General features: G+C 41.2%; 1 protein-coding gene and 2 non-coding genes across 6 annotated transcripts; 1 reads left to right on the top strand and 2 right to left on the bottom strand.

Annotated features, from left to right (window-relative positions):
• Positions 1–56,163: 56,163 nt before the first annotated feature.
• Positions 56,164–56,236, bottom strand: TRNAV-GAC (transfer RNA valine (anticodon GAC)). The gene has a single exon. It is a non-coding gene; the product is annotated as a tRNA-Val (tRNA).
• Positions 56,237–100,419: 44,183 nt separating this feature from the next.
• SPOCK3 (SPARC (osteonectin), cwcv and kazal like domains proteoglycan 3) lies at positions 100,420–503,374 on the top strand. Of its 4 annotated transcripts, XM_065405130.1 has the most exons (11): positions 100,420–100,608; positions 246,282–246,290; positions 246,388–246,433; positions 309,906–310,020; positions 370,806–370,932; positions 407,628–407,742; positions 468,260–468,379; positions 489,229–489,450; positions 499,773–499,835; positions 501,719–501,856; positions 503,199–503,374. In XM_065405130.1, the coding sequence occupies exons 1-11, from the start codon at positions 100,420–100,422 to the stop codon at positions 503,372–503,374; spliced, it is 1,320 nt and encodes a 439-aa protein (XP_065261202.1). The 4 variants fall into 4 exon arrangements, with proteins under 4 accessions (XP_065261202.1, XP_065261203.1, XP_065261204.1 ...); XM_065405131.1 differs by lacking the exon at positions 246,282–246,290; XM_065405132.1 differs by lacking the exons at positions 246,282–246,290; positions 468,260–468,379.
• TRNAI-AAU (transfer RNA isoleucine (anticodon AAU)) lies at positions 182,913–182,986 on the bottom strand. The gene has a single exon. It is a non-coding gene; the product is annotated as a tRNA-Ile (tRNA).
• Positions 503,375–576,716: the final 73,342 nt, after the last annotated feature.

Below are 576,716 nucleotides of genomic sequence, written 5' to 3'. Positions count from 1 at the left end.
TTTGCCATTTCTCATAATTACTTTGTTTTCGCAGATAAAGTTGACAGAAGAATTATCACAAGAATGTGTGATTTTTTTTTTAATCAAATTTTGCAGCTGTTAGAGAACCTAAAGATGATTGTTCCTAAGGGCAACCTCTCCTTTTTTCTTTCCAGCACAACTGTTTAGCCATAAATGGGTGAAAAAACTATTCAAGCTTGCCTCACCAATCCATTGCTTTGAATTTTTAATGATGACAGCTAAATAATAAAAGCTCCCTAAAAGGTAACAAATACACAGTAACATTCTGGTGGATTCTCTGCAGTCTGCTATGGAAACGAACATCTGTGAAAGATTATTTTCTTTAATGTCACCTGATGAAGATGACCTTTAAAATAACCACAAAAGCAAAGCTTTAACCACCTGCTGAGAAATAAAAGGCAGATATTTACATTGCAAGTGTCTTAACTACAGCAGGAAAATAGAAAGTAAAAATGCTTTAGATATCTTTGCAAGTTATGTTAAGGTAAGAAAATGTATGCTAGTCACTTATTTAAAATTACCCTGTTAACTCTACCTTTGGTATGTTTGTGTGTAGTAGATAACAAAATAATAATCAACTCTTAAAAAAACAAATTTTGGGGAGGGGAGTGCACTATTTGGGCCTTGTTACAGTTATCCATCCAGAAGAGGAAGTTATATTATGATGATCCTAGACACAACTTATGTGATTGGAGCTGTGGTCAGGAACCATAAGTGAGAAATAACAATGTCAGAATGGGCAAAATCAAGGCTGATAAGCCATATTCCTCATTCCTGGGAGCCATAGACAACACATGGCCATTCTTTGTCTGGTCTGGCAGTATCAATCTCTAACTCAGATGTCCAGACGTGGCATCAAAAGTCTGATTAAATGTGATCCAGACTGACATCACTGGAGGTAGAACTGAAGAACCTAATGGCACAAATGAAAAACGTGATAGAATCCCGTGAAATGGTTCAAAAATAAACTCCACCCTATGAGTCTGATTGGGAAAATTCCAATAGGTACTGACCATATTAAGGACAATACTCTTCACATACTACTTTTCCCCCCTCTTACCCAGCCAGGAAGATATTTACAGTATTGGATAATTCTCCACCTTCATGCACCACTTCCTGATCCTGCAAACATATATCTGAATAGTCCCATTGAAGTCGATGGAGAATACTTACATATATAAAGTTAAGCATGTGCAGGATCATGTGCTTCATTTTTAATGCTAACATGGTGCTGTCCCCAGTGCAACTCTTTCTTCAAATCTTGTTTTCATCTTTACTTATCATGAGGCAGTGCCATTTCTGTGCCTCTGTCAGACGTTGTAATCTCCTGTCATCAGAGAAGCTGTATAACTAAAAGTACATTGATGCTTGCATACTTTGATAACACGGCAGCAGCAATTGTGCTGCCAAATACTAATTAAAATTTACAAAAACTGAGGCAACTCAAAAACAGCACTGCCAAAGGCAGCACAGAAGTTATAGCTGGTAAACAACCTAAAATTCCCTCTGCAGATTAGCTGCCTTCTGCAAATAATTGACTTCACCGGAGGTAGAACTGGAAAGTTTAATGGCACAAATGAAAAACATGATGGAATATTTACACATTTCCCCATATTTCTTTGGGGATTTACATTCTGTAAAATCTCTACATTTTCCCTGTTCATGTCTCATTCCCTCCTTTCTCCCTCTTTTGCTGTCTCCTGTCCTATTATTTTACAGTCTTTCTCCTTTCTTTTTGTTACCTTCTTACTTTCATTTTTCTCTCCTCTTTCTTCTTCTGTCTCACTCTAACAATAATAAACCACTTACATTTTTACCGACACTTTTATTTGGAAGAATACCACGTCCAACTGAAACCGAAGGGAATGATTTGATACAGAAAATGCCCTCCCTTAGGTGGAAGACTTTGTCTAAGCCAACAAGGGAAAGAGAATCTGTAGGCTCCTTTAAGGATTGCCACCCACTTTTTTCTTCCCCTCCTCATGGGCTTGGGGAGGGGAAAAGGGGAGTCATTGGCTGATCAGCTGGATAGAAGCCCATTGGCTCCTGTGCACCTGAGAGGAGGACTTATAAGTCTGCCTAGGCTGCCATTCTGTGCCCAGAGCAAAAAGAGCTCCTACCTCAGGATGAGAGCAGGACTGTGTATCCTTATGGGAGCCTTGCTGAGTCATGGGCATCATGCTGTAGGCATTTGGGGGTTAGGAATGAAACTGTCTCTCACTAGCAGACTGGCCTGGGATGGGGGGTTGCCTTCCACTAAGCAGTCCAGGGGCCTGCTGGGAAGGTTAGATTGTGAGGTGTTCATGATGTTGCAACTTTGCATGTGTCTAGTGCAGGTATTAGTTTACTATGGGGTGCAGTTCCTTAACAAGCCAGAACTGGAAGCAGGAGTAGGGGAGGGCATCCCCTAAATGGGGTTGGGGTTGCTAATGTCAGGTACAGGGAGGAATCACCCCATATCGCCCATTTATTCTCACACTTCTTATGAAGCCAGGGCAGTCAAGTCCCAGCAATGGTGCTGGACCAAATTAAAAGTTTGGAAGGGGCAGGGCTGAGAGAAGCTGTGCCCTGGATTACAGAAAGAAAGTTGACCTGCACTGGACATGGTTATTGCCAAACAGTTTCCCAGTGTTAACTTAACAGTGTTAACTTAATAAAGATATGACCTAGTTAAATCACATTCATGGTGCCTTGTCTGTATTCCCGTGGCTCTAGGACACTATAGTGGCTCAAACTGGAATTTACCTGTGCTCTAGAATTATTAGCAGTGCTCTCAGGAAAAGCATCACTGAATCGTTATTAAACATAAGTGGTTAGAAGTAGAGCTGGTTGAAAATATTTTGACAGAGCAGTTTTTCTTCCAATAAATTTGAAAGAAATTCATTTTTGAAACATTTTGCAGGAACATGTCAATTTTGATGAAACTTATCAACAGGAAAAAATCTAAATGTTTTCTGACAATGTGAAAACATTGATTTGTTTAGTTTTTGATTTTTATATTATATAAAATATTAATTTAAATATTACTATGGTATGTATGTATTTAATACTGTGCATATATCATACTTAACATTTTAATGATATAAAAGTCAAAACCATATGAAGAAGAGCTCTGTGTAGCTTGAAAGCATGTCTCTTTCACCAACAGAAGTTTGTCCAATAAAAGATATTACCTCACCCACCTTGTCTCTCTAAAACTAAATGAACTGAGGACCTGTTTTGGGAAGTTCTATGGCCTGTTTTATACAGGAGATCATACTAGATGATCACAGTCGTCCCTTCCAGTCTTGGAATCAATGAAACAACTCTATTAAAAAGAAACATTATGAGAGTCTCAAATGGAAATTCTTCAGCATTTTTGTTTCCCAAATTTTGAAATGTTGGAATTTCCCATGGAATGGAAATTCTGGTTTGCAACCAGCCCCAGTCAGAACCTTATTTTTATGTCCCTTAATGACTGCACCTCCAGACATACACTTTTCCCTACAACCATGCTGAGACATGGGTAGTAAAATCTCAAAGGAAAGACTGCCACCTATTCAATCACCAATACAAAGACACCATTATTCCTTGGAGAATTCCCATACCAAGTCCTGACCTTAAGCAAGGTGACGTAAGTTAGAACTGACAAGATCACAGCACAATGAATATATGTCCCTCTTTCTTCATTCTTTTTCATCTCATTTTTTTTCTCTTCTATATGAAGGCTGGTTCCTTAACCCAAACAAAGATGTGCAGCAATTTCCAGAGACTCTACTATGTTTCTCCTATTGGCATAGTGCTTCGCTGCTCACAGAGTATCCTATCTGCTTTTACACTAATAACATAGGCTGTCAGTATTACAGCATATAGGGAGGATTTTATAACTATCGAGACTCTAAAAATAAAGAAAAAATTCTGTTTTTTTTTTCTTTTCCCTTGCAAGGCGCTTCCCGCTGGGGAACCACGATAGAAGTTGGTCAACTATCTATGGCATCATTTAATAAGTGAGAGGTTTTTCAAAAAAAATTCTAGATGATTCAATCAGAAGCTGAAGCACTGAAATCAGTCTTAGATCCTAGAGTCTGGGCGTTTCTGAGCTGGGCTGACATTGTTAAATGTCTCCTGTGTCTGCAGTGTTCTGTTCTAATTCCTTTAACTTTTCAGATATGCTGTAAGATTTTGAGGACAGGGTTTTTACAGTGAACTAGTCAGATCACTTCCAGGTTTTTTATTCCTTATCATACTAAATGAATTCAATGTGATCTTTTCAACCATTTTGTTGGCCTTACTTTAGATGTCAGTTACCTGGGAACCATCTTGAATTCTTCTGGCAGATCTCCTTGATGTTATTCCTTTGTGTTTATGTCTGGCCTATCTCACTGTTGTTCCTTTTTTCTAATCCCAGGACAGGTTGATATCCTGACATCACTGATCTTCTCACACGAGCCAGATTGGGTTAGGTTTTAAGAGAATATTTATAGAGTGAGCCTGCTTCTGTTCTCAGAGCACCACCTGACTCTCCTTTCAATGCCACTTGCATAGACTTTCAAAAGTGACTAATGATTTTGTGTGTCTCAATTTTCAACTTGACACCATAAAGGGACCTGAGCACTCACCCTCTGAAAATCAAACCCCTTTCAGGTGTCTCAAATTGAGTACCCAAAAATTGAGGCCCTTGACCAGGAGTTTCCCATGATATTATTAATTAAAACTTGAATGCAAGAATGCCAAGTGTTTAACGCGTGGCAAACAGTTTAGACACATGCTCATCATCCTACTCATTCTCATATACAATACATTAACTGCACTCAAAAGCAAGAATGAGAAGTATCATCTTTAGGGATCAATCTAAATTTTAATAAAGGGTTATATCGGGGATTTGCAAAACAAGGTAGAGCTCTCTGTTGGTTTATCCTGAGCAAAATAATGAAGACTGAAATATTGATGATTTAAGGATTTGAGGGTTTAAAGTGTTCAGCTCTTTGTGTATTTTGAGATTTTGTTATGAGACCCGCATTAAAGTTTCGTTTGAGCCACTAAGGAGAGCAATATCATTTTGCTTAGCTCATTTTCTAGTAGTCCTCCCATTAACTATGAGATGGTTCTCTTATTTTCCAGTTTGAAGCTTTTAACCTGCAACTTAAAGAACCTAGTGCTTTTGTTTAGACCTGCGTTTTGTGTACACATCCTAGTTTACTGTTGTTTTTTTTAAGAAAGGTGGCAACATCTTTCTAGTCTTAAATCTTCAAATACTCATCTGCAAATTGCACTCTACCAAGTCTAAACAGATAAGAAGAATTCTGACCACATTTTGTGTCATTATTACAGCAGGAATCCAAACGATAAGAATTCATATAAGCATATATGATACTTAACAGGCCCACTTCTACAAGATACTTTAAGTTCTTATTAATTTAATGTTCTTTTAATAAATTTTTGATACAGCCAAATTAAGATCTTCCTCAATAAGTGGGAGATTTTTTTAACTAGAAGTGCACTTTATAGCCAGGGAAACTACCTGATTACTCAATTTTTTTATGTTTATATTGCCATAGTCAGTTTCCCATAATTGGGCTGCTTCTATTAGCAGAAAGCATTCAGACTTTATTAAAAGTATTTGTAAAACTCATTTTCTTTAAATATGCAACATCTGCGTTTGTCTCTGCTGGGCTCTGCCTTACTACCTCAAACAATCAAAACTAGACACATTATACATCTGCCATCTTTTATAATCTAAACTGCCTCAAGTAGGAACAATGCATTTATATTTTATAATGAAAAGAAAGTCTCTGAATGCCAACTAGTAGACACAAAAGATTATCTTCCTATTTGCCAGGCTTGGATTGTTAGACATTAAATTTTTTAGCAGCCACTTCTGATGAATTATTGATGTTCTCACCATTTAGAAAATGGATCACATCACTAGAGTAATTAGCACCCTGCCACTTCTGCCTATCACATTTAATGTGTCATGAGAGATCTCTGTGTAGAGCTATTTTTTAAATAAATGACTAGCTTTGTTTATCATCCATTGCTCTATTGAAGATTACACTTTAGCACCTAGGGACTGTATTCAAGAGGTTGAAGATCACAGAAGCATATGTGGTTTCCTTTTTGTACATATGCATTTCTTTTAGGAAGTTAATAATGATTTGGGGGGCGGTTTCTGAATATTTTGAAACTAATGTACTAAGCAAAGGTTTGAGAATCCTGTATTCTTACAAACCCCAAACTCCCTTTGATTCCAATGGAATTTTTTTGCTAAGTATGTAATATCAATTTCCGTATGAAAAACACATCCTTATTTCTGTCATACAATTCATAAGACATATAGTAGCAAAGTTCTCAAGGTGAATAGCTTATGATTTCATTTAATATTGTTAACTTAATGTAAGTTTAAGATTATCACTAAATATTTTCTCTGCTTCTAATTTAATTAGCATGGTTCTGTGGAAGGTATCAATTATTTTAGTAGATATTTGGTCATGGTCTGAGAGATAAGCAAACATAGAACATCTGAAGATTTGTTTGAACCTTTTGAGGTAAGCTGTTGTGGCAGTAGTAAGTAATGCATATTCAGACCAACAGAACAAAAGATAAAATACATGTGGAATATCTGATACCTTTTCTCAGGAACAGCAGATGTGTAGGAATAAAATGCTAGTAATTAATTTCAAATTAATAAAATAAGTAATTTTCTTTTCATCATAATAATTACTGTCTTGAAGTCGATATTGAGAACAAGACCATTCTTGAAATATGAAGATTCTAAAGGTACTGCTGAAATAAAGAAATAAAAACAAAATCTTACTTAAACATGAATTTAGGCTGTTTAGGTTCCTGGAATCTCTTATCAGGGCACAAAGCATTCGCCGTAGTGTGCTATTTACAACTACAACAGTAAAATGGAAGAATTATTGTTCACCCTTAACCCTCACATCCATGGATTTTTGAAGTGCGACACTTCCTGTTGACCCATTTATTTCTACAAACCCCTGAGGAGTGACTAAATTTAACACTGAGATAAGTAGCACCAGCTATTGACCAAATCACTCTCTCAGCTAAGTAATTTATAAGCATAATGCATATTATTTAGGGCAATGTGTTTTTTTTTTAAAGGCGTCCCTAAATTGTATGCTTTTCATAGGCAACTGTGCACCTAAATGAGCACTGAATTACATGTGACCACATTTTAACATTTTTGAAAGCTGACATAAAAAACTACCATGTACTGATGAGTGAGGGTCAAAAAAAAAGTAAAGAAATAAATGGGCAGCTCTGTGCGCACATCCATCTATTTAAATGGGCAAATGCATGTTAGCTGCCTAATTGGACACCTAAAATTAGTCTGTGGATTTTCATGTATAATCATGTACTGAAATATTTCTAATGCTTTGTCTTCCATCTCTATACACTTCAGATTACTAAAGAGTATAGATTATGTTAGAGACAATCACACAAAAAAAACATTTACAATCAGCTGTGAACAAACATATATCCAACAAAATAAATAAAAAAAGTTCAAGTAAGGCAATATAAAACCATTTTAAAAACCAGTGATGATGAACCCACCTTATGATCCACTAATACGTCTTCAAATGATTTATTCTTATTTTTGGAAACAGCTACACATTTAAATTACATCTTACAGCTCAAAGGTAAAATGGTTTATATCTTCCCAGCCACTCTCTATGCAAAACCTGAGTAAATGGACCTTGCATAGGGAACTAACTGGTTGAGGGAAAGGAATCTGTCCCTGTAATCTAGCACCAAGGTGTGGAACAGCTGCCCAGCAAGTTTAACTATAGCCTCTCTGTTGATTCATTGGCCTCTCCACAGCTTCTACCCTGGACTGACCCACCAGACTGTCAGACTGCCTCCAGCATGCTATGAAAGCAGAATGCTGCAGCATGCAGGGAGAGGCGGCCTCTCCATGGCCTGTCTGTTTTGTGCAGTGGAATTGCAATGGTTCCATTTTGGTTAGAGATTTCCACACCCACATGCCAGCATTTGGCCCCAAATAAATATGAAAAGGAAGTGCTAAATCTGCTCATACATCCAAACACTCTTAGAATATCATATTTAGCCATTTACTTCTGCATAGTGCTTTGCAAATATTAACTGTTGTTTCTACCTTTTTTTGTGGGTTCAAAAAAACTAAGAGATAAAAGAAAACATTTTTCTTCTGCTACAAGGGCATTCACCTGCTACTAATTTTTCTTTCAGTTTCAGAGCCTTTTAATAAGGGGAAAGGAGTTGTTTGCATCTATTTACATAAAGCAAATGACAGCACAATTAGCGAAGAACGTGTACCTTAATGAGCAAGGCAATGCTGATCAGGGTGCAAATGTGAGACTAAACCAGGCCATACATTTCTGAAAACTGATTCTATTGGAAAATTTTAGACAGCTGGGTATTGTTGCTGTGTGCTGTTAAGAAGTTGTTGTGTCACACCAGGAGCAGCCCTCCTCAGCTGTTAAAGCTTTTGGGTATCCCCTGGGATGAAAGGTGATCTATAAATGTAAGTTGTTAGTTTTTATTCTGCATGGAGAAGAAGAAAGGTCCAGTGGATGCACATAAGCATAGACTTGATAGCCAGAGTTCTATTCCTTTTTCTGCTCCTGGCCTGCAGTGTAATCGTGGGCAAGGCACTTCACGGCTATGTGCCTCTGTTCCCCTTCCACACTTTGTCTTGCCTACACAGGGCCGGCTCCAGGCACCAGCCGACCAAGCACGTGCTTGGGGCGGCACTTTGTCTCAGGGCGGCACTCGATTTTTTATTTTATTTTTTATTCGGCGGCGCGGCGCTCGGAGGGGGGGCGGGGGCTTCGGGCGGCGCAGTGCTCGGAGGGGCGGAGTCTTGTGGGGGTGGGGGCTGGCGCGGTGCGGTGCTCGGGGGGGCGGGGGTTTCGGGCGGCGTGGTGCTGGGGGGGGCTTCGGGCGGCGTGGTGCTCGGGGGGGCGGAGTCTTGGGGGGCGGGGGCTGGCGCGGTGCGGTGCTCGGAGGGGGGGCGGGGGCTTCGGGCGGCGCGGCGCTTGGAGGGGGGCGGGGCTTCGGGTGGCGTGGTGCTGGGGGATGGGGATTTCGGCCGCACTCGCGGGGGGGGGGGTACGGCGTGGCGGCGCTCTTCTTTTTTGCCTGGGACGGCAAAAAAGTTAGAGCCGGCCCTGTGCCTACAGTTTAGACTCTTTAGTAAGGTCTTTAGGACAGAGCATTTCTTTTGCACAGGATCCAACACAATGGGGCACTGATCTCATTTGGAGCGTCTAGTTAATGCTGTTATGCTAATTATAAATAATAATACAGAGCTGGAGACCAAATCTTGCTACAGCTGGACATGCAAAATCCTTTATTTCTAGCTGTGATGGGCACTTTTTAATTGCCTTTATAAAAATATCCCTGAAGGAATGGATTTTGTGTGTGCAATTTGATGTTAAATTTCACCTCGCTATGTGCTTAGGCCCCAATCCTGCAATCGGATCCAGGCTAGCTGACCTTTAAAGTCAGTGGAGCTCCCAATAGGCAAGAAGGTCTGCTTGCCTAGATCAAGGCTCTGCAGGATCAGGGCCTTAAAATGTATCTTTTAAAAACTGTGTCTTTGGCCACAAAGCATACAGAATATTTGATATGCATCACTATGTTTATTATCCTCTCAGGAACAATTCTAACACTTCACTTCCTTTCTAGCCTGCAGTGAACGGAGAACGGAAGGAAAAGATTTCTTGTGCCTTCTCTTAAATATTTCAAGTTTTGAGCCTCTAATCTATTCATCTGTGAGTCTGCACTTGATGGTACTTGGACAGACTCCCATGTTCATGTGGAACCTCACTAACTTTGATAGGGTTTGTGCCAGTACATCAGTCCATCCATGTGAACTGTTGCTTGCAGAATTGGGACTGTGATTTGTACCTCCAAATTTGGAAAAAGTATATTGGCAACAGTTACGTATTGTTTAAGAGCAAAATGAACTGGGGCTATGTTCTGAGAATGTTAATAAGAGAGTTGTCATGAACAAATGAAAAAAAAGTGTTCATTTGATTGGCAGTATTTTTAGTTAGTTATTTGTATAATTACCTTGGAAGTGGTTCAAAGAACAATTGTTTTTTATAAATCTTTTTTTTTCTAAACATGGCCAAATAAAAAGACCTTATTGCAAACAAAATATCACTTCTGTTGCTTCTCAAACAACACAGAAATTAATTATGTACAAGTGTGAAAAGTAAGATACATCACACACTAATCGCTGACTTTAATGTTCTAATTTAGTTTAGATGGCTGTAAAAGTCCAAGAGAATCTGCTGGGATTTAAACCTCGTGGAACTTTATTTTTGTCATGTAATTTCAATAGAGAAGACGTGACTTTTCTACAAAAAGATTACTCAAAATTCTCCAAACAGTATTTTAATTTTCTAATACTTACACACTCCATGTCACACTGGGAGGGGTAAGGCTGAAGGATGCAGAGAAAAGATAAAGGGTAACATTTTCAAAAGTACTGAACTCACTTAAGGGCCAAGGTCCCATTGACTAACTTATGTTTCTAAGTTCTTAAGGCCCAGTTTTTTAAAAAGATATTCAGGTGTCGCTCTGATCAGCATTGCAAGGCCTAAGTGACTTGGGAACCCAATTCTCCTTTCAAAAGGGACTTAGGCACCAAAGTCCCATTGACTTTCAATGAAACTCCGATCTACTCTAATACTCATGCATGTGAATAGAAAGCAAGACAGAGACGATGTGTCATGTGCAAGCTCTGCACCAACTGTAATTTTGTGTGGAGGCTGATGGTATCTGACTCTACCTACCTGTGAAAAAAGGGCAAGAGCCACTGGAGAGTGGAGACCTATTCCACTCCTCACACAAGAGCAGCCTCCACTATTTGAGAAACTGAGGGACTCCCATGATGAACAGCCCTCTCTACTCTCACAAGTATTCACTAGATATATCAGCTCTGTCCCTTAAAGACACTTCCCCCTCCCATGTATTCTATGGATTCTTATAAAATAGATATCTCCCTTCAGGTGGGTGTGTCATCTTTTGAATTGAGAATACTATTTAGAATAAATAGGGGAAAGCATTTGATGCTGTTTCTTGTCTGCATCATTGAAGGAATAAAATCACAGTGTTAAATCCTCACTGAAGTCAATGGAGCTATGCCAGTTCCTACCAATTCAGAATCTAGCCCACAGCTTTTATTTTATTTTACTTTATTCTTTAAGATGACCCTATGATAGCTTGAGTTTAGTGTCACATCAAGATCAAAAGTAATGTTCAGTGATATGGACCAATTTTTAAACATGAACCAATTAATAGAGCATCCAAATCCCATGTTTGGAAGCTCACGTCAGCCCTTTGGTCTATTGAAATGGTATCTATGGGCCCAAGCATCAGTCCAAATTTCCAAATGTGGGTTTGGGAAGTCCTAAGGACCCGAGATTTAAAATAGGGATTCCGTGTATACAAATTAGCTTTGTATGAGAGCTTAATTTATACCCCTGTCTCTGCCATTATGATTTCATATTCAAAATAAAGCATAATGGGTAACACAAACAGACTTTGTCTCCAACAAACTTAAAAAATAATGCTTGATTATACTCTTTGGTAAAATATTTCTATGAAATACTGAGAAAAAATGTGCATATTTTGTTACGGGTTTATATCAGGAGGGTAATTAAAGGATCCGCATGTATAAAGCTGTTCAGTTATTTATGGGTTTTGCATTTTTAATTCCAACTCCCATTTTATGGTTTTGCATTATTTGCTCATAAATGAAAACTCTGTATATGTAGCATTAATATGCTGTATTCATGGTGTCCCGATAGAGAAGCTAAATATTTCTTAAACTGATCTGACACGGTGCACAACTGACACTAATAGGTGATGGGGAGTGGAATTCTACCTAGGATTAAACTGTTTGTTAAAGCAGTATCATCTGGCACTGATTGTTTAAAGGTATGCTAATATTTTCACTGCATGAGAGTTCTGTGCTCCTCTGACTGTCAGGGTCTACCTAGGTTTATCTGTTTGAGAGGTTCTTTGTATCAGACTGGATGTAGGCTAGGAAATGTTTTGTGTCTATTTGCCAGCACTGGTATAAGCATTTGCGTACACAGGTTTGGGAGAGATAGGGGTTACTGCCATGTCTATCTTTTCATAGGACAGTGGTAAAAGCACTAGAGGGCTTATCTTCACAGAAACTGGAACTGAAATGACTAAATCAGATGTAATTCACATATTTAATTATTTTGGTGCAAGTCTGTGTGGACACTCTGTATTGAAATATGGGTGCTTTTATTTCAAGATATGAGTGTCCACACACAGACTTCCACTGATATAACTGAGGGTGTGAATTATAACTGATTTTAATAACTTCAGTTCCAGTTTCCATGTTCACAATCTCTGAGCTCTGCGTACACTTGCACCTACACTATTGATAGTACTGGTCTGGTGCAGCTATGCTACTGCTGGGAAATGGGTACAGAGTTTTCTGGTGTAGAGAAGGCCTAAGAGAGGGAGCATTTTACATTGGTTTCAAACAACTCTCTCTGCTCAACATCTGTAGTAGTTATGAGCAAATTCAGGTAGGAACTGTGCTTGTTCTCTCCTGAAGGCCAGGTCACCTGAGTAGCAGTATCTACTCCTTCATGGCTTTATACAACCATTATGGAGAGGGTGGATTAAGGGTGTGGAGCTGGTGAGGGGATAAGGTACAGCATCTTTGTGATTCATGCTGCCATTGCCAGTGATGAGTGACAGCAAAGTTATTGGGGGAGAGGGGAAGAGATCCCTGAATATGATTGGAGATCCACTGATATTTCCTGTGTCCCCTAATCCTATTCATAAATCACATTCCCACCCACCCCCATCTGCAACACGGATAGCTATAATGGGGCAGTGTCTCAAAGTCAGGCATCTTTGGAGGGCAGTGGATTATTTTAGCATGTTTTTATATGAGAAGAACAGTATCTGATCCTTTGAGAAGATGTTGTTATAGGTGATGAACAAAAGATTACACACAAAAAAAATACAGTAGAAAAACATTAAGGTTGCAAAGTCAAGCACTCAAAAGTGTGGACAAAATAGTATGTGATCATAAAATTATAGACTATATCATAATGCTTATGCACAAGGGGGAAGAATTAAGGTTGCATAGGTGACCTTAATTTGGGCATTTCCCAACTTTCGAGTGTTTGATTTTGCTATCTTAATGTTCTTTTAATGTAGTTCTTTTTTGTAATTTCCTAGATTTTTTTAAAAGAATAAAACAGAAAAAAAAAATAGAAATTCCATCATGTGGCGGCATCCTATTCATAGAGTCTCAGGCCATAAGGGACAACTGTGATCATCTAGTCTGGCCTCCTGCATCACATTAATATCCATATGTTTAATCATCAGGGTTGGAACCTTGAGATCAACTGCCAACCGCTGATATTTGAGCTAATAGAATAACTGATAGCAATAGTAGGTTGTCATCTTCCATGTGTACAGCCACTAGAGAGAGATAAGACACGCACTTTGCCAGTGGGTTTGACAGATATTTGCTAAAAGCAGAGAATGGTGAGACTTAGGATTCTTGGCTTCCATTCACGGTTCTAGAGGGGAGTGTGCTCTAGACCAGGGGTGGGCAAACTATGGCCCGCATCCGGCCCTTCAAATGTTTTAATCCAGCCCTTGAGTTCCTGCTGGGGAATGGGGTCCGGGGCTTGCCCCAATCCGGTGCTCCAGCCAGGGGCTTCCCCTGCTCCATGTGGCTCCCGGAAGTAGCGGCATGTCCCCCTTCCAGTTCCTAGCCGTAGGGGCAGCTGGGGGCTCCACATGCTGCTCCCACCCCAAGCACCACCCCTGCAACTCCCATTGGCTGGGAACAACGGCCAATGGGAGCTGCAGGGGCGGTGCCTGCGGACGGGGCAGCACGCTGAGCTGCCTGGCTGTGCCTCCGCATAGGAGCCGGAGGGGGGGCATGCCGCTGCTTCTGGGAGCTGCTTGAGGTAAGCACCGCCTGGAGCCTGTACTTCTGACCCCCGCCCGCACCCCAACCCCCCGCCCCAGCCCTGATCCCCCTCCTGCCCTCCGAACCCTTCGGTCCCAGCCTGGAGCACTCTCCTGCACCCCCAAACCCACCCCAGAGCCCATACCCCCAGCCGGAACCCTCACCCCCCGTGCAACCAAACCCCCTGCCCCAACCCGGAGCCCCCTCCCGCACCCTGAACTCCTAATTTCTGGCCTCACCCTAGAGCCCACACCCCCAGCTGGAGTCCTCACCCCCTCCCACACCCCAACCCCCAATTTTGTGAGCATTCATGGCCCGCCATACAATTTCCATACCCAATGTGGCCCTCGGGCCAAAAAGTTTGCCCACCCTGCTCTAGACACTTCTGCCCCTGCTGCCTCCAGCCTGTCCCTTATCTCAGTCCTGCCTCTTTTCACCCTCCCCTCACCCCATCTCATCATCCCAGTTTCCCCCATGTCCGGGATTTCTCCTCTCAGGCCCAGTCTCCTTGCCCGCTCTCTTTGGCTTCTCATCTGATCTCAGTCTCACCCCTTTCCCATCAAAACTGGCGCCCAGTCCTCCCCCCATACTCCCCAGGCTCCTGTCATATCTGCCTCTAGAACATTGCCACCAGGTGCTTCCACAAAGGAAGAATACCACCCCCTAAAGATACATTTCAGCTCACAATATATTCAAGTGAGGAAGATGAGAATACTAACTTTTATTGCAGTCATTTTTCTCCCCATGCTTTAAAACAAATCTTAGAAGTTTTTAAATGATGCTACAGTGGCATATCTGCTGGGTTTCATTCTGAAATGAAAGTTCCACCACTTTGGAAGTGGTTTTAAATGAAGGTACTGGAACGCTGTATATTAATTATACCACAAATGCTGTCAGAGAGGGACATAATATAACACAATTCAGTAAGAAATTGCCATTTCGTCCAGCAAACCCATGCCCTCCAAATGTTTTTCAGCTCCCTGTCTAGGGTTGAACTGTCACATTGCAATCTAGGCCAAGTAAAGGGCAGTACATAGCTGTGCTGTCACAGGAGCTGGGCAGGAATGAGTCACTTCCTGCTTTTCCCTTGTTCCATGGGGGAAATAAACTGTGCCATCCCTCTTCTTGGGGCAGCTTATTCCTCCTTCCATGTCAACATTCCTCCTTCTCCCAACCTCTGTCTGCCCACTCCTTGTCCTCTCACCCTAACACATGATCTGGCAATGCAGATAGCCCACACAGAGGAGTGGTGGGGCTCCTAAGGCCCTTTATTTCCCTCACAGGTATGCAGCCAGACTCACAGGCACCATTACCTTCTCTCCACAAAATTGGGCAGCTGTTTTAAAGCACATTTATTGTACTTGCTTCCTGCCTTAGCCTACACTGAGGATTATACAGTAGGCTGTTATCAAATACTTTTGAAAATCTAGGTATACACCATTTACTGCTTTACTCTTGCCTGCTGTGACAGTAAGCGCTTTAAAGATCTCCAACAAGTTATTTTAATGAGACCTTTATCTTTTAAATCCATGTTGGACCTTTGACAAAACATGTTTTCCAATGTGCTCCCTCACTGCGTGCCACAGAATTGTTTGCCATCCAGTCTCTTGCCTACAGCTGAAATTAACTGGTCTATAATTGTGTGCTGCATAACAGAAGCCTCCACCAAAACCGTGCTTATACACTAGGGCTCAGCTGTTTTATGAAATCTATGGTAATATTGCTGTAGTAAAAAGAAAATGAGATAACCCTTTAATAATGAGGCTGTACAAATATTTTCCAAACAATTAAGTCTCACAACACTCCTGAGAGAGAGGTGTTGCTATTAACCTCTTTCTATAGATAGGGCAATTGAAGCAGAGTGCCTGCTCCTGTATTCCTTAAACACCCAAAGGTCCAACTGACTTCACGGTCAAAGGGGAAAGGGGGAGAAATGACTACACAGGGAAGAATCAAGCCATCGAGATTTTACCACCTTTCTACTTCTTTATCGGAACTATTCTTTGATCGGGTCACTTTTCTATTGTCTTAGCTTGTGTTGCACTGCAAGTTTATTCTTTAACTGATTTTTTCCTTTACCAGGTTCTTGCCTAGAGGGTGTCACTGTATTTTTGTATTGGTTTGGCTGAAGTGATTGGAGCTCTCATTGTGGTCCTTGTCTGAATAATGATGTGAGGGTTGCTACTTTCCAATCTCCGGCTATCTGACCTATGCGTCATCAAAGAACTTCCCTCATTTCCATCTTCATTTCCTTTCAGCCTCCTAGAGGTATGTCTCCTAGAGCTAGTATGTTGTTTATATTAATGTGTCACTAACCTTTCCAGACCCATTTCCACTGCTATCTGTGTACTACAAATGCATACTGTTTTATACCAGGGAAAATAGTGCATATGTTAGGCAGCACTCCATCAATCCTCTTTTTTTCTTTAAAGACCCACAGAAAATATAGCAATTGTTTAATATCTGTCATTTTGTTATCTCTGCCTCCAATTCTCCATTTGCATTTTTAGTAGTTTTATCTTTAGGGCTGGCTGGCCTTCAAACCAAGACAGGACTATTTGCTAGCTTTATAGGAGAAAAAGTGATAGACCTGGTGGTAAATCAGTATATTGGTTTTCAAAATGTTTTGGTTTTTATTAATTAGGGGCTGAATAATGTCATAGCGGCCTTCAAACCCAGCAGAACCAGTGTGGGGCCCCAGGCACCAGTTTTACACCCACTGTGCATCTAAGGTTTGTGCTCCAACTAGGCTCTCTACATGCTACAAACAGAGAGTTAAGGAGCAAATCTGCGGGCAGGCACCAGTGGAACCACCACCAGGACTCATCACCTATTGCGCCCTGACACTGGGGCTGCTGCACCCTCAAGGCTCCGTTAATGGCTGCACTGTGTGGCTTGCGGTAGAGGATTTCTTCCCCTGCCCTCATTTCCTTCTAAATCCCCCAACCTGGGCTTGGTACAGGAACATGTGCATTTAGTGGTGTAACAGCAGTGAAGAAGTATTTTTAGATCCAGATTCACCAGCATGCTCCAGCTGCTTTGCATGACTCTAGCAACACAAAGTAGCCATAAAAATGGCCTAACTGGACAGTTAAGATGGGCTACAGATGCTTTGTATCTCAAAGCAGCCAAGTGTATTGTGAATCTGGCTCTTAATATGGCCAGGAATATTTGATAGGAATTATTTAATTTCTGCAGAAATACAAGTTCCATGCAGGAGAGATTATCAAAGGCTCAAGGGACAGTCGATTATGAGTGGAAGCTGGTTCCCTAACTGACATCTCTGTGTGCGTGAAAATCTCCCCCTTATTTTCGACCTCAGGCTTCATTGGGTACAGAGATCTCTTTAGTCCTGAAAGCTGACTGAATATATTCCCCAGCTGAAGTAAAGCTCTTTTGGTTTGCTACACTTCTTTGCCCTCTGAATTATCTGTAATAGGGGATGTTCCCTGAGAAACATTTAACATCTGCATGCATAGGGGCACTGTAGACATAATGTGCTGCTGTTGCTGCTTGCTGTTATTAGGGCCTGATCCGAAGTTCGGTGAAGTCAATGTAAACCCCCTTATTGATTTCAATGAACTTTGTATCAAGTAAAGGTATAGGAAGAGTGTGATGGGGTGTGCCAGGCCCTGCTGGAGACCTCATGGCCCTACCACACTCTACCCCAGGAAAGAGCAAAAGATGTGAGTTCTCCAGGCTGTCTAGAGAGGCTGTGAGTGGGGTTTATGTGCAGCCAATCAGAGAGGCTGCAGGAAGCAGCCTAGCAGAGCCCAGCAGGTTCACATAAAAGGAGCTGCTGGACAGAGCAGATTAAGTTGCTGTCTGGAACCAGGGGAGCACGGATGGTATTCCTGGCTAGGTGCAGGAGCTGCAGTACCTAGACAGAGCAGTTGCTGGCTAGAGCCAGAGGACCAAGGAAGGTGCACAGCAAGGGACTCATCCCTGAGGTAAGGGTGAAGCTGAAGGTGCTGGTGTTAAGAAGGGAAGTGGCCTAGGGAAATGCATCAGCAAAAAGTTAAAGGAAAGCAGCAGGCTTTCTTATAGGGTCCCTGGGTTGGGACCTGGAATACTGGATGGGCCCAGGCCTGGCTCTTCCCCCCGCATCCCCACAGCCCCCCACCACAGGCAGAGTGGCCAAAGCCCTGGGGAAGGGGATTGTAAACAGCCCTAGGGAGAAGGCTGAAGACCCCAAAGAGGTCATTTGTTAGACTTTGATCAGCCCTAGAAGGGGACTGAACTGAGAGAGTGACACAGCTGGGGTCAGTTGGGACTTGCTGGGAGGCGAAGAGCCTCCAGGGAGTGCACAGCTTCATCCCAGAGCAGGGACCATTTGAGAAGGAACATTTGAGAGCTAGCCCTGAAGGGGCTGAGGCAGTGGCTCTCAACCTTTCCAGACTACTATACCCCTTTCAGGAGTCTGCTTTGTCTTGTGCCCCCAAATTTCACCTCACTTAAAAATTACTTGCTTACAAAATCAGACATAAAAATACAAAAGTGTCAGAGCCACACTATTACTGAAAAAATGCTTATGCTCTCATTTTTACCAGATAATTATAAAATAAATCAATTGGAATATAAATATTGTACTTACATTTCAGTGTATAGTATATAGAGTAGTATAAACAAGTCATTGTCTATATGATATTTTAATTTGTACTGACTCTGCTAATGCTTTTTTTGTAGCCTGTTATAAAACTAGGCAAATATCTAGATGAGTTGATGTACCCCAGGAAGACCTTTGCATATCCCCAGGGGTATGCGTCACCCTGGGTGAGAACCACTGGGCTGAGGGACAGATTGAAGGCCAGCCCAGATGGGGGGCTGAGCACTAAGCCCAGAAAGAAGGCTAAAGAGACCAACTGAGGGCTCTGTTGGACTGTGTACCCCAGGAGGGGTCTGTCTGTTTGTCTTGTTGATCATATAGACTCCATAAAAGCAGCAAAGAGTCCTGTGGCACCTTATAGACTAACAGACGTATTGGAGCATGAGCTTTCGTGGGTGAATACCCACTTCGTCGGATGCATGTGAAGAAGAAGAAGTGGGTTGTAGCCCACGAAAGCTTATGCTCTAATAAATTTGTTAGTCTCTAAGGTGCCACAAGTACTCCTGTTATTTTTGCGGATACAGACTAACACGGCTGCTACTCTGAAACCAGTCCATGGTTTGGTTTTTTATCAGTCCACAAAATAAATAGGATTTGATTAGTGCCTTCCAAGGTTGGGTACAACTGAGGATGATATGTTACCTTTAAAAGGTAACAATGAAATATGTGAACGTAGGTGAGTAATAAAGCACAAAAATAAAGGAGTGGAGACAGAGAAGAAGAGGAGGGAGAGATTAGATACTACTTTCCCTTCCTTAGTATATTTGTTATAAATCTGCTGACCCAAATGGAGGCCAGAATTATTATATGCTGCTTAGGAGGAGGTAGGGACATGTCTCGTTAAATATTACTTTCTGTTGAAGAACCATATATATAACCTGTAACTGAGGAACTTTTTATTGTCTGCCCCACCCAGTGTAGTAACACTTTCTTCTTATCTAATGACCTTTTAACTTGCTTCTGGTTATTTTTGAGGTCTCCAATTTCTCTTCATCCTTAACAGCTTGTTTATATTTTTTGTAAAATTATTTTGCTCATTGTTTATACTTTTCTTTACACTCTCACTTAATGACTTTAGCCCCTATTGTCCTATACTCTCTGTTTAGGCTTAACTGGGATGAATTTCAATTGTCTTCAGTTCTTTCTGAAGTATTTTTGCTTTGCTAGATTCCCATATGTTACTGAATTCTGATCACATTTCCTTAGAGCATTTCACATTCTTTCAAAGCCACCCGTACTAAAATAAAATAATTGTGTTGCTTGCGATAGCACTTGCTCTCATGAGAATTTCAGTATTTCACACGGAATGATAATGTTACAGCTAGCTGTTCCCTAGTTTCAACCTTACTTGTTGTACCTGTCTCATTTCCTGGGATTAATTCCCGGATAGCCTATGTGTCCATGCTACCTTTTCAGAAAATCAAGGACTCAGTCCTGGTCCATTTAAAGCCCATGGTAAAAATTATTTTGATTTAAGTGGGAGCAGGACTGAGTCTGATGTAGACAAACAATTTTGTCTAAAAACCTATTCCCCTCCTCAGATTTTACATAATTATCTCAATCAATATCTAAGTAATTAAAACCTATTACATTTTTGGTCTCCTTTTAAGGTCTTTAAAGACATCCCATTCTATCCTGGAGATGTACAGCAACATTCAAAATTCCTCTGACTGCCTTTGTGTTTTGTTTCTAGCCAAACTTTCTGATATGCTAACCCACACATATATTCATTTCCTTATAAATCAAACAATATATCATTCCTCACCATTATTCCTATTCAGTCTGCTGCATTATTTTGACTAGCTTGTTATTAAACCCTGTTTTCTGGTATTTTAGTTACCCAGTTATTTCCCTCGTTCAATCAAGTCTCAATATATTTAAAAAACACAAAGAGCAAGGTGACAAATATTTTCTAACTCAGTTCATGGAGTCAAAGGCATGGCAGTTTTTGCCTTCTGTTTAAATGTCGCCTATCAAGACCTATGGCTGTAGATAAAGCACAAATTACTTCACTTAATAAAATCTCAGAGGTCTGCTGTTTTAATGGTAATGCTTCTGCAGTGATGGCTGCAGTAAAAATCTAAAGTGCTGTGCATAAAGCAAATATAATTTTGAACCACTTTGTTTCTTTTCTGTAACAAATACTCAACAATGGGGAAGGAGAGACTAAAACTGCCATTCGGGGAGAGCTATATGTAAAGTTCTTTTTTGTAAGGAAAAAAATGGCCAAATTTTGCAGAATCTTTTAACATTGAAAAGTGTTTTGAAATCCTGCTTATTCTTGTGCTTCACCACTTTGAACTCTTCTATCAATCACACAGTGACTGTACACAACAGTGTCTACTATTTTGGCATAAAGTTACTAAGACTTAAGTGCTGGTGCACAGCAGTAGCACCAATTACTTCAGGGTTTTTTGGTTAAATATTCTTAAAATATCATGTTCAAAATGGCATTGTATACACATACTTCTCACTTCATGTGCCTTTATTTTTAAGGATCTGGTACACTGAAAGCCAAATCTAGCTCTTACTTTGCCATTGTCCCTACTTTCTTTTCCCCCCGCTCACCCACATCCCACCAATTTACCAACATCCCTATTTCCAATCAACTCCCTGCCCCTTGCCAATCTACCATGAATCACTCCCAGCTCAGGACTCTCCAACCTTCAACCCAATCTCCATCTGCTTCAAAATATCCCACAAAGATGCTATGTCCCAGGCTGAGAAGCCTTCCACTTTCTACCTAACCTCTCCACAGCTCATCACAATCGTACAGTTAGCTATGAAACCTCATCCACATGATACCCACAGGCTCAAAATGTACTCCACACAACCTTCCAGACTCCAAATACCCTCTCATTCCCACAGGACACCCACCACCAACAGGTTCAAAAGTTCACTTTTGCCCAAGCTCAGTAACCCTGCCCTCCCCACAAACACATGCTTGTTATTGGACCTAGAGAAGCAGGAACACAGGCCATAGGGAAACTTTAAGGAGCTCCCCAGTATGCCTCTGTGGGGCTGAAGAGAATCAGTTCCCCAGAAGCCTGTATTCCCTGCTTTGGCCATCCTCCTGTTGTTTACAGTCCATGTGACACAAGGCTAGGAGATGCTGGCAGCAGACAGAAGTATTCTAACCAGAGGGTTGCAGTATCTTCAGCCAACCAGGAGCCTGCTCACTGCATACTTCAATGGATGAATACTGTAATATTCACTTATAGAATCACAGGAATTTATTGAAACACTGCAAGTACCACAGAGGCAGAACTTGACTTTCAGCTAAATCCCTTAGATCAGATACAACATAAAATACAAGCCAACAACTTAACATTGGAAAACACACTAGCATATTGTAAGATCAGCTGTTGTAATTGCTTCTTTTATTGCCTTATATAGCTATTTCTGTCAAGTCCAACCCCTGGCTCTTGCTGACAGGCTGCTTCACAGCTCTTGTTCTCTGCCCTTCTGAGAGGCTTTGGGACACCAGCTACACTTGACATTGTTCCAATGGTCTGATCTTTCACTAGCTCCTCTTCCTGGTCAGTCACATTAATTCTTCTTACCCAGAATTCACCCTTAGCCAGTTCTGCTAACCAACAATCCTGACTGGATATTGGTAGCTTCAAACATTCCACAGGTTCACTGCAGCAACCTTTTATCCTTAGAGTTATTAATGACCTAGCTTCACCACACCTTTATTCTGAGCCACCACAGGGAGCAGTTCCTCTCTGTCATCATGGAGGCACTTCTAAAACCCCAAGAATTGCCTCCTCCCCCTCCCCAAGGTCCACACTTCCGCCTACCCACATCCAGCAGGCATATCTAAATATTGTCCAGGGACAAGTGTGCTCTATTAACACCCTAGGAGTATTAATGATGCCCTCAGATGAAAACCCACTCCCAATACAACAGCACTAGAAATCTTGGTCACCACAGCAAAAGTCTATTAGTATGCAGAGACCCCAAGTTCAGTGTAAGCTGGATTTCTCCTGTTATCGGCAGCGTTGATTATTAATAGTCGCCAAATTCACACCTGTGTACAAATCTTCTTCCCCCTCAGTGCTGGGTGTTCTCTCTGGATTGAATTTATTTCAGATCTTGAGTCCAACAGCATTGTGGGGGAGTTTAGCCATCAATGTCTCCAGACACATAGTAATAGGTATTTGGGCAGCTCTTCACATTGAGAATTCTAACAGTGGCTGATGGTGGCCATACTGCATCAGCAACTTGTAGTTTCCCTTGGTTTGGCTTCCTTCTGCTTGAGCAATTCTATCTCCAATGGCCTTTTCCTCTGCATTGCCTGCAAATGTCATCTGGTCTGCAACTCACCTGGGAAACAATCTCTCTCATCTGACCCATGTGGGACTCATCCCATTTTTTAGCCACTTTACTAGCAATCTTTTCTCAAACAACTGCCAAGGAATTACCCTGGGGCTAAGAATTAACAGCTGATACCATTAAGGAAACATCAATTTCTGCTTCCACATTTGTAACTGTGCATATAATCTGGACCAGAGGCTTATCCACTATGTTAGCTTCCTTCACCAGCAGGTCATGAAGTTCTCCTGCTAAACCATTTATAAACTCACTTTTCATACAAGATTCTCTCATGACTTGCTACTGGGCATAATCTCCTCTCTACATTTCCAGCTCCAGATTCTGCCCAGCAGGCTCTGCTTCATTCAAATCATCTTATGGCTGCAGCGGTGTAGGTAAAGCTCTATCAAATGCACACAAATGCAGGGCTTCCCCTTCCTGCCTCCTCCTGGCTTGCCATTTCTTCCAGTATTTCAAAAGGACCAATCCTCCATCATAATAGCCATACAGCTGTTTGTATAACAGTCTATAAGAACCATGATCCACACTGAGAAGCTGCTGGTAAATTGCTTTGACATCACTATCCAAAAACACTGCTAGGTACTGTGCGGCTCTCTCATCAGTCCACTTTTTCAGAGAGCAAAAGCTCAAAGTCTGTCAAGTACTCACTGATACTAGTCTCATCTGCAGGATCAGCAAAAAAAAATTCAGGGAAAAGTGCTTTTTGCCACCATGAAGCTGCTACCACCAGTTGTAATACTTGCTTGTAGGATGACAGGGATTTAACTGAAACACTGCAAGTACCAACTCCAGCTGCACAGGTGGGACTGAACTTCTTGCTAAACCCTCAGATCAACAACAGAATAACATTCAAGACATCAACTTATCACTAAAATTTCAGAACCATCTACTGGTGGAGGTGTTGTCTGCATAAATCATTGAAATGCAGTTTCAAGATTAGTATATATGTAGAGAATTCATGGGGTCATCGTGTATATATATATTGTGTGTGGAAATCAGCCAGTTTGAACCTTAACTATAGAGCCTCTACAGCCACTCCAATAAACTGAAACACTGAATATGATACTTTCCCCAACGTACCCATGGAGTTCAGCTCAACAGAGTTTTCCTGTGTGTCCGTACATTGGTTCAGGAGCAAGCAGGTTATGTGTGCGCTAGATAAAAAGTGGAGGGTAGGGTTTAGAGGGCTGGCTACTTTGTGGATCATCAGCCTCAGGGCTGCAGGATTAACTGTGGAGCAACTCTGCATCTTGAGGGGAGAGGTTCTCTCTTCTTCAACCACTCAATTCAGCTACTTCAGTAAGCTGCCCTGTTTTTCAATAGTGTTCTTCCTACCTTTTTTATTTTTCTTTTTTCCTTTTTATAACTGTGATTTACATTTGTTCTACATTTTTACTGAAAGATACCAGTAGTAAGTCAAAATGTATAAAATATTTCTTCCGTACCTTCCTTTTGCTAGCGACTTTACCCATCATATAATAAGCTGCTTCTTTAGAAAAGTGAAATACAATTTGGGTGCACGTGCCAACTGTAATTGTACTTGTCAAAGAAACAGATAACATAATAGCTAAAATTGTCAGCCAAAATTTAATCATAGGAAATGTGATAATTCATATGGGAAATCGTGTTTTACAATTTCTTTCCTTTCATCTGGTTTAGACTAGATCTGGAAAACAAAAATTTACACTGTTTAGGCAAAGAAGAACTGTGTGGAATGACAATTATGTGCAATGCTTTTAAACACATTTGGTGCCTCCTGCTGATTGAAATGTACCTGTGATCTTGACAACAAATAAAGTGTGTTGGAGGTTGAAATAAAAAGTGGTTATTTTTTACTATTATATAAACATTTAATTTGATTTCATTAGAAGCTATGTTTAAGCTGCTTTACCAAGACAGCAAGTTGGAAACAAACACAGGTTAATATATGAAACAGCTTTTCAATCACAGAGTGTGAGGTTCAGATCTGTTTGAGTGTATATCCAGAGTAACCCCATTAAAATGGAGTTATTCCAGGTCTACATAACAACAGATCTGGATCTCGCCCAGATTCTATATGCTACCCGAATTAAATCACTAATTTAAATGTTTTTTTTTTAAAGTAACAGTAAAGTCTTTGTTCAAATCACTCTGGTTTATTCTTTTATATACTTTCAAAAAAGAAAGTATCACTCTTGGTTGCTTAAGAGACAAACACAAATTATTCAACCAATGTGATGACTTAGCTAAGTAATATATTCTGATTTTCATTGTTATGCTTTTTCTAACTTGAGTACTTGTCATTTACTAGATACAAAATATTAATGAAAACATGTCTACACTCACACTCGCTAGTCTCCTTAAGTCCACTCCCAGCAAGCACTGGCCCCTATGTACAACCTAGGTTAATTCTCTGGAGCCATTCCTTCTCCCTTCCCCCCTCCCCTGAGTCTCCCAGGGCATTAAATCCCTCCATTGGCCTCATCTGACCTTCCTCAAAATAGGATTGGGCAGTATGTAGCCAATTATATGGCTTGCTAGGCTTACTTTCACTTTACTTTCAATTTCAAATGGTTTAGTGGCTAAACAACCTCTCTTTTTCCAGTTATAGAGCACTTGTACTATAAAATGGGGTGCTATAGTCGAGAGAATGGGGTGCTATGGAGGAAAGAATGGAAGTTCAAAGTGGAGGAAATAAGAAGCTATAGGATGCTTTAGATAAAGTAGACAGAACCAAAGAAAAACAGGAAGCTCCTAAAAGAAAAGATGATGATACATCTAGTCATTACTCTGACCTGCAGGTCTTTCATCAGGCTTGATAAAGATTTGTTTTGTTCTGCAAGGGAACTTACAATCAGTAATACTGTCTAACAAGCAGATAATTTGTAGTCAGTGCCTTTTAGTGTACAAGGGAAGAAAAAGATTGTAGTCTAAACATTTTAAAACCCTTATTGTTTTGTTCATCATCATTTTTTCTCTGGCTGCCATAGCCCTGCATGTCCCAAATTCCCCCACCCCCTCTTTTGACACCACTTCCCCCCCCCCCCCATCTACCCCCTTTTGCCCCCAAGGCCACCACTTCACCTTACATATGTGTCTTCTCCAGGGTTCAGGCACCTAATTAGTGGAGCCACGCAGGCGTGGTTCCACTAATTAGGTGGGTGGCCCTTCATTCTCTCATGTGCAGCCACCCAGGCGCGCACCTTAGAGGGAACTATCCGTGGACCACCTGAATGGAGCATGCGGTCCACTGGTGATCAACGGACCACAGTTTGCAAACCTCTGCACTAGCTAATTCAGCAGGATTATAAATATCTGGCCTAAGCAAAACCATGTATTCTTTTAAAAAACACATTCCTAAATACCTGGAATCTGATGAAATACTGTTGAATAAACTGAGCATATACTTCTACAACACAGTGGAGTTTCCCTCATTTATGAAAGATCCCCCATATTTCTGTCTTGTACACACCATTTATAACATAGTGTACTTTTAAATAGAATTAAAATTAAGCCCCCTTGCAACTTGGCAGGGAGGAAGGTAGGTTTACAACTTGTTTGGTATCTTATTATTACAGTGTTCCTGCTAGGTTTCTTAACAGTTGACATTCCTGGCTCTGTCATATAAGAATCATAAAACAATAAGGTTAGAAAGGATTACAAGGGTCATCTAGTCTAATGCCCTGCTAAAATGCAGGATTTTTTGTGCCTAAACCATCCAAGACAGATGGTGATCCAGCCTCCTTTTGAAAACCTTCAGTGAAGGAGCTTCCACAGCCTCCCAAGGCAGTCTCTTCAATTGTCCTACTGTTCTTACAGTTAGGAGGTTTTTTTCCTGAGATTTAATCTAAATCTGCTATGCTGTAGTTCGAACCCATTGCCTCTTGTCCTGCCCTCTGTGGCAAAAGAGAACAACTTTTCTCCATTTTTTTATGGCAACCTTTCAAGTATCCAAAGACGGTTATAATATCCCCCCTTAATCTCTTCTTTTCCAAACTAAACAGACCCAGTTCCTTCAGCCTTTGCTCGTATGGCTTGCATTCCATCCCTTTGATCATCTTTGTTGCTCACCTCTGGATGCTTTCCAGTTTCTCTACATCTTGTTTATACATTGGTGACAACTGAGGCCTAACCAGAACTGAGTAGAGCAGTACTATCACCTCCTATGACTTGCACACTATGCAGGTCTGGCTCCAGCTTTTTTGCCGCCCCAAGCCATGAAGTGAAACAAACAAACAAAAAAAGATAAAGCCACGATCGGCAGCAGCTGTACCACGCTGCTTCATTCTTTGGCGGCAATTCGGCAGCGAGTCCTTCCCTCCGAGAGGGAGGGAGGGACCCGCCGTCGAATTGCCGCTGAAGACCTGGACGTGCCACCCCTTTCCATTGGCTGCCCCAAGCACCTGCTTCCTTCGCTGGTGCCTGGAGCCGGCCCTGACGCTATGCCTCTGTTAATGCAACCTAAAATTACATTTGTGTTGTGGATGTTTAGTTTTTGTTTTGTTTGGGGTTTTGGGGGGGCTGGAGGGGGGATTGCAACAGCATTGCATTGCTGACTCATGTTGATATTGTGATTCACCTCAACTCCCAGATCCTTCTTAGCTGTGCTACTAAGCCAATTATCCACCATTGTGCATTTGTTTTTTTCTTCCTTAAGTGTAGCACCTTACTTTTGTCTTTGTTGAATTTCATTTTGTTGTTTATAGTTCAGTTCTCCAATTTATCAAGATCCTTCTGAATTTTAGCTTTATCCTCCAAAGTGTTGGACACCCCCCCCAGCTTTGTGTCATCTTCAAACTTGATGAGTATGCTCTCTATTCCTACATCCAGGTCATTAATAAAGATGTTAAACAGGACTGGACCCAGAACAGCTGCCTTTGGAACCCCACTTGAGACCTCCCTCAAAGCTGACATCATTCCATTAATAGCTACTTTTTGTTTGCAGTTGTCTAACCAATTACAGTGCTCTACAGCCAAAATGCTTCTGAAATAAATGTAGTCAAACTTTACTAATTCTGGGTCACTGAGAACGAAAATGATGCTTAAAATTGTTGATTGGCTCTAGTTTTCAAGATATGCTATTGGGTCAGTATATACGACCCTTGACTTGGGAATGGCGGAGGATAAGTGAGTTATAAAGGGAAGGGATCTCAATTTAAACCAGAAATGACTAAAATACATCTTTGACTGGATCTATGAATAAATCTATGACTGGGTTTGGACAGTACTTGCTTTTTAGGCAAAACAATGAATGATGCAATCTGAAACTGGTATTGCGTCATACATGATATGAATTGCATCATGTTATTCCTAGAAGTCATGGATGATGCAATCATAACGAAGCTTACATCACTCTGCTGAACAAATTGCCCTATATCAGCTCTAGAAATCATACAGTGTCGTGCTCTCTTATTTGTCAGTGTTTGATTTTGCAAAGGGACACATTTCTGTTTAGCCAAAGTGAGCAGAGATGCCTCGTACTTGTGTGAACAGTGCAGATAACTTCTGCTATGTTTGTGGTGAAGTGACTTTTGCATCACAAAAGCTCAGTATAACCACTATGGTTAAGAAAGCCTATCACCTTTAGTTTGGCTGCAAAATTGGAGATCAGGACAAGAGGTGGGCCCCACACATATGCTGCAACACTTGTGCAACAAATCTTCACCAGTGGTTGAACAGGAAAAGGAAATCTATGCCTTTTGCAGTGCCAATGATTTGGAGAGAGCCAACAGATCATACCAGCAATTGTTACTTCTGCCTGGTGCCTCCAGTTGGGAAAGGTGTGTCAAAGAAGAAAAAGTGGACTGTGCATTATCCAAACATTCCATCAGCTATACGCCCAGTACCCCACGGAGAAGGACTGCCGGTTCCTGATGCACCAGAATCATTCTCACTTGAGTCAGACGAGGAAGAGGAAGAGGATGAAACTTCTGGTCCTGAACCATTAATGTCACAGGACCCACATTTTCTCCCATCCTCCTCCTCTGAACCACACCTCATAACACAAGGTGAACTGAATGACCTTGTCAGGGATTTGGAACTACCCAAGAGTAAGGCAGAGCTGTTGGGCTCCAGACTACAGCAGTGGAATCTCCTGGCAGGTGATGTTAGGGTTTCCATGTTCCATGACCGTCAAAAGGATCTTGTCCCATTCTTCTTCATGGAAGGTGATCTTGTAGCCCGCAACAACATCGATGGTGTGATGGCAGCCCTCAACATCGTTCACGATCCAGATGAGTGGAGACTCTTCATTGATTCATCGATGACGAGTCTTAAAGCTGTTTTACTGCATAATGGCAATGTTTTGCCATCAATTCCAGTTGGTCATGCAGTCCATATGAAGGAAACCTATGACAACATGAAACAACTTTTGAGGTGCATAAACTATGACCAACATCAGTGGCAGCTTTGTGGCGATTTGAAGGTTGTTGCTCTCTTGCTTGGTCTGCAGATTGGATACACAAAGTACTGCTGTTTTCTCTGCGAATGGGACAGTCGTGCAAGAGATTCCCACTACATCAAGAAAGATTGGCCACTCTGACAGTCATTGGAGCCTGGGAGGAAAAGTGTTCAGCATCCACCACTTGTTGAATCAAGGAAGATTTTGTTACCACCCTTACACATCAAGCTGGGTCTGATGAAGAACTTTGTCAAGGCCATTGACAAAGCACAAGCAGCTTTCAAGTACCTCCGTGGAAAATTTCCAAGGTTAAGTGAAGCTAAGATAAAGGAAGGTGTCTTTGTTGGTCCTCAGATTCGTGAACTTCTTCGAGATGATGCATTTGACCATGCACTGCGTGGCAAGGAAAAGACGGCATGGAAAGCCTTTAGTGGCAATAAATTTTCTCGGAAACAAGAAGGCAGACAACTACAGATTGTTGGTGGAAAACCTCCTCAAGGCATACAAAAGCCTTGGTTGCAACATGTCACTAAAGATACATTTTTTGCACTCTCATCTAGATTTTTTTCCACCGAACTGCGGAGCAGTGAGCGACGAGCACGGTGAGCGATTTCACCAGGACATTGCAACAATGGAGAAACGCTATCAGGGCAAATGGAGCCCATCAATGCTTGCAGACTATTGCTGGACAGTGACAAGAGATGCTCCATTTAATGAATACAAGAGACAAGCCAAGAAGCGCCGAGTAGACACTGAATAGGACTAAACTATGTACATAATAGTTTTTTGCCTTTTGTTTCATAATAAATTTTATTTATATAACCCTTTTGCTGATTTTTAAAGAGTTACATAAACAGGACAGGTGAAATATTATCATGTAAAGCAACCATAAACACATGAAAAGACCTAGGTTTACAATTTATGATTAAAACTCTACTCTCTACACAATATACATAGACATAAAATGTACAAACTTAAATATCTTAGAAACAGTAGCCAATCAGTTGTTTTAATTGTCATATTTGAATTCAGCACATCAAAATACATAATAAATAGCACATTTTATCTCTGAAGCAGACGACTTCTCAAAAATTGTAGACCAGTGTTATGTATCCATCCACTTAATTCTGGTTTCACTGAGTCTGCATTTCTCCAGCTTACTTATCAGAATGTCTTGTGGGACTGTGTCAAAAGCCTTGCTGAAGTCCAGATATATTATGTTCACCACATTTCCCCCTATCCACCAAACCAGTTACACTGTCAAAGAAGGAAATCAAGCTGGTTTGGCATGATTTGTTCTTAGTAAATCCATGCTGGCTGCTAGTGATTACTCCTTCATCCTCCAGGTATTTGCAAATTCAATGTTTTATACATTGCTCTAGTAGCTTCCCATGTATTGAAGTCAGACTGACTGGTCTACAGTTCCCCAGCTCCTCCTACTCCCCCCCCCCTTTTAAAAGATGGACCACCATGTTAGCCCTTCTCCAGTCTTCTGGAACCTCTCCTATCATTCATGAGTTTGCAAATATTATTACCAATGGCTCTGAGATTTCTTCAGCTAATTCCTTTAAGGTTTTATTTGTAAAATGGAGCTTGAGGGGAGGAAGAGTTGCCTAGTAGATAGAGCACGTACTGACTTGGGAGACCTGGTTCTGCCACTGGCTTCTCTGCCCTCCTTTTTGAAGCACTTTGAGATATACTGATGACAAGTATTATATATAGAATATAAGAATATTATTATTGTTCATTGATCTTCAAAATTATTTTCAGCATTCAACATAGAAACCATTGTTCTCAACATGGAAAATCAAAGTGGGTTACTGTTTCCTCCATCACACAGTGATGATGGTATTTTATCAGCAGTAGCAGCTCAGCAAGTGATGAGTCCAGAGGCCATCTATTCACAATACCTCTGGCCCAGCTTACCTCTACCTCCAGCTAGGACTCTGCCACCAGGACAGTGGTGCCCAAGAGCTACGTGTGGATATCAGGGCTCTAAACTACAGAGTTTGAGAGCAAGTGTATTAAGAAGAAAATCTGTATTTGATTGTGAATTGGAAATATGCTCCCTGAACCATGCTCTCTGATTTTTAAACTGTTTCAATCAGGCCAGTTACTATAGGAAATAGAGAGGGCAATGCCTCCCCAGTGACTTCCCACTGCTTCCCCAGGAGCAGTTCTGGGAGGAGCTGGGAGCACTCTGATTAGTTGCTGACCCTTCCCCATTGACCACATGCTGAGGTGGAAGGAAAGAATACCACTTGTTGCTCCACTGCCTGGTCCGCAGCTGGGTTCTAGGTGCCCCAGGAGAGCAGAACAGGAGCATGACAGGTTCTGCCTGAACTTAGGGAAGGACCTACAATATCAGTTGTGGCGGCCTGACTCTTTTGAAATAACATACTCAGCCAACCCTTATGCAGTTGGACACCACTGATCTAGGAGGTGAACCTTTTTAAGAGCATCTTATCTGCCTCCTCTAGCAATGTTTTCAGTGGGTCAGCTACTCCCACATAAACAGTGACAGAAGGAATACATCATCTACACAACAATATCTTTGTCAGTGATCACCCCCACAGAGAGGTTAGCAATGCCAGTATGTGGTACTGATTCTTACCAGTAATTCTGGAGTAGAACAATATGAAACCTTGGTAACAAAACCACGTGAAACTCCATCTGGTTTGCTATTTGGCTTTTTTTTATACAAGCAAAATTCTTTTAGATTTACACTAATCTTTCAGAAGCAAGTCTTAAGGGGTGATGGAAACAGTGGTCAGTTATTTCTTCACCGTCCAAGTACCAATGGGGTGCAACTAGAGCTGAATGAATAACTGATTGTTTTGCTTCAGTGGCTAAAACAAAGATCTGGAAGAAAATAGTCATTTTGGATCACCAGAATACTCTGTTCAATCCCAAAACAATTTTTCCCAGTTTTTCATCTTGTTTCACTACATTTCTGATGGGGTCATTTTTACTCCTTTTTTTTTTCTTTTAAATAAACCCACTTCCATTTCTAATCAAACAAAAAGGTGTAACATTTCCATTTGAAATGTCAAAATAAACCATCTTAATTTTTATGAAATTGTTTTCTTTGGCTTAAACTATTCACTTAGTGTGACCTGAATTCAATAACAGTTTTGTGAAACTGAAAAATGCATTTTTTTGGCAAATAAACTATTATTTGCCAAAGAAATTCACCCAGTTGTAGAGGCAACTGAGGCAACCGCTTCTGCAGGAGAAGAGGAAGCAAGAATACTCACTGATATCAATCTCCACATCAACTATCTTCAAGGAAGTGAGTGACTTATACCTTCAAAGCGTGTTTTCCCTCCAAAATGTATTTAATACCAGAAGTTTGGATAATCATCAGCTAAGTAGTTCAATATTCAAGGTTTAACCAAAACTTCTGAACCTTGGGAGATTGACACATAACTACTTTGAAGCCAATTTTCTTTCCAGCACTATTGCCTACTATTCCATTTGATTCTTTACCTTAGTCACTTTTCCTTTGATGTTGAAGTTTGTCAAATGTCTTTTGAAAATATGAGTAAACTAGTTTTCCTGAATTTTCCTTATCTGTCATAGCCATTATATCTTCAAAGAACTCCCGCTGGTTACTTATGCATGACCTCCTCGGCCTCAATCCATGCTGACTATCCTTAATCAAATTGTGCTTTTTCAGTTGCCTCCCTTTTTCCCCTACACTGCATCTCTTGGCATAGTTTCCAAGATTCTCACTAGAGATGATACAAAACTTACAGGTCTATAGAGTCTTGTGGTTAGTCTGTTAACACATAAAAATAATGGAGTTGCGTGACATTTTCTGCCGCGTCAGCAGGTAAATAAACTGGCCTGGCCCGCCAGGGTGCTTACCCTGGCGAGCCGCGTGCCAAACGTTGCCGACCCCTGATATAGCAGATCATTGATGTCTGATGTCAAGACACTCCTTTGAGCTGACCAACATAGCTCCATCAGGACAAGCTAAGCACAGAAGCCAGCAGTGAAAGCACTGGCAGGGTGGGGAAATAGCAGGCACTTGTGTTTAGGGAACAATGAGAAATGTAAATACAATTAGACTTGCTAGCAAGAAGCAGATTGTGTGGGGTGCCTAATTCACAGAGTACCATTACCCTTTATCTGTGTCTGTATTTTAAACCATCCCGGGCCTCTTTCAGAAGCTTTTTATTCGTGAGGAACTCAGAGTACATATCCTTTCATTCTCTTGTCAAATTGACACATCTGGAATGCTGCTTTCATGCTGGCTATATCCAGTCTATTCCTTTCATTTCTCCAAGTGGTAGTCATCAGAGAGAAACCCTCTCTGTGTTAGCATTGCTTCATGGTATTGAAACAATGTAAGAACTGATTTTCTTCAAGTTTTTGAAGTTGCCCTGTGCTTTGGTGAAAATTTTTAGGTACTGCTCCTCACTAATTGGGCAACCCTTTAACTCAGGAGAAGAGATTTGACTTTCTACAATGCCAAATTCTTCATAGAGCTCATCCATCTCCACTTCCTCCATGCTGCAAGCATGAACAGCTTCAGAAAATTCTTCAAAGCTGATGGGATTTTCAAGGGCTTACTTGGACATTGCTTTGTTGGCTGTCTTCGGAGGAGTCATACCTGTTATGGAGATATCTCTTTACTCTTTCACAAAAGATCATGAAGTCCTTTTTACACCTTCCGGTAATATCTTGAGTAAGTTCCTTGATCTTAGAATTCAATGTGTATCCAAAGAACTTGTCTCTAATCCTTCTCTCCAGTTTCATATTTGTTGCATTTATGAACTCATATGATGAAAGAACACTATAACCCTTGGCTTCTAAAGCCTCAGTACAGTCCATGAATAGCTTCAGAGCATGGCTCAGAAAGAGAAAATATAGTTCACCTCATTTGCAGTCCCCTCATCTCCAAAGAACTTCCAAATTAGTATGGGACATTCCTCCTCTCCTAAACTCTGGAAATAGCTAGTTAGTGGTTTCCAGCAGTTCAGTAATTTGTCAATTTCTGGCAAAAGAAACAATCACCTGTTAATCTGTCTCAATAGATTGTTGAGATGGAAGAATGCAAAGTCACAAATCTCTTTAAAATGCTATGTTATGGTAGCAGAACGTGGGAATAAACCTTTCAAATTAAATGTACTACATCAACATCAAGTTTTCCTGCAGCATGCTCCATTGCATTATGAAGAATGTATGCTAAGCAGTTGGCTGCTGTATTGTCCTCTTTGGCATTTTTCAATTTCTGGTAAACACTGTTATGCGTCCCATAATTTACATTGGCATTATCAGCTACTGACAGGTTCTCCAGAGTGAGGTCAAAAGCCTAGAGTTTTGCAAATATTTCTCTGGCACTGGCTTGCACAGTTTCCTGATGATCACTATAAAAATCCAGGAAAAAGTGTTGTATCCCTTTTTAAAACTGAAATACCTTAAGACTAAAGGAAAACACATTGTTTCTCCCTTATTTGAAGCATCAGTGGCCAAAGAAAAATATTGCTCATTAGATTTAATATATTCTAAATGCTTCTGAACTGAATATGGGTCTCAACATTCTTCCTCAATGCTTTTGTTTGGGTTTTTCTGCAATTCAAGTCTTTAGCCACAGACGTGTCCTGGCAAATAGTTTTCGGCATGGTGACTGTAAAAAAAAAAAACCTCGGAGATGATGTTGTTGCCTTTATCAACCACAGTGGAAAACTGATTGTTTCCTGATTCACAATCTATCTGCATGGGCATTGTAGTGATCCTGATTACAGAGATTATTAATTTTCCACCAGGTACCAAGATTTCATAAAGAATCAGAGATTTTCTATGTTTCAGATAGGCAGATGTTCCCATACTATGGGGCAGGCACTGTATGAGAACCTAAAGAGAGCAATACCAAGAGCCCCAGTCAGGCCTGAATAAGCAGCTTCTTTTTGACTCTTGTATGCAAAATATTGGCTTCAGTGAAATTCACACCTGGTTACACCAGATCTGAATCTGAACATCTGCTCTGAGTGAAACCTAAAATCCCCTAGTCCTTTGGTTATGTTGCTACTTGCTACTCTTTTCTACAATGGAGACACTACATGTGGGACCCATTGAGGTGATCATAACATGCGCCAGACGTTTCAGTTGCTTTGAATGGTCTCAGTAATGTGCATGTAAGGTAAATGGGCTATTCTGAAATACAGCCATGTTTTATAATGTGCTGTTTCCACCAGAGCCCTGCCTCGTTGTGGAGGCAGTGGTGCCACACAAGTGCTGATACCAGATGCAGAAATTCTGCTGGAAAGGGATTTCTCCCACCATGCACTGTTAGAGACAGTTTCATTGTTGGCAGCCTATCCAGACCAGCAGTTAACTGTAAGCCTTATACCTTTCTCCTCTACATTTTTTTAGAGCATGAGCATCATCGATGACTTTGATAAACACAATGCATTGATGCATCTGATGGAGCCACGTTTTACTTGGGAGAGTCAAGTGTGGCAGGCTCTGGAGTCTGGGTTTAAGAATTTTTAAGCACATTGTCTGTTACCAGGGCCAGCTCCAGGCACCCGCGAAGCAAGCAGGTGCTTAGGGCGGCCAATGGAAAGGGGCGGCACGTCCGGGTCTTTGGCGGTAATTCGGCAGCGGGTCCCTCAGTCCCTCTCTTCCTCTTTGAGCTGCTGCCAAAGTGCCGCCAAAGAGGAAGAGAGGGAACGAAGGACCTGCCGCCGAATTTCCGCGGAAAATTGAAGCGGCTTTATCTTTTTTTTTGCTTCGCCGCTTGGGGCGGCAAAAAAGCTGGAGCTGGCCCTGTCTGTTACTGTTTTGTTCACAAAATTTATGACAAACCGACATGGGTTTCTGCTAGAGCTTGATATTACTTTTTAATATTAGGGCCTCAGTTTAGGAGATCTTCTGTTCTAACAGCCTCTCCTTCAGCCACCAGGATACAGTCCTTGGCCTTGATCCACAAAATTACCTTTCTAATTCAGATTTGTCTCCATCCATTCAATTTCAATCCTGTATTTTAGCCTCTCTCTCTCTCTCTCTCTCTCTCTCTCTCTCTGTGTCTTCCCTCCATTTTAAACTTAACATGAGAAAAAATGGAACTGTTGTCCTCTCAAGCCCTTCCTGCATTTTCCATTACTGATGAAACATCATCAGCTTTCCTGTCAGTCACTCAGACCATTAACTTGTGAGTAGTCTTTTATTCTTCCCTCTGCTCTGCCCCCATATCAGTCTGTGATTTGCTCTCTAGATTCTAAAATCTGATCTTTTTCATTCTGTGCTCCCAGAAAAACTCCAGTCCCTCATCGTAATCTCATCTTTTGATTACTGTAACCTCCTTTTCACTGGCTTCCCAATCCGTGACAGACTGCAGCATAAGCCATTTTAGCCCTCTGCATCAGAGACTAACCAGCTGTTAGTCCTGTCAAAGTATTGGCTGGCTGCCTGGTTTGCAGCCTCAAACAGAAAATCACAGGAAGGATAGCTGCTGCAGCTGGCCCAGCTGTGCATGCTGAATGGCCAGAAAGGCATGGAGCATGGGCCCACCCACCCCCTGTGTGGGCCTGCCACTGCCGGCATCTCTCTGCATGTTTGCACCCCCCCTCCCTGCATCCGTGGTCTCCTCCCCTCTCCTCTCCTTTTCACCACACAAACCCATGTCCAATGCTAAGTCCCTAGAGGACAGAGACAGTGCTCCACAAAACTAGGCCTGTCCAGCTTTAAACTGGACAAATGAGCTCCCCACTCCCTCTCCCAAATTTCCCCAAATGTGTCTGCCCTGAAGTGACCAGCCCTCTCCTGGTACACTTAGAAAAGTTATTAATTTTGCTGTTCCCTTTTAAAGAAACAGTACATCAGCAGCTTACCACCTTCCTGGTGTTAACAAACACTATTTTAATCAAAGCACTAACTGGTTTATAGTAAAAAGTAAAATAGCGTATTAATCAAAAGTCATAGGTCGTGATACAAAGAAGAAAGAATAAAGGTTAGAAAGAGTTACAAACAAACAAAAGTAGAAATACACTTGTAAGACTAAAACTTAAATTTAAAGAGTTACAGTCTTTGCCTAAGCAGGATTCTCACTTATAATCAGTTTCCAGAGACTTCAACCCCCTTGGTTGAAGGACCCATCTTTCTGTGATCTCAATGGCTCTGGCCTCTTTAGTCCCTCACATGATGGATAACTTGGGGGTTCTCTGCCCCTCCCTTTAAATCCAGTAAACCTTTGAAAAGCATATCTCTCAAAGTTCATTGACCCTTTTTTTAAGTGGCAGGAAGACTTCCTGGGGCGCCATCTCCATCCTCTGTTGTTAATCTTTCCCCAACTGCTCTCCTGATTCAGAGGGGTAGCCATGTTAGTCTGGATCTGTAAAAAGCAACAGAGAGTCCTGTGGCACCTTTAAGACTAACAGATGTATTGGAGCATAAGCTTTTGTGGGTGAATACCCACTTCGTCAGACTCTCTGTTGCTTTTTGCTTTCCTGATGGCTTTGTTTATCTTGCATGTAAATATTCCTTCATTGTGTCTGCCTGATGACCAGGCTGGTCACACAAGCAAATACACAGCCCTTTGGGATCTGGACATGCTGACTGCCCAACTATCTTGTGAACTTTCTGTTTACCGCACATGTAAATTGCAATCCCCTTGTCATTGGTCAATCCAGCTTCCTTTGTATGCAAGACGTTGGCAAACCAGTTTTTACTTCATTAAATACAGAATTTAAAACATAATATCAGAGAATATCCATAACTCCACACATAGTATTAGAAACAAACATTTCATCAGTGTGTCATTCGTTGTCCTATGATATATTACATGACCCTTTTTAAATAAAGATCATGACATCAATGAATTTGGGTACACTGGTCAAACCAGTTGAAACTCACGGCTAAATACCAGGAAGCCTCTTGCCTTCTGGTGGTGGCATGCTCTTTGGGTCAGGAAAATATAGTGTTGAATGGAGATCCTGTGTAAAACTCAGGAGATTCACATGGTTTTAATCACAACCTGGGTAAACATCTATAGTTAGGCCTGAGTTTGACTTTTGTTTTGGATTCAAATCTGAACACTCAAAATAAACCTTAGTTAGTAGAAACTTAGACAAGGTGAAACTGACAAAATCCTTCCAATGTAAATGCCATGTTTTGTGTAGCTTTAAGGTCCCTGCCGACGTGGGACTAGTCACAAGTGCAAATGATTGTGAATAAAGCAGTGTAATGGGGTATATAAACCACATGTTGTGTACTGAAGGGGCTAAAGAGCAGCTTTGGGCCTAACTGGGCCCCACTCCACCACGTCTGCAGAGCCTGCTCCAGCTAGAGGAGGAGTTTAAAAGAGGCATGCAGCCCAGAAAGCAGGGGTGGAGCAAGAAGAGGAACAAAGAGAATATAGGGATGAGTATTGACCCATCCTGACATCTCTGAGCACAGGCATAGTGGGAGACCTTGCTGCAGGAAGGGGGGGTCCACTAGCATCCGCTACCCCAGGCCCAGGAGGAGAGACTAGCTTGTCCTTAAGGATTAAAGAACCTTTTCCTCTATCCTTTCTTGGATTGTTTGTGAGACAGTGACCATGTCCTGGACTGGGAAAGTAAGTGGTAGGAAGTGGCCCAGGAAGGCAACCTTGCAGCACTTTTTAGTGTTTGATATTGCTGTCACTTGTAGGGCCCTGGGTCAGGGCCTGGTAGAGAGGGAGGGCCCAGGCTCCTCTACCCACCAATGAGGGTAGCATAAACAATCCCACCTTGAGATAAGGGAGGTAAAGACATTGTAAACCCTGAAGTAAGGGTGTGAGGCCTGTGGGAGCCTGGACTTGGGATGGAAACGCCTTTGTGGGGGATGTTGGACTTCTATACTTTTTGGGACTCAGAAAGGGGTAGACTTCAGTGATGACCTGGCTGAAGGGCCGAGTTACTGTCTACTGGAGGAGAGACCATCGCCATTCTGGAGCGACCACAGGCAGGGAATGCTAGAGATAGGGGAGAGTTGTGACTCAGGGATCCCACCACTAGGCAGTACCATTGGTGAGCCCAGTCCTATCACAAGCAGTCATCACAAATTCATGACACTAAAAGGTGTATAAGGCCCCCTCCCCCAAAAAAGTTAGATCATTCTGCCTTTCACTTGTTAACATTCTCATTCATACAGATCTATCTATAGAAAGATAAGCCAAAGCTGTGATTGGTCATTATAGTTTTGATATAAAAATGCATAGCAGTCTGGTGAACAAATATTAATTTGTTTCAATTTCAAAAAGTTTCTGCACGAGGGGTCAGGGCTGTAACTTTTTGAACATAATCTTTATGTAAAAGAGAGCCATTAAATGTTCTCTTGCATGTAGCTGGTTACTCTTGAACCTATGAATAATCAATTAGATGTTTCATTTCACCATATTCAATATAGATTTTTGCTCCCTAGAGATGAAAGCAACTTTTTTTTTCTGCTCAGCATAACATTCTACTGAAGATTTAAGTGAGGAATATTCTATTAGATTAAAACATGGATATTATTCCTGGATGGATAAATTATAAATGTGAATTTTCATCACTATGTGCTGATATAGGGCTGCGCTAATTTCAGCCAGTTAAAATGCAACAGCAAGAGCAGAAACTTCATCTGTCAAGAGGAGATGACGTGTAACTTCATTGATTTCAGTGGAGTTACTCCCAATTTAGATTAATGTTAGTTAAACATAGAATCAGAGGACTGGAAGAGACCTCGAGAAGTCTTCTACTTCAGTCCTCTGAACTCAAGGCAGGACTAAGTATTATCTAGACCATCCCTAACAGGTGTTTGTCTAATCTGCTCTTAGAAATCTCCAATGATGAGATTCCACAACCCCCCTAGGCAATTTATTCCACTGCTTAACTACCCAGACAGTTAGGAAGTTTTTCCTAATGTCCAACCTAAACTGCCCTTGCTACAATTTAAGCCCATTGCTTTTTGTCTTATCCTCAGAAGTTAACGAGAACAATTTTTCTACCTCCTCCTTGTAACAAGTTTTTATGTACTTGAAAACTGTTATGTCTGTTATGTCTTCTCTTCTCCAGACTAAACAAACTTAATGTTTTCAATCTTCCCTCATAGGTCATGTTTTCTAGACCTTTAATCATTTTGGTTGCTCTTAATTTGGCCTAGCAACTCCAAATGTTGTCTTTGTAATGCCAAGAGGGTGGATTGTTGTAATTATTACGAACATTTATTGTATTAAGGAAAACAAGAGGAACTAATTCACAACTCAAGTGAGATAAGAAAAAAAAAGCAAAAGTAAGTAAAAGATAAAGCCATATGAATCACATCACTGTGACCCACGAACCTGTTAATGCTAACTTGCAAGGGGTGCAGAAGGGTTACAGGGGACTCTTGGGTCTGGCATGTATATTCTAGTTCAGCAAAGAATGTGAGGTCTCAAATAAAATTCGGAGTCACACTGGTCAACAGTATTATTGCGAAGTGCATGTACAGATGTTATGTAAGGAGTTACACACTGAAAATTCTATTCTTAAAGTCTGTGTCTAGGAACTGGTCACCAGCAAAGGTGGAAAACAAGTTTGCTGTCAGACAAGAAATGCTTATTTAGCTGGCTGTTTACAAGTAAATAAAGTATTCTATAGTTAACAATGGATCTCCTTTCACCAGACTGAACAGAATGTTAATGAAGGATTGTAAAAACGTCAAAGGTAGAAAAATAACAGGAAGAAGCAAACTTGGGGGTCAGGGTGGATGAGAACCCAATCTTGAGGTACTCATCAAAGGTTGCTTGAGTATATTGGGGAACAATGGAGACACCCTGGCATCCCTCACTGAGGAAGTGAATGAACAGCACATTTACTTCATGAAAAAAGGGTCACAACCAGGCTTGGCTGAAAACTCTGGAGAGAATTTTGGGTGAGAAAAGCTGCTTTAGATGGGAGGTGAACCTGTTAGTTAATTTTAGTTTCTAGAAAGTGTGTTATGATTTTGTTTTATATGTAGCCATTTGTTTCCAATATTCTTACTCACTATCACTCATTATCACTTGAGTCTCTAATGTTTGATAATAAACTTATTCTTGCTTTCACTATAAATATATCTAAGTGCTGTGGTGTTAAGCAAAGTTCTGACCCTGAGTTGAATTTTATGAGCTGGTGTGTACTGTTGTTTTGGGGACAGTGGGCCTGGTAACTCTGTGAGTGTTCAGTGGATAAGGGGATTGACACTGTAGGGAATGCTCTGGGGACTGAAGAGTTGGTGTGTGTCTATCACTTACATGCACAGAAAGAGCACAGCCTGTGGAGGCCTGGAAGGTCCTGCTTGTGCTGCCAGAGGCTGGTGGTTTCAGGGAGCTGATCTACAGCAGGCCTAGAAAAGACTTCCTCATGCTAAGGGCAGGTAGTGGTGAGGTGCTTCGCAACTCTGGTTACCCCTGGGGAGCATCACAATCATCACACAATATTTATTTAATGGTCTGTATTGTAAGAAGAAGGACCAAAGCAAAGTGAGACAAACAATTAGAGAGAGAAAATGATACAGTCAGAACATAGCATCTCAAAATGAGAAATACCACACAGAGCCATAAAATTGTCCTCATACAGAAGTGATAATTCATTCCTCTCTCCATATAAACATAGGTCCCTGTACACATTACCATTCCACAGTTATCTATTAACCCAAAACCTTTGGAACTAGACTGTCAGTTTACAATCTACTGTGAGTATAGGAAAGAGGGAATAGTGATTCTGAGAAGCACAATTCACTTGCAGGCTCATTCCTTGCTTCAGGAAGGGAAGTAACCCATTACTGATTTAGATCAGAAGTAGATTGTGCTCTCTCAATATCAACTCAGATGCATTGGCTGGCACAGTGGGGTGAGTGGAGTTAAGGTTTCAGTCACGCCTTGCCTTGCCTTGCCTCCTTGCATTTGTGTGAGTGGGGGAGTGGCAGCCCCACAGACAATAGGATTGGAGGAGTGTAGAGATGCATTTCACAAACTCTTATTATCCTTATGCAGACACACAGGGCAAGCCACAATCTTGTCCTTAACCAGTAAATAAGAACTTTGGTTTGGTGAGCTCCAATACAAATAATAGTGGTTGAATTAAAAGATACATTCCTAGTAAGTTAATTCTTCACGTATATAGTATGTTTTTAATGGCAGCACTCTATTAAAAAGGAGTTTGGTTATGAGACAGTCAGTGAATTAATAGACATCTTGAATAGAAGATAGTGACTGATTATTCTATAAAGGTTGCTGAGGACTCCAGGGTCAGATTCTGAGGTGGTGTAAGTTGTTGTAGCTCCATTAAAGTCAATAGAGCTATAACAATTTACCCCAGTTTACCCCCTCTCTGCGTTTAAGGTAATCATCACTGTAGTAACTGAATGCCAGATCAGGCCCCAATTCTGCAAAGCAGCATATGCTCACAGTCCTTACTTGCACTGAGTTCCATTGGTTTCAGTGGGACTCCTCTTGTGAGTGAAGGCTTGCATGTGCGGTTTCTTTTGCAGAGGTAGGACCTTAGGCTCTAACACACTAGAAAAGAGGTCAAAACTATGCCACATCATCTTGCCTCCCTTCCACCACCCCACCCATTTTGTCCTATATCTGCACTAAGGCAACATAACAAACTGAAAGGCAATCTCTAGAACATTTGGGGCTGTTTTAGAGAAATGAAACAATTTTGTTTTATTGATCTTTCTAAAGGATCTGTTTGATCAACTTTAAAGTAGGATATAGTAGAAATGTCAGTTCCTTAAACTGTATTTCATGATTCTGAGGCTATGTTATAGCAAATCTTAAGATATGGTCATAGAATACCAATGCTATGGAGATCTATAGTCATTACATTGCTCCTGCAGCATGTCTGTTATACAGAGAATCTATTTTTATCAGCATATACACTTCTTCTTAATTTCACTATTATCATTTATATAGTTCCAAATGTATGCTTGGTGTGTTAGATATCAAGAAAAGGCCATAGCCTCTATAGCAAGCAAACTGAATAGATAAAATATAGACAACAGATTGGTCAGGAGGTGAAAAATACTGGGAAAGAAAGTGATTGAGCTGCTGTAGTTTTCATATTTTCTTAGATCTGCTATGTTACCTTCTCTTCCCCCACTCCACCCTTTTGGTTTGGTGGTTTTGATGAATTCCAAGTCCCTCCTGCTGTCCCTCTGGCTGCTGCTCCAATGTCCCTACCCAGTGCTATCCTACATCAACAATCACCTCCATCTAACCAAACTACATTTGAGTTTAGGTCTGAGTTACATTGAACTTTCTTTCCCCCAACCCACTCTTTGCCTCCCATCACCATTTTGCATGTTTTAGGAGTCTGGGGAAAGTGTTGTGGAGAAGCTCAAATACGGAATCTCTGGTTTTGTACCTGAGGGTCCCAATAAAATGGCTTTGCAGAGGGCCCCAGACTTGTTTGTACAAGCTGTACCAGGTGGTGTGATTTCTTCCTCTCCATAATATCTAATCGCATCTGCTTCCCCTCCTCTTTAGCAGTGGGAGGTATTGGGACTTAGAAACAGGATATTGCTTGTCTTGCCTACCCTTCCCCTGGCTTTTACTGCTTCTCAATGGCAAGTCTATATTTTTAATCCATAGAAATAAACCAAAAAAGAGTTAAAGGAAGGTCAACATATAATGCAAATTGAAGCACTTGCCAAACATGGGCAATAGATTAAGTGCCTGACTGGATGAGAAGATTGTAGGCTTGACTCCTGTCTGACTTATCACTCTGCTACTTCTGTGTTCACAGCCTGTCTTTGGCATGAACCGGGGGAGTGGCTGGCTCAGGAGGTAAAGCAGCACCAACCCAAACAGTCCCCCTTCCCAACCCATCATGTCCTAACAAGGAATGTGGCCCACCAGGCAGCTCCAAAATGTCTAGGCTGGTACTAGAAAATGGTCAACTACTTGCCCAAACACAAAACTTAGTAGCTTGGATGAAAAATACTAGCACAGCTACCTTCTCTACAGCCCACCCTGCCAAAAGCATTACCCTTATATCCATGCATATTTAACTTCAGTTGCTCAGATGATAATGTTCACAAGGTGTACTCCAATCACATAGGCCCAAAGCTGAAATTCCAGATGAGGTCCCTTTAACTATAATTCATAGTTTATATTTCACAGCTGTGAATTTGAAAATCCATTTTACAGTAAGACATTGGTCTTTCAGCTGTGCAAAATCACCAATTAAACAATTCCAGAGCTTATCAAAATATGGAAATTACAGGATCTCATTACAAACTATATAACAATCAACTGAAAATGTTTAACTCACAGTAGGGAATGTTTAAAATCTGACCTATTGCTTCTACATATTGTGCAATTCAGAATACTGTAGATGGAAATCTAATGAACCCTGTTTTCCTGGCTCTCAGCTTGCTCTGCTGCTCTCAGTAGTGTGTCTGCTTCTTTATGTAATTGTCCCATTTTTCATCTTATAAATTTTATATACAAGTATTCTTGCTTCCCTCTGAAAATTGGTTTAGTTGTAAGGAAAGCTATATCCTTTAATGTCCTGAATATTTTGGAAATTGTATGAAGTACCTCAAATGCTCAACGTACTGTAAACTTTTTCAAACAATCTATTGTGAAGTGAAAGTCTTAATTAAAATTCTGACTATTCCTTTCATAATTATAAATCCAGAATACAGGGATCTTGATTATGTTGATGTTACACCATTTGTTTTTCATACATTATATATGGCTTTTATAGTTCACTTTATATTAACTCCTCTCACATTGCAGTCTTTCATGATTTATTCCAACACATTTCTTACTTTACATATCTCACCTTTTCTTAACAGTTCCCGTGGTCTCTGGAGTCCATCAAGTTGCCATACTCTATCTTGCATTCGGGTTCTGTCATTTTAATAACTTGGAATCTGTTTTTCACCCTGGAATATATCATGCCTTTCTTTTTATTGATCTTTTCTGAGTTGATATTTTCTGACTTTCCCCAGGTGGTATAGTTCACTTACTTTAGGGATACATGCTGATCAAGTACTTGGTGAGCTGCATGAAGATATACACACTAGAAAAAAGCATATTGTGACATTCTGTACCTCGTGGAAACACCCTTCATCCCCATGTTCATCCTTATAATATGATTGTATGATATCTATTACAAAGTTTGTCATGTCGGGTGTCTTCGGAAGGCTCATGATGTACTGAGCATTGTTGTTATGGTAATGTCATGGTAATAGTTGTTATAGTAATGTCATAGGTTGTAATTTCATGTATATAGTTATGAGGCTGAAAATGTGTCCTCATGGCTTAAAGCAAGCCTTAAAGCAAAACTCTCCAGAAGCAGAGGGGCAGTTCACACCTCATCAGGGCATGTATGGGACAAACTCAGCCCAGCCTCACAGGAACAAAGGACACTGGCATATGCAATAACAAAGGATCTGTTGGACTCTTGAGTGAGTCACCCCCCCCCTTTCCTTTGGTCAGTTTGGGACTGCGATGAGGTAATGCTCACCTGACTCTGAAGGGCGAGGGGGAAAGCCAAGAGGGAAGAAAGGACATGATAAAAGGGAGAGATGTTTGTCATGCTCTTTCTCTCTCTTCCACCTCCATCTACAGACACCACCACCAATCAACTGAGGCGCTGATCAAAGGGAAGAGCCTGGCTGAAGGGCAACCAGCCAGCCTGTGGTGAGAAGAAGCATCTAAGTTTGTAAGGGCACTGAAAGTGTTAAGATCAGCTTAGAATGTGTTTTGCTTTTATTTCATTTGACCAAATCTGACTTGTTATGCTTTGACTTATAATCACTTAAAATCTATCTTTCATAGTTAATAAATTTGTTTGTTTATTCTACCTGAAGCAGTGTGTTTAGTTTGAAGCATGTCAAAGACTCCCCTTGGGATAACAAGCCTTATACATATCAATTTCTTTGTTAAATTGACAAACTCATATAAGTTTGCAGCATCCAGCGGGTATAACTGGACACGGCAAGATGGAAGTTCCTAGGGTTGTGTCTGGGACGGGAGATATTGACTAGTGCAGGGGCGGGAAAACTTTTTGGCCTGAGGGCCACATCGGGTTTCGTAAATTGTATGGAGGGCCAGTTAGGGGAGGGGATCATGGCCCAGCCCCCACCTCCTATCTGCCCCCCCGGAGTCCTGCCCCATCCAACCCCCCCGTTCCCTGATGGCCCCTCTGGGACCCCTGCCCCATCCACACAAACCCGCTCCCTGTCCCCTGACTGCCCCTGGACCCCCACCACCCCATCCAACCCCTCTTCTCATTCCTGATGGCTCCCCTGGGATCCCTGCCCCATCCAACCACCCCTTCTCCCTGTCCCCTGACTGCCCCCGGAACCTCTGCCCCTGACTGCCCCCTGCCGCCCCATCCAACCCCCCCTCCTTTCTGACTGCCCCCAGGGACCTCTGCCCCCATACAACCCCCTGTTTCCCCCCAACCCCTATCCACACCCCCACCTCCTGACCACCACCCGGAACTCCCCTGCCCTCTATCAACCCCCCTTACTCCCTTACTGTGCTGCCTGGAGCACCAGTGGCTGGCGGTGCTACAGCCGCGCCGCCTGGCTAAAGCCGAGCCACGCTGCCACCACCGCTGCCGCCACCACCACGCAGCACAGAGCACGGGTCAGGCTGGGCTCTGCAGCTGCACTGCCCCTGGAGCTCCCCGCCCCGCCGCCCAGAGCATTGCAGCCGGCAGCAGAGCGAGCGAGCTGAGGCTGCGGGTGAGGGGGAGCAGCGGGGTAGGTGCTGGGGGCGAGCCTCCCAGGCCAGGAGCTTGGCGGCTGGGCAGGATGGTCCTGCAGGCTGGATGTGGCCCGCGGGCCGTAGTTTGCCCACCCCTGGGCTAGTGTCATTCAGTTGCAAATAGCTGGGAGCAGTTTACATGCCAGAGGCTGTGTGTGAACAGCCCAGGACTGGGGGTTCTCACAGCAGAGCAGGGTAAGGCTGGCTCCCAGAGTCAAGGATTGGAGTGACCTAGCAGATCACCGGTCCAGATAACACCAGAGGGGAATGTCACAGTGGCACAGCGAGCAGGGTGTATATGCATCTTGTTACTCCAAGTGAAGTTCACACTTTAAGCACTGATATTTGTGATTTTAAGTGAGTCTTAAGTGCACTGACTAAGAACAGTAAGGAGGAGGTCACAGTTTTGTTATTTTCTGTTTGTTTATTTCAGGTGAGGGAAATAAGCACAAGAAAGCAAGAAAATGACTATCAGTGAGGCAGCTACAAAACTAGAGCTGGCCAGACTGGAAGCTGCAGAGAAGGAAAAGGACCGTGAGTTTCAAATGTGGCAGGCAGAAATGAGGCTCAAAGAAGCAGCTGTGGCCCGAGAAACTACAGAGGTGGAGGCAGCCAGAGAGGAGGCTGCACACAGAAGGGCTATGGAGGCAGAGGCAGCCAGGAGGAGGACACACACAGAAGGGCCATGGAAGAAAGAGAGAGAGAGAGAGCGGGGAGAAAGAGAGAGAGCGAAAACACCAACTGAACCTACTAGAGAAGCAGAACCAGAATGCCCCAACCCCAACGACTCCCATCACTCCAAAAATCCACAAATGGGAACACTTGTGTCCTGCATACAGTGAAGAGGATGATATTGCTGAATATCTGACTACCTTCGAAAGGCTGTGTGTAATACATCAAATCCCTGACGATAAGAGAGTTCCTACCCTGATTGCGAAATTAACTGGTAAAGCTTGAAATGTATTCAATGGAATGCCTATTGAAGATGCTTTAGACTATTGTAAATTTAAAGATACTGTTTTGCAAAGTTTTCAGATTACCCCTGAAACATATAGAGTTAAATTTAGGAATCTTAAGAGGGATATTGGTATGAGTAATGGGGAATATGTAAACAAAATGAAAGATTTGTTGGGGAAATGGGTGAGGGGTAAAGAGGTGGCAAGTTTTGAGGGAATGTTGGATCTTGTTGCTCAAGAGCATTTCCTAAGCATATGTAAGGCTGATGTAAAGCACTGTCTATGGGAAAAAGATGTAAAGTCTGTGGATGAGATGGCTTTTTTAGCTGATGCCTTTTGGGGAGGGATAGCTCAGTGGTTTGAGCATTGGCCTGCTAAACCCACGGTTGTGAGTTCAATCCTTGAGGGGGCCACTTGGGGATCTGGGGCAAAAATCAGTACTTGGTCCTGCTAGTGAAGGCAGGGGGCTGGACTTGATGACTTTTCAAAGTCCCGTCTAGGAGATAGGATATCTCCATTAATTAAAAAAAAAAAAAAAAAAACAGGTCTCTATTGAGGGCAGGCCACAGAAAGGCCTAAACATTCCTCTAACCCTTATCCCAAATCTCCTGTAAAAGCAGAAGAGCCCATAAGGTGCTATCAGGGTAATTCCTCTGATCACCTGAGGAATAAATGCCCTGTGCTAGGAGGAAGCAGGCAACCAATAGCTCATGTTAGTTCTGCTGTTCTCAACACAGAAACCCCCCAAGCAATTGAAACCTATCATATTGGTTTTGTGAGGTTAGCCTCTGCAGAACCAGATATGGTGCATGTTAAGGCTGTCCAAATTTATGGTAGGGAGTACTGGGGGCAGAGGGATACAGGGGCCCAGATTTCTCTAGTTAAGCAGAGTGTGGTCCCAAAGGCCAGAATGTTACCTGGCCAAATGGCAGAGATTGTGGGGGTGGGCAAAAACAGATTCCTTGTACCACTAGCTAAAATCCATGTGGTCTGGGAAGGTTTGGAAAGTGCTTTGACGGTGAGGGTAATGGAACACCTCCTATTCAACTGCTCCTTGGTAATGATTTTTTCCATGTAGCTTGGGTTAAAGTATTTGCCTGCAGCAGGGAGTTTTATGCTGGGACCCCGGAGGGAAAGGGGAAGGTCTCAGGAACTGCTGAGAGAATGGGAGAGAGTCTCCTTGATTCTTCTGCAGCAGGGAGAAGCCACATGCTTCCAGGGCGGAGGGTGGTTGAGACCAACTCCTGCATTGCAGCTGGAGGCAACACCACATCGGGAAGGGATGGGGGTGTGATGCCGGCCAGGGAGAGAACTGTCCAGGTTGTTAGCTGCCAGCAGGTCACAGCTGAACCAGAGATAAACCCGGCTCTAGGGAGCATAGAGCAATGTGTCCCAGAGGAGATCCCAGAGAAGGGGCAGGGGATTTCAGAAACCACTGAGGTGAGTGAGGATTCCTGTGACTCTGTAATGCAGAGAAGCAGTATGCTTCCAAGTATGGGAGGGGCTGAGATTAGCTCCTTTCCAGCAGAAGGCAACATGCCCTCAGGCTTAGGGGCAGGAGAGGTGTTGTCAGTGATTAAGGAAACTGTCCCAGTTGTTAGCTGGCAGAGTTTTGCAGATGAACAAGAGACAGAGCCCTTCTTAGGGAGCACAGAGAAATATGTTCTAAGAGGGGGCCCAGAGGATGAAACTGGGGAAGCAACAGTGGGGGTATAGGAATGTCTCCTCACTAGTCACTTAGGGCAGGATGCCCAGGAACTTAGGAGAATAGCTGGGTCAGCATCCAGGCGCTCAGCCTGTGACCCAGGTTTTGAGAAGGAACTGTGTAACTGACCTCCTGGAAGGGAGCAGTCACACAGCTGACTTCTCAGGGACAGAGAAAGGGGTGGCGGAGGGTACCCCAATCCAGGTCCCAGTTTTTCAGGATGCTATTTCTGATAAGTTTTTGGAAAGTAACTGCGTCTCTTTAAATCAAGATGCAGTTCCAATGCCTGTGATAACAGAAGAGTTGGGACCAGGAAATTGCCAGGTGGTAGTTTGCCAGAATACAAATGACCCAACTGACAGAGAAGGGTGTAGCGGGGCAGTCACCCCACTCTGGTTTGGAAGGAGTTAAAAACAGCCCTGGGAAAGGGCTACCCCAGGGAGCCAATCATAAGCAGTCTTGAGGCAGCCAATCAGGGCCCAGCTGGGCCAGTTTAAAAAAAGGGCTCCTGGGGCAAAAAAGTCAGTCTTGCTCCAGCTGCCTGGTAGAGATAGGGATACCTTAGACAGAGCAGTACTAGGAAAGGGCAGGCTGAGCTGGGGAGCGCTGGCCTAGCGACCTCCCAGGCTGAAGCCTTGCGGCAAAGGCCTGAGGAGGTACTATGGCTGCAGGGAGGCAGCCAGGGCAAGAAAAGGCAGCAGGTTCAACCCCCTTGCCAGTGATGAGTGGCCATTTCAGACTGCGGTTTGCCCCTGAGAGAAGGGGTTAGATGATTACTGGCAGTAGCCACCGAAGCAAGGTGGGTATAGGGGGTTGGGGTTCCCCTAGGAGGGAAGACCCAGAGAGTGGGGCTACTGCTGTGGGGCAGCACCCCAAGGTAAGGGGCACCATGGTCTGGGAGGGATGTGGTGCCTGAATTGGTGGCGATATAGGGACTGCAGAGGGGCTGGTAAGGGAGAAAGCGGCCGGAAGAGGGTGCTCCTGAGCTGGATGAGCTAATTCCTGGACTGACCAGCAGGAGGTGCCGTGGTGGTGAGTGCCCTGCCCTGCTACGAGAGGGTGTTTTCCCCCAGACTGGTGAGACACCGAGAGCAATTATGGGAAAGCTGCTGGGAAACGGTGAATCTGAGTGAAGGATAAACACACCTAGCCCAGAGAGCACAGATCACAGTCCTCTAGGGGTCAGGGAAGGACTCAGTGCTGGGAGGGTGAAACACAGGATAACCCCCAAAAGGGGAGCTGGATTTTCTTTATATGTACGGTCCTGGGGTTGGGAGACTGCTCCCCAAAGGGTCAGCCAATGTGCAGGATCCCCCTGAACACCTATCTTACAAGATCCTGAGGCACCAAAATTCCAGAAACATAAAATTAAGAGCCCACACAGAGGGGAACACTGGAAGGAAGGAAAAGCCAGTGACTGATTACATTGGAGAGAGTCAAAGAACACCATGGGTAATGAACAAACTAGCCTCAAACTAGAATATCTGAACAGAGGGCGTGATATTATAAAGATACTTGTAAACGCACATCTGAGATAAACATTTTGGTATTAATGTTAAGTTTGGGGGATAAGAATTTTGACATGGATGTTAAACCTTATGATAATGCTACTTTTCAATTAATATCTGTAAACAGGTTTAAAGCTTATCACAGCAGAGAAACCATGAAAAACCTGGTTTGCTTTGTGTGAATGGGGAAACTGAGGCACACCGCCTCATGGCATTAATGGCTGGATGCCAAAAGAACTATAACACAAATTGCCTTTGAGATAGTCACTGACTAACCCTCTTGCAGTAAACAAAGGCGGGAGGTGTGACGTTCTGTACCTCATGGGAACACCCTCCATGTTCATCCTTATAATATGATTGTGTGGTATGTAATGCAAAGTTTGTCATGTTGGGTGTCTTTGGAAGGCTATTGATGTACTGATCATTGTTGTTATGATAATGTTATAGTAATTGTTGTTTATGGTAATATTATAGTTATGAGGCTGAAAATGTGTCCTCATGGCTTAAAACAAGCCCAGGCAAAAACTCTCCAGAAGCAGAGGGGCATGTATGGGACCAGCCCAGCCCAGCCTCACAGGAACAAAGGACACTGGCATATGCAACAACAAAGGATCTGTTGGACTCTCGAGTGAGTAACACCCCCCCCTTTGGTCAGTTTGGGACTGCAATGAGGTAATGCTCACTTGACTCGGGGGGCGGGGGGGGGCAAAGCCAAGAGGGAAGAAAGGACATGACAAAAGGGAGAGAGTTTTGCCATGCACTCGCTCTCTCTTCCACCTCCATCTCCATAATTACCACACAGAAGTACCTAGGAAATTGCAATTTCCTACTAGAACTATAGGAAATAACTGATGCCAAGGCACATAAATGTTGCCTCTTTAATGGTAACTTTTGTAGCTTGCTGTGAAGCAGTGCAATCATGTCTAGACAGTATCTAAACTCCTACTAGAACTTTAAAAATAAAGTCTCTCTTATGCTCTTGGAATTTCAGATGTGACACTAGCTTCTGGATTCACTGAAAAGTTGTAAATGATGTACAAAATGAAAACTCATAAGAATGGCCAGACTGGGTTGGACCATTGACCATGGCGATGAACAGAATGGGGCAGTGTCGTGGAAAAATTGACCACACCGTTGATTTTGGGTCAGACACACTGATGCACCTTTATTAGGTTACACAATACAATTATGCATAAAGGGAAGGTCGGCGTATCCCCAAGCAAGGGGGTCAGCCGCCTTGCATAAATCACACAAATTTAAGCTTATAAAGGTAAAAACCGCAACGCGTAATGAAGCATTACAAATCTTATTAGCCTTATTTGGTATATTTATCAGCAAACCAATCAGAGCCTTTCTGGGGCCGCGACTTGGACCCGATACCATTTAGGGTTTTTCCTGTTATTGCTAGAGGCTCCTGCACGGCCCCCTCTTGCATTACCTTCTTTTGCATTACTTTATTGAATACTAAGTTACCTAATGCGTTTAATTTGCTAATAGAGTTGTACAACAAGCCCTTTCTTAACTGTGTGCCCACCTACTTGCGGTTTCACTGTACAAGACTCTTCTGCTTTATCAATTTTTCCATAGCTAAACTACTGTTATCTTAGGTCAGGTTACCCAACTACCAGTAGGCGTTGGTTCCCCTTTTTCTTCTGTTGGCCTTTTGATTGAGCCATACAGGTCCTGCATTGTGCCACACAAGCTTATAACTCAAAGCATATACTTTTAATATCAAGCAGGTCTGCCACGGCCTGCTGTTGCTAGCTTAGCAATAGGTTATAATTCAGAGTAAGGCATATGGGGGTTCCCCGAAAATCCTCATCAATTCCCTCCTCTTGATGCTAATTCAACAGCATCAACTTCCTCGATATGAATGTTCATTAAAGCTTGGACCTCAGGTCTCTCTTCCAGGGGCATTTCATATTCGTTACAGTAGGGTATTTCCAGTGAGTCATATACTGGATCTTCTGGTTCCAACACAGAAGTCCGTAAAGGGGCGAGGGGCAAGGGGTAAGGGGGTGGTGGAGGGAAGGACAACACTGCAGGTCGGGGATGGCAACGTGTGCAGCAACAATAGCATGCACAGGTGCCCAACAACAGCCCACCACCGATGAGCCCCCAGAGCAGAAACCCATGTATATGTGGGGGGTGAAAAACCTTTGTAATCATGCAGAGAAAATCTGAGCCCGTGCAAAGGGTAGTGACACGGTGAGCGGTTTCAAAGGCCCGGAGCTCGGTATTATAGGTGGTTTCCAGAATATCAATTTGATTCTTTAACTGGGATAGTTTGCTAATTTTGGGAAGCAGGGTCTCCAGGGAATGGAAACGGTCTGGTACCAAGGCAGCCCAATCGAAGGGAATTGAAAATGATAAAGAGATTTGGTACCGTCTGTCCGCTGGCCAATAAACAACTTGTGAGCCGGAGGCGGTGGTCAAATTAAATACCGTGTCTAATAGGGAGGATGAATTAACCAGGACACAGCTGTTGTCAGCCTCGAGAATGGTTTGGGAGGCGAGGGATGTTAATTTGCCTTTTCCCTCCCAGCAGACATGTTCATGAAGAACAATAATTTCTCCCGGTCTGAGCTTACGAATACATTGAAGCTGAGGGGGTTGTAAAGGCCACAGGGTCCATAAGGAGCCCTGGCCTATCCAGACGTCGGGGGTTATCTCCGCCGCACTAACTAGGAAGCGGTTCGGGCCGTGGGGTGGCTTAATTTCCCACACGTCCTGGTGGACCACCCAATCCCACAAACATCCTCCCCAAGGGCCAGGGAAGAGCCGGTAAGTGGGGGCCCATACCCCGCTCACAGGACCATAAGCCTCAAAGGAACACTGTGAGCGTCGGCAACTCCACCCGGAAAATCTCCAAGTATGCCTCCAAGGCCATAATTCAGGGGGAACACCTGAGGTGTTGCGAAGGGCAGCGGGCCAGGCCTGGTGCCTGAGGTCCTCTCGAATTTCTGTAAGTTGTACGTTAAGAAAATCCTGCACCTCAGAGCAAGCCAGGTCCCACTGCAATGCCTTCCCAGCCCCAGAAATGTGATAGACCATTTGGGTGAGGAGATCGTGGGTGAGGGTGTTGAGAGTGGAAATGACGTGTAATTCCCCCACCCCAGCCCTGATTCCTGTTACCTGTGCTGCGGAGATAAGCCCGGTTGCCTGTTCAAGTTGTCCCAGTTTGGTTTCATGTTGCGAGGTTTTGTAGACATTCCAGGCCGAGGCGGCACTATTGGCCCCCTTCCATAAAGTGTCGGCCACCCCTCTCCTGTCCCGGTTTCCGCGTAACAAAGATTGTTGTTGTGCGAGCCTAATGGCCGCTCCCTTGGAGCAGTTTGGATAGGTGGCAGCGATTTGGAAGTGGGATAAGGGAAGGGAAAATCGGATGGTACCCAAAGTGGCATCTAAGATGGTCCACTTGAATCCTGTAACATCGCCCTTCCCCAGTGCTTCGTACCATAACTGATGGGCATGTATATGCAGGGCCCTTTTAACAGTGGTGATATTAGCGGTGAGGGCGGGAGTGTATTGGATGAGGGTGCAGGTGATGTTTGCCGTTGGAGGAAGTGTTTGGTTACAGGTAAAGTCTGGGGCAAAGAGACAATATCTGCCGGTGCGCACCTCACCTTTTGCTGCCTGCGTGATCAAGTAACAAAGGGAACCAGACTCATCCCTAGCAACGCACAGGCCTGGGACTAACATGGCATCCACGTTATCCTGCCAGCCGCGTATGAAGGATGTTTTAACCTTTGGCTGGGAACCGGGTGCCGATGTGATGTTGACATTATCTATGAACACGCTTCCCATAGTTTCCCAAGAGATGATTCGTTGATAAAGATGGCTGGGGTTGTCCCGGAGGGAGAAAAACAGCCTGGCCGAACAATACGAAAATAAGTCTCCAGAAAGAGAAGGCCGCGGCCACTGTATGACATTCGAGTTTTCGGTTAACAGCCGAAAAATGTGGGGGGTGGCAGACCCAGGGGACCGGGAAACCCGCATGAGAGGGTGGTCCCGGGAGGTATGGTTGATGGAAGGGGGAAAGGTGGGAACTGGGGCGGATAATAATTCAGGGATGGTAATGCAGGGAGATGGTACTTGGCCCTCCACACATTTTGGGGTTCGATTCCCCGACGGGGAGCCAAAAAATTGTACAATTTAGTTTACACAGCAAATCCTTTCCCAATAAATTGGCAGGAGAACAGGGGCTAAGGAGAAACGCGTGTTGGTCAGATAGGGGACCGATAGAGACTGACAAGGGAGAAGTAACGGGATGGGGAATAGGGGCGTTTCCCACCCCGACAGCCGTGACAATTTCTGAAGAGAGGGGCACAGCCGAGAATTCCTGAGCCCTCAGAGTTGAACGTGAGGCCCCAGTATCTACCAAGCAAGAAGTGGGGATACCATTTATTAGGCAAGAAATAGTTGGGCCCGTTTGGTCAACAGGGAGAAACGGGCAGATGATGTCGCAAATCTCTTGGCTTCCCTAATAGCTTATCAGTGGGGGTGGACCGGGAAAAGGCTGGGAGTCGGGACTGGGTAGGGGGCGAGCTTGGTCAGGTTGGGGTCGGAACCAACCGGGGCGGCAGGGAGGGATCGCGGGGCATGCCTTAACCGTGTGACCCGGCTGCTTACAATAGACGCAGCGTGAGTTAGGACACTGGGCTCGCCAATGACCCACCTGGCCACATAAAAAAACAGGCATTTGGGCCAGGTCCGGGGGCCGCACCGAACCTGGGAATCTCACTGGTGGGATTACCTAGCCCTGGCTTAGCCCTTTTTCCCCTTGGGCCCTGCAAGGATTTTAATTGCAGGGCCATCAGCTGGGTTTCAGTATCATCCTTTTTCTTTTCTAACTGCCGATAGTAATGCTGGGCAGCAGCCAAAATCCCTTCCACCTCTTTTGGTGCCATGACTCGGATACGAACCGAGGTTGCTGCGGCCACAACGCAGAGTACTAACCACTATACGATCACGGCCTGGTGTTTCCGCCCGGTTACGAACCGGGGACCTTTCGCGTGTCAGGCGAACGTGATAACCACTACACTACGGAAACTAAAATACGCATCAAACTGATCCTGGGGCACCGTGTTGGCAAGAAGGGCTCCTCTAAGGTGCACCATCCGGTCAAGATCAAAGCTACCCTCCAGGGGAAACTGCAGTTTCGGATTATCTCTAGTGTACCAGTTCCACTTATCTAAATATTTACACGTCGACGATCCATAATGTACGTACATATAAGCAGCAGGCGTGCCTTTGGGTGGGACCGGCAGGATTTTGGATCCTTTGGCCCCCATTCTTTCCACAGCTCACTTTTACTCAAGCCAATCACACCAGGATGCTAACTCGGGGGTCACCACAGTTCTACACTAATGGCCCAACCAGGCCTGCCCTTGTTTCATGGCAGGAACACAAGGGAGCAGGTTCCCAGGCATTTCTCCTCTGGTGAACCTACAGGAAAGCGGACAAGGGGGGTGGGCTGACTGGACAACCCGTGGTCCCCGTACGTCCCTCTCCAGCCCTGGGCACCAGCCTTCAAGCCAACGGTGCTGCAGTAGCTTTTGAGCCGACGGTACGGTTTCCTGGGGCTTCCCTCCTCTCCGAGGTAGGGAAGGGAGCTTATGGCTCCGGGGGGGGACAAAAGGGACCCCGTGGCCTTTTACAAGGCAGTGCTCAAGGAGCGGTCACTGGGCCATGGGGAAGTGGAGGGGTAAGGGCAACAGGATGGGGAACGCACAAGCACCCTGGCTGGTTAGCCACTTACCAAGGCCTGCCAGTCGGGGAAGCTTTTCAATCTTTCTTCAAGCGGGTCGTGGAGCTTGCTTTCAGAACACCCCCGGTCACGAGCAATTACTTGCTTCGCAGGGGGTCTGGGGCGTCTTTCCACGACCAACACACTCCGGCCGCTTGGCCTTATACACACACACACAGGCCGCTCGGCCTCACACACACAGGCACATTTCCTGGCACAGCCGCCAGGGCGAAAACTGCCCCTTGTCCCTCCCAACCTGGTCGGCTCCGGGACCCCGAACGCCCAGCTCTAATAGGCGATCAGGCTACTCCGGACCAAAGAAGCGCGGTCCGAGGGGGCTGCCGGCACATCTGCCGGCACCTCTTGAGACTGAGACTGTAACTCAGCCTAACACACTTCGGAGACTGAGACCCTAACTCAGCCTAACACACTTCGGAGACTGAGACCCTAACTCAGCCTAACACACTTCGGAGACTGAGACCCCAACTCAGTCTAACACACTTCGGAGACTGAGACCCCAACTCAGTCTAACACAAACCCGAATAAAGGCGTCAAGCGTGTCTGACTTTGTCCCAAGGTTGGATCCAGCTTGTGACTTACCCCAGTCAGAGCCTACGGACCAGTCCTCTCCCAGGCCCCTAGCAGCAGAGATTTCAAAAGGTCTCTTACCTCTTAGATGGGCCCCGGGGTTGGAAGAGAACTGCCCGCGGTCCTCCGATCCAGGGATGTCATCTGTGGATCCCGGACGAGCCCCCAAATTGTCGTGGAAAAATTGACCACACCGTTGATTTTGGGTCAGACACACTGATGCACCTTTATTAGGTTACACAATACAATTATGCATAAAGGGAAGGTCGGCGTATCCCCAAGCAAGGGGGTCAGCCGCCTTGCATAAATCACACAAATTTAAGCTTATAAAGGTAAAAACCGCAACGCGTAATGAAGCATTACAAATCTTATTAGCCTTATTTGGTATATTTATCAGCAAACCAATCAGAGCCTTTCTGGGGCCGCGACTTGGACCCGATACCATTTAGGGTTTTTCCTGTTATTGCTAGAGGCTCCTGCACGGCCCCCTCTTGCATTACCTTCTTTTGCATTACTTTATTGAATACTAAGTTACCTAATGCGTTTAATTTGCTAATAGAGTTGTACAACAAGCCCTTTCTTAACTGTGTGCCCACCTACTTGCGGTTTCACTGTACAAGACTCTTCTGCTTTATCAATTTTTCCATAGCTAAACTACTGTTATCTTAGGTCAGGTTACCCAACTACCAGTAGGCGTTGGTTCCCCTTTTTCTTCTGTTGGCCTTTTGATTGAGCCATACAGGTCCTGCATTGTGCCACACAAGCTTATAACTCAAAGCATATACTTTTAATATCAAGCAGGTCTGCCACGGCCTGCTGTTGCTAGCTTAGCAATAGGTTATAATTCAGAGTAAGGCATATGGGGGTTCCCCGAAAATCCTCATCAGGCAGTTACTGAGTGATCCATTTTCTGTCATCCAGGCCCAGCTTCTAGCAGTCAGAGATTTAGGGACATCCAGAGCATGGGGCTGTGTCCCTAACAATCTTCACTAATGGCCATTGATGGGCCCCATCCTCTGTGAACTTATCTAATTCTTTTTTGAACCCAGTTATGGGTTTTGGCCTTCAAAACATCCCCTGGCAATCAGTTCCACAGGTTGACTATGAACTGTTGTGTGAAGAAGTACTTCCTTATGTTAGTTTTAAACTTACTGCCTATTATTTCATTGGGAGATTCCTGGTTCTTGTGTTATGTGAAGAGATAAATAATACTTCTCTTTGCTTTCTCCATATTGTTCATGATTGTGTAGACCTCTACCATATGCCCCCCCCCCTTAGCTGTCTCTTTTCTAAGCTGAACAGTCCTAGACTTTTTAATATCTCCTCCTATGGAAGCTGTTCTATACCCCTAATTTTTATTGCCTTTCTCTGTACCTTTTAGAGTTCTAATGTATCTTTCTTGAGTTGGGGCAACCAGAACTGAATGCAGTATTCAAGGTATGGACTCACCATAGATTTAGATAGTGGCATTATCATCTGGATTATTATCTCTTCTTTTCCCTATGGTTCTTAACGTTCTATAAACTTTTTTTTAACTACTGGTGCACATTGAGCCAATGTTTTTTCAGAGAACTATCCATGGTAACTCCAAGATCTATCTTGAGTAGTAACAGCTAAATTGTATATATAGTTGTGATTATGTTTTCTAGTATGCATTACTTTTCACTTATCAACATTGAATTTCATCTGCCATTTGTTGTCCAGTCACCCAGTTTTGTGAGATCCCTTTGTAACTCTTCAGTCTGCTTTGGACTTAACTATCTTGAGTAATTTAGCATTGTCTGTAAACTTTGCCATTTCACTGTTTACCCCTTTTTCCAGAGCATTTATGACTATATTGAACAGCACTGGTCCCAGTACAGCTCTTTGGAAGACCTATTTACCTTCTTCCACTGTGAAAACTGACCATTTATTCCTAGGATTTGTTTCCGGTCGTTCAACTAGTTACTGATCCAAGAGTGGACCATCCTTTTTGCCCCATAACTGGTTACTTTGTTTAAGAGACTTTGCTGTGAGGCCTTGTCAGAGGCTTTCTAAAAGTCCAAGAATACTATATCCTTGTCCATGTGTATGTTTGACCTCCTCAAAGAATTCTAATATATTGGTGAGGCATGGTTTCCCTTTACTAAAACCATATAGACTCTTCCCCAACATGTTATGTTCAACTAATAGTCTGATCATTCAGTGTTTTTTTGTTTGTTTGTTTGTTTGTTTGTTTTTACTATAATTTCAACCAATTTGCCTGGTACTAAAGTTAGGTTTACTCGCCTGTAATTGCCAGCATCGGTTCTAGAATTTTTTTTTAAAGGTATTACATTAGCTACCCTAATTTAGTCATCTAGTACCAAAGTTGATAAGTGATATATTACATATCAATTAGTAATTCTTCAATTTCATATTTAAGTTCCTTCAGAACTCTTGGGTGAATACCATCTGGTCCTAGTGACTTACTACTGTTTAATTTATCAGTTTGTTCCAAAACCACCACCTATTAACACCTCAGTCTGGGGCAATTTGTCACCTAAAAAGAATGGTTCAGGTGTGTGAATCTCCCTTACCTCCTCTGCAGTGAAGACCCTGCAAAGAATTCTTTAGCTTCTCTGCAATGTCCTTATCTTCCTTGGGTGCTCCTTTAACACCTTTATCGTCCAGTGCCCCACTGATCATTTGGCACCTGCTTCTGATGTATTTTAAAAAAACATTGCTGTTAGTTTGTGTTTTTGTTTTTGTTTTTTGCTAGTTGCTCTTCAAATTCTTTTTTGGCCTGCCTAATTATACTTATACACTTGACTTGCCAAAGTTTATTTTCCTCACTGGGATTTGACTTCCAGTTTTAAATGATGTCTTTTTGCCTCTAATCGCCTCTTTTAATCTGTTTAGCCATGTGACCTTTTTGGTCCTCTTACTTTTCTTTTATTTGGGGTATACATTGAGTTTGAGCCTCTACTATGGTGTTTTAAAATAGCTTCCATGTATATGCAGGCTTTTCACTCATGAAAGTTACTTTTAATTTCCGTTTAACTAGCTTCCTCATTTTTGTGTCGTTTCCCATTTTGAAGTTAAATGCTACTGTGGTGGGTTTTTCATATTTTCTCCCCTAAAAGGATGACCTTTAATTACATTATGGTTGCTATTACTGAGCAGTTCCACTGTAGTCACCTTTTGGACCAGATCCTGTGCTCCACATCGGACTAAATCAAGAATTGCATCTCCCCTGGTGGTTTCCAGGACTGACTGCTCCAAGAAGCAGTCATTAATGGTGACTACAAATTTTAGCACTGCATCCCATTCTGAAGTGACATGTACCTGGCCACTAGGGGGATAGTTGAAATCCCACATTATTATTGGGTTTTCTGATTTTGTAGCCTCTTTAACCTCCCTGAGGATTTCACACTCTTTATCCTGGTCAAGTGCTTGGTAGTATATACCTACTACTCATAATATTCAAGAATGGAATTTCTATCCATAGTCAAATTTATGGCACAACTTGACTCCATTAAGATTTCTACTATATTTGACTGTTTTCTTTCAAATATGGTGCCGCTCCCCAACCCGTGCAACCTACTGTCATTCCTATATATTTTGTACCGTGGTATTATCATGTCCCATTGATTATCATTGTTCCACCAAGTTTGTGATGCCTATTATATCAATATCCTCATTCAATAACATGCACACAAGTTCACCCATTTTAGTATTTAGACTTCTAGCATTTCTGTACAAGGATTATAAAATTTGTCACTATTTAGTTGTCATCCTTTGTATGATGTAATTGAATGGCATACTTTTTCCTTTGACTGTAATGCCTATCTGTACTTTATCAACTTCTATCCTCTCCTCATTACAAGGATATACCTTTAATAAATCCTTCCCTAAGGGATGTCTCTGTCCAAACCATGTGTTCCTCCACCTGTCAACTTTCCCCCAAACCTTAGTTTAAAAACTCTTCTCCAATCTTTTTAATTTTACATGCCACCAAGCTGGTTCCATTGTGGTTTAAATGAAGGCCATCCTTTCTGTATAGGCTCCTCCTTTCCCAATAGGTTCTCCATAAACCTAAATTCCCTCCTTTCAACCCAATCATCTCATCCACACAATCAGACCCTGTAATTCTGCCTGTCTAACTGATCTTGCACATGGAACCAGAAGCATTTCTGAGAATGCTACTACAGAAGTTCTGGACTTTAATCTCTTGCCTTGCAGCCTAAAATTGGCATCCAGGATCTCTCTCCTACTTTTCTCTGTCATTGATACCTACATGTACCACGACCACCGGCTGCTCCCTAGCACCACAAAGAAGTCTATCTAGTTGTCTCGAGTTTGTCTTCACACCCCACAGGCAATTTCACCATGCAGTTCTCCTGGTCATCACAAACCATATCTCAATTTCCAGTAATTGAACCTTCCATTACTATTCCTTGCCTCTATTATTACTTCAGTATAGAGAAGGAATATAGACAGCACTATGCAATCACAACTGTGATATATTAACTTGCTATTCCAGGTTAATCATCATTTTGTTCTTGATACAGTAAAATCCCTTTCTGAACTTGTTTTGAGTCACTATCATGATTCTCAATATGTTTAGTTTTCATATTAAATGGTCATAACAGAAAATAGACAAATACATTCATGGGCTTAAAGGAACCTAAAAATGTGGAAGTCACCTTCCTGAGGAACAGGGTGGCTAAGAGGATTGGCAACAGCATACAGAATATTTTATCTCTGTCTTTAGTTCAAATTTGGCCCCTTCCCATTTTTTTTGTGTATGTATTTAAAGTGGCTTGTGTGATATGCATTCCTCTGTGATTTTAGTGTTGAGTGAGGGTTGGTTGTGACAATCATCTAAGTGCCAGATTTTCAGAAGAATGGGGTGAGAGTAGAGTTTCCCAAACCTCAAAAATGTTTGGGTTTGAGGCAGGGCCGGCACCAGCTTGCCAAGCATGTGCTTGGGGCGGCCACTCCGAAGAGGGGCGGAACGTCCAGCTATTCGGCGGCAATTTGGCGGACGGTCCCTCACTCCCACTCGGAGCGAAGGTCCTCCCGCCGAATTGCCGATGCAGAGCGCGATCGTGGCCTTTTTTTTTGCGCCGCTTGGGGCGGCAAAAACCCTAGAGCCGGCCCTGGTTTGAGGGTACAGTGAAGGTTCAGTCTCATTTCTATTTAGAAACCAAGCCAGTTTACCCTTTAGTTCATGAGGGGGCTTACAGACCTCACACTAAGGCAAGGCTTAGAGCATTACTGCACTAGGGAGGGCCCACCACAGGGATAGTTTAAAAGAGCACTGGTAGGCCAAGGGAAGATGCCACAGACTGCACCAGGAAGTGAGGCTGATGCCTGGAGATGTCAAAGGAGTGGTTACAGCATTGTTATGGCTACTCAGGAAGTGATCTCCGCCTCCATCCCCCTTTGGGAGCTGCAAACTCAAAAGACAGTGAAGAATTGGACATTGTCCCACTGGCAGACTAAGCAGATACTCCTAAGTCTGTGACTGTGCCCCAAATGGAGGCCCAAAGGGAGGAGCCACAGCCTGGTGGTCTAGGAGGGAGTATAACTTGAGGTAGACCAACGAGTGGTTTGGACACTGTAACATCCCCTAGGTTGGGACCTGGTGGAGTGGGGTGGGCCTGGGTCCCCTATCTTGCTCTATTGCACCTCTGCTGTGACAGAACCCTAAGGGGAGTAGAGTGACACTGAGGAGGGATTGAGGCCCGTCACATATGACTGAGTCAGGGCCCCTTCTAGAATGACCAGGACATAAAGAACTGAGGAGCCACTGCCTGACCACTAAGCTAGCTGGCTATTGGACTGCCCTGCTACATCCTTACTTGCCATTTGTGCATGAAAGGTAGTATTACATGAATAAAAGCACTACATTTATTTTGTTCATGGATCGTATTATTTGTTGTTGACTATTCAGAATATTGTGAAGATATTCATGAATGCTGACAGTTTAATGAATTTTAGAGGTTCTTTTAATATAAGAAAATTCATACTACCTGTAAATGATTATTTACTACTCATCATTTGTTGTTTTCTAATTTTAGAAGGTGGGGACAAGAAATGTGGGTTACCTGACCAATTACACAACAAGAAAGAAAATAGTTCATGAACAACCCATATGCTGAAAAATGTTTATGCAAATTATCCAGCAAATATTTACAAATACATTTGCATAAATCAGGATCTCTGAACGACTTATGACTGGGAAAAACTCTGTATTTGCAATAACTACTAATTGCAGCATATAATTTGATCAATTTTATCCTAGTCACAGTATTACTGAAAATTTACAAGAACTTAGAGTGCAAGGTAAATATATTTTATGTATATATTTAAACAATGAAGCACACAAATCAACCTCTGAACATCACTTGATTGGGTAACAAACTAACTCCTTTTTAACAAATGATTGCTTGCTAGCATTTTGAAGTAACAGTGAAATAGCAGTTCCTTCATGAAAGTGCTTTATCTGCAGTGCACTGTTGCTCTGAAATTAACTAGTCAGTTGCATTCAGCTGGCACCGCAGGTAAAGGAGTGCTGTGCTATTCTTTGGCAGCTGCTCCCACTATGAAACATCAAAGGAGGAAAACGCAGACACAGAAGGAAGGGAAAAATGTGGTTGGAGACAGAAATGGAAAAAGACAATGGGATGGTACCTAAACACCAGGATCAGGTGTAAATGGCTGAAAAGATCTGCATTCTGGGGGATGAAAGATATGTATTCTGTCTAGTTCTATAAATAAATGTGATAGATGGTATTTTAGTTTTAATGCTTAAGGATAAATCCACAAAGGAGACTTAGGCCAAGCAGTGCAGTGCCTAACTTTAAATGCCCTGACGACTACTGGAATCCACAGCCCCAAGTTAGGAACCCAGGCTCCTTATCCAATGCATATGGAGAGCTAAGGCCTTAAGAATAGGATTCACAACAGTCAGCACACTGAACGGTGAGCTGCCTAAACTAGCCAAGGAAATGCAGAAGAGAGGTGTAGCCGGAGCCCTGTCCTTCAAAGGGACATAGTCACCTATCTCCACTCAGCATTCCAGCTGTGAACCTTTTTTTTTTCTTTTTTTTTTTTTCTTTGAGTTAGTCACCTAAGTCATAAAAACAACAAGGAGTCTGGTGGCACCTTAAAGACTAACCGATTTATTTGGGTATAAGCTTTCATGGGTAAAACCCACTTCTTCAGATGCATGCATGACTGAAGTCATGTGTCTGAAAAAATGGAGGGGGAGATGATGATGGTACAGCCCCCTCTTAAATCCCACAGGTATTCCAGACTGGGGCTAGGTCTACACTGCAGCGGGGGTCCGACCTAAGATACGCAACTTCAGCTACGTGAATACCGTAGCTGAAGTTGCGTATTTTAGGTCGGCTTACCTAGCGGTGAGGACGCGGGAAAGTCGACCGCTGCCGCGCTGCCGCCGCCTCCGCTGCCGCCTCCTGCCGAGGTGGATTTCCGGAGTCGACGGCAGAGCGATCAGGGATCGATTTTACCGCGTCTTCACTAGACGCGGTAAGTCGATCCCCGAAAAACCGATTGCTACCCGCCGGATCGGTGGGTAGTGAAGACAAAGCCTGGGTCTCTCTGTCTCCTACTTTGTATGAGACACTTACTTAAATATTCATTGAGTCAGAGAATGAAGTGAGAGCCTGATTGGCTCCCTGGGATATGGAAGTGTCAGGTTAAAGTCCCTGCTGCTGCTCCTCCACTTCTGTTTTGAGGTGGGCCTAGGCTGGTAGGTGTGCTCTAAGGCTTCAGAGTGTGCCTACTGGCTCAGTCTCCACCAGCAAGATAGATGGGGAAATACCTAATTTCTGAATCCCCCTGAGGGCTAGGCACAAGCTAGGTGGCTGGTATCAGGAGTTAGGCAGCTGTGAACGTGTACACCAACAGGAATTTAGGTTCCTAGGGGACTTTATGAGCAGAAACATAGGCACGTACAGAGTTAGGTGGCACCTGAGGGGTGTTTTGAGGATTTGAATTTTGGGTTTAGGCACCCAAATCCCTTTGTATATCTAGCCCATAGACTTATTGTGTCACCAAAGAGATGAGCTAACAAAAGATAGCATCTTCTTACTCTCTGGATGTATTGCAAGTCAATTTATTCACCACCGGAAAAAAACCACCCACCATTAATGAGAGAAACATTTAATTCTATTTTTCTTCTGGTACTAGATTAGGGCTGTGTATGCAATGGACCATTCTAGCTATAAGAAAGAAAGATCACACAAAACCAATTAATTCCATGAAAACATCCTGTGGTAATCATTCTCTGCTATTTATTCAGAATTTAAATAGTCTTAATAATAGGATTTAGACTCAGTTTACTCCTCCTGTCTACAAATATGTTGATAGTTTAAGGACAATCTATGTTAAACCACAAAAGAACATTAAGTCCTGATGTACATCCACATTTATGTCTCTTGTATCACAACCATCATGCTACCTGCTGTATTAAATGTCTTTTTGAAGAGATAGCAAAGTGTTTGCACAAAATGTTTTTCTTTATATTTTGTTTATCTAAGTTATAAAATAAAGACCAGATTTATCCTTGGTTTAACTCCGTTGACTTCATGGTTAAGGCAGATAAAAAAGAGATCCATTTTATTGGGTGTTAATGCATGTAGCATGAACCGTGTACATTTATATTAAGTAACAACCCAATCTGTGGGATAAGTCTATATAATGCTAACACAGATGTGTCACAAAATATTTTAAATAGGGAAATAGAGACTTTGAAGCAGAAAAAGTTATTCAAATGCTGGAAAATTAGGCTGACTAGCCTCTTTAATGTTACCTTTAGACCATCTCCTAACATGATGGGGAAATTCATGGTCGTGAAAAAATAAATGTTATAGTAGGTGATGCTATTTCAAAGCTTCTCACTTAGTTTGCTAATTTTTCCCAACCCCAACTTTTCCCTACCTGATGCATTCTGGTAATTCAGCTAAGTGGTATCTTTGGACTATTCTCCTTGGGAATCCACTATAGTAATACATCAGAATGGACACCCAATCTACCTTAAGCTGAATCAGTGTTAGAGACAGGCCTGAAATGAAAAATCCAGATTTCAAGCTCTCAGAGTTTGGCGTAGTTTAGATATGGCATTTGGATTGATGCATTATAGAGAGTGCTGTCTGTGAATTCTGGACCCTGAATCCAGCTCTGGATTCTATTTCAAAATACACAGCCCCAGTCCCATTTCAGGTTATTCAGAGGCAGGGTTTGATTCTGGCTTCTAGCACAGTTCCAGTCATAACTGGAGAAGGAATGAGCAGGATGCATTATTTTGCTGCTTGTAGTTGTGTCAGCCTTTTCTCCCCTCACACCTTCCTCCTACTAAGGCCTTAATTTACTTACTTTGGCTCTGGTCCTTCATTGTGATCCTCGCAGGTGAATCCCAGGTATTGGGCAGAGCCCCATTGACCTAAATGGGATTCTGCCTGGGAGTAAGGGGGTGCATCCATAGATCAGTTTGTAGGATTGGGGTTTTAGTGTCTTAAAATACTATAGAATATAAAATGAGTTTCCTGGGAAAGGGGCTGGGGAAGGTAGAGGTTCATGATTAAGCAAGTTAGGAGTGGAAAGGGAGTAGAAGTGGTGAGGAAACATTACATTTAAACAGTCTTTTTTTTTTTTTTTTCTAAATTAATCAAAAATCCTGACCGATATTGCTTTTATCCTGACATTGAACACCTCATTAGCTACCTGAGTGTCCAGGTGAAAAAACTAATGGGTGGCAAGTCTACACCAGACTGAGTTAATCTTGTAGGAAGTTTGGGGAAATGGGTGGTAAGAAAGCTTCCTGTGGGAGAGTATTTCTGGTAATTTTCTGTTTTAGATCTGTTAGTTCAACTTAAAAAATCTGTCAGATTGTGAGTCTTAATTAATATAATGATTTTGAAGGTTAGGTTCCTTTGCAAAGCTGTTATTAAAAAGTTTGAATATATTGTTTGTTTCAAAACTCAGCACAGTTCCTGCACTTTTTTTTGGCATTAGTGAGGCAGGTTTATTTGAGAGTACCCTGGGTCAATAGTATTCATTATTCATAGCACTTTCTTTTGTGGTCAGTCTTTTTGTGGGGCCCTTCGTTTGCATAGCATATTAATAAAGTTCAGTGGTTCTGCTACTGGCAATTGAGAGTCCGATGAGCCACACTGTGAAGTGGTGTTGGGGGAAATAGAGAGAGAGGTTGTGCCATGACTGCTGTGAGAGATAAAGCAACCTGGTACTATGATGTACTACTTCTCTAGGAAGGTTTAGGAGCTCTTAATATTTAGAAGCTGCTCATTCAATCAGCAAGTCTAACAAATGTCCAGCACTTTGCTATGTCTCCATTGTGAAACAACAGATCCACTCAAGATCACCACATTAAAAGAGGGTTCCTCAAGATTCACTCAGTCTCTTATAGTCTTATTATCTATACATTCCTTAGGGACAGAGCCTGTTAGTTATGTGCTTAATGCTGTGTCTAGTAGGGGCAAGGGCTAAATTTAGAATTGTCTATTTGAGCTGCTTCTTTCTTACTTGTTGGAAAAAACCTGGAAATGGGGAAATTATACATTGTTGCCTCTAATATTCTAGATTTCAGCTGTCTTTTAAGTGTGGAGAAAGAGCTGTTTTGAGACCATTCAGAAAAGATCTGAATGCAGCCTTTGCTTCATCACAAAATTAAAGACTCTGCAGAAGATTTGCTGTCCAGGCAAAGTGGGGAGGGCTAAAGTTGCTTTAAGCCACTTTTGCACCCTCCTGATTCTGGACAGCTCCTGGGACCAAAGTGGGTCCTGGTATAATGTAAACAGCCATGGGGGACCTCTCAGTTATACAACCTCCCTAGGTCACAGAGCTGCCTGGAATCTCTGAAGTCCTACACAGCAGTGACATACCTGTCCCGCCCTGAGCCCTTATACCAGGGTTTACCTTGGAAGATAGCCTTTATACAGCTCTGTCACTTTCACCTGGCATAAAGGGGCCTCAAGGAAGTAAGCATCTCACTCTGTGTAATGCTCTTCAAAGTTGTTTTAAGGAATATGTGAAAAGCAAATTTTGCATTATACAGATGTCTACAGCCAACAAGAGCTTATGTGCAGTAATACATATTGTAATAAATAGCTTGCCCGAAACAGGTAATTTTCTGGATTTTCTTACTATATATGCTTCTTCAAAATGTCCCTGAGGAATTTGTGAACAAGCAATGAGACATTGCCCTATAATTAGGGCCCTACCACATTCACGGTCCATTTTGGTCAATTTCACGGTCATAGGATTTTAAAAATTGTAAATTTAATTATTTCAGCTATTTAAATCTGAAATTTCAGTGTTGTAATTGTAGAGATCCTGACCCAAAAAGGAGTTGTGGGTGGGGAGGTCGCAAAGTTATTGTAGGGGAGCTTGCGATACTGTTACTCTTACTTCTGCACTGCTGCTGGCGGCGGCGCTGCCTTCAGAGGTGGGCGGCCAGAGAGCGGCAGCTGTTGGCCAGGTGCCCAGCTCTGAAGGCAGCAGCCTGTCAGCAGCAGCACAGAAGTAAGGGTGGCAAGACCATACCATGCCACCCTTACTTCTGCGCTGCTACCTGCAGAGCTGGGCCCTCAGTCAGCAACCAGCACTCTCCGGCCACCCAGCTCTGCAGGTAGCAGCGCAGAAGTATGGGTGGTATGGTATGGTCTTGCCACCCTTACTTCTATGCTGCTGCTGACAGGCTGCTGCCTTCAGAACTGGGCACCTGGCCAACAGCTGCCGCTCTCTGGCCACCCAGCTCTGAAGGCAATGAGAAGTAAGGGTGGCAATACCACGTGCCCCCTGCAACTCCCTTTTGGGTCAGGATCCCCAATTAGAGAAACGTTGATCTCCCCTGTGAAATCTGTATAGTATAGGGTAAAAGCACACAAAAGACCAGGTTTCATGGGAGGAGACCAGATTTCAGTCTGTGATGCATTTTTCATGGCCATGAATTTGGTAGGGCCCTACCTATAATGTTTGTCAAATTCTGCGTGTGTGTGTGTGTGTGTGTGTGTGTGTGGTTTTCTTTGACTTCACAGACAGAGTTTAACCTCTTAGTGTGTTTATAAATTGGGCCTGGATCCTGCCTAACTTTATACACTGTAAAAAGTCCATTGACTTAAAGTATGTGTGCAAGTGTTTTCAGGGTAGGGGCCTTAATAAGAAATACCATGGGCATGTTTTCTTTGTTTCCTTCCATATACAGATCCAGTTTGTGTGCCAGAAATGTACAAATCCTTTTTAATGCTGTTTTCTTAGCCAAATTATTCATAAAACCTTTTATATTATATTAGTGGTTACTGATAACAGAATTAGTCCTATGCCTGAAGAAATAACTGAAAATTTTTCCTGTAATGTAGGCACTCAGGAGCCTGAGTGTCATTGAAAGTAAAAGGCACAGAAAGACTAATGGCTTGTCTACACAGAAACCCAGTGTATGGCAAGCCAGGATGGAAATCTATAGTGCACTAGGCTGCTACACAATAATTGGCTGCATGATCCCGGCTGCTGTGCATAAAAGTTCTGTAGGGCATTTTGACATATTTCTGTTTGAAACAGCAGTAAGTCAACAATGTGAAGCAGTTGCAAAAAATATTATGGGGTATACTAACAGTCGTGTCAGATGTAAGACTCAGGCGGTAAATTGTCCAACTCTATTTGGCACTGGTGAGGCCTCAGCTGGAATACTGTCCAATAGTGGGTGCCACCCTTTGGGGAAAATGTGAACAAATTGAAGAGAGTCCAGAGAAGAGCAATACAAATGATCAAAGGTTCAGAAAACCTGACTTATGAGGCCAGGTTAAAAAAAATCTGGGCATGTTTAGTCTTGAGAAAAGAAGACTAGGTGTATGTGTTGTGGGAACCTGCTAACAGTCTTCAAATATATTAAGGGCTGTTATAAAGACAACTATGATGAATTGTTTTCCATGTCCACTGAAGATAGGACAAAAAGTAATGGGATGAATGTGCAGCAAGGGAGACTTAGGTTAGATATTAGGGAAAACTTTCTAACTATAAGGATAGTTAAGCCTCTCTCCAGAGGAGGGTGTGGACTCCCCATCAAGAATAGTTTGGACAAACACCTGTCAGGGATGGTTTAGGTTTATTTAGTCCTGCCTCAGCACAGGTGGCTAGACTTGATGACTTCTTGACGTCTCCTCAAGTCCTACATTTCTACGATTCTGTGATACTATGGAACTCTTAGCATGTGGTAGCAAGGTCCACATGTTGACTTAGTGCATGACAGGCTATTGTATTATCCATTCACAACCTGGCTTACAGCAACCTAAATCTCTGAGTAGAGATGCACTAAGGGCCAAATTTTAGAAGTAGTTAGGCACTTAGCGGGATTTTCAAAAGAATCCTGGTGCCTAAAACTCATTGATTTCAATACGTGTTAGGTGCTTAGATGCTTTTGAAAATCCCAATAGGCACCTAGATATCTTTAAAGATTTAGCCCTAAGTTACATGTCATGGTGAAGCATGGAACTGAACCCTGTCTCCCAAGTCCCATTGTGGCTTCCAAATCACTGGATCATTCTTTTGCCATCTCCTTTCGTTCTGTCTTTCTTAAAACAAAGAGTAACCAGGTGTGAGACGGTGGAGCTCCTACCCAGCTCCAAATGTAAGCTACATACTCTTTGTAGAGTCAACAGACATTCTTCCTGAAGCCTGACTTTATTAACAAAAAGGTAATTCCAAAATAATACTAGATGAAACCCCAGTCTAAGAGTTCTCATCAGGCTTGGCTGCTCATAGGTTTCCTTCTTCTATGGAGCTGTGTGTCTCAGACCCTTCCTTCCTCTACTTGTGGGCTGGTAGTGGGCTTTCCATTCAGGGTGAAGTATAATGAGCCACACCTGTTCCAGTGAATCAGTAGCAGAGATGGATGAAGAATGCAGAACATTTTGTGCAAACAAATTTTCATCACAATTTCAGAAATTCCAACATTTTCTGCCAGCTCTACTCAGCAGCAGTTTACTTGCAGATTTCTGCAAGATTCCAACACTTGTGAATAGGACAGGACAAGGACAACATTATTATTTGCATTATTGTAGCAACTAGGAGTTCGTCATGAACCAAGACCCCATTGTGTTTGTTCTGTATTTCTACAGCACCAAAAAGTCCCAAAGCGCTTACAAAGAATGGAATCCTACCACCCTGTTAAACCCCCAAAAGAAAAGATGAGGAAAGAATATGTGTACTAGTTACAGGGGAAGTTGATTAACAGGAATGATCCTTTCTGCTACTAAAAGGATACAGTGAAAATGCAAATGTTTTATAATAATCTTGTTAGTTGAAAGACTGATATATACAAGGGGGTTGAGAAGAAATTGCCTTAGACTGCAATTACACATCTAAACAACCAATTTTATACCACCTGGTTTTGTGATTAAAAAGTCAATAGCTGAGAAATAGAAAAACAAACAAAAGCATACAATACAACGAAACACAATACTTACACAAGCCTACTACTGTCTGTATCATTAGCTGCTCCCGTCAACAGTGAGAGCAAACCAAAGGGGATTCTGAAAACCTCTCCCAATTTCAAAGAATTCGCTCTTAGTCCTAATATCCATTTCGCATCCATTAGCTTTCTACTTTTCTCAGTATGTCCTTTATATTAGCAACCTCAGATACTTGCTGGCTTGTGGATAGACTTGCTCTGGGTATTTTCTGTTTCTGAAACTCCTGGCTTGGTTGGTAAATGGTGTGCACTTTTGCTTTGTCCAAGTAACCTCTTAAATCTACCAGGGATAGGAAATAAAGCTATACACTGGGTATTTCAGCTTTCCAAGGATGTGTAGCACTTTTTCCCTTTACTGTATATATTCACAAGACATCAGACTTTAAAACTGCATAATTATAATACCAACATTTTGTTTTCAATTTCCTCATTTTCTGTTCTGACCAGTTTCAGTGTCTGCTATATTGAGAAATATTAAAACCAGATTGAATGCTGTATACCCTGAAAGCGCAGAATCCCATCTATCAGCTGGTATTGAGCCTACAAGTCAGATTTCAGTTGTTCATGAGAAGAATATTAGCTTTGAACGTCATGCTAAAAATGAAATGTGGGGGAGATTCAAAGGCAAAAGAAAGATAGGAATCATAATGACCTGATTTATGTGTGGTTATCATCTAACTTAATCCATTTTCTCAGTAGTTTTGTCATTCCATGGTAACAATATAAAATTTATCAGTAACATTATCAAACTTAAGTATGAAGTATCAGAGGGGTAGCCGTGTTAGTCTGAATCTGTAAAAAGCAACAGAGGGTCCTGTGGCACCTTTAAGACTAACAGAAGTATTGGGAGCATAAGCTTTCATGGGTAAGAACCTCACTTCTTAGAAGTATTGGGAGCATAAGCTTTCGTGGGTAAGAAGTGAGGTTCTTACCCACGAAAGCTTATGCTCCCAATACTTCTGTTAGTCTTAAGTTTCAGAGGGTCCTGTGGCACCTTTAAGTATGAATTTGTTCCTCACCTGTGATTCTCTCTCCCAGCAAAATCAGAATGGTTTATTGAGTTCCAGGCTGCTGCTGCTAATGAGCATACCTGGAGAAGGAAAGGGAGGGAACTTGAATTGCTGTGGAGGGAACATGAAAGTAAGGAGGGAGGCTAAGTAGTTGGGAATGAGGAAAATAAATGGGGCCCCCTTCCTGCTGACTCCTGGATGTTAAAACTCCTCCAACACGTAGTCGGGTGTCAGGGTTTTGCCATTCATTAAGCAGGGAACTTTACATGCTGTATTGGAGTGGTCTTTTGTCTTTCTGAAAGTGGATTATAATGAAGTATAAATTTCTCTTCAGTTTAATCTGTTGAACGAATTATCGTCTGTTGGTAAATAGTGGTAAAACGAGTCCAGTAATTTTGTATAAAATCCTTGAGTATATTGTGTAACTAATTTCAGTTTTCTTTTGTTTAAACCTTCTCTAATTTGTTCTGTCATTTCATATTCTGGTTTGGTAGCTCTTAGAGAAGCTTGTAAACATGGGTCTGTTTGAGGTCCGTGATCTGTGAACATAACTCTCATTGATTAAAATGAGAGCTCCACTGAGAATTGAGGGTGTATATATATGTTCCTTACTGTCATTCCCACATTAAATTCTCAATGAAGAGCAATCCTAAAATTTGTCAATAATCATACTGCATTGCTAGAAACAGTCACATCATTGTAAACACAGGAGGTTTGTGATCCTGAAGCAAAGTTGCTATAAATATAAGTTGTTTATAAAACTGCCTTTGCACTCCATGAGTTTGATAACCAGATTTTAAAGGTGCCCTTAATCAGCTGTTTAAAATATATTACTAGGTAACTTCTGTTTTAATTGTTAGTGATTTAGTGATATAGAAATGAAAAATTCTGGCCTGAGACAATGCACAGTAGGTGAATCAGATTTTAAAGATGTAGAATGAGTTAATTACTTCTCAGCTGCTATTGTGGTTTTCAGTTATCACTAGGGGGCACTCTTCTCCTAAATACATTAGGAAATGGGCTTACGACATCAAGAACTTTGAAACAGGTTGTCTCACTGAGCATTTAAGAACATGTGCATGTGTACATTGTAAAAAAACATTAAAAGATAAAATAATGCTTAGTTCTAGAAACATAATCTGACAATTTGTCAATGGACACTTCGGTGAATGTATGAATCTTTGGCTTTATTCTGTGAGTTCACTTATGTTTTGAATGTCTGCCTTCTCTTTAAAGAAAGGATGAATGTTTCTTCTGAGAAACTGGGGAATGTTAATGTATTCTCCTTGATTTCTTGTGTGTGCATGAAGATTATTATGAAATATCTTATCCCTTATTAGAATTCAATAGATGTGCTCCTAAGGCTGTCATGTTCTTAATCTTCATTGTCAGTTTGTAATCATTAACTTAAACATCAGTTAATCCTTCCCTTGACTTCTGTATTATATATTTCTTCAGAAGAACATGGATAATTTAATACTCTTTGAGTTAAAGGCAGAAAAAAGCATCCAATAAACGTTCAATGTTAACTGTGTTATTTATATTTCCTCAGTCCTTTATCAAAAAGCATATCTGGATTTGCTGTAAGTACGTTGGTACCATATGTAGGAAAGAAAAATATAATTACATTTCCAGTCACACAAAGTTTTGCCATTTGCTAAATGTGAGTAGTTCCAGTTAGGATTAAGGGGAAAAATTACAGTTTAACTTTCTCTACAATCTAGAAAACTGGACACAATGAGCCAAATTCTGCTTTGACTACATCACTGTCAGTTTAAAGTAAATAATCTTAGTTTCAGTAGTTACTTTTGAATTTACACTAGAACTTTAGAGCAGAATTAAGCCCAATGTCACTTCAATGAAAATGGTGCTAATTAAAATAACAGCAGAATTTTCAAACTATTTATAACTGATATCCCAGTCCTGTAACTGGTTCCATACAGTCCTGCATGTAGTCTCACTGAAGTTAATGGGGCTCTGCACAAGCACAGGAGTCTGCCTGTGTGAGGCCAATTGCAAAACCATGGTCATAGTCTTTTAAAAGTATGAAAAAACATTACACCTGGGTTTTGCAGGTTTTATTAAAACACCAACATTTTAAATGGCCAAACAGGGAAGGAAGAGGGCACAATCAGATATTTTAATTTTAAACCCTAAAATTGCCTTTAAGGAAAAAACACATTAATTGCATCCTCTATATCTGTCTGTTGTTTTTATAGCCCATCACTGTAATATCTGAATCCCTGAGTTATGATCAAGCAGAATCAGAGATTCAAATATAAAATCAAGCCTTCCGTGATATAATGCACAATTGTGACACAATGTGAATGACCTGGTGTCTATAAACCAATGCATGATTTTCCAGTGATCCACAGTATTTTATGTGATAGTTATTTTGATTCTGTCATCTTACATGAGATTAACATTTTCAAAACATTGTGTGACAGAAGACATCACAATGGAAATTTCTCATACAAAATGTTGTCATCTAGTAGTCACATGCAAGTTAGTGAATTGTTCAGTCTATTTTGACTATAAGTCTAATTAGGACATGAAAACAAAATATTTTCATCTGAATCTACTTTCTCTGAAGGTGATAAAACTTGTGGTCTTTCTAATGTGTTTTGGAAGTGAGTTACAGTTGTGCTCCAGCTTCTAAGAAAGCTTTGACCCCTGTGTTCATGGCACACTAACGGTTGACAAGTCCCTTATTCTGATGAGATGTAGTTGTGAGTGATGATGGTCCCACAGAGAGGGGTGATTACACAGATAACCTAGGGCAGTCCTGTGGAGGGATCAAAATATTGAATTTGGTTTTCAGTTCCCTGAGGAGCCAATGCAGAGAGGGTGCACTGAGTTGATGTGCTCTCACCAGCTGTCTTTCTGACCAGGGCCGGCTCCAGGTTTTCTGCTGCCCCAAGTGCCGGGGGAAAAAAAAAGCCGATCAGCAGCACTTCAGCGGTAGCTCAATCGCACCGCTCCATTTGGCAGCAGTTAGGCGGCAGGTCCTTCACTCCCTCTCTTCCTCTTTGGCAGGACTTCGGTGGCAGCTCAAAGAGGAAGAGAGGGACTGAGGGACCCGCCGCCGAAGACCCGGACATGCTGCCCCAGTAGCGGACAGAGTGCCGCCCCTTTGTATTGGCCCGCACCAAGCACCTGCCTCTTTCGCTGGTGCCCGGAGCCGGCCCTGTTTCTGACAAAGGGAAATGCTACATTCTAAACTAAAGAGAGTCTTTTGTACATTGTTTGTTTTGTTTTCAGGCTTGGCAGCTTCATTACTAAGTATAACAAATTGCAAATAGCCAAACTGCATCCTGAGTAGAGTGGGCACAGTGTTCTGAACAGCCACAGATTGAAGACAAGAGAGTGTTTTACAAACTGTAGCTATGGACCAGCCTTGACAATTGGAAAGCAGGCACTTTGACAATTGGAAAGCAGGCACCTTCACAGGAGGGTAATGTCATGGATGAGTCCATCAGAGCTCTTTCAAGAACATAACTTCCATTTTGCCAGTTAGTTAACGAATTGCCTGGAATAGTCACCTATTTTTCATCAAATGCTAGCTGCGTTGTTAGATGTTAAAAACATGGAGAGCTTGGTGTCATCCACATGCTGCTGATACTTGAGTCTGTGCTGTTGCATGATCTCCCTCTACACCTTGCAACTCCACAGGTGAAGGAGAAGTTGCCCATCATAACTGTCTGTCCAACAGGAAGGATTGGCGTCATCTCCGAGATGGGACAGGAGTATTTGGTAGTCAGCAGCATAAGATGCCCTAAAGAGATCCAGCAAAATGAAGTTACATGCATGGATACCCCTCTAGAAGAAGAGGTCTTCTGTCAGTGTAACCAATATTGTCTCTGATCCGTGGCCTGACTGAGAGGAATCTAGATGGCTCTTTGATAGCTTCTTGAGCCACCCGCTCAAAACTGAGAGGCTGGGTAGTATTTTGAAAGACCAGTACCATTTATTTTTTCCCTAAGTATTTGTGGAATGATTGTATGCTATAATGTGTGTGGTATAATTCCCCCTTTGAAGGAGGTGTTGACAGTTTGTTAGCTGGGGACTCTCTTATGCTTTCAACTGTCCCCCTAGCCATCAAGGGTATAGATCAGAGTAACAAATGTAGATTAAATTTCTGTTAGTGCTTATAGGACTTTTGTTTAGTATGAGTGAGCCAAATTCTTAGGGGTACAGTTTATCAATTTTGTCCTTCAGTGTTATTTTTTGGGGTCTGGAGAGACCATCCTAGAAACAAGAGGTCATCTCTGAGAGGCAGGCTCATTCCTTATGGTGGTTTCTGGGGCTGAATGGAGGCATTCCGGGCTAACAAAATAATTTGTGGTGTGGCATAATTCTTTGGGATATGAATGTGCATCACTGCACAATAATAATCCACTGATATCTTCTGCAGCCAATGGTGGTCTCACAAGAATTCCTTCTGCTAAATTCTATCTATGTTTGTTCATGTTTCTGGGCACTGATTCTGACACCCTATAAAAGCAAAAAGATTTGCTTCCAACAGCACAGCAAAATGTCAGATTATGTTAAGTAACTCCAAAGATTTGCAGTAGCTCTTAAAGGATTTTTGGTGCATGGTTTTTCAGAGTGGAAGGGCAAATTCTTTCTCAGTTGCCTGGTGTTTACCTTGATGACACCAGGAAGGGAAACTCAGAAAAACGTGTACTAGAATAAAGTCATATATAGGGCTGGCTAGAAAAACAGAACTTTGTTTTGCCCAAAAAAAATAAAAAATCAAGGTTTTAAAATTTGTTTAAATGAGTCCTTCTCCCTCTCCCTCTTTATGTGTGTGTGTGTGTGAGAGAGAGAGAAAATTTTTGAGATGGAGGAAGAGACCAGACTAGCCAGTAGCCCAGTGTTCAGGGCACTCTCCTGTCATGTGGGCGACTGAGGTTCATGTCTGTGCCCTGCCTGATTTACAGCGGGACTTGAAGCTGGGTCTCCCAGGCCCTACAGAAGCACCCTAACCACTAGTCTATTAGTTATTCTGGGGCAGGTTTTTCTTCTCAAAATTCCACCCTGGACCTGAGAACCAGTTTTGCTGAATCCACATTTTCTGATGAAAATCATTTTGTTTAAAAATTCCCAACCAGCTGTAGTCGTAAATCATTATTACTATAATGCGCACTACAGTGTTGGAGGGGTGGGCTGCATGGAAACTATTGTATTATTTACAGGAGTGTACAGTTACTGTAGTAAAACGATGATGAATTATAGTAATTTACCATGGTAGTCTGCAGAAAAATTAGTATTATTTACTATAAAGTTCAAACAAATGATGGCCGGGATTTTCAAAAATCAAAATTTAGTATGGTAAGTTATAATTTACTCTATCACTTTACTACAATAAATGGGAATTATTGGGCGGTCGGTTCTTTTAGGCCATGTATTTAGGTGTCTTAATATAGGTTTAGGAACATAATGTAGGCAACCATTTTTGAAAATCATGATTATATCCTTTACAAATAGAAGACAAAAGTCTACAAATGAGTCCACGCAGGTAGATGCCTGCACTCACATTGTGCCCCACTGACTTAAATAGGGCTCTGGGCAGGCAATTGTCTGCCTGTGTGGAACGATTTATGAGCTCTAGCCCACTGTGTAATAATTACTATAATTTATTGTGCTGCTATGGTCACTAGGCCATTTAAGCAGTATCCACTATCAGTGCTATGTTCTGCAGAGAATTGACTGGATTAGACATACTATCTCTTAAGTGGAGACGGTGAAGGTATAGTTTGACTATTCCAATTAGGCCTAGCTAGATTAAAATCCCTAAATTTAAACACTGTCAAAGCTTAAATCCACCAGTGTACAAAAATAAAAAAACATACTGAGTAATTTATACTATTTTTTGTCTTTGTGATATGCAGATGAAAGATTTTTCAACCTAAGACCATGGATCTTCAAAAGGGCAGAATTGGGATGTAAGGGCTGGTTTGGTTTTGAATTTCAGTAAAATTAAAATAGGGCTCTTTTATTCTGAAATGAGAGTATCCATCCAAAGATCTGTGCCAAACCCAACTGTATACAGTCTGATTAAATATCCTACAGAAAAGACCTGCAACTTTAACTTGCCCCCTCAAAACATACAGATTTACCAAACTAACCACTCCCAAAACTATAAGGTGTAGATATTTGATATAGTAGTAGGTTGTGTTAGGAGGAGCTTGATTGGTAAAAGGCATGGATGGAAAGCTGGAGTCCATGGGGGGCAGAGTTAAGGTTGTAATGCATTGTCTGTGGTGTCTGGTAGCTGTGGAAATGGTGTCCTGGGCTATTTCACCCACATCACACTGAGGAGAAGCCAGAGTTTTGTGAAGGGGGAGCAAGTCTCGGAAACACACACAGACCGTTGTTTAGAACTGAACCAAAATGAGAATGTCTATCTTGCAGGAAATTCCGATATTTTGAAATTTATTTTCATCCCAAATTGAGAAGAAAAGTTGAAACCTCAAAACTTTTCACAGAATGAAAAATTCCAAAAAAAATTGATTCAGAAATTTAATTTTGAAATTTTCAATTAAAATATTTTGACGTTCTCAAATCTAAATCTTTACTTTCAGTTGAATAGAAGGTAAATGTTATGTTTCAGGTCAGTTTGACATAAAGCTGTGTCCACCAGGACTGCCATGATGCACCATTGTAATTGTAGTTTGAGTGCCTTGTATCCCCATTCTCCCCTATGGGAGACTGGACTATACCTCCCATGATGCACCACAGTTCTAGATCTCCCATGATGCACTGTGATACCTTGGCTTGAAGGGAGATGGTGGTTCATCATGGAAGATGTAGTCTACCAGAGGCCTGGCCCACAGGAGGGAATACAGGCCTGAATCACTTCAACTATAACTCCTATGAAGTACTGCAGCTGCTCAAGTGAATTCAGAATGTCAAACTGATCCAAAATGTAACATTTTAATTCAAGAACTAGGGGCCACCACATGAAATTAATAGGCAGCAGGTTTAAAGCAAACAAAAGAAGTATTTTTCACACAACACACAGTCAACCTGTGGAACTCCTTGCCAGAGGATGTTGTGAAGGCCAAGACTATAACAGGGTTCAAAAAAACTAGATAAATTCATGGAGGATAGGTCCATCAATGGCTATTAGCCAGGATGAGCAGGGATAGTGTCCCTAGCCTCTGTTTGCCAGAAGCTGGGAATGGGTGACAGGAGATGGATCACTTGATGTTTACCTGTTCTGTTCATTCCCTCTGGTGTATCTGGCATTGGCCACTGTCAGAAGACAGGATACTGGGCCAGATGGACCTTTGGTCTGACCCAGTATGGCCGTTCTTATTTTGACATACTGAACTGCTTCAGTTCAGGTTGACCTGAAATGAAATGTTTAGTTTAGATTTTTCCAATGGAAAATCAGAAAATATTGGAAAAACTGACATTTTCCCATAGAAAAACTTTGATTTTGAAGAAAACACCTTTTCCATTCAAATGTTTTGGATCTTGCCCCCACCTGCACCTTTGGGCAGAGAATTTCTGACCAGTTTTACTGATGTCTTTATATGATGATTTTCTGGGTCTCTGTGGCATTCTGTTTTTGATGTGCTGTCTGGTTTGTTTCTCTTTGCTTTGGTTCTTTTTCTCTGAATTTTCTTGCAATATAAAATTATTAACAGATGCAAAATATTATTTTGTTATATGATTATTTGTTTGTACTCTGGTACTGCCTAGGTGCCCTGTGATGGAATACACCCCTGTATTCAGACCCTACACACTGTTGTAGTAATCTTTGTACAAAGTGTACCTTGTAAGATATCATTTGAAAACTCATAATTTGCTGGTCAGTGTTGTTCTGGTAAATATGTGGCAACATTGTATGTAAAGTTATAAAATGCCCTTTAACACATGTTCCAAACACCACAGCCATGCTGAGGCAGAAGTCAGGTCTCTCCTAAACAAAGGAAGGGATGTGTCCTTGCCTTGATTTGCATTTAAACTGTAAACAGAGTCGTCATGCAGGAAGAGGAAACAAAAGAAGTTCAAACAGGTGGGGGGGAAAAAAAAACCCAGCAGGGAATATCCTTCCACACAGAATCTTTGTCTCCTGAGTTTCAGCTGGAAATGTTTTTCAAGAGGGAGACTGAACTATAACAAGGAGGGACAAACGCCAAGAGACAACAGAAGAATACAGACACTAGTGGAGGAGAACAAGGAAACAATGAGAAGGTATTGGTCAATGCGATAGGCTGTTTTCTCACCAGAAGCCTAACCCTTGTCAAGTTTTGTGTAGGCATCACAACAGAGGAGAGTTTTTTTAAGGAAAGAGTTGAAGAATAATGAATTACTTTTGTGGATGTTTATGGGGAGCTCCCACCAAGCATGGCGGCGGGGGAGACAGCATTGGAGAAATTATGAAGGTGCATGTTTGAAAATTTAGCAACCAGTGGCTGCCAGCCACTTTTTCTGCCCTCAGTAGATGGGTGCATTATGAATATGGCTTTACTTGGCACTTTGTTTTCTATGTTGTTTTTTGTAATTATTAGCACTTTTCTTACAATAAAATTATTTAATAAAAAAAGACACGACTGTAGATTTTTAAAATACAGTACAACCAATGCAGAGAACAGAAGGGGGTGAGATAAAGAGGGAAATAAGAAAGCTGAAAGCAGAAGAGAATTTGGAGCCTGGTATATAGGAAATCTTGAAAGATCTGAGTGACAGGGTGGGGGGATTGGAAGAGAGCAAATAATTCTGCAATACAGCAAATGATAGAGAGAGAGAGTGTGTGCTCAGAAAGTGACCAGTGTTTGCTAAATGATAGTTTTACATGCAGATCAACTACAAGACTGGGTTAATGAAATGTTTAGACTCACAGAAAACCTCACAAATAATTTTTTGGAAATAAACGTGTGGAGCTGCGTTCAAAATGTTATCCTTATTTTCTGAAAGATTCTTTGATTCACAGTAAGTAAAATGACTACACCTATTAGTTTATCAAAAAACAAGATTGCTTTAAAGGTTTAGTTCAGCAATTCCCAAACTTTATTAATTCACGTAACACCTTCTCAAAAGATTGATGTTGAAGCACCACATGCAAATTTCTTCTTTGTGCACTTATTCTAGGCCTTAATAGGCTTAAGTATTAACAGATTTATAGTAAAACAAATGTTGAGTTTGGCTGGTGGAGCTCTTCCTGGGGGAAATTAGATGTGAAGGGAGTGTGGCTGGTAGGGTTAGAGGGTTAAACCTGGTTGGGAATTTTTTGATGAAATTTTCTTTGGTTGGAAAATGCCAATTTGTCCAAACTGAATATTTGCAGGAACCTACTGGTTTTGACTAAACTTTTGGTGGGAAGATTTATCCGGTCCAGGATGGAACTTCTGCTGAAAACCAGAGAGACGGAGATCGAGATCCACACCAGAAGAGCCTGGTGGTTGGGGCACTCAGTGGGATGTGGGAGACCTAATATCAAGTCCTTGGTCTGCCTGATTCAGGCGAGTGCCCTGACCACCAGGCTATTGATTATTCCAGGGTGGATGGATGTCATTCTCTCTCTCTCTCTCTCTCTTGTTTTCCATGGGAAAACTTTGAAAGGTCTCAGTTTCATCCTGATGCAGAATGGGGAAAAAATTGAAATAACAAAACATTTAATGAGAGAGAAAAACAGGGTTGTCCCATGATTCAAGCAGATTTCACCAGCCCACCAGTTGCAACCACATTTCACAGAGCCTCCCTTGGACTGGCATGCTTCACCCCCTGGGTTTGAGACCCTACAGCTCTCCTTCTTTTGGGCTTAGATGTGTTTAGCCTGGCTTCCCAAGCCCACCAGGCTCCCTTCTGATTCTGGTTCCCATCCCAGGGAGCCTCGATCCTGACTTGATGCTTTCCTGCAATTCTGCTGTCCAGGCTGTTTGCTTTCTCCCTCTCAATCTTACTGTCTCATAGCTGGTTTTCATTATGTTAAGGAGGTAGCTATCTTCCTCAGTTAGTTGGCTGCTCCTTTTAATACTCTTTTTCCTTAAAAGAGCCATGTCATGGAAGAGGAGCTGGCTACTCCTTGGCCCCACTACCTGTTAAGTGTACCACTTCCACCAAAATCAAATACCACCAGTGGTACACGTACTATAGTTTGGGAACCCCTGACTTAGAACATCAAGATATTTACAAAAGGACTGTTTCAAATTGTTGAATCACTTCCTGCCTCCAAATATTTTTTAATATAAGACATACAGTATATACAATAAGGCTTATGGTCCCATAACAAATTAATGTCAAATCCTTCTTTCCTTATTTATGAGAAGTCTTGTCAAATTCAGTGTTTTTATTGAGGGTTTTGACCCGAATATAACAAATTAATGCAAAAGAAAATTTTCATCCAACTAAGATAAAATCACTCACTTCAATTATGAAAGGGTACCATTGGTAGGACAACAGGGTAGAAATGAGAGCAAGTTGCACCATACACCTTCTGACACTGCAAAATGGTGGTTAGTCTGTCAAAGTATAGATGTAATCTGTGGCTGGACCATACATTTAAATCAAGTGCCTTTTGTCCTATTATAAAGTAGACACATTCCTGACTGCAGCAGGATCTGAAGTCTACACGTAACATGGTAAGTGCATCAAGGCATCAATTGCCTATAGGCATAAATATTATTTTTCACAAATCTACACAATAGAGCTCCAAAACAGTAATAAAGTACATGTTAGACCCTGCTCAAATCCTATGTGCAGCCACAGATTAGTGATGGGCTGCATATGGTTGTTGTGGGGGGTTATCTTCTGATAGGTTCAATCAAGTTGTGAAGATCATAACACTGCATCCAGCTAATTGCATGGGGTGACTCACCAACCCATATTCAGTCAGCATGGCAATTGGTGACATCTATTTTTCATGACATCTGTTTATCTTCCCTTGTTCCTGATACCTTGAACAAAACATCCCTATTGATTGTTGTCAAACCATTTTATCTTGTACTACATTAGGATGTATCTGTACCAGCTGGAATATAGCTATGTAAATGTATAGTGTCCAGTACGCTAGCAACAACTTTGCCAAGTTCATGTACTGCACAGTGAACTTGTAAACATCCACTTTAATACATGGCCTGACTTTGTTCACCTCAGATCTTCCACTAGGCCTAGTGCTCCAGGCTCTCTCTCTCTCTCTCTCTCCTAGAGAAACCAGATTTGATGATTTTGTTAATGATTTTGAAAAAAAAGTCAAAAACATGAAAAACATTTTCCATAAAATCTGAAAAAATTGCCACAAAAAAAAAGAGACTGCAACTGTTTTGAACCCTGTGAAGTAAAAGCAACTTTGAAATGTGAATGTTTTCATTGAATCATTTTCCCGTTTGTCATATTACTTAGAGGATAGAGTTGTTATTAAGAGAGAAATCTAATAATTATAAAAGTCCTTGTTCTTTAAATTAAGAAGCAAAAGCTGACAATGACCTGGAGTTGGGTACAGTAAACATTAGAAAAGAGATTAATATCCCAAAAGGAATTCTTTCAAGTTGCGGAGGATGGGGAGGCTGCAAATGTAGACTGAAAGTCTCCAACTGAGTGGAACTATTAACCAAAGAAAAATAAAGATAACAGGAAAAGAGAACAGGCTCCTCCTACCTGTTTAGTCAACAATGATAATAATTAATGGCTTTTTAAAAACTCAGAATGGACAGACATTTCTTAAGAGATGATGGTAATTTCCTGAGTGAGGAACAGGGGAATCTGCTTTAAGGTGAGTCAGATGGGAGAAAAGTAGAAAGTGATCTGCAGAAATGTAATGTGTGTTTGTCGAGGGTGGGGAAGGAGAGGTATTTGTATTCATTGGAAGTTTGGAACTAAACCTAAACTATTCTGTACATCTCTGGTTTAGCATTTGACAAACAAGATTAGGTATATGATGAAACGTTCTTTGTTCCCACCTCTTCCCCATTTTGTGGATCCTGATTCTTCAGAGGGCTCTCCAGGGGACAGTGCTGTGGAAGTAGCTAATCCCTCTCCCCCTTCTGCCTCAAGGGTGAGAAATGCAAACATGGAGGGCTTCCTCTATTTCCATAGCTCCGTGGCACAATCTGGCACAGGAGTCTTAGGGTATGTCTACACTATGAGAGTAGTTCGATTTTACTTAAATCGAATTAGTGGAACCGATATTACAAAGTCAAAGGTGTGTATCCACACTAAGAACAGTAATTCGACTTTGTGAGTCCACACTAACGGGGCAAGCGTCGACATTGGAAGCGGTGTACTGTGGGCAGCTATCCCACAGTTCCCGCTGCCCATTGGAATTCTGGGTTGAGCCCCCAATGCCTGCTGGGGAAAAAAATGTGTCGAGGGTGGTTTTGGGTAACTGCCGTCATTCAACCGTCACTCCCTCCCTCCCTGAAAGCGCCGGCAGGCAGTCAGTTCGCGCACTTTTCTGGTGAGTGACAGCACGGACGCCAAAGCACTGCGAGCATGGAGCCCACTGCGACCATCGCTGCAGTTATGGCCGTTGTCAACACCTCGCACCTTATCATCCACCTTTTTCAGAGGCAGATGCTGAGAAATCAGGTGAGGAGGCTACGGCACCGCGGTGAGGACATGAAGTCTGAGAGTGGCACAGACCTCTCGCAAAGCACGGGACCCCGCGCCGTGGACATCATGGTGGCAATGGGTCATGTTGATGCTGTGGAACGGCGATTCTGGGCCCGGGAAACAAGCACGGACTGGTGGACCGCATAGTGCTGCAGGTCTGGGATGAATCACAGTGGCTGCGAAACTTTCGCATGCGTAAGGGAACTTTCCTGGAACTTTGTGAGCTGCTGTCCCCTGCCCTGAAGCACAAGGACACCCGGATGCGAGCAACCCTGACTGTCCAGAAGCGAGTGGCCATAGCCCTCTGGAAGCTTGCAACGCCAGACAGCTACCGGTCAGTCGCGAACCACTTTGGCGTGGGCAAATCTACCGTGGGGGTTGCTGTGATGCAAGTAGCCAACGCAATCGTTGAGCTACTGCTCTCAAAGGTAGTGACCCTGGGAAACGTGGAGGTCATCATAGATGGCTTCGCCGCAATGGGATTCCCAAATTGCGGTGGGGCTATAGATGGAACTCACATCCCTATCCTGGGACCGGAGCACCAGGCCAGCCAGTACATTAACAGAAAGGGCTACTTTTCAATGGTGCTGCAAGCACTGGTGGACCATAGGGGACGTTTTACCAACCTCAACGTCGGATGGCCGGGCAAGGTTCATGACGCTCGTGTTTTCAGGAACTCTGGTCTGTTTAGACGGCTGCAGGAAGGTATTTACTTCCCGGACCACAAAATGACTGTTGGGGATGTGGAGATGCCTATAGTGATCCTCAGGGACCCAGCCTACCCGCTAATGCCCTGGCCTGGCTCATGAAGCCCTATACAGGCGCCCTGGACACTGAAAAAGAACTCTTCAACTACCGGCTGAGCAAGTGCAGAATGGTGGTGGAGTGTGCTTTTGGATGTCTCAAGGGGAGATGGAGAAGCTTACTGACTCGCTCTGATCTCAGCGAAACCAATAATCCCCATTGTTATTGCAGCTTGCTGTGTGCTCCACAATCTCTGTGAGAGCAAGGGGGAGACGTTTATGGCGGGGTGGGAGGTTGAGGCACATCGCCTGGCTGCTGATTACGCCCAGCCAGACAGCCGGGCGATTAGAAGAGCCCAGCGGGACGTGCTGTGCATCCGGGAGGCTTTGAAAGCTAGGTTCCATAGTGAGCAGGGTAACCTGTGACTATTAAGTTTGTTTAAAGAGAATCTGAACCTGCCCCCGTTTCTTTACCCACTTAATGTTGACTATCCTCTCCAGTTACATACCCTCTTCACCCCGTTTCCCCCCTTCCAACACACCTTTAAAAAAAAAATGGAACTTTGTTCATTAACACTGTTTGCTTTATTAAGAGTTTTGTGGTAAAGGGTTGAAACTGGGACGCAGACTGTGGTGGGGAGCGGGTGTAGTGATGGAAAGGACGCTTCTAAACTCGAGGAATGACAGGCTCCTGCTCCTAGAGCGGTCCGCAGTGGTGGACTGGCTGTTTCAACGGAGCCTGCCACCCCTCCTTTTCGGGACTCTGTGTGTGGGGGCTATGTGACTTTGTGGCGGGGGAGGGGACTTTGTGGCGGGGGAGGGCGGTTAGACAGAGACTGCAGCGGGGCTCTGTCCTCCTGCCTCCGGTCCTGCAGAACATCTACAAGGCGCCGGAGCATGTCAGTTTGCTCCCTCATTAGTCCAAGCAGCGTTTGGGTCGCCTGCTGGTCTTTCTGCCGCCACCTGTCCTCCCGTTCGCTGTGTGATCGCTGGTATTGCGACATGTTCTCCCTCCACTGGGGCTGCTGTGCTGCCTCGGCTCGGGAGCAGCCCATAAGTTCGGAGAACATCTCGTCCCGTGTCCTTCTCTTGCGGCGCCTAATCTGCGCCAGCCTCTGGGAGGGGGATGCCGGGGTAGGTCGGGAGACACTCACAGCTGTGGGATGGGAAAAAGGGAGTGAATTCCTCACAAAGATACATTTTTGTGAACAATGAACATAGTCTTTCTCTGTGAACAAGACCATGCACAGCACCTATCACATGCGCACTCAGGACAAGGTCGAATTTTCGGCCTTCTCATTCAGTGCCTGGGGTCTTGGAGTACAGATCACACAAGCAGGGCAGGACAGCAGAATTCGGGTAGCAGGCGGACATGGTAAGCCGTAGACTTTTGGCTGCTGAAAGCTTAATTTATAGCAGTGTCCTCCTTTCACGTTCAAAGCAATGCCCCTATCGTTCCTGCTGCCGGCAATCTGGCCAGCATGAACTCTGCCCCTGTCCCACCCCCCTCGCGGCTGTCCCCGGGAAAGATCCCTGTATGCTGCCCCTGTCCCGCCTCCACCGCGTGGCTGTAAACCGCGGTTACAGTTATGTAAAGGAACAGGCAATCAGTCCCAATACTAACATTCCCCTAATTTAAAGCAGGTCACCATGAGTGATATCACTCTGATGAGGATTTCGGACACTGAGAAAGACCACATGCTGCGTGAATGCCAGCAAAAACCAGGGCCGTATGCGGCCATGCTGTGCGAGGCACTGATCCCGGAGTACTTGCTGCTAGCCTGGCGCGGAAAAGTTTCCTACCATGGAGGACGCAATAAGGCCGTTCTCCCCAGGAACCTGATGCAAAGGCTTTCAAATTACCTCCAGGAGAGCTTCGTGGAGATGTCCCAGGAGGATTTCTGCTCTATCCCCGGACATTTTGAGATACTTTTGCAGTAGTTGCACTGGCAAGGACTAAAAAGTAGAGCGCCTAGGGCAAACTAATCATGAAAAACCCATTGTTAATATTCCATTCCTGTTCTGTTAAAAATAAATGTTTACATGTTTAAAACACTTACCGACTGATCCTTCCCCTGATTCAGGGTCACGGTTAACGCCTTGGGAGGGTTGGTAGGGGATCTCTGTGAGGGTGATGAAGAGATCCTGGCTGTCGGGGAAATCAGCGTTGTACGCGTTGTCGACTGCCTCGTCCTCCTCATCTCCTTCCTCATCTTCCCCGTCCGCGAACATCTCCGAGGAAGCGTGTCATAACTATAAAAGGAAGGGTAACAGCTCTCTGTGTACAGTACTAAAATCCCTCCTGGTCAGAGACTCCAAAATCCTTTTACCTGTAAAGGGTTAAGAAGCTCGGGTAACCTGGCTGACACCTGACCCAGAGGACCAATGAGGGGACAAGATACTTTCAAATCTTGGGGGGGGGAAAGGCTTTTGTGTGTGTCCTTTGTTTAAGGGGTTGTTCGCTCTTGGGACTGAGAGGTTCCCATCCAGGTTCTCCCCATCTTTCTAGACAAGTTTCTCTTATTTCAAAATTGTAAGTAAAAGCCAGGCAAGGCGTCTTAGATTTACTTTGTTTTCTCAGCTTGTAAATGTACCTTTTACTAAAGTGCTTATCTTGTTTGCTATACTTTGAACCTAAGACAGAGGGGATTCCTCTGAGCTCTTTAAGTTTAATTACCCTGTAAAGTTATTTTCCATACTGATTTTGCAGAGATGATTTTTACCTTTTTCTTTAATTAAAAGCCTTCTTTTTAAGAACCTGATTGATTTCTCCTTGTTTTAAGATCCAAAGGGGGTTTGGATCTGTATTCACCAGAAGTTGGTGAAAGGAAGGAGGGGGGAAGGGTCAATCTCTCCTTGTTTAAGATCCAAGCAGTTTGGATCTGTATTCACCAGGGAATTGGTGAAAAGTTTCTCAAGGCTAAGGAAAGGTCCGCCTTCGTCACCCAGGCAGGGGTGTATGAATTCAATGTACTCCCTTTCGGGTTGCGAAATGCACCCGCCACCTTCCAAAGACTTGTAGATGGTCTCTTAGCGGGATTGGGAGAATCTGCCGTTGCCTATCTCGATGATGTGGCCATTTTTTCTGATTCATGGACAGAACACCTGGAGCACCTGAAAAAAGTCTTCGAGCGCATCCGGCAGGCAGGACTAACTGTTAAGGCTAAAAAGTGTCAAATAGGCCAAAACAGAGTGACATACCTGGGGCACCAGGTGGGTCAAGGAACTATAAATCCCCTACAGGCCAAAGTGGATGCTATCCAAAAGTGGCCGGTTCCAAAGTCAAAGAAACAGGTCCAATCCTTCTTAGGCTTGGCCGGATATTATAGGCGATTTGTACCACACTACAGCCAAATCGCCGCCCCACTGACAGACCTAACCAGAAAGAAACAGCCAAATACAGTTCAGTGGACTGATAAGTGTCAAAAGGCCTTTAACCAGCTTAAGGCAACACTCATGTCTGACCCTGTGCTAAGGGCCCCAGACTTTGACAAACCGTTCCTAGTAACCACAGATGCTTCCGAGCGAGGCGTGGGAGCAGTTTTAATGCAGGAAGGACCAGATCAAGAATTCCATCCTGTCGTGTTTCTCAGCAAGAAACTGTCTGAGAGGGAAAGCCACCGGTCAATCAGCGAAAAGGAATGCTACGCCATTGTGTACGCGCTAGAAAAGCTACGCCCATATGTTTGGGGACGGCGTTTCCAACTACAAACAGACCATGCTGCGCTACAGTGGCTTCATACCGCCAAGGGAAATAACAAAAAACTTATTCGGTGGAGTTTAGCTCTCCAAGATTTTGATTTTGAAATACAACACATTTCGGGAACTTCTAACAAAGTGGCTGATGCACTCTCCCGGGAAAGTTTCCCAGAGTTAACTGGTTAACAATTGTTTTTGGAATGAAACATATTGTTAGTTTTTATATAATCAGTAGTATGTCCAAAGGTACGTGTGTCTTATTAACTCTGTTTTCTCCTAGAGCTCCAGGAAAGAAATCACAGCCAGTGTGGAACCAAACGTCCAACACTATCTGTAATTTGGGGGGCGTGTCATAACTATAAAAGGAAGGGTAACAGCTCTCTGTGTACAGTACTAAAATCCCTCCTGGTCAGAGACTCCAAAATCCTTTTACCTGTAAAGGGTTAAGAAGCTCGGGTAACCTGGCTGACACCTGACCCAGAGGACCAATGAGGGGACAAGATACTTTCAAATCTTGGGGGGGGGAAAGGCTTTTGTGTGTGTCCTTTGTTTAAGGGGTTGTTCGCTCTTGGGACTGAGAGGGACCAGACATCAATCCAGGTTCTCCCCATCTTTCTAGACAAGTTTCTCTTATTTCAAAATTGTAAGTAAAAGCCAGGCAAGGCGTCTTAGATTTACTTTGTTTTCTCAGCTTGTAAATGTACCTTTTACTAAAGTGCTTATCTTGTTTGCTATACTTTGAACCTAAGACAGAGGGGATTCCTCTGAGCTCTTTAAGTTTAATTACCCTGTAAAGTTATTTTCCATACTGATTTTGCAGAGATGATTTTTACCTTTTTCTTTAATTAAAAGCCTTCTTTTTAAGAACCTGATTGATTTCTCCTTGTTTTAAGATCCAAAGGGGGTTTGGATCTGTATTCACCAGAAGTTGGTGAAAGGAAGGAGGGGGGAAGGGTCAATCTCTCCTTGTTTAAGATCCAAGCAGTTTGGATCTGTATTCACCAGGGAATTGGTGAAAGGTTTCTCAAGGCTTCCCAGGGAGGGAATCCATCGAGAATGGTGGCAGCGGGACCAGAGCTAAGCTGGTAGATAAGCTTAGCAGTTTTCATGCAGGCCCCTACATTTGTACCCTAAAGTTCAAAGTAGGGATACAGCCTTGACAAAGCGGCTGTCAACAATACCCCATCGTCAGAGTCCACGGTCAGTGGTGGGGTAGTGGTGGCGGCCGCACCTAGAATGGAATGCAGTGCCTCGTAGAAACGGCATGTCTGGGGCTGGGATCCGGAGCGTCCATTTGCCGCTTTGGTCTTCTGGTAGCCTTGTCTCAGGTCCTTGATTTTCGCGGCACTGCGTTGCATCCCGGCTGTATCCTCTCTCCGTCATGGCTTTTGAGATCTTCTCGTAGATCTTCGCATTCCGTTTTTTCGATCGCAGCTCCGAAAGCATGGACTCATCGCCCCACACAGCGATCAGATCCAAGACTTCCCGATCAGTCCATGCTGGGGCCCTCTTTCTATTCTGCGATTGCATGGTCACCTCTGCTGGAAAGCTCTGCATCGTTGCCAGTGCTGCTGAGCTCGCCACGATGTCCATACTGGAAATGAGATTCAAACGGGCCAGACAGGAAAAGGAATTCAAATTTTCCCAGGGCATTTCCTGTGTGGCTGGTCAGAGCATCCGAGCTCGGACTGCTGTCCAGAGCATCAACAGAGTGGTGCACTGTGGGATAGCTCCCGGAGCTATTAGCGTCTAATTCCATCCACACCTACCCTAATTCGACATGGCCATGTCGAATTTAGCGCTACTCCCCTCGTCGAGGAGGAGTACAGAAATTGATTTAAAGAGACCTCTATGTCAAACTAAATAGCTTCGTTGTGTGGACGGGTGCAGGGTTAATTCGATTTAACGCTGCTAAATTCGACATAACCTCCTAGTGTAGACCAGGCCTTAGACGACAGAGCTGAGTATGGATTTTAGAATCCATGGCCTACTCAATACTTCAGAGCAAAAGAAAATTCGATTCACCACTTGAAATATATCCTGGTTTTCAGGAGCAATCACCTTGATGACTTTTGCAGATTCTTCATTCAGAGGAATAAAAATATCACATGCCTGATAATGTTTTTGCATACTTTCCATGATAAAAATTGATAAAGCCAAAACGATGCATAGCCAAAGAGTTCTGTAAGGTACAGGAGAGCACAGAAGGTAGTAAAAAGAGAAAGGAAAACATGGTGGGAGCTAGCCCACCCCACTATTCAAAGCAAGTCACAGTACAAACACTAAGTTTAGAATTAAGGTGCCGATTTTGGAAAAAGCTCAACTCTCCTTTAGGCCGTTAAAATAAAGGCGAGATTTTTTCAAACGTATTCAGCACCTAGAAGCTCCCATTGTCAGATGTTCAAAAGAGCTCAGCACCCAACATGCTGAGCTCTTCTGAAAAATCTATCTGGCCATTAATTTTGGTGTCTCAACAGGAGCTGAGTTCTTCAGAAAATCCATCCTCACTTGTGGGTACTGAGTACCTTTGAAAATCTGGCTAAAGCTGTGAATTGCCACTTACTAGCTACTAAATCCAAAATAGTTAGAGATATCCAAACTGGAGGGGCATTTATCAGCTGGTAGTGAGGAACCTGCTGTATTTTTACCAGTGGCCACTATAATTTCTTTTTATAATAGGGATGGATCCATCAGATCACATTAAAAACATTCTTGCATTCCTCTGTGCAGCAATAACTGAAGATGTCTTTCTAATAGTACTGATGATTTCTTGTAAATAAAATAAAAGCAGGTTAAAAAAACCAACAAAAAACCTTTTTGTAGATTTTTAAGCACTGGGATTTTTTTTAAGTAAATGGGCAATGAGCTTTTGCAATGTGCTCACTTGCCCTATTGTTCTGGCAGGTTTTTGGTCTATTGAATTCATAATGGGAATTCACTACTGCTCTAACTGCTTCTAGAGTCTTCTATTTTCTTTCTCTTGAATTAATGATAATTTTCCCTGAAAATACTTCTAAAGTAAAATCAGAGTCTGCATGTGGATTTTGGGACACTTTAAAATATTGCTCTTAAAACAGACATTTTGGTCTGAAGGCAAGACTTCCAAAGGGGCCCCCGTTTGAATGTAGGCAAAGACCAAAGTACATGTACAACTCAGAGTCTCTGAAAAGTGCCAAGGGTAGGGCTCAAATTCATAGTGCATGTGTGCAGGTTTAGTGACCACAGCAGGTCTCCTTAAGCTATCCAGTTACTGTGACAGCAGACTTCCTGGAAACCCCTTTGGCTGTTATTAACATATGTCTAGGGCCCTACCAAATTCATGGCCATGAAAAATGTCACAGATCATGAAATCTGGTGTGTCCCCCCCCCCCGTGAAATCTGATCTTTTGTGTGCTTTTACTCTACACTATACAGATTTCATGGAGGAGACCAGTGTTCCTCAAATTGGGGATCCTGCCCCAAAAGGGAGCTGCAGGGAGGTCACAAGGTTATTTTAGGGGGAGCCACGGTATTGCGGTATTTTGGAAAAATACTTCTTCATTGCCTTCAGAGCTGGGTGGCTGGAGAGTGGTGGCTGCTGACTGAGGGCCCAGCTCTGCAGGCAGCAGTGAAGAAATAAGGCTGGCAATACCATGCATGCCATCCTTACTTCTGCACTGCTGCTGGTGGCAGCTTTGTCTTCAGGGCTGGGCTCCCAGCCAGCAGATGCCACTCTCCAGCTGTCCAACTCTGAAGGTAGCACCGCTGCCAGCCGCAGTGCAGAAGGAAGGGTAGCAGTACCACAACCCCCACCTACAATAACCTTGTGACCCCCTCATAACTCCTTTTTGGGTCAGGACCCCTACAATTACAACACTGTGAAATGTCAGATTTAAATAGCTTAAATCATGAATTTTACAATTTTTAAAATCCTATGACCGTGAGATTGACCAAAATGGACTGTGAATTTGTTAGGGCCCTACATATGCTTATGCAATCAGGAGGTGTAATTACAGCACATATAGGTATGCCCAAGCTAACTTTTATGAAGGCAGCTCACTCAAAATAGGAGTGTAGCCAGGATAGCAAGGGCAGCGACACGGGTTAATTACCTGAATCCATATCCAGGATCCCAGGTGAGATTGTGTTTGGGCAGCTGGCATGTGCCTCAGCCCATGCCACCACAGTTACACTGCTATTTTTAGCGAGCTGGCTCTATCAAAGCTAGCTTTGGTATACCTATACGAGCTATAATCATAACTTCTGATTGCAGTGTGAAAATATCCTCGGTGCTACTGGGAATGCACATCATTCTCTTTGGCCCAAGTTGCTGATACTCATTCCTGGAATTACTAATTTAATCGTGAATAACTTCTTACATAGAACTCCCCCAAAAGGACATTGGTGCATCTTAGATAAATCCCACATGGCAGACATCAGTTTGGGCAGGATCCGAACCACAGTTTGCACTCCTAGTGTGTGGGGAAAAAATAGTTAGAATAAAAAGATGATTTTGTAAAATGCTATTTGGGGTTTGTATCTTGGGGACTCCTTGCTAAAATAACCCCATATTTGGGTCACTAATACTCCCCACAAGGCATAGCAAATGTAAAGACAATCTAAGAGAACATGTGGATTTTAGAGCACTTACAACAGTCTATCTTTAAACAGAGAGCAATGCTCAGTCTTAACTGAAGCAGAGCTGGCCCTCTGCTACAATAGAAGGAACAGTCATAAACAGAGAGTTAGTGAATCTTAATGGAGAAGGGACAAACAATAGTAACCTGTGCAGCTGAGAGTTTTTTTTTTTTTTTCTTTTTTTTAAACTAGCAACTTCACAATACAATGTATTTTGAATTTCTAATTTTGTGTCATGGAAGTCGGATAGAAAGGCAAGTTAAACTAATAGCAACAATATTTCCTAACCTGACAATGATGAAAAGAGCTATAGGTTACAACTTCAATGATCCCAATTTAAAATTAGGCAACATATATTCACTATTCTTATTGTTATTGCAGTAGTGGCTGGAGCACAAGTCATGTATTAGGGCCCCATTGTGCTGGGCACTGTACAAACACACAACAAAAACAGTAAATTATTTTGTCCATTAGACTTTATTTTTGTTTTAAATGTAATAAATGATGATTCTCTCTCTCTCTTTTTTATATATATATAAAAAATCACTGAAAAGGGGGACACAGCTGAGAAAAAGGTAACTTTACCTTTATATGGTTTTTATGTGTGCTTGAATAAATTGAGTTACCAATTTGTGTAAAGTCCTTGATCAAAATGAGGCTCTTAAGCCAATTATGTGGAGATCAGAGTGCTTAAAATTATTGAGGAATATATTTAAAATTATTAAAAGCTTCAAGAAGCTTGGTTCAGGCAAAATTACAGATAACTGATCATTTAGTCTATGTTGTTTGGAGCAACTGCAGACATAGGTGTGGAAGATCACTTTTTAGACAAATCACAGTGAAACTTTAATAAAGCCCAAACCACTCCAGAGGTCCCTTTCTGAAGAATATTTCTTGAAAACAAATCCCAGCCACTTTTATTCCACATATCTCCTGCAATTATGAAATAAGGCACAATTACTTCAAGTACTGAATAATGTTATTAAGACTGAAAACGTGAAGTACAGCTTTATTAAAAACAAAAGAAATGATATTGATGATTGGAAGGTAAAACTACAAAGCCTGGGAGTGACGTATTTAAAACATACATAAACTAAGTAGATGAATGTTTTAAAAAAAGGAGTTTGGTGTATTTAGAGAAATTTCTTCTTTGCCAAAAGGTTTGCTGAAAACTGTAAAACTAAAGTTAATTTTATTAACTTTGACCTTTATAAAAATAAGACCATACAAGGGATGAGTCTGAAAACACTTATACACTTCTTTAGCCTATGTATAAAGTCTTTCCATCCCCTCAGTTGCAAGTTTGCAATGGGGTTGCTAACAGTAGTAGAAAGTCTTTTCAGGATTAGGCACATAGGTACCAATCTGACAATGATCTATTAGGGCCTGATCCTATGCACACTGAAATCAGTGACTAAACTCCCATTGACTTCAGTGGTGCAGGATTAGGACCTGAAAGGGATACTGTGCAGAGCTATGTGAACCTTAGTGGTTTTAGTTCATGGGGTTTGTTCAATCTGTTTAAGTTTGGTTTTCAGAGGTTTTGTATCTGTTAATTTTGTTTTAGCTTCAAAACAAAACTGAATGTGAAACTCAGCTGAAACAACCACCCCATTTGTTGCCCCACTTCCATCTGCCTTTTCCATCAGACCAAAAATTTGCTGTTTTGCCTGAAAGGCTGGAGAATCTTTTGGGGGGATTTAGGTTGAGTTTTGAGTCAGAATCCGAAAAACAGGTCAGGTTTCATCATAGAAGCAGGGCTGGCTCCAGCTTTTATGCCGCCCCAAGCGGTGAAGAGGAAAAAAAAAAAGCCGCGATCGGCGGCACTTCAGCGACTACTCTACTGTGCCGCTTCAATCTTCGGCGGCAATTCGGCGGCCAGTCCTTCCCTCCAAGAGGGACTGAGGGACCCGCCACCGAAATGCCGCCGAAGACCTGGATGTGCCGCCCCTCTCCATTGGCCGCCCCAAGCACCTGCTTTCTGTGCTGGTGCCTGGAGCTGTCCCTGCATAGAAGAAAGGTTAACAGCCTCAGGGCGTCACTAGAAACAGTATTGTTTAATAGATTTAGTAATAATCTGGAAAAGGACATGAGCGGTAAGGTGACAAACTTTGCTGGTAACACAAAATTATGTAGCTTAGTCAAGTACAGAGAAGACTGTGAGGAACTTCTGAGGAACTAACCAAGCTAGGTGAACAGGCAACGCAATGGCAGATGAAATGCATATTGGAGGAAAAAAATTAACTATTGATGTACTTCCTAGGTTCTAATTTAATTGAATCAGTTCAGGGAAAGGACCAGCCATTTGGACAGTTCAGTGAAGACTTTTGTTCAGTGTGCAAATGTGGTGAAAAAAAGAAAACAAATGTTAAGGAACAGACTGGAGAATCAGGGCTGGCTCCAGGCACCAGACGAGGAAGCACGTGCCTGGGGCGGCCCATTGTAAGGAGCGGCATTCCGGCCAATCTTGCTGCTGTTTTTTTTTTTTTTGCTTTGGAAGTCTGGCCCCGTTTTTTTTTTTTCTGCTTGGGGTGGCAAAAAAGCTAGAGCCGGCCCTGTGGAGAATAATCCAGAAAGTAGTATAATGCCATTATATAGATCATTGGTTCACTGTCATCTGGAATAGTGAGTGCAATTTGAGGGGGTTTAGAGAAGCTCTGCTTCCAGTAAAGTTAAGCATGTGTGGTAAATGTTTGGAAAATTGGGGCCGAGAATTGTAAGCTCTTTGGGGACAGAAACCATCTTTTTGTTATATTTTCACAGTGCCTAGCACAATGGGGCTCTGATCAATTATTAAGGTTGCTAGGAACTACTGCAGTGCTACATTTAAAACAAAAATAAAGTCTAATGGAAAAAATAATTTACAGTCTTTTTATATTATATAATCACTGCCTCATTCTATCCATGGAGCTATACCTATCTCATAGAACTGGAAGGGACCCTGAAAGGTCATTGAGTCCAGCCCCCTGCCTTCACTAGCAGGACCAAGTACTGATTTTGCCCCCAATCCCTAAGTGACCCCCTCAAGGATTGAATTCACAACCCTGGGTTTAGCAGGCCAAGGCTCAAACCACTGAGCTATCTCTCCCCCTTGCCCCCTTTTTGTTGTGTGTTTGTACAGTGCCTGGACAAGGGGGCCCTAGTACGTGACTTGGGCTCTAGCCACTACTGCCCTCTCATTCAACTCCTTTCTCAGATAAACAAACCTCTTCTTTTCAATCTCTCATCAAATTAGAGTTTTGCCATCCCCCTAATAAAGAAGGGCAAAAAGAATGATTAGGGGGATGGCAAAACTCTAATTTCATGAGAGATTGAAAAGAAGAGATTTGCTCATATGAGAAAGGATTTGAATAAGAGGGGACATGATAAAAGTGTACACAATAAGTAGACTAGGAGCTTCTTTTCTCCCTATCATGTAAGAACAAGGGGACATGCCAATGAAATGGAAAAGTGGCAAAATCAAACTAGTAAGAGGAAATACTTTTTCACACAAAATACAATTAAACTTTTTACCATAAGAAGTCATTAAAACCAAGAATTTAGCAAAATTCAAAGAGGATCTAGGCTTTTATTTGGATAACAAAAATAGCCAGAGTTATAATTAATTAGTGGTAACAAATCCTTTAGGAAGGGATATAAAATCCCATGCATCAGGATTTAAGTGTTATGTGTATCAGTTCCAAAGTTAACTGCACCTCTGACCCTTTTGAAAGCTCCTTGAGCGCATCCTACTTAGCTTTCAGGCCACTAGCTGTCACCTTTCTTGGGGTAGAATCCTATGACTCTCTCCCATTAGATTGAGGATTTAGGCTGCAATTCACTGTGATTATTGCAACTGGTCTGAGTTTAGTCCAGCACTTACAGCTCTCTCAGGGGACAATGACAGGTTAACCAATGACTAGTCAACCTTCATAAACAAAGCATTATTTACTCAGAACAAAAGCATTACAGAGAAAACATATCTTAAAAACAATAAACATCTTAGATGCTGATCCAAGTTTGCCAAGCTGTCATCCATCTTCCACATAGAGGCCCTCATAGGAATGAGTACTATACTTCCAAACCCCTCTCACAGGTTCTGTCCTGCTTGGTGACAGTGTCATGTCAATTCCTGGACTGAGGTAGAATGACTTACTTCCTTTCCCCAGGGTGGTCCCTTTATACAGTTCTCAGCTCTTTGTTTCTTAGTCTTCTGTAAACAGTTCAAATCAGGATGTCCAATTTCCCCCCAAGTGGGTGAGGCTTCTTCAGACTAGCTACATAAAACCCGCCCCCATAGTTCCTGCAGTAAACTCATGTAATTCTCCCCCTCATCGCCTGCTATGGAGCTAAAGTATAAACCCTCGCCCCTACGATACCTGTAATGTTTATAAAGTTGATACAATATTCTCAAAGATAGCCCATAATATCGGTCATATTAGGGGCTATGCTGCAACTTTCATAGGGGGTGGGTGATTAGATAATCCCACATCTGCCTAATGTGTGGTTTCTTTCACTTTCCTCCTAAGCATCTGGTGCTGGCAATTGTTGGGGACAGGATACTGGACTGAGTGATCCAGAATGGCAGTTCCTATGAATTTCACCAAGCTCTTAGGGCAACATTTAAAAAAGTGATTTATGCATTTAGGAGTGAGATTGACTTTTAATGAGATTTAGACTCTAAAAGACAGACTTGTTAACTAAAGATGCAGACAAATGCCTAGTGCAATTTTCTCAAAGGGAGTTAGGTGCTTTGGAAAATCACACTAGGCACTTGATCTACTGACATATTTAGGCATCTAAATATCTTGGCGCCTAAGCCACTTTTGAAAAGGGGTTTTTTAGGGCCAGATTTACAAACATATTTAGATGCCTAAAGATGCAGATAGGCACCTGTGATTTATAAAAGCTTCTAAACAAGTTGGGTAATAATTACCTAAGTGCCGATGTACCTTTGTAAATCTGGCTAGGCAATAATCCTGCAAGCATTTACAGGCATGCTTAGCTTTCCTCATGTGATTAGCCCCAATAAACTGAATGAGATTACTGGCGTATTAAGCACACGTGTTGCAGAAACCAGCCCTTAGTTTCTTGACAAGAGTTTCCCACAAGAAGCTCTGCCAAGGTGGGACGGTAGAAAGCAAACAACAGGCCTCCGGGAACAAGGTGTTAGTACATTGTGTGGCCTAAGGGCGAAGTTTCTCTGTCCACTTGGGCTTCAGGTTTCAGTCTTTCTGTGGCAAACAAAGCCCCCAGTGAAATGATCATCATGAAAACCAGGGGCTGATCCCCCAGCAGCGTCAGGTTCTGCGGAGCTCAATGGAATCCGCGCGCTCTTCGCCTCTGCACCAGGCGCCGCTTGCCCCGCCGGCTTGTGCGGGGCTTGGCCGGGAGTCGTGCGCGGAGCAGGGGGAGGGCCGGGGAGGAGGGCGGGGTGGAACGCGCGCCGGGCGCAGGGAGCTGAGTGGACGGCTGGAGACGGCGGCGCGTGCAGCAGCTCCAGAAAGAGCCGGAGTTGGCAGCGTCGAGCCGCATTTCCAGTAGAAGCGGGGAGCCTGGTGCGGGGCTTGCAGCAAGGTGATGGGCTAGGCACCATTGCTCTACGCGCCCCGACTTCAGCTCCCCTCCTCTCTCTGCCCTGTCTCCTCCGCTTTGTGGAGGGAGGGAGCATCCCTACTGCGGATCTCCCCGCTCCCGCTACCTGCCCCCCCTCCCGCCCCTGCTTTGCCCGGGGAGCGCTCCCGTGTGGCACTGTGGTGTGGCTTCTTGTTTGTGAACACCCCTTGCTTTGTGTCTCCTCTTGCACAGATGCTGAAGGTGGCAGCCTTCATGTGCGTGTGTGCAGCAGCTTGGTACAGCCAGGGTCTAGCAGCAGCGGCGGCGGCGGCGGCAGCCGGGGGCAGGTCGGACCCCGGCAATTTTCTGGATGATAAACAATGGCTCACTACCGTCTCCCAGTATGACAAGGAGGTCGGACAGTGGAACAAATTCCGAGACGTAAGTTCAACCCCTCCCCACCGACTCGTCTGGGGTTAAATGCAGCCGCGGCTGGGTTCGGCCCTTCTAGCTGGGGGAGGGCACAGGCGGGGGAGTAATAAGTTCTCAAACCCTCTCATGTCTGGTTTCAGAGTGGTAGCAGTGTTAGTCGGTATCAGCAAAACCAAGGAGACCTTGCATGTTCCCTCCACCGGGCCCGGAAGGCTGGAGCGAGGCTGTGCTACATTCTTCCCTGTAGGCTGGCTTTGATGGCATTGCAAAATATTGGCCCTTGTGCGCAGCGATCGCAGTGGTGCGGGCTGAACTTTTCTTGAATGATGTTTCTGCACCATGGCGGTGCGCGGAGTGTAAACACACACACAGCGAGAGAGAGAGTGCGAGCGAGGGGAAGATGTGCTCTCCCACAGTGGTGCTGCTGCTAGGCGATCCCTGATGTGCTCCTGCTGCTGAGCAATAAGGATCGATCCGGTCACTAATAGGCCTTTAAAGAACTTTAAGCTAGAGCTGGCGGCGTAGGGGGATGTCGGCTCTACCCCGGTGGGGGAGGGGAAGGGGAAGGGGCTACTTGTGCAGGGTTAGTACTGGTATCATAAGTGCTGATCCTTGTTGATATATTAACTTTTAAAGGACGACGTGCCTCTCCCTCTTCCCCCCCCCCCCATTTTTTAAGCTGCAGGCCTCCTTGGAGGCGACAATAAAAGGGTTAACTCGGACTATGCCTTTTGCAAAGGGTCATTCAAGTAAAGGAGGCTCCTTCCGTGGTCGGATCTGGCTGTTGCACCGTTAGCCGTGATATGTCTGCCATTCTTTCCACCTGATTTGAGAGGAGCCCTGTAATAAACTGCCCTCTTCCGTTTCCAGTGCTTAGGATGTCAGGTGTGCGCTAATCCAAAGCTAGTCAGTCACGTTTTCACTAGGGCATAGCCCACCTGGCCAGCTATTTTTCCCCATTAGACTGGGAGATAGACGCACTGTACCAGCGTTTGGCCTCCAGTGACCTCTGTAGCCCAAACGTGAAATTCACAAGGCATCAAAGGAGCAAAGTGAAAAGAGAGGAAGAGGCAGTTGCCAGTGCAGGCAATGAAGACAAATCGGGTTCAGCTTCACAAATCAGTGCAAGTGCAATCATGATAGTCTTGACAAATTGTTTCATGTGTAAAGTGGAAAGGCAGTAACTTTCTGTTTAATGAGTCTAGTGGTTTCTTTCCCTGAAATGAGGTTAACACCACTGCTATTGAAATATGGATTTTGTCTCTGTGTGTCTGTCTCTCTCTCTCCTGAAATGGATTACTGCAGAAATACTAATTTCTGACTTTAAAATATGCTATGTGTACCTTACAATTTGTGTCAATATTGAAATTCATTTTGCAACACCGAGAAGTATTAGCAAGATAACAGACTATATGGATAGTTGCTATTTTTCCTAAATACTTTTTATGAAATATACTTCAAAGATGAATCCTACTATGGAACCTAAGTAAGGGCATAAATGGCTTGTATATCCTAACATATTTCAGCTGCATGGGAATAGTACCTGAACATTAAAGCTAATTCTTGCCCAGATATCATGAGTTGAATAGTGGTTCTGATCTCTCAGATCATTTCAGTTGTTGTCATAACAAACATGTTTACCATTACTGTTTGTTAACTTTGGCATGCCCTGATATATATGTATATATATGTGTGTATATATATATATGTGTGTGTGTGTGTGTGTGGTTTTTTTTGTTTTTTTTGTTTTCAATCAATTAATTCCAGGAACTATAAAGTCCTACATCTTGTAGCTTTTATGTCCCCCTATTTGCTCAGTGGATTTCTATTTATCCCTTATTGAGTTGGTTTAAGACTCCAATATTCAAAAGGTTCTCCTCTTACAGTTTGTCAATAACAACCCATCTCTGTACTTGACTCTAGTGATTCTGGGGAAACGACATTTTTTTTCTTCCTAAAAAGGAGCTATATCCAATGCACTTCTGAATATTGTACTTGAATGTATATTTTGAAGGTGAGATATGAACTTGAGAACTAAGATTGCATGAATAAAAAATGAGTTACTTCTACATGTATGGGAAATTCACTTCCACAATGTTTTACACATTTAAAACCTGTATTGTGAGTTATGCCAAACACCTCTTAAATACTAATATTTGTTGTTGTGTTTTTTTTTTTTTTTTAAAGATGTGTTTCAGTATTTCTTCAGAAACATGCAGTGCTATGTAAATATTATAGGATTAAGTACTGTTGTGGACAATGCCAAACAACTCATAAGTTAAATTTTATAATTAGACAATATCACTTCCATAAGATAGCATCTCCAGCCTGTCTGGAAGACAAGTGCTGTCTAATGTCTGTCTCTTGGGTGCCCATTGGCATATACTGGATATTAGCCAGATAATTTACTCTGTGACAGGTAGGTATCCCAAGGGTTTTAAAAGTTACTATTCTGAGTGAGCACTGAATACAGATCGTTTTTAGGCAACCCTTACAAATACGCTGTCTTATTTCATTTTTTAAAATTTTTTATATATATTCTACTTTTTTATATATAAATTTATTTTCTCATTGTTTTATGAAGTTATTTCTGTGAGGATTCTAATCTTATTTCTCATATAGAATAATAGTCGGTTGCTTCTTGTATTGAAATCTAACTATTCGAACTCATTAGGAAGTGGTTATAATAAGATTTTTTTTTTTTTTTTTTGCAGTTAAGTATTACTATCTTTAAACTGTTGGTGGGTTTGCAGAAATCCATAGAATATAACTGGAGCAAATCAATAACTGAAAACTGAACTTAACTATTTGTCCAGCAGTTTGCAAGCGCCCCCCCACCCCCCTCAAGAAAAGGAGAACTGATTTCAAGCAGCCTTGAACTACTATCTTCAATTCTTAGATAACTGAGTAATACATTTTAGTGAATCTGTTTGTGACTTTTTGTAATGTGACTTTGAAATTGGGGTTAGATACTTCATTGCTGCTTTAAAAAGTTTTAAGAAAAACAAATGTTGCCTCCTACCTCAGGACAGAACATCACAAATACATATACTTTATATGTGTGTGTGTGTGTGTGTGTGTGTGTGTAAGGAGTTAAAATTGGAAGTACTGCTTTGTGAGGCCTTTATTTATAATTTTTTTTCACTATTCAGAAAGAAACCTGTTTTCCACAAACCAAAAAAATCCCCACAGTTGTGTAGGGGAGATGGAGTTTTTTGTGTGTGTGTGGGGGGGGTGGGGGGTGAGGGGGAGTATTAAAGGCTTAATTTATGAGGTAATGACTGACTTCTGCCTCATTGGCTCAGTTTCTTAAGCGTTTTTTAGATCACAATGAAAGAATTCAGGATAGTTCAGAAAGATTGTTCATAAACATATGTTCTTTAACTAAAACTAAATCTGATCTAACATAAAAAATTCTCTGAAGTTAATGTCTCCTAGAATGTCAGAATTTTAGGGAAAGAGTTTAAGTAATGCAATCATTCATTAACTCAGTAATAATATTGGCTTACAGAATCTGTCTGTACAAAGCTGTAAAAACACATAACTGATTTCCGCTCCCCCCCCCCCCCTTTGCCTGGAATGTCTTTTCACTGTAGTCCTTGATCTTGGTGACAAATCTGTAGAGAATTATGAAATTGGTCTAGGCGAGAGACATGTCTCACTATAAAACACTGGAAAGCTGTGTATATGTTGGAGGCTACTATATACTGGCATTGATCTATGTGCAGAACTCTCATGGACATCACTGGTTTTGTGCAAAAATTTAGGATAGAATGTTAAAGATATATATATATATATATATTTTTTTTTAAAAGAGAAATGCTTTAGTGCACTTTTTTTTTTAAATATATACACAAAGTGTACTCATTCCCATGAGAACCAGAAGTGTGACAGATACTGTGGATCAGATACAGGGCTGTATCTAAACTGTGCTTAGTGCAGCTTGTGAAGGAAAGAGGGGTAAAGGTGCTTTAAGGTGCCAGTTATGTTTCCTCAGTCTGACTGCTGACTAGCTGCAGACCCAGTGCTCTGAATTCAGTAGTGTTCTCAGGGCTACTGTACTCTATTCTAGTTTTCAATTGCCTGCTAAATGCTTCAGCCATGCCACCTTTTCACTTAGCTATATTCTGAATAGTGGTGACTGGGAATGGGGGGGGGGGGGGGGGAGTGTAGCAGATGCCAATTTGAGGTGAATATTCTCTTGGCCAGATTCTACTGGGTTTATGGTGCTTTGTGCTGATGGACTGGAGAAAAGTGGCTGGTGAATAGCCAGGAATCTGGTTAATAATTCTCTAAATTCAGCTTTCTTCTCTATCCCTCTCTGTCTGTGAATTATCACTAATTCAAAATAGTAGTGTGCAAGTTGACTGGATAATGGTAATAGCATAATCTCTTGTTATAACATTGTAAACCCTACTACCTGATTTTTATATTAAACACTTACTATACATAATACAATAAATCTGACAGAAACAAAACCTAGGAAAACTTTACTGGAAAACTTTAAATAAGACACAAAGAATAATGTCCTCCTGCATCACCCATGCTGTTTGCAATAGGATTCAACCTGTGGCTTGGCTGCTGCCTCTTTACTGCTTCTTGAAGAGCTGGGAACTCAATATTCATCTCAGATAGATACTATATGCAGAAGCACAACTCTGTGTATATTTTGGGGGGGAGAGTGCGAATTATTGACCTTGTTCATATGTAATGGTGTTTGGTGTTTGTAAGACCAGATATAATAATCATACTTCCAAATTGCAATGAACTGTGGAAAAGTTCCGGTTTGGTATGAGAGATGTTACTTATACCTAGATGCACTCCCCTTCCCCAGCCCTACGCATGCTGGCTTGGGAATATCACTGCTGTAGTGTCAGCTTTTAAGAGAGCTTCTCATGCACCACTTCTAGTATTACGGTAAGTTTAAAACAAGCTACAGTACATTGGGATATTAATACTCTATTACAGTGTGGGTTGGGGAACAGCCCAGAGACCTTCCCCTCTGGAAGAACCCACAGTCCAGGTCAATTGGGAGGTTTGGGGGGAACCCAGGCCCGCCCTGTACTCCAGGTTACAGCCCAGGGCCCAGTGGACTGCAGCTGTCTATAGTGCCTCCTGTAACAGCTGCATGACAGCTACAACTCCCTGGGCTACTTTCCCCATGGCCTCCTCCAAACACCTTCCTTATTCTCACCACAGGACCTTCCTCCTGGTGTCTGATAACACTTGTGCTCCTCAGTCCTCCAGCAGCTCACTCTCAGCTCCTTGCACCTCTTGCTCCCAGCTCCTCACACTCCCACCACAAACTGGGGTGAGCTCCTTTTTAAAAGCCAGGTGCCCTGATTAGCCTTCCTTAATTGATTCTAGAAGCTGCTTCTTAATTGGCTCCAGGTGTCCTAATTAGCCTGCCTGCCTTAACTGGTTCTAGCAGGTTCCTGATTACTCTAGTGCAGCCCCTGCTCTGGTCACTCAGGGAACAGAAAACTACTCATCCAGTGACCAGTATATTTGCCCTCTACGAGACTCCTGTACCCCACTGGTCTGGGTCTGTCACAGTTTGTAGTGGAGAGGTACCCTAAGAGTAATAACTTCTTTCACTCAATATTTAAAAACTAAGTTCCAATCCACTTCTGATCATTAAACATGCTACTTTTTTGTTGTTGCAAGCATGTTAGAATACTGGAAATATCTAAAATCTACCTGGAGTTCCAGGTGGATTCGGTGTGTGTTTTGTCCTAAACCATTGTGCAAAAAGATGTTTATAGCACATAAATGAACTCCACTTTAACTAGGAAGCTGTGATTGGAACATCTATGGTATCACTTTGATGTAGCTACTACATGGAAATGAGAGATCAGACTTTATCTGTTACACCAATGTCAGCTGTGCGGTGGGAGCATTGCAACACTGAAGTTATCCTTTTGTCCTCTTCCACTGGGAAATGCTTTCACCTTCAACTCAGCTTCCAGATGCATTACAGTAATCCTGCCCAGAAGTGATTGGCTCATGAATCATTGTTCCTCTTTGTAAGCAGGTTTCAGAGTAGCAGCTGTGTTAGTCTGTATCTGCAAAAAGAACAGGAGTACTTGTGGCACATTAAAGACTAACAAATTTATTTGAGCATAAGCTTTTGTGGGCTACAGCCCACTTCATCAGATGCATAGAATGGAACATATAGTAAGAAGATATATCATATAAAAATACATACAGAGAACATGAAAAAGTGGAAGTAGCCATACCCACTGTAAGAGGCTAATTAAGATGAGCTATTATCAGCAGGAGGAAAAGTTTCTAGTGATCAAGATGGCCCATTTTAGACAGTTGACAAGAAGGTATGAGGATATTTAACATGGCAGGGTCTGAGTGAGCTCTCCCCTGACATCTACTGAGGACCGGAAATCCTAGTTTTCATTGATACTCTTTTTCCCCCCCATTCTCTGTGTGGTTTTTTTTTTTTTATAAACAAAAAAACCCCCCCAAAAAACAACAAAAAAACCCAACCCTGTATCAATTGTTTTATTGATATATTTACAATATTTAAGATGACAGGCTCAGTCCTGCCCATTCTCCTGATTATCTGAATTTTTGATTATCTGATCTGGCCCTGGTCCCAATTAGATCATATAATTGGAGTTCCACTGTATAGGTTTTTACATTTTTGTAAAAACACAGATTCCACTTTTTTTTCCCCCCATGGCAAATTGATTTCTAGGATCCTTGGTGATGAGCGGGGCAGTGGTGAAGACTCCAGGAACAGACAGTGCTTCCATAAGCACACCTACTCTGACAAAGCATCCTCATCTACTGAATAGCTAGGCAAAGTGATCAATTTTAGCTAGTGTTTGGTTACAAATCACTTTAGTATTGAGTGCAGGGGTAATGAAATGCTGTTATCCTTTTTGTAAGAATAAAGGGCAGTGGAACTGTGCTTAGCTCTGCCTTGATTGAGGGGTCATCCTAAGGGCTAGTCTACACTGGCAATGCTAAAACGCTGCTGTGGCAGAACTTTAACGTGGCTTGTGTGGTCGTGGCACAGCTCCGGGAGAGAGCTCTCAGGTGCTCTAAAAATCCCACCTCCACGAGAGCTATAGTTGCCAGCGCTGGGAGTGCGGCTCCCAGCGCTGGTGCACTGTCTACACTGGCGCTTTACAGCCCTGAAACTTGCTGCACTCGGGGGTGTTTTTCATACCTCTGAACGAGAAAGTTGCAGCACTGTAAATTGCCAGTGTAGACAAGCCCTAAACTGAACCTCACTCGCTAAATGGGGTAGGGATGCCAAATCCCAGTGAAAGGGTGCAGTCAGGTATTCCTCTCTCCCTCCCCATCTGGTGGTGTGGGTTTTGCCTAAGGAATCTTAGAGACCATTTGACCCTCCCCTCTTCACTGTTTAAAGAGACACTGATAAGATTCAATTGAGTCCTTGTTTTGTTAAGTGAGCACTAGAGCTGAAATAACTGATAAGGTGCGGAGTTGTAGCTCTAGCGTGGGATAGTATTCAAGTGAAAGACTGCACAGCCTGCACTAGCAGTGAGGTTCCCCACTACCTTGTGAAATCACTGAGAACTGGGCTTCGTGGTGGAAGCTCAGAAAGCAACTACATTGTAATAGAGAAGCAGCGGCCAATGATGTCAGTGAATAATAGTGGTGGCGACAGCAACGGCAGAGTGAATGGTGACTACTGAGCTAATTGCAGTAGTGGCCGCAGTAGCTGAGGCATTGTTCAGTGCCTTCCCCACCCTCCCTCTGGGTTAAGAGGTGATCTCAACTCTGAACTCGCCTTCACTGACCAAGGACAGCAACTGTGAGTGAGGTGCAGTAGAGGGAGAGGTGTGTTAAAGGAACATTTGCTTGTCAGACTTTCACACTGCAAGGTGAGAAACTGAGGCAAAGGACACTGCCCAACATATTCTTGGGAGGGTGTTTGCTCTTGGTCATATGCTACCAAATCATGGTGGTTGTGTTTTCCCAAATTAATACTGGGTTCCTTTTCCTTTTTATTAAAAGCTTTCTTTGCTATACACGGAGTCTGTGCTTGTGAGAGGGAGTATTGCCTCGTAGAGGTGCCCGGAGTGGTGTTTAAAGTTCCCAGATTACTGGGTGGGAGCTCGAGCTGATCCTAGTTTGCATTGTTAAGAGGAACTTCTAGACCTTGAACCTAACCCTTGTTGCTGCCAACTCCACCTAGCTGAAGGGTTACATGTAGAAGAAACTGGCTAAAATTTCCTAGCAAGCTGGAAGTGGAAGAAAGCATCAGAGTTCACAAATGTCATCTGATTTTTCTAGGCTTGGAGAGGAGATGAAGAGGACCCTGAGACTTGCTACATAAAACAATAAATGGGGGCAGATCTATCCTTGGGATTGTGTATATGGAAACGGAAGTTGCCAGGAACAATGAACTGGGGGTCTGAAGAAGGCCTTTTTTTCCAGAGAGGAGTCGTCCCAGGTGTCTCTTGCCCTTTGCTTTGCTAACAACCGATGTATTGAAAGGCTTTTGTTTCTAAGCTATAGTATTGGGTTCCTGAGTTTGAAGTGGAGCAATACTGCTAATAAACTTTTTCTTTTTGTTTTGCTGGGCTACACGGGTGGTATTAAATCAGGTTTCTATGATGTAGGCAAGATCAGGTGTTTTATCCAAAACCAAAATATGAATGGTACTGGTCTTCTTGAATTATTGTCAAAAGTTACAGGGTGTACTCTTCTCTTTCCTCAGATTTTGGTTGAGGATTTCATTGATAAAGGGATTGGCCTCAAATACCTGGTTGTAGGACTCTTCCCTGGTGTAGTTTTCATCTTGGGTGGCCCAGTCCTAATTGTATTAAAGCATGTACTTTAGTCATTGTAATTATCTGTTATAACTCTGTAGCTTTTTATGAAGGCAGGAGTAAAATAAAAGTAGCTGTAATAGTTCTGAAGTTAACTAAAACTGAAAATTTACATAATTTTAAATCCAACTCCTAATCTTAATTTTTGCTTAATAAATAAGTCCATAAGAGAACTCAGTTGGGAAACTGCTACAGTTTACTTAGAAAGTGCACTTCTCCTATATAGGTCATAAGCATCCTATCTGTCTGAATACTGGCTGCTCTTTCTTTCTTTGATCTGCAGAGTGACTGATGCTTTTCAGGTATCAGTTGTGGCTACAAGAGGGTTTCATTGCATCTTCTCTCTTGGCCCCAGCTACTATTCTACCTTCTTGTTGCATTGATAGTGGGTGGGTGTCTTGTGTTGTGTGGTTTTTTAAAATCATATATGCCAGAGACAGTCTTGTCCTCTTCTCTCCTGATGTCAGTGTAGATGCAGGCAGTGCAAAATGTACTACAGTCATATAGTATCTCAAATGCAAAGCTGCATTTCACTGATCTGAGGTTTGAAGAACAATGTGGAACTAGCTATTTTACGGGATGTCTAGATTTCATTCCTGTAGTAACAGAACTGGTGATACGAAAGCAGGAAGAGGTTGGGGGGGGGTGTGTGTGTGTGTGTGTGAACAGCTTAAATTGCTTAAAAACCCTAACTTTCAGTACTGTGTTTCAAAAATGTTAGACTGCCAACCTGTGTCTAGGTTGACCTTAGAGATATCTTGTGTTTTTTCAAACAAACAAAAAAACCCATGAATAAAGCTACTTTAAGGGAAATTACTGCTTTGTCCAACCCTGAAGAGCTATGAGATCTTTGCTCACCAATTCTCCATATAACTTGTATTTGTCATGCCTTTTTGGTGACTTTAGTATTGCTATCTATTATAAATAAAGTGCATTTCATTGATTTTTAAAATGAAACTAGTAACTGGAAAAAATGGCCAGTATTTTTTTTTTTTTAAACCTGTGACAATTATAAACTACTGTATTCTGTCATTTATTTTCTAGAATCTAAAGTATATCTAAAACTTTCAGATTTTTTTTTAAATGGAGATTAAACTTGGATGATATGTAAATTTAAGTAAAATCTATTTAGGATTGTATTTTCTTGCACACTGGAACTTTTTTTATTTTTTATTTTATTTGTATTATCGTCTTCAGTTTGTATTTTCGTGTGTGTGGGAGGAATGCTTGGGGGTTGTCAATCTTAGTTCTTCACAAAAACAAAAGTTGAAAGATAAACCATCTATTTTTTTCTTCTTCTGATGTTCTGTACTAATCTCAAACTATTGTTAATTTTAAAAAACTCTCTTGGAAAGCACTAGCTTGGAAGCTCTTTATCTGGCAGATATTTAGGAGTAAAGTAAACTGTAATATTCTTTCTTTAGATTGGCTTTATAATCTAAGGTAAAGCAGATACAATGAAACCGTTATCTTATCTCCTTTCTCTGAACAATAATCTCTATTTTACTTGCTCTGTTATTTAGTGGATATGGATATTCACCACTTGTCATGTCTTACTCCTTAAATCTTATTGGAATTGACTCCTGCCATCTGTGCCTAATATAGTGTAGTATAAATAGCTTCAATAAAGTAATACATGGTGGTAGCAGCAGAAGCTGCAAGAGTTGTTTTATAGTTGAGGAGGAAGAATGAATGAAGCTACAGGATCCATTATTATTAGAAATTTAATATAGAATAGCTGGGATATTCAGACTTTCACTCTAATCCCTTAAATGTATTTTTTTTATCTTTTTCACATTTTTCAGTAATCATTATTAAAATATTTGAGCTGTTTCAAAGATGTAATTTTAAAGTACTAATATACAATTTGTAGATCTTGGTCTGTTTTCAAATTTAAACCCATAATGTTAAGTACTGAAAATGAAAATAGCTTGAATTTCAGGCATGCTAAGGAGCCCCAACTCGGAGTAGAGGTGAGGAGCCGCTGAAAAATTGGGCCACTTAGTTAGGTTCTGGGCCTGTGATTCTTAAATTCATTTCACTTATGAAATGTTATTTCTGACATGAGAACTTTTTCTGACCAAAAAATGCATGAAATTATATTTTAAAACCGCTTTCTTGAGCTTATGGTTCTGAAGATTTTTTTTTTTAAAGTGAAATATTTTATCTGCAGCAATATTGTTATGAACTGTGGCATGTCCGACTGTTCAGTAACTATAATTTAAACTTTTTGTATCTAAATCAGTTTGCGTTAAACTCTAGTTGAGCATATTCAGTGCTGAGAACTGCCATATCTATCATTAATACAGAGTAATTTAGAGTGCCAATATAGTGTTAACATATAATTTAATAAGTGTTGAATCTATTCTAGTTATTTTCATAATAAAGTTTAATTTTCAGAAAGCAGATATTTATGACAACTAATAGTATAACCTTCAACGTTCTCTTTTGCTTCATTACCTACTATTAATCACTTGTTAGCTTTTCTTGGTGATGTTCATTGCATGCTTGTCCCGGGGCAATATAATAGTCTTACTACTTTGCTGCTATTGTAGCTAATGACTTATTAGGGAGATGCTGTGCACTGTAGAGGAAGAAGCACAGGGTTGGGAGTCAGGAAGAGCTGTGTTAAAATCCCTGCCCCTTTAAAGTTAATGGCAAAACTCCCATTAATTTCAGTTGGTCCAAGATTTCATCCCTAAATCGAATCCTGGTTCTCATTGCTTAGGGGCAACAATACGGGACTGAACCTGAAAGATGTTGAACAGGTAAATTGTTCAGGGTCCTCCAATCTCAATGAGATGAAGATTACCCATATTTGGCCCATAGAAACTTGCCCAATAAACACAATGCTTGAAGGTTTGCTATGAGAAATTGTCATGGCCCTACTACACCTCTACCCCGATATAACACTGTCCTTGGGAGCCAAAAAATCTTAACGCATTATAGGTGAAACCGCGTTATATTGAACTTGCTTTGATCGGCCGGAGTGTGCAGCCCACCCCCCCCCCCCGGAGCGCTGCTTTACCGCATTATATCCGAATTCGTGTTATATCGGGTCGCGTTATATCTGGGTAGAGGTCAGGGCCGGCTCCAGGCATCAGCTTGGCAAGCAGGTGCTTGGGGCGGCCACTCCGGAGAGGAGCGGCAGGTCCAGCTATTCGTCGGCAATTCGGCGGACGGTCCCTCGCTCTCGCTCAGAGCGAAGGACCTTCTGCCGGATTCCCACCGCAGATCGCGATTGCGGCGCGCTTTTTTGCTGCTTGGGGCGGCCAAAACCCTGGAGCCGGCCCTGGTAGAGGTGTATTTGTTTTTCAGGAGCAACAAATACACAATCCTTGGGTTAGGAGAGACTGCTCTAGTTTCAATTTCTCTCAGCAGAATCTGAGGATAGTCTGCTTTTTAGCTGAGTGGTTGTTCAGAGAAGCAGGAACCTTCAGGGCTATTCATGACTGAAGACTCAGTGCTGATTTGAGAGAAGGAAACAAACTGGAGTGTGCATGAATTCCTGTGGTTATGAAAGCTGTGTATTGCCATGTGTTCTCTTGGGTGTGAAAAGGTGACCCCTTTTATTTTAAATATAAGGAAATGTTTTAATAAAACAACTGGTTTATTTTTCTTTTTAATGACTAAATATTGGGAAGAAGAACCTTATTCTTAATTGTAAAAATTGATTTTTTTTTCTATATTTTTGTTTAGCTATTCTATTGCTGTCTAAACAATGCCTAAGGATTAAATTCTGCAGGAACCCCAAAACAATGGTTGTAGACCGACTTCCCTGGTGCTCAAGTGGACAACAGCAGGAATCCACTATATAAAACTACTTCCACTCCCAACTGGAGAAATGCATAAACCAGTTTGGTTAGTTTCAGAAGCCCTGCTTGAAACCTCAGAAGTTTAGGCAGGAATTTTCTAACAAACTTTTGCCCTCGGGGGAAGGCATTGACTGGGGAGGGGGCATGCATCAGACTGTCAGAAAGGCAGCAATTGCCAGGATTTTGCCTGTTTTTCCTAGCTCCAATGCTTAGGAGTTGCCTAGATCAAGTGTAATCTACTGTAACTGGCAAGGAAATGTTAAGTTTAGGCAAAACAATATGCTTCTGCTTTTGTTATTTTTAACCCCTTATCTGCTTGTGATGTTTCTATGGTTGAATAAAACATACTATTTTGAACAAGTTAGTTTCTGTAATTGCATTTACCTGCTGGACACAGCTCCCAGAGAGGATTCTGTAGAAGGGGCTAAACCTAGCTGGAGGTAATATGGTTGGGAAATGGATTGTTGTAACCTGCTGGTCCAGTCAAGTGTAGAGTGAATCATGAGGTCTTGCTCTGAAAAGTGCAGATCACATGGGACATGCTCACAGAGATAGAGGTCACAGGTACAGCTCATCCCTGACATGTGACACTTGTATACTGGGTCTAAAATGGATGTTACACAGTATGGGGATTTAAAACCCAAGGTCTTTAATGATGGTTTGGTGGAGGTGGGTGGTGAGGCAGGTTGGCAGTGGGACAACACTTGTGTAATGCATAGTTACCTCCTACTGATATTGAACCTCCAAAGGCATCCAAGCTTCATTCCCACAAAAAATTCCTACTGCTCCCAAGTTAGCACTCTACATTTTTTTTATTCTTCTCCAACCACTCTGTACATGTGTAGTTTTGTCTTGTCTTTTTTACTGTTTTATGGGAGAAGTAAACTCTTCCTCAGGATGTGCTAGGTGGCTCCCTCCTCCCACCCAGTCTTTCAGCTTTGGAAAGTGGGGTGCTTGATGTGGTGACTTCTAAATTGTGGTAGTTATGGGCACCTATAGCTAGACTTCATCTAGAATTGTATGTGCTCAAGGCACCTCCAGGCACCGCCCACCGCAGCTCCCATTGGCCGGGAAGGCGCGACAAGGGCAGCGCACGCAGAGCCCTCCGCCCCCTCCTCCCCCAGGGGCCACAGCACTTCTGGGAGCAGCGTGGGGCTGGGGACAGGGCAAGCATGCAGGAACGCTTCTTGGCCCTGGTGTGCACCGCTGCCACCGTGAAGCTGCTTTAGGTAAGCAGCGCTGGTCCGGAGCCCAAACCCTTCCTACACCCCTCCTGCACCCAACTCCCTGCCCTGAGCCCAGGGGTGGCTCTGTTTTTAGCCGCCTCAAGCATGGCAGTCAGGTGGCCTTCGGCGGCACGCCTGCGGTCGGTCGGCGGTGATGCAGATTCGGCAGCGTTTCTGCGGGTGATCGTACCCGCCACCGAAGGCAGCCTGATTGCTGCCCTCACAACGACCGATAGGCCGCCCCCCACGGCTTGCCGCCCCAGGCACGCACTGCTGCGATAGTGCCTGGAGCTGCCCCTGCCTGAGCCCCCTTTGTATGCCCCTCCTGCACCCCAACCCCCTGCCCTGCACCCCTGCTGCACCCTGTGCACCCCAACCCCCTCCCGCACTCTGCATCCCTCCTGCACCTTTCCCTGAGCCCCCTCATACACCCCGCACCCCTCCTCTGCTCCAATCCCTTGCCCTGAGGCCCTTCCTGCACCCCAACCCCTTGCCCCGGCCCTGCATACAATTTCCCTACCCAGATGTGGCCCTCGGCCCAAAAAGTTTGCCCACCCCTACTCTAGGAAGTCTTCATGGGAGTCAACTGCCCCCAGGGCAGCAGCAAGCCGAACCCCAGAGCAGGTCACCACCTACAGACTCTGAAGGAACTATTTTGCTCAACCCAGACTCGGAGGTAAGAGCCATGCCCCGGGACAGATTTTTTTGGGGGGAGAAAATAGTGTGTTTTCCGTCTTGGATTACTGCAGGAAGATGTACACTTTTAGAACTTCATTCATCTGAAAACAGAAAAATAACTTGCATATGAATTTTAGTTATTTCACATTTAGGACCTAATTGTGTTTGCTTTTATCAGTAAGGGGTTAGGATTTTTAGTGTTGCCTTACAGCCATAAGGGCGTCTTAATTTCTTTTGCCAGAGTAGTGCACTGGTGACAATTAAAGATTCGTAATTGAATTGCAAAACAAATCTAAATGTCAATGTTTATCAACTCTGTTATCATTCACTTTCAGTTTAGAAACAATGAAAATAAAAGTGAAACTAAAAAGAGCTGTCTTTTCAGAATTGACAACTGGTCTCTCAGTTGCTTAATTTAGGTACTTTTCAGCCAGGCAACTTGCTCATTAGACCAAGAGCAGTCAAGCATGGGGAAGAAATGAAAGACGTTGTGATTTACTGTTTTATGCTTGGCATCTGTCAAGAGAAATGCTTGATTGAAAAATTTACTTTTCACATTGCTGAGTTGTTGTAACATTATTGTTCCCTGACCCCACATCATTAAGAGGTTATTTTTAATTATTATGAAGTGGCAAATTTAATATCGGGACTACAATAGAAATTCCTTTTTAAAACCTGGGTCTATAAGACTCTAGAGCAGTGGTTCTCAAACTTTTTTTGTACTGATGACCGCTTTCACATACAAGCCTCTGAGTACGACAACCCCCTTATAAATTAATAACACTTTTTTTTATTTATTTATATATATATATATATATATATATATATATATATATATATATATATATATATATATATATATATATATATATATATATATATATATATATATATATATTTTAACGCTCTTATAAATGCTAGAGGTGAAGCAGGTTTTGGGATGGAGGCTGACCGCTCACGACCCCCCCATGTAATAGCCTTGTGACCCCCCCTGGGGTCATGACCCCCCAGTTTGAGAACCCCCACACTAGAGCACTTGTTAGAATATGAAGCAAAGATTCATTAAATGTAAGTATAAGTTGAAAAACTCACTTTATTTCTGACTTTAATGTGACTATTTCCATCACTTTCTGCAAGACCTATTTCTTGTGTTCTGCACTGGTCCTGCTGAAGTTAGTAGGAATCTTTTTTCATTGACCTCACTGGGAACTGGATCAGAATGTTGGTGATTTTGGTCTACCTGTGAAAACCTGCATTTGAACAGAAATATACAGTAGTTTGAAAAATTTTTCCTGAATATTTTTGTCTGCATTGTGAAAAGGAAGGAAAGCAAACCAGAATTTAAGAACAAAATTAAGGTGTCCCCCCGACCCCCCACTATAGATTCCATAGGGAATATTTAATGGTGGTGTGTGTGGTTTTTTTCCTTAATCTGTGGCTGTTGCTTGCTCTACAAGACAAACTGTTACTTTTGTCGTTGGTCTCTGGTGCTGGTTGAGAATTTTCTCTTTTTTCATCAAAAAAAGTGGTTTCTGCAAAATCACCTTTTTTTGAGGAAAATGTCAGCTTTTGCTAACTTATTTTATTTTCCCATTGGGGAAGTTGAAACAATATTTTATGGATCAAGCGGACCTGAATCTAAACACTATTTTTGTCTAACTGAATTGAAATGTTGTAACAAGCTAGTTCACTGTCAGTTTGCATCTGCTGGACCCACTGTCTTGCCTCATGGGAGTTGTAGTTGGGCTCCTATGGGCTGGGCTTCCTGGACTGGACTTAATTTCCTATGGCGCACTGTGGGCTTGCCTCTGGCTGAGCCCAGCCCCATGGAACATCATAGGAGATGCAGTATGGCTATTCAGTGAAAATTCAGAAACAAAATTAAAAATACTTTTTCACACAACAAACTGTGGAACTCACTGCTGCAGGATCCACTTGAGAGATTTGTTATCCGAATATCCACAGTGAGCACTTTAATAAGAGATTAAATTATCTGTTTCAGGGCTGAAATTGGGGATTGGGAGGAGACCTGATGTTGAGGGTCTACTGGTGGGTTTCTTGCACATTCCTCAGAAGCACCTGGTACTGACTGCTGTTGAATTCAGGGTCTGGATTAGATGTACCAATTCCCATACTGGGTGGTCCGTTTCATAATTTTGGTACAGATCAAGTATCAGGATATAGTGCAACACATTGATTTGAGCAGTATTGTGTAGATAGTGGGGTGTGGCTTTTTTTTTTTTTTTTTTTTTTAGTCCCTTAGGTTGAAGACTGATGATGAAAAATAGTCTAACTTCTGACATTGCACTCTCAACCAATAATGTCCGAACTTTATTTGCCCTAAATATTGTATGCTGAAGCTTCAGTCACATTTGACTGAGGTTTTGTTAGCTTAACTGGTCATCAGGTCATCTCAGCAGATTTTGAGTACTAGCTGCCACCTTAAATTGAAATAAGTGCACTTTTTTTCCTTTAAGTTTCTGCCCGCTACAATGTTTTTTAAAGAACATTGTCAAACAAAACCCCACATCATACAGTAGAAATATTTAGAAGGTGTTTAGTTTTTATCTAATTTTAAACAATTTTGACAGCTTTGGTGAACCTTACAAAAAAAAGGGGGGGGGGAGGGTAGAACAATGAGATGTACCCTAACATTTTAGCAAGGATCTCATGGCATGCTGCAGCATTATTTACTGTCAGCTGTACCTTTTCTGATTTCTTTCTTTGACACAGTTAGCACACCAATTTCATGTCACACAGTGCTCAGGTTAACACTCTCTATCTTGTTTCGTGGCCAAATCTTGTGATCTCTTACACTTCCTTGTGATGTTTTATATTTGTGACTAAGGAGAACTCCAAGCTACGTAGCCTAACATTGGATGTCACTTGAGCTGTCACTCTGGTTACTGGTGTGTCATCAGAGCCCACTAAGTTCTCACATAAATGGTGATGTGAGCAGTAGTTAAAAATACCTTGATAGAACCCCTCTGGGGCGGTATATGTGGGCTGATTTGAATTACTTGTGTGTAACATCCTGGCTGTAAATGCAGAGTTACATAATGGACTAGCTTCTGCTCTGTTACTTGCATATTAAATCTAAAGTAATTCCCTTGACTTCAGTGGAATTGCTTTTGATTTTACACTGTTGCAGTAGATATCAGAATCTGGCCTAATGTCTTACTGTAAAAAATAATTTGACAGTGACTTTTGTGTTCATTATGTTGGAGTGGAAGCTCCATCATAGTTAAGGTTGTATTACAGATTTCAGATTAAAACCTTTATTTTAAAAATCTCACTGAAATGGCAAAATACAGAATGAAAGCTTTTGAGTTTTGCATGGTAGATTGATGAAAAATGAATTGATACAGGGAATAAGAAGTTTAATGGCCAAAAGATTCCCCCCACTTAAATCTCACTTTCCTTTTGTACCTTTTTTACCCAAGAAATCCGATCCCAGAATGTTTCAATGTTCCTCATCAAGTGTTGATTCCAACAATATTAGTTATACGCGGATAGTGGTTCCCCCCCCAATATACCTTTTATACATTTTGATGTAAAGGCATATGTAGGCACCAAACCAAACCTGCTGCATTTGACAAATTGTCTGCAGTGTGAACACCATTGCTGATTATGTTCCAGTGGGAGAGAATGAGTGAGAGAGATTCCCATAGGCTACAGAGCTATTTGGCAGGGTAAAGTTCCCTGAATGGAAAAGAAGAGAGCTGGAATGAGATGAGGAGCAGCACCATACTTGTAGCTCAGGTGCAGTGGTTGCAATGGGTCACTCTTTTCACAATCCCAATCTTCAGCTGCTCCAGGGCCCTAGCATAATTTAGACAGCCCTGGGAGCCTGTTTACTTTCTGCCAGAATCTCCATTGTGCCCTACCCCTTTTGTCTCTTAGATTCCTATTTGGCCCAATCGCCACAGTATCTGAGCACTTCAGTCTTAAATGATTTATCCTCATGAGACCCCTGATGGGGAGAAAATGTACAGAGGCTAGGTGGCTTTCCCAAGGTCACACAGAGTCTGAGGTACAGCAGGGAATTGAATGTGGGTGTCTCAAGTCCTAGGCTAGTGCCCTAACCAAAAAAAATCCTTCCTCACCCAGTATATCTGTTCAATGTCCAGCCACACCTTCAATGCCAGGACTTGCAAAGGGGTCCACAGGAAGCAACCTTCTGGCTGTCTTCTGCAGTGCTTCTGCTTGGGCTATCCTCCCAGAGCTGCAACAGGGTCTTTTAAGGCCCATTTACTCCACCCTGGTCCTATTACATGTCAGAAAAGGGGCTGGAGTGGGGTTGAAGGTGTCACTGCAGGAGTTCAAATCTCACCTATTCTAACTGCTATTTATATTGTCATGCCCTTCACTTTCTTTATTGACTTAAGGCCAGGAACCCAAGCCCTAGAAGGCAGTCAGGGGAGAGTTGCTAAACCCTCTCTATACACACATCTTGGCAGAGAACTTATGCAAGGTCTCCGAATGTACAGTCAGAAATAGAACCCAGGTCTCTAATATGAGCAAAAACTTAAGTGACTTTGCAGACTCATCCATACATTGATAGATCTTAGCCCTGGTCTACACTACGAGTTTAGGTCAAATTTAGCAGTGTTAGATCGATTTTAACCCTGCACCCGTCCACACCACAAAGCCATTTTTGTTGACTTAAAGCGCTCTTAAAATTGATTTTTGTACTCCTCCCTGACGAGGGGATTAGCGCTGAAATCGACCTTGCTGGGTCGAATTTGGGGTAGTGTGGATGCAATTCGACGGTATTGGCCTCCGGAAGCTATCCCAGAGTGCTCCTTTGTGACTGCTCTGGACAGCACTCTCAACTCCGATGCACTGGCCAGGTAGACCGGAAAAGCCCCGCCAACTTTTGAATTTCAATTCCTGTTTGGCCAGCATGGCGAACTCAGAGGTGACCGTGCAGATCTCATCAGCAGAGGTGACTATGGAGTCCCAGAATCGCAAAAGAGCTCCATCATGGACCGAACGGGAGGTACTGGATCTGATTGCTGTATGGGGAGAGGAATCCGTGCTATCAGAACTCAGTTCCAAAAGACGAAATGCCAAAATATTTGAAAAAATCTCCAAGGGCATGAAGGACAGAGGCTATAACAGGGACCTGCAGCAGTGCCGCATGAAACTTAAGGAGCTCAGGCAAGCCTACCAAAGAACCAGAGAGGCAAACGGCTGCTCCCGGTCAGAGCCCCAGACATGCTGCTTCTACGGTGAGCCCAAGCAACAGAAAGCTGGCATTCCATAAGTTTTGAAGTGCAGTGTGGCCTTGTCCTCCCCTCCTCCCCACCCCACCTGGTGCTTCCCTCCTCCCCCACCCCTCCCAAGCTACCTTGGCCGTTATCCCCCCATTTGTGTGACGAATTAATAAAAAATGCATGAATTTGAAACAACAATGACTTTATTGCCTCTGCAAGCGGTGATCAAACGGGGGAGGGGAGGGCGGTTGGCTTACAGGGAAGTAGAGTGAACCAAGGGGGTGGGTTTTCATCAAGGAGAAACAAACGGAACTGTCACGCCATAGCCTGGCCAGTCATGAAATTGGTTTTCAAAGCTTCTCTGATGCGCAGCGTGCCTTGCTGTGCTCTTCTAATCGCAAACAGCCTAGTCAGCAAAAAGCGCCAGTGAGCTTTTAAATGTCCAAAGGCACATTCTACCACCATTCTGCACTTGCTCAGCCTATAGTTGAACTGATCCTTACTACTATCCAGGCTTCATGAGCCATGGTAGCAAGGGATAGGCTGTGGTAGGTGTGACCGCGCGGTGCTGCCGCTGGGAGAGCAGCCTGAGGCAGAAGCCTCCAGCTCGCATGATATTCCAGGCAGGACTGAATCTCCATGAGACGAAACTTAAAGAAGAGAATGACCTGGAGTCACTCCCATTTATGTCCAGGTGCCCCTGACCGACCTCACCGAGGTCGGTCAGGAGCACCCAGGAGACGACGACGACGGCTAGCAGTCGTACTGCACCGTCTGCTGCCGCAAAGGCAAGGAGCTGCCGCTGTGTAGCAATGCAGTACCGCGTCTGCCAGTAGCACACAGGAGACGTACGGTGATGGTGAGCTGAGTGGGCTCCATGCTTGCCGTGGTATGTTGTCTGCACGGGTAACCCAGGAAAAAAGGCGAGAAACGATTGTTTGACGTTGCTTTCACGGAGGGAGGGGGGCCTGACGACATGTACCCAAAACCACCCGCGATGATATTTTTGCCCCATCAGGCATTGGGAGCTCAACCCAGTATTCCAGTGGGCGGCGGAGACTGCGGGAATTGTGGGATAGCTACCCACAGTGCAATGCTCCGAAAGTCGACGCTAGCCTCGGTACTGTGGACACACTCCGCCGACTTAATGTGCTTAGTGGGGGGACACAGTCGACTGTATAAAATCGATTTCTTAAAAAATCAACTTCTATAAAATCGACCTAATTTCGTAGTGTAGACTTACCCTTACTGTCATTTATTCCAGGCATTTTTCATCCCTTAACACTACTAAGGTATTGCAATAGATTCATGTTCGATGAAGCTGGGATACATGTTGCTTTTGATATTTGTTCAAGAAGGAGATTAAAGCCTTATGTGGTACTGTGGTGTGTATGAAGGTGGAAGGGCATTTGCAAATCTTATTCTTGAGTACTTATTTTCATTTTTTCAATGTGCTAGGTGGATAAGGTGTGTCCTGATGCAATCTTAACTGTCACTAAATGTAGTTTGTGTGTGTGATATATAATAAAAATAGGGAGATTTGGTGGTGACCTGACCCTTATGTTATGGAGTGGTCTGGCACTTTCCTTTTATAAAAGACTTCAGTGTTCAGAACAATAATTTGAGCAGGACTTGGGAATTTTGGCATTGGCATAGATGTGGGGTCAGTGAGGAGCCATTTGCAATCGCCATGGAAAAATCTGTTCTGGTGTGGTCAGGACTGACATGGGGGCTCTACTTTACCAAATCTCCACTGGTGTAGAATCAAGTAAGCACTCTGTCTGTGGTGCAACTTAACTTGCTGAGCTTTAGCTCTAAATTGTATTGGGGCCAGCCCACAGGATCAGGGAGCTTGTAAGTGGCTTCCTGGTGTCTCTCCTGCACCAGAAGTCCACTTCACACAGGAGAGCTGGGAAAATCTGCAGTTAATATTATTCGCCTTCTAAGAGAAACTGAGGGGTTATGAAAAATATCTTAGGAAAAAGTGTATTTTATCCTAGTCTTTTATTTGTTTAATTAAAAATATTTTTTGTTTAAATCTTTGCTTGAGAGATAAAAATAGATTATGGAAAAAAGGATTCAATTTTGGCTAAACACTGTACATTGCTTTGCCATCTCTCTTAAATGGTTTAATTTTCCATCTGTCAATTTTTGTTAAACTTCCTTCTTCCTTTCTTCTTTCTGTTCTACTTACCCATAGTAATTAAGCCTGTGCTGTAGGGAATGGGCTTTGGAATAACTCAAGGGCCTTTTAAAAAACAATTTTATTGCAGTTTTCTGTTTATGGGGGGGGGGAACAGTACACTGGTTCACACATTTTTAGTGTTCTGTTCTGTACTTAAAATCTATAAGAGCATATTCATCCAGAGGCATGCTGGTGCCCAGAGTTCTTTGTCTTATAGATGTTTGCCTACTGTATATGCTTTTTCAGAAAAATGAAAGTTCATATTTTATTTATTTATTTAAATTTGTTCCAGTTGCTTGATTCCGGGGGGAGCGTGCTCTCACTGTGTGTGTGTGTGTGTGTGTGTGTCTTAGGAAGCAATGGATATTTTTGATTATGTACTGAAAACCAACTAAATATTTACGTTGACATGTTGAAATATTTTAGGTGGTGTGTGGTGGCTCCCCCCTCCCCTTTTTATGTCCCAGGCTTTCAATACCTGAGGAGATGGGATTGTATTTAAAATTTTGGCTGTGGGGAAGGAAAGGATCTATTGGCTTGATCTCTTCATGCAAATTTCCTTTTTATGCAATGTGATGTGTAGAGTCTCGGATTATACTGGGATTTTTGGTTGCGAGAGGTTTGGCTACGTGCACATGCCAGGTGCTGAGCACCTTGTCTCCAGTACAGCGAATCATTTAAGCCTGTGGCTGACTAAACTTGTGAGTAGTCCCCATTGAAGTCACCTGTTGAGATCGAGCCTTGTATGTGGAAATCTGTTAGTGACATGATCTTCCCAGCCTGGTCAGTCTTCTCCTCCAGTCTTGCGCAGCATATTCTAATTATCTGAGGAGAGAAGTAGTTTGGGATTTTTTGTTTTTGGATGGCTGAGTTAAATTATCAGCACTGTCCATCAGTGTAAGAGTGGCCAATTGCAGCTTGTTCCTGAAATGGTACGCTTTCAGCGTTGTTTTGCAAGCCTGAGATACTGCAACAAAGATGTTTCAGAAATCCTTTGGAAAGTTAGTACATAATTAAAATTGCTGTTTTTGGGCAGTATACCTAATTTGATTTTTTTTAAGACAGCTTTACAGTAAAGGGAACTTAAACACTTTGTCCTATTTCAATTTAATGGACACATTAAGGCCTCTTGGTATTAATCCTAGAAAAAACAAATGTGTATTATTTGATTTTTGTCCACTTCTACTTCAAAGTCATCAGAAGAATTAATTTTTTCAGTCTACCGGAACTCCTTGATGCAAGGAATAGGAGAGACACTGCATGGCTTTGGAAATGGTTAAATGCAACCAGTGGCTACAGTAGTTTTTAATTACTAGCTCTGTGGTGCAGTAGTCAAAGGAAAAAACTACTATTATCCATTACCTATCCAATACTTTATTCCATCCCTACTACAGGCACATAATCTTTGTTGAAATTTAAACAGATGGGATGTGTTTGGGTGTTTAAACCATCTCGCCTAGAACCTGATAGAATAGTAGAACTTTAATTGGAGTGGCGCATAATTGAAGTCTGAATATTTTCAGAATTCCTGCATTTTAATGTGGTTGACCAAATACACTCAGGATTTTTTTAAAAAAAAGATACTACTTATTTCAGGAGAATGTGTCTTACTTGTGTTCTGTCATTCAGCAGTTTCAGTAATCAGGGTAGTAGTTGAAGAGAACTTCCTGCTTAAGAAGGAGAACAGATGACTTCTTGTAGAAAGAGCCAAGGTGTGGGGTGTGTGTGTGTTTTAAAAGGACTTCAAGAATATTTCAGACTACAGATTTCAGAGATATGAGAAAAATGCACAGGAAGAAAGATAACAATCCTTTGTCGTCATTGCATTGTTGTCAGAACTTTCATGTCTTATTTGACTTTTTTCCCCCTTTCCCCTCTTATGCTCTGTGGCTGTTGCTAGTTATTTCTCTATAACAGGGGTTCTCAAACTTCATTGCACCACAGCTTCCCCCCCCCTCCCCCTTCTGACAACAAAAATTACTACAAGACCCCACGAGAGGGGACTGAAGCCAAAGCCGGAGCCCTGCTGCCCCAGATGGGGTTGGCCAAAGCCCAAGCTGCTCCACCGCGGGCAGGGGAGCCAAAGCCCAAGGGCTTCAGTCCTAGGTACCTGTAACCTGAGACCCAGGACTGAAGCCCTTGCGCTTTGGCCCCAGGCAGTGGGGCTCTGGCTTTGGCCCCAGGCCCCAGCAAGTTTAATGCCATGCCTGGTGACTATATTAAAACAGTCGCAACCCACTTTGGGATTCTGATCCACAGTTTGAGAATTACTGTTCTATAGGATGTGCAAATTTTGTCCCTTCCTCTGTGTCTGCTGCTAAAACCTTTTGGTGTAGGCTCTGGTTACCTCTCTGCAACCTCTTCTCTGGCCTACTGTAGTGCCACTTAAGTCTATCCAGCATGGTACTTTTTAAAACTAACTTCCTTACCTTCCATTCCGCATGTATAAGACATTAAGACTTGCCCATCTGAGATTCTGCACTGGCTGTTGGTAGTATTCCATATCCCCTCCACTTCAAGTCCCTGTCTCATTGCTCCCACATCCTCATGTGGGTGCTGCACTTCATCATTTCAGGTTTCCCTTGTGTCACAGATCATGCCCACTCTTGGCCCCATGCGGTCCGTGGGGGGTGCCCCTGTTAGTGAGACAGCCCTTCTCGGGGGTCCACTCTCTCTCGGGGTCAGGCCCCTCCATCTCCTGGAGCCGCACCTCTCGGAGCCTTAGCACATCTGTTTCTCGACGTGGGCCCCCTCAGGGAGTCCACTCACTCTGGACCCCCCGGGCCTTCACCCCCGAAGGGGTTGGTGCCACCCTGTTCTCTAGACCGGAGTGACTCTCAGCCAGCATAAAACAGGAGGGTTTATTGAGGGTTGAACACAGCACAGGAAACTCTCAGGGCCTCAGGTCTGGCCTCCCTCAGTCCAGCACATCCCAGTCTCTCAGCATCCAGGTGGGCTCTGCCTGCTCCCTCTCCAGCCCAGAACCCTCCTGCTTCCCAGCTCGGCATCTGAGATCACCGGCCTCAAGCCCCGCCTCTGTCCATTGTCTTCTCTCCAGGCAAACAGGGTCGTAAACCGGGGCCTCCTCTCCTCACTTCTGTCCTCTGGCTGGAACCGGCTGGTTAGGTCACTGGGTCCTCACTCTGCAGCCCATTGTCTGCTCACTGGCCAGAACCGGCTGCATCTCCTCAGCTGAGCCTCCGGGTCGCCAGGTCACCGGTCGCTGGGGTATCCATACTCCCGGCCATCGGCTGGGTCCCCAAGTCCTCTCTCCGGTCCTCTGCAAAACAAACTCCCTCTTCCCTCACCTCGTTAAACCAGTAACACCCAGGGAAACTGAGTCCCACCCCCTCCGCATGCAAACCATTGAAACTCCATAGAAAACAAGAAAACCCCCCACTTCATCACACCTTGATGTTCCCGTAGTTTCCTATTTGTCACAAGTGGAGACAACAGATCTACAGTCTCCTTGCTGTGACTGGGAGTCATCTACTTGTAAATGCTTCTCTGAGAGCTCCTCTGTTATGATGGATTTGTTAACTTTCTGAATGTGGGACAAAGCCTTTTTTTCCCCCTCACTGACAGCTGAGGGAAGAACCTTAGAAGGGCAGAGAACTAATTTTTTGGTTTTGGACTTTATTTGGAGCAAGTTGTTGGCTAATATATGACATTAAGGAGATAACTGTTGCAGGGGCTTTTGGCGTGGTGGATGGGACTTATGAACAATTCACTATTTTATAAATGAAAAACCATGTTTATGTGCTACTATAACTTAAAGGTTCCTCCATTAAAATTAGTATGGAAATAAGCCTGCACTACTGGACTTGTAAATGTGAAGTCTGTTACTAAAACAAAATGTAACTGACCAAAATTCTGTTTGCAATCACCACTCTAGTAAACTGTAAAAGGAATATAGGAGAACTGAAATATATACAATATTCTTTGTAACAACTATAATAAAAATATATTTAAGAGAACAAATGGATGGGCGACATGAACATCTATTTCCGAACTCTGTGTGGCACACTAGAGGAATTGTTCACCTTTGTGAAAATATGTGATCACAGTAATGCTGCCAGGTTCACTGAGAACTTAGCAATTCCGCTGAGTTGAATATTTTTTTCACAATGGTTAAAATTGCACTCTAGTTTCAAACCTAAAGCTGCAATCTAGAATAAAAGTAATCTTGTATATTCATGTTGGGCTAAACTTTTAATTTGTTTCATCATCGTCCTCTTACTTTTTGGTTTTCCTTTTCCAATTAGAGAGGGGTACTCTCCTTGCATAACTAACAAGTTTCATAACATGTTCTCTAAATACAAAAAAGGGGTTTGGGGTCAGCTAAATTAAATGAGCATATTTTAGTAAAAGTTGTGTAGAATTCTGAAACCTTGTTTTTTGTGGAAAACAACCCCTCAAATTTATATTTGGAAGTCTAAATACAGTGCCCTTCACTGAACAGTAGTGTGCTTCTCTGGTATTGGAATGGATAATGCATTTATTAACAAACAGGAAACTTTTATTGTTTAATAGGCATACCTAGGGTATGTAATTTCTCTAAGGCATATTATGCCTTATATGGAATATGTAGTTTGTACATACTCTAAATTTTAAGTATACAATTTTAATGCTTGGTGAAAATGCCATGCTTAAATATTAAGACACACAAGTGGGAACTTGAAATAATTTTAAATCAGTAAGAAAATAGTGATTTCATTACGAAGATGGTCAAGCCAAAAGTGCCATTTTTAGTTTGGTGGAGGAAAGGATGCTGTGTTGCTGTAGTAGACCTACTTAAAATGTGTGATTATCATATTCATGACATAAGACTTTTATCTTTAGAATGACTTGAAACAATTCTTTAAGTTCTACTATTTTTCTTTCAAAAGAATTTGGCAAGTTCTTTCTCAACCCAAGTAAGCATATTATGTCAGCAGACAAAGAAAAATATTTATTGGATGCTAATTTGGATACTAATTTCAACAGAACTAATGACAATGTGCAAAATTAAGTCTTTCCTGGATTGGGACCTAAATCAGTGCAGAAAAATATATACACGATATCTGCTTTTTAGAACCTTATCGTTGAAAGACTCAGAGTTGTTGATCCAATGAAAACATAACTGACACTACAGAAAATAAAACACTATGCTACTTTAAAAAGATTAATTGTAGCACCAGTATTTTTGACAGGTCAGTTTACATCATAGTACAATACAAAGAGAAAATACTTTAAGTTGTCAAACCACAGGAAATGAGTCTCTATAGTGACTTGAATTCATGTTAAAAAAGTGCTGTATAAACAGCAGTGGTAGTACCATAGCATTTTGAATTTTTTTCTCTTCTAAACATATAAAAATAACTTAAGCTCTCTGTTACCATGTAGCTTGGTCATGTAGCCAAAATGTAGAAATTATTTTGTGAGTTCTGCATGTGTATTCATGTTAACTGCAAATGAACAAGCAAATAAGAAGATGTTTGCACCTGCAAATGTGTAGGTAGACTCCTAAAGACTCTGGGTACTTGTTTTCATAGGTTCCAAGACCAGAGGGACCACTGACCTCCTGTATAACACAAGCCATAGAACTTCCCCAAAATTTCCTAGAACATATCTTTAGAAAAACATCCAGTCTTGATTTAAAAACTGTCATTGATGGAGAATCCAACACCACTGTTGCTAAGTTCTTCAACTGGTTAGTTATACTCATTGGTAGTGTGGTGTGTGGTTTTGCCTTATTTTCAGTTTACATTTGTCTAGCTTGAACTTCCAGCTATTGGATTGTACTATATCATTCTCTGCAGGATTGATTATCCTCCTATTATATATTTGCTCCCCATGGAGGTATTTATAGACTGTGTAGTACCATGGCTGCCACCCACCTCCAATTTCTACTTCACTAGTTCCCCTTTAAGAACATACACAGTTTTCCAATTGCCTTCTCAGCCCAAAGTCCTTTTAATTCAGTATTCCTTGAGATGGCACAAGAGGTTGTCCGAAACAGAACTCAAAACAAACACAGAGTCTGTCCTCCTTTCCAGCTCCACTCAGTCTCCTGTCCTGGGCTTCCCTAGCTCCTTGTCAGACATCTTGCCTCTGGTAGTCTCAGCTATCTCTCTCAATACCCCTACCCTCTGCAGCTTCCTGCTGCTTTTATGTTGGAATCCATGATCCCTTTTCAAGTGGGCCCATATTATAATCAGGGTTGTCTTAGCCCCAGGCTCTCTAAGGGCAAACCATCCCGTTATAGACTGTAATGAAGTCACCCCTAAACCTTCTCTTCGTTAAGCTAAATAAATTGAGCTTCTGGAGTCTACCACTATAAGGCATATTTTCTAATCCTTCAGTTGTTCTCGTGGCTTTTCTATGATTCCAATCTGTCAATGATCTTCTTGAATTGTGGACATTGGAACTGTTCCAGCAGCAGTTGTATCAGTGTCAAATAGAGTACAATAACCTCTCTACACCTGCTTGAGATGCCTTGTTTGTGCATCCAAGGATGATATTTTGGCCACAGCGTGTAACTGGAAGCTCGTGTTCGGTAGATTATCCACCACAATCTCCTAATCTTCTTCAGAGTTACTGCTTTCCAGAATAGAGTCCCCCATCCTGTAAGTATGGTCTGCATTCTTTGCTCCTAAATGCATACATACACTAAGCCATTTAAAAACGTATTTTGTATGCTTGTGTCCTCTTGACCATGTGATACAGATCACTCTGTATCAGTGACCTGTCCTCTTCATTATTTACCATAGCTCCAATTTTTTGATCATCTGACAACTTTTATCAGTGATTTTTTTTGTTTGTTTTTCTTCCAGCTCATTAAATAGCACAGGGCCATGAACCAATTCCTGCAGGACCCCAGTAGAAACACATGCATGGAATGATAATTCCATACTCACAATTACCTTTTGAGATCTTATCAGTTAGCCAGTTTTTAATCTGTGTAAAGTGAGTCATGTTTATTTTATATCATTCTAGGTTTTTTTAATCAATAGATCAAGTGGTACCAAGTCAAATACCTTACACAAGACTAAGGATATAACATCAGCACTATTACCATTATCAATCAAATTTATAATCTCAAAAAGAAAATTAGTTTGACAGGATTTCTCCCCTCCCATAAAACTGTTGATTGGCATTAATTATATTGCCCTACTTTAATACTTGGTTCATGTATCAACCACTCTTATATTTGCCTGGTATTGATGTCAAACAGGCCTATAGAATACCTGGGTCATCCCATTTACCTTTTTAAATATTGGCACAACATTAGCTTTCTTCCATTCTTCTGAAACTTTCTTGGAGTTTCAAGATTTACTTGAGTCAACATTAGCAGTCCAGTGAGTTCCTCAGTCTGCTGTTTTTAAAACTCTTAGGTGCAAGTTATCTGGACCTGCTGATATAAAAATGTCTAGCTTAAGTAGCTGCTTGTTTTCCAGTCCATTAGTAACTCAAGAGAATGTTGAAATCTTATATGTTTGACTCCAATACAGAACAGAAATATTTATTGAAGACTTCAACTTTTGTGCATTAGTATCGATAATCCTACCATTGTTAGGATTCTTTTAAATCCTAATATGCTTAAAAAGACTCCTTATTGACCTTAATTCTACTGGCCATAGATTTCTCCTTGTCCCTTTGCTTTCCTTATCAGTATTCTACAATTCTAGCTTCCGATTTATATTCATTACTATCAACTCCTCCTTTCTTCCTTTTGTGATGTAATATAATTTTTATATGTGCCTTCCTCTTTAAACCACGTCAGTTTTTTAACAAAAGAAATATGTAGCTCAGAGGGAGCTTATATTCATTCTTTACCCATATACATTACACAAATTCTATTCAATTCCTTTAATCTTCTGCCATATGCATAAAATAAACTGGAACCCTTCTACCACCTTGAATTCACTTACATCGTGTGTGTGTGTGTATCTATATCTATCTATCTCCTGGGAGTTTTAGGATGAGTATCTTTAAATATTCTTAAACAAAAACTAAACAGAATAGAGCAGTTTAAATGTTTAAACATTTGTGGTTTAGCTGCTTCATGGTGGCAACTTTTTGGTTGGGAATATCCCATTTCAGAAGTTTTAGCGAAGATAGTATTGTCACACTTTGATTTTTTTTCTTATTTCACACATCTGCTTGCAGAGTATAGGTTTTGGTAACCTGCAAGGTTGTCTGAAAACCCTCTTTTTGAAAAGCACAGTTCTTTTGCTAAACTGTTACATCACACAGGTATAGGGTGACCCGATAGCGAAAGTGAAAAATCAGCACTTTTTTGGGGGGGGGGGTTAGGGGGTGATGGTAATAGGGGCTTTGTCTTACAAAGGCAATTATCAGGCCGTCCTCCATGTTATCAGGACATGTGGTCACCCTACATAGGTATTAGTAACTTTAAGCTTCCAAATGGACATTGAATACTCAAGTACAACAGAAATCAATCTGCTTTGGACTTACTTTCCTAAGAAAGCACTTACAATTAACACTATTATGGGGATGAGGCCTCTGGGCCTAGTTTTGCTGACCTCCCAGAACTCTGCATCTCTTGTGCCACATTTATAGGGTCTTAGCCAGTTGCTTGTCACTGTGGAAAGCTTTGAGCAGAGTATGTCTGTGCTATATGTCTTTGGTTCTCCTGGGGCAGCTCCACTCCCCTTTCCCTTTCACCACCTAACCACAATTCCTGTTGATAATTCCCTGGAATTAGCCATCCTGGGCATATATCCCTGCACAGAGGCTCATGCAGATATCAGCAGGCCTGGTCTCTAAGTGTATGGCTACACTGGATCTGGAAGGTATACATTTAAAGCTCGTAGACATACCCACACTAGTTCTGATAGCAGTGGGAGGGGCAAGAGAGCATAGGTGTATATACTAGGGAAGCAAGTCCTTCCCATTGCTTGCATTGTTGTAGTTACACTTCTGTCTTTAGCTTGCCAATTTGATTAGAGGTTGTGCACGTATGTCTCCTTGAGCTCGAATTTTAAATCTTCCAGATGCAGGGTCGACCTGGCGTAAGTTTTAAATGGCAAACAGCAACCATATTGGCAACGGTAAAGTGAACACTACACTGTATAAAGGAAAAGAAATCTACAACCTGGCTCTTCATGGAATTCCTCAGTCCTGTGTCAGATATTCCTCTACAGAGGCCTGACATTCACTACCTCCCTAAGAGGGTGCTGCAAATAAAAACCAATTTAAAAAAAAATAAAATGTCAGTCCCAGAACTTTCAGTCTTTATCAAGCTCATTCAATCTTTCATGCTTTAAGACACTGGGCTCTATTCCAAACAATAGTCTTCTGAACAGAGGCAAAGGCCAAGAGAAGCTGGTAAAAGGGCTCAGGCTCTTCTGTGAAGGTCGGCTCTATGAGTCAGAATTGGAAAGCGGACTGATTTACTTGGGAATACTTGAGACCATAATAAGGAGAGTTGTCATTGCACAGTACCTTCTCCAGGAATGACCCTATTATTTGTTGGAGACAATCACAGGTAGCAAAATGTCATAAAGGGAATATATTTTTTCCCCCCTTGGGTTTAGAATTAGACCCTCACATTCCTCTAATAGTGACCTGTTTTAAGGCCAGTGGGACGGTTTAGCAGATCAAAGTTTAACAGTGTAAGGGATTGTGCATTTGACCACTATTTCAACGTATATGGATTTGTATACCACTAGAGTTGCCAGGTGACAAGTGAGCAGATTCATCTCTGAGATGATTTCAGCACTAAAGCTTTATGTAAGGGAACTTTATAGAATAATACCTATTGGTTCCATCACAGCTTCGTTTGCCCTAGTTGTGACATTCCCCTCTGGTATTAGCTGGACTGGTGATCTGCTAGGTCACTCCAATCCCTGACTCTGGAAGCCAGCCTTACCCTGCTCTGCTGTGAAAACCCCCACTCCTGGGCTGTTCACGCACAGCCTCTGGCATGTAAACTGCTCCTTGGATTGTGCAACTGAATGACACTAGCCAATATCTCCAGTCCCAGACACAATCCTAGGAACCTGCATCTTGCAGTATCCAGTTATGCCTGCTGGATGCTGCAAGCTTCTATGAGTTGATTAATTTAACAAAGAAATTATTATCCCAAGGGAAGTCTCTGACACGCTTCAAACCGAACGCACTGCTTCAGGTAGAATAAACAGATTTATTAACTATAAAAGATTTTAAGTGATTATAAAACAAAGCACAAGAAGTCAGATTTGGTTAAATGAAATAAAAGCAAAACACATTCTAAGCTGATCTTAATACCTTCAGTGCCCTTACAAACTTAAATGCTTCTCACCACAGGCTTGGCTGGTTGCTCTTCAGCAAGGCTCTCCCCTTTGATCAGTGCTTCAGTCACTTGGTGGTGATGACTGTAGATGTAGGTGGAAGAGAGGAAGAGCATGGCAAAACGTCTCTCCCTTTTATCATGTCCTTTCTTCCCTCTTGGCTTTGCCCCTCGCGCAGAGTCAGGTGAGCATTACATCATCACAGTCCCAAATTGACCAAAGGAAGGGGGGTGACTCTCTTGAGTCCAACAGATCCTTTGTTGCATAGGCCAATGTCCTTTGTTCCTGTGAGGCTGGGCTGGGTTTGTCCCATACATGCACTGATGAGGTGTGAACTGCCCCTCTGCTTTTGGAGGGTTTTTGCCTGGGCTTGCTTTAAGCCACGAGGCTACATTTTCAGTCTCCTAACTATATACATTGCTGTAACAACAATTACTATAACAACAATACTCAGTGCATCATGAGCCTTCCGAAGACACTCAACATGACAAACTTTGCATTGGATACCACACGATCATTTTATAAGGATGAACATTGGGATGTAGGGTGTTCCCAGGAGGTACAGAACATCACACTAGTTGTAGCACTGATGGAAGCCCTTGCATAGAAAAGATATTGACAGTTCTGGCTAATTTCTGTGGCCTTTTCTGTACTTGGTATAAATTAGGTGTAAGGATCTGTAGTATCTACATTACTTGCTTGAGTGAGCCTACTATGTCTTGGCTTGTACAAATTCTTCCTGTGGAAAGTTAAAAGGCAACATGGGCTGAAACAAAGCTTTTGAAAAAACAGTGCACCTAGGTTCATCTCAGCTGCCTCATAAGTCCTTTTCGTTTCTCAGCCAGGATTATGGCCAGCAAGGCAAACATGATTGCTATGATCCTGGAAAGCAGACATCCAGGCAAAGGTGATAGCCTTCAAATATGCTCAGGGAAGACTTTCAGAGAGCCAGTTGCCAAAATAGTGGCTGAGTCTTAAGGCAAAATGAAGTAAAACCTGCCACCTACAAGGATGGGGAATATAAGTCACAGCACAAAGTCACATTTCTGTGAGTAAGCATAATAAAGAGAGAACCAGTATAATTGTATATGGAACAGATCAAGGGGAAACTGATCTAATGAGAGCCACCCATACCACAAAACAGACCCTTTGATATACTCACTTTGAAGCAGAGTTTCAGCTAGAGGGGGTTGCAAACTCCTCCCCATGGTAAACAGATGGATGCCTACCACATTGGACAAATGAGTTTGGGGCATAATCAAGGCAAATACTTCTCTCCAGGTGTGCATTACTGATTTTAAATCCCATTGAAATATCTCTGGCCCTTTCCATGTAGGTGAATAAAAAAGTTTATCTGTCTCCCTAAAAACTTCCTTTTTACTAATAAAGTTCAGACTTTTTGTATATCAATCAGGGGAGGAAAAAACGTTTCTTCCCCAGGCATTAATCCAATTAAAGATCCCTTCCTGATTGGTATTTGGCTATTGTGTAGGTGCTTGTGTACTAACACACATTATGAAACTATTTGTCTAGTAGAAGACAACAGTACATTGCTAGCTTAATATTTCTGTGCTGTTGATTCAGTAATATATAGGTAAATAATTGTGCTGTGTTACCAGTAACACTGTAAGGAGTTCTGCAGAAAAGGGAAAAAAATACTTTTTGTGGAACATGCTTGAAGAAGAAAATTGGGAGGAAGAGGGCTTTAGCTGGAAATATGCTGTTCTCTAGACTAGAAAGAGTATTTCCCTATAGACTTCGGAAAATAAAACTCAAATGCACAGATTAGATTATTTGTACTGATACATTTGAATTAACTGGGCAGTTTGTTTTCGTAGAAATATTATCTTTTGTACAAAACAAAGACATAGTTGAGAGGAATTCATGAAAAGTTGCATGCTTCTAGGCTTGTAGTAATAAGTGTTACACATCACCTCCTGGAAGAAAATCACCTGAGAGATTGTTTGAACATGGAAAGCTCTCAAAGGTTATTTACTGGATTCAAGATGGAGCTGTGGCCTGGGAGTGAAAGCAATCTCTAGTGTATAGTAACAGACCTTTGAAGAAATCATATAAAATCCATGATGAAAACTAGACAATTGATATATCGCTACTGACAACTCGATGATATGCACTAGTTTTCTTACAGCTTTGTAGCAATACTGAAGTTTGTTCTTGGTACATTTCTTGGCTGTTTCCCATTTATATACAAAGGAAAGGGTTTAGTCATGGAAGTAAGGGAGGTGATATTATAGTGTGGCGTCATGAGAAGCCTTGTACTTGTGGTGGAGGGGTGTGTGTGCGCGCACATAGCCCCCCCCCACCTACCTACCTGACCAATGGATTAACAAAACATTATCAATACTATCTGCATTTTAATTTCAGAAGTGTTTGTTAAGCTGGAAACTGGAAGTTTGTATATTATCACTTCGTGGTCTCTAGATCAATCCAGTAAAAGGGATGCTGTATACTTGAATTAGTCAAATCTTTTTCTAAAAAGTAGTTGCAGGTGCCATTCCTGCCCCTGGGTTCCCCAGGGTTTGCGTGTGTGTTCCCATTTACTATCATTTTCCCCCTCCTCCCCCACCCCTCCTTTTAACGTTGGTTCTCTTCCCCTGTTGCAGTGAGAGAACTACTGAAACAAGAAGGAAAACTGATAGTTGTATTGGAGAAACAGCAAAATAGTGCTGTCAAATACAGTAAACAAAACAAAAACTTTTTGTCTCAAATTTCAGTTTTCCTGGCTATTGTAAAATAGTATGTTAATTTTAATAGCTATGTTTGTAATGAGATACACGAGTACAACAACAGAGTGCTCTGTCATGTCCGTTCATAGGAAGAGTGTAATAAGCCTTATTTTTTCTGAAGATGATTTAGGGCGGCATTTCTCAAATGTGGCTACAGCCTCCTGGGCAGTGATTGAGGGGGGAGGGAAGCAGCAGAGTCACAAACGCCAGAGGAGCAGGCAGCCAGTGAGAGTTCCCCACCTTCCCAGGGGAAGTGGGGTTTAAGCTTCAGCTCTAGGGTGGCAGGCTCTGTCCTCCGGCCACATGGCAGCAGGCTCCATCCTACAGCCGTGGGGCTTTGGGCTCTAGCCCCAGCCCTGGGCTCACCACCCCATCTCCCCTGGACCCTGCTGCCTCCCCTAGTGCGCCCCCCTCCCCACTGCCTCCCTGTCCACCTCCCCATCCAGGGCCTAACTTGTCCTTCGGCTTATCAGGGCTGAGTAAGTCTGTTGTGAAAAGTGGTATTTGTATGTTAATATCTCTTTTCACTGCCTTCTAGCTATCAAATCTGGTGCTGTGAAAAGTGATATTAACAAACATACAAATATCACTAGTCACAGAAGCAGATTTACTAGCTAGCAAGTCCTAAAAAAAAGCAACCAAAAAAGCCTCTCTTCTTCCCCCCCCTCCCCCCCAACAAAAGACCAGAACATGCAAAGCACCTTATTTGTGTTTCTATTCCGTTTAGATCCGATAAAGAATACCGATGATGGCACATTAATTTTTATTATTAGGTCTGCAAAAAACCCTAAATAAATATATTACATTGCATTGGACCAGTACATATGCATATTTATTTGTTTTTCCTAAAGTTAATTAAATATTTTAGGAAAAATACTCAGAGCAGCCACCAAAATTTCTGTTGTGAGAACCCCTGATTTAGGGCCTGATCCTATTACCTGTATTCAAAGCCGTAATCCTGTGTTACTACAGGTTGCCAGATTGAGCAATTAATATCTTTCTCTTCTAGAATGCCATCAGAAAAACAGATCAGGTGTTGATATTAATTCAATTGTTTCTCCACTTGGAACTGTAGCTATAAAACATGCGAAAGGGATGCTTTGGAATTCTATTTTACTCTACTTTATGGGGTGTCTTTCAACATACAGGATGTCGTAGTCTAAGCCAGTGGTTCTCAAACTAGGGCCGCCGCTTGTTCAGGGAAAGCTCCTGACGGGCTGGGCCGGTTTGTTTACCTGACGCGTCCGCACGTTCGGCCGATCGCAGCTCCCAGTGGCTGCGGTTCGCCGCTCCCCGCAGCCCCCATTGGCCTGGAGCGGCGAACCGCGGCCACTGGGAGCTGCGATCGGCCGAACCTGCAGACGCAGCAGGTAAACAAGTTGGCCTGGCTCGCCAGGGGCTTTCCCTGAACAAGCGGCAGCCCTAGTTTGAGAACCACTGGTCTAAGCTAGTAGGAAAGTATTTTTTTTCCCTTTTGCAGCAGTCTGTATTATAGATTATATATTTTCTTTATAGGAATGTGGGACTCTTGTGAGACATGGGGGACCCATATAATTATTTGTAATGTAATAATACATTAAATTATGTATGTTTCTAAGTATTTTTTAGGGGGAGCAGAAGGAAGCTTGGCATTATCTTTCTCTCTGAAATAAGAGATTTTACTAGTGTGTTTGTCAGTTGGCACAAAAAAGTAATTGCCGCAACTGTGAATCACTCTTGGCGTTCTATAATAGGTATTTTAAAAAAGTCTAGCTGTTCATTTTTTCTTGTTTGTTGTTTTTGTTCTATGATGGAAGTTTGTTTTGCAAATAAATACAAAGTAGGATTTCAGCCAAGATTTTGCGAAAAGCGTGAATTTTCTTTCTGGAGAGTGTTTGCTTTAGCTGTTTGTTTTTTATTATATGGAAACCATTCCACAGGGTTATGGATATGAAGATAGCTTTTATTTTTTTAAAAAAAAATAGGCTCAGATTAGCACACATTTTAGTACAGTAGAAAATTAATAATTTAGGATTGGCGCTTCCCTGTGTACAGTATTTGTTTTGCTCAGAACTGGTGCCTCAGTTGACTCAACCTCCACCAAAAGAACCCAAACCCTACAAAACTTTATCCCCATATTGAAGACATAAGAACTAGGAAACATTGGAGTAAGTATTGTAGATGGAGGCCGTGAGTGTTTATTGTACCACTTATATCTATGATTCCAGCCTATGCTGGCTCTCCAAGCTGTGCAGAAACTTTAATATTTGATGTTGACTTAGTTTTGAGGTGGAACGTCAGGAGGGACACGGGAATGGAGTTAAAGTTCTCCAATCGCTAGAGGCATGACATCGGTAGTTAGAGCTTGTTGAGCTACTAGTTTAGAACAATAATCATTTAAAAAAGATGTTTGTGAACCAGTCCTGATTTCTGCATGGATCCTTTATTTATTTTTTTTTAAACGGGAATTTGTATTTAAATTCACGACTTTCAAAGATGACTAATCATTTTGGTGACCTTTTTTGTTTTGAGGTGCCCAAAAATCATTAATCACTTGTCAAAAATATTCAGGCCAAGAATTTCACAAATACTACCTCCAGACTGTGAATTGTTTGCTTCAGCTACTTGGTATTCATCACTGATGTGCTCTTGCTACTTCCTGATTGGATGACTGAAAGTCTTAAAATGTGGGATGGGAGAAGGGTGTCTGTGGGTGTGCGACTTGCCAGAACACTTGTGCAAAAATGTGACACTTTCATTATAGACACTTCAAACGATACATGAACGTAATTAGGAATGACTCCATGGATCCTAACAAACAGAACTCAGCTAATTGTTCTGCTAGCTGAGGGCTGCATAATAGTGGAGGCTCACTTATCAGTCCCCAGCGTCTGAGTCTGAAGTTCTTTTAGAAGCAAAAAGTATTTCTCTGCTTCACCCTCAGAACAACTGAAACAGGGTTGAGAGACTGAATGCTAGGGCACCAGCCATGTACTTCATAAGTGTGGAAGGAAACTCTTTGGGCATATCTGAAACTCTGGTGTATCTCAATTGGTGGATGGAGAAAAAGGGACTAGAAAGGGATTGACTGGGAATGCAGAGAAGGAAGAGGAGGATGGGATTGAGCGAACAGGAGACGAGTGGATATGGAAAAGACTGAAGGGAAAGTCTTTTTTGTAATAGAAAAAAGGACCATTAATAATTTCCAATTTTATGATATTAAAAAAATGGGGTGGGAGGACTGAATGGAAGTTTGCTGCCAGGTGTCATGTGCCTTCAACGAAAACCTATTTAAATATATTTATTTGTATGGTAGATTAGTGGAAGTCTGTTCCATCAGTGTCTCATTTCAGGGTTCTTGAACATGTTTGTTCCCATAATCTCTTGGGAGAGACAGATGCATGTTCCAAGTGTCCTTAAAAAATAAAAACAAACCGTTTCATCCTTTTTTTTTTTTTTTTTGTGTGTGAAGAGTAATATAGGAGCTTGTTCCTGAAGTATTCAGATTTGTCCATTCTTGTATTACGTATGGCTAGTCATACATTTTCATCACTGTTCTTTGATGCTACTACAAGAAAATGGAGGTGATTATGAGAAAATGTGAGGCTGATTTTAAGAGTCTGTAAGCATGCTTGTAACGCCCTTGATAGAATTGAGGAGGACCAGTAGGCATTAATAGAGGAGTCACTTTTTTATTTACAGTAATACCTCCAGTATATTAAGTACTTTTCCTTTTAGAAGGGGGTGGGTGTGAGTATGTATGTGTACATGCAGTGAGACTATTTTGTTTTCACATTTTTCATTGTGTGTCTAATGTGTTGGAACTAGTGACAAGTTTATATTTTAATCCCTTCGGCCTTAACTGTTAGCGCTGATCTGAATAGGGGTTGGAGGAATTTTGCAAAAACTCACTTTCCATTAAAACATCAATTTTCCATCTGATTTTAGTTGATACAACTTGATTTAAGAGTTAGTATAAGGGGGGATTGATTCTAGCATGGTCTGCCCTTCAATAACATGCTATATTTGTTTGCTGCCAGTAGGTACAACCATTATGGGGCATTTCCCACAAATAGTAGCCCCTCCCACTGATTTGGGACCCAGCAGCATGTTGTTTTCTGCCGCCCTGTGCTACAGGCTTTACTGCCTATCTTCAGATCTACAAATTCAGGTATTAGGAATGCGTTTCTTGATACGAGAGACAGGGAGCAGTAGCAATTAATTAGTAGTAAAAATTGTCACTGGAATATTGTCTCCTGCTCTCAAAAACTTTCCTTCATGGTGTTTGCATGGCATCAGGCAGTGCCTGTCAAAGCAGTATTTTCCAGCAATAACAGGGCAAGAATAAGGTTTCTTTTAAATAGTTTGCCATGCAGAACTAAGTGAAGAAGAAAGCTAAAATAGAACCCCAAATTAGCTCAATTCCCCTCCAAAATGGATTAAGTTAATTTTGAGTAAGACACTCTTATTCTGGAAGAAGAGCATCTGGAGTTAATGAGGAATAACTCTCCATGTAGACAATCCACAGAATGTGTCTTCCCTGATTTTAGATGCAATACATATTGAATAGGTAGTGGTATTCAATAATTTCCAACATTTCACAGAAGTGTGAGACACCAAAAATTCCTGATCTAGTGAAGTGTTTTTCTTATAACCCAGTAGGAGGACTTTCCTTTTGAGAAAAGGAACCTCTAGTTTCCAGCTTATTCTTGTTTGGGTTAGTTGGAAAAATTTCTCATAATCGTCTGTGAACTGAAGCTATGACCAAGAGCCGGATCCAGAAACCATTGAAGTCAGTGGGAGCTTTTACATTTACGTCAGTGCGCTTTGGGTAGGTGCTTCTGCCATTAGAACCCATATCATGTAAGAGAGTTGTATAAAAAGTGTAATGAAAGTTAATACTCTAGTCTGAATTTCTTTGTCCTGCTTTTTATAATATAATACTTGCTTCAGGGTAGCTTGACAGGTGTATTTTGTGTTCTTAGGTCTGCAGCTCAGGTATTAATTCCTAAAAGGTGTGGGTCAGTGGGTATATAAAGAACATAATAAACCAGATGTCTTGAGTGTGAAATTATTTGGTGATCTCCTTCCTGTTTTGCCTAACTTTCAGATGCAATGTAATATTGGTTATATGATGCAAAAGATGAGATATAAAACTGTGACTGGAACTTAATTGTCCAGCTTCTAAGTGTAGTAGGCTGAGGCCCTTGTGAGTTGATTTTAAATCATTAATTTGACGTGGTTTGTGAGCTAAATGTAGATGTAATCTAAATGGTTATCTTATCTAAAATAGAGTTTAAAAGGTGTATATATTCTATGAGGACTATAAAATGGAAGCAAATTGCATTTTCAGCAGCTAACTCAATACAAATCATGTAGAACTGTGGTCCCCAAACTTTTGAGGGTCTTGCCACCCCGCCCCACCTCTCCCCTGGAGCCAGGGCCAGGAGTGGGAGGGCATGGACAGGGGTAAGGGGCCCGAGGCTGGGGCCGTAACTGGCAGTGGGTCTAGAACTGGGGGTAGGAGTGGAGCCACAGCCAGTCCATAGTGGTGGCTGGTAGCTGGGCCCCCATCCAAGTGCAGAGCTGTGCCGAGGCTGGGAATGGGGCCAGGCACCGGGCTGGGAGCCAGAGTCATGGCTGGGGGAAGGGCTGGGTGGTGCTCCCTCCCTGCTCCCTGTGGGCGCTGGCCTGGGCCTGGGCCTGGGCCTGGGCCTGCAGTGTCCACCTGAACGTTCCTCTGTACCTCACAGTTTGAGGACCTTTGATGTAGAGGGTAGGTAATTTGCCTTCCATGTGGTTTTTATGCTTCATCATAAGTGTGGCTATTTGAAGTCTAGTGGGTATAGCTATGAACTCTTACTCTGCTAAAAGGCTGCACAGGGATGAGTTAACCATGTTTTTTTAAAAAAAAAAATCGTGGAAACCAAGTGCATATGTCAATGGGGTGGTAAACAAAATAGTTAATTGATTGCAAGTCCAGTAAAATAAGCTGCATAAAAGATAGAAAATGAATTCATTAGCACTTTTTTTTTTTTTTATTTCCAACCAAAATGTATGTTCAAAAAGAATATTTAACAAGACACAGGAAACAACTTCTAAAATGTATGATCTAGTAGATGGCCAATCATACGCTTTAACAAATTGCTTTCTGATGCAATTCAAAGTCTGCATAGGAATAACACTTTGGTAGACATTACCTAATTTTATTTAAAAGTTGCTTAATATTCCCATAGTGTCCTGTCTTGGAGGAGCTGCCTGTGAACTTTTTCTTTTGCTGAGGTTACTCAGGTCCTCCATCAGTTGTTGACTGGCAAAGACTCCAGAGCCCTACGACTTTCCACCTGAAATGTACAAATATGGAAGTCCGGAAAGTACCAGCCTTTTCAAGACTATATTGGAACAGAGTATCATGCCCTAAAAGTATAAAAATGCTTTCATAGTTCACATGTACAAATGGAAGGGAAATGTATCTACTTGTGACAACCATTGTGGAATCTCACCACTGTCTGTAGCAGGGAAGATCCTTGCATGGATTGTCCTCAACAGGCTTGTCTCTGACCTAGTGGACTTAGTAGAGTCACATTGTGGCTTTTCTGTTGGCTGTGGTATCATGCACCTGATTTTTGCAGCTCGACAAATACAAGTGAAGGCTCATGAATGGAAAAAAGGCCTGTATATGGTGCGTGTTGATCTGACCAAGGCCTTCGACAAGGTGAATCAAAAGGGCCTATGGAAACTCTCTCATAAATTTGGGTGCCCAGAGAAGATTGCTATAATCTGCTCATTTCTCAATGGTATGGTGGCCAGGGTGATGGAGTGTGGTGACTCATCAGAAGCCTTTCCTGTCACCACCAGTACCAAACAAGGATGTGTAATGGCTTCAGTCCTCTTTGCCATTTTCTCTTCAGCCATGGTCTTGTTTGCATTCCAGGACTTTGGTTTATGCCTGGATGGGGGTTAATTCAATCTACAGTGGCTCAGGGCCTACACAAAGGTAATCTAATAGCTACTAACTGTGCCCTCATAGCACACACACTTGAGGACATTCACTAACTGCTTTGCTTATGCCTCAAAATGCTTCGGTTTCACAATCAGCCTGAAAAAGATGGTCCTGTACTAGCCAGCACCAGATTATGCACATCATGATCCCATGTCACAATTGACAGTGCATCAGTCTGTCAGGAAATTCTGCTACCTGGGTATCATTTCCAGTAATGCCATGTTGATGAGGTCATCCAGTGTTTGGTATTTGGCAGGCTCACCCTCAGGTTCTGGAGGGAGCATTCAGTCTGCTTAGGAACCAAGATAAAAATTTAATATGCTGTTGTATTCACCTTACTCCTTCTATGGCTGCGAGACATGGATGCTCTATTGCTACATCAAACAACTGGAGAGCTTTCACCTTTGCTGCCTAAGATCCATCTGTAACATCAGGTGGTTGGTAGGACAGGATCCTCAACACTGAAGTCCTTAAGAGGTGACAAATCCATGGCATTAAGAGCTTGCTCATCAGGGCTCAACTTTGCTGGGTTGGACATGTGGTCCTAATGCTTGTATTTGGAAAGCAGTGATCTACAGCCAGCTGAGCACAGTAACCCACTCTAAGGGTTGCCCATACTCTGATATATGACTTTTTTTGGAAGGCCGACCTTAAAACACGTAAGAGAGACATTAAAACCTGGGAACTCCTTTGCACTAGACAGACCCAGATGGAGAGGTCTGTGCTATGATTGTGTCCGCTTTTGAGGAACGGCTTGTGTGGTCTCTTCAGGAGAAGAGAGCACATCATAAAGCCAATGGCTCAAACCCTCCCCCAACAATGACTACGCTTGCAAGACAAACTAACCCATGATTCAAGTCACCACTAGGTAAACAGTCACCCATTGAGGTGATGAGAGAATCCAACAACAATCCTTTAAAAATCCTTTAGTCTTAGTAAACAAATTTCTATTTAATACAAAGAAAATTGTGTAGTTCCTTCAGAAAGTATACTTCTAAGTTGTTACTAACACAAACACAGGTTTTGGGGATTTTACTCTGTAGTGCTTTCAAATAGTCCTGAAAAAGCAGAACATGGCCTATACTCCTAGCAGAGAGTTAAGGTGAGGTGAAGGAAAGAGAAGTATAATAACTGTACATAATGTGGTCTTATTTAGTGTTAAAATTTGATTTAGAAGTATGGATACAACATGATTAATTAGTCTTTGTTTATGTACATTGTAATGGCATTGGGATTTCATAAGTTTTTCTCTAGCTTTCCTTTTAGATGCCTGCTTGGTGTGTGTGTGTGTGTGTGTGTGTGTGTGTGTGTGTGTGTGTCGGATCACAGAAACCCCCTTGAGAGCTGCCACCCGATGTGCCAAGACTACTTTTATTCCTGTTTTCCCTGCCAGCTCAGGACTCCAGCACCCTGTCTTGCTGAGCCAGACACTCCCGTCTGCTTCAACACAGACCCAGGGTCTGAATCACTTGTCCCAAAGCTGCAAGTTTACCTGAAAACAGCTCACAGTAGTGTGCTTGTCTTTAGCACTCAGATGCCCAACTCCCAATGGGGTCTAAACCCAGATAAATCCGTTTTACCCTGCATAAAGCTTATGCAGAGCAAACTCATAAATTGTTCGCCCTCTATAATACTGATAGAGAGATATGCACAGTTGTTTGCTCCCCCAGGTATTAATACATACTCTGAGTAAATTACTAAATAAAAAGTGATTTTATTAAATACAGACAGTAGGATTTAAGTGGTTCCAAGTAGTAACAGACAGAACAAGTAAGTCACCGAGCAAAATAAAATAAAATGCGCAAATCTATGCCTAATCAAACTGAATACAGATAATCTCACCCTCAGAGATGCTTCGGTAAGTTTTTTCTCAGACTGGACACCTTCCAGGCCTGGGCACAATTCTTTCCCCTGGTACAGCTCTTGTTCCAGCTCAGGTGATAGCTAGGGGATTCTTCATGATGGCTCCTCTCTCTCCTTTGTTCTGTTCCACCCCTTCATATATCTTTTGCATAAGGCGGGAACCCTTTGTCCCTCTGGGTTTCCACTCCCCCTCACTGGAAAAGCACCAGGTTAAAGATGGATTCCAGTTCAGGTGACATGATCACATGTCACTGCAAGACTTCATTGCCCACTTGCCAGCACACACACATAAAGGAAGACTCACAGGTAAACACAGCTATCTGCGGATAATGGTCCTTGTTAATGGGAGTCATCAAGATTCCAAACCATCATTAATGGCCCAAACTTTACATAATTACAATAGACCCTCAGTTATATTTTATATTTCTAGTTTTAGATACAAGAGTGGTACATTTATACAAATCGGATGATCACACTCAGTAGATTATAAGCTTTGTAATGATACCTTACAAGAGACCTTTTGCATGAAGCATATCCCAGTTACGTTATATTCACTTATTATCATGGTTTTTATAAAACCATACAGACTGCACAACGTCACAGTGTGGGTTTGTTTTTTGTTTTGTTTTAGAGGTTGCTGGAAATTTTCTTTAATCCCTATCATTGGAATGTGAGATTAATCCTACACCCTGATTCCTGATACAGGCTTCTTGAATTCTAAGCTAGATCTGAGGCTCCTGTTCACAATTTGAATGTTCACACAGGCTTCTGGAACATCATCTTTAGACACTGTAACTTTAATATTATTAGTAAAAACCAAAACTCTTTCCCCAAAATATAGAAATCAGTTGCAATAAAGAAAACTTCCAGTCCTTTAAACACTTGAGTAAGTGAAAATGAAGTAATATTTTTTTCTAATAAATTATGGACATTCAAAGTTAGCCAAAAAATTCCTTTAAAAATGCTTAAAGATCCTTCCATTCTGTTTGAAAATCAGGTTTGAGAGGAATAAAAGCCTATGTTATGGTTGGAGAGCTAGCTGCAGCTCTGTTCCCTTTCTGGTCTAAGTACCATATATACTCATTCATAAACTGAATATTTTTGGTACAAAAGTGACACATCAAAGAGCGGGGGTCGGCTTGTAAACGGGTCTACACCAAAATTTGATGATTTTAAACTCTATGGAATCATTGAATTGAATATCTAATACATTGTCATTTTGTTTACCTGGAGTGACTGCAGACATGGAGCCCCTCAGCTCCCTGTAGCCACGGTTCGCCGTTCCCAGCCAATGGGAGCTGCGAAAAGTGGCGCCACTTCCCGCAGCTCCCATTGGCTGGGAATGGCAAACCGTGGACACTGGGAGCTGAGGGGCTTTGTGCCTGCAGACACTCCAAGTAAACAAAACGTCCCGACCCGCCAGCAGCTTACCCTGATGAGCTGGGAGCCAACGTTTGCCAACCCCTGAAATATAGGGTCGGCTTATGAAAGGGTCATACAGTTTTTTTGCTATTTTTACCTAACCATCTTGGGGGGTTGGCTTATAAACGAACGGGCTAATGAATGAGTATATACGGTACATCCTCTTCAGGGTTTAGGCCTCATGCCTTTTACCTATCATGGGGCGGGCGGGAAGTTTCACGATTCTCCCACTCTTCCACCAACTGAGCTTGGACACCTGAGGCTCTTTATTTTGAGACACTGACCAGTGCTGTGCATGCATGTATTGACTGGACAGTCTTCTTAAAACCAAAGGGTGTATGGTTTTCCCCTCTTTTCCCCCTGCCCCAGCATGAGCAAAGCATAACAAATGGTCTTGAGCATGTTTATCTTACTTGATGGTAACCTAAGCAAGCCTAACTCCTTAAGTCACCCACACAAGGGTTCCTGTGGTTCATTCTGGTCTTTTTGAACAACTACCACCTGTTTCTCCCTAGAGAGAGGGTTGTTTTTCAAGCCCTCCTTTCTTCATCTTCTGTGATTCCAGGCTTTGACCATTCTGGACAAAACTAGTTCCCTAATCATGGCAGGAGATCCAGCTAGAGTCCTCAAATCTAATGGTTCTAGTACTGTCCCTTAAGAATTCAAGTGTTTTGCTGAAGGCTGACTTATCTTGAGCCATTCTTTTGTCTGTTTTTTTTTTTTTTTTCCCAGACAGCTTCCTGTTCGTGTTTTTTGCACTTCTGCATTGTAGTAACACAAACATACACTATTAATAAAATATCACAAGACAGTGCCACATCTGTCACAGCTGAATATAAATGTTAGTCCAGGAATAATCCCAGAGTCATTAGACTCAAACCTTTGTCACTCTCAAATCTTGTTGGTTTTTTTAATTCTCTTCCAGATGAATCTTTTGACCTTTTTCTCTTTGGTTTGTGTCAAGAATTGTTGTGCATAAAGGACTTTAAATAAGAAGATGAAAGAAAAGCTGCTTTTTAAAGTATAGAACCAAACAATTAGCACCCTAACTTTAACGGTTAAATTTGTAAATTATATCAATACTAATGCTAGATTAAGGATGTAGCACCCAGAACCCTTGAGTCTCAAGATGTTTTTTTTATTTTGCAAACATACAGTATATTAAGTAAAATTTCCATTAAACATAATTGAAACCTCATACAAATAAGTTATTGTATTTATTTATCATTTTCTGTCCACTGTGGATTGTCTGTATATAGGTGTAATGACTCTAACATTGAAGCAGTTCTCTAAATGTTCAGAATAAACATCCATTAATGTTTGAACCACTTAACTCCTTGCTCCCTATCCAAGAATTGGAATCCACCAAACGTGACGACAAACCTTGAATACAAAGATTTCTATAAAATGTACACACTGACTAAATGGCTTATAATTTATGATTCCAGAGCAGTAGGATTTCATGTAAATAAAGTCTAATGACTTAGACTGAATTGCTTTAAAATCAGACCACCTCCAGAGTGAGAAACTTCTGATCGCACTGCTGGTTCTCCTGACTGTTTGTTGGTGTTCAAAAATACAAAACAAAGATGCTCTGGTCTTCCTCCCACAATAGGATAAATAAACGAAAGTTGCTACTATTGGGACAAAAAAAATCTACCAAATTATAACATAGCATTCTTTTGCTTTTCTACCTGTATAAGTGCTAACAACAAAAATCAATCTACTGTTACTGCAGTTACATTCATTCTTCATGTAAAGCTTAAATAAAACCAATTAAAATCATAATTTACAGTTGTAAATATTGCATTGCATAAATCCCAAAACTAGCTTAATGTTGCCTGGGCTCCTGCCATGTCATGACTCCTCTTCAATCCACAAGAAACCCTCTTGTACTATCCTATGTATTCCAAGAAACATAGTAGTAATATCAAAGGACAGTAAATGAATTGTTTAGTGAACTTCCTTTTGCTTTTTTAAAAAACCTATAGCTAGTGTGGTGTTTAGGAGCTTCTTGGGGGATCTCCAGTTCACTTAGCTTTCCTTGCAACATGGAGCTACATGATCCTTGGCTTCCACAGCCCTGCAGAGCTCATGAATTCTGTAAGACTCCTGATTCCTTCTGTGGCCTCTCCTGCCCATGCAGCACAGAGCTTTGATTCTTCAAAGATGCCTTGCCCTGCCCTGAGGATCTTTAGTAGTGAGTTTTTGTTTCTCTTGGACTTCCATAAACTTCATAAAAATTTTGATTTAGTCCATGTGGATCTAATAAAGGGCATATTGTTATACCCAAATAACACAAACTAATTTCTTTGTAAATAAACACAAGTCCATGTCCTAGATTTTTATGGCCCTTAAGTTTGAAACTTTATAAAACTAGCTTCTTTTTATTTAGGAGCCAACTTTTTTTTCCCCTTTGGCAACAATAATTAAAAAAATGGTTTTAATAGTTGCCTTCAAACTTTCTGAAACAGTTTTTGTGGATACTGAAATGAATTAGGAACACTCCTCTTACAAAGTTGACAGATGAGTGAGGCTTTAAATGCAACCTTGGTTGTATCCTTGAACTGAGGAGCAGCTACTGACCTGACTCCATATTTAAGGTAATTTTAAATTATTTAACTCAAACACCTTGATCAACGTTCTACACACTTTGAAAGAGAGAAACTGTTGGGTGTAACTCTGCAACAAATACGTTGCTATAAACTCAGTTTCAATATTATTGCTCAAAACCTGTGACCAACCTGAACCCTAGTCCTCTAGCTCCGAAAGCACAGATCCTTTCCGTTTTCTGCTACAATTGTGAATTGTGGAAGGATTCTTAAATTATCTCAAAGGCTTTATCTATCTTTCTTAGATTTGGCATGCAACTACCATGTGGGCCCTTTAGCAAATCTGTATGTATCACACCCTTACATATGTACAAGAGTACTGCTCTCAGTGCATAGGATTTAAAACCACCATTTGGATCAGACTTGCTTTGAGAAAGGCCAACCACTCTGTGGTTCTCTGCTGTGCTGGACTTTACTATTGCAATGCTTGTGGAGATGGTGAATATGGGGAATATGGGGATAATAGAAAGGCACCGGTGGCTTCTTAGCCCTGTTTGTTTATCCTGTACTCCCCTCACAAGGCTCAAGTTAGTGAGAGGCCACTTAACTATACAAATAGCAATTCACAGACCAGGGTGGGATTTGATTTAAAACATGATTTAAATCACTACTCAGGAAGACTCAATTTAAACCTGGACTTCTACATAAAAGTGCATTCTTGTTGGTTGTTATAACCTTAATACAGGGGTCAGCAACCTTTCAGAAGTGGTGTGCCGAGTCTTCATTTATTCACTCTAATTTAAGGTTTCGCGTGCCAGTAATACATTTTAACATTTTTAGAAGGTCTCTTTTTATAAGTCTATAATATATAACTAAACTATTGTTGTATGTAAAGTAAATAAAAGGTTTTTAAAATGTTTAAGATGTTTCATTTAAAATTAAATTAAAATGCAGAACCCCCTGGACCAGTGGCCAGGACCCGGGCAGTGTGAGTGCCACTGAAAATCAGTCAAGGGATTGATTTTGTGTACACAAATTTGCAGAGGGACAATAGGGTTGAGGTCTGTTATTTCTCACCTCTTATTTATTTATTTATTTATTTAAAAACATTTTTGCTGTTAACAAGCATGTTATCTCTGGAGACACAAATCCACAGTTTGAGAACTGCAAAACTAAGCATCTTTGGTATCTTCTAGACTGAGCCCCATTGGGTAGATAGAAAGATTAACCTAAATAATCTATATAGAAGCCTCTGGAACCCCATAAGATTGTGTCCCTAATCCATGAACTATTAGAACTAATTTACAAAACTTTTCTTAAACATTACATAAATATATTGTCTCATACTATAGAATTAGAATTTATAATCCTTATTCCATGATGAGATATCTTTGAGTTTTAATTGAGAGGTTTTTCCTCAAAGTGTTTATCAAAAAAATTTGATTAAAAAAAAATCATTTATTTGTATCCACCCTGGGACAGACATTATTACAGCGATCATGTACTGCTACTTTGATTTTATTCAACTTCAACTAATTGCAGTTTTGGCCTCTCTGAGGAAACCATGATCTGAACATGTGTCAGCTGTCCTGAGGCTGACGTGTGGACACTGATACTCTGCTGGAGAAAGATGATTCAGTGTCAGCTGAACTGTTAATTTCAATACTTTAGTGTATGCATGGTGGCCAAGTGATTGGCAGAGATGGAAATTTGTAGGAGTGGCAACCAGTGCGGGGGGGGGGGGGGGGGGAGTCCATCCTTTTATAATAAAACAATAATAGTCTTTGTAGGAGTGGAAAACTTGCTCCTCTCATGATAGGGTTTTCTCACCAAGAGCAACACTTTGGATAGCACTCTGGCTCTATGTACTCTAGGAATTTCCTCCGAGACCTTCTTTTCCACTTGGCCTTCCAAGAATTCAGTTTGACTTCAGACTTTGTCACTCAGGTATTTTTATTTGGCATATACCAATGCTACGCTGAGTTGGTCAGACTCAAATGGGAGTGGGGGAAGGGGGTTTCAGGGTATGCTACAGTTTCAAAGTTGCAGCTCCAGAGTTCCTGTTCTATACATTTTACATATTTCATTGTATTTACCATATATTGCATTACATATATTTTTGGATTGGCTTGGTTACTTTGCAGGAAGCAATCCCTGTGCAACATGCTCTGTCCACATGTTTACGCTCAATCTTTTTACTTTATTCTTACATTTTAAACTTATTTTGTGTTTTCCTCTTACCTTAGCTGGCTCAGCTTTCTGAGACATTTACTTATCTTAGTTAGCAAAACATTCTGTTTTTAGCCTGATTTATCTACCTTCCTACTTCTACTTTCTAAAGAATGAGGCCTCCCCATGTGCTTAATTACTCATGTCAGGCCAGGCCTACCTACATGAAGTAGTGAGCTATGAACAGACTGAGAATACTAGCTCTCTGAGTGTGGCTGATCAGCAGAAAGAGGAGCTGAATTGGGAGATGCCAAACATACTACCATACTACTATTGTAAATCTGCTTGTGTGTAATCTGGGATCCAGAGATGGTAGTGAAAAAAGCATCAGAGTCCATTCAGCAGGGGGAGAAGGAATTGGGGGGGAGAAGAAGTTCTCAACAGCAGGTGTACAGTTTTTTTGTAAAAAATATAAAATATGGGCATTGGCTTTGTGGGCCAAGAGTTTCTTATGAATGTTGCCATTAGAGTAAAAGGGTGGAAATTAGTATGCCATGTGAGGCCAGAAGTATCCCTTTTGCCTCTTCCTCCTCCCCCCCCCCCCACTTCCACTCTGCCATTTTCCTAGTCTCCCTCCTCTCGCATTCTCCCCCACCCCTTCCTACCCATCTCTGCAGCACAGATTGCAGCTTTTGAATCTCTCCTCAGCCCACCCTGTTTAGTCACTTTCTCTTCTTATCTCTGATTCTCTTTTCCCCCCCCCCCCCCGGTACTATCAACCCTCACTTTTGTTTCTGTGCTGGGGCAAGTGGAAGTACACAACTTGCATGCAGAGTGGCTGGCTGGGCCATGTCATATGATCTTTTTCAAAATGGTATAGACCCTGAAGTAAAATTCAAACCTAAAAAAACTGTCTATATTACACTTTTTGGAAGCAATTCTATATTGGACACTACATATAGCTAGAACATTTACATTAGTATGCCTCCTGACCCATCCACCGGGCTGAATCGTTCACCTAGTTTGCAGCTCTTGTTTACCTGCACTCACATTGCATTGTCTATTGGAATTTAATGTATAAAAAGTGATCCTCATACACAGGCTATGAATTTGGAAACTTTTGTATGAGTAATTTTTATTACTTTTCATAAAGAAACAAAATAAATGATTCACAGCTGGTATATGTTACTAAGTGCCCCACATTTCACAGGATGTCCAATGACATTATGCATTTATGCAATTTTACAACATGTCAAAGCTTCAAGACCAACCAATACAATATCAGACAATACTACATGGACATAACACATTAGGGAGGGGTGTAAAACAATGAAAAATAAAAATAAGACACACAAACAGGCAAAAAAAGAAGGAAAGGAGGACTGAGGGGGAGAAGCAGGAAGAGGGAGGAAAATATGTATTATTGTAATATTCTAATTTATATGCTTAATCCCTATAGTCCTGACCTGCAATCAAAATTGGAGTAATACGTATTTCCTTCTATTCCAACAGAAGCTTATGCACCTTCCCATTTACTGAGCTGTTTCTCTGATAGTATCTGTGTGAATAAGTCTACTGGAAGTTGATTGGCTTTCCCTCTGCTTTGGAGAATGTTACTGGAATTCATAACAATCAAATTATTTTTATTACATTTCCTAGCATTCCATGAGAAAAGTGCAGTATTGCTTTGCTTTGTTTTTAACGCCTTTATTTCTTCATTTCAATGGCTATTCCAGTGCTATGGATGTCCCAGTGTAGATGTGAACTAGGCGTGTAATCGTAGGACTGGAAGGGACCTTGAGAGGTCTTCTAGGCAGTCCCCTGCACTCAAGGCAGGACTAAGTATTATCTAGGCCATCCCTGACAGGTGTTTGTCCAACCTGCTCTTAAAAATCTGGACTTTTGGAATGAGAGAAATGTGAATAGAGGATGGACAATTGTGAAGGGAAATTTTTAATGAATACTTAAGAAATGACCGCATCATTGCCAGAATTGGCATACAAACAAGTCTTTAAGTAATTTCCTACCTAATAGCATATCCCCTCACTCTCAGCCATTCCCCGAGCTTTGAACTCTTTTACAAGATTGTGGAAAGAAGTTGCAATTCTATTGAGATAAATATTATTAACCTTCAACCTTTTTGCCCTTTTCAGTTTATATATAGAAAACTCATTTTACTGTTTGTGACTGGCCTGAAAGAGGGTTTACATATAATATATGCCTTGAAAAGAGAGGCTGTGTGTAACCTGCATATCAAGTATACTGTGTTAAAATAAAAAGTCCATCTTTCTATACAAATCAAAATTGAATATTTGACAAAGGTTACATGCAATGCAGAGGAAGAAATGCACCACCAGTATATCTGTAAATGATTAAAAAAATAATTAAAAAAAAATCTAGTTCACTGCTCCAACCCAAATTCACCACCACATTTTGAAAAAACATGCACCGAGGCTTTCTATCTTCATCAGGATGCTGACTGCAGGCTAGACTTAACAAAACCTCATGTGACATATGTTGTCTGGCTGTGCATAGATCATAGCAAGTCTTGCTACTTCCTCACTTAGTTGTACATAGAAGTCACTGTCCTTGGTTTCACATACATTGAGAAAAATATAGCAGACAAATATTTAAAACTGCAATATCAAACACATAGTTACCAACTCTTGAACATTCTGGCCTATGTTGTATACAGTACATCTCCAGGACCTTCCAATATGATCTGCCAAGGCCTTTCTCACCACTGAATAGTACCCCTCCAGGGCTTCTTGGGGAGTACAAAATAAGCAAATACATTTTATCAACAGCTCCTCCACAAGTCTGGGAATCCTAGTTGTTTAAACTCCTCTGTGGTCTTTGGCATGTTGTTCACCTTGATCACACACGCACTGCAACTGCTATACATTGCCTATTTTCTGCTAGTCACTCCAGAAAGTTACTGCTCATCTGGGCAGCAATTTAGTATCAGATGGTCCTTGGTTGGTGCTGTTTTTGCAGAAGTTGGCATGGCAATCTCTTCCCTTTAGGTCTGATATTGCAGCACCAGACCACTCATCATGGGGGTGTAGAAAGGCTCCTTCCTCATTCAGAAGTTCTGTAACCACTGCTGCTTATCTCAGGCCAATTCTGTTGCACTTGTAGACCAGACTTAAAATGGCATGCCACCAATGAACATTCTTAAGTACTGCACTGAGCCAGCTTCTCTGGTGTAATGGAGCACACCCATTTCAGCAAAAAACTCCATTAGCTGCTGGTAATTATCTGGGTTCAGACAATTTGCTCTCCTCAGGTGGTGTTTCATAACTGCTTTAGAGAAGCTCCTGTAAAACTTTTTCTTGCTGAGCAAGAAAGAATTTTGTGTTCATTATGTTTTCTATTTTGAGAAAAGGTTTAGGAAATGAAACTGGTTACTTACTGACAGTTTCCCTCCCTCTCACTACCCTTTCTCCTCTGGAAGAATGGGACAGTCTATGGAGGTTTGATAAAATTCTTCTGAGCTCCCAAAGGAGTTTGGAAATTTCCCAGAACCACGGGATCAGGGATCTGGGCCAGAAACTGTGGAATATGTACCAAGAGAACAGTACAACTGCAATGGTGTGATAAAGGACAAATGTGTATGCAGGGTTAAACTGTAACAGCATAACTAATGTGGATATATTGCACCAATGATAACACTTGTGCCATCCCACTGTTTTTTTTTCTCCTAAGCTGAAATTGGCCAGCAGAAACAAACTGTACACACCCAATTGCACTAAACAATTAGGCACAATTGTTAATGTAATGACAATTTGCTTTCCTTTAATATAGCCTATACATGAGGTGGTTCTCCCCCCCCCCCCCCCCCCAGGAAGGTTTAACTGAAAAATTTGAAGGGGTAGTGTTGGGTCTTTTACTTTCTACAAAACAAACAATATAAAGGTACCACACCAACACAGTGGGGTCCAAATAATCATTTAGTTTATATATATATATATATAAAGGCCTAGCAACCTGATAGGGATCTGGTGGCTTCTACCACATAGAAGATATGACAAGACTCTCAAACTGATTAAAAATACTACCCAATTCATGTACATTGTAGGTAGCTCTTGAAATAAAGGAGGACCCAAACACACTGCAAAACAAGGTCGTTTTTAATAGCCTGTAATTCAAAACAGTGTTACTAGTTTTCTTCAAGCTTAATGTAGATTTTTTTCCTTCTCCTTAGCATTCAGTGTGACTGACAAATTTCAGACCAAACAAATTTTACTAGCCAAAGTTACAGGGAGATCAAAAATAGGACATATAGTTGGAACCTGGTTGCCGCCTTAACTGTGGGAAAACTAATGTATCTTGATAAGCTTGTTTCAAATATCTTTGAGAGAGGACGTGTGTGTGTATATAGAGGACTATTTCCTCTGTAAAGAACAAAGAAGAGAAAATTTAAAAATCTCCGGAATAACAGGGTTTTGGGGACGTAGAGAAAGCTTTAGCACTTGGAAGATAAAAGAGAATAAATTTTTAATAAAGAACTGATGGGGTTTTGGTAGCACGGAGGAGCTAGATTGTCCTCTAAAGCATTTTGATTAGCTTTTCACTCTGTAGACATGGGTTGAAGTACAAATAGGATTAGTTATTTTGTCAGTGTGATTTAGTCATATTCACAGAGTTGAAATTATCACTAAATTATGGGTAGAGATTGAGGTTTCCTACTGGCATACCAATAGACTTCCCCCCCCCCCCTTTCTTCCCTCTTATTCCCCCCCACCACCACCAATCCTTCCTGTTGTGCTTCAGCAGTGATAATCTATTAAGATCAAGTGCGTGTAGACCACAAAACAAGCCACCTCTTGGCTGGAAGGAATGAAAGAACATTTTGGCAGACCACTTTTCTTGCCATCTTTTATTTCAATTGGCTGTATGGACCTTGCTGCTATGCTCTGAAAGTTCGCCAGTGCACTTTGGTCACCACAGAACTGTTAGTGTGTAACAGCAGTCTCCACGTGGCCACCTCATGCACAGCAGGCTGATGCAGTGTAGATTTACACCCCAGCATGCAACACACTAAATACTTAAAAATGGCCATACTGGGTCAGACCAACCCCAGTATCCTGTCTGTGACAATGACTGGTGCCAGATGCTTCAGTGAGAGTGAACAGAACAGAGCAATTTTGAGTGATCCATCCCATATTGTCCAGTCAGAGATTCTGGCAGTTGGAGCTCTAGGGACACCTGGAGCATGGAATTATGTCCCTGATCATCTTGGTTAATTTTCGTTTATGGACATATTCTCCATGAATTTAACTAATTCTCTTTTTTTGAACCTAGTTACACTGTTGGCTTTCACAACAGCCCATGGCAACGGATCCCACAGGCTGACAGTGCATTGTGTGAAGAAGCACTTCCTTATGTTTGTTTTAAATCTGCTGCCTATTAATTTTGTTGGTCAACCCCTTGTTTTTGTTATGTGAAGGAGTATTTCTCCACACCATTCATGACTTTATAGACCTCTATCATATCCCTCTCTTCCTTCACCCCCCCCCCCAGATGTGTCTCTTGTAAGCTGAGAAGTCCCAGTCTTTTTAATCTTTCCTCATATGGAAGCTGCTCCATAGCATTAAATTTTTCTTTTTGCCCTTCTTTTCCATCCGGGGCGGCAAGTTTGTATGATTTTTGGTGGTGCCCAGAATGAGTCTAAGTCCCGCCCCTCCCTCCACCTGCCTTGTAAGCCGATCGAGATATAATATCATTTATTTTAAATAATGTAAAAATGGACCAGAAACCATAAGCATTTAACAGTCTCCCTATATTGCACAATGTCATTATAGTAAGAAAAATATATTTAACTAAGAATATCAACTTTATTAATACTCTTTGGAATAAGGAAACAACCAAGCACGCTTGGATCAATAATTCTCAAAAGCAAATACATTCTAAAATTAAAACAAATATAACCCCTTCTTATGCAGTATTCTTCAGGAGGCAGCAAACACTTTTTGTCATCGTTTGGTTCTTGAAATGAAGTCATCCAGGAGACTTTCAATGTCTGATTCAGAGGTAGAGTTCTTGTGAATATGCAGAAATGCTTAGTGATTTAGATATTCTTGGCTCACTGTTGTTCGCAAATAATTTTTCAGTCTGCACAGGCAACTGAATGATTGTTCAGCAGTGCAGGTTGTAGTCAGATTTGTGTAGAATAATTTCAGGAGAATTGTAACTTCTGACATGTCACTCAAGCCTTCGTTTTTGCTTCAGAAATTGCTTCACTTCGCTCACCGAATTAAGCTGGCAATTTCTCAATCTGCAAATATCACTCAACATTTCTAAATGAAGAGAGCCTCTGTGTTAATGTCACCATGGAAAACTTCACTTATTGGGACAATGTCCTGTTTCGAGCCATTTGTGGCATCAGTTATATGCTTCTCCAATTTTACTGCAAATGTAAAGCTTTCTGTTGCAAAGTTGCCATTGAACAGAGGTTTAGGTTTTCAAGCACCAATGATCCTGACATATATTTGATGAAAATACTCTTTTTGGGGTCACTGACAGTATGAGGAAGGCTTCCATGGTCGAGCCATATCGGTGGCTTGCATTTTCTCGAGCGTGTAGGATCATCTAAATAAAGATTTCTTGCCTTCTCTACTGTTTCCCAGAAGTGATTGTATGATGAGTCAGTGCGCATCTCGCTCAACACCTCTTGCAACAGGCCAACTTCCTTCATAACGCTTGCCAATGACATGTTTGAGCTTTGAATTTTTGCATTAGCTTCTTCTACAGGACCCATGGCTTTTGCAAGAACCGTTAGTGTAAAATATGTTGAAAAAGATTGCAGTTGCTTCGAGAATCCACTACGTTTTGAGCCAAATTCATTGGAAGAGTAATCAAATTAATCTAGGCAGTTTATCATAACCTCGTAGTTGTGGAGCAGTGATTTAATGCTACTGATCTTAGTGTCCATCTTGTTGGGCACAACGGTCGTAAAGAAGGCTCTGCTTCACTATGAAACTCTCTGAATGCTGCCATACACTTTGGTGACTCCCTGAAGGCATTGATGAGATCGTTCACCATCGAAAACATATCACGACATTCTTGAATATTATGCAGGGAATCCTGCATGGCAAGGTTAAGGGAATGTGCAGCACAGTGCACAAATTCCACTCTCGGCTCCCGATCCTTCACTTTGGCTTGGACCCCAGTATATTTGCTGGACACATAACTGGCTCCATCGTAACACTGCCCCCGGCAATCCGAAAAGTACATTTCTCGGGTGATTTGCATCTTCCACAATTTTGAAAAAGAGAAGCAGCATCCATTGCATCAGTTTTGTAAAACCAATAAACTCATACATCTCCCAGTCTTCGCTAGAAAATAAACTTAAAGAAAAAACTTACTTGTTCTTTTCTGGACAGATCAATAGTCTCATCCATTACAATGGCATAAAACTTTGAAGCCTTTATCTTTTTCACAATTTGTCCTAGCTCCATCATTGCCATTTCAATTATTTCATTAATTACCTCATGTGAAAGCCACATGTATTTTGTGCAACTAAGCCACTGTCTCAGTTCCTCTGAGTCTGTATTGCGTAGCAACAAGAGCTGCATCAAATTTGAATCACTCTCATTATGTCCATGTAATACTATTCCTTGTTGAGGTACTGAACATTTTAAAAAAATTTCTGCAGTGCATTCCTAGCTGATTGTGACTCTTTTTTCTTTAACTGGCCAACATTCGTGCAGAAACATTTACCTGCGGTTGCAGAGCAGCCTACTTCATTACCACTTCCTTGTGACAGGAGCATTTTTCTTGTGATGTAAAACCACGCAATGTGTCTCTCCAATCTTGAAATCCGGACGAAATAAATGTTGGTTCGGCCTTCGTAGAAAACATTAAGATCTTCTTTTTCAGAATAGTTTTTGCAGACTGAGCCAAAAACTCTGTCTAATTGGTGGAGTTTTCAGCAATCTTGGCCATGTCTTATCTTGTAGATTTGCCGCATCTTTCTTTTTTGTATAACTTCAGTTTGAAAACTGGGTGTCTAACTCAAGCCGTCACTTGATGAATTACCCTTTCCTTCTTTTTCTCTCAATAACTTTATTAAGAATTTATTCATTGTTGATGATTATTACTGGTCCTACAAATCAAGAATTTGTTGTTGGGGGGGGGAAGGGGGAAATGAAGCTACAACTTGCTGGCGCCACAAGATTACAAAGGCCAATTAAAAGTCGAAAGTCAGAAGCAGCACTTGCTTCAATATATTCTATTTTGTCGTAACCATATACAACCAATTATATGCTTTAAAGGGTATAAAATCAAGTATTGTGCTAAACACGATTATACCCCAAACTGACCACCGAATTTAAGTTGCTGAGGGTTGGGGTGAGGGCTCTGGCTGGGGGTGCGGGCTCTTGGGTGGGGTGGGGTCAGGGATGAGGAGCTTGGGATGGAGACATGCTGTCTGGGGCTAGGGCCAGAGAGGACTCTTCTCCCCCTTCCCCCCCCCCTCCCTGGCAGCAGTGAGCTTCGGGGGAGGGGCTCCCCTCATTTCCCCCCCACTCCCGAAGCACACTTATCCTGCACCACTGTCACTGCATGTGCTCCTAGGGCCCCTCTCAGGTCCAGGAAGCCCCCCCGCCTCCCTTATGGTGGGTGCTTGGGGGGGGGGGAGGGGAAGGGAAGGGAGGGGAGCTGCCATCACATGTGGTCTCCTCCCCTGTAGCTGCCCGTCACCATAGCCTCACTGGGGGTGGGGGATGGGGTTGCCCCTTGCCCAGCATGGAACAGGAGTGGTGGCTGCGGGTGGGGGGGGACAGAGGGGTGGATCACCGGGTCGGACACTCACCCAAGTCCCAGCAGCTGCACTGGTGAGGTTCCCAGACTCTGTCTCCCGGAAGCCCCCTCGATGTCACCTCTCGGTGGGTGCCAGGGGAGGGGAGGGCAGGGCTTCCAATCATGTGTGCGCCTCCTCCCCTCTTCAAGTGCAGCAGCTGCCTCAGCCTGCCACCAGCGCCGCTCTTGTGTTGTAGTCTTAGGCAGCAGCGGCTGGCGGCAGCAGCGGCAAAGGAGCGCAGCGCAGATGGTAGGGCAGCCACCCACTTTCAGGCAGGGATGCTCTGGGGCCCGGGGAGGTGTGGGGAGGATTCCAATATCTCTTTCTTAAGTGGTAACAGCTAATTTAGACCCCAGCATTTTGTAACTGTTGGGGTTATGTTTTCCAGTTTGGATCACTTTGCATTTATCAACTCTGCATTTCATCAGTCATTTTGTTGTCCAGACATCCAAATTAGTGAGATCCGTTTATAGTTCTTCCTGTCTGATTTGAACTTACCTATCTTGAGTAATTTTGTATCTTCAGCAAACTGTCGTTCAGTATTCATCAATTTTTCAAGATTATTAATGAATATGTTGTACAGCACAGGCACCAGTACTGATCCGTGGGGAACTCTGACATTTACCTCTCTCCACTGTGAAAACTGCCCATTTATTCTTACTCCGTTTCTTATATTTTAACCAGTTCCTTATCCACAAGATGACAGTCTCTATTTTCCCATGACTGCATACTTTGCTTAAGAGCCTTTGATGAGGGCATGATACTGGCAGACCAGCTACCAGCTCTTGCCAAGGCCCTGGGTCTCGCTGAACACTGACAAATGCATAGTTGGAAGCCAGCCTAGTTCACCTGTGTTTTAGCACTGTTAAAATAGATGTTAAGTTGATAAGAATGTTTAGTATTTTGACCTTGTGAATCGCTTGTAGGATGCTGCATGTATTAGGCTTTGTCTACACTGGAACCTGAACGAAAAAACACGCCTCCTCCCTCCCCCAAATAACAAAAGTTTTGCTGATGAAAACCACCGGTGTAAACAGAGCTTTGTCGATGGGAGAACTCTCTCCTGCTGACAAACAGCAGCTACACTGCACGCCTTTTAGCGGCACAGCTGTCGCTACAAGGTGCATAGTGTAGACATAGCCTTAGTCTCACTTAGTCCCCATGTTATAGAGCGATAGCAAATGTTTGCATTGTAAACTCTGTAGTTGTCACTTACTGAACAGGAAAGACGCATTAAATTGTGTAAAGTGCTGGGCCTGCAGACAAGAGGGTCCTCTGAAATCAGATGAGCTATTATGTAACATAAAGGACATACATTGATTATCCTCCCCACTCACATGAAGGAAATAGGTGCCAACGCATGTTCTATCAGTTTGAACTCTGGGGAAGGGGAATAAAAATGCCTGACCAGAAGAAACTTTATTCCTATGTGTTTGAACTCTGAGGGGGCGAGGATTTCTAAGTAGAAGCAAGGAGTCTCCAGCTGTATATGTCCCTAAATGACTTTTAAAGCATGCCTATTATGGTATCTACTATCATCTTTTGGAACTGAGACTGTATCTCGTGTGTGTATCTTTACCTGCTTTAACCTTGTAAATAACTTGCTTATTTTTCCTTGTTAATAAACCCTTTGTTAGTTTATTACATGATTGGCGACAAACCTTATCTTTCATGAAAGATCTAGGGGGCAAGTGACTGGTCCATTGGGACTGGGAGTAACCTGAATATTGTGATTTTTGGTGTAAGGGACTGTGTATTACAGAGGTAGGCTTGCCGGGCATTGTAAGATAGATCAGAGTACCCAAGGGGGCTGTCTGTGACTTCATGGGAAGGCTGTTATAGTGCTTTAGGAGTTCACACTTGGTTGGTGAAATATAAGTATAGCCCACACAACCAGTTTGGGGTTAGTGCCCTGTTGCTTGACAATCTGCCTTGAGGTTGGCACCCATGGTCATGAGCCACTCCAGACAGCATCACAGAGGGACCTTATCAAAGGTTTTCTGAAAGTCCAAGTACATTGCATCCACTAGGTCACTCTTGTCTATATGTTTGACTTCCTCAAAGAATTCTAGTAGATTGGGTTCAGCTGAGTCTGATAATTCTGTTCTTTACTATAGTTTCAACTCATTTACCTGGTCCTGAAGCTAGACTTACTGGCCTGTAATTGCCAGGATCACCTCTGGAGCTCTTTTTAAAAATTGGTGTTACATTAGCTGCCCTCCAGTCATCTTGTACAGAGGCTGATTTAAGCAATAGGTTACATACAACAGTTAATAGTTCTGCAATTTCATATTTGAGTTCCTTCAGAACTCTTGAGTGAGGACCATCTGGTCCTGAAGAATGATGCAAAAAATTCATAATTTTTTTCTGGAATTGTCTTGTCTTCCTTGAGTGCTCCTTTAGGACCTCAATCATCCAGTGGCCCCATGGACTGTTTGGCAGGCTGTTTCAGAAATACCTTTCTAGTTTTTGTCTCCTCAGAATTTGAACAGCAACTTTCTGGCCTGCCTTTTTATACTTGCCAGGTTTATACTCCTTTCTATTTTCCTCAGTAGGATTTTACTTCCAATTTTTAAAGGATGCCTTTTTTGCCTCTAACCACTTCGTTACTCTTCTCTTTAGCCCCCTAGACAAGCTCTAAGTACTAGGAAGAGCATACCTGCTCTTTTGCAAACTTGGTTGAAGATTTGAGTCTATATAGACATAGCCTTAGTGTCACTGACTACAAATGTGGGATTGCTTGTGCATGCATTGTGACAAAGTTCCTCCTCTGCCTTGGTGGGTCCTGCATTTTTTGGCAGATTTGCTTGCCTCAGAGGTTCACGGCAGCCCTCAGTTTGGCCGCTTCTGCTAGAGGCTCAAACCTGCCGTTCACTCAGCTAACCTCATCACTGGCCAGCATGGGGGAAACAGAGAACAATCGCCGCAGTCTGTGTCCCACCTAGTGGGTCGGGGACAGGCCAGGTCCCTTTCCAAATTAAACCTTCCCTTCTGGTGTTTCTCAAAGGCCAGGTCAACTACTTCTGTGTCAGATCAGGAGTTTGGGGGGGGATGGGAGGGAACCCAGGCCCACCCTCTACACTGGGTTCCAGCTCAGAGCCCTGTGGATAGCAGCTGTCTACAATGTCCCCTGTATCAGCTGCGTGACAGCTACAACTCCCTGGGCTACTTCCCCATGGCCTTCCCCTAGCACCTTCTTTATCCTCACTGCAGGATCTTCCTCCTGAAGCCTGATCATGCTTGTACTCTTCAGTCCTCCAGCAGCACGCCTTCTCACTCCCTGCTCCTTGTGCACCCCTTGCTCCCAGCTCCTCGCATGTCTCTCACTGATTGCAGTGAGGTCCTTTTTAAACCAGGTTCCCTGATTAGCCTACCTGTCTTAATGGATTCTAGCAGCTTCTTAATTGGCTCCAGGTGTCCTAATTAGTCTGCTTGCCTTAATTGGTTCCAGCAAGTTCCTGATTGTTCTGGAACCACCCCTGTTACCTTACCCAGGGAAAAGGGACCTGCTTAATCTGAGGCTAATATATCTGCCTTCTATCACTCTCCTGTAGCCATCTGGCCTGACCCTGTCACAGCGTGTGTAAGTGCAAATTGGGGCTCCCTGAGCGCTCTTGAATATCTGGCCTTTAGTCCCCTATATACATTCGTTGTTCATAGAACTGCAATATAACTTGCTGTCATAAATAAAGAGAGAAGGGTAGCATAAAATCCGTCCTTGGCAGCTGTACTAAATCGCTTTACCTGTAAGGAGTTAAGAAGCTCAAATAACCTAGTTGGCGCCTGACCAGAAGGACCAATGAGGAAAGAAGATACTTTCAAATCGGGAGGGGAGGGGAGGGGGAAGATTTGTTTGTGGCTTTCTCTTTGTTGTTCCCTCTCTGGACGGAGGGAGAGACCAAGCAAGTACAACATTTCTTGAAAATATACCTGGAATAATAGATCTAAAACCACAGAAATTGTAAGCAGGCAAGGAAATGCGTTAGGTTATCTTTTGTTCTAGCTTGTGAATTTTCTTATGCTACAGAGGTAGTTTTATTCCTGTTTTTGTAACTGTGAAGCTGAGACAGAGGGGAATCCTCTGTGGGGTTTTTTAAATCTTTTATTGACCCTATAAAGTTGCCTTCCATCCTGATTTTGCAGGTGTGATTCTTTTATTTTTTTTCTTTATAAATAAAGTTCTTCTTTTAAGAACCTGATTGATTTTCAGTGTCCTGAAGACAAAGGGTCTGGTCTGTGCTCACATTGCTAACCAATTGGTTGGTATATTATTCTTAAGCCTCCCCAGGAAAGGGGGTAAAGGGGCTTGCAGGGATAGGGATTCCAAGTGACCCTTCCCTGAATGTTTGTATAAATCACTTGGTGGTGGCAGAAATACCATCCAAGGACAAGGAAAGGAATTTGTGCCTTGGTGAAGTTTTTAACCCAAGCTGGTAGAATATAAGCTTAGGGGATCTTTCATGTGGGTCCCCACATCTGTACCCCAGAGTTGCACTTGCAGAAACCATTTCTAGTCTAGATGAGGTTGTACAGGTGAGGATAGTGGTCAACTGACAGTTCCATGTTGAGGAGCTTTCACTATCTGTTTTCAACTTTTGGAACCACTCAGATTTTTTCAACAAGATTTCCCCCCCCCCCCCAAACAAGCCATAAAATTACCTGTATGCTCCCTATGTGTGTTGTCTTGTATTTCTGTCTACATTTTTTTTTAAAACAAATGTGGAAACACAGTTCTATGCTATTTGTTTTGTGACCTTGTAGTTAACTCTGGACTAAGTTCATTAGAGCTATTCAGTGTACAGTGAATTTGCTTAGCATAGAAACTGATCCTGACAGTCCAAAGTAAATATTTGACCGTTCAAAATGGGGGGAAATGTTTTATGGATAGGGCAGTGTGCTGTAACATAATTATATTTCTGTGCTTGCTGGTTTGTAGATGTAGGTTTTTGAACATTCTTGTTCACCGCTGAGGTCAAGGATTTTAGCTCCAGCATCTTGTGCATGCTCGTATGCACTGGCTTTATAGTATAGGATCATCATGAAAGTTACTTTGTGGTGTAATTATTCTATGCAGAAGACCCTGCATTTTAAATAGAGACCATTAGTTGAATAACTTGAAAAGCTAAATGGAAATTTGCATTTCACAGACATGACATCATGGTTTGCTATGCTAGTAGCAAATTAGTCCTTTTTTGTTTGTTTGTTTTTTGTTTCTGATTTTATCTTCTCAGGCATGTCCGTATCCCTAACTCTGACCACAAAGGAGCCTTTTGCCTCAAAGGTGATTGGGACAAAATCCAGACTCATGTATCATTTGTCTTGGGGATTAAGTTTCTCCTCCCCCCCGCCCCCCCTTAAAAGACAAACCAGAAGATTGTCTCTGAAAGCAGAAAAATATTAGGCTCCAAACATCCATTGCATAGAGCAGTGAAGTGATAATTTTCCTCCTTTTGTGAACTAAACTGGTCTTAGGAATGTGCCAAAGGTCTGGCTGTGCATAGCTCTCTTTGTCTTTGTCATGTGGTATGTGACATGAGTGATTGCAGAAGACTCCTCCAATACCATCTGCTACTTGCGTGGGCTTTTGGGAGCAGCACAAACCCCATGAAGGGTACCTTAAGGCCAGTAGTTGTTGGCAGATGGAGCTGCCCCCAAAAGTTGTCAGGAGAGAAGGATGTCTATGGTCCCGCAACTAATAAGCAGAGGGTAGTGATTAGCAGTAGCAAGAGTTGCGTGTTATCTGTTTCCAAAGGAAAAATCTCTGGTAGCCAACATGTGCTGTTGTAGAGATTCTTAAGGACTATTTTTCTTTCTTTCGGTAGGAAGTTAAAACATCCATTATGTAGACAGATTATCCAGTTGGCTTCCTCTTTTTCTCCTTTCAACAAGTTCCTTGTGGCTGTTCTAATTTATTCTGGACTCAGCCAGTTATGCTGTTGATAATCTGAGTCCCTAATGTTCATGAAGGTCTACAAGTTACAAATTGTATGGTATCTGTTTCTGAAAAGGTAGGTAGCTCTCAAAAGATACCTTTTCAGTTCTTGTGAACAGAGCCACATATGTTTTTGGTTTATTAAACGAAACAAACTGTCCTAAATATTTTCAGTAAAAAAGCTTGCTTGCATGCATGCATGCATGCATGCATGTATGTATTGTTTTGCCTGCCTCCCTCCCTCCCCTCCCCCTGTAACTATGTTGAGTAATTTATGGACGGCACTTGAATGAATAATGATGATTGTGGGATGAGTGCTCTACAGCCACTTTGTATTTGTCTTCAGAAATTGCCTAATGCAATCAAATCTTTAGTTACAGACATTCAGCTTTTTATCTGCCTTTCTGCAGTGGGTTTAAATGGACCATTGGATAAACAAAGCAATTTTTGATCTTGTAAATGCAATGGGGATTTAGGGTTTAAGGACTTCTGGAGGAAAAAAATCCCTGATGTGATAGACGAAAGCAACCTTTGTGGATGTGCAGGTGTCAAGGCTGTATCCCCACTTTGAACTTTAGGGTACAAGTGTGGGGGCCTGCATGAGGACTTCTAAGCTTAACTACCAGCTTAGTTCTGGTCCGCTGCCACCATTCCCTTCCCTGGGAAGCTTTGAGAAATCTTTCACCAATTCCCTGGTGAATACAGATCCAAATCCCTTGGATCTTAAAACAAGGAGAAATTGACCCTTCCCCCCCCCCCCTTCCTTTCACCAATTCCCAGGTGAATACAGATCCAAATCCCTTGGATCTTAAAACAAGGAGAAATTGACCCTTCCCCCCCCCCTTCCTTTCACCAACTCCTGGTGAATACAGATCCAACTCCCTTGGATCTAAAAACAAGGAGAAATTGACCCTTCCCCCCCCCCCTCCTTCCTTTCACCAACTCCTGGTGAATACAGATCCAACTCCCTTGGATCTTAAAACAAGGAGAAATCAATCAGGTTCTTAAAAAGAAGGCTTTTAATTAAAGAAAAAGGTAAAAATCATCTCTGTAAAATCAGTATGGAAAATAACTTTACAGGGTAATCAAACTAAAAGAGCTCAGAGGACCCCCCTCTAGCCCAGGTTCAAAGTATAGCAAACAAAGATAAACACTCTAGTAAAAGGTACATTTACAAGTTGAGAAAACAAAGTAAAACTAAGACGCCTTGCCTGGCTTTTTACTTACAAGTTTGAAATAGGAGAGACTTGTTTAGAAAGATGGGGAGAACCTGGATTGATGTCTGGTCCCTCTCAGTCCCAAGAGCGAACAACCCCTTAAACAAAGAGCACAAAACAAAAGCCTTCCCCCCCCCCCAAAATTTGAAAGTATCTTGTCCCCTTATTGGTCCTTTGGGTCAGGTGTCAGCCAGGTTACCCGAGCTTCTTAACCCTTTACAGGTCAAAGGATTTTGGAGTCTCTGGCCAGGAGGGATTTTATAGTACTGTACACAGGAGAGCTGTTACCCTTCCCTTTATAGTTATGACAGCAGGTTAACTATTTGTTGTTCTTAATTGAAATTAATACTAAAATTTGTGGGAACAAACTTTTTAACATTGTAAAAACACGTATATCTCCTGATTTTGAAGATAAATGAACCTCATTCTTCTCTGACTGATGTAAAATCAGAAATAAGTATTTAAGTCAATGGGGGTACACTGGTTTAAAACTGCTGTAGCTAAGAGGAGAAACATGCTCAATTCATATTTAAAATTCTGGAGTAAAAACAGTAATGATGGTCACAAACTAACACTGGATCCAGTCTTTTTATTTTAGTTTGGATTCCTATGAGATTTGAGATCTGAACTTCACTATTTGGGGCGTCTTTCAAAACCGGAGGTTAGGGATAGTAAAAATAGTCAGCAAGATGAATAAAATCTATTTTAATAACTATTATGTCTGTTCACTTAATAGGATTCAAGAAAAGGGTTAGATATTCATTATATGGATAAAAAACATCCAAGTTACTTCTATCTGTCTATCTAGATGTATATAGAGGTGTGGGTGGGTGTGGTTGGAGGGGTGGGGGAAGAGAGAGAAAACACGAACGAACACCATCATGCTTTGGGGCATAAATCAGATACTTCCTTATGTGTTAGGAAGAATGTTCCTGTGTTGGAAGGCTATTCGATAATTGTTCAGTACAGGGTTTCTTTCCCCTTCCTCTGAAACACCTGATTCTGGCTACTGTTGGAAACAGGATCCTGGATTAATGGACCACTGATCTGTATTGAAATTCCTGTTTTTGCTTTATAATGTATCAAAAGCTTGGATTATCTATGCTGCTTGTTACAGACTGGCACAGGTTAGGGGTTCATTTGTTGGATTTACAACATAATGGTTTTATATAAAAATATTGTAAAAGGTGCTAACCAAAGAGTATCTATCCCTGGCAATGGGAGCATTGGACACACATGAAAAACAAAAACTATGCAAGACAAGGAGTTACAACCAAATATCTTAGTCCAGATTTGAATGTCCAGTCCAACTCAAAGAAAAGATAAAATATGATTTACATAGACTTGAATAAAGACTCTGACTTGGTACCAGATGCAGGACAATCCAGGTCAGGAAAATGGAATAGGAATGACCTACTTCAGTTTTTAAACTCCTTGCCTAGATACCCTGTGAAGGAACGGCCTGTGAGACAGAGGTTGGAATACTGGCCATATAAAATTAACATATTAGTTCTTCCTATACTGACCTTTTTTCTTAAAAACTAAGTAACATTTAGGATGAGTGAAAGGGGAGATTAATTTACATTGTATAACCAGCCCTATTACTTGGTTTATTGAAAATAACACTCTGTGGTCAGAGTCAAATACTCTTATACATACATGTTAAATAGTACTTTACTCTGCAAATTGTTCCACTGATTTCTATGAGGCTACCTGTGTTGTAAAAATCAGTGTTAAGATTTGTAGTATTTGGCCCATCATGGTAAAATCACTAGAGAGCTAGTTCAAGGAGCTGTGGGGAACCATGTCTCTCTTGCTGTATGGTACATTCCTGCTGTGTCTGATCTAGAATGTCAGTAACCTTTGAGAGGAAAATGACAGATGGCGGGGGTGGGGGAAAGAGCTGCTGGGATCTAATCAGATAGGGGTTGGGGTGTGTGTGTGTGAGAATAATTGCCCTGCCAGAGGGACTCTTAAACAAGTGGCATAGCTTTTCATTTCCCATGCCCAGCTTTCAGACCAAACTACCTTAAAGTACACTAGATCAGGGTAAACTTCTGTAACTACTTTAAAAAAAAAAAAAAATCTTCTCCAAATTGTCCATGGACAGCTAACAATTTTCTATAATGTATCTGTTAAAAAATATTTTCTGAATAATTCTTTGTCTAGAGACACACGACCAAACAGTCAGTTCTGAGCATTTGATATTTGAAATTCAAGTTGAGTATGCTAGCTTTCATTGAACATGTAGATCACATGGTATTCTGGTTCCCTTATTTCCTGGGGGAAACTCATTGCATTAAAACAAACAAACCCTCCTGATTCTGGTATTCACGGATATAAATTCAATATTACTTGCCATTACTATTTTTAAGCATTTGCTTAAAATTTGCTGTTTTTGAAATCTTTCTTGGCTGTCAACTCATTCCCTAGAATGAGTTTACAACCCAGTGTGACAGCAAAAAGGACTCATATAAACATAACAATGTATCTTAAAAAATCTAATGAACATTCATAGATTCCAAGATTGTGATAATCTAGTCTGACCTACTGTATAACACAGGCCATAATACTTGCCCAAAATAATTTTTGGAGCATATCCTTTAGAAAAACATCCAATCTTGATTTAAAAAATACCATTGATGGTGAATACATCACAACCCTTATTAAATTGTTCCATATTGATTTAAATCACTAGTCAGGAAGACTCAATTTAATTATGGATTTCTACATAAAAGTACATTCTTGTTGGTTGTTACCAACCTGAAGATCCTGCATGTTCAAACATGTTCCTTTCATCATCTTCAACGCAGCTTCCTCCTGAGAAGCAACACTTCTCATGATGTTGTTTCATTCGGGCAACTAGGCCTTGTATTCCTTTGTTGCACTGTTTGCATTTTGCACACATGCCTCTTTTACCGACAGGTAGGGGAACTTCATTAAAATATTCCCAAACTGGGTCTCTTTTACAGCCTTCTGCCACTATAGGCTTTCTCTTCTAGTGAGAGAATGGTATGGTAGATCTCAAATCAATGAAGGCTACACTCGGAAAGACCTCAAGACTTCTGGAATATGCTGCTCAAACAGTTTCACTTTTGTTTCTACTGTCTGTCCCTCCCCCTCACATTTATCTCCAGATTACTTCGCCTTGTCCAGATCTATTCCACCCCCACAATCTTCTATTCATTGAACTTTGTGAAACTTTGCACTTTTAGAGAGAGGTAAGGCGTTGACTCTGTGTACACAAATTTGCAGAGGGACAATAGGGCTGAGGGCTGTTATTTCTTTCTCTCTCTCTCTCTCTCTCTCTCTCTCTCTCTGTTTAAAAACATTTTTGCTGTTAACAAGCATGTTATCTCTGGAGACTCAAATCCACAGTTTTAAAATTGCAAAACTAAGCATCTCTGATGGTATCTTCTAGACTGAGCACTGAGTTTCATTGGGTAGATCAGAGGTCGGCAACCTTTCAGAAGTGGTGTGCCGAGTCTTAAATTAGAGTGAATAAATAAAGGTTTTGCGTGCCTGTAATACATTTTAATGTTTTTAGAAGGTCTCTTTCTATAAGTCTATAATATATAACTAATCTATTGTTGTATGTGAAGTAAATAAGGTTTTTAAAATGTTTAAGAAGCTTCATTTAAAATTAAATTAAAATGCAGAGCCCCCTGGACCGATGGCCAGAACCCGAGTAGTGTGAGTGCCACTGAAAATCAGCTTGTGTGCCACCTTCGGCATGCATGCCGTAGGTTGCCTACCCCTGGGGTAGATAGAAAGATTAACCTAAATAATCTATACAGAAGAGCCTAGAATCCCATAAGATTGGGTCCCGAATCCATGAAATATTGGAACTCATTTACAAAACTTTTCTTAAACATTACATGAAAATACTGTTTCATAATATAGAATTAGAATTTATAATCCCTATTCCATGATGAGATATCTTTGAGCTATAATGTACCTTAATTAAAACTATCTTTTTCTTCAAAAAACATTTTATCCAAAAAATCCGATTTTTAAATTAAAAACAAAACAAAACAGAGTTTATTTTTTTAAATCATTGATTTTTATCCACCCTGGTCATTCTTGTGCTCTTCTCTCAACCCTCTTCAATTTATCAACATTTTTCTTGACCCAGAACTGGACTCAGTATTCCAGCAGAATCATGCCAATGCCAAATATCGAGGTAAAATAACCTCTATATTCCTACTTCAGATTCCCTTGTTTATGAATCCTTGGATTGCATTGGCTCTTTCCCTCGCAGTGGGAAGCTCATGTGGTCGATAATCGGTTGAACAACGTTCAAATCTGCTTCACAGGATAGAGTCCCCCATCCTGCAAGTAATCATAGAAATGAGCATTTGTTTTGCCATGTCTCACTTGCTGTCTGGCACATCCCTGCTGGATTGTAATGCATTTGTTGCCTTCTATGGATAAGGAGTATCACAAGGAACGGAGATGGGACCAGTTTATATAGAGCATTACAAATTTTCAAAGCACTTTAAAAGTGCTAAGTATTCATTTCACAGATCACTGACCTTGAAAAAAGGAACATGCAGTAATGTGATAAAATTTGCCAATAATACAGAACAGGAAACAGTCAATACAAAAGAGAAGAGGGGAAGAAGATCAGAATTATTTAAAAAAACAAACTAGAAGCATTCTAGGTGTGTGGGTTTTTTTCCTTCCCCCCCCCCCCTTTTTTAAACCATTAATTGAAGAGAATCTAAGAAAATGAGGCCAGGGACAAAGCCTAAGAAAAATAAAATTGGGCCTCAGTGACCACTATACTTTACTAGTGAGCAGGACAGAGAATTGAGGCAGCGGTAGACACATCTCTTAAACTTTAGAACAGTTCCTGTACAAATAAAAAAACAAACAATTTTTTGCAATGCATGGGTGTAGGAGTCTGTGGCAGTCCCTCCCTGTCAGTTTCTGAAGGAAGCCACAGCCCCTCGCTACCATGCATCTGTAAAGGCAAGGATCAATGGGGAATTAGCAGTCTCAGGGCTATAGCCCTCTGGGCAGGGCAGAAAATAATAAGCAGTCTCAGGGCAAGGCAGAGTGGCAAGCTGTTTAAGGAGGCCCTGACCCTCTGCACAGGGCAGAGCACTAAGCAGTCTTTTTCCCTGGCTTCCTGGCTCAGGTAGACAGTGGACAAACACAGGCCTCTTGGCCTAAGGTGGGTAGGTGGGCCACCCTAGGGGTGGGTGCGGCCGCAGGGATAGGAGGACTTTGGCCCACCCAACTCCATTGGGTCCCAGCTCAGGGCCTTGACAGTGGAGGATGGTTCTGCCACAGGGTCAGTGGGGATCCCTCTGAAACAGGCTGACCAGAATTCTGCCAGCCGGATTATTGTCTGGTGTCCCTGGTCTACTTCCTACTACCCCTGTGGAGTGTACCTCTGTCTCCTGGGATTCTTCTGTCTCCTCGAGGTATATCACCAGTGGCAGTCCCAGTAGCTCCTCTGGGTACTGGTCCGTCAGCAGTCCCAGTACCTCCTCCTGGTCCTTGGCACAGCAGAGCTCTATCTCAGGCGCTAGGATCGGTAGTGGATGAGAGACATCTGCTTCCTTCTCTGGCTCTTGCACAACTGCAGGGCCCCTCTTTTAAACTTGGGGAGAAAAATGAAAGGGGAAAAAAAACCACACACACATATATAAAGTAAATGGAAGAGACAGCAGGAATCAACAAGTGTCTGACAGTGATTCCAGGTCAAAGGCTAGAGAAACTAAGGGCTTGGCTACACTAGCAATGTTAAAGCGCTGCCACGGCAGCGCTTTAATGTGGCTTGTGTATTTCTGTGGCATGCGTCTGACGAAGTGGGTATTCACCCACGAAAATGCTCCAATACTTCTGTTAGTCTCTAAGGTGCCACAGGATTCTTTGTCGCTTTTTACAGATCCAGACTAATACGACTCCCCCTCTGATACTTGTGTAGTTGCGGCTCAGCGCTGGGAGAGAGTTAAAAAAAAACACCTCCACAAGGGGCGTGGCTCCCAGTGCTAGTGCACTGTTTACACTGGCACTTTACAACGCTGAAACTTGATGCGCTCAGGAGTGTGTTTTTTTGTTTTTGTTTTTTGTTTTTTTTTCTTCACACCCCCTGAGCGAGAAAGTTGCAGTGCTGTAAAGAGGTCTTGTCTATACTGGCAAAGTATATTCTTTAAAAAGTAGTTTTCAGGAATTTGAAATTTGCTCCTTACTGAAGTAATAAGAAGTAGTTGCCACAGAGCTACTTGAGTTTGTACCACATATAAGGGATGCACAATTTTTTTTTAAATGGCTGGGTACTCAAGGAATTTGAATAATCTCTTTCATGCAAAAAAGTGATTAGGTAAAATCCACTACTTTGAATATTGATGGAATATCATAGTCTTAACAGTAAGTCTCAGCATTTTCACTTTTGAAACACCATTTGTTCAGATCTTTTCGAGTTAACATTACTATGGTCTATTTAATGTGACTCTTTTATGTTAAATAAACTCTAGCATACTATTATATCTGAAAGTATTTTTATTTATATGGTTCAGTGTTAAATCTAATAAATCTCCATGAATAGCACAAGAATGAGGCAATTGAAAATTACAACCATTGAAACAAATGCCTATTTATATTATATAGTTGCTGAACATCTGGTTCTGCAGAAAGTTAACTGCCATCCCCAGTGGTAAGAAAATACAATGCAATCTTTTTACGGTAGAGTCTGTTCTTAAAAGTGGAGTTTCACTATTAAAGACCTGGCCTGGTCATTGTGCCCAAGCTTGCCTTCCCATCTCTTTCTCTGTCAGCCAGTGGAGAATTTTTGAGGCAAGCAGCATAAGAATTGCCTGTCTTTTGGCATCCGAGACCATAAGCCCTGACTCACTGATGTAAACTGACATGTTAAAGTTTCACTGAGAACCACTTTTGTCTCCACTTTCAGATATTCCCAGCTACTGCTGAATCTTGCATTTACAAGGGGCTTTGGTAGCTATGGGCTGGATTCTGAATAGTCATGTCTTCATTCCAGCTGTTGCAAGCCTGACCCAGATGCTCTTCACTCTTACCACGTGTAGCTGCATCAAATGTAGGAGTTGTGAATTTTTCTATACGCCTCTCCTTAGGGGAGAACCATACCCTTGCCTGCTTAGCCTTGAGCTCATAATCCTTTGGAATGCAACAATTAGGGCCTCCCTACTGGTGATAATTGCTGCATTCCAAGGGGATTAGAGTAGTGGAACCAATTTACATTTTAAGACTTCACCATCTGGAACACCTGCCCCTGCCTTTGGAGTTTTGGAGGACCCTTGGCAGAGGGAGTGGTAGGTAGGAGTCATGGATCTCTGTGGCATTGAACCCTACTCTAGATGAGCTTCTTGGACAGCAGCATGCAAAGACTGGGTTAGGGTGGGTTACAAGCATCTGCAAGTGTGTGCATCTTTCTCTTCTATAGGCCCCCTTTTGCCCCCCCATCTCCCAAGTGAATTTGCAAAAAGGGCCATGGAGGCTATTTTGATCATTAGGTTGCAGTAGCCTCTGTACAGTAGTCTTGCAGCCGTGGGTGGGATGTGGAGAGGGAAGGATTTGGTCTCCTCTCACATATGCCTTATTTCAGCTGCTGTGGCTCAACAGTGGGCTCAAGACTGATCGCTTTTACTTGGATGCCTTTTAAGATATAGAATATTAGTAAACAAAACCTCCTTATTGGGAAAGATGGGAAGAGGGTTTCAGTGGAGTTTACCTACATACAAAAAATGTATTGTAATTTTCCTAGAATACTCTTCCTCAGATAAATAACCCTCATAAGTATGGAAATAAACATTTAAGAACTGTAGTTGTTTTACTCATGCCATAGGTCCTCTGCCCATGCCTTCCATGTTTCTCCTGTGTTTGTTACTCTGGACCCCAGCAGCACTTTGAGCTCTATTTCATACCCTGCCAGTGTCCTGCCCATTCTTCATATACTGTCTTCTCCTGACTTCCCCAGGGTTTCTTCCCCCACCATCCTATGGTGAAACCAAGAAGGACCTCTTCATGGGCATACTTCAGTCTATCTTCCCTTGTTCCCCTCTGCTCTCTTGCACATATCCCTGCAATCTTTTATCCATCCCCACCCACCTCTGACTCTGACAAAGCAGCTGGAGTCAGGTGGGCTTAATAAATGTTTTTAAACTATACTGTACACACTTGTACAGGGGGAGGGATAGCTCAGTGGTTTGAGCATTGGCCTGCTAAACCCAGGGTTGTGAGTTCAATCCTTGAGGGGGCCACTTAGGGAACTGGGGCAAAAATCTGTACTTGGTCCTGCTAGTGAAGGCAGGGGGCTGGACTCGATGATCTTTCAAGGTCCCTTCCAGTTCTAGGAGATGGGATATCTCCATTAATTATTATATTATTATTATTATTTGTCTTTTATAAGTGTAAATGCAATTTGCTTTTTAAAATCTCCACTGACCCTCCTGAAAATACAAATAAACAATTCTCAGCAGTCCAACAAAAGAAAACAAATGTAGGGTCTAGCCACTTTAGAGCGATGCTGAGTCAAAAATATATTGGAATAATATTAAAATATATTACAACTAAAATTTCAAATTGTAACTTGAAAAAGGTCTAATTTTTAACAGAAATTCCAGAAAAGCTCTTCCATGGGATAAAATCTGCAAAATGGTTCACTTTGGGGGAAAGGATTTTGGATAATCAGGCTATAAAGTTATAGTGACTAGCACTTAGGGTGATCACCTTTTCAAAAGGCAAAAGTGGAACACAGGCAGGAGCCCTGCTCCCTCTGAGGCCACCCCCCCGGTCAGTTCAGAAGCCAGAACTGGGCAGTGGTAATATCCGCCCAGGGAGCCTGGGCTGCTGTGGGGAGCTCTGGACCCTCCACCTGCCGTGGGTAGGTGGCTGGGGTGCCTGAGAGCAGTCTCTGGCACATGTTCTCAACCCTCCCACCCCGGGGCCCATCACCCAGGGCAGGTGGAGGGTCTGGGCCTCCCCATAGCACCCAGGCTCCCTGGGCAGCTCTTACTACTGACTTCTGCCTGGCTCCACCTTCTGACCTCACCAGAGGGCAGGGCGTCGGGGGGAGAGGAGGAACTGGGGCAAAGGGGTGGCTAAGGCCCACCTCAAACACACACACACCTCCCTGGGAAGAGGCTGGCACCACCCCTGATCCTTGGGCAGGCCTGGAGCGGTGCTTCAAGGAATCTGGGACAAATGCGATCTCAAAGTCATTCAGCCCAGGATCGGGACTTGAACTCTGCATTTCAGGAATGTCCAGCCCAATTTGGGATGCGTAATCACCCTACTACTACTACTGCTCTGTAACAGTTTTCAATCAGAGTGAGAGCTCCAGAAGAGATTTGCATTTCTGCCATGCCCCCAGACCTTTGCTGGTTCTAAATATGAGAATACGCCTTTTGGAATATGAAACCCCTACTATAATGAATGTTAGATACTCAATACCACATGGAGGAGTCCTCTATCTGATCTAACAATTAGGATTCATTATTGAATGAATGATTTCTTAACCAAGTATTTGTGTCAGATTTTGCTCCAAATGTCTTTGCAGTGAGATGACATGTCACAGTTAGACACGTTTTTGAATACTAAAGGCTGTCATTTTTCCTTAAGCCAGCCATGATTCTTTTACAAGTGATGATACTACATTGTTTCATTTAGCCACGGATTGCCAGGGGACAGACGAATCCTTAGTTCAGAGAAAATATTTGACACTAGATGCAAATGATTTTATTTAGAACAGTGATTACAAAACACTAGTTTTCAATTTGAATAATTTGTGGTTATAAAGGTTAAACGGTGGCAGAGGCTGGCTTTTTGTTTCTTGCTTTTTTGTTTTACTTTGCTTCTTGCTAAACCTTCTCTTGTTACTCTCTTCATTTTCTGTTTTAGTCAAACCAAATAATTCTGTATATATTTTTAAACAAAAACTATAAGAAAAAGTTGCAGTGCAGATTATTTATAAAGAGACACAATCTGCCGCCTCTGTGTTCAGTAGTGTATTCTGTGAGTTGTCCAGTTGTTGCTTTTTGAACTGAGGATGATAGAATCTAGCCAAATTTCAAATGTTCAGTTTTGGAAAGTCAACAAAATTGGCTTCTGTATAACATTCAGACATATTCATTTAACTGTAAATTAAAAAAAAAAGAAAACAATGTTAAACTTCTGTAAATAACCATATATCTTTAAAGGGATGCTGTCAGTCTGACTTTTTTTTTTTTTTTTAATTTTAATTTCCGATCACTTTTTAAATAGTATTTTCTTGATTTTTATTTTTTTCAAGTTTGTTTTTGTTGATGTTCAGCAAGGGAGTTAATAGACTAACTATCCAAAGATACAATGAAACTGACTATACACAAAGTGCTGGCAAATGTACAAGTAAAAAAAAACAAGGGGGTGCAAGTTTTTGTTTTTTTTACTAACTGTTTTTATCCTGTTGAATAGGTAAAACTTCTAGCCAAATGTTGTTGTTGTTTGTTTTGTTTTTCTTCAAATTGGTGGGGTCCCTTTTTAATAGAAAAATTAAACAGTGTAGTTACAAAATTGTATTTTGATACATCTTCTTAAACTTAATCTTCTGCAAAACCAATGTTGATTTAGTATATGGCTTCTTTCAGAATTACATTTTCATTTCATGAAAATGGTAGAGCTTAAGAAGAAGAGCTCTGTGTAAGAGCGAAAGCTCGTCTCTCTCGTCAACAGAAATTGGACCAGTAAAAGCTTTTACCTCACCCACCTTTTCTCTCTATGTAAGGCTTAAAATATGTGTTTAAAATGTACAATAATGCAGAGTAGAAATGCTGTCACTATATTGATCAGTAAAATTTCATAAATGGAATCTTCAATTGTTTTAAAGATCTGATATCTTTTCTTGTAAAGTTTTTAATTATTAAGATGAATAGGTTGGGCACAACTCTCTCAATCATCGGGGTTTTTAAAATTTTTTTTATTGCATTTATTCACTGAAGGTGCCACACACTTTAGTTGCTTGTAAGTTATTAATGTTCATTTGTAAGGCACCTGTGCTAATAAATGAAAAGAGATGTTAAATGAGAGGTTTCACGAATGTGTGAGTAAAATGTATATTCTGGAATAAGCAATTGATTGCAAATTGGAAGGCACATACTGGAGATTTCAGTCATTGTTTTGTGACGTTAGTGCAGGTTAATGAAGTACCAGTTCTTCTGGATTTTTTTAAATACACAGTAGTAATGGCAACTATTGAAATGTCAGAAAAGTATAATTCCAAGATCATTTATTCCAAGAATAAGGAATAAAAAATGGACTGATTTGAAATGTGGAGGGGAAAAGAGTAAATACAAGATGTCTGTCTAGTATGGAATATAGGAGTGTTTTGGAAAGATTACTTGATCCTCAGTAAGGCTATTCAAAGGCTATTCAGTCGAATGCAAAAAGAGATCTTTTTATTGAATCTGTGTCCAACTCCTGCACACTGTAGAAATCTTCTGGGCTACAGAAGCAATGAAACATTTATTTTTCATGCCTTGTGCCAGCTCCTGCAACATACAAGTCATGTGAATTTTTTATTAAATCCAAATCTGAGTCCTAGATACAATCCTACTCATGTTCAGAAAGAATTCTGAAAGATGGGTAGTGATAACATGGCATGCACTATAATGAAATTATCTGTATTAACATGGTATCTAGAAACCATGCCTAGGACCATTGTGCTAGGTGCTGTACAAATATAGACTAAGACTGTCTCAGCCCCAAAAAAGCTCACAATCTAAGTATAAGCCAAGACTCAACAAATGGAGACTGATGGGGAATACAAGTTTAAAAACAAGACAATATTGATCAACATGATAGGGAGTGAACTCAACATACAGCTGCCTAAGAACTATCACATCTCAGCAATAAAGAGTTTTGAGGAGGGTTTTTAAAGTGGATAATAAGGTCGCTTTGGGGAGGTCCATGGGGAACACCTTCCAAGCGCTGGAGGTGGTATGAAAATTTAAAATGTTGAATATTTAACTAGTGGACAGTGAAGGCTGGCATCATGTGCTGAGCAGAGGTGAGGGTTGAAAGCTCAATAGTGAATGAGATGGGCAGGATAGGTATTGACCATGTAAGTACTTGAAAGTGAATAGAAGCAGCTTATGTTTGTGATAGAGAAGGAGGAGGAGCCACTCGAGAGAGGCAGAGAGAGGGGTATCATGGTCCTGGTTTTCCTAACAGCATCCATCACCTATCCTTATTAAGCTTGTGAATTAAGCTTATAACTTATTGCAAACAGCCCTTGACCTAATTTTCTTTCCTACTGCTCTGATGACAAAGAAGAAACTTAAAACAAAACAAAAAATAAATTCTCTCTTATGAGTATCACTCTTGAAGTTGATATCTTGGTAGTTCCTGAAGAACTGCTGAGGTAGGCCTTTGTTTTTGAGAGAGAGGCTATAAAATGTATAGGACGGGAACTTTAACTATGAACTTGACACTCTTCTGTGAAGAACCAATGAGGAGAACAGAGGGGTAATATGCTGTTGGTGGCTGACATTGGTAAGGAATGCAATCTATTTTTTCAGGCTCTTAAACCACTCTCATGGCTGTGATATTTTACCACCTTCCAAAATTGCCATAAATTATGAGACTAACATTTGCCATGTGTGATTTTTCGCTTATTGTATGAGGCTTTTAAAATGGTTTTTTAAATGATTTGTATATCATATGTGCTATGTTGGTTTGAATGCAAGGTTAAAGAAGCACATCTTGGGTTTGGAATGGAAAGTCGTGCTGTCTGAGGTGATTCTTGGATCTTGCGGCTGTTCATGCATTCCACAACCTTGGGCAGGTCACCAAGAAAGCTCCGTCTCCTACATAAGTAGACTTTATCCCTGCGTGGATGACAGGTTCATTGTGCTTGAGGAATGAGGTTGTCGATCATGGTCCTTATCCAGGAGCATCAGGTGATTGTTTAGGTATGGTAGTCTCCGACCATTGAGCACCTTGAAGATAAGGATGGAGACCCTGATCTTGACTCTGTATTCTATGGGAAGCCATAGTAGAAGATGGTTGTAGTGGGAAGGTCTGATGACTAGCTGGCCTAGTGTTCAGCTTGTGGCATTATGATTTTGGTTGGGCTAGTTGCCCCAGAGGGGGTGTGACACTGTACCTCAGGGGAGCACTTTGTAACCCTCATATTCCTCATTTATATATAATTGTGATATTGCATATAGAGCATGCCATGTGAGGAGGTATTAGGAGAAAGGTTATGATCTATTTTATCTAAATATGTATATCATTAGTGCATATGAAGTTATGAGATTGTGTTGCATGTTTGTCAGTAAAACATGCTGTAAATTGGTGAATCGGCCAGATATTAGCTCCCCAGAGACAACAGCAAGGAAAAGTAACCAATGCCTGAGCGGGTATCGAACAACCATCAACAGCTATTGTCCAGCCAGGGAGTTAAAATTCAATGACTTGCTTGGACAAGGCCACACCAGGGGAATTGCTCAACCTTGCCTGGGGACTCAGCAATGCCCCCCAGACATGCCTGGGTTTGTGTTCTCCAAGTACATGGACTAAGGGTATAAAATAGAACACCGTGGCCCCATGCGTGGTCTTATCTCCTCTCCCCACTACGCTGCAAGCAACAAGGATGCTGAGAAGACAGAAGATTTCAACAGAGGACACTGTCTCAGGTTTAAGGGAGAAACCTGTATATTAAGGACTGTAAGATCCAGTGAGGGTGAGAACATTGCTTGATCCAAATACTGTCTAGTGTGATAAGTGTTAAGGTTTAGACTGCATGCTTTTATTTTATTTTGGTAACCATTCCTACTTTTTGCATATCACGTATCACTTAAAATCTATATTTTTTTAATCAATAAACTTGTTTTACTGTTTATCTTTACCAGTGAGTTTGCCTGAAGGTTTGGTAAATGTCCAGCCCAGTTATTGAGATCACAAATTGTTTCCCCCCCCTCAGTCACTTCCTACCAGCCTGGAGTTCCTCGATTTGGAGGTGTGATTGCTGGTCTAGCAGACTCTATTCAGTCTCTTACAGTGTGTCTATACTACAATAAAAGACCCGCACGACATGGTTGCAGCTGGCCCAGGTCAGATGACTCGGGCTCATGGGAGTCAGGTTGTGGGGCTAAAAATTGCAGTGTAGACATTTGGGCCTGAATTCTGAGACCCCACAAGGGGGGGGGGGGTCTCAGAGCTCCAGCCAGAGCCCTAACATCTACACTGCAATTTTAGCTCCAGTCTGCTGCCCAAGGCTTGCGTGGTGTTTTTTAAATTGCAGTGTAGATGTATCTTTAGTATTCATTTTCAGTCACCCAGTCTCTCTCTTAAGGCTTTTCACCTGCAAAGAGATGGGGGGATTCCAAGTCCCTGCTGCTAGTACAGCCTTCACAAAGCTGTTGCAACTATTGGCACAGCTCTCAGCATCTGTCTTTTTTTTTTCTTGGTGCCACATGCCGCTCATTGTCTCTCCCTCCTCTTCCCCCCTCCCCCTCCCACCAACTCCCCTGCCATTCTCCTAAACTTCCAGTGTCCTTTTAAATAGTTACTCCACTGAGAACATGCTTTGCACTTGTTGAGGGGTGGGGCCTTCGCTAGCCCAATATTGCTTTACTCTCCACTCTGATTCATTTACTGAGGAGACTCACTGCAGCATCCTATACTAGGAGGAACTTCTTAAAAACTGATGACTTCATGCCCAGGTATATTGCATTGGTTTAATCCAGAAGGCAAATCACAAAGGCATGTATAACTGAGGCCAGGTCATTGTCCCCCAGAATGGGATGCAATCTTCTCGCCAAAACAGAAATTATAGAGGCGTTAATTACAAATGATGCTATGTCAGAGCTCAGTGTCAGCAAAGAATCTGAACTGACTTAACCAATTGTGGGTGTGTGCCTTCTTGGCGTCTCTCCCCCCCCCCCCCCCCCCAAGACACCACTGTGGATGCAAACTCCTTTACAATATAGTGTTTTCTTCTACCTACCAGCATAACTTCCATCTTGCTTGGGTTCAGTTTTAACCAGCAGCTGTTTGTCCATTAGCTGACATTGGTTGGGCACTGCATTTTTATATACAATGAAGGAAACAGAATTGTGTCTCATCTGCGGGTTGTCTGCGGTCTTTTCGGCTTTTGAGTCTGTAATGTCTTATTTCTCCAAGTGACTACATGTAAAAGTTGACTTAGGCCAGAGAGAAAATTGATCCTGGTGAGACTCCACAAATGAGGGGCCTAGAGGTGGAAATGCAACTTCTCATCATTATTCTTTTTAGGTGCATCCCTCCAGGAAGTGCCTGACACATTTTAGTATGTTCCCTTGGACTCCTACAACCTCTTTTAAATGAGGCTGTATTATCTGATAATTAGCTGTGTCAAAGATGTAGAGTGCTTCACAAGGATGGAAATGAATGTCTGTCCATCCATCAACAGCAGGAGATCATCTAAAGAACCACTAATGTTGTTTCCATCCCACATTCTGGTCCCAGTCTAGGTTGTACTTGGTTTAAGGTTTGCTTTGGTTAAACGGAATTGCAGGCACCCTTTGGCTTGCTTCACTATGAGCCTGCTCAGGGATGGAAGGTTTGACACTGGAAAGTAACTAATATTTGATGCATCAAGAAGGGGTTTCTTCAGTATTAGTTGGACTATGTTGTGTTTGAAGGAGGAAGAGAAGATTCCTTCGCTGTATGTGGCATTGGCTATTTCAGTCAAGTGAGGCACTGTTTGCTTACAACTCTCATTTAGCGTTCAGGATTGGGAGGGGTCTGACTCTCTCTCGGGTCTTGAGCTGACTTTCCTATACAGTATCCATTAATTCTAGTAGTATAAATATTCATGGAATGGAAGTGGGTTGTTTGCTGACAGAGCTGGATTGGATGCATGTAGCCCAGGAAATTTTGGTTAATGTGAGTTTTATCTTTTCAGTGGAATAGAAGGATGATACTTTGCAGTGCTGGGTTCTGCATTTACTCACAGATGAGGTGAGTACACTCAAAGGATTCTATTTTTCCAAGGAAGCCTATTTTGCGTTTGACTTTGAAGGAGGAGTAGGTTTGGATAGCTCATGTAGCTGTGCACTATATAGAATAAGGAGGGGGGCGTCGATAGGGTCAGAGGAGTAAGAAAAGGAGATGTGTATTTGGCCCTTTAAGAGTTTAGGCTGTCGGTTGGAGGTGGCTCTTAATAATAAATGGAGATATTCCTATCTCATAGAGTTGGAAGGGACCCCAAAAGGTCAAGTGCAGCCCCCTGCCTTCACTAGTAGGACCAAGTACTGATTTTGCCCCAGATTCCTAAGTGGCCCCCTCAAGGATTGAACTCTCAACCCTGGGTTTAGTAGGTCAATGCTCAAACCACTGAGCTATCCCTCCCCCCAAAGTGGAGAAGCCACCCTCTCCATCCAGCACACAGAGTGGCCAGCATGGGGCTTGAACCCACAACCTTGGCATTATTAGTACCACCCTCTAACCAGCTGAGGTAGCTGGCCCACTCTTCAAAGAGCCTGGAGCCGCCCATGGCTGAGAAGACGGGGGAGACGGAACGAAGGTAACCTGTACAGAAGTTTGAGATGATGTCTATACCAAGGAAAATGTAGAAGTTTCTGCTCCATATTTGAATTTTTCTGTGCACTGTTGTGTTCAGAAATATGGATATTTTAACTTGGAAGTAGATCATGGAGGCGAAATGCGCCATCTAAATAATGACATGCAAAACTTGACAATTTCATTGTACAGTATTTTTTGTGCAAACGCTCTTTCATTTTGATTCAAAATTAGTCTAAAATTGTGCCATGAAGCCCAATTAAAACCACCACATTTCACCATTTGCTGACCAGTGTTGGGTTTTTTGATTGTTTCATGAGTTTGAGCATTTTATTTTTATTTTTATTTTTTATTTTGAATTTTGTAATTAAACCTGAAACTAGATGACTTGTGTGTGACTTTGGGTTTTGTTATTGTTCATGAAGTTGGAAAGAGTTGTACCAAGATGAGCTGTAGTATGCACATGAAATTATTTTTTTTGTTTTTGTGCACCTCTTGTATTCAGAGCTGAGAAAACATCATTTTGGGGGACATTTCTTCTTTAGGAAAGAAGACCTTTTGTTCTCTAAATAATATTGTGAAATCACTGTAAATGTTTTGAATGGACATATTTGTAAAAATGTAAATTAATGTTTTTAAGGCTCCTCATTCTTGAGGAGACAGAAACTGTCCCAAAATTTAGTCTATTCTGAGACCCCTAAACAGACTGCCATGTATTTTATTGGTTGGTTGTCTTTTGACTGCCATAATATTCATGGTGTGTTCTATTAGTGACTAAAGCCCAGATATTTAAACCTTTTATAAAACCTTTTAAAAATTTTGCTCTAAATCACTTAGACTAGATTGAAACTTTGTTCAGTGCCTAAAGCGTGGGGTAGGGTGGTATATAGGTGCCCTGTCCCGAGGAGTAATTGTGGCTGTTCACCTTTACTCTTGGAGTTTCCAGAGGAAGTAATTTGCCAGGTCTTTACCAGTTGTGCGATACTGGCATATCTCCGCTAGGTGTTGCAGTGCAAAAGGTTGGATCCAAGACCATCGGCCCCCTGTTCAAATGAGGGGATGGCGCTGGGGGATGCCAGAAATACAGTCCGTCCTTTCTCCCTATAGCCATACCTAAGGCCTGGGGAGCTCTGGGTGGGCTTTTTTTTTTGCTGTTTACTAGGGTTCACTTTAAAAAAAAAAAAAAATATATAGCCAGATTGACCCCTGCATTATTCCAGTCATCGTCCAGTAAAACTGGAGGAATGTAGTGCTGAATCAGCCCCATGAACTTTTATTTGAAAAATATGCATCTGTGGAACAATTAATAAAGATAATGCCTCTTTTAAAATAGTACAGTGAAAATGAGCATCTGTTTTACAATGGCATTATATTGCGGATTTACACTATAATATCTTGGGGTGATTAGATTACCTAAGGATAGGAAAAAAGGCTTGCATTTAAAAAAAAAAAAAAGCGGGGGGCGGGGGGAAGGTGGGTCATGATTTTGTGAGAGAGGAGTTGCTAGGTTAAGAGAGCATACCTTGTTCCATCTAGTGAGTGAAGCATTCCATTAACAGGAGCTTGGGAAAGTAGCTCTTTCATTCAGTGAAAATTGAAACATTTCCCTCCATATGTAGGGTAATGATTTGTTTGACTAGTGGTGTGGTGTCTAGACCTAATTTATAAAGGAACTCACTGCTGGTGCTGCATTAACAATATCCATAACAGTTTTAGTTTGCCCCTCCCCACCCCGCCTCTGTTAAAAGTAGGAGTCAGTACAGAAATTCCTATTTAAAAAACAGAAGTTCGTGTGCTGTATTATATGCCCCCTTTCTTAATAAGAATTACTAATATATGATAGAGGGCTAGCTCTGAAGTAAATTTATTTTTGTGCTTCAAATTTTGGTCTTGCTAGTGAAGGCAGGGGGCGGACTCTGACCTTTCAAGGTCCTTTCCAGTTCTATGAGATCGGTATATCTCCGTATATTATTATAAATTTCTCAATTTTTATAGCAAATGTTCTGTGCATACTCTCAATAAAAAAATCAAAGCATAGTATTCAGTCATTCGCCCTCTTCCTTCTTTCTAGTTTCCTCAGGGACCCCTTTGGTTGATTTCATCTACATCCATTGTCTCTACCACCTGCATTGGAATTGCCATACTAGATTAGACCATTGGTACATTTTTGTCCAATATCCTCTTTCTGATAGAGGCAGTACCAGAAGCTTCAGATGAAAAGGCAAGAAAATCTGTAGTGGGCAATTATGGAAAAGCATGCCCATACGGGATATTTCTTCCATTGGTATATGCCCTGAAGCATAAAGATTGTATCAGACTTAGTACTTTTAATCATATTTAATGCAACTGAACATTCTCATTATTCTTATAAATGTCTAATTTTTTGTAATGTTGCTTATGCTCTTGGCATCCATTTTTTTATATATAGCAATATATAATTTGTGTGGGGAAAAATGCCTTTTCTATGTCCAAATTGCCTTTTCCTAATGTCCTCTCCAAATATTTCAATGACTCTAACAATTAAACACCTCTTCTATTTCTGCTGTTTTAAAAAAAAAATGGTGACCAGACCTGAACAGCATATTCCAGAAGAAGGAATATTTTGATTAACAGCTTATAAAACCAGAAAGGACCATTAGATCATCTAGTCTGACTTTCTGTATAGCACATGCCAAAGAATTTCACCCAGTTACCCCTGTAAAATACATAGAAAATCATGACTATCTGACTGTGGATTAGTCAAGAAAACGCTCTTTTAACAGAGTTAAGATTGCAAAGTTAAGCATTCAAAAGGTAGGAAATTCTGAAATTAAGGTTGTCAATGAAAATATTGGGCATACTTAATTGTATGCAAAGCTATCCATGCTGCCTGTAATACAGCCTAACATTTTTGTCTGGTTCACTAATTCTATGTAGGTGACTATCATATCTGATTCTCTGGTGCTTATGATAGTTCCACTCCGTCCGGTCTCACATCTTCTTGTCTTCTGACATCTCTTCCAGGATGCTCTTTCACTTACTAATTTTCAAGCAGCTAAAATATGCTCCTCACCTTCACTCTTAAAACTGTCCTTTTAGTCCTTTCTGCAGTGCCATTACCATTGTCTTCTCAATCATTGAGAAGCACAACGTTTGGGTCGTTTTTATATTGTCTCCCTTTTCCTTATATACAGGTTGTTGCTAAATCCTGCCATCTTTCAGAAGCTGGTCCAATAAAAGATATTACCTCACCCACCTTGTCTTTTTCTCTACAGCACTGGTTATCTCCTGCTTTGATAACCAAATATCCTTTTTTTTTTCTATATCTGTGAGACTTATATAGCCCCCATTACTGCATGAGCTTTATTGTGCTTCTCTGCACGACACCTGTGTGAGGCAGGGAAGTGCTAGCCCCATTTTAAAGATGCGAGAACTGAAGCTCAGAAAAACTGTTACTTGCCCAAAGTCACACAGGAGAACTGTGTTGGCACAGGAATTGAACCTAGCTCTGCAGAGTCCCAGGCTAGCACCCTAACTACTGAACCATCCTTCTTCAGGCCATCCTGCTGCTGACTGTCTTTCCCATATCACTAATCAAGCTGTATCAAGAATGCAGCTTCCAGATAATCTTCCCCTGATCTCCACATCTCTCTGTAGGTTGGAGGGGGAGTGTACAGCTTGGGTGCTATCAAGGACCAACCTGCCCCACCCATGGGGCTGGGCTATATAAACAGAAAAAGGAAGCTGAGCAAGAGAGAGGACTAGAAGCCATGCTGGCTGCTACAGGTTTCTGGCCCCTCAGGCTCCAGGTAACTTGCCTGATCTATGCTCCAGAGACTGTTTCTCTGACAGTAAGTTTGGCTGCTCTGACTCAACCCAATTGATAGTTGTTTAAGTGGCTCCTCCTCTAATCTGATGCCTGAAGGAAAGGAAAACCTGCCTGCTTCCTAGAACAATAAGAGAACGAGGTACTCTTCTGGCTAGGGTCATTATGGTAATGCCTTAAATGGGACATAATTTTTTGTCTTAGTTTGGTTTTGTCCTCCCCTTCTTGGATTCTGTGCAATCTCCCATTCAAATCACTCCTTTTGGCTCCTCCTCACTTACCAAATTAAGTTTTTACCTCTTCCATAGCCTGAATCTCTACTCGGGTCATCAATCTCCTAATAATGACAACCTCACCACTTAGTCATCTTTTCCCATCCTCTTTATCATCTTCTCTTTCCTTTCCTACTTCATAGGAAATGCCGCCCTCTTGCATGGGTCAAACTTTTTTCCAGAAGGATAGTGTTATCCTGCTGAAAAGCTGCTTCTACTTGGACTAAAAATATTAGCCCATGTCAGTAAAGCAGTTACCACTCCCATCCTGCATATAAATAAGAATTAAAACTTCTAAGATTCCCTCTGTTCTTGTTTGATCTTGTATTTCAAGTTGTAAATAACTTGGGGAAGAAATGCTGTTTCTCTTTTATGACACTGTTAGTTCTTAACACCCAATATAGTTGGTATTAAAGATTTTATGTGCTGAATTCCTTAAACAAGTTGTTGAGTTTATCAAATCTCTGATGTTGTACCCCAGTAACTCCTGTTCATGAGCCTTCATTTATTATTAAAATGATATCCCTATTATACGAGGAGTTTCTGCTTATTTCAAATACTGTATATTATGATGATTTTAGTTAGGTGTTACACATTTGAATAATTAAATATTAAGGGTTTGTTGCTCATTTACACTGAGGCTTAATTCCTTGTGTGGCCACTCATTTATTAAAGGAAACAGTCCACTCTTTGAGTCACATGGAAGTAGCCATGTCCTGCGAGTATGCTATCAGGCGGTTAATGCAATCTCTGATTATTATTTTTTTTAAACTGAGGAAAATCGGTATTCTACTTGTGATAAGGTGTACCAACCCCACACTGGGCAACTGGGGCCTGAACAATCACTGTGGGCCCAGAAGACTGCATTCTCTCCCCCCGCCCCTGCTGTGCATGCTCCAGGTGGAAGGGACAGATAAAAGGAGGCAGCCCAGCTCAGTCTCGGCTGGCTGAGGAGGAAGGACATGTGCTGCAGGCTCCTGCCGCTCTCCAAGCAATGGGAACCGTGGACTCTCACTATGCTGCAGACGACCAGCCAACCGTGTAGACTGACTGGTGCCAGAGATGAGCATTGCAGTAGGAAGTGACCTGGGGAATGTATTAGAAGCAGAGGTGTGAACCCTTAACTGGGAATATCCTGGCTTCATAAGGCCCTGGGTCAGAACCTGGTGGAATAGGGTGGACCCAGGTAGAGAGGGGTGTGTGTGTGTGTGTGTGTGTGTGTGTCTCTCTCTCTCTTTCTCACACACAATATGACTACTTGGGACTCCAGCTATAGTGTGACTTGCTGCTTTCCCCTGCCCAGAGAGTCGCCACCCCCCAACTGCTATTGCCTGCCCCAGCCAGGAGGCTCAGGAGCCATAGACTGTTTGTTTCCTTTGCTCTGCCCCACCCAGAGGCTGCAAACTGACTGACTGCTCTGCCCTGCTGAGTGTGTCAGAGCCCCAGCTGTGATTGTTTGCCCACCTAAGAGGCATAGATGGTCTTTACCAGGCCCTGCCAGGGGCCCTGAGTCCCCTAACTGAAATTGCTTGATCCAATAGGGAGACCTGACTATTGTGTGATGGGATGTACAAACCCTTCACTGGGTCAACAGTGGTGGGCATACTCGACACACAGGGCCCCTTGTGACACTACTATTTGTTAAAGCAGGGTCCCCTGTGACACTACTATTTGTTAAAGCGCTTCAGAGGCATTGGGTATAATAAAAGTTTTGTAAAACAAAAATTATGGATTAATAATGTAAATTAGTTAATCTATTAAGAAAGACAATAGGTTCCTATGTGTACAGGAGAACATATAATCATAGAATCTGAGGGTTGGAAGGGATCTCAGGAGGTCATCTAGTCCAACCCCCTGCTCAAACCAGGACCAATCACCAGACAGATTTTTACCCCAGTTCCTGAAATGGCCCCATCAAGGGTTGAGCTCACAACCCTGGGTTTAGCAGGCCAATGCTCAAACCACTGAGCTATTCCTCCCCCCATGAAATTTATGAGCTTGATTCTGCATTCATGAGGTCTGTTGTGCCTTGTATCTGCAAATTCTTTGAAAAAGATGACAAAATCCTTACTATAAGACTGTTTCAAGTTTGTAAATAGCAAACATTTATATTTTTTAAGGATGATGTTATCTGAATCTAATTTAAGACATAACAGAAACAATCAATCTGGCCTACACTGCTGCAGAATAAACTTCAGAGATTGAGTCACTACGTTTAATCTTTCCAGTTTTCAAATATCGGAGGAAACCATGAAATGGAAATTCTGATAATACCCTGATTCAAAGACAAAACTAATCTTTCTCTTTATTTTATTTTAAGGCTGACATGTTACAGTGGTGTTATCAATTAATATCTCATTGCCCTTCTGATGTCAGCGTTCTAGCTAAACATACTCACTCTTGGACATCATGCATATACAAGTGAGAATGCCTGACCATCTTGCTTGAAGGAGTTATAATAAAGCTCATTGCAAGTTCCATGATAGCTGTTCAGGGGAATTTTTGTTACGTGAATGAGAATTGGGTTCCATAGTAGCCTAGCTGTGAAAGCTTCCAGAAGGCTCTGAGTTCAAAATGCAGAAATCTAATTTTGGCCTGAATAGGGCCCTTAAAGCTTTTTGTTCAGTGAAACTGTTTTTCAGTGTTCCAAAGAACATCATTACAAAAATGTTCGTTATAATCTTCTTTTTTGTCTTGTAAAGATTGAGGAAAATATACTGTTGGGCTTCATCCAGCATTTCTCTTAGCAGAACCTAGGTTATGTAAGATAAAACGAAATCATTCTGAGCTTTAAAATTTTATATTCAAGCTTTTATGGCTTTCCACAGTAGTTTTTTTCTGTATGTCTCAGTGGGATTCAAACTTGCTGCTTCTGCTTTATTCCGGTCTTCAAATTAGACCGATCCAATTTATGCCTTAAGCTAAAAATCAGACTGTTTAGTTGTCTCTTTGCTGTAGTTCAGTATGTGTAAAGCTAGCAATCAAGCTTTAGACAGGTAGGGTTTCTTTCTAATATAACTTTATTTCCTTAAGCTTCCACACTTTATGGTGCCAGCAGTAACTTTAGGGAAAAAAATAGAATTACTCCATGTGGATTAACTACTAATTATGTATTTCTTTGATAGTAGAAAGGCATCCATTTAAAGATTTATTGACTCTCCAGTTCAAGATAAATGAGTTCTTCTCTTTTGAATAAAAGTTTAAAAAAATAGCTGATTAACCTGTACCTGTAAAGGGGAATCCATAATTTAGAGGAAGTACTTTTTAAGAATAAAATGATGGTGGTTTATTATTAAATATAAGATTTTATTTGCCATTCTGCTTCCTATTTTTGTTTCTCAAACTTTTCTATCAAAATGTTTTCCACCTGAGGAGATAACACTTGCAAATACACACTCCATCTCTGAAGAGATCACATCTATCCATGCCCTCTTTGTGTGTGTCTCCCTCCTGCTCCTGGCTCGTACAGAGACCTGGATTCCTTTGTCTGGCATGGCATTTCCAACTGCCCACACTTATGGAGGCTGCTGCTTCTTCTCTCCCCTCCCTACCCCAGCCTGGATGAGACTAGGTGTGGGGGAGGTGGAGATGAAGAGAAGCACAGTCCTCCTCTTCCTATCGCTTCGTGACCATATATTCCTATATACTGCCCCCTGTATTCACACCCTACACACTATTGAAATAATCTTTGTACATATTATGCCTTGTAAGATATCCTTTGAAAACTCAAAATTTGCTGGTCAGTGTTGTCCTGGTAAAATGTGTGGCAGCATTGTATGTGAAGTGAAGATTCTAAATACTACTCAATCTCCTTTTAATCACTAAACTCAATAAACACACTGTTTACAGTCATTTTCTGGAGGTCCTCTTTTTCCAGTTCCATCTTAGGTCCTGTTGTGATAATTCGGCCTACAAATTTACCTTCCTTTTTACAGTTGAGCTCACAATTATGTGACCGTTCATAAGATGTCACAATAAACCATAATAAATGTTGATGGGAAAAGATATTGGATGGGAAACTGACAGAATTAGTCCAAACAAAAAGGCCTACTGATAGATATGCTTGATAAACAAGAACAGTGTGGAACCAGACATAGAATCTCAGGTTTGGAAGGGACCTCAGGAGGTCATCTAGTCCAACCCCCTGCTCAAAGCAGGACCAATCCCCAACTCAATCCCCAGATCCCTCCCAAAATTGATGTCAGAAACTAGACCTAATTGTTGGGCAAAATAGTGAGGGAGTAGACTATTTCTGCCCACCAATCCCTTTTGTGAGCCCTTAAAGAATGAGACTTTGGGGAGAAACATTGGTTACTGGAGCAAGCTTCATCATTATGGTTGCCACTCCCACTGTCTAGTGCAGAGGTGGGCAAACTGCGACCCTCCTGCCTGGCCGTTAAGTTCCCAGCCAGGGAGGCTAGCCCTCAGCCACTCCCCTGCTGTCCCCCTCCTCCGCAGCCTCAGCTCGCTGTGCTGCCAGCGCTCTGGGTGGCGGGGCTGAGAGCTCCTGCTGGGCAGCATAGCTGTGAGAGCTGCCGGCCTTTCCCAATGCTCTAGACTATGCGGTGGCATGGCTGGGCAGCGCAGCTGCCTGTCCTGATGCTCTGAGCAGCATGGTAAGGGGGCAGGGAGCGGGTGGGTGGGGGGTTGGATAAGGGGCACGGAGTCCCTGGGGGGCAGTTGGGACAGGGAGCAGGGGGTGGTTGGATAGGCATGGGAGTCCCGGGGGGCCTGTCGGGGCAGGGGTGTGGATAGGGGTCAGGGCAGTCAGGGAGCGGGGGGGGTTAGATGGGGGTGGGGTCCCAGGGAGCGATTAGGGGTGGGGGGTTTTGGGAGGGGGCGGTCAGGGGACAAGGAGCAGAGGTGGTTGGATGGGTTGGGGGTTCTGAGGGGGGCAGTCAGGGTGTGGGAAGTGGGAGGAGGTGGATAGGTGGCAGGGGCCAGGCTGTTTGGGGAGGCACAGCCTTCCCTACCTGGCCCTCCATACAGTTTCGGAAACCCGATGTGGCCCTTAAGCCAAAAAGTTTACCCACCCCTGGTCTAATGGAACCCTAGGCCTTTGTAATCCTGGGAGATGTCCTGACCAGACTGAGCCAGAGAGGGAGTCAGATGGCATTACTACTTCTACCAGCTCCAACTGAATTCCAAACACCTCCTGGGAAGAAATGGGATCAGTCTTTAACAACAACAAAAGCAACCACAGCTCCAGTCCATCTCAACTAACTTCTCTTTTCTCCCAGAAGGACAGTTATTACCAGCTTTGGTACCATCTAGGAGCCTGTCAATCAAGGGGTTTTTCCTTTGAAAAACTCTCTCCACTGAAAGGGAACAAGAGATTAGTATTAAATAAGGCTTTCATTTTTATATTTCCAATGCTTTAACTGTTTTTTTTTTTCCTTTTTAAAATCTTTTCATAAAAGGTTAAAAGGATTTTTAGTGGCATGGTACTAAGCAGGCTGAAATCTCTGTATATCAAACCCTGATCCTTGTTCTGGGCAACCTCATGTGCTAATGTAAATTCAACTATCATCTCTATGCTAGTGATTCACAGCTCTACCTCACTATTTCAGAATTGTATACTTCTATTCAAACTAAAATCTCTGCCTGTTTCTCTGGCATCTTGTGAATCTATAGCCATCAGCTCAAGCTCAACATGGCTAAACAAAATATCTGGTCTTCCCTTCCAAACATTCTCTGTTTCCTTTCTCAAACACTCTAGATAACGCCACTATGCTGCCTCTCACTTAGGCCAGTAACCTCTGTGTCATCTTCAACATGGACCTCTCTTTAGGCCCTCATATCCAGGCCATCTCTAAATCTTAGATTTATTCTGGATAATATTTAAGATACAGCTTTTCTTATGCATCCGCATAACTAAAACTCTCTTGACCAAGCTCTCCCCTCACATTTCAGTTCATCTCCTGTGTTGTCAACCTCTATCATCCACTAGTTTGAAATTTCAAACAAGCACCTTTGTAATTTCTTTCATGCTACCTTTCACTTGAGGGAGACATTCCCCATAAACACAGGCAAAATCATTATCCTCCTTTCCTCCTTCAGAACTCTTTGAAATTCTTTTTTGCTGTGATGCCTTCAGAGAACTTCATATTAGCAGCCTCACTGTTGTCCTGAGGCTACTGTCTCATTGTTTATTTCTCCCAGTCTTTCTGTATTCATCTGTTGTCCCTTGTCCTAGATTGTAAGGTCTTTTGGGCAGGGCTCTTTTTTTGTTTTGTTTTTTGTTTTGTTTTGTTTGGGCACACCTCTTAGCACAATGAGGTCCTAGTCCTTGACAGGGACTCCTAGTGCTATGGTAATGCAAGTAATAAATAAAATAAAGTAAAATGCAACTTATGTAAATGCCAAACAACTATGGCTTGGTCTGTTTGCAAGGACACAGGAATGTAACTAAATTTGTCTTCATAACTCCTGCAAATATAGAATTCAGTACAAATCCTGAAACAACAAAGATTCAATATTTTCACTGTACTAATACAAAATAAATGATTTAATATTTTCTAAGCAGGTGAATAAGAAGAAAACAATTTGTTAAAGATTGTAGTTGAGAATTTGACACTTTTTTAAAAGATCATATAATTACATAGTAAATTTTAGTGTTTCTCATTGACACACACAGAGGCAGTTTCTACCGAATGATAAGAAATAAAAAGCATGTAATCCTTAAGCTAATATGAAGAATTATTCCATGTTGCATTTCCTTTTCAGTAAGCAAGTTCAGGGATTCTTATTGCTCTTGGTAACAAAAGGGAGAGCTGAGATTGAGGGCTACCAAAGAAATCCACTCCTCTACTTTTTCCTAACCTAGGGAGTGGGCAAAGGAATTGGACAGTTTGTTCTCCTCCAGCACAAAGCAGGTCAGTTAGCAAAAGGTATATATGCCCATGGCTAGAGGAACTAGGTTCTTGGCTTTCCTCTTCCTTCTGGTCATCTTTTAGAAAAGCATCAGCCATTGTACTCTTTTCTTTTTCTTTTCTCCCATCTGTATTTTTGTCATGTGAAAGCTTAAATATTTTTGGTATAAAGCAGTTTGAGGCAAAGAGTTTAAGGAGTAGTAGAGTATAAGAAATTAGGCAATCTCCTTTACCTACTCTTGTTGTGAAGGTCATGTTTGGTGTCCTGGAACTTCAAATATAAGTAGATGTGAATTGGGAGGATACCAGCAGAACTGCAAGGTTGTAGGTAGCTTCTGCCATCTGGCCTGTCATGGCTGCATCTGTGACAGAGAGCCAGAATAATCAAACCATACCTGAATGGAGAAACCACAGCAGGAGCCTGTCTACTGCCTGAGTTCTTGAACCCAATATGAAAACACTAAGAAATTCCCACAAGAAATGAATTAAACTCTCTCTGAAAAGAGAGAGACAGTGGGGAGAACAAATATATCTTTAGGTTTTATACTGATATCCATCACCATAATATCTGAGCACCTTTCAGATCAAAATATTTCCCGATTCCTTTAAAAAGATCTGATCTGAATTGCTGACACTGCCATTTTGCCTCTGAGAGCCATACTCAGTGTCTTTTTTTTCTCTTGTTAAATTTTTTTTTATTTTCATTTAAATACCTTGATTTATATTTGCCAGATTATTTAATAAAAATAATTTGAAATATTTGAGCCATTGTCTGGTGCCCTGCCTTTCCTGAGACTGTTTTATACAAAAAGGAAGATTACACTTTTTTTTTTAAACTGTGAAACTAGTAGTCCATAGTTAGAGCTAGCACAATTCCTCCTTAATAGACATGAAGTGAATTAGTTTTGTCTTCTGTAGATATAGTGCTGTGCATGCATCATAGTTTCTGAGTATGATTTGTGTACTGTAGAAATATTTGTAGAGACATACTTGGAAGTTCCTACAAATTTGGAATATTTTTTTATGGTTTTCCAACAACTGGTTAGAGACATGTTGGAGAATCAGAGAACAGAGAGACCAAACATCTGGCAGATATATGTAATAAATTGTCCATCTGAATATTTTGTTTATTATCCTATACTAACATAACTTCCTCACTGGTGTAATCAGTTAATATATGCAAAATATAATAGTTCTAAAAATGAAAGCACTGTTAAAGGAGAAATTCACATTGATTTGTTAGATTGATGTAGTTTGATACATTATTCATTTATGTAAGTTTAAGGACACAATGGCCCAGCCAAGCTGTGCTCAATCCAGGATCAGTACCGATAAGGTCTCAACTGGAGTACTGTGTCTAGTTCTGGGCACCACACTTTAGAAAGGATGTGGACAAATTGGAGAAAGCCCAGAGGAGAGCAACAAAATGATTAAGTGTAGAAGACATGACCTATGAAGAAAGAGGGGAGGGGGAGGGGAGGGAAATTGGGTTTGTTTATTCTGGAGAAGAGAAGACTGAGGAGGGACATAAGTCATCAAATATGTTTTTGAGGATGAGGGGGATAAATTGTTCGCCTCACCACTGAGGCTAGGACAAAAAGTAATGGGCTTATATTACAGCAAGGGATATTTAGCTTAGACGTTAGGAAAAACTTCCTAATTGTGAGGGTAGTTAAGCACCGTAACAAATTGGCTAGGGAGGATGGAGAATCTCCATCACTGAGTTTTTTTTTAAGAAGAGGTTTGACCTGTCAGGGATGGTCTAGATAATACAGGGGGCTCACAAGCCCCCCTCAGTGCAGAGGATTTGATTAGATGACCTATCGAGGTTCCTTCCCGTCCTAAATTTATGGCATTCTATTTTGCACGCTATGAACACAAAGGTAATGCCGCTGCACATGGCATTATTAAGCAAGGAAAGGGAAATAAAACCATGGGGATACTTTTAGAATTTTTATCAGCTAAATGGAAATTCACTATGATATGGAGCTCACTGTGACGTTGTGCAGTCTATATGGTTTTATAAAAACACGATAAGTGAATATAATGTAACTGGAATAGTTTTAGAAAAATATGGTAAAAAGTGAATATAACGTAACTGGGATATGCTTCATGCAAAAGGTCTCTTGTAAGGTATCATTACAAAGCTTATAATCTACTGAGTGTGATCATCGATTTGTATAAATGTACCACTCTTGTATCTAAAACTAGAAATATAAAATATAACTCTGAGGGCCTATTGTAATTATGTAAAGTGTGGGCCATTAAGGATGGTTTGGAATCTTGATGACTCCCATTGTCTGCAGATGGCTGTATTTACCTGTGAGTCTTCCTGTATATGTGTGTGCTGGCAAGTGAGTAATGAAGTCTTGCAGTGACATGTGATCATGTCACCTGAACTGGAATCCATCTTTAACCTGGTGCTTTTCCAGTGAGGGGGGGTGGAAACCCAGAGGGACAAAGGGTTCCCGCCTTATGCAAAAGATATATAAAGGGGTGGAAGAGAACAAGGGGGGAGAGGAGCCATCATGAAGAATCCCCTAGCTATCACCTGAGCTGGAACAAGAGCTGTACCAGGGGAAAGAATTGTGCCCAGGCCTGGAAGGTGTCCAGTCTGAGAAAAACTTACTGAAGCATCTCTGAGGGTGAGATTATCTGTATTTAGTTTGATTAGACATAGATTTGCGCATTTTATTTTATTTTGCTCAGTGACTTACTTTGTTCTGTCTGTTACTACTTGGAACCACTTAAATCCTACTGTCTGTATTTAATAAAATCACTTTTCATTTAGTAATTTACTCAGAGTATGTATTAATACCGGGGGGAGCAAACAACTGTGCATATCTCTCTATCAGTGTTATAGAGGGCGAACAATTTATGAGTTTGCCCTGCATAAGCTTTATGCAGGGTAAAACGGATTTATCTGGGTTTAGACCCCATTGGGAGTTGCGCATGTGAGTGCTAAAGACAAGCACACTTCTGTGAGCTGTTTTCAGGTAAACTTGCAGCTTTGGGACAAGTGATTCAGACCCTGGGTCTGTGTCTAGAGCCAGACGGGAGTGTCTGGCTCAGCAAGACAGGGTGCTGGAGTCCTGAGCTGGCAGGGAAAACAGAAGCAGGGGTAGTCTTTGCACATCGGGTGGCAGCTCCCAAGGGGGTTTCTGTGATCCAACCCGTCACACTCACACTTTATTTTTTCAGAAAAGGCCATAGGGTTTCCAGAACCATTAATAGTCTAGACATAACCTTTATTGCTCATCCAAAAATCTCCAAGTTACAGGGTGCCATAGATATGTAAATACTAGGTCTTTTATACTGTAGACATCTACAGCTGTTACTTTTGAAAATTTTGAAATGTAGGGAATAGTTCTAATGTTGAGAATATCGAGTATACAGTCTAAGGATGACAACACTGTTAGTCCTCCACCAAATCTGTCAATCATCATAAATTGCAAACTTGAAACGGCCTGCTTTCAAAAGTTCATTTACTGCCAAAGTTACAATGATTGTGCTACCACTGAATGGAAGAAATCTCTGACTAGCCACCTAACAGCAGTTTGATGTGTAAAGGTATTTTTAATCTGTATTGCTCTTGGAGATTAAGACCTTGATCCTACTCCCATTCAAGTCAGCGAGAGAACCTTCATTGGTTTGAATGGCACAAGCTCAGACCCTAAGAGAACATTTTTGACCTTTTGAATTGTCAACTAAATGTGAGACCTCAGGAGTAGAGAGATTTGGAAATTCAGTTCTTTTTCAAGAACTGAGCAAAAGTGAAACTTGAAGCTGTTCTGTTCTAGAAAACCTGATGAGCACAGTGAATTACAAACATTCTGTGCGATTCTCTGTCAATACAATTTATCGCTCCTGTTTAATCAGTTTATAATATAAAACATGGCTTGATTCTGTAAACCATTTTTTTGAAATTTGGAGAACACCAGCAGTCACCCTAAAAACAGGCTATAAAATTTCTCTATCCTACATGATTTATGCTCGTTATGCCGATCATGCCCTATTGATTCAACATATTGAACTGGTAAGTCTGTTTCAGTGTATTCTAAGGGGCTAGTGCTATCCCCTTTTTTAGATCCCATGCAGCCCTCTGTTACTATGTAGAATTCTGCCTGTGCAGCTTAGGGAGGAATAAAAAGGGAGAGGAGTAACGGGGACAGACTGCACGGCAACTCGGACATCCTATCTCCCCTTACATACATACATAGTGAGATGTTTCAGAGCAAGTTAATGTTGACTGTCAGCACTTGTGCTTAGAAGCTGCTCACACTAATGGCAGTTTCAACTTCTCTTCATCTCTGTCAGAGGGGGTCTTGAGGCATCTGCTGTGTGGAAGCCTAATGGGGAATCACACTGAGCAGAGATTTGCTGATTGACACTGGGACAGTGAGAAAATACAGGTCCTCGTTATGAATTATTTTAGTCCTCTGGGATTTGTCAGCTTCTTCCACTTCCACTGGTGAGACCTCACCCCACTCCAAAGGTAGAATGATGAGAAAACCCTGCAAGTCTGTAATATGTTTCTGTGCTGTTTTGCTAGAATAACTGTTTTAGGATGTATTTGACCTTTTTTAAACAACTGTGGGCCACTTCATACTAACTGAAATGAAAAAATTTGGAAATAGGTCTGTTAACTGTTGAAGTATTGCCTCATGCTGCAAGAAGACACTGTCCTTGTGATGCAGATTAACTGCAGCACAAGTTACTTCTCAGAGGTCTTCACTGATCCTTAGAGCTGTCTTGTCATGCATGCTTGGTATTAAAAAATTCCTTTGTACTCTTAGCATTAAATCAGTTTTTTTTTAAAATAAGACCATAAGAAGCCGTTGTTTTCATACACCAACATTATTTGCTTGAATACCAAGTTTGTTTTCTTGGCACTTCATCTCCAGACAATTTAAAGACCATAGATTTTTACTTTTTATTCTGCAGTATCTTTACTGATACTATTATTTGACTAGCAGTAATACTAATCCTCTTTCCTTAAATTTAAAAATATAAATTAAGGAGAGCAGTGTAAGATTTTAAATGTCTTGGGTCCAAACTTGTAGAAAGCAACTGGCTCAAAGCATAAAAACAATTTGAGAAAAAGGGGAAGGTCAACTCTATAGTACAAACTTTTTTCAATCAAATGAGTACTAGCATCTAAAGTTGGCTTCTCATGCAAGTCAATGTTTCCCTAGCATTCTTCTGTAGCTAATAGGAATAGCAGTGGGGTTTGTTTTGTTTTTGGTTTTTTTGCCTTGAAATGTTTTAATTTGAAAAGGGAGTGTGTACAATTGTTACTCTGGTATTCAGTTCTTTCTGTACATTCAGAATCGTGTCTGCTAACTTTAACAATGGCTTTACTAGTTTTTACACCAGTTAGCAGTGCAGAGCCACCTTACCTGAGTCAGCCGGGTTGTGTTTCCTATGCATCAGACTCATTTGTTATAGTCAGTTTTACCTGTGCAGACTCTGTGAAAACAATGGGGCAGCAGAGCTGCGACTGAACGGGATACAGTTTGAAGGTAATGTGTCTGCATAAGTGGAAGTGAGGGTCTAGTTTGGCCTGCAGAATCTTTATTATTGGTGATCTTGATAAGAGCTGAGGTGAAATACTTTCGAAACTGACACCCTACATTTTTTACTTAAGCTCATTTTGTCCAAGTTATTGAGATTAAACAGAGACCCTCAGGTGCCATAGTTTAGAATTGCTTGTCAGAACAAAACCTTCCATTATAAAGATCTTGCTGATACAAGAATAGAGTGACTGGCACACTGAATCTTATAAAGAAATGTATTTTTAATACTTACCATGTTTTCCTTCATAGTTGTTATAGGTACTGTTAAAACTATAGTAATGGGAAGAAGCAAGAAAAGGGCTAAAGGAAAAATTAATGGAAGGAAATAACCAATTCAGTTCACTGTAGCATCTGATCCCCACATTTCAAGAGTTAGTGGTTTCATATAGTTCAGAAAACATTTCTTTTGACACACTTCAATATTGAATTGTACTCCAAATATAACCCATTCATAACTGATTATATCTACTAAGACATTGGTCTCTTTTAAAATAGGTAAATAATTCTCTTTGGAATGCCTAACGATAGTTTCATTATTTTAGGTATTAGAAAAAATGAATTCTTTTATCTCCTCTTTTAAAAGAAACAAAGTTACATTTGTTTCTAAGTATGCACAGAGGGGGCAGACTAGGCATAAGTGCATCTAGAATCCAACTTTTTACTGCAGGATTGAGAAGTCCACTCTCCAGTGGTGAGCAAGAAATTTTATCTGGTGAAAGAGAGGGTATTTTTCAGTTTCTTACATGGAATTTAAATGTGCACTTTTTTTCTAGCTGTTGCAGTTGTAAACAGGACCTCCCAAATATGAACTTACTGATCAGCAGACACATGAGTTGAACTGCTTAAGTCATAAATACTGGCTTTAATAGTACATATTTTGAGCAACCAGACCCTGGACTGACGAGTTCCTCTGGATCATCATGGGGAGAAATCCATCCTTCCTTCCTTCCTTCCTCTCTCCAAGGCCACTATACAACTGCTACTCTAGCTACACACTGTTTATGCTTCGACTACAAATGGGAGAATTAAGAGGTGAATCTGCAAAGTAGAGGATCCGTTAATCATACTCCTAAATCCCTGTTACACCGGGTATGCAGGGAACCCCTGTGGAGCTGGTTTCGTGGAATAAAAGTTTGTGTTTCCTGCATGAACTCTCCAAATCCCTATGCACTGGAACACAACATGTTCTGCTATTGGGAAAGCTTTTCACAGTCATAGAGGAGAGGACAAGATTTATCCTTTACGAGAGGTATTAGCTGCCTCATTTCATCTCAGTAGGATTTTTTTAACTCTAAATCTTCTGCCTCTTCGTGTTTGACTTAACTTTATTCCTTAAAACTATCAGATATCTGGAAATTTTAGGGAGACTTTTGCTGTACCTCAACCGTGCATACATTGAGTACTAGTATAAGAAATCTGCTGGCTAGTGACCTAGTGCAGGGGTTGGCAACCTTTCAGAAGTGGGGTGCCGAGTCTTCATTTATTCACTCTAATTTAAGGTTTCATGTGCCAGTAATACATTTTATCATTTTTAGAAGGTCTCTTTCTAGAAGTTTATAATATATAACTAAACTGTTGTTGTATGTAAAGTAAATAAGGTTTTTAAAATGTTTAAGAAGCTTCATTTAAAATTAAATTAAAATGCAGAGCCCCCCGGACCGGTGGCCAGGACCTGGGCAGTGTGAGTGTCACTGAAAATCAGCTCGCGTGCCGCCTTTGGCATGTGTACCATAGGTTGCCTACCCCTGACCTTGTGGATGATCTGGTGAAAGTCACATTTAAAAATGAAAACTCCTTAGCACTGCACACCCAAACAAGTTTGAGCATGGATCGGCAGGATTGTGAACTATATGCACTCAAACATTTATTTTTCTTTTAACAAAAATGTTTTTTTGCTGCATTGATAGTATTTACAGGTCATTCTTTCATACATCCTGAGAAGTGGAAGAGAGCTTGTTGTTAATCATACTGCTGTGATATTTATGACAATGAATACATTATGCCCAAGTTGTCTATATTTATTTGTACTACAGTAGTATCTCATGGCCTCAACCAAGATTGGACCTCATTGTGCTACTTATATACACATAGTATAAAACAGTCTGCCCTGAAGAATTTGATCAAAATAGCCAAGGCAGATGTTCTCAGATGGGGGAATTGAGGCACAGAGAGATTAAATAACCTTCCCAAAGACATGCAAGAAGTCTGTAGCAGAGCTGTGAAACATTGGTAATGTTTTTCATGAAGATTAGTTTTAATCTTGATTGGACAGAACAACATCCAGAGGAGATCTTTGATCAGATTTTCCCCTACACAACAAATAAATAGATTCCAGCAAATGTCCAAACTAGTGTAAAGGACATGGAAGTAGAGTGAGGAACTATTTATATTCCTAGAGTAGCATAAGTGTGCATGATGCTTTTTAGACCAATGTTAAGGCACAAAAGACTGAAATATGAGCATTTCTCAAAATGGACATACTCTCACTTATAATACAGATCTTGGCTGACATGAAAGTGATGAAAAATAGTATGATTTTAAATTCCTGTATTGTCTCGTAAACAAAAAAACCACACCAAAATCGTATACAGTATTCTGGAAGTTGAATAAGGGTGTTGGTCATCTTACTTCTAAACCCAATTAAAAGTTGCATTTTAAGTGTTTAGCAAACTGATGTAGATTCTTGTCCTTCAAAAGACAGTATTCAAACTAGCCATGTAATGAGAGAGTCGCCAATAACCCTATCTGATTGTGTAGAAGAGCAAAATGAAAGAGAAATACTAAAGGATTCGTCTTCCCTGTATCCCAGTAGTTAAAGTATCTGCAACAATGGGCTTACTTTTCTAGTTTGCCTATGTATAGAGACAAATGGGGTGTTTAATAGTTTTGTCATTACTATTACATAAATGATTTTTAGATTTGAGACTAGTCATATCTTTTCATTTGAGGCAAAAGCAGAATATTAACTATTGCACATTTCAATGCTATTTCATATTATAACTGATTCCATTTGCTTTTTGGATCATCAGTACTATATTAGTGCTGCAGCTATTTCAAAACAATTTGTAATTTTGTTGAGATACAATGTGAAGTGTATAGCCTCTTTAATTGACCCAGAACACTTAATTATGTATATTATATATGTCATCACTGGAATGTGGCCAGCTCTAGAGAAAAGCCTAGCAACCAATTACTGTGTGCCCCACGTAAGTGGGAAGACAAAAATATTTGTCTTAAGATGTCCAGGTTGTACTACTTCTAGGGAAAAGTCATGGAATCTTTAACATTCATCCAGAGCAGACTTAACATTAGTACTGATGGACTTGGAGTCTAATATCCGATATGTCACCAACTGGAACATTTAAAGTATTCCAGATGACATATCAAACTTTAATTATTATACTTTGTGTTTACAAGAAATTTAAAAATAAATCCTGGATTTTGGTAAAACTATTTTACTTAGTTCTTTGTAGGAATGCAAGTCGTCTATAGGCTCTGTCAAGCAAAGTACTTAAACATGTACTTCAGGCATGTGAGTAGTTCAGCTGCAAGCAATCCCATTGATTTTGTGCTTAGTTAAATAGGTTCTTTGTTGGACTGTGACCAAGATGCAGAAGGAAAAAATACTTAAGAGAAGTATCCTTGGCTCCAGTGAAGAATTTTCATTGTTACTTGTGTGTATTTGTAGTTAGACATAGGTTCAGTTCTGAAATCTTACATGGGATCTATTAGAAAACTGTATTTTTTTGTTTAGAAAATTTGAATGTTGGACCTCAAGTACCTTTATGGTATTTGGTACACATACATACAGTATTGAATGAGATGTACTGTTTTGTAACGCATTTTATTTAAAAACTTTTTTTTTTTACAGTAATGGTCTACTGCAGCTTTGCCCAAATGTTGGATGTAGTGAATACCTACCAAACATTTTGACACTTTCCTAAGTATGTTAGCCCAATGCACTTCCCTAAGTAGTTGCCTTAATTTATTAAAGTTGGCCTTTTTGAAATCATAAACCTTAGTCACAGTTTTATTTCTGTTAATCCTTCCATTTAGTTTAAACTGAATTAGCTCATGGTCACTCACTGGCATCTAGCAAGTGCCCGTTTTGATTATCCAGGACAGCGATCCAGTGGTAACCACTCCTTCCCCATCCCCCTTGTTTGGGGATAGGCTGGCTTGTTTTTACAGTGTTTGGGGCTTGATTTACAACAGACAACCTGATCTGAGGGTGCTTAGGACCCAGCTATGCCATACAGTTCCTCCAGCCCAGACCTCCACAATCGCAACACATACATCAGATATGTGAGATTCCAGATGATCACCCTGGCAACGATCCTGCTTGCCTTAAACCACAGTGACTGGTTTGCTGCCCTAGGCCTTCAGGTTGCTTGATTTCATGTACCAATTGTCCTGAGCCACAGGAGGTTTTTCTGGTTTGTTGTGTCTGGCTCTACGAGTACACCATGCTGTCCTTTGGCCTGTCTTCCACCCGCCCCATGGGTCTTTACCAAATGCATGGTCATGATGACAGCATATTTTAGGAAGAGGGGAATTTATCTCTTTCTGTATCTGGATGATTGTTTACTGAGGGCAAATCCAGAGAGGACATCCTCTCTGTCACTATGCCTACTCATCTGGGTCTCCATTCTAAATAGCAGGCAATCAACATTGGTTCCAACTCAAAGAATTAAGTTCATTGGAGTCCTGATAGACTATGACTTCAAGAGCATTTCTGCTGACCTAATGATACCAGGCCATTTGCCCCTTATGTCTGGAGCTGCAGTCCTAACCCTCAGCCACAGCCTGAATATGTCTGAGGTTGCTAGGCCATATGGCTGTATGCACACTGGTAGCCCAATATGCCAGGTTGTGCACTTGTCCTCTTCAGATGTGTCTGAAGTTGGTCTATTATCTCCAGCCTCATCCCTTGGACAGACTGGTCCATCTTCCTCCCCCGATAGTGGTGGACTGTTCAGGACAATGTTAGCCAGGGCATTCCTTTGCTCGGTCTCCATCAACCAGAACTATTGTCATTGATGCCTTCTTAATATGTTGGGGAGCACATTTGGAGTCACTGAAGGTTCAAGGCCTGCATCGGAATGGGAAGCTTCTCCATGTATCCACGTCCTGGAGCTTCATGCCATCTACAGTGCTTGTCAGGCCTTTCAAGATCACAGCAAGGGCTCAGCATGACATTCCTATATTGGACATTTGCAGGGTGGCCATTTGGGTCCCTGTGCATACTTTTGCAAACCACTATGCCATTATGGCTGCATCCAGATCAGATGCAAATATTGGGAACCCAATCCTGCAGTGCCTCTTTAAATAGGCTCCAACTCTTACGAGTAATGCTTGCAGGTCACCCACATAGAATACACAGCTGCATCTACTGTAAGAAGAAAAAAAACCTTTCTTCGAAATGTGATGCAGATGTGTATTCCGTGACCAGCCCTCCGTCCCCTCTGCATTGGAGTCTGCAGTTCTGACATTCGGGGCAAAGGAACTGAGGAGGTCAGGGTGGTGCCACCCTGACACAGCAGGGAATGGGTTACAGCCACAGGACATGAGCACTGCCCTTATGGGTACCGCTACATAAAAATCTCTGGCTCCCATGAATGGGGCATGCACACTCCCAAAAATACATGTCTACACCACATGTCTAAGAGCAACAGTCATAGGCAGGTTACTTGTTTTTATCTATATTTAATATATTTTAATTGTACAACAAAATGCATTTTCTTACATTTTATCAAACAAAAATCCCTAATATGTAGACTAATAGAGCAGTCCTTTTCCGAGGTTTAATTTTTTTCAATTAAAAGTCTATTCAGTGGGACAGTTTGTGGAGTAAGATGCTACTTGATTTGAGTAAGGGTATTAGAATTAGGTCCACAGTGTATTCGGAAGTGAAAAGAGACATTGGCTGACACTTCAATCAATATACGTGATATAACAATATCACACACACCAAGAACTACTTTCAAGACATGACCTTGGGAAATGACATTGTACCGTTGATTGGATGTTAAGCTGGTTAATGAAAATGTAACTAAACAACTACATACTTGGAAGTTCTCGGGAGCTGTCTGGGATCAAATCTGTTGCCACCCACACCCTCAATTATATTGTAAAACATCTAGCCTAACAAATTGAGAGGAGTTGATGGTAAATAACAGACTGAAAAATATACCTTGGTTTCCTGTAAGGAGTATAAATGATAGTTAATAGAAGCTGTGTGATATTTTTCTAGATTGTTTGTGCATTTATTCATAATGTAGAATTATTAATCCAAATAGCGGACCTCCATTGTAATACAGAAAGTCTTCCAATATGAAATCATATGTGGCTTTGTTTTCGTATTAGCTTACACTTTTAATAGAATTTTACTGCACGTGAAGTATGTTACAGAAAATCAGTGCAAAAGACAAAGTAACTTTTATGTAGGCAAACTTGCACGGAAACCATTAAAACTTGGCTTAATGTGCAGTCTGTGCAAATATTTTCCAAGGAAATTGTGGAGGTAAGCCTGCCTCTTGGAAGTTTTACTTGCTCAACAAGGTACTGGTGAGTAAAGAAACTTAAAGAAGCTCTGTCCTGTCTGGAGATGAAATTCAAAATATTTATATAATTCCTCTATTTTTAGGTTGTTTTACCAGCATAGTAAGAGAAAAATATTTCTTAAAAGCCACAATGAAAGTAAAGGTAGAAAAATATTTAATATAAATAATAAATTAGAAACAAAAAATGAAATAACTACAGATCCTTTAGAAAAACATAAACAGTATTATAGCAAAGGGACAGTTTTGTGTTTGCAGCTCAACTCTTCTAAGGCTTGGTCTACACTAACCCCCCAAATCGAACTAAGGTACGCAACTTCAGCTACGTGAATAACGTAGCTGAAGTTCGAAGTACCTTAGTTCGATCTTACCTCGGTCCAGATGCGGCAGGCAGGCTTCCCCGTCGACTCCGCGGTACTCCTCTCGCCGAGCAGGAGTACTGCAGTCGACGGCGAGCACTTCCGGGTTCGACTTATCTCGTCCAGACAAGACGCGATAAGTCGAACCCAGAAGTTTGATTGCCAGCCGCCGAACTAGCGGCTGGGTATAGACGTACCCTAAGATACAGTAAATCAGCTGGCTTTGAAATTTGGTGTGCTTCATGGGGGGAAGGAGGGGTTGATAGTGATCCGAATTTGGGGCTATTTGACCAAGGTGTTCCCTAGATAGTCTCTAGGGGGGAAAATGTTTTTCTTAGTGGGGAAGGGAAACTGGAACAGTTGATGGAGGGGGCTACAAGTTGATGGGAATGGTGGGGCAGAAAGTGGAGCCGAGACGCATCAGTCTTCTGTTTCATGTTTAAAGGTGTTGTAACAACTATGTAATGAATCTATCAATGTTTTTGGATGCAGTAGTGGTGCAGTAGTGGTTGGTCCAAGGATATTAGAGAGACGGTGGATGAGGTAATATCTCTTATTTTTTTATAATATTTTTTTCTTTTATAAAAGGTAATACCGCACTCAGCTTGTGTCTCTAATGTTTTTGGACACCAACCATGACTGAGATTTCTCTCACCGGCCCTATTAGCAGGAACTACACATTGCAAACACTTCAAATCACACCCAATATCTCTATTTCACAAAATATACAGGAGTGGGGAGGAGCACTGGGGAGTCACATAGGAACCATGTGACCTCAACCTGTGGACTGGGACAGTTCCTAGTTCTGCGACTGGGCTGCTTGGTGACTGGGGCAAGTCACTTCACTTCTCTCTGCTTCAGTTTCCCGTCCCTAAAATAGGAATAATGATTAAAATTCTTTGAGATTTGCTGATGAAAAGTGCTACATAAAAGCTAGGGTCTTTTGATTATCACCTAGCCTATGTAGCCTATTAACTGCAAACCTAGGTGAAAACTGCAACTATCTAAATGACCACTAACTCCTATCAACAAACATTTCTCTTTCTGTTTATTTAAAAAAAACAAAAACAAAAACTAGGAAATTAAACTAATTGGGATTACACTTTATTAGCTCTCCATAATTAAACAGAGGAATAACGCTTTCTGTAGTAAGAACATAAATTATAGTGTTTAAATAAGAAGGAATGTAAATGAGAATGTATATCTGCAAAAAGGGAATAGAATGGTATTGTAAAAAGGAATAGAAACTTAAAAAGGGTAAGGCATGTGGTACAGATGAAGGGCTATTAGATAAGAGGTAAGGCAACAAGTCAATAAATGGCTAGCTCAAGGGCAAACTACTGGGAATTAAAGACCGTGAGGGTATTCTTTCTCGACCGATCATTTTTTGTCTGTCATTGACTTGGAGTATTTTCCATTATCAAGACAATTGGTCTAAAATTTGCAGCTGTTCATCTGACACAGTGACCTTTTCACACTGATTCTTTCTAACTGCTTCTCAGATGAAATCAATATGATTAAGCAGCCATATCACTGGACAAAGACAGAGGTTTTCTAGCAAAACAAACAAACAAACAAAAACTACTATGTTCTGTACTTAACAGTATTTAATCAAAATATTTAGAATTATTATTAGTGTTCATATGTTAATGTCTTTGTTTTCTTTATTGAAAAATTGTCTGGGATCAGGGCTGTAATGTATTTGCACTGATCATAAAATCAGATATAAAAAAATGTGGACTTGACATTTCACAAAAAATATCAGTTGTGTGATGTCTTTTGATATTGGGATTAGGCGAGTGAATGTATTTGTAAAAATATTTTTCATAAAATATTTAAAGGAAATAAAAATATAATACTTTTTGAAAGGCAGTTGACACCACTTTTTCAGCCATGCATTCAGCTTTGCTTCCTAGCAGAATGCCAGACCTCCGGGGAATGAACAAATAATTTAAACAAACATTCTGAAGTGCCTTAATGCCATCCAGGGTGAGTAGTGGTTTGCTACAATTCCAGTCCACTGCCTAACATGCCCACGGTGTTATACTATCTTTAGTAGGTTATAGAAGGCTTGCACTATCCCCGTGGCCAGGTAATAGTCTCTTGAGTTTTAAGTCAGAATGGACTTTATGGTGGCTGTTGCCACAGAGAGATGTGAAATACTTGATATATTTGAATATTGTAAATAAATTCATACACTATAATTCAGATTTTTACAGGGAAAGTCATGGTTTGTTGTTGCCTGTTGAACAGGGTGGATTTGATTTAAATCAAATTGATTTAAATCACTAGTCAGGAAGATTCGATTTAATGATGGATTTCTACATAAAAGTGCATTCTTGTTGGTTGTTATACCCTTAATACATATTCTTCACAACTCAGATAGATGTAGGTTTCATTTTTAGGAGGTACACACTATACAGTTTTAAAGTGATTTATTTTGAAAACTTTTCAGATTAGTTTTACAGCTATATCGGAAAATTAATGGTTTTTTTGGTTATTTCATTTACCAAAGGTAATTTAAGCAGATAGTTCACCTCCCAATGACTTCATAACTATCTCCAATTCAACAGGTTAATCATTAATATTTGGAGGATTTCCTTGCCATGCTCTATTAGGAAGACAACATCAACAGACATTTAAATTGTTTTATTTAACTAAAACAACAACATTATGTATTCTGTATTTTTTTCAACAGCAAACATATAATATTTTAACAAAACAAGCATATGAATTTTTGAATTTAGCTAAACATTAAAGTTTTTTTGAAATTGTTAAAAAATAGTTAAATTAAATATTAAAAAAAACCCCCAAAATTAAATTGAGTATATCAGCCAGGTCAACATGAGAAACTTAAAATATTGGCTTCTGCAGCTAACTCAGTCACCTTCACCTTCATTTTCCTGTTTGTTCATAATTTGGAAAAGAAAAACAATTTTTTCAGGTCCAAAACGATGTCTCAATTTGGGATGAATTAGTCCAAAGGAAGAAGCTACTGCTGTTAAAAGTAAGATTATCACTCCAACAGGCTCTGAATTCAAGTGCTTAAGTGACTTCCACCAATTCACTGGTGTAACTTTTTCTTTAAAACATCATTAGCAAACATATATTTATTGAATGGTTCAACCTTAGTTCTGAAGTTTATTATAGTTGGCATTATGGAGGGATGATTGCTGGATGTCTATGTCATAGCTATCTCCTCTTCTTCAGCAGTTAAGGTTTGACCCTGGTACTGAGAATATTTGCAAGAAAATAAGCTGGAGAAAGTGCTTGTCCCATTCATTTTTTTAATGCTTGTAATTTAACTCTGTCATTGCATATTTCTCTTTTTAAGATCTCACTCAGTTCCTTCCAAATTTCAACAGCGTCAGCAATAAAACAGCTATTTCCCTGCATTTTGTTCCAGGCTACAGAAATAGGCTTCAGGGTACTCAGCATGTATTCAACATTTTTCTTAAACCCAATGTTGATAACTTTGGCTGTGACAGTGCCATCTATTTTTTCACAATTTTGTTCACAAACTGTCATCAGATTAGGCCAGTTCTTGATCTAGTGCTCAAAACAGTCCACTACTGAATTCCATCGCACGTCTTGTGAGAGAGCTAGCTTGGTTCCTCCCACTTTTTTCAGAGCAGCTGCTGCAAAGTGGTTGTTACGGGAGTATTTTGCAATTTCAACAACATTAGCCTTTATTTCTGGAACACTGAAGTCTTTGGCTACAAGGTGCATCGAATTAGTACTGCAACCGTATGTTATTAGCTTGGGACTCTCTTCCAAATTTCTTCTCATCTTGGATACATTTGCAGCATTGTCTGTGACCAAGCTGCATACTAGACATTTTATTTTTTCCCCACAGTTTATTATAGCTTTTACTGCTACTTCTTGTAAGTATTCTGCTGTGTGTGCATGTCCTGATGCATCAATTGTTTCTGTAAGAAAGACATTCCCTTCTTCTGTTGTCACACAAACACATATAAAAGGATCATTGTGGACACTGCTCCACCAATCAAGACTCAGGTTAACAATTTCACCCTCTCTAGACCTTTTGCAAACTATTCAATTTCTCTTTCATACACTTTATTCATCAATTTGCCTGCGACATCTGCTCTGTTCGGTGGACTGTACCTTGGTTGTAATGACTGAACCATGTTAATGAAGTGTGGGTTCTCAATCATACGGAAAGGAGAGTTTGAATAAACAAACTGGGCAATTTTTTCATCAATTACCTCTTTTTGTAATCTGCTGGTTCTTATCACAAACTTATCTATGGTTGTTTTCTGTGGTTGGACTAGATGACCTCCTGAGGTCCTTTCCAACCCTGATATTCTGATTCCTCCTGAGAAGGAACACTTCTCATAGTGTTGTTTCATTAGGGCAGCCAGGCCTTGCATTTCTTTGTTGCACTGTTTGTATTTTGCACTCATGCCTGCCTTACCCACAGGTAGAGGAACTTCATTGAAATATTCCCAAACTGGGTCTCTCTTACGGCCTGCTGCCGTTATAGGTTTTCCCTTCTAGTGAGAGAATGGTATGGTGGATCTCAAATCAATGAAGGCAACACTCAGAAAGACCTCAAGACTTCTAGAATATGCTGCTCAAACAGTTTCACTTTTGTTTCTTCTGCCTGTACCTCCCTTCTCACATTTGGGGCCAGACTTCTTCTCCTTGTCCAGATCTATTCTGCCCCCAGCAATCTTTTATTAATTGAACTTTTTGAAACTTTGCACTTTTAGAGAGAGGTAAGGGATTGACTCTGTGTACACAAATTTGCAGAGGGACGATAAGGTTGAGGTATGTTATTTCTCACCTCTATATATTTATTTATTTATTTTAAAACATTTTTGCTGTTAACAAGCATGTTATCTCTGGAGACACAAATCCACAGTTTGAGAACTGCAAAACTATGCATCTCTGATGGTATCTTCTAGACTGAGCACTGAGTTCCATTGCGTAGATAGAAAGATTAACCTAAATCTATACAGAAGCCTGTGGAACCCCATAAGATTGTCCCCCTAATCCATTAACTATTGGAACTCATTTACAAAACTTTTCTTAAACATTACATGAATATATTGTCTCATACTATAGAATTAATAGTCCCTATTCCAGGATGAGATATATTTGAGCTATAATGTATCTTAATTAAAACTATCTTTAGATAGATTTTTCCTCAAAAAGCATTTTATCAAAAAATCCGATTTAAATACATTTTTAAAATTTTTTTAAAAAATCCTTGATTTTTTTTATCTAGCTTGCTGTTGAAGTATATTTATAACTGCAGCAAAGACAACCTGAAATTGAAATCTTTGTAAATGACGCACAGTATTTATTACAGTTCTGTGAGATTCTACAGTATATAAGAGACAGCTTTGTATTAAAAATTATCCTGTAGAGAAGATTTCCATGGACCTGAGTGTTATTACAAAATGGCACTTCACAAGTCACCATTGCACAGAGGAGGCACACTTTTACCACAAAAGCTAAACACTAGTAAAATGAATGTAAAAAAATTAATTAGGTAAAAAGGGTATGTTGTTGCAGTATTAGGAAGGGGAGATGCATACATAGAACCATACAACATATAGGCTAGTAGGTTGTAAACAATGTGTCCCTGCAAGATTCTCTTTGTGCTATGCCAAACTTTTATAGAAGCCACTACATATTAAAAGTAATGTAGTGGAGGTTTGGAATAATAGCTTTGATTTTTTTTTTTTTTTTATTATTATTATTGCTGGTTGGAATTTTTCAAAGTTTAAACAAAAAATTGACAAAGGACATACTTCCCACAAAAAAAGTTTCATGAAGAACGTTCCTAGATTTTGATTAAATCCAACTTTTTAATAAGTAGTATGTTTATAAGTAAAAATGACTTTTGAGGAATAAATTATTTTATTTTGTTTAATGTTTTTCTCCAAATCTGTATTGCTGCACATTTACGTTCTGCTTAAATGCAGAATTTGCGGACTGCTCAATATAAAATGTCGTCTTTCCGGTTTCTGCTGTTGTTGTTGTTTGTTTTCTCTTATTTTGTTGGTATGTCTTTGTAATGGTTTACTGTCTTTGGAAGATGCTGGGTCATTCCAAGGATCAGGTGGTAGAGGGTGCTAGATGTAGGTTCTTCTGTGGCTCTTAGACTATCATCTTGAAGCCTTTACATATTATTTTTATAAATGTCTTGCTTCTATGCAGAGTTTGTATTTAGGGAGGTGGGCACGTGTGGGGTGATGCAGAAGCAAAGCACAAGCTTCAATTTCTTGAATCTTCATTGCATTAATAATTAAACCCAAAACAATAAATATTTATGAATTGTATAGCTTTCAAGGCTTAACAAGGACCCCCCGCCCCATTTAATTCATTGCTTTTTGTAATATAAAGTGATATTGTGGATAAAGGTTAATACAAAGGACCAATCCGGTCTACCTCACTGCATTCTTATGCTCTGAGGGACTTGATGCAGAAGAACTGGTATTGTTCCATTAGGCAGGACCTGAGAACATTGCTCTGTGAGCCTTTTGTGCATCCTAGTGCACAGGTGTGCTTGGAGCAAGCCAAAGAGAGAGTGGTGTGACGGGTTTCCCCCAGGATGCCACCTGGACCTGGGGTACCACTGAGCCCTCTGACTCACCAGCCTGGGCTCCCTCTCACACTGCTGCTGTGACAAGCTGCAGACCTGTTCCTGGTCCTACACTTCTACCAGCATTCACACAGTTAGGAACACACCCAGCTGCAGTAGTATGCAGGCTCTGTCCAGCCACTGCATGAACCAACAAAAGAGACGCTACAGCCAAAATAATCACCAGCTTCCCAGCCTAGGATCCCAGAGCTGTACCATCCTGCCCTGGCCAAAGCGCCAACCAGTATGAATTTATTATCCAGTTTGCCTCCCCTTCATTGTGAGAGGAAATGCAACAGCCCCTGCCCCTTAAGCTAAGATTCCCAAGCACTTCACTTCAAATTTACTGGTTTAGTTTAAAACATTAAAAAATGTTTATTAATTACAAAAAGATTTTAAGTGATAAGTGACAGCAAACCGATCAAAACAGATTACCTAGTAAATAAACAAAAACACAAACTAAGCCTCAAATACTAGAAAGATAAAACATGAATTAGCAAATGCTCACCTTGGCTGATGATACAAGCAGGCTTGCAGATTCTTAAGGGACAAGCTGCATTTGCTTTGCAGCTTGGGATCCCCACTCCTGTTCCAAGTTCTTCTCCTTAGGAGCTTTTCTTAGGTGTTCAGTTATGGGGGAGTGAAGAACCCCCGATGTCACTCCCTGCTTTATATAGCTTTAGTATATGATGGGAATCCTTTGTTTCAAACTTGGTTCCCAGACCAGTCTGTGGAAAAATACAAACATCCCAAAATGGAGTCCAGAGTCATGTGGCTGGTCACATGCCCTTGCATACCTTGCTGAGTCATAGCAGCCATTACTTACAGGCTGTCCGAAGCATTCTTAGAAAGGCTTACCAGGTGGGGATAAGCTTCTCCTAAGATGTATTGTTTTTCCTAATGGTCCATTACCTTGAATAGGCCCTTCACAGCCAGCTATCTAGACTGGAAGCATTTTGCCTAGTGGGTGTTGCAGAGGTGTAACTACATTTGAAATACAGATACATAGTCAATATTCATAACTTCAGATACAAAAATGATACATGCATACAAATAAGATATCCTATGCAGCAAATCATAACTTTTCCAATGATCTCTTAGATGAGGCATCTTGTACAAAATGCATCATAATTGTCATAATCATACAACTATGAAGACTATGGGGTGCAGTGTCACACCTCCCCCCCTTAGATTACTGCCGGAGGTTTAGTCCCTGACTAATGCGGAGGCAGTATGTCTAATACTCTATGTAGGTTTTGGCTATACAACTCCCAAATGTTACCAAACATTTTAGTGTCACCCACAGGTGTTCTGCAAAGTTCTGTTTTTCTTTTTCCAGGTTGCCTGAAAACATTCTTGTGCGTAGCATTGTTAACATAATGCAGATATTGATATCTTTTAGTGTGTAGGTGTCTTGGCATTTAGCCACCAATGCCATGAGGTGGCATGCCTCACTTTCCCCTTCAACACAGCAGACTACGTTTGTTCTGGTTTCCCTGCTGTGCCAAGCTCTAAGCCTGTTTATAGGTATTGGCTAAGAAGCAGTATCTTTATAGAATTTCTTTGATACCACTCCTAGCATGTTCAAAAGCTTTCCCCCAGAAATCATGCATGTTACACCTTTTTATAGGACTTACCATCAGTACCAAATTCTTTCTCATAAGGTTTACCGAGAGCAACAACTCTGTATTATGAGATGTTACAATCGCACCAAACTTTTTATTACAGGTAGACGTTTCCAAGTATCTTTATCGTACCACGTCTTTGGTTTATACTATCTGGTTTGTTTAATACTCATTGTATTTTTCAACTCCTCCCTGAACCGTAGCATGTGATCAGATACTGGTGTTTTATCCAGTAATCCCCTTCAGTAAGGGTTCTCAGTTTATGTATGTCTTTGGGGTTTTGGTGAGGTAAGCATGTGAGGGGACCTTGCATGTTGGCTGGTTCTTCGTGGAGCTGCATTTGATCTCCAAGGTTGCCTTAAGATTTCCACTATCAGCACTGGGAATTCCCAACCCCCCTGGGACTTCACCCTTTCCCTTTGGGGTCCCAGCATAATATTCAACAAGGTTAAACATTTAAAGCTTGCAGTTCCTTTTTCATCAAATTTTTTTTTATCTGGTTCTGCTTCTGTAGCAAGTCCAGTTGGTGCTTTCTCTCTCTTTCCTTCTCTTCCATATCTTTAGCTTTCAATTCCATGGCTAGTTTCTGGGTCTTAATTTCTTTGTCAGTCTCTATCTGTTTCAGTTCTAAAATTCCCTGGTGTGCAGCTGCTTGCCTAGCCTCCTTTGCTTTCATTTATTTTATCTGTAATTGTTTTAACGCCAAAAGTCTTTTTTTTCTTTCTTTTTCTTCTGCTTGAAGTCCAAAGAGCTCCAATTTCACAATTGTTTCACTATTTCCACTCATATTGCTGCTTTTCTGTCCCTACTTCCCTTTCTCAAAATAAGCAAACAGAAAATAACAAACTGTTAACCTCTTTGACTGATCTCTAGTCACCACGCTTAAATCTCACTTAAAATTACCACCAGTGTATGAAGTGCAAATTTCACTCAGAACAAGCTGTGCATTAGATTCTGCTGACAGACCCAGTGAATCTATTACCATATGAATCTAGTAGGGAGTTTCCCACGTGTTGTGTGCACGCGCGGGGCTGTGGATGTTGTTGAAATTGCAGCAGTGACTGTTGAGTGGCCTGGTTTGGAGAAGTTTCTTTCTCCCAATTCGTGTGAATTCCCCAGTGCCAAGCCCACGTACTAGGTTTGGCATGTGGGAGAATTGCTCCCAGAGATACAGGGAAGAAAATACATTCCTACTGTAGCCCCACTTAAAAAGCTGTGAATTTCTGGAGGGTTTTTTTATGCTGATGTTAAGGGAAAGCAGTGAAGCCCACGGATCCTCTTCCCTCTGATCTCCCACCCTCAGCCTCAAAGTAGTCTTAAGAGGAGGATCCTAGCCACAGTAACAATCTCCTATGTGGAGCTCCTGTCCTGTCCCCTCTAAGTCTTCATTTTCCTAGGTTAAACTAGCCAAGCTCTTTTAGTCTCCTCTCATAAGATATGGTGAAAGGAGAGCCTATCCTATAGTAGCTCTTCTCTGTACCTATTCCAGTTTGAATTTCTCTTTCTTGAATTAAGTTTTCCAGATGAGGTCATAGAATCATAGAATATCAGGGTTGGAAGGGACCTCAGGAGGTCATCTAGTCCAACCCCCTGATCAAAGCATGACCAATCCCTAACTAAATCCCCAAATGGCCCCCTCAAGGATTGAACTCACAATCCTGGGTTTAGCAGGCCAATGCTCAAACCACTGAGCTATCCCTCCCAAAGTTGATATGTCAGAAACTAGACCTAATTGTTGGGCAAAATAGTGAGGGAGTAGACTGTTATGCCCACCAATCCCTTTTGTGAGTCCTTAAAGAATGAGACTTTGGGGAGAAACATTGATTACTGGAGCAAGCTTCACCATTATGGTTGCCACTCCCACTATCTAGCGCAGTGGTGGGCAAACTGCGGCCCGCAGGCCACATCCAAGTGTAGTCAGCATGGAAGCATGTCCTCTGGAATGGTGGCTGAAGCAGGAAGGGGCATATGAATGTTTAGCATATCTGGCATGTAAATACGTTGCAATGCCAGCTACAAAATTGCCATGCAAACGCCTGTTCTCACTTTCATGTGACATTGTAAATAAGAAGTGGGTAGGATTCTGTCCCGTAAATATAAACAAACTTGTTAGGTTAGCAATTGGCTGAACAAGAAGTAGGACTAAGTGGACCTGTAGCCTCTAAAGTTTTACATTGTTTTCTTTTTCTTTCTTTCTTTTTTTTTTTTTTTTTGAGTGCAGTTATGTAACAAAAAAAAATTCTAAATTTGTAAGTTGCACTTTGATGATAAAGAGATTGGACTATAGTACTTGTATGAGGTGAATTAAAAATACAATTTATTTTATCATTTTTACAGTGTAAATATTTGCAATAAATAATAAGTGAGCATTGTATAATTTGTATTCTGTGTTGTAATTGAAATCAATATATTTGAAAATGTAGAAAAACATCCAGAAATATTTTAATAAATTTCAATTGGTAATCTATTGTTTAACAGTGCGATTAATTTTTTTGAGTTAATTGCATGAGTTAACTGTGATTGATAGCCCTACTTAAAACCTTTTTGTGGGTGTCCAACAGTAGCTAAGAATATGCCTGTATTGCATGTTTGTATTACAAAAGTTGGTTGTGTTTCCTCAATTAGCACTTTTAATATAATCTTTGCCAGCCCTTCCAGCTGCTTCCTTCAGCATTATCTCGGTCTTTTCTGGATTGACTTGGATCCAGTTTGCCGTCATCCAAGCTTATTTAAACACTGAGTTACTTTTCCGTAGTAATGACTGTGTCAGACCCATGAAAGAGATATAGGAGCAGTAGTGTTTTTCCCCAGTACAATAGAACCTCCAAGTCACAAACACTTCGGAAATGGAGGTTGTTCATAATTCTGAACAAAACGTTATGGTTTTTCTTTAGTTACAACTAAACATTGACTTAATACAGCTTTTAAACTTTACTATATAGAAGAAAATGCTGCTTTTAACAGTCTTAATTTAAGTGAAACAAGCACAGAAACAGTTTTCTTACCATGTCATCTTTTACCTTTTTAAAACTTTCCCTTTATTTTTTTTAATAATTTACGTTTAACACAGTACTGTGCTGTATTTTCTTTTTTTCTTTGGTTTTCTCTGCTGCTGCCTGATTTATGTACTTTTGGTTCTAAGTGAGGTGTGTGGTTAACCAATCAGTTTGTAAGGCTGGTGTTGGTAACTCTGAGATTCTACTGTACATGGAATATGTTGCAGCCATGTGATTGTCCCAGTGGTCTCGCTGAATGAAAGAGTAATTAAAATATTTTATGTATTTTAACATGAAAAAATATATAGTGCCCTCAGCATGCTACTTGTACTTTCTCATAAAGGTGACTTGTGAGGGCAGCTTGCTGATCAGCTGCAAAATGAGGCTGACTGGTTGCCAGTCAACCAAGCTGTGAATAAGATACCACACTTCTTCACTTCCAAGAACATATGAGCAATGCCCTCCCATAATATATAACCGGTCAGATTCAATAAAAAAAATATTGACTTTTGCCCTTGGAAGGTTTTATAATCCTTTAAAATAAATTGTGTGTCGTGCAAGGACTCCCTTTGTGGAAGGCTCTTTTTTTATATAAAGCAAAACTGGTCCTAAAAGAGGAAAATGGGATACAGATATTTTAAAGAACTGCTGAAGCTGCATGAAAAGACTGCAAAATAATTCTGTTTTCTTTCTTCTCTCTCTTTGTTACAAACATACATGAAACAGTATCTTCGCTTTATAAACTTCAGAACCTGTTGCTTATTCCTCATTTGGAGTCATCATCCTATCTTCAAGACAGTGCCACTGATTGCTGTGCAAATTATTGAAGTGAATGTAATACTTTCAGTTTTTCATGAGGAGCTTGAGTTTCTAATTATAAACGCTTTTATAAAACTGCAAATGCAAATTGCAAAACTTCACAAATAGTGATAGCAAATTAACATAAAATTGAGTAAAGTAGGAAACAGTATTTTTATAAAGTACTACTGGCTCCTGCATTTCTCCAAAATATATGACCAGCTGGTTCAAACAATTTGGGCCCGGCTGTAAAGCCCATTTAATAGCTCGTTAAGCTACAAGAGCTTTTATTCAATGTGTGACCACTCTTGCACGCTAACTACCCTCTCCTATCTATGGTAACATGCCTGCTGTATGAATTCACTACATTGGGGAGATTGAGTAGAATGAGTGATGTGTCAGACTTGATGTATGTATGTTGTGGAGTTAAGGGAAAAGATAATGGAGATTTCCTGTTAAACAGGAAGAGGGGAAGAACTTGTGATATGCCCAAATCAGGGTGTGATAAAAGAGACGGCCACATTTCCTAGGGGGCTTAAGTTATTACCACAGAACTCGGTCTGTATAAAGCAGCTGATTCTTCACACCATGTAACAATGGAGTATGAGCAACCATCACCGTAGTTTTGGTGAGCCTCAATGATTGGAGAGTCCAACACAGCTCAAGCTTGGCATTGCTATCTGTGGGGGAAAATTGTTGTTTTGACCGCATGGTAAAAGGTTTCAAACTTTCAAAGTCCAGTGGCAGTGGGTTAATACTTAAAGATGCAAATTCATCCATTTGCCTATTTCAACCAACTGTGTTTTTTGCATTCAGAAATAGTAATTGTTCTTGCATGAATTAGTTAGTACATATGATTACTTAATCTGAATGTTCAAATTTCTCTTTGCATATGAACACTTTGGGGCTTGGCTTGCTCAGTGGGTGCATGTGTACTTTGGCAGTGTAGCTTTTATACTGGCTTTGAAAATTTGTCCTTTTGACTACAGGAAACCCGGTAAATACTAATTTGTGATACTTAATCAAAATGCAAGGACCAAAGTAAACAGTTGTATTCTGATATACTTACAGTTGCCTCTTACATTTTTTTGTCTCCTGTTCTTCTGCATTTTATTGTGACAATTCAATTCTAGCTGTGAGGTTATGTTGTTGTTGTTTCCTTGTAAAGCTGATTCCAGGATTGCTTCATGGATTGGTTGTGGGGTGAGAAGGAGACTGGCACACTCAATTTCTCTGAAAGGCAGTAAACTGTATCACCTAGGTGATGGCTCTACCTAAAAAGACCTACTTTCCCCAAACACACTGCTGTTGTGCTAATGGACAATCGTTATGAAATATTTATTTTCTCAGAAATGAGGCATATGCATTTTTAAATGAAGTTCAAAAGTGATAAAGCATCACTGTTTATTTTAGTTCCTTTTAAGCAGAATCCTTACTTGACCAAATCTGTTTGCAAAGCAGATGCAATTATTCCAATATTTGATATTGTTCAGTTATGATATAACTTGTATTTTAAAAATATTTGTTCTGCCTTTGTTAAATATCACCTCTTTTTTGCAATCCATTTTATATTTTTATTTGTCTCGGATGTATTTTTAAAGGTTAATCAGCTTCTCTAATTGATATACAAATTAACACTTCTATATAGTCTGTTCCTAGGCGATTTGGCTAAAAAGTTAGCTAGATCCCAAGTGTCAGTTCTATTAGAGATGATTTCTTCTTCTACTTGTACAGAAGGGGAGAGATTAAAACACACATCATAACACCCTTCAAGGCAGATTAACTAGGCCTGGTCTACACTAACCCCCAAATTCGAACTAAGGTACGCAACTTCAGCTACGTGAATAACGTAGCTGAAGTCGACATACCTTAGTTCGAACTTACCGCGGTTCAGACGTGGTCCACACGCGGCAGGCAGGCTCCCCGTCGACTCCGCGGTACTCCTCTCGCCGAGCTGGAGTACTGCAGTCAATGGCGAGCGCTTCCGGGATCGATTTATCGCGTCCAGACCAGACGCGATAAATCGAACCTGGAACTTCGATTGCCAGCTGTCGAACTACCGCGGTAGTGTAGACCTGGCCCTAGTCTCTATTAAGCCAACAGTGTAGCAGTGCAAGACTTTTCCTTCTTTCCTGCCTATAATTTACTTGAATATTATTTAATCGAATTACATTGGCATATTGGTTTCAATAGATTGTGATCTGTGAAATTTTTGAAATAAAGGTACACAAGATATTTAGAAAGGATGGATGTGACGTTCCCCTGGTGTTATCTGGACCAGTGATCTGCTAGGTCACTCCAGTCCTCGCCTCTGGGAGCCAGCCTTACTCTGCTTTGCTGTGAGAACCCCCTCTCCTGGGCTGTTCACACACAGCCTCTAGCATTTCATTATGTAAATCCTGCTTTGATTCTCATGTGACCATGGGCAAGTCAGTGCCTCAGTTTCTTTGTAAGATCTCTGTAAAATGGTAATGTTTTCTTATTCTGTTTTAGTGAACTGCTATTAATAATAATTCAAGAGTATAATATATGTGTTATAACATAGGAGTCCCACAATCCATGTATTATAACAATGCTGTAGTTAAAATCATGATGGTTTTTCTGTACAAAACACATCTTAACTGGAAAATGTTGCTGAAATATTTGACATGTTTGGTAAAGTTTGGTTTGGCTCATCTCGTCTTAATATGTCCGTCTCTCCCCCCCCCCCCCCAAAAGAAAACCCCATAAAACAAAAATGGATTTTAGTAGTACTCTGTTCTCAAATAACTTACACTTGATCTACACACACACTTTTTTTAAAAAAATACTGATATTACTATGTTAAGGGGAAAATAACATTCCTAATATAGTTGTACAGATGCAGCTCCTATTGTGGACACAGTTATGTCATATAAAGGAGCCATACACCTATACAATTTATTTCCCTTCCTGTACAGGAATAAATTATACCAGTAAAATATGTTGTTACCATATAACTGCAGCCACACTGGTATTTGGTGTGGGGGGGGAAAGGGGGGGGTGTTTTGTGCTACTGCTTTAAGTATACCAGAATACAACTGATGGTGAGAATCCGTATTCCCTGAATAGCCAGTCATATTGTCCAGTGCTATCATCATATAAAGGAAAAGCCTATCACAATGCAGCACATTTGGGCAATCAGGAAGAGTTTTTATTAAGACCTTAATTCAGAATTTCTTTGATTTTGTCTGTCTTTAAAGTCTTAAATTTAACATTAGTGTGGACTTTTTCACTGTTAATTTATGCAGTTTCATTATATACAGTATTATGTGCCTCTCCAACATAAGCTATGTCAGTAATGGCAAACTTTACAAGCACTTCTTGACTAGAGGAGGAAATAGTGTATTTTAGTGGATTAGTATTAATAAGAAGCAGTTCTGAGCAGCAATGGTTGGACCTCTTTGACTTGATGGTTTAAGAGCATCATTGACTCACTGAATTTAATCTTGCCAAATAGAATGTGGAAAACTAGGTATGTTTCTCAACTTTTTTACTTAGAGTGAGAGCAGAGTTGGGCCTGTTTTTTGAAAATCTCAGCCTTAGTATGAAAACTTTGTGGAGAAATGAGAGACCAGGTAGATGAAGTAATATCTTTTATTGGCTCAACTTCTGTTGGTGAAAGAGACAGGCTTTCAAGCTACACAGAGATCTTCTTCAGGTCTGGAAAAGGTACTAAGAATGTCATCGCTAAGGATAAGATTATATCATGGAGGCAGGGCCGGCACCAGCCCAGCAAGCAGGTGCTTGGGGCGGCCAAGGGGAAGGGGCGGCATGTCGGGCTCTTCGGGGACGGAGAAAAGGACCTGCTGCCGAAGAAGAAAGCGGTGCGGTGGAGCTGCCGCCGATCGCGATTGCGGCTTTTTTTTTTCCCCCCCCGCCGCTTGGGGCGGCAAACCCCCTGGAGCCAGCCCTGCATGGAGGTTACAGAAGGTACGGATTCTGTGATTTCCAGAGACCTCCATGAAATTTTCCACCTCAGCCCCAGGGCAGCTGGGCGGAGCTCTCAGCTGGTGGGGGCAGCTCTCAGTCAGTGTGGGCAGCGGGTGCTGGACACTCGGGCTTCAGTCATCCCGTCAGCCCTCCTCCCACATTATTTTTAGTAAAAGTCACAGACCGGTCACGGATTTCCATGAATTTGTATTTATTGCCCCCGACCTCTCCGTGACTCATACTAAAAACAACGGTGACAAAATCTTAACCATAGGCAATGTCTATGCTACGGGCCTTACAGAGGCAAACCTGTACCACTGCAGCTGTGCTGCTGTAAGGTCTCCTGTGTAGCCATTCTATGCTAGTGGGAGAACATCTCTTGCCGACATAGCACTGTCCACACCGGCACTTTTGTGAGTGAAACTTGGGTCCGTCAAGGTGTTTTGTTTTGTTTTTTTCATACCCCTGACCAACAAAAGTTTTGCTGACAAAAGTGGTAGTGTAGACAAAGCCTTAGTCATAGCTAAATACAAGGTGGTACAGATTGTTTAGCATAGGTAGTTAACATATATTCTAAGGGACTATTCAAGGTGAAGTGGCTCATTAACTCCCCTGGGTTACAGATTGTTGTAATAAACCATACGTACAAACAGTGTCTTTAATCAGGCATGATTTTTAGTATCCAAAAAAGTTATGAGTTTTAAGCTTACAGGCTTGTCCTTTGAAAGTGTTGTGCAGGTTTCCTTTGAGGATGAGGACGGAGAGGGCAGATATGGATTGATCATTTTGTGAAAAGAGATTAACTCACCTACCTTGTCTTTCTAATGTCCTGGGACCAGCATCGCTACAACATCAGTTACACAATGGATGTATCGGAGGCAGGATATAAACTTGCCCCTTTCCATTGACTGTTCCAACTTTTGATACTTAGGTAATATTTACTTTATTAAAGAGTACATAGAATGTTAACGAAGACTATATATTATGAGATTAAACGTGTAAGATCTCAGTAAAGGCTTTTTTCATATGTAACTCTGAAGTGAGTTTAACCACATAACACCATAGACCCCACTGATTCCACTGTAATTCATCTTGGAGGGAATCTTCCTAATGAATTAGAGCCTCCTCAGGTTTTGTCTTTCAGTGGTACGTGAAATGAGTAATGAAACTGAGGGGGAAAAATAATTTAAATTTTGACAGATTTGTGTCCCTCTTAGCAATTACATGGGTGATGATTTTCACTGCTGTCTCAACTACTAAAAATTGCCTTAAACATGTTAGTTACTTATCTTAATGCTTCCAGTAGAGCACATCACTGCTTCTCAATTTTGGGAGGGTCTTCAACTCAAAAATTGGACCCATGATGCAATCTTTACCATTACCTTTTTGTTTTCACAAAGTGCTCATCTTTGGGGCAACACTGCATCAAGAGAGTATAAAACTGCCTTTACAGCCTCTAGACTCTCTGCTGCCCTTGCCCCAGAGTGCTGTGCTGTCTGGGATAGGAAGAAGCACTCGATTGTGACTGGGTTGTGAGGTGGATTAGGAGCAGCATGTCAAGGGGAAGGGAGCTGGTTTCTCTTTCTTTGCTGTCCTGTGTTTTCTGCAGGACACCAACATCTGAGGGGCTCTGCCATATTTCTCTCCCCACTCCCTCTGCTGGCAAGGTCTGACCCAACATAACCCAATTGATGGTTGTATCCCACTAGGTGAGAAATGACTAAACTACATCTACAGATGACAACGCTAAGAATTTTTGTAACATTTCTGTTTACATTAATTTATTTGGGGGGGGGGGGAGTAAAGAAAACTTGTTTTGATTTAATGACTCACCCCTTCTCCCAGCTCCTTCCTTGTAGTGACCTATGATATAACAATAGCCTACTGACATTGATAGTGGGCCTTAAAAGTGATTCTACAAGACTGATTAAGAATGTGCGCTGTACAGGAAGGATATGATTTTATGTAAGAAACAAGTGTAAAAAAGGAAAATCTGTAAACTGGAAATAGTGTACATTTATGTGAAATGCAGTATTACCTACTCTGAATGTTCAGATGCCAAATGGGTACATTGCAAATGATATTGGTGCAGTTCAGGCCCTGATCTTGCGAATACGGATGTGCTTACTTTTATGTATGTGAGTAGTCCTAGTGACTACTGCTCCACATTTTGGTTATTGCGGTCTACAGTAATACAATTACACATTTATTCTTAGTCTTAGTTGATCATCCCTAATTTGAAGTATAGTGTAAAATACATATTAAGTAAAGAATACAGATTGCTATAAACAAACTTCCTAAACAGTTAAAAAAAGAGGAGTGGGTAATGCTCAGGCTGCCCTACTGTAGGTCACATAAAATGCAGCTGCTAAAATCATCTTTTTGGCCTGTTGATTTGATCATATCATCTCTGTCCCCTTTGAAACTCCCCACTGCTCCTTTTTCAATGTATCAAGTATAGCTTTCTCCTCAAGCCCCTTCATAGCTCTGCTTCTTTTTACTTTACCCATTCATGTCATCACATCACACTCCCTTTTGCCAGTGATGCCAGGCTTTGTCGTCTATTTGTCTGCTTCTCCCTTAACTATCTTCAGACATTTTTTCATAGTGTCCTTTATTAATGGAACACTTTCCTTGAACTAGTTTGTAAGACCATTATCCTCGTCTCTGAATACTTCCACAAGACGGTCTTCCAGTGTGATGGCTTCATGAAACAACCCAACTGATCATAGCAAGTTAGAGGCAAAATAATAAGGCAAAAAAACCTTTTTCACAGCAGTACTTTCAAATGAGCATATAGTAGCCACTGTAGCTTCACACATGCATTACTGTTAACCTACTTTTCTCTTCCTGTTTCCCTCCTATTATTTATTACAGTTGTTCATTTTGTTTCGTGATAGATTGTAAACTATATGGGACAGGTTCTGTGCTGTCTTGTTTGGAGAGTGGCTAGCTTCCTGATCTATTCGCAAATACGATAATGTTCTGCTTCATTCCTTTTGAAGTGTATGGTTTGAATTTGTTTTCCTTTGGACTGTAATTAAACAATGTGGATTACTGACAAGATTCAATTGACTGGCAATATTAATCTTTCAATTCTTGATACATTGGCTTTTTTTTTTTTTTTTTTTTTGCTTTCTGGAGACCACATCACTGATTTAAACTAAGGAAATAGCCCCTTTCACTACATTCTATGGATATTTATCATATCAGTTTGTTTAGATAGATTTTTTTTTTTTCCTATTAGATCATGCTACAATTTTTTTCAGGTACAGAATGAAACCAAAGAACAGTTTTTCTTTTCACTAGGAACAGTTTATTTCGGATAATTAAATCCATAGATGTTAAAAAAAAAAAAAAAAAAAAAAAAAAAAAAAAAAAAAAGCTCAGTAGGGAAACCAATTTAGGTTCCATCAAGGATGCAGGTTGTTCCTCATGAATAGGTGCTGACAAAACAATTTTGAAGACGTTTTAAAAAGTGAGCAATACTTGTTAAGAGTTATGAAAAGTAGCCCATTTGCACTGAAATGTATCAAAGTATAGTGTCATGTTCTAAAATTAAAGTTCAGCATTTCCCCCCTTCCTTCCACTTTGTCTGAATATGAGAGTTAAACCAATTTTATAGTTGAAACTTTAGTACAAAATTTGCTTTATTATTTCAACAATACTTTTTGTTCTGCTGTCACATTGTGATAATCTGGTTAAAACTTGCATTTAATGTATGTTCAAATAACCATGTGATATATTACTTTAAAGTTAAATTGCAACTGTTTTAAAACTCCATATTTGATTTACTTTAACATGATTGTTTTAAAAAGGTGTCAGAGTTGTATCAATACTGCCTTAGTTAAGGCAAAAGTTTACATATGAAAATATTTTACATATGAAAACATTTTGTTTAAGATATTAGTCCTTAGGTAAGTTGGGGATAGTGAGGGGAAGATAAATCCTGTTTTGGAAAACAATTATACCAATACTGATATAAAATATAAATGTTAGTCTAGAAAGGGAAAGTATAATCTGTTACCTAACTACTAACCTGTAATTTCCTGTTTGATTGGGTGAAAGACTAACAGAGTGGGCCGTCTTTAGGATTTATGGTGCCCTAGGCGGGATTATTAAACTGGTGCCCCAATGCCCAATTTGCTCTTAGCAACACAAACATAGGCTTACAGTATTGGAAAACTTGCCACATGCACTTTATTAAAAACAGTTTAACTTAATTAAGCACACTGTAATGCTGGTGGACTAGCACTAAAGAAGAAGTGCTATAGAAAAAATTCTGATTTATTGACAGAATGATGCAAATAATATAATTTTTTTAATTTGTCAACATTTTATTGGAAATGTATATGAAGAGGTATTGAAACAATGATTTGTTTTTAATTAAAAGCAGTCTTTCTGGCTTTTTTGGCTGCAAAATCAGTAATAACATCATCGTACGACAAAGACAAAGTGATGTCTTGTTCGATCAAGAATAGCAAGACCAGTCAAGCGTTCCTGACTCATTGTAGAACGGAGATAGTTTTTAATGAGCTTTAGTTTTGAGAAACTCCGTTCTCCTGATGCTACTGTTACAGGAATTGTTGGTAGAATACAAGTGGCAATGTACACATTAGGATATATGTCAGTAAGTTTGCTGGTATGAATAAACTGTACAATGTTCATCACCGATTTTTGCATGTGGCAACATTGATGACAATATACTCAATTCTTCGTACAGCTCAAGTCCATTTAAATCAAAACTATCACCATGTTTCAGGAGGCTCTCTAGGTTCTTGCACTTTGTCATTAACTGCTCTTGTTTTTCTATTTCGTTGAATTTAGTTATGTCATACAAAAATCCAAACTGTTCATGGCGTACTTGTAAGGTAGTAAACCTTTCATCAACGGCAGATATTGCTTTATCCATCACAACATCAAAAATTCAACCTCAAATTTCTTTTCTGGATCATCTATGGGCTCATCTGCTCCTTCATATTCCGCTTGCCCTTTTTTCCTTGAAACTCGAGTCACATTCGGACATGGAAATTTTGGTTCTACACCAAGTTCCTGTGCAAGCTTTCTTGCTGTAACTTGTGCTTCTTTGAATCCATTTTCTCTGTATTTCATTAAAAAGTCTTGTGTGTTGTTTAGTAAGGTAAGTGTTGAATCAAGCTGCATCATTGGACTCTGCATTATTTTGCTTACACTTGAGATTTTAACAAGAATGGCATACCAGATTATGACAGATGTTAGAAACTTGAAGCTGGATATTTCAGAGGCCAATGACTGTGCTTCACTTTTAGCTTTTGGATCTCTGGCTTTTTCCGAAATAGCAACCAGTGCTTTGTAAACTTCCTCGGATTGATATCTCAGTGTTTTTGCACTTTCTACTCTGCTTTCCCAGCATGTCTCAGATAGAGGCTTAATGGTAATACCATTGACATACGCTTTGAATATTTGCCATCGTTGAGTGGAAGCTGAAAAGAGCACGTAAATGCATTGCAGCAAACCAAAAAAAGATATAGCTTCTACAGAAGACTTGGCCATATTATGCAAAATCAAATTAAGGCTGTGGCATGCACATGGAACAAAAAAGGTTTGTGGATTTTCTGCCAGCAATCTAGCTTGCACACCAGAAATGCATCCTCTCATATTGGCACCATTATCATAGCTTTGTCCTCTGATGTTCATTACGAACAATCCCATTCTTTTTAGTTCATCAAGGAGAGCTTGAAGAAGTCCAAAACCTGTAGTGTCCTCTACTTCTAAAAATGTGAAACGATTCCTTAACTGTGATCTGTGCTGAATCACTAATGTCGACAAATCTCACTACTAACGACATCTGTTCTTGATGACTTATGTCCGGAGTGCAATCTAGAATTATGGCAAAATATTTTGCCAAAGTAACCAATGAAACAATTTTGTCTCTCACTTTATCACTCATTAGCATGATCAGTTCATTTTGAATTCTTGGTCCCAAATAGCGGTCATGTATTTCATTTTCAGTTACTCTTTGGAGATGTTCACTCATCACTGTGTCACATTTTCCTAGCAGTTGTACAAGGCCCAAAAAATTGCCATTTTTGAGCTGGAATAATTTCTCAACACTTCCTCTAAAAGCAAGATTGTTTGTTGTTAGATATTCAACAATAGATAATAGACGTTCAAGAATACGATGCCAATGCTGTTTCTCTGACTCCAGCAATCTTTGATTTTAGGCAGCAAAAGTTGTCTGATTTTTTAAACTTACACGCAGCTCACACCATTTGTGCATACTTTCAATGTGGTGTTGTGCCTTTTCATGTTGCGGTTTTATGTGACTAAGATTTTTCCAATCATTAATACCCATGGTCGCTAACTTAAAATTGCAACTATTGAAAATCTTGCATGGGAGACAAAATACAGCATCCTTGCATTTAGAGTACACAAGCCACCGTCTGTTGATAATTTCACCGTTAGAAAGTCTTTTGTGGTAATTGTTTTCTGTGAATTTCCTAACTCTAATGTCTTTAGGATATTCAAGACCTTTTATTCTCACAGGGCCTTTCTCAAATATAATGGCACGGAATTCGTTGTTTAAAGATTGCGGCCATGTGCCAATGTCATCTATATCCCATGCTAGTACAGTTTCAACTGTTGTAATTTCTTGTTTTGTCTGCATCTGTTTCAAATGATTGTTCTGTGTGTTGTTGCATTTCTTGAGCTTCGTCTGCGTAAAAATTTTCTTCGGCAGTTACTTGATGATCTTGATCAACTTTGTTGTCTTCATGATGTACAAACTTAAGTATAGAACCCTTCTGTGCTTGTATAGCTAATCCTATCTCATCTTTCCGGTTTCTTTTTTGTGACCAGGAAAGTTGTTTTAGATACAACATAACTTGTAAGGGTGTTTTTTAAAGAAATAACTGTTTAAATTATTGTCAGATTATCAGAAATATTATTTAAAATAACTAATATAGGATAGCCGTGAGTCTGTGACCTTGAGCTAGTGTGAAGACACCTCACAAGGTGCTCCACCCTGACTGAGACACAGTAGAGTTGGGAACCAAAGCCACTTTTTAGTTTTAAATGTACAGTGGGCATCAGTCTTAATGTTAGTTACAACTCTAGATCAACTTTATACTGTAAATAGATCAATGGCATTATCCAGTTTAATAAGATGGGTTTCCAAGCAGTGGGAAAATATAACCCTAGTTTTATTCCTAGGTAAAGAAATAGGAGCCTATATATCTTTAAAAAAAAAAAACCCAAAAACTGGGACTGTCCCTATAAAAGTGGGACATCTGGTCACCCTACCCCAACCCCCTGTCCTGATTTTTCACACATGCTATCTGGTCACCCTATCCCCAGCCCAGCCAGCTGTGTGTGATAATTCTAGCCAGCCAGCCCCTGTTGCTTGGCTGACTGCAAGGAAGTGAGTTCTTACATGCTCCACTGCTTCCTGTCTGCCCTGGCTCCCAGCACAGCGTGGTGCCCCAGACCTAGTGGTGCCCTAGGCGACCGCCTATTCTGCCTATGGCTAAGGACGGCCCCAGCTGAGTGCTATTAGTTAATTACACTGTGAATTAGTAAATATGGTAGATCAGTGGGCAGTGATGGGGTGGAGGGGAACAGAGGTAATAATGAATAGCTCAAGTATTCTTTTTATTTTAGTTGTGGAACTGAATGTGCTGTAGATTTTTTTTTCCCCTCTCCCTTTGTTTTAGATATTGTTTTTTAATGTTAGCTCTTATTCTGTTAAGTAGCTAACTGCTATTAGTTCACTACTGTATTTGATTTGGACATATGATACCTGCACTATAGAGACTTGTTCTCTTGAGCATGGTAACAGATTTGTTGCCAGTTTGTACCTTTTGTATTTCCAACAGTATTTTATCAGCAGCAACTTTTGTGATTTTGAAAATAGTAAAACTGTATTTTATAGCTCTGTTCTGAAGGAATTTGTACTCCTACAAAGGGGATTTTACTGTAGTAGGTGCACTTGAAAAGGTTCATTCTGGTTTTAAAGATATCTATAGCATGAATCTGTATTGTGCCAGCACCAGAATCTAGAATCTCTAGAACTGGAATCACTAGTCCTAGAGCAGAAAATATTTCTAGAAGTGCACTTAAGACTTTGTCTACATTGGCAAGTGAATGACACAACTTTTGTCATTCAGAGGTGTTAATCCCGCCCTGCCTTCCCCCCTCCCCCTGAAAGATAAAAGGTTTCTTGAGGGAAAGTGCCAGTGTGAATAGCTCTTTTTTGGCAGGAGCACTCTCCTGCCGGCAAAGCTACCACTGCTTGTTGGGGGTGGAAATTCTTTGCCGATGGGAGAGCTCTCTCCTGCCGACAAACAATGGCTACGCTGTGTGCCTTTTAGCGGCATGGCTGTAGCGGCACAGCCATATCACTAAAAGCTGCGTAGTGTAGACATAGCCTAAGTATACTTATGTACCCATTATTTAACTGAGATGGGAAAAGGGTTGAAATATGACTCTGCTGTTTATCTTACTGTTGACTGGTGCCTGAATGTGTCAGCGACCCCTTTTGGTCAGACAAGTTTTTACACAGAATCTGTTTGGACCTGTGGGTCAGTCCGTCTACTTTTCTTGTCTGAATCTCTGTAAGCTTATTCTGGAGGCAAGGACATTGATTTCTGTTCCACGGGGGTGTACAGACTTCCTCTTGTGTCTGGTGAGGGTTAGCTGGTTCTTGCACTCAACAGCCCTGCATCCCCCTTTGGTTCTTAAGTCTCTGTTAAGGGGTAGTTAAGGGAACCCAGGTCCACCCACTCAACTGGATTGTAGCTCAGGGCCCTTAATCCAGGCAGGCAGAATCCGTCCTCAACAATTTTCTTGGTGTACCCTGAGCTGCTCTCTTGGTTCTGTAGGCTTCTGCAGCCTGTGGCTCTGTTGCCGGCCCAGAGGGCCCGAGGGGGCAACAGCGGGGTTTGTTGCCCGGTGTGCGTCACACTGATAAACGCACCAGGGTGGAGAAGCAAACCAAGTTTATTCGAGATCTCGAAAAGGCACTCAGGAGACCAGCATGTCTCAAATCAGAAGCGCAACAAATATAAGCAAGTTTCCCCTTTTATATTTCAAGCTGTTTGTGTAAGCCTTTTGTTCTGTTTCCCCTCCACCCCTCCCTTCCTGACAGCAGTTACAGTAGGCACTACATTGTGGCATGTTAGAAAAGTTCTCATCCGAATGTTTATCTTTGGCCTTGCTGGCCTAGACGCATGTAGACTTCCCCCCTCTCCTTATCACTACTGCTTTTGCTAGTTTGAGCGAAACTGCAGCTGTCTGCTAAAAAGCTGACTGTTACATGTTCTGCTTTTAGGCTGTTAGCATTTAGGTTGGTTAAAGTTTACAAGATGGAGTTGCTTTAGCTCACTTAGACCCAGAGCGGGGGAGGGGGGGGGGTTTCATCGACACTTATGGTCTTCCACCCTCCCGAGTTACCTGGTAGCTATGCCCAGTGACACCAACAGCTCTGGTTGTCCATTCTTTGGGTGGTTGTCCCTCTGATGTGGCTTTTCACCCACTTGCTGGCATGACCTCCTTTCTTCTCTGCTTGCTCTTTTGGCAGCCACACCACTCTTCTGCTTCTCAGCTCTTTTATTCTTCTAGTTGCTGTGTGGCTTCGGATCAACACTGGCTGGCACTTCCTGCATTAACTCCTTGGTTGCCTGAACCTCATGGGGTCTATACGCCCCATGACACTTACACTGCAATAACTAATTCCTGTTAGGAGAACCTCTGCCTATTCACCCTGATGAGAGCAAAGTGGTTATGCCCCAGTGATACGGAAAACTCCTGGAAGTTTATTCCTGCTGAGGCTCATATGAACACCACCAAACAGCACCAAAATTTTGTGGCCCAAGGCTATATGAGGAAATGTAAGTCTTCTCCACTCACTTCCTCTTTCAGTTCCTTTCTGGCCAGCTGCTGCCCCTGTTTAACTACATTAGACATCTACTGGATTAAAAGTAATATATAGTTAAAATTTTAATATTTTAATGATAAGTTTTTTGTTGTTGTTGTTTTGGAATCTGACATTGCCTGCTCTTGTATGTTCTGACTCTCTGGGTCTTTCTCCAGTCAGTGTGCTCCTCCTTGTCCCCTACACATGAAAGGAGAAGAGGAAACATATTAGCTTTCTTTTGCTGAAGGACAGGCACTAAAAGGAAAGGAAACGTGAGACTGTTCACAGAAATAGCTGTTTTTGGCACAAACTACTCTGATGCTGGTTCAGTCTCTGGCTCAGATACCAGCCTCTCCTATCCCTGTTACAAAGAGCTCAGCTACTTTACATACCAGTGCCATGTTTGCACCACTGGGATCTTTAGGCCCTTACCTGGAGGCCTCTTCCACTTCTGAGGAACCTAAAGTAGAGAAGGATCTGCTACATGCATTAATCTGATGCAGTGGTTAAGTATCTGATCCCTCACGTCTTTGTCCGGAGATGCTTCTGGCTGCATTCCTATGGTCTAATATCTAACACCCAGACAGAGTGAGGATGTCTCCTTCAAAGGTGAGTGTCTGTTCAGCTCTAAAACACTTACTGCACGTTCTATGTTTCTCAACCTCCTCCTTTTTTCAAAATTTGCCTCTACATATTACCATTCCACCCTTTCCTCTTCCTCATGGTTTCCTGTTCATCTCAGTGCTGTGAGGTTCAGGAGTTAAGGACTTGAGGTGGCTAAGGTTCATGGTTCTTTTTGTAGCCATAGACCCTAAATATTTAGTGCTATTAGGTGGTGCTTGTGCAAGGCCCGTTGGAGACAGGTTTCCGGAAAGTTTTGGATCACTTCCATCTTGGGTGCCTTCAATGTGAATATGCAGAAATATCCTTCAGCGAACTCTCTGTTTATCAATCTGGAAATAGCATGCACAATTTCAATGAGAAAAACAAAGGCTTCAAAGGTTAATGGAGAACAGAGAAAAAATACAATGATAAATAAATAGGAAGAGAGAATCTTAAATATGAGATCTCATTTTGCTCATCTCCTCCCATCTCCAATATACTTTCACAGGAACGAACACTGTTCAGTAACCTTTTGCAAAAGTATTCCAACTTTTGGGGCACTGAAATGGAATTCACTCATTTTGACATGTGACAAGCAAGAATGTGACCTTTGCCCCATCATCTAAGAATGTGCAGTGGCCTGTAATAAAAGATGTGAAGGCACCAGATTTTTAGATTTCCCAAGTATGAACGAGAGCTGGGCACAACATTATATTTTTGGTTTGTTTCATGAATACAAAAGAAAAATGTAAACGTTGTCAAAGGAAAAAACTTCCAAAACTTTGCACCTGTGAGCAGCATTGTGAAGCTGGGACCTGAATGGTTGTCGTAGTTGTAGTAGTAATAATAAAACAAACAAACAAGGCGCACTGCATCATCTGCTAGGGAACCGGGGTGTTTTTTTACAATTTTTTCCAGTCTTACCAGAATAATAATGTCTGATTCCATGAAGACCTACTGATGGTTCCTGTGCTTCTATTCTAGCTATTTGTTTTTGAGGACAGTTAAGAAGTACAAGGCATTACAACTACCTCTAAGCAGTATTATGGCTGTATCCTCAATACATTTAGTTAAAAACATTATACTTTTTTAAACAAAATTTATTTAGGCTACAGCCCTATTAGGATACCAAGGGTAAAAGTCTTCAGTAACTAGAGACTACATAAATTAGGTTAATAGGATGTGGAATCTTTATACAGTAGGTCAGCTATTCAAATCTAGCTCGGGTAGATAGGGACTATAATTTATCATCATCTATTTGATGTTGAGGTGAGCTTGGCTATCTTGGTAAACTGCAAGGTAGCCTATTGGGAACTGTCAATCATTGTGGTGTTCTCCCTACAGAAAACATACAACTTTTCTCTCTCAAGCTCATATCTAGCACCATTCATTCATTCATTCATTAGCATTAGATTGATCCCTCATTCACATACTCTTGCACACTAATAGCAGTAGCAAAGTTTTAATTGTTAATGTTATGGTCCATAAAGTACAGAAGTTCAGCTTGTGTTTTCTTAACTGATTTTCCTTACGAGGGAATTGCGTAGAAAGATAAGAATTCAATTTGTACTAAAAATGCCCTCTGTTTTACTTTTCCAGCAGTAGACTATGATTGCTTTCTTCTGAGAACTGTTTTGAGTAACTCAATGTTCTATTCATAAAGCTTTCAAAGTCCTGTGATGTATTTAAATTGTTCTGCATTATTGAACATGTCTGCAATTTTTTTGTATGTGATGTGCAGTAGTCATTATTTAACATACCATATATACTCGTTCATTAGCTGGTTCGTTTATAAGCCGACCCCCAAAGATGGCTAGGTAAAATAGCAAAACTTTGGCTCCTGGCCCATTAGGATAAGCCTCTAGCGGGCCTGGACATTTTGTTTACCTGGAGCGTCTGCAGGCACGGAGCTCCTCAGCTTGATTTAAAGAGCCCCGGGATTTAAAGGTCCCGCCTCTTCCAGTTGAGGCCCTGCCCCCTGCTCAGGACTCCGGTGTACCAGTAAGTCCTTTAAGTTACTTTCACCCCTGATTAAGCATAAATAAGGGAGATCGAGTAGGATAGCATAATGATCAATTACCCAGTCCTGGGGCTTAGGCTGTTTCTCTCATAATCAGATCCATGCTGTCTGACCTGGTGTAAGTGGTCTGTTGCTCCACCCTGCTCTGTTAAACACACATCCTTTATACGTTGTCTCGTAACATCACATAGGTGCAGATAATTAAAACTACCTCATTTATAAACATTCTGTTCTAAATATATTTTCTGACACACTAATTCAGAATAATTTTAACTGATACATTTTTACTTACCCCAATTAGAGTTTTAGCATGATATCTCCTTATTTATCTTATTTTTAAGCCATTACTATTCTCCTCCTTACTCAGTCCAGCTGTTTTTTTCATAGTTTTCATGTATTCCAGTATTCCTTACAACAGTTGTCATATTCTTACTTATCTGCTTCTTGTGAACTTGGAGTTACTGGTTGGCTAGTTCTGTTCGTTCAATAACCATCCTCCCTACTGTGTTTTACTAGGGAAGTGTGTACCTGGCTAGTAAATCACACATTTGTCTTGTTTGCTTCATCCTGTTATCTACACAGACTAAGAACCCACTGTAAATAAGACACCAACCAACCTTGACTTTTTACAGCCTTAGAAAGCTGTGTCAACAGGACCCCCCAAGGAAAGCAGAAAAGTTCTTTTTTTATTTTAAGTTTTCTTATAACAGTATTACATATACAATCTCTTCTTCTCTAATATCATTTAATATTTATCTAATACAGTTAATTAGAGACTTCTTTACACTTGAAAACCATGTAAAGCGGAGACACATATATCTATCCCCTCTCCTACATTATTGGAAAGCATGGATGGTCCTGAGCTAGTGTAAGCATGTCAAATGACCTAACAGTTTCCTGATGAGGAAGAGCCTGTTTAGGTCTTGATAGAGTTTAGCAAATAATATAACTCAATCTGCAATGCTGCTGAAAATTAGGCAGTCCCAGATATGCTATTTTTCCTATGGAAACTAATGACTTTTCAATATAATATTTCTATTTTTCCTGAACATTATGAAATTAGACTTCCCGTTATCATAAGCCCTACACAGAAGCAAGGTCACTAGTAATTTTCCTAAAGAATTTACCATTGTATAATTCTGGTACCCGTTACCTGAAATGAGACCACTGAAAGCAGAAAATTGCTAAAATGTAATTAACTTGATGCTCAGTTCTTTGGAATATATTAAACAGCTAACTCTGGAGACGAAGCCTTCAATAACGTAAGTGCCAGCCCCGAATCAACCAATTGTTTGCTTACTGTATGAATAAGTGGAATGTTTAACCAAAAATGTCACCTCTCAGTTTCTAGTTGTATCTTGGTTTCTGAATATGTTGCAGGACTAGTGCATGAGTACATTGACTTTTGGTGCATATTCTATCTTTAATCTTTTTTCCCCTAAATATTTTCCATCGTTGCACTTTAGCTCTCCATGAATAGGGGAAATGTCTACCTAGTTTATGAAGAAAACATTTCTTAAATTAAAATGGGAAATATGCTGCTTTCCTTTTCCCTGAGGTGTTAGCAACTTAGCTTTAATTGGAGGTAAACAATTACTGAACTATTCCAATTCTCGTCTTCATAAATTCTATTCTACTCAGTATAGGCTTTTATACAGTGCTCATCATCACTATAGTGTCTGAGAGCCTTCCAGTAACGTCACTACACCTCTGTTTGATGTTTGTTCTCTCATCCCTGCCTGAGAGAGAGAGAGACTCGTGGAATGGATACAGTACCGTATGCTGGTAGGTTTTTTAAAATATAAATGTACCTGTAGCTCTTTGTTTTTATTTTGGAGAAGGCAAGGTCAAAGAAATGCATCTTAGACTTGGTGTGGAAGGTAGTGTGGTTTGTGATGGTCCTTCGTTCTTGGGGGAGTTCATTACGCAGTCTCAGATCACCCTGGAGAAAGGTCTGTCTCATGCACAGATGGACTTTACTTTTGTTATTGAGAATTCCATTGTGCCAAAGGAGTGTAGTTGTTGACCACAGTCTTAATCCCAGCTCTTTAGATGGTCTTTTAGATATCCTGGGACCAGGTTATGGAGCACTTTGAAAATAAGGACTGAGACCTTGAACTTGATTCAGAATTCCATGGGAAGCCAGTGTAGCGTGTAGTGGACAGGTTTGATGTGTTTGTGGTACCCTGTGTTTCTGAGGAGATGAGCTGCAGTATTCTGAATTAGTTGGAGGCTTCATGCCCAGGTATAATGCATGGCTGTAATCCATCTGAGAGGTAACAGTTATTAATAACTGAGGCCAGGTCTTGGTCTGATATACATATGTATATCTTCACGATCAGTCCACTTACAGATTTATTCTTAAACATAGGCCACATCTGTTTAGTATGATATAAGCACATTTTTCCTCAATGCCATCCTTTTCTTTCCCTTATTCTTATTGTTACATCTGTGCATATTTTTTGCTGTACTCTGTTATGCTATAATTATAGAAATGTAAGGGCTGGAAGGGACCTTGAAAGGTATCAAGTCTGCCACCTGTGCTGAGGTAGGAACGAGTAAACCTACACCATCCCTGTTCTTTAAAACCTGAGTGATAGAGATGGGGAGGGGAGAAATTCCACAACCTTCCTTGGGAAACTATTCCAGTGTTTAGCTATCCTTATAGTTAGAAAGGTTTTCCTAATACCTATCCTAAATCTCCCTTGCTGCAGATTAAGCCCGTTACTTCTCCATGTCCACTGAAGATGTCCACTGAAGATCAATTGATCGCATACTCTTTCTAACAGACCTTAACATATTTGAAGACTGTTATCAAGTCCCCCATTAGTCATCTTTTCCTAAGACTAAACATGCCCAGTTTTTTTAAATCTTTCCTCATAGGTCAGGTTTTCTAAATCTTTGATCATTTTTGTTGCTCTTATCTGGAAACACTCTCTGATTTGTCCACGTCTTTCCTAAAGTGTGACACCCAGAATTGGACACAGTACTCCAGCTGAGGCCTCACCAATGCTCAGTGAACCAGGACAATTATCTCCTGTGTCTTGCGTACAACACTCCTGTTAATATACCCCAGAATGCTATTAGTTATTTTTTTGTAACTGCATAACATTGTTGACTCGTATTCAATTTGTGATCCACTAGAACCCCGAGATCCTTTTCAGCAGGAGTATCACCTAGCCCAGGGGTCGGCAACCTTTCAGAAGTGGTGTGCCGAGTCTTCATTTATTCATTCTAATTTAAGGTTTCACGTGCCAGTTTTTAGAAGGTCTCTCTCTATAAGACTATAATATATAACTAAACTATTGTTGTATGTAAAGTAAATAAGGTTTTTAAAATGTTTAAGAAGCTTCATTTAAAATTAAATTAAAATGCAGAGCCACCCGGGCAGTGTGAGTGCCACTGAAAATCAGCTTGCGTGCCACCTTTGGCATGCGTGCCATAGGTTGCCTACCCCTGCTAGCCAGTTATTCCCCATTTTATATTTGTGCATTCAGTTCTTCTTGCCTAAGTGAAGTATTTTGTACTTGCTTTTATTGAATTTCATATTGTTGATTTCAGTCCAATTCTCCAATTTGTCAAGATCATTTTGAATTTTTATCCTGCCCATCAAAGTGATTGCAACCCCTCCCACTTTGGTGTCATCATCAGATTTTATAAGCAGAGTCTCCACTCCATTATCCAATACATTAATGAACAGTCCTGGACTCAGGAACTGATTCGTTTGGGATCCCACTAGATTCTCCCTCCCAGCCTGACAGTGAACCATTGATAAATATTTTTGAGGTATGGTCTTTCAACCAGTTGGGTACCTACTTTACAGTAATTTCATCTAGACCACATTTCGCTAGTTTATGAGAATGTCATAATGTGTCTCTCACCTTTTTGTTTTATTTCTCAGTCCTCTCCATGTCAGACAGCCTTCAAAGTGGGGCATTTCACATCTCTATAGCAACGGGATGCAGAACAGATCTTGGCTCTGAACCTGGGTTTAGGACAGCCCCTCAGGAAAAGCTCTTCAAGAGTCTCTGCCTCCAACTGGCAAAAATAGCAGATTCACTTTTTAGCAAAGCTTTCACAGGAGTTTTAGAAGATTTTTAATTAAAAGTCTGTTTATTCCTTGGCTTCTACACTTTCCTTAAAAATTTTAAACTTAAAAAAGCTTTCTGAGAAGGGTTTGGAGGACGGGCCTCTCCCTCCCCCCTGAGTTATGGCAGACACAGTGACTGCAACCAGTGTGTTGGAAGATTCATGCAGAGACGGTTTTGCAGACCTATGGAAGACCCGTTCACTGTGACCATGCCAGAATCAGTGGCATCGAGCCAAAGGTAAGATTTTCAAAGCCCTCTGCCTGTCCTGTGGACATGGGACTCCTATTCCCACAGCATGAAAAGGAAGCAGGAACCAAATATGAGAACCTTGAATCTCAGAGGAAGGCATGACTCTCTTGTTGCAACCCAAGGAAACAATTGCCTACCCCAGATGTAGGCAGGTTCTGTGTCAAGATGGTTGAAAAGGTTGCAAAGCATTCCTCTTTCCCACATGCTGTTTTTACGTGCAAGTCCTCAGCTACTATGAAACTTGCCAGCTCCTGTGACCTTTCTGATATCATTTGGCTCCAGTGGCTCTGGCTTATTCTCCTCCTGGTCTGTCAGTCCCCACCCAGCCCATACTTAGCAGCAGGGACAGTGGGATGAAGTAATTTGGATCCCCTTCCCTGGGGCAAGGGTTTACCTCCTCTGCTCATTTTCCTCAGGGAAATATATGCCTGCAAACTGTCCTTTCAGTTTCCCTGGTAATGCATTCTCTCCCTTACAGAGCCCCTCTCCATTTCTCTCAGGTGGTTTGGCTCAAGGACTCATGACTGGTATCGCTCACAATCAGCTCTTAAAGAGAAAGCACAAAGTCTTAACAAAAAAAATCTTATGAGAGAGTCTCCCCTCTAGATCCTCTAAAGTTGGAGCTTTGAGTGTGATACTTCATTCTTATCTGTGCTTCTCAGAATAGGGGGAATGCTAACTTTACAGGTGCTTATTTTTTTTAAATGAAACAAAAATAAAACCCCACCACCTTGCAAAGTTGATTTAAAAGCCATGTAATTCTTCCTCATCTGATTTGAGTGTGTGAATAAAGTGGAAGGAGAATTCCTAGGCAGAATGTGCTTGTACTTAAGGTACTTGCTCTGCCTAATGTTAGGTTGGCTGCAGTCTCTTCGGTAGGGGCATAGTAATACCAGCTGAGGGAATTATTACATTCTTTGTTATCCTCTTTATAAAAAGCTTTTCAAATACATTAAAAGGTTGTTATACAGAGGGTTGGTGTATACGTTGTTCTCCTTAAACAAGAAGTAGTGGGCTTAAATTGAAGCAAGGGAGATTTAGGTTAGTCATTAGGAAAAACCTCCTACCTGTAAGAGTAGTTAAGCATTGGAACAAATTACTTAGGGAGGTTGTGGAATCTGTCATTGGAGGTTTCAAGAACAGATTAGACAAACACTTTTCAGGGATGGTCTAGTCCTGCCTCAGTGCTGGGGACTTGACTAGATGACCTACTGAGGTCCCTTCCAGTCCTACGTTTCTGTGAATCTGGGAGCTCATGTTCAGCTGACTATCCATCATGATCCCCAAATCTTTTTCAGAGTCCCGGTTTCTCAGGATAGAGTACCCCCTGATGTAATCTTAGATATATACATTTGAGTTTATCAGTAATAAAACTAAGACAAACCCCCTTTATATTTATATAAATATATCTATCAAGTTAGTCTGACAGGATTTATTTTCCATAAACCCATGTAGATTAGCATTAATTATGTTCCCCTCCTTTAATTCTTTGAGTCCCATATCAGCCTCCTCATTATCTTGCCTGATATCAATGTCAAACTGATAAGTGTATAATTACTCTAGTCATCCCATTAACCCTTTTTAAATCTTGGCACAACATTACCTTTTTTTCCTGTGTCTTCTGGAACTTCCCCATGTTCCAAGATTTATTAAAAGTCAATATTAATGGTCCAGCAAGCTCCTCAGCTGGCTTTCTTACATTTATTGGATGCAAGTTTGTGCAATATTATTGATGATTCTACCATTTCCATTTAGTAATGGACCAAAACCCTTGTCAGGATTATTTTTGTTCCTAATGTTTTTTAAAAATCCTTCTTCTTGTCCTTAACTTTGTCGCAGATGTCTCCTTGTGTCCCTTTGCTTCCCTTATCAACTTCCTACAATTCCTACCTTCTGATTTGTATTCACTACTATCAACTTTGCCTTTCTTCAATTTAGTATATATTATTATTATTATTATTTTTTTTTTTATAGCTGCCTTCACTTCCCTCTAAAAAAATTATGGCATTTTTTTAAACCAATATGTCCTCCTTCCTCAATTGTAGGATTGTTGCTTTTTGGGCTTCTAGAAAGTGTTCCTAAACAATTCCCAATTATCATTAACATTGGAAGAAAAGACATTCAAAGTGCCACTTCTCTCCGGCCGCTGCTGCGCGGCTGCCCCTGCTCCTCCTGAGTCCTCCGGCCCGTGCTCGCAGGGACGCATTCCGAAAGGGGCTTTAGAGCTGCAGGCCAGGGCCCCAGGGCCCTGCAGCCCCTAAAGCCCCTGAGTTCCGGGTGGCCCTGCCTGCCTGGGGGCGGGGGGCAGCTTCCCCGCTCGTTTGCTCGCTCCCTCCCTCCCAGAAAGTCCTAAGCACCACCAAACATCTGTTTGGGAGGGAGGGGGAGTAGGTGGAGAAGAGGAACTTGTGCAGTGCTCCCTTGTAAAGTCAGCCAATCGATGTTATAAGGGAGCATTGCACAACTTTAAACGAGCAGGTTCCCTAATGGAGCAGTGACGTAACTTCGAAACAACGTTAAGCGGGAGGATGTTAAGTGAGGAGTTACTGTATGGGTAGTAAAGGGGAGGGATAGCTCAGTGGTTTGAGCATTGGCCTACTAAACCCAGGGTTGTGAGTTCAATCCTTGAGGGGGCCATTTAGGGATCTGCGGCAAAAAACTGTCTAGGGATTGGTCCTGCTTTGAGCAGGGGGTTGGACTAGATGACCTCCTGAGGTCCCTTGCAACCCTGATATTCTATTATTCTTGTCTCTTGTATGGATAGTGTATCTCATCTTAAGTATGTGGGATTTGAAAGAATTGTGGATGTGGCACTTTTAATTTCAATGAGAACAATGAGAATGTCACTGTGAACACACACATCCTCTAGATGTTTGATGGAAAAACAATGCAATCTCAGACATATTTCAGAATTGACCTCACCTTGCATCTGTATGTGCTCAGGGTATGTAGGGACAAGAACAAGACAACCAAGAATGAAATTAGATGAAGATACAGTAGGGGTCGGCAACCTGTGGCACGCGGCTCGCCAGGGTAAGCACCCTGGCGGGCCGGGCCAGTTTTTTTACCTGCCGCGTCGGCAGGTTCGGCCGATCGCGGCTCCCACTGGCTGCGGTTCGCCATCCCAGGCAAATGGGGGTGGCGGGAAGTGGTGCGGGCGAGGGATTTTTGACTAACAAGTTAACTTTTTACAAGTTTTCTACTTATGAGGTATGTTTTGGCACAAATGCCCTTCCTTAATTATTTAGTATAGTTGCAATTGCTGTACTACTACTTACTGTAAAGAAAAGCATAGGCAATCTGCATTCTTTCAGTTGTATGATTGAGATGGTTGACTTGATATAACTTTGGGTATTTTGCTATTTCTCTAGATTAACATAAGTGTTCCATGTGCTAGGGAAATAGTTGGGTGTTAATGTTAACATACAAGAAGCTATCATAAGTGCTTACATTTGTCTGCTTTTTCAGAATAGAGCATTTTCTTAATTATAATCATTCTAGTTTTTCAGCATCTTGGTAATAAAAATATTATCTGAATCAAATCAAATTATCTATGAAATGTATTATAATCAAGTGGAGATTCATAAAAAAATAAATACCAGTTAGTCTACCATGTGTCATTTATTCCTTCAGGTGTAAAGCTGTGTGTAGAGAAAAAATAAAGAAATAAAAATGCCAGTAGTAGTATGTTTTGTGTTGCTTTTATGAGCACTTTCATCAAACTTTTTTTTTGCTTTTATAATGATTAAATTAGCCATACAGAATTTCAGATATACAGACTGAGAACATGTCTTCTCTTCCCATCCCCAAAAGTCAACTGTGAATAATGTACATTGTATATGAATGAAAGCAATAGCAAATACGGTAACTCACATATTTGTGTTTGCAGAATGCAAAGTATCTTATTTCTTACTTTAAAAAACAGATCTGACAGTCAGTGTATTGTCCATAAAATGGTGTAAATATTTTAGGCATTTCGGAAAAGGAAGGAGGATTTTTTTAAAAACTTTTTATTTATTTATTTTTGTCAATGCTGTGTCTTATCATAGCTCACAAAATGCAGATACAGAAAATAAGTGATAAAGTTTAATTTTTTTAAATAACTTCCCTTTGAAGACTATAGAAATAAAAAAAATAAAAAAATGCTTTGAACACACACAAACCATTGTTACTGTGTGTGTGTGATGTGTGTATATATATGTGTATATGTAAAATATATACATGTAAACACATATATAGCCCCACAGCAATTTTAAATCAGAAAAGACTAATTTTTAGCCCTTGGATTTTAGTACCTTATTCAGATTTTTCTTTCAATGTAACATTACCTACAAAATTACTTTTGACTTCTGGAACTTTCCTAATATCCTAGGCCCTGCTCCACACAGGTGAACATATTGATGTTAATGTGGCACAGCACAAAGGCCCACCCATGTGTCTCTGATCAGAGACTTATTGAGTAAACTGCAAGATGCAATACTAAGGATGAAATTCTGGCCTCACTGAATTCATTGGCAAAACTCCCATTGACTTCAGTGGTCCAAGTTTTCTGTGCAAGAATTGAAGGGAAACTAAGTTGCAATCTCACCAGGCTGATATGTTACAAGTTCATCACAGAAATGATGTACTTAAAGTTTGTTATATGTATTCCTCTGTTCATCTGATTCATTGGTCATCATTTACATTTGAGTACTCCTTCACCTGTTATAATGACATTATATAGACAGAAAATAGAGAATTCACACTTTGATAAGGAGGAATACAACCAGAAAAACAACAATCATTTATCATTTCTGTTCAGCTTTCATAAACTTTTCTAACATTGTTTTATTTTCTCCCATTTTATATTGCTGTATTTTTTCCCCCAAGAGTAGAACAAAGGCATGCAAACATAAGTATTCCGCAGTGCAGAGATTGTTAACTTGTACAACAGTCACAACCATCAACATTAGAGTAGAGGAGTGCTTCCCACTTTAAGGTTCTGTTCTTTTTTCTTTTCCATTCCAAGGTTGGTGTGGCTCAGCATACGATCGTGAACTCAGTGTATGTGTTACAAACGTATTGTAAAAATAAGTTTTATTAATAACACCATGAATCAAAGACCTGTTATTCTACAACCACTTGTTTGCATCTGTGTGAAACCAAATTTTAGTGTATTTTTCTCTATTTCCTCACCTATGCAAATATATTTTCTCCCTTAAAGTTAACTCTTTAACTTATCATGAACATATGGACAGTTGTATTATACTTTTTGCCTCTATTTGAGATTTCAGTATCCATTGCTTGGTGTTTGCTAGAAGATCTCAGCATAGAAATTTTTGGGGAAAGGCACGTCTTTATTTCTAGTGTCATGAAAAGATCTGGCCAAGTTTTTTGATGTGTGTGTGTGTGTGTGGGGGGGGGGGGTGGTTTTTTTTTGTTTTTAAAGTGGAATAGAGTTGCTGGTTAGCAATTTATCCAACGGTTAATTAATCATAGTAAATAAACTTTATGTAGATGTTCTGATGTCCAGTAAAATCTGTTTAAGAGATTATTCTAGAAAAGGCATGAGGTTGAATTGAATATATTTCTAAGATTCCGTCAGTTTTCCCAATCTTTGTCTTGTATCTCTAGTGTCAGTGGGTACATCAAAGAATTAAGCTATTGGTATGTATTGTTGTTGTGGTTAGATGTTTGGCTGCATGTGTGTGTTTCCTCTGTGTGCCGCCCCAGCCCTGGGCAAACAGCTGGCATGGCAGACCTCAAGCAAACGGCCCAATAACCACAAGAATCGTTAAGGGACAATCACCTAGACAGATTTATTGTCGACGAAGCACAGTACTAGTATTTCGCAGACTTTACCGGACTGCTAATACATGTGTGCCTGTAATAATGAACCAGCTCAGTGAATGGCGGAACTTTCTGTTTCTCCCTAGGCCAAACAAAAATACTTTCTCTGAAATACATCTTTATACCCTGATACAAACAAGTTAGTACTGCCCCCCTAACATAGTTAGTTACTGCCCCCTAATGTGGTTAATTATTGCCCATTACCTTGTACATGTTGGTTTAATTAAAACATGTTTATTGTGTACTGTCATCCTGACCTTACCTTTTAGGAGGGGTCAGTGTGTTTCTGTTATTCTTGGGGAACATTTTTGTACCATCCTTGATATTGGGATGTTGTGGTACCACTTAATATCGGGATGTTTGCGTGAGTTCTCTGTGACTAGCACTTCTTAGAAATGTGTATTTTTGCAATATCAGCCCTGTTCTTGCCAAATTCTGTAAGCAGGTTCTGCCTCATACCAGACCTCTGATACAAGGGCTTATGTCTCAGGCTCTTTTCCTACTACAGTTGTAAATTTGTTATTTATTACTAAATATCTTAGTCTTACAATAAAGATGTTTGAATATTAGTTTTCGCTGTCATGCACATAGGCAAATACAAATATGATTTAATCAGGAGTCAGTCTTAGTGGTTAGGCCGATTATTTGTTAAATGAAAATGGAGTGGTTGAGTGATTGGTATATTCTTTCCATCGTTGATTAACTGTATGTTGGAGAAAAATATCTCTAAGTACAACTCCTATATAATTCTAAAATGTTTAGTTATGTTATAGACTACTTTTCTATTCATGATAACTTGAGAACTTACATTAATAATGAACTTGTCAAAAGCTAGCATATTCTGGTTTATTTTATTCAATATGCTTGTTTAACATTATAGAAAAAGATTTTAGATTCACATAACAATTACTGTAACATTTTATAATAAGCAGTAGTAAAACCTGCACATGGCTGTTCTATTTTCTTGCTTTTCATAATAGTGTACAACATAGTATAAGTACTTCTGTTTTAGTTAATGCTTGAAATGGTATGTGAATTCTATTGTATGCTTGCTTTCTGTTCCAAGCAATAGTGTGTTCTGTTTCGATAACTATAACTTTTTTTTTTTTTTATTGCTTGCCCCTTGCAGGAAGTAGAGGTTTGTATATATATCTTCTGTATTTTGCATTCCTTTTTTGTATGTATGCATTGATTTCTTATGTCATGTTAAATGTAGGCTGTTTTTCCCCTTCCAGGATGATTATTTCCGCACATGGAGTCCAGGTAAACCATTTGATCAAGGTAAGAAATTATCCCATTAAAAATGTATTACGATTGTAAATGCTTTAAAATGTATAATATTCCTGTTTAAAAATAATAAATCTAAACCTCCATGAATTTGTGAAGTCTTTTTGGTGTTACTGTGGTAGATTTAAAACAGGACCATAATGGGAAAGGTAGCCTTGCAATTACTATTTCCACAATTATTGTACCAATTATTTTGGGAGAAAACAACAGGAGGGTAGTAGTAACCTATGTAAGTTGTTTAACACTTCCCATTATAAAAAATTGTCAAGGGTTCTTTTTTATTTTTTATAATTATAACTTTTATAGAGGTCAAACACTTCCATGATTTGCAAAGGAACTTGGAAGAAGGACGGGTCTAGAGTTAGTTAGATGCTTTAGCTGTCCTTGTAAAAATCTATTCAGATTTGGCTGAGTTATAAGCAATTGAGAATCAATATTCGTAGTCTTAATTATGCTCAGTAGATCTTGCCAGTGGCTTGCTGCTGAATATTTTGAACATTCCACCTGCACTGAGCATGCTCCACAGCATCTCTCTGCAATCATGGTGAGAAAGCCAAATGGAACCCTAGGGGCAACCACTGAGAGTCAGGTTTGTGAAGATTGCTGGATAAAAGTGTTTGGGGAGCTATCTTGCCATTGTTCAGACTTGGGAAATCACTTTAAAAGTTATTGACAGTTAAGCCCTCTTGATGCTTTCTGTCGTCAAAGGACTCTGACAAGCTTGACCAGTATATTGTAGTATAGAAAGCCTTTAATGTAGGGGAGTCCCTTCTTTAGTTTGCAAGAACAGTCCTTAGAGAGGTTGAGGGTGGCGTGGATGGAAGTGAGTTGTGAGAATGCTTTAGTACGGTGATCAGTTTTTGATAATTTGAGTGAGGTGCAGCAAACAAAACAGTCCAGCCATTAGACATTTTCTCCCCTTAAACTTCCTGTATGAAACCAAGGACTAGACAACTGCATATTCCCTTGTCCATCTAATCCAGTTCTTGTATTTTGCTCCAAAGCATGCTAGTAGGAGAGTGAGAGTGACTGTAACTTTTGCTTTTTGAATTGCTAAAACAGAGCACTTCAGAGACTGGGACTTCTTTCCTGATAGCTACAATAGAATATTCACAGTGAAGAGACTTTAATGAGAGTTACACACAAGAGATGGATAGAAAGAGAGGAGACTTAAAGGGGAAGAGATGATATGACAACATGGAGGGATGTGCTTATTTTTTTTAAAAAAAAGCTTCTTCCATAATGTGTATTTGTGAGTTTGTTAATTTCAAATTAAGTTTTTGTGATAAAAATCATTTTGTAATTGAGAGTTGAAGTTGAGAGACAATCATATGAATTCTTTGCTAGGTATCTGACTGGTGAGTGCTCAGGGTCTAACTGATTGCCATATTAGGGGCTAGGAAGGAATTTTCTCCCAGGTCAGATTGGCAGAAACCCTGGGATTTTTTGCCTTCCTCTGCAGCATGGTGCATGGGTCACTTGCAGATTTAAACTAGTGTAAATGGTGGATTCTCTGTAACTTGAAGTTTTTTAAATCATGATTTAAGGTCTTAAGTAACTCAGCCAACGGTTATGGGTGTATTGCAGGAGTGGATGGGTGAAGTTCTGTGCCCACACTACGGCCAGAAGGGACCATCCTGATCATCTAAAGTCTGAGTTTGTGAGGTGGGTGGGAGATGAGAAAGTTGCTATGGAATGAGGAATATAGGTGAGGAAGAGAGCTATATACAATAATTGAGGTAGAATGGGGGTAGGGGGTATTGTAAGGTGTTTCTAGGAGAAAATACATATCAGACTATTTTTATTGTATGCACTTACATAAACAATAGGCATACATTGTTTAACTGATAGTTACAGTAACTATGACTTTTTTGATTAAATCCCAGTAGAAATTTGATCACTGTCTAATTGTTAAATTTCATTTCTTAATTCTAAAAAAATCCCCCCAAACCATAGCAAGCTATTTTTAATATGCAGTACACATACAGTAAACTCAACAAGGCAAACTGAATTTTGACTGAGTAGAAATGATGTTTTCCCCTAGATTCTGCAACTTTGCATGACAAGTTTCAGCTCAAGGTGATAGCATCTGATTGAAATATAAATTCAAAAAATGATTTTGCATTAGAAATACTAAGAAAAACCGTAAGTCACTAGTGAGCATCCCTATAAAAACGACTGGTTTGTTTCATAATTATTTGTAGCAAACAGTGCCACCTGATTTTAACAGGTGGGAGAGTTGATTAGATCTGCAAGGTGCCAGACAGCTTTAGAATGAAAGCGGCCTTCTGTCCATGAATGCTGTGCCACCCGTTGGGCAGGCGAAGGGAGATGATTATGGGGAGCAAGGAGCCATTATTTTAAAACTTTGCCTGGGGTTTCTCAAGCCTCTTTCCCCCATTTTAGCTGTGCAGGTCTTTAAAGGGACTGTATTACACACCGAAATTAGATACATATAGGGTGAAATCCTGGCCTGACTAAAGTCAGTGCGCTTTGCAGCAGCCTGCTTATTAAGTGATGCTTCTGAGAGAGTACTGCATATATAAGCTCCCAGTGATCTGAGCAGGCTGCCTATTGCTTTCTGGGTGGATTTAAAGTGGTGGTTTTGACCTGTAAAATACTAAATGGCTTGAGACATGTCTGCTTGAGAGACCATCTCTCCCATTGACACACCATCATAGTAGTGATAAATGAGGGCACTCGAGCTTGATCCCCTTTGATTTAAAAGACAGAGGGCTGATAATAGAATGTGTTTTCTGTGAAATGTTTTCTTTCTCATCTTTGGAAATGGCTCCCCAACTTACTCCAAAATAGCCTGAGTTCATGAGACTTCTAAGCATGCTGCAAGACGTCCTTTTAATTAAGCCTTAGAGGGGGAGGAGCATGATTGGGGGCTGAAATTGTCAATTGGAGAATAGGGGAGTTGGTTTTGTTTAATAAATGAATGAGTTATTGGTGGCAGTGTGTTTTAGAGAGAGATGTTGTGGTGATTGTTCTGTGAGTTTTGTTCATGTTTTCATCATATCATGGTTGCCTAAAACATATTTCAAATAGGCACATATATTGCATAATTGTCATTTAAATTTTTCCCATTGAATTTGAGTTTTTTGCAATATTTGGAGACCCAACCAGTACCCTCACTGAGTTTAATGGGTATTTATTTGGGTCCTAGCTACTCATGTTCACAGAACACGTCTCTGAATTTCCAAACAGGCCCAACCCAGAGTACGTTCTGGGATTATCTGTCTTGCCTTGTTTGCACTATGGCAAATTTTTGTTTCTGGAACCAGTTTTTCCTCTAAGGCAGATGAGTCTCTAGTAGTGGCCTAGTGTGTATCAACTTCAATTTGCTTTATTTGAAATGGGATTTAGATTAACAGCATTTTAAAAACAGTCCTGTTCCTAGACTGTCAAAAGTAAAGGAAACTTTTTACTTAGGGAACTGATAGCTTGACTTAACTAATTCTTTGCTATAGTAAGGATCCCTGAAGAGGTGTTTTCAGAACACACTGAGGCCTGGTCTACACTAAAAAGTTAGGTCGAAGGAAGCCGCCTTAATTCAACCTGTTAATGTACGTGTCTACACGATCAGGTCCTTTACGCCGAGACAATGAGCATGGTGTGGCCACGCACTTAATTCGGAGGCTTGAGGTCGAATTAGATAAAGTCAACTTAATTTTGTAGGGTAGATAAGCACAATGCAGTGAACAGACATGTGAGTGAAGTAGAAACAATGACCATTTTCTATAGGCCATAGTCATTTCCTTGGCCTTATTGGATTAGGAATCAGCTGCACCCTTGAACCGTTAACTGCCTCCTCTGTGTTGAAGCAGTTTTGTGGAGTCATCATGTGTTGAGGTTGGTCCCTCTATTTTGAAATCAAGCACATGCTTGTGGCCTAGGACAAAAGAACTTCCAGTTGTGGGAGAGCATCGAAAACAGACCAAAGGTTATCAGGATTGGACTACGCTGGTGCGGTGTGAACGCTGTGATACCTTGGCTCACTTGGAAGATTTCCTGGGAGGCAGCATGGGTTGATGGAATCGCAGCCTTAAAGGTCAATGTAAATGCAGAAGTAATGTGTTCCTTTTGGGTTGTTGCAATACCAAGGAAAGTGGTTGATGTTCTTGTTTCTCCTGGGGGTAAACATAAGGAAGGACCATACCCAGACCATCACATGTGTGCCTGACCAGCCAACTGCCCCCAAGGAAGCCAGCTGTACGGAATAAGGCAGAACCAATATCATCTAGTCCCTTAAATGTAGTTTCTGATTTTTATGCTCCTAAGACCAAGGAAGCTGAAGAGCAGATCCATTTTCTTTTTAAGTAACATTTTCTTGTTTTTAATTTGAATATAGTGGCAGGGGATGACCTGCACTAATATCATTGATTTTTCTAACCTTTCTTTCAAGATCTGATTGTGGAGTGTGGATGTCTTAGTAGCATGTGCACAAATTGGTATTAAAAAGGGCACCATTAATTCAATACCACACAGATTCTAATGAAATCCTACCCCAGCTTAGAGTGTAATTCTGGGTTCTTTAAGGTGTCAGTCTTAAATTACTCTGCCTGCAAAGGGAAACTGAGTTGCTGATCACCACTGTATTGAAAGTAGATAAGCTGAGTAAAAGGGGAGCAAACTGAGTATGTCAGTCAATCAACAGTGCTTTGAAGAGCATAGTAATATTTCAAGGGCGTAGAAAGAAACTACGCCTCCTTGAGTGTTTGGGTTTGATATGTGTACAGTTTATCATATGTTGATACACCCACGTCTTGAATACTGCATGCAGATGTGGTCACCCCATCTCAAAAAGAGATATTGGAATTGGAAAAGGTTAAAAAAAGGGAAACAAAAATTATTAGGGGCATGGAACAGCTTCCATACGAGGAGAGATTAATAACACTGGAACTTTTCAGCTTGGAAAAGAGACAACTAAAGTGTGTGTTTGGGGGGGGGTATGATAGAAGTCATAGAATAGAATCATAGAATATCAGGGTTGGAAGCATAGGCGTGCACATGGGATGTGCCGGGTGTGCCCGGGCACACCCTAATGCAGGGGTGGGCAAATGGCTCCACTCCCCAGCGCGGCAAATTGTAGGGTCTGCGCTCCGGGGCCGGAGCGCCCGGCCGAATGCAGCAAGCCGCCGGCCCCTCCCCTGGAGCCATGCTGCCACGCGCGCAGCGCTCTGGGGGCCGGGGCTGCGCACTCCTGCGGGGCAGCGTTTGGCTCCGTGGTGAGGCAGACATGCTCGTCGCTCCCCTGGAGCCATGCTGCCGCGCGTGCAGCGCTCTGGGGGCCGGGGCTGTGCGCTCCCACGGGGCAGTGTTTGGCTCCGCGGGGAGGCTAGGAGCCTCATGTCATGGTAAGGGGTACGGGGCCAGGGTGGTTGGATAAGGGCTGGGGGCAGTCAGGGGACAGGGTGGGTTGGATAGGAGGTGGGATCCTGGGGGCGGGGGGTCTCTGGAGGGGGCAGTCAGGGAGTGGGGGGGCGTGTTGGATGGGGCATGGGAGTCCTGGGGTCTCTCAGGGGGTGGGGGTGGATAGGGGGTAGGGGGGCAGTCAGGGGACAGGAAGCAAGGAGGGTCCTGGGGGGGCAGTTAGTGGGGGGGGTCCTCTGGAGGCGGTGGTCAGGGGACAAGGAGCTGGAGTGTGTGTGGTATGAGTCAGGAGTTCTGTCAGGAGGGAGGAGTGTGGAGAGGGGTTGGGGAAGGCAGGGAGTGGGGGGATTGTATGGGTCGGGAGTTCTGGGGTCCTGTCAGGGGGTGGGGAGCAGTTGGATAGGCATGGGAGTCCCGGGGGTCTGTCTGGGGGCGGGTGTGTGTGCGTGGATAAGGGTCGGGGCAGCCAGGGGACAGGTAGGGGGTAGAGTCCTAGGGGGGCAGTCAGGGGACAAGGAGCAGGGAGGCTTAGGTAGGGAGTAGAGTTCTGGGGGGCAGTTAGGGGCAGGGGTCCCAGGAGGGGTTAGTCAGGGGACAAGGAGCAGGGGGGGTTGGAGGTTCTGAGGGGGGAAGTCAGGGGGCAGGAAGTAGGAGGGAGTGGATGGGGGCGGGACTATGGCAGGGCAGGGGTGGGGCTAGGGCGGGGCTCCCTGGGTGCACATCCTAATGAAATGGGCTGCACACGCCTATGGTTGGAGGGGACCTCAGGAGGTCATCTAGTCCAACCCCCTGCTCAAAGCAGGACCAATCCCCAACCAAATCATCCCAGCCAGGACTTTGGTAAGCCTGACCTAAAGGTCTCTATCAATTTTTAATTCTACTAGTCATTATAGTTCTCTATCAATTTTTAATTCTACTACTATATGAGCAAAAATAAAGCAGTCCAGTATAGGGCAACAACTATAAAGTGACATTCATTTTTCAAGGATAATGGAAAATCCATGAAATGAGCCCTGGACTTTCGTTTGGATTCATCTACCAAGGATGACTGGTGTGGAGAAAGCAAATAAGGAAGTGTTATTTACTCCTTCTCATAACACAAGAACTAGGGGTCACCAAATGAAATTAATAGGCAGCAGATTTAAAACAAACAAAAGGAAGTATTTCTTCACACAACAGACAGTCAACCTGTGGAACTCTGTCAGAGGAGTTGTGAAGGCCAAGACTATAACAGGGTTCAAAAAAGAACTAGCTAAATTCATGGAGAATAGGTCTATCAATGGCTATTAGCCAGGATGGGCAGGGATGGTGTCCCTCACCTCTGTTGCCAGAAGCTGGGAATGGGCGATGGGATGGATTACTTGATGATTACCTGTTCTGTTCATTCCCTCCGAAGCACCTGGCATTTGTCACTGTTGGAAGACAGGATACTGGGCTAGATGGACTGACCCAGTGTGGCTGTTCTTTTGTTCTTAGGTTACTCAGTTTCAGATTTGCTTGACCAGACCCCGGGACTCCCATGCCCCATCCAACCCCCCCTCCCCTGCTCCCTGACTGCCCCCTCCAGAGATCCCCCGCCCCCAGGATCCCACCTTGTTTCTCTCTCAGAACTGCAATATGGCCAAACAATCTACAAAGAGCATTTATGGGCCACTGGACTGACTTCTGAACTAAAACCATATTATCCTAACACTCCTTAGGTAGTGAATATTTTAATTGCTGTACCTGCACATCTCTGCTTGCTGTTACCATCTGTTACTCAATTGAAAAATAACCTTAAAAGGGGAAATGCATCTTCCTCAGTGTGGCATGTGAGTTGCATGCTTACAACAATTCTTTTATCCACATCATACTGTGTGATCTGTAATTGAAACAACAACAAACGGCATTAGCTGGGGAAGACACTTTTAATAAGTAACAGTGCTCCAACACTAGCTTTAACAGATTAATGAAGAGAAAATTGCTTAAATATGAAAAAAATATTGTATATAGATTCAGGGGATATTTTTACCTGCCAATACACCACTTTTCAATTTCCCTATGGCAAACTTGTTACATTCTTTGTCTGGTAATTAACTTGGGAAGTAAATGCCCAATCTGAATTTTCACTGATACTGGGTCAGGGAGTCTGTCGAAAGAAGCAATATTTTTCTTAAGAACTAGCTAGAAAGGTTTTCTGTACTCTCGTCGTATTGTGATCGTGCAGACGTTTCCAATTAACTAGCTACTTCTACATTATTATTATTTTTCTAAAGTGAAAGTGACAATACTAGTGAATAGATCTAGGAATAATAGACCGGTAAAGTACAAGCTTCCTAAAAAATCCCTACCATATAATCTGTGTTGTAGGAATGAATTTTCCTCTGACTTTCTTGTGAATTCTGGAGGTGGGTGTCTTGTGTTGAAAAAATGTTTACAAGAGGATGAATGATACTATAAAATTCTTTTAAATTTGATCTTTTTAATTTGAATTCAGCTCTTCAGATGTGAAAGGCTACTGCATTTGACCCTCTAATCTCATATTCTGTTGGAACAGCCACTCAAGCTATAAAGATATGGAAGTCTTACAAATGTGTTTTTGTTTAAAAGTGAATTTAATAGTCATGAAAGGTGTCAAAAGTTGAGGTCTCCTATGGATCCCTGTATGTATCAATAGAACAAGTACAGCAGCAGTGGTAGCAGCACAACTTTCCCCCCTACTGTCACATGCAGGTGGAGAGACTTTACAGCAGAAGACTTTTAAGTCTTTGTAACAGGAACATGCTTTTCTGCTGTGTTTAGTAGAGTGCCTAGAGCAACAAGGATTGGGTTTCCAGGCAATCACATACTATAAATAATAATAATAATCTTGCTTTGTAGGGGTGAAGAAGGGAGAGAACTAGGGAAGATTATGTGCTGTACATCATAATGTGAAATTTATCATTTCATAAAATATTCTGATACTATGATGCGATACAAAAGTTTTGATGGATTAAATATGACTAAACCCTGTTTTGAAGGTGTGAAAAAGTAAGTCATTTCCATGATCATTGAGTGTTTGGCTGACAATGCAAAAAAAAAAAAAAAAGTGTATATTGGGTTGTTTTTTGTGACCTGGGTGTGGACTCAGGATCTAGACTGACACAATCATTTTATTTCAGCCAGACTTATCAAAACACCATAATCCATTGATTTGGGTTATATTCAAACCTGTGACCCAGATTTCTCACCAACCCTGAGTCATCCAATCCCCTCTATGCATTTTACATTTGCAGGAAAAAAGTCTTAAAATGGAGACTTAAAGCAACATACTGAGAGGCCTCCATAACAGCAATATGAGAAGAAGACTAGTGCTGAATTACTCCAATTGTGTATCATTTTAGAGCTTGGTTTATTTAAAGAGTTACATAAAATAAAATGTAATCATTAATTTATCAACTCAGTAGCCATACTTATACACTTTTGTGGAAGTTTATTCAATGTTTTTAACTTTATACAAGTATCAACTATTTTAGGCAATAACTTGGGATCAGAATCTACTAGTGTGGAGTCCTGCACTCTATAGAGTGTTTTTAAAGTGATTGGGATTCCATACAGGCTCAGTAATCTGCACTAGCAGATCGTGTTGCAGGATTGGGACCTAGTAACATGGTTTCCTTGATTTTTGTCACAGGACAAGAGCTTGCTTCTTAAGCAAGGTCATCCTGTAAAGTGCACAGAACTTTTTCCTTAACAGGAGATAAGGGTACTCAGCAATTTATAAGTCCAATCCTGAAGTTTTTAAAATCTAGGAACAAAGCTATAATAAGGGACCAATACTTCTCCCCTTGAAGACAATGGTCAAGCTCAACCCAAGGTAAGGTTCAACCCAACAGGTTCTCACATGACAATTTATAATATTGCTACAACACTGATCAACCTGACCTTAAGAACAGGAAAACAATTCCTTGAGGGCAAGAATTGTCTCCTCAATTTCATATGTTTGTAGCCAATGTCAGTGCTTCATTTTTGGATTTTATTCACTTCAACTTTATTTGGCTTTTTCAGAGGCTAATCTGTAATTTTTTTTATAAAAGAATGTAGTAAATAAGCAAGATGCTACATTATAAAAATAACTATTCTTGAACTCTGTGGGTCAGATACATTTTCTATTTGCTATTAAAACAATGGATATTAGGTGTTTTTAGTGTTTTTATAAAAATATGCTTTCCCTGAAACATTGAATAGTAACTTGCCTTTAACTTGTACATTTAAGGCAAATGAAAGTACTATAATATTTCTATATTTTCAACTATTTTTATAAAATCTTAAAAAACAAAAACAAAACGATTTTCTTTTTTTGGCAGAAATGACTATGTAATTTTGTTAATATATGTAATGCTGTTTACTTTTTAGTTTTATATTTCTTGTTCTGGACTGAAGCTATAAATGTCATACAGAGGTTATATCATGTGTAATTGCAATCACAACTTTTTGGTATCGTTTTTTCCTTTCTTGATTTAACCTAATATTCATCAGTCTTGTGCAAATATTGCGATTACAATTTTTTTGGAACGGGTGGGGGAGATAATGTCATATCCCTTCACTCCTTTTAAAATTTTTCAAAAAAATACTATGTGCCTTCCTGTCTGACATAATTTAGATATTCCATTTTTATGTCCTAATTTGATTTGTTTCTAATTTCAAGCTGGTTTAATAGTTTTTCAAACAAAAATAAAACAACTGAAAAGCTTATTTACTTCAGTAGAATAACTCACATGGTTAAATGCATTTCTGGATTGATGCCAGAATGCTCAGCGTGTGGCCCTTTCGAGACACGGTTCTTTATCCTGCAAAGAACAAAGGTTTGCAGAATCAGGGCTGAGTACTCCGAACAGGACAGCTTAAGAACATGAGTGTGTTCTGTTCTGTTAATATTGTAGGTTTTAGGTTCCGATTCAGCAAAACATCTTAAGTACATGCTTAACTTTAAGTACATTCTTAAATGCTTTGCTTAGTTGAGGCACAAGACTGTATTGTATAGTTTTTTTTTTGTTTTTTTTTTTAATCTGTCTCCTTTAAGAATGCAGGGAAGAAATAGTTGCATATTTATCTTGTATATGGGAACTGTTGAATTTTAAAAGGAAAGAAATGCAAGAATTTACACTCTAATCTACTTATTTCTTTTTGATGTTTTGAAGAAAAACTTGTATTGTTTAGATGTTAACTTAGCCACTGGCCATTCACTAAATATTAAGTTGCTAATTTTTCATAATGTTTTTAGCAGAACTTTCAGTTCAGTTTATCTCCAAGAAAAAATCTCTCATGTATGCAGGTTTCAAAGAGATTTCTGTTAGATTGATACACTGATGTCAGAGACTTTGTGGGATGAATGATTATCTGCTTAAATTGGATATTTTTATTTTTTTCTTTCCAATAAATTTTAGGTTTTATTTTAAGTGATGGCTTGTGATATGAGGCAACCTTTAATACTTCTGTTAAGATCGAGAATGAATGTTCAAAAAACAGTGTAAAGTTTTCTGTAATTAGAAAATTTTAAAAAACCTGAAAATAAAGCACAACCCCCCCCAACAAAACACAAGTATTGTAGAATAATAAGGGTGATGCTTTCATTGATTTGCATTGACTTTGGTGGAAGCAAATACAATGATAGCAATAACGAGCACTTAAGGAGTAAACTGAATACGCCCTAGGTGATGGCAAGTAGTAGAGCTAGGGATGGGATGCACTGTGTGTTGAAATGCTATAATTTGCAGAGTTTAAAATAGCTAAGGATGAGTAGATGTTTCCATTACAAACCTAGATATTTTGAGTTGAATACGTTGGCAGCTCCACTTAGGTTAAGGCTCAAGATTGGTGACATGTTGTCAGTTGGTATTTTTATTTTATTATTTTACATCTCACTTTCACCCCACATCCTCTTTTAGGGTATGTCTACACTACGGGATTAATCCGAATTTATATAATTCGAATTTTGGAAACAGATTGTATAAAGTCGAATGTATGCGGCCACACTAAGCACATTAATTTGGTGGTGTGCGTCCATGTACCGGGGCTAGCGTCGATTTCCGGAGCGTTGCACTGTGGGTTGCTATCCCATAGCTATCCCATAGTTCCCGCAGTCTCCCCCGCCCATTGGAATTCTGGGTTGAGATCCCAGTGCCTGATGGGGCAAAAAACATTGTCGCAGGTGTTTCTGGGTACAGCCTCACCCCTCCCTCCATGAAAGCAACGGCAGACAACCATTTCACGCCTTTTTTCCTGGGTGAACACTGCAGACTCCATACCACGGCAAGCATGGAGCCCGCTCAGTTCAAGACACCAGTCACGAACATTGTAAACACCTCGCGCATTCTCGTGCAGTTTATGCTGAGCCAGGACCAGAAAAACGAGGCGAGGAGGAGGCGGCGACGGCAGCGCAGCGACAAGCGTGATGAGGACGAGGACATGGACATGGACACAGAATTCTCTCAAACCGCGGTGCTTTGGAGATCATGTTGTTAATGGGGCAGGTTCTATCCATGGAACGCCGATTCTGGGCCCGGGAAACAAGCACAGACTGGTGGGACCGCATAGTGTTGCAGGTGTGGGACGATTCCCAGTGGCTGCGAAACTTTCGCATGCGTAAGGGCACTTTCATGGAACTTTGTGACTTGCTGTCCCCTGCCCTGAAGCGCCAGAATACCAAGATGAGAGCAGCCCTCACAGTTGAGAAGCGAGTGGCGATAGCCCTGTGGAAGCTTGCAATGCCAGACAGCTACCGGTCAGTCGGGAATCAATTTGGACTGGGCAAATCTACTGTGGGGGCTGCTGTGATGCAAGTAGCCAAAGCAATCACTGAGGTGCTGCTACGAAAGGTAGTGACTCTGGGAAATGTGCAGGTCATAGTGGATGGCTTTGCTGCAATGGGATTCCCTAACTGTGGTGGGGCAATAGATGGAACCCATATCCCTATCTTGGCACCGGAGCACCAGGGTACCCAGTACATAAACCGCAAGGGGTACTTTTCAATGGTGCTGCAAGCACTTGTGGATCACAAGGGAGGTTTCACCAACATCAACGTGGGCTGGCCGGGAAGGGTTCATGACGCTCGCGTCTTCAGGAACACTAATCTGTTTAAACGGCTGCAGCAAGGGACTTACTTCCCGGACCAGAAAATAACTGTTGGGGATGTTGAAATGCCAATTGTTATTCTTGGGGACCCAGCCTACCCCTTAATGCCATGGCTCATGAAGCCATACACAAGCAGCCTGGACAGGAGTCAGGAGCTGTTCAACTACAGGCTGAGCAAGTGCAGAATGGTGGTAGAATGTGCATTTGGCCGTTTAAAAGGTCGCTGGCAATCGTTACTGACTCGCTCAGACCTCAGCCAAACCAATATCCCCATTGTTATTTCTGCTTGCTGTGTGCTCCACAATCTCTGTGAAAGTAAGGGGGAGACCTTTATGGCGGGGTGGGAGGCTGAGGCAAATCGCCCGCTGCTGATTACGCGCAGCCAGACACCAGGGCGATTAGAAGAGCACACCAGGAAGCGCTGTGCATCAGAGAAGCTTTGAAAACCAGTTTCATGACTGGCCAGGCTACAGTGTGAAATTTCTGTTTGTTTCTCCTTCGTGAAAACCCGCCCCCTTTATTGACTCATTCTCTGTAAGGAACCCACCCTCCCCCTTCCCCCAGCTTGCTTTCAAAGGAAATAAAGTCACTATCGTTTAAAAATCATTTATTCTTTATTAATTGATTATAAAAAGAGGGAGAGAACCCGGGTGGGGTTTGGGAGGAGGATCGGCGGGAAGGAAAAGGCCACTAAAAAAAGGTTAAAAAAATGACAGCCTTTTGCTTGGGCTGTCCACTGGGGTGGAATGGGAGGGTGTACGGAGCCTCCCCTCCCCCCCCCACGTTCTTACACGTCTGGGTGAGGAGGCTATGGAACATGGTGAGGGGGGAGGGGGGTTATACAGGGGCTGTAGCGGCACTCTGTTATCCTGCTGCCGTTCCTGAAGCTCCACCAGATGCCGAAGCATGTCTGTTTGCTCACGCAGCAGCCCCAGCGTTGCATCCTGCCTCCTCTGATCTTCCTGCCGCCACTTCTCATCTCGAGCGTCCCTCCTGTCCTCACGTTGGTCCCTCCTGTCCTCACGTTCACTGGCTTCTTTCCTATACTTTGAAACCGTGTCCTTCCACTCATTCAGATGAGCTCTTTCACTGCGGGTGGATTCCATGATTTCTGCGAACATCTCGTCTCGCGTCTTCTTTTTCCGACGCCTTATCTGAGATAGCCTTCGGGACGGAGGAGGGAGGCTTGAAACATTTGCAGCTGCTGGAGGAAGGGAAAAAAAGGAGAGAATTTTTTAAAAAGATACATTTTGCAGAACAATGCTTATACTCTTTCACAGTGACCAACACTATTCACATTACATAGCACATGTGATTTCTGTGCAAGGTCGCATTTTGCCTCTTAATATTGAGTGCCTGCGGCTTTGCTGCTAGAGATCACAGACGCAGGTCCGGGCAACAGAATTCGGCTTGCATGCGGCCATGGTAAGCCATTGTCTTTTGGCTTCTGCGCCCTCCTTTCCCACATACCAAGCAAAGCCCGTTGAGTGCTGCGGTTTCCTGTTAACCTTCAGCAGCAGAAAACAAACTAACCCCCCCCCCCCCATCCAATTCTCTGGATGATGGCTTTATCCCTCCCCCCACCGCATGGCTGGTATCAGGGAAGATCCCTGCAGGAACCAAACTAACACCCCCCACCCCGCCATGAATTCTCTGGGATGATCGCTTTACCCCTCCCCCCACCGCGTGGCTGGTATCAGGGAAGATCCCTGCTAGCCAAACGCGAAAAGCTCTGGGCCAATTCCCGCCCCGCCCCTGCGCTTGGCTAACTGCAGGGAAGGATTTCTTTTCAGCCACAGGCAAACAGCCCAGTAGGAATGGCCACCTCTGTCCCCTTAATTAAATTCCCGTATTTCAACCAGGTTACCAGGAGCTATATCACTCTCCTGATGATTACACAGCGAGATAAAGAACGGATGTTGCTTGAATGCCAGCAAACACCAGGACCATACGCTGCCAGGCTTTGTCATACAATGATACCAGATTACTTGCTGCAAGCATGGCATGGTCAAGTGTCCTACCATGGAGGACGGAATAAGGCTGCACTGCCCAGAAACCTTGTGGCAAGGCTTTTGGAGTACCTCCAGGAAAGCTTCATGGAGATGTCCCTGGAGGATTTCCGCTCCATCCCCAGACACGTTAACAGACTTTTCCAGTAGCTGTACTGGCCGCGAATGCATCCCAAGTCCTCAGGGCAAAGTAATCATTGAAAAACGCTTGCTTTTAAAACAAGTTTTATATTTTAAAAGGTAAACTCACCTGAGGTCCCTTCCATGGGGTCATGCTCTTGGATACTGGCTTGGGAGGGTTGGGAGGGTACTTCAGTCAGGCTGAGAAAAAGATCCTGGCTGTTGGGGAGAAAGGAGTGCTGGTGCTCTTCGCAAGCTCATCGTCCTCCTCCTCCTCCTCCTCTTCCCCGTCCGCAGAATCCTCAGGTGTAGCTGATGAGATTATCCCCGCCTCGGAATCCACGGTCAGAGGTGGGGTAGTGGTGGCGGCCCCCCCTAGGACTGCATGCAGCTCGGCGTAGAAGCGGCATGTCCGCGGCTCTGACCCGGAGCGACAGTTTGCCTCCTTTGTTTTTTGATAGGCTTGTCTGAGCTCCTTGACTTTCACGCGGCACTGATCTGAGTCCCTATTGTGGCCTCTCTCCATCATGCTCTTGGAGATTTTTTCAGAAGTTTTGGCATTTCGTCTTTTCGAACGAAGTTCTGCTAGCACTGAATCCTCTCCCCATATAGCGATCAGATCCAGTACCTCCCGTACGGTCCATGCTGGTGCTCTTTTTCGATTATCGGCCTGCATGGTTACCTGTGCTGATGAGCTATCTGTGGTCACCTGTGCTCTCCACGCTGGGCAAACAGGAAATAAAATTCAAATGTTCGCGGGGCTTTTCCTGTCTACCTGGCCAGTGCATCTGAGTTCAGATTGCTGTCCAGAGCGGTCACAATGGTGCACTGTGGGATAGCTCCCGGAGGCCAATACCATCGAATTGCGGCCACACTAACCCTAATTCGAAATGACAATATCGATTTTGGCGCTACTCCGCTCGTTGGGGTGGAGTACAGAAATCAATTTTAAGAGCCCTTTATTTCAAAATAAATGGCTTCGTTGTGTGGACGGGTGCAAGGTTAATTTGATTTAATGCTGCTAAATCCGAATTAAAGTCATAGTGTAGACCAGGCCTTAGGCCCTGCTCTTGCTATTTGTTGCAAATGGGCAGACTACTGTGCCTTAACGGAGCCCACTGACTTCATTTACAATTACATATTTATAATGCTTTTCCATCAGCTCCTATATTGCAAATTGTAGGTTAGGATAGAAGTTTTAGGTTGGCTTAGGTTCCCTTTCCACTGAGAAAAATGACTGGCGTGCTACATACAAATTATAGATCCATATTCTGTCTGAGTGTGGAAGCTTATGCATATTAAAGCCACTTCTACAGAGCACCTATGCACATAAAAATGGGTGCATATATTGTCAATTTTGCAGGGTATATGTGTGCCCACATTCTGCTGGAAACAAGCAATATAACTGGACATTTATGAATTCAGTTCCTGCTAAGAGCAGGGTAGATTTGATTTAAATCATGATTGCAATCACTAGTCAGGAAGAATCAATTTAATCATGGATTTCTACATAAAAGTGCATTCTTGTTGGTTGTTATAACATCAATACATATTCTTCACAACTCAGAGCTAGATGTAGGTTTCATTTTTAGGAGGTACACACTATGCAGATTAGTTTTACAGCTATATCAGAAAATGAATGATTGTTTGGTTATTTCATTTACCAAAGGTAATTGAAGCAGATAGTTCACTTCTCAGTGACTTCATAAATATCTCCAGTTCAACAGGTTAATCATTAATATTTGGAGGATTTTCTTGCCAGGCTGTATTAGGAGGAGAACATCACCAGACAGATATTTAAATTGTTTTATTTAACTAAAACAACAACATTCGGTATTCTGGATTTTTTTCTTCAACAAAAACATATAATATTTTAACAAAACAAACCATATGAATTAGTTAAACATTCAAGTTGTTTTTAAAATCAGGTTTGTTTTTGATAAAATAGTTAAATGAAATATTAAAAAAAAAAATCTACTGTCAGCCAGGTCAAAATGAGAAACTTAAAATATTGGCTTCTGCATCTAGCTCAGTTGTCTTCACCTTCATTTTCCTGTTTGTTCATAATCTGGAAAAGAAAAACAAGCTTTCCTGCTTTTTCAGGTCCCAAATGATTTCTCAATTTGGGATGAATTAGTCCAAAGGAAGCAAATATTCTTTCTACACTGGCAGAAGAAGCTACACCTGTTAAAAGTGAGATTATCACTTCAACAATCTCTGAATCCAAGTGTTTAAGTGACTTCCACCAGTTCACTGGTGTGACTTTCTTTAAAACATCATCAGCAAACATGTATTTCTTGAATGGTTCACCCTTCGCTCTGAAGTTTATTATAGTTGGCATTATGGCTTCCTCGCCATGTATAGCAAAGAGACTTGCCCCACCCAGGTTTTGTACCTTTATGTGCATTCCTGGGGGTGTGGGGGTGAGTTGCTGCTGCAAAGCTGACCACTGAGCACCATTTTTACAGCAGTTTTTGACCTTCCTTCCCCCCCAGCCCCCTCACAAAGCAGAGCTGCCCTTCTTTGGGTAAGCACCAGACAAAATCTGCCCCACTTTAGTTGTGGTGCAGTCATTATGGAGGGATGATGGCTACGACATGGACATCCAGCAATCTCCTCTTCTTCAGCAGTTAAGGTTTGACCCTGGTACCGAGTATGGAGAATATTTGCAAGAAAATAAGCTGGAGAAAGTGCTTGTCCCATTCATTTTTTTAATGCTTGTAATTTAACTCTGTCATTGCATATTTCTCTTTTTAAGATCTCACTCAGTTCCTTCCAAATTTCAACAGCGTCAGCAATAAAACAGCTATTTCCCTGCATTTTGTTCCAGGCTGTGGGTACTCAGCATGTGTTCAACATTTCTGTTAAGCCCAATGTTGAGAACTTTGGCTGTGACAGTGCCATCTTTTTTTTCACGATTTTGTTCACAAACTCATCAGATTAGGATAGTTCTTGCTATAGTGCTCAAAACAGTTCACTACTGAGTTCCATCGCACATCTTGTGGGAGAGTTAACTTGGTTCCTCCCACTTTTTTCAGAGCAGCTGCTGCAAAGTGGTTGTTACGGGAGTATTTTGCAATTTCAACAACATTAGCCTTGATTGCTGGAACACTGAAGTCTTTGGCCAGGAGGTGCATCAAATGAGCACTGCAACCGTATGTTATTAGCTTGGGACTCTCTTCTAAATAATTTATTCTGCAAATGTATCCAAGATGAGAAGAGACTGTGACCAAGCTACATACTGGACATTTGAATTTATTCCCCACAGTTTGTTATAGCTTTTACTGCTACTTCTTGTAAGTATTCTGCTGTGTATGCATTTCCTGATATATCAATTGTTTCTGTAAGGAAGGCATTCTCTTCTTCTGTTGTCACACAAGCACATACAATAGGATCATTGTGGACATTGCTCCACATCAAGACTCAGGTTAACAATTTCACCCTCTAGACGTTTTGCACACTGCTCTATTTCTCTTTCATACACTTTATCCATCAATTTGCCTGCGACATCTGCTCTGTTGGGTGGACTGTATCCTGATCTTAATGACTGAACCATGTTAATGAAGTGTGGGTTCTCAATCAAACGGAAAGGAGAATTTGTTGCATAAACAAACTGGGCAATTTTTTCATCAATTACCTCTATTTGTAATCTGCTGGTTCTTATCATAAACTTATCTATGGTTGTTTCTGGATGATGGAGATTTTTTTTTCTTCCTTTTGCTACATGTGATATACTGTGGCTATGTGACTGAAACAGTGTCATTGGCAGATAACTCTGAAAGTATAGAAAATGATGATCTTGAAGGTGGATAGTCTTCAGAATCCTGTATGTTGAGGATGGATTCTCCTAAACAAAATAAATCAATGCAGGTATTAAATTATTTTACCATACTGCTCATTTAGTATTACTCATTGCATTCACTGACACTCAGTACTACTTTAAAGGTAAAATTGTAAAAGGAAGATCTGCCTATTTCAGCTATTTATTTTTGAATCACAACTGCATCTAAAATTCTAGCACCATAGAATAACAACTATATTTTTTGCTCAAACATGAGAATTCAAGAATAGTCCAGAAGGAAGACAGGCAGTCCTTAAGAAAGAAGTATGAAATAAAAAAGTTTACCAACCTGAAGATCCTGCATGTTCAGACATGTTGCTTTCATCATCTTCAATGACGCTTCCTCCTGTGAAGGAACACTGATGATGTTTCATTCAGGCAAACAGGCCTTGCATTTCTTTGTTGCACTGTTTGCATTTTGCATGCATGCCTGTCTTACCCACAGGTAGGGGAAATTCTTTAAAATATTCCCAAACTGGGTCTCTTTTACGGCCTGCTGCCATTAGAGGTTTTCTCTTCTTGTGAGAGAATGGTATGGTAATCTCAAACCAATGAAGGCTACACTCAGAAAGACAAAGAGTTCTAGAATATGCTGCTCAAACAGTTTCAATTTGGTTTCTACTGCCTGTCTCTCCCTTCTCACATTAATCTCCAGACTTCTCCTTGTCCAGATCTATTCTGCCCCCAACAAGCTTCTGTTCATTCAACTTTTTGAAACTTTGCACTTTTAGAGAGGTAAGGGATTGACTCTGTGTACACAAATTTGCAGAGGGACAATAGGGTTGAGGTCTGTTATTTCTCACCATTATTTATTTATTTATTTATTTATTTATTTACTTACTTATTTTTATTTTAAAACATTTTTGCTGTTAACAAGGATGTTATCTCTGGAGACACAAATCCACAGTTTGAGAACTGCAAAACTATGCATCTCTGATGGTATCTTCTAGACTGAGCACTGAGTAGATAGAAAGACTAACCTAAATAATCGATACCGAAGTCCCTAGAACCCCATAAGATTGGGGAGCTCCTAGCAGCAAGGGGGAGATCAGATTTCACAAAGAAGGGCTTATTTCATGGTCCGTGACACATTTTTCACGTCTGTGAAATTAGTAGGGCCCTATTGATAATATATTTTACACACATGTGCTCAAGGAATTCAAATAGGTGAACACTGAAAAGATATGCATCTGACAATAGAATTAAATGAGAATTTTAAGAATATTTTGTCACATCAATTTGAGTAATATGTAATGCCTTGAAATACACCCAAATGTTAGGGTGATGTTTGGCATAATTGCCTAGATATGAGGAATTCTGTTGGCATCAACAGGAATACCATAAAAACACAGTGTTACGAACTGACCAGTAAACCACACACCTCATTTGGAACCGGAAGTACACAATCAGGGAGCAGCAAAGCCAAAAAAAAAAAGCAAGTACAGTACTGTTAAATGTAAAATACTAAAAAAGGAAAGCAGCATTTTTTTTGTTCTGCATAGTAAAGTTTCAAAACTATTATTAAGTCAGTGTTCAGTTGTAAACTTTTGTTTTATTCAGGGTTACGAACATTTCAGCCTTAACAACCTCCATTCCCGAGGTGTTCGTAATCTGAGGTTCTACTGTAGCAGAATTTAAACATCACGGCATTGTGATAATCTTGATCTTTTGAAATAATGTATTATAATTAGCATTTCACCTCTCTGATTCTGTTCCTTAAAACAACTAATAATGTTACTTCAGGAAGGAATTGGTCCCAGAAGCACTCCTTTTTTTTAGCTCTTTTAGTTTGTGAATTCAATCATTAGAAACATAGATAGCTGGGTTTGCGATGATTGAGAGAACCGCATGGTGACTTGCCTGCCTGGTGCGAAGGCTGCGGATCTCTCAAGACATCTAGATAGACTTATGTGTAGTGCTGGGGAGGAGCTGGTGGTCATGGTACATGTAGGTACCAATGACCTAGGGAAGGGTAGGAGAGGCAAATTTAGGCTGCTAGGTAAGAGATTGAAGTTCAGGACCTCCATGGTAGCATTCTCTGAAATGCTTCCAGTTCCACGCGCAGGGCCCATTAGATGGGCAGAACTGCATGTTCTTAATGGGTGGATGAGATGATGGTGTAGGGAGGTGGCTTTTAGATTAGGAATTGGGAAAACTTTTGGGAAAGGGGGAGCCTATACAGGAAAGATGGGCTCCACCTAAACCAAAGTGGAACCAGATTGCTAGCACTTAAAATTAAAAAGGTTGTATAGCAGCTTTTAAACTAAGGGCTGGGTGAGGAGGAGCACGTGGTTCATACTGTGACATCCCTTAAGGGAGGATCTATTAATGGAGATTCTCTATGTCCTAGTAAGGAGGAGAGGATGAAAGATGATAAAATACAGGTAGGAACAGATGAAAAACAGTTAAATGAAAAAGTCTCATTCAATTACATCATGTAATGGCAGACAGCTTAAAAGGGACAAGTTTTTAAAGTGCTTATATACCATGCTAGAAGTCTAAATAATAAGATGGGTGAACTAGATTGCCTTGTTTTAAATGAAGATAGTGATATAATAGGCATCACAGAAACATGGTGGAATGAGGATAATCAATGGGAGACAGTAATACCAGGGTACAAAATATATCGGAAGGACAGAACAGGTCGTGCTGGTGGGGGAGTGGCACTACCTGTGAAAGATAGCGTAGAATCAAATGAAGTAAAAATCTTAAATGAACCAAACTGTACCATAGAATCTCTATGGATAGTAATTCCATGCTCTAATAATAAGAATATAGCAGTAGGGATATATTACCGACCACCTGACCAGGATGGTGAGAGTGACTGAAATGCTTATGGAGATTAGACAGACTATTACAATAAAAAAACTCAATAATAATGGGGGATTTCAACTATTCCCATATTGACTGGGTACATGTCACCTCAGAATGGGATGCAGAGAAAGTTTCTTGACACGTTAAATGACTGCTTTTTGGAGCAGCTAGTCCTGGAACCTACAAGAGGAGAGAAAATTCTTGATTTTTAGTTCTAAGCGGAGTACAGGATCTGGTCCAAGAGTTGAATATCGCTGGACTGGTTGGTAATAGTAATCATAATATAATTTAAATTTAACACCCCTGTGGTGGGGGAAACACCACAGCAGCCCCACACGGTAGCATTTAATTTCAGAAAGGGGAACTACACAAAAAGGAGGAGGTTAGTTAAACAGAAATTAAAAGGTACAGCACCAAAAGTGAAATTCCTGTGTGACAGTTTGACTCATCACTGCGGCACCTCTTCTGGTGGTGTCTTGCCTGTTGTCACCTCTGTTCCAGGACCCACATCACTCCCAGGACTGCGGCATCCTCTTCAGTTACACTGCCCTCCGGCTGTGCCAGATTCTATGTTCCCCCTTTTCCGGGGGGACCTGCAATCTACTGTCCGGCCACCCTCTTCAGTGGCAAACAGCAGTCCACTGTCTAGCCACTTCTCACGTGGCTCCAGCACCCTCTTTCCCCTTGCAACGGGGCCTCAGTCTGTAGATCCCTGCAGCCTGCCAGTAGCTGCCTTTAGCTCTCTGGGTCTCACCCTGCAGCACTGCTCTGTCCAGGGTGCTTGCTGACCTCCATCTGCAAGGCAGCCAGTCCTCCTCCTTTCTCAAGCTCCAGGGAGTGATTGACTCTGCTCTGTTCTGCAGCCCTTCTTATCTGGCCAGCCCAACCCTGATTGGCTACTCCTATAAGTTCTTCTGTGATTGGCTGCCTCCTGCGCAGCCTCCCTAGGACTGCTTTTAACCCCTTTTCTGCCATACCCTGCAAGCTGAATGGAAACTTTTTAAAGACACCATAACAGAGGCTCAACTTAAATGTATACCCCGTAGTAAAAGAACCAAAAAAATGCCAGCGTGGCTAAACAACAAAGTAAAAGAAGCAGTGAGGCAAAAAGGTATCCTTTAAAAAGTGGAAGTTAAATCCTAGTGAGGAAAATAGAAAGGGGCATAAATGTTGGCAAATGAAATGTAAAAAAAATATAATTAAGAAGACCAAAAAATAATTTGAAGAACAGCTAGCTAAAGACTCAAAGTAACAGCAAAAAAAAAATTTAAGTGCATCAGAAGCAGGAAGCCTGCTAATCAACCAGTGGGGCCACTCGATGGTCGAGATGCTAAAGGAGCACTCAAGGACAATAAGGCCATTGTAGAGAAACTAAATGAATTCTTTACATCAGTCTTCATGGTTGAGGGTGTAAGGGAGATTCCCAAACCTGAGCCATTCATTTTAGCTGACAAATCTGAGGAACTGTCCCAGATTGAGGTGTCATTAGAGGAGGTTTTGGAACAAATTGATAAACTAAACAGTAATAAGTCACCAGGACCAGACGGTATTCACCCAAGAGTTCTGAAGGAAATCAAATGTGAAATTGCAGAACTGCTAACTGTAGTCTGTAACCTGTCATTTAAATTAGCTTCTGTGCCAAATGACTGGAGGATAGCTAATGTGATGCCAATTTTTAAAAAGGGCTCCAGAGGTGATCCTGGCAATTACAGGCCGATGAGCCTGACTTCAGTACCGGGCAAATTGGTTGAAACTATAGTAAAGAATAAAATTGTCAGACACATAGATGAACATAATTTTGGGGGGAAGAGTCGATATGGATTTTGTTAAGGGAAATCATGCCTCACCAATCTATTAGAATTCTTTGAGGGCGTCAACAAGCATGTGGAAAAGTGGAATCCAGTGAGTATAGTGTACTTAGATTTTCAGAAAGCCTTTGACAAGGTCCCTCATCAAAGGCTCTTAATTAAATAAGCTGTCATGGGATAAGAGGGAGGGTCCTGTCATGGACTGGTAACTGGTTAAAAGATAGGAAACAAAGGGTAGGAATAAATGGTCACTTTTCAGAATGGAGAGAGGTAAATAGTGGTGTCCCCCAGGGGTCTATACTGGGCTCAATCCTATTTAACATATTCATAAATGATCTTGAAAAAAGGGTAAACAGTGAGGTTGCAAAATTTGCAGATGATACAAAACTACTCAAGATAGTTCGCAGTCTGCCTGGGACTTAAGAGCTACGAAAAGATCTCTCAAAACTGGATGACTGGGAAGCAAAATGGCAGATGAAATTCAATGTTGATAAATGCAAAGTAATGCACATTGGAAAGCATAATCCCAACTATACATATAAAATGATGGGGTCTGAATTAGCTGAAAGATATCTTGGAGTCATCATGGATAGTTCTCTGAAAACATCCACTCAATGTGCAGCAACAGTCAAAAAAGCAAACAGAATGTTGGGAATCATTAAAAAAGGGATAGATAAGAAGACAGAAAATATGATATTGCCTCTATATAAATCCATGGTACGCCCACATCTTGAATACTGCGTGCATGTCAAAAAAGATGTATTGGAATTGGAAAAGGCTCAGAAAAGGGCAACACAAATTATTAGGGGTATGGAACGGCTTCCATATGAGGAGAGATTAATAAGACTGGGACTTTTCAGCTTGGAAAAGAGACGACTCGGGGGATATGATAGAGATCTATAAAATCATGACTGGTGTGGAGAAAGTAAATAAGGAAGTGTTATTTATTCCTTTTCATAACACAAGAACTAGGGGTCACCAAATGAAATTAATAGGAAGCAGGTTTAAAGCAAACAAAAGGAAGTATTTCTTCACACAACGGACAGTCAACCTGTGGAACTCTTTGTCAGAGGAGTTGTGAAGGCCAAGACTATAACAGGGTTCAAAAAAGAACTAGAGAAGTTCATGGAAGATAGGTCCATCAATAGCTATTAGCCAGCATGGGCAGGGATGGTATCCCTAACCTCTGTTTGCCAGAATCTGGGAATGGGTTGGCTCACTTGGTGATTACCTGTTCTGTTCTTTCCCTCTAGGGCACCTGGCATTGGTCAGTGTGGAAGACAGGATACTGGGCTAGATGGACCTTTTGTCTGACCCAGTATGGCTGTTCTTATGTTCTTAAATCAGTGTAGAGAAATATTGTTCTTAAAAAGCAAAGCATGGAGGACATGAGGGAGGTGTGTTTCTAGCACAAATACTGGGAGCTATTCTATTGATATATTTAGTTTCTGATAAAGGAATAGCTTTTTCCTTTCTATTCACCTAAAAAAAATTTTTTTTTCTTTTTTTACTTTGGAAAAAAACAATTTGAGTATTTCAGTATCTTATTGTGCTTCTAACATAGGCATTTTGCATTTGGATTAAACCTGATATTATAAATGAAGAGCTGTCAGAGCTGAAATCATATTGATAAAATTGATATGCTGTAAGTGATATCCTTTAGCAAGTTCAAAAAATCAAAACCAACAGTTATTCTAGATTTAATGTTACAAATAACAAGTGTTTACACCTACTGGTGAATCATTAACGCCAAAATTACATCACCAAAATAATATAAAGATCAGCAATTTTACTACTTTGTGGTAAACTTGTATTTATTGTGATTTGGTTGTTATGTCTTGGTAGATTTTAAACTACGTGGTAGATGCAGACAACTAATTTAAGCTTTGAACACTATCATATGCATTATATTTTATTTCTGCTATCTCTTATTCAAAGAAAATGGAGCTTAATTTTACTTATTATTTATAAGAAGTCTCAAGTCTGTGCATTAGCTTTAAACTTGAAGTGTATTACAATTTTGGTCACAAAGTGCTAGAAATTGTCTTAGAAATGAGGATGTAACAGGGTGGTCCCCTGCAATTCCTTGACAACCTCAGTCACAGACCACAACCGCTCCACATCTTCTTAACCATCACCATTGTTAATTATATGTTATATTTACAATCAGTGGCCTGCTTCCCCACTTGCTTTTGGGGAAGAAGGGAAGCAGCAGGAAGTGCTGCTGCCAGTTCTGGCTATTTATGCCTTCCTTTAGGTTCCCTACTGTCCCCCCAGCGCTTCCTTCCAATATGCTTATATAGCCCTAGCTGCTGGGGATACTTCCACCCAATTAGCCCCGCAGCAGTATCATCACTCAGTTAGTCAGTCTCCTCTGCTAACTGCCTCCTTTCAGTCAGAGCTCAATTAGTATAAAATGGGGGATTTGAGTGAGAGGGTGCTGAGTTAGCTCCTTAGTCAGAACACCCTGTTACAAAGGCATCTTCACATTTTTCTAGTTCTACTGTATAGTAAAAACTAGTGATGATTTATTATTATTTTTTCCAAATACAACAAATATACCAAAATACCAGATTCATCATTATACACAACGTAAATAGAGTTAGGATAAACTGAGGGGACGGGAAGTGATATATCTACCTTCAGGGTCTACACTGATCATAGACCTCTTTATATATTACCAAAAAAAAAAAAAAAAAAAAAATCATCCCAAATTTCTTTGAATTTTCCAGGCATTCCTTTTCTGTGGAATGCCAGTCGCTTGTTAGCTGTGAAGTTAGCCTTCTCTTTGAGCCAGGCATCAACGTTTGGTGGGAATCAACTTTTCAGTTTTTACAGGATTAATTTTTTAATGACCAAAACTGCACATTCGAAACACACCGCCTTGTTACCAGGCAACCTCCATATATCAGGAATATATCCAAAAAGTAAATGTAAGGAGGAGGGCTCCAACTGATCACCCAATATCAAACTGGTCCTTTGACCCATTTCATACCAGAAATTCTTGATATGGGGCACTGCCAAAACATACAAGCTAATGTAGCACCAAGAGAATTACATTTCCAACAGCGGTCAGCATTTATCAGGCCCATTACAGTTGACCTATTTTCGAATATACTGGTCTCTCATGTCTTTGGGTGAAAAAGCCATAGCCTCACCTCTCCAGATGCTTTTTAACATCAGATACAATTGTATTCTGTTGGACCAGAGAGAGTTGTGTATTCAAATCTCTACTCCAAGTAACTCTCAAAAATTTTTGGGAGAGAAAATCGTAAAAGAATCCCGCTGGCTGAAAAAATCCAGGAAGTTTCCTCCAAAATAATAGTTCTGGAGTTCCCAATGCATCTGGTCCAAATACATACATACATTTCCCCATAAGGAAATACCTTAACTGGAGATATATCTATGCTCCAGAGTAGGGCTAATCAAATAGTTACTGAAGATCTACAAATGGTTAAAATTAATATTTGTCAATTAGCTGTGACACAGCCGGGATTCCTCTTCCATCCAATCCCTCCACATTAAAGTGTTGCTACTGATTTTAAGGATAGGATTGCTCCCTAGGACCACCACTACATGGAAGAACAGATGGAAGCAGAAATTTCTAGCCAAGTTTGCCCATGCTTGCCTCACAGCCATTACTGTGGGAGCTTTGGAGCCATCAAATCTATAATAATTCAATGCTACAATGCCTGAAAGGAGGAGAGGGTATACCAATGCCTGTTCGATCTTAACCAAAGGTGGGGTCTGTGTGGTCATACTTAACAGCCAAAATGACGCCTGGCTTAATAAAAAGGAAACATGATGATTTTCCAAGTTTGGAAAACGAAATTGTCCCAGTGAAGAGGGAGCAATATTTCTTCAGGTTGGATGGTGGGATTTAGGAGACCACATTTGGGGATTCCCTGTGGGCTGCTTCAGAGCTCAAGCAACCTGCACCCACCTTGGTCACAGCGCCCTCTGGTGTCCTCTAGTGGTATTTTAAAACCAGAATGTGTACCCATATATCAGATGCAACAAAGCAAACATTGAACTTCTATTTTCACAGTCTTCAACACATGGATCATCTTAAGAATTCCTTATGAGTTTCTGGAGCTTGGAATGTCTTACAATTAAGTCAAACAAACTGTTTTACTGAAAATTAATATATATTGTTTCACTACACACTATGGAAAGTTATTCATGAATTACTTTGTATATCTATGGTAAGTCCTTGGTCAATGGCATTATTTAGAAATATAAAAAAAGTACAAAAGTACAAAAGATGGAAAAAAAGACAAATATAAGTGGTTGAAATTGCTTCAAATTTATTTCAGTTGAAAACCTGGGTAAATGTATATTTACTACAAGATACTCTTAAGAGCCAACCATAATGCATTGGAGTGGTCTGGAAAAAGCATTATAAATGTATCTACAGACACAATAATACCTGCCGGGTGTTCATCCTCTATGGAAATGTCATTTCATATCTTATCCATTAGATGAAAATACTTCACTGTTCCTCCAAGGTATTTCTACTGAAAAAAGAAAAGCAGCCTCTGTGCTTTAGAAACTACTCAAGTGACTTTGTATATTCAATTTTATTCAATAACCACACTATACAAGCTCTGCCACAATCTGTGTTCTAAAAATAAAGTGCACTGGAAGTATATTGTGCATGTAGGTTTGTCCCTGGTGCATATTAGAAATGGTGATAGAAATAGTTTTTAACAGAATGCTAAAACACTGGTAAACTCTTTAGTTTATTATTGTGGCCTAACGGTAACTCAGTAACTAATGTTACATTGGTCTTTTCATTTTAAAGGAAGTAACCACTGATTTGTAGGGAAATGAAAACTTATGCCTGAGAAAACACAAAATCTGTTGTGCTTAAACTTCTTGAATTTTTGAGGGAAGTAGCTGTTTTATGGTATTCAACTTATTTTTGTGACAAAAGGTGGTTTTCTGTTTTGTGTTTTGATGGGACAAAACAGTGAGTTGTAGCCTGGTTTGGAGCAGAACTGCCATGTGGGTTTAGTGTGTGACCTTTTCTTGGCTTGTTCCAAATGTAGGCACTCAGACAAGTGGTTGACCTGTTGAATTGGGACCCTGGCTTTGGAGGCTGAAACACCTCCTGCAACAATGATTGGGCCTTGCTTCTCTCTGAAATCATGGCTGTCTGCTGTGTCCCCAAGGTGATTCTGTACTCTGTCTTTTCTTTCTGTATTCCTCTTGTCTGCCCAAACACTACTGCTTTATGTTCACTCACATCCTTGTTGCTTCTCCTGCATTCCAGACAGAGAGTTGTCCCCTACCCCAAAATGAATTCCTCATAACACTAACAGCTGATGTTAGAGGAGAGGCTGCCACATCAGGACTGTTGGGAAAGGGGAAGGAAAAAAAGATGACTGTTAGGGAAGAAAGCAAGGATATGAAAGCAGAAGCAGGGGTTCTCTTTCACCCCATTTACTTTCTAATATATCACAACCTACAATATTGAAAAACAACCAAAAATACAGCAACAAAACCTAATTTACATTAACCTCACTTACATTAACCATGAGTTAACATTGTATATTCTTAGTTAAAACCCAGGAAATACAAATCTACAACACATCTCTTGTACATCTCTTCTCTTCCCCCTCCCGCGCCCCCTTTTTTTGTTTTGGTACTGAGCTGTTGAACCACCTTTTAGTGTGTTAAGTACTTCTTGCAGTTGATGGTAATATTTAAAAAAAAAAAAAAATGTGGGGAGAGGCAGGGTTTGCATTGCCCATTTTGGATGTCATCTTAGTTTTTTTCATTTTCAAAAAAAAAAAAAAACCCAGAAAGTTAAACAGTGAAAAATAGATATTTTTGAATGCTAACAAAGCAAAAATAGTTCAGTAATATTCATGCTTTTTTAAATAAGATTTAGTCCTCAGCCCCTGTGATGAGTTATGTGCAGTCTCCGTATTTCTAGACAGAAACATCTCCCTTCCAATATAAAATGCATTTGATTTTGGGTTTTGAAACATGCATGAAATCGTAATAATCTCCCAAATTTGTTCCCCCCAAGGTTCAGAATCTCTCCCTAAAAAAGACAAGTGGGATTTAGCTTCCTGAAATGTTCCTAAACTGAGGTCTGGCCTCTCCCTTCTACCACTTCTTTCCAATGTTCCCTGGTGATCCAGTCTACAATCACATGGTTCTTTGAGTCAATCACTCTGGCCTACATTCCCCCAGATGTCTTTGTTTTGGACTGAATTGGGGTCGTGCCTGTTTGTGTTCGCCATTGGGCTCTAATAAATGATTTACACAGCACTGGTCATCAAAAACTGAAACTCTGAGGTCACACATTTCCTCATCTTCCTCTTCTGGAGAGAAAAGTGGTAACAAAGGAAAGCAAAGGGAATTTTAAAAAAATCAAAAACCTACATGTTTGTCATTCCTCTGGTTACGATTCAGCTAGGGTTGCCAACATTCTAATCACAAAAACCCGAACAACTTGCCCCGCCCCTTCTCCGAGGCCATGCATCCACTCCCTCCATCCCCCCTCCCTCCATTGCTCACTCTCCCCCCACCCTCACTCACTTTCAGCAGGGAGTTGGGGTGAAGGCTCTGACTGGAGGTGCAGGCTCTGGGGTGGGGCTGGGGATGAGGGGTTCAGCATGTAGGAGAGGGCAGGGGTATGGAAGAGGGTTTGGAGTGCGGGCTCTGGGAGGGAGTGGGGATGCAGCAGGGGGCCTCAGGGCTGGGGCAGGGGGTTGAAGTGTGGGAGGGAGGGGTGAGAGCTCTGGCTGGGCAGCGCTTACCTCTGGCAGCTTCCGGAAGCGACCAGCATGTCCCTCTGGCTCCTCTGCGTGCCGCCCCCGCCTGCAGGCACCCCCCCACAGCTCCCATTGGCTATGGTTCCTGGCCAATGGTAGCTGCAGAGTTGGTGGTTGGGGCGGGGGCAGCGTATAGAAACCCCCTGGCTGCCCCTGCACCTAGGAGTCAGACATGCCAGCTGCTTCTGGGAGCGCCGTGGAGCCAGAGTAGGTAGAGAGCCTGCCTTCGCTCCACTGCACTGCCAACTGGACTTTTAGCGGCCTATTCAAATCTCCCAGATTCCTTTCAGTAGTCACTGGAAGATTGATGCCTAATCCGGTAGACTCCCGGCCAATCCGGGAGGGTTGGCAACCCTAGATTCAGCAGAAGTAAGGAAGAAGAAAAACAGAAGAGCCAATATAAGATGCCATTTTCCTCCCACTGGCACATTGCTTTTTCTAAGCCGAAGCTTAAGGTGCAGGTTTACCTGAAAAGTAGCTATGCAAAATGGTAACTTGGTACTCAGCAGATCTATCCATTGTGTGCATTCAGAGACCTGTCTATGTTAGTGTCAAAAATACCTTTTCACCAATTTTAACTCCTTGAGACGCTAGAGCCAACACAGCTAAAAGAGAATGAGATGAGTTCTTGTGCATCATCACCAGAATTCTTTACTGATTTCCAATCAGTTACACTTCTGCTCTTCTGTTGAAGTCAATGAGACTTCATTGTCACAGAGCATAGAGGACAGGTGTAACTGAAAATCTAATGTAGCTAACAGAAACTTCGTTATTTGTGATGATGCAAGAAATGTTAAGGATCTAGTTTGACTTTTCAGGTCTGCAGCTGGTAGGGCTGGCAGTAAAAGCATCTTTATACAGTAGAACTTCAGTTACGGACACTTCGGGAATGGAGATTGTCCGTAACTCTGAAATGTTCCTAACTCTAAACAAAACGGAGTTTGGGCTCCAGATCCAGCAGCTGACACTCCAGGTCATGCTTCAGCTGAGCTGCTCCCTACTCAGCACCGGCATGAGTTTGCAAGCTTGTCTCCCTCCTGGCAGAGAGAGAGGGGTCTATATTTGTCAGGCTAATATAAAAATCAATCTTGCAATTAAAACCATTTGGTTAATCCATAAATGAGGTGTCCTAGGCAGAGTAGTGTCAGCCTTAATTTTGGAACTGTCTGCATTCAGTAACTTGAAATATGGTTACTGAATATTGTGCAACTTTGAAATAACTCAAACTGAATGATGCCTCCCTACCACTGTCCACTTCTGCTGGAACATACTATAAATAATTGTTTCTTACAGCTCTTGTCCCTGCTTTAGGTTGTGGGTGGTTGGGATGGTACTGGGTCCGACTGCTAAACTTAGTTAAAGTGCACAAATGCCTGGGATCAGACTCCATAAAAGCTGGGACATGCAGAATACCTAAGTCTGTGTTTTCTGGGTGCAAGGAGCTTGCTTTCTCAAAGTCTGAAAAAGCTTTCATGGGTGCAGAAACTAGGAATTCCAGGGAGCTCCTGAGGCCTGTCACTATATAGGTGAATTTCTGATGGGGCACATTCATAGTGTGTTTTAAATTAATAAATCCAGACAACAGTAAACTCTTTTTTTTTTTTAAACACTGTTTGAATCCATCTAAGCTTTTATTGGCTCAGTAACTCGGATTGTTAATATGAAACATCTTTAAATATTTAAAAATTGAGGCATATTGGTTTTCCCCCCTTTTATAGTTGCAATATTTCAGACTACAGGGCTTTTCAGGTGTCTTTCTCCTTGTGCACCTTATTGAATACTTTCTCCATTGGGTCTTTTGACACTTCATTGATGGCTTGTCTGAGCGAGAGGTGTACAAAAGCACCACTGACCTGAAAAAATGAATGTGTTGTGTATTCGTTGCTGCAGGGTGTGATTTCAGCTATTCTTGGTGTTTTGTGGACCATGTTGTATGTGAGATCTGAACTGTTCAGGTCAATTTTATCTCAAGTGTATTACCAGATGATGTTGTGTTTATACTGAAATTGTTTTCAAATGTATATGCAATACTTCTTAATGTGTTAACCTGAAAATGTTACATAAATAGGCATCTTTTGTTTTAATTTAGATTTAACAAAGTCAGAAGAAATAATGCATAAAATATTACACTTTAAGTTAAAAGCATGACTTCTATCTGTAGAAATAAAGTATCCTTTTTCTTAGATGAGAAACAAACTTGCTAATTGTAGGCAGAAATTGATCACTTTTCCAAGGAAATGAATACACATTTTACTGCGAGTTGGTTTGCATTACCCATTTCATCTTCAGTGCATATTCTCTTGTGTTGCTTTTGTGCAGGGTCTACACTGTTAAATAATTATAGCAATAATTCAAGCAGCACTTTTGTTTTGATGGTAGTCGTGGATACACAATAGCCATCAAAAGGCTTTATTATTTACAGCCAAGTTGACTGCACAAATTCAGAATTTGAACCACCAACCTACTAGTTGAACATTAGCACAATGCAGTCAGCAAGTAGCCTAGTTATAAAGATAACCTAGTTATAAAGATAGCCAGTGATGTGAAATAATACTTCAGAATTATATTTTAGTCATTGTTTCTGAACTGGTACTGAACATACCTTTGTTTTTGTTTTCTTCTTGTCTAGATTTGCAATTAATCCAGCACTGGCTCACCTGCATCCATTGTTGACACCTGTTGTAGACAAAGCTACTAGACTAGGAGTTAAGAAGGGGAAGATTTCACGTCTTTGCTGCTGCTGTTTGATTGTGTACATTTTTTGCAAGGTTACAGGACAGCAGCACATCTGGAAAAGAAACAGATGTAGTCAGAGCAGCAAAGGAAAAAACGCCTGATCCTACAAACACATTTTTGTGTATTAATTACTACTATGAATGGAGCCATTGGGTCCAGTGATATCAATTATGGTAGTAAGCATGACTGTAAGCAGTGTCTTCAGGATCAGGCCCTTGGGTGTGTGTGTGTGTGTGTGTGTATATATATATTTATATATAATTTTATATATAAAAAAATAAAGGATAGTGCTGTGTTTTACCATCTCCCGCTGTCACACTATCCTGAGAAGCAGTTGCTGGATATGTGGTCCAGATAGGAAAAATAAATGATGTGTTACCACAAAGATGGTTATGCTTCATTAAAAGCTGCTGAAATCTTAGTATGCTTAAAGTGTCTTTTCAATCACATACATCTTTTTTCCCTAACCTCCAAAACCTACTAAGCACCACCTTAGCAAAGACTATTTGCATATAAATGGATATATTTTGCTATTAGCTACACAAGTGTAAATCCAGAGTAACTCCATTGTCTGGCAACTTCAGTTTGAATTCAGTGGAGTAACTCTGAATTAACACGGGTGTAAGAGAGCAGAATTTGACCCTCAGTTGGAAGGTTCCCTCCAAACACTTGAATTATTAATAAGACACAAACCGAAACAAAAATAAACAAGGAAAAAACACAAAATAAAGGGAAGGGGGAAAAGCGGCTGTGTTGTGTTCAATTTTTCCTCTCTCCTATAACTCTAAAATGGTGAGATTTTTGTCAAACTTTCATAAAACAAAAAATAAATAACTTCACCTCTGGTTTGGAGATGAAGCATATAGGCTAAGGGCTAGGGAATTGAATCAAGATTGTCAAAAGTGACTATTGATTTTTGGTTGCCTGGATATTTGTGCACCCAAGGGGACCTATTCTCTGAAAATCAGAGCCCTTTACGAAGTTTGAAGTTGGGCACCCAATATTTGAGATGCTCAAAATCACTAACTCCTTTTGAAAATCTGGGCTGGAATTTTTCAAAGGTTAATTTTTCAGAAATTTGAGTATCTGAACAACAGGGTTAAATGCAGCCTTTAATAGAACATTTGATTGAAAAACTTCAGTACTTGTCACTTCTAAAGATACCAAAACGATGTATAAACCTTAATGATTGAAGGTTTGCAATACCCCTATTTTCAGATGGGGAATTTGAGGTATATTATCTGATTGTTGGAAAGTGGACCATGGAAGGGCAGCGAGTGTGAAACACAGCAGGCATAAATGGGCATGCATCCATGTGCACACACACATTCACCTCATTGTTCATAGGATGGCTTCAGGGTGTTAAGTTGCTGATTAATATTTCAGACCTAATTATGAAAAGAGCAGCCTGCTTCTGAAACTATTACTAAAAGTGATGGTTCTTTTGAGCAAATAGGGCAAGACATTCAAACAGCAGCAGCAAAGACATGAACTCTTCCCCTTCTTAACTTCTAGTTCTGGGAAGAAGCCCAGCAGATAGTTACTGCCATGTAATCAGTAATTAGACACTTGTTTCTTTGTTTCTATTAGATGAATTGTGGTGTTTGAAGGCTTGCATAACTTTTTTGATGGCCAGGCTCATAACACTGTCACAGCCTTTGTTAGAAAATATGTTTGCAATAAATATACTGTCTATTGTGCCTATGGTTGTAGGCAGTTGATTATTACTTCCTTATCCTTCAAGAACAAAGTGGAACAGAGAAGGTGGGAGGAAATGTTCAATTATCCCTTCTGTTTGTTGTTTTATCTCATAACAAGAAAATGTAAATAAAGGTGACAACAATTTCCTTTTAATTTGAATCTGCCTCTGACTTATGTGATAAATAAGTGCCAAATTCAGTGTTTTGCGGTGGTCTTTACATCTGATTATAAACTGACAACCGATTAATAACTACTAAAAATGCAACCAAAATATTATGGTTGAAATCCAACTTATTTTAAAAAGAATCAAATAAATCTCTTCATTTTGGCTGTACCTATCCAAGATGGATGCATAAATGCCTACAGCAGGGGTAGGCAACCCATGGCACGCATGCCAAAGGCGGCACGCGAGCTGATTTTCAGTTGCACTCACACTGCCCGGGTCCTGGCCACCAGTCCGGGGGCTCTGCATTTTAATTTAATTTTAAATGAAGCTTCTTATACATTTTAAAAACCTTATTTACTTTACATACAACAATAGTTTAGTATGTATTATAGACTGTGACAAAGTTCCTCCTCTATCTTGGTGGGTCCTGTGCTTATTGGCAGATTTTCTTGCCTCAGAGATTCACCATGTGGGTTGGGGAAACAGCCCAGAGACCTTCCCCTCTGGAAGAACCCACAGTCCAGGTCAATTGGGAGGTTTGGGGGGAACCCGGGCCCGCCCTCTACTCCGGGTTCCAGCCCAGGGCCCTGTGGATTGCAGATGTCTATAGTGCCTCCTGTAACAGCTGCATGACAGCTACAACTCCCTGGGCTACTTCCCCATGGCCTCCTCCAAACACCTTCCTTATTCTCACCACAGGACCTTCCTCCTGGTGTCTGATAATGCTTGTGCTCCTCAGTCCTCCAGCAGCACACCCTCTCACTCTCAGCTCCTTGCGCCTCTTGCTCCCAGCTCCTCACACTCGCACCACAAACTGAAGTGAGCTCCTTTTTAAAACCCAGGTGCCCTGATTAGCCTGCCTTAATTGATTCTAGCAGCTTTGTCTTAATTGGCTCCAGGTGTCCTAATTAGCCTGCCTGCCTTAACTGGTTCTAGCAGGTTTCTGATTACTCTAGTGCAGCCCCTGCTCTGGTCACTCAGGGAACAGGAAAACTACTCATCTAGTGACCAGTATATTTGCCCTCTACCAGACTCCTGTACCCCACTGGTCTGGGTCTGTCACAAGACTTATAGAAAGATACCTTCTAAAAACGTTAAAATGTATTACCGGCACGCAAAGCCTTAAATTAGAGTGAATAAATGAAGACTCGGCACACCACTTCTGAAAGGTTGCCGACCCCGGCCTACAGTATAAGTCTAACAGTTGCCATAGATTAATTGTGTGCACTTCTGTTATAGTGATCTCAGTCTATATCAGCATTTTTTGTGGTGTTTGTGGGGTAATGATTTAACATTTAGAATTTGAAAAACCCAGAAGGTGATGTTTGATATTAACAGACTCATTTTCTGTTAACTTTTAATTTATAATTGATTATATCCCTCAGCCAGTTCAGGATTTTCTCCCAGTTCGTTACTTTAGCAGTCACTTAAACTATATAAAGAACTCCATCATACATGCGCAGAAGCCTGAACTTAGCTTACATCCAGTAGCTTCTTAGTAATAGCAAAGATGAAGTAATTTCAGTAATAAGCAGTTCAGGGATGTAAACTGTAGATATGAACACTAATTAATCTGTTGATAAGATTAAATGTATGCACCCATTTAAACAGTGTTTGTTTAGTATTTTACAAATAAGTTAAATAAGACAACAGCAAAACAATTAAAAATACAAAATTATAAAGGCAAATATAGTTATTGAAACATTAGCAATATGCAAAAAAGAATAGAAAGTAATACATCTCTTGAACTATTTACAACAACGATATTGTTTGCTCTTGATGCTGAAATAAAAGCAAAATCGACTTGTTTATGGTCTCTTCTTTTTAGGATGCATATCTTTTTATCATCTTTATATATACATGTCTTGAACCTATGTGACATACTTCATGTGAGTGCCTTTAAAGTATACAATAGAAATAGGATACAGCATGTGGGAAATGAAATTGAAATATACTTCCTTATTTTTGTCTATTGTAGAATAAGGCATGTTTACTTTGTATAGACAGGATCATATTTGAAATTCATACTTTTTGAAACTGCTATCAAAATCACACACTTAGACACAGATTTTCATCACTCAAAGAGTGGAATGCAGTGAAGCACAAATATAAACTTTGAACTCTTGTAGGCAGGGCCGTAGCAACAAAGAACGTGGCCCCCTCCGAACGGTGGCCCCCTCCGAACATATGTCCGGGCGGGGCCCCTTACAATGCAGAAACTGGAATGCGGTATTTATTTTGCCACTTTTAGGGGCCCCCTTCCTTGCGGGGCCCCCTCCGGTCGGAGGGTACGGAGGGCGCTCACTACGCCTCTGCTTGTAGGAAACAGTCTACATGTGTAATCTAAGCGTATGGGGGAAAATTTGAATAAATAAGGGTTGTTGGATTTATTTCAATATTCATTTGTAAAATGAATGTTGTAATAATGATTGTAAAATATAAAATGAGTCTATTAAGCACTGGAACAAATTAGCTAGGGAGGTTGTGGAATCTGTCATAGGTGGTTTTTAAGAAGAGGTTAAACATCCCCCTGTCAGGAATGTCTAGATAATATCTAGTCCTGCTTCAGTGCTGGGGACTGGACTAGATGACCGATTAAGGCTCATTGCAGCCCTACATTTTTATGATTACAAGTTTATTAATATACTTGTAAATGGAGATGACAAGTCGGGTGACAACATTCATATTTAGTTTTGTCAAGACTAGGGATTACTGTGAGAACTCCAGAGGGGCCAAACAAAACTGGGAAATTGGGCAGCATGGTGGCATATCTAACTCTTTTCAGGTAAGTATATGATAGCTCTAAATCCATCAGTGGATGGACTAAATTATTTGAAGCCTCTCAGGAATAAGATGGAGATATTATTGTAGACAGGTCAAGTGTGACTGCTCAGTGCATAGCAGTAGATTTAAAAGTGAATAAGGTATTCTGCTGTGTTTTAGGGGAGAGAGAAATATGCTGAAAATGTTCTGTAAGTAAATAAATCAGTGGTACCATAATGTGTCCAGTTTTGGTCTTGTTTGCTTATAAAAGGCATAGCAGAAATCAAAACAAGGACCAGAGAAGGGTAGCAGAAGTCATTAGAGGCATGGGGTAAGTCCGCATGAGACTGACTGAAAAGATTAGGAGAGTTAGAGGGATATGATAAAGCCATGTAAAATAGTTGAAGGTGTACAGAGAACTCTCTGTTTAACCTTAAGCATAAAGAAAGAAAGACAAATTTGCCATTAACAAGCAACATATGTAAAGTGAATTCAAGGAAATATCACTTTATATAACATATAAATAATTTACGAAACTTGCTGCTTCAGAATATTATTGAATCAGATATTCAATCAATTTCTCTGGAGAAAAAAATAGTTGTTATAAACATTAATCTTACCAGCATTTATATTTGTCATGATTTAAAAAAAAAAATTATCAGTCCTAATGCTTCATCCATACACTGATCAGATCAGGAAAAATGGCTTTTTCATCACTTTTTCCACCATGAATATGATTTTGCACACTTACTGTATGCATTGTTGAGTTTTCTGGCATCCTCAGCAGCATCTAGCATATGTCACTGTTAGAGATTGACCATTAGATCCTTTCCAGTCTGGCAAGTATTTTATTCTGTAACAGTCTTGTCATCTTAAATACTTTTGCTTAAGGTATCCTGCCAAAATAAAACATTTTTCACTGTGATATTCATACTTTAACATTCCATGGATGGTAATTGCAAGTTCCAGAAGGTTTGGAAATTTGGTTCTGATGTTTATTTTAACCTCCAAAAATTCAGCAAACTCATCAGACCCTCCTCCTTACAGTTAAACTCTACCTTTATCACTAGTGGTGCCAGGGACTTCCTGGAGATCCTATTTTTCTCTTCCTCAACCTTTTCTTCTCAGGAATATGTCTTTGAGATGAACTCAAAGAGACTTACCTGGTACTCTGAGGAATGAGATTTTCCAGCTTTTCTTTTATTCTTTGTCCCAGTAGGGACTGTTCTTGAGTCACATTCTGTCCCAAAAGGATTCCATGCTTTATGGACATGTCAAGTTCAAAACTTCCATCATAAACTTTGAGATCAGAAGCAGGGCCAAACCAAGTTGCGAAGGCCGTCAGACATCACTATGGAAAGCAAGGGAGTTAAATTAAAGCAGTCATGGACCTCCAAATAGATTAGAGTATGATTTGAATGGTAGACAAAAGTATAACCAGTTCTTATTTTGCCCATCCCTGAATCATGACCAATGTTTGGAAAAATGGCTTATCTAAGACTAGAGTCTAGAAATTTTGTGCCTGATCGTGTCTCGTTGACTTGGATGGGAGTCAATGGTGTTCAGAATCTCTTGAGGTGCACTGGGCAGCTTTCAGAAAGTCCTTTTTAGAAGGCAAGTTTTCAGTGAGGTTTAAGCCACAGAACTTGTGTAAAGATTATTCCTATATTAAGTCTTGCTAGTCTTGATTTGCCATTATACCCTAAATAACAGTATCCCGGCTAATGCCAATTGCCAGGAGCTCTATAACAAAATTGAATTATAGGGGAGATAATGGGTAACCCTGCTGTGTCACCCTGCCAAGTGTGAATGATAAATAAATGGATCCATTAGTAATAATTAAATCAATTTTGGAATATAGTAATTTCCCCTAGCATATAATGATCACAGATCCAAATCTATCTTAAAAAAAATAATTAAAAAAAAAATCAGATGCTCCTAATTATTTTCCATGACTTCTCAGCAACTAAACACAGCAACAAATCTTTTATTTTATCTTTAACTATTTCAGATCTAAAGTAAACAAATATATAGACATTTCTTCAAAACATGTTTAATGGTTCTTTCTGTGTTTATGATATATGCACACCGTTTCCTACCTACTCACAAGTGGTTTTTATATATCATTTTGAAACTAAATTAATAAAGTAAGCCCATAGCTAGAGTCTGGAGTCTTATCAGTTCTTAATATAGCTGAGATCAGAGTGGTTTCTAGAAGCTGGTTGTCTCCCACTCGTGCCCTGAGAAGTCAACTGATATAGTCAAGGTCAACATAAATAAATTTATTAGGCAAGTCATATAAAACATTTTGTCTTGATCTAGAGCCTTCCCCTAACGCTGAAAAATCCATCACCCATTTTTAATTTTGTAAATTAATGCCATGTAATTTTGCTCTAGAATATAAGCTTTCATTTCTCTTTGGGTGAGGGGCAGCCTCTAGCTTTTATGATTACAAAAATAATCTACAAAATGTGAACCTAATAGAAACTGATGGATTGATGTCTGCTTGAAGCTGCAGAAAATAGCTTTGAGAGATATGTAAACTGTTCCTGTTCATCTCAATGGGATATTAATACTGATGACATTTTCAGTGAAAGCATTGTTAACTATTTTATGGCTCCTCATTTTAGCAGGAACATCGAAAAGGAGTTTGTTCGTCATTACAGTATGTAGTAGCATAATATGGTGTGGATTTCAGTGAAGCAGACAGTTGGTGTCAAAAGTTAATTTCTTCCCAAATTAAATTATCTGTGCCCCTCACGAATACAACTATGTGGGGGGAGGGAAGGAGTTTCATTCCTTCACCAACATCAAGAGACTCTGTTGTTTCCTAGATATCAAACATTCCAATTATCCTTCAGGCATTTGTAAGGTCTAGCCCACATTTTAAAGGCTTTGCTAGTATAGTTATACCAGCAAAACCCCCTAGTTTCTTATGCTGGCAAAATGTGCTCTTTAGGTGGCGTAATTAAGCGAGCCACCCCCCTGAATGATATAAGCTGTGCCAGCATAAAGGGCACTCTTGCAACTGGAAACTGTATCTACACAGGGAGTTTTGCAAGTGTAGCTATGTTCATTAGTAATGTGATTTCTCCCTCCCAACCCCCGCACACTGCCTATGCTGGCAAAAGCCTGTAGGATAGACCTGACCTAAGTATCTAAAGCCTCAGTTATCTCTTACCCGAATGTCAAAACCGCTAGCTTTTCTCTGAAAACTTCTGTTAAAACTTAAAATATACTTTGGGTTATTTTTATATTAATGTATCAATTGATCTGGACTGTGAAGGGACAATGGGCAGTAAGGAGACGAGGGCATTAGGGAAGGGGAAGCAGAGTTGCAAAATTTAGGTCTAATGTGTTACATAGCACCCAGAGCTTTGGGTTGAGTGAAGTCCAGGATATTAAAAAGACAAAACAAGATTTATACTGTTTATGTACCAGAGTCATGTGTATGTGTTAGAGGCATATCTCAATTTAAATTAAATAAATTCTAAAGATTAGAAATTAGAGAGTAAGATTTGTGTTTGCATTGCATATTGGTGCAATGCAATGTGATGAACAAAACAAGGGCACAGAGAAAGAGACTTTTTTGTTTGTGATGATTAGGCTTTTGAACATCTCTTGTGCTTTTCTTCTGGCAACTTTTTTATATTTCCATCTTCTCTAGATACTTCTTAATCTAAAGCTGTAATAATTAAATAAATCTCTCAAATTTACCTGTGAGAGAGCTGTAAACTCCCTCTGGCCTCCCTTCTAATTTGATTGTCTTCCAATTTTAATTAATGTAATGTATTTGTCTTTCTGTTTATACAGGACTCCATAGAGAGACAAGAGACATGGGCATTTTAGTCTTTAATGAAAGGACTTAATTTAATAGATTTTAGCCTTTTCACTGGAAAATTTCAAGCTTTTTGTCATTTGGTGTTTTGGTAACTAATCCCCACAACTGAACTGATTTTTTTTGTTTCTACATATATGTTTTAACAAATACACTACTATAGACAATTTTCTTTAAGTAGAGTTCTACTCGGAAATGCAACTACATAAAAATCTTACCAGGTAGACCTGTTTCCAGTATGTATTCAGTCATGCCTATTTGCTTTTCCTAACAAAACTGTTTCCCCCCCATCTTATATTACTAGCAGCACTGTAGAACCAGCACAGGTATATGGAAGCTTGTTGGTACATTTCCATTCAGAATTGTTATTTAAGTTCCAATTACAGATTTCATTGTTGTCAATGCATGAGCCAGATGGTACTCCTCTTGACACTCAGAGTTTGGGTTGAGTTAGCAGGATTGCCAATTAAAAATGTATATCTATATTTGCTTGTATACTGATAAGATTTGGTCTCAAAGTTTACCGAGATGGGACATAATGACATTATTTTTACAAAATCACAGTAGAACCACACTTTATATGCAAAATATGATTTGGAATTAAATTACAGTTTACTAACAAGGTAACATATATATATATTTGAGAGATCAGTGCTAATGCTGTAGTGCTTTATTAAATAGCAATAATGAGTTTTAATTTATAACTGATTAGAATTACAGATGGGAATGGCTAACAATGTATTAGTTACCTGAACTAGACTGTGCTGTCAGAAAATGGATAATCACTTCTGTTGTCATTATCCAGATTACTGGAGGGAGGGTGGGATTTTATCACACTGGTTTGGTGGCAGTCAGTGAAACCATAATTTAATGACAGTGAAATATATCTGTCAGATGATTAACTTGAAAGGTACTGTTTTATCAAACTGATTATATTAATTGGGGATAACAGGCTGATGGCTAAGAAAAAATAAGACCCTCGTTTACCTTTCAGTATGATTATTATTATTCTCTTTCCAAGACATTGTGTTATTTTTACAATTACAGTTCCCATTGTAAAACGGCATCATCCTTCTGAAAGGAAGATTTTTGGCATAAATACCTAAAGAGGTGGCAGAGCCTGGTGAACTGAGCAGTGGGATGGAAGGCAGGAAGCCCAGATTTCTAATTCCAGTTCTTCCAGTGACTTGCTATGTAACTTTTTGGTTCTGTTTCCTTATCTGTAAAACAGAGATAATACGTACCTCAGATAGGCATTGTGGTGAATGTGACAGCATCTTGAAAATGTAAAAACATACCATATAAGTGCTAAAAATTATCATTGTTAAAGACTGTGAAAAGTCTTAAGCTAAAATTGTCAAGCTTGCCTGCCTCAATTAGAATTCCTAAATCTATAGTTAGGAACTTACTGTGATTGACATAATTTTCAATGGTGCTTAACACCTGTAGCTTCAATTGACTATATTTGAATATTTGTATTCAAGCACAATTTATTTTTGAGAAAAGAAGCCTGATGGGCCGACCTGATAACTGTCTTCGAATATATTAAAGGATGTTATAAAGAGGATGGTGCCAGTTGTTCTCCATGTCCAAAGAAGGTAGGACAACAAGTAATGGGCTTAATCTGCAGCAAGGAAGATTTAAGTTAGATACTAGAAAAAAAAATCTATGAATAGTTAAGCGCTGAATTAGGTTCCAAAGGGAGGTTGTAGAATCCCTGTCAGTGGAGCTTTTTAAGAACAGTTTGGACAAACATCTGTCAGGGATGGTCTAGGTTTACTTTGTTCTGCCTCAGTGAAGGGGCCAGGACTAACTGACCTCTCAAGGTTCCTTCCAGCCCTACATATCTGTGATTTGTGATTTCCATGGTATCTGTGCCAAGTGAACCAAACAAAAGGGCTTGTATAGAATCTTCCTTTTGTTTTCTCTTTTCAACAAACAACTTTCCAGCTACTAGGATTACAGTTTCCAAAAGCACTTGCAATATTAGCCTCTAGCTTGCTGAGCTACCATGCTGGCAAAATGAAGAGAGATTTGACATTTCAGGTAATTGGGTTTTGCATTAGGTGATTTATATATAGTATTGCCCTTGTTGCACTAAGATATTGCAACTTTCAAAGAAATACAACTCTAATGAAGTAAATTCCTCAGATGGTTCTGTATGGCAAGACAAGTGCAATAAACTCTAGAATATCTAGGACTCTGGGATATCTACCAAAAAGAACATTCAAAAGGCAAGGCTTCATACCAGCCTCTGAGCAAGTTTTAAATTACCTTATATACTCGTTCATAAGCGGAATATTTTTGGTAAAAAAGTGACACATCAAAGAGTGGGGGTCGGCTTATAAACGAGTATATACGATAATTTAACTTCCCACAGCTCCCATTGGCTGGGAACGGCAAACCGCGGCAACTGGGAGCTGAGGGGCTCCGTCCCTGTGAACGCTCCAGGTAAACAAAATATCCAGGCCCGCTAGAGGCTTACCCTAACGGGCCAGGAGCCAAAGTTTGCCAACCCCTGAAATATAGGGTTGGCTTATGAAAGAGTCATACAGTTTTTGCTATTTTGACCTAGCCATCTTGGGGGATCGGCTTATAAATGAACGGGCTAATGAACAAGTATATACGGTATATAATTGGGCACACTGTCATATATGGGTATTGGGTGTACTTTTTACTTCATAAGACAATCATATTATCATAATTTATGGGCATAACAGTATACCTGAACTTACAGACACCTAGGGTTGCCAGGTATCTGGTTTTCGACCGGAATGCCTGATCGAAAAGGGACCCTGGCGGCTCCGATTGGTACTGCCGACCGGCTGTTAAAAGTCCAGTCAGTGGCACAGCAGGGGCCTGGGGCTAAGGCAGGCTCCCTGCCTGCCCTAGCTCCGCGTGGCTCCCGGAAGCTGGCGCCAGGTCCTTGCGGACCCATGGCACATGGGCAGTAAGGGAGGCTCCATGCGCTGCCCCTGTCCCTAGTGCCGGCTCTGCAGCTCCCACTGGCCAGGAACCATGACCAATGGGAGCTGCTGGGGCAGTGTCTCCAGGCATGAAAGCAGCACACAGAGCCTCCCTGGCCACCCATGGGCCTCGGGGCTGCAAGGACCTGGTGGCCACATACTGGGAGCTGTGGTAAGCGCTTCTGGGACCCTGCATCCTGCACTGCCTCCCGCACCCCTACCCCAGCCCTGAGCCCCCTCCTGCACCTCAAACCCCTCATCCCCAGCCCCACCCCAGAGCTTCACCCCCAGCCAGAGCCCTCACCCCTGCAGAGTTCCAGGGACAGGCGACAGCCTCGTCAGTGTCCCCCTGCAGGGTTCCGTCGACAGGCGACCGCCTCCTCAGGGTTCCAGAGACCGGGGACAGCCTTGCAGGGAGGGGGAGAGAACCCTGCAGCTCCCAGCCACCCTAGTGGCAGAGGAAACCATGGAGCCGCAGCAGCAAAACTCAGACAGGTCACTGCTTCTGTGAATTTTTATTTATTGCCCATGACCTGTCCATGACTTTTACTAAAAATAACCATGACAAAATCTTAGCCTTATCTATAACACAGAGATCCTTTTTTTACTTTATAAACATGTATTGCTCCCACCACTCAGGTTTTGTTGTTTTCATGGCAGAATGAAATCCCCTGGTATCCCTCTTCACATATGTTTTTAACATAGTTTGCTTCAAGAGCAAATCAGGCAATTTTATCTCCTTACACCTTTTCCATACACCTAACATTCTAGTTTGGGCAAATAAGGGATTTATTAGTGCCAGGGCTTCGACACAATACGAAGAAGCAAACAAAAAAGTATACATCAAGTTAAGAAATCAATATAAGATAAACAAAACTCACAAGTTAGACAACTAATTACATGAGACACTCTTATTCAGTACTTCATAATAGAATAGTTACGGCAGTGGATAGGTATAGGCACTTTCTTGCCTTAGTAAGATTTGAGGGAAGTGTGCCTTCATATTCCTTTTTCCCAGTCCTCTCAGAAAGGCCTTCAATTCTATTCTATTTCCAGTTAAAGTCCCTTCTGGGTAAGGTAGTGCCCATTCCATGTACTTGGCTAGTAGTCATGGAAACTGTGTATGTGTCACGCTTTTGTAAGCATTTGCACATCTGCACCACAACAATAACTTTGTATGAGAATAACTCACCTACAAATGAATAGAAAGAGTCATCTGCAGAAGAGTTTTCTGTCTTCTAAGAGAATCACGAAATTCCATCATTTTTCCAGCAGAGCCATATAGATGAGTCCCTCAAAATATTTCTAGTTTTTAATCACGTTTCTCCCTTTTGATTCAGGTGCATTCTAGAATTCTCCTGCCTTTCTGCCTTTCCCCCTTTCTGGGGATAGGAGCAAACCTGTAAATACAAGTACAATTCAGTACAAGGAAAATGGTCTCTTTAGGAGATGAGGCAATCCAGCAACATTCTAGAACTCAGAGCTGTGCAGCTAGCTCTGTTAGCTCTAAAGGACTGTATAGTACATTGCGTAATGTGATGATGATTTAATGTCTAAACTGACAGAATTCCAAGAGGTGAGATATGTCTGTGCTAATGGACACAGAAGAAACTGAAGTCCACCCTAAATTCATGCCCTAAATCACCTGGCTGAACAGGACAAAGTTTCATCTCAGAAAATGATCTTTCCATAGGGAATTGACACATCTTTCTTTCCTCCGTATTTCTTTGCTTTTTTTCAAAGAGTGGGGTGGATCCAATCAGATTCGTTGATTCTGTAACAGGTACTGATATTCATAAGTGTTATGCATGCACTGCCAATCAGCTGGATGTGAACGAGCCCTTACCTTTTCTGCTGTTTCTCTCATCTGGAAGGCCCGTAGGAAAGTAGAACAGAAGAAAACAGTTGAGCATAATAGACCCAGCCTGGTCAAGAAGGTCATGTTTTGCAGATTTACCTTACCTACCCAGTTGCCCTCTAATTTCATTCCCAGTCCGAGCAGACCTCCTGTACCAGGATCCCATGATCCACACCAACCCTTTAATTTTTAATTTAAAACATTTGGCTTGTGATTGGGCTCAGGAACATAGTTTTGGCACAGTGTTTTCAACATTCTGCTTCAACTTAGAGTCAAGTAGCTTGTTGATTTCAGAACTTGACTAACCTTCTGTTCCTCATGCAACTCTTGCAACCTCTGAACAATGGAAGGCTGTCCCCTGCAAATCTAGAGTTTTTATAGGAGGATTTGGACAACCTTTTTTTCCTCACAGGTTACCTTACAGTTCAATGCTTCATCCCATAATTACGTACTTGGCTAGATCCGTGGTTGCTCTTTTGAGTCTCTAATTCTCTTTTTAATGCCTTTGGAACTTCAGTTCCATCTTTTTGCTGTTCCTGTCCTGAAACAGTCTCTTTCTGGTTCCATCTGATCAGCCATAACAGTCAGTAAACTAGCAGACATCTCTGGTCTGGTACTCCCTGTAGATGTCCATAAACAAAAGTTAATGCCCAGTATCTTCTCTGGTTTCCAGAGTCAGTCTCTTCCTTTCATTTTAACTTCTGTGCCTAACCTCAGCAGAAAAAAATATTCCTAGCACTCTAAATCTGAATGGGGTTCTCAAGATGTAATTGCATAGACCCATGGACTCGGAAATGGAAATTACATTGTCATCTTTGTTGAATGCTCTTAGATAGGGAATGGGAAGGCCCATTTTTCATTTTCTCTCCTCAAGTCTGGATTCAATTGTATAGTCAATATTCTTACATGGTTGCTGATTGCTTCTGCTCAGAAAGTCTCCTTCCATAGAACAGTTGAAGCCTCTGTCGAGGAGTTTTGCAGAATGGCCATCTGGAACTTATTCAAGCTTCACTACCCCAGTGTATCTTTATCAACTGGTACAGTATTTGAGCAGCAGTTGTTTAGGACAGTTCAGCAATGATGATCAAGACTAATTCTTATTTATTAAGTGCAGAAAATATATATAGCACTATATAGAGATTTAAAATGAAAACAGTCTTTGTCCCAAAGAGTTGATTATCTTAAAACATGTAGAATGATTTTATTTGAATAATCTTTCTTTGTCCTCAACTCTTAGTCTTTCAGTCTTTCTCCAAATTCTGCCATTTACTTCTGCTCTTTTTTCCTGCTAGCTTGATGTTACTGCTCGTCAGACTGGTGATCTGTTGTTGGAAGAGTCACATAATAGAGAAATAAACACTCTTACCTTCTAGCATTTTCACATGATGTGGCAAAACAAGTACAGATGCTCCCCCAAAATAGACCATTAGCGTCTTAGGCTAAAGGAATCAGGGGCTAGGTGGGTCAAATTAGGCTAACCTCTTGATTTTCAGTTTGGGAAAATCACAGGTGGAAACCAGCAGAAGAAACAACATGAAGAGTATGTTCTGGGTTGCGGGGTGGGGAGGGAGAAGCTGCTTCTGCATTGGCCAGCACCACCTGTTTGATAGATCAATCAGAAAAAAGAAAAAAAAACTTTATTGGCTGTACTGGTTTCCCCTTATCATAGTTAAAATTATCAGGTAAGGAAGCACTGTATTTACCTCTGAATGCAACATCTTGTTGCAGTTAGAGCTGTGTGAACCCCCTCAGTTCAGTTCAAAAATGTGTTTGCAATTTTTTTCCTGTTAGAATGGCTTCATACAGCATCAAAGGTCCAGAATTTCAAAAACATTAAGATGGAATGAAGTTGGTTTCCAACTTCTTATTTTATTGCAAAGTAATTTAGGGGTTGAGTGATTTAGTGATTGTAAAAGGTGCAAGAAATCTCAATACTTTCACTGTGTGTTGGCCAAATAAATTCATAACTTATTCGTTTATAAACCAGAATCTACTAAAGTTCACTTTTACAAACTGTTTTTATATGTTAAAAACTATTGGGACCTTGTGTATCTCATGCCTGGAGTGAATATTTATCTAGTATGAGAAGGTGGTTCAATCCAACTTATTTTCATAATCAAAATTTTTGGTGAATTAGTATTTTCAACATAACTCCTTCCTTACTTGTTTTAATCTGAGGCCCTTCAGAGACTCCCTACTGCAGCCCTCCATAGCCTATTTGAAGCTTTTAAGTTGTTTTTGTACTTTAGCTAAGCACATGGAGTGTCCATAGATTTTGCCCTCTGAAAATGAAACAATTTCCTGATTTTGTGATTTAAAATTTCCCATTTAACATTGCATTAAGATTTATTTGTATTAAATTAGCAGTTTAAATACATTTCAAGTGCAGTGGAAGGTTTTATTCATAATATGACAACAACTTGGTACAGTTCTACAAACTTAGAAATAGGAAGAAATACTCCTGGCAATGCATACCAAATGGTGTTCTCTGTTTTGTGTACAAATAACAAAACTTTAATTTTATCCTGACAATGACGTCTATTTCCTCATACATTTTGAAGGTGTGAAAACCACAAAGGAAATAATAGTTGTCTTAGAAACTTAGTGACTATCAGGAAGCAGTATTAATGATATTTATTTATTTCAGTTTATATGGCAAGTTTTAAGAAGTGCCTATCCAATACTCAGTCTTTTTGACAAAGGCTTAAATCAAACCATAGCAAAACCATAAACCTGTGACATAGCTTATTGAGGCAGATTTATGGATATTTGTCAGGGCTGTAGAAATACAAAGCAGCTAGAGTCTGTCTATTGATATTTAGATATATTAATGTTTAATTACATAAACAGGGTTTTTTTTTCAGTCTGCATTGCAGAGTTGTTATATTATGGATTCCATCACTTTTTTTTACTTTTGTTTATAGTGGGTTGCATAAGCTTCGTACAGTTGAATGTGTTGTTAAGAAAGGTTCAGAATAAGAAAGTCATTTCAATGACTTGAAGCTATATTTAATCATATTTAGTACCACAAAATTGGCTGTCAAATCTCTAATTAACTATCAGACACTGGTTCTTGTTTCCATGCTGGTCGCTTACTCAGCCTTATATTAACAACACCTGGCAGTTCAAACATACAAAACTGCTCATACTGTAATTTAAAGTTTACTTTTGAATGTGAACACAAACAGGAAGAACATGAACTTGCTTTTAGTAAACTTGTATACAAACATTGTTTACTAAACAAAAAAATAGAGAAATGGAAAAATGAATGCACGATCGTGTAATTAAAGACTGTATCATAATGCATATGCACAAGACAGCCAAAGAAGGTTGCACAGGCAACCATAGTTTTGGCATTTCCTAACTTATGAGCACTTGACTTTGCAACCTTAATAATGTTCTTTTAATGTAGTTTTTAGTTTGTGTAATTTCCAAGGCTTTTTTAAAAAGGAAGCTTGAAAAAATAGAAATTGACACTTACATGGATCATCAGCAAGTTTGGAACCTTTAGAGCCATCATGCAGACTTCTGCCACTTGAGTTAAGTGGATGATATAGTAGTGGGGTGCCATCCTGTGTGTGGACCAGCACTAAAAGGGGAGGGGGGACACACTGCGTCAAAGGGTTTCACAAATATTTGCTGACATCAGAGGAATGATTTGTCTCAGGAATTCTGGGTTCCATTCAGGCTGTGGAAGGGAGTGCTGTCTAGTAGTCAGACACATTTCTGCCTGAGCTCCCATCAAGGTTTGCATCTTCTGTCCAATCCCGATAACCTGCCCTGTCCCCGTCTTCTTTGTCCCAGTTGTATTCTCTTTGCCTACTCTGGCCTAGTCTCCACTCTTTGGGCTTTTCATCCGAGTATCCTTATTGAGCTAGTCCTAGACTCCCCCTTCCTCAGTTCCTTGTCTCAATCACACCCTTCCCTGACTACTTGTCCCAGTGTCTTTGTCTAGACAGCTCCTTTTTAGATCGGTCTCCCATCCACCCCCATTGCCACTGCCATTTCCCTCTTGTTTTCCAGTCCTCTTGTCCAGTGTTCCCCCCACGCATGCTCTCCACACAGCTCCTCATATGATTTGTGTTCCCTCCCCCATATTTCTCTCACCAACTCCTAGTCTTCTAACCCAAGCTGAAGCTTCCCCACCTCCACCCCTTCAGTTAACAGTTCCAATTTCTCCGAGTCTGAGTTTTCTTGCTCGCCCTTCCCAGCCTCCCTCACCGTCTCTCAGTCCCAGTTCCTCTCTCTTTGCCACCTCCAGTCCCATTCTTGCCAGACTGCTTGTCCCAATCTACTAACTTCCATTCCCCCCAGTATGGCTCTTGTCCCCTCTGCATTTGAGTCAAGTGGCTTCCTTCTGCATGCTGTCTGGGTGTCAGCAGGGAGAGTCATTGAGAGCACAGGAGAGATGGTCTCCCTGCACTCGGTCCCACCCTGGCCCAGAGCAGCCAGGATCTGCAGTTACAGGGAAAGTCCAGCCTCACCCCTGAATTTTTGGGCGGGAGCACGTTCAGTCACTCTGTGGGAATGGCACATATACAGTCCAGTCACATTTAGGAGCTGTGAGGGAGTGGTGCATGCTCACTAAAGTTAGAATCTCCAAAGATTCTATCTGCTAAACTCTTAAGTCTCTAGTGAGCATGTGCAAACTGAGATTTTTCAGAGACTTATAACTTTACTGTATTTTCATGGGGGTGACAAAAGGCACAAAAAATGCCACCCCTTGCCAAATAGTGAGTCCCTACACTAAAGCACCGGTGTGATTGAGTGTCTCAATTAAGATTGCCAGAACTTTTTTATCATTCCAAACATATTTCAAAATATATTTCCCCCCCTAGTCTCATTGTTGATAATGTCTTTTGGCCAAAACATTCTAAAAAAGTCCACCCTGTGGCAGATACTGGGCATAGAAATTTTCAGACCAAGTGGTTAAAGTTTGTCAAAGTTTTATATGAAACTTTAAATAGGGTCTTATAATGGGAAATATTGGACATCCTTAATAGGTACTGCTGCTAGCACTCTCTTTATTAGTGTCAAAAGCAAAAATGAAAGGTTTGTCTAAAGTTGGAATCACTTTTTTCATAGCCCTTGAAGTGATATCAGGAAATTGGAGAATATATATAAAACACAAAAATTTATAAAATCATATTGATAGTACAGTAAATATACTCGCATCATATTAGTACTGTATTTTTATTATAATTAACTTAATAATGTTGTTGAAAGTAAATCCTACTTGCCTTAAGTAGGTTAATACAAAATTGAATATGATCTGAACAGTCTGACACAAGGGAAATATTTCATATACTAGACATGACAATTTCATGTTTCCTAGGACTGTGTATATGGTAGAGATGAGGTACAAACTGTCTTGAGTGAAATGGTAAATGACTCCCACTGCTCTCTTGTGCGGGAGAATAGACCCAGGAGTTAGACAGCACATTCACATTTGAAAATGTGGGAGAAAGGAGAAAAGTGATGCATTGAATCAAAATATTTGAGGATCATTCTACTCCTAAGAGAAATATGACATTTGAACAGTGATTCCTCAATGTTATTTCTTTTTCTATGTCTCTCCCACACATGCACACGCACACATGGCAGCCAAACTCATTTAGGGAGTTCCCAGTTGAGAATTTGTAGCAGGAAGGGGGCTCTAGCTCCCCTATTTGCATATGATTCCCACATTCCAAAAGCTGAGTGTAAATGTCCACCTAAGGGTATGTCTACACTACGAGAGTAGTTCGATTTTAGTTAAATCGAATATGTGGAATCGATATTACAAAGTCGAACGTGTGTGTCCACACTAAGGACAGTAATTCGACTTTGTGAGACTTTGTGAGTCCACACTAACGGGGCAAGCGTCGACATTGGAAGCGGTGCACTGTGGGCAGCTATCCCACAGTTCCCGCAGTCCCCGCTGCCCATTGGAATTCTGGGTCGAGCCCCAAATGCCTTCTGGGTAAAAAAATGTGTCGAGGGTGCTTTTGGGTGCCTGTCGTCATCCGTCTGTCACTCCCGCCCTCCCTCCCTCTCTCCCTGAAAGCGCCGGCGGGAAATCAGTTCGCGCACTATTCTGATCAGTGACAGCGCGGACGCCACAGCAGTGCGAGCATGGATCCCGCTGCGACCATCGCTGCAGTTGTGGCAGTTCTCAACGCTTCGCAGCTTCTCATCCACCTTTACCAGAGGCAGCTGCAGAGAAATCAGGAGAGGAGGCTACGGCACCACCGTGAGGGCATGAATTCGGAGAGTAGCTCAGAGCTCTCAGAAACCACGAGACCCTGCGCCCAGGACATCTCGGTGTCACTGGGTCTTGTGGATACTGTGGAACGGCGATTCTGGGCCCTGGAAACAAGCACGGACTGGTGGGACCGCATAGTGCTGCAGGTCTGGGATGAATCCCAGTGGCTGCGAAACTTTCGCATGCGGAAGGGGACTTTCCTCGAACTGTGTGAGTTGCTGTCCCCTGCCCTGAAGCGAAAGGACACCCGGATGCGAGCAGCCCTGACTGTCCAGAAGCGAGTGGCCATAGCCCTCTGGAAGCTTGCAACGCCAGACAGCTACCGGTCAGTCGCGAACCACTTTGGTGTGGGCAAGTCTACCGTGGGGGTTGCTGTCATGCAAGTAGCCAAGGCAATCGTCAAGGTACTGCTATCAAAGGTAGTGACCCTGGGAAACGTGGAGCTCATCATAGATGGCTTTGCCGAGATGGGATTCCCAAACTGCGGTGGGGCTATAGATGGGACTCACATCCCTATCCTGGGACCGGACCACCAGGCCAGCCAGTACATTAACAGAAAGGGCTACTTTTCTATGGTGCTGCAAGCACTGGTGGACCACAGGGGACGTTTTACGAACATCAACGTCGGATGGCCGGGCAAGGTTCATGACGCTCGTGTTTTCAGGAACTCTGGTCTGTTTAGACGGCTCCAGGAAGGTCTTTACTTCCCGGAGCACAAAATAACTCTTGGGGATGTGGAGATGCCTACAGTGATCCTCGGGGACCCTGCATACCCGCTAATGCCCTGGCTCATGAAGCCCTATACTGGCGCCCTGGACTCAGAAAAAGAACTCTTCAACTACCATTTGAGCAAGTGCAGAATGGTGGTGGAGTGTGCCTTTGGCCGTCTCAAGGGGAGATGGAGAAGCTTACTCACTCGCTGTGATCTCAGCGAAACCAATATCCCCATTGTGATAGCTGCTTGCTGTGTGCTCCACAATCTGTGTGAGAGCAAGGGGGAGACCTTTATGGCGGGGTGGGAGGTTGAGGCAAGTAGCCTGGCTGCTGATTACGCCCAGCCAGACAGCCGGGCGATTAGAAGATCCCAGCGGGACGCGCTGTGCATCAGGGAGGCTTTGAAAGCTAGGTTCCTGACTGAGCAGGGTCTCCAGTGACTGTTTAGTTTGTGGACACAGATGCTGAACCTGCCCCCGTTTCTTTACCCAGTTACTGTTGACTATCCTTCCAAGTTACATACCCCCTTCACCACCTTCCCAACAAATAAAATCTGTTCCGTTTTGTTAATGAACAAGGTTCTCTTTCTTACTGTTTTCGCGGGAATGTTTTAAACCGGGGACGCAGACTGTGGCGGGGGGCGGGTTTAGTGTTCTGATGCAAATGATGCTTCTAAACTCCGGGAATGACAGGCTCCGCAGTGCTGGATTGGTTGTTTCAACGGAGCCTGCCAGCAGTCCTGGGCGGGACTGCGTGTATGTGTCGGCCAAGTGACTTTCTGGCAGGGGGCGGAGGGTTACAGACCCCCTGCTGCGTGGCTCTGTGATCCAGGATAAGGACCGCGGCATAAGTTCTCTAACTGCCCTCCCCCGCCACAAAGTCACAGATCAACCCCCCCGCCCCCCAGAACATGAAAACCACCTCCCAGACTCAACAGGGTAACTGATGACTGCACTGTGTATGTGTCCTGATGCTGGACCTGCCCCCGCCTCTGTAGCCTCCTTAAGGTGACTGTCCTGTCCAATTACCAAACCCCTTCCCCCCCTTCAGACAGAATCTCCTCTAAAAGAAAATCTTGGAAACAGTACTTAACAGAAACAAATATTTTATTATGAACCGCACATGAGAAGGGGGGGGAGAAAACTTGGACGGGGGCTTGTGTGAGATGGGTAGGAAAGGACTTTTCAAACTTTGTGGAACGAGAGCCTTCTAGTGCAACAGCAGTCTGCAGGGGTTGACTGAAAGTTTTAACGGCCCTTGCCTTCAGTGCCTGGGGTCTTGCAGTTGCGATCTGAGAAGCGTGGCAGGACACCTCTACTTTTGTAGCAGGAAAACATGGTAAGCCGTAGACTTGTGGCAGCTTAAAACTTTAATAGTAGCACTGGGCTCCTTTCGCACTGAAAGCAATGCCACTCTCTGCAGGCAGCAATCAGGGAAGCATGAGCTCTGCCCCTGTCCCACCACCTCGCGGCTGTCCCAGGGAAAGGTCCCTGTATGCTGCCCCTCTGCCGCCTCCACCGCGTGGCTGTAAAGCAGTCCCAATACTAACATTCCCCTCCCTAATTCAAAGCAGGGCGTCATGTGCGACATCACGCTGATGAGGTTCTCGGAGAGCGACAGGGGACGGATGCTTCGGGAGAGCATGCAGAAGCCAGGGCCGTATGCCGCCATGCTCTGCCGTGCTATGATCCCGGACTACTTGATAGAGTCATGGCGTGGGAACGTGTCCTACCACGGTGGACCTAACAAGATCGCCTTGCCAAGGAACCTGATGCGCAGGCTTGAGCAGTACCTCCAGGAGAGCTATGCTGAGCTCTCCCAGGAGGACTTTCTGTCAATTCCCGGACATATAGACCGTATTTTGGTGTAACTGCACTGGAAGGGACTACAGAGTGGAGCGTCCTGTGGTTGCCTAATCATGAAAATCCGGACATTATTTGATTTTTTTTACATAGTTGGGACTAAATAGTTGCCTAAGGCAAAGAAATCATGAACACCCAATTGCTGATATTATTAATATTCCTGTTGTCTTATAAATAAAAGTTTCTATGTTTAAATGAGTGAATGAAAACCCCATTGTTAACAATATAAATATTCCAGTTATGTTAAAAATAAATGTTTAGATGTTTAAAGCACTCACTGCTTGATCCTTCCCCTGATTCGGTGTCCGGGGTAACGGATGGGGACGGTTGGTAGGGGATCTCGGTAAGGGTGATGAAGAGCTTCTGGCTGTCGGGGAAATCAGCGGTGCAAGCGCTGTCGACTGCCTCGTCCTCCTCATCTCCTTCCTCATCTTCCCCGTCCGCTAACATTTCCGACGAGGAACCGGCCGTGGACAATATCCCATCCTCAGAGTCCACGGTCAGTGGTGGGGTAGTGGTGGCGGCCGCACCTAGGATGGAATGCAGTGCCTCGTAGAAACGGGATGTGTGGGGCTGGGATCCGGAGCGTCCGTTTGCCTCTTTGGTTTTTTGGTAGCCTTGTCTCAGCTCCTTGATTTTCACGCGGCACTGCGTTGCATCCCGGCTGTATCCTCTCTCTGCCATGGCTTTAGAGATCTTCTCGTAGATCTTTGCATTCCTTCTTTTGGAGCGCAGCTCTGAAAGCACGGACTCATCGCCCCACACAGCGATGAGATCCAAGACTTCCCGATCAGTCCATGCTGGGGCCCTCTTTCTATTAGATTGCACGGCCATCTCTGCTGGAGAGCTCTGCATCGTTGCCAGTGCTGCTGAGCTCGCCACGCTGTCCAAACAGAAAATGAGATTCAAACTGCCCAGACAGGAAAAGGAATTCAAATTTTCCCGGGGCTTTTCCTGTGTGGCTGGTCAGAGCATCCGAGCTCGAACTGCTGTCCAGCGCGTCAACAGAGTGGTGCACTGTGGGATAGCTCCCGGAGCTATTACCGTCGATTTCCATCCACACCTAGCCTAATTCGATATTGCCATTTCGAATTTAGCGCTACTCCTCTCGTTTTCGAGGAGTACAGAAGTCGAATTTAAGAGAGCTCTATGTCGAACTAAATAGCTTCGTGGTGTGGACGGGTGCAGGGTTAATTCGATGTAACGGCGCTAAATTCGACATAAACTCCTAGTGTAGACCAGGCCTAAGAGTACACCTATCTGATCGGGCTACCCTCTTATACCTGACAACCAAGTGGTTAGCGCACTTATCCAGGATATGGGAGACCTAGGTTCAAATCCCCAATTTGTCTGATTCAGAGTAAAAAGTAGAAACCAGGTTTCCAACTGCTGAACTGTAAGATATTTTGGGGTAGGGCCCTGTCTAGGGCACTCACCTGTGAGGTGGAAGACCTGGGTTCAAACTGCCTCGAATCAGGCAGAGAAAGGATTTTGAACCCAGGTCTCCCACATCTCTAACCACTCTTTTGAGTATATGACCACCACCATCACAATGACATACCTGGGGAGAAAAGCCTGACCTGGCATGGGCACCTACCTCCAGGAGACAGTCCATGGCTGAGAGTCCCAAGTGAAGATAGGCCAGAGTTTGGTGCCTACTTCTCTTTGAGAGGTGGGTTTTTCTTATTGGCTAGCTTAGGCAGCTCCTTCCTCAGCTTGCTGCTTTCTGTGGATCACATTCGTAGGGGCTTCATTCTCCCCATGCATTGTATAGGGAGCCTGAGCACCTAACTCGGGGCTGGAGATTCTAGTGCGCGGCAGGGCACCTAAAGCTAGGTGTTGCAGTGCTGAGCCTAAGTCCCCTTTCTTGATCTATCTCATTCTGTCTCGTTCATATTCCTCGATATGCAGCCATCTACTCAGAGGCTCCCTTCTCACTCCCTCTGTCCCACCCCCTCCACTTCAACATTTGTTCCTGAATTGCTTTGCTCCCTTACTTCCTCCATTCCTGGTCTCAGGCTTCTCTTTCAATTAGGAAAAGAGACCAAGATAGGTCAGGTTTAGCTACTGTGTGTTCGCTAACCCCAACCTAATCTCCATGTCTTTTCCTAATCTAGACAAAACCTCAAAGAAACAATAGTCTCTGGCCAACAATGCTTCCAGGCAGGGGAAGGTGTTAACAGCTCCCGCTACTTTGCTTGCTGGTCCCAATGACTTCACTTACCCACTGGGAAGTAGGTTTTTCAAGTGCTGTTCTTGCAATAGAAATGCCTATCTTGTACTGCATGTGTGTGCTGAATACAATATTTTTATTCTGTTGGTATAACACTTTTTAGCGCTGCTCACTCATAGATTTTCTAGAAATGTGGATACAGATAACCGGTTCAGGCAAAATTTCTCCCATCCTTTAAACCCAAAACTGTTTTCCCCCCCCACAAATTCTTATTAATCCTCCCACTCCAATCTTATTCTAGCTCCATGCCTCGTCATTTTAGCTGGCTCCTTTACCTAAAGGCCAGTAGCAAGGTCTCCAAGAGAGCCTAGTAGGTAGAAATTAGGTGTTCTTTTTAAATCTAAAGCTGCACTAGGCATTCCTTTATGGTCCTACTTCAGAGTGGGAGTCGTCATCCCCAGAACCATTCAAATAGTGTGTGTTCTGGAAATTCTAAAACAGCTGGATTAATTGGCTTAAATTGGAGGTAAATTTTACTTTTAAGTCACAAAGATGATTTTGGGGTACCACTTATAAGTTCTATTTGAAGGTTATTTTTCACGGTAGAATCTTTAGTTTGGAGATGAATAGTGCAATAATATGTTGCTCTATAAAGAAATGTGATTATCAGAATTTGCCTTTCTGTTCATCATCTTGATGGTAAATCAAGCAGCAATTTTTACTTGTTGTTCAACTTGCAATAGAAAGAAAAGTCAGTTTAAAAGAGGATAAATTTGATTTGCAAGGGGTTAGGTCCCTGTGATATAGTTCCTTCTGAAGTATGACATATCTTGGTATATCTGCACTTTAAGCTGCATTTTGAGATTTAAATGTCTGCATTTGGGGATTATAATAAGTAAGTAGCAATTGCTAAAAGAACCACTATGTTTGAGTATTGTATTACTCACACAGCAACAGAACCTGGCCAGAGCATGAATTTCTTCTTCATTATCACTAAACCTGCAAGTTATCCTGAATCAATAAATTATGCCAAATCATTTCCAGCTATGTGGAATGCATAGACAATAATAGGAATCCAACTGGGAGGCTTTTGTAGCTGGGCTGAACCAATTTCTTGTATTCTTTAATGCTTTGTTGTTCGGCTTGCTTGAGGACAGACATATAACCACCTTTATCTATTGATTTGTTACACTCTCCATCATAGTTTAGAGTGTAAACTTCATTCTAGATTGTGGTGCAATACATCTGTAATTAAAGTACCTTCATACGTTGTTTCAGTAGGCCTTACAAGTGGGAAAACATGGATGCCAAAAATCTACGAGGGATGAAAGTTCCAGAATGATCATTTACCATCACTTCTTTCTTTGTTAAGCTTCTTACATGTGGCTTTGCTGTGTTTCCACATATGTTGAAGTTTTTTTTTAATTCAAAGCTAAGTAAAGACATCTTGATTCAGTTTGGAAGTGGCATCAGTGTATCCCTAAGTAAAGGCAGTTGTGGGTGGTTGGAACGCGAATTAATATTTTAAGAGCTAAATCCACAAAGGGAATTTAAGCGCAATGTTGCAATGCCTAACTTTAGTTCTTCTTCTGCCTAGTAGGGCCACATTCCCTTTGAGGATTCTATCTTCAATTTGGATTCACAGCTATGAGCCATCTTCTGGAATTAGCTCTCACCTGGTCCAGGCGCTTTTCTTGCAAAAACCCAAGCCAGTGGTTGTGCATCCTATGCTCCTCTGGTACCCTATAGTTGGGTAGTCAGAGCACTCACCTGGGATGTGGGACACCCAAGTTCAACATCCTCTCCCACCCTACACACACTTGTTTTGAAGCAGGTACTTGAAATCAAGTCTCCCACCTCCCATGTGAATGCCCTAACGACAGGGACATAGGGTATTCTGGTGTGGGTCTCTGTCTCTCCTGTTGAAGCTTTTCCACTTTGTATGAAATTCTTAAATATTGATTGAAACAGGGACTGGACCCTGGGTCTCCTAGGAGAGTGTGCTAACTACTAAGGTATATAATTATTCATACACTTTCTCTCTCGTTCTTTTTTCTCTCTCTGTCTCTGACCCAATAAATGATTATTTATAAAAAGGCATCTACTGGGTTAGGCAGCAGGGATTTTGAGTATCCAAATTTCGTATTTAGGTGCTTGAAATCCCTGTGTGGTTCTAAATGTATTTTTGGGTGGCAAGGTGATGGACTGAGAAGTACTGTGGGACGTTTGGGCAAGCACAAAGTGCTGTCTGACCTAGAGCAAGTAATGATGTAAAACAGTGTCTGCAAATACAATGAACTCCACCTATAGTGGGCATTGCTTGCCCAGACACTTCGAATACAAGCCAAATATTTATATCACAATTTCTTTATGGCTTGGACTATCACTTAAACATATACAGAAGATAAATTTTCCATTTGTTTTCCTTAACCTAGTTTAATTTTGCAACATCTTCCTCCACCCCGAGGCCTTATTCTTTTTTTCTATTCCTCAGCATCCTCCCTTCACTGGCAAAGCTTGTTTACCTCACAGCTACATAGCTCTGTATTCTCACCTCTCTGCTGTTCCTACCATGTGATTATGCTCAGATGTCTCCTCACATCCTACTTGCATTCTCTGCCATCTCTCTCTCTCTGCAGTTGTGGTTTGATTTCCCTCTTCTTCTGATGGCTTCACTTTTCTTCAAGGTAGCCACTTCAAGCAGACATTGAGTCTTTAGTAATTTTCATTTTGTCTGTCTTAACTGGTTTGCAATGAATGCTGTCTCAAAGTTGTTGGAAAATCAGTTGATGATTCTGCGTAATAGTAGCTACATGTGAACTAATTCAAGTAAATCAATTTTAACATTTATTTTTGTCTCACTATGTTTTATTTTAATACTTTTTACAACTTTTTCTCCAAATCATTTTTATTCTTCTTTTTATTTATATCCAAATTGTATACATTATTCTCACTGTATTTCTACATGGCCCTTCAGTTCGGAGAATTTGATTGGACAATGATTTCTTCCACATTGAATATGTGCCTGGATGCTATGATGATAAGCACCATCGAAATAAAGCTTCATGAACATTTTCTGATCCATTTTTTGTGTTTGTTCCCCAGTATCTGAAGAACGCTTGATTTAAAATAAGACCTAGATATTAATGTAGTTGTCTTGATATGTCATTTTTATATGTTGCTGTATGTATATTAAAATCAAAATATCTTATTAAAAGATACAATAAAGATACAAAAATGAAGGGTGCATTAAACTGTTCATTCTTCCATCATTTAACTGTAACAGATCAATCACCTTAAGGAGCATCAACACTGAGAATTCCTTTTTTTTTTTTGTCTTTATAAATATTTAAACTTGAGGGGCCAGTTCCTCATTTGATGCAAAGTTAGTACTGTAGTGACGTTACAGTCAATAGAACTGAATTGCCACTTTTGCACTGCTAACAAAATAGCAAACCATGTGTGAGCTAGAGTCCAGAAAAGCAGCTAACATTCCCACTCTACTCCTGGGGGAATTCTACGCCACTGCATATACACAGAATGTATGTCCCCCATAGACTTATTTTGTTTTCCTGCAGAAAAATGACTTTCTGACAAGGAAGCAAAGGGAAGCCACAAGAGCAGTCATGTGACACTTACTGGCAGTATGTTTTGGGGGGCTCAGGGCAGCTGGCAGAGAGGTTATGCATTTAGGGATTAATAACAAGAATTTTTGTTATAAACTGGGGACACATCAGTTGGCAGTAACAGAGGAGGAGAAGGACCTCGGAGTATTGGTTGATCACAGGATGACTGAGCCGCCAATGTGATATGGCTGTGAAAAAAGCTAATGCGGTCTTGGGATGCATCAGGCGAGGTATTTCCAGTAGAGATAAGGAGGTGCTAGTACCATTATACAAGGCACTGGTGAGACCTCATCTGAAATACTGTGTGCAGTTCTGGTCTCCCATGTTTAAGAAGGATGAATTCAAACTGGAACAGGTACAGAGAAGGGCTACTAGGATGATCCGAGGAATGGAAAACCTGTCTTATGAAAGGAGACTCGAGGAGCTTGGCTTGTTTAGCCTAACCAAAAGAAGGCTGAGGGGAGATATGATTGCTCGCTATAAATATATCAGAGGGATAAATACCAGGAAGGGAGAGGAATTATTTAAGCTCAGTACCAATGTGGACACAAGAACAAATGGATATAAACTGGCCATCAGGAAATTTAGACTTGAAATTAGACAAACGTTTCTAACCATCAGAAGAGTGAAGTTCTGGAACAGCCTTCCAAGGGGAGCAGTGGGGGCAGAAGACCTATCTGGCTTCAAGACTAAGCTTGATAAGTTTATGGAGGGGATGGTATGATGGGATAGCCTAATTTTGGCAATTAATTGATCTTTGATTACTAGCGGTAAATATGCCCAGTGGCCCATGATGGAATGTTAGATGGGGTGGGATCTGAGTTACTACAGAGAATTCTTTCCTGGGTGCTGGCTGGTGAGTCTTGCCCACATGCTCAGGGTTTAAGCTGATCGCCATATTGGGGTTGGGAAGGAATTTTTCTCCAGGGCAGATTGCCAGAGGCCCTGGGGGTTTTTCACCTTCCTCTGCAGCGTGGGGCATGGGTCACTTGCTGGAGGATTCTCTGCACCTTGAAGTCTTCAAACCACGATTTGGGGACTTCAATAGCTCAGACATAGGTTAGGGGTTTCTTACAGAAGTGGGTGGGTGAGATTCTGTGGCCTGCGTTGTGCAGGAGGTCAGACTAGACTATCATAATGGTCCCTTCTGACCTTAAAGTCTATGATTCTATGAAATCACTGTGGGGCAGGACTGAGAAAACCCAGTTGGTGGCTCCTTCCCTGCGCCAGGCTCAGCTACTAGTTCTAGCTGAGCTGGGGAGGCCAGGACTTCCTCTTCCCTTGCACGGCATCTGGGGCCGAGTCGGACCCACCCCCAGATGTCTCCCGTAGCGTCAGGAAGCTCTGCAAATTCCCTGTCTTTCCCCCCACCTCGCTTCCTACACCCATCGCTCCTCGGCTGCAGGGGGAGGGAAACCCTGTACAGTGAGCTACTCCCCTATTCACCCAACCCCCGTGCATTCAGACCCCCTTGTACCCAGACTCTCCTGCTGAGACTCACCCCCACACACACTCAGAACCCCCCGATTATGAGTCCCTCTCCCCCTGCACCTGGACCACCCAGACAAACCACCCAGATCCCCATCTTCCCGAACGCCAACCAGCTGCATCTGGATCCCCACCCCCCTGAGCCCCATTCCCCCAGTATCTGGACCTCCCACTGAGCTCCCCACATCCAAACCTCTCCCTGCTGAGCCCCAACCACCTTCACTTTGACATCTTCTTCCCCCCCCCCCCCGTGGAGTCCCATTACCATTGCATCCGGTCCCCAACAAGCCCCTGTGCATTCAAATCCCGCCCCCCCCACACACACACCTGGATCCCTTACTGAGCCACCCGCACGCAGATTGCCCCACACAGAATCTTCTCAACCCACACCTGGATCCCTCCCACATTAAGCCCTCCACACTTGGATCCTATGTTCTTGAGCCTGCCTGCCTGCCCACACCTGGTGCACCTGGCACAGAGGGGTAGGGTTCTGGGGGGTTTCTGGGGCAGGCCAGTCCTTGTGTTGTGTCAGGGCTCACCGCTGTGTCCTTTTCCTGGGGGAAGCTGCACAGTGATCTCCACCTCTGTGCAGCCAGTGGTCCGTGCTCCCCAGTGCCATGCTGGAGTCTCCACATTTGACAAACAAAATTTGCAGAATTTTAAAATATTGTGTGCAGAATTTTTAATTTTTTGGTGCAAAATGCCCTCAGGAGTACCACTCACCCTACTCTGCACAGTAGAAAAGAGAAGGTAAGGCCTGAGCCTTCACATTTCTTTGAATTATATTCAGGTCTACCTCACCGTTTAATAATTCTCTTTTGGTGGGCTAGTTGGGTGTCCTATGATATTCCTTCAGAAATACCTTCTGATGTGATTTTTCCTGCTGTCTTTTTGCGTGCGGCTACTTGTTTTAAAAGTCTACTTAGCAGTCAGTACTGGCGTCTATAAGCCTTCATAGGTCTAAATACCATATGAATTTAAATGTGCTGGTAAGATAGGAAGAAGGGGAGGTTATTTAGGATTTTTAAAAATATTTTGTGAAATTAAGCATATTTTACACACTTTTTAAAAAAAATTCTGAGAATCTGCTTTTCTCTTGAAGTGAAAGTTGAAAGATGTGCGTAGCCCAAGTTTGTACATCATTGATTGTGCTGTGTTTTGCTTTGTTCTGCTATTGAAAATGTTGAAATAGAGTTGTGACTTGATACAATTAACTGAATTATAATGGCAAGTATTTTAAAATAAATGAGAACAAGTAGGAAAGTCAGTTAACAAAGAATGATTCTATTTAAATAGTTAGAACATTGATTTGGTTTATTATTATTTTTTATTTATATGATGGTAGCATCTAGGAGTCCCAGTTGAGAATGAAGGCTCCATTGTACCAAGTGCTGAACAAGCAAACATGTTAAATAGCTAATTTACTGCAGGGTATTTACTAAAGGAAGGTTTTAAAATATTTTTCTACAATTGTTTTTAGCTTTAGACCCTGCTAAAGATCCATGCCTAAAGATGAAATGTAGTCGCCATAAGGTATGCATTGCTCAAGACCAACAGACTGCTATTTGCATTAGTCATCGGAGACTTACACACAGGTAAATGCTTTAAAGTTAATGTTATTGATTAGTTTACTGTCTTCACCACTAATAACTACAACTCGTAAACAAATTTAAATACTGTAGTTTCTCTACAACGTACTATGGGGAGGAAATTGAGATGATTTTTTTAATAGTTATGCACTGATTAATTACTGTGATCGTTGCATATTTGTACATAGTGTGTTACAGGATATACATGTATGTTCATAGAGTAAGCTGCTGATATAACTACTGCTACATTCAAGGAAATAGTGTTTATACAAATTGCAACAAAACCTATTATCCCAGGAGATAATCTTCCACTGCTGTGATTTCAACTTTTTTTTTTTTTTTGGTATTGAAATCTCTTTAGAATTCCCAAGGTTCTTCCCTTCCAAAGGCTGCATTGTTATACTATTGTTATACTATTGGGCACACATTTGTCTGACTGTTCTTGGTTAAGGTAAATCCCAACATTTATTTGGTGTACCTCTTTTGCTTATGTGCAATATTCACCCCGTTTTTTTTTTTTTTATGTAGTACCATTTGAGTTCTACACCAGTTACACACAAGGAGCAAATGTGTGGTACAGTTTGTGTAGGGTCAGAACGTGGCCTATTTTCCCCCTTATACTTCTCTTTTGGGAACATATTTAACGTTTTAGATATGAAATATTAAAATGTCTTTTGTAAGATGAGCGAACTACTGTACACATGCCCCAATTTAGCAAAGCACTTGAATATGTGCTGAACTCCTATTGACTTTAAGGGGCCTTAACAACCTGCTTAAAACTAAACATGTGCTGAAGTGCTAAGTTGGGGCCATAATGATGAAAAAGTTTAACCAGTAACATAATAGACAGTATTTCTTGGCTGGTGAAAACTATAGTTAAGGGGAAAGTATCAGGCTTTTAAGATAGAACAGTTATAAAGCTATATTTGTTAAGGAATGTTTTCAATTTCCTAATATCTAGTTATGCTGAAATATACCCATCTGTGGCGGATCAAAGAAACAAGCTAGTATTTTTGTGAGGTGAAAAGCAGTGTTTTAAACTGTGCAGCCACAATTATTTAACAAAAACTATTTGTAGGGTTATGCTTTTGACATTAACCAATGATGGTGTAAAATTAGAGATTTTGGTATTATTATTATAGAAATTGAAAGAGTTATTGTCAAATAACTTTGCTAATTTCAGTTGCATTCGAACCGTAGGGGAAAATATCAAGGCCAAATGCAAAAGGACAAAATAATTGGAGAAAATGTTTATATTTCTCAGAGGGCATTACATATAAGAGGAAAAATAATAATAAAAAAACCTGTGTAAAGTAGATAGGTGCTGAAAAGTCTTATAGACCAGCTGCAATTGCCTACAGTATTTGCATAAATATTTGTATAAGGCCTTCTTTCCCCATTGCCCTTGATCTAGTACAGGAAGGTGGGCTTTGGTTCTTGAAATGCTGTCTGAATATAATCAAAACTCATTATGTGAATTTTCAAGAATGGTAGAAATTGGAACTAAAAACTAGGAAACTTATGTGGACTATTCAGTATTAAGCCAGATCCTGTCCTGTAGATCTGTGCACAGAGGGGACCCTAACATGCTTGGATCTAACCTTCCTCCCAGAACAGTGGGATGGCCCTTTCTATCATGGTGCATTCTCTTCCTGAAGAGGTGTTTTCCATGCAATTTGTGGCCTGACCATAGTGAAAGTGGTGGGAAGGAAGAACAAAATACATCGTCCTTTTTCCGTCCCCAAAGAAATTAGGTGAGAAAGGTAATATAGCATTGGGCTCCATTATCCTTTGTTTGTTTGTTTGTATGTCTGTCTGTCTGTATGTATGTATAATACATTGACCCTTCTTCTAACCATTCCACACATCTGCTCACTGGGGACAGCTGTACATGGAGGAGGAGAGGCAGGGCACTACCGGGGGCCAGCCTCTGTGCAGACCTCTGAGAACCTATCAGGTTTTTGGGTCAGACCCATAGCTTTTCCCCCAGCAAAGTTGTAAGGATGGAACATCTGAGAATAAATTCTTGCAAAATTTCATCCTTAAGAGCCTACACTCATGTTTTATTCCTCACAGGCAGGATTGTTTTCAGCCACAGTCATGGCCAAGATAATCTATTTCTCTTGTAAAATCTGTGTGAGGGATTCTGGAGAATTAATTCTCCCCGGGGGAGTCCACACAAAGATCCACTTAGATCTTCCCATTGGGGCACATTAGCTCTAGTTTCTGCACTGACAGTTTCCATTGGCTGTTCCAGGAACTATTCCTTCAGGGGAGTTGTATGGAAAAACAAGGCAGCCCCAGGTGGTTGTTGTTGTTTTTTCACCATCTTCTATGGGGCTAGATGGGTGACAATGTGTATGGACCCCCCTGTCCCCAACCCAGACTCACCCAATCTCTGACCCTCCCCAGCACTGTTCCTGGGCTGTGTGAAGAGGCCTCTATAAAATGCTGGGGGCATGGTGCTACTGAGGTGCCGAGATTCCTCCGTCCATGCAGAAGTATGAAGATCTGTGTCATGGATACCCTCTAAGTGTAGATCTAATAGGGCAGAATTTAGTCCAAAATTTGTATTTATCTGTCTCTTATCTCACTGAAATGCATTGGGCTACTTGTATAGGAGAGGATTTCTCACCTAATTAAAGGTTACTGAATCAGAGCCTTTGAGTAATAGTGAGAGAATGAATAAATAGGGAAAAAATATGGCATTACAAATGTTCTTGTGATTTATCTTTTTTTAAAATTTATTTTCATTTAAATCTACATATGTGAATTCAACATTGTGTGAAAGTGTGGTTGTTGCCTTGTATTTATATATAGCCAAATTATACATAACTTTATATTGCATAGATTTAAGGATGTTGTGAAGTATAGCTTTGTTTCAGATCGTTTTAATTATTTATAATACCTTACATGACATGTTAATAAATTTAATTGTGATATGTTTTATCAAAAGTAATGTAGCTAGTGATTTAAGACTTCACTGTATGACAGATCCCTGATAGAGAAGTGGGAGAAGACAGAATGTTTGTGTTAATTATTGATTTGTTGTTTAGAAAATGAAAATTGAGATTCTGTGGTGTCAAAAATAATAAATATTATTTCTCCAAAAGTAAAAACACTTTAATGCATTGAGTTTGTATTTTTTGACATAATACCTAGGAACCCAGTACTCCTCTCTAACCTGTATCACTACAGTATGTACTTTCATTCTTATGATACTTTTAATAGGAAACAGGGTTAAATGGTGTATGTAGAAATATTTTTAAAATACTTTCTCTGTGTTAGGGACAAGAGTTCCAAAACTGATCTGATCAGTATAATAAACTATCTTTCATTTTCTCCTATATTAAATGCATTCATTCATTATATGTTTTAGCAGTCGGCTTCAGTTACTCATCATTTTCTATCAGGCTTGTTCTTGTGATAAGTTGATATATGACACATGCATATAGGCTGATTCGCCTCTTTAAAATGCACTTAAACTGTGTACATCATCATCAATTGCATCAATGAAAAATTCATGTCATTCTTTTTTGTTTTTGTTAAGTAGTTGCCAATGTAGGAATCATATTTGCATTACTCATATAACATAATTTACACATAAGCCTGATCTGCCTGTCATCATTTGGTTTGGAGGACATATTTTATTTTCTATCCTTTATTGTTGTTTACTTGTACCTTGTTCTCTGATGGAGAAGGCTTCAGAGATAGACAAAACAGATTCAGCAATTCATCTTTTACAGATGGAGTAGAGGCATTCTGAGCAGAAAATCACCAAGGCCTGGTCTACACTAGGAGCTTATATCGAATTTAGCGCCGTTACATCGAATTAACCCTGCACCCGTCCACACCAGGAAGCTACTTAGTTCGAAATAGAGCTCTTTTAAATTCGACTTCTGTAATCCTCGAAAACGAGAGGAGTAGCGCTAAATTCGAAATGGCAATATCGAATTAGGCTAGGTGTGGATGGAAATCGACGGTAATAGCTCCGGGAGCTATCCCACAGTGCACCACTCTGTTGACGCTCTGGACAGCACTTCGAGCTCGGATGCTCTGACCAGCCACACAGGAAAAGCCCCGGGAAAATTTGAATTCCTTTTCCTGTCTGGCCAGTTTGAATCTCATTTTCTGTTTGGACAGCGTGGAGAGCTCAGCAGCACTAGCAACGATGCAGAGCTCTCCAGCAGAGTTGGCCGTGCAATCTAATAGAAAGAGGGCCCCAGCATGGACTGATCGGGAGGTGTTGGATCTCATCGCTGTCTGGGGCGATGAGTCCGTGCTTTCAGAGCTGCGCTCCAAAAGAAGGAATGCAAAGATCTATGAGAAGATCTCTAAAGCCATGGCAGAGAGAGGATACAGCCGGGATGCAACGCAGTGCCGCGTGAAAATCAAGGAGCTGAGACAAGGCTACCAAAAAACCAAAGAGGCAAACCGACGCTCCGGATCCCAGCCCCACACATCACGTTTCTACGAGGCACTGCATTCCATCCTAGGTGCGGCCGCCACCACTACCCCACCAGTGACCGTGGACTCCGAGGATGGGATATTGTCCACGACCGGTTCCTCCTCGGAAATGTTAGGTGACGGGGAAGATGAGGAAGGAGATGAGGAGGACGAGGCAGTCGACAGCGCTTGCACCGCTGATTTCAACGACAGCCAGGAGCTCTTCATCACCCTTACCGAGATCCCCTACCAACCGTCCACAGCCCTTACCCCGGACACCGAATCAGGGGAAGGATCAAGCAGTGAGTGCTTTAAACATCTAAACATTTCATTTTAACATAAGTGGAATATTTATATTGTTAAGAATGGGCTTTTCAGTCACTCAGTTAAACATAGAAACTTTTATTTATAACAAAACAGGAATAATAACTATTTCAGTAATTTGTTGTTCATGATTTATTTGGCTTAGTAAACTTTTTACTACTAACTATGTATAGAAAATCAAGTACTGTCCGTATATTCATGATTAGTCCACAACACGGCCCCTCCACTCTGTAGTCCGTTATGCTCAACTTAAAGGAAAAGGCGGTCAATGTGCCCGGGAATGGACAGACAGTCCTCCTGGGATAGCTCCGCATAGCTCTCCTGGAGGTACCGCTCCAGCATGCGCACGAGGTTCAACGGCAGGGCAATCTTGTTTGGTCCCCCGTGGTAGCACACGTTCCCACGCCATGAGTCCATGAGGTAGTCGGGGATCAGTGCGCGGCACAGCATGGCGGCATATGGCCCAGGCCTCTGCATGCATTCACGCAGCATCCTTCCCCTCTCGGTCTCCGAGATCCTCATGAGGGTTATGTCACACATGACGCCCTGCTTTAAATTAGGGAGGGGAATGTTAGTATTTGGACTGCTTTACAGCCACGCGGTGGAGGCGGCAGAGGGGCAGCATACAGGGATCTTTCCCGGGGACAGCCGCGAGGTGGTGGGACAGGGGCAGAGCTCATGCTTCCCTGATTGCTGCCAGCAGAGAGTGGCCTTGCATTCAGTGCGAAAGGAGCCCAGTGCTACTATTACATGTTTAAGCTGCCACAAGTCTACGGCTTACCATGTTTGCCCGCAGCAGAAGTAGAGGTGTCCTGCAACGCTTCTCTGATCGCAACTGCAGGACCCCAGACACATAAGGCGAGGGCCGAAAATTCGACCTTGTCCTGAGTGCGCATGTGAAAGGTGCAGTGCATGGTGTTGTTCACAGAGAAAGACTATGCTCTTTGTTAGCAACTTCATTTATCTGTCTCAGGAATTTACTCCCTTTTTCCCATTCCCACAGACACATCTGCGACTGTCTCCCAACCCAGCCTGGCATCACACTCCCAGAGGCTAGCGCAGATTAGAAGAAGGAAGAGAAAAACTCGTGAAGACATGTTTTATGAACTTATGGAGTGCTCACGAGAGCAGGCAGCCCAGACGACACAGTGGAGGGAGAACTTGTCACAAATGCACAGAGCAGTCATGGAACGGGAGGAGAGGTGGCGCCAGGAGGACCAGCAGGCTACTCAAACCCTGCTTGGACTAATGAGGGAGCAAACGGAGACGCTCCGGCGCCTAGTGGATGTTCTGCAAGACCGGAGGCAGGAGGACAGAGCACTGCTGCTGTCTATCTCTAACCGCCCTCCCCCGCCACCAAGTCCCACACCCCCCTCACCAAAAGTACAAAGAAGGAGGGGCGGCAAGGTCCGTTAAAACTGTCAGTCGGCCACTGCACACTGCTGCAGCAATGGAAGGCTCTCGTTCCAAAGTTTGAAAAGTCCTTTCCTACCCATCTCACACTAGCCCATGTGCAAGTTTCCTTCCCCCCCCCCCCTTTTCATGTGCGGTTCGTAATAAAACATCGGTTTCTGTTAAGTACTGTTTCCGAGAGTGTCTTTTGGAGGGGATTCTGTCTGAAGGGGGGGAAGGGGTTTGTTACTTGGACAGGACAGTCACCTGTAGCAGGCTACAGAGGCGGGGGCAGGTCCAGCATCAGGACACATACACAGCACAGTCACCAGTTACCCTGGTCAGTCTGGGAGGCGGTTTTCTTGTTCTGGGGTGCGAGGGGGATTGATCTGTGACTTTGTGTCGGGGGAGGGCAGTTAGAGATCCTATGCCGCGGTCCTTATCCTGGATCACAGAGCCACGCAGCAGGGGATCTGTTACCCTCCGCCCCCTGCCAGAAAGTCACTTGGCCGACACATACATCCAGTCCCGCCCAGGACTGCTGGCAGGCTGCGTTGAAACAACCAATGCAGCACTGCGGAGCCTGTCATTCCCGGACTTTAGAAGCATCATTTGCATCAAAACAGTAAGCCCGCCCCCCGCCACAGTCTGCGTCCCCGGTTTAAAACATTCCCGCGAAAACAGTAAAAAAGAGAACCTTGTTCATTAACAGAACAGAACAGATTTTATTTGTTGGGAAGGTGGGGAAGGGGGTATGTAACTTGGAAGGATAGTCAACAGTAACTGGGTAAAGAAACGGGGGCAGGTTCAGCATCTGTGTCCACAAAGTAAAAAGTCACTGGAGACCCTGTTCAGTCAGGAACCTGGCTTTCAAAGCCTCCCTGATGCACAGTGCGTCCCGCTGTGATCTTCTAATCGCCCTGCTGTCTGGCTGGACGTAATCAGAAGCCAGGCTATTTGCCTCAACCTCCCACCCCGACATATAGGTCTCCCCCTTGCTCTCACACAAATTGTGGAGCACACAGCAAGCAGCTATCACAATGGGGATATTGGTCTCGCTGAGATCACAGCGAGTGAGTAGGCTTCTCCATCTGCCCTTGAGACGGCCAAAAGCACACTCCACCACCATTCTGCACTTGCTGAGCCGGTAGTTGAATAGTTCTTTCCCTGAGTCCAGTGCGCCAGTGTAGGGCTTCATGAGCCAGGGCATTAGCGGGTATGCAGGGTCCCCGAGGATGACTGTAGGCATCTCCACATCCCCAACAGTTACTTTGTGGTCCGGGAAGTAAATACCTTCCTGCAGCCGTCTACACAGACCAGAGTTCCTGAACACCCTAGCGTCATGAACCTTGCCCGGCCATCCAACGTAGATATTGGTAAAACGTCCCCGATGGTCCACCAGTGCTTGCAGCACCATGGAAAAGTAGCCCTTCCGGTTGATGTACTGGCTGGCCTGGTGGTCCGGTCCCAGGATAGGGATGTGAGTCCCATCTATAGCCCCACCGCAGTTTGGGAATCCCATCTCGGCAAAGCCATCTCTGATGAGCTCCACGTTTCCCAGGGTCACTACCTTAGATAGCAGTAGCTTGACGATTGCCCTGGCTACTTGCATAACAGCAACCCCCACGGTAGACTTGCCCACGCCAAACTGGTTAGCGACGGACCGGTAGCTGTCTGGCGTTGCGAGCTTCCAGAGGGCTATGGCCACTCGCTTCTGGACAGTCAGGGCTGCCCGCATCCGGGTGTCCTTTCGCTTCAGGGCAGGGGACAGCAACTCACACAGTTCGAGGAAAGTCCCCTTCCGCATGCGAAAGTTGCGCAGCCACTGGGATTCATCCCAGACCTGCAGCACTATGCGGTCCCACCATTCCGTGCTGGTTTCACGGGCCCAGAATCGCCGTTCAACAGTATCAACAAGACCCAGTGACAGCGAGATGTCCTGGGCGCTGGGTCTCATGTTCTCAGAGAGGTCGGAGCTAGTGTCCGACTTCATGCCGTCACGGTAGTGCCGTAGCCTCCTCTCATGATTGATCTGCAGCTGCCTCTGGTACAGGTGGAGGAGAAGCTGCGAGGCGTTGAGAACTGCCACAACTGCAGCGATGGTCGCAGCGGGATCCATGCTCGCACTGCTGTGGCGTCCGCGCTGTCAGTAATCAGAAAAGCGCGCGAAATTATTTCCCGCCGGCGCTTTCAGGGAGGGAGGGAGGGAGGGAGGGCTTGAGTGACGGACGGATGACGACAGGCGCCCAAAAGCACCCTCGACACATTTTTTTACCCAGAAGGCATTTGGGGCTCGACCCAGAATTCCAAAGGGCAGGGGGGACTGCGGGAACTGTGGGATAGCTGCCCACAGTGCACCGCTTCCAATGTCGACGCTTGCCCCGTTAGTGTGGACTCACAAAGTCTCACAAAGTCGAATTACTGTCCTTAGTGTGGACACACACGTTCGACTTAGTAATATCGATTCCACATAGTCGAATTAACTAAAATCGAAGTACTCTCGTAGTGTAGACAAGGCCCAATAGAAACCTGAGGAGTGCTAAACATGTACATGATTTTAAGCACAAGTATTGCTATTGGTTTCAGTAGCCTTACTGCAAAAAACTGCAATACCAAGTTCTTTCATTAAAATTCTTTAGTGGAATGGGGCCCAAATGCATATTTATCAAAGTAAAAATATTTAAGCTCAACTTGTAGATGGAAATGGAGGAAAAACATTTCAATTAACAGCATCTTCCCCTACTTTGACATTTTTCCCTTTTGTTTTTATCTCATGTCTGTTCAGCTACAGGAGACAATTTACGAATGAGGTCACATTGAGTTAGAACCTTGTCATTGTGAAGACCATTCTAAGCTTTGACTAGTGACTGCAAGGAACTGGCAAAGTGCCAAGTGATGAGTTGCTCAGTAATATTTTAGAAACAGGTTTCCAGAACATGTAGATTGAGACATAGAATGTGTACACTGTTTTGCGCTAAACATCCAGATCCAGCATCATCTGGACTTCTTTGATGTTGTGGAGTATAGTGAGCAACCTTACACTGACTGATCTTAATGGAGTCTGATAAAACACAAAAGCCTTGTTCTCCTCTTGCATAAGCATAGAATGCTTTAACCAAAGCCGATCAAATACAACAGCCCTTTTTGTAAAGAAAGTGAAGAGGTATCCATATACAGAACTGTTAGATGCACACCATTTTGTTTCTTACATTATGAGCCTTCTGCGTTGCGTTGTGCAGACTTGTTTGTTAGTTTGTTTTTAAATCATAGCCAGCTTTTTAGCTGTATTGGCAGAACCAAAGGTAGCATTTTGGGGTGGATCATTTGGACTGGCTTTAAGCAGATTTTGAGGATGGTTTCAGAGGTGATTTTCTGTATCCGCTCACATTTTCAGATTGCCACCACCCTATTCTGCTGCAGCTGCTCGTCCTGTGTGCAGTAAATGGTGGTTAACACACACACAAAAGTCAATTTTCCTTACAAGTTTTGGGGGGGGTAGATGCTTCTAATCCCCCATCCACTCTGGCAAATTTTTGAGGTAACTTTCTCTCTTTTTTCAGTTATTTTAGAATCCAGAGTAGCAAGCAATAGTATTATAATGTAAGTGCTCAGAATCCACTCCTTTTGTCCTATAATTACTGATATGTAGGAGGTCCCCAGGGAAATATTTTATAATAAAGGGGCATAACTTAAATAAAACTTATGAACCCCAGATAATGTGTGTATCTCATTCTATTGTCTAACTTACGTTCTTCTCCATTCCCTTCCGTTTTTCCTCAGTTCTGTGTACTGTTTTGTATTCCTTTTATGATTCTCTCCCCTTTTCTTCTTTTATTTCTTTGAAAAAAAATCTACTTTTCTTTCACATAGTCACACCTATTCTCTGTTGTCCACTATCTTGTTCTCTCTCATGACATGTGGTCTCTTCAGTCTTATTATTTATTTGCTTCTTGTGCTAGTTTTTCCTGTACTCAGTCTCATTGCACTGTCACCTTTGCCATCACCTGTATTCCATTGTTTCTTCAAGGTCTTCCTGTCTCACTTTAATAGCAATATGTAGCATTCATATGGTATTTTACAGATTTTTATTAACAAATAAATAAATAATATCTAGTTAAGGCACCCAAAGAGTTGTTTTCTTGCATGCACAAAGGAAAAACATGACCATGGATGAAAAATTAATTATCTCAAGTTTAACGTATGACCCTGAGGAGCATGGCCAACATTCAAAAGGATACCGCATAATACAGTAGCTTATAATTATTTACTAGTTGTTTCCCCTATCACCAAATTCTTTCTTACCTTAGAAGAAAAGCTGAATAGTATGCATTCAAAATATGGAGAGAAAAAGCCAAGAAGTAGAAAAAATAAAAACTGACAGAATACTGCTAGGTATTTGTTGATGTCCCAAAACTTGCAAGAGTTTGAGCACCATGTGTAAACATAAGGAAATAATTCAGGTGAATATTATGGTCATAAAACTGTTACAGCATCACCCTATAGTTAGAAACAAAAACTGCAATACCAAGCTCTTCCATTAAAATCTGGATATAATAATTAAATAATTTTGAAAATGTTCTGGCCTGCAACCCACATGAATCTCAACTGTGCAGTGCCAAAAGGTAAGCGGTTGCTGCACTTATTTCCAACTGTTTAAAAGTAATACAGCTATGCCCTAAGCTCCAATAAAAAATAATAGCAATGAAAAGTGAACCAGTACAATCAAATAGCAAAATGAATAGCTGCTCCCCACATGATGCGATTAGTGTGGTTCTGGTTTGCAAGGAAGGATTCCAGTGGGGTGTACCAGGACATGCAAATCTATGTGATGTGGAACTCAGTAGGACATGAGCAGTCTGGAGGAACTGAATGCTACCAAATTTATTACTGCAGAGATACTCCCATCTACCCATTGGGAAGGCCTGTAAAGATCTGCAGAAGGCAAATCAGTTGTTGTGCTAAAGAATCTTCTGTGGAGTGTAGCTTTAGAGGGAGAATTGCTGCCTCCTACCTGTTGGCCTACAAGACAGATTTTTATAAGGCCTTATTGCCTGCCTATAAGCCAGACTTCCCAGAATGCTCTTCAGTCATGCTAAGAAGAGGAAAATGCCAGCTTGCTAGAAATTACCAGTTCAAGAATTAAAGAAGATTAAATATTTTTAGTGATGTACTGTACTTACTACAACAAGTGACAGAGGCTTAAGTTAGCAAAAATGATGTACTTACCAAAAGGACATAAGTAAATAACCAAAAGTTTGAGCATATAGTTGGACACTTATCAGAATATTAAGAAATATATATAAAATGGGGTCTAAATTAGCTGTTACCACTCAAGAAAGAGATCTTGGAGTCATTGTGGATAGTTCTCTGAAAACATCCACTCAATGTGCAGCAGCAGTCAAAATAGTGAACAGAATGCTGGGAATAATTAAGAAAGGGATAGATAATAGGACATTTATATATCATGTTGCTTCTATATAAATCCATGGTACGCCCACGTCTTGAATACCATGTGCAGATGTGGTCACCCTATCTTAAAAAAGATGTATTGGAATTGGAAAAGGTTCAGAAAAGGGTAACAAAAATGATTAGGGGTATGGTACGGCTTCCGTATGAGGAGAAATTAATAAGACTGGGACTTTTCAGCTTGGAAAAGAGATGGCTAAGGGGAGATATGTTTGTGGTCTATAAAATCATGACTGGAGTAGAGAAAGTAGATAAGGAAGTGTTTACTACTTCTCATAACACAGGATCTAGGCATCACCAAATGAAATTAATAGGCAGCAGGTTTAAAACAAATAAAAGGAAGTATTTCTTCACACAATGCACAGTCAATCTGTGGAACTCCTTGCCCAGAGGATGTTGTGAAGGCCAAGACCATAACAGGGTTAAAAAAAGAACTAGATAAATTCATGGAGGATAGGTTCATCAATGGCTATTAGCCAGGATGGGCAGGAATAGTGTCCCTAGCCTGTATTTTCAAGAAGCTGGGAATGAGCGACAGGGGATGGATCACTTGATGATTACCTGTTCTGTTCTTTCCTTCTGGGGCATCTGACAGTGGCCACTGTCGGAAGAAAGGATACTGGGCTAGATGGACCTTCGGTCTGACCCAGTAGGGCCAGTCTTATGTTCTCATATAATACTAAAATAAAATATGTCTATGCAAAACATGAAATAATGAAAATGAAACTGTAAGCAACTCTAGTGTAATTGTGTTAAGTGTAACCCCAGAACCAGGCTATTACCAAAACCAGACTGTTAATTACTGGGCGGATCAGTTCCCTCCGACTATTGTAAAGTATATCCCTTTCTGTTATGTGCTGATTAACAATTGCTAATTAACCATTGCTTAGTAAATGTAATCAAGCTTGCTATTTCATAAATTCAAACCAGTAAATACATAACTAATTAGACATATAACTGTATCAATAATTGAATTACTGATCATTAATTATTTACATACCCATCAGCCCAAAACTTTTCCTGGCTACTCAGGGACAAATCCTGAATGCAGTGTCTGGACCAAGAGTTGTAGTACTCCCCCTGTGAGGTTCATACATTTTTTTAAGGTTATGTGAGCAAATTAATTTAACAAAGCATGCCAAGAATACCACATTTATTAAAAATGGCAAAATCTGTTTTATCATCTAATCCATCCCTCTGCCAGGACGGGATATAGTCTCCTGATAGATTTTATGTTAAATTGATAAACATTTGATCTTAGCCCAAATGCCCAGAAGATGCTACATAATGTATGAAATTTCAGATTGCTATATGGAATCAAATCATTGGTCCCTCTTGTTCCTTATCATGTCTCAGAACCCTGCCTCCTGCCAGTGCCTCAAAAAATGGAGGCAAAATGGGAAGAGGAAAAATCTATCTACTTATTTATATGACCCTTATTACCGTAGATACCAAAGATATATGGAGTACTGTAACATGAAGAAACATTCCTTTTCAACTCAGAGGTGATCAGCTTTGTGCCTCGAGGCATGAGATTTGGTTAACCTCGTCCGTGATGGATGCTGTGACAAAACCTAAAATAAATTCCAAGTGCTACAGTACTGTAATAGTAGTTCTACTGCATTCAGTACCCAGAGTGACAACACTTACTCTGTTACTACTCTGTGGCACTACATGGCTAAGAAACTGATATCTCCAGAGTTAATAAATTATTGACCGCAGATGGATGAGATGGCTACCTACTGGGTGAAAAATGTTGTTATAATATATTTTTTTCTGTTCGAAGCACTTTTACACACATTAACTAACTCATGCTTGTAATACCCATTTGTGGTAGGTAAATAATATTATCTTAATTTTATGTATGTAGAAATTGACTTAGGGAATTAAGTTTTCAAAAGCACTCTAAGAGTCATTTAATTTTGGGGCTTAGGCTCCCAAATCACATAGGCACCTTTTGAATATTTAATCCTCAGACCTTTTTTCAAAAATGAATTAGACACTTAAGAACCTAAGTCTTGTTTAGGCGTCTTGAAATTTCACCCTCAATATTTGGCTATCCATTGGTCAATTATGTATTCCAATCCAAAAAAAAAAAAAAAAAAAAAACCACCTGTGTTAGTGGAAGTTAAGTTTGAGGTTTTAATTGGGTGGAAAACAAGAAATTAAATACAGAGTTGCAGTAAGGTTCTGTTGCCAAAGTGATAAAAGAATAAAAATGAGAAAGTAAATTTGATATCAGAAGTGGGATACATTTTTCTTAAAAGTCTGAACATAAGAACAGCCATACTGGGTCAGATCAAAGGTCCATCTAGCCCAGTATCCTGTCTTCTGACAGTGACGAATGCCAGGTGCCCCAGAGGGGAATGAACAGAACAGGTAATCATCAAGTGATCCATTCCCTGTCGCTCATTCCCAGCTTCTGGCAAACAGAGGCTAGGAACACCATCCCTGCCCATCCTGGCTAATAGCCATTGATGGACCTATCCTCCATTAATTTATCTAGTTCTTTTTCGAACCCTGTTATGGTCTTGGCCTTCACAACATCCTCTGGCAAAGAGTTCCACAGGTTGACTGTGCATGTTGTGAAGAAATACTTCCTTTTGTTTGTTTTAAACCTGCTGCCTATTAATTTCATTTGGTGACCCCTAGTTCTTACGTTATGAGAAGGAGTAAATAACACTTCCTTATTTACTTTCTTCACACCAGTCATGACTTTATAGACCTCCATCATATCTCCTCTTAGCCGTCTTTTTTCCAAACTGAAAAGTCAGAGTCTTATTAATCTCTCCTCGTATGGAAGCAGTTACATACCCCTAATATATATGTATATATATTTACCTTTTTCTGAACCTTTTCCAATTCCAATATATCTATTTTGAGATGGGGAGACCACATCTGCACGCAGTATTCAAGATGTGGGTGTACCGTGGATTTATATAGAGGTAATATATATTCTGATTCTTACCCATCCCTTTCTTAATTATTGCCAACATTCTGTTGGCTTTTTGACTGCCGCTGCACATTGAGTGGATGTTTTCAGAGAACTAGCCACAAGGACTCAAAGATCTTTTTTGAGTGGTAACAGCTAATTTGGACCCCATAATTTTATATGTATAGTTTGGGATTATGTTTTCCAATGTGCATTACTTTGCATTTATCAACATTGAATTTCATCTGCCATTTTGTTTGCCAGTCATTCAGTTTTGAATGATTCTTTTGTAGCTCTTCACAGTCTGCCTGGGACTTAGCTATCTTGAGTAGTTTTGGATCATCTGCAAATTTTGCCACCTCCTATTTACCCCTTTTTCCAGATCATTTATGAAAATGTTGAATAGGACTGGTTCTAGTATAGACCCCTGAGGGACACCACCATTTACCTCTCTCTATTCTGAAAACTGACCATTTATTCCTACCCTTTGTTTCCTATCTTTTAACCAATTACCAGTCCATGAGAGGACCTTCCCTCTTATCCCATGACAGCTTACTCTGCTTAAGAGCCTTTGGTGAGGGACCTTGTCAAAGGTTTTCTGAAAATCTAAGTACACTATAGCCACTGGATCCCCCTTGTCCACATGCTTGTTGACCCCTCTGAAAGAATTCTAGTAGATTGGTGGGGCATGATTTCCCTTTACAAAAACCATGTTGACTCTTCCCCCAAAAATATGTTCATCTATGTGTCTGACAATTTTGTTCATTACTATATTTTCAATCGGTTTGCCCGGTACTGAAGTCAAGCTTATTGGCCTGTAATTGCCGGGATCGTCTCTGGAGCCCTTTTTAAATATTGGCATCACATTAGTTATCCTCCAGTCATTTGGCACAGAAGCTGATTTAAAAGATAGATTACAGACTACAGTTAGTCGTTTTGCAATTTCACATTTGAGTTCCTTCAGAACTCTTGGGTGAATATCATCTGGTCCTAATGACTTATTACTGTTTATCAGTTTGTTCCAAAACCACCTCTAATGACACCTCAATCTGGGCCAGTTCCTCAAATTTGTCACCTAAAAAGTATCACTTAGGTTTGGGAATCTCCCTCACACCCTCAGCCATGCAGACCGATGCAAAGAATTAGTTTCTCCGCAATGGCCTTATTGTTGTTGAGTACTCCTTTAGCATCTTGACCGTCCAGTGTCCCCACTGGTCGTTTAGCAGGCTTCTTGCTTCTGATGTACTTAAAATATTTTTTACTATTGCTGAAGTCTGATTAATTCAGGATGGTTTAAATGTCATGTTCTGTATTTAAGAGCCCAAAGTGATACCTCTTCTCATCAGATGCAGTAATCAGCTTGCAGCCGAATAGATGCCTGTGACCCAGTGATGTGGAAGTCAAAGGAGGAATTGAATAGATGAGTGGGCTTAGAGTGGTCCCGTTCTGTGCTTCTAAGTGGCACTATACCTAGGGCTCTAAACAGAGGAGGGGCTAAGCTTTATTCACCTGCTCTGGCCATAGAGAACATGGTCAAGCAAAAGAAATAAAGAAGAGTCATGGCATATATGTATGGGAGGATTCAGGGACGTGTTGAGCTATGTGGTAGACTTGAGGTGGGCTAAAATAATGATTAAGTTGTCTGAAGGAATACAATTTGAAATATAACTGAGCTGTAATTCAGTGATGAGTATCACCTTCATCGATCGGTCCTTCAGCCCTCATATACATTGTGCCAATCACAACACGTCTTCCATTCTTCTTGTAACCGGGCCTTCCTTCTCCGTGTGTGGCCATGTCTTTTCACGATAAGATCTTCCCATCTCTTTTGAGGTTGGCTGAGTGGTCGTTTCAATTCCCATGAGTACCACTCAGTGACAGCTGCAGTCCATCAGTTGTCAGTGAGCCTCGCTATATGCCCAGCCCATTGCATTTTATTATGCCTACTCTCAATAAAGTTCTGCACTCCATGCTGCTGTCTGATCACTTCATTGGGGACACAGTCGCGGATTGAAATTCCCAGAACTCTTCTTTCCATCACCCTTTCCGTGACAAACAGTTGCTGCTCCAATGTTTTGCTGCCCATATTTTTGCTGCCGTACAACATTGCTGGCAGTACTGTTGAGCTGAAGAGACTGGTGCATGTTGCCTTGTTGATTTTTCCTTGGAGGATATCCTTAATAGAATTGAATGCACACCAACCTGCTTTCTTTCTTCTCGAGTGTTCACCTTCCTGATTGTGGCGCATGTTAATTTGTTGGCCCAAATAGGCATATTGGTCAACTTCTTCTGTTTGCTCTCCCTTGATTGTTATTTGGGCTTTTGGCAAAGTATCAGATCACATAAATTTCATTTTGGAGCAGTTAATTTTCTGTCCGACATGGCTGCTTTTTGTGTTGAGTTCTCACAGCATTTTCTGTAGTTTGAGATTATTTCCGGCGATCAACACAATATCATCCGCAAATCTGAGATGGTTTAACTGCTCTCCATTGATGTTGATTCCATCCTTCCAATTTATCTGCCTCATTACCATTTCGAGGCAGGCTGTGAAGAGTTTCGGTGAAACCGTGTCTCCTCGTTTCACACCTTTCTTAACTGGGATGCGAAGGGGAGTATCAAATAAAGTTATATCTATAGTGCAGTAAGAATTTGCTTCCTTTAATACTTTGATATAGTTTGTGTCGATGCCCTGCCCTGAAAGAGCTTTCACCACTGCATTGATCTCTATGTTGTCGAATGCTTTTTCATAGTCAACGAAGGCAATACATAAAGGGAATTTGTATTCCCTTGAGCGTTCTAATAGCTGGTTTATAGTGAAAATATGGTCCATTGTGCTGGAATTCCTTCAAAAGCCTGCCTGCTCTCTTGGCTGCTGCTCGTCCAGACTCTGTGGAAGTTGGTTTGTTATTATTTTGGTGAAAAGCTTGTAGACATGAGAGCAGGCATATTGGACGATTGTTCTTTAGATCTTCACCATCGCCCTTCTTGTACAGCTGGACTCCTTCCAGCTAGATGGTATATTCTGCATTTCCAAGTAACGACTAAACCTCTGAGCAAGGGTTTCCTAGAGGTCTTGGCCTACAGCTGTTATCATTTTGATTGTATCAGAGGGGTAGCCGTGTTAGTCTGGATCTGTAAAAAGCAACAGAGAGTCCTGTGGCACCTTTAAGACTAACAGATGTATTGGAGCATAAGCTTTCGTGGGTGAATGCCCACTTCGTCGGATGCATGCATCCGACGAAGTGGGCATTCACCCACGAAAGCTTATGCTCCAATACATCTGTTAGTCTTAAAGGTGCCACAGGACTCTCTGTTATCATTTTGATTGTCAGATCATCTTTACCTGGGGCTTTTCCTTCCTTTATTTGGTCAACTGCATGTCAAACTTTGCTGACAAGGACTGGGAGTACATGCTCGTTGGTCTGTTGAAGTCTTGGTACTGAGATGCGAACACTTTGGTGTAGAAATCTTTGCTGACCACTTCCATCCCTGTTCTGTTAATTACTGGTTTTCTGTCCCTGTTCTTCAGCACCATTATTGTTGACCTGTCCAGTGTCAGTTCCTTTTTGCATTTTTGAGGCCTCTGTGATCTTCAGCCATCTTTAAGAGCCTTTCATTTCGGTACTTCATGAAGTCCTCCTTTAGTCTTCTTCTTATCAAATTGCAGAGGAGGGAGTAATCAAGTTTGTCACCACAAAACAAATAAATGGGCCCCAACTCCTTGTGATGAGTATGCAAGCCTGAATTGCACTGCTTTTTCTGTTAAATCTTATTACTGTTGAAATCTTATCTGTAGGAACTGTTCTTTGTTAAATGTAAATTAGGATTAATCTTGTATTTCCTAGCCACTGTTTTTCTATTAATAGAAATAACCCATTTCTCAGGTACAAAGTGCTCTAGCTACTATGCAGCCTGTGTTTTCCACAGCAGTAGTGTTAACACTGTGTGCATGCTTGTGTGCATGCAGGTGCACAGGAAGTGTATTGGCATAGTTTAACACAGTAAAAGGTAGATACATATTGCCACATAAATATGCTATGCCATAGCTATTCCTGCATGATTATATTTAAGGTTAACAAGCCATTGATTAGCAGCTGAGAAGCCCAGTGATGTTTTCTTCCCATGACATTTGAAACAATTAATGAAATCCGGACTGTGATTCAATGCTAGAAAATAGGCTCACATTGTTCCTATGTATTTTACAAACATGTTTTTAATGTAGTGCAGCACAAAGATTGTATGCAAGCCAATATTTGTCAGTCTACAAAATGGCCTGCATTTGCTTGGAGATACTACTCTGAAAATCCAAGCCTCTAATCATGGGTTATTTATGGCACCCTTCCCCAGGATGTGAGGGAGCACAGGATCATATTGTAAAAATTGATTTTTGTTTTTATTATTTGGAAGTCTCGTCTTTAGATTAAAGTGCCAATAATACTGGTGGTGTTGAAAAGCTGATGTACAATCAGTTACAGTATTCTTTAAGCAGATCTAGTTGGCATTTATAGATTTTTAGATTAATGGATTTTAACAGTAGAAGCGACCCTTATGAAAATATCGTCTGATTTTCTGAATAAAACAGGAGAAAACAGTATTGTTGTTAGTGTGATATCTTTGGTCTTTGAACACTTGCTTACCTCAGCCCCTTTTTGAAAGCATGCCACACATGGGGAATGGAGGGAGCTGCTTACAAGAGAATCAACTTCTTTGAATAGGAAATGTCCTCACATTTCTTGATCGTAGATGCAGATTCCTTTGTGAGCAGCTGACTCCTCCTCCAGTGCCTCATGCATGGACACATTTTCAAAAAGAGGATAGCTATTTTATTTTATTTTATTTTATTTTTTAGTTCACATTTGTTTATAGAAAAGAGTTTGTATTTGTTTTTAAACAGCTGCATTTTTGTTGCATAATTCTATAGTTACAATCTTACGTATTCAGAGCAGGACTGATCCAGAGCCCATTAAAGTAAACCATAGAGATTTCCCAATGACTTCATTGTTAGTTGGATCAGACTCACTTGCTAGCTAATTAAAAAGACTTTTTTTCCAGCTTCTCTATATATTTTTAGGTGATAGTTTATTATACTTTTCTTAAAAACAAAACAAAAAACCCATCGAACAACAATGGACTTGCTTTAGGCAGATTGTGCAAAAGTTGCAAACACTGCTATTTAGAATGTCATCATTTCATATTATAACATTGCTCTCTAAAGAAGGCCAGCTGGTGCAGTTAAGTCCCTTATTGGAAATTTTACTCTGATTCATTACTGTGATTTGTAGTTGTGTAAAGAAACACTTAATCATTCTTATGCTCCAAGCTCTATTGAATCTACTGAAGGCTTTCTGTTGCTCTGCATAATTTGTTCTGCCAGTCTGCCAGCTTGGAACGGTTTCAAGCTTGTTGTATTATCTATGTTTGTTTGCACAGGAAGTGATGCTGCACGTAGGCTGAATTTACAGTAATTCTCTTGTAATAGGCTAATGAGGAACCCTACTTTCTTCACAATGGTAACATTATATAGCTTTGATTAGTCCAGTTATTGTGTAACTATGCAATTGCGGTAATGCTTGTACTGAAAAAGAAAGTTTGCTTATCCATAGTTTAATCCAACTTGTCAAGTAACAGTCTGTGCTTTTATGATGTCAGAAATGGAGAGGTAAAATTTTGTGAATATTTTGAAGGTTTTTATATGATGCAGTACTTATTTAATTTATTATAATATCAAACATTCCACTTTTTAAATGCTAGCTTTTTTTGCCCTTTTTATTTTATTTTTTTGCCTTATGGAAGAAAAAAGGTTAGTGAATGATACAATGAATCATCTGTACTGGTATTATAAAAGTGCAAAACAGGATCTATTATTCCCTCAGTTCGCATTTCTTCCATTAATGTTAGTGGGAGTTATGGATGCACATCTAGAAGAGAATAGGACCCCTAAGGGAGTCCATTCTCTCTTTATGTTCATAAGTAACCTCCACTAACCTTAATGGAAGATATGCATGCAGTTTGAGAGAATAGATATTGTTGTATCAGCATTTCCATTATAATCCCTATTATTTATTAGGTTATAACTTACCTGTAGAATGCTTTCTGCTCAGCGAAACTTGGCAAACAAAATCTCATATCGGAAATTGTTTTCAGTAAGAAGAAAAAGGGGAGAAAACAGCCATGCATATCTAAGAAACAGAATTTTTCCAGTTTGACTTACAGGCTCATGTCACAAAACATACCTTTATAGAGCGGGACTGAAGCAGATTTGAAATAAGAGAGATACAAAAATATGACTTGACTTGAACAGGACTTTTGTGTTCCTTATGTTAATAGTCCAAATAGTTCTCTGAATAACAGAATTCAGAACATTACATTGTCCTGTCCCATAAATCAAACATAGGCTGTGATTTGCTTTTCTTTAATAATAATAATTAATCATAAAAAGCACGTCCTCTTCCCCCAGATTTATCCTGAGAATTTTCAGCTCAAAAAGAGAGCTTGTTTTTATAGACAAACTTAAAAAGCCTGCTGAAAATAGGGTTAATATTGGAATCTTACCTACTGGGACATGATTATGGGCCATAATCATAAAACTCAGCACTGATTATCCAAATTGATTTTTAATCACTGATTTCTACAGTCTTTTTATTCCCTGCATTTGTATTGTGCCTAGGATCCTGGTCCATGACTCAGGTTTCTAGGCACTACAGTAATACAAATTGTTAATAGTAATATTAAAATTTCCTTCATTAGGAAATGTATGCAAACCAAAAATGCAAGACCAGCTTAAGCCCCTCATCCTGCAAAGGCTTACAGAGGTAAGTGTTTTGCAAGCTCGGGGCCTAGGCTCTTAAGATCTCTCATACTTATCTATTTTTGTAGTATTAATGTTTTAAGTATTAGATATGCTAATCAATTTCAATATCAATTTTCTGTAACTTGTATGAAAATTCATTAGCAGCTGTAGAATGCCTACTGTAAATATGTTTTCTCACAATTAGTCTATAATTTGGTCTGCTAACTTTCTCTATTTTTAAATATTTTTAAAGAGACTATTTACCCATTCTTTGGATGTTACTGAAATACTTAGTCATAGTGGGATGGATTAAGAATTGAGATTTTTGTTTTTTTAAATTTTCATATGGATTTTGTTCTCATTAAAATGGGAGCTCCTGAAACTGACTAGAGTCAAGTCTAATGCATTTTGCTTGCTGTATATGCATTCTCACATAATTGTCTTCTATATTGCTATCCTGACCTTTAACACATCTGTTTTTTCGCTTATGGGGCCCTCTTGAGCAGACTGTCAGTTGTGCAAAATTGAGTATGAGGGTTGTGCTTAAGGAATAGAAACTGTCTAGCTAATTTCCAGTTGTGCTCTCAGGCAGGACTTGAAAACTTTCAATTGAGAGGTTAACTATGGAAGCTGGTGACATTTATCATTATGTGTCTGCTTTAATTTTAAAATAATGGTAATGTGAGCAACCAAGTATTTATATTGCAGTGATATGCCAGTTATGAGGTGTTTTTAGTTGATTACATGATTTTCCTTTTTGGAGTCTACATAGCTTGAATAAGAAAACTTAGTTTGGGGGTGCAGCATATTTACATCTAGCATTAATTGTTTGTCATCTGTTCTCCAGCATGTATGATTTTACATGTTTATTTTTCATTCCTATTTGTACTGCAGTATTCTGTTTCTTTTTATTTGAATTTTCAAGTGTGCTGTATGGAAACCATAAATCAATCTCTCCTCATGGAACTACTATAGCAATTGCATTATCCACGCAGGGTTGATCCACTAATCATTCAATTTCCATTGACTACAATGGGCACTAGGATCAGGTCCTTACTGTGTAAAACAGCTTGTTGATAAGTTACTAGTGTAACCTGAACACCAGAACAGACATATACACAGGTACTAAAAGTTAATGTAACTTAACATAACTTTTTTAACAATGAAAAAGTTAGAGGAACATGCATCTCGTTTGTTACTGTAAATTATTTATTTTACTGAGTCAAAGTAAAATAAATAACTTCATTGGTGTCACATAAAAGCAAGTTATTTTGAGAGATAATCCTACATTGCACTTGTATGAGAAATCTTTATATGAGTAGTCCCCACTGATTTCGAGAGACCCACGGCGTGAGCAAGGATAACTCAAATAAAGGTTGCTGGATTGGGCCACTTCTGAGTTAATTATTTTGTAGAAAAGCAAATGTCCATCAAACCGTACTCTAATGGTAAGAATTTAAGGCCTGATCTAAAGTTTGGTGAAGTCAGCGGAAAGCCTCTGATTGATTTCAGTGAACTTTGGTTTAGTCCCGTAGGCTGTAAGATCTTTGGAACAGGGATTATATTTTTGTATGTTTGTACAGTCCTAGCATAATTGGGTCTTTGGTGCTAATGTGATATAAATAATAATATATAAGAAACTGCTTGCTATTATTATTTACAAAAAATGTGTTCAGAACATATTTGTGTTCAGGAGAAATCATTTTTATAGCTCTAACTATTGCTTTATTTTCAAAGAAAAAAGAACAGAGTGTAAAATAATAAATAAAAGATGGAAGCAAAGATAATCTTGCCAGCAGTTCCCAGTCTTTCCCATTCTATGTCCCCATGATACAAAAGAATAAAGATTTCAGGACCTCCCTCCTAGCCATAAAAAAAAACAAAAAAAAAAAAAGGAAAAAAACAAAAAGAGGGGTTGTGAGCTTTCCTCTCTCTCCCCAAGCCCGTTCATGGCACCCATGGTATCAAGATATTCAGAGTTATATTAGGGAGTTTATTTTGATGAGCAATCCTTAATGCTATTACTGCTATTCTGCATACTAAATTGTATGTTTCAAGCATGGATGCATGCATGACAATCAGTCAAAATGGCAGTATCATTTGGAGGTTCTGTTTTCTAATTAAATATTGCCATTTGCAAGCTATATAGAGACGATGATAAAAATCTTACAAATAAGCATTTCACTAAGAAACTTTTAAATTTATTTATTTATTTGTCAGAAGGGTAGGTATGTACGGTGGTTAGTTGTATTGTAATACAGTGTTGTGGATTGGTTAGCATCAGAGCTGGTTGAGTTAATAGAGAGATTTCTGCAAGTATTTGCTCCAACTGAAGAATGAATCTTGACTTTGCCCTCACACTTTTTATATTCAGTTTCAAAGAACTCTCCTGTTACTAAGGTTTTACTCACATAAATAGTTACAAAGAGTGAATTTGAAGCTTAAATGCAGTATTACCAAACACATATGCTTAATTCACACTGTAAATGCTTTCACAATAATCTTAAATATAAATCTGTGTGGGTCTGAGAAAGAGGCAGACAGGAAGGGAAAGTAGTACAGAGAGAAATTATTAAAAGTGGAGAAGAAAACAACAAAAAAGGCAGCATCAGTGAGGGTGCCAGGAATCTCCTAATTAGGACTATTCTGGAACAGTAGCATCCCCAATGTCCCCATCTGGGGATGTTATCAGGATTCACAGGAGGCCACTCAAGGACACAGGATTCAGTGACCTCCCTGTTACCCCTTTTGAAGCCCCAGCCAGAAAAACTTAGGGTCAACATTAAAGCCCCAGCCCTCAGAGCTCACCCCCAAAGCAGCAAAGTAGTAAATAAGGGCCTGCTGTCACCCCTTTGTGTCCTCCTATTGGCTCCACCTATTGCTACCAAGGAACACTGACTAGGTCCAGCGATTATTTCCCCCCCCCCCCCCCAACTAAAACCAGTAGCAGGAGTAGTTCCGGTGTCATGTTTAACCCCCAGCCCCATGAACTCTTTATCTTTCAGCTCAAACCAATAGCAGCAGAGTGGAGATTGAGTGCTTTTCAAATGCCAAGAATGCCATGACATCATCAGAACCTTTGACCTCAACTAACAAACTCTGGAGACTTTATTTACACTTTGTTGTTTTTGTCCCAGTTCCCGTGCTTTTTACAGTGCAAGTTAATACACATTAGAAGGAATAATGGTTGTATTCTAAACTAATTGTAACTGTTTGGAATGAAGACCTAAGTGGTGGTGTGAACAGTTAATGTAGCTTCTGCTCAATATGCAGCAGCAGTAGTCATGAAAGCAAATTAAATGTTAGGATGAGTAAAGAATGGTATGGAAAATAATACTGTAAATGTTATGATGGCATTATATGAATCAGTTTTATACCCTAATGTGCAGTAGTACATAATAATAATTAATTAATACTTCATTTTTGGTCACGTCATTGACAACAAATATAGAAACATAGAAATGTAGGGCTGGAAATGACCTTGAGAGGTCATCTAGTCCATACCTGAGCTGCGGCAGGACCAAGTATACTTAGACCATCTATGACAGGTGTTTGTCTAACTTGTTTTCATAAACCCCCAATGATGGGGATCCCACAACTTCCCTTGGAAGCCTATTCCAGAACTTAACTTAACTACCCTTATAGTTAGTTTTTTCCCCCTAATATCTAACCTAAATCTCCTTTGCTGCAGACTAAATCCATTGCTTCTTGTCCTACCTTCAGTGGTCATGAAGAACAATTGATCACAGTCCTCTTCCTTACAGCCCTTAACATATTTGAAGACTGTTGTCAGGTCCCCCCCTCAGGCTTCTTTTCTCGAGACTAAACATGTCTATTTCTTTTAACTTTTCATCATAGGTCAAGTTTTCTAAACCTTTTATCATTTTTTTTGGGCTCTCCTCTGGACTGTCTCCAGTTTGTCCAGATCTGTCTTAAAGTGTGGCACCAAGAACTGCCAAGTAGAGTGGAAGAATTACCTCCATGTCTTAAATACAATAATCCTATTAAGCAACAAAGAGTCCTGTGACACCTTATAGACTAATAGAAGTATTGGAGCATAAGCTTTCGTGGGTGAATACCCACTTCGTCAGACGCATGCGAAGAAGTGAGGTTTTTACCCACGAAAGCTTATGCCCAAATAAATCTGTTAGTCTTTAAGGTGCCACCAAACTCCTTGTTGTTTTTGTAGATACAGACTAACACGGCTACCCCCTGATATTTGCAAATTTGACACCATCAGATCAGGATTAAACAAAGACTGTGAATGGCTATCCAACTACAGAAGCAGTTTCTCCTCCCTTGGTGTTCACACCTCAACTGCTAGCAGAGCACCTCACCCTCCCTGATTGAATTAACCTCGTTATCTCCATACTGATTTATACCTGCCTCTGGAAATTTCCATTACTTGCGTCTGATGAAGTGGGCATTCACCCACGAAAGCTTATGCTCCAATACTTCTGTTAGTCTTTGAGTACAGTCTTTCAAACAGTTTCCCCCCCCCCCCCATTTTATAGCAATTTCATCTAGCCCACATTTCCCAGGTTTGCTTATGAGAATGCCATGTGGGACAGTATCAAAAGCCTGACTAAAATCAAGATATAGCACATCAACAGTTTCCATTTATCCAATAGACCAGTAACCATGTAAAAGAAGGAAATTAGATTGGTGTGACATGATTTGTTCTCAACAAATCCATGTTGTCTATTACTTATAACCCAATTATTCTCTGGGTGCTTACAAACTGATGGTTTAATAATTTGTTGTAGTATCTTTCCAGCTGTCAAATTTAGACTGACTGGTCTATCTTCCCTTTTTTGAAAGATATGCCACCAAGATATGATTGAGGTTAAAGCTTAGTGACGCTCAAAAAATGTTTGCTTGGATAACAAGAACACACAATTACATGAAGCAGGTAATAAAATAGAAACTATGCAAATCCTCATTCTTCAGGCATCAGCCAACCTCTAACTGACGTGTTAGCAAGAAACTTTCCCTATTGGTTGGTTATTCCATGATTGTCCACAATGGTGGTTGTGTGGACTTTCCTGTGAAGTATCTGGTGTTGGCCACTGTCTGAAGAGTATACTGAACTAGATGGACAAACACCACTGCAACAATCTGATACTGCAATTTTTATCTTCCTCTGTTCTGTATTTCCTTTATATTAATGTCCATCTAATTTACCTTGTTACTGCAGTATCTGAGTGACTTCCAATCTGAGTTTTGTTAAAGTCAGATAAAAAAAATTAGAATATTAGTCAGATGTGCATGAAATATAACCTTTATCATGCAAGTGTGAGTTCTGAGGCATTTTAAAGCAATATGGTTAGGTAGCTTATATTCAGTAAGCAGTGAGGATTTCTGTATTGTTTTTGTTTTTTTGCAAGTCTTGAAACAAATTTCTTCATGATTTTGTATATATTTAATAGAATCATATTTTGTTTGGATTTAAACATTACCCTACAGTATGTGATGCCCAAAAGCAGTCATGTGTGTATTTGAGAATTAGAAACTGTCTATAAACAAACAAAACAGTTAAATTAATCTACTTTCATTGTCCAAGCTCAGTGAAGTGCAAAAAGTAAGCAGCCAGTATAAATAGTGAGAAGTAAATCATATTTTTAAAATTGTTTTATTTGTAGTAGTCTAAGGTGGTGGTAATAATTCAGAGAGAAATTTGGTTTTTTTAAAAATGTGATTTTTATCCTGACACTAGCCCTGGCTGTCTGTGCACTTTTAATATACCTAGCACTATACCAGACAAATCAAACGCTAATTGGCTTCAATAAGTACTCCTATAAGCTGTACCATTGTTTACCTACAATGAACAAAAAAATGAAACTGTCCTGCTTCTGTGTATATCAAAATGTTATCTAACCTTATCTTTACAACCTACGGCCTCTAAATCAGATAAATGAAGGCAAATGTATAATTAAAATGGGAACTGACTTTTGAAAACTAATTTTGATCCATATGGTGAGCTGATCACTATAACAGATGATTGGAATGATTACATTCCTCTAACAACATAATAGTGCCATGTGATAGCACACAAAGAATAAGGACAAACAGAAGCAATATGGAGCCTTCAGAACTGTTGTGATTTATCTCACCATGTTCAGATAAAATAATGACTCATGAGATGATTTACTCTGTGTCAGATTTGAGGTGAGGGGCGGGGGGGAGAGGAGGAAATCTAAACTGAATTAGAAGAGAGACAGCAAGTCCTCTATAACAGCCAAAAAATAATGCTTTTTTGAGGGTTGTTTGATCTATAAAAAACAGTGTATTAAAAAGATCCATAGAATTCAGTAAAATCTAGTGGAGGCTCTTCTAGGTATGCTTTGACTACCCAGTTTTGAGACTGATACAATATGACCTTTACCTGCTGCTGTAAATTGGCTCTGAGCATACCTTTGTGTTAGTTTTGCTTACCCATTTTCAGATGTCACCAGCCTGCATTCAGGAAATCAGCAGAGATAATATTCTGGGTTGAAAGCTGTGCTGCATTTTTTCAAGGCGGCTATGGCTAAAAATGGAAAAAGGAACTGATAATAGGTGACTATTTTCCTTCCATTTTAGATAAAGATTATGAGGAAGATTAGAGATAGGGTGAGAGCTAGCTAGATCATCTGCATGAAGTGTATTTTTCATAAAAATATAGCTGTTAACCAGTGCCAGAACATAGAGTCTCAGTGCTGACATGTATCATTCTCTTAGAAATTCACAAAGATCAAAGTGGTGGCTAGCAGCTTGCCAAGTGCTCCCCTGACAACTTTTCTACAGGTATCATCTGAAAACATCAAAACCTGCCTACAACGTAGGCTAACGTTAATCTCACTAGCTAAGACACCTCAGGTTAATACTATTTAATTTTTAATGAAAACAGGGAATATGTTTCCAATGCTTAGTGAGCAAACAGCATAAGGCAACCTTTGGTTGAATATACATTATATCTGAGAGTTTATAACTAAAGCTATGAGATTATTTGATCCTTGGAAAATGATTTTAGACATATAAGTTTTGGTTGCAGAAAGAAGGACAAGTAATGCTAGCACTAGAATTGCCAAGACTGCTGGACCATTTCAAGCCTGCACTAGTCAGTGGAAAGTAGATGTAAGGGGCCAACTTCTCATTCACACTGTTCTTACTCTGTGATTTCCTGATTTTAGAGCAGTTTGAGACCAGAATCCAGCCCAGTGTTGCTAATTGAAATTATAGGTGTCCAGGTTGGGTAGTAGAAATAAAAATATACAAAAGGCCTAGTTTCTGATAAGATAGGATATTAATATAAAAGGTTATTGCAATATCAGCAAAAGCAGTTGCAATGTTTGAGGGCATGTAAGAAAATGATTAATCAAAATTGGCAGGTGAAAAAGTTGAGCTGTCAAGTGAGACACAACATCACCGTTAGGGTTACCATACGTCCGGTTTTTCCCGGACATGTCCGGCTTTTCGGCAATCAAACCCCCGTCCGGGGGGAATTGCCTAAAAGCCGAACATGTCCGGGAAAAATGCCGGCCGGGCACTTCCCCTCCCGCGGCTGCTCTGCTCCTCCCCTGACTCTTCGGCTCTGTTTAAGAGCCGAGGTGCCCAAGCGCTATGGGCTTCAGGCAGCCCCCTTGCCTCCGGACCCCAGCCGCCGGCCGGGCACTTCCCCTCCCGGGCTCCGGCGGCGCAGGGTCCGGAGGCATGGGGGCTGCCCGAAGCCGGTAGCGCTCGGGCAGTTCGGCTCTTAAACAGAGCCGAAGAGTCAGGGGAGGAGCAGAGCCACCGGCCGCGGCGGCTCTGCTCCTCCCCTGACTCTTCGGCTCTGTTTAAGAGCCGAGCGCTACGGGCTTCGGGCAGCCCCCATGCCTCCGGACCCTGCGCCACCAGAGCCCGGGAGGGGAAGTGCCCTGCCGGGGGCGCAGGGTCCGGAGGCATGGGGGCTGCCCGAAGCCCGAGCGCTACCGGCTTCACGGTTTGCCGGGCAGCCTCCAGACCCTGCGCCCCCGGCTGGGCGCTTCCCCTCCCGGGCTCCGCTGCGCTGGGGAAGCGCCAGCCGGGGGCGCAGGGTCTGGGGGCTGCCCGGCAAACCGTGAAGCCGGTAGCGCTCGGGCAGCCCTTTTCGCATGGCTGGGAGTGGGAGGGAGGAGGGGGAGGAGTTGGGGCGGGGAAGGGGCGGAGTGGGGGGGGGGGGGGGCTGGGGGTGGGAAATGGGCGGGGCCAGGGCCCCGTGGAGGGTCCTCTTTTTTTATTTGTTAAATATGGTGACCCTAATCACCGTGGACTGGAGTGCACTGGTGAATAAAGGAGTTAGGTTAAAGGGCAGCAAGGGTAAGGTGACTGGAAAAAGTAGTATGAGTTGGAGACAAAGTAGTAAACAAATTGGAGACCTTGCAGTCTGGAGTGAGTGTGATCATCAGAAAGAATGGCTACACTAGAGTGTACATTTAGCGAGTCTAAAGAAATCCTGGTTCATTCAGGCTGTTAAACCAACTTTTAAAATCCTTACACATGAGGAAGTTGGAGCACTTATCCACAAAGATAGATGGAATTGTGTAATAGTTGTAATGCATAGCTTGGCATTGCTACATATATTCACTAGAGGGAGATAGTTCTTAATTCTCCTCCTGGAGTTTTGCAGCTGGTTCAAGCTACTTTGTTGTATATGCCATTTTACACAAATCCTGATTGCTTGAAGTCTTCTGTTCAGTTATGCTATCTCAATGCAAAATATTTTATAGTACAGTTCATTAGAAAATTATTTCAAATAAACTTTACAATGTGTAATAAACAGTTGCTAGACCCTCCCCACACTTCCAACATTTGGATCTGATAATCTATGGAGCTGGGGAAAATATAATATTAAAAAGAAACAAAGATTAATAGAAGTGGAAGGAGTAAAACAACCATTCCTATAAAGAAAAGCAGCAGAAATCTGCTTTAAATTAGGCACTTGCAGAGAGTACAGTGGGGTCTACAGTTTTACTATACTGCCTGAGGAGATGATGTGTATTTACTTTTTTTCTGAAATGTCAAAAGTAACGATAAACCTAATTAAATTTTTAAAAAATACTTTAACAAATCTCAAATATAATATGAACCCATTAGTTAAAAATTGTATATCAGTCTATGTGCCAAATTAACATTATTACTTTAAATGTTCTATTGGATCTACAGTTCACCTTGTCCTGTCCTTGGAGGGTCTCTTTGGTATTGTCCAGTGAAAGAACAGAAAGAGAAGGCCTGTACAGATTGTATCCAACAGTATAAAGTGTATATATTAGATAATCAGCAAAAATATTTCCAATTGAAATAGATGCACATAAATGAACTAAGAACATATAATTTTGGTCAAGTTTACAGACCATACCAACTATAAATAAGGAATTTCAAATGTAATGAAGGAGCAAATGAAACTGGAGAATGAGCTGGAAACTTCAGAGAAATCAGCAAATTTTAAATGCCATATATTCATGTCTGTAATTGGCTTTAGCATTTTTATACTCCTTTCTTCTCCTGAGCCCTCATCTTATCCCTTAAGAATGATTCTAGTGCCATCCATCACAACTACACAGTTTTAATATTATCAATGTCTTCCCCACAGCAATGCCCCCTTGTAAATATCATTAATTCATTAATATATACTAATTTAGTACCAGCATGCTACTTGGTTTTTTTCCTCTTAAAAATCTCCAGAGGCATTTCCTCAGTTGTAATTCTCAGCTGTTCTGGAAAAGAAAATTAAAAATTAAATTACAATGTCTGTCAGAATTCAGTAAAAATCAAGAAATCAAGTAATCCTGTTCAAATAATGTTCCTGGAAACAGATGTACTGTCAAGGTACCATCTTCAGCCCATGCAGAGTCCCATTGACTTTACTAGAATACCGAATGGGAACACAGGTTTTTGCTAGCACATATGTTTGTAATGGTCAAACCCATATCGGTAGTCTTCTGATGCAGAAATGTCATTCTAATGTGTGTGAATTCCTTATGTAATAGCCTAACTATAATCTTAGTTTTATGCTAAATCAATTGGGCTTTGCATGGGTGCAGCAGCCTGCCCATGCAAATGCAGGCCAGGGCCTCAGGTTATAAGATCTTAAAGGCAGAGACCATCTCTCAGTATGTTTGTACATTTTCTAGCACAATGGGACCCCGATCTCACTTTGAGTCTCTAGGCACTGCTGTAATACAAACAGATAATAAGAAATAATCTACATTCCTATAATTTGCTGAGCAGTCTGGCCCTGATTCAGCCAAGCATGAGTTTACTCATGAGTTTAAGTGCCTTGCTGCATTGGGATCAGAGTGCTGAGCACCTCGTAAGATCAAGCCCCAATGAGTTTGTCAGTGAAAAACAAAATCCCTCACCTATTATAAGTGCAAATTCAAAGATTTCTGAGTCCTTTCATTGGCAATCATTATTAAGAACTATGGAAACCTATAAAATCCCTACCAAGTATTAATCCAGGTAGATTAGGTAGTGAGTCTTTAAACCTGCACCTCAGATTTCTGTCCCTTATGAGTAAACCTTTCTGATCCCCCCCCCCCCCCAATCTCAGAAAAGTTTCGATATAAAGGAATAAACAAAAATAAAAATATAGAAATAAACAGTTAATATTGAAATCCCAATGATTTCAGTGGACAGGGCCTATAATTAGGATGATGGAAGATAGACCAGCTAAGGTGTCTCCTGGAAGGCTATCCTTATGGTGGCTGACCGAGAGGAAGATGGAAAGATAATATTGAGCAATAGCTAATTGCTGTTCATGTGAATTACCTCAATGGGAAAAATATGCCTTTGACAAAAAATGGTGGGAGCACGTTGTGAGAGCAGCAAAGAACCACCACAGTCTAGAGAGCCAGGGAGGAGGAGGAAAGAGTTAACCTTCCCAATCTAGTTTATTGAGGGGGGATAGCTCAGTGGTTTGAGCATTGGCCTGCTAAATCCAGGGTTGTGAGTTCAATCCTTGAGGGGACCACTTAGGGATCTGGGGCAAAAATCAGTACTTGGTCCTGCGAGTGAAGGCAGGGGGCTGGACTCAATGACCTTTCAGGGTCCCTTCCAGTTCTAGGAGATAGGTATATCTCCATATGTTATTATTATATATGCAACTGGCAAGGTGAGGTGATCAACAATTTTCAAGTTTAGAAATTTTGTTGACTGAAAAAGAACGCATTTTTCAGAAAAATTTGCTCTGTTTGCAAGTTTAAAATTCAAATGGCAGGATATCACACACACAATAGTACTGTGAATATTTCTTCAGTAACTAATCATGATTAATATTATTCCTGCTTTTTACAAGATTTCAATGCTTTATACTGCTTTAGTCTTTTTTACTTCTTGAATGTACAGCGGAGCAGTCAGATCTCTAATTGCAGCCTGTAGGCGCATTTGCAGTGGAAATAGGTAGTAATAATAATCACACTTCTTCAGAAACATTTCCCCACATATTCTAGTCATTCCTATCAGCCTGAGTCTAGTTGGGCGCTTAGAAAAATAAAGTTATTTCTTCTTGAGTTAGAGTTACTGAATTGCTATCTAATAGGAAAATTAGCAAACAAAACTACAATTTAGTGACAGGTAAGGCTGCAGCAGGACACCTTATTTACCCCAACCTTTAAAGCATGGGTCTAAAAGAAGTTAAAGGGAAAGACTTGTGCATTTCCTTCGCCTTCATATGGCCTTCAGTGCTGTTAAGACACTCCAGAAAGCTTTCACTTCCATCTCCAACAGACACCAATAAGCAGTACTTAAGCTTGCACTCTAATGCAAAACCTTAATAGTGACCTTATGCTATTATGTCAACAGATCAGCATATGTGACTGTCACACATTCCATGAATTTGGGAAGTTAGTCTGCCTAATCCTGCTGAGGTCACTGTCAAGATTTTGTCTTAGGGTTCAAGTTATAGGGACCCAAATACGAAGAGGCTGTCTTCTGAGTCTTCAACTATTGCTGCACTTATGCCATGACAGACAGATGAAATAGTTCTGCACCAATCTTCTCCTAAAAATGTAAACAAATAAAAAACAATAAATCCTGCTGGTCTCCAAACTTACTTTTATTTCTGGACCTAGTGAAGTTCAGAGTTGCTCATTGAATCTTGTTTGTGAAAATGGCATTTGACAACATTTACATATACCTGCACTGTAATAACAAATTTTATTTTTGTTTTTATAGCAATTTTAGGGCACTGTAAATAAAACCTACAATCTCTATATATGTTACAATTTGCAAAGATGTGGAATAGTAAATTAGTTAATATAAATTGTAAGATGATGTGAAGGATCCTGTGCAGATAATGTATTAATTTTCTCTAATATCAGCCATGATCCTGCAACTATTTCTGCATAGATGCAAAGGTCTCTCTGCACAGAGGCAGTTAGTTGCAGGACTGAACTCATAGTGAATACAAATATTTCAGAATTCTAAAGAGCAGCCAAGACACAGAGACTATCAGTACTGTATTGTGCAAAACAACAAGGATACAATCTTACTAAAATTGATGATACGGCTGTTTAAATGCTATACCTAGGAATCTCAGTTAAAAAAGCCAGTACCACTTTAAACATACTGGAAAATCTCTGACAACACTGGTCTACAATTTTTGAGATGTCGTCTGCTTCAGAGATAAAATGTGCTATTTATTATGTATTTTGATGTGCTGAATTCAAATATGACAATTAAAACAACTGATTGGCTACTGTTTCTAAGATATTTAAGTTTTTACATTTTATGTCTATGTATATTGTGTAGATAGTAGAGTTTTAATCATAAATTGTAAACCTAGGTATTTTCATGTGTTTATGGTTGCTTTACATGATAATACTTCACCTGTCCTGTTTATGTAACACTTTAAAAATCAGCAAAAGGGTTATATAAATAAAATTGATTATGAAACAAAAGGCAAAAAACTATTCTGTACACAGTTTAGTCCTATTCAGTGTCTACTCGGCGCTTCTTGGCTTGTCTCTTGTATTCATTAAATGGAGCATCTCTTGTCACTGTCCAGCAATAGTCTGCAAGCATTGATGGGCTCTATTTGCCCTGATAGCGTTTCTCCATTGTTGCAATGTCCTGGTGAAATCGCTCGCCGTGCTCGTCGCTCACTGCTCCACAGTTCGGTGGGAAAAAATCTAGATGAGAGTGCAAAAAACGTATCTTTAGTGACATGTTGCAACCAAGGCTTTTGTATGCCTTGAGGAGGTTTTCCACCAACAACCTGTAGTTGTCTGCCTTGTTGTTTCCTTGTTGTTTCCGAGAAAATTTACTGCCACTAACTGGAAGGCTTTCCATGCCGTCTTTTCATCATCTCGAAGAAGTTCACGAATCTGAGGACCAACAAAGACACCTTCCTTTATCTTAGCTTCACTTAACCTTGGAAATTTTCCACGGAGGTACTTGAAAGCTGCTTGTGTTTTGTCAATGGCCTTGACAAAGTTCTTCATCAGACCCAGCTTGATGTGTAAGGGTGGTAACAAAATCTTCCTTGATTCAACAAGTGGTGGATGCTAAACACTTTTCCTCCCAGGCTCCAATGACTGTCGGAGTGGCCAATCTTTCTTGATGTAGTGGGAATCTCTTGCACGACTATCCCATTCGCAGAGAAAACAGCAGTACTTTGTGTATCCAGTCTGCACACCAAGCAAGAGAGCAACAACCTTCAAATCGCCACAAAGCTGCCACTGATGTTGGTCATAGTTTATGCACCTCAAAAGTTGTTTCATGTTGTCATAGGTTTCCTTCATATGGACTGCATGACCAACTGGAATTGATGGCAAAACATTGCCATTATGCAGTAAAACAGCTTTAAGACTCCTCTTCGATGAATCAATGAACAGTCTCCACTCATCTGGATCATGAATGATGTTGAGGGCTGCCATCACACCATCGATGTTGTTGCAGGCTACAAGATCACCTTCCATGAAGAAGAATGGGACAAGATCCTTTTGACGGTCACAGAACATGGAAACCCTAACATCACCTGCCAGGAGATTCCACTGCTGTAGTCTGGAGCCCAACAGCTCTGCCTTACTCTTGGGTAGTTCCAAATCCCTGACAAGGTCATTCAGTTCACCTTGTGTTATGAGGTGTGGTTCAGAGGAGGAGGATGGGAGAAAATGTGGGTCCTGTGACATTGATGGTTCAGGACCAGAAGTTTCATCCTCTTCCTCTTCCTTGTCTGACTCAAGTGAGAATGATTCTGGTGCATCAGGAACCAGCAGTCCTTCTCCGTGGGGTACTGGGCGTATAGCTGCTGGAATGTTTGGATAATGCACAGTCCACTTTTTCTTCTTTGACACACCTTTCCCAACTGGAGGCACCATGCAGAAGTAACAATTGCTGGTATGATCTGTTGGCTCTCTCCAAATCATTGGCACTGCAAAAGACATAGATTTGCTTTTCCTGTTCAACCACTGGCGAAGATTTGTTGCACAAGTGTTGCAGCATATGTGTGGGGCCCACCTCTTGTCCTGATCTCCAATTTTGCAGCCAAACTAAAGGTGATAGGCTTTCTTAACCATAGTGGTTATACTGCGCTTTTGTGATGCAAAAGTCACTTCACCACAAACATAGCAGAAGTTATCTGCACTGTTCACACAAGTACGAGGCATCTCTGCTCACTTTGGCTAAACAGAAATGTGTCCCTTTGCAAAATCAAACACTGACAAATAAGAGAGCACGACACTGTATGATTTCTAGAACTGATATAGGGCAATTTGTTCAGCAGAGTGATGTAAGCTTCGTTATGATTGCATCATCCATGACTTCTAGGAATAACATGATGCAATTCATATCATGTATGACGCAATACCAGCTTCAGATTGCATCATTCATTGTTTTGCCTAAAGAGCAAGTACTGTCCAAACCCAGTCATAGATTTATTCATAGATCCAGTCAAAGATGTATTTTAGTCATTTCTGGTTTAAATTGAGATCCCTTCCCTTTATAACTCACTTATCCTCCGCCATTCCCAAGTCATGGGTCGTATATACTGACCCAATAGCATATCTTGAAAACTAGAGCCAATCAACAATTTTAAGCATCATTTTCGTTCTGAGGGACCCAGAATTAGTAAAGTTTTACTACATTTATTTCAGGAGCATTTTGGCTGTAGAGCAGTGCAATATTTCCATGTTATATTTGCTTGTCAAAATAAGTTTGTTTTCTCTTATTTTCAGCCCTCTAAGGGAAGACAGATTTTTTGTCAGAATGGGGGGGGGGAAAGGTGTATTTGTTCTGTTTTACAAATCCTTGCAATGATCATTCCAAGTCAGGTTGGAATCTGTTTGATTAAATGTGAAGCTGATACAGTAAAAATTGTTTTTTGTAAACTGGGTTAATCCTACAAAACTGAGAATAGTAAATGAGTTTTGACTAGTATACTTGGGAAGCATGAAATAAAAATGAGAGAATTAAGAACATAATATACCTTACATTAGTTTTAATAAAAACATTTTTATGAATACAGATGTAATAGGTTTCCTCACAATTCTTCTGTTCCAGGAAGGAGCCAGTAAAGGTGTGAATGTAGAAGTTTTGTTGGGTTTGGACCTAAGGTAATAGCTGCCATACTGGGTCAGATCATCCGGCCCAGTATCTTATCTCTGGCAGCAGCCTGTCCCAGAGCTTCAGGGAGAGTGTATACAACAGAGCAATTATGGAACAATCCACCAGTCTTCCATTCCTGGCTTCTGGTAGTTGGAAGCAGGGCTTTGCAGCGGAGCCCGGAGCTAGAGCGTGGAGCAGCTCCGGAGCAGTGGAGCTGCAGGTTTTTTGCTGGAGCAGAGCTGGAGCACAGCTCCAAAGCCCTGGTTGGACGTTTAGGGTGACACTGAGTATTGGATTGCATCTCTGACCATCTTGGCTAATAGCCATTGGTGGACCTATCCTCCATGAATGTATACAGTTCTTTTGTTGTACCCAGTAATATCTTTGGCCAGTTTCACAATATTGTTCTTGAGATGGATTGAACTGAACACAGTATTCAAGATGCGGGTGCACCATTGATTTATACTGTGGCATTATATTTTCTGTCTTAGTTTCTATTCCTAATAGAATATTCCTAATATTTCTGAACATACTGTTAGCCTTTTTTGACTGCTGATGCACATTGAGCTATAGTAACTCCAAGATCTCTTTCCTGGGTGGTAATTGCTAATTTAGACCCCATCATTGTATATGTATAGTTGGGATTATTTTTTTCCAGTATGCATTACTTTGCACTTATCAATGTTGAATTTAATCTGCCATTTTGTTGCCCAGTCACCCAGTTTTGTGAAATACCTCTAACTTCTCACAGTCTGCTTTGGACTTAACTATCCAAGATAATTTTGCATTATCTGAAAACTTTGCTTTTTCAGTATTTACCCCTTTTCCATATAATTAATGAATATATTGAACAGCACAGGTCCTACTACAGATTGTTGGGGGACCCCTCTGTTCACCTCTCTCCATTGTGAAAATTGACCATTTTATTCCTACCTTTTGTTTCGTATCCAATTATTTGTTCTTACCACTAGGCTGTCTCTCCATCAGAAGAAGTTGTGGCAGGCAATGATGTTACATCTACAGTATGCTTATCTTGGGCAAGCAGTTGGGGGAGGGATAGCTCAGTGGTTTGACCATTGGCCTGCTAAACCCAGGGTTGTGAGTTCAATCCTTGAGGGGGCCACTTAGGGATCTGGGGCAAAATCAGTACTTGGTCCTGCTAGTGAAGGCAGGGGGCTGGACTTGAAAACCTTTCAAGGTCCCTTCCAGTTCTAGGAGATAGGATATCTCCATTAATTTATTTATTTTAAGTTTTGCCATAGGGTACAAACAAAATGGGTGACCTTCCTCCTTCTCCTGTTTGGTTAAAAAAGCCCAATTGCCTTATCCATGGTGATTTAGTCTATGGTCACTGAGAGAGAGGATATTTTCGATGGCTTGTGTGGGAGCAAAATTTTAAGAGCTTAGTTTTGACCCTGTTGTACTTCATAGCTGGACAGCCATGAGGAGATCTCAAAAAGATTTTAATTTAAATGGAAGAAGTCTGATTTGGAGTGAAGAGGTAGATCTGTGAGATATTGGCACATAGTTGAATCTGTGGATTGCACAGACATTGGGTGTTGAGGAGAATTGTTAGACTAAAACTGGTTAGCATTTGTGAGGCGATCACATACATTGGTGATGTTAGCCATGGATTATTTTATTTATAGTTGTAAGCAGGCTAGCTGCCTCCCATATGCCCCGTCCTGGCCTAGACACTCACTACAGGCAGCCTTCCATAGTTTTCCATCTTGGACTGTTCAAATAAACTTCATATCAGGCTTTTTCTTGGAAAACAAATACCCCTCCTTGGGGATTGGGTTTATTAATATAAAATTAGGGTTACCATACGTCCGGATTTTCCCGGACATGTCCGGCTTTTTGGGCCTCAAATCCCCGTCCGGGAGGAAATCCCAAAAAGCCGGACATGTCCGGGAAAATAGGGAGGGAGGGGCCGGCGGTGCACGGACGGGGGCCGGGGCCGCTGGGGCCGGCGGTGCTCGGCCAGGGGCCAGGGCCGGGCCGGGGCTGCCGCTTCTCGGCCGGGGGTGCTCGGCCGGGGCCGGCGGTGCTCGGCCGGGGGTTGGCAGTGCTTGGCCCGGGGGCCGGCGCCCCAGGGCCCGAGCCGGGCGGGAGACGCCGGGACCAGAGCCTCTTGGCCTGGGCCGGTCGGCCGCCAGAGGGAGCCGCTTGGCCGGGGGGGCCAGACTGGGCTGGGCCGTGCCCAGCTCCAGCTCCAGCTCCAGCTTACCTGCTGACTCCCTGTTTCAGGCTTCCACGAACATTTGATTCGCGGGAAGCAGGGGGGGAGGAGCAGGGGGCGGAGCATTCAGGGGAGGGGGCAGAGTTGCGGCGGGGACTTTGGGAGCGGGGAAGGGACGGAGTTGGGGCGGGGCTGGGGGCAGGGAAGGGGCGGAGTTGGGGCGGGGCCGGGGCCCCGTGGAGTGTCCTCCTTTTTTTAAATTAAATTATGGTAACCCTAATAAAATAAACTGTAAATAAAACTCAGAACCCCAGAACACACAGTCCATTCATACGGTCCACACAATCCAAGATTTCTCTTCCTCTTCCCAGGCCTTCCTGCATGGGGCCTTTGCAGTCTCTCTCCTGCTTGGTCGGGGACTCTTCCAGGCCTCACTAGCTGGAGAGCTTGCCTTGCTCCCTGCTGACTCTGCCACAGCTTCCTGAGTATTCCTTGTTCAGTGCAGCTTCATGATCCTTTTGTACTGGAATCACCTGATTCCTCTCAGGTGATGTTAATCCTGTAATTAAGGTTGGCTTAGCCCCAGGCTCTCCAGCCAAGTAAGCCACTCTTTTACAACAAGCTTTTCTATCTATCATACCATGTTAAAGGGATCAGACTAAATAGAGGTTATCTGAGGCTCTAGCTGATGGAATGAAACTTTGCCAAAATTGTAAGAACTTTTTCCCCACACACCATGACAAACTCATCTTCACCTACTGCAATGCATAGCTCTCTGTGTGTATGTATTGTCTTATCCACCCACAGCTGTATGTAGTAAACCTATTCTGAGCTGCTTTTTCTAGCAAAATATTTTTGCTGAAGCTAAGAATAGTAAATTTCATAAGAGTAGAGACAGGATATATTCAACTAATGTCAATCATCCCTGCCTAGATAGGTGCTATTAGGCAAAGCTATGTGAGAGAGCCATTTAGAATCTGAACTTAGAGGCAGTAGGAAGAAATTGGGACACTTAGTTCTACTTCACTACATAGAATCATAAAAACATAGGGTAGGGGGAGGGACCTTGACAGGTCTTCTAGTCCAGCCCCCGCAAACAGATGCTTGACCAAATATACATAGACAATCCCTGACAAGTGTTCATCTAACCTATGCTTAAAATCCTCCAATAATGTGGACTCCACAATGTCCCCTGGTAACCTTTTATCATTCGAAAGTTGTTGTTTTTTCCCCCAATATCGAACCTAAATCTCCCTTGCTGCAGATTAAGCCCATTACTTCTTATCCTACCTTCAGTGAACACTGAGAACAATTGATCACCCTCTTCAGCCTGTAACATATTGAAGACTGTTATTAGGTCCACCATTAGGTTAGATGAACACTTCTTTTCTCAAGACTAAACATGCCCAGTTTTTTAACCTTTCCTCATAGATCAGTTTTTTCTAAAGCTTTTATCACTTTTGTTGCTCTCCTCCGGAGTCTTTCCCGTTGGTCCACATCTTTCCTAAAATGTGGCACCCAAAACTGGATGCTGTACTCCAGCTGAGGGCTCACCACTGCCAAATAGACTGGAATAATTACTGCCTGTGTTTTAGAAGTGACACTCCTGTTAATATGCCCCTGAATGATATTTGCCTTTTTTTGCAACTGTATCACATTGTTGGCTCATGTTCAGTTTGTGATCCAATATAATCCCAAATCTTTTCTTCCTAGCCAGTTTATTCCCCATTTTGTATTTGTGTACTTATTTTTATTGATTTCAGCTTGTTGATTTCAGAAAAATTTTCCTATTTATCAAGGTCATTTTGAATTTTAATCCTGTTCTCCAAAGCGCTTGAAACCCTTCTCACCTTGATGTCATCTGCACATTTTATAAGCATGCTCTCCACTCCATTATCTAAGTCATTAATAAAAAATATTGAGTAGCACCAGATGCAGGAAGACCACCATGGAACCCCAGTAGACACATCCTCCCATTTGATAGCAAACCATTGATAAGTATTCTTTGAATATGGTCTTTCAACCAGTTGTGCACCTACTTTATTGTAATTTAATCTAGACCACATTTCCCTAGTTTATGAGAATGTCATGTGGGATTATATCAAAAGACTAAAATCAAGACATATCACATCTATATCCACTTAGGCGCTGTTGACTTGAATGTATCTAACTTTAACCTATTCTTTCCCTATTGTGGTTTCAGTTCCTTCCCTCTTATTATTAATATTGATTGTATTAAGCATCTACTTACAGTTAACCTTTTTACCGAAGACTGAAGCAAAACAGGCATTAAACACATCAGTCTTTTTGGCGTCATCTGTTAGTTCTCCTTTTCTACTAAGGAGAGGACTTACACTTTTCTTCATCTTTCTCTTGCTTCTAAAATACTTATAGAACCTCTTCTTATTGGCTTTTATGTCCCTTGCTAGGTGTAACTCATTTTGTGTCTGAGCCTTTCTGATTTTATCCCTACATGCTTGTGCTATTCTTTGTTACACCTCCTTAGCAATTTGTCGATCTTTCCTCTTTTTTGTAGGATTCCTTTTTGATTTTCAGGATTTGCCATTCTGGATCAGATCACGGTCTTATGTCCTCTCTCTACAAATGGCCAAATATCTGATGCCTTAAAGGAAGGCAATATCTTCCATAATTTACCTAGAAAAATGTGTAAAGCTGAATCAAAGTCAGTGAGAAACAAATTCCAAAGTCAGTGGGTCGTCGGGGGGAGGGCAAAAAAAACAAACAAAAAAACAAACCACAACCTTGTCCGTTGTTCACTCTCTTATAGACTGAATGGGCTCCAAGTTGAATATCTGTGCTGATTGTTACTGCAGCAATATCACATAAGGAAAGAGTAAGCAGGCCCTTTAGGGCTTATAGGACAAAGTCAGCCCTCTAAACTCCACCCTTAAACCAACAGGCAGTTAATCCAGATCCCTCTGGTAGTATCTGCCCAGAGTGAGATATTCCACTTAACACATGGACAGCCAGTCTCTACACCAGATTCAGTTTCCAAATGAATTTAGGGTGTACCCCCAATTAGAGCACTTCACAATCTGATCTTTATATGACGTGGACCTTGATAGCAACGTCCACATGTGAGAGAATAATTTATAGCCTCTTGGAATAACAAAAATCTTAAATTGCAAATGAGGGTAATGGTGGGCCCACATCCTTAATTATATAAGCTTTGTCATATCCTCTGGTTACTATTTCTAGCCTCCTTTCATTGTCACCTTTCTCTAAATTGGAATTAACTTTAACTTATGGTCATTCCCCAATTTCTACTATGCATTCCAGGTAAGCCTGCATTGCACAGTTAACAGGGCTTTCACACAGGTTTTAGCCTTTGTGCTCCGCTTTAACTTATGCTAGAACACACCCACTTTACTGTGAGAACATAGGGTAAATCATTCAAGTGCTGATAGTCTTCCAGTGACCTTCCTGCAATTCCGCCCACCCCTCTGAAGGACAGAAGGATCTTCTGCATTTGACAACTTTGAGTAACCTGGAGTGTCTCTTCGGTATGAAGATCCAAGGAATATGCTCCCTGACACACATGGGTGAGTGCAGAAACCGAGAGGACACAGTAACATGGGTATGGCTTCATAGTGGGGATGCTCGGACGCTGACTAAACTAACCTGGGTGCTTTCCTGCCAATCCCCATGTTAACTGCAGTATAGACATAACCTGAGACACACAGTCAGGCATGTCCTCTCAGTTTGATAAAATGGAAATATACAACCACGTGTCATGAGGCTACAGAAATAGTTCAATCCATAAATCATCACTAAGACTTCCGATGGCATTTTGTGCACATTGATTGCGAGGGTGAATCTCACAGGAGAATGCCCCAAATAAGATATCACTCACAGTAAATTCTGTATATTTGTGATCCTCCCTCCCTCTTTTATATGAGGAATTAAATAGTTCATAATGTTGAATTTTAATTCGTTATCACTGTGAGTTAACCCCTCACTGAGATGAATGGGTCAGTCCATACCTCTGAGGAGTTGTTCTTTGTTTTCTGCAGACTCACATAGAGATCTCTGCATCAGGTACACTCAGTGCACAGTGTTTGAGGTTTTTGTTGTAACCATAACAGCTAGAGACTTTTTTTTTTAAAGTGAAAGCTGAAATTTTGGAAGTGCCTGGTGTGTTTTACTGCCACATGATGATCCAATCCAAGTTCTAGTTATTATAATGGGGAAGCTGGGTTTTAAAGCATAATTCTAGAATACAAAGATTTGAAAAGGGTGAAGTATCTAGTTGATTAGCATAGGGATGAGTCAGGTCTGGTCTCATTAGCGTCTGTAAATTAATGTTCTGGGAGAGGAGTCCCTGACTTGTCATAAGACAGCTCAACTGGGAAGCTTTGAAAGTAGCCCCCTCCCCAACCGGTGGTCCACTCTGTCTTTTCTGATCACCTTTTAGTAGCAGGAAACTGCACTAGGAAGAATTTAAGAATAGCCCTCTGGCCTCCCAAACGTGGATTCTTCATCAAATTTACTTGCTGAAGAATTGCAAAATACATGGGATACTGGTTATAACAATACCTTGTATATACATTATTTGGGCTTTGTAACCAAGTAGATTCCATACCCCCCACCCTGGAATAACTCTCAATAGCTTCTTCTATGATCACCTTTATGTATATGCCAATTCATCTCTCTCTCTGGTGTAACCTATCCTTCCCATATAGATCATAGTTAGTGATTACCTAATTTTACTAATATTTATTTTCCTACTCTGTTTGAGTCAAGATTTCCCATATATTGATCCCTTCTTGAGAAGCTAAATGTTCCAGCTGTCCCATTTGTGGTTATAGGCTTCTAGAATTAACATAAAGACAATTCTACTTTTTACTCCTAGCATTATAGCCATTGCTAATGGCCTGATTTAACCAAAACACTGTTTTTGTTTGGATTGATGCCTGTACCTCTTTATCCTCTATTGCCTTTTTCTACTGAAAGCTCAGTACATAATTCCTAAAATGATATTTTAAGGGTCCTTCTGGAATATATGACCACCTACACTGTGGTATCCTTGAGTGTTTTCTAACACCTGTTAGCTTTCCCTCAGTTACTTTCTGTCATGCTCTACCTCTGCCCCATCAAAAACAATTTATTTTCCATTTTCAGTTTCATTCCCCTGTGGTTAAGATGGAACTTATTTCCTCAATATGGTTTTCTCTTCTCCAAAAGGCTCCCAGGGACTAATGAACTCTAACCCATTCTCTCCATACCATTTTATCACCCTTGAAATGATTTTTTAGACAGAAGCTGTAGTAGGGGAAAATACCAACATGCATGGTGAATGTATGGGAAGATGTAAAGATTTGGGACCTACATTAGTGGGGCTCCCTGCTTAATTATGGGTTGGATATTACTGCTGGTAGACAAAATACTCCCACTATATTGAACTATCATCCCCGAAAATCTAACATCCCCCTTGAATGTGATTATTTTCATTTTAGCACGAGTAAATCAATGTGGGTAGATATGGATGATAAATATTTTATCACCTGTATACCTCTGATGAATAGATCTCTAACCTGACAATTGAGTCTCTTCAGAAGAGCATACAAATAGAAGAAGTTTGGTGGCTGTAAAGAGAGATTTTTTTAAAAGTATAAAAAAGAGTAGTAGCGTTTATCTCATCAAGTTAAATAGTTGTCTTAAGTGTTTACACCATCCCTGTTGCTTGGTGGAAGTGATGTCACTCTAATGCTATAACCTAAGAGGAGAGATTTCCATATATGACATGTTAGCATGAAATACTTGCATGCTCAACCTTGGTGCTCTCTACCCACCAGCCAGCAAGGTGTTTAATATAAAAGATGCATAAATATGCTGGTGGAGAAAGCAAAACTTTAAACTGCCTGCAGACTCCAGAATTAGTGATTGACCACGCCAAATGTGTGGTGGTAATATCCATATTTAAAGGGAAAAATGGAAATCCTACTTTTACAGAGTTCAGACACTGATTATTGTAGTTCTTGTAAATAAAGAATTTTCTTCTTCAGAATCTCTTTCAAGCCAGACACTGTGATTGAGATGCATTAGGAAGACAAGGATTGGGGAAACAGCAGTACTGACATCAGGAGCAAACACAGTATCAGCACTGCACTTATGGGGCTATGGGAGATATAGGTAGCATGAAGATTACATTGTCTGCAGAGCTCTGAAAACTATCAAGGTGTAATATCAACCTGCTTCTATAATGGAGAGGGAAAAAAAACACTTGTGACAGCCAATCTGTTCAACTATTAGTCACAGCTCCCTGTGTATGTTGGAAAATTAGCCATTTTCTAGAGAAAGTAATCCAGTAGTTTTTTTCAGCAGCTAGTAAATAATGGAGGCACTTCTATTAATATTTTAATGAAAGTATTTTTATCAACATTCTACCTTGATGAGCTGTGGAAGTAGATTGTTAGTCAACTTTACCTGTTTCATTTATCTCCATTTCACCGACACACGATTTTTTTTAGATGATTGGATGAAATATGTGATAATGACCTCTGTCTCTGTGATAATATTCCGAGAAAAAGAACCAACAGAAGAACCCATATGATGGAATCTAAGCAAAGCTATAATTTCCATTTATGTATTCCTAGAATAATGTCTTTAGATTTCTAGACACTTACTATACACTGTCTTTATTTAATTTTTAAGATGCCATTTATTTAAAATAAATGCCCAGCCCTCTGTCCAAACAAGAACCAAAACATATTATTTTATACCCAAATCTAACTAAGCCACAAAAATGCTATTATTTTGCTTTTAATATTAGTTATTCAGGCCCCAATTTAACAAAGCACTGAAGCATAGGTTTAACTTGAAGTCAATGGGACTTAAGTGTGTGGGTTTTTTAGATGATTTGCTGAAATGGGGCCATACACTGGAAGATGGTTTTTTGTTTGTTTGTTTTCTTAGGAAAACTAAGGCTATTGGAAAAACTCTTTAATTCTAAAGTAAATACATAAATTTAATTTTACTTTGTTTTAAGATCCAGGAATATTATATTTGTGGCACAAATGTTAAGTCTTTCTTCCTCATTTGAACATTGTCAGACTGAAAATATAGTGGCCTTCTGAACATGTGGAAAATCTTAATAGAGAGTGAATCTAAAGTTATTTATCTGAATTTAGTGACGGGGGGGGGGAGAGGAGTGGTTTCAATCAAAAGAAGTAGCTTGTTTATTCTGTTCCATGAAACAAATCTGAAAAAGAAAAATGAAGTTTTTTAGTTTTTGTGTACAAAAGTTGTGGGGATTTTTGGAGGGGATTGGTTATTTTCTTTTTTTGCCTGTGGTACACCTCTGCCCCAATATAACGTGACCCGATATAACACGAATTTGGATATAACATAGTAAAGCAGTGCTCCGGGGGGGGCGGGGGGGCGAGGGGAGCTGCGCACTCCAGCGGATCAAAGCAACTTCGATATAACGCGGTTTCACCTATAACACGGTAAGATTTTTTGGCTCACGAGGACAGCGTTATATTGGGGTAGAAGTGTACTAGCAATGAGTGTATGTATATTTTAAAGATGCAAACCCTACTAAGTTGACATAAAAACTATTTAATATTCTGGTTTGCAAAAAGACAAATGATAGGCATAGTATGATTGACAGCTGTTTAATAATTCTTTTGGCACCATAAAATGAAAAAAGCAACCTTCATCAGAGATGATAAATCAAAGAGAAATGACTGAAAAATTACATTATAAAAAGGCCAGACACTTAGATTAACACAGAAAGCACTTATGAAAAATATTTGCATTTCTTGTCAAGTGATCACAAAGTAAACTATAGTCTAGTAAGCTAACAAGTGTTAAACTGACAAGACATCATTCCAGAATATTACATTATTATTTTACCTAAATACATTGGGGCCTTAGTGGTAGGGACATCTTTTAAATGTGCAAATTTAAGTTGAACTAAATAATAAATAAAAATCAGTAAGGGTTTGATTCTTCAAACAATTCTAATGATAGAACTCCCATGGTCCTGATCAATTTTAAACTTGTCTGTTTCCATTGTGTTTATCTGGAATTTAATTAAATAATTGCCCTTAGAGTGAATGGAAGTTGATGACAACAATATTAGAGAACAACAGCAAAAACACAAAATGTAAAATCTGCTCAAGATTTAAGAGCAGATCTAAGAAGTTGAGGGAGGAGAGGCTGAAACTCCTGTTAATGGAGCACTTGCTGAGACTCACAGGGTCCAAGTCACCCCCCTGTAAATCAGACCCGCTGACTGCCTCTGCTCCAGTAGTAAACAAAGTAAGCATCACCCAGACTTTCAAAGAAGAAAAGACCCCACTCTCCAAAAAGAGACATGCTCCACTGGCACTGACGTATTACTTAGTACCTACTTACGCTCCATCTCTGCCATCTTCGACAGTGTCTTGTCCTTCGGTACTCATAGGGTCCCCACGCAAACTCTTGGAAGGTACTGAGAAAGTTTTCCAGTTGATACCAGCATGACTTCCCCCAGTGCTGCCTCACCAGGTAACCCATTATTCAACCTCTGTACCAATAAATCTGGTACTTCCCTGGAGCCTGGAACCAACTTGACCTCCAGTACCGGCACTCTCCATTCCTCAATGGACATATGGGGGGTGATACATCATCTGACTCTGAAGTATTTTTATAAGGGTTCTCCACTTTCATGACCATGAATGCGAGCTGTTCAATGAGATTTTCCAAGAGATATGTCTTACCTGGGGCCATCCACAGATAGATATCTTCACAACTCAATCCAATGCAAAGTGCAGATGATTCTGCTTGAAAGGAGCAGATCTAAGAAGTTGAGAACTGATTCTGTAATCATGGCTCAGATATTAATTTCCGTGTCTGCTTTGCCTTAGTCATGACTGCAAGGGCAGAACTGCAACCTTAACTTTGTTGTAGCTTCAGCTGTAGCTTAATATTGGATTTATTATTAATTATTTGAGGGGAGGAAAGGTTATTTGGTTTTGTTCCTTTTTGGATTGTTTTAGTACAGTCATCTAAAATGTTTCAACTTTTTGTTTTGTTTTTGCTAATCATCAATGTCATGCATTAGTTAGTGCGAGACTTTACAGAAGTATAGCTGATTGGATAATTTTACAAGGTGGCCGTTATGTGTAATTATTTAGACTATTAGTAGGAAACTAGTAGCAATGTATGGGTACCAAATGGTAAAATATTCACAATAACCAGATATAAAGTATCAATGTGTACTAAGGATTGAAATAATCTGTGTTACAAAAGTTGGTACAATTTCCTATATCTCTAAGCCCCCTAAATGGTATATTGCATCTAATAATTTGAGCAATGTCAGTTCAGATAATATAAGCAATTGTAACCTGATGCACAAGCTTTATGGCACATCTATAAAATGGGGAAGTAATTTGATCTTTTTCACGTTGGTTTAAGCCAGTAGAGTTAACAAAATGCTCATTCTTCCTGTTGATGTTTAAATAGGCCATGAACAGTAAACAAGTCTATAATAGATGTGCCTTGAACTTTAAAAATAGAATTAAACCCACAGTTATTTTATAATACTGTATGTACATCAATTTAAAGGAAAATATTAATAGTATTACTGTAGTAACCAGTTTTTTAGAAATCTTTTCTCTTTTGGATTTGTCAAAAAAAGAGGATTTTTTTTCTTAAATTGGATTCTCATATTTATGTAAGCCTGCTTTGATTTAATTAATCTCAAATGCATATATTAGTTTTCATTCCAGTGCTCTTGGTTCTTCATCTTCAGTAGCATTATGAAGGAAAAGAATATAATAGCTTTCTGTAATTAGTCTTTTAAAATGTCCTTTCAGTGGTCATACATTTTAAATAGAGTTGGTTGAGAAATGGTATTCATGTCCCAAAAAACTTAAGATTTCAAACATTTTCCTTTCCACAATGGGATGAACCCAAGATTGTCCAATATTTTTCATGAAAAGAATCATAGAATCACAGAACTGGAAGGGACCTCGAGAGGTCATCTAGTCCAGTCCCCTGCACTCATGGCAGGACTAATTATCTTGACCATTCCTGTCAGGTGTTTGTCTAACCTGCTCTTAAAAATCTCCAATGATAGAGATTCCACAACCTCCCAAGGCAATTTATTCCAGTGGTTAACCACCCTGACAGTTTGGAAGTTTTTCCTAATGTCCAATATATATTTATGCCTGTATCTATAATTTTCACTCCATGCATCTGAAGTGGGTTTTTGTAATCACGAAAGCTTATACCCAAATAAATCTGTTAGTCTTTAAGGTGCCACCTGACTCCTTGTTTTTGTGGATACAGACTAACACGGCTACCCCTCTGATACTAGAATACTGAATGGCCTAGTGGGCAGAACATTCATTTGTAATGTGGGAAACCCAGTTTCAAGTCCCTCTTCTGAAGCAGAAACATCAATGTCCTACATCCCAGGTAGTGTCCTGACCACAATGCTGTTGGCTATTTGGGGTCTCTTGATTTCTCTCAATTCCATTCTGGACCTGAGAAACCTTTCCAACTAAATTTTGTTGAAACTTGTACATTCCCATGAAAAGTTTGTTTTGACAAATCCTGGGGGGGGAAACTGTTGTTGAAAAATTCCTTACCAGGTCTGAGTTTAAATTATCTTCAATTACATGGGAATGTTTACCTGTAAGACTATACTTTTGAATTGCTTGCTTCTGAACATGTCTCCCATCTTTCTTCACTCTTACCTTTGAGTCATCTGTCATGTCATTCCATGGGTTAGGGACAATTTTCTATTCTTCCTTTTGTGAAGAAAGGTCTACAGATACTTTACAGTGGCTCTCCAGCCTGTTTGTAGTTGAGGGCGGAACTAGGCTTGTTAGGGAAGGATGGGTCCAGCTACGAAAACACACCCAGTTTTGTTTTTGTCACTCAGCTGCAGACAAGCTTTCTCTGGTTCTCCCAGAAACTGATACCAAAACATGATGCATTGGTTTAAATCAAGACAATTTAAAGGAGTGATTTAAATCACATAGTGGAAAGCCGCGATCTAAATAATATTTTTTAGTACTTTTCTGTTTGTACTTCAGTATTTTCTAATGAAAGATGCATTTTCAATGGTTGATATAACTGTTAAAACATGTTGATTTACAGCTAAATAGAGCCTTCATATTAGATTTGGTACATCTTTTTGCTACCTAGGTGGGTACGCTATAACAATATATATTTATTGAAACAATTATATAGCTTAATATTTTCAGATTTTTATTAATTGTACAATTTTAGTATGTTTGTTTGAAAATGAGTAATATATTGCTTATTTTCTATATAATTAACTTTTTGTTCATAATTTATGTCAAGCTGCATTAGGATGGTAACTAGAATTTAATTAAACACAAAAAAGCATACAACATTTATTTTTATTAACAAGCTTAAATATTTTGGATACCTAAACATCTCTTATCAAAACATGTTTCACATTTATGACTAAATAATTTATTAAAGAGGGGGATTAAATGTAGTCAGTGATTTAAACAGATTATTTCAGTCTGCGAAAATTTTCAGATATACCTAAATGAAAGTGATTGGAGCTTCAGTTTCTAGTCTCATCTAAGTCTTTTGCAAATAAGACAGTCTTCTAAATTGCTTAGGCTGACTTATTGTGCCATATTTATAAAGCTTGACCTCAAAAGTTGATGTTTTCCCCCTGATTCTTTCTTTATATAGAAAAGCAGCTTTTAACTCAGTTTTTGATAGTCTTGTGGATTTAAAGCATATTATTTTCTTTAAAATGTGTCGAGATTATAACAACTTCAGACGTTAATATATTCTGTATTAAATTCAGAATTCATTTTAAACATTTATTTTTAAAAGAAAAAATATAATTTAAATAAATTATGATTTTTTTTACCTTTTTTCTTCAAAAAATCATCAATTTTTATCCATCTCGTGCAAAACAAAAAAGGAAGATGTTTTTTATTTCTACTATAAGGCTTATGGCATTCAAAGCTTTCACTTCACTGTTATTTAGCCAGGGGGGCTCTGCAGAAATGTTTCTGCAGATCTTTCAAAACGCTTCTAAAAACAACTCTGTCAATTTTATCTTTTATTTGTATTGTACTGTATCCTATCTGCTGTGCTTCTAAGCTTGATCATGCAAGGTGCCAAGCATTCTAGCCCTGATTCAGCCACCACTTAAGCACATACTTAACTTTAACCAAGGAGTAATCTCATTGACTTCAGTTCACATACTTAAAGTTAAGCACACAGTTAAGTGTTTTGCTCGACTGCGCTCAAAGTGCTCGATATCTTGAAGGATCAAGCATTTAGACTGGAAACTCAGCCCATGGGCCTGTTCTTTATTTATCAAATATGTCAGCTGGATTGCGCAGTGCTATTATAACTGATAGTACAGTCTAAATAGTATCATCTTTCAGTGATTTTTGACAGTAAAATAATAAGAAATCATTGCTCCCTTTTGATGGTACTTGTTATGAAAATTAAAAATATGGATATACACATATACATATTTACACAAACAATGCTTTGTGAGATTCATAGATAATTTTTTCTTATATGGAAAAATAGGTTAATCTTGCATTGCAACTCCATAAGATTAGGTTAGTGTATCGATTCTATTCTTCAGGAAGTACTGAGTTTTGATATTCGCTTTTGTGCCAGTATTTGTTGTCATAAATATTGCTTAATAATAGAGTACATTAATTACTAGTCCATTAAAATACTGCCACTGTTTCCATGGCCCCAGTTAGAATTATGCATCCTAAGTAAACAAATCATATTTCACTCAAGTTGTAAGGTACCTATTACCATTTCTCTAGAATACATACATTTTTCATCATTAATAAACTTCATCACCTTCATTTTTCTACCACACAAACTGCCTGCCTCTTAGTGACTAAGATATTATTGTAAGCTTTTTTGTGTGTTCAATATTGATGATGCCTGTGCAGAGCTAGCAGTTTTGTAATGTTAAATGGCACATGAAATCTTTAAGTCCACAACAGTCTACATAGAAAGGGCAGAAATTGAAAGTCCCTAAACTGTATTATATATTTTATTAACTACATTCATATGTGCTATGAAGGTACATAATATCTCACTCATGCTTTGCATGGTTTTCTAATTCTCATCTGTGCTGTCAGTATTTCCTAGTTGCTTCAATATTTTGGGCCACCTTGATTGTATTGTGGAGTTGGCCTTACATCTGCTGAATTGGCAGTGTGTGATATTTTGGGCATACATGTTGTTGGTTCGCTATCTGTACCTTCTCTCTTACCTAAGTATAGATGAATGGATGTGATGACAATGTTGGTATTTCTCAGGTACCTATACTCAACCTGAGTATAGGCTATTTAAATATATTACTTGTTAAGCAAATTCCTTTCTCTAGTAAATTAAAAAGTCTCCTATCAAACACTAAATAATAAAACTGTTCTATGTAGCCTCTCACCCACCCTGATGTTATTCTGGGTTGAGATTCTTTTACAAGTCATCATCATCTTCTTTCTTCTTCCACAACTTCCAAGGAGATCATTGCCCGTTAAAGTGAAATGAATAAGCTTTTTGAAATAAACAGACTGTTAGTGATTACAGTGTAGTATGGCAACATGTTATAGAATCACAAACTATGTATTTGTGTAATTCTGGATATAGTGTATTATGTATAAGCATCAATTTCTGGCAAAAATAAAGGCTGTTAAGTGTAAAGGATAGTACCATTTTAAGTGTGACATTTATTTAAAAACTTTGACACAATTTGGAAGATGCAATTTATTACTTTCATAAATAGCTTATATTAGTGTTTAAAAGATTCACAGTTCATTGCTACTGACTTACACTCAGGGAGCCTTAAATTTCCACCTGTCCTGCAGGAAGAGAGTGTCTTTTTTCCTCCCCCAAAGGCTTTCTTTTTCACTTTGCAGGGCAGAGTGAAATTTCCCTGAAGGACAAAGTGAAATGTCAGTGCTGCAGAGATGTATAGATAGCCAAGGAATTTCTTAATTGCCATACAAATTGTAAGGGGAAAAATTCTTTTCAAAATGACACGTATGTTTAGCAATAGCATGTTTGTAATAACAAAAAGAATCTGAATATAGTTGGTGCTAAAGTAAAGGTGTCGAGATGTGGTGAAACAAAGTGCTGTGTGCAACCCACTGAGAGGCACTGAGGTAAATTTTCAGGAGTACGAGGGTGACACCTAATCTGCACATAGACACACACAGTATTTTAATCACTAAGTGCACATGCTATTTTTTTTAGGACTTTGAGAGCTTACAAAGCACTTTACAAGGCAAAATATGTTATGAAGGCTTCAAAGCCAGGTGTGTACAGCCTGAGGATGCTTCTCAGAAACAGAGTTCTTAATGGTTTGTACTGTTCGTCATGACTGTAGTATATCTCTGAAATGGCCACATGCATGATGCAATGTACGTTTGAGTCTGCTGAATGATTGCTGTGTCCCCATCCCACCCCATCCCACACTGGCTCATAAATAAAATATCTTTTCTCAAATCTATGTACCTCTAAAGAGGCACAAATATCAGTCATGGTAATTAACTCCAGATATCTTTCACTACAGATTATGATTATATATTTATAGAAAGTGAGTAAATTTCTTCTTGAATCTTGGATTGCAAAATGAGCAAGAATGAGCACAATGAGCCTGTCCATTCTAGCTGACTTTTGGCCTCATCTAGTTTGGTTTCAGGTAAAAATGGGTCTATACTTTCTTTTGTCCCTTTCGAAGCTACTGCAATGAACTGTGAAATTAGTTTAATCCTTTCAGCAGGTGGACAACAGTTTATACTCATATTTTTGAGCATTTGTTGGCAAGACAGAAAATAGGAAACATTTTTTCTGAACTTCCATGAAAATGCCTGCAACTTCATGAAAGGCCTCCCACTCTCCTTGCAATTTCAAGCTAAGGTCCCCACTCCTCTCTGAAGTTTTAATAAGTACTTGGCAATATCTTCTTAGCTGTTGAAAGTCAAGTACTGGCTTTAGAGATGCAGAGTGGAGTCTCCAATGACCCTAGCAGAAGTGGCTTCCTTCTGCAACTTCCTTAACCAGATATACCTGAAACACCAGGATCTACTCACCCTATCTACCCCACTCATAAGCACTCCACTTTTTTCTGTTTGCTCTCAATAGTTTTCTGCTTCTACCGGAAGACTACAGCAAGTGGCTATGGTTGTGGTTTTGCACCATAGCCCTAACAGGTCTTTACCATCTATAACTTGTTAGACAATTCAACCACATTAGATAAACATATTCATTGGATATTTATGCATAAAAGAGCAGAAGTATAGTTCACAATATGGACACTTGAATTGTCATAATTAGTTTTCAATCAACAGCCTGTTGAAATGAATGGGGCTAGTTCATACCTTTTAAAGCTATTTGGTGAGGCCGGCTTGTACAGACTTTTGCATGTAGTGTTGTGTTAATGCTCATTGGTGCACATATGGAAGGAATATCTTTTAAGAGCTGTACACTTAAAAAAAAAAAAAAAAAAAGCTTAAATTCTAAGGAAACAAAGAGCTGCTAGTGGTTTGGAGGACATATTTCCGTGGATATCATGCAGCTTGATAGCTGTGAATAACACTGCTAAATTATTCTAACAATTTCTTTATAAAATGTTAGCAAATAATGAATAAACCGCCCCATTGTGGCTGTAGAAATGCAGTATTCTGTCACTATAGTTGTGCTATGTGAAGCCTAAAGTTACAGGGTGAAATCCTGGGCTCACAGAAATCAATAACAAAACTCGTATTGACTCAGGTGGGGCCAGGATTTCACCCGGAAACTTTAAACCCATCCTCTGTATACTTAATGCAAAGATAAAATATCTCATTCAGACATTTCTTGATGATATTTCATTATAACCAGATATTCACAGTGAAAATTACATGTGATGACATGCGGACCTTGAGAAACATAACAACAACATAAATTATGCTGGCATAAGCGCTAGTGTGCACAGCGCTATGTCGGTGGAAGAACTGCGATCGCCACTCATTGGGGGTGGATTAATTATGTCTACAGGAGAACTCTGCACGAGAGATCTCTCTAGTATAGAGATGGCATTAGTCATCTCTTCTGTAAGCTGAACAGTCCCAGTCTGTTTTTAATCTCTCTTCATATGGAAGCTGTTCCATATCCCTAATCATTTTTGTTGTCCTTCTCTGTATGTTTTCTAGTTCTTCTGTCTATTTTTAGATATAGGGCAACCAGAACTGCATGCAGTATTCAAGGTATGTCTGTGCCGTGGCAACACATGAAGTCCAGAAAATTCAACAAGGCACGGTTGACTTTAAAAAATAAAACCAAACAAAAACTGCACAGTTAAAGTGTGCAGTTTTGGCTAGGTTTGGTTTATTATATAGGCATTCAAAGTAAACCTCTGATGACCTGTACAAAACTAAACAGGCTGTGCACAGGATTCCAGTGCAGGAATTGTGGAGATTGAATCATTGTCCTAGTCTGCAGGCAGGGCGGGAGGCATCTGAGTAGCTCTACTATGGCCTGTACTGCAACGTATTGTCATGGCCCAACATGCCAGCTACATGGATTTCATGACTCATCAGCTTCCTCAAGCCAACCACACACCCCTTCCTGCATCTTTCTCCAAAGACAAAGGTGCCACTGAGTTCTGTTCCACTCCATGACAAGCGAGGGACATCAGAGTCTCTCTTTGCAGCTTTTTCATTTCTCAGATCCACCACAAAGCAAAAGAGCTGTGGTTTTAGTTTTATTTTGGGATTTCTGCAGCCCCCGAGACAGAGATGATTTCACTCTTAAAAGGAGAAAAAACTCGCATAGTGCTCTTTTTAAGTGTACCAGTTGTGAAAGCTTCAGTGTGAAAGGTCCCAGGGTTTTCCTCTGTAAATGCTACAGATTCTCTGCTAGTGTAAATGGGTAAAACTCCATGAACTCAGTGAAACTGCAATCACTGGAGCCAGAAGAGAAATTTCCCTTATGGTTTAGCTATGTGATATTGATGCATCATATTGGCAGAAGCAGGCACTAGGAATTTGGATATTTGCATCTTCAAGAATATTTTTTGTTTCCTCATTTTCCCATCTCCAGTTCAGATAAGCAAACAATATTATCCCTTTTAAACACACACAAAGAACCTGGCCATTAACATCTTGAAACCTACCATGTATGTATGTTGAGAAAGTCTGACCAAAATGATAGCTTATGTGTAATTTTTCAAACCTGACCTCTTGGGTGCTTTTTGTTAGAAGATATTAAAAAACCCAAAAGCACACTTATATAGTCCCACATGCTGCATGTTCTGATTATCTCTTTTTCAACACCATGGAGATTCAAAATGCTAACAAGTAATACGAGTTGACTTCTATGTGGTCTTTGTTCTTTTGTAAAACTAAAATTGTTTTGTTTATTTCTCTTGGGTTTGATTGACTATTTATTTCTTGTCACAGTATTTTCTTATGTTTGTTAGTTTACCATAAGTAGTGTGGCAGGCCAACACATTACAGCAAAAAGTTTGGAACAGCAGTGCTTTGCTTGATTTTGTCACTTAAAAAGAAAACCTCAGTAATGCAGTGGCAGTGATATTTCATTCCTACTTGCAACTTCAAGGAAGTCCTAGACAGAGAGAGTACTCCAAAAGAAATCCAATCTGCTCCAGTGAAAACAGTTTGATTAGTGCTAAACAAGTCTTTCATCCAATTATGTTAATGATACTGTCCAGTTACAAGTCCCCTCAAAGCCCCATGCTGGCACACACTCGGAAAACCTTTAAATAGCAGTGCCTTGGAAGTCTATTAGCATCACAATAATAGTCATGATGCAAGAATTGTACGAGTCCCGTGAATCACATTTAAGGTCCACATAGCAACAGTGAATCAACCCCATTTACTTTAAATAACTTTGCACTCTGAAAAATCTGCTTCTGCAGATATTTGAATCAAGGACTCTTAAATATAAATTCCTTTGCAACTCAAACATGCTACCTGTCTTCTCTGTGCAGACTGATGTGTTCATTTTGTGTGTGTGTGTGTGTAATATATACTTAAGATTTTATTTTATATATATTTTATATATCACACACACACATATATATAAATCTTTTAAGTGAATAGAGTTGCTTAGAATTTTGGTTCAAAGCCACAGTTTCAGTGACCCATTTTAACTGTGCACATGATATTCGTGGGTAAGATATTTGTGCATACAGAAAACTACACTGATGTATGCAAACAGGTATTTGCATGATTAATTGGGCAGATTGGCTAATTATGTGCCTAACAATCCTCTTGCATGTGCAATTACTCAGTCTACACATATATGCATGATTTTGTGCATGCAAATTGATGTAATCACAAATGTTTCAAGTAAAATTAAGCTGGAAATGCAGCTCATGATGTTTATACATGTACACTTAATGTTACCTTTCTTAGTACCAGCAAAGACTATATCTGGAAGGGAGGGGAGGAGGGGGACTTCTATTCTGTGTACCAATATGATTTTTATTATACCCAAGAGCATACTGGCCACTTCACAGAAGACCTAGAAATCTGTGTTTTACATGACAAGTAAGGATGACAAAACAGTAAGAAGAGAATGAAACCAGGAAGAATTATAGCAATGCAAACGCACAGTTACTCATTGTCAGCATGTGAACATCATAGTGATTCTGGATTTTCCCCCTTCTAATTCTATTAAAAATAATAAAGAAAATAAAGATATGGCAGACTGAATATTAATTACTCATTTATTATGTATACTGATTTTTTCTCTCTGCACTCTTTAATAGATGTTCACAATATGTTGCTATACCCAAGAGCTGAAACATTAAAATATCCTTATTTTGTAATAGATATTTTGCTGCTCATAAGGAAAAAGTATAATCGAGCTTTTATGCTTGTATATGTGGTGGTTTTCTTTAATAAGTTTATTTATATCTTGTGAGTTAAGATCAGGGCTGTGGATTGATATTTAGGTTTGGCAGAATTTAGTATTTTTTATAATTTCGATGGGTGATATTGGTTTATTTTAAGTCTTTTTTAATTTTTATTTATTTACTTTCTCATGGTTGTGCAAAACTGTGGGGCAAGGGGTCAAACAATAAAGGGGTATCAGACAATTATTTAATGAGAATAGATACTGAGATTCAAAAAGTTAAAGCTTTGTAACGGTTAAAACACATATTGCCAACATCATGTCAAAATATACAAAGTATATATCCTTAAATAAAACTCTAATAAATTCTGAAGTAGTATATTTCTTACTTTGCCTGTTTGTGTAAAATATATATAATATATAATTACAATTGAAAATATCTTTTCACCATTGAAATGGTGTATGTGGATGAAGAAGTCCATATTTATCGACATACTTATAAAAGATTACATTTTCCAAGCCTATTTACAATTCAAGCTCCATAACTTTCCAAGTAATCATATACTGTATGTTAGTTCAAGCCATCATCAACATGTAGCAATGGTTATAATTCAGTTTAGTTTGTATAATGTATGTTCTCTCAACTCGCATGTCAAAGGCTCATATATATTTTTATTCATGGGCTGGAGGCTACATACCTTGAAAAACTGAAAATGGTAAAGGACAACCCACACTCTTTGTATTTTAAATAATAGATGTTTGTAAGAAAGTATTTGTATGCTTCAGAATGGAAACCATTACTAATAATTAAGAAGTGTGCATGTTTTCATATGCAGTAGTTTGTTTTTGGTGTAAAACAGTTTGTTTTTTAAATTTCCCATGTCAGTATGTTTGATATTAAACTGGGAGGTACAGATGTCACTTGTAAATAATGTGTTTTATACATCGCCAGAGGAAGGTCGATCTAAAGTTCTTGTATGGCTTCATTACCATTGTGTTGGAGGGTCTGATTTTTTTTTTAATGTATTTTATTTGTATTCTCACAAAACCCCTGTGAGGTAGGGCAGTGCTGTTATTCCCATTTTACAGAGAGGCTAAATTACTTGCCCAAGGTCACACAGGAAATGTGTGGTGGAGCAGGGAACTGCACCCAGGGTCTCTCGTACTAGGCTAGTGCCCTAACCACTGGACTAAATACATAGTATGTGCTGTGTTTGCTCATGTAAAAAAAAAAGTGAGGCGAATATATGTAGCTTATGCAAAATATATTTTTTAACGTTTATTTCTCATACAACTTTATAATGGCATTGCATGCGGGGAATCTGAAAACATCCTATAGGCTGCAGAAGAACAAGGGATAAGAGGAAGACCATCTGCTCTAAATGATCAAATTACACTGATACACAAGTGAAAGCGTGACACTTTTAGAGAAGTGAGGACGGAGGAAGTAGCTGTCACAGGGTATTAGTGCACTGGCTGTTCGTATCTAGAGATCTGATTCAGATTTGTCTTGCTTACAAGTGAGATGAGATTAATGGTGTTAACATAGTCTTCAGTTGATGCTATTGTACACAAATCAATTCACAGTAAACTGTGTCATGAATGACTCAGTATTCCCAAGACAATAGCAGGAATGTTGCAGTCAAGAGTAAGGTACATTTGCAGATCTATGTCCCCAATTCAGCAAAGTTTCTAAGCATGTTCTTAAGTATTTTTTACTGATTTGGGGCCTATAAGTGGAAATTTGTGTCATGTAACTATATTTCTAGTTCTGACCGGCTTCCTGGGCAAGTTTGACTTGCATAAAAACATTCATTCTGCAGATAATTTAAGCTCTCATTGATTTCTGGCAGTAGTAAATGCTAATTTTTATGTGCAATGGGCTTGATTTCCTTTACATTAACACATTTATACTACTATAATTCATAATTTACACACCCATACAATATTTGTACACACCATTATGCATATAAGTTATGTTTTTACCCACATTAAATCCTCTTTCCACTGCCAGAGTGGGGTAGAGAAGCCATAGCATAAATGAGATCCAGGGCCAGTGTGTTTAGACAACCAGCAATTCAGCATCGGGTATAGGTGTAGGCCACTGCAGATTTTTACTACTTTAACAAATAAATTGAAGGGTGCTGATAAAAGCGGATTTTGTTTTCTATTTTTTTAGTTTTCTTTAATCACTTTAACAAGTAATTCTCAGACTGTGACTCATGAACCACCTGGTGATTAGCAGAGCCTTCTTGGTTGTCTGCACATGAAACACTTTGAAAACCATGGAATGGAAGAACAGGGAATTGCAGAACTTTAATGCTGTGGACTTTCTAAACTGATATTGTGAGGGACTCGCTGCTAAGGACACAGCCCAGTTTGAGATTGTGTTGCAGATTTCTCATTTTTTTTCCCCTTCTACTCCTTAGTAAGATTCCAAGCAGATAAATAGTGCATAGAAATCACCGATTTATTATTTTATTCTCGTACTTATGTAAACCCAATAGTGTGGTATGCATTTTACATTTTATTCAGGTTGGCACATTTTTTTTTTTATATATGCGCACCTGCTGGATTTTTTTTCTCTAAAGCAATAAGAATAAGTGTTACTATATCTTCTTTCTCAGTCATTTTTTGCTTACTATAAAGAGTTAGGTATTGAGATACCATGGAGGTGCTCAGATTCCGCAGTGATGCGTGTCATATAAAAACTGTGGGAGAGAGAGAGTGTAGGAAAGATGTTTTTTTACCTACTGGAACCTAATACACAAGGTCCTCAGGTGACTAATAATTATAGTGTGACAATATATATGCTTTTACAAATACTTTTGCTTATCAGGTTAATGCTTTTTGTTTATTTACAGTATGAAAGAGGCTGGTTTAGGCCATAAACAACCGAGAGGTGGTCCCATTTCATCAAACTGCAAGCAGTGTCCAGTAGTTTATACCAATCCTGTTTGTGGATCAGATGGTCATACATATTCTTCTCAGGTAAGAATAAAATAATCAAATTATTCATTCATTCATTGCTAAAGTCAATTTATATTTCCAAAAACAGTCAAATATCCCACTGTTTAATAAAAAGAAGCAGTTATTTATTTTGATTTGAACAGCATAAAAACCTATCCTGGGCTGACACCCACAAAAAATCAAAAACATTGTGAGACTAAAAAGCAGAACAGCAACAAATCTCACCCAACATAAAACAAATAGTTAGCAGTAAATAAATAAATAAAATGATATTCCCCTACCTCAGATTCCAGAAGAAATTCTACTCCCTCCCCCACTCCGCCCAGCTCAGCCTTCACAAATGCCTGTTCAAAGATGAGTTTTGCAGCATGCTCTGAAGATTAAAAATTCAAGCTGTTTCAGATCTATGGAGGGTAAACTGCAAAGTCAAGGAAGAACCCCTTACTCACAGTTCCCTCTCTTTTAAATCAAGGAAACACAGGCCAGGCCATTCTGCAAAGTGTGACTGTGGCAGTGGTGAATGAGGAGAGAAACAGTCATCCATGTAGATAGGTCTCGGCTATTATGAGGAAAGACCAACGCTTTAAAATCTACCCACAGGCCACAAGTAGACAGCAACTGCAGATTCTGGGGCAAAGATGTCATGCTCACTATGAGATACTAATAATAAGCAAGCTGCTTCAGTCTCCCTTAGATGCAGTTTCCTAATGGGCTTAAGGTGTGGCATGTTACAGTAGTCTAATCTTGAGGTGACAATAGTATGGATTACAGTAGTCATGTCTGCATCCAGAAGAAAAGTTTGCATCCCATGGACTAGGCATACATGGAAAAAAGCAATTGGAAATTTAACCAGGTCTGCAAGTTACAAACTGTATTGAAAAATTATGTGCATACTCTTTTACACTCATTTGGGGCTGGTGCTAAGTATAAATTTAGCCAAATCCCTTAATTGTTTCCTGCAATGCACCACAAACACCTTAGTCTTACGTGGATGTTCTCTCAACAAACTTACTCTCATTCGTATCCAAGTATCTCCCAAACACTGACTGAGATGCTTGACTGCACTCTTGAAGCTGGATGAAAAAGAGATACAAATTTGAGTGTCATCACCATACTGAAAGCACTTCAGTGTGGCGATGACACTCAACTTTATATCGCCTTCTCATCCAGTTTTGAGAGTGCAATATCTACTCACTAACTGTCCTAACACCTCATACACATTGTATTAAAGGGATGGCAGCATGGAAACCTGCAGTATACAACATAACAAAACAGAAGAATATTTGCCCAGCATTAACCTCTGAGATTTCTCGAGAGAAAAGAATGAAACCACGAGAAGGCAGTTCTGTTCTTTGCAGGAACTGCAAGCAAGTCAATATCCTCTTGAGATCCACCATATAATATTAGTATAGACATCTGATCTTTATCCCACCAAAGTGTCTGCACCAATAGATAATACCTGATGCTTTAGTGGAAGAAAAAAAATGCATCTATCATACACAAGCTATGCACTCATTACCTGTAAAGGCAAAAAACACCTTCTTTCTATATAGAATTTTAATCAATGGACTTACTCAATACCCCACCCATTTAAAGATTGTAGAACTGCTATTTACTGTATTAATTTTCCTTTTGATTTCCTGCTGCACTTGCAATCTGTGCATAACTTTTCCAAAATATGATTATACTTCCTCTTCGTGCCTCCCTGCCCAGATGTACAGATTTGCACTAGCTCTGCTCAATCTAGCATACTAAAAATAGCAGTGTGGACGTTGCAGCATAGATGGTGCCTCAGGCTAGCATGAACCCAGGAGATGACGTGGACTTGGTCTCAGGTGGCTAGACTGAGCCACAGCCCTTCTTGCAATGCCCACACTGCTATTCTTAGCGTGCTAGCTCAAGTAAAGATGGCATGCTCCCGGCTGCTGTGTAGACATACCCAGAAGAAGGGTGTCCTGCTCAGCTTTAATCAGATAAGCAGGATATGACCAACATTTCATTCTCAGTGTTGCCAGCTAGCTCTTAATCTTTTATCCTGAATCTCATTATATTTAATATATTTCTTAAAGCTCCAGCCCTTGAAGTCAAGGGATTATGTGAGAATCTCAAAGTTCATGTTTTTTAAAAGTCAGATTCTAGTTTTTGTAGTTGTAGAGAAAAGTTTGGAAATGTGACCTGTGTTCACTTTAAACTCTCAGAAGGCAAACAAAAAAGAACCCCAAATTGACTGGCTTTGAAATCATGAGGTTTTTTTTTCAATAATGCTGTGAGTTTTTGGAGGCTCTGAATGCTTGGGAATGGAAATACTGCATTCTTTTAAAATGAGAATATACTATTTTGACTTTAGTGTTTGAGAAATAGTCATAAATAATTCACAGTAAATTACTATATGCATATACGTATACAGGAACTATTAAAACCTGTTTGAAACATGTTTAAATCATGCCAGATATCTCGTTGTCATTGTTTAGTAATTCCATATGGTAGCATTCAAAGGGCTAGTCAGGAAATGGGCCCCAGGGCTAGGCACTGTACATGCAGAGAAAGGAAGATGGTCCTTCTCTCAAAGATCTTATCCTCTAAAAAGCCAGACAAACACAAACAGGTTAACAACAAATAACCAACTGTATTAAAAGTATAGAATTTACACATTACAATTTCTCCCAGCCCTGTTCCCTCTCTGTACTGATGCCAAAGCCAGATTGTCATTTTTCAGAGTGTATCATCTTCCTTTAGAATGACCAGACATCCTGATATTAGGGGCTTTGTTTTATATACGCAACTATACGCCGCTTCCCACCCCAAAAAAAAGTATCCCAATTTTTCCCATTTGTTATGTGGTCACCCTATCTTCCTTCTATCCTACCCTCATCCCAAAGGAATTACCAGTCTTTGAAGAGAATTCAAAACATAACAAACCTAGAAACCTCAAAGTTCCTGAATGCCTCCTTCCCAGCCATTTCTTCCCCAGTCCTTTTATGTGGAAGTGAGCAAGGCTGCTAACTACTCCCTAAGGGAAGAGACAGGGTATCCATGTGACCTTTCTTTGCCTACAACATTTTTCCAGCAATGGTGGTGGCTCCTAGCCATTTCTTCCTTATAGGGGTACAATTGCAGAGGATGCAGGAGAGGTAAGGGAGAAGTATCTCCAGAAATCTTAATTTTTCAAATCTATATGATGATTTCATGTTTGGCTTGTGAAGTACCTCAGTATTCAGAGCACAGTATTCAGAATACTGTGACACAGGAGTTTCAGATATTCTAACAGCAGCTACACATGCATTGTGCAATTAAGAGATTCAGAGAGTGTGGAATGAGAGCTCTTTCTATAAAACTTTGAAAATTCTCAAATAAAAAAGAGACATACAAGGCAAGTCTGGTTGCTTCTAGTGTAACTAGTTCTGCAAAACTTGTGCAGGCAGAGAGTCAGATTCTCTCATTTCATTTATCCTTTGAAAAGATGGCAGTGATTTCATATGTACATCTAAATGTCTGCTACTAACACTGAGTGCATTTTCAGGATATATAGCGCCTGGTGTACACAGAGATGTACAAGTGGTGGTTAGCACTAAAATCATTACAATTGAGCTCTGACACACAATAACTGAAGCAGTCAAAATTGTGTCGCTATGTGTGGAAAGATATGGGGCTAAATGAACCCACTAAGGGCAAGATTCTGCCACCCTTACTTATGTTCATTAGTACTGTACTCTGAGTAGTCCCTTGACTTCATTGGGTCCTATAGGCTCAGTCATGGCTTGGCCATACATAGCAGTGCAGGGGCTGTAGGGAGGTATAAAAGAAAGAGAGAGAGATGCACACACGTGCTCCTGTGTGGCCTCCTCACATTTTCATTGCATGGGTGTGGAGGGAAATTAGGGTTACCATATTTAAAAAATAAAAAAAGAGGACACTCCACGGGCCCTGGCCCTGCCCCTTTCCCACCCCCGGCCCCGCCCCAACTCCGCCCTTTCCCCGCCCCTTCCCCAAAGTCCCCGCCCTAACTCCCCCTCCTCCCTCCCAGCCATGCGAAAAGGGCTGCCCGAGCGCTACCGGCTTTACGGTTTGCCGGGCAGCCCCCAGACTCTGCGCCCCCGGCCGGCGCTTCCCCAGCGCAGCTGGAGCCCGGGAGGGGAAGCACCCAACCGGGGGCGCAGGGTCTGGAGGCTGCCCGGCAAACCATGAAGCCGGTAGCGCTCGGGCTTCGGGCAGCCCCCATGCCTCTGGACCCTGCGCCCCCGGCCGGGCACTTCTCCTCCCCGGCTCCAGCTGCTCTGCTCCTCCCCGGACTCAGACTTCAGCTCTGTTTAAGAGCCAAGCTGCCCGAGCCAGCGCTACCGGCTTCGGGCAGCCCCCGTGCCTCCGGACCCCAGCCGCCGGCCAGGCACTTCTCCTCCCCGGCTCCAGCTGCTCTGCTCCGGCGGCTCGGGGTCCGGAGGCAAGGGGGCTGCCCGAAGCCGGTAGCGCTGGCTCGGGCAGCTTGGCTCTTAAACAGAGCCAAAGTCTGAGTCAGGGGAGGAGCAGAGCAGCCGCGGGAGAGGAAGTGCCCGGCCGGTATTTTTCCCGGACATGTTCGGCTCTTTGGCAATTCCCCCCGGACGGGGGTTTGATTGCCGAAAAGCCGGACATGTCCGGGAAAAACCGGACGTATGGTAACCCTAGGGAAATAGGATCTCTTTGTGTCTGGTATTGTTTCCCACCACTGGGAAGGGTGGTGGGCAATTTACTGTGCTCCCCTTCCAATGCCCCAACCAGCACAGCTGAGCTGGTAGTAATTACTACTCCCCAGGAATAAGGGGAAAGAGATTGTTTCTCATATTGCACTTCCAGGGCTTTTCCTTAGGTGGTCCTACTGTGTGTCACTTCTTACACAGAACTAGGAGCAAATGCAAAATCTAGTCCTTTGTCAGCAAAATGTTAAAAATGTGAGAGACTACAGGAGGTTGTTTACAAATATTTACTTATTCCTCTTTTTAAAGATGTTATGCTTTCTGTATTCTCTCAAATTTATGATGCATGTATATCAAAATAAACATTTGAGGTTATCTGAGGAGCAATCACTCTTGAAATTGACATAAAAGATAAATATTTTTGTTCCTTTACTCCAGGCAAAGTTTATTTTGATTCTCTTCAAGCTCAGTGAAAGCTTAATATTGTTCTATGTAATAGGGTTCACGCTGCGTCCCTGGATATTTGGTCCCTGGGCCTCCCTCTTCAATGAGTCAGGGACACCTCAGTCTGCTGCAACACCCATGCTCTTTGTTCTCATAAGGTTTCCCACCACCAGTTCCCAACTATATTCACAGATACTTTGCCTACAACAGGCCTGGCCGGCAACAGACTAGGAGGCTCCAACTTCCTTCTGTGCCTGACCTTTCTCTTTCCCTCTCCCCCTTATCTGGCTTCCTCCCAGCCTTTATAGCTCTGGGCTAATAAGACTTGCAGGTGCAGCCAGTTACCAGGCAGGCACAAGGCTATTCACCTAACCCCAATCCATTCCCCTTAATTGGGGCTGGAGTGACAGGAGCTGATTAAGGGCTTCTCAACCAGCACCCTGCCACATTCTACAGCAGGGGTCGGCAATGTTTGGCATGTGGCTCGCCAGGGTAAGCACCCTGGCGGGCTGAGCCAGTTTATTTACCTGCTGATGCGGCAGGTTCGGCCGATCGTGGCCCCCACTGGCCGCGGTTCACCGTCCCAGGCCAATGGGGGTGGCGGGAAGCGGCGCGGGTGAGGGATGTGCTGGCCGCGGCTTCCCGCCGCCCCCATTAGCCCGGGACGGCGAACCACGGCCAGTGGGGGCCGCGATCGACTGAACCTGCCGCGTCAGCAGGTAAATAAACTGGCCCGGCCCGCCAGGGTGCTTACCCTGGCGAGCCGCGTGTCAAACGTTGCCGACCCCTGTTCTACAGTATAGTTATTTTCTTTTATTGGGAATATATTTGTCAATGACTGCAAATTGTACAATATATTTTCTGAACACAAGTCAATAAAGGATATCGGTGTTTATAGAACTGCGCAGTGCATTTGTATAATTTCCCAGTGGATGCTGCTTTGGAAATACCATGCCCTGCTCTGTCAGATAAAACCCATAGCATGTTTGCTGTTTGAACTGCATAATTGTAAAAACTTTAAATGTGCTTTTGGTTCCCAAAAACATAAGTGAGGTCATATGCGGTAAATGAGCCACAGTGAAAAAACATTTTAAAAGATTGTCTTCAAAACTGAGATTATATAGAACTTGATAATGCCACATATCTTGCAGTGATTTCAGTGGGACAACTGAGCAGGCTAATGTGCTACTCAGCAGGAGTATCTGGCCCATAATTATTAACATTGTCAGTGTAAAGGAAGGGTGGAAAAGTCAAATGCTTATTACAGAATGAAGGAGACACTAAAAGGGGAAAAAATGCATAATGAAATGTTGACTAATAAAAATCAGCATCAGTGGCTGTACAGGAAAAATTTAATTTAAAAGGACACTGTAGTTTTCTTACCTACATTGCATTTTGCGCAACACCTTTTGTTTAGTTCAGTGGTTCCCAAACTTGTTCTGCCGCTTGTGGAGGGAAAGCCCCTGCACAAGCGGTGGAACAAGTTTGGGAACCACTGGTTTAGTTAATAAAAGAAATTGTTACAAATATTTTCATTATTGGTCATGTTTTACCTTCTGCATTTCTCTCAACTTGGGCAATGAAAGTAGATTAGTCAGTTTTCAGTCAATTTTACATACAGATACTCAAGCACTGCCATAATGTAAGGGATTATTTATTTTAAATATAGCTGTAATAATTTATAACTATAAAACAGATTTTTCTATCCATATATTGAATGCTACCTTAATCTGTATGCAGTGCCTTGGATTTCATACATACTCAACATTTGTTGCAGGTGTGGGATGACCTAGCCCTAATAATTACAGAATAACAATGCTTTCAGTATTTTTAAAAGACAGTGTTATAGAAACAAACTACTTTTAAAACAAAGTTTGGCACTTGCTTTTTGGTTTCATTCCAGAATAGCCTTGGCAATAAGCCACAAATCATTTTTTTTGCTAGTAGCATTTTCCTCAAGAATGTCAAGTGCTTTTCACCCTGATAGCAAATTTTTTACCCATTTATTTTCTTTCCTATTTATGAAAAGTATATCTGGTTGGTGGTATGTCTGCAGTTACTCTTAGGGTATGTCTACACTACGAGGGTAGTTCGATTTCACTTAAATCGAATATGTGGAATCGATATTTCAAAGTCGAACGTGTGTGTCCACACTAAGGACAGTATTCGACTTTGTGAGTCCACACTAACGGGGAAAGCGTCGACATTGGAAGCGGTGCACTGTGGGCAGCTATCCCACAGTTCCCGCAGTCCCTGCTGCCCATTGGAATTCTGGGTCGAGCCGCCAATGCCTTCTGGGTAAAAAAAATGTGTCGAGGGTGCTTTTGGGTAATTGTCGTCATCCGTCCGTCACTACCGCCCTCCCTCCCTCCCTGAAAGCGCCGGCGGGAAATCAGTTCGCGCACTTTTCTGGTCAGTGACAGCGCGGACGCCACAGCACTGCGAGCATGGATCCCGCTGCGACCATCGCTGCAGTTGTGGCCGTTGTCAACGCCTCGCAGCTTATCATCCACCTTTACCAGAGGCAGATGCAGATAAACCAGGCGAGGAGGCTACGGCACCGCGGTGAGGGCCTGAAGTCTGAGAGTAGCACAGGCCTGTCAGAAAGCACGGGACCCAGCGCCGAGGACATCACGGTGACAATGGGTCATGTGGATGTTGTGGAACGGCGATTCTGGGCACGGGAAACAAGCACGGACTGGTGGGACCGCATAGTGCTGCAGGTCTGGGATGAATCCCAGTGGCTGCGAAACTTTCGCATGCGGAAGGGGATTTTCCTTGAACTTTGTGAGTTGCTGTCCCCTGCCCTGAAGCGCAATGACACCCGGATGCGAGCAGCCCTGACTCATAAGTCCAAGCAGCGTTTGAGTCGCCTGCTGGTCTTCCTGCCGCCACCTCTCCTCACGTTCCATGTGTGTCCGGTGCATTTGGGACAAATTCTCCCTCCACTGGTTCTGCTGTGCTGCCTGGGCTCGGGAGCAGCCCATTAGTTCTGAGAACATGTCCTCTCGCGTCTTCTTCTTCCTCGCCTAATTTGCGCTAGCCTCTGGGAGTGTGATGCCAGGCTGGGTTGGGAGACAGTCGCAGATGTGGCTGTGGGAATGAGAAAAAGGTAGTGAATTCCTCCGAAAGATAAATGTAGTTGTGAACAAAGAACATAGTCTTTCTCTGTGAACAAGACCATGCACTGCACCTATCACATGCGCACTCAGGACAAGGTCGAATTTTCGGACCTCGCCTTCAGTGCCTGGGGTCTTGCACTGCCGATCTGGGAAGCGGGGCAGGACACCGGAATTTCTGTAGCAGGAAGACATGGTAAGCCGTAGACTTGTGGCTGCTTAAAACTTTAATAGTAGCACTGGCCTCCTTTCACATTGAAAGCAATGCCAGTCTCTGCTGCCAGCAATCGGCCAAGCATGAACTCTGCCCCTGTCCCACCCCCTCGCAGCTGTCCCAGGGAAAGATCCCTGTATGCTGCCCCTCTCCCGCCTCCACCGCGTGGCTGTAAACCGGCGGTTACAGTTCTGTAAAGGAACGGGCAAGCAGTCCCAATACTAACAGTCCCCTACCTAATTCAAAGCAGGTCATCATGAGCGACATCACAATCATGAGGATCTCAGACAGCGATAAAGAGCGAATGCTTCGGGAAAGCCTGCAAAGACCAGGGCCGTATGCCGCCATGCTGTGCAAGGCTATGATCCCGGAGTACTTGAGGATCTCCTGGCGCGGAAACGTCTCCTACTTCGGAGGACCCAATAAGGCCGCTCTCCCCAGGAACCTGATGAACAGGCTTTCCAATTACCTCCAGGAGAGCTTCCTCGAGATGTCCCTGGAGGATTTCAGCTCTATCCCCGAACATATAGACCGCATTTTAATATAGCTGCACTGGCAGGGACTAGAGTGTGGAGCGGCTTGGGCAGCAGAATCATGCAAAACCGGACATTGTTAGATTTTTTTTAAATAGTTGGGACTGAATAGTTAAGCGCCTAGGGCAAACAAATCATGAAAAACACATTGTTCTTATTGTTAATATTCCAGTTCTGTTAAAAATAAATGTTTAGATGTTTAAAACACTTACTGCTTGATCCTTCCCCTGAATCTGTGTCCGGGTTAAATGCTGGGGACGGTTGGTAGGGGATCTCTGTAAGGGTGATGAAGAGATCCTGGCTGTCGGGGAAATCAGCTTGGTAAGCGCTGTCGACTGCCTCGTCCTCCTCTTCTCCGTCCGCTAACATGTCCGAGGAACCGGCCGTGGACAATATCCCATCCTCAGAGTCCACGGTCAGTGGTGGGGTAGTGGTGGCGGCCGCACCTAGGATGGAATGCAGTGCCTCGTAGAAACGGGATGTGTGGGGCTGGGATCCGGAGCGTCCGTTTGCCTCTTTGGTCTTCTGGTAGCCTTGTCTCAGCTCCTTGATTTTCACGCGGCACTGTGTTGCATCCCGGCTGTATCCTCTCTCTGCCATGGCTTTAGAGATCTTCTCATAGATCTTTGCATTCCGTCTTTTGGAGCGCAGCTCGGAAAGCACGGACTCATCGCCCCACACAGTGATCAGATCCAAGACTTCCCTATCAGTCCATGCTGGGGCTCTCTTTCTATTCTGGGATTGCACGGCCATCTCTGCTGGTGAGCTCTGCATCGTTGCCAGTGCTGCTGAGCTCGCCACGATGTCCAAACAGGAAATGAGATTCAAACTGCCCAGACAGGAAAAGGAATTCAAATTTTCCTGGGGCTTTTCCTGTGTGGCTGGTCAGAGCATCCGAGCTCAGACTGCTGTCCAGAGCGTCAACAGAGTGGTGCACTGTGGGATAGCTCCCGGAGCTATTACCGTCGATTTCCATCCACACCAAGCCTAATTCGATATGGCCATGTCGAATTTAGCGCTACTCCCCTCGTTGGGGAGGAGTACAGAAGTCGAATTTAAGAGACCTCTATGTCGAACTAAATAGCCTCGTGGTGTGGACGGGTGCAGGGTTAATTCGATGTAACGGCGCTAAATTCGACATAAACGCCTAGTGTAGACCAGGCCTTAGAGAAGAAAGGACTCTGTTGATATAGCATTTAGCCATAAACATTTTTAATCACCTGAAAAATCCCAACAATAATCATGAATACAGAAAGACAGACTTGGTTCCTTACAATTAGAGAAATGAAGTTAAGATTAAATATTATTTTTTCAAAAATGTAATGGGTCCTAACTGTTTGGGGCTGAGTGGGGAGATCAAAGGGAAAGGAAATAGAAAAGATATCCAGAATGTCTGAAAGATAGGAATGGACTCCTGATGATACTTTGCACATAGGTAATCAACAGGGTTGATTACCAGAAGGTTAAAAAAAAACCCTTTGTATTATGCAAAATTTGTGTGTGTGTTTGTGTGTATATATATATGTGTGTATATATATACACAAACACACACACATTTTGTATAATACCTTCTGGTATTATGATTTGGAGTCATTAACCTTCTGGTGGTATGATTTGGAGTCACCAGAGATTTGAGTGTGACTCAGTAGGTTAATAGCAATGAATATGTTCATTATGTTGTTCTTGACTGTGTGAAAATCTCAACCACTTGTTTTATAAATTTACACGAATCTAACTTTCTGCATGCTTAACTTCATTCCCCCCACATTTAATGATTTCCATTTTAAGACCAGTGCCATTTTAGTTGGTGTCAGTGTATTTTTAGAAATAGGTTTTGTTATGTTGTAAAGCTATCCACATGCCTTAATGTTGAGGGTAGGAAAAAAGCTTATTTGGAGGAGTCTTTAGAAATAAAAAGTAAGTAGAGGTGTTTAAACTTTCTGGTGTGCCCTATTATAAATGTGATGTTGATTGAATCCCATCTACTTAATCAACTTCATGTGATACTTTCAGACACATGTTTGAGCTATTGGCATTTCCTTTCCAGTTCAGAAAAGATGATAAACTAAAGCTGTGTAAGTATTCAGTCTCCAGAACCTGTAGGATTATTTGATTCATATTAGTGCAAATTGGTATCTTGTGGAGGGGTTAGCTGTCAGAATGTTTAAATATTGACCCCTTTATTTGGTAACAGTAAATAGAAACAACTTCACATGGGCCTGATTGAGCACAGATCCATCACACGGTTCTTAATTAGAATAAACCACCACTTTCCTCCATTCTGATTTTTCTTTTAATGAAACTGTATTGGAGTAGACACAGCAGTAAATGAGACACAGACAAAAATAATGTGATTTAATGCTGGGCCACATAATCTGTAAGAAATAAATCTTCTGGCACCCACCTAGTCCAGTCTGGTAGGTATTGAAACTTTGCCATCCAGGAGGTCTTGTAAATGACACCCTTTCAGGAGATAAAAGTTCATTCCACCAAATCCTTACAGAAATTTAGAGATCTTCCCCATTTATAGCTCTCCTTGACCAATATTACATTGATTGTGACTGCATCTATAACCTCAATCCCAAACTAATCTGTGAACCTCCTTATCTGCCAGCCACCCACTTGTGTATTCAGTGGATTATACCGCAGATTCAGACCTCATCTGGTGCTGCATGTTAGACTAACCCTGAAAGGACAAACTGGAAACGTGCTTACTGAAGCCAAATATCCCTGCCACACAATATAGTCCCAAAAAATGGCCTCGAAACTATTCCATCACATTCTGTTACCCCTTTCTCCCCTTCCCAGCTATCTCACTTCCTGTTCCGAGTGTCCTCCACTCCACTTTTTTTTTTTTAAAGACATGCAGGGATCTGAGATCTCTACTCCATATGAAACTGCTGTATTGTCATTGATCTCCTGTAAACTTTCACTTTGCCAGTGATGCCAAAGAAAATGCTGTCTTCTTTGTTCTCTCTCTGTACAGGTCCTAGCACAGTGGGGTCTTGATCCTCCATTCAGGCTTGTAAAAAAATAATATAAATGCCCAGAGGGCCCTTTCCACATAAATCCAATTGTTACCTCATTTGATGGCCCCCTGAGCAACCCAGTCTCTTTTGGGTAAATGTAGGATCAAGCAGGCCACCCTTAGGAACTCATTCCCCATCATTCCAAGTTAGGGGTGCTTTTGAATCAAAAGACACCAAAAAAATGCCTAAACAAAACATGTGAAACATGACCCTTTTCCTTACCATTTGTGTACACCCTGCTGTACACCAACTATCCTTGTGTACGTGGACACTTTGTCGTCCTAGAGGACAGTGAATGTAACTAACCCTCCAGTGAATGAGAAATCCCTTGCATGGCCCCACAAACCACATGACTCTATAGGAGAATTTTATTCTGGCCAAGTAGGATGCACTCAGTATAGTGAAAGTCTGTAGTGAACCAGCACCACAGCGGACAGAACCTTCTATTGCTCGGAGATGAGACATACATGGGGGGAGGCTGGAACCTACCCAAAGTGTGGTATTTTAGAATAAACCAGCTTTGTATGCCCTGCGGTCCTGTGGCAATAGATTTCAGTCTGTGAGGTCAGGAGCCAAGAATCCACAATGTCTGTGGCCCTAACTTGGGTTGCATTGTACCCTGCTGCCAGGTCTTGAAACCCGTCCAACGGAAAATGAGAAAAAGAAATGCTGTTATCAGTACCAAGGATGTGGTAAAATAATTGTTACATTGTAAACAGTGACATATAAGCACACATAAGACATGTCACACTCTGGGAATCTGATTTACTGACCATTAATAATGTGGGCCACAGCCTGATTGTCAGATCAGGAAACAACCTTCCTAGTATGAAAGATGTCGGCCCAGATCATGATAGTCACCAGGACAGGTAAGAACTCTAGGGATGTAGTGTTCTTAACAGTTTCTCAGATTGTGCAGTCCTCTGGCCATAGGCCTTGCAAGTACAAACTGAAGCTGATTTTTCCCAGGTATATTTACATATATCTGGAAATTAATTACAAATCTTTACTCACACACCCCAAAAGAGACTATATTAAATCTGCCCAAACTGTTCTGAAAGAGAGAGGTGCTCTCATATTTCTATGGTAATATTGGCACTTGACTTCCTTAGTTCTCGGGCATTTATATTATTTTTTACAAACACAGAAGGCCCACACTGGGTCAATTACTGCTAAAAAATCTTGTTAAACTAACTTGATATATTTTTTAAGAGATTGTAAGTTTGATTGATAAAGGTAACAGTGTTTATGGGCTAAGCTTAGACTTCTGTAAGTCATTCGACTTGGTATTGCACAATATTTTGTTTAAGAAACTTGAACAATACAAAGCAACATGACACATGTTGAATGGATTAAAAACTGGCTAACTGATAGGTCCAAAATATAATTGTAAATGAAGAATAATCATCTTGTGTGCGTATTTGTAGTGGAGTCATGTGGGGATAGGTTCTCGGCCCTATATTATTTAACATTTTTATCAATGAACTGAAAGAAAACATAACATTTCTGAAAGTTTGCAGATGACACAAAGGTTAGGGCGGTGGTAGACAAGAGGACAGATCACTGATGCAGAGTGATCTGGATCATTTGGTAAACTGGGTACAAGCAAACTATAATCATTTCAGTATAGCCAAATACCGGCTTGTAGGATGAGGTAATATCCTGGGAAGCAATGCCTCTGAAAAAAGACTTGGAGGTTATAGTGGATAATCAGCTGAATATTACTCCTGGGGGAATTCTGCGCCAAAATATTAAAAATTCTAAACCAACAAATTAAAAATTCTGTGCACAATATTTTAAAATTCTGCAAAATTCTGCATATTTTATTTGTCAAAGATTTGTCAAATTAAGGCAATATCATCACACCAGTTTCAATTATTTTGGTAATTTATTTAAACTACAATACAATGGATGGAGAATGGGAGTGGGGAGCATTGGAGGAAATCTCCAAACCCCCTTTCTCTAATAGTAATGTAGCTAGGTTTTACCCTTTATTTGTAGTTATTACTCAACAAATGCCATATGCTCAGAGTTACATCATAGGCAACTGAAGAGCAAGTGAGTGCTGCGGAGTCAAACTCACAATTTATATTGGCTATTGACCATCTCCAAAAGGTCAGTACCAAACAGTTCATGGAGTACATTTTGATAGGAATTTTTTTCAGTCCAAAAATTTAGACCAGTTTTAATCACTAAAGCACTGTAAACATTTATAAGGCCATACTGTCCTTCACACCACTCTGGCAATGTAAAGGAGCCTTAAAACTTTTACACTCGTTTTATACTCCTGGGGGAATTCAAAAAAGGCAATAGGAAAAGTTCACTAAGCAGGCAGACTGCCACATTCTGAGGAAGTAGGAGTGGTGCAGAGCAGAAACACCCCAAAGTCCTACCTCTCCACGTCAAGCGTGCCACAATAACGAGCAAGAGGGATAGTGTCTGTCTGTCTGTCTCTCCTGGCTGCTGTGGGTTCCTGAACCAACCTGCCTGCGCTGCCCGGAAGGGGCACATGATTGCTCTTGCGGGCTTCCCTTTGCTTCCCCATCAGAAGTCATTTTTTCTGCAGGGAAGCAAAGAAATCTGTGGGGGACACGAATTCTATGCATGTGCAGTGATTCAGAATTCCCCCAAGAGTAGAATATGAGCTTCCCGTGCAGTGCTGTGGCCCAAAATGCTAGTTCATTGAGTGATAAGTAGGCGTAGAAGGATTAGATTTGTATTGGTAAATGTCAGTTTCAGTGTACACACACAAACCAATGACAAAATATTTTAATCAGTAATAATAAAAATTTACACATGGGAAAATAAGAAAAAATGGCTTGAGAACTTATTAGAGTTTGATGAAAAGATATTTACCTTGTATATTTTGACATGTGATGTTCAGTTTATGTTTGAATGGTTATAAAGCTTTAACTTTTTCAGTCTAAACATGCGTTGTCAGTAAATAATTCTTATCTGATCCCCCATAATTTCCCACAACTGTAAACGTTTAAATGGATAAAAATAAAAAAGCTTAAAATTATTTTACACAACTGTGAAAAATTTAAATCAATAAAAATTTTAAAAAGATGTTTTAAAATAAACTGATGATATCCATCAAAATCATGGGAAAATGGTGCAATCTATTTGACACTGGTGTGATCGGTACTGGAATACTGTGTCCAGTTCTGGTGTCCACAATTCAAGAAAGATGTTGAAAAATTGTGGAGAAGAGCTGTGAGAATGATTAAAGGATTGGAAAACATGCCTTATAATGATAGACTTAAAGAGTTCACTATAATTATCTTATAAGAGAGAAGGTTAAGGGGTGACTTGATCACAGTTTGTAAGTATACATGGTATAACAAGATCTGATGCCTGGAAGTTGGTCCAGCTCAGTTTATTCCTCCACTGGTGAATACCCAAGTATTTAACCAAGATCTGAAAGTCAACTAACAATCAGACCTCCCCAGAATCCACCTTGCCCATGGGATTGGTTAGGATGAGACCCCCTAGCTGTCAAAGCAGACATATATTCTAGGCAGGCCTCTGCACCTGGATCATTCATGCTGGCACTTGTAGAAGTGTAAAAACAATTCTTTTTATTAACGTTCCAATTTGAAGTTCTGATTTCCTTTGACTTCAAATGCAATGACCTTTGCAGCAGTACAAGCAGATTACTGTCCTTGCAGGGCAGTAGAAACATCCTAACTGGAGTCATCATCTCTACATTGACATTATGGTCAGGCCAAATCAAAAAATTTGAGTGATCATTGGCTACCTTCAGCCACAACTTCTCATTTCTGAACCATGAGACTGCTTCTCATATGCAGCGTGGGCCCTCCAAACCACATCAAGTATCACAATACAGCACACCAATTCCCCTCTCATTGATTATAAATGTAGTTTAATAGAGGCTTAAAAATATGTTGAGGAAATCATCCTTCCATATGTTTTCCAAGTGGTCTTTATGCCATGCGAGTCCCTGCCCCCCAGCCTGGGTCCTCCAAGGGCAAGCAAGCGGGGAAAAAGGCGGTTTTGACGGGATGCCCGGGGGCGCCCTGCCAGTTCTCATCAGGGTTCCACCCTCAATAAAGCTTCCCTTCTCCAATCGGTTGTGTGCTTTCCTCCCGGAGAGGTTGCAGCTGACCTCGGACTGATGGGTCCTCAACACCATCTCCCGGGGCTACACCCTCCAGGTTACTTCCTCCCCGCCCAACCACCCCTCCAGCACTGGTTGGCCTCGGAGTTCTCCCAGGCCAGAGACAGGATGGACAAAGTCCTCACGATGCCCCGTCGCTGGAACTTGTGTCCGACACGTCAGACCTGGAATGGGGAGCCCATGTAGGAAACGTTCAGACCCAAGGTCTGTGGTCGGTTCAGGATCTGACCCTCCACATAAACATCAAGGAGCTCAGGGCGGTACGGCTGGCGTGCATGGCCTTCCGCTCGCACCTGGAGGGCTCATGGACAACACAGCCTCGATGTTCTACATCAACAGGCAAGGCGGGGCCCGATCCTCTGCTGCAAAGCCCTCAGGCTGTGGGACTTTTGTATATAACCCACGACATCTGCCTACAGGCCTTCCATCTGCCGGGCGCCCGGAACGCACGAGCCGATTGCTTGAGCAGGGACTTCTCCTCTCAGCATGAATGGTCTCTCCACCCAGAGGTGGGGCACAGACTTTTCCAAGTCTGGGGAACTCCCCAGGTGGACCTGTTTGCGACTCGGCAGAACCGTTGCTGTCCCCAGTTCTGCTCCGGGGTGGCTGGGACAGGGCGCTATCTCCGATGCCTTCCTCCTGTCCTGGTCAAGCCAGTTTCTCTATGCCTTTGCCCTGTTCCCACTGATCGGCAAGGTCCTGGGAAAGATAAAGGCGGACAAGGCCTTCTGATTGCCCTGGCCTGGCCCAGGCAGCACTGGTACAGGACCCTCACGGGCCTGGCAGTCGCCCCACCGGGGCCGTCCTGCCCGGACCTGCTCTCCCAGGACCAGGGCCGCCTCCTCCACCCCAACCTAGTGCACTCCACCTCATGGCGTGGCTGCTCAATGGTTAGGTAGGGAGGAAAGGATGTGCTCAGAAGGGGTTCAGCGCATCCTCCTAGAAAGCAGGTGACCTTCCATGCGCTGAGCCTACTTGGCAAAGTGGTCTCGGTTTTCCAGATGGGCAGACGAGCGGGGCGTTTCCCCAGTGGCCGCCCTGATCCAGCTTATTCTGGACTACCTCCTTCACTTTAGAGCCCAGGGCCTGGCACCCTCGTCAGTCAAGGTGCACCTGGTAGCCATATCGGCCTTCCATCTGCCAGTGCAGGGCCACACAGTATTCTCCCATGCTATGACTGGCCGATTCCTTAAGGGGTTGGATCGTCTCTTCCCGTATGTTAGGCCCCCAGTCCTGCAGTTGGACCTAAACCTGGTGTTGGCCCGTCTCACAGGGCCCCCGTTTGAGCCGCTAGCCACATGCTCCTGGTCACATTGGATGTGCAACGGGCTCTGGCCTTTTACCTGGAGCGTTCTAAGCCATTCAGAAAGTCCTCGCAACTGTTCATCGCCTCGGCCGAGCGCATGAAAGGTCGGCCGATCTCCACTCAGCGGCTCTCCAAGTGGATCACCTCGTGCATCCGTACCTGTTATGACCTGGCAGGTGTACTCAACTAGGGCGCAGGCCTCGTCGGCTTCCTTTTTGGCCCATGTCCCCTTTCAGGACATTTGTAGGGCTGCCACGTGGTCTTCAGTTCACACGTTCACCTCGCATTATGAGATTGTCTCTCAGATCAGGGAGGACGCCGGGTTCGGCAGGGCCGTTCTCCATCCCGAGAGTTTGTGAATTCCTTCCCACCTCCAACAGATATAGCTTGGAATCCGCTATTGTGGAATTCACATGAGCAATCACTCGAAGAAGGAAAAACAGTTATCTTTCCGTAACTGGTGTTCTTTGAGATGTGTTGCGCATGTCTATTCCACATCCGCCCTCCTTCCCCTCTGTCGGAGTTGTCTGGCAAGAAGGAACTAAGGGTGTGGGGAGCGCACAGCGCCCCTTATACCGCGTCATGGAGGCGCCACTCCAGGGGTCGCTAGGGCGCTCCCCTATGGGTACTGCTAGGAAAAAACTTCTGGCACCGGTGCACATGGTGCCCCTTTTCCCCCCATACCATTGTCCCCCATTCTCCACCTCCATGGTGGAGGCTCCATGTGCTTCTTCATTGCCCCCTTATCCCATGAAAGGGACTCCATGTTCCCCTCCATCAGTGATTCCATGTATCTCCCCACATTTCTCCTTCCCCCAAGCCAGTGGCTCTGTGTTTGCCTCCTTCCCCCCACCATTCTTATTTCTTATTTTCTAGTTGGAGATTCAGGTGAGGATGGGAGAAAGAAGGAGAGAGGATAGAAATTCAGCCACTGTTTTTGTTTGTTTGTTTTTTAAATGAGTGAAGATGTACGGAAGAAGATTTTTGAGGCCCTGGTCCAGCACAGTATTTAAACATACACTTAGACTTTTCTGGATCAGGGCCTCAAGGAGAGGGCCAGAGTAAGATCTGGCAGTTATTAACCTAGAAAAAGTTTATTAGAAGTTTATTATTAAAAGAAAAATTGTGACAAATGATATTTTCTCCCTTCACTTGCATATTGGGATGCTAGATTGTTAGAGTCACACATTTCCTTTCTGCCTTGAACACACTCTGATGTCCCAGAGGCAGTGGGAGAGCCATGCCCTCATATGTGGGCTTTGCACATAGCTTCTGTCTCTTTAGTAGCTCTTCAAGACTGCTGAAGTTTTGTGCAGAAATGAAAGCACATTCACCTCCTAAGGTCTGAAGAGGTCTGGCCATTCTGCATGGGATTCTGAATACCACTGGATGATTTGGTTCTTTAAGAGGATTGTGTATTACTTGCTTCCTGAATGCTGTGCCCAACAGTTGTGTTTGGGTGTGTAAAGGGGTCATTTTCCTGAATTTACCCTACAGCTGCAATATGTAGCTACAATGTGGTGCATTAAAACAGACGAAAAATCTCATTTTTGAATTGCCTTGCTTCTGCTGTTTTCTGTAATTTTCTTAATGCCAATTTAATGTTTATTTTTGTGTGTTCATTTAAACTAAACATCACTTTCAAGTGTACTGAACCAGAGAGACCAGTTTTTTCTTTGATGTTCCTCCTTGACTCCTCTTAACATTAATGGGAGTTAAATGTGTGCTCATCAAGAAGGAATAGACCTCTAAATTAAGTTCTGTTACTCTAAGACTGTCTCTGTTGTGTTTCATGGCTTTATGGAGAGCTATAATTTCTGTGGGTTTTCATTTGCTGCACTTTTTGATTAATCTTTAATTTCTCCAGTAATTAATTCCATTTTTCCCATCAGGAAAGGTCTTAAAACAATGTGTATATATAGCGAGCATAAAAGAAGACACATTTAACATTATTGAGCTCTCTTGTTTTTGTTTTTCTGTGACAATTAATGGAATATTAAGCATCTGAAAAGCTACAGAACTGCAAATGAGGTAAAAAATGACTAGAGAAAATGTAATTATTCAAATTAAAATTTATTAGAACTTGCAATTAGTTTAGAAATCAAACAGAACAAAGTGTTCAACTTCTAAGCAAAATATTCTTATGCACTATTCATGTAGGTCACATCAGCACTTAGTGAGGACTTGAGATACTGTACAGTTTCAAGAGTCAACATCAAACACCATGCCAGTAATTTAAAACTCTACTCTTCCTGCGAACTAGTCATGCTGTCACAGGGTATGTCTACACTGCAATCAAACACTGCAGCTGGCCTGTGTCAGCTGACTCAGACTTGCAGAACTCAGGCTATGGGGCTGTAAAATTGCAGTGTAGACATTCGGGTGAAACTCTGAGGCTCACAAAGCTGAAAGAGGACTATGGTTGTAACTTCTTTTTCCTCACAGGTCTCCTTCCCTCCAACAGGCCCAGGATTCCTGTAATACATTTAATCATTTTCTGTAGGAAGGATCCTCCCTAACTTCAGCTGATTTCTGGCAGGGAGAAGAACCTTTCAATTCCATTATTTTCTAAGCACTGCTACCTGGCCTGTTAACTTACGTTCAGGGACATTTCAGCTGGTCTGCTCCTCTCTCCTTTCTTTATGGGAAGCTAGCCCCTAGGCCTCTTTTTGTTTCACAAACAAACTGTCCCCAGTAAATAGTATAAAGGTAACATAGGCTAATTTGTGTCAGCTTGCTCTTTAAGTGCACTCTCAGTCGTAGAAGCCCAGAATGCATTAGTTCTGGGGCCACAGTGAGACTGGTCATTCCCTAATTATAATATATTGATACCCCCTTAGGTGAGAAAGAAGTATGTCAGAATTACTCTGAAAGCAGAGTAATTAAGTCCATAAAAATGTAATGAGGGGGTTCAGAAGGAACATAGGATAAGTATACAGAATAAGAATTGTAAGAGCCACAAGGATTTGAAAAAATGTAAGAGAAGTTGAGACAGATCCTTGGGGTGACTGAGTTTGTTTTGTTTTGTCTGAAATTTGGAGAAAAAATATTTGACATATTTAAGTTGTGAAATACCAGAAACAATTATTGGGACAGTTCAGATCCAGTCCTGGGGATCAATTCTGTCTCCAACGAATATGAATATCTCCTCTTGACTTCAAGAGGAGTTATTCATAACCCATGTAGAGAAGAACATGCCTTGGAGTATTAAAATTTCACCTGTTGCACCTGGAGGGGATTTCATGCCAGCAGGATGAAAACAAATTAATCACACAGAATTCTGTAAAACAACACTTCCTTCCAACAGAAACAAGGGAATCCTGTGTATCTAGGACAATGTATAAATAAGCTAAATATCTACTATATTAAGTTAAAGTAAACTTTGCCATAGATTTTCAGAATTGCAAAAGAACAAAGGAGAAAGATCTGATATTATGTCACTTTCTGTATCGAGGTGAATTCCTAGGTTTTGAACCTACACAAACATTTTTTGTGTTGACAGATCATGCATTGACCGGTGTTTGACCTGAATATGAATCAGTTTGCAAGCTACCATTTCTGATTACCATATAGCATAGCTTAAATGTTTTTGACACTTAAACACTGGGAAACCAAGCATGGATTAACTAGGCCTGTCTGTATATGGTATTTGCATTACTTTTCTGTAATTAAAGACTAATGAGCATGCCCTTTATGTGATATTTTACTTCACTTATAACTTTATAAATATTTCAGCTTTGGGATAATTAGGTAAATTGAACTTGATTAATTAGTAATGCAATCAGTGAGTGTAGTTTGAGAAAGTATATTATACCAAAAAGTGGAATTATAAAACATTTTAATAGGCCCCGAGTAGAATCTTTAACAAAAGTTCAATGTTTTGAGAAGCCAAATTCACACATACGCGTGTGTGTCTGTCTCTGTGTCTGTGTCTCTCTCTCTTTGTTATTGGGGTGGGCATTGGAAGAGGGGAGAAAGAGAGCAGTTAGAAGCACCACTTATTATCCAGGGTGCCTGACGCTTCCCACTGTAAGACACAGTTCTCAGTTGCTTATAATTTCACCTGTTTACATGTTGTACATGCCATCTTCCTTGACTGATTTTTTTTGGAAATTTTCAGCCAAAACAGTCCATTTCTGAGAATGAGAGTAGGGAAAATTACCTTGTTTTTGCCCATGTTAAAAACTTTTTAATGACCTTTTCTTTGAAAAGATCTAGCGGCCCTGTGCTTTGGAGTAGGACCTTGAAATTTGGCAGTCGGATGGCTTTTATGTCTGGGATGTGCCTTTTGCTGTCCCTTTGAAAATCTGTCCAATTTTGGACAAGTTATAAGCATTTGAAAAATCCCAATTTGCACATGGTCTGTGCAAAGACTTCTTAGATTTTTAGCAGCTAAATTCCCTCAAAGATTGTGAGTGACTGAGCATTCTCCAGCTTTGGGAGCAAGACTTGACCTACAATTGCAGCTTGGGGCTGCTGTGGGACATGCTGGGTCTGGGCCCGGGGCCTGAGACTTAGAGCAGAGAGACTCTTGTGCTCTCAGTGGTTCTGATGCAGAGGGGAGAAGAGCCAGATCCACTTGGGTGTGGGGGGAGGAGATTGGGACAAGAAGTCAGGGAGTGGCGTCTGTTGAGGGAGGGGAGAGAGAAACAGGGATTTGGAGTTGGGATGTCGGGAAAACTGGGGCCTGGTCTACACTGGGAGGGGGGCAGAATCGACCTAAGATACGCAACTTCAGCTACGAGAATAGCGTAGCTGAAGTCGACGTATCTTAGGTCGACTTACCTTGCGTCCTCATGGCACAGGGTCGACTGCCGCTGCTTCCCCGTCAACTCCGCTTCTGCCTCTCACCACGATGGAGTACAGGAGTCGACATCAGAGCAATCGGGGATTGATCACTACCTGCCGATCCAGCGGGTAGTGTAGATGTACCCTGGGATAGGAAATGTCAGCCCCTGGCTCCTAAACTTTTGAGTGCTTGACTTTGCAACCTTAATAATATTCTTTAACATAGTTCTTTGTGTGTAATATAGAGCAAAATACATAATCACACATACCCCAAGCGCACCAACCATATGGATATATTTTAGATAGTTACAGGATAACTGTATTGATGTGGCTATACTTGGGGGAGAGGAAGCATAACATGGGAATATTTACTATGAATTATTTTGCCTTTATTGCTACTTTAAAGTTAAAACAACTTGTTTATTAAGCGTTTCTAGTGAAAATTATTTTAAAGTCAAACATTCTGAACACAATATAAAAAAAAACTCTTCCTTTTAACAGGTGACACTTTGGAAAATCCCACTAGGCACCTACCTACATCTTTAGGTGCCTAAATACCTTTGAAAAGCTGACCTAAAACTGTTAAGTGACTTCCTCAAGGTGACACAATAAAAGGCATTAGAAACTAGGTGACCTGATTTATAGTCTCTTTTTTTAAATTGCTGCACTACACTGTGCTGAAGAAAGCTGGCAAGACCAAGAGATATATAGGAGAATGAGTTTCCTGAGAACAGGAAGAGAATTGTTTATACAGATTTTCAGAGTGCCTTGTAAATTGCTTTCTCTGGGTCATAGCTTTATATGCAACGTATCATCAGTTCTCTTTCAAGCACAATAGACTTTTGATTGCTAGTGGTCCTGGTTCAAAAGCACATGTCCTTTTGTTTCTGGGTCAAAACATTGCTTGTATTCCCCCAGGTGTTTTTTGTTGTTGTTTGTTTTGTTTTTACAGTAGTGCTAATCTGTTGAAATAGCTTTAACCTAAACTCTTATTGAATGACTAGGTAGCACATTGGATTAGTGGTTAGTGTAAAATAAAAGAAACATCAGCTGATGCTGATCATAAACTAAAATATTTTTTTAGACTTTTGGAGGATGTTTAATTTTAATGCATAATTTTACAGTTTTAATTCTTCTGCTGTAAAGCCTAAAAACGTGTTTATTGTCAGCATCAGATGATCTTTCCTAATTTTGTACTAACCACTAATCAAGTGTGTTACCTATAAACATGTCTGTAATTCTTATAAGAGCCTTGAGAAAAGCACAAACATATTTAATGTTTTTGGTTTTTTTAATGTAAGGTTTTGAGCTAAAAACTTAATCAACTGGAAATAATGCCCAAGAACTGCTGATGCTATGATATCGAGGGGATTATTTCCAGTTAATTAAGTGAGGTTTTTAGCTCAAAACTTTATATTAAATATATTTGTGTTTTTCTCAAGGCTCTTATAAGAATTATATATGGACATAATTATTTCTAAATTGTACTAGAAATGTTACTTAAAGTTAAGGTTGCAAAAGTGAATTTGCTTTCAACATAAATGCTGAAGATACAGACAATCACCAGTTTATACAACAGTAATATCCAGAATGATCTCAATTCACATAATGTACACTCAAAACATACCCACATATTCAACTCCACAACTCTTGGAGGAAGGAAGCATGAGTGGGATAAGTGTGAGTTTTTCTTAAAGGAAAACAGTTGTGTGGGGTTGGAGGGGATGTTCCAAGTCCCTGTACACTCACAGTCCCTTTGTTTAATTGCTTGCATTTTAATTGTTAGGGGCTAGAGTGGGGGCTGGAGGTGGTGGTAGTGCAGAGGACTATGGAAGGAGTGTGTGTGTGTGTGTGTGTGTGTGTGTGTGTGTAAATTAAGGCATATTGGAGGGACAGAGACTTAAGAGGTCTCTCACTCCCCTGCTCCAGACACATTGCATCAGTCATTCCCCTGCTCCAGATTCCAGAAAGTTTGGTTAGAGCTGAGGAGCAGGGCCTGAGAATAGACATGGAGCTGGGGACGAGTACCCTTCTCTCTGCCCCAGTTTTGTCACTGACAAGCATTAGATTCATCATCCACATGACTGGTCAGTAGTTCTGACTAAAGATTATTCATATTTGACAAATATACTATGCTATACAGACATATGTAATCCAATTTAACATTTGGAACATATGCACTAGTAAGTATCAGCTGAAGCTGAATTGAATTACTCATGAGTGCATTTTCTTATTAGAACTATACAGAGTGCCCTGTTTAATTTTAAAATAAATTCCCACATAATAAATTACTGGCCTGTAAAGAACTTTCATTACCTAGATAAGTTACAATTAAAGATGACAGCTACCTTTCAAACATGAAACATTTTTGCAGTTTTGTAATTACTAGTTATCAGTCATCTAAAAAGTATCTCATTAATGTGCTAATATTAATGTTCTAGAAAGAGTTCCTGTTTGCCTCAACACAGTGAAATTTTGTTAAGATTTCAATTCACATCAAATTCACAGTCCATACTGTGCACTAGATGAGGAAGGAGTTGTGCAGAAAAAATAGTATGTGATACTGTAATCAGATTGCATCATAATGCATATGCACACGGGGGCAGAATTAACATTGTGTGGGCAACTTTAATTCTGGCATTTCTTATCTTTTGAGTGCTTGACTTTGCAACTTAAATAACTTAGTGTTTTTTGGCTGTAATGGGTCTAACTTTCTCTGCAAAGAATATCAGAGCACTTTACAAATCTTAATTTATAGGTGGGGCTGGTAGCACCATTCATTATTGAGGTTACTTGATGCTTTCCATTTAGAGACCTCATTATCAGTTGCTCATTAGTTTGCTAACCTTTAACCATTTGGGCTGAAATTTTCCATTGCAGGTGTTTGGCTCAGGCAGAATTGTTTGGGAAAATTTCAGCCAAAATAATCTAGCCATTTCTGAGACTAAGGCTAGGGAAAATATCCATGCTTTTCCTGTATTAAATTCAGGTGAAATTTTCTTTGAAATTCTCTAGTGCCCCTGTCCTTTGGAGCAGGGACTTGAAACTTGACTGGGAATGGGGTCTTTGCATCAGTGATTTGCCTTTTGCCATGTAATCTACTCAAAACTGGTCAAGAAATAAGCCTTTGGAAAAAACTGCAGTTTGCATATACTAAGTAGAGACTTGCTAGACCTTTGAAGCTAAAAGTCTCCAAAGATGCTGTGCACACTGATCATGCTCCAGTCCTGGGCTGAGCAGGACTTTACCAGCAATTGCCATTCTGCTCTGCTGGGGATAGGGTGAACATGAAAAATCGGGACAGGGGGTGGGGGGCAATAGGAGTCTATATAAGAAAAAGACCCAAAAATCAGGACTGTCCCTATAAAATTGGGACATCTGGTCATCCTAGGTAGGGATCATGCCAGGTCCAGGCACTTGAGTGCAGAGTGCCTGCATTTCCTGTGTTCTCAATGGCACACACACCCTACTTGGTCCAGGCAGAATGTAGGAAGAAGCTGCCTGATTCAAATGCAGAGGAGAAAAGAGCCACAGCTGATGAGGAGAGCTGAATGGAACAAGGAGCCTGGGGAGGAACTGAGACTGCAGGCTGCGGGGAAAGATGATACTTGGTGGATATGGAGAATGGGATTGGGATCCAGGTAGATAAATGTGGAAAGGGGCAAAGACACTAGGATAAGGAGCCATGGAGGAAGTGGGGAGGACACTGAGTTTGGATGAGGAGCCTGGAGAGGAAGACTGGGAGGCAGTGGGGTTGCAGAATGAGGGTGGGGGAAGAGTGAAGTCAGTAGAAGGAGAGAGAGAGATTGGATGAAGAGCTGGGAGGGGCAGGAGAATATGAATGGCTATGCAAGGTGAATGGAATCAGGAATGGTGGGGCAGAGATTGGGACTGGGACAGAGAGTCTGGAGGGGGGAGACTAGATTGGCTGGGCAAGAAGACTGGAACTGCAATGAGGAGTGGTAACTAGGACTGGCTAGGAGTATAGGACTGGGATGACATGCCAGAGAGCAGAAGGGGCAGGTTGGAAGGGATGGGGAAGAAGCAGTCAAGTAGGTGAGGGAATGGGTAGAAGAGCCTGTGCCGACTAGAGCACACTCTCCTTCCAAGGCTAGATGGACCCTGAGAATTCATTCCTCTGCTATCAGCAAATAGCTGTGAAATCCACAGACAAAAGTGTGTCTCATCCCAATCTAGTGCTGATCCAGATAGGGGATTACAACATACTACTGCAATCAGGTGTTTAGTGAGCTGAAGTGGCATAGGTCTACATGGTGGGTCTAAAAGTTCACATCACAGCTCCCGCTGACTTCAGTTGCAGTTGTGAATGCTCAGAACTTCTGCAAATCAGACCCAAAGGTCTTAAGGAGGGCACCAAAAAAATTTGAGAACACACAATTAGTGCCCACCTAAGAAAAGTTTGGCATTACTTGCCCAGCATTGCTTAGGAACTCTGGCAGGAATAGAATCCAATTATCCAGGGAATTATTCAACTGCCTTACTCATCATGAGACCATGCGTTCTTTTCATGTAATCTCCTGCCTCATTCACTACACTCATTCCAAACTCTCATATCCTGCCCCTACACCAAGTGGCAGGACCTTTTACCGCCCAAGGAGGATGGGGAATCCTGGGGCCTAGGCCAGTCTGTATTCCACCTGGGTCCCATGGCCCACTGGGGATATTAGTTGGCGGCTCCTTCATGGAGTTGTGAGCATAGGCATGTACTTGGCGCAGCCTCAGCACTTTCTGCGGCAAGAGAGGGACCCTGGCGCACATTTACATTAAGTGCACCAGGTTGCCGCCCCTCTTACAGGTCCTCTAGAACCTCCTCCTCCTTCTGGCTGCACTTTTCCCTGCACCTCCTGATTGATGTGCACCCTATCTGTGTCCTCATGAAGTTGCGAGACCTCCTGGCACTGGCCAAGTTGGCCGTCCACCATACCAGGAGGACGAAGCTGGACGAGAGGGAGGGCGCTCTGTGATTGTGGGGCCTACTTCAGATCCCTGCTGAAGTCACATCTCTGGGCCGAGTTCCTCTGGGCTGCATCCACTGATCCACTGGATGCCTTAGAGGAGTAGTGGCCACTGTCTGGGTTCTCTGCTCAGTATCCCGCTCTGGATCCCTGCTTTTGAACCTCAACCCTTACTGCCATCCCTCCTTTATCACTAGTTGTTCCCTGTGTTTGGTCGATGCCTGGGACTGGTAGCTCCTCCCCTTAGGCTGAAGATAGGGGCCTTTAGATGTAGATGGGCTTGTGCCCGCCTGTCCCTCAGTGCTTCAATAGGTACACTCATTCCAATTTCTGCAACAAATGAGGCACAGGTCCTACAGACCAGTCTCCTTCACTACACAACCCTGATTCATCCCCAGAATAGGTCCATTCCATGCACTGAATGAAGCAGGGGTCCTGTGGAAAATATGTGATCATGTAATTAAAGACCATATTATAATGCATACTCACGAGGGGGCTAAATTAAGGTTGCACAGGCACCCTTATTTCTAGCACGTCCTAAATTTGAGTGCTTGACTTTGCAACCAACCTCAATAATGTTGTGTGTGTGTATTATATATATAGAGAGAGAGAGAGAACAGGGATAAATTTACCTTTGGTTAAATAGCAGCTTGCCTCTGGAGTAGAACTTGGCAGAATGTTAGAAAAACCTGTGCTTTTTAGTTTATAGGGCTTTTAACATTGTAACAAGAGTGATAAATACAGAACTCATATATATCAAAATAACATACATTGTAATAATTGTAGAACAAATGTGACTATTCCCATGCTTATAGATTGTAAGAATAATAAAACTGTATGATTTATATCTAAATATGGCATGAATGCATTGACATTTTTCTTAGAGATTTTTAATTGCTGCTCCCCAGTGCACTACACAACAGTTTAGAATGAGAAATAAAGGATGTTGTGTCCATTTGAAACTATACAAGGTACTTAAGTAAGCAGAATATTGGAATACAAATTGGAATTTGTCTAGGAGGACCTTGACATTACAGAAAGCTAGCAACATTTCATCTTGAAATGTACTGCCAAGAGGCTCTGACATAGTAGTAACTATATGTCTATATAAAAGTGGGATATATTTTTTAAGGTACTGTGCAGTATATCACTCTGAAGTCAGAAGTGCCTGCACTTGTATTTCAAAAATAAATGTACTAAATTCAAACAGTTTAAGCACCATAATAACATACAGCTAAGGATGTGGTGAAACTGCCAGGTGGCTGAGCTCAGAGGGAATGAGGATCAAGGGATGAAAAAAGGACTAGATACGTTCATCAGTAAAATGAAAAGTTTAATTTCACAACAGAAGAGACTTATAATTGTATAATTAAGTGAGGTGGGAGGGGAGACATTTAGATGAGATATTAACAACTAAACTGGAAACCCGAGATAAGAAATGAGGAATATTGTGAAGTCAAGCAGTGAGTGCCTTGAAAGTTTTATGAATTGTACTTTGACGATTCAGTCTTTCTCCATAGATTGTTTAAAAAAAAGAAAAACAAAAAACAACAACCCTGCAATACTGTCAAATTAGACCACATTGTTTCTCTGGCATCCCCCTGTTTTCAATCCATTCTGTCTCTCCCCCTTGCAATCTATCCTCAGACTGTCCATTGCATCAACCATCCCTTAGGAGTTTTTCAAGCATTGTATTTGCATTTTGTATTGTCCAAAGACAGGTGTTTGAAAAGGAAGCAAGGTACTCTGACCGCCCTGGGTTTCAACGGACTGTCTTTGCAGCATTTTTGTCCCTAGCTAGCCTATGGAGCAAGGAAAAGAGATTTGGACAAGAATTTAAATTTTCTTCGTAACATCAGTTTAGTGGCAGCACTATATATCAGGATGCATATTGATTCATTTTCTGATTCATGAAGACACCATGTTTCCTGTGGACTACTGGAGATGTAGGGCCTGATTTTGCCTTATTAGTCATGTACATCACTGCAAAATTAGTGTAGAGTGAGAGTAAAATTCTAGCACAAGCCTGAGTGGAAAATACTGGAAGTGTTGTGCACCCACTTTGTACTCACTATGTGTATTTGTCCATGACTACAGAAGGTGAAAATTAGGGAAGAATATGTTCTTTAAAATTTAAGCAGAATTTAATCCTTTTGTGGGATTTACCACTGAATATGTAGACTGTGTAGCCAGCGACACAACAGCAGGTGATTGGCACTGGTTAGTAAACCTGTCTCCCCTTGAGAAGTTCCAATGGCTTTGGGCAGAGGAGTGCCTATGGGTGGGATAGAGGAAACCCCTGAATGAAGAAAATGTCCCCAGAAAGGTGGATGAGCCGGAATTTTTGTTGGCCAACTGTATCCACATTTTTGGGACAATACCCATCCAGAAATGGCGCAGTTGTGGCTGTGATAAGGTGGGTGCTTTTTGCAACTCAGAGTGGTGTTCTGGCTAGAAGCTGCAGCAGGCTTATCCCAATCATCTTGACCAGGGGTGGCAAACTGTGGTTTGTAAGCCACATGTGGTTCTTTTACCATTAAAGTGCGGTTCGCGGAGCCCCCCACCCCACTCCCCATTCTCCACATACCAGACCAGGGTGGAAAAGCTCAGGACCTCTGCCATGCAGCAGGATGGTGAGGTGTGTGGGCTTCTGCCCGTCAGGAAGGGGGGTCTCAGGGCTTCAGCACCATGGAACGTACCTGCTGGTGCGCGGGGCTTCAGCAGGAGCAGGGCTGAAGCCCCGAGCCCTGTCAGGCACCTCCCATGGGGCTGAAACTCACGAGTCCCAGCAGGTGTACCCCTAGCTCTCGAACTTCTGAAGATTGTTGTGTGTGGTTCGGAGGGTCAATAAGTTTGACCACCCCTGGTCTTGACCTTTGTCTTGCCATTGAAGTTCTATAGATCCTGCCAGGAGAGAACGTGGAGGGCCTTTGGCAACCCCTTCCTTCTTTATTTTGCTTAGGTGTGCACATCAAGAGTCTGTGCTCGATGGTTGCTTGTTCTGATAGGGAAGGACTCAGACATTTGGCAGCAGCTCAGTTGTCCAAGCAGCCCTACTTAGGGATGGCCTCCTTGCGCCAATCTGGGAAAGGCCCTAGAAAAGGTGGGATAAAGAAGCTTCTGTCTTCCTTCTTCTTTCCTGGCTCTAAACTAATCATTGCTTGTTGGAACATTTGCACTATGTTAACTAGACTTGACCTTGAAGACTATGAACTTCAGAAAACAGTCATAATTGATAGAGAACTGCATCAGTTCAGCATTGATATTGCAGCCTTCAGTGAGACAAGGCTTTTGGAAATTGGATCACTAGATGAAGTAAATTATCACTTATATTGGTCTGGGAAACCGGACAATGAACCAAGGATAGGTAGTGTTGGATTTGCTGTTAAGAAGTCTGTCCTCAGTGCATATACCCCTCCAGTACCTATCAGTTAGAGGATCATGCGGCTGGATGTGAACACGAACTTGAGAGTCCTGACTCTTCTGTCCAATTAAAAAAACCCAACACTTGATTATTCCAAACAGCAAAAAGATGAATTTTGTTCTCAACTGGAACAAATAGTTGAGAATGTCCCCACAAAAAGCAGATTCGCTCTTCTCGGTGATTTCAATGTGCACGTGGGTGAGGATTTGGAGCACTGGGGACACATCATTGGTAAACACAGCACAGGTAGCCTCAACAAAAATGGCCAGCTTTGTGCCTCTTGTGAGCTGATAGTCGCAAATGCCTATTTTGCCATCAGCAGCTGCAGCAAGGTCACATGGAGGCACCCTTGCTCAGGATCTTGGCATCAGCTTGACCTTATCCTGATCCGTCCCAGAAACATTCACGATATATTATATGTTCAATCAATGCATAGCGACACTGATCATGCTGTTGTTAGGGCCAAGCTCCAATTACATCCTTAAAAAGATCTGTTCTGTGAAGCCAAAAGGTAAACCTCACCTCAACATCACTAATATGAAGGACACTTGTACAAATTTCCAATGTGCACTTGAGCTTGTTTTTGAAAATGATCAACCTGATTCTGACACCTTGTGAGAAAATTTTAAGAATAAGACACTGGCTGCTGCCAAGGATGTCCTTGGAACCACAAAGAAAAAACATTGACTGGCTTGCAGCATCTGAACATCTGCTGCTTCCACTTATAGAAAAGAAAAATCAAGCTCTCCTAAGTCTACTTCAACAACCAATCAAGCTCAGAACTCTCAAGTTTAAGGAGGCTAAGGCTGTGGTTCGGAATGCACCAGAGAATATGCCCAGAAATATTGGCAAAACCTGTGCAAAATTATTTAGATCTGTTTTGAAAGAGGGGACCTTCATAGTACCTATAATGGAATTGAAGGGGTACTTGGTCCACTTTGTAAAAGAACAAAAACATGAAGGCAAAAGATGGTACCATATTGACTGACAGGCAAAAACAGCTTGACCGATGGACTGAGGATTACAAAGAACTCTATTGAAAGAATGCCATTGTCTGTGATACTGCCTTAGCTGCCATTTCCCAGCTTCCAAAAGTGCAGGAGCTGGACCAAATACTGACTCTTGAAGATGTAGAGAAGGCTACCAAAGAGATTGCAACTGGAAAAGCAAGCAGCAGGCAATGACCAGTTACCTCCCGAGCTCCTAAAGGCAAGGGGGAGAAAGTTTGCAAGTGACATCTATGCACTTCTCTGCACCTGTTGGGAAGAAAGCCATATACCTCAGGAACTGAAAGATGCAAAGATAATTACGCTATATAGAAATAAAGGGGACAGAGGAGACTGCAACAATTATGAAGAGATATCTTTGTTCAGCATGGTCGACAAGGTGCTTGCAAGGGTCATATTGAAAAGACCCCAAGTCCTTGCTGAGTCTACCCTGAGAGCCAGTGTGGGTTCAGAGATGAATGCTCCATGTGACATGTCCTTCATATTGTGCCTGTTTGCAAGAAAAAAGCCATAAACAGGCACCTCTCTATGTAGCATTCATTGACCTACAAATGTCCTTTGACATGGTTAGCAGGAATGGCATCTATAAGATCCTGTTGAAAATTAGCTGTCCACAAAAGGTGCTTTCCCTATTCAAGAGTTCCACGAGGGAATGAAGGCAGCCATCCAATATGAAAATGAAACATCATCCGAGTTTAGTATTGATGCTGGTATGAAGCAAGGCTGTGTCTTAGCGCCCACTAGCTTTGGTATCTTCTCTATTCTTTGCCTTTGGAAATGATCAATCTGGCATCTAATTGAATTGAGGATGGCCAACAGCTTGTTTAACATCAGATAAATAACATCAGATGATTCCAGCACAGAAGGCACGTCACCCAGCTTACTATTCGGGATCTCCTTTTTGCAGATGATGCTGCATTCATCTCTAAATTATCTGATGAACTGCAGGTCATGATGAACAAGTATTTTGATGCATGCGCCAAGTTTGGCATGGTGATCAGTATCAAGAAAATAGTTGTCAGATTTTAGTGTTGGTACCTTGTCACATATGTCAATAATGAAGCTCTGGACAACATGGATCACTTCTGCTATCTTGGCTCAATTATTACCAGCTCACATAACCTTGATAGGGAACTTGATGTAGAATCTGCAAAGCTTATGTTACCTTTGGCAAACTTACCTCATGTTTTTGAAACAACAAATTGCTAACCCTGAACACAAAGGTGTCTGGTTTATCGGGCTTGTGTCCTCAGTACCGTCCTTTACAGGTGTGAAAACTGAGTCACCTACTCCAAGCAAGCATGGAGATTGAACAGTTTCCACCTCCACTGTCTTAGAAAAATCCTTGGAGTTACTTGGAAACAACAGATCACCAATAACGAGATCCTTCAGAGAGCCGGGCCTGCAGTCTATGCAGACTATGCTGGACATTCACAGGCTTCACTGATTGAGACATGTGGTGCGCATGCCTAAGGATTGTCTGATGATGGCTGTGCTCGGTGGCCATCTTAAGAACCACCCACGATGCAGAGGAAGGCCAAAGCTCCGATAGAGCGACAAGATGAAGCAAGACCTCAAGAAATTCAGCATCCCACTGACAATTGGGAGAAACCTGCCCAAAATCATTCAGTTTGGAGAAGCCAGGATAAGAATGGTTCCATCACCTTGAAGAGCCATCAGAGAGACCAGGCTGAGTCCTGCAGGCAATGCAGGAAGCAGAGTGTGCTTCAACTTCCATCTGGTGAGTGGATCTGTAGCCACTGTGAGAAAGTTTGTCATTTGGTAAGTGCCACTGACGGACCGACTTTGTCTTGTCTGCTTCCATCTGTCAAGATGTTGAACGGCCACATATTACTGTGAATAGAGGTGGAATGGTTAAATAACTTTAATGAAAAGAACTAAATGTACACCAATTCAGAGCCCTCACCCATGCTCTAATTATGTTAGATGAGCATTTTTATTAATATAATATTAATATAATAAAATAATTTCTTTTAAAACATGTACCTATTTGAATGGAGCACACAGAAGTCTTAGAACCCATGAAAATCTCTGACCAGAAGACCAACCAAAAAAAAAATCATCTCTTAACAAATGAAATCTCCTGTATTTTACACTATTTGAATTACAATCTTTTGTATTTACCAGGATTTTAAACAGTAGGTCTAATTTAGGCTCTGCAAAGACTTATGCACATGCCTAATTCTAAGTAAGTGGGTAGTGCCATTAAAGACAGTGTTATTAGACACATGCACAAGTTTTTGTAGTTGTTTAATTAAGCTGGAACAATAAGAATTTCCAAGATTTAAAAAATGGAAAAATCCAAATTTTGCACAGAAATATGTATTAAATTTACTATTTGGCGAATTTCCACACTTTCTCACCCACCATTATGGACAATATAATGTGTTCTATGCCATCTCTGCATTGGAATAGTAGAGAGCTGCACAGCCTCAGTAGGAACTCCCAGAAACAGATACCTTCCAGTGCTCTAGGAAGCACAGGACGAGTAAGCCTGCTGTTATACCCTTTAAAAAGGATGTGTTTCTTTCAATGCCAAGCTAGCTCTGCTTGCTGTTGCAGAGTAGGGAGGGGGCATGTTTTGGTCTCTTCCTGATCTTTTCTGAGAGATTAGTTGCTGCTGTGAGCTGTGGGTTTGTGTAGACCTTGATCTGAGCACAAGTGTGGGGTGTCTGGCTCTTGTTCAGGACTGCAAGAGATGAGGATCCAATTGTCCCTCATCCCTCTCCTCCCCCTCCACCAAAATCCACCGCCTGTGAATCTGTGCAGTGCTGAGCACATTTTTACATAAATTCAAAAATATTGAGATCCGTTTCTTTTATCTCCTCTAACAGTCTTCTTTCGGGGTGCTTTTCTCATATACTTCTGTAAAATGATAACACTCAGTTTGTCCTGCTCTACCAACACTGGGAACAGTTATGTGGCAGAATTGAGAAGACCAGGTGTATAGAGGGTTGACAAAAATCAACATGAGATGAGGGTGAGTTTGAATACGTTTGTGTCTGGCAATAACAGACCGAGTTTACAACCTGACCTGCTGCTGTTCCCACAAGCCCACGTTCCAACAAATACCTATGCTCCCCCAAGTTGCCATCTTCCTACCCCTTACCTTAAAGGAAGTTAGCAAGAGAAAGTCAAAGCTCTTTCCAAGCAGTGTCAGCAGTCACTATAGAGATTGCCAGAGAACCTAGCCACTGGGGTAATGTAGTGTGGTTCAGCTGGAACTAAACCAAATAGAAGATGAGTCGGAGTGTGAGAATAGACTTCTGGTGACTTTCTCTGACTTTGGGTGATGCCTCAGAAAATTCCTCCTATGTTTTTCTTCGCCATTTGAACTTACCCTCTGAAATAAAAAACATTGGGGTTCTATCTCCTTCACCTGACTGAGCAGAGGGAAGTCTTCCATCCATCTACTGGAGGGCTAAATACTCTCTAGCACCATCTTTTTTTCCTACTGCTTCTTTCACCCCACTAAAGCTCCTTACTAGGTGACTACAGATTTGTTCATAATAGACTGGGAAACCGTCCTACCGATGATCCTACAGGCCAAAATCAAGAACGGACCTTTGTTTGAAGAGGTTCATGGGATCAGTGTGGCCCTATTTTTTTCTAGCTATATAGAAGAGTTTAACTTTTTGATTAGAAAAATAATGATCATAATTTTATTTTTATCCACCTGTATGTATTGTCCATGTTACTTTCTTTTTTTTTGAAATTACATTTCTGGTTTTTGTTTTAGTATTGTTAATGTCAGAATGTCCATAATTCCTGAGCATGTTTTACACACATTGTGTACAAATCAGAACTAAGCAACTTTCAACTTAGTTTTATATTGTAGAAGAGAGAGCCCAACTGAAAGTGTCACTATGTGGAATACATTAAATTGTATTGTCTATGACATACTGGCTTTATTTTGAGTAGGTTATTGTGTTAATAATAGAAATGTATGAATTGTTAAACACTATAAATAGATTCCTATTGCTGTCCTTGCTATCTTATTGATCATTAACATATACAGAACAGATAGAATCGATATAGTCTGAGCACCCACATGTATTCTTTATGCATGAAGCATAACAGAAGAAAATACTATATCTTTACAGAACTTTAAATAAATCTACTGAGTTGGTGTCAGTAATTTACTATATCTTCAGAACTTTGACATAACATAGGGATTTCATCATACCTGTGACTGGGTGTTGCAGGATGTAAGACAAATACCGGAAAATCTGGACAGGCACCATTTTTACAATATCAGTGGCACTCTTAATCTAGTCTTCCTTGCCTGGAACTATGATTTAGGGAGCCATACTAATATGGCTGCACAAAAGAGGAAGAGGCTTATTTCCCTTTACTCTCCTGTGTAGCTATATCAGGGATTGGCAACCTTTGGCCCGCGGCCCGCCAGGGTAAGCACCCTGCCGGCCTGGCCGGTTTGTTTACCTGCCTTGCTGCAAGTTCGGCCGCTCGTGGCTCCCATTGGCCGCAGTTTGCCATCCCAGGCCAGTGGGGGCTGTGGGAAGCGGAGCGGGCCAAGGGATGTGCTGGCTGCTGCTTCCCGCAGCCCCCATTGGCCCAGAGCAGGGAACTGCAGCCAGTGGGAGCCGCGATCAGCCGAACCTGTGGACGCGGCAGGTAAACAAACCGCCCGTGCCAAAGGTTGCCGATCCCTGAGCTATATTATAGTGATTCACAGCCTAGCCCATAGTTAGTGTCTTCACATCATGAGTGTTGTACGTGAAGGTGGATTGTGTACATATTACTGAATGTATGTAATTAAACAAATGCATTATTAATAGAGATGAGCCTAAAACAACCACCACCTGAAATTAGAGGACAGAACATTGCAGCTTGTTTCCATCTTTAATTCAAACTGTAAAGTGCAAAGGTAATATATACTGTACAGATATTTATCTAGCATTTATAACCACAAAGAACAAGAAGTGATGAATGACTAACAAAAGTTCCTTTAAATATTCAATTTTAACTGGAATTTATATTATAAAATATATTTATGTTAATTCTCATCATTCTCTTATTACAGTGCAAACTAGAATATCAAGCATGTGTCTCAGGAAAACAGATTTCTGTGAAGTGTGAAGGACGTTGCCCTTGCCCTTCAGATAATCCCACAAGTATAGGCAAAAATGGTCAGAGGGGTAAGTAAAGGCAATTTCAGTTTTATTTTTTAACTGAGCGTTTTTAGAGAGGAATATGATTTAATTAATGGAAGAGCACAGCGATCACTAAATGGTGATTATTCTAAAGAAAAATGAGATTTTATTTTCTTACAGTGGGTTTTGAAATAACAGCTAGAGTAGAAGACAATATTTTTCAATGTTAACTATAGTGTAAAACCATTGTTGATATTTGTATATTATTGTTCAACACAACATGCTTAGCACTGTATAAAACACACAGAAAAACACAGTCCTTGCTCTAAACTGCTTTCACTCTAAAGGTCAAGAAGACAAAGATGCACTGAAGAATCCAGGGTGGGAAGTAACTTAATTTAAAAAAAATATTCTTAAGTAATAAGTAGCAGCAATTGTATTGTTGTTATGTACTGACAACTAGAGGGCATCATGGAAAAGGTGAGCTTGTATGTGAGAACTGAATGAAAAGACATTGATGGCTTTCTGAACCAGGTGCACAGTATTTTTGTGAAATTTGGGTCAGCAGAGAATTTGGTTGCTTTGTGCTGCTTCTCAGCCCCTCGCGCAGTGGGTAAAAAAGATTTGTGGCCAACCGCTTCTAGATTCTACTGATTCCTGGGTGCTGGAACAGCCCATCGTGGCTGCATGAAGCTGGTGTAAATTATAGAACAGCAGGAGTTTGCTCTAGTGGCTGCTAGATGGATGACCTCAGAGTTGGGAGGCACGCAGATGTTGTTTAAATCCACCTTTGTGCACACACCTCCCAAGTGTGCCAAATGCAGCACAGCTAGAGCCTGGGACTGACTTTCTTTGCTCTACATTTAGAGAATCTCTTTATGTATAAATGCCATTTTTCCTCAGTGGAATCTATGAATACTGGTGTTCTGAAGATATTTTTCTCTGGCAACATTATAAAGAAAAAACAAATAGCATTTATGGTCTTGGTGTATATTATTATATCAGTACTTTCTGAAGCTAATTTATTAACTTTCATGGGCTATTTTAAATTATTGTGTAGAGAATTCTTATCACCTCCATTGTAAAAGTTAGCTGCTGATTAAGTAAATTTTTCTTACGGTTTAAAAAAAAAAAGATTGGATTAGTTAATTTTAAGTAATGAGTTTAAGTAACCACAATGAACACAGATACATGTGCATGCACACACAACCAATTACAAAACTGTGCTAACACATCACTTATGCCTCTGCTTTTTTCTGCAATAACATCACTAAGTGTTATCTAAATACTGTCTGTAGTGTAAACTGCTGCACTACAATAAGGCATCAGGTTTTTTAATTGCATTAATTTTTAGTTGCACTTTGGTACCTGTTATCAGGGCTTTAAAAAATTCTGCAACATCTACTCACCCTAGTAGCTCAGGTGAAAAATACTGAAGCAGGGATAAACCTCAATTAGCTTAATTGGTGCAAGTCCCTGCATGGTTCAGTGATACCAATCACTAGTAACCAATTGCTGATTCAGGGCTATTTCTGAGTATAGACCAGAGACTCCCCCATGGGTGGAAGAGAGATGACCCTGCCTGGCTACCTGCTTCCCGCTTGCCCACCAGTAGGCATGAAGTGGAGAATTAGCTGAGAGGCTTCACTCTGGGAGGCCATTTTCACCTCTGCATGTGGTACCTCTGCCCCTGACCCCCATCTTCCCTACAATCAGGGGTGCTGGAACAATTTGTACAGTGGGGATGCTGAGAGCTATTGAACCAAACTGTAAACCCTGTATATGATGGAAACTACTTCGGCTAGGAGACGCAGCAGCACCCCTATCACTTCTATTTCCAGCACCTATCCCTAAAATAAAGTAACAGTAGCACTTAGCCCTCTGCTCCCTGCCTCCCTTCCAGCCCATTCATCTGTTCTAAATTCCTACTTGTCCTGGATGAGTGAATTTTTCAATCACAGCCTACTATTAATACTAAAATTATCTAAATACTGAAAATAAATTATAGGTACAAGTTAGCAGCTTCAACAAGATGGAACTGTTTTTTAATTAGTACTCTTAGGAATGAACTGTTCCTAAAGACTTACCCGGTCAGGGGATAAAGATAATTTATGTTCAGTTGAGTAGAGGGAAAAGGCAGTGAGAATTTAAACTAATTCTGTCCTGCCAGATTGTGAGGACAAACAGAGTACAAGGTTTTCTTACAGCTGCAGATCAGTAGTACATAAAAATGTGAATGTCATTTCTTTTCAGTGCCAAAGGCCAGGAGACATGAAAAATGTGAAAGTAGGTTGAGTATCATTGCTAGTATTTCAGCTGTCATTTACATTAAAAGTTCATAACGCTCCAGCAGTAGTACACTGTGTGTGTTAGTCAACCCCCCTCAATGTTTTCTAACAAAGCTCATCTGTGCTTTGATCAACAAAGAGTAATCTAGGGATCATGTTGAAATGGTTGGGAGTGTTTTGTCATGCATCTGCAATATTAAAAAGAATAGAATACGAATCCTCAAGAATATAAATATGAGAAATATAATTACATGCATCTGATGAAGTGGATATTCACCCACGAAAGCTTATGCTCCAATACGTCTGTTAGTCTATAAGGTTCCACAGGACTCTTTGTCGCTTTTTACAGATCCAGATTAACACGGCTACCTCTGATAATTACATTGTAGATAGCTCGATTACAAAATATTTTGTTTAATTAAGAAATGAATCCAAGCAACCTTTTTGGCATGAATAAAAAATAAGTTTAATAACAGTATCTGAAAATTAATGTTACATAATTCACCAAACTGCATGTGCTTGCACGCTAATTTAGTGATGTAGTATGCAGTTTGTGGCAACTAGCTACTTTGACTTAATTTAATTCATGTTCCTGTTCAGCCAAATTGAGTTTAAAATATAAACAGCAGAATTTTCTTCAGGGGGAATTAAGCAAGTTAATAGTGGAATTGTAGAGAAGATGATGAAAATGCTATTGTATTAAAGCCCTTCTGTGTCTCTTTAATAGATTCTCGTGTAACTGTGTATAAGAATTTAATTCTGATAAAAATGTGTTCTGTAGAACTAGAATAATTTGACTTGTATATTTGTAAAAATCCTTCCTCCCTTTTAACTCATTTTGCTTTTTTTTTTTCCCTGCTGCTGCCCTAGTTTTTCCCCATGAGTCTTAAATGGCAGTATATGCCTGTTTGAATCCCTTCTCTTTTCTGTGTCTAGTACAGTTTCATTTGTACTCTCCAGTCTGTGAATAGTACCAAGTTAACTCACATTGACAGTCTGTTGTTGGGTGCATATTTCTCATCACTGAGCATGTAGTCTGTTGCAACTTAATTATGTGGCCCAGACTTCTTCGGACTGGTCTACATTACTAAGTTAGGTCGACATAAGGGAGCTTATGTTGACCTAATTATGTGTCCGTGTCTACACTACAGCCTTCCCCCCACCGATGTATGTGCCCTACTACACCGACCTCATAACTCCACCTCCATGAGAGGCGTAAGGTGTATGTTGCTGTAGTTAGGGCAATGCAGTATCTGTGTAGACGCTGCATCCCTTACATCGGCTGTTGACTGTCTTGTAAATATCACAGCAGGCGCCAACTGCTCCCTGCTCCCCTGAAGAGCTGGGCGGCTGGACCCTACTCCCAGCTGGGAGCCAGGGAGAAAATGGACCCCATACCCAGCAGGGAGTCAGGTCAAGAAGCCCTGGCAACCCCAACCTCCCCACTGGGAGCTGGGCAGCCTTGTCAATTTCTCAGCTTGGTGAGCTGAGAAATTGACAAGGCAGGTTTCTCGGCTCCTGGCAGGGAACAGGTTGGGGAAAAGCCCTCAGTGGCTTTCCCTGTTCCCAGCAGGGAACGGGGAGTGGGAGTTGGGCGGCAGCCCACTGGGAGCCCAGTAGCCTGTGGGACAGCCAGGTGCCCGGGGACCAGGCTCTCAGCTCCCCACACTGCCCTTCTTAGGTTGGTGGAAGTGCTTCTAGTGAGGATACGCACCACTGACCCAAGGAGGGTAGTGTGGACATGCACTACCACAGTAAGTCGACCTAATATAGGTTGACTTACATTTCTAGTGTTAGACATACCCTTCTATACTTACAAATTTGACTATTTCCTTTCATTGCACTGTGTTCACTGTGCGTCCAAACCTGCACCTATTATGGTCAATGACAAAACTTTCATTTACTTCAGAGATAAAGGATCAAGCCCCTTGGTTTCTTAATTCCTCCAGATTTTGGAATGTTAAAATAGATTTTGCCTCTTTACAAAACTTATTTAGTTTTTGTTTTGTTTTATTTTTAAACATATGTAGGCATTTATAAGGTCCTTGTCTAGCCTCAACACTAGGCCAGTCTATACTACTTTGATTGGACAATTCCCAGCCTCTCCACTCTCTTGTAATACTGTGACTCATCTTGTGTTGGGGAACCAGGTTGGAGGGGTTGTCATACTTAGTGCTGTGAGTCCAAATGTCAGAGCTAAGGGTCGCGACAGAGTCAGTGCCAGGAAGCTTAGCCAATGGTCAGAACCGGATTACCAGGAGTCAGGGAAGGCAGGAGCAGGGCTGGTTCTGAGGCAGGCGCAAGGCTGGGTGCAGGATGGGGTCTGGACTGGAGCAATGAAGGTGCAAAGCCAGAGCAAGGCTTGGAGAGAGATGAGGACTGAGAGGCAGAGAATCCGGGCCTGTTCATTGAGCAGCCAATGAGCTGCTGGGCTTAGAAATCAGCCTGCTAGCTTCCTCAGCCAATCAGGCAGGGCAGTTTGTCAGATAGCCTAGCTGGCTTGTTAGACTGTCAGGAGTACAGAACAGATGAAGCTGTGGGGCATTACTCCTGACTTTTTGTCAGGTCTTCATTGTTGGGGGGGGTGTTTTTGTTTTGTTTTTTTGATGGTTTGAGAGTCAGGGTGTCAGATCTCTTCTCCCCTTTCAAGCTCCCTACATTCCAAAGTCCTTTTTTGCTGAATCCCTTAGTAGCCCTGGTAGAGACTGCCCCTCCAATAGCCAGGATACAACAGGTTGTAGTGTTCCATTCTGAGAGGGCTCACCCCTACATTCAGGTGGAATTGAGTAAACTCCTCCACACCCCCAACATACACCTCAATACTCAAGGTGTTTTTTGCTTTGCATTAAGATAAAATTAGCCAGAAACCAAAGTTCTAGAGGTCTAGCTAGCCTGAATAGGCTCTTCGCTGCTTTCCAGCACCAATTCTTAAATTCTATCCACTTCATTCTCTGAGTGATTTGAAGAAATAGCAGTTACTACATTGGACCCATTGTCTAGTTTTTTCTTCGGAATTGCTTCTCTTGCTCCTGACTTCATGCTTGCAGATAGTCACTGCCACTAGGCTGGGAAAGAACTCCTGCAGGATTACATCTTTATGACCTCCCAGATCCAATGAGTACCACTTGCCCTAGTGGAAATCACAGACCTGATGCCCCCAATGCATAAAATTCAGCTATCGAGTCTAACTCTGGCATCCAATCTCCCCCACTTCAGGGAAACCCTATTGCACTGACAAAGAGTATAATCTAGTGCCCAATAAAACCTCCATCTCTTAATTCGTCCTTTAGTAATAAATTTGGGCTGCCCATGAGCAAAATACCTCCCAAGGGCACTACCTGCGGTGTGAAATTGAAGATGTCCATGCTTGTAGTTAATGCAAAGATATCTTCTTGGATGTTCCAACCCTCCAACCTACTGCCTATTTAATAATAGTGAATAAAGAAATCTACCTCTGTTTCCATACAGTGGTGACATCTGTGTTTCATTTGCTGGCAGTACTCCTAAACTACTAGCCAATGGGCTATGAAGTCAGCAAACTTGTCTCATCTTTTGGATAAACCTTTATCTGCAGGAAGGGTGGATTCAAGTGGCCTACCACCTGTAAAGCTGGCTTTAACCAAGCAGAAACTCCTGGGCTTCAGATGGCAATCTGGGAGTGAGGAAGAGCTCCATCTGACAAGACAGATCATGCATATGGTCATCCCCCTGGTGTGCAGGTGACCAGTAGCTTACCTGAGCGCCTCCAGCCAGCCCACAGCTAAGATGATGCCCTTCCAAGCCAAAGTGGGGTGACACCTAAAGAAAACTGAATATCTTTCTTCTTGATTGACCAAACAAACACCCCTTTGAGGCTACAAATGTTACATTTTTGAACATTTTCTTCTTACGTTTAGCATCTATGTGATTTTATAGTTCTTTCACTTAGCATATTTGAAAAGGAGGTAAAAAGACATTTTAAAGATTATAGAAACCATGTCTCTGTACTTTGGTGATTGTTCAACCAATGTGACAGGTCTAATTATGGTGGAATTACCTCTGAAAATGTGTCTGACCGACTCTCTAGCCTTATGCCACGTTAACCTCTACAATTAATTGTGGTCTCCCTGTCATTTTCTACAAATTGTTATATGTGGATAGTTGATAATATGCAGAACTGAAAAAGAATACTGAAGACTTAAAGTGAAGTGAGCTGTATTTTTAATTTATTTTTGATCCACAAATTGACAATTATCGCTCTCTGGATAAAAGCTAAAAAAGGAAACTAAATATGTAATTATACCGAGACATCGCTCCTAAGCAAAAAATAATGTACCAGAAAGTTTCTGAAATTAGGAGATGGTCTTACTGGATACATACTTGGGTACATACTTGACTAAGCCACATCTGGTTTGGAGGAAGGTGGGAATAAAATGAATACTTAGTATATTTCAAAAGTACCAAAATAGATTAATCTTCCTTTTGAGAGTTGGATAGAGTATAGAACCTAGGATCTATACCTCTCTGATGTGTCCAATACCAGCTGACTTGCACAAGATGGGGGAGGTGTTGGGCTGGGTTTGTTAAATGCTTCAATTCATTCACAAAAAGGAATATCAAGGGCAGCTGTCATGCCCTAAGAAAATTATAATAACCAAACAGTATAAATGCAGGGCATGAGAGGGGAAAATGTGGGCAAGCAAAAGCAAATTTGTGCTTATTATTTATTTACTGATACTTTTATTTTATAGCTATGATGCAGATCGGGATCCCTATTTGCTGTACAAACATAGGACAGTAGTCCTACCTCAAGAAGCTTACAATCTATGAAAGCACACAATATCTAAATGATGAGGGAAACAATTAATTATGTGCAATTTAAAATATATTTGCTTTATATAGATAGATAGATATAGATATATAATTCAAAATTGTGTGTGTGTGTGTGTACACACATTAGATAGATAAGTAAATATACACTACCTTCAAATGGAGAACTGAGCAGTTGATGTTGGCCATTGGTATTTTGACTGGGGTGGAGGTAATGCAGTAAGAGATAAAAGTGATTAAATGGACAGGAACAGAGTTGTAAAGAGCTCAACATTTTCCCACGATTACAATGAAACACTGAACTTTAGTTTCCATAACAATAATATATATAGGTAACAGTTGAACACACTGTTTTATTGAAATATTTACAATTTTTAAACTGATAGCCAGAGCCCTGCTGCTGTATGTTATTTTTTCACAAAATGTAAAAACTAAAGATTATCTGTAAAAGCGCAAATTCTGTTTTTTCTGCATTTTTCTGTGTCAAATGGATTTTTAGTATCCCTGTTTATAACCATCTGACAACTTCCATAGCAGGACAAAACTATTGCCAAATGCTTATAATATTGACATGAAGTAAACTTCTGGAGTGATAGACACTCTGCAGAAATCTAGACTTGAGGCAAGGGAGCTCTAAATGACAGGAGGGTAAGAACACAGGTTCAAGATGGCAGCATTCAGTATTCTGCAACCAAACAATATTTGAGGAAATCTCTGAGGATGGATAGAAGAAGACAGAGGCTGTAGCATGAGAAATCTGGTAGAGAGAAGCTGATTCTCCCTCTGGGGGAAATACTGAAAGTTGAGCCACTCTGAATGGAGATGACTGACTGGTTGACTCCAAGTGCTTTTCCACCCATTTAATCTAGTGAAGCTCCCTTATAAGGCAGACACTTGCTTCTGGTCCCATCCCTGTCTTGTGTATATGAGTGACTGCAGCCTCACTGCCTGAATAAATTAATATTAGATGTACATAAGTCAGTTACTGTGCAAAGCTGTAATTGTCTGGTGTGTTTTCTTTCCTTTCTGGACCAGATATTTTGAGCATGGATAGATGTTTCCATCCAAGTCAGGGAGACTTAGTATCGGATGTGGCTGCATTCATTCCACTGTTGAGTCTGGAGGGGCATGTGAATGGGATGTACATAGGATTCCCACCTCTGTAACGAGATCCTTACTGAATCTGGCATTGACACCAGATCCTGACATTTTGAGTGTCAGGAGAGACTACAGGAGGGGTCTGGAGTGTTCTTGTCCACGAGATTGTCCCTATTAACTACATTGCCATCCCCAGCAGTTGTAAGACTTACCTGGCTGACTGGGGTCTGGATGGATGAATATAGGTTGTGCTCCTCTTATGGACCAACCATGTCCTTATGAATAATGAACAGAACTCCCACGTTCACTAGCCACCAAGAAAGGGGATGTTTTGAATAACTCCCCAATAAGATAGTTAGTAAGAGGTCAACTAAAGTTTGCATTATAAAAGGCTTCCTGAAAAAAAAGGGTCTTCATTAATTTGTCAGGGAGGAATGCATATGTAGCCTGGACAACTGCTGCCACTGTCATGATTTTTTTTTAAGTGTACTCTTCTGCCAATGTGAAGCCAAAAGGCAAAGTGTCATATTGAAAATGCCTTCATCTATTGCAAGTTTTGAGGGGCATTAAGCATATGAATGTAGGAAGCCTGGCAGGGGGACACCATAATGTGCTGAATATTGTCACTCTATTAATCTCAGTTTTAGCAAATAAGTTCCAGGAGCACCATTATTTTAGGTTACCTAGGTAACAAGAGGTGGGAAAACTTGACGTGAACACAAATACAATTAGATTAAAAACAAGGTGGGTCCTGTTGTGTTCCGTATACATTGCTACTTAAAAAAACAAGTATAGGTAAATAGTGTTTTTAAACAAATTGCATAGCAGCATTCCCAGAAATCCTCGTTATGTTTTTATTCACATGGCACTATCTTCTTACTACATGAGTTAAAACCCTGCTACATCATACAGGTGTGGATACCAAATAAATCATTTTTTCCACTGTTTGTATTGAAAGAGAAAGCGGAGCAGTGTCCCAAAATCACAAATGTACAATTCGAGGGATGAGAGTAACACTTGTAATAACCTCTTAATCACTAATTTCCATTATTACCTTTCAAGGACAAACAGTACATTTTATTCTCTCTATAAAATTAATTTCAGGAATGAAATCGATATACCTTAAGATATACACCAGACCAGTCAAACCTGATAACATCAATTATTAGCTATGGGGTGGCCAAGTGAAGCTATTTATATAAGAAAATGGGCTAGATTCCCATCTAAAAATGTTTACATGTTTATTGTATATTCAAGATTGAGACTTCAAATCCAGAAAAATACAATAAGCAGGCTCTCAAGTTACAATGTGTTCTGGTTTTATATTCACAAATCTACTCATATGAATTAACATGAGTTCTGAATATATTTCACAAAATAGGAATTCCATAAGTGTTGTTGTATTACTGATAAATCTATTGTAGAAAATAATACTGGCTTTCCTCCAAAAAAAAAAGTTGTATTAAATTGGCAACAAAAACCTTAAAGAGGTGTGCTTATTTTCAGCATGGAGAAACTATTGCCATTTCAGATGTCAACTTTCTTAGGAGAAGAGGCTCAATAAATGAGTGGGCATTTTCAAAAGCAGCAGCATTAAGCCAGGTTTGCTTATTGGAAACCTTTCATACACTATTAGCTGAATCAGCCCTTGTTTTGGTCATTTTTTTATTACATTGTTCTTCTTTCTAACTGCATTTCAGTTTTTTAATTCATTACCATAAGATGTCTCACAATACAATATTGACTAAAAACAGTAAAGCAGTTTATACTGAAATTAACCGTCAAGCAGCATCTTCAGTAGATGGTCTTGTGGCTAATGCACAAAACTGGGAGTTAGACTGGATTTCTTGTCCTGTCTGTGCCATAGACTATCTGCATAGGTTGCTTAGCTCCATTCAAGCCTGATCCTGTACACTAAAGTCAATGGACATTTTGCTGTTGATTTCAGTGGGAAAAGGATTAGACCCTTGTGCTGCCTGTGAGTCAGTTTCACTGTCTGCACAGAGATGATGAAGCTTAGTCCATTAAGGCTGATAAAGTAGTATGAGATGATACAGTGAAAAGAGTTATAGAAATGCAATTTTTTATTATTAATCTAATTCTATTTCCAGTGAAAATTAATTTAATATTTTCTTTAAAATAAGTTCAACTTCACTTTTCAATTTCAATCCTTCACATATATACCAAAACATTTTTTGCCTTTACTAATTCACTCATTTACCATTTGAACTTTTAAAATGTTGGTCTTTTGTGGCAGTTTTTGTTTGTGTCCTCATTTCAAATTCTTATGCCTTGATATTGGACCATAATATTGACAAAGAATCTCTTCTTTCTCCCTTAGTGTTATAACTGCTTCATAGTCCATTTTCTGCATGATAGTTCTGTAATATAGACTGCTATTGTTAAATTAAATTTTTTATTGCTTTAGTAATTTTTATATTGTTAACATTCATTTTTACTAGAGTAGTGAAGTAATAATCTCAGTAATATTCATTTGTAATCTTAAACTGATTACCAGTGTTGCAGTAGGAATGTGATATGATATAAAGGGAAATTGCTAGTACAATATGGTTTTATTATTATATTTATATAAGAATGCCATTTCCTATTCATGCCAAACATTGACATTTACTTCAGTGGTTGTGGAATAGTGGAAACTTTAATGGAGACATTTTTATTGTTTATTCCCCCACTGTTCAAAAGTTTTCTGTATGACTCTCATTTAGATTTATAAGCAGAATAAAAATATAGCGTCTCTGTACCATATCTTGAAAAGCACAGAAGTAAGGATATTTGTTTTTGCACAGATATCCTTTGGGTGAAATTCATCCAGATGCAGAATTCTAGCAAAAGACCCATCCACTACTTAAGCTCCATGTTAGGGCTTCTAATAGAGAGGCTTCCATATCTCTTGCACATGAAGAAAAGTGTCTCAGTACTATCCTCACATACTGCAGATTAAGACAAAGTTGATCAGTGAAGGTGAGCCAAGGGATCCATATTTACATAATCAAACAGCACCCCACCTCCACATACATAGTACAAGACTGATGCACAGGGGCCATGGCCATAGACTGGAGGACTGGGAAATTGTAGCACTGCTCTGTATCATAGGCCCAGCCTATGAGTGAATTTCACCTCCCAAAATCTATTCTCACCTCCATTGCCTTTCACCTGCATATAGGCACGGGTATTGTAGCTTTATGTGGATGAAATTTCAGACTTCCTATATAGAACCTGACAGGCATATGTTTTAATTTTTTTAAAAATCTACCATATTAAGAAAGACTTACTAAGAACTAGAGCTGGTCAAAACTTTTTTGTTGAAAAATGACCTATTGATAAAAAAAATCATGGAAAATCTCCTGATTTCTTCACTTCTTGGGGGTGAGGAAGATCTTGAGTGTGAGGGACAGGATATGGCAGTAAAATATCTGTCTTGTAGAAAACAAGCATCCTTCCTATAAAGTAAAACAATGAAGCTGAAACATTCTAGTTATGCCATATCGGGGGTGGAGGGAAAATTAATGATATAAAAGAGCAGATAACGTGTTGAGCAATGACAATTGACTTTTTACTCCTCTGAAACATAGACATAAATGCAAAATTCCTTTAAATCCTGTACTGTGCACATGACTAACATTGGGAACTCAAGTGGATGGATGATGGGGGTAGGGAAACAGATACTAACATCCATAGTAATATATATCAGAGGGAAAAACAAGTTGAAATACAAGATATTTGTACCAGATATTTGTGAAAAAAAACAGTTTTTCCAAAACTTGTTCAATAATAGCTTGTCTGTGGAAAGAGGACTCTTGTAATGTTGACAAGATATTTTATAGGAAGGGTGGGATGCACAATAAGTACTTGTGGGAGTTAAAGCTTAACTTAAGAAGCCATTTTTATTAAGAAATAATTTTAAAAGAGTGAGAATATTGTGCATGTAAATTTTTTTCCAAAGCTGTTTGACATTCTGTATGTTTCTTTCCCCCTTTTATCAATTTTGTAGTCTAAAATATTGTTACACCTTTTTAGTCTGAGTGGTTAGCCAACTTGCAAGGGTCTTGCAAGTTGTTTCTCTTAGGAGGAGAAATTGATGACAGAATTTGGTATCATGATGGAATCCTGACTATTTATAAAGAAGGTACACTAAGTCCTGTTTCCCTCAACACAGTGGAGATGAAACAAGAGGAGGCAGTTTCTTTGCTCACAGTTCCAAACTTCCTTCCAGCTAACACTTTGCCCAAAAAACTTTCTCTCTCTCTCTCTCTCTCGGCTTTCTCTAAGTGCCAGGTTACCCGTGCTTCTCTTGTTGGCTTTCTGCTCTCTTCTCTGGCTGCTTCTGACACTCAGATACACACAGCTCCACCAAACAATACTCAGCCTTGGGTATGCGTTCAGACCTCAGGGAAAACCCCTCAGGCTATATGGCTTAGCTTCTACTCCAGTCTTGCCATGCTGGTCTGCGATTTGGTTGTTGGCTTCTGTTGTTTCAGCTATTAATAAATAATGGGCATTTAACTTCTCTCTCATGTATTCTGAATGGAAGGCAGCTATCACACCTACTAGCTTCAGCAAGATTTGTGACTGGCCATAAATCAAAGACCTACTCTTGGGAAACACCCAACTTCCAGCATAACAGTATCTATTATATTGGCAGTTCGATCACCACAGTATGTAAATACTTTTGATAAGACCACTCCAATATACTGTCTAACTGGATAGTTTTCCAAAACATTCACCAACTTCTTTGAGAATTCTGACTTTTCAGGTCAGATGCAGTCACTCTCTTTAATTCACATTACATAAAAACTCAAGATATCTGTTATTTAGGATATTAAAATGTAAAGCTGCTTCCTTACTAGCTAAAGATTACTGACTTGCTGTTTATAAAGGAAAATGCATGCACAGGACAATTAGATGAATTTGTTTACTGTGAAAGTTCTGATTAGCCTGCTGATGTTCTATATATATTGTGTATGTATTCTTCTTGTTTCATAGCAAAAGATCCCGTGATTAATTTTTTCTTTGAGGAGAAAAAAATTCTATTCCTACATGAATTTTCTTTTGTTATTGGATCCATATATAAGTGTGTGCATGTGTGGTGTCAGAGCAAGAGGGAACATTAGAGAAATTGCTGTGTTGAAAGAAAATAGTTAATGCTTTTTAATGTTGTGTAATTGTTTGATATCAATAATGTTAACCTAGGGTATTAGATAATTAGTGAAGCAATTTCAAAAGTGGAGTCCCCACACCACTAAGTTGTTATGAAACGGTAGCTTGTTAGGCACTGCGAGGCCAGATGAAGATTCCATATACTAAACTAGTTTAGATAAGTCCTAAGATCCCCCTTTAGTTAAGAATTTAGGATGTGTGGATTATAAAACTGGAAGCTTAAATATGGTTCAGACCATTAAAACAGTGTTGGATTCAATTATAATGGTTATAATTGCCTTAATTATGTACATGAAGGGGGCTTTGCAGTCTTATGTTTCATTAAAGGCTTTGTAAATGTGTGTCAGTTGTTCTATTGAGACTAAATAAGCAGAGGTATGGATTCTATGGTAAGGATCTGAATCAGCATTATTGTCCTGTAGTCATGTTACATTTTAAATAAGCTAACAAAACACTGTCATGTTTCAGTTTCCATTCTTGAGATGGCTGCAACATTATTTTTATTTGTACTATATTTTATATTGTCAGTATGTAATTTATTTTTAATATGAACATGTTTGTTTATCAAAGTTAAATAGCTTCTGGTGGGTCTTTATTTTCTGTAAGGTTAATTGCTCCTCCTTCCACTGGCTCGTTTTTGAAACATAAAGGCTACTGTGTCATTTACATGAATTACAATCATGTCATTTTGTGCTATGATCATGCCAGATCTTATAAGCAGGGCAGCCTGAGTCAGACCAGTACTCTAATAGTAGATCTATGTGTTGCAGAAAGTGGTGGTGGTGGTTTGGCAGTGTTCTGAGTGGTAATGTACCAGTGCATTGCATTTCACTGACTTTCTTTCAGATGAGATGTAAAACCAGTTTTACCCTCTTCTATTTAAAGATTGCATGGCGCTTCTTTTCTAGCCAAATTTCAATATAGGTAATTAAATTCTGCCTAACTAATTTTTTAATATACTCTTCATTTCCTGCCTTCCACTATGGTGTTGCTGTTGTCTGTTTTATATAGGTGCCATGCTATGTTTCAGTGATTGGCAAAGTGATGGATGTTCTAGGGCTTAATTAATTCTTTTAAAGCCCTTTGAGCTCCTGGGATTATATAAGTGCAAAATGTTTGTTTGCTGTTGCTTATATTTGTTGTTATTACCACATTAAAATTAGCACAAATAAAGAGTGATAGCTAATTACGCCAACTCAACACATACAAAAGAATTTGCTAGGGAAATGTTGCCCATATCTGAGTTGTTTATAGTTATTTTTTGTTAAGGTGTAAAAAGTAAAAATGTTTATTTGTTATAAAGCAAACCTCCATATTCAAAGCTAATTTTCCACTTGAGCTAAGGTTTATCAACCATTTTTATCCATATGTGCCAAAGCCTCATTATATAAGGAAAGGGATCTCAGCTTGCTTGGTTATCCAACTGCCTCTTAAAGTACTTGAAAACAAATTCTACAAAATTCCACTGAGTTCTGTGAAATGCAAAGTTCAAAATGTCACTTCTGATTCCAGAGAACTGCTTATGAGCATGGGGAATAAAAACAGGTATTAATTTACTGTATCACTAGTGTGGAAAAAATATGTGTACTGCTGACCAAACCAGTGCAAACAATTTTTTATTTAATAAAAACTATTCAAGGTTTGATCCAAAGAAAATACAAAAGCAATATTGTTGTTGGCCTTGTATACCTCACTAGTACCCTCCCCCAAGTCTCTCTTTTTTGTTTGAAGCTCCCAGTTTTACAAGGGCACACATGCTTAACTTTATTCACATAAATTAAGTCAAAGGGACTGTTCACATTCATAAATGTTTGCACGGTCAGGGCCTAAGAGTGTGTGTGTGGTGTATACACCTATGCATCCTTCTCGCTGGTGGTCTTCCTAGATATCAGTATACAATACAATATCTTTTTCAAGCTAATGCTGCCTCCAACTTACCAGCTTTTCCATTCTTTCTGGTAAGTAGCTCAGATATGCTTGGGTCTTCTCTGCCTCTCTTTCTTTACTTCCTTAGTTCTTTGAGGAAATATGCACTCAGGGCTTGTGTGCACTTACAGTGCTGCAATGGTGCAGCTGTACCAGCTATAGTGTTTAGTGAAGATGCTTCCTACACTGACAGGAGAACTTCTTCCGTCGGCATAGATACTCCACCTCCCTGAGAGGCAGTAGCTGTGTCCTTCCTGTCTCCATAGCACCAGGAGTTTGGTTGGCATAACTGCAGTGCTCAAGGAGAATCCACACCCATGAGCAACATAGTTATACCAACATGAATTTGTAGTGTAGACCAGGGCTCAGATTATTGACATTAGTACTTCTACCCATTTTTATTTCTTTCATGAGCAAATTACATGCTGAACTATTACACAAAAACATAATGGCCAATCTTTCTATTTTTGGCTATTCTTAAAAAAAGAGGGATATGGGGGGGGGGGGGGGAGGTTGTTTTATTTTGTTTGCTCCTAGGAGCCCTACAGGAAAAAAAGTATTAGTCAAATATCAGTCTCTGGAGCATATGGAATAATGTATTTGCTTTATGAATTAGCAAATCCAGTTAACCTTTCTTTTTTTTTTTTTTCCTGGTACTACTTGTCATTAAATAGACCTTGAGGTGGGACAGAATGGGAGAAGCATCTTGATTTAAAACTCCTGTTTTAAAGCTAGACTTAATCCAAGTTACTCCGCTTTGGAAATGTATTTTAATTAATAGCGATAACAACTTATATTTAACTCATATCATTCCTTTCATGTCATCAAGCTAAAGACTCTTTTGAAGTCTGGGTGTGTTTGTTGTGTTTTGGTTAGTGTCACATTGATCTAGACACAGAGGCAAAATGAGGAGACACACATGGATGGCTTTTTAACCAGCAGGCTCCAACTTTTATTAAACTTAAACAGAGATGAGGGGCTCTACCCACCCATCACCCATATTCTCCTATACCAGGAGTGGTTCCAGTGCAGGCGTTATAGGGCTCTGACTGTATAAACTCTAACTTGTGGTAGGCTATCCTCAGCCTACCCCTGAGGATTCAGCTCACTCTTCTGAGTTCTACTGCTCCCTGCATCTCCCGCCCCCTTAAGGAGGACAGAGGGTGCGGAAGGGTGGGGACCTAGGCTCACAAGAGCCAGAATGTCTCTCACTATCTCATGAGCCCAAGACCCATCAGCAAAATTTCAGGTCTTCTTTACCTCTGGGAACTGTTCATTTTATCCTTTCAACCACACTGCTAGTCTCCCCACTCCCCTTCAGCAGGAAGGGCAGGATGTGGGGAAGCCAACTTGGAATTCCTTCCTGAAGGCAATCCTGCTCTGGTAGTGGGCAGATCCCCCTTTCTGTGGGACAGGGGTCTGACCCCTGTGGTAGAGCAGAGAGCCCCCTGCTGGGGAAGCAACTCTGCTCCAGTGGGAGGAGCTCCAGAATCCTTAGCTTTCCTCCTCTGCCTCCTGACTGCTACTGGAATAGTGAGTAGTCTGGTCACGGCTGGCATGGAGTTGAAAGAGGCTCCACATGGCCCATGCTCCAGTTTAAATCCTGGGAGTTGGGGAATGCTAGCCAATCAGCAGCTCTCCCTCCCAACTGGCCAATGGGTTCCAGAGACTCCAAGGTGGAGAGGAGCTACCTTGTGTCCATCAGCGAATGTCTCCCTCCCTCACTGTCCTCCTTTGCCGCTGGCCACATCAAGTTCCCCATCCACTGAGGTGGGTGGATGACATTTTTGATGCACTTTAGATGCTACTTTTGTGGCCAGTGTTTATCCAATGGTAACTGAAAGAGCTAACCTTCCGGTGAACCTTAGATGCCACTTAGTCACTTTTGCTAAGAAAAACTAATTTCAGATAATGTACTTTTGCCCCTCCACTGCTTCCCTTCCTGTGATAATGTGTGTTATGGACATGTACATGAATAGAGTAATTGGATAAATATTCTGTGGTTTGGTTGTAAATGATTTCATGTAACTAGCCATCTGTGGTGCTATTTGTGTGTTTCTTGGAACACAATATTAATTTTGTTCTTTTTCATAATATCAAAATTTTACATCCCAGCCACAGACTACCCTAGCTTGCCATAAATCCACTAAATAAAACATTAAAGCCTGCATGCAAAAAATACCAGCTTCTTCCCTGTAGGCACCAAGATCCATGAAATTAGCTGTGGTATCCATTTTAACTGTTGTTCCTGCTGATACTGCTCGATCAAGTGCTATAGCCACCTTGCAGGAAAGCATCAACAGTTGCTCAGTTATATCCAATTATAAGTTCTGCCTCATTAGCATGGCAGCACCTTTATAATTGGCTGACTGCTAAATTAAAAGAATTCAGCTGTAACACATAACTATCTCCTAAAGTGGCTCTGAAAAACAGATTTGCATTGGGATTTGCTAGTATTAACGTATTTTTCTGATAGGAAAAAAACTATATATATCTTTTTAAACCATGTACATTAATATTCTTCATTAATGTACAGTGAATAATAAATCTTGTCAAAAAGTATCTGCCTTGTTTATTCTGTTAATAACATCCCCATTAATAATCACAATAATGTTCTTGAGACCTTTGTGGTACTCTGCTCATAACGGGTAGCTTGAAGTCTGTAAACAAAGATAAATGTAAACCCAGCTTTCAGGGGGCTAAGTCATTAAAATATTTGTGTTCAGTTTTGCCTTTTCAGCGGGATTATCTCCTTATCTAAATTTAGGAAGTGATGAAAGTTTTAAACAGGTTTATAATCCAGTTTGCTATGTCTCACAGGAATCAGGATTTTTCCAGATTTTCTTTTAAGGTCAACATTTGAAGAAGTTGATCATCCCCTGTAGTATTTCTACATGCACAATTTAAGAGGATTGTATTTTAAAGGATATCCCAGAGGTCACTCATCATTCTGTTTCATTCAGTTACTTTATTTCTAAAAGCTGTTATACTTCGAAGGCAAGGGGGAAAAGCAGCATACAGTTTTAACAAAATGCAAAGACAAAGAAAATAGAATTATTCTCTGTGTTCTTTTCTTTTGAAGCAGATAAAGTAATGGAAATACACAATGGAACAAGGCTTCAAAGAAGCAGTACAGGGGACAGCTTTTTCAATAACATTTCTGCCTTAGAGAAATTTGAGCAACGAGTTTCATGCTTGTCAGAGTCTGTATTTTAGTCCATTTGCAAAAGAAAAGGAGTAAACAATTTATATTTATATTTCTGCTACAGCCCCAATTGCATCTGCTGAAAAGAAAATACAGGGTCTGACAGAAATGTATTAAAGTCAGTTGGAGTATTTCCATTGAGTTCAGCGGGTTTTGGATCGAGACCATAAAGTTGAGGGGTATTGAAGCACATTGCTTATCACAACTTCTCCGCTGTTGAGAGTGGGCATTTCAGGGGCAGGGAGGACTTCATCTTGGACTAGGGACAGTGTGGGTTCCCTTGAGGGTCCCTCAGCTACTGACATAGGCTCCTGCATCTCCTCTTCTAGTACTGGAGGGTTCAGGGATGCCTTTCACCTGTATGTGCCCACTGTCCAACAACTAGGTGTGTCTTCACAGGCCTGTTTTTCTTCAGAGTGGCCTAGGAATGCTGGAGGGGCAGACTCGTTATCTCAGGCTGGTCTTATTGGTCTCATGGATGTGCCAGCAATGGGCCTAAATGCTTCCGCCATGGGGTTTAGGACTGAAGAAGTGGAGCTCTCACTGGGTTCAACCGATAGAGGCTGGAATCTGGTCTCCATTCTAGGATACACCGTGATAGTGTCCTCCTCTTCAGACTCTCTCTCGGATGTGTTGAGCAAAGGTAGGTTAACTCTAGGGGGCCCACTGCATGTGTTGGGTTTTGGTTTCAGTCCAGAACCCTTTTGCCTCCCAGGTTCCATGTCATGGTCCATTTTATAAGCTGAGTGCCCACTAATTCCCCAACAGGTAGTAAGAGGTTCCTATGTACTATATCTATTATGTCTTGTATATAATGTAATATTTATGAATATCTTTGAGTGTTGGTGGTCCCAGATTAGATATATTATAGCATAATAAAAATAACCTCTATTAACATATGGGGGGGAATTAAAATCTAATTTCCTTTTCACTATGTAGTGTAACTTTTTGCATTTTTCTCAATTTGGACAATATAACAGATTAGTTAGTTTGGGGTTCAGTGAGTTTCTAATCTATTTCATTTGCACATCGTCATGCCCAAGAGCAGTGGTGCAACAATTGGGTTACAAACACCACAGGTGACTTGGAGGAGGAGGTGTGGTTTTTTTTTTAATTCATGGAAATATTAAGATTGGATGTCTTCCTAAAAAAAATGCTCTAGCTCAGACAGAAGTTATGGATTTCTTGGAGCTATTACTTGATAAAATTTTATGTATGTTATACAGAAGGTCAGACTAGACGTGCATAATGATCCTTTCTGGCCTTAAAATGTATGACTCTGAATGTATTTTGGTCTTAACATTTGTCAAATCTTGTCTTACCAAAAGAATCAGTAGGTGATGTGTGTGGTTCTCTTTGATGTTTTAACAAGTCTCTGGATGGTTGTGTTATTGACCTTAAAGTTGGCTGTAGTCTTGTTGCTTAGCTGTTGGAAAGGGGCATTTCTAAGGCCTGGTCCCCACTAACCCCCCACTTCGGACTAAGGTACGCAAATTCAGCTACGTTAATAATGTAGCTGAATTCGAAGTACCTTAGTCCGAACTTACCGCGGGTCCAGACGCGGCAGGGAGGCTCCCCCGTCGATGCCGCGTACTCCTCTCGCCGAGCTGGAGTACCGGCGTCGACGGCGAGCACTTCCGGGATCGATTTATCGCGTCTAAACCAGACGCGATAAATCGATCCCAGAACATCAATTGCCTGCCGCCGGACCCTCCGGTAAGTGTAGACGTACCCTAAGGGGCCTGGTCCTGCCCCTGTTGATGTGAAAGATAATTCTTCCTTTGATTTCATTGTTGAAAGATCAGGGTAATAGCCCTTTGGAAATGTATTCCACATCCTGTTCTACAGTAGCTACACTGGGGAGGTGTTTAATAAAATATCTCATTTCTTAAATCCCATAGAAAACAACCAGGTTAATTGTAAAATCATTTCTGAAATCTCAAGCATAAACACTTTAGATTGTATTCTCTGTTCTACCAGAAAACAAGTTAAATAAATAAAAAAAAGTAGTTGGTTTTTAATTCAGTCATACATTTGCCACTTCCAGAAACATATCCAGCTGATCTGCTGTTGTAATTTAATAATTACACTATAGTAATCTTTTTTTCTAAAATACAAGTATTCACTATGATTATTTATTTTCACAGCACTTAACACCATCCAGGTCATTTTAAAAGTGTAATGATATAAATCAGTCATTAGTGACTGATTTCAAAATTTAAGAAGGCAAACTATGTGTGATTTGCTTTAGGATTGTATAAATACTTTTGACATTGTATGTGTAGCAACTTAAGTTAATCCACATACAAGATACTGTATTACCTCAGCTACTTTGTCTCTCTAATATCCTGGGGCCAACACAGGTACAACGGCACTGCATGTACTAGAGATAAGCAGAGAAAATTTGTGTTTTATTAAAACAAGTATAGCAATATACACTGAGGCTAAATGAGCAGTTTTCTGTACCAGTAGCTTGAGATATTGTATAGCAACTTAGTATATACTAGGCATAATCTGAAATAGCTGTCTTGGCTCTCATGTTAGCAAATAGATAACATACAGCACCTTGGCAACTGGATGAAAGGCCAGGTCCACAACTTTTATTTAAATAACCTACAGTGCAGTGTTATCTGGCAGCTAGTAGACCCTCCAATATTAAATAATTGTAAAGCTCAAAAATGCAGCCTCTTAGTTGCAACTCCCAAATCATGCAGATATTAGGAATTTGTTTTCTCAGGGTGGGGGGGGGGGGGGTTGGCCCTGTAACTGCATATTAAGTCCTTCTCTCATGTTCTCTGAGTAAAACCTTGGTCCCATTTAAGCCAATAGCAAAACTCCCATTAATTTAAATAGCACTAGGATTTCTCCTTATTTAACAGAATATGGGCTATTCTCCTTATGAACAAACTTACAAACCTTGATACCCAGAAATATATACAGCATTTTTGCTAGCTGGTTACCATTTATTAATTTCTTTGAATCCAATAAATATGCTACTCAACTAGCCAGCCTAACAATTAAACCATGATCTTCTTTTATTTTAGGACTCCATGTCATGCTGATCTTAATTATGATAATTGGCTAAGAATTAAGATTAATATATCTTTATATTTTAATTACTGGTATTATATTAAAGTATCACCATGATATTGTATTTGTACACATTTCTGTATACTTAATATTATCACTTCAAGACTAAAAATCACTTCTAAAAGCATAGTCCACAAAAGACAGAAGCAGAAACATGCATGAAATTTCAACTCACTATAGCTAAAATATAGAGGTGTCTGAATGATAACTAGCAAATTACTTAAAAACCAGTTTGACAGAAAATAGTTTTTACTATACAAATAAATGAAAAATGAAGACAAGTTCCACACTGAATATTCTCTGTTGGACTTTCTGAGATATCTTCAGAAACAACATCAGAATACACTTGGCTATTAAAAAAGATTAAACATTTGTTGTTTTATTTCTTCAGGCATCAGCTACTGACAGATTATTTTCAAACTCTTTCTGACAACGTGCTGATGTCATCAGTGACAGTTTAATCAGTCTCAGTTTCATGAAGCTTGCAAGCAGCATAGAATAGTGATGCTGTTATTAGAGGTAATAGTTGTTGCAAAACCAAGATGCAGTAGAAAAGAGGCTCACACTTGATGACATTTGACAGTTCTTTTCAGCTGAAGGCAATGGAGCTGATAATCAACACATCCAGTTAGTTCAAATATCTTTCATGCTTTATGATTAACAAGCAAATTTATGACTGAATAAATTACTGCTTGGTATCTCTTTGTCCATATTTTTTTTTCTTGAAATGCTCTTTATAAATGTGACAGTATAATAACTAGATACAAAAATGTATGTTTTAATCTCTACATGGCTCAAAATTCTGTGCAGCGAAAACTAATGGCTGTATGTATCTTCTAATGTAATTTCATGAACTTTACATAGGAAATGTCCTGAATGAATGCTTTCTTAGGCTTAGTCTACAGAACAAAGTTTTGCCAGCATAGCTGAGTTGCATAGGAGTTTGAAAAAAATCACAACCTTAGCCGGCAACACCCCCGGTGTAGATACAAATATACTCTCAGAGGAGTGCTTTTGTTCACTTAGCTAACATTGTTCATGTAGGCATGGCTTGACACGAGTAATTAGACATGGGTGAGGCCTCATTTCTTGTGAGACAGGATTAGAGAGGAATATGGATCGGCAGGCTGGAAACACAGTGTCTGTAGTAACTAAAACAAGGGTAAACACTCGGAACCATTTACAATGGACAAGATAACAATGGATAAGATAAGTTGGGAATGTAAATAAGAGTAAGTCGTACAATGACAGTGCGTAGACACAGCAAAACTTGTGATGTAATATATAGTAAATGCAATGTAATCTGTAAATATATCAAAAGAAAGAGGTTTGTGGTGTAACTTTGGATGTGCAGTATGCTCTATGCCCAGCCCTATGCTTGACTCTGATCAACTCAGCATAGTTTTGCTATATGCCAAATAAAGGAATCTGAGTAATGAGACTGGAGTCAAACTGAGTTCTTGGGGAACTGGTGGTTCTATGACTCTGATACACTTGTCTGGAGGAGGTAATGTATACACAACTTAATGTGAAGGTCGCAACCTTGCATTAAGGGAAATGGTACTGAAAGGGTTTAAGGGTTTAAATACAAGGAAGTTGGAGAAAAGGGTTAAATCTAAGGACAGACCCAATGGACTCCCCAGAGACTTATTAGAGGGAGATTGGGACTGGTGAAAAAGGAACTCCAGAGTGGTATTAAATTTTAAAAAATAAAAACAATATGTGGCAGAGGTCCAGTAATGCCATAAATATACATAAATTATTGGCAGAGCACAGCAAAGGTCTGTTATGCCACTGAAATTTTCAAAAAAATAGGACCAATATTCAGCCATGAAGAAAATCGTATCTAGGCAGGGAGTGGGGGATGTTAATCCTAAGGCTTAAAAAAATTAAAGCTCAAATCAAAGCAGCAGTTTTACAAGGATTAGTTCTGGTGGCTAAATATTAACAGACAATATGTGCCAATTTAAGAGATGAATGCTAAAATCATGCAAATCAAAGTTGTAGAGGGGGAAACAATCTAAAAGGAAAAGATTCCTAAAAGGTCACAAAGAAAATGTCTGTTACCTATTTGCATAAACCCAAAGTAAAAAGCAGCCATCCTTCAAGGACTATATTTGGTGAGTACAGGTTTTCAGGCAACATGTAATAAGTTTAAAAAATAAGTGTGAAAACATAAAAGATAAGCTCAGAGATACACACAAAAAAAGTCAGCTAAGAAATGTGTTATTCTGGGAAATAAAATTTAAAAAGTTATGGTCCCAGAGTTTAGTAGTTAGTAAGGTCTTATTAAACAATGAAAAACTGAAGTGAGTAATTTAAAAAAAGATATATGCCGTTAAAATGAGCTTTTGCACAAATTAATACTGCAGAGCTCGGAGCGATAATGGAAGTAATAAAGTGTTAAAGAAGATGTTTAAGTGTTTTTTAAAAAAGAATGCTTCGTTTCATAATGAAATCCAGTTATGGCAGTATAACGTGGTGCAGTGATGCCTGATAAAATCTTTAGTAATCAAACAAATTATGCAAAAGGGAGGTCAAGTGGTGAGAACTACCAGCACTGTTTCCCCCCCCCAAAAAAAGCCTTTACAGCCGTTTTGAAAAATATACAGAGTGAAAGAACTGAATGGAAAAGGTCTTGGGAGAACCTCAAGTACAGGGAAGTGGTGTAGCTATGCTGGCAGGAAAAACTCCTTCTCTCAGTTTTTGCTGGATTTCCTCTGCAGGCTGTGCTGTCAAAGGCTCTATAGTGTAGACCAGCCCTTGGTAAATGACTGCATCCAGTTTTATAAATCATGTACAGTAATCTCTCTTCCCACAAAATTAGTAGTCTTATTTTTATTAAAAGATCAAAAAGTTACACAAGGCTACAAGGGATAGATATTAAAAATATCTTCATGTTGAATATACAAAATATGCATGCTCATATAGAAACGTAAAAGTAGAAATAAACTGTTTTTCTAATTGTGGAAGACTGACTTGGAGCTCCTTTTGGAGCATGTCAACAGAACTCCTTAATCATCCATCTGTTAAGCAATTTCTAGCACTCCCTTCCACCTCTACATCCCTTCTAGCACTCCCTTCCACCTCTACATCTGAAGAAGTGAGGTTTTTACCCACGAAAGCTTATGCCCAAATAAATCTGTTAGGCTAGGTCTACACTACGGGGGGGGGGGGGGAGGGGGTCGACCTAAGATACGCCACTTCAGCTACATGAATAGCATAGCTGAAGTTGCGTATTTTAGGTCGACTTACCTGGCTGTGAGGACGGCGGCGAGTCGACTGCTGCCGCGCCGCCGTCGACTCCGCTTCCGCCTCTTGCTGCGGTGGATTTCCGGAGTCGACGGCAGAGCCATCAGGGATCGATTTTATCGCGTCTTCACTAGACGTGATAAGTCGATCCCCAATAGATCGATTGCTACCCGCCGATCCGGCGGGTAGTGAAGACGTGCCCTGAGTCTTTAAGGTGCCACCAGACTCCTTGTTGTTTTTGTAGATACAGACTAACACGGCTACCCCCTGATACTTTCCACCTCTACAGTGACACAGCACGATAGTATATACAGCAAGAATCCAGGGATGCATTCTGCTTCCTTTGAAGTCACTGGAAGTTTTTCCATTGACTTCAGTGGTGCCAGGGTATCACAAAAAGTTCAGAAATCAAACCTGGATCTCCAACATAGTAATGCAAAATTCGATCATTAGACCACTGGACTGGCTACTGAACAGTTTCTTGATAGAAATTCCCAAGATGTGGGTCATGACCTTCTAGGAATCTCCAGTAGATTTCCCTTCCATTCTTACCCTTTCATTAAAAATAATAGAAGTTTCTAGCCTTCATAGTTTTAGAGACATCCTTGAAAATGTGAACTGAGCATAAACCAATGCAGCAATGCCTGTCTGCTCAGCTTCACCATGGTCCTGTGAACTCTGATTTTGTTTCCGTAGAATTTGGTGTTTTCCCAGGATCCCAAGGAATAAAGCATTTGTATTATTTGCCATTTCGCTGACGCCAAATGCCTAATGTTTTCTTTTGTCTCTCTGACCTACTGGGAAGAATTCAGAAGAGCCATCATTTCTCAATACAATTGGATGAAACTGTAGATGACTTCTTCTGCCTAATTTTAACATACATGAGGATTTCCTTTAAAGCTGTCCACTGACAGGAGGTGCTACAGAAGGAAAAAAAGAATGAAGCTTTCCAACAATCAATTCTTGCAGCTGGGTTAGATTGGTATTGCAGTATTGGGATGGTGCCTAACCTATGACAGAAAAACGCAGCACCCTCGTGATTAGAATCTAGTCAATTGTACCTCAAGTTACTTGGACACATTGTTCAATTCCCTGCAAAGTAGAACTGGTAAAAAAAAATCTTACTTTGTCATTTTTGAGGTGAAAAAAGGACACATTTTTGGCAAATGCTTTTGAGGAAAAAATCTCTATTATGAATCTTTTGATGGGAAAGAGGATGCCATTTTAACTGGCACTTAATGAGCCTGTAAAAGTGATGTACTTCTGTGACGGGTTGAATCACAGAAACCCCCTTGGGAGCCGCCACCTTATGTGCCAAGACTACCTCTGCTCCTGTTTTCCCTGCCAGCTCAGGACTCCAGCACCCTGTCTTGCTGAGCCAGACACTCCCGTCTGCTCCAACACAGACCCAGGGTCTGAATTACTTGCCCCAAAGCTGCAGGTTTACCTGAAAACAGCTCACAGAATTGTGCTTGTCTTTAGCACTCAAATGTCCAACTCCCAATGGGGTCTAAACCCAAATAAATCTGTTTTACCCTGTATAAAGCTTATACAGGGTAAACTCATAAATTGTTCGCCCTCTATAACACTGATGGAGAGATACGTACAGTTGTTTGCTCCCCCTGGTATTAATACATACTCTGAGTTAATTAATAAGGAAAAAAGTGATTTTATTAAATACAGAAAGTAGGATTTAAGTGGTTCCAAGTAGTAACAGACAGAACAAAGTAAGTCACCAAGCAAAATAAAATAAAATGCACAAATCTATGTCTAATCAAACACTGAATACAGATAAGATCCTCACCAGTTCCAGAATGCTCCCTTTTACAGGCTAATCTCCTTTTAGCCTGGGTCCAGCAATCACTCACACCCCTTGTAGTTACTGTCCTTTGTTCCAGTTTCCTTCCAGTATTCTGGGGGGTGGAGAGGCTCCTTCTTTAGCCAGCTGAAGACCAAATGGAGGGGTCTCCCACAGGTTTAAATAGACTTTCTCTTGTGGGTGGAGACCCCCCTCCTCACTCCTATGCAAAGTCCAGATCCAAGATGGAGTTCTGGAGTCACCTGGGCAAGTCACATGTCCCTGCATGACTCAGTCTTTACAGGCCGAAGCCATTGCCCACATGGTATCTTGTATGTCTCCAGGAAGACTTCTTATGTGGATTGGAGCATTCCAAGGTGCATTGTTCCCCAAGTGCTTCCTGATTAGGTACTTAACCTTGCGAATTCCTTCCTAAAGAAACTGACCAAATGCCTCACAAAGCTTACTTAGAAAGCAAGCAAGTATACAGCCCATATTCTTAACCTCAAGTAGAAAATGATATATGTGTACAAATAGGATGAATAAATATAGTAGACCATAACCTTTATGGAGTTATGTTACATGGCACAGGCAGCACAAAACATATTCCAGTTATGTCATACATATATTTATAAGCACCCCCCCCCATAAAGCCTTATGGGGTACACTGTCACAACTTCATTAAAGGTAAGCCCACCAATATATGCCTCGAGGTTATTTTATATGAAGAAATACACACTGAGCATCGGCAACTCCTCTTCAACATTGGAGATTGTTGACTTTCACGTGGCAAAGTTTTGAATGGAAAAAGATCTAAATATTCTTCTTCAAGGAATGTCCCTGTGGGTGCTCCACTTTTAGGTGTTTGAGCGCCCTTGCGCTTCTAGTTGGAGATATAAGGTAGCAGTGCCCTGGTTGGCCACGCACGCGCTGCAGCCAGCTCATGCTGCTCTGAGTGGTTAGTGCGCGCGTGCAGCCAACCGTCCCCCAGTTCCTTCTTTGCCGCCGTTGGCTTCAGTCGGAACAACAGCAGCGCCTCAGAATAATCTTCCTCAGAATACTTTTTCTTTTCCTTTTTGCCAGAAATTACCCCTTCCTGTTTCCTGCGGGGTTCCTGGCTCCAAGGTCAGCTAGATCTACTTCACTGGTTGCCCCAGCTTCCCCTGAAGTCGCCGGGGAGAAGCAAGAGGGCAATGAGGACTTAGTAGAGGGTGACATTCTACCTCCTACCCATATTTCTTTATTGTCCCCGGAGGACACAATCATGCCTCCCCGCCCAATCGGGGGATGACTTTAAATCTTTCCAAGATCTATTCAAGCGTGTGGCTGATTCCCTAGGCATCTGCTTAGAAGAGCTGCCAGAGGCACAGCATAAGCTCACTGACGTTCTCTATGCCTCTTCTACGGCCAAGATTGCATTGCCTATTAATTCTACCATTCTGGACCTGGCAAAAACGGTCTGGCAGACACCAGCCACGGCACTTCCTTCTTGTAAATGTTCAGACAAGAAGTATTACGTGCCAGCAAAAGGGGTGAGTTCCTTTTCACTCACCCTAGCCCAAACTCACTGGTTGTGGAAGCCGTTAATCAAAGGGGAAAACAACACCTGACTCATACCAACCCTTATGACAAAGACTGGAAACACCTTGACCTGTTTGGTAGAAAGGCCTATTCCTCAGCGACTCTTCAGTTACGCATCGCTAACTACTCCGCGCTATTAGCCAAATACACTCACAACATTTTTGCACAGATGTCTACGTTTATTGAGCATCTCCCAACAGACAAAAAAAAAAACCAATACAAAGCGAGCATCTCAGAAGGTTCCCTGATTGCCAGGAAGGCCTTGCAGGCATCATTGGATTCTGCAGACACAGTGGCTCGCTCCATCGCTGCATCAGTAGTCAAGCGAAGGGCCTCTTGGCTCCACCTTTCCAGCTTCCCCAAGGAAATCCAGGCCACGATCGAGGACTTACCTTTTGAGGGACAGAAACTCTTTGCAGACATCACGGATGCAGCCTTGCATACACTCAAGGACTCCCGTGCCATGCTGTAAACCTTGGGAATTCACATACCTGATAACAAAAAGAAACATGGCGCATTTTACACCCAGCACTTCCGTACTGCTCTGTATAGCCAGACGCAGAGACAGTACTACCAACGGCGCAAACAATGTCAGCGAAGACTACGATAGAAGCTAGGGCAGTCCACCACGTCCCAACCATCTACTTCTAGACAGGCATTTTGAAGTGTTGGTCGAGGGCATGAGAGCCTCTCAAATTCCATTGCTGCAACCATCTCCCGATTCCCGTCCATTTGGAGACCGCCTAACACCTTTCTATCCGCTCTGGGCAACCATTACATCAGAAAAATGGGTTCTGGAAATTATACCCAAGGGCTGTTACATCCCCTTCACCTCTATTCCACCAACCCACCCACCCTTCCCCGTCCCTCTTCAGGGACCCTTCTCACAAGTACAGCAGGAAATAAATCCCCTCCTGCAACTCGGTGCCGTGGAACCTGTACCTCCCAAACTCAGGAGGACCGGGTTTTATTCACATGATTTCCTCTCCCAAAAGAAAATTGGTGGCTGGAAGCCCATATTGGACTTGTGCAGGCTAAACACATTTATCAGAACTCAGCGTTTCAAGATGGTTACCCTTGCAACCATAATCCCGGCATTGGAGAAGGGAGATTGGCTCTCGGCCCTCGACCTCCAGGATGCTTATTTCCATGTTACCATACATCCTGCACACAGAAGGTTCCTTCGTTTCAGAGTAGGCAACCTACATTTCCAGTACAACATGCTTCCATTTGGACTTTCCACAGCCCCGCGAGTTTTCTCCAAAGTCCTCGCTGTGGTGGAAGCCTATCTTCGCAGACAAGGGGTAATTATATTCCCCTACCTGGATGATTGCCTATTGAATGATTCTACATACCAACAGGAAGTGGATGCTTCGTCGCTCACTGCAACTCTGTTCAGAAGACTAGGCCTACAAATCAGTGCCCTAAAATCCACCCTAATTCCAACCCAACCGTTGGAATTCATAGGTGCCCATCTGGACTGCATCACAGCATTGGCAAGTCTACCCCAACAACACTTCCTGACATTAACGAACCTCAGAGCAACCATACAAAACAGCAGACATCCGCCAGGTTATGCCTCCAACTTCTAGGACACATGTCAGCAACCACGTTCGTCGTGAAACATGTACGACTTCATATGAGGCACCTTCAGGCATAGCTCCGTACAGTATACATTCCTCACAGACATTCCATTCACAAGCGACTGACCATGCTCACCACGATAAAGAACTCGTTATCCTGGTGGACAAACCATTCCAATGACACACCCATCAGTAACGATAACCATAGATGCAATTCTCCTGGGCTGAGGGGCACACCGGTCCAAACATACCATCCTGGGCAGATGGTCCTCCATGGAGTCCAGGCTCCACATAAATCTATTGGAGCTCCGGGCGGTTGGCAATGCATGCCACCATTTTCTGCCCCTCATTCGCAACAAGACAGTGCAGACCCTTACAGACAATTTGGCCACCATATTTTATATTAGTCACCAAGGTGAGGCTCGATCTTACCCGCTCTGCACAGAGGCACTTCACTTTTGGGAGTGGTCCATCTCCCACAACATAGACCTCAAGGCAGCCTACCTACCGGGAAGCCAAAACAGCACAGCGGACGTGCTAAGCAGAAACTTCTCCCAGACACACGAATGGGAAAGGACACGGAAATCCTCACCACTATCTCCCAACACTGGGTTTCCCCACAATAGACCTTTTTGCAACGCCCCACTATACCAAGTGCCCTCAATACTGCTCCCGGGCAGGATTCGGGGAAAATTCCCTTGGGGACGCCTTCTTCATGAAATGGGAAGCGCCTCAATTGTATGCTTTCCCCCCAATTCCTCTGATATCTTGTGTCCTTTACAAGATAAAACAGGACAGATCCCGAGTAATCCTGATCGCACCAACGTGGCCCAGACAAACATGGTTTCCGTACCTCAACCAGATGATCACAACATCACCATGGCCTCTCCCAATCGTACCTCACCTACTCACACAGGACTCAGGTCATCTCCATCACCCCAACATCCCAATCCTTCATCTCAAGGCATGGCTAATTTGTGGCTGACAACTCTGGAGGCAGGCTGTTCAACAGAGGTCCGGGATATTTTGATGAATAGCAGACAATTAACCACACGAAAAACATATACTCAAAAGTGGCGTCGTTTCTCCACATGGTGCGGAGACAAACAACTCTCCCCTCGAACGGCTCCATTACCCACAATACTTGAATATACGCTGACCCTAAAAAAACCGGGTCTTTCAGTTCACTCTGGGTATACTTATCTGCAATCACAGCTTTCCATTCCAAAGTAGATGGCCTCACTATATTCGCACATCCTCTCACTAAACGCTTCTTCAAGGGTATACAGAATACTTACCCTACGGTCAGAGCCCCTACCCCTATGTGGGACCTTAACTTAGTCCTCCGTACCCTCATTGGCAAACCTTTTGAGCTTCTGGCTACCTGCTCACTATTACACTTGTCCATGAAAGTCACTTTCCTAGTTGCAATTACGTCGGCATGACGGGTTGGAGAGCTTAGTGCCCTGATGGTAACTTCACCTTACACCATATTCCTCAAGGACAAGGTAATCCTTCACCCACATCCAAAATTCATACCTAAAGTGGCCTCATCCTTCCATCTCAACCAGCCCATCTACTTACCTGTATTCCTCCCAAAGCCGCACACTGACAGCAGGGAAGCATCTCTTCACACGTTGGACGTTTGTAGAGCACTCGAGTTCTATATAGATAGAACAAAGACATTCAGAAAATCCACCGGACCATTCGTTTCCACAACGGATCAATCTCAAGGACTAACCATTTCCAAACGACTTTCAAAATGGATATCGGAGTGCATCTGATTATGCTACCACGAACACGACCTAGAACTCCCCTCTGGTCTTCGCACCAACTCCACAAGAGCTATATCCACATCAGTAGTCTTTCTTAAAGATATACCCATCATTGATATATGTAAAGCAGCTACCTGGGCATCAGGCCACACCTTCACCAGACATTACGCCATAGAGAAACAATCAGCTGCTGATGCTCATTTCAGAGAATCGGTGTTATCCACCGCTCAGTAAACATCTCTGAAGCCCCTCCTTCCACTGAAGGGTACTGCTCCATAGTCACCTAAAAGTGGAGCACCCACAGGGACATTCCTCGAAGAAGAGAAGGTTACTCACCTGTGCAGTAACTGATGTTCTTTGAGATGGTTGTCCCTGTGGGTGCTCCACTACCCCCGCCTCCCGCTTTGGAGTTTCCCTTCGATCCTCTGCGGCAGAGAAGGAACTGGTGGACGGCTGGGTTCAAGCACGCGATACCCACTCAGAACAACATGAGCTGGCTGCAGTGCGTGCATGGCCAACCAGAGCACTGCTACCTTAAATCTCTGACTAGAAGCGCAGGGGTGCTCAAACACCTAAAAGTGGAGCACCCACAGGGACAACCATCTCGAAGAATATTAGTTACTGCACAGGTGAGTAATCTTCTTGTATGACAAAATTGCAGAAAATATAGTCTGTAAAAGAGAAATACTGTGGCTACTTGTTCAGGACCAGGTTGCAGAGCTCTAACACTTTCTCGTTTGATTAGTCTTGTTTCACTTCAATAGTGCACTCACATGAGTAAGGTCTCCGCAAGCTTGCCATCAGTAACACACCTGGTGTTATGTCATTTATTGTAAAGATTATCATTTGTGACGTTTTTCTCCAAATGTTTCAAGAAGCCTCCAGAAGTGTGCCTACAATAATTGGACTTTCAACCATTTCCACACATAAAACTTGTTTTTTACCAGCATGAATGAGTGTACTCATGCATGCAAATTAGGTCAGTGCACATGCAGTTACCACATTTATTGGACAAAAAGGCCTGTTTCCTGAAGAACATGTTGGATTTTATTCTCATGCAAATGTTGTAGATGGCCCTTTAAAGTTTTTAGAAGTCCTTTACAAATAAAATTGGTAATTTTAATACTGAAAATCTTAAAATTTCAAAACTAAAAGTGCAAATCAAAATTCAGGGAAGCAAAGAAGAATTTCCTTGTATTCCGAAAAGTCAGCTAATTTTCATGCTTTTAGTAGGATACTTTACATCCAGAGAAATATTTGGCATAATCAAAATCCAAAAAATGTATCTATCACCTCTCAGAATAACTTTTTATTTAGCAAGAAGAACTACAGCAGAATTCTAAGTTTCAAATGTTTAAGTTGGCATCCAGGTTTGAGTTGCACAGGATAAAACAGTATTTAAGAACACTCAGCCCCCAATAAGTAAAGAGCTTTTCTTTTGATTTAATTATGGATACAATGCCATCCTTTTACCTAATGGAGTTGAAAAATAGTGGTATTTTGACAACATTCTTGGGGTGTAATAATAAGGCACTCCAGTATCACACCAATGGGCACAGTATAAAAGCCAAGATGTGTAGCTATCCCAGACCTCCAAAACTACAGTGGGCACAAGCTCTCTATTATTTATTCAATTTTTATTGTGCATACTTCATACTCTAAGCACATTTGCTGCTTGACAGAGCGTATATACTAAATATAAAGTCATACTGTGGATATTACAGGCACTTTCAGTAGTGAATATTGATATTATTAATGGCTCCCACAGTACTACGGATTCCAGCAGTTATTCCCCAAATCCACAAATATTATTCTCAGCGAAAGATGAAGATTTTATTTGAAAAAATATTTTCCATGATTCCCCCCCACACACAGTCAGCACCTTGAAAAACCTTATGTTTCTGACTACAGTGTGAAGAATTTTAATCTTAATATTATTCCCCATTGAATCCAGATTTCAGCAGAGCAATACCTTTTCCATTTATTACTGCTGTGAAAGAGTGTCCTAGTACTTTCCAGACTAGGCTGTAGTTTTCTCTTCTATATTCAGTTTGTAGATAGTTTTCAGTTAGTTCAGCAGAACCCTCTACTTTAAATACTTATGGAGCAATTTTATTGCTTTTTTTCCCCTGTAACTCTTCTTCCATTGTTTTGAGAGAAGTTTCCTCTCCATGCATCGTCTTAATTGAGAGGGCCTCTGTACAGTCACTGTTTGTCTTTCAGTTTTTGTATTTGGAATACGTACTGTAGTAAACACAAGAATAATCAGGTAACATGAATTCATGTGTTTATGAATTTAGATGAATATTCATGTACACCTCGCAAAGATTCAATATAGTTCATCAGGCATTCCTGAACAGTTCACTTGGGGTTTAGGACCATTGAGGAGTAATTGCAATATGATAACATTGCATTTCACATGTATTTATCAAATACATTCGGACAACTATGATATGAAAAGTATTTAATCTCATTATCCCATGACCTTACTCACGGCTCAATCTCCTCTGAGGCTTTGTCTAGTCTTGACTGCTTTTAGTGAGTGGTGTGAATATGCTATCTCCTCATTAAACTATTTTAAGGAATTATGGAGGATGTTATTGATGAGTCTGTCCCTGTTTTTTTTTTTTTTTTTTTTTTTTTTTTTTTTTTATAAGAACGTGCAGGAGGATGAAGACATAGACATGTGAATTGATTGAAAGTGTCAGATCACTACTTTATTAACTTTATTATTATTCCTGATTCCCTCTGATAACTAACAGGCAAAATTGGATCCAGTGAAAGGTTAAATAGTTTTATGCCATACAATCATTGGATGAGAATTGGCTCACTTAACCAAACTCCCAACAATCAATTCATAATTCTGCACAAATTCACCACCCTCCCTTGTGAAGGTATGGACAGTCTACAACGATTTAAGATCTTCTCTCTCACAACAGATTAATAGGGTCTGCCAGTCCCTCCTGAGTCCTTGCTCAGCATTACACGAGGAGTTAGCCCTTGAGTCCTCTTACTGGCACTGAACATTCACTTTTGTTTTAAAGAGTATTATCCCTTATCCTTTATATATCCCCATCTACCAGGCCTCCAGAATGGCTGCAGGGGGAAAAAAATAAAAAAATCCCACCAGCACCATGCCAATCTAGCCCAGAGGAGAAAATTCCTTCCAGACCCCATCAAGCTATCACGTTAGACCCACAGTAAGCCTGGAAACCCAGCTCTGACAACTACCCCACCTCTAGAAGAAGAAATATGGGGAAGATTTCAGCACCAAAAAAGACTTCTGTATGCCTAGGTGTGCTTAAACACATGGAGAGAGGCGTCTGCAGGAGCTAACTAGCTCTTTCTCCCTTAAATTGGCCTAAGGGCAGCCAGAGGAAATGGAGCTCCCCTCAACTTTCCCCAGTCCCTGCCCATGCATGATCCCACATGCATCCTGGGCAGGGGGAGAGGAAAGGGATGGGGCCTTGGTGCAAGAGCACACTCACATTCCCCAGCCAGGACCCAGAGGATGTCCATTCCCCAGACTGTCTGATCAAACAACCCCAACACTAGTTGATAGTGTTAGTCAATAGAGTCCCAGTTGGGACTTAGCCCCAAACAGGGCATGCCCTGCTCCTCCAGCTTCAAGCCATGTGCGTCCTGCAGCAGGCTGATGCCAATCAGTGATCCGCATGATAGCTGTCTTAAGTGTCTGGGAGAAGGCCATCACAAAGACAGGTGCCGCATCTGTAAGAACTTTTGCTCATAGACCCAGAAAGAGCGGGATATCCACTTGAGGGCGTCACTGATGAAGGCTGCTGTTCATCCACCATCGGAACCTTCCACTGCAGCACCCACACCCAGCACTTCAGCCTCGGTGCACAGTGCACTGCCGGTGCTGGGCCGAGTCCGGCACCATTCCGTTTCACTGGCGCTGAAGAAGAAGCTGAAGAAAAGAAGCCCCTTGGCACTGAAAGACAGAGTGGCCTCGTGCAAAGGACCTGTGTCAGGCCATGCACCCGCTACAGGGCTTCATGGGGGTACTGCAGAGGTTGGACCCACCAGCCCCGTCAGGGACCCGCCCCCCACCTTGAGCAGTGGTAGGGGCTCCCAGCTAGTGATGGGGCTTTCAGTGTCCAAAGTGGTCAGAGCAGCTAAGAAGCAAGGCTGACCAGCTCTGCAGGTGCCACACCAGGTGACCAATACGGCTCCACTCTCGGCACCAAAGGGGAAATCCACCGGGGTGCTGTAGCATAGACTGGCGGAACACCCCAGGTCACCGGATTGTAGGCGCAAGTCCCTGTCACTGCGACCTTGGAACCCGGCACTGCAGCCTAGCTCACTGGCCAGAAGACTTAGATCTCCATCAAGATCTCCACCTACTAGGCAAGGGACTCCGAACTTGCGGTGCTGTTCCCCGTACAGCCGGTACTGACGATTGTCTAGCCATAGGTCACCTAGATGCCGAACACCCTCTCCCAGCCAATGTATTGGATCCAACCCTCCCTTTCCTCAACCACCTCCACCCCTTCTGGTTGGCCTGGTCCTGTGTCACCTCGGGCCCCTGGGTATTAGATACAGCTTCTTCGAGCTAAACCCTGCCGTTTATATCTGACCATCCCTCCCACCCCCCTTCCCCATCCCTCTTCAGGGACCCTTCTCCCGAGCAACTCCTTGTTCAGGGTGTTGAAAACCTCCTGCACCTGGGGGCAGTGGAAAAGGTTCCTCAGAACATGGAAAGCAAAGGATTCTACTCTGGCTACTAGTAATTCCAAAGGCAAAAGGGGGCCTCAGACCCATCCTAGAACTGCATCGCCTCAACAAGTCTCTCAAGAAGTTGAAGTTTCACATGGTCTCCCTGGCCTCCATCATCCCCTCCCTGGATCGGGGAGACTGGTATGCCACTCTCGATTTAAAGGATGCATACATCCATATTTCCATCTTCTCAGGGCACTGGCGCTTCCTCCGCTTCATATTGGGCCGGTGCCATTTCCAGGTCACGGCGATGCCCTTTGATCTCTTATTGGCCCGAGGGTATTCACAAAGTGTATAGCACCAGTGGCCCCTTACTTGAGACGTCAGGGAGTCCAAATGTATCCGTACATTGACAACTGGTTGATAAGGGGCCGGTTTCTGGATCAGGTGTGGTGACATCTCGACCTGGTTTGTTCCACCTGTTGCGATCTTGGGTTGATAATAAATGAGAAAAAGTCAACCTTGACACCAGTACAATGCATGGAATTCATCAGAGCGATCCTCAGCTCCACTCAGGCCAGGGCCTTCTTCCCCAAGACTCGGTTCCAGGCCACAGTGGACCTCATCGCTGGCCTGCGGCCTACCCGCTCACCAGTGCCTACACATGCCTGAGGCTGTTGGGCCACATGACAGCATGTACATATGTAGTTGGGCACGCACGGCTCCACCTCAGACCTCTTCAGGTATGGCTAGCATGAACCGGGTGGTCAGGATCCCGGACAGCATTCTGTCGTCCCTCTTCTGGTGGCAGGATCCCATGTCAGTGTTGGAAGGAGTTCCCTTCACGGCCCCGACCTCATCGGTGATCCTGTTCACTGATGCCTCAGACCTGGTCTGGGGAGCCACCTGGGTGCTCTCAACACTCAAGGTTGTTGGTCCAGTCACGATCGTTCCATGCATATCAATGTCAGGGAGCTGACAAGCCTGACCAGCCTTTCTACCTTACATACATAGCAGGGTAGTCCAGGTTCTGATGGACAACATGGCTACAGTCTTCTATATCAACAGGCAGGGCGGAGCAGGTCATCTGCCAGGAAGCCCTCTGGCTCTGGGACTTCTGTCTGCAGCACAACATCCATCTCATAGCTGTCACCTTCCAGGGACCAAGAACGCTTTGACAGATCACCTCAGCAGGATATTCTCATCTTGCCACAATTGGTCCTTTCATCCGGAGGTGGCCAGTTCCATCTTCCGCAGGTAGGGAGCGTCCCAGGTGGACCTGTTCGCGTCCCAGCAGAAGAGGAAATGCCACATTATCTGCTCAATTGGGGGCATGGACAGAGGATCCCTGTCAGATGCCTTCTGCTCCTGTGGTAGGGGGCTCTAATGTACACCTTCCCTCCAGTGCCGTTGCTACACAGGGTCCTCATGAAAATCAAACAGGACAGGGCGAGGGTCCTCCTCATAGCACCAGCATGGCTGCGCCAACACTGGTTCAGCACTCTGATGGACCTCTCAGTGGTGACCCCATTCCAGCTACCGCTCCATTCAGACCTGTTGTCCCAGAGCCACAGCAGTCTTCGGCACCCCAACCTAGTGGCATTACATCTGATGGCTTGACTGCTGTGTGGCTTAGTGCGCAGGAGCAGCAGTGCTTAGCTGAGGTTAAGTGCATTCTGCTGGGGAGTAGGAAGTCCTCCACCAGAGTGACCTACCTGGCCAACTGGAAATGGTTCACCTGTTGGATTGCAGACAAAGGTGTTCGTCCTGAACAGGCTTCGCTGCAGTTTATTCTGGACTACCTCCTTCACCTCAAGCTACAGGGCTTATCCCTCTCATCGATCAAGGTCCATCTAGTGGTCATTTCAGCCTTCCACCCGCCATTCGAGAGCAGGTTGTTTTTTGCTCAGGATATCATGGCCAGGTTCCTTTTCCCACACGTCAGGGACCCCATCACTCTGTGGGACTTGAATCTGGTGCTGTCGCAGCTCGCGGGTCCTCCCTTCAAGCTGCTGGCTTCCTGTTCCCTCCTTCTGCTCTCCTGGAAGCTCGCGTTCCTGGTCGTGGTCACGTTGGCCCGCTGGGTATCCGAGATTCAGGCGCTCACCTCAGAGCCACCATACACAGTCTTCTACAAAAATAAGGTCCAACTAAGGCCGCACTTGGCTTTTCTTCCTGAGGTTTCTCAGTTTCATTCGAGCCAGGACATTTACCTACTGATCTTCTTTCGGCGGAGGAGTGCAGTCGTTCTGTAAGTCAACGCAATTATTTGTTGCTGTGGCCGACAGAATGAAAGGTTTCCCTGTATCTATTCAAAGAATTTCGTCTTGGATCACTGCGTGCATTCGCTTCAGCTACAACCAAGCGAAGGTGCCACCCCCGGCGATTGTCACTGCCACCTCTACCAGGGTGCAGGCCTCTTTGGCAGCCTTTCTGGCCCATGTGCCTATCCAGGACATCTGTAGAGCAGCCACCTGGTCATCTGTCCACACTTTTACGACCCACTATGCACTGACCCAGCAGGCCCGGGATGATGCTGGCTGCAGTACTGCAAGCCGCTATGCTGTGAACTCCGAGCACACCTCCATGGATACTGCTTGTGAGTCATCTATAATGGAATCAACATGAGCAAGCACTCAAAGAAGAAAAAACGGTTACCTACCTTTTGGTAACTGTTGTTCCTCAAAATGTGTTGCTTGTGTCCATTCCATTTCCCGTCCTCCTAACCCTCTGTCGGAGATGCCAGCAAGAAGGAACAGAGAGGGCGCAGGGCCAGTGGCGCGTGATATACTGACGCATGGGAGTACCACTCCAGGGAACGCCACAGCCAGCCCTACAGATACCGCTAAGGCAGAAATCTCCAACAACTATGCACGTGGGCGCGCACATGCCTAAAATGGATTGCACATGAGCAAAACATCTCGAAGAACAACAGTTACAAAAAGGTAGGTAACTGTTTTTTCTTTAAACACAAACCAATACACTTCACATAAATATTACTTTCCTTCACTAACTTTTGAAAAATTTCAAGAAATTAAATGTGAAGAAATATGCAGCAATATGAACTCCAGAGCGCACTGATTTTAAATACTAGTAAACCAATTTATAATAGGTGCACATGAATCAATACATGGGAAGTATGCAAGCTGCTTTAAAAAAGTTTCAGTTTTGAAATATTAAGTGCCTTCTATGTTAAAAATATATTTTCAATTATGAATCTTGGGGAACATTACAGACACAGCCTTATTGCACAAACTCTGTGTTTTTAAATCATATATTTTGTGAAAGCTTAATGGTTTGGCTTGGTGGTGGTAAAAATATTTTCGAATGAAAGGAACAAGTGATAGACACTGCAGCAGAGGTCTTCTGCTGTCGACTTCGTTGTTATTTATTATCTCTACAACTCCAATAACATGTATGCAACTTTACAGAATTTTAAGACATTTCCCTCCCCCAAAATTGATATTGTAAATTGGTGCAACATGATGTGAAATGGTAACAAAAACTGGCTGTACAGGAACAAGAATGCAAGAATTGCAACAACAAAACCATGTTGGATAAAAACATAATTAAACATGGCATGCATCTTGCGGGGGAGAGGCCATGTCTTTTAAGATAATGGTATTATGAGCAAAAGACTAGGTGGTAATAATTTATAATCTATTTGAAATTTCAAAATGTATTTTCTATTTTTAATTTTGTAATCAATATAGTGGCGTTACCATCAGTCTTAGTGGAGGTTTGTTGGAAATTGTTTTCCTAATAAGTTTAAGGTTTATCACGACTCAATTTCCACACAAGCATTCCTTTATTAATTCAAAGGCCAGTTGATGATAATTACACGCAGTGTACAAACAAAAGTATGTACTCCTATATTCTACACCTAACAGCAATTTAGTTTTACGTACTGGACAAAATATTGACAACAGGATCAGGCCCTGGCGGCACCTTGCCATCATGGCATTTTCCAGAGGGGTAAGGAAAAGCACTGACAAAGAACCTAGAAAACCTGTATTTATTTTTTTTATACACTGTGACAAACAGGTGATGTCATTGCCAGTTATCAGACCTTCACTAAAGCTAGATGAGGGAATTTTAGGGCTGAATCCTATCCTCGGCTCTGTTGAGACAAGATTCATGGTTTGTCAAGATTCACTCACAATTCAAGAAGTTTGCCTTCTTATCTTATTTTAGTATGTTTTTTTCCTAGCTACCAGACTAAGCATTTCTAACCAATATTTACTGCACCTGGTGCCCAATTAACTATGTTTTCTTTATTTCTATGACATCCACTCAAATCTTAACTGGTATTTTAAGGGTCACTACAACTATCACACAAGTAACTTATTTTTCTCATGATCTCATCCTTTTACATGTTTCGGGCCTACCACTCATGCTAAAAATCCAAACTCAATTTAAATCCATCGTTTGTTTAGGCCTAATGTAGACCCATATTCCTAGAAAAGTCACTAGCACTTACAGGTTGAGGAGTAATATTGTTAAAAAATAAACTTTAGGAAAGAAAAGTAGGTTTGTTGTGGGAAAAGATGGTTTCCGTGAACTTGTTGATATGCACCTCGGTATGTCTGAAGCCGCCTTTGGTTGGGATAGGGAATGATAAGAGAGACGAGAATAAAACTTTCAGCAATAAAAGACAGCATATACACTACAGTATTTCATCTTTCAGATAATAAATTAGGAAATGAATATTGTCTTATTTAAAAAAAATACAGGCATTACAAGGTAGCACACTTTCACATTTTAGTTGCATAGAATATCTTGGCATATAAATTCTGCATGTTATGAATCTCTACTGTGCATTACAGTTTATTCTAGTGAGAGTTGTACTCAGCCTTAGTCCAGATATTTGACTCTGAGTGGTCTTAACAATTGTGTGGACACAATAAGATCAGATTTATTTTAATGAATATGTAATTTAATTTAAATCATTTTAAATGTTATAATACGTTAATCAAGAGCAGAATGTCTGTATGGAACATTCATTTGAGGCAGTAAGAACAAGCAGCTGTAGTTCCCTGATATGATATCTGCAGTATTTATATTAATTATCTCGTAACACAGAATAACTGGAGTAGAAAATCCATTATGTTTAGTTAAATAGTGAGGAAATCAAAATGCTTTTATCTTTTAATTTTAAGGTATCCTCCAGAAACGGTAGGCTTTAAAGGTAACAGATGGCCAACATGTTTAGTTGGATTATAAAAATACAGTAGTAATATAAGTGTGAACTTTTCCAATTTGCAGCCTTTTTACTCTAATTAAACAAATATGACTATGAACAAAATAACTAAAATAATTGACTTTAATTTTCATTTTCAAGTGTAAAAGTTTTTTGTACTTCTGCCAAATTTATTGTCATTTGCTGACATGTTCATTGTGTGAAAATACTATTCTCCTAATTTACAACAGACATAATACAAAAATAGAAATGATTCTCTGTAATGCAGAAGTAATTTATCCATTGTTTAATTTAAGGGGAAATGTCTGTTACAACACACTTAAATATTACTTTAACTTCTAACCAAAGACAAATGTGTAGTAGGTTTCCAGCTCGGATCCTATATACTTAGGCTTGTCAGAATTTGATTTTGATTTTTTAAATATTTTTTTATGGATAACATGGATGTTTATTTTTAAGCAAGTTTAAATTTTTTATCAATTTAAGTTTTCACAGTTGTATAAAATTGTGGATTTTAAGCCCCCCTCTCCCCCGTCCCCCCATTTTTATCCATTTAAATTTTCACAGTTGTGGGAAATAATGGGAGGGTCAGGCAATTATTTAATGACAATAGACATTGAGATTCAAATGTTAAAGCTTTATAAATGGTCAACATCACATGCCAAAATATACAGAATAAATAGCCTTAAATCAAAAAATCATACTACTTTACTCGTCATTCACTAGTCTATTTGTAACAAATCCAATTCAGAAGTCTGAATCACTGGATTTTAACTCTCATAAATTCTTAAACAGCATTTTTCTTTCTTTGCCTATTTGTAAATTTTGATTGTTATTGATGGAAATATTTTCCCTCAGTTTGTGTATGTACGGTGAATTAGATGTTTACCAAATTTACCAATGGTAATACTTATGCACATGCTTAATTTCAGTGGGATCATTCATCTGCTTGAGATTAAACACATGCCCATGTCTTTTCAGGATCATAGCCTTAAATAATAGTGATACTGCCTGGGTACTGCACTATATTACATTCCAAATGTTGGCCATCAAAGGTACTGTGTTTAAAAGCAGGAGCAGCAGCACAGGATTTAGTCTCCATGTGACCGACTTCCTACCCTTTAAGGAGAATAGTTTGTCATATAGTAAGAGAGTGAGTCACATGGATCTGATGTACTGGGATGACTCCATATATTTCTTGCATCACAGTACTGGATTTTAGGATAATGCTCTATGGAGGGGTACTTCCCGATTTAAGGGCACAGTGCTTATATATTATTATTTATATTACCAATCTTTAGTTGTCTTCTGTTCTGTATATAGGGAAATTGTCATTTTACATATCTAATTAAAATGGACTTCAATAGTTTTTTGAGGTTTGTCCCTTCTGGTTTTCCTCACAACTGTCAGAGGTTCTGGCCTTTGAAGTAGAGACTAAACTGAAGCCTCTTGTGCTCTTCTCTTTGAATGTCCTGATGGAAGTTGTGTCCAGTATTAATTTTTGAAAACAGCAGAGAGCCGACCTCAGCCTCCTGAGCTAGGTTGTCCTTTCCCTTGAAGAACAGATTCAGCTTTGTGAGCTAGTACAGAGTACAAAAATTGAAACCTTATTTTCCTACCCAATTAGGCTACTTTATGGTATTCACTTCCTTTGGATTTTTTGGAGTTGGAAGACCTCATTCATAAAAATTACTATATAAAACTATTATATTTTCAAAGTTCATATACTTCAGTATAGTAAATTTATATTTTGTTCATGTAGCATATATTATATAAACGATTTACTGCATATTACTCCAGAAAGAAGAGACTGTTTGTTTTAAATATGCAAGGAAACTTAATCCATCACACTGTTTCAGAAATATATGTTCTATTTCTCTTTATAATTTTCAGTATCACTATTTTTACTTCTCTCTCAATTAGCATTAGCTCCAGATTTGAAAAAGCAGCGGAGGAATATACACTGATTAGCATGTTCAGATACTCTGCTTCCAATCAGTAAATTATATTCAAATGTCAACACAAATTCTACCATTTTCTGTATGTGAAAACAAATTGAACAGTTGGTTTCTCTTAACATTTATATAATATTTATTATAAAGATATTTCTAGAACATGTACTTACGAGTTTCAAATTCCTTCATTTGTTCCACAGCTATATATGTTGGTTTTGTAAAACCAGTCAGTTTTCATTACTTCAAATGATAGGAGAATAAAGTAACCTTTGAGCTGATGACTTTATTTCACCCCACACTAATTCTCTTAATGGCTACTAGAATTGATTGTAATAGCAGAAATGCCTTGCATTTGGTATTAGACAAGAGCAGAAGCACTTCTTGGCAGGTTCCTGAATGGATTCATCTGATATAATATGCATTTTTTGATTACTGTCTAACCTTCTACAACCTTTACTGTCTGTCTTTTGCCATTAAAGATTCATCTGCCACTCTATCAGGTGAAATAATAGTCTGAATAGATCTGAATTACCTCATCTAGACCTATTTTAAATCAACGCAGACCGATGATATAATTTCAATAGCATGTCTCATTTGTAAGAGAAGTACCTAAACAGATTCCAGAATACAGAGACATGTTAGTAAGATTACTCAGCATATTGCACACCCTTGATCAAGCATATACCTATAGCACACACCTCAAAAATGTTAAACTGGCCCAGCCACAATGTACAGCTTTATCCATTGCTTAGCAAACATTTGTGCTCTATGAGGGAATGGGTGCTTGTGACATCTGCTAACATTCTGGCACACGGGCAGAGCTGTATCAGATGATGTATTGGAGAAAGACATAGAAAAACCAACACCAAGGAAACAAATTCAAAATATTTAGAAACTTCCAATGGGTCAGGAGGTATGTTTGTGACTTTAAGAGGTTTTACTTTAAGAGGTTTCAGTTAGGGTTTTCTTCTGCAGCCTAATTTTGCTAGAAATAGTTTTAGTGGGAGTGATGGTAACATCTATATTTAAGATTACCTAGTTGTTTTCATTTTGGTCACTTATGACTATCTCAAACTCACTTTTTGGGTTATAGACTTAAGCTCTGACTAAATGTGGGTATTTTTGGAAAGTTTAAGCAAAATGTGTTCATCTGTGTTTGAATGAGGGAAAATTGAAAAAATACTTATCCCATTTTAAAAATAGTTTTGTAAGTTTTTTTTCTTCTTCGAGTGATTGTTCATGTGTATTCCACAGTAGCTGTGCGTGCTCGCCACGTGCATCGGTGTTGGAAGTTTTTCCCCTAGCAGTACCTGTAGGGGGGGAGTGACCGCTGGAGTGGCGTCTGCCTGGCGCGGTATAAGGGGAGCTGCGCGCTCCCCGCACCCTCAGTTCCTTCTTGCCGCCAGTGAAGGTGCGTCGGAACTCCTCAGCTCCAGCCTTACTGCAGCTTGTTCCCAGAACTGTTCATTCAGTAGTACCTGTAGTCAGTTTAGTTTTCAGTGAAGTTTAGTTACTTAGTGAGCCTGGGCTGAGGCATGCCCCGTGCCCCGGGATTTAAGTCGTGTGGCTCCTGTAGGCGTTCTATGCCAAGGAGTGACCCGCACACAGACTGTCTGCGCTGTTTGGGAGAAACCCATATCAGCGAAAGGTGTAAGATTTGCAAGTCATTCAAGCCCCGGATGAAAAAAGAAAGGGACATTAGACTCCGGGCCATCCTGATGGAGTCGGCGCTGGTCCCGACCCCAGCACGCTGCTCCGATCCGGTACCCGGCACCGCGGCGTTGGTGCATGGAGACCCTCCGGTACCTTCAACTAGTTGGCACCGATCCCCTTCCACGGGGCGGGCCAAGAAGACCGGAAAGACTCCCTGTTTGCAAGTACTTCATACCCACTAAGGGGCATGAGTATCTGTATACCTACCCAGTGCCCAAGTCCTTGGTGGTCGAGTCGGTCAACCACAGGGAGCGACAGGGGAGGCTGTATGCTTTCGGAGGCTGTATGCTTTCGGGAGAAAAATTTATTCGTCTTCAATCTTCCAGCTGAGAGTAGCAAACCATCAGGCTCTCCTAGGTCGCTAGGAGTTTAATCTCTGGGGATCCCTCCCCAAATTTGAGGACTCCCTCCGGGAGCGCGATAGAGAGGAGTTTAAGGCGCTCGTGGAGGAAGAGGCAGCCACTGCAAGGGCTTCTCTGCAGACCGCTTCGGATGCAGCAGACACGGCCGCACGGTCCATAGCCTCGGCGGTGTCCATGAGATGGGTGTCCTGGCTTCTGCTCTGTGGGCTATCCAGTGAAGCGCCGTCGTTGATGCAGGATCTCCCTTTTGACAGGAAGGCGCTGTTTGCGGAGGAAATGGACACAAGGCTGCACGGCATGAAAGACTCCTGCATGACCCTCCAGACCCTGGGCCTCTATGTCCCTGCTCCGACAAAACCCAAGTTTAAGCCACAGCAGGCTCCCGCCCAGATCGCCCTCCCAAAATACTAGGCCACCCACAAGAAGCAACGGGACTATAAGAAATGCCCACAAAGACAACACCGGCCAGCCCCCCAGCCTGGGTCCTCTAAGGGCAAGCAGGCGGGTAAAAGGTAGTATTGACGGGACGCTCGGGGGTACCCCACCAGTTTTCAGCAGGAATCCACCCCCAATAAAGCTCCCTTTTTCCAATCGATTGTGTATGTTCCTCCCGGAATGGTCGCGGCTCACCTCGGACCGTTGAGTCCTCAACACCATCTCCCGAGGTTACACCCTCCAGTTTACCTCCTACTCGCCCAACCACCCCCTGGCCCGGTCCCTCTTGGGGGATCCATCGCACGAGGCTCTGCTCGAGCAGGAGGTCGGGAGGCTCCTGGAACTAGGAGCGATAGAGGCGGTGCCCAAGGATTTCCTGGGCAAGGGGTATTACTCCCAGCATTTCCTTATCCTGAAGGCCAAAGGGGGGCTCAGACCCATACTGGACCTGCGAGGTCTGAACCAGTACTTGGTAAAACTCAAGTTTCATATGGTTTCCCTGGCCTCCATCATCCCCTCCCTGGATCCAGGGGATTGGTACGCGGCCCTCGATCTACAGGACGCGTACTTCCACATCCACATATTCGAGGGCACAGGTGCTTCCTCCGTTTTGTGGTGGGACTGAATCACTACCAATTCACGGTCCTCCCGTTTGGTCTGTCCACTGCCCCAGGGTCTTTACAAAGTGCAAATCAGTAGTAGCGGCCTACCTCAGGCGCTGGGGGGTCCAGATATTCCCCTATCTGGACGACTGGCTAGTCAAGGGCACCTCCCGGTCGCAGGTGAGGGATCATGTGGCACTCCTCCTGTCCACATGCAACGCTCTGGGCCTGTTGGTAAACAACACCAATTCCACGTTAGTCACGGTCCAACACATAGGGTTTATCGGGACACTCCTGGACGCAATGTCGGCCAGAGCCACTCTTCCACCAGACAGGTTCGAGACCTGAAAGGGCTCATCGACTCGATCGTAAGGTTCCCGGTGACGACAGCCAGGTCCTGCCTGCAGCTGCTAGGTCACATGCTGACGTGCACGTATGTGGTCCACCAGGCCAGGCTCAGGATGAGGCCCCTACAACTCTGGCTCGCCTCGCAGTTCTCCCAAGCCACGGACAGGTTGGACAAGGTCCTCACCGTGCCGAACTCGGTGGCTGCCTCCCTACGGTGCTGGTCCACACCGAGCAACATGTTCTGAGGGGTCCCCTTCAGGGACAGGGCCCCGTCCGTGGGGCTGGTGTCCGATGCATCGGACCTGGGCTGGGGAGCCCATATGGGGAATTTTCAGACCTAAGGCCTGTGGTCTCCACAGGACCTGACCCTTCACATAAATGTCAAGGAACTCAGGGCGGTGCGGCTGGCGTGTATGGCCTTCCGCTCACACCTGAAGGGCAAGGTAGTCAGAGTTCTCACGGACAACACGGCCTCGATGTTCTATATCAACAGGCAAGGCAGGACTTCTGTATAGCCCACAACATCCACCTAAAACCTTTCACCTACCGGGTGCCCAGAACGTGAGCGCGGATCGCTTGAGCAGGGACTTTTCCTCTCAGCACGAATGGTCCCTACACCCAGAAGTGGCCCTTCAGCTTTTCCGGAGGTGGGGAACTCCCCAGGTGAACCTATTCGCGACCCGACAACCGTCAATGCCCCCGGTTCTGCTCCAGGGGGGGCCTGGGGAGGGGCGCTATCTCCGATGCCTTTATCCTGCCCTGGTCAGGCCACCTCCTATAGGCCTTCCTCCTGTTCCCACTGATCAGCAGGGTCCTAGAGAAAATAAAGACGGACAAGGCCAAGGTCCTCCTCGCTGCCCCGACGTGGCCCAGGCAGCACGGGTACGGGACCCTCTTGGGCCTGGCAGTGGCTCCGCCGTGGCCGTTGCTGCTCTGCCAGGATCTGCTCTCGCAGGACCAGCTCCTCCACCCCAATCTGGCAGCTCTCCACCTCACAGCGTGGCTGCTCAGTGGCTAGGTGGCGAGGAGAGGACATGTTCAGCTCTGGTTCAGTGCATCCTCCTTGAGAGTAGACAGCCCTCCACTCGCCGCTCCTACATGGCGAAGTGGTCTCATTTTGCTAGGTGGGCGATGGACCAAGGTGTATCCCCAACGGCCGCCCCTGATCCACCTTATCCTTGATTACCTCCTCCGCCTGAGGGCCCAGGGCCTGGCACCCTCGTCGGTCAGGGTGCATCTGGCAGCCATATCGGCTTTCCATCCCCCGGTACAAGGACACACTGTGTTCTCGCATGCTATGACCGGCCGGTTCCTTAAGGGTTTGGACCGGCTTTACCCGCATTCTAAGCCCCTGGTCCCACAGTGGGACCTGAATTTGGTGCTGGCTCGGGTTACAGGGCCCCCGTTTGAGCCGCTGGCCACGTGCTCCTGGTCTCACCTCTCATGGAAGTTGGCCTTCCTGGTTGCTATCACGTCGGCCAGGCAGGTCTCGGAGCTAAGGGACCTGACCTCCGAGCCACCATATACTGTGTTTCATAAGGACAAGGTCCAGCTCTGCCCACACCCCGTGTTCCTCCTGAAGGTGGTGTCCGCCTACCACATGGGTCAGGACATTTTTCTACCAGTCCTTTGCCCCAAACCTCATGCGACTAATGAGGAACACCGCCTCCACAGGCTCGATGTGAGGCAGGCTCTGGCTTTCTACCTCGAGTGAACCAAGCCATTCAGAAAGTCCTCACAGCTGTTTGTCGCCTCGGCTGAGTGCGCGAGAGGCCAGGCGATTTCCACTCAGCAGCTGTCCATCTGGATCACTTTGTGCATCTGCTCCTGTTATGAGCTGGCGGATGTTCCCCTGCCGCCCATTGTTAGGGCACACTCAACGTGGGCGCAGGCCTCGTCGGCTGCCTTTGTGGCCACGTCCCCATTCAGGACATCTGTAGGGCCGCCAGGTGGTCTTCAGTTCATACGTTCACCTCGCACTATGCGATAGTCTCCCAAACCAGGGATAACGCCGGGTTCGGCAGGGCGGTACTCCATCCCGAGAACTTATGAACTCCTACCCACCTCCAGCAGATACAGCTTGGAATCGCATACTGTGGAATACACATGAGCAATCACTCGAAGAAAAGACAGTTACCTTTTCCATAACTGGTGTTCTTTGAGATGTGTTGCTCATGTCTATTCCACATCCCGCCCTCCTTCCCCGCTGCCGGAGTTGTCTGGCAAGAAGGAATTGAGGGCGGGGGGAGCGCACAGCTCCCCTTATACTGCGCCAGGCAGGCACCACTCCAGGGATCGCGAGGGGTGCTCCCCTCCTACAGGTACTGCTAGGGGAAAAACTTCCAACACCGGTGCACATGGCGAGCACGCACACCTACTGTGGAATAGACATGAGCAACACCTCTCTAACACAAGTTACGGAAAAGGTAACTGTCTTTTTTTTTTTTTACATCCCTGAGTAGAAGGTTGAAATATGGTGGAGAAATAGAAAAATTGGTTTTGATTTGACCAAAGTATTAGGGTTTGACAATCACATTTTGCATATGCACAGTAGTTTGTATGCAGTTTTGTAATGCTTTTTACTAATATCCTAAGTTAAGAAAGCCTTCAGAGAGAGAGAGAGAGATTGTCTGTCTCTACCTTAAGTGCTTAGAGCCTAACCTAAAGCTCATTGTAATCAATGGGATTCTTTCCCTTTGTTTCAGTGCTCTTTGGATCATATCCTTAGAGCACACAAGGGCTGGTCAAAAATTTTCCATTGAAACAGTCTTTTCACAGAAAATTTTATTTTCAGCTAAACAGATTTTTTCTTTAAAAAAAATCTACTTTCTGTAGAAAATTTTATTTTTTTCATCAAATATGAAAGCACCCAAAATATTTTGGCCAAAACCAAATATTTTGATTCAGAAATGTAGTCATGGTGCGTCATGAGAATTGTGGTTTTGTTTCCTCATGTCTTCATTCTTCTCTATGGACCAAGCTCCTAAATCAGACTATATATCCCATATGTACAGTAACCACTGCCATGATGCACTGCCTCCCTTCATCAAGAGACATGGTTCATGGGATGATGCAGTCCAACCAGGGAACCAAGCCCATTGAGGAGAATGGGAATGTGAGGGAGCTGAAATATAACTCCCAGGAGACTGCAGTAACATTTCTGAATCAAAATATTTTTATATATTTTTTTAATTTTTGCCAAAAAGTTGAAATTCTCTGCAGAAAAAGATCCCTATTATCTGACTAGTTCTACTAGACACTTTTACAGGACAGCACTATGGAAATTATTTTTTTTAAGAAAACAAATTCCACTTTTAAAAAGGCGAAGATAAATACAGTGTTATAGTTGCACACCGTATGCATTCAGAAATAAGACTATGCCTATGTTCAAATTTTTAGCTCAATTTTTTTCTTATGATCCCATAATATTTATAAGACAAAAGTATATATTTATCTACAACTTCTATAAATTGCATTGTGTAATTGGTGTGGTGAATGAAGCAGCACTCATTCTGCCCTCATTCACTGTTCACTTGTGTATAAATTACATTAATGAACATCTATTTTTCTGGCATACACAGGTACTGCAGTACAGCAGAAGATGAAGGTTGTGAGGGAAATTGCTTGGTACTGTTATATTGTATTATTTAAGAAATAGTATGTGACCAGTGATTTGAAGTCAGTGTCAAAATGCATACTCAAAAAGGTAGTAAGATTGCGCACTCTACCCTTTCCATCAGTTGTAGTCTTCCTTTACTAGAGAAATAAGTGAGAAAAAGCAGTAGTCTGTGATATGCTGGGATATCTTTTTCTGCAATGAATTACAAAATAGCATTCAATAGAGGATACAGAAGTTCTTATAGGAAGCACTGTAAAGTGAAATTAGGCAATCTTTCACTATATTTATCAATGTGTTTGGGGGGTTTATAAATCATTTTTATTATAAAATATCAGTGTGGACTTTGTTAGCTTTATCAACTCCTGTTCTTGTGTGCTTCTCACAGCAACTTAGCTATTACACCTCTTCTGTTGCACAATTAGCCATTACTGTATTATGTCTGTTGAGTCAGTAATACTGAACTTTTTCAGTTGTGCTACTGTACCTCATCTATTTCCTTTGTGCTACAAAAGTCTGACATTTCATTTGATTTCTGTTTTTTATTTTTTTAAGTTTACTCCAAAAACATAGCTTGCATATAATTTTAAAATGAATTTGACCAGCTTTCATACAGCATCTGGGACACCATTACAATACCATATAAGAGAACTGATCACACAACAAATCCCATGTAGAATGAAGAGCTCTTTCACTTGTGAATAACCTACTCTTGGAGATTCAAGGGCACTCAGATCAGTCCTCAAGGGAAGGAAAAATCTAGGATTTGTAGGCCAGATTCAGAGGTTTGTCTAAAAGACTACAAGGAGTCTAAGTTTATTTAACTTACACACTGAAGAGACTAGAAAAAAGTTTGTTGCTTCAGATTAGACTCTCCAATCAGTTACTTTGATACCTTTAATTTTTATGCTTATGTATTTAGATTCACAAGGCTAAAATCAGATCCCTTTAAATTTACATAATTTCCATACACTAACTTAGGCCTGGTCTACACTACGGGGTTAGGTAGAATTTAGCTGCGTTAGGTTGATTTTAAAATGACTGCGTCCACACAACCAACCCCGTTCCGTCGACCTAAAGGGCTCTTAAAATCGACTTCTGTACTCCTCCCCAGTGAGTGGAGTAGCACTAAAATCGACCTTGCTGGGTCAAATTTGGGGTAGTGCGGACACAAATTGACGGTATTGTGCTCCGGGAGCTATCCCAGAGTGCTCCATTGTGACCACTCTGGACAGCACTTTGAACTCCGATGCACTAGCCAGGTACACAGGAAAAGCCCCGGGAACTTTTTAATTTCATTTCCTGTTTGGTCAGCGTGGTGAACTCAGCAGCACAGGTGACCATGCAGTCCCCCCAGAATTGCAAACGAGCTCCAGCATGGACCGAAAGGGAGACACTGGATCTGATTGCTATATGGGGAGAAGCATCTGTGCAGGCCGAACTCCAATCAAAAAGAAGAAATGCAAATATATTTGCCAAAATCTCACAGGGCATGTTGGACAGAGGCTACAACAGGAACACACAGCAGTGCCGTGTGAAAGTTAAGGAGCTCAGGTAAGCCTACCAAAAGACAAAGGAGACAAACAGTCGCTCCGGGTCAGAGCCCCATACATGCCGCTTCTATGATCAGCTGCATGGCATTTTAGGCGGGGGACCCTACCACTATCCCACCACTGTCCGTGGACACCTGCAAGGGGGGAGTCTCATGAAACAGGGAGGAGGATTTTGTGGATGAGGAGAATGAGCAGCAGGCAAGCGGTGAATCCATTCTCTCCGGCAGCCAGGACCTTTTCATCACCCTGGAGCCAGTACCCTCCCAAGGCAGGATCCCCAACCCTGAAGCCAGAGAAGGCACCTCTGGTGAGTGCACGTTTGTAACTACAGTACAGGGTTTAAAAGCAATAGTGTTTAATGTTTGATTTGCCCTGAAGAATTGGGATGCATTCGGGGCCAGTACAGCTACTGGAAAAGTCTTTTGTCCACATGTCTGGGGATGGAGCGGGAATCCTCCAGGGACATCTCCATGAAGCTCTCCTGGAGGTACTCTGAAAGCCTTTTCAGAAGGTTTCTGGGGAGGGCTGCCTTATTTTGTCATCCACGGTAGGACGCTTTACCACACCAAGCCAGTAACAAGTATTCTGGAATCATTGCAGCACAAAGCATGGCAGCGAATGGTCCTGGGTTTTGGTCACATTCAAGCAACATTTGGTCTATATCTTTCTGTGTTAGCCTCAGTAAAGTGATATCATTCATGGTCACCTGGTTGAAATAGGTGAATTTTTGTAAGGGAACAGTAAAAGGACCCTGTTCATGCTGGGCTGTTTGCACTTGGCTAAAAGGGATCATCCCAGAGAATAGCCACGCGGCGGGGGGAGAGGTGAAGCGATTATCCTGGAGAATAGCCACATGGTGGGGGGAGGGGAGAAGGGATCATCCCAGAGAATAGCCACGCGGTCGGGTGGGGGTAGGTGTGTGCTGCACATCCACCCAAAAACTGCAGCCCCTCCTTTTAAATGTGAAACCCAACCCATTACTTGCTCTGGGAAAGGAGGGTGTTGCAGTTTGAAAACATTCCCACATCTTATGAAGGCGTAAGAAGCTAACCCCGCGTACCAAAAGGCTTACCATGGCTGCCTGGAAACCGAATTCTGTTGCCCAGCCATGTGTGATGTGTCACCATACCAGCAGGCGCTTAATATAAAAGGCAAAATGCGACCTTGTACCTAAAGCACATGTGCTGTCTGCTGTGAATTGCTTGATTCACTGTGAAAGAGTCTCCCTTTTGTTCTCAGAAATGTATCATCTTAAATTTTACTCTCCCTTTTTATCTCCCCCCAGGTGCAAATGTTTCTACACTCCCCCTATCATCTCCATCCCTGAGGTTATCGCAGATTAGAAGGCGAAAAAAACACACTCGCTATGACATGTTTTCCGAGCTCATGCAGCCTTACCATAGTGATAGGGCACAGCTTAATGCATGAAGGCATTCAGAGGCAGAGGCCAGGAAAGAATTAACTGAGTGCGAAGATCGGAGGCAGGACGCGATACTGAGGCTAATGGGGGAGCAAACGGACATGATGAAGCATCTGTTGGGGGAGCAAATGGACATGATGAAGCGTCTGTTGGAGCTGCAGGAAAGCCAACAAGAGCACAGACCCCCGCTGCATTCACTGTATAACCGCATGCCCTCTTCCCCAAGTTCCATATCCACCTCACCCAGATGCAGGGGGAGGCTCCGGGCACCAGCCACTCCACTCCAGAGGATGGCCCAAGCAACAGATGGCTGTCATTCAAACAGTTTGATTTTTAGTGTGGCTACAATAAACAATGTGGCCTTGTCCTTCCCTCCTCCCCCACCCCACCCAGGCTACCTTGTCTGTTATCTCATTTTCTTTTAATTAATAAAGAAAGAATGCATGGTTTCAAAACAATAGTTACTTCATTTCGAAGGTGGGAGGGTGGTTGGCTTACAGGGAATTAAAATCAACAAAGGGGGTGGGTTTGCATCAAGGAGAAACACACAATTGTCACACTGAAGCCTGGCCAGTCATGAAACAGGTTTTCAAAGCCTCTCTGATGTGCAGCGCACCTTGCTGTGCTCTTCTAATTGCCCTGGTGTCTGGCTGCTCAAAATCGGACGCCGTGCGATTTGCCTCAACCTCCCACCCCACCATAAACATCTCCACCTTACTCTCACAGATATTATGGAGCACACAGCAAGCAGCAATAACAATGGGAATGTTGGTTGCGCTGAGGTTTGACCTAGTCAGCAAACAGTGTCAGCGAGCTTTTAAATGTCCAAAGGCACATTCTACCACCATTCTGCACTTGCTCAGCCTATAGTTGAACTGCTCCTTACTACTGTCCAAGCTGCCTATGTAAGGCTTCAGGAGCCCTGGGTGCAAGGGGTAGGCTGGGTCCCCAAGGATAACTATTGGCATTTCAACATCCCCAACGGTAATTTTCTGGTCTGGGAAGTAAGTCCCTTCTTGCAGCTGCTCGAACAGACCAGAGTTCCTAAATATGCGAGTGTCATGCACCTATCCCGGCCATCCCACGTTGATGTCGGTGAAACATTCCTTGTGATCCACCAGTGCTTGCAGCACCATTGAGAAGTACCCCTTGCGGTTCACATACTGGTTGGCAAGGTGATCCTGTGCCAAGATGGGGATATGCGTTCCGTCTATTGCCCCACCACAGTTAGGGAACCCCATTGCAGCAAAGCCATCCAGTATGACCTGCACATTTCCCAGAGTCACTACCCTTGATAACAGAACATCAATGATTGCATTGGCTACTTGGATCACAGCAGCCCCCACAACAGCCCCCACAGTAGACTTGCCTACTCCAAATTGATTCCTGACTGACCGGTAGCAGTCAGGCGTTGCAAACTTCCACAGGGCTATTGCCACTCGCTTCTCAACTGTCAGGCAGCTCTCATTTTGGTATTTCTGCGCTTCAGGGTGGGGGAAAGCAACTCACAGAGTTCCAGGAAAGTGGCCTTACGCATGCAAAAGTTTCGCAGCCACTGTGAATCATCCCATACCTGCAACATTGTGCGGTCCCACCAGTCTGTGCTTGTTTTCCTTGCCCAGAATCAGTGTTCCACTGTATCAACCAGCCCCACTGCCGCCATGATGTCCCAATTGCCACAGCCAGTGCTTTCAGGAATGTCTGTGTCCACGTCCTCATCAAAATCCTCCTCGTGCTGGTGTCTCTTAGCCCAGTTCTGCATATACTCCAGGATAATGCGCGAGGTGTTTACAATGCTCACCACAGTGACGGTGAGCTGAGTGGGCTCCATGCTTGCCGGGGTATGGTGTCTGCACGGGTAACCCAGGAAAAAAGGCGCAAAACGATTATCTGCCGTTGCTTTCATGGGGGAAGGGGCGACTGACGACATGTACCCAAAACCACCTGCAACAATGTTTTTGTCCCATCAGGCATTGGGAGCTTAACCCAGAATTCCAATGGGCAGCGGAGACTGCGGGAACTGTGGGATAACTATCCACAGTGCACCGCTCTGTAAGTCGATGCTAGCCACAGTAGTGAGGATGCATGCCTCCGACTTAATGCGCTTAGTGGGGACATACGCAATTGACTATAAAATCAATTTCTAAAAATCGACTTCTATAAAATTGACCTGATTTCGTAGTGTAGACATACCCTTAGACTCAGGGTATGTCTACACTGCAACTCAACACCCACATCTGGACCATGTCAGCTGACTTGGGCTTGCATGCTCGGGTTGTGTGGCTATAAATCTGCGGTGTAGACATCTGGGCTAAGGCTGAAGCCTGGGCTCTGGGACCCTCTGTCGATGTGACGGTGAGACCCTGAGTGAGTAAATTAACCTCTCTAACTATTTTTATAATGGATTTTATCCCACTTTCTTTACCTGACTTCAATATTTGCCATTACTCAAAAGACTATCTTTGCAGTTTGTTTGTGATATTGTTTCTTGTTCAAAGAATTGTACCCACACATAGTTAGATCCTCAGCTGGTGTAAATTGGTGTAACTCTATTGACCTATGCTCATTTACACCAACTGTGATCTAACCCAAGGAATATATATTAAAAATACATTGTTTTTGGCAAAAATAGGTTTAAAAAACGTGAAACTAAGTTTATCTACATAAATTGGCAGGACAGAATGGGTAAATAGTTACTGCAACTGCACCTAATTCATTGTCAAGCCTGGTGCTTCAGGTAACTGTTCAGCTTTGTCATCTTTTGTCAGAAAATTTAAGCATATGTCAGAATGCAAACTAGCGTCAGTCAAATCAGGTCCTACACTGACTTAGTTTCTGGTGGTGATTAGATTAGTGACGGAGTGACCATTTGATCTCAAAGAATCTTTAATTTTTGTTCAGTCATTTGTAACCTGTATCTCTATGGAATTCCAGACTCCTTTGTGGTATGAAATTTAAATCTGCCTATGTCCATATGTAAAGAGATATTCAGATCTCACAGTGTTGTATAAGGATGTAGACAGAAAAATGTTTCTTTATTACTCTTAAATATGAAAAAACTATATGTTCCTAAAACAAGGTATAATCTGTTTTCCCCTGCAAGCAAGTCTGTTCTTCTAAAGCCTGGGAAATCATAGATATGTATTCTACAGCTATAATCAACTATTTTCCTTCACCTATTCTGTTCCTCAATATGTACTTCCACACAATTGTTTGCTACTCTGTCAATTTTCCAGTATGCAAGATGTCAAGTTCCACTAAATTCCTTATTCCTGTTTTAATTTGTGAATGGTGGATTGTTTGTCTCAAAACATTATTGGCATTTTTTTTCAGTAATCAAAATTCATATGGATTTTATATACTTTTCTTTAAATTGTGTAATACTGAACTGCTCAAAACAACTGAATGTTCAGATAAGTGTTTTACTATCACACCTGTGTGCCACACCTTTATAATACCACATACACCTCTACCCCGATATAACGCAGTCCTCGGGAGCCAAAAAATCTTACTGCGTTATAGGTGAAACCGTGTTATATCGAACTTGCTTTGATCCGCCAGAGGGCGTAGCCCCGCCCCTCCCCTCCGGAGTGCTGATTTACCGTGTTATATCCGAATTCATGTTATATCGGGCCACATTATATCGGGGTAGAGGTGTACTGTTTGTGAATTGGCTTTCTCCTACTGCTTTATTGTCAGGAATAGCAAAATCTTGCAAAATATTTTTGGAAAATAGTGAGCAAATTGAAATTGAACTTTCCCAATGGGAAAGTTTAAAAAGGGAGAGAAAATAGGGGAGGGAGGGAGCCTTGTAAAATGACCACAGGAAAAAACATTTTTTGTTATTTCCAAAAAACAAAATGAAATGACACTTTAAGTCAATACGAAACAAAAATGTTCATTTTGAATAATTTTGAAACATCCCCTGGAAAATCAAAATATTTTGCTTGAAATTTCTCATGGGAAAGAATTTGATTTTCCATCCAGTTCTATTATTTAAATTACATGCTTATATGCTAATAGTTGAAGTACGGATTACAGTATTTACTTAAAATGCTGACGTTTTAGTATTGAAATATGAGATCTTGTTACAGCTCTCTCTGCTGAGAAATGAGGAGACCACATTTTTTTCCATCTAAATTATTAGTGAAGTTCTGCTGTATCTTTCTTGTAAATTTCACATATAAAAGACATCTGCTTTTACTTGACATATTAGAAATGTCATGAACCAAATATACACAGTGCATTTAAATTGGTAATATAGTAAATGTAATTACCTGCAGTGCTTGAGAGCTGACTCCAGTACTATAGCTTTGGGGCATAAAATAGGCAAATGACAGTTTGTAATCAGGTTGTTTTGCATCGCCTTGATTTTTGAAGATGATGATCTATTCCCATTTTACAATAATCCAACTAATTAAAATTAGTAACAAAAATGATTTTTTCATTCTCTTTCTCTATTTTGGGTCCAAATCATCATTTAAAGTTTCAGTATGGAACAACAAAGTTCGGAAAACTGCAGTAATTTATATTATAAGAATGGCCCTAATTTAAGATCATATCAGAATTTATTTTTCCTGCTCCCAACCCACCCATAATGCTCCTCAAAATGCGTGTGTGTGTTGAGACATAGAAACAGGATTTGTCATGTTGTCCCCCAAAATGGGCAGTACCACATGTTTCAGAGAAAGGTGTAAGGAACCGCCCAGTAGGCAAATGTAGGATAATCTGCCCTCCACGTTGTTTTATCCTGATCTCTAACAATGAGTAATTGGTTAAATCCTTGAAGCATAAAGTTTAATACCCCTTCCAAAATGTGTTAGCATTAACTATTCTAACACGGGTAAAAGATGGGGCTGGGGTGGGAGAGGACCAGTCTGATGTGTTCACAGCCATCTATACATTTATAGATCCAAAATATTTATTCTCCTCTCACTTCTGCACACTTTCAGTCAGCAGCCGTGCACTACCAACCCCAGGGTACTCAATTTTAGTTCCATTTCAGAGCTGGGAGCCAAGGACATCAAGAAGATGCTGCCTTCTTTTCCCATCTATACTCAATAAGATATAGACTGTACATCTTGGGGGTAGGAGTTGATCAGACACAGAGGCTCACCCGGGCTGCTTTTCTGGAATGAAGGGTACCCATGGGATCTATGGAGATTGACAGCACCATGGAATTGCTATGTGCACTTTGCTATTGATGCCAAGATTTTATCACTAGTTTTAACATAAGATTTTGTTTTTAAAAAAAAAGTGAAAGGAAGTACTAGACTAGTAAAAAATTGCAACATCAGGGCTATCCAAAGGAATAGGAGGAGACCAGATTATCTAAAACCCTACAAACTTTAACAGAGTTAGAGCCTTGATACATCAGCACTTGCCTTCCCAAAAACTAGTGACAGGCACCATCATCCACCATGAAAACACTTTGTTTCAAATTCATTCCCCCCAATTTATTTTTCAAATGACACACACCTGCCATACAGCCAGTGGGGGAAAGGAAGCTCATTTCAATATTTCCAAGCAGTACATCATAAATTAAGGATCTGTATTGTCTGCCACATACATGTTTAAATACTTATATTGAACTGTCACCAGCTGGAGGTTTGGCCAAAGCAGATCTTAATTTAAAATATCCTGTGTGATTAATTTATCTATGTGTAATCTTGGCTCAGTAGCCCATTTTCACCCTACTAGAAAGGTCTGGCTGATTTTGAGCTTACCTTACCCATCAATAGGCCAATACTAGAATTGTTTCCTGTTTCATATCGAATTGTTTCCTGTTGCATATTGAGATGAAAAATTCTGATTTTGTGTAAGTTACACAGGAGAGGAGCAAAACATGATTTTATAAGAAGCTCCAGTTTGTTTATAATATATGCAAATATGCACAAATCCAACATGAAAGTCATTCATGAGAAAAACTAAAATCTCAAGAGCTAAGTTATGAGCAAAGATGAATAAACAAATATATCAAGTATCAGAGGGGTAGCCGTGTTAGTCTGGATCTGTAAAAAGCAACAGAGAGTCCTGTGGCACCTTATAGACTAACAGATGTATTGGAGCATAAGCTTTCGTGGGTGAATACCCACTTCGTCAGACGCATGTAACAAATATACAGATATTTGCCGCTGTAGAGATTGTCTTTTTCGCTGACATACTGACATGTTTCAGTTTTACTCTAAAATCAAAAATAAAATGCCCAGCCTGTCATTCATGTAAATAAAATGTGTATTAGACTTTACCACCAACTTTCTTGGATTGCAACATAATATACAAAATGCAAATAAAACTAGGGGCTTATGTTTTAACAAATGATTTCTGCTTTGGTCTGGAGTTATACCGCTTTGGATTGTGAATTTATCAGCTCTTTAAAAGTAAGTAAGTTTGGGCTTAGTTTGTGGTTGGGTGAAGATCTCCAGGGAAATGAGCCTGGTGACTGGTTATTTAGTAGCTATTTCTTTCTATTGAATCGGTATAAATGAAACTGCTCTAGCTTGGTGTTTTAGAGAATGTTGGGCTATTGAAGGTGTCTTCTTTGGGATATCATGCTAAAGCCAAGGTCGGTCTTAGTCAACTTGTGGTAATTAGGATCCCATGACACTTTTCTCAAGAGTGTAAGTGGTTTTATTTCCATGTTATGCTATCCTGCCTCCCTCAGTTCTCACTTACCATTTGTTAGATTTGATGTTCTTCCTCACTCCCTGCCCTAAAGTGAATGCTGTTAAATAGCTGCATGCTTTTCCCCAGAAATGGATATATTTCCATGGTGAATGGAGTGATTCCTTTCTGTAGATCTGTGTGGATATATAATAGTTTGTAAAATCCTCGGGAATCATCTGGATGAATAGAACTGGATACATGCAAGATATATTGCAAGGTTATTTTTATAAAATTATTTATACTAAAAAAAATCATATTTTGAATGTCTAATTAAATACTGAACATGGAAATGACTAGAGAAAAGGAAACCATAGACCACATGTTGCATTTTCTATTTGTTTCATTTTTCAATTTTTAGCATAATTTGAAAGATTGCATTTAGTTATGTTTCTTTTTACTGCATGATAAAGAACTTTGTATCTTTTATTTCAGTGTGCAGTGACCTGGAATTCAGGGAGGTTGCAAACAGACTGAGAGACTGGTTCAAGGCACTTCATGAAAGTGGAATCCAAAACAAGAAGACTAGAATTGTACAAAGGCCTGAAAGAAGTAGTAAGATATTTCTTCTTTTGATATTTGATATTCTCTTTGCTACTTTTCCACACTTTTGTTTTTCCATTAATGAGACTTCCATTATTCTAGTGAATCTTAAAACTAAGCTTTATACAGCAACCTGAATAGAAACCGTAATCTAAAAGTTAATTTTCTTATTTCTTCTCAGGGTGTAGAACTGTGCTTTTGTATCGACATCCAACGTTCACCTCAAGTTTCTAAAAAGAACTATTGTTTTGCAAAACAGTGGCTGATAAGAGAGTTATATGAAACCTGTCACTCACAAAGCTATTATTTAGCCCAAGGTTTGATTGCTGTTAGTAATACGGCAGAAATGCTTTGCTAGATCATGATAATTCATTGACCTATAAGGAGGGGAAAAGGGAGGAGTAACTGCTCTGCTGAGAGAGCCATTTAGCAACTTACCCTATCATTGGAAAGCTCTGCTGCGTACAAGCTTGTAATTATATGTAGCCCATCACCTCTAGTTGGTGTCACAGTGGATGCTGATATAGAAGAACATATGAAAGAGAAGTATGTAAAAGAAGGCAGTTTACAAGGATACACTTCAAAAGAGGAAGAGTCAGGAGTGCTAATGAAGTGGAAACAGTAGGGGAGGCATTTTGGTTTTAGCTACCTTAAATATTTAAATAGAATTCTTGTTTCAGAAAACATCAACATTTCAACTTACATAATTATCTAAGGGCTTTGTTTAAAATGGCAATTACAGCATGCAGCAGAGCTCTTGACAGTGGTGTCCCACTGTGGCACAGAGTTAAATTAGACTTTGTAAGCATTAAACCTGTACCCTACATTAACATGAAGAGCAAACTCTCTATGAATTTCTCCTATATATATGTTGAATGGAACTTGGCCACTCCTTACTGTTTACTTTGGTCCCTTCACTGTAAGCATTTTTAAACTGTTGAGTTTTTTTCTGCCTTTGTTTGTTCAGCCTGGTGGTGAAGGGAGGAGCTGAGCTAAGCAGGGTGACTTGTGTAACCTCTTTTTCCCTCCCAGCTTACTCAGGAACAGGTACCTGTTCCCAGGGCACCTCATGTCATTAAGAATAATGTTGATCTTGGGGGTCCCAGCTGAGATGGGAAAATAGGTGGGAATCCTCTAGTCACACCTCAGTAATAGTCCTCTTACTTGTATGAATATTGTCCACATGTACACCTGTGGCTGTACCTTGATTGCCTCCAGGAACAAAAAATACAAATAATGGATCTTACTCAGACAATCAACACTCAAAATAGAATCAACACAATTTTACCTAAGCTATCCTAACAACATACAATGGAAAATGCAACAGATGAATAAGGTGAAACTGTTATAATTGTATCAAGTCAGTAGGTGGCTCTGCAATAGGTCATCTAATGGCTGCAGCTTTCAGCAGCAACATAAACCTAACCAATGATCTTAGTATTCTACATGGATCCACCCCAACCCTGAGTGTGCATTCTCCCTTAAGTGCTGGGCCCTCCCTTCCATTGGTGCACTGGGCAAGATGGAGTTCAGGACAGCTATCTGTACATCTAGCAAAGGCACTCCAGATAAAACAGAAAAGTCCACGTGAGACGGTTTTGTATTGCAACCGGCATAGAATGCACAGTACTAGCTGATAGTAACAATTGTTATCTATTGGAGAATAGTAACCCCTGATTCTTGCCATACAATAAGTTCCCCTTCTTTTCTTCTTAGACATAATGTAGCCATACCAAGACTTAGCAGTCTCTCTTCAACCCAGAGAGCACAGCCCAGGGGATAGTCACTCTTTTCTCAATTGTCCGTAAACCAAATTCACACCAGCTGCGCAACGACAGTTTCTGGCTTCCGCTCTCAGTGGATCAGTGAGGAGAAGGAGGCCATGAGCTGTGGCCCAGCACTAGCAAGTTGTCAACTGTAGTGCAATCTTAACCCTGACCATGTATCTTCATTCAACCCCAGCAACTCAACACAGGGCTCCGTCACAGCTTTTCCTTACCCAAACCCCAAAAAGGAGCAGTAGCTCTGTTTCAGCTCCTTTCCCCGATATGGAATCCATGGCCACTAAATCCAGCTTCAGAGGGTGCACACCACTGCACCATGGGATTTGTAGTCCTTCAAAGCCAGCATACAGTACACAGACATCTGTGTAATGAGAATACCTCTAATAGGGATGAAAGGCTCCTCAAGTTAGGGCCTATACTTGGTATAAAATGTCACTTTGTAGGAGAAATTGAGAGACGCTAACAGGAGAGCTTTGGCAGGAGTTTAGAGGAGGAGTGTGAGAGGCTTTCCTTACAGCTTCAGCTCTATATGCAATTTCAAGATGGCCAGAGGTTGAATAGTGGTGGTGAACTGAAATGGATGTGCCATGTTTTCTTTCCTCCCTGAAGAGACTTCCTGTCCATGAAGTACAAGTTGATGGATGTGCTGAAGGAGAAGATTCTTGGATTGGAGAGACAGGTAGAAACACTCCTGAGAAGCTGAGAAGTTCCTAGATAGCTAGATTCAGAAAACATCAGTACTCCAGGTTCAAGGAAGAAAGGAGCTGGCCACCAAGGAGTTGGAAAGAGGAAGTCAAAGAGGATGACTGGCAGTTCATAACCACCAGAGGCAAAAGGTCATAGTGCCATTCTGCACAGCTGGAGATAGACAACCATAGGCAGGCTAGGGTCTCCAGAGAAAAAAGGACCAGGAGGAATTCCACACAACTACAAGTTTCCAGTTGGTATCAGATCCTCAGTGTGTAAACTGTGGGAGATACTTCTCAAGATCCAGCTCTCCAAGGGACTGGAGAGATATATGGGACACAATGTGGATGGCAGCTTGGCCTAATCTGTAAGAAAATCAGTTTTGTCCACAAAGAGTTCTCCAACTGTTCAAGGAAGACAGATGCTCCGTGTTGGGGATTCGATACTCAAATGTATCAAAATAACATTCTGCAAAGAAAAGATGGACAAAGTGTGCTGCCTTCCTTGTGCTTGCCAAGACACAAGACATCATTCGAAGATTGGATAGGCTTTTTAAGTCAACATAAAAGGATCCATTGGTGATGACTCATATCAGCACTAAGAACGCTGTGTCACAGGATATCTTGCAGATAGTAGATGACTTATCCAAATGATTTTCTCTGTGATCCTTCCTATTCCAAAAGTGAAGGTAGACAGAAGGTAGAAGATTCTGGAAGCGAACCACTGGCTAGGTAAGGGGTGAGGAGTTTTGGCTTTGTGGAACATTGATCCACCTTGTATGAAGAGAGGGGGCTATGTAGTTTGGATGGCCTCCACTTCAATAGAAGGAATTCCTGGGGACAGGCTGGCTAGAATAGTCAGGAGGGCATTAACCTTGTATCAAAAGGGGAGGGTAAAAAGAGGGAAAATATGAGCACTCAACACAAAACTAAGATGTTGAGAACAAAATTAATCAAGGAACTAATGAGCGTGAAGAGAAGAAACTCTGTACACTAGTGCTAGGAGTCTAGGTAACAAACAAGAGGAAATTGAATTGCTCATTTATGAGCATAAATTCACTCTAGTTGGTATTGCTGAAACCTGGTAGGATGATTCACTCAACTGGAATGTTAAAATAAATGGCTATAACCTATACAGGGCAAAAGGGGAGGGGAGAATGACAAGCTATGTCAAAAATTGCATTACCCCGTTTCCAAGTTACTGATAATTCAGAAGAAAATGATCTTGAATGCTTATGGATCTATGCATGACAGATAAAACACAAGATGGGGTATTAGTTCGTCTGCCACAGAACACCAAATCACAGTAGAGAATAGGATGACCAGTTCCTTACTCACCTATCTATAATGTGTAGGAAAAAATGTTGTGTGATCAATTTGAGTGACATATGCTGAAGATCTCAAGCTACCAGTACTAAAACATCCTTGGAATTTCTAAATATTACAGATTAAAGCTTCCTAACTTAAAGAGTGTTGCATCCAAGATAGGGGAATTGTATATTATACTTTACTTTGATAGATAAAGAGGAACTGATCACAGAACTAAAAATTAATTGTAATTTAGATACAAGTGATTGTACCTTGAGCACATTTATAATGTACAAACCAAACAAAATCCAGACCAGTGTTGCATATACTTGGTCCCTTAAAAGGGGAAAGCTGAAAACAATTATGAGCCAAATCAGCTGGGAGGAAGAATTTAATCAGAAAAATCTAAATAATTATTTGGAATTGTTTAAGAACACTTTATTCAATGCCTATAAAGCCACAATCCGACAATTGAGGAAGGAGACTGTTCTGGTTAAAAATAAGACTTGGTTTAGAGGGGAAGTGAAGGCAGTTAGAGGGGAAGATGATAGTAATGAATATAAATTATAAGCTAGGAAACATAAAAAAATTGATAAGGGAAGCACAAGAGAAATCTATGTCCAGTAAAGTTAAGGAGAATAAGAAGGAGGTTTCTTTAGTATATTAGGAACAAAAAACATTCTAACAATGTAATTGATCCCTGGCTACATAGAAATGGTAGAATTACCAATAATAATGCAGAAAAGGCAGAAGTATTCAATAAATATTTCTGTTCTGTATTTGGGGGAGAAACACATGATGTAGTCATATCATATGACAACACTCTTTCTATTCCACTAGTATCTCAGGAAGATGTTAAACAGCAGCTACAAAAATTGACCTTTTTATATCAGCAGGTCTGGACAACTGGCATCCAAGAGTTTTGAAAGCTGCCTGAAGAGCTCGCTGACCATAAATGTTGATTTTCAATAAGTCTTGGAACACTGGGGAAGTTCCAGAAGACTGGAAGAAAGCTAATGTGGTGCCAATATTTAAAAAGGGCAAATGGGATGACCTGGGTAATTATAAGTCTGTTAGTCTGACATCGATCCTGAGCAAGATAATGGTGTGACTGATACGGGACTCAATTAATAAAGAATTAAAGAAGACAATATAATTAATGCCAATCAACATGGGTTTATGGAAAATAAACTTGATATCTTTCTTGACAAGATTATAAGTGTGATTGATAAAGGTAATAGTGCTGATGACTTAGACTTCTGTAAGGCATTTGATTTCATAGTGCATTTTGATTTAAAAAACTATAAAGGATATACCATTAATATGGAACACTTGAAATGGATTAAAAACTGACTGATAGACCTCAAAATGTAATTGTAAATGGAGAATCATCATTGAAATTGTTATGTTAGTAGTGTGGTCTTGCAAGGTTCAGTTCTTGGCCCCACGCAATTTAACATTTTTATTAATGACCTGGAAGAAACTATAAAATCATCACTAATAAATTTTGTAGATGACACAAAAATTGGGGGAGAGGTACATAATGAAGAGGACAGGTCACTGATAAAGAGCAATCTGCACCACTCGATAAGCTGGGCACAAGCAAAAAATATGCATTTTAATATGGTGAAATGTGGATGTATACATGTACATATGTAGGCAATACTTACATAATTGGAGACTCTATCCTGGGAACCAGTGACTGAAAAATATTTGGGGGTTGTGGTGGATAATTAGTTCAATGTGAGCTCCCAATGTGATGCTGTGGCCAAAATAACTAAAGCGATCCTTGAATGCATAAATCAGGGAATCTCGAGTTGGAGTAGAGAGGTTATTTTATATTTGTCACTTGTGCAATTATGGCTGGAATACTCTGTGCAGTTCTGGTGTTCACATTTCAAGAAGGATGTTATTAAATTGGAGAGGGTTCAGAGAAGAGCCACGAGAATGATTAAGGGATTAGAAAACATTTCTTATACTGGTAGACTCAAGAAGCTCAATCTATTTAGCTAAACAAAGAGAAGGTTAAGAGGTATCTTGATTACAGTATATAAGTACTTGCATGGGGAAAAATATGTAATAGTGGGTTCTTTGATCTAGCAGAGAAAGGTATAACATGATCCAGTGACTGGATGTTGAAGCTAGACAGAGTCAGACTGGAAATAAGGCTTCAATTTTTAACAGTAAGAGTAATTAAGCATTGGAAAACTCACCAACAATGGTGGTGGATTTTGCATCACTGACCATCTTTAATTCAAGATTATATTTTTTTTTCTAAAAGATATGCTCTAGGAATTGTTTTGGGGACATTCTATGGCCTGTTTGGAGAAGGTCAGACTAGATGATCACACTGGTCCCTTCTGGCCTTGCAATCTATTAATACTGTTCTTACATTCCACACACTTTTCTCTACCAAGAAATCCCATTTATTTTCATTTAATTGGAAATGCTATTTCCCTCTGTGATTTCTCTTGCTAAAATAATACTAATAGTATAAAAACAAAATGAATTAAAGATGAATCTATCTTATCAAGGAAGCATTCTTCTCACGATCTGAGAAAAAATTGCTTCCGAGGCAGGGTGTGGAGAGAATTGTTACAAAGTGGAAAAGCTCTATTTCTCTATTTCTTTTTATTGTGCTTAAAGAAGTTTTATTACAATTATATCTATCTTTCTCCCACTCTCTCTCTAATTAATATATATTAATATATATAATATTAATATTTAGTGATTTTTCAGTTTGACTGGTACCCATTATCATGCAGTCTGGTTACCACACTAATTAAAACAAGAAAAATAGAAAAATGTTGGTCTCTCCAACAAGAAATTCAAATATACTTAATCAAATACACTTCATAATCTGTCTAATGATTAAGCATCATTCAATCAAATATCTGATTATGCCAATGAAGCGATACACTGGGTCCTTGCCAAATACTGGCTCTCATAGACCGTTGCAGGGAGCTGGTTAAATAGGTGAGGGTCTAAGATTGAGAAGCCTGTGCAAGCCTGATAATGGTTCTGGAGAGTAAAACTCCAGGAACTAGTATAAGGACTGAACCAGTATAAGCAGGAGTGCAACTCCAAGAGGTGACAAAAGAAACCACTCAGTAGATGTTAAGTGCAGTAGTAGGTAAAAGGGGAAAGGCAGCCTCACAAGAGGCAGTAGCTATGTCAGTGGGAGAAGCTTTCTCGGTGACTTAGTGCTGCGTACACTGGCGCTTGGATTGGTACTTATGTAGTAGATTATTCACACACCTGAGCAACATAAGTTACTTGTAGTGTAGACAAGGGGTTAGTAACATGTTCAACTACTCAACTTGTTGCAGTACTTGTGAATCTGAATTGGTTTTAAAAGTAAGAATATCCTTTTTGTTCAGTCCAATATAGATGAGGTGTAAGCTTTTTCATTTACTAGATTTAATTTAAACAAGTCACCGCAAAGAGAATGATTGGACAAACTCTTTCTGTAGGAATAAGAGAGTAATTAAATATGCAATCACTTATAATTTCTCTCCACAAATAAGTTTATGATGCAACAAATGTGTGTTTTACTCCTTAACCAATTACCTAAAATATTGTAGCATCTCTTAAAACAGATTACTTCAGCAGTCTTTTCAGAAACTCATACACTGTTACACATGTTGCTCTCCTTTATTTTACTTGCTAGGCAGGAAATGTTTGCAGTGGGTCTGCTTGTTTAAGATTGATATTTGGGGACTGAATTACAATTACTTTCTTGTGTATTTTTGACATCCGAATATAGTTATTTTTTCTTTTTGATTACACTGTGCAGTGAATGAGGCTGACCAGTTGGTTCTGCTTTTATTTGTGGCTTTGGGATAACTGAAATATTTCAGATGTGACTTTATTAAGACAACTACATATTTTTTCTGATATGCTCCTTTAAAAGTTGTTCATTTTTCTGCAAAGGAAGTTATTTCAACTCCTGAAGTGATTGGCAATGTTTCTATAATTTGCAGGATAAATATATACTCTTAACGTCTCATTGAGTTACTTGGAGTTACCTATGTGTTCCTCTCTTTGTGCACAAAGACACGAAGAAAGAGATCCATTGAGCATTATAAATCCCTATTAAGAAATCCTTTAGATATGACAGCTGCTCTGCTTCCTCAAAGGTTAAATTCCTGAATGAAAGATGTAACAGTCCTGACTAAGTCTTCCTAGTAGATGGTCAACAGATTGTGTTATGTGGAACCAACCTTTAGATCTCCCATGTTTCCAAGCCAGCTGGGTCTTCTGGGCGGATTCTGTCTCTAGCTCTGGGCCTTTACAGCACACTCTGGACTGCAGATTCCCATGTGAAACCCTTCCTTGGGGAGAAGGAGAAGTGGGACTCTGCAATCCGACTGCCTTAGGCCCCAAGACCAGTGCTGAGAGTTCCTGTGCCTTCCCAATCGCTTATGTGTGTTTCCTCAGAGTTCTACCATCCAAGAACCATGTGACAGTTAAAGCAAGGAACACAGGCTTGGCAAAGGAACGTCTTAATCTCTCTCTCCCTCTCTCTCTCCCTCACACTTTACTGTTAGACAGCACAGGTGATACAGATCTGTGCAAAATGATAAACATGCAATCTCCCCTATCAGAGTCCTCACCACTCCAGAGAGTTCTTGGAGTAGTCAGTGTCCTTGAGGGAAGGCAAAGCTCCTTCTGCCCCACCCTGCCCCATACACATACACCACTGCTCCAGCTGTGTCTTCTGTTTCTGCAATGGATTTGCTTTCTGTAGAGCATATCTCTTTTAAGGCAGTCTATGGCTCCTTTTCTTTGTCTCTTTTTCTGCTGGGGATTTCCATTTTCCATCTCCCTTGTTGGCTGTTGGGCAAAGTCATTATAAAAGTCAGTGACTCTGCCAGTCCTAACAGGGTGGAACTATTCAAGGTTGATGGCCCTGTTTCAGCTTCACAGACATAGTTTGTTTTGACTACAAAATGGAAGTTCTAAACTGCAGTGAAGGTTTCAGTCATAAATGCTATTCATAAAACAAAAACAAATTCATAAGTTGACATAGACATAGCCTCCAAACTGTCAGTAATTAATTAATTTAATGTGCTGCTATCAAGCTAATACAGTGGGAGAAGCCCAGATCATCGCTTTTTAATTTATGATTATGAAGTTTTGTTTAGCTGTTGCTTATATTTAAAATGTGATGCTCCTTAGTAGTGTAAACGGAATGCTTTCTAATACTTAAGGGATTTAATTTACAAACCTTATGTCTTCCCCAGAATCCAGTTGGTGCTCAGAAAAAAAGGAGGGGATGTCTTAATAGTTATTTGTATTCAGGTTGTAGTTAGAAGGCCCATTCTGCGAAGCACTGTATATACACACAGTCCCTGCCCTGAGAAGTTTACAGTCTTAATAGACAACATAGATGAAAATAGGGAAATATTATTACCCCCACTTTACAGATGGGAAACAGAGGAACAATGAGATTAAATCAGATTTTACTGGTTTATTAAAAATAGTTCTAATAGACTTTGCTTATTCTTTTACGTATTTATGTATTTTGATGGAGAGCAACGGAAGGGAATTAATGTCCAGCAAGCAAAGTAAAAGAAATGTAATCCCCAAAATATTTTAGTTGGCTGACCGACTGTCTCTGAAGAAGTCCTACTGCAGACTTTTTTGTGTTAGACATTGAATGATCACTGGCTGAAGAAGAGATGGTGGATCTCCCAATGGCCCTGAAAGACATTAACTACATACATGCTGCACTGGAAATCATTTTGAAGAAATTAGAGAAGATACTAGACATGAAAAAATTACTTGTCCACTTGGACAGAACTAATGTAGGTAAGTATTTCATTGGGATTTCAGAAGATGACATACTGACCTTGAAGCAAGATAAAGATATGACCAATTTAAAAAGAGTTAGATAAAATTGACAATTTCAAGAATCTACTTTGACACTCTAAGTACTGTGAAAATCCCAGAGAACCCTCTGTGGGAAGAGATACAATTGAGATTGTGCAGACACAAATTAAAGTACCATATATACTCGTTCATAAGCCAAATATTTTTGGTTAAAAAGTGACACATCAAAGAGCCGGGGTCAGCTTCTAAACGGGTCTACACCAAAATTTGATGATTTTAAACTCTATGGAATCATTGAATTTGAATATCTAATACATTGTCGTTTTGTTTACCTGGAGTGTCTGCAGGCATGGAGCCCCCCCTCAGCTCCCTGTGGCACCACTTCCCGCAACTCCCATTGGCTGGGAACAGTGAACCGCGGCCACAGGGAGCTGAGCAGCTCCATGCCTGCAGACGCTCCAGGCAAACAAAACGTCCAGGCCCGCTAGAGGCTTACCCTAACAGGCCGGGAGCCAAAGTTTGCCAACCCCTGAAATCTAGGGTTGGCTTATGAAAAGGGTCATACAGTTTTTGCTATTTTTACCTAATCATCTTGGGGGGTTGGCTTATAAATGAATGGGCTAATGAACGAGTATATACGATATTATTTTTACTCCTATCCTTTTTATTATTTAAGTGTCATACAGAGCCACAGTGAGCAATCAGAGATTTGGAGAATGATCCTTGCCTAACCTGGCTTCATTTTTTGAACTTCTGAAATCGGATTTCCCCCTACTGTTACTCACACCTTCTTGTCAACTGTTCGAAATGGGCCACCCTGATTACCACTACAAAAGTGATTTTTTCCTCCTGTTGATAATAGCCCACTTTAATTGAATTGTCTCGGTAGAACTGACCCCACACACACACATGGTAAGGCAACTCCCATCTTTTCATGTACTATATATAAATATATATATCTTCCTACTGTATTTTCCACTCCATGCATCTGATGAAGTGGGTTTTAACCCATGAAAGCTTATGCCAAAATAAATTTGTTAGTCTCTAAGGTGCCACAAGTACTCCTCGTTGTTTTTGCTCTCTATAAGAGAGACATATTATTTGGAGATATCACCTTAAGAAAAAAAAACCTTCGCTGCTGAGCTTACTGTATGAGAAAATGCCAAGCACCCTGAACTGTAAAAGAAGTTGTTGGCAAGCTGTAGAATTCAATACATCCTGCAATATCCAGCCTGGTGGCAAGTTTCCTGGAAGGAAGAAAGATTCTTTTTTAATGACCTTGTGCATGTGCCAACTTGGTGAAGGGCCTACTGGCCACAGCAGGAGCTAAAAGGAAGAACATGCTTCTGTGCAGGAGTTGGATCAAAAACCCTCTTTGCTCAAAATTAAAAATCGGAGCAATCAGCATCGGTATTGTTGGCTCAGGTCTGGCTGGATTGAGTCTTTTTTAGAGGGGAAAACAAACAGTCTGAGCTACATCGAGGTCTTCCTTTTTCCTTAGGAGACCTGAACGGTCACTCCTACTCACCAAGTGGGCAGAGTCTGCTGATCCATGTAGTCTCATAACATTGAGCCACTTATGAGCAGGAGGAGCCTCTGAGTAACCAATCTCATTGCAGATTTTAGGATTTTTTATATAATACATTTTCTATCACGTTTCCTTGCAAAGGAGCCTTCAAAGTACGGACCAGATGCAAGGGATGAAGGGAACTTGCCGTTGTGCTCCATTTTACCAGTAGAAATGATTTCTCTCAGACACGCATGCATGCTTTTTATGTAAAATGAGGTGTACTGCAAATAATCATCTCACCAACCCTTCCCTAAATCCTGAGGCTAACTTTGTGCATATTGGTGTGATCATAGTGAGCATGAATGTTATGGGTTTTAGGGGAGTGACTGCAAAAAAATGTTCTAGTCCAAAATGCTGTGGCTGGATCTGCTTGTTGGAATGTTCAGACCACTCCTGGGCTCAATCAGGTTATAACTGGTAACATGGAACAACCTCCCTTGCTGTAGTAGCTGCTGCAAGAGGAACTCCTCTCCTGCATCCTCCATTAGTGCTGATAAAAAACCATGTTGGATGTGTGCTACAGTCTCTTCATTGCCCACTGCTAGCTATTCCAATAGTGCACTGGAGGAGTGGTCTGACCTTCTGCGGTGAGTGGAGTGAGAGTCTTGCAGATGCTGGCAGCTTGCCTTTCTGCAGTTTGTAGTAGTGCTATCTATCTAGCTTTATACGTCAAATGGTCTTAATTGGCTTTGAAGTCTGTCTAGACTGGACAAAAGAATAGAGGTAAAGTATTTACTGCTGCCACCATTGTAGTAGAGTCTAATGTTTAGAGCACATTTTCACCTCATTGATGCTTTTGCTGATTTTAGGCACCAATCACAAATTCTTGGATCATTAAATAGACACAAACCAGGAACCTGAACATCTCCACACTTTGTGGATCAAACACATCCCAAGATAAGGTGTATTTCAGCAATAAATAAAATTTCTCTGAGATATGGAGGAGAAAATCCCCCTTGTTTAGTTTAAGTGTTTTTAGAAATCGTAGGTGTTGGTCATCTGATCAGTCAATTTTTGTGCAATAAAAGTTTTTCGCAACCCCGTTTTTTTCTTTCTATACATGCCTGCACTATCCTACATATAGTACTTATTTTTTATTTTCTTAAATTTGTGGCTAATTGATAGCCAATTTACGGAATTTTTACCAATTCAAAACTCAGTTGCTCCCCAACATATTTTGTTGTTGTTGACTATGTTCAGCCTGGCATTTCTGACTTGCAGAGGCTGTAGCAGATGCAAGCAGAGAATAACACTTTTCCCTTATGTAGCACATTTAATCTTCAGCTCAGATTTTATTTTTTCATTTGTTTCAATTTAACAACATGAAACAGTTCTATTGCAAGCTCTAGGGACTTGGCTCTGTCATCGATTAAAAACACAATCCATAACAATTACAAATAAACCGGGAAACACCACTCTCATAAAGCAATCACTCAGGAAGAAAAACATTGCAGAACAGAAACTGTCTCCCAAACCTACTCAGATTCTCACAAAAGCCCCACACCTAATGAAAGGGAAATTTCCTCTCCTGAATGACTCATGATAATCCAGCATTCTGCCATTGGGTCTGGAATTGGACTGACCTATCTAGAGAGGGGAATCAGGGTAACATGAATTACCCCATAGAACCAGTGAGATAACAGTTTTCAGAGTAGCATCCGTGTTAGTCTGTATCCGCAAAAAGAACAAGAGTACTCATGGCACCTTAGAGACTAACAAACTCCAATGAGAAACTGCTGAACTTGAATTAATATGCAAATTAGACACCATCAATTTAGGCTTGAATAGAGACTGGGAATGCCTGAGCCATTACACACATTGAATCTATTTCCCCATGTTAAGTATTCTCACACCTCTTGTCAAACTGTCTGTAATGGGCTATCTTGATTATCACTACAAAAGTTTTTTCTCTTAATTAATTTAGCCTCTTAGAGTTGGTAGGACAACTCCCACCTTTTCATGTTCTCTGTATGTGTATATATATCTCCTTACTATATGTTCCATTCTATGCATCCGATGAAGTGAGCTGTAGCCCACGAAAGCTTATGCTCAAATAAATTTGTTAGTCTCTAAGGTGCCACAAGTACTCCTGAGATAACAATGTTATATGATACTATTCAATATCAGTAACGGGTGGCAGAAACTAGCCCTGACTGGAAGATTTAAATTTGCCAAATCTTTCTCTGCGATTGGGAATAGGCACTACAATTTTCTGATAGAAAATTCCCGATTTTGAAATAGTCTGAAGTATCTCTTATGGTCTATGCTTAGTTTTTCCAAAATCCACTGCATCATAAAACATTATTTCTAATGGTATATTTCAATATTCAACTGTATGTCTATTATATCTTAAATTAAAGAAATATAATGAATATATATTTCTTGGATCCCAAATGTCCTTATTTTATTCCAATAATTTTAATAATATCTGATCTTTAATGGTTTTATGATGACCAATTTAAGCCTGAACCACAAAACAGCCTCTTTCTAAACTCCATCTATTCCCACATATGCACTGAGAAATGACCAGGAAAGGTACATTTTGTACTTAAAGGCTTCAAAGTAAAAAAAAAAAAAGACAAAAATTGGGAAGAACAAGAATCTGTGATGTAATCAGTTGGCAAATTGCTGTGAAACATAAGAAAGAATGAGGGATGATGTCTTTTGAGACAGGGAGTATAGTTTAAATTCATCTATGATTTAGTAATTTATACAGTCTTAAGACCTTTAACAGTGTTTCTTTCAGTATATTTTGTGTGGTGCTTCTTTGGGAGAGGATTGGAAGGAGGTTAGTAAAAATCCAATGAAATGCAGCTAAGCAATTTTATTTCCTCTTGGTCTGTCGAGAAAATGTGGTAGGAATTTGTAGCTTATACACATTTGTAGCTTATACTGAATGGAGATTAGAAGCTAGTAATGTGCAATTGATGTCTTTAGTGGTTCAAATCTGAGCCTTTCTAGCATTTTTTTCAAATACTAATCTGAAAGTTTTGTGTCCCAAGTATTCGTGATCCATCCTCCAACAAACCCCGCTCACAGGACTCCCTCAGCCTACAGCTCTTCTCTCCCCTTCCATCTCAACTGGCCTCAAGATTCCTCCTTTGATGTCTTTTGGTGTGGGTTACTGTTGGCTTTGATCTCACCTTCCCATCCAGTTTGGCATTTTATGGAGCCACATGACCCCCACAACCTCCTCATTGTTGTTCACGGAAACCTAGTGGCTGTTCCCTCTCAGCAGCTGTCTTGGATTCTGTGGGGCTGCTCTCTGCCGAATTTCAAAAAGTTATTTTGGGCAGAAAAAAATAAAATCACCATTTCCCACTCGTACACGTACGTGTACACACATGCACACAGAGCCAGGACTACAAACATTCTCTTTCATGTCATGCTCTCACAGTGGACAGAAAACCTTTAGCAACTCAATCCAAGCGCTTAAAAAGGATTTAACGCTCAGAACCAGTGAGGCATCCCTAGTAGTGGGAGCAGGAGTAGCTGTGGTGAGATATTAGTGTCTTTGGGAGTGTGTCCTAAGGAATTAATAGTTTAAGGTCCAAATAGCTTCAAAATCTGAACATTACTAGGTGTTCATCCTTAAATGAAATACTTATTAGTCTTCCAAAACCTAATAAAATAGAAAAGCTGCTTTAGGTGGTTAGGACCATAATTGATTTTGGTCAAACAATGTTTGTAAAATAATTTTTGACATTTCATAAAGCTTTTTAAACTAAAATATTTAATACTTTGTCATCATTTGCCCACTGTAGTCACAACTCACCCACCCACAAATGATGATCGTTTTCTATATTTTCAATTGAAATCTGTTGACTAGATCAGTCTCCACTGAAGTTTGTGCACTAGTAGCAGTAGAATGCATGTCCATAGTGGGTAGCTATAAAGGTACGTGAATTCCTAATGTAATGCTTCTCCATTTGTAAGCTCTTGTGCATACAATGTAGCATCTACTCTGTCTGGTAGAAGGTTTTAATTTGTAATTGGCTATGCATGTAGTACTAGCCTTTGAAATATTCTAGAAACTAACTCTTTAATTCAGTGACTATTATGCACAGGTCAGTATTAGTGTTAGAGATGACAATACACAACCTTATATTATGAATATGCAAAAACTATGAGAGATGGAAGTGGCCTAACATGAAGTAGTGATGACAAAGTCCATAACAAGTCCTTTCCTCTGCAGTGAGGAGGGATGAAGAGCAAATTACAGCTCTTGCCAACCACGTCATCAACAATATAATGAACCCATTTGACCCTGAATCACATCCAGAGGTGCTCAGGGCCGCCCAGAGGATTCAGGGGGCCTGGGGCAAAGCAGGGGAGCTGCGGTGCTTGTGCTCACCCAGCGGCGGTCCGGGTCTTTGGCGGCATATCAGCGGTGGGGGGCCCTTCAGTCGCTTCGCATCTTCGGCAGCACTGAAGGGCCCCCGCCGCCAAAATGCCACCGAAGACCCGGAGCGACTGAAGGGCCCCCCGCCACTGAAATGCCGCCGAAGACCCGGACCGCCGTCGGGCCAGGGCTCGCAGGGCATTTCGGCGGCGGGGGGCCCTTCAGTCGCTCTGTGTCTTTGCAGCACTGAAGGGTCCCCCACCGCCGAAGACCCGGACCGCTGCCAGGCCAGGGCTCGCGTGGCCCCTCCAGGGCCTGGGGCAAATTGCCCCACTTGACCCCCCCTCTGGGCAGCCCTGGAGGTGCTTATCAACATATCTACCAGATGCATGTAACATAAGTTGTACAAGAGTCTCTACTGAAAATAGCAGATGTAGTTGAAGAATGAATGGGGAGATTTGTGAGAGGTGCACTTGATTATGATGTGATATGCAGCTTTTTCAGCCCAGTCAAGAAATCTGGCATAAAAAACATTTGCTGATATGTCAAAGATCACATTTAAGTCTGGCAGGGGAGAGACAATCACAACAGCTGTCAGTCCAGAAGTTTTTTTCCTCAGAGCCCTGTCCTGAGCAAGATGCAGAGATATTTCAATGGCATCTGTTCTTAGGCACAGTCCTATTAGGTGACTATGTCCCTCTTCCACTGAGAAGAACAGACAAAGGTGAGTTAGGACATCAGCTGAAAGCTTAAGCTGAAAGAATCCATGAGCTAAGAACATGCAACAAAGAAACCACGTGTATATCAGAGATGCCATAGCTTTAAGACAAATGATGTCTGGAGACAAATTCCACACATGTGATGAATTGTGTGCTGAGTACTCAAGGCAGGCCCTAAAAAGATTTTACCAGGTTTATTTTGTAATCAGAGTTTTTGACAGATTGACAACAGGAACTCTGTGAAAACTGCAGAAAGACAGAGCCAGACAGGATCTAATGTCAGATGCAAAGAAATACCGGGTGGTAGTCCTGTGCCTCCATGGAAAAACATTCTAAACATGGCATCCAACAGGCAGTCACTTGTAAAATTCCTTTGTGAATATATGGAGCACACCCAACAAAACACATCATCTTGCTGGAGGCTTTTCAAATGGTGAAGTAACGAAGTCCATCACCAGTAGAGGTGTTGAAGAAGCCCAAGACTTGTACAGTACTCAAGAGGAAATAGACACAAGGATGCTTCTGCATTATATATGCCAATATGTCTTTTGATGTCAAAGGAACCATAGTAATTAGGTCACCTGATACAGATGTTTTGGTCTTTGCTGTTCATTACTTTCCAAAAATGGAACACACACATAACATGTGGATTGAAACAGGCACCATTTCCAGCACAAGTAACAAGCAGCGCTTCATATTTGTGCATGCAATTTGTGATGCACTCCTGACTTTTGCAACATACTTCCTGCTGTACAATCATTAACAAGATGGAACTCAGTATCATCCTGATTTGGTATTAGGGAAAAAAACCTGAGTTTAATGTTGCAAAAATTAAGGGAGCTTACCGCTTCAGAGATCTGGCCAAATTTGAACAGAGTGATGGTCAAGGAAGTTGGCAGCAGTGCTGTATGACCAGAGTGAGAAAGAAAAGGAGACCCACAGAGACCTGAATTGATTGTGCCTCAATCTAGCCATCTAAGAGGACAAGTCACTGACTAGACTCCCACCATATGAGGACAGTTTCGAAGAGCATATCAAAGAAAGATATCACAAAGAAAGATTTTGATGTCTTCACACATAAGTAAACCAGATATTGGATCACTATTGCAACATGGATGAAAAAATGAGGATGATGAACTACTTCCTGTATTCTTCAAGGGCCCAATGACATCTGAACTTCGACAAGATCTTATTTATGTCTGTACCAGGAGAAGTCACTGTGCAATCTTCCCTGTACAGAACTGTGTACATGCCAAGGCAATGAAGACTGGTAACCCATGCAGTCTTGACAGAGGCCATAATGATAACAAGATGATAATCATGTAAACTAGAGATGGCACTGGCACTATTACATTTCAATGATATCTGTACAAATTTATTAAATTAGTTTTATCCTTTTCATTGTTTTTATGATGCTTTGAGGTCACAAAGAAATCCCATTTTATGTCTTTAAAGAATACATGGAGTCTCTAAACTAACAAAAAGAAAAAAGAAAATATTTCAGTGGTCATTTTAATGTGTTGATAGTGTCATTGTTTATCTCCTGTTTTTGTGGTAATGGCACTATTGATGGCTCCACATCACACCTCATCTTAAAGTACACATAATAAGCTTTCAAATTTTCAAATTATGTATGATATGCTTGTGTGTAGAGGAGATACATTGTCAACAAAATCTTGGTGTCTGCCGCTTGCCTATTATAGAATCATAGAAATGTTGGACTGGAAGGGATCTCAGTATGTCATCTTGGCCATTCCCCTACATAAAGACAGGACTGAATATTATCTAGACCAGGGGTAGGCAACCTATGGCATGCGTGCCAAAGGCGGCACGTGAGCTGATTATCAGTGGCACTCACACTGCCCGGGTCCTGGCCACTGGTCCAGGGGGCTCTGCATTTTAATTTAATTTTGAATGAAGCTTCTTAAACATTTTAAAACCCTTATTTACTTTACATACAACAATAGTTTAGTTATATATAATAGACTTATAGAAAGAGACCTTCTAAAAATGTTAAAATGTATTACTGCTTACTACTTAAATTAGCGTGAATAAATGAAGACTCGGCACACCACTTCTGAAAGGTTGCCAACCCCTGATCTAGACTGTCCTTGGCGGGTGTTTGTCTAACCTGTTCTTAAAAACCTCCAGTGATGGAGATTCCACAACCTGCCTAGATAATATGCTCCAGAGCTTAACCATCCTGACAGGAAGTTTTTCCTAATGTCCAACCTAAATTCCCTTGCTGCAATTTAAGCTCGTTTCTTCTGTCCTCTCCTCAGTGCTTAAGGAGAACAACTTATCACCCTCCTCTTTATAAAAACCTTTTATGTATTTAAAGAGTGTTACCATGTCCCCCATCAGCCTTCTCTTCTCCAGACTAAACAAACCCATTTTTTAAATCTTTCCTCATAGCTCATGTTTTCTAGACCAGTGGTTCTCAACCTTTCCAGACTACTGTACCCCTTACAGATGTCTGATTTGTCTTGCACACCTCAGGTTGCACTTCACTTAAAAACTACTTGCTTACAAAATCAGACAAAAATACAAAAGTATTACTGAAAAATTGCTTACTTCCTCATTTTGTCCATATGAAATTTTAGTTTGTACTGACTTCGCTACTGCTTTTTATGTAGCCTGTTGTAAAACTAGGCAAATATCTAAATGAGTTGATGTATCCTCTGGAAGACCTTTGTGTACCACCTAGTTGAGAACCACTTTCTAGACTTTTAATAATTTTTGTTGCTCTCTTCTGGACTTTCTCCAGTTTATCCACATCTTTCCCAAAGTGTGGTGCCGAGAACTGGACACAGTACTCCAGATGAGGCCTTATTAGTGCTGAGTAGCATGGAAGAATTACTTCTTGTGTCTTCCATAAAAAAATCTCTGAATGATGTTCACTTTTTTTTGCAGTGGTATTACATTGTTGACTTGTATTTAGTTTGTGTTCCACTAAAACCCCCAGATCCTTTCCTGCAGTACTTTGTTGGCAGTCATTTCCTATTTTGTATTTGGGCAGTTGCTTATTCCTTATTGAATTTCATCCTATTTATTTCAGACCATTTCTCCAGTTTGTCAAGATCATTTTGAATTCTAATCTTGTCCTCCAAAGTACTTACAGCCCATCCCAGCCTGGCATCGTCTACAAATTTTATAAATGTTCTCTCTATGCCATTATCCAAATCATTTATGAAAATATTGAATAGAACTGGACCCAGGACAGATACCTGTAGGACCCCACTTGATATGTCCTCCTAGCTTGAGTGTGAAACACTGATAAATACTCTGAGTTGTGCACCCACCTTATATTAGGTTTGTCTACGCTATATTTCCCACCTTATAGTAACTCTATCTAAGTTGCATTTCCCTAGTTTTGTTTATGAGAAGGTCGTGTGAGACAGTATCAAAAGCCTTACTAAAGTTGAGATATATCACATCTGCTGCTTCCCCACTATCACAAAGCTTGTTACCCTGTCCAAGAAGGATATTAGGTTAGTTTGACATAATTTATTTTTGACAACTATATGTTGACTGTTACTTATCACCTTATTATCTTCTGGGTGCTTACAAATGGATTGATTATTTGCTGCATTATCTTTCTGGGTACCCAAATTAAGATGACTGTTCTATAATTCCCTGGGTTGTCCTTATTCTCTTTTTATAAACAGGTGCTATGTTTGCCCTTTTCCAATTCTCTGGAATTTCTCTCCTGTCCTCCACAAGTTTTCAAAGATAATTACTCATGGCTCAGAGAGGTCTTCAGGCAGTTCCTTAAGCATTCTATGATGTATCTTGTCAGACCCTGTCAACGTGGGGCTTATCTACACTTAAAAACCTACAGTGGCACAGCTGTGCCTCTGCAGCTGTGCTTCTGTAGCGCTTCAGTGTAGACACTACCTATGCTGATGAAACGGATTCTCCCATCAGCACAGGTAATCCACCTCCCCAAAAGGCGGTAGCTAGGTCGATGGAATAATTTTTCTATCAACATGGTGCTGTCTACATGAGGAACTTAAGCGGGCTTAACTATGCCGGTCAGGCATATGGGAGGGAGGAATGAATACATTGTTTTTTGAGTAATATTCTTAGTGCATGCTGTTGATAAGTTATAATTTTTAACGTGTTGCTAAGGATGAGAATAGCCTTTTAAAGTGTTTAATGCGTATCATAGGAAGTAACAAATGGGCTGCAATGAGTTACACTGAATTTACTCCTTTTTCCTGGTTCTGTGAACATCACAAACTATTCGAGCTCCATTCCCCTGATTTATGATGTCATTAAAATCCCTTAAGAGAATTACTTTCCTGAAAATCCCTCTAGATCATTTATTATTCTCCAATGTGTGTTTCCTGTATAAAAAATTTGGGGAAAGGGTCATATTTTTGAATGCTTTGAGCATGATGGGGGAGCTAATTTTTAACAGATAAAGTTATTGATGTTTTTTTATAAAGTTAGCATATTACTTATACACAGGCTATCAATAGCATTCACTATTTATGTACTGTGTCTATTCCAGTAAAGCCATATCCATGACATAGCACTTTCTTTCCTTGGCTGAGTTTAGCACCAGCTGTATCTTTTACTGTTATCTGATTTCTTTATATTTTTACCTCTTAGGATTTGATACCAGCATTTTGCCAATTTGCAAGGACTCCCTTGGCTGGATGTTTAACAGACTTGATACGAACTATGACCTGCTGTTAGACCAGTCAGAGCTTGGAAGCATTTACCTTGACAAGAATGAACAGTGCACCAAGGCATTCTTCAATTCTTGTGACACGTACAAGGACAGTTTGATATCTAACAATGAGTGGTGCTACTGCTTCCAGAGACAGCAAGGTAAAAGATGAGAATAACTTGCAGATGCTGACTGACCTTATTGTACTGTTTTATCTTTTGGGAACATGTTAAAAAGTTTATAGTGAATTACAAGCATTTAAGTGCTATGCTATGAATTTGTTTAAAGGTTTTGAGCCACTGTGAATATAAAGTGAAAAAGAAAGCTAAAAACCAAGCTGAGCTGGAGAAACTTAGCTGAGAGTCAAGAAATTCTAAATAAAATGTAAAAGAGCAATTAATGCTTTGATAGAAGCATTGTTTCTGTTACCAACCGCCACAGGGAGGAAAGAGAAGGACCAAAATAAAAGAACAAAATTATTAGCATTAATTTTCTCTCGTTTTTCCCACATTATAAAATTAACTTTTTATTAACTTTTTTACTACCAGGTTATAACATTTTAACTGAAAGAAATTCAATGTTATGCATAAGGTTATTTGCATTCATTGGGCCATAAAGCCACTGATTTTCAGGACCTAGCTTAAACTCTTGATAACTTCTTGAAATTCTTTGGTTAAGAAAATAGTAGCTCAAAATATCTAGAGGCAATCCTTTCTTAATTGTCTACTCATGTAAATTAAATTAAACTCAAATAACAATTTTATATCTGAATGACATATTCCATAAGTTAGAAAATAAAAAAATGAATTAGAATAAGATTTTTGAAAAGCCTGCTCGCTGTTTCTTAGCTGAAACGGAACAGAAAATTGAAATGCATCCACTGAGCTTCTTATTTGCAAGATGATTTAGGGCGGGGTTTTCAAAGGAAGAAATGGCAGTCAGGCACCTAACTGCCACTGAAAGTAAGTTGAAAATGCCTTTCAGTGGGACTTTTATTCCTACTCACTGAAGCACTTCTGAAACTTTTACCTTATGTGCACAATTGTGTCATTTGTGCCTATAAAAATCCCCTACTTAAGTCCCATTAACGTTCATTATTAAGGCTTAATCCTGACTTCACTGGGAGTTGAAGACGCTTACCACGTTGCAGGGTTAGACTCTTAAACTCTCAATTATAAATCTGAACAAAAATAAGGATACTTCTGGGGATATATTTTGGCTAACTGCCTTCTTTCCTATTTAAAACATGCTATCAAATATAAACATATTGATAACTATCCAACTAACTAGTGCAAAAGGTCAAGATTTCATCTTCCAAACAATCTTTCTTGCTTTATAATAGGACTGTCTTTTTTTTTCATTTTTAGAAGTAGTGTACTGCTGCAATAAATGAAGTATCCTCCATCTCAAGTTGCTTATTAAAGAACATAACCAGTTCTTTTTAAAGAATACAGTTATTTTAGATTACATTATGAATATTTTGAGGGGTGCATATTTTTTCAGTTGTCTGAAAAAGTGCAGCTATGTTACAACCTGTAAGATCAAATTTATCACAATTTTTTGTTCTTCTACCAATTGGTTCTCCTGCCAGTTTTATACTGTGTATATCAGTGGTCCCCAAACTTTATTTCTCGCATCCCCCCCTTACCAGTAATAGAATGTGTTTTCCCCCTCCCCTGTGACCAGGAGCGGAGTCACAGCTGGGAACAGACAGCTGAGAGCGGGGGCCGGGAGCTGGTGGCCAAGAGCAGGGGCTGGGAGCAGGGCCACAGCTGCGGACTGGGTCGTGGGCCGGAGTGGAGCTGGGGGCAGAGTAGGTCTGGGTGGCACTCCCTTCCCATTCCCTCATGGGGCCTGGCCTGGGCCCTGCCATGCCCCACTCAGGGAACATGCCCCTCTGTTTGGGGACCACTGGTGTATGTATAAAGCATACTTTTCACCCATTGTGTGCAAAGGGCACTTCCATGGGATAGTTATGGTCAGGTTTGTAGTCTACACTCTATAGACACTGTGTATAAAAACAACTGATCAGGATACTGCTAATTAGGGTCTGATGTATATGTACCTTAGTCATAGTAATAAAAATGTTAAAAATGGAGTCGAACCTATCAGCAGCATTTAGTGGAGAGTTCTCTCCCTGTCTCAGAATCCAGCAAAGGGACTGGCCATCACAAGGTTTTATCCTCCTCCCTCGTTTTCCCCCCTCCCTTGCCTATGATGGCACAACAAGGTGCTGATTTAAAAGAGATTAGATTGCTGGTGTTATCAGCAGCTTGGCTGAGAGTGGGCATATAATGCCTCAAAACCAGTAATGAGGTGAAATCTCAGTTCTGGCAACTCCTTGAACATTTAGAACACTTCCATGCACCCCTTCCCAAAATTAACACTACCACCAAAACCTGTCTTCTCCTCCCCTTGCCAGACCTAAATATGGGGGGGGGAGAGTCACTGTTCTCTTTGTCAGCTATCTATTATTAGCCCTTTTATGCATAATTGTTTCCCCTTAGCATGAACAAGCCACACAATCCTCTATTAGTAAATTTCAAAATTTCAGTTTTATGCTAAGCCTTGTAATGTATTGGTGTTTTTCTGTATTGCTGGATTGCATAATCTAAATATCTCTCTAATTGTTAATTGTGATAGAATTATTAGGTAGAGAAGATTAATGGTGTCCTTGTAACGTTCATTGAGTAAGTTTCCATTAATAAAAAGTTGTAAGTCATGTCGCCAGCTCTCTGTATTCAGCTACCTTTGTAGCTCTTTTCTGTGCAATTTTACAGCTCCAAAACACAGTGTACAGATCTTGATAACTGCTATTGATTGTGTTCAAAGTGAATACAAGAATGCAACCTATGTAATATATCACAAAGGCTTCAACGCCTATGTATATATTTAAGACACAGTTGTTAAAGCTACCATCTATGCAGGAGTCTCACTCCTTGGTCTCAACTTCTTAGTGCAAATCCAGTGGGATTACCCCAATCCGTAGGATGTTTGGGGGTGTTTCGCCCTTGAGGAAAGTAATAACAAAGTAGATAGTAAACTAGCTCTTAGTGGCTATTTGCACACCACCCCATGTTGATTATTAACACTGCCTTCCATACATTCCAGTCAGTTCCTTCTTGAGCAGCAAAAGTGCTCCCTGCACATTTACTGTTGCGCCAACACTCCTCTGGATCTCAGCGATGCTTATCATATCTTTTCTTGGTCGCACTTCTGCTTCCAGGCCAGGTGGTTTAGTGTTTCTGAGATATTTGTTCTGGGATATTTCTGTAGCACTTCAGTGCCTGAGTTTTGTCAGTGCCTTATTGCTTGCCTCTGTGCTTTGGCCCATTTCTTTCTGGGTATCACAACCGTTTATCTAAGTGCTTCAGCACCTGCCTTTAGCACTTATTTTCTTTGTGCTTTGACACCTGCTATAATGCTTCATTGCCCACCTTAATGCTGATGCACCGCTAGTCTTTGGCCTTTTTGACATTCTAGTGACTGTTTTTTCTTTTTTGCCAGTGCTTCATCATTATGGCAGCAGTGCTTTTGGTGCACCAGTGCCTGAATCTAGATGCTAGAATGCCAAAGTTTGTTAGGAACCTCAGTATCTCTCCATTGCTGCTTACCACTTCGGTCTATTAGCCCAGTGCATCTCTCGATGCATTTATACCCTTTTTTTTTTCTTTTGCAGGATATAGTAAGTAAGGAGGATGCAAGACCATGTAATGTCTTCAAACCTAGTCTGTGGTACAAAAGAATGACAAAGACTGAGGTCCATCTTTCTTATGTCATCTTCCTCAGATTGTAGGGGTCTTATATATTTATAGATGGCACTGAAGAAGTGTGATGTACACCTCAAGCCTTTACTAAGGCACCTAAAGAGATTCCTGTAAGTCCAGCAAAGGGTAGACCCTGAAAGCTGAAGCCTGACTTCCCCAAGATAACTGAGGAGCAGATTGGAGTGCTAGTGCTACTGTACCAGACTCAGCATCAGTATGCACAGCAGAGTGGTCTCACCACCAAAATACCCTGTGTCAACAACAGAGAGGCCTCCAACAAGCATCACTGACAAGCAGATGTACTTTGAATGAGCTGAAAATCCTTACAGGAGACCAAGGCAGGAAGCACAAGGTGTATTCTGGCAACTCCTTGATGCACTTCTGTTGAAGCCCCTCCCTCCAGGTGACTCTATAACAGGTCTCCAGATTTCCCATTCCCCCTGCATTAATGAACTTGAAGCAGAGATGGGGGGAAATAGTGAGTCCAGTATAAACTGGAAAATTGGACATAACACTGGTCTACAATTTTTGAGAAGTCGTCTGCTTCAGAGATAAAATGTGCTATTTATTATGTATTTTGATGTGCTGAATTCAAATATGACAATTAAAACAACTGATTGGCTACTGTTTCTAAGAGATTTAAGTTTTTACATTTTATGTCTATGTATATTGTGTAGATAGTAGGGTTTTAATCATAAATTGTAAACCTAGGTCTTTTCATGTGTTTATGGTTGCTTTACATGATAATATTTCACCTGTCCTGTTTATTTAACACTTTAAAAATCAGCAAAAGGGTTATATAAATAAAATTTATTATGAAACAAAAGGCAAAAACTATTCTGTACATAGTTTAGTCCTATTCAGTGTCTACTCGGCGCTTCTTGGCTTGTCTCTTGTATTCATTAAATGGAGCATCTCTTGTCACTGTCCAGCAATAGTCTGCAAGCATTGATGGGCTCCATTTGCCCTGATAGCATTTCTCCATTGTTGCAATGTCCTGGTGAAATCGCTCGCCATGCTCGTCGCTCACTGCTCAGCAGTTCAGTGGAAAAAAATCTAGATGAGAGTGCAAAAAATGTATCTTTAGTGACATGTTGCAACCAAGGCTTTTGTATGCCTTGAGGCGGTTTTCCATCAACAACCTGTAGTTGTCTGCCTTCTTGTTTCCGAGAACATTTATTGCCACTAACTGGAAGGCTTTCCATGCCGTCTTTTCCTTGCCATGCAGTGCATGGTCAAATGCATCATCTCGAAGAAGTTCACGAATCTGAGGACCAACAAAGACACCTTCTTTTATCTTAGCTTCACTTAACCTTGGAAATTTTCCATGGAGGTACTTGAAAGCTGCTTGTGTTTTGTCAATGGCCTTGACAAAGTTCTTCATCAGACCCAGCTTGATGTGTAAGGGTGGTAACAAAATCTTCCTTGATTCAACAAGTGGTGGATGCTGAACACTTTTCCTCCCAGGCTCCAATGACTGTCGGAGTGGCCAATCTTTCTTGATGTAGTGGGAATCTCTTGCACGACTATCCCATTCGCAGAGAAAACAGCAGTACTTTGTGTATCCAGTCTGCAGACCAACCAAGAGAGCAACAACCTTCAAATCACCACAAAGCTGCCACTGATGTTGGTCATAGTTTATGCACCTCAAAAATTGTTTCATGTTGTCATAGGTTTCCTTCATATGGACTGCATGACCAACTGGAATTGATGGCAAAACATTGCCATAATGCAGTAAAACAGCTTAAGACTCGTCTTCGATGAATCAATGAACAGTCTCCACTCATCTGGATCGTGAACGATGTTGAGGGCTGCCATCACACCATCGATGTTGTTGCAGGCTACACGATCACCTTCCATGAAGAAGAATGGGACAAGATCCTTTTGACGGTCACGGAACATGGAAACCCTAACATCACCTGCCAGGAGATTCCACTGCTGTAGTCTGGAGCCCAACAGCTCTGCCTTACTCTTGGGTAGTTCCAAATCCCTGACAAGGTCATTCAGTTCACTTTGTGTTATGAGGTGTGGTTCAGAGGAGGAGGATGGGAGAAAATGTGGGTCCTGTGACATTGATGGTTCAGGACCAGAAGTTTCATCCTCTTCCTCTTCCTCGTCTGACTCAAGTGAGAATGATTCTGGTGCATCAGGAACCGGCAGTCCTTCTCCGTTGGGTACTGGGCGTATAGCTGATGGAATGTTTGGATAATGCACAGTCCACTTTTTCTTCTTTGACACACCTTTCCCAACTGGAGGCACCATGCAGAAGTAACAATTGCTGGTATGATCTGTTGGCTCTCTCCAAATCATTGGCACTGCAAAAGGCATAGGTTTCCTTTTCCTGTTCAACCACTGGCGAAGATTTGTTGCACAAGTGTTGCAGCATATGTGTGGGGCCCACCTCTTGTTCTGATTTCCAATTTTGCAGCCAAACTACAGGTGATAGGCTTTCTTAACCACTGTGGTTATACTGCGCTTTTGTGATGCAAAAGTCACTTCACCACAAACATAGCAGAAGTTATCTGCACTGTTCACACAAGTACGAGGCATCTCTGCTCACTTTGGCTAAACAGAAATGTGTCCCTTTGCAAAATCAAACACTGACAAATAAGAGAGCACGACACTGTGTGATTTCTAGAGCTGATATAGGGCAATTTGTTCAGCAGAGTGATGTAAGCTTCGTTATGATTGCATCATCCATGACTTCTAGGAATAACATGATGCAATTCATATCATGTATGACGCAATACCAGCTTCAGATTGCATCATTCATTGTTTTGCCTAAAAAGCAAGTACTGTCCAAACCCAGTCATAGATTTATTCCTAGATCCAGTCAAAGATGTATTTTAGTCATTTCTGGTTTAAATTGAGATCCCTTCCCTTTATAACTCACTTATCCTCCGCCATTCCCAAGTCAAGGGTCGTATATAGTGACCCAATAGCATATCTTGAAAACTAGAGCCAATCAACAATTTTAAGCATCATTTTCATTCTCAGTGACCCAGAATTAGTAAAGTTTGACTACATTTATTTCAGAAACATTTTGGCTGTAGAGCAGTGAATCTGTCCTGATCCTCTGCAAGGCCCACAGTACTCACTTTTAAATATTCCCCTCTCTCTGTGTTGGCAGGGTAGGATCTCTTGGCAAATTTGCATGCAAATGCCTCAAGGGTCAACACTCTTGGCACAGGAAGCCCTGGCCTCAACACAGGTGCCTCTTGCATTAAAGGCTTCAGCACAGCTAATGTTAGTGGCTCATGGAGCACTTACCACAATGCAGGCCACTCCACCACCATTCTGTCATCTAGACCACTCCACTGTTTGGATGAGAGCTGGCTGAAGATCAGGGCAATGAGGTCTGTTATTCTTATGAGCAGGACTCATCTGATGCCAAGTTCTTTTTTGTTCCAGAGCAGCACCAGCATAGTGACTGTGCAAGAAATGATCCTACATTTCCTTAGTCTTTACAGAAGCTAAGACCACTGATTTTGAGTTAAAATCAGTCCAGGAATCTGAGGGAGTATTGCCTCCCACTCACTGGAACTGACTGAAAGATAAAGATGGCAGCATTTATATTTGGCAAGGGTGGCATGTGTCAGCCCATAGGGATTCAGCTCGAGCTCTACCTTGCTACCACTCTTTTAGGACTGGAAAGCTTTATCTACTAAGAGAAATCTGTCAGTTTTGTACTAAGAAGCTAAAGCCCAGTAGTGAGAATCCTGCAAGATTATATCTTCAGAGAAGCAAAATTACAGGTAAGTAATTTACCCATACTGTTACCTTTCTTATTGCTTAGTGGTATTTCATATTTTCTAATTATTCATTTTAGATCTATTGTGATAAGTGATGAGGATTATTTAGGCTCAGTACATAATATTAAAACTGCCCCGCATCAACTTTTGTATGTGTATCTTTGTGTTCCTGTTTTTGGATTTTTTCCATAGAGCACAATACATATACTTTATTGGGCAAGTTCCTTCTCATTCAGCACATTACCCATCTTTTTTGGAAGTTGTGTATCACCCTTCTTTTCTTCCATTTCCCCAATATTATCTCAGTTGTATGGACAGCAGAATTTCAAACACTTAAAATAAATGGATGTAACCATATGCAATAACAAGTCTGAGATATAGCAGCTTTTAGCGAAGTTAAAAGACATTACTCATAGCCTATACTTTACATACTTGTGTATGTTAATGATAATCACTAGATATCTGGACCCTTGTCTTTAAGTCCTAGGTGTGGGAAAGAAGCAATTTCTGAAGGGTTATAGTTCAAACTTATATAAAACATGAGGAATAACAGTGGTAAAAATGAGCAGTTAACAGTTAATATCTGTAACTAACATGAATGATAGCGGAAATTTTCTGAAAGATGGTAAATATCCGCAAGGTGCTGAGTAGCTTCAGTTCCCATAAAAACATTTCTCAAAATCAGAAGCCATTAAAAATAAATGGCTATACAGCTCTACCCCGATATAACGCGACCCGATATAACACGAATTTGGATATAACGCGATAAAGCACCGCTCCAGGGGGGCGGGGCTGTGCACTCCAGTGGATCAAAGCAAGTTCGATATAACGCGGTTTCACCTATAACGCGGTAAGATTTTTTGGCTCCCAAGGACAGCGTTATATCGGGGTAGAGGTGTATTTTAAAATACAAGAGAATGTTCATTGACTGTTCCTGTAAAGGTAGAAAACATCCAGTGATGGTCAGGAGTTTAGCTGGGTTCAGAGCCAGAGAATTTCAATGTTTGATTCCAGAGAAAATACATCCCTTGGACATTCTTTCTTGCTCTAAGATCCCTGTGAGCAGCATCTTAGAAGAAGAGGCAGTTTTTAGGGATTTTATTCCAAACAGAATCCTTGCATATTTAGGGTGAAATCCTGACCCCACTGAAGTCCATGGCAAAACGCCCATTGACCTCAGTGGGGCTAGAATTTTAACCGCAACCTTTCTAAGCTCATACATATGTATCTTCTTAAAAGACAATTTAAAATGTCATTTGAAATGTAAAGCCAAGGGTAAATACAGCCTGATCTGTATGAGAGGTTGCTATTGGATTCCAGTTTGTATTTATTTTGTTAGATCAGATCTCATGAATAATACAAAAGGGCTGCTGATATATATAGCTTCTATACCACACATGAGGCTACCCTGTCACTAAATAAGCATGATAGGCTGTTTATTTAAATAAGTTAGTATTGATTGAATTTGAGATTTCATAGGATATTGCCTTGGGGACAATCTAGGCTAAAAGCATACTCCATGTCATCTGTCCTACAAGCTCCATTGACCTCGGACTACATGCCACAAGAATACTACTGATTCCGAAAGGAAAATGCCTCAGTAGTGACCCTGTAGTTTCTTATATGGCGTATGCAGTGTTCAAAGAGAAGTACTAGCCTTCATTCTCTATCTTTCTGTACAGTAGTATACATGCATTCACGTCTTTCTTTTTTTTCAAGGAAGTGCCTGTAGTGCTCTGACTTAGCTTTTTAGAGATAAGTTTCATAGTCGCAGAAAATTAAATATTGTTTTTGAAGAATTGAGCAAACCATAACCCTGAAGTTTGGGGAATTGAGAATTTGAATCCATATTCTGCAGCTCAGAGCCATCTCTAATTATTTAGTTAGATTTCAGTTATTTCTAAGCCTCAGTCCTTCAGCTTGTATGTGGATACAGGGGTCTGCAAAATTGGGGCCTTAAATTGCCATATTAGAACCAAAATCCTACAAATTTCAACAGAGAAAGTGGTGACTCAGTTACTTTATTAATAGAATGAGTTCATTTACTTATTCTTGTCACCACTATGATATAGATCATATCCTTTGGTATCAAAACATTTGGGAAATATATTTATTAAAGGAAAGTTGGTCAATCTTGCTTTTAACTGCACATATTAATAGAATTACCTACATCTGAGGCCAGAATCTAGCTCTAGAACATTTTTTCCTTCACTGCACATCTGCACCCTGAATTTACATTCTATTTTCTCATCTATTTTCGGTTGTTAAAGTCCAATCCTACTCGCAGTGAGGGTTAATGGAAGTTTTCCTATTGGCTTCAATAGAAGTTGCATTGTACTCTTACACAGTGCCCAACACTGTAATATCTAAACTGCCTTAAAGGGATATTTAAGGGATAACTTTTACAACTTTCATGCTAACATGATATACACGTTCCATCCATGAATATACAGTTTGGTTTACTGCACATGTGCTTTATCTTAAAATCTCATATGAAAAGGTTTCCTTAAAAATGTTCACATTTAGGGGATCTTCTTACAAGAGACTGATTTTTATGGCCTCAGAAAGAGCATGGCAATTTTGGACAATCTAATATTTAACATTAATACACACCCTATTTTCTGAGTACATATACACACAAACACATACACAACTCCCCCTTATCTATCAATTTCTTATGTGTCTTTCTAGCTAGGTGCAAGTACTCTTTTTTTTTTTTTAAGGTTGTCTTATTAGATATATCAGGCTTTGCTATCTAGGTTAAAAACGCTCTTTCTCAGGTGCAGCTTTGGAAAGGTCTAGTCTGAGTATGTGAAATGAAAAATCTACTAAGGGAGGATGTATATGTTTCTTAATGGCAATAATTAGAAGAAACCTGGAGTATAAAAACTGGTGAAAACTCAATCATTCAACTTTCTTCCTTTGATCAGATGTAATCTAGTTAACATTTTAATGTCATTTCAGACCCACCTTGCCAGACAGAGCTCAGCAACATTCAGAAGCAGCAAGGAGGAAAGAAGCTCCTAGGTGAGCCATAGATCATTCTTTTGAAGGTTTTATTGCTTACATAAATAACCCTAGTGAAACAGCTACATAAAATCAATATTAATCCAACAAAGATAGACCGCACTAAATTCCAGCAACAAAATTTATGAAGTTTTTGAAAGCTATTAAACTTAGTTTTATTACATTACCTACTGAAAGATATTACATCCATTTTATTACCCTGATAGACTGTACATTTTTACAGTTATTAGGAAAAAAGACTTAAGCAATCCTAAATTAACATTTTTGCTGATTTTTAACTCTTATATTTATGTAAGTAATTGAAATCTTTGTTATGAAAAATTCCATATTGTATCAAAAATGTTTCAGTTCCATAACTTTTATTTTGGATATAAAATCTAAATTTCAGCATTAGCAGTCTTTATAAAAGCTGGAGTAAAAGACATAGGCAAACCCATTTGAGATGATAGTTTTAAATTACTCTGATTAAAAATATCTCATGCATTTTACAGTACTGACAATACATTTTAATTGTGATTTAGTTACCATTTACAGTTCTTCAAAGAACATCTGATTATTTCAAGGACAAAATTATTACAGAATTATTTTGCCTTTTACCTAAAAATAAAAAATTAAGGTTCTGATTCTATAACTCTATAATTGCTGTGCTTGCAATTGACCTGTTAATTTCAGTGGGGCTCTGTACAGGGGTTCATTTGCATGGTCCATTTGCCTAGGTATTTTGTAAATATGAGTTAAATAGGCAAATAAATGTAATCTGTTATCAACATTTTAGTGTTACAGTATTTAGCTTAAGGTTCCTAGTTCACTAAAAAACTACTATTCGATTTTGGTGAAATTAAAAATCTGAAGAACTGCAAGCATCCAAACCAATGACTAGCATGGCTAGGTTCCAGGGGTGAAATTCTGACCCCATTGAAGTCAATAGCAAAACTCCCATTGACAAGATTTCACCCAAGCTGTGACTACCATTAATTAGGACTGTTCAGTAAGACATAGTGTGACTACCAAAGTAGAAAAACCTAAAAAATGTGTCTGTTAAAATAAATATATAGAACAAAAATAATATTCATTCATTGCTAAAAACTCCCATATTTGTACTTTAAAGAGTGTGTCTACTCTGAAAAAAGTACTACATAAAAATGTGCCCTCTTACTTCACAGGTTTGCTCTGTGAGCATATTTCAAATCACAGCTGCTTACTTTAGTCACAGAAATACATGTTTTTTTGTTTTTGCTCATTTTAGCACTGCATTATCAACACAGCTTTGGGAGAATACAATGAATTCTATACTTCCTTTTGAATCACCAGAATAGTTGACAGAGATTACATCCATACTGAAGTCAGAAATGTGTCTGAAGTACGTGTAGACATACCCAAACTAGCTTTGATCTACCTAGCTCGAGTAACAATAGCATTAAAGCCATGGCAGCACAGGTTGCAGAACTTAACATTTAGACATCTGAGCTCCTCCCTGTCTAGCCTGACGTCAACATATGGCGTTCAAGATTTTGTCTATGACATTCAGGGAGTCTGATGTATAGTAAGAAGCAGATGTCAGAGAATCAATGAGCAGCTTGTAAGAGGAAAGAGGATACTCCTTAATGGACTGGGCATGTCCATTCTTGAGATCAGTCAAAGAGAGGCTCACATATTTGATATCTGCTCTCCCTCTATGAATAAGGAGGAAGGGGCAAATGTATTACGTATTAAACTCTTCTTGGCTGACCTCAGTAACAGAGAGTAAGTCAATCAGGGAGGACATTGAACAGAGATAAGACACGGTTGTTTATTTTTTATTTCGCTTCTGGTGTAATGTAGAATATTGGTTTATTCTTTACAGGTGACTGCTAATGTTATAATTTAATCTTTATGTATCACAGGGCAGTACATCCCATTATGTGATGAAGATGGGTATTACAAACCAAGTCAATGCCATGGAAGTGCAGGGCAGTGCTGGTGTGTTGACAGATATGGTAATGAGGTAACAGGTTCCAGAACAAATGGTGCTGCAGACTGTGGTAAGTGGAAGAATTCTTGCTCATTATTGAATTAGACTCTCTCTTCCCTTTGAAGTCAGTGGTCAAGCTCTTAATGTCTTCAGTGACAATAGGACTGGGACCAAACAACACAGATTTAGAAGTCAATTTGTAATTATTTTTATTTATTTATTTCACTAATTTCTGTAGCATCTATCATGCTGATAGTTATAAATAGAGACAGCCTATCTACCAAGTAATGTGGATAGTGCTTATTCTGCTCTGAATAGGATAGTTAAAATAAAGCACTATCAGCCCCAGCAGTACCTGATAAAATCAAGTTGGGTACCCAACATTCTATTGAACTCAACTCAACAGTTCTTTAATTACAATCTGGTTGGCAGGGACTTAGCAGAAGTTTTTGAAGCACTGGCTTCCTGCGACTTCCTCCTAGCCTTCCTACCTTTCCCTGACCTTTTGTCCCCAGCCTGTAATCAGAATTCTAGAGTTCCAATAACGTATTTTCTTTAAAAAATTATTGGGGGACTTATTTAGTTTTAGCTGCAGTCCCTAGAAAGTCTCATGCTACCCCAATACCCCTTCAGATCTCCTGTTTGCTACCTATTCAGTGGTTACCTGAATTTGCAGCAAGTGACCCCACTCACTTACAACAAGCTTCTCAGGAGCCATTGCAAATAGGTACCTAAGCAAAAGAGATCACCTCTCTCTAACCCCAATCAAAGTGCTCACTAAAGAGTAGCTTATATCTCATAATTATTTAAATTGACACCCCACAATTTGAAGCCAAAATGGAAGTTTTACACTTGCAATTTAAGACTAAGAAAAAGCCCTGGCACTGGAACAGTGGGCTAATATACACAGTAAAAGGAACATAAGAATTGCCATACTGGATCATACTCAAGGTCCATCTAGTCCAGTATCCTGTCTCTGACAGAGGCCAGTACTGGGTATTTCAGAAGGTGATGTAGGAACCCCACAGTAGGCATATGTGGATTTAACTGCCCCCTATATTAGCCTCATCCTGATCTCTAATAGTGAGAGATTAGCTTGAACCATTTCCATCCAAAATATTGTTATCATTAATGCTAACTTTGGATATTCTTGAGAGCCAGATAAATATTTAATTCTTTTTTAATCTTAATGAGTTTGTGGCCTCAACAACTTTGTGGCAGTGAGTTCCACAGTGTAATTATACTGTGTAAAAAAAGTAGTTCCTTCTGTGAACATCAGGAACTATTGATATCAGTGGTATTCCTTTTTTACTTTACCTCATTATTTAATTTAAATCAACTGACCTGAAGCCAGCTAGTTCTGTAACCATGTGTTCCTATCACTATAGTGTAATTTTTACACTTTTTTTTAGCTATTGATTTAGAGATCTCAGGCGATTTTGCCAGTGGTGATTTTCATGAATGGACAGATGATGAGGATGATGAAGACGATATAATGAATGATGAAGATGAAATTGATGATGAGGATGATGATGAGGATGAAGGCGATGATGATGTGGATGATGACGATCATGATGGATACATTTGACAATATTAGAGGTCAATGAATTCTTCCTTTCTAAAATTCAAAAGGTGACATCTCATAGAAAATTCCTTTGCTCTCCAAGATCAAAAGGATTCTAAACAATGTGTATATTTTGTATGATTATTTCAAATATTGCAGCTGGAGTCATAGACTTTCTTTGTTTAAATAAGAATCATTATATTATGTGCTTTTGAGTTTTTATATGCCTTTGAGCAGAAGAAAACACATTGGAAGTCTAGCCTGAAGAAGGAAATGTGATGTGCTACTACAAAAATAAATGTGCAAGGACAACCAAACTTTTAAAAACTTCCATGAAAATGATATTGTTTGGAACTTTGGGTGGCCTCATTAAACATGAGCTCAGTTATATGTTAAGGCGGCTTTAACTTTGCAAGTGATTTAGGCCATGTAGTAGATTTCATAATTGTGCATGACCTGAATCGACAACTTATTACAATAGAAATTTCAACACACAAGTAGCATCTCACAAACCTTTAACCAGAGGTGTGCTGTGACTGTCACATAGGAGAAAATAATGTAAAGCCCTCCTTTGTGTTTGCATTTATAGTTATATTTTTGATTAGGAAATGTCTAGGTTCTTGAAAGGATGTTTATCAAAAGCAGTAAACATGGACAAGTATTGATTCTACAAATCTAAACTTTTGTTGTCCTTTTTTTCATTTTTCTTTTAATGTCAAACTCATATAGACTTCATTATTTACTCAAGCAGCATGATGATTTTACCCTTTTTTATTTCTATATCTCTAACCAGAAGATTAGCATAAAATATTTTAAATTGAAAAACTTTGTGTAAAATATAGTACATTTAAACATTACTGTACTTGAGAGTACTGGAACTTTCCCCAAGACAGTTCTAAACCCCCCTAACCATACCACTTAGTTTTTCTATTTCAGAAAATAGTTTTCATCTTTATCTTAATTCAACTCCTTTTCTGTTATTAGTGCAGAAATTTAGAGAACGTATGGTAAGGTGCCTTGCAAAAATAGAAATAGAGAGGTTTTAGCATGCATACCAATATAGGCTGTTAGGCAATAGCTAAGCACACCCAATTACCAAATTAATACCAGTATAGGTACTGCTGCTGGAATGAAGAAAATGGGTTATTTTAATTTTTTTCTATTGTTATGTAATTACCATGTGGACTAGCTTATGATTATTGTGTAGAGTAGCACTTAAGATTTGACTGTAGAGAAAATTATTTTAATCACTGTATTTATGTTAGCATGTTAATTAATTGTGTAGACGTTTTGGAATTCCAACACCTTCATGCATATCAGACCTATATGGCTTTCTGCCCACAATAAAACTGAAACAACCTATGTAATATTACACAACCGATTGTGTAATTTCAACAGTGGATCACTGGTTTCCCTGATTTTCATCTGCAGTTAAATGACAGGAAAATCAGTTTATTCTTTGCATTTGATTTCTACACATTTAAATACTAAATTTAATGTTTATCTTATGTAATATTAAAAAGTATAATGCATTTTCTTTTTTACTGTTATGTATAGTTTGCAAAATAAAGACTCTTGTAACCAACCTTTAGCTGTATACTGTAATGATTTTTAACAGTATAGACTAGTAGTTTGAAGTTTTGTATAACTTTTTCTATTGAAAAATCAGAAGCTGTCATGTTTCAGATACATTCCCACAATCATTCAACTATTCAACTTACGTAGAGCCATTTATTTGTGTTTCATTACATTTCAAGAGATAAGTTTTGGATCAAGACAAAACCCATAAGAAAGATTTTTTTTTAATTTGCTGTATATTTAGAATTTAAGATTATTGTTTTGTCTTTTCTTCATTATATGGTAGCTAATGTTACATTTGTTTCTTATAGACCTTATCCTAGTATGAGGGACATAGACATGTTATTTTCTTAAATAAATATAGTTAAGAGTTTACCATATCTATACTGACTGAATTTCACCAAGAACTGATTCCTTGTGGGCGGAATAAACTTCTATATATAAAAATGATTCTGAATAAAGAAACTAAAGCTAAACAGTTGTGATTATTGTCTGATACAGCAAATACTGACTGCTCTGTTTCCTAATGTGACAAATGAATATTGGCTGACAAAAAATTAGAGATGCATTTCATGCAGCTCATGCTGCTGCTAGGAGAGTTAAGCAGCATATAATAGCACATTCATAATGTGTTTAACCATTGAACTTTAATGGGATTATAGTATGAAACTATTCTATAGTTAAAGTAATGCAAAGAACACTGTGGGCTAAATTCTTTCTTCCCTGTGTATTCCACGTTGAACTTAATAGGAGAAGGGGATATCAGCACAGATTTAATCCTTCTGCATGATAATTGCCAGCAGAGACATTGTTTTACAGAAATAATAAAGATGGTTTAATTCAGTCAAAGACAGCAACAATGAAGGTTCAAGGTTATTTAGGAGTATTTCCTTGGTGCAAAATTGCCAAAAAAAAATTACCCAACCTTGAACTGTTCCCTGTTCATCAAGAACAGCTGGATGAAGGATTGGAAACATTAAATCACTCTTGATACTCATTACCATTCTTTAGTTTGCTATATTGACTTTGTTATATATATATATAGCATAAAGAAATGCAGTATACTAATGGCCTCACCGCACATTATACAGTGGGGGCATTTTGTTGGAAAAAGTGTGTGCTCCTTTAAGGGCTAGAGAGCCAACAAATGACTTTCTGATGCAGCTACAGACAAGGTCAACATGGGAATGCTGACCCATGCCCCCTCCAAGGACCAGAAGAGAGTGATGTGATGTCTAAAAATTTGAAGTCCTTAGTGGAAATGGACCATATTGTAATGAAAAAGATTACACAGGAATTCAATGAGAATAGGGTAGCGCGGCCATTCAGTGAGTTATCTATATAGAACTTGCGGGTTTCTCCCCTAGGTTTAGTCCCTAAGAAAGCTCCTGGTGAATATTGCTTAATTCACCACTTGTCATACTCACGGGGTAGCTCAATTAACAATGGAATAGATCTGGCTTTGTATTCTGTATGCTATTCCTCCATTGAAGAGGCTGTATGCAAGGTTATGTCTTGTGGCCCGGGGTGCTGATGGCCTAATGCGATAGCAAGTCTGCTTTTTGTCCGCTGCCTGTGCAGCCTTCTGCCTTCAACCTTTTGGGTTTCTCTTTTATAAAACTATGTCCATAGGCTGTGTAATATCCTGTTTGGCATTTGAGAAATTTTATACAATGCTACAGTGGTCAGTGATGTGGAAAGCTGGTTTACCGCAAATAATGCATTACATACAGGACTTTTTGTTCATGGACAAGATGAATTTGAACAAGTGTGCTAAGCTGATGGACACTTTTCAGGCCCTTGCTAAAAAATTGGAGGTACCCCTAGTGGGGAAAAAAATAAGGGGACCTTCCACTACACTAACCTACCTGGGGATTGAGCTAGACGCTGGCAGATATATTGCAACTCCATCAGGAGCTACTGGCCAAGAAAGTTACACTCCATGAGCTGCAATCTATTATTGGGCATCTTAACTTTGCCTGCTGGATGCTAGCCCCAGGGTTGGCATTCTGCACCCAGCTTGCAGTGGCCACTGTAGCCATAGCAAGATCTCACCATTTCATAAGTTACTACAGAGATGGAGGAGGGTTTGGGGGTGTGGGAACAGTTTCTGAGCCATTTGAATGGAATGTCATTATGGAGGGAGGAATGAATACTGGAGGCTGATTTAAAGATCCACTTGGATGCTTTGGGAAGTACGGGTTTTGAGGTATTTTACCAAGGCAGGTGATGTGCCCAGAATGGGCCTCTACCTGGACGCAAAAAAGGGGTGGTGCAGGATATAACATTGGTGGAATTTTTTCCCATTTTGGTTGCAGTGGTCATTAGCAATCCGATGATAGGGGCCGTCAACCATCTCCACTTGCCTACCAGCCCTTACATTTGTCAGTAGGCTGAACAGTTACCCAGATACTTGCAGTAGTATTTAGTTCAGGGGCGGACAAACTTTTTAGCCTGAGGGACACATTGGGGAATAGAAATTGTATGGCGGGCCATGAATGCTCACAGAATTGGGGTTGGGGTTCGGGAGGAGGTGAGGGCTCTGGGGTGGGACTGGGGATGAGGAGTTTGGGTGTAGGAGGTTGCTCTGGGCTGGGATTGAGGGGTTTGGAGAGGGGTATCAGGGCTGGAGCAGGGGGTTGGGGAGAGGCTCAGGGGTGCAGCGTCGCTTACCTCAAGCAGCTCCCGGAAGCCGTGGCATGTCCCTTCTCTGGCTTCTAGGCATGGAGCAGCCCCCGACTCTTGGATCAGGGCCATGCCATGGCTTCTGGGAGCTGTGTAGTGCAGCCCCCCACCCAGTGCCCCAGCTGGAGCACCGGAGTGGGGCCAAGCCGCGTGGTGCGGGCCCCCACCCGGCTCCCCAGCAGGAGCTTGTGGGCCAGCTTAAAACGACTTGTGGACCATATCTGGCCCACAGGCCATAATTTCCCCACCCCTGGTTTAGTTTGAAGGTTTCTAACTGGATGGTCTTGAAGCGCCAGCCCTAGAATGACAAACATCATTCCGTCACTGTTAATATCCTTAGGGCTCTCATGCAGATCCTGGAACCCATATGTCAATGTGGACAGGATGACATTTCTGGTAGCATTTTTGGGACTTTTGGGATAAAAGTGAGCTAGTACCTGGGTCCTGTATGTATTCTTGAAGGGCTTTGGATCTGAGGGATATACACGGGGAGGGGTTATATTAACCTTGAGGAAGTCAGACGTATCAGGGAGGCCAGGGTGAATCCATTATTCTACAGTAGGGTGGTGAGCCCGGGATCTGCCCTGTGGAGGCTGTGAGGGCATACATGGTGATAAGACCAGGGAGGAATGAGTCCCTCTTTAGTCACGGTGACAGGAATTCCCTCAGAACATTTTCAAGACAGAGACTGACAAGGTCGGGGATCCCAGCACGTGAATTTGGTTTCCACTTGTTTAGGAGTGGGACAGCAACAGCAGCAGCCCAGCTGCGTATGGGGGCTAAAGTAATTCGGGCAATTGGGCATTAGCGTTCTGAAGCATAGAAAATGTGCATGGGAACCCAAGTGGGGGAATCCATGTTAATTTTCCATGGTGTTTCATTCATTCAGATGCGGGCAGATGGGCCAGGCACATGACGGTGTGGATCTGTGGGCGCAGGATTGTTTACTGGGCTCATAGGTAGGCTTCCAGGCTGTCTGAAGGTTTGCAGTTGGGCCTCAGTAGTGATTAGGGTGACCAGATGTCCCAATTTTATAGGGACGGTCCCAATATTTGGGGCTTTTTCTTATATACACACCTATTAGCCCTCACCCCTTGTCCTGATTTCTCACACCCTATCTTGTCACCCTAGTTGTGAAGCAGTCCTGAGCTGGAATGGGAGGAGGGGCATGTTATGGGACCAGTTGATGCCCCTTCCATAAATGCTGGAACTAAGGGTGCTGGGGGTGCTGCTGCACTCTCTGGCTTGAAGTGGATTCCATCATATCCAGGGTTTACAGTTTGGTTCAATGGCTCTCAGCATCGCCTCTATGCAAATTGTTCCAGCATGTTAGCATATAGGCTTGTTTTTCAGCCTGAGATAGAATTTTGGTTTTGAATTTTTGATACTCTTGTATCTTATGCTAATATGTGTGAACAAAGGATTCTTACTAAAAACAAAGACAGACACTGTAAATGTTGCTTTTGCCTAAACCAGATGGCTTTGTTAGTATGATGGAAATAGATAAGAGCAGTTAAAGTGTTACTGGGCATAGTGGGTATTAATATATGAATGCACACTTGAAAACTGCCTCAACTCCTTATCTCAAGGCAAGGTGAAGCAACCAGTTGGGAGAGGCAAGGGGTATGGGGGGAAGGTAAAACACTGAAAGACCAGAGAAATGCCTGCCCCGACCAGATTACAACCTCACTCCTTACCCCTCCCATGGGATACAAAAAAGGTGGGATGAAGACCCCAACTCACGACCCTCCCAAATGGAACATGACCATAAATTGTAAGGGGGGGTGACTAGGGGCGTGCACTACAGGTATATTTGGTCCTGCTAAGGAGGAGGAGGTGGGAATTGGGAATGGGAGCTGGGAAGGGGGATATGGGGTAAAGGCTCTGTGGTGTCAGAGCTGGGAATGGAACACTGGCAAACAGACTGCCGGCATGTAGAGCTATGGATATGTTGCTTGGAACTAACCCCAAAAAAGTTGCATTGATTGCACTTTGGACTTCTGGTCTTCTGCTTTCTGTCTGTGTGACAAGCACCAGGGGAGAGGGTGAAGGGAAAGCCCTCTAACATCTTGGTGCCGTGACTCGGATGCATCACGTTGGACAGGTAATTAGCAGCCAGGTAAGTCCCCCTCCCCAACAGTCCACGCAGCTGCTTGGAGGGGGTATGGCGGGCTCTCATGATGGTAGTTGCCGGTCCTTGCAAGCTGGGGTAATGGTCTTTTTGGATAGGTGGATACAGAAGAATCTGGGCCCATTCCAGGTGCAGGGGTTAACCTGGGATGAGATTAAAAAGGAAATGGGGATGGTGTTAGAGGACCCAGAGGCATGGGGGCTGGCTGAGGAGCCCACCCTCCTTGGTAAGTAGGTAGTGGAAGAAGGTCTGTGCCCATGGGAACAGGATGTCTTCCAGGGAAAGGAGGCACCTAGGTCTATTTGTAAGAGGTTTGAAGTAAAAGCAACATTATAGAAGGCTTCCAGTAATCTTTCAAGTTTAGTGCTACTCCAGCAAAGGCAATTGGAGGATAGTAAATTAGAGTTAGGGGTGGCTAAAGATAATTTGGCACTACAGTGTTTGGAGTCAGAAGCAGAGTTAACAGACCACCTTACGAGACAGGAGCTGCAACTTGGTCCTAAGGAAGTGCAAGAAATAAAGTTTCAAAGTGAAAAGCAGAGAGTGAGTAGGTTAACCCATGGAGTTGCTTGGAAACAGTTAACTGCAACAGAGAAGGGCACTCCTGCAACTCACTTGGGGTGCAAATAAAAGAAACAGACCCCGGGGGAACAAATTCAGGGTTTGCAGGAGCGGGTAACAACCTCCACTCTTCTCTCAGAGCCAGGATAAAAACCTAGGGGTAAGGGTTCCCAACTGTTTAAACTTAGGGAGCCCTACCCTTTGCTCAGAGCTAACTATATCCTTTTCTTCTTCTCCTTCTCAGTTTGCTTAATTTGCTGCTGTTAGCCTGTACTTTTAAAATAACCTCACAGGGTTAATTGGTTGCTTTCCACCACCACCACCACCTCGCACTTTTGTTCTTCTGAAGTTTTAATGGAGGGTACTTTAGATACTTAGGGTACGACTACAGTACGAAATTAATTTGAACTTATTCTATTCGAATTTTCGGAAGTGATTTTATACATTCAGTGTTGTGTGTCCCCACTTAAGCGCATGAATTCGGCGGAGTGCATCCACAGTACTGAGGCTAGCATCGAATGTCGGAGCGGTGCTCTGTGGGAAGCTATCCCACAGGTCCTGCAGTCCCCGCCGCCCACTGGAATTCTGGTTTAAGCTCCCAGTGCATGATGGGGCAAAAACATTCTCGCGGGTGTTTCTGGGTGTGTGCCATCACTCGCTCCTCCCTCCGTGAAAACTACGGCAGACGCCATACTGCCAGCAGACGGTGCAGTACGGTGCACCGCCTGTCTCCTGGTACTATGACTCCACCTCGCATGTCCTCTCGTCTTTCTATCTACTCTTTTATCTAACCATTTCCCGCCTTTTTTTTTGCATTTTGCACCCTTTTTCCAGGATTACCTGTGCAGGCGCCATAGCGCAGCAAGCATGGAGCCCGCTCATATCTCCACTGCAGTTTTGACCATGGTAAATACCTTGCGCATTATCCAGCAGTATGTGCAGTACCTGCAAAACCAGGCGAGGAAGTGACGACAGCGTGATTACTATACTGATGAGGACATGGACACAGACGTTCCTAGAAACATGGCATGTGGCGATTGGGAGATCATGGTGGCATTGGGCCAGGTTCATGCCGTGGAATGCCAATTCTGGGCCCGGGAAACAAGCACAGACTGGTGGGACCACATAGTGTTGCAGGTCTGGGATGATTCCCAGTGGCTGCGAAACTTTTGTATGCGTAGGGCCACTTTCATGAAACTTTGTGACTTGCTATCCCCTGCCCTGAAGCGCAAAGACACCAAAATGTGAGCAGCCCTCACAGAAGTGAGTGGCCATAGCACTGTGGAAGCTTGCAATGCCCGACAGCTACCGGTCAGTCGGGAATCAGTTTGGAGTGGGCAAATCTACTGTAGGGGCTGCTGTGCTGCAAGTAGCCAACGCAATCATTGACCAGCTGCTATCAAGGGTAGTGACTTTGGGAAATGTGCAGACCATTGTGGATGGCTTTAATGTGCTGGGGTTCCCTAACTGCGGTGAGGCAATAGATGGAACACACAGCCCTATCTTGGCCCTGGCACACCGGGGCAGCCAGTACGTAAACCGCAAGGGGTACTTTTCCATGGTGCTGCAAGCACTGGTGGATCACAAGGGACGTTTCACGGACATCAACGTGGAATGGCTGGGAAAGGTGAATGACGCTCACATCTTCAGGAACTTTGGTCTGTTTGAACAGCTGCAGGAAGGGACTTACTTCCCAGACCAGAAAATTACTGTTGGGGATGTTGAAATGCCTATAGTTCTCCTCTGGGACCCAGCCTACCCCTTAATGCCATGGCTCATGAAGCCGTACACAGGCACCCTGTACAGTAGTAAGGAGCAGTTCAACTATAGGCTGAGCAAGTGCAGAATGGTTGGAGAATGTGCTTTTGGACATTTGAAAGCGCACTGGCGCAGTTTACTGACTTGGTTAGATCTCAGCACAACCAATATTCCAATTGTAATTGCTGCTTGTTGTGTGCTCCACAATATCTGTGAGAGTAAAGGGGAGACGTTTATGGCGGGTGGGAGGTTGAGGCAACTCGCCTGGTGGCCAATTTTGCCCAGCCAGACAACAGGGTGATTAGAAGGGTGCAGCAGGGCGCGCTGCGCATCAGAGAAGCTTTGAAAGCCAGTTTCATGACTGGCCAGGGTACGGTGTGACAGTTGTGTTTGTTTCTCTTGAAGTTACCCGCCCCCCATATATATGAAAGGAAATAAATTCAAAATTGTTTAAAAACCGTTCTTTATTATTTGTTTCACAACACATTGAGGGAAATCAGAAGGTAGACCGGGGGTTAGGGGGGAGGTATTGGGTTAGGGGGGTGGAGGAGGAGGGAAGGACAAATCCAGAAACCAAATCAAAAGTTTGCATATGCCAGCTTTCTGCTGCTTGGGCGATCCTCTGGGGTTGAATGTGTGGGTCCCCATAGCCTCCCCCCTCGTGTTCTTGGACGTCTGGGTGAGGAGGCTGTGGAACTTGGGGAGGAGGGAGAGCGGTTATACACGGGCTGCAGCGGCAGTCTGTGGTCTTGCTGCCTTTCCCGCATTAGATCCACCATACAGTGCAGCATGTCAGTTTGCTCCCCCATGAGCGTGACCATAGTGTCCTGCCTGCTCTCATCGCACGCGTCCCTCCTCTCTTTGTGTTCCTGTAATGCTTTATGGGACTCCGCAATTGTTTGCCTCCACACATTCAGCTGGGCCCTATCAGTGCAGGAGGACTGCATGAGCTCGGTGAACGTGTCATCTCAAGTTCGTTTTTTCCGCCTTCTAATCTGGACCAGCCTCTGGGATGGAGTAGATAGGGGCCGCATTGAAACATTTGCATCTCTGGGAGGAGAAAAAGGGAGGGTAGTATTTTAAAAGATGCATTTCAGAGAACAAAGGGGACACTCCTTCTCAGTGAAACAGGCAATTCATAGTACACAGCACATGTTCTTTCTGTACAAGTTAGCATTTTGCCTCTTATACTGAAGTGCCTGCCACTTTGGTGTGAGTAAGCCATCACACACGGCCGGGCAACAGAATTCAGCTTGCAGGCAGCCTAGGGGCACACGGGGTTCTGCTTCTTCTACATTCATTTCAATGTTTTCAAACTGCTGGGCCCCCTTTCCCATAGCAATCAATGCCTGGTGGGTTTGCCATATAAAAGGAGGGCCTGCAGGCTCTCTGGGATGATCGCTTCACACAACACACACACCGCCCCCCACCGCATGGCTCCGATCAGGCTCTCACTCACCAGAAGTACCTTCTCCAGGGTCATGGTCCGGGAGCCTGTCTTGGGAGTGGGGAGAGGCTATTGGCTCTAGCGTTAAGAATAATTCCTCGCTAGGGGGAAAACGGATTCCCCACTTGCCGCCTGTGCACTGTCCTCCTCCTCCTCCTCTTCATCCTCCAATGACTCTTCCTCCTTGCTCCGTGCAACTCCCCCCCTGCAGGTGTCCACGGACAGTGGTGGGGTAGTGGTGGCATCACCCCCCATAATTGCACGCAGCTCACAGTAGAAGCGGAATGTATAGGGCTGTGACCCAGAGTGCCCGTTTGCCTCCCTGGCTTTTTGGTATGCTTGCCTGAGTTCCTTGATTTTTGTACGACACTTCTCTGTGTCTCTGGAGTAGCCTCTTTCCATCATGGCCCTGGAGACTTTAGCGTATGTATTTGCGATGCTTTTTTTGGAACATAGTTCTGCCATAATAGATCCATCTCCCCAACATGCAATGAGATCCAGCACCTCCCGTTCGGACCATGCTGGAGCTCATTTGCGAATCCGGGACTGCATGATCTCTTGTGATGGTGGACTGTGCTGATGGTCACCTGCGCTGATGGTGACCAAACAGGAAATGAAATTCAGAAGTTCCCGGGGCTTTTCCTGCCCACCTGGCTAGTGCATTGGAGTTGAGAGTGTTGTCCAAAGCGGTCACAAGGGAGCATTCTGGGATAGCTCCCGGAGGCCAATAACGTCGAATTGCGTCCACAATACCTTTAACCCGGGATTGCGATCTTGATTTAAGCGCTACTCAACTTGCCGAGGTGGAGTACAGAAATCGGATTAAAGAGCCCTTTAAATCGAAAACAACGGTTTGGTCGTGTGGATGGAATCATTTTTTTTTTCGAATGAACTCTGCTAATTCTGAAATAACCAATGAGTGTAGACCAGGCCTCAGTGAAAAGTTTGTTTGGACAAAGCATAACAGAAGTCTGCTGGATTCCGTTGAAATTTTTGGAGTAAAAGACCCATGGGCATCCATGGAGACAAATGTTTTACCATCTTTCTAAACAATCCCAAGGTTAAAACAGCACAGGGTAAGGCAGCTGTGCTGCAGGGATTGTATTTGGTGGCTAAGTCATTACGGGCAAAATGCTTTAGAGAATTGAATGCAGAAGTAAGTGATTTAAAGTGAGTGAAGAGTTACAAGTAGCTTTTGAAGAAATTAATACTACAGAGTCTGGAGGGAGTTTGGAGGGAAGTAAACAGTTGGGAGTTGAGGAAATGTTAAAAGGTAACGGTTGTGAAGATTTTAAAGAGTAACAGTTGTGGTGATATAAGAAGGGAATTCGTGGTTTAATAACAAAACCCAGTTATATAAATGTAAATATATGTGCAGCTCGGTACAGTCACATTGGGTGGAATCCTTGTAGTTAAATTATACAAGGAGGTCAGGTGGCTACTACCTGTTTTTATCCCCAGAAGCCTTTACAGCTATTCTGAAGGAAAATGGACCCCTTTCCCACAGGAATGGTTTGTAAATATAATCTAATCAAAATCACTAAAGAAATATAAGGGATTTCCATTTAAACTTGACTGCCTCCGATTGTACAAGGAGGGAACGTAATTTGGATACAGTTGTGTAAAATAATGAAAGCAGTGGAAGGGATGTTAGGCAAAAAAGAATTTTTGTTTCAGAGGAGTAGCCATGTTAGTCTGTATCAGCAAAGACAATGAGGAGTCCTTGTGGCACCTTAGAGACTAACAAATGTATTTGGACATAAGCTTTCGTGGGCTAAAACCCACTTCATCAGATGCATGGAGTGAAAAATACGGTAGGCAGGTATATATATATTATAGCACATGAAAAGATGGGAGTTGCCTTACCGAGTGAGGGGTGGGGGGGTCAGTGATAACGAGGCCAATTCAATCAGGGTGGATGTAGCCTATTCCCAACAGTTGACAAGAAGGGGTGAATATCAACAGAGGGAAAATAACTTTTTGTAGTGCTAACGAGGGTGTGTGGCCCATTCCCAAGAGTTGACAAGAAGGTGTGAGTATCAACAGAGGGAAAATTACTTTTTGTAGTGACCCATCCACTCCCAGTCTTTATTCAGGTCTAATTTGATGGTGTCCAGTTTGCTAATTAATTCCAGTTCTGCAGTTTCTCGTTGAAGTCTGTTTTTGAAGATTTTTGTTGAAGAACGGCCACTTTTAAGTCTGTTATTGAGTGAGTGTCCAGGGAGATTGATGTCTGATTTGTGTCCATTTATTCTTTTGTGACTGTCCGGTTTGGCCAATGTACATGGCAGAGGGGCATTGCTGGCACATGATGGCATATATCACATTAGTAGATGTGCAGGTGAACGAGCCCCTGATGGTGTGGCTGATGTGGTTAGGACCTATGATGGTGTCCCTTGAATAGATATGCGGACAGAATTGGCAATGGGGTTTGTTGCAGGGATTGGTTCCTGGGTTAGTATTTTTGTTGTGTGGTGTGTAGTTGCTGGTGAGTATTTGCTGTCTGTAAGCAAGGACTGGCCTGTCTCCCAAGGTCTGTGAGAGTGACGGATCATCCTTAAGGATAGGTTGTAGATCCTTGATGATGCACTGGAAAGGTTTTAGTTGGGGGCTGTAGGTGATGGCTAGTGGCGTTCTGTTACTTTCTTTGTTGGGCCTGCCCTGTAGTAGGTGACTTCCGGGTATTTTTCTGTATGTGTAAATATTTTTGTGTAATTATGTAAGCTTTTAAGGACCTAAACCAACACTCATGGTTTGTAGGTTTAAGATAAATTGGGTTGGTTTTGTGTTTTTAAATTTAAAAAAACCAATGCCACTAAAACGCCATTTGAATCTCTCATTCAAAGTTGCAACACTGACAGACCCTTGTGCCAGACACCAGCAGCTAGTGTGATGTGCCTTTGGTATTTAGCATTTAACCCTTTGGGAGCATCCATGTTTTTATAAAGTTTAATATCTTTTAAAATAAGGACCAGAGAATGTAGCCATGGCTGTGGCAGCCAGAACCAAGGGAATGGGGATAGATTCTGGATCCTTTTTTGGTAACAAACAGCAGCTAAGAACTGCAGGAAGCGAACAAAAAGTTAAGACAGTGTACCTCCGAAGTAAAGGCAGGGATGAAATGTACAAAGAAGCAATGTCAGAAACACTGAGCTTTAAGGGGGCTCTGAGTAATCTATCTGTCACAATATTAAACCTTGGATAAATGCTAGTGAGTAACCCTGTAACAATACGTAATGTGTATGATTTTTTTGGAAAAGTAGTAAGCATGCTAAATATGGTAACTGAAAGCAAATTTCTTGTCAAAGGTCTCATGGTAATACTGCCTCTCAGCTATTACCTGTAAATAAACTTAAAGCTTGGCACAGCAGAGAAACAATTGCAAACCTGGTCTGTTGTACAAGAGGGGAAACTGAGGTACACCACCTCATGAATTTCATAAATGAACAGTGAGATAATTCACCCTTTCCTTTAAGGGTAGAAACCTGGCCTGCCTATAGCACAAAACAAAGAAAGTATGGAGGTAATTCTTCTGTTTTTCCTGCGATCAGCAAGGAGATTTGTAAAAGGAAGGGGTATTTTTAAGCAATAATCTGTCCCCACCAGGGGGCTAGGAAATGTTTCTTTTGTTTTTCAGACACTCTATGGGCAAGCTGGCGCCAGCAGAAGAACAACCCAGAACACCCTGGGTCTACTGTCGCAATGAAGATTGTGTTGTGTGTTTTGTGTTGTTTGTCTTGTTGTTATTACCATTATTTTGGTGGATATTGTACAAGGAGGGTTAACACATATAGCGGCAAAGGTCAACACATGACTTGCCTGGAGAGCACAGTCTACCCAAGGGGGGGGAAATCAAGTGATGTACCGCATTCCAGGAGAATACCATCTATTCCCAGCTCCTAAATGGAGGGCCCTTACCTAGTCTTTGACCTATTGGGGCCAAGCCCGCTGCTATTTAGAAATGGTGAATAAAGGCCAGAAATGAGTTCATTGCATGCAAATAAAAAGGCACGAAATGGGGATTAAGAAGGAGGATGGATAAATTATGTTGCATGCATCTTACAGGTGGACCCACTAAGAAAAAAAAAACCCCGGCCCAGAATAGAACAATCGTTGCTGCTAATCACAGTTGTTGCTCTTGTAAACCCTGATCCCGCAATGGTCAAGTGGCAAAAGGAGGAATTGCTACACCCCCAAGTTGTGGTAATGAGGCAGATGAGGACTTTAAGGATTAACCCAGAGTAAATTGTACCACTAATCCCCCTCATGGGAATTTGGCAGTGTTGGTATGTGGTATACTGATTGGAAGGGGGAGGGGTCCTAAGCCAGTGGAGAATATCAAATTTATCAGGAAATATTGCATGGTATTCCTTATGATATGCCATGATCAATGACAGTGGGAAACACAGTCATCTGGATATGTGGTTTGTTGTGGAGGGCCCAAAAATATAACCCTCTGGCCTCCTGGGGTGTTTGGGTTATGGGGTCCCACAATTAGGGTGTGATGTTAGCATGTGTAAACATAATGGTACCTCCATAGAGGACAATCCTTAGGCTTGCAATTATGTACATATCAGACTGGGCATGAAGTCTCCCATGGAACGTTATATGTATAACAATTTAACCACTTTGCAGAATGTAACCCTACAGGTAATATGGATGCCAAGCTGGGAAAATCCTGATATTAGCTGGCCACACCCTGGAGCCAAAAATACTTCCTGATGGGCAAATGTGTGGGAGCCACTGTGGGAGCCAGTGCAATCAGCACTTTTCAACGCGTCTTTTCCAGTCCATTACATGGTACACCACAGAGAATGGTGGGTGGACTGGGTATACCCCAACTGCAGCATATTCATAGAAGGGTTAAAGCAACAATTTAATTGGTGGGTCAGGGGACATACATGGAATTGTCACCGGAAATGGGATTTGTGGGCAGGAGGAACTATAGGGTTGGGTGTATGGAATTTGGGGGACAGTTGGGTAACTAAGCAACTGATAAGCCAAAATGTAAAATTTCAGCAGCAAATCAATGAACTACTGGCACAGCAACTGTCTGTAATCGCAACAGGGTGGGAAAAGGCAGCAAAGGTGAACCTGCAGCTAACTCAATGGACAGGAGACTTCATAACACGGGTGAGGGATGGCTTCAGAAGGCTAACCTGCAGGGAGGTGTGTATGGGAATACAAAATGCTCAACCAGGGGGCTAACACCTATGTAATAGTTACCGTGGTACCTTGGAATGGGACAACAACTAAGGTGGTCCCCATGAGCCCTATGGGAATAATGACAAAGGGAGGAGTTCACTCAGAACCACTGGGGAATAGATGGGGAGGATGGTGTAAAATGGACAATAATTCAGTTAAGTAATTGTTTGTCCAGAGAAAAAATTCAAATGTGTCACTCCCCAATGGCCATGGAGGAGTAGAACCAATGGCCTGTTGCAAATGGGGACCATTAGGGGTAATGTATATGGGGTATTGGGTGTTTTGCTGGGAATGTACACAATACTAGGGGGCAAAATTACACCAGCACATGACCAAGTTACACACATCTATACGCTGCCATCGGGACTTTGGTGCACGAATGGATCTGTGGAACTCATTGATGTGAATAATCGAACCAGGGCATAGTACCCAATTCCATACCAAGTGGTCAAGCTGGTTTGGACAATACCCCATTTTTCTGTGAATGTCCAGTGGACTTATGATAAGGACAAAAGCACATGAACACTGCAGAGGCAGCTCACTGCAACTGCCAACAACTGGACACATTTAAAATATACACTCCAGAATTGTGTTTCAGGATTTAAAACCTGTGAAAAGAGAAGAAGTGGTTTTGGTGATGGCCCGGATGTTGGACTATATTACAATGGTCAGGGCTCCCGATGTTATTGTGGACCATTATGGCTGTTGGCCGATTATTAAGTATACTAATCTTGCAATGTGTACTGAGTGGTTAAGGGGGGCACAGACCCACAAGGTACAGTAATGTAATAGGCCATCCACCACAGTGTAACAGATAGCCTGGACCCAGCCTTCTCGGGCCCATCACTACTGGGAGTCTGATACACTAATTGGAATGTACGTGCAGTATGTCCGTACTAGGGAAGGTTCAGAGCACTATACTGCATAGGGGGCAGTGAGGCAAATGGAGCACCGGCACATTCCATCTTGATACCTGGCCCTTTCAGGAAATATACCGCCATGTACCCTATGCTTTTCCCAGGACACCTGGGCAGGAGGGTCCCAGAAGAAAAGAGGGGGAAAAGGGTGGAGTGTGAGGATATATGCTTATTTGTCAGCCTGAGATTGAATTTTGGGTTTGAATTTTTGATACTCTTGTATCTTATACTAATATGTGTGAACATATCTGAAGAAGTGAGGTTTTTTTACCCATGAAAGCTTATGCTCCAATAAATCTGTTAGTCTTTAAGCTGCCACTGAACTCCTTGTTGTTTATGTGTGAACAAAGGGATTCTTACTAAAAACAAAGACAGGAACTGTAAATGTTGCTTTTGCCTAAACCAGATGGCTTTGTTAGAATAATGGAAATAGATAAGAGCAGTAAAGTGTTACTGGGCATGGTGGATATGTAATATATGAATGTACACTTGAAGACTGCCTCAACTCCTTATCTCAAGGCAAGGTCAAGCAACCAGTTGGGAGGGGCAAGGGGTATGGTGGGGGAAAGGTAAAACACTGAAAAACCAGAGAAATGCCTGACTCAGACCAGATTACAACTTCACTCCTTACCCCTCCCATGGGATACAAAAAAGGTGGGATGAAGACCCCAACTCACGTCCCTCCCAAATGAAACATGACCATAAGCTGTAAGGGTGTGACTAGGGGCGTGTACTACAGGTATATTTTGGCCTGCTAAGGAGGAGGAGATGGGAATTGGGAATGGGAGCTGGGAAGGGGGATATGGGGTAAAGGCTCTGTGGTGTCAGGGCTGGGAAGGAGGATATGGGGTAAAGGCTCTGTGGCATCAGAGCTGGGAATGGAACACTGGGAAACAGACTTCCGGCGTGTAGAGCTATGGATATGTTTGCTTGGAACTAACCCCAATAAACATTGCATTGGTTGCACTTTGGACTTCTGGTCTTCTGCTTTCTGTCTGCGTGACAAGAACCAGGGGAGAGGGTGAAGGGAAAGCCCTCTAACACAGCACCTCAGCCCCTTCCTGCATTTTGGGGGCCCATGAGCTGGCACCACATATAATTGTGGTTCACCTTGGGGGAAATGATTTAGGAATGTGTAAAAGGGTAGATTTAATTATCAGTGCTAAGGCAGAATTGGGGCAGATCCTGGAACTTTTACGAGGTGGTCACACATACTGCAATGCAGGGTGTGAGAGGAAGCTGCAAATCTCCTGTGGGTCAACAAGGCTTGGAGATGTGGGAATAGAGAGGTGACCAAATTCATGGGTGTCATACAGGTGTCAGTAACTTCGCATCCAGATATAGCATACAGGGCACCAGAATTATTCACGGGGGATGGGGTCCACCTGTCAGACTTAGGAGCTCACATGTTTTTGGCCAATCTTAAAGGGGGCATCCCAAGAGATGTCTGGGACCAAGCTATGTCCTGGTGTGTTCTTCTGGTGGATATCCAGAGCAAGTACTTTGTAGGGAAAGGATACAGTGATCAGATAAAATGGATTGATAAAGAATTTAAAGGAGGTATTCATTAAAGGAGGTGTGTTGGGGCTCCTATAGCTAGCACCAACTCCCAACCTTTTATGATGCCCCCCTTAACCCTCATTCAAGAAGAGGGGATGGTAAGGTCAAACAGCTGGTGGGCTGTGGACAAGGATGGGTAATGGGGAGGGCAGATGGAAGCTCCCCAGCTATATATTGAAATGATTATGAAATTACATGCACTGTACACTTATATCTGCCTGGTCCTCTGAGACATTTCAGAATAAATTTGAAGCCTAACACTGCTCTACAGCCAAAATGCTTCTGAAATAAATGTAGTCAAACTTTACTAATTCTGGGTCACTGAGAACGAAAATGATGCTTAAAATTGTTGATTGGCTCTAGTTTTCAAGATATGCTATTGGGTCACTATATACGACCCTTGACTTGGGAATGGCGGAGGATAAGTGAGTTATAAAGGGAAGGGATCTCAATTTAAACCAGAAATGACTAAAATACATCTTTGACTGGATCTATGAATAAATCTATGACTGGGTTTGGACAGTACTTGCTTTTTAGGCAAAACAATGAATGATGCAATCTGAAGCTGGTATTGCATCATACATGATATGAATTGCATCATGTTATTCCTTGAAGTCATGGATGATGCAATCATAACGAAGCTTACATCACTCTGCTGAACAAATTGCCCTATATCAGCTCTAGAAATCATACAGTGTCATGCTCTCTTATTTGTCAGTGTTTGATTTTGCAAAGGGACACATTTCTGTTTAGCCAAAGTGAGCAGAGATGCCTCGTACTTGTGTGAACAGTGCAGATAACTTCTGCTATGTTTGTGATGAAGTGACTTTTGCATCACAAAAGCGCAGTATAACCACTATGGTTAAGAAAGCCTATCACCTTTATTCTGATCTCCAATTTTGCAGCCAAGACAAGAGGTGGGCTGCAACACTTGTGCAACAAATCTTCACCAGTGGTTGAACAGGAAAAGGAAATCTATGCCTTTTGCAGTGCCAATGATTTGGAGAGAGCCAACAGATCATACCAGCAATTGTTACTTCTGCATGGTGCCTCCAGTTGGGAAAGGTGTGTCAAAGAAGAAAAAGTGGACTGTGCATTATCCAAACATTCCATCAGCTATACGCCCAGTACCCCCCGGAGAAGGACTGCCGGTTCCTGATGCACCAGAATCATTCTCACTTGAGTCAGACGAGGAAGAGGATGAAACTTCTGGTCCTGAACCATCAATGTCACAGGACCCACATTTTCTCCCATCCTCCTCCTCTGAACCACACCTCATAACACAAGGTGAACTGAATGACCTTGTCAGGGATTTGGAACTACCCAAGAGTAAGGCAGAGCTGTTGGGCTCCAGACTACAGCAGTGGAATCTCCTGGCAGGTGATGTTAGGGTTTCCATGTTCCGTGACCGTCAAAAGGAGCTTGTCCCATTCTTCTTCATGGAAGGTGATCTTGTAGCCTGCAACAACATCGATGGTGTGATGGCAGCCCTCAACATCGTTCACGATCCAGATGAGTGGAGACTGTTCATTGATTCATCGAAGAGGAGTCTTAAAGCTGTTTTACTGCATAATAGCAATGTTTTGCCATCAATTCCAGTTGGTCATGCAGTCCATATGAAGGAAACCTATGTCAACATGAAACAACTTTTGAGGTGCATAAACTATGACCAACATCAGTGGCAGCTTTGTGGCGATTTGAAGGTTGTTGCTCTCTTGCTTGGTCTGCAGACTGGATACACAAAGTACTACTGTTTTCTCTGCGAATGGGATAGTCGTGCAGGAGATTCCCACTACATCAAGAAAGATTGGCCACTCTGACAGTCATTGGAGCCTGGGAGGAAAAGTGTTCAGCATCCACCACTTGTTGAATCAAGGAAGATTTTGTTACCACCCTTACACATCAAGCTGGGTCTGATGAAGAACTTTGTCAAGGCCATTGACAAAACACAAGCAGCTTTCAAGTACATCCGTGGAAAATTTCCAAGGTTAAGTGAAGCTAAGATAAAGGAAGGTGTCTTTGTTGGTCCTCAGATTCGTGAACTTCTTCGAGATGATGCATTTGACCATGCACTGCGTGGCAAGGAAAAGACGGCATGGAAAGCCTTCCAGTTAGTGGCAATAAATGTTCTCGGAAACAACAAGGCAGACAACTACAGGTTGTTGGTGGAAAACCACCTCAAGGCATACAAAAGCCTTGGTTGCAACATGTCACTAAAGATACATTTTTTGCACTCTCATCTAGATTTTTTTCCACCGAACTGCGGAGCAGTGAGCGACGAGCACGGCGAGCGATTTCACCAGGACATTGCAACAATGGAGAAACGCTATCAGGGCAAATGGAGCCCATCAATGCTTGCAGACTATTGCTGGACAGTGACAAGAGATGCTCCATTTAATGAATACAAGAGACAAGCCAAGAAGCGCCGAGTAGACACTGAATAGGACTAAACTATGTACAGAATAGTTTTTTGCCTTTTGTTTCATAATCAATTTTATTTATATAACCCTTTTGCTGATTTTTAAAGTGTTACATAAACAGGACAGGTGAAATATTATCATGTAAAGCAACCATAAACACATGAAAAGACCTAGGTTTACAATTTATGATTAAAACTCTACTCTCTACACAATATACATAGACATAAAATGTAAAAACTTAAATATCTTAGAAACAGTAGCCAATCAGTTGTTTTAATTGTCATATTTGAATTCAGCACATCAAAATACATAATAAATAGCACATTTTATCTCTGAAGCAGACGACTTCTCAAAAATTGTAGACCAGTGTAATTAAACCACATCCAGTATCTCCTGAATTTCGTCCAGCATAGCCGGACAATGACCTCACTGCACATTAAGTGGTGGGGGCCCTTGTCTGGCCTGTTGGAAAAGGTCTGTGTCTCGGTAAGGCTAGAGAGCCAAGGAGTTACTTTCTGCTTCAGCTGCAGACCCATCACCCCCCAGGTGACTGGAAAAGAAGGGGGACTATATAGATCCATGCTGGTGCAAGAGAAGCCCTCTCTTACTTGGACCAGGAAAAGCAGCATCCTCCTTCCCATTGAAGTGGTGAAATACTTGGTTAGGATACGCTCTGGGCATTCATTAGTTGCTCCTTTCTTGCGGGGCTTGTAAGGAATTTTTCCCTCAGAGTCAGATTGGCCAAGGCAGAGTGTGTGGGGGTGGGGGAAGGGGGAGACAGGGTTCACCTTCCCAACAGTGTGTTGTGGAGGCTTAGCTAGGGCAAACGTGAAACAGGACTTAGGCTATGATGTCACAACTCATTATATAAACATGCAGTGCTGGTACACCATAGGGAAGGGATACAGGGATCAGATAAAATAGATAAGTAAAGGATTTAAAGGAAGTAGCCTTTAAAGGCATGGAAATCCAGCAGAGTTTAGGGCTCCTACGACTGCTACAGCTGGGAGTCTCACACACACCCTGTTTTATAGCACCCTCCCTTAACCGTCATTCGAGTTGGGAGGTGAGGTCCCCGGAGCAGGTTGGCTGAGGACCAGGATGGGTAAGGAGAAAGGTTGACAGAAGCCCCCCAGGCAGATATTGAAATGATTATGGAATTACCTGAACTGTACACTTTTAAATATCTGGAGGTACCCAGTTGAAGCCTAATTAAACCACAACCAGTGTCTCCTGTAGTTCTTCCAGAATAGCCAGACGATGAAGCTGAGATGGGGTGAAGGAACACAATTCAAAGCAAACTACCACTGTCGTAATCAAAGACTCCTGAGCAATGCACTCTAAAACATTATTTCAACTTTTCTTTTATTGTGTGGATTGATACCAGCCAACCCAGCTTTAAAGTCATGACGTAAAGCATGCTCAATAAGCAACCAATTTCTCTGGCCACACAGCATATTTTTCCCCTTTAGAAGTTCTTTTTTTTTTTTAAATAAAGAGCAGAATATTTTATTTTAACGATGCTACAGTTGCTGAAATTATTTCACTAACCTTTTATATTTACACTTCTGTTTGCTAACAGTAAACCTACAGAATAGATGAGCAGCAACTTCACCTTTTGGGGCCAAATTGATTTCCTTTTACTCCCAAAATACCCATTGGCTTTAATATATGTTTGGGTGCACCAGGAAGGCAAGATCACATTCCTCTAGTCAGATTGACCCTATCTGATGCAGGTATTTTATACTCACCTGTGTCAGCTGATCTCCTTGTACCAAGGGATCTCTGGAGATTTGAATGCAGGGATTGTAGAAGACTACTCCAGGAGGCTTTGGCATTGAAAAAGGCATGAAGTCATAAATGAGCAAAGCAAATGAAGGCAGCAGATAGGAGCAATGCTTCTGAAAACAAAGGGCATAAGAGGGGACTGTGATGAATATATGAATTTTTGGTTAATATTTTTATGATCTATATGTGTGCCTCAGTTTACCCACTGACTTTGACTACCTACCTACTGGGAGTGTAGAAGGGATTAAATTGCTTCTCTTGAAACAGAGGATTATGCATGTGAGCATTTGGCTCACAGAGCTCTCCTGAGTTGGTATGAATTGTACCATCGAGAGCTGACTGGAATCAACATGTGAATGGAGGGCCCTGCACTGACAGCAAAGGACTGGAACATTCCTCCTCATGACTGGCAGCCCATGAAGGTGTACATGTGAACACAGTGTAGGGACAGGAGGAGAACAAAGGGACAAGGTAGGCAGGTGGCTGTGCTAAGACCTATGCTTGACTGGGAGACACACAGAGACTGAGAGTTTGTCTACACAAACTCATGGCAAGAAGGGGTGTAAGTACCTTGCACTAGCCTGCCATATTAACTGTCCATGTGTACCGTGCTGACTCTCATTAACAGTTTGTTAATGTGCTTTGATCAAGTCTTCTGAAATGGGACTACATCAACGCACTTTAACGAACCATTAATGCATATCAGCAGGGTCCACATGGACAGTTGATGCAGAGCACACCCCAGCCTAAAACAAACTAAGGCTATGTACACACTACAGTTCATGACAGTATAAGTAATGTCACTCAGGGGTGTGAATAAGCCACTCCCTCTCCCCCCCCCCTCCCCCAGCGACATAAGTTACATCGACCTAAGCACAGGTATGGACAGTGCTATGTCGATGGGAAAACTGCTGCCGCCACTCATGGGGGCTGGACTAATTACGTCGATGGAAGAGGTCTCTCCTGTCAGCTTAGAGCGTCTGCACTAGCAGTGCTGCAGCTTCACAACTGTAAGCTCTGTAGTGTAGCCATAGCCTAATGTTTATATAGACAACTCTGAGACAAGATTGATCTCAAGAGAGCATGGCATCTTGGGGCCTTTGCTTCTTTCAATATAGAATCTAACTTAAGCTTGGCTTTACCATGTTCATCAAAGGACTTCCAGATGCTGTATTCCATTTGATTAATAAATACTATCTTGTTTTGAAAGGCTCGTCGCTTCACTGCAAATATGCACGGTTTGCATTGCTCCCCGAAGACAGAGAAGTCATGACTGGAGGCTGACCTGAGGTGGACTCGCCACAAGAGCTCATGGGGAGAAACATGGTGTTGTAGTCCATAGACTGAGTCTAGTAGTCATTGAGGCCACGTGGCAAACCCTTGTGAAAAAGTGTGGACCTCTGGGGTCTGGCACAGTAATGGAGTTATTCCCAGGAAACACTTTAAAAATGGGGGTGTAGCACAGACCCAGTAAATCCATGCCAGACTTAGAGGAAGAGATGAAGGCTGGGAAGTTGCCAGGAGTCAGATTAGAGATCCTTGACAGTGATCAAAGGAAAGATGCAAAGTTTTACATGGAAGATGGAAAGAAGCCGGTTGATATTCAGGTTATGTGGTGAGAGCTCTGAAAGAGGGAACGTGATTTTGGCAGCAACACTTTGGAAGCCAAAGAAAACAAAAACACACTTTCAATTGTGGTTTATATAGTGAAAGAGTGGCAGTATGCCTGACATCTCATGTCATAGACAAGACAAGGGCTAGGGAAAAACTCTCTGGTCATCTCATCCACAGGACAATACTTTTCTCTACACTAGTTAGTATAAACAAACATTTTAATCTCACCTTCTCTTAAACCTTCATAGTTAATCATTCCACTGGCTAGTTGTTCTCCATGACAAAAAGTAAAGGTTCCTCAATGAGTATTTGGTTAACAATTCCATGTTTTAGCCAAACGAATATACTTTATTATCAGTGGGACATAGTCGTTCCATCTGGCCAGCACAGGATTTTGGGCCTCTTTGGCACCTCCTAGGATAAGGGGCAACACAGTTTACAATCTAATTAAAATCAAGACACAAAGTGGTGTAATGAATACACAGAGGAATGAGGGATGAAGGCCAAGGATAACAGTGACAGAAACAAATGGTTACGTAGACTCGAACTGCACACAATTTTCTGATTTTAAGCCAATGCTTGCAGATGCAGCCAAAAGCATTTGTTATTGACAATAAAACATCATATGACCTGACCATCTCAGAGATCACCTCTGCCTTTCTGTCCCATCTTAGTAGTTGCACTGAAATATGTTCCCAGTGCTGAGTTTGATAGGGCAGGCAGAAAGGCATATTCAGCAACGGGCTGTCAGCTTTGGAATTTGCTTATCTTTAGGACTGTCTTTGTTAACTGTGGGTTTTTTCTTAACATGAGCCCAGAGACATCAAGTAATTATCCTGTCAATGGGCAGACACAGTGGAAAACAAAGAGCTGGATTTGATTTGTGGCAATTGTTGGCAACAATTGCACAGATTTATTTCTGTATTGCACCTGAATATCACAAAGATGGATGCAATATAACTAAAATGAGAGGCAGAAAAGAACTTTTTTTGCCCCAGGGCTAGAAACTCATGCAATAAAATTAGAAGTAGGGAAACAAGAGACGAGCCTTCAAGGGTGTGTGTACACACAACATATGTGCACAAGTGGCTCAAAGCTTATGTGGGTTTGTACATCAGAGTATTTTTGCCCTTAGGTTGTGCACACACCTATTTGAAGAGTTTCAGACACAATGTTTTAATTGCACGTACTTATGGTACTGAGAGCCTGCCAACCTATGTTTCTTTTGTGGAGCAAGAAATATCATATTCTCCTCTCCAATAGCATTATCTAGCAAGTGAATATTATTTCCAATCATTGTTTAAGATTTTTTTATCTGATGCTTCAATTTAAGCCATACAGATATGCTTTGTTCAAAATACCAAAAGCATTAATTGCATTAGCTATAATTGGATTACTTACCAAAGACTGAGGAAGATTCACTGCAATGATAGACGGATTATTAAATGTTTGTTTTGTGATAAGTAAACAGGAAGGATTATTGTAACTCTCTCTCTTTTCTTTGCTAAACTCTTAGGTTCCCTAATGGATAATGAAGATGTAATGGAAAATATTTAGGAAATTACCTTAGAAGATATGAGTTTTCTATATTTATTTACAGATTCTTATTTTCCCACAGATATTACCTACAGAAATTATATTATTTGTTTCCTAAAAGCTGTGATGAAGTAGAACTGGAAACGTGCCAAGTTTATATGCAATCTGAGCTACAATGATCATTTTTACTGACTTTTCAGTAACCTGAATCAATCAGAAAGCAGCAAGTGGGCTCTATTTTTCTTATCTTAACTTCTAATTATGTTAGAATTGTATTTTCATTGAGTTGATATCACACATATTTTATTCCCAAGGACTTTTTCACCAGGATTCTATTTAATAGGCACAGATTAGAATAAAGATGAAAAGCAATATGGATTCAAGGAGAGAATCCCTAATCTTGTCCAGTTAAAATTTTGTCCCCACTTGTAAAATAGGTGATGAAGAGAGGTGACTCTTTGGGTATACATACACTTTGAGCGGGGGTGTGTGATTCCCATCCTGAGGAGATACACCCACATTAGTTCTCATTGAGCTAGCACATTCAAAATGGAATGTAGCCAAAACAGCATGAGCCGTGGGAAGAGCTAACTACCTTGAGTACATGCTCATCCAAGACCCTAGGCATATACTAGTCTCTCCTGTGGCTTGTGCTGCTGCAGCTACATTCTGTTTTTAGTGCACTGGCTCGTACGAGTATGGCCCCTTGAGCTGGGAAACACATTTCCAGCTCGAAGTGTAGAAATACCCTTTGAGGGACAATTCCAATTTGGGCTAATCCTGTGGGGCAGTTTCCAACCGTTCCTTACTCTAGGGGCTGGTCCTAATAGCTCATTCCATAACTCTATATATGAGTATTGTAAAAAAGATGGCAGAACTCTTCCAGTTACCTTTTCCTGTGAGCAGGTGATAGAACAGTCTATAACGCTGGTAAAATTCTGCTGAGTCACTGTGGTAGGTGTGGCTCATTAACTCCACCCAGGCTGTTGTGGAAGTGGAAGTGGCTTTTAAGAAAAGGGCTTGAAGGGAAACTTTAGCATCAGCCCAGCTAAGGAGATAACTTAGGCTGAGGTTTATGTTGTACTGTTTTCAGTTATGAGTAGGGAAGGAGAGATGAAATTTGTGTGTGAATGTATGTATATACATAAACTCCACACTTCCTTATTCTTAATGAAACAGTATATTTGCAATTTCTCTATTGGCTTTCCACATAAGAACATATTGAGAATCTTACTAATATTTCAATTAATTATATCGGCTAAAATAGTTTCATCCACCAAAACCTGTAACTGCATCAAATTTTTCTATCCTGTACAACAAAAATGATGTTTCTAGATTTCTTAGTGAAAAAGTAAGATGGAGAAATGGCCTAAGGCACTCTTATGCCTGATAGGCCCCCCCAGGTGTTCTGTAAACAAGGAGGCAGAACAATCTTGGCTTACAAACAGGTTCCTGCTTGGAGCTATCAGCAATAATAAAGTCAGACAGTTGAAGTAAAAAGATATACTGAATTCACATCACTCCACGTAGCACCTCTTTGTAGATTTCAAATAGAGCTGTTGAAGGCTAGCATGATGCATTTCAAAAAAGAAAAACTAAACCTTAGCGTTTGCTGTGTGTCTTATTAATGTCAGGTATATGTTATTAAGTTCCTCCTTGCACCCTTTCCTTTTTCAGTTTTTTTTAAAATACATATTACTATTCATTTTGCGAAACTTGCATTTCTTTTTATGTTTCACTTCTAGTGAAGGAAAACAGCTTGTTTTGTCTGTAATGTTTCTGATCGATTTACATGCACTTTACTGTTTTTATTAGTAACATATATGCACTGATATGTGTTGAGATGAAAGAATGATTAAAGGAATACTGTAGATTCTGTTTTGAAGCTTGGCAAGATTGCCTTTTTTGTCACAGATAGCTGTCATAGTATTCTGCAGTAATGAGCCAAAGCATCAAAACTTGCACCAATGACACTGAAGTGGGTTTTTGCTATTACTATAGAATGCCATCCATTTTTTTCTTTCAGTGAGGGCTGCTGTTAAAACTCAAGTGATTTTTGAGCTTACTCTCTGAATTATTTTACTATTTATTTCTTTTTCTGAACATTCCTTACTGGTGGGGAAATTCTCTGTAAAATATACCTTAAGCCAGCTTCAGTATACTGTGTGGGAAGCGTACTTGCTCTAGTTATCAAGTGTAAACATTCACTCTTGTAAAAACAGTAATAAAGCTTATGCTGACCTCAGATAGACCAGTATAAATCCAGACTAACTTTACTGAGTAGAATTACTCTGGATTTACACTAGCCTTCTATATTTTATCCTATTTCCTCATTCAGGTTGGCTATATGAGAATTGAATTACTATGACCTGAGTGAAATCATTTTATTTGGTATTTGGGAAATGTTTTTCAGTGTTTGGTTGAAATCTAATGTAAACAGTTCCTCTCTTCTGATTTTCTTTTTGCGAATTTTGTGATAACACAGTTGTTCACCATGTATGGGCTGGAAAGGAAAAGGTAAAAATACAGGGAAAATTTCAAAAGCACCTAAGGCATAATCCTACAAACGTGACTAAGGTGCTGTGATGCTCCTGTCTAGAAAAATCCCGAGTAAGAACGCTGAGGTCCACAAAGCCTGAGTTAGGCTCCCGTACAATAAGTGGGGATACATAAGTAGGTACCTTAGGATGCTGGGTGATGAGATGAGGTGTACCTGCTGGAGACCCTGACCCAAAGAAAGTGCTCTTTTGAAGGAAAAGAGCAGCAAGTTTAAAACTCCCAAAAGCCCTAGAGAAGTCACCTAGGGTCAGCTGCTGGCAGAACTAATGAGAATTGGTCCTCCAGTAGCTAAGGGCTGGGAATGGGCAGAAGACAATCAGGGCCCAGAAAACAATATCTGAGTGCTTCCTCCGGGGGGGGCGGGGGGAGAGGCGGGAAGGAAAGTGAGCTGTTGTGGGTGAAGATGTAGCAGGAGGAAGGACTTCCCTGTCTTAACACAAAATACAGGCCTGGTCAGAGGCCTAGCTCTGACTGCATCTTATGATTGAGCCAGCAAAAGATTGTTTTGTTTTATGGTGCAGAATGTAAAGCCTAGGTGTCCATCCCATGTTGGACATCGATTGACTGCAGTAAAATTTAAGGGACATTGCTTTGAAAGATGCTCCACTGGTTCAGGCCAACTCATGACAGGCTTGGTTCAGTGCTGTCAATGACTCAGAAACATTGTTCATGCAAACAGAGCAAAAATATAAATAATTGGCTGGATTCTAACTCAGTAATCCAAATGTAAATCTGCAGTAATTACATTTATATCTATGTAACGGAGATTCAAATCTCACCAACATTCTTTGCTTACTCAGTACACTGCAAAAAGCCTTCAAACTTCCTCAGTACACTTTATGGGTTGCTTGTTTATTATACGTGCAAATGCGTTACCACTTAATTTTTTAATATAGAAATGATCATTGTTTCAGCAGTAATAAATCAAAGTGTTGCCATTTAAGTTGCCTTTAACAGTTACTACACAAAGATATAAAAAGTCTGTGCTGGAAAAATCATGGAACTTGGAGAAGTCAAATTAACAGGTAAAATGTTTCTTTTTCTAAAAAAATGGATTCTGTTGGAGCCTTACAACTGGCCCTGAACTACATCTCTGGTACCAGCTGTTGAGTTAGCTGTTGTTTTGGTATTATTTATAAGTAATGTGGTGAAAAATAATAGTGCAAAGAGTCTATTTTTTTCTTTTTCAATTTGTTTTTCATTTTTCTTTTACTGCTAATTTCAGCTACAATTAGTCCTGCTTCGTCTTTCATACCAATTTTAGCTCCACTGTCCTGAATAGATTTTTTCTTGACTTATACCAGTATAAGTATAAAATTAAGTCTATTGATCTTCAGCAGAGTCAGTGATGAAATCTTGCTCTTTGCTGCTGTAAAGAAGTTCTTCTTTTTCCTCCAATGACATCAGTACATTAAGAGAAATCCTGTTGCTCATCCCCATCTTTCCTTCAGTGAGGAGAATCTTACAACAAAATCAGTGGTGTTAATGTAAATGGTGGACGGTAGGACTTTGGAAGTGTGCTCAAGGAACTGTGTGCCCTGCAGTAAACAGCTCAATGTTGGCTCGCTGAATGCTCCTGGTCAGTGGATTTTGTGGAGGGATAAATTTGGGCTGGATGGATCACCAGTAACACAGAGAACAGATTCACTGTGAAGACGGGGCACAAAAGCATCAGAGCTTTGGTAGGTGTTCTGCTGCTGCTCTCCATCTTGTAGTGAAGGGAAAGGTTCTTCTTCCTAATCCCATAGATCTCCCCAATGCATAGTCTGGTAACCCAAGCTCTAGGCTGGGCTGTTAAGGGGATGGGTGGCCCTTCTTTGTTGGCTCCCCTCACTACTACATTTGATCTTCCTAAACATTCTTTTGCTTTGAAGGACACTGCTATTTTATTCCTCGTCTCTGCTGGATTGAAAAACAGATAATGGTTAGGCTCTATATCTTACCCACCTGAAATAGACATTGATGTCTCCTTGCTTTAAGATTATGTGTAAAAATGTCATTAGCAAAATGGTTCCCAATTTAAAGAAATTACAGCCTATGAGTTAAGCCTAAGCAAAAGTCTGCAGTACATTTCTCTTGAGCCAGGGTAGTGAGACAGAAGCTTCTCCCAGCTCTTGCTTCACACCACTTTGCTCCAAAGGCTTTGTTTAGCTAGCAGACCTTATTGCTATAGGTATATATCCAATTCCTTCTCACAGGAAGTAGGTAGGATACTTCTGGAATTCCACTTCTTCATAGAACAAGCATTAGAGTAAGTTGCCAAAGCCACAATTTTTTTCATATAGGTAAAGCTTCCAATTGTTATCCTTTGGGACAGGAGAAACAACATTACAGCACATTCACACAAAAATTTCAAAGGCTGCAGCTTTCCTTCTGTACAGCACCTTTTTGTGAAAAAATCAGTACAAAAAAAATCACTTTGGAAGGTTATATATCATCCTAACTGTGTTAAACCTAATTACCACTTCCTTCCCCCCGCCCCCCAAAAATGATAGTGTTGATAAGCATTTGATGAATTCTCGTTTGTGAAGCCACGAGCAAATTACACTCAACTTCCAATCGTTTTCTTTCTTGATTTCAGAAGGATAACTTACAGTTTTGATACAATTCCAGTACCACAAAATTGAACTTAAAATTCAAGAGCCATCTGGAATTTTAATCACTGTGCTGCTATAACAAGAGAGGAGCCTGAGCCATAAAGTTCCAACTTCCCCAGTGTTTCGGTGGATGTCAATGTCATGGGGTACTCACTCACTGTAGGTGGCACCATCTTGTGGATGCTTTGGGGATCAGCTCTTGATTGGTCTGGAGCCATTTTCCATCAATTACTCAGGAGGTGATCCCTCTCTCTCACTGTTCACAAGTTGGGGTGCTCTGTCTTTGTGATTTGGCCTTCCAGCAAAGTCACTACATAGTCCTGCCCCTCCTGGGTTACAAAGTATTTCTGGACCCAGCTGTACAGTTGGCATCTCCAACACTCCTGTGCCACTGGATGGTGACTAGTAGGTGCACCCAGGCCTGCCCCTACTCTGGGTTCCAGTCCAGCAGTCCAATGTCCAGCAACTGTGGCCTGCTTTCCCTCAGCCTATGTTGCTCTTTCCCTGGACTCCTTCCTACAGCTTCTGGCGCTCCCCACTCCATCTGAGTGTACCAGCTCAAGCTCCCTCCTCCCAGGTAGTAAGTGCAGATTACTTAATTCTTCAGCTTCAAACACACCTCTCTACTCCCAGGGAGTGACTACAGACTATTTCTTCTGCAGCCCCTTTTTGTTGTCAACTTTCTGGCTTTATATCAGCCTTGTCTATTCCTCCTCAGATAGGCTCCATCTTCAATCAGCCTTTCAATCTCCCTCAGTTGCAGCCTATCAGATTAATTAACTTAACTTAACCTCCTCTGTCTTGTATAGGGTGGACACCCCATCACAGTCAAGATATAGGGAATCAAAAACTTCCTTGAGTATTTATTAAAGAAAACAGCTCCAATTATAGACACAAACAAATGCTTCTAGATTGAGTTCCAGCTTTGTCTCCCTTGTTTACCAGGGACCAAACCCTGTTGAAAACGCTGTATGCCCCCACATTCAGTAGCTGAAAAATACAGTGCAAGACAATACAGGATATTGAGATCCAGAGTCCTTTTCAAAACCCATCTACTATAACATGATGATGGAGCACCAAGTTAACATGGCTATGTCTTATAATTACTAGGTAAATATGATCCAGAATTAGTGATATACATTTTAAAAAAATTCTCATTGTCTTGTAAGTGTGCCTAAAGACTCAAGAGATTATCATGCAATTTTGCCTGTCAATATCGCATGTATTTCACATGTTTAGTCTCCTCACCAGATATTTCTGCTGGAGATTTTCATTGGCCTTATCTTAGAATTCATCCTCTATTCATATTAGTGGATCATAGATCTCCTGTGTGATTCCATTGTTAATTTTCTTAATTAATTCACTGGCCCCTGTTTGGACCCAATACACTTAGGGGAAAAAATTCTTAAATGACTTCTAATTTTGAGTAACTTGTTTTCTGAGTATGCAGAAGGAGTTTATTAATAGTGATTTAGGCATGGGTCAATGAGTACTAAACAAGAAGTATTACAATAAAACTTAAATTAAATCCAAAATTATAAAATACTTATAAATACAGAATTAAAAAGACATACACCATTAATCCATATATGATTACTGTGCCATTTGCCTTTTCCTTATTTTAGTAGCTGACCTTGCAAATAGGGCCACTGCTTGAATAATAGATGCATTCTATTTTCTGAAAGATCATAGAAAAAGGCATCTGGGACAAAAACATGGAAAGCCAGTTTGACCTCAAATGGCAATACAAATTACAATGTAATAAATAATGGGGTAGATCTTCCACCTGATCTAAACTGCACGGACAGAGGCAATTACATTTCTCAGTGCTAGTATATCGTTTTTCTAAGTAAGCTGTCTGCATAGATTTGAAATAGAGAACTGTAAAGGCCCACGTTAGAATGTTATTACATAGACTATGTAAATATTTGGCATATCTATGGGTCATTTTAACAAGGGAAAAACCAAGGTGACATATTTGGAATAGAAATAACTGCCATAACCAGTTGCTTATTAATACTCTGTAGTATTGACTTGATTAGGGATTTCACATTTTTAAACTTAAATCTAATCATTTCCGATTCAGAGACATCTAGTGAATACAAATAATTTTGAATATGCTCTAACGGAGGAAATTTATATATGAGACAGTCCTGCTGAGCTGTTCCACTGAGCAGAACCTTGGCAAATGCTGTGGGTGCATATTATGAATATGCAGCCAAAAATTAATACTATGATGTTGCACTTTGGACGGAATTGAATTCATACCTGTTGCAGCATTAAGAAGAGGTATTATTTGGGAGGCCAACAATCTTCCTAAGAAATTTGTTTCAAATCACCTCTGGTCCCATGGGATCATCCCCATATTTCTGCACTGTACAAAATTTGAGTGCATACCTTAGCCTCAAGCTCTCTAAAGACTGATTCAATTAAGATTCTGAGTCCAGATAAAATGTAACATAGCTTGTGTTGAATTTAAGGCCTTCTCTTTTGTTACTTGAATATGCTCATCCCACAATCCATTCTGTGACAACTAGATACTCAGGTAAGGGAAAGAGATAACTTGTTCAATATTTTGCCCATGCAGCTTCTATCTCTGACAAAGACAATTACTTTCAGTTTTTGAATAATTTATTGAGAGATCCTCCCATAAACAGTATAAACCAAATACACTTAGTAAATGCTTCAGTCCCAAAGGTGTTTGTGACAGTAAAACCATATTGTCTGTATATAATGAGACAGACACCAGGTTATTCATCATTTTAAGGGGAAAATACTGAACCTCTTTTAATGGTAAAACATCACTGATATCAAAATTAAAAACAAAAGGAGTCCTGTCCAACTCTCTTTGTAATTGGGATGGAATCAGTTAATTCCCCACCCAGGCGTATTCTAACCTTGGCCACTGTTCATGTGTGAAGAGCCGTTAGAAGAATAAGTAACAAGGGATCTGTTCCAGAAATCTCCAGTTTGCTCCACAGACAGTCTCTATCAGTGGAATCAAAGGCTGATTTTTAGATCAACAAAAGCTGTATACAATTTTCCCCCATGAGGAGCCATGTTTTTGTGGATCAAATAAGAATGAATAAAACAATTAGTTGTAGTGGAGCAGGCATTTCAGAAACCAGCTCCTTGCTCAGTAAATAAATTACTTTTCCCTGTCCAGTCCTGCCCAGCCCTAAATATATCTAGCATACATTTTTAAAGCAACATCCAATAAACGAATTGGGCAGTAATTCCCGGAGTCTTTCCTCTCCCCTTTTTTGTAAAGTGGAATGATAATACTGGTAGCCCAACCTGAGGTGAGAATCCCCGTATTATTTATATTAGAAAAAAAGTATAGCCAAAACAGGTGCCACCAGTCACTGTTCTCCTTAAATACTTCTGCAGGGATATGCAGCTTTAGACACTTTTGGCCTAATTTTCAGAAAGGTGTCTCGCACCTGCAGGTCTCATTGACTGCAGTTTGCATTGTGAGTGGTCATCTCTGAAAATCAGGCCCAAGATGTCTAAGATCGGAAACCCAGAAATTAAGGCACCCAACGTTAGAGCTTACTTCTGAAAATTTCATCCTAACCCTTTTATAGCAACAAAAATTTTACATGATGTATGTATTATCAACGTGCTCTAATGGAGCTAAATCCAGCAACAACCAAAGGGAAGGAAAAAATGGTAATTACATAAGATTGCTACAATATCTATTAATAATTTTGATTTCTCTAATTCAGAGCTGCATATTCTACTGCTCATGATCAAATTGTAACACAGTAGCCAAAGAGTTGTCTTTCCTTCTGCCTTTTATCATTTTTTCCAAATATCCTTAGGCCAGATACTATAATGTTGTTTCTCTTATTGAAACTCAGGAGTCCAACAACATAAAACAATACCCCAAACAATTCATGTTACAAGCTGTGTTTACAGAAATCTGATTCTCATGGTGAGACTGGTGCCTCTATTACATAGTGCTGGGCCTGAATGCTGTCAGTCTCTTTCCACCACAGAACATCTGCTAATCTTATCAGCTATATGAAGGAGCCAGGGCCGGCACCAGCCCAGCAAGCAGGTGCTTGGGGTGGCCAAAGGAGAGGGGCGGCATGTCCGGCTCTTCTGCGGCAATTCGGCAGCGGGTCCCTCACTCCCTCTGGGAGCGAAGGACCCGCCGCCGAATTGCCGCCGAAGACCGAAGCGGCGGCGGTAGAGCAGATCGCGGCTTTTTTTTTTTCTCTCACTTTTTTTCTTTTTGCTGCTTGGAGTGGCAAAAATCCGGGAGCCGGCCCTGGAAGGAGCACAGCAGTTCTCCTGTTGCTTCTCCCTGTGTCTTCCACATAGCAACGGGGGAGGTTTTTCAAAATGTGTCTACTCACAGGGCTGGAAGAGTGAGCAACTTTCTTCTCCCCAACTGCTTTGATTCAAGGGAGGTGGCTACATCACCCACCTATGACTATTCTCATTGGGCAAAAGCACCACTCACTCTGCTTCAAGTGTCAAGATTGGAATAAAAGGGATGACCCTATCTTCCTCCTTCCAGTTGTGTCTAGTCTCAGAGAGAAAACCTTCCCCCTGCATAATATGAAAAGCCTGTCTACTGTAGTTTTGCTCCCTCATGTTATTGCCCGCTGAGGATTTACCCAGGTAATTCCTGCTTCTATTAAGAGCCTCCAGGCACCAGTGGGTATAGACCCTCCAATTATTAGCTACACTACCCCATAATACTCCTCCTCCTCTAGACTTTCATTTCTTTTAAAAGCTATTACACTCATCAGTAAACTGCTGGAATAATCTATGTTCAATGCTCCCTATATTTTGCATGCTATCTGTTTCTGGAGTCCATTTATCAAGCTCATTCACATATGATTTCAGAAACAGCAGATGGCCAAAGTTCAGACTCTCTGGGAACTTACATTTGGTGCCAAGAGAACTCTTCTTACAAGCACTGTAAAATGTACTTTTTTTTTTAAGCATTTAAAACTGATTTTCATTACTTCCTGAGCTCATTTCTCCAGTGGAAGCTTGTCAAGTGGAAATTTGTCAAACACTTTATAAAAAGTCCAAATGCATAGGTTATTTGTCTTTCAATATTGACCTTCACTGCAACTTCTTGAAAAGAAAAGCTGGGGTGGTTGGCTTGGTAGGAGGGAAGATTGTCTTGAAGAACAGCAGCCAGGAGTTTGCTATATAAAACAGCTTAGGAAATGTATGCTGCTAAGGTGGATGTTGGAAAAGTTGTGTGTGCTTTGGAGTGGTTTTTGTTTTGAGGGAGTGTAGGGGATAGAGTACATTAAATCATTAGAAAACAGAAGGTCAGAATTTAGGAAACAGAAGTTTTCAGAAAATAAGAACAATTTTCAGTTTGCTCATTACAAATTGCCCCATTTTCATAGGTGTCAAAAGCTTTTCACAAAACAAATGTGCAACAAATTTCTTGGAAAAGTTGCCATATATTTTATCCCTGTTGGCAATTCGTTAGCAACAATTCCCCAACTGAAAATACTTTGCGCGAATGGCCATTTATTTTTGCACCACAGTGGTGTATAATATACCTAATATAATATATGCCTGGGAAGTATCTCCAGGCAAACACACAAGCAGAAGCAACAATGTTTTACTGAACAAATGCCAACAACCTGCTTCATACCCAACAGCTAACACTCCATTGATGGATCCCACTAGTATCTTGGCATTCCCTGCTTAATTTTATTTTGGGGATTTTTGCACTTGTAGCTACACCAGTGCAAACTCCTAGAGAGAAATCCTGACCTCCCTGAAATCAATGGAAGTTATGACACTGATTTCAACGGAGCCAGGATTTCACTTGTAGTGTAGATGCACTTGTGCAGACTACCTGGGATTAAAACCATGGAATAAACTTGTGTAGCTACACAAGTGCAAAACAACCCAGTGTAGACAAATCCTCTGCTCAGGGCCGGCTCCAGGCACCAGGCAACCAAGCTGGTGCTTGGGGCGGCACCTGGAGGGGGGCGGCGCGGCGCTCGGGCCGCCGGGGAGAGCGGGGCCACAGCCGGGGCTCGCCGCCCTGCGCTCTGGCCGCCGGGGGGAGAGCCGAGCCCCCGCCGGGGCTCGCCGCCCTCGCCCCGGGGCTCCGGCCGCGGGGGGGGGGGTCGCCGCCCTCCTCCCAGGGCTCTGGCCGCCCTCCCCTCCGGCGCCCTCCCCCCGGCCGCCGGGGGGAGAGCGGAGCCCCCGCCGGGGCTCGCCACCCTCGCCCCGGGGCTCCGGCCGCCCTCCCCCCGGCGGGAGAGCGGAGCCCCCGCCGGGGCTCGCCGCCCCCCCCCCCCCCCCCCGTGGCAAAAAAGCCAGAGCCGGCCCTGCCTCTGCTTACAACTGTATGATGGCTTTTCATTCCAACTTAATTGGGGTCCAAAACGATGTAGCACTCTGATAATTTACCTGAAAAATACACTGAAAGTAAATTCAAATTCTTTATAAAAAGTAAAGATTTAGCTGCAAACCCATGGAGAAAATCTTTATGCAATAAGGCCCTAAGCCAATGTCCATTGAACTCAATAGGCATCTTTCCAATAGGGTTGGGATCAGGACCTATGAATCTTCATTTGTTTGCTCAGCTATTCTGTAAAGACAAGTGCAATTACATCTGGCACATTACATGAGGGGGCTGATTCTCCTCACAGAATGGTGTAAGCCCCCTTAATTTAGTGGAGTTGCCCCTATCATATACCAGTGCAAATGAGAAGAGAATTAGGTCCTCTGCCCTTCAGCAGAAACTTAGTTCATAAAATAGACACATGCTGATATGCAAAGTGAACTTCCACACAGCTCTTCAGTGCTTCTAGCGAGTAACATCTGTTAGAATTAAACAGATTCTTCCCAGTTAGGAAGCACAAATAGCTAGCCAATTGTTGCATTATACTCAAACTTTTCAAGTTTCAACATTAACTTTTTTATTTAGAGAATATTTTCTTGTAAAAATAAGAAAAGAGAGACAAGGTCAGAAAATGTAGGTAGAAGCAACAGATGGAGTGTACTGGTATGTTTGTGATGTGGCTGGCAGCTGACGTCTGTGCCACCATTTTTACATAGAATTACTCAGGGCACTGAACAACAGAATTGCCTCCAATTCAGTGAATGAGATCTTGTATATATATTCAACAATAATATTAATAATGCCAGAATGAACATTATCTACCTACTTCACACTGTCCAAATCAAAATGAACATTTCGAAAAGCTCACTGCATAAGACAGACTGGCTGATTTAAAGACTACAGAAACATAATGCTTTGCTACTAATACATATGTACCTAGGCTGTGATCCTGAACACAGTAATGCCCGATATTCTATAATGTTACTTCTGTTGGACTACTCATCTGAGTAAAGCGATTCATTTGTAAGGTTTAATTTTATTAGAGTTGGTGCTGGCAGCAACCCCTAAAATCGAGGTTGCAAAACAGTTTATATTATAGTTCACTATTTTCATATGCTCCTAATAGTTTCCACCTTTGGGGATGAAACTTTATATGCTTGGTCTTTTTCATAAGGTGGTGATTTTGGGATGGGCAATCAGGAAGGATGAAGAGGATTTTGAGGGGAAATCAGAGTTAAAAATAGAAAAAAAAATTTCCGACAGCAAAAAATGATAACCCCTACCTTGAACAGGGGTACAGCATGGAAATATTATAATTTGTAGCTAATGGGCAAAGTTTTTAAGTAGCGCTCTGCACTGCACTTGCCATTCATGATGTTTAACTCACAAAATGTGAGCAGGCAAGTAGAATCATAGAAATGTAAGGCTGGATGACTTCTCAAGGTCCCCTCAAGACAGGCCTCCTTTGCTGTGTCTGTAACAAGTACACTTAGACCATCCCTGACAGGTGTTTGTCCAACCTGTTTTTAAAAACTTCCAATGATGGGGGATTCCACAACCTACCTTGGATGCCTATTACAGGTAATTAGGTAAATACTTTTTCCTAATATCTAACCTAAATCTCCACTGCTGCTGATAAAGCCTGTTACTTCTTGTCCTACCTCAGTGCACATGGAGAACAATTGATTGCTGTTCTCTTTATAACAGTCCAATATTTGAAGATTGTTATCAGGTGCCCCATCAGACTTCTTTTCTCAAGACTAAATATGTCCAGTTTTTTAAACCTTTCCTCATAGGTCAGATTTTCTAAACCTTTTATCATTTTTTGATCTCCACTGAAATCTCTCTAATTTGTTGACATCTGTCCTAAAGTATGACTCCAGCTGAGGCCTCACCAGTGCTGAGTAGAGTGGGACAATTACCTCCCATGTCTTATATATGACACTCCTGTTAATACACCTCAAAATATTAGCTTTTTTCCCCCCAGCTGCATCACATTGTGGACTTGTATTCAATTTGTGATACATTAGAATCCCGAGACCCTTTTCAGCAGGTCTACCACCTAGCCAGTTATTCCCTATTTTGTAGTTGTACATTTGATTTTCCTTCCTAAGTGAAGTACTTTGCACTTGTCTTTATTAATTTTATCTTGTTGAATTTAGACCAATTCTCCAATTTGGCAAAGTCATTTTGAATTCTAATCCTGTCCTCCCAAGTGCTACCAACCCCTTCCAGCTTGGTGTCATCTGCCAATTTTATAAAAACATCCTCTCCACTCCATTCTCCAAGTCATTAATGAAAATATTGAACAATACTGTTCCCAGAACTGAACCCTGCAGGACCCCATGAGATATGCCCTCCCATTTTGACAGCAAACCATTGATAACTATTCTTTGAATATCGTCTTTCAACCAGTGCTGCACCCAACTTCTAGCAATTTCATCTACACCATGTTTGCTTATGAGAATGTCACATGTCAAAAGACTTACTAAAATCAGGATATCACATCTACTGCTTTTCCCCATCCACTAGGCTAGTAACCTTCTCAAAGAAGGAAATTAGGTTGATTTGGCATGATTTATTCTTGACAAATCCATACTGGCTATTCCTTGCAACCCTATTATCCCCCAGGTGCTTACAAATTCATTGTTTAATAATTTGTTCCAATATCTTTCCAGGTACCTAAGTTAGGATGACTGGTCTATAATTCCCTGAATCTTTTTTGTTCCCCCTTTTAAAGATATTTAGGTACTACCCTTCTCCAGTCCTGTGGGACTTCACCCATCCTCTTAGGAATTCTCAAGGATAATTGTGAATGGTTCCAAGATTGCTTCAGCTAGTTCCCTAAGTTACCCTAGAATGAATTTCATCTGGCCTTGTCAACCTGAATCCATCTAACTTATCTAAATATTGTTTAGTCTGTTCTTTCTCTATTTGGGTTTGCTTTCTTTCTCTTTCGTTATAGACTTCTCAAGAGATGTTTCTACCCAATAGAACTTTATCCAAGAGAAGGACTTTGTCACATTCACTACCATGGTATTGTCTGCTAATGTGACTATTCCTTATTCCAGGAAGCAGACTTTTATAATATTCATTTTGATGAGTGTATTATTACTCCATTCTGACTTGCTACTGCTATTGGCAATTGCCTTCCTTTTTTCATATGTCCTAAATTAATTCAACCTGCATTTGTCTCCCTATCATATTCGGCAGTAAAAAGCACCAGTGGGCCAGACACTCCCATTTTTTTTTGTAACAGCACATTACTCACACGCAAATGTGTCTAGGAATGGAGGGATAAAGTCAAATGTTGTATTTAATTCAGAAGTACTCCTAAAGTTTGTCCAAAAGGAAGAAGATTATCACCTGCATCCTCCCTTATGTGTTTCTATAGACATCCAGTGGGCCACCCTCCCATTCTAGGTAGGCTGGACCCAATAACCTCTTTGTTAGGTTCTGCTTTGCACCTGAAAGCACTGTGGAGGTTGAGATGCACAAGAAATACACTAAAGGATTGTTTGAGTTATTGTAGTCTGAATTTTATTACTGTGTGCACCTCAAGTTAAAGTGTGCATAGTGCTTTTCCTAGTGTCTATTAAAGTGCTCTATTATAAGACAATATTTTAGGTTAAGTCAATCATCAGACAAAGTTATGTTACCAGGTAGTTAAACAGTAAAGCTAAAAAAATCAGACCCTGAGTAATTTTCATACTTCTGGAGAAAGCAGAGACATTTGTTAGTGACAACAAAAGAGAGGCTGACAAACTGGGAAAATTCTATATAGGCAAAACAATTACCATATTGTACATAAATACAGTACTGTCATGCAGTATCAGAAGGATAAAATAATTTGAATTTCTTGTATTATTTTTCCATTTAAAGGAAGAATTCACATTTAACCAAACTGATCCTTCAACTCAGTCTTTTACAAACCTTTATCTAGACACCAGATTCTGAGACTTTTGCTCGACTGGTAAAACAATCCTTGCTCAAGCCAACTCCCATTGAAGTCAATTGGAATTCTGACTTGAATAACAGATGAATTAAAGAAAAAAAAACGTGAGTATGTACCTGAGGACCTGTCCATAGATTTGAAGCTAATCTTGACTCATTACTCCATTGATGCAGGCAGTATCCAATACCTTTCCCCATGGGTTAAGTACCGCAAGTCTTGTTTGCCGTGAACTCAGTTTCCTTTAGCTTGGGATTTTTGATGCCATTCTTAAACCTGTGCTTTCCTTCACAGCAACTCAATGAATTGTCATTATGCCAGTAGGAGAATTAATTTCTTAATTCTTTTATGGTACTGAGAAAAAGCCCCTGCTGGGTCTAAGGGACTTTCACATGCCTTGCAGTCAAAAAATGACAAATTAATGACAGCACACACAGGAGAATTTTATCACTAACACTTCACAGCAGGCAAGCTGATTTGCCTGTCAAATATAAGAAAAAAGAAGAAGTCTAGCTAATCCCTTAACCACATAAGTAGTAGCTCCTCACATTTTTACAGCTGTAATGCTCTAAAAATAGGGGAATTGGTAAAAACAGAACTTTAAAAAAATGTTTCTCTCTTCTCGATTCCCTTTGTTAATTTGGAAATGTCCTATATCACAGTTAATAACAAATTAATGTATGCAGTGCCTAAGATAAGTCCAATATATCAATATACATCCCTTAGAGGGAAATCTACACTTATAATTGCTTTGTGAAGGTAACATATTATACAGACAGACTAAAAATGGACCATAGCATATTGAACCACATGTGCAACACCCATTGTCATCACAGGGAGTTCTGTGTGTGCAGCAAGGACAGTATGTGACCCTAGATGACCTTGAATTGGCATTGCAATAGCTCTCATGTGTCCATGGTTAACAGGTACAGATTCTCTTTGTCCTTCCTGTTCTCCTGTTACAGTGCTATCCTATCATTTTAGACCAAGGGCCTGCTCCTGCTCCCATGGAAGCCAGTGGGAGTTTAAGAAAATTAGTCAGTTTCTCAATTTTTTTACTGTATTCTTTATCATTAAAACTACTTATTGAATAGTAACAGATTGACAGTGAGGTAGGGTGTGACTTTGTATTACTGAAAAGTTTTGTGCAAAGACAGAGTGATGGAAGGAGGAGGTCAGCCAGATATGTTGTTCCATCAGAAAGTGTCAAATAGCCTCTTAAGATTGTGGGTAAATACTGAATCTGAAGTTTGAAACCCCCTAGCATTCACTAGAGAAGACTCTGATTCTTCTGTGACTTATACAGTAGACCCTTGCTATAACGCCCTTCACAGTAGCAAATCTTGGGCTATAGTGAACGTGGTCCCTAGATCCCACCTCCAGCTCCACACACGGTGATAGGGAGCTGAGAGCTCTTTCAGCCCTGGGCTGTAGTGGGAGGCAGAGTGCCCCTCCAGCCCCGGGACATTGGCTGGGGCAGAGTGCTCCTCATACATACATTCTAATCTTTTAAATGTAGGTAATAAAGGAGGAAAACAGGCATGTTCCCATCAACTCTTGCCTCCAAATTCTTCTGCAGGAGAACCACACTAGTTTTATTGCTAAATGTTCCTCTCCATCAGTGGCAGAAGGGATTGTATTGGCCCTTTACTTAGAAAAAAGCATTAATGGGAGAAAGGAGAACACAAATAACTTAAGATGAAATTCACTCTTATGCAGAGACCTCACAACTCTCAAAATGGGGGTTAGGTGGTGTACAAGGTTTTTGCATAGAGGGAGTTTCAGCCTTTATATCTACACATAAACACATCGTGTTCCCGGGCAGTTTTTTAATGTGCTAATTGTTGAAAGCATTATATACAAGGTGAGAGAACAGAATCTTTGACAAAATATAGAAACATTGATTACTGTTTGCAGCTCCACTGAGCAGGCATACCACTGATGTTAGATATATTAAGATTAAGTTGCTAGAAACCTGCTTAGTTAAAGGTTAAGCACAGAACCTGAAAACAAAGCAAAAAATCAAAAGTATTTGTTTTTATCTGTTTACTTGTTTTATGGTGGTTCAGGAATATTTACATTTTGTTTAAATTCATTAGAAAATGTTTGAATCTGATTCTGGATGTTTTCTCCCTATTTCCCATGTGGTCAGGTACAACAACAAAAAGAACAAAAGTCAAACCCAAACCAAACTATAAACCTTCATGCACTTTTCTCTTGTCCATGCTCCAGAGGTGAAATTCTGGCCCTCTGGAATTCAATGGCAAAACTCACGTAGCCTTCATTGGAGCCAAGATTTTGCTTGAGGAGTATATGTAATATGTTGCTTTCTTTGTCATCTTTATACAACCAGTGTTCCTTTGCTGTGCTTTCATTCTTATATCTTCCTTGGTACAGGCAACGGTGATTTAATACTGCATGTTCAAAGAATTCATGATCAGGTAATTTCTGATAGTTATAGTCCAGCTTAGGCTCAAATTTGATGCAGGAAGGTCTGTAACTTTAACTAGCATGGAAACACACTCAGTTATTATTTAACTGATATCACAGAGAGAGACTTTCATTCTTAGTGGATACCCTGGTAATTACAGCTAGGCAGAAATCTGATTTTGCAAGAAAATCTGCAATTTTGATTTTTTTTCATTCTGAAATAGAGCAAAAAACCAATAAAATTGTTATTTCCCAGGAAGGTAAATAATAAATAGAAAATTATATCGGGTCGATCAAAAGGTTTTGTTCCTGTTTTGACTTTTATTTTATGTAGCTTCTGTTCAGCTACAGTTACTCTTCTGACATAAAATCAGGCAGAACTGGAAAAATCATTTGTAGTCTGTGTGAAGTTTTCTATGGTGAAACCAGTTAGAGTTTACATATAAACCAGAATGAAGAACTGAATTATTTTGGTACATACTAGTTGTTGGAGGGGTGGGGTGGGGGGGTTAAAGGTGATGTAGGATTAGGATATACTCACAGATTGTGTAGAAAGCATCTCCCCTCTTTTTTAGCATAGGAAAGGGCTTGTCTTGTGGCCAACAGTTGGGATTCTGGGATTTATATTTATGGATAATATCAGAAATATCTCTTGTCGCTTTCCTCTAAAGGTCAGAAAATAAAGCCCTAGGGTCATATTTTGTGCTTACTTAAAAAACTGAAAGTAATGAGCCAAATTCTTCTCTGTCACATTGGTGCCCCTGCCCTGAAGAGTGTCTGATTGAGATCGCTTGTGAAACCCCAATGGGCTAAATTCTTTTCTCAGCAACATGGATGCAGCTTCAGTGAAATCAGTGGAGTTGGTCAATGAGATTAGACAGGGTGTAACTCATCAAAGAAGTTGGTCTCTGAAGTTCCCATATCACATATTTGAGCTGACCTTTGAACAACTCACCTTCTCCACACATCTGTTTGTTATGTGAAACAAAATAAAGCCCAAACCAGCGAGATATATACTTGGTGCATTAAAATGGCCAATTTCACAATGCTGAAAACAATTATGGGCCAACTCAGCTGAAGAAAAGAATTTATACAGAAAAGTTTGAATCATAATTGTTAACTGTTTAAGGACACTTTTTATTACATGCTTCTAAAGCCACAATCCTGGTTATCAATAAAGAAGATTACACTGATTAAATCTATGGTCAGCAGACAACAATGATCAGTTGACATATACATATATCTAAGAGTTTACAAAGTATATAAAGCAAACAACCAAAGGAATCCTAACAATGGTTACTAGATGAAAATGGTAGAATTGTCCATAATAATGCACAAACGGCAGAAGTGTTCCATCAATATTTCTGTTCTATACTTGGGGGAAAAGTCAGATGGTATATTCATCTCGGATAATGATGGTGATGAAACACTTTCTATTCCAACAGAAACTCTGGGGGATGTTAAACAGCAGCAGCTAAAGTTTTTTTTAATGAAATTGGGGCCCCTACATCCTAGCTGAGTGCCCTAAGCAGTCGACTATTGGGTATTCTGGAACACACATGCACATGAGATCTGGTTGGCCCTGGCTGAGTTTTGTGTAGGTGAGGTGTGCTCTGAGCATGTCTACCAGATCTGGCCCCATAGGCTAGATAGACAGGGGAATGCCTATTGTGAGAATCCTGCCAGGGCTTAGGTGTAAGTGAGGATGCCAAGCAGCTTGGCGGTATCAGATTTAGGTGGTTTTGTGCATGCTCATTGTGGAAACTTAGGTGCCTACAAGGTTATGGGTCAGCTGAGTAGGGGTTTTGAGGCTCTCAGTGGCATCTAAATGTTGTACTAAGGCACCTAACTGCCGCTTGAAGTGTCCAGTCCTTTTGTGGATCTAGCCCATAGTAACTACTCCTTGTGGCCCCAACTCTGCAATCAGATTGGCTAGTGGAAGCGCTTGTCGGAGCATTGTTCCATGCAGGCACAAGTGTCCACTTGGATGGATCCAGTTGCAGGATCGGAGCTTTACTGAGCAATAGAATAAACAGTTAAGTAAACAATCATGTGCTGAAACTATTTCAGACAAGCTTTTTCTGATAAGTAATGTTGTCTCTATACTGCTATCCTTACCTAAGCCATATTCCCTCATTGGCTCCTAGGGTGGATCCATGTGGCTCTGCTCTGCGTAAAGTGTATGAAATCAGATTCTGTTTGTGGCTGTAATCTTTAACTAATGGAATATACATAAGACTCATAGTCAATGTCCCTTGGAATGTCCTTTTGCTAGTGACTAAACCCTTTTGGGGTTGTAACTGGTAACTGAACAGCATTCAGTGGAAAAAGGGAAGGGGTGGGTTAACAGAGATTATGGCTGGCCTGTATGTATATATGGGACTTCAAGGGGTGGGGAACCAGAAACCTCCCCCTTGCACAGCACACATAAAAGCAAATCACAACTGCAGCCAGTCCCAGAGTATGGGGGATTTCAAAGACACTGCTGTGTATCCCCTGGAGTAAAGGGGTAAAGGTGGGGTGATAGCTCCACCTCTTCCCTCCACAGCCCATAGGGATGTGCAAGTGCACATGGGAGTGCAAACTTCACTATCTAACCTCTGGGCCTGTAGAGCTTCGGGAGTGATTGTGCCTTCCTTAGGCACATCTCTTCTGATGCTCCCCTGGTGCTCCCTCTACTCAAGCCAATGCTTATTGGGCACATTTAGCCCTACATTCAGAATAAATATGGTATAGGAGCAGGTAGAGAAAAAAAATGAGCTTGGACAGGACATTTGACTGTGTTAAGTATACTGAGATAAATCACCATACAAATATATGGTCAAGTGGCATGGATCACTGTTTCATAAAATGTCAGCAGGCCTATTTCACTACATTTGTAGAACAGCAGAGAAAGTGGCACAGAGAACTGAGACATGCATTTTCTTATCTCTGCTTTGGGATAAAGACATTCATGTGTTTTTAAGACAATCTCTTTGCTTTGAACTATAGTAGTTGTTAGTGATTTTAAAAAGTTCATTCCAATCTGGGGAAAATTTGTGGCTGTTATAAACGTTTTAAACTTTGCAGAATCACATTCAGTGCATGATTATGAAAGAGACTGATTGTAATTTGATAGAGACATTTCTTTATACTATTAATGAAGTCAAAAACCGAGCGGGCAGAATCGAACAACTGGGAAAAAAAGAAGCAAATAAGGAACTGAGGCAGAAGTACTTAAAGCACAGGTAATGAACATATGACAAAGGTTATCAGAGAAGACAATTACAGTGGACAGTTTAAGTGAATTCAAGAGACAAGTAGAATATTTTCTGGAGAAGTGGGGTTTCTGAAGAATCTGGTTCAAGAACGAGGGTGGGATTAAAGATAAACTGAAAAAAGAACAGGCATTTTCAATCAGATGGCTTTTTGTTAAAATATCTTGCAATGTGTTCTTTTTTCTTCCTCCTAGGAATTCTGTAACTACATCAGTACTAAATACTTTCTGGGACAGGGGGAAAGAGAAAATTCTTTGTAATTTTTTCTAATTTGGGTTGCAGTTATAATATGTGTGCCTGTGAAACTTTAACTGTAGAACCACCTGTCTGCTGTAGACTCTATTCTGGCGCAGCTTTAGTTCTCTACTGAAGTCAGCTTATCTTCCTTCAGCTATATGAGGCATATATTGGGGGTGCATTTTATCACCTGCCCTGGAATTTATTTATTTACAAACAAACCCCAGATTTTATTTATGTTGCTGGCTTAAGGAAGGATGGTGCCTGAATGTCAAACCATGGAGTTTCCTGCTTCAGTTTTGACATCACATGGCTGTTTCTACACAGGAATTGAAAGACAGGAGAATGAGAGGAAGTCTGATATTTCTCAAAATGTTTAGAACTTTCAGAAAATATTTAATGACATATGTAGTGCTTAAGACAGTCACAAAGTAGCTGCACTCCTATCGAAGGATATGGTCTAGATATAGACATGCAGCATCAGGGTCTGATCATCCATGGACCTCCAAGGTTCTAACCAACCTCAGCCTCCCCTTAGCTCAAATGGCAGTTCAGAGTGCTCTGCACCTCATAGATTTGGCTCTTAACAGCTGAAATCTTCCACCTCCCAAACGATCCAGCCCTCTGATAAAGCATTTACTTTTACTTACCTGTCTATAGGTCTGTGATCCATTGCCATAGCTACTAAAGTGATCACAACCTCAGAAAATAACAAGGGGAGAGTACCCTTATTCAGAATACAGTAGAGATTGGAACTCAAACCTTTAAAAACATGTTTGTCTAGAGCTTTTAGATGTATAATATTCAAGTAGGTTCTAAATTCTCTAAAATATGTCCCTGTCATTCTATGTAATATGAAGTCAGGCTACTATGAGAAATGCAGAGTATTGCTGGGAGGGTATTTACTTAGAAAAAGTTGCAAATTTACTTTGAAGTAATTGTGCTACTGTATATATTTCTTAACAAAGCTATTTTGTATGCTTTCAAAGTGAGTATAATGAGTATATGGCCTTATTGTCTTTTTCCAGACTTGCTTTCAATTGTTGTGTGTTGTTAAGAACTGGGCTAATGCATGTGATTGGCTATGTGAAATCAGTTTGCAGGTACAGATGTCAAAAGCCAACTGGTATGGGTGCAGAAAAAAATATTACAGAAAACAGAACATTCAGTGACCTACAAAAGTTACTAATATGATTTCTGTAGATCCATGTGTTCAAACAGATTCTGCTATTTTATTCCCCAAAGTCCATTTGGGTGAATAAACATGTCTGCGGCTGATGCTGAATCAAAGGAATTGGAATGAGCTCCATCTGTGTGTTGTGTGTCTTTTAAAAAGGAAATAAACCGTATCGCTGTAGTCTTGTTTACCAGGCATTGCAGGCGGAGTTATAGTTTGTATGCATTTTTTATGTTAATAGCAAAGAAAAGCAGGTGTGTAAACACTGTGCATCTTGGTAGCGTCACTTTTGTAGCCATAGGACTGAAATAATATACACATTCTCTTTTATTATGTTATTAAAATGTTTTGTTATAGCATTTTTATAGTGTAATGTTTGCAACTGGGTAAAAAGTGTATATAGATGGCTCAAAACCTTGTAAGTTATAGTGCTAAACAATGGATAGCACTAAGTGTGCTAAGCAATGGATATAAAGAAAAATGACCATATTGTATTGTCAGAAGCTCAAATGAGCTCTACAGCAACAAAACCCCCTGAATTAGTGATAGAATCAAAAGACCAGGTTTGGGCACCTCTAGTCACAATGAATATCACCTGTTCTACTTATTCTGAGAAAGGTGGCAAAATCTATTCCATAGGAATTAAGGGATGTCTAAGACCCATTAGAGTTAATCTGTATCCCCCATAAATGCAGGATTTTTTCCAGTAGTACATGTTTTGTTTGTATTCAGTCCATCTGTCCCAAATCATGGAGATTTCGTCACTTCCTTTGGGATAATATTCCATGGTTTACTACAGATCACTTTTATAACTTTTATTTCTGCTATTCAGAAAAATTAAGAATAATGAGATGAAGTAATAAAAGGGAAAATAATTATACCTCCTTGCCTTGGGCTAAATTATTCCTTTCTCTCCTTGGGTTTTATACCTTTCAAATATTTATCGTTTTATCATGCCTCTCACTCCCTGTTTGTAATTAAGCCAAGTAAGCATAGTAAGCTGTCTTAATCTTTCCACACAAATCATTCCCAACACCATATTGATCATTTTAGTCACTCTTCTCTGAACTCCTTCCAATTTGTCAATATTTTTCTGATAAAAGCATGTCCAGAAATGAACACAATATTCCGGGCACTGTTGCACCTGAACCATGGGTTATTACTTCCCTGCTGTGTGATGTAATGCCTTTGCATCTTTACCTAAAATTGCATTTGCCTTTTGTACTGACACACTGGAGTGCAAACTCATGTTTAACTGCCTGTTCACCATCTCCAGGTGTCTTTCAGCATTACTGCTTTTGCGTGTATGTTCCTCCCTCTGAATATGTTTTGGATTATTTTTCTGCAGATATATTAACCTGAAGTTTTACAGGTTGAATCTCCTTTTATTATTTATTATTATTATTATTATTTATTATTGCTAATGTTTCATTTCTTGAAGTATCTTTCCTTTTTTTCTGTCCTCACTTGGTTTTCTATACCTCCCAGTTTGATTTAATCTACATATTCCGTTAAATACTGTTTACACCCTAATTGTAATGATGAAAGAAGATAGTGAATGACATTATACCTAATATTGATTCCTGTAAAGCATAAGGACCAAAAGTTTTCCCTTTCTCCCCTTCCTAAATAGTTTAAACTCCTGGTGATATAGCCATTAGCAGGTATAATCTGAGTGTTTAGGTGAAAGCCATTTGATACAAAGTCAATCCCTGTCTCTTGTCTTTATTTTACTATAGAATTAGAGTAGTTAGAGATGGGGGGGGGGGGGGAAACGTCCACTGGAATTTCAACGAGTGCAGGCTAATCCCCCATGGTTTATTCCTAAGTATTTTGTCCCATGTAGCTGAAAATGTCCCAAATAGTGGGGCTTCCACTATTAGCTGTTGGAGAAAAAATGTTGGCCTATGGCTAACAGTTAATGTTTTGACAAATTAAAACATGTTGAAACCCTGAGTAGAAGGCCATGAGGGAAGGAGGGCTTAGGTTTTCCTCTGCTATAAACAAATGATTGCTAATTAACTTTATTTCCTTACCCACATATCAGACTAATTTCTCTCCAGGTCCACCACCCATACCTGTCTATAAATTTGCCAGTCTTAGATTCCTATACTCATCTGCATGGTAGCTGAGTGTTTCATGATGCCTCTGTGAAGTGGGGAAATATTTTCCCCATTTTGTAGGTGAAGAACTGGGGCAAGAGAAGGACTTGCCCAAGGTCACAGGATGTTTGTGGAAAAGTGGGAATCAAACCTAGGTCTTCAAGCTTCCAGACCACAAGGCCATCCTTCCTCCTTTAGAAAGTAGATTAAGGCCATCATCAGTTGTGTGTCACTCCATCAAGTTAACTTCTGTGATGCATCTGAACTTACGTCTTTCAAATCCATGTCTCCAGCAAAGCAATATACTGTGCAGTAGGTATCCCAACATACAATATAACAGTCACAGAAACTTTGCTTTATCTTTCCCTTCCTCCAACAGTGCCAGACATTCTCAGATTTTCCACCAAGACTCATTTTTCCCTTTCCAGATAGAAAATGATGGACACTAAATAAGAGGCCAACTCTCCTTTTCACTTACTGTACATTAAAACCCTTTTATTGCAGAAAATATAGCTTTGTTTTTAAAACAGACAAAAGTTTTGGCTGAACTGTGCTCCTCCCTGGATAGAGGAAAGTAATTTTTGGTAGAATCAATGTGATTATAGCTAGAAAACGTTTGTTAGGATGTCCCATCTACAGAGGGAAGCCTCCTGTGTCAAGAGAGACAGATTAGTTCAATTTCTAGATGAACCTTTGCCTTCCCCACAAAGCTGTAATTTTCCTAAGCACATGCATAGTGTGAAATCAGTAGGAATCTTGCCATTGAATTCAGTGAGACCTGAATTAAACCCCAACCCTTAAAATGCCAAATGTGTTAAAGATGTACATAATGTACCACTAGGTGGAAACTGAATCTGTCTCATTTGGTTGAACTGGTCAAGCTTACCTATACCCATGAAGTAGATATTTTATCTATGTGAACCAGTTGTTACTTTAAAAAAAATGTTAATGTGTGTGAATGATATTTTGTTGGGGTTGATAAATTTGAAATAACCCTTGTTTGCTTCTACATGATTTACCTTTGGATAGCTTAGTTCTTCTCTAAATTGTTTTTGCCTTTTAAAATATTTATAACCATCTTCATTTTTGCTCCGTGCAGTGATTTTCTCACAATACTGGTGTTCCTGCTTTTGCATGTCTAACAGCTGGCAACCAAAAATGGTGACTTGTTGCCTATCAGGCAGGCTGACCTTTCAAGCAAAGCAGATGGAGTTTTTAGAATAGATTTTTCATGTATGCTTTTGAACAATTGTACTGTACCTCATGATAATGTGCGATATATACAGTGCATTGCTAAAGGATACAGTTATGTCTCAGTCTATACTGGTAACTTCGGTAATCACATTATCCTTTCTAAATCTGAATTTTGTTGACATTTGTAACTTTACTCATTTCCCTATGGTGTTTTACATTGGTTTATAAATGGCATATGTAAAAAAGCAACCCCATGGACTTAGACAAATAAAGCAATTCCAATATTAAAGGCATCTGTTCAGCAACCTGTTTCTGAGAGTCAGGCAACCATGCTTCTATCTGTTATATTTTCTGTGTGACGGCTGTGGCCCTCATTGTAGGTTATTGCAGAGGGCTAAGCTCAGAGGGCTAAGCTCACTTTGCCTTTGAGCCATTCCCTAGCAAAATAAAAAATGTCTTGCATTTCCTTCTGTCACTGCACAAGCTGTATTGTAAAGATTGCTTCAATTACTAGATCACTTATGTTACTTTTAAGCAGAATTGATTTTGTTTTCAAGTTTTATAGATGAAAGTTGGCTCTGTTAAAGGCTTTTAAAATGTTATGTTGTTGTACTTTCATGTACCTGAATGCCTCTCATCATTTTGATTTTGCATAATGATAATGCCATTATTTACTATTTATTGCAGATATTTAGACAGAAAAGTCTTCTGAGACACCATCTGTGCACTACAAAAGGAGTGCATTCGTTAAACATTACAAAATTAAAACAATACATAGTCATTCTTTCAATCCCACTTCTAATACACCTTCTAATCTTCCATTATCTCTGCCAAAGCAACACATTTTTTCCATGTTGAAAAAAGAATCAGTCCTTTTAGTCTGTGCTCCAAACGGCCTGAATGGTGTGAAAAGTGCACTATCCTGCCAGGATTTCCTTTTCAAATAATTATTTTCATTCTTTACAAAGTTGAAGAGAAAACCTTTTTACCTACAAAGACCTGAGTTCAAAGTTTCTTATGCAACAACTGGTGATAGTGCTAGCTGAATTTTTCACAAAGTTTTAGGTGTAAGTAAAAGTGACAGCAACGTTGATTACATTTTTCATGCTTAATAAGGGCCTAACTTTCTTTCTTTCTTTCTTTCTTTCTTTCTAGGAGATGGCCCATTCTCACAAATATACATGCAATCATTGAAAGAACGGACCCTACGAATCTAACCATATTTCATTGAAACTAGTCTGTTTGCAAGCAAAGAGCAAATAACAAAGTTGAAAAGGACTGTATATACATTTTAACTTTTCTTCTAAATTCCTTCCAGGCAAATATGTTCTATTAAAATTGGGAGGTGGGGAAGTCTACTAGGCTCAGCACCACTTTTTTCTGTGGGGTTGTGACAAGTAAGTATTGCAGAGTTACACACCTTTGAAAACTTTTTATCATAATAGTTCTGAGGAATATTTTGAGTTGATGGGAACTGTTACCAGGCCATTCCGTCTGGGTGGGATCCAAATTTTTCAAAGTATGCGTGTCGTCTTAATAAAATAAATGTCTCTCGTACCAGTTCCTCTGCCATTCATTGTGAAATAACACCCCTGTGTGTCAGTTTTGCTGAAACTTTTCAATTTTCTGTCAAACTGAAATGACATATTTTATTTCAAGCTGGGTCATCGCAAATTGAAACATTGTGTTATGTTGAACCAAATCAAAACATTTAGTTTATGGTTCATTCAATGCTAACTTGTGTCCACCTGAGTTCAAGTGCCTCATGCCCCCCATTATCTCCTAAGGACTTAATTTCATCTTAGATGATGCACTGAAGTCTCCCCTCCAATGGGGCATCACAGGAAATGTAGAGTCTGACCCATAGAGAAGAATGGGAACATGAGGCATCTGAGCTCCAACTCCCATGAGGCATTATGGCAGCACAGTGCCAATGTTGAACTAAGCTGAAATGAAATGCTTTGACAAAGCAAAATTAAACATTTTGCTTTGGAATTGGGTGAAGTGCTTTATTTTGACTGAAAATTTCTAGTTGAAATCTTTCAGAATGTTCAGTTCCTAGAAAATTTTCATATTTCAGTATTTTGTGATAATTTGGAAGAAAAATAAATGTCAGAATTTGGAATTTTCATCAGATGGTAATTCCAGGTTTTGACCAGCTCTAAATTTAACCAGCAATACTAGCTGCATTTCAAGAATCAGGAAGTGTTAGGAGCTGGTCCAAATCACTTGAACAAATTTAGGCGAAAAAATTGGCTCATGAGCCCTTATATTTGAAACGTTCCTCTCCTTTTCACATTTTGTCCCTAAGTTTTCCTAAGTGGTGGCGCACAAACTCACTTTGTCAAATTTCTGAAATGAAATGCAGTAGTTCAATCTGATACACTAAGGCTGTCTCTGCTCTGCCTCACAGTTTGGACTACAGAGTGTGAATATCAATGTGCACCACAGTTCTGAGCTGTAACTCCCCATGTGTGAAAGGACTATTTTAATGCAAAGTAGGAACCTTTATGTTTACACCTGCAGCATCCACATAAGGGAGTTACAGCCCAGCACTTTGGTGTGTGCTGCCATTCACACCTCCTTAGTCTGCACTGCAGGGCAGTATAGACAAGCCCTTAGTATGACCAGACAGTTTTCTGGATTTCTTTTCAGTATGAAGATAGAAAATTTAGAACTATTTATTAGTATTTTACCTACAATGCTATATAAATTTGGAACTTTGACCAGCTGCAAGAGCAGACAGGATTCAAAAGTGTCCACAACATGCAGGCAATGGCAATTCAGGAGAGAACTGCTGAGAACAATAGCTCATTACTTATTGGTTTTGTGTTTTGTAGAAAGACTTTTTCCTATGTGTAATCAGGATGTCCTGAGAGACTGAAAAGGGGAAGGACCAAAGGAGACACTACCTTTCTGAAATTCATCATTCCCAACACTTAATTGACATTTATATTTGACCAACACAGGAAAAAGTGGATTAAAGTGTGTGGTTAAATAAGGAATCACACACAATTTCTAACATTCTCTGCAACTTCAATGGAAAAATATTTAAAATAATAGAAAATGGAGATGGAAAATAACTCTTAACTCATCAAGTCCATCCCCTGCTAGTGGAAGATAATGCAGAAACCTGGAATGAGAAGACAAGAGATTTGAGATTGCTAAACCTGCTCATTGTTCTCACTGGGAACCACCATCAAGCGCCTGACGCTCTACTAGGGGCCTTGACATGAAGTGGTTTCAGTGTAAATACACAGGACACCCAAAGTGGGTTTAGTATGACCAGAGAAGGAAGAAGAGCTCACACTTGGTGGAAAAGGAGCAGAAGCTGTTTCTGCTATATTTTTACATTGACCAAATGTAGCATTATGTCATAACAGGAAGATGTAGGTAAAGGGGGGAATCCAAGCTGAATGGAAAACCTTTGGAAAGATTAATACTACAGTAAAGATTAAGCTCTCATCTTAAAAAAGGTTTTTGACATTTCTCTTCTACAAGCCAATAGAGCCATGACAAAAAGCAGAAGTAAGGACTCTCATTTAAAAAAAAAAATGCAGCAAAGAGGACAGATGTCCATTTCTTAACCATTTTCTCTGTTATAGATATATATGCTTGGTTCTTGTGCTGCTGTTTAATATTTAAGTGCAACAGAATTGGTGACAAATGTGCCTAGCTGCCTATGTGACAGAAAACTCCACCCTGCCAAGCTTAACAACCTCAAACAACTTTTCCAGATAAACATAATGGATTTTTAATATTTTCCCCTCATTTCTTTTCTCCATTCATCCAGCCAGTGGGAGCTATTAGAAGACTGATCCTTTATACACACTTCCAGTAAAATTTAAAAAGAAAATATATTTTTAAATTGCTATGTTGAAATTTTAAGGTTTCTTTTCAGCTGTCACCATTTCTCTATTGTTGTCTATCTAGTATTTATAAACCAATTGAAATGACTGCCAGTAGAGCCTGTAATCCAAATCATTCAAGTTAGTAGTAAAATAAAACAGCTAGGTAGATATTTTGATACCGCATTTATAGATATCAAAAATTTGTGAAAAGATTTTTTCCATGACTGGCTTCTAACCTATTTCTGTAGTCAATAATACAAATCACTTACTGTGATGGGGTGAAACTCCATCATGGGCTGGAATAACCAATAAATTATAGAACAGGTGCAATAGATGTACCTAATTAATTGCTTTACAGCCAAAGCTGTGGAACTGGGAGGTATCAGGTGATAATTTAAAGGATATGGATCATATAACAGGGAGACTGTTCAGTCTTAAAGGAGGAAACCCTGGGAGCGGAGTACTCCACTGAAGGGGCCTGAGCCAGAGGCTGCAGGACAACAGACACCTCAGATAGATGTAGTCTGAGGGACCAGTCCTCAAGGCTAGAGCAGGGAGATTTCTGAGTAGCTAAGAAGAAGACAGAGCCCAGAAAAATAGCTGAGTGGTTGAGAGGTTTTTAGCCATTAGTTTGAGCCTTTGTAGTCTGAAAAAGATTGGACTCATGCACTTCTCAGCTGGAGTGCTGAGTTGTGCATAAAGTTAAATGACGAGCAAGAAATACAGAAGATAATAGAATCGTAGGACTGGAAAGGATTTTGAAAGGTCTTCCACTCCAGTCCCCTACACTCAAGGCAGGACTAAGTATTACCTAGACCATCCCTGACAGGTGTTTGTCTAACCTGCTCTTAAAAAATCTCCAGTGATGGAGATTCCACAACCTCCCTAGACAGTTTATTTCAGTGCTTAACCACCCTGACAGCTAGGAAGTTCTTCCTAATGTCCAACCTAAACCACCCTTCCTTCAATTTAAGCCCATTGCTTCTTGTCCTATCCTCAGAGGTTAAGAACAATAATTTTTCTCCCTCCTCCTTGTAACAACCTTTATGTACTTGAAAACTGTTATCATGTCCCCTCTCAGTCTTCTCTTCTCCAGATTAAACAAGCCCAATTTTTTCAATCTTCCCTCATAGGTCATGTTTTCTAGACCTTTAATATTTGATTAATTACTTCTTGTCTTGTTTATAACACTCCTGCTAACTTCCCAAAATAATGTTTACTTTTTTTGCAACAATGTTACACTGTTGACTTATATTTAGCTTGTGATCTACTATGAGCCCCAGATCTCTTTTTGCAGTACTCCTTCCTAGGCAGTGATTTCCCATTTTGTATGTGTGCAACTGATTTTTCCTTCCTAATTGGAGTACTTTTCATTTGTCCTTAATGAATTTCATCCTATTTCCTTCAGACTATTTCTCCAGTTTGTCCAGATTGTTTTGAATTTTAATCCTATCCTCCAAAACACTGGCAACCCCTCCCAGCTTGGTATCATCCACAAACTTTATAAGTGTACTCTCTATGCCATTATTTAAATCATTGATGAAGATATTGAACAGAATCTAGAACTAATCCCTGCAGGACCCCACTCAAATTACCTTCAGCTTGACTGTGAACCTCTGATAACTACTCTCTGGGAATGGTTTTCCAACCAATTATGCACCCACCTTATAGTAGCTCCATCTAGGTTTTATTTCCCTAGTTTGTTTATGAGAAGGTCATGTGAGACAGTATCAAAACCTTTCTAAAGTCAAGATATACCACCTATTGCTTCCTGTCTATCCACAAGGTTTGTTACTCTGTCAAAGAAAGCTATCAGGTTGGTTTGACATGATTTGTTCTTGACAAATCCATGCTGACTGTAACTTATCACCTATTATCTTCTAGATGTCTGCAAATTGATTGCTGAATTATTTGTTCCATTATCTTTCCGGGTACTGAAGCTAAGCTGAATGGTCAGTCATTCCCCAGGCTGTCCTTATTCCCTTGTTAATAGATTGGCACTATATTTGCCTTTTTCCAGTCCTCTGCATCTCAACCGCCTTACATGACTTTTTGAAAATAATCACTAATGGCTCAGATATCGCCTCAGTTAGCTCCTTGAGTCATTCTTGGATGTATTTCATCAGGCCCTGGATACTTGAAGATATCTAACTTGTCTAAGTAATGTTTTGTTCTTTCCCTATTTTAGCTTCTGATCCTACCTCATTTTCTCTGGCATTCATTAGGGTACATTACTAAGGCTAAGATTTTGTCATGGATATTTTTAGTAAAAGTCAAAGACAGGTCAAGGGCAATAAAGAAAGTGATCTGTCCCTGAATTTTACTAAAAAGATCCCTGACAAAATGGGGAGCTCATCTGTGGGGTTAGGCAGCTGTGGGGGATGCTCTGAGCTCTGGAGGCTCCTACCACCAGTGGGGGCTCAGAGCTCCAGGGTCCCCCGGCTTAGTCCTCCAGGGTACACCCACCACCTGCGGCAGCCAGGAGCTTTGAAGTACCCCCAGCCCCGTGGAGGCTTGGAACTCTGGGGGCCCTGCCATTCTCGGCGGCTCAGAGTTCCGGGGTACCCTCACCACCTGCGATGGCTTGGAGCTCCTGGGTCCCTCACCCCTTCCGTGACCTCCGTGAAAAAATCTTAGCCTTATACATGACCAATTACTACTAAATTTTTTTGTAAAAACTGAAACAAAAAAGTAATGTAGAACTTCTGCCATTTCCACATTTTCTTTTATTGTTTTACCCCCTCATTGAGTAACAGGCCTACCCTGTCCTTGGCCTTCCTATGATGAAGATGAAGATCCCTGAAACATCACATCCCGATGCCAGGGAGCCGTCTAATATTGAGTGCACCCGAGAACACTTACTCTGAAGACCAGCTTTTTAAACATCTGCAATAACATTATGCCTGCAAAATAGTGACATGCAAATAAATTGCAAGTGTAGCATCATAAACACTAGTGTAAACCTGGAGTATATCCAATGCAGACAGTTGACATGGGCCACACATGAACATATCTGAATAACTGGCCCTACAGACTTCCTCTACAGTAAAGATGTACTTTATTTACATCATGTCTTTTTTCCCCACACTCTCTCACTGTGTTTAAATTGGAAATAATGAGAATACTCTGAGTAAAAAGAGAGAAGAGGCAATAAGCATGGGGCTAAGAAAGAACTGAAACTTGTGGGGATGGGGAATCCCAGATCTTTATGATAATTTTTTGGGGGGAAACTGTTTTAAAATATTTTAGGAAGGAGTGATCCATTTTAAGAAATCAGAAGTTGTTCATTTGAGCAGAGGCCTGGGAGAACAGTGGTTAAACATTTTAAAATCTCCTATGGTCTCCAGTATTTTTCCTTTTTGCTGTGCTGCTCAGCTCCTATTCTGCCAAATGCCTTCACTGCTCGCCTTCTCTTCTTTCAACCTGACAGGAGCAGGAGAGCATGTCCATAGTCTATTTTAAAATGTATTCTTTACAGGGCTCCCTATGGATTTATTGCATGCATTTGTTCTTGGATTTGGTGTCTTGGGCAGCTGCCTCATACCATCAAAACCATGTGCATGCTATCTCCATTTTATAATTTTAAAAAATGTTTTGAAGACATGACCTTCAAGCATATCCAAATGCTGAAAGCCCTGTTTAATATTACTGTGTAACATGTGGGGCATATTATGACCAGAGGGAACATTTCAAAAGGAATTCTTTCAAAGCAGATTTAAAGAATCTGGACTGAAAGGTGTGTCTTTTAAGGTACTTTCAGACTCTTTGTACAGAAGGAATACTTATTTTTTCTCTGCCTTTATAAAAATGTATTTAAATGAGCTTACTGGAAACGGCATTGCTGCCAAACCAAGGAGCTCCAATAAACATATCTCACTTAGCCCTTACAATGGGGCCCCAAGTACATTTTTGGCAACTGATAAATAATCATCTCCCAGTCTCTTTAGCCCAATCCTGCCTCTTAATTCTCCTTTACAACAGGCTACCTGGTACATTTATAAAACCAACTAACATTTTTAACTGTTTCCCCCATTGGCCCAATTAACTGAGCCCTAGGTGTATTTATGTGGCTCACTGACTCACTGTCCAATATATTATCATTGCCCTTATGTATTGAGTGACTAGGTTTTATAAACAATGTCTTTTTCCTTTGTTCCTCTATAAGGAAATTATTCTATGTAAAGGGCAAAGTAAGTTCTCATGTCAGATACCATTTCCAAGCATACAGGAACAAGATGAAGTTGTACAGTACTTTATATATCAAGAAACATCACATTATTTTTCTACTTTTGGGTAACCACATTGTCTAATCTATTCTTCATGTTAAAAGGCTAACACCTGTCAGGAATGGTCTAGTTATTACTTAGTCCTGCCTTGGGATGGACTAGATGCAGTCAGTTGGACTAGATGACCTAATGAGTTCCCTTCCAGTCCTATACTTCTGTGATTGTAATAATTCAGATGAGTTCTAAGAGCCCTTAATACCAGGGCTTGAAAAGCCCACTTGCCTATTCATGGCCAGCTGCTCCTGCTACTGTAAGAACCCCAAGACCACTTATTTTTTTCAAGACAGAACAGGGAAAAAAATGGAGACAGATTTGGCCAGGCACTGCTCTTGCTTTCTTATGAGGAAAGGCAAGAACTGAGGAGTAGAGCAGTAGGGTCAGTTCTAGGATCCCATTATTGGCCGGGGCAAGTGAAGCCTTTGAGGCCCCTGGATGTTGCTACTTAAAAAACAAACAACCTTCCAGGAGTCTACTTGTGGCTACTGTGTCAATATTTTGTCATGGTCACTTCCACTGCTTCACAGTGGATAACTCTGTACATATGTTGGCCTTTCTGACAGTAATTTGGTGCCCTCTGAAGATTTCTTGGCCAAAAAAATATTCCTTTTGTCCCCCTCTCCCTGGTAGCACCGGCAGCCATGTTCTTTGCCCTGCAGAGAAGCTGAGGAGTCACTGATTTTTTGACATGTCAGGAGCTGGAAGAATGCCTGTGAGTGAGTGGGTGCATGTGAGTGAGAATACGTGAAGGTCCAGCCCATCCTCATGTATAGTCAGAAAGATAAATGCCTGTATAGGAAGAGGATTTCCTTGCAAACGTAGATCTAAGCAAAGTCTTCCTCAGCATCTAAACTACCGGGGTGGGGGGAACCTGAAATTCTCCTGGAAAAGCAAGTGCTGCAAAAGAAAGGAAGTAGGGTCTAAAACCTATTTCCCCAAACTTTCAGAACTAGTGACCCACTTTCCAGACTAAGAAGTGTTTTGATAATATCCTCATTTTCAAGATCTTAACCATAAGCAGGTGAAATTGTCAACACTACCATAAAAAAACAAACTACTATAACACTTTGAAAAGCAAACTTTAATGATAAAAGAAGGGACAATATACTTACAGTTGGATGTGACCGATGAGCCTGTATTGATGACACATGGTAGTCACACACAACATAAAACTGGAGAAATGCACAGTCTCAAGTAATTTTCAATCCACAATTGACTGTTATACCCCCTGACTCAGAGACAGGAGAATGTACATGGGCTGGAAAATTTCAAAGCTTCTGCAATGAAAGTTGGATGCTCCTTTTTTCAGAGACAGCCAAAATCTGATCAGTTATTGACTAGAGACCATCAAACAGCAGGGTCTTGTCACAATTTGTTTTGCAGTGCTACTAAGTAAACAGTTTCTTGTCTCAACAGATTTGTGATCTACCTCTTTCCCCTTTGTGGGTCATCAGGGAAATATTCCCACAACTGAGAATTATGTTCCTTCAGAGGTGTTTTTAATGAGTTCCTGATTGCTCCTGAGCAGCTCAACAATTCAAAAGTCAAAAACAAGAGAAATTACTCAAATTTATCTCTCTGCTTTAAAGACCAATTTCTAAGTTTTCTGAATAATATTTCTACCCCATCATGCATATTCTATCCCTGGAGAGAAGAGTTTGGATCATTTAGCTTTAGAAGTCAGCAATGTAGGCTAAATAGGCCACTGTAGCAGGGTGGACACCTGCTCCTGCCTGGAAGGGCCTGAGATAGACTAGGGAGCAGGCAGCATGAACGCTGAGCTGATTAGGGGAAGTGGCTGCAGCTGGGGCCACACCCCAAACAGCCTCAGCAGGCCCTATAAAGGCAGGGAGCCCGGCGCTCAGGCCAGAGTCTTTCTGTCCCTTGAGAGAGAGAAGGGCTTGGCTGCAGGGAGGGAGATACAGGGTACCTGTAGTGGAGCAGGGCTGGGGAAAGGCTGGGGAGCTCCAGCCTGGAAAGCCCCAGGCTGCGGCCTAGGAGAAGGCTAAGGAGTACTGGGGGTTGCAGAGGGCAGCCCAGGGCTAGGCCAAGGCAGCAGGTCCAAACCCAACCTTGCGGATGATGAGTGGCCTATACTGCAGTCTGCCCCAGAGAGTGGGGGCTAGTTGGTGACTGGGAGTGGCCTTCACCTGAGGTGAGGTGGGGTTAGTGGGTGGGGGTTCACCTGGGAGGGGAGACCTAGCGTGTGTGGGTATTGCCAGGGGGCAGTACCCAGGGCAAGGGGCACCGGGGTCCTGGGAGGGATACGGGGGCCAGAGAAGAGGACAAGGCAGATCACTGGCCTGCAGAGGGTGCTCCAGAGGCTGGTGCGCTAATTCCCTGGATGACCAGCAAGGGGCGCCGCAGGGGTGACTCTGGACCTCTTGCAGCCACAAAGGTGAATTATTGAAGATGCCTGTAAGTAGAGAAGCTGGATCAGCAGTAAATCTCCCATGTCTGCTCATGCAAACAATGCAAAACATTGAGACTTCCCTGAACAACCTTCTGTTAAATTTACCCAGCAGCAAATTGATGGAGGACCTGGCACCATTTTTTTAGACATGTTTTTAGCAGCAAGACTGTGATGGTGTGTAGAACAGCAAAGCCATGAAGTAGGTGGTATAGTGTTTTGGATATGTGAGACACCACACTATTATTGTTACCTGTCATTGCTTTGGCACCATCTGTGCAGACAACAATATATCACACCCACTGACTGTGAAAATCTTTGACTGCTTTCTGAAATGTCTTAAATAAGCATTCTCCTGCTGTGTGTCCTGGCACAGTTTTACACAAAAATCTTTCTTTAATAAAACCTAGAAGCTGTGCAGCATTAGCCATATCAGTTGACTCATCACGTTGAATTGTTCGAACATAAGACTGGCCCTACTGGGTCAGACCAAAGGTCCATCTAGCCCAGTATCCTGTCTTCTGACAGTGGCCAGTGCCAGGTGCCCCAGAGGGAATGAACAGAACAGGTAATCAGCAAGTAATCTTTCCCCTGTCGCTCATTCCCAGCTTCTGGCAAACAGAGGCTAGGAACACCATTCCTGCCCATCCTGGCTAATAGCCATTGATGGACCTATCTTCCATGAATTTATCTAGTTCTTTTTTGAACTGTTATGCAGTGGTTCTCAAACTTTTATATTGGTGACCCCTTTCACACAGCAAGCCTCTGTGTGCGACCCTCTTTATAAATTAAAAACACTGTTTTTATATTTACTATTACTACTATAAATGCTGAAGGCAAAGCAGGCTTTGGGGTGGAGGCTGATAGCTTGTGACCACCCCACATAATAACCTTGTGACCCCCTGAGGGGTCATGACCCCCAGTTTGAGAACCCCTGCTGTTATGGTCTTGGCCTTCACAACATCCTCTGGCAAGGAGTTCCACAGGTTGACTGTGCTTGTGTGAAGAAATACTTCCTTTTATTTGTTTTAAACCTACTGCCTATTAATTTCATTTGGTGACCCCTAGTTCTTGTTTTATGAGAAGTAGTAAACAACACTTCCTTATCTACTTTCTCTACATCAGTCATGATTTTATAGACCTCAATCATGTCTCCCCTTAGCCGTCTCTTTTCCAAGCTGAAAAGTCCCATTCTTATTAATCTCTCCTCATACGGAAGCTGTTCCATACCCCTGATCATTTTTGTTGCCCTTTTCTGAACCTATTCCAATATATCTTTTTTGAGATGGGGCAACCACATCTGCACACAGTATTCAAGATATGGGCCTACCATGGATTTAGAGAGGCAACATGATATTTTCTGTCCTATTATCTATCCCTTTCTTAATTATTCCCAGCATTGTGTTCGTTTTTTTGACTGCCGCTGCACATTGAATGGATGTTTTCAGAGAACTATACACAATGACTCCAAGATCTTTCTTAAGTGGTAACAGCTAATTTAGACCCCATCATTTTATATGTATAGTTGGGATTATGCTTTCCAATGTGCATTACTTTGCATTTATCAACATTAAATTTCATCTGCCATTTTGTTGCCCAGTCACCCAGTTTTGAGAAATCCTTTTGTAGCTCTTCATAGTCTGCCTGTATCTTAAATAGTCATTGTTCCTGAGATTTGAAACTCAATCATCCTCAGCTGCATCACTAGAGCTGTGTGTGAATTTGATTTTCCATTTAATGGGAAATTCCTTAATTTTGAATATATTTTCTGTTCCAAGACACAATGAAAACAAAATTTCAAAACACCCCACAAAACACAATTCTGAAAAAAAAATTGTTTGGGATAAATTTAAATATTTTTTTGATAACTCAAATATTTTGTTCACATTTCAACCTTTAACTTTTTTTAAAAGTGTATAAAAATCAATTTAATTTAGAAGTCATTTCAAATTGAAAAATCAAAATATTCCATTCTGAAAGTGCCTTGTTTTGTTTTTTTCAAAACTAAATTGTGTGGAAAATCAACATTTTTCTAAATGTTTTGATTTTGATGGGACTGGTATCTTTAGCCAAAAAATCATTTTGACAAAAATGTTCTGAATAGCTCTGCACGTCACTAATGTGACATAAGAGTGTTTGACAAAAGTCACTGTTTTCAAATTTTGGAGCTGCTTCAAGCCCTATAACTTTTGACACAATGTCTGTTTTCTGAAAAACTTTGTACTTTACACTGTTGTGCGATATGTAGCGATACCAAATAAGGAGATGTCTGAAGGGAGTGTGTGTTGATATTGCCAGTTTGAGTAATCAAGTCTTGTTGATTTTTCAAGGCTTTGTTTTCTCAGAAAAAATATCCTTAGGTTTATCTTTCATTGACTAATGTTTGGTTACTAAATGTTGCAACAGCACTGAAGACTTCACATTTTTGGTAGCAGCCACTTCAGGGGACACTGGAGACTATGGTGTTGAGTCAATCAATATGAAATCATGTCAGTATACTTCTCATTCCCATTTTCCCCCCCTTTCTAAGGTGTCCTTGGGGCAACTTGCCACAGTCCTTTTCACAAAGTGATCCTCCCCCCGAATATCCCTGGCTAGTCTGAGCTTCTTCCTCAGCTCCAGTGATGCCAGCTCCCTCTGGCTCCCTGCTTATGGCCCTGTAATCCTCAACACTATCAAATCTTACTTGAGCCCTGCGTTTAGTTGCTTCTCCCCTTAGGCAGGGGGAAGGGCCTTTAGATGTGGGCAGGCTTGCTGGGAACTCAATAGATGCAGTGATGCCTGGGAGCAGGAAAAAAACAATGAGTTACTTGAAAGGCTTCTCTGCCTTCCCTGCTCCAGCAGCGTTGGAGCAGGCAACCTGTATGAAGGCAGCTAACCAGTCAGGTCCAAGTCCATTGGAGAACTTGCATCTCAACTAGGCAGTTCCCTTCTCCCCTGCTATTATCTTCAATCTTAAAGCCAAGAATTTCCCCCAGAGCAGCAGTGAGCCCTATTCTCTGGATTCTTCTGGTAAATGGTGGACAAAGCACAAAGAAAAGTTCAAGGGGAAGACAAAGAAATTAGGCAGTCCCCGAGTAGAACGTTAGGCAGTCCCTGAGCGTTGAGAGACTGGGGGAGTCAAAAGAAATTCACTCCATATAATCACTCATGATAAAGAATTCAATTTGTCAGGACAGGAGGTAAAGGTATAAAGAATGTAGATAGGGAAACTGAGGCAGGGCCACTCCAGACCAATCTGAGGCTATGAGGGAGCCCTCAAGAGGTGGCCCTGCCTTAGTTTTCCCTACTTTACTGTGCTCTCAGAGTCAGGTTACCAGACAAACTCTTCTTTAGTTCAGCTATATCCCTCTTTGGGGCTAGAGTTATTAAAATAAAATCATTCCCAAAAGACAATTCTCAATATCCCTATCAAATCTATACTCCCAGGCTCTCTCCCTGAAGACTAAGGGTTCTCTAGTAGCACCTACTCACTCCCAGAAGCCTACCTACCTGCTACAGCTTCCTGCTGCTCTTTATAGAGGAATCAGCTCATCTGTGCCCAACTGGTTCTACTAATTAACCCCTTAACTGTGATGGGCAGGGCTAATTGAATGGAGCTCGTTGGTTCCAGCTCTCCAGTCCTAAAAGGGGCAGGCCACCCAGTTACAATGTATAAGGAAAGAATAGAGAGTTCATGTTGCTGTATAATTTCTTTTCAGGGACTGAAGATTGCCCATTCTGATGCTGTTTGAGAGTCAGGAGATATCTGAGGGGATAACTTGTCCTTTAGGAGAAATCTATAAAACATGATGTTGTTTGGACTATCCTTTGTAGCAGTGCCAGCAGACAACTTATATGCACCATCAAAGACTTCCCTGTATGTTTTCCTTTGGGTGTCACAAGGTAGTTGTAGTAAATAGCAATTTGGTAGCACAAAGGTGACCTTTTGTTAGTCTTTATGTCAAGCATTCTATCATGTGTATCTGTGTGCAGGTCTGTGTCTGCTGCACATCCCGACTGTGTACATTTTGTGCCTTTAACTATTTAGATGTTTTAATATTAGATTAAGGTACAACATGGATTCATTGTTATATGTGAACATTTTTCATCTTTACAATATCCTTTGTAGCATGAGTTTTGACTAATTGGGAATTTAAGGAGCTTTGAAATGAGGATTTATCCGCTGGAATTGAATTAGCCTATGCTGCATACCTTTTCTGACTTACTGGGCTTTTTCTTGTATAGTAAAGAACTTTACACACAAATACTACTATATAGAAATATTTGGATTTTAGACACTTTTGCTGTCTCTAAGATTTAATTACTAAAATTTTGGCCCTCAAAACTTCTCATAATTTGCTGTGAACTTCTTTCTTTGAAGATGTAGGTACTTTAAAAATATTTGCAGGTAAAAGGTGTCTGGGGAATAATTTAAGTATTGACAGTGTTGAGTTAGGGGTGCATCCCATTTTTAGTGGAAGCTTAGTGACAGATTGTGTAGTTCACACATGGCCCATGTTGGGGTGGTGCATTGCCTTATGGAGCTCTAAGGAATGTCCTTCACAAAGCACAATTTCTTGTGACTCTCTGGTGGTCAACTCCACAGGATGATACAGAGGAGAGCAAGGCCCTGGCCCTCTTCAGCCCCTCTGAGCTCCAAAGAGTGCCTGGAGGGAGCAGTCCTTATGTTCTCCCAAGCATAGAGACTACTGTTGTGTCTGGCCCTTGTGTTGGGTGGACACAAAGGAAATGTCTCCTTATTCTCATACTCTCGCTCTCTCTCCTCACTCTCTGAGCACCAACGCTAGGGATAAACAACATATGGCCCTTAGTAGGAGGATGTTATAGGGGGCTATATTGTGGCTTTAGGAAGCACTGCTGCACTGGGAACATGGTGATGGAGATATTGCATCAGTGCGCCTGGCTGGAAAGATTCTGCCCGCAAAGGACGTGTGCAGAGGAATGCTTCTGAGGCCACTATGGGAACCACACAGAGGATCATCATCTGTGATTCATTTTCACTGGGCAAAGTATGCAATCCTCCCTGTGCTGGCCCTAGTCCAAGAGCTGATGTACAAGGAGGGATGTGTGACCTGGCTCTGATATTACATTCAGAGTGCAAGGTGCAGTGTTCTGGCAGATGCATGTGTGCAGGTCAGGGAGCTCATGCTAGAGATTTCAAGGAAGCTCTAAAATCTGTTTGTAGATTCTGAAAATCCTGTAGATTAAGTTTGATTCCTGTCCCAGTAGGGAACATAGTAAAGTTAAGTAAACTTTTGAAAGGTTAGTCAAGTGGATTCCAATGTGTTGACTGGAATGAGATTCATGTGCTTCAGCCAAAGGTTCTGGGAGACTTCAGTTCATGTGTTTGTCACAGGGTGAGCTGGGCCTTCATAGGAGCAAAGCTTAGCCCATCAGTGCCTAATATTCCTCCCAGATCAGTGCACTATGGGATACAGCAAGGCCTGCTAGGATGGGGGTACCAGGATAAAAGATAGGTCCTCTCAATGAGAAAGCACGCAGGGGTAGTGACTTGCTATAAGCCTCTCAAGTGACCGTGTTCGGGACAAGGACTACTGTGGCAAGTTGAGGAAGGAACCCATTACAGGCTTGGTAGAAGTTGCCTCAGGGGACCTAGAAGAAGCCATAGGGAAGAGCAGCACTATGTTAGCAGGGCTCTCCGGGGAGTCAGAGTCTGAACTGATGCCTGTGGCAATTCCTCACAGAGAGGGAGCTGAAATGGGGTCTGCAAGAGGTTTGGCCAAAGATGCTAGTGGAAAGGATGGAAGGAAGAAATTGGAGGAAGCCCACCAAGAAAGTGGCCTTTGGTAATCATGAAACCAAGCAGTGTGGAGTTTGTGGACAGACACCCCTATATAGAGCCTGAAATAATGGGAGAGCCTGGTATTCTCTTTCATGCCACCTAGAGGTAGAAGGAAAACCCTTAAAATGGCTATTTTTTCATAATTAAAATGAAGAAATGTCATCACTGCTTTCCTGATTCTTTTGTAAGTGATCCATTGTCTGCTGGGTGTACAGTGACTATATTCTGAAGCTGCAATTTAGCATGTATTTGTTTCCTCGGGTGTTCTGTTGTACCATTCAGAATTAAGAACTATGGCTCTGAACCTAGTCTAGAAATCTGTGGAATCCAAAGAGTCCAAAGAAATGACTCTTTTGACCACTGCATATTTGGGTCCAATTCAAATCCCACTGCAGTCAATGCTTTCGTTGACCTCCGTGAGCTTTGGATTGTGGCCATTAAGAGTTCATAGTATTGGGTATTTTACTCTTCAGTACTAGTACTTACAATATCACTTCTACACTAGTATCAATAAGTTATTTACCTCTTTTGTAATCACAAGTGCCCCTCTCTGCTCCTTGTGCCTGCCTGCACCACCCTGTGATAGTTTTATGTCCTCTATACTTGGAACATTATCAGTGTTCTGGGTGCTAAGCATTGTTATTCTCCGAGACTTAGAGATATTGAAAGGCTTGAAAGAAAAAAAGATATCACTTTTTCAATGCACCCTAATGTCTTAGGTAGTTTTCAATTAACATGGGTATGTCTACACTGCATCTGGGAGCATACCTCCCAGAGTGAATAGACTGACTCACATTCTCTACTCAAATTAGTGTGCTAAAAATAGCTGCAGGGATGTTGTGGCTTGGGTGGTGACATGGGTTTGCTACCTGAGCTCGGACCTGGAGTTTGGGTGGGCATGGTCTTGTGAGGATAGACCAAGCCACTGTCCATGTCACAATGTCCACCCTGCTATTTTTAGTGTGCTAGCTCTGGCAGAGCTAGCACGAGTCTGTCTACCTGAGTTGGGAGGCATACTCTCAGCTGCAGTGTAGACACATCCTTAGGGTATATCTACAGAGCATTTTGGAGCGGGTGGGCCAGCCCGGGTTGACAGACTTGAGTTAGTGACGCATAGACGCATGTTGAAGTTGCAGCTTGGACTCTGAAGTCCATCTGCCTCCTCTAATTTTAGAGTGCTAGTATGTGCTGCACCTGCCCTAATCGGTCTACCCCGTGCTGGGAGGCTCACTCCAAAATGCCACGTAGACATATCTATAGGGGTTGCTTTACGAAACACCTGCCCATTGCCTCTGACAATAGTTGTTTCCTTTTATTGAGAAGATAGTGTATTGTTGAAATTCGGATTCACTTTGATGGTCTTGTCACCTGATTTATCCTGCTAGCCTCGGTATGATATTAAGAAATGGCACATACCCAAGATACGTGATTTGCTCATTACCTTATTTACATATTCTTATGGAATCCTTAGAGTACTTTGGGTAGAATTACCCTTTAATATTGTATGTTACATACAACAAGTAGGTGAAAGTACCACATTTGCTAGAAATGACTGGATACTCAAGATTTCCATACTAGCAATAAGAGAGTTAAAAAGCTTTTTCCTCAGCTGGGGATAATCACAGTTACAGAAGATATATATGTATATTACTATCTTTTTTTTTTTTTTTTTTTTTTTTTACAATAAAATGGTTACCTCTAGGAGAAAATGACCAAAGAAAAATGCCATCTGAGAGACTGGAATGCTAAGTTCTGTAGTCATGAATTCTCTCAGTCCCGTTATTGATGTTACAAAACTCACTAACAATTTTATTAACAATAGTACTACTATAAGCTGTGCTTTTTATTCTTTTATTACTAGATTCTTCACCTGAGCACCTTTTATTGCCTTTGCTACATGTGGCAGAGATTGCTCCCTGATGGAGCTGCATTGTTAGAAATAAGAAATTTCCTTTCACTGTTAATACCATAATCTGGGAAGCACAAGAGATTGTGCCATAATGATAATGGTGACTTTGTGTTCTACTGCCTGGTGTTAACCACTTTGCTTACACTGTACTTGGCTAAAATTAGGGATGAGCAGATCAATTCTTAAAAAATCAAAACAACTGTTTTGATCATCAACCTTTCTTCTGAAGCAAACTTAAACCTTTTTGAAAAGGCTTAGATTAAAAATCCATCTGAGATGCAAAATTCAGCTCTGGTTTCAGGTCTATATTTAAATGCCCTGTCCCAGCAAAGTTTGTGGCATTTGGATTCCATGTACGAATTCAGGCCTGTCTTTTATTAAGATCACCTTGGGGAAATAACCTTTTCCTTTCCCATTAAAAATGTTTTGATTTTTGTAGAATTAGCATTTTCTGATTTGGGGAAAAAACATTCTGTTGGAAAACTTTTGACCAGCTCTACTAGCCACCATTAATGCTAATCCTAAAAAGAAACATACAAATATATTTTGAAGTCAGTTTTTCAGTTTATGCCTATTCCTAAAAGAGGCTTTGACTTGCACCAGTAACCCTTTGGGTTAAATGGCTAGGATGATAACACTTTATTTAATCTAATATATGGTAAATTACTATGACATATTTAAACTGCTGCCTCCTGAAGTTTGAGTGGACTCTGAAGTGCATGCAATCATGGTTTTGAAGATTGTATTCATGTGTGCATTTTTAGATACCAATGACAGCACACAGCTATTGCTGTTAATCAGTATATACCCTCTGGGGATAATAAAAAACATGTTTGCCTCCTCATCTTGCCAGCAGTTTTAGGCATTAAAGGCTACTTTTGGCTTTTAACTGTAACCTTGTAAAGGTAAGAAAGAGAACCCTATGTTGCTTATCATAACTTTCTTATTTTTTCCATTTACTTATGTTTTTTTCTTCTTAACCAGTGCTTAATTTGTGCCAGGGTTCAGCCCTGCCACCTCTAGGCTTGCCATGCCAATTATGAAAGTAAAACAATAATTGTTTGAGCCTTGCATCTAATTTCTTGAGCCCAGGCACCCCTTTCATTACAAATTAAGTACTGTCCTTAACTTTCGTGGCATTCAGAGGCATGAATTGACTTTGTAGGGTTTTTTAAAATCAGATTGTGGAAGCTGGCCCTTCATGTAGCTCAGTATGAAAGTCATTAATTTCAGTAAATCATGCTTTCTGCTTGGCTACAAATTCTTTTCTTCCTCCTGTTCTAAAATCCTGCTGGATCTGTGGTGATGGTGTTCTGCCTGATAGTGTGATGTGATATCCTGCTGTTTTGGGGGGGGGAGCTTTGTCTAGAATGCGTAAAAAAGATGAGTGCAGGTCGGAGGAGTGTAATTTCAATCTGTCTTTGTGTTTTTCTATAGTACCCATCGCTGTGATATCTAAACCAGAGGTTCTCAATTTTTTTCAGTTACGCACCACAACGTAATAGAGAGAAACTATCTCATAGAACACCAAACTGGACCCTGGCAACACTCCACATGTAAAAGAGACATGTAAGCACCTCTGACCCCCTCCTGGGTTCTTCACCAAGCCTTGATCAGAGGATTGAGGCCATTAAGCATGTGTATTGTTTAATTAAAAAAATTGTATACATCACTTGAAGGGAAAAATTAGAAACCAAATATTATAAACTGCAATTTAAGCATGAAAATTCATTTGTGACTTTGGGCTGATCTACACCACAAAGGTAGGTTGGCTTAACTACATTGCTCAAGGGTGTGAAAAATTTCATGCCCTGTGCACTGTCATTAAGCCAATCTAAACCTTTGTGTGCACACCACTAGCTACTACCTCTTGGAGAGGTGGATTTACTACAGCAACAAAAGAACCCCTTCCATCACTATAGTGTCTACACTACAGCTCTTAAAGCAGTGAAGCTGCAGCGTTTCTAGTGTAGATATATCCTAAAGCTCCTATTTTGTGTAATGCTATTAATTTGTCAGTGTAATAAGAAATCAAGCAAGATAAGTATTAGCATTTGTAATTTTGTTTCAACTCTTACTTTTAAAGGCTCATTAATTTTCATTCAAACATTTACTTAAAATGATTAACATACTTTTAAAATTTGAGCCTGCCAATCTACTCTGCAAGATGGTCCTCACTGGCTGCATAAATAGGTTTCACTGTGTTTCAGTATATGTCCAAGGGATCAACACAGTTGATTGCTTTACACACTCTTTGTTTCCTTATAAAAGTGGAGCCAATATGTGCTCCGTAAACTTGAGGAATCTTTGGGCAGTCTCCTAAAACTGGAGTTACCTAAGAATGGTGGTTTTATTGTAAACTGTATAATGCATTTACTGTTCACTAATGACATATGGTTTGTAATAGTGAGTGTGGCCCTGAACCATTGAAAGCTCACTAAGCATCCAGGCTACGTAAATCTTTGGATTCTCAATCAAGGATGACACTTACAAAATGTTGATGTGCCCTAGACTCTTAAATTAAGTCTAATGATTTACAGTAAATATACCTGATCATTTGTTAATAAATGCCTTTTCTGTGCCTTGAAAACATAAAGTACATGTTAAAGGAACACCATCAGGTAATCTAGGGCCAGAAACTTGCTTCCACAGTATGGGCATTTATGGAGATGTGCCACCTGTCTAGCCTTTGTGTTTGCAGACAGGGCCAGTGCTACCATTTAGTCAAACTAGGCAGTTGCCTAGGGCGCCAAGATTTGGGGGCACCAAAAAGCGGTGCCCCCATTTTTTTACAGCGTTCCTATGCCCCCTCCCCGAGCGTGCAGTTGCCGCTCCACTTCTCCCGCCTCCCAGGCTTGCAGTGCCAATCAGCTGTTTGGCGTCGCAAGCCTGGGAGGGGAGGAGAATTAGAGCGGGGGCGGCGTGCTCGGGGAGGAGGCGGAGCAGAGGTGAGCTGGGGTGGGGAGCTGCCGCACAGCTCCACGGGGGGGGGGGGGGGAAGCTGCCGCGGGGGGGGCACCTCAAGGCGGAGGGGGGCGGAGAGTTGCCGCAGGGGGGAGGGAGGTGCAAGGTGGAAGTTTCGCCTAGGGCGCGAAACTGGCCCTGGTTGCAGAAGTACATGAATATATAGTCCTCTAGGAAGCCTGGCTTACAGGAGAGAAAGGGGGCAACAGGCTCCTGAACTACAGCCCCCATAAGGCAACAAATTTTCCAGTTTGGTTCAAACTGACCCAAAATGGAAAATGGATTTTGGGGACTGGGAGAGGAGGAGGAGGACAGAGTTTTCTAAAAAATTTCCCATGAAAAATTTCAATTTTGTGAAAACTGCATTTTCTATCAGAAAATCATTGTGATGAAAAATTCACAACCATCTCTAATGATACAAAATAATTCCATTTTAAACACTGAGACATTCTGCTTCAATGTGTCCAACACATTTTATGTCAAATGGCAAAAACAAAACCATTTAGACCCAGAACAGGGAATGCCCGAATGGCCTTTTTATTCATATTTTCACATTTTATTCACATCTTTCACTGGAGATTAAGCTCTGCCTCTGAAAAAATAAAAATCAACCCAAGAATGGGGGGATGTAAAGGGGAGGAAGGTGAGATGGCAGTGCAAGGGGGAGGGAAAGGAGAAGGAATCCCTAAGCTACTATGGGCACTTTATAATCAGGGAGCACTTCAGTGTGGCCTCAGGGCAGCTATATGTGGGTACCCATCACCATTGTGCCAGCAACTCTCCAGTCAGAGACTTCCACCTGAGGCAGCATCACCAAGAGGTGCTGGGAAGATTCTAGGACCCCTCCCTTCTTACCAGCTCTGTGCCACCTATCGCCACCCAACCCATCATCGAGCCTGCTCCCCAGCACCCTTTCCTTGTGTGCACAGGCCCAGCCCATACCATCTTGCATAACTCCTATTCTGGAGGAGTGGGACCAGGGACAGTTGCATCTGTGAGCAACAAGGTATGAGAGACTGATCTGCTCTCTGCAGCTGCTCAGGGAAAGCATCAAATGCAGGCTGAGTTCAGAGTGATGCGGTGCTAGAAGTGGGCAGG

This window comes from Emys orbicularis, chromosome 5 (genome assembly GCF_028017835.1).
Source record: "Emys orbicularis isolate rEmyOrb1 chromosome 5, rEmyOrb1.hap1, whole genome shotgun sequence".
In the NCBI taxonomy this organism is placed as follows: domain Eukaryota; kingdom Metazoa; phylum Chordata; order Testudines; family Emydidae; genus Emys; species Emys orbicularis.
This window is presented reverse-complemented; position numbering and strand designations above follow the sequence as displayed.

Bases quoted from the DNA above. Each gene is read 5' to 3' on its own strand.
- SPOCK3 (XM_065405130.1), top strand. From the start codon at position 100,420: ATGCTGAAGGTGGCAGCCTTCATGTGCGTGTGTGCAGCAGCTTGGTAC. The intron at 370,933-407,627 runs GTAAGAATAAAA...CTCTTATTACAG, and splicing joins GTCATACATATTCTTCTCAG to TGCAAACTAGAATATCAAGC. The intron at 468,380-489,228 runs GTAAGATATTTC...TTTACCTCTTAG, and splicing joins ACAAAGGCCTGAAAGAAGTA to GATTTGATACCAGCATTTTG.